At 48.8% G+C, this 557,851-nt stretch overlaps 153 non-coding genes across 153 annotated transcripts; 79 read left to right on the forward strand and 74 right to left on the reverse strand.

Annotated features, from left to right (window-relative positions):
• Window positions 1–249: 249 nt before the first annotated feature.
• trnak-cuu (transfer RNA lysine (anticodon CUU)) lies at window positions 250–322 on the reverse strand. The gene has a single exon. It is a non-coding gene; the product is annotated as a tRNA-Lys (tRNA).
• A 4,046-nt stretch (window positions 323–4,368) lies between these two features.
• trnak-cuu (transfer RNA lysine (anticodon CUU)) lies at window positions 4,369–4,441 on the reverse strand. Its single transcript has one exon. It is a non-coding gene; the product is annotated as a tRNA-Lys (tRNA).
• An 8,136-nt stretch (window positions 4,442–12,577) lies between these two features.
• Window positions 12,578–12,650, reverse strand: trnak-cuu (transfer RNA lysine (anticodon CUU)). The gene has a single exon. It is a non-coding gene; the product is annotated as a tRNA-Lys (tRNA).
• A 4,046-nt stretch (window positions 12,651–16,696) lies between these two features.
• On the reverse strand, window positions 16,697–16,769 carry trnak-cuu (transfer RNA lysine (anticodon CUU)). Its single transcript has one exon. It is a non-coding gene; the product is annotated as a tRNA-Lys (tRNA).
• An 8,165-nt stretch (window positions 16,770–24,934) lies between these two features.
• trnak-cuu (transfer RNA lysine (anticodon CUU)) lies at window positions 24,935–25,007 on the reverse strand. Its single transcript has one exon. It is a non-coding gene; the product is annotated as a tRNA-Lys (tRNA).
• A 4,046-nt stretch (window positions 25,008–29,053) lies between these two features.
• trnak-uuu (transfer RNA lysine (anticodon UUU)) lies at window positions 29,054–29,126 on the reverse strand. Its single transcript has one exon. It is a non-coding gene; the product is annotated as a tRNA-Lys (tRNA).
• Window positions 29,127–33,172: 4,046 nt separating this feature from the next.
• On the reverse strand, window positions 33,173–33,245 carry trnak-cuu (transfer RNA lysine (anticodon CUU)). The gene has a single exon. It is a non-coding gene; the product is annotated as a tRNA-Lys (tRNA).
• Window positions 33,246–37,293: 4,048 nt separating this feature from the next.
• On the reverse strand, window positions 37,294–37,366 carry trnak-uuu (transfer RNA lysine (anticodon UUU)). The gene has a single exon. It is a non-coding gene; the product is annotated as a tRNA-Lys (tRNA).
• A 4,046-nt stretch (window positions 37,367–41,412) lies between these two features.
• Window positions 41,413–41,485, reverse strand: trnak-cuu (transfer RNA lysine (anticodon CUU)). Its single transcript has one exon. It is a non-coding gene; the product is annotated as a tRNA-Lys (tRNA).
• A 4,046-nt stretch (window positions 41,486–45,531) lies between these two features.
• On the reverse strand, window positions 45,532–45,604 carry trnak-cuu (transfer RNA lysine (anticodon CUU)). The gene has a single exon. It is a non-coding gene; the product is annotated as a tRNA-Lys (tRNA).
• Window positions 45,605–49,650: 4,046 nt separating this feature from the next.
• Window positions 49,651–49,723, reverse strand: trnak-cuu (transfer RNA lysine (anticodon CUU)). Its single transcript has one exon. It is a non-coding gene; the product is annotated as a tRNA-Lys (tRNA).
• A 4,046-nt stretch (window positions 49,724–53,769) lies between these two features.
• On the reverse strand, window positions 53,770–53,842 carry trnak-cuu (transfer RNA lysine (anticodon CUU)). Its single transcript has one exon. It is a non-coding gene; the product is annotated as a tRNA-Lys (tRNA).
• Window positions 53,843–57,888: 4,046 nt separating this feature from the next.
• Window positions 57,889–57,961, reverse strand: trnak-cuu (transfer RNA lysine (anticodon CUU)). Its single transcript has one exon. It is a non-coding gene; the product is annotated as a tRNA-Lys (tRNA).
• A 4,046-nt stretch (window positions 57,962–62,007) lies between these two features.
• trnak-cuu (transfer RNA lysine (anticodon CUU)) lies at window positions 62,008–62,080 on the reverse strand. Its single transcript has one exon. It is a non-coding gene; the product is annotated as a tRNA-Lys (tRNA).
• Window positions 62,081–66,126: 4,046 nt separating this feature from the next.
• trnak-cuu (transfer RNA lysine (anticodon CUU)) lies at window positions 66,127–66,199 on the reverse strand. Its single transcript has one exon. It is a non-coding gene; the product is annotated as a tRNA-Lys (tRNA).
• Window positions 66,200–70,245: 4,046 nt separating this feature from the next.
• Window positions 70,246–70,318, reverse strand: trnak-cuu (transfer RNA lysine (anticodon CUU)). The gene has a single exon. It is a non-coding gene; the product is annotated as a tRNA-Lys (tRNA).
• A 4,046-nt stretch (window positions 70,319–74,364) lies between these two features.
• Window positions 74,365–74,437, reverse strand: trnak-cuu (transfer RNA lysine (anticodon CUU)). The gene has a single exon. It is a non-coding gene; the product is annotated as a tRNA-Lys (tRNA).
• A 4,046-nt stretch (window positions 74,438–78,483) lies between these two features.
• Window positions 78,484–78,556, reverse strand: trnak-cuu (transfer RNA lysine (anticodon CUU)). Its single transcript has one exon. It is a non-coding gene; the product is annotated as a tRNA-Lys (tRNA).
• A 4,046-nt stretch (window positions 78,557–82,602) lies between these two features.
• Window positions 82,603–82,675, reverse strand: trnak-cuu (transfer RNA lysine (anticodon CUU)). The gene has a single exon. It is a non-coding gene; the product is annotated as a tRNA-Lys (tRNA).
• A 4,046-nt stretch (window positions 82,676–86,721) lies between these two features.
• Window positions 86,722–86,794, reverse strand: trnak-cuu (transfer RNA lysine (anticodon CUU)). Its single transcript has one exon. It is a non-coding gene; the product is annotated as a tRNA-Lys (tRNA).
• Window positions 86,795–90,840: 4,046 nt separating this feature from the next.
• Window positions 90,841–90,913, reverse strand: trnak-cuu (transfer RNA lysine (anticodon CUU)). The gene has a single exon. It is a non-coding gene; the product is annotated as a tRNA-Lys (tRNA).
• A 4,046-nt stretch (window positions 90,914–94,959) lies between these two features.
• trnak-cuu (transfer RNA lysine (anticodon CUU)) lies at window positions 94,960–95,032 on the reverse strand. Its single transcript has one exon. It is a non-coding gene; the product is annotated as a tRNA-Lys (tRNA).
• Window positions 95,033–99,078: 4,046 nt separating this feature from the next.
• Window positions 99,079–99,151, reverse strand: trnak-cuu (transfer RNA lysine (anticodon CUU)). Its single transcript has one exon. It is a non-coding gene; the product is annotated as a tRNA-Lys (tRNA).
• A 4,046-nt stretch (window positions 99,152–103,197) lies between these two features.
• trnak-cuu (transfer RNA lysine (anticodon CUU)) lies at window positions 103,198–103,270 on the reverse strand. The gene has a single exon. It is a non-coding gene; the product is annotated as a tRNA-Lys (tRNA).
• A 4,046-nt stretch (window positions 103,271–107,316) lies between these two features.
• trnak-cuu (transfer RNA lysine (anticodon CUU)) lies at window positions 107,317–107,389 on the reverse strand. The gene has a single exon. It is a non-coding gene; the product is annotated as a tRNA-Lys (tRNA).
• Window positions 107,390–111,435: 4,046 nt separating this feature from the next.
• Window positions 111,436–111,508, reverse strand: trnak-cuu (transfer RNA lysine (anticodon CUU)). The gene has a single exon. It is a non-coding gene; the product is annotated as a tRNA-Lys (tRNA).
• A 4,046-nt stretch (window positions 111,509–115,554) lies between these two features.
• Window positions 115,555–115,627, reverse strand: trnak-cuu (transfer RNA lysine (anticodon CUU)). The gene has a single exon. It is a non-coding gene; the product is annotated as a tRNA-Lys (tRNA).
• A 4,046-nt stretch (window positions 115,628–119,673) lies between these two features.
• trnak-cuu (transfer RNA lysine (anticodon CUU)) lies at window positions 119,674–119,746 on the reverse strand. The gene has a single exon. It is a non-coding gene; the product is annotated as a tRNA-Lys (tRNA).
• Window positions 119,747–123,792: 4,046 nt separating this feature from the next.
• trnak-cuu (transfer RNA lysine (anticodon CUU)) lies at window positions 123,793–123,865 on the reverse strand. Its single transcript has one exon. It is a non-coding gene; the product is annotated as a tRNA-Lys (tRNA).
• Window positions 123,866–127,911: 4,046 nt separating this feature from the next.
• On the reverse strand, window positions 127,912–127,984 carry trnak-cuu (transfer RNA lysine (anticodon CUU)). The gene has a single exon. It is a non-coding gene; the product is annotated as a tRNA-Lys (tRNA).
• A 4,046-nt stretch (window positions 127,985–132,030) lies between these two features.
• On the reverse strand, window positions 132,031–132,103 carry trnak-cuu (transfer RNA lysine (anticodon CUU)). Its single transcript has one exon. It is a non-coding gene; the product is annotated as a tRNA-Lys (tRNA).
• A 4,046-nt stretch (window positions 132,104–136,149) lies between these two features.
• On the reverse strand, window positions 136,150–136,222 carry trnak-cuu (transfer RNA lysine (anticodon CUU)). The gene has a single exon. It is a non-coding gene; the product is annotated as a tRNA-Lys (tRNA).
• A 4,046-nt stretch (window positions 136,223–140,268) lies between these two features.
• Window positions 140,269–140,341, reverse strand: trnak-cuu (transfer RNA lysine (anticodon CUU)). The gene has a single exon. It is a non-coding gene; the product is annotated as a tRNA-Lys (tRNA).
• A 4,046-nt stretch (window positions 140,342–144,387) lies between these two features.
• On the reverse strand, window positions 144,388–144,460 carry trnak-cuu (transfer RNA lysine (anticodon CUU)). Its single transcript has one exon. It is a non-coding gene; the product is annotated as a tRNA-Lys (tRNA).
• Window positions 144,461–148,506: 4,046 nt separating this feature from the next.
• trnak-cuu (transfer RNA lysine (anticodon CUU)) lies at window positions 148,507–148,579 on the reverse strand. Its single transcript has one exon. It is a non-coding gene; the product is annotated as a tRNA-Lys (tRNA).
• A 4,046-nt stretch (window positions 148,580–152,625) lies between these two features.
• On the reverse strand, window positions 152,626–152,698 carry trnak-cuu (transfer RNA lysine (anticodon CUU)). The gene has a single exon. It is a non-coding gene; the product is annotated as a tRNA-Lys (tRNA).
• A 4,046-nt stretch (window positions 152,699–156,744) lies between these two features.
• Window positions 156,745–156,817, reverse strand: trnak-cuu (transfer RNA lysine (anticodon CUU)). Its single transcript has one exon. It is a non-coding gene; the product is annotated as a tRNA-Lys (tRNA).
• Window positions 156,818–160,863: 4,046 nt separating this feature from the next.
• Window positions 160,864–160,936, reverse strand: trnak-cuu (transfer RNA lysine (anticodon CUU)). The gene has a single exon. It is a non-coding gene; the product is annotated as a tRNA-Lys (tRNA).
• A 4,045-nt stretch (window positions 160,937–164,981) lies between these two features.
• On the reverse strand, window positions 164,982–165,054 carry trnak-cuu (transfer RNA lysine (anticodon CUU)). The gene has a single exon. It is a non-coding gene; the product is annotated as a tRNA-Lys (tRNA).
• A 4,041-nt stretch (window positions 165,055–169,095) lies between these two features.
• trnak-cuu (transfer RNA lysine (anticodon CUU)) lies at window positions 169,096–169,168 on the reverse strand. Its single transcript has one exon. It is a non-coding gene; the product is annotated as a tRNA-Lys (tRNA).
• A 1,172-nt stretch (window positions 169,169–170,340) lies between these two features.
• Window positions 170,341–170,423, forward strand: trnal-cag (transfer RNA leucine (anticodon CAG)). Its single transcript has one exon. It is a non-coding gene; the product is annotated as a tRNA-Leu (tRNA).
• A 2,791-nt stretch (window positions 170,424–173,214) lies between these two features.
• trnak-cuu (transfer RNA lysine (anticodon CUU)) lies at window positions 173,215–173,287 on the reverse strand. Its single transcript has one exon. It is a non-coding gene; the product is annotated as a tRNA-Lys (tRNA).
• Window positions 173,288–174,459: 1,172 nt separating this feature from the next.
• Window positions 174,460–174,542, forward strand: trnal-cag (transfer RNA leucine (anticodon CAG)). Its single transcript has one exon. It is a non-coding gene; the product is annotated as a tRNA-Leu (tRNA).
• Window positions 174,543–177,333: 2,791 nt separating this feature from the next.
• Window positions 177,334–177,406, reverse strand: trnak-cuu (transfer RNA lysine (anticodon CUU)). Its single transcript has one exon. It is a non-coding gene; the product is annotated as a tRNA-Lys (tRNA).
• A 1,172-nt stretch (window positions 177,407–178,578) lies between these two features.
• On the forward strand, window positions 178,579–178,661 carry trnal-cag (transfer RNA leucine (anticodon CAG)). Its single transcript has one exon. It is a non-coding gene; the product is annotated as a tRNA-Leu (tRNA).
• Window positions 178,662–181,452: 2,791 nt separating this feature from the next.
• On the reverse strand, window positions 181,453–181,525 carry trnak-cuu (transfer RNA lysine (anticodon CUU)). Its single transcript has one exon. It is a non-coding gene; the product is annotated as a tRNA-Lys (tRNA).
• Window positions 181,526–182,697: 1,172 nt separating this feature from the next.
• Window positions 182,698–182,780, forward strand: trnal-cag (transfer RNA leucine (anticodon CAG)). The gene has a single exon. It is a non-coding gene; the product is annotated as a tRNA-Leu (tRNA).
• Window positions 182,781–185,571: 2,791 nt separating this feature from the next.
• On the reverse strand, window positions 185,572–185,644 carry trnak-cuu (transfer RNA lysine (anticodon CUU)). Its single transcript has one exon. It is a non-coding gene; the product is annotated as a tRNA-Lys (tRNA).
• Window positions 185,645–186,816: 1,172 nt separating this feature from the next.
• trnal-cag (transfer RNA leucine (anticodon CAG)) lies at window positions 186,817–186,899 on the forward strand. The gene has a single exon. It is a non-coding gene; the product is annotated as a tRNA-Leu (tRNA).
• A 2,791-nt stretch (window positions 186,900–189,690) lies between these two features.
• trnak-cuu (transfer RNA lysine (anticodon CUU)) lies at window positions 189,691–189,763 on the reverse strand. The gene has a single exon. It is a non-coding gene; the product is annotated as a tRNA-Lys (tRNA).
• A 1,172-nt stretch (window positions 189,764–190,935) lies between these two features.
• trnal-cag (transfer RNA leucine (anticodon CAG)) lies at window positions 190,936–191,018 on the forward strand. The gene has a single exon. It is a non-coding gene; the product is annotated as a tRNA-Leu (tRNA).
• Window positions 191,019–193,809: 2,791 nt separating this feature from the next.
• trnak-cuu (transfer RNA lysine (anticodon CUU)) lies at window positions 193,810–193,882 on the reverse strand. Its single transcript has one exon. It is a non-coding gene; the product is annotated as a tRNA-Lys (tRNA).
• A 1,172-nt stretch (window positions 193,883–195,054) lies between these two features.
• Window positions 195,055–195,137, forward strand: trnal-cag (transfer RNA leucine (anticodon CAG)). The gene has a single exon. It is a non-coding gene; the product is annotated as a tRNA-Leu (tRNA).
• A 2,790-nt stretch (window positions 195,138–197,927) lies between these two features.
• Window positions 197,928–198,000, reverse strand: trnak-cuu (transfer RNA lysine (anticodon CUU)). The gene has a single exon. It is a non-coding gene; the product is annotated as a tRNA-Lys (tRNA).
• A 1,172-nt stretch (window positions 198,001–199,172) lies between these two features.
• On the forward strand, window positions 199,173–199,255 carry trnal-cag (transfer RNA leucine (anticodon CAG)). The gene has a single exon. It is a non-coding gene; the product is annotated as a tRNA-Leu (tRNA).
• Window positions 199,256–202,045: 2,790 nt separating this feature from the next.
• On the reverse strand, window positions 202,046–202,118 carry trnak-cuu (transfer RNA lysine (anticodon CUU)). Its single transcript has one exon. It is a non-coding gene; the product is annotated as a tRNA-Lys (tRNA).
• Window positions 202,119–203,290: 1,172 nt separating this feature from the next.
• trnal-cag (transfer RNA leucine (anticodon CAG)) lies at window positions 203,291–203,373 on the forward strand. Its single transcript has one exon. It is a non-coding gene; the product is annotated as a tRNA-Leu (tRNA).
• A 2,791-nt stretch (window positions 203,374–206,164) lies between these two features.
• trnak-cuu (transfer RNA lysine (anticodon CUU)) lies at window positions 206,165–206,237 on the reverse strand. Its single transcript has one exon. It is a non-coding gene; the product is annotated as a tRNA-Lys (tRNA).
• A 1,172-nt stretch (window positions 206,238–207,409) lies between these two features.
• On the forward strand, window positions 207,410–207,492 carry trnal-cag (transfer RNA leucine (anticodon CAG)). Its single transcript has one exon. It is a non-coding gene; the product is annotated as a tRNA-Leu (tRNA).
• A 2,791-nt stretch (window positions 207,493–210,283) lies between these two features.
• trnak-cuu (transfer RNA lysine (anticodon CUU)) lies at window positions 210,284–210,356 on the reverse strand. Its single transcript has one exon. It is a non-coding gene; the product is annotated as a tRNA-Lys (tRNA).
• A 1,172-nt stretch (window positions 210,357–211,528) lies between these two features.
• Window positions 211,529–211,611, forward strand: trnal-cag (transfer RNA leucine (anticodon CAG)). The gene has a single exon. It is a non-coding gene; the product is annotated as a tRNA-Leu (tRNA).
• Window positions 211,612–214,402: 2,791 nt separating this feature from the next.
• Window positions 214,403–214,475, reverse strand: trnak-cuu (transfer RNA lysine (anticodon CUU)). Its single transcript has one exon. It is a non-coding gene; the product is annotated as a tRNA-Lys (tRNA).
• A 1,172-nt stretch (window positions 214,476–215,647) lies between these two features.
• On the forward strand, window positions 215,648–215,730 carry trnal-cag (transfer RNA leucine (anticodon CAG)). Its single transcript has one exon. It is a non-coding gene; the product is annotated as a tRNA-Leu (tRNA).
• A 2,791-nt stretch (window positions 215,731–218,521) lies between these two features.
• On the reverse strand, window positions 218,522–218,594 carry trnak-cuu (transfer RNA lysine (anticodon CUU)). Its single transcript has one exon. It is a non-coding gene; the product is annotated as a tRNA-Lys (tRNA).
• Window positions 218,595–219,766: 1,172 nt separating this feature from the next.
• Window positions 219,767–219,849, forward strand: trnal-cag (transfer RNA leucine (anticodon CAG)). The gene has a single exon. It is a non-coding gene; the product is annotated as a tRNA-Leu (tRNA).
• A 2,791-nt stretch (window positions 219,850–222,640) lies between these two features.
• On the reverse strand, window positions 222,641–222,713 carry trnak-cuu (transfer RNA lysine (anticodon CUU)). The gene has a single exon. It is a non-coding gene; the product is annotated as a tRNA-Lys (tRNA).
• A 1,172-nt stretch (window positions 222,714–223,885) lies between these two features.
• trnal-aag (transfer RNA leucine (anticodon AAG)) lies at window positions 223,886–223,968 on the forward strand. The gene has a single exon. It is a non-coding gene; the product is annotated as a tRNA-Leu (tRNA).
• A 2,793-nt stretch (window positions 223,969–226,761) lies between these two features.
• On the reverse strand, window positions 226,762–226,834 carry trnak-cuu (transfer RNA lysine (anticodon CUU)). Its single transcript has one exon. It is a non-coding gene; the product is annotated as a tRNA-Lys (tRNA).
• Window positions 226,835–228,001: 1,167 nt separating this feature from the next.
• Window positions 228,002–228,084, forward strand: trnal-cag (transfer RNA leucine (anticodon CAG)). The gene has a single exon. It is a non-coding gene; the product is annotated as a tRNA-Leu (tRNA).
• Window positions 228,085–230,874: 2,790 nt separating this feature from the next.
• On the reverse strand, window positions 230,875–230,947 carry trnak-cuu (transfer RNA lysine (anticodon CUU)). The gene has a single exon. It is a non-coding gene; the product is annotated as a tRNA-Lys (tRNA).
• A 1,167-nt stretch (window positions 230,948–232,114) lies between these two features.
• Window positions 232,115–232,197, forward strand: trnal-cag (transfer RNA leucine (anticodon CAG)). The gene has a single exon. It is a non-coding gene; the product is annotated as a tRNA-Leu (tRNA).
• A 2,646-nt stretch (window positions 232,198–234,843) lies between these two features.
• On the reverse strand, window positions 234,844–234,916 carry trnak-cuu (transfer RNA lysine (anticodon CUU)). The gene has a single exon. It is a non-coding gene; the product is annotated as a tRNA-Lys (tRNA).
• A 1,167-nt stretch (window positions 234,917–236,083) lies between these two features.
• On the forward strand, window positions 236,084–236,166 carry trnal-cag (transfer RNA leucine (anticodon CAG)). Its single transcript has one exon. It is a non-coding gene; the product is annotated as a tRNA-Leu (tRNA).
• A 2,792-nt stretch (window positions 236,167–238,958) lies between these two features.
• Window positions 238,959–239,031, reverse strand: trnak-cuu (transfer RNA lysine (anticodon CUU)). Its single transcript has one exon. It is a non-coding gene; the product is annotated as a tRNA-Lys (tRNA).
• A 1,167-nt stretch (window positions 239,032–240,198) lies between these two features.
• On the forward strand, window positions 240,199–240,281 carry trnal-cag (transfer RNA leucine (anticodon CAG)). Its single transcript has one exon. It is a non-coding gene; the product is annotated as a tRNA-Leu (tRNA).
• A 2,792-nt stretch (window positions 240,282–243,073) lies between these two features.
• On the reverse strand, window positions 243,074–243,146 carry trnak-cuu (transfer RNA lysine (anticodon CUU)). The gene has a single exon. It is a non-coding gene; the product is annotated as a tRNA-Lys (tRNA).
• Window positions 243,147–244,313: 1,167 nt separating this feature from the next.
• Window positions 244,314–244,396, forward strand: trnal-cag (transfer RNA leucine (anticodon CAG)). The gene has a single exon. It is a non-coding gene; the product is annotated as a tRNA-Leu (tRNA).
• Window positions 244,397–251,303: 6,907 nt separating this feature from the next.
• trnak-cuu (transfer RNA lysine (anticodon CUU)) lies at window positions 251,304–251,376 on the reverse strand. The gene has a single exon. It is a non-coding gene; the product is annotated as a tRNA-Lys (tRNA).
• A 1,167-nt stretch (window positions 251,377–252,543) lies between these two features.
• On the forward strand, window positions 252,544–252,626 carry trnal-cag (transfer RNA leucine (anticodon CAG)). Its single transcript has one exon. It is a non-coding gene; the product is annotated as a tRNA-Leu (tRNA).
• A 4,032-nt stretch (window positions 252,627–256,658) lies between these two features.
• On the forward strand, window positions 256,659–256,741 carry trnal-cag (transfer RNA leucine (anticodon CAG)). Its single transcript has one exon. It is a non-coding gene; the product is annotated as a tRNA-Leu (tRNA).
• A 2,792-nt stretch (window positions 256,742–259,533) lies between these two features.
• trnak-cuu (transfer RNA lysine (anticodon CUU)) lies at window positions 259,534–259,606 on the reverse strand. The gene has a single exon. It is a non-coding gene; the product is annotated as a tRNA-Lys (tRNA).
• Window positions 259,607–260,773: 1,167 nt separating this feature from the next.
• Window positions 260,774–260,856, forward strand: trnal-cag (transfer RNA leucine (anticodon CAG)). Its single transcript has one exon. It is a non-coding gene; the product is annotated as a tRNA-Leu (tRNA).
• A 2,627-nt stretch (window positions 260,857–263,483) lies between these two features.
• trnak-cuu (transfer RNA lysine (anticodon CUU)) lies at window positions 263,484–263,556 on the reverse strand. The gene has a single exon. It is a non-coding gene; the product is annotated as a tRNA-Lys (tRNA).
• Window positions 263,557–264,723: 1,167 nt separating this feature from the next.
• On the forward strand, window positions 264,724–264,806 carry trnal-cag (transfer RNA leucine (anticodon CAG)). The gene has a single exon. It is a non-coding gene; the product is annotated as a tRNA-Leu (tRNA).
• A 2,792-nt stretch (window positions 264,807–267,598) lies between these two features.
• On the reverse strand, window positions 267,599–267,671 carry trnak-cuu (transfer RNA lysine (anticodon CUU)). The gene has a single exon. It is a non-coding gene; the product is annotated as a tRNA-Lys (tRNA).
• A 1,167-nt stretch (window positions 267,672–268,838) lies between these two features.
• On the forward strand, window positions 268,839–268,921 carry trnal-cag (transfer RNA leucine (anticodon CAG)). Its single transcript has one exon. It is a non-coding gene; the product is annotated as a tRNA-Leu (tRNA).
• Window positions 268,922–271,713: 2,792 nt separating this feature from the next.
• trnak-cuu (transfer RNA lysine (anticodon CUU)) lies at window positions 271,714–271,786 on the reverse strand. The gene has a single exon. It is a non-coding gene; the product is annotated as a tRNA-Lys (tRNA).
• Window positions 271,787–272,953: 1,167 nt separating this feature from the next.
• On the forward strand, window positions 272,954–273,036 carry trnal-cag (transfer RNA leucine (anticodon CAG)). Its single transcript has one exon. It is a non-coding gene; the product is annotated as a tRNA-Leu (tRNA).
• A 2,792-nt stretch (window positions 273,037–275,828) lies between these two features.
• trnak-cuu (transfer RNA lysine (anticodon CUU)) lies at window positions 275,829–275,901 on the reverse strand. Its single transcript has one exon. It is a non-coding gene; the product is annotated as a tRNA-Lys (tRNA).
• Window positions 275,902–277,068: 1,167 nt separating this feature from the next.
• trnal-cag (transfer RNA leucine (anticodon CAG)) lies at window positions 277,069–277,151 on the forward strand. The gene has a single exon. It is a non-coding gene; the product is annotated as a tRNA-Leu (tRNA).
• A 2,792-nt stretch (window positions 277,152–279,943) lies between these two features.
• trnak-cuu (transfer RNA lysine (anticodon CUU)) lies at window positions 279,944–280,016 on the reverse strand. The gene has a single exon. It is a non-coding gene; the product is annotated as a tRNA-Lys (tRNA).
• A 1,167-nt stretch (window positions 280,017–281,183) lies between these two features.
• Window positions 281,184–281,266, forward strand: trnal-cag (transfer RNA leucine (anticodon CAG)). Its single transcript has one exon. It is a non-coding gene; the product is annotated as a tRNA-Leu (tRNA).
• Window positions 281,267–284,058: 2,792 nt separating this feature from the next.
• trnak-cuu (transfer RNA lysine (anticodon CUU)) lies at window positions 284,059–284,131 on the reverse strand. The gene has a single exon. It is a non-coding gene; the product is annotated as a tRNA-Lys (tRNA).
• Window positions 284,132–285,298: 1,167 nt separating this feature from the next.
• trnal-cag (transfer RNA leucine (anticodon CAG)) lies at window positions 285,299–285,381 on the forward strand. Its single transcript has one exon. It is a non-coding gene; the product is annotated as a tRNA-Leu (tRNA).
• Window positions 285,382–288,173: 2,792 nt separating this feature from the next.
• Window positions 288,174–288,246, reverse strand: trnak-cuu (transfer RNA lysine (anticodon CUU)). The gene has a single exon. It is a non-coding gene; the product is annotated as a tRNA-Lys (tRNA).
• A 1,167-nt stretch (window positions 288,247–289,413) lies between these two features.
• trnal-cag (transfer RNA leucine (anticodon CAG)) lies at window positions 289,414–289,496 on the forward strand. Its single transcript has one exon. It is a non-coding gene; the product is annotated as a tRNA-Leu (tRNA).
• A 2,792-nt stretch (window positions 289,497–292,288) lies between these two features.
• On the reverse strand, window positions 292,289–292,361 carry trnak-cuu (transfer RNA lysine (anticodon CUU)). Its single transcript has one exon. It is a non-coding gene; the product is annotated as a tRNA-Lys (tRNA).
• A 1,167-nt stretch (window positions 292,362–293,528) lies between these two features.
• trnal-cag (transfer RNA leucine (anticodon CAG)) lies at window positions 293,529–293,611 on the forward strand. The gene has a single exon. It is a non-coding gene; the product is annotated as a tRNA-Leu (tRNA).
• Window positions 293,612–296,403: 2,792 nt separating this feature from the next.
• On the reverse strand, window positions 296,404–296,476 carry trnak-cuu (transfer RNA lysine (anticodon CUU)). The gene has a single exon. It is a non-coding gene; the product is annotated as a tRNA-Lys (tRNA).
• A 1,167-nt stretch (window positions 296,477–297,643) lies between these two features.
• On the forward strand, window positions 297,644–297,726 carry trnal-cag (transfer RNA leucine (anticodon CAG)). The gene has a single exon. It is a non-coding gene; the product is annotated as a tRNA-Leu (tRNA).
• A 4,032-nt stretch (window positions 297,727–301,758) lies between these two features.
• On the forward strand, window positions 301,759–301,841 carry trnal-cag (transfer RNA leucine (anticodon CAG)). The gene has a single exon. It is a non-coding gene; the product is annotated as a tRNA-Leu (tRNA).
• A 4,032-nt stretch (window positions 301,842–305,873) lies between these two features.
• trnal-cag (transfer RNA leucine (anticodon CAG)) lies at window positions 305,874–305,956 on the forward strand. The gene has a single exon. It is a non-coding gene; the product is annotated as a tRNA-Leu (tRNA).
• A 4,032-nt stretch (window positions 305,957–309,988) lies between these two features.
• trnal-cag (transfer RNA leucine (anticodon CAG)) lies at window positions 309,989–310,071 on the forward strand. The gene has a single exon. It is a non-coding gene; the product is annotated as a tRNA-Leu (tRNA).
• A 4,032-nt stretch (window positions 310,072–314,103) lies between these two features.
• On the forward strand, window positions 314,104–314,186 carry trnal-cag (transfer RNA leucine (anticodon CAG)). The gene has a single exon. It is a non-coding gene; the product is annotated as a tRNA-Leu (tRNA).
• Window positions 314,187–318,218: 4,032 nt separating this feature from the next.
• Window positions 318,219–318,301, forward strand: trnal-cag (transfer RNA leucine (anticodon CAG)). The gene has a single exon. It is a non-coding gene; the product is annotated as a tRNA-Leu (tRNA).
• Window positions 318,302–322,333: 4,032 nt separating this feature from the next.
• trnal-cag (transfer RNA leucine (anticodon CAG)) lies at window positions 322,334–322,416 on the forward strand. The gene has a single exon. It is a non-coding gene; the product is annotated as a tRNA-Leu (tRNA).
• Window positions 322,417–325,208: 2,792 nt separating this feature from the next.
• On the reverse strand, window positions 325,209–325,281 carry trnak-cuu (transfer RNA lysine (anticodon CUU)). The gene has a single exon. It is a non-coding gene; the product is annotated as a tRNA-Lys (tRNA).
• Window positions 325,282–326,448: 1,167 nt separating this feature from the next.
• trnal-cag (transfer RNA leucine (anticodon CAG)) lies at window positions 326,449–326,531 on the forward strand. Its single transcript has one exon. It is a non-coding gene; the product is annotated as a tRNA-Leu (tRNA).
• A 6,907-nt stretch (window positions 326,532–333,438) lies between these two features.
• trnak-cuu (transfer RNA lysine (anticodon CUU)) lies at window positions 333,439–333,511 on the reverse strand. The gene has a single exon. It is a non-coding gene; the product is annotated as a tRNA-Lys (tRNA).
• A 4,033-nt stretch (window positions 333,512–337,544) lies between these two features.
• On the reverse strand, window positions 337,545–337,617 carry trnak-cuu (transfer RNA lysine (anticodon CUU)). Its single transcript has one exon. It is a non-coding gene; the product is annotated as a tRNA-Lys (tRNA).
• Window positions 337,618–338,784: 1,167 nt separating this feature from the next.
• On the forward strand, window positions 338,785–338,867 carry trnal-cag (transfer RNA leucine (anticodon CAG)). Its single transcript has one exon. It is a non-coding gene; the product is annotated as a tRNA-Leu (tRNA).
• A 2,792-nt stretch (window positions 338,868–341,659) lies between these two features.
• Window positions 341,660–341,732, reverse strand: trnak-cuu (transfer RNA lysine (anticodon CUU)). The gene has a single exon. It is a non-coding gene; the product is annotated as a tRNA-Lys (tRNA).
• Window positions 341,733–342,899: 1,167 nt separating this feature from the next.
• On the forward strand, window positions 342,900–342,982 carry trnal-aag (transfer RNA leucine (anticodon AAG)). Its single transcript has one exon. It is a non-coding gene; the product is annotated as a tRNA-Leu (tRNA).
• A 2,792-nt stretch (window positions 342,983–345,774) lies between these two features.
• Window positions 345,775–345,847, reverse strand: trnak-cuu (transfer RNA lysine (anticodon CUU)). Its single transcript has one exon. It is a non-coding gene; the product is annotated as a tRNA-Lys (tRNA).
• A 1,167-nt stretch (window positions 345,848–347,014) lies between these two features.
• On the forward strand, window positions 347,015–347,097 carry trnal-cag (transfer RNA leucine (anticodon CAG)). Its single transcript has one exon. It is a non-coding gene; the product is annotated as a tRNA-Leu (tRNA).
• A 4,032-nt stretch (window positions 347,098–351,129) lies between these two features.
• trnal-cag (transfer RNA leucine (anticodon CAG)) lies at window positions 351,130–351,212 on the forward strand. The gene has a single exon. It is a non-coding gene; the product is annotated as a tRNA-Leu (tRNA).
• A 4,032-nt stretch (window positions 351,213–355,244) lies between these two features.
• Window positions 355,245–355,327, forward strand: trnal-cag (transfer RNA leucine (anticodon CAG)). Its single transcript has one exon. It is a non-coding gene; the product is annotated as a tRNA-Leu (tRNA).
• Window positions 355,328–363,474: 8,147 nt separating this feature from the next.
• On the forward strand, window positions 363,475–363,557 carry trnal-cag (transfer RNA leucine (anticodon CAG)). The gene has a single exon. It is a non-coding gene; the product is annotated as a tRNA-Leu (tRNA).
• Window positions 363,558–367,589: 4,032 nt separating this feature from the next.
• On the forward strand, window positions 367,590–367,672 carry trnal-cag (transfer RNA leucine (anticodon CAG)). Its single transcript has one exon. It is a non-coding gene; the product is annotated as a tRNA-Leu (tRNA).
• A 4,032-nt stretch (window positions 367,673–371,704) lies between these two features.
• On the forward strand, window positions 371,705–371,787 carry trnal-cag (transfer RNA leucine (anticodon CAG)). Its single transcript has one exon. It is a non-coding gene; the product is annotated as a tRNA-Leu (tRNA).
• Window positions 371,788–375,819: 4,032 nt separating this feature from the next.
• trnal-cag (transfer RNA leucine (anticodon CAG)) lies at window positions 375,820–375,902 on the forward strand. Its single transcript has one exon. It is a non-coding gene; the product is annotated as a tRNA-Leu (tRNA).
• Window positions 375,903–379,934: 4,032 nt separating this feature from the next.
• trnal-cag (transfer RNA leucine (anticodon CAG)) lies at window positions 379,935–380,017 on the forward strand. Its single transcript has one exon. It is a non-coding gene; the product is annotated as a tRNA-Leu (tRNA).
• A 16,368-nt stretch (window positions 380,018–396,385) lies between these two features.
• Window positions 396,386–396,468, forward strand: trnal-cag (transfer RNA leucine (anticodon CAG)). Its single transcript has one exon. It is a non-coding gene; the product is annotated as a tRNA-Leu (tRNA).
• Window positions 396,469–404,614: 8,146 nt separating this feature from the next.
• Window positions 404,615–404,697, forward strand: trnal-cag (transfer RNA leucine (anticodon CAG)). Its single transcript has one exon. It is a non-coding gene; the product is annotated as a tRNA-Leu (tRNA).
• A 4,031-nt stretch (window positions 404,698–408,728) lies between these two features.
• Window positions 408,729–408,811, forward strand: trnal-cag (transfer RNA leucine (anticodon CAG)). Its single transcript has one exon. It is a non-coding gene; the product is annotated as a tRNA-Leu (tRNA).
• An 8,146-nt stretch (window positions 408,812–416,957) lies between these two features.
• On the forward strand, window positions 416,958–417,040 carry trnal-cag (transfer RNA leucine (anticodon CAG)). Its single transcript has one exon. It is a non-coding gene; the product is annotated as a tRNA-Leu (tRNA).
• Window positions 417,041–421,071: 4,031 nt separating this feature from the next.
• On the forward strand, window positions 421,072–421,154 carry trnal-cag (transfer RNA leucine (anticodon CAG)). Its single transcript has one exon. It is a non-coding gene; the product is annotated as a tRNA-Leu (tRNA).
• A 4,031-nt stretch (window positions 421,155–425,185) lies between these two features.
• On the forward strand, window positions 425,186–425,268 carry trnal-cag (transfer RNA leucine (anticodon CAG)). Its single transcript has one exon. It is a non-coding gene; the product is annotated as a tRNA-Leu (tRNA).
• Window positions 425,269–429,299: 4,031 nt separating this feature from the next.
• On the forward strand, window positions 429,300–429,382 carry trnal-cag (transfer RNA leucine (anticodon CAG)). The gene has a single exon. It is a non-coding gene; the product is annotated as a tRNA-Leu (tRNA).
• Window positions 429,383–433,412: 4,030 nt separating this feature from the next.
• On the forward strand, window positions 433,413–433,495 carry trnal-cag (transfer RNA leucine (anticodon CAG)). The gene has a single exon. It is a non-coding gene; the product is annotated as a tRNA-Leu (tRNA).
• A 4,031-nt stretch (window positions 433,496–437,526) lies between these two features.
• Window positions 437,527–437,609, forward strand: trnal-cag (transfer RNA leucine (anticodon CAG)). The gene has a single exon. It is a non-coding gene; the product is annotated as a tRNA-Leu (tRNA).
• A 4,030-nt stretch (window positions 437,610–441,639) lies between these two features.
• trnal-cag (transfer RNA leucine (anticodon CAG)) lies at window positions 441,640–441,722 on the forward strand. Its single transcript has one exon. It is a non-coding gene; the product is annotated as a tRNA-Leu (tRNA).
• Window positions 441,723–449,873: 8,151 nt separating this feature from the next.
• On the forward strand, window positions 449,874–449,956 carry trnal-cag (transfer RNA leucine (anticodon CAG)). The gene has a single exon. It is a non-coding gene; the product is annotated as a tRNA-Leu (tRNA).
• Window positions 449,957–458,104: 8,148 nt separating this feature from the next.
• On the forward strand, window positions 458,105–458,187 carry trnal-cag (transfer RNA leucine (anticodon CAG)). The gene has a single exon. It is a non-coding gene; the product is annotated as a tRNA-Leu (tRNA).
• Window positions 458,188–462,217: 4,030 nt separating this feature from the next.
• Window positions 462,218–462,300, forward strand: trnal-cag (transfer RNA leucine (anticodon CAG)). Its single transcript has one exon. It is a non-coding gene; the product is annotated as a tRNA-Leu (tRNA).
• A 4,030-nt stretch (window positions 462,301–466,330) lies between these two features.
• Window positions 466,331–466,413, forward strand: trnal-cag (transfer RNA leucine (anticodon CAG)). The gene has a single exon. It is a non-coding gene; the product is annotated as a tRNA-Leu (tRNA).
• An 8,143-nt stretch (window positions 466,414–474,556) lies between these two features.
• trnal-cag (transfer RNA leucine (anticodon CAG)) lies at window positions 474,557–474,639 on the forward strand. Its single transcript has one exon. It is a non-coding gene; the product is annotated as a tRNA-Leu (tRNA).
• A 4,030-nt stretch (window positions 474,640–478,669) lies between these two features.
• Window positions 478,670–478,752, forward strand: trnal-cag (transfer RNA leucine (anticodon CAG)). Its single transcript has one exon. It is a non-coding gene; the product is annotated as a tRNA-Leu (tRNA).
• Window positions 478,753–484,821: 6,069 nt separating this feature from the next.
• Window positions 484,822–484,904, forward strand: trnal-aag (transfer RNA leucine (anticodon AAG)). The gene has a single exon. It is a non-coding gene; the product is annotated as a tRNA-Leu (tRNA).
• Window positions 484,905–488,936: 4,032 nt separating this feature from the next.
• On the forward strand, window positions 488,937–489,019 carry trnal-aag (transfer RNA leucine (anticodon AAG)). The gene has a single exon. It is a non-coding gene; the product is annotated as a tRNA-Leu (tRNA).
• Window positions 489,020–493,051: 4,032 nt separating this feature from the next.
• On the forward strand, window positions 493,052–493,134 carry trnal-aag (transfer RNA leucine (anticodon AAG)). Its single transcript has one exon. It is a non-coding gene; the product is annotated as a tRNA-Leu (tRNA).
• A 4,032-nt stretch (window positions 493,135–497,166) lies between these two features.
• trnal-aag (transfer RNA leucine (anticodon AAG)) lies at window positions 497,167–497,249 on the forward strand. The gene has a single exon. It is a non-coding gene; the product is annotated as a tRNA-Leu (tRNA).
• An 8,147-nt stretch (window positions 497,250–505,396) lies between these two features.
• trnal-cag (transfer RNA leucine (anticodon CAG)) lies at window positions 505,397–505,479 on the forward strand. The gene has a single exon. It is a non-coding gene; the product is annotated as a tRNA-Leu (tRNA).
• Window positions 505,480–509,511: 4,032 nt separating this feature from the next.
• On the forward strand, window positions 509,512–509,594 carry trnal-cag (transfer RNA leucine (anticodon CAG)). The gene has a single exon. It is a non-coding gene; the product is annotated as a tRNA-Leu (tRNA).
• Window positions 509,595–513,626: 4,032 nt separating this feature from the next.
• On the forward strand, window positions 513,627–513,709 carry trnal-cag (transfer RNA leucine (anticodon CAG)). The gene has a single exon. It is a non-coding gene; the product is annotated as a tRNA-Leu (tRNA).
• A 12,262-nt stretch (window positions 513,710–525,971) lies between these two features.
• On the forward strand, window positions 525,972–526,054 carry trnal-cag (transfer RNA leucine (anticodon CAG)). Its single transcript has one exon. It is a non-coding gene; the product is annotated as a tRNA-Leu (tRNA).
• A 4,032-nt stretch (window positions 526,055–530,086) lies between these two features.
• trnal-aag (transfer RNA leucine (anticodon AAG)) lies at window positions 530,087–530,169 on the forward strand. The gene has a single exon. It is a non-coding gene; the product is annotated as a tRNA-Leu (tRNA).
• Window positions 530,170–534,201: 4,032 nt separating this feature from the next.
• Window positions 534,202–534,284, forward strand: trnal-aag (transfer RNA leucine (anticodon AAG)). Its single transcript has one exon. It is a non-coding gene; the product is annotated as a tRNA-Leu (tRNA).
• A 4,032-nt stretch (window positions 534,285–538,316) lies between these two features.
• trnal-aag (transfer RNA leucine (anticodon AAG)) lies at window positions 538,317–538,399 on the forward strand. The gene has a single exon. It is a non-coding gene; the product is annotated as a tRNA-Leu (tRNA).
• Window positions 538,400–542,431: 4,032 nt separating this feature from the next.
• Window positions 542,432–542,514, forward strand: trnal-aag (transfer RNA leucine (anticodon AAG)). The gene has a single exon. It is a non-coding gene; the product is annotated as a tRNA-Leu (tRNA).
• Window positions 542,515–546,546: 4,032 nt separating this feature from the next.
• trnal-aag (transfer RNA leucine (anticodon AAG)) lies at window positions 546,547–546,629 on the forward strand. Its single transcript has one exon. It is a non-coding gene; the product is annotated as a tRNA-Leu (tRNA).
• Window positions 546,630–550,661: 4,032 nt separating this feature from the next.
• trnal-aag (transfer RNA leucine (anticodon AAG)) lies at window positions 550,662–550,744 on the forward strand. The gene has a single exon. It is a non-coding gene; the product is annotated as a tRNA-Leu (tRNA).
• Window positions 550,745–554,776: 4,032 nt separating this feature from the next.
• Window positions 554,777–554,859, forward strand: trnal-aag (transfer RNA leucine (anticodon AAG)). Its single transcript has one exon. It is a non-coding gene; the product is annotated as a tRNA-Leu (tRNA).
• Window positions 554,860–557,851: the final 2,992 nt, after the last annotated feature.

The raw sequence follows: 557,851 nt of genomic DNA on the forward strand, positions 1-557,851 counted from the left end.
GTAAATAGACAGGAGCTCTTCTTAGTTTTCATACAAGTTATGATGGCTGCAGCTCCTATCTGCGTCCGGGTGACCGGAGCCAAGGGATTATCTGCGGAACCCTTGATTTATCTCTCGGGCAAGGAGCTAGATACGCCCTTTTCATCTCGGTTTGATCACACCTGTGCATTAAAACGCAGTGCTCGGTACCATCGAGGTGTAAGAGGTTCAAGGATGAGCGGGAAACTTTGTTAATAAGGAGACGGGCACCGCCCAACGTGGGGCTCGAACCCACGACCCTGAGATTAAGAGTCTCATGCTCTACCGACTGAGCTAGCCGGGCGCCGGTGGAGCTGGTGGTTAACTTGTCCCTGTTGACGGCAATTTGACAAGGTATACTTCCTGGCTTTTCATCATGTGCTGACCGGATTCGAGAGTAGCACACCCTGTTCTTTGTTGATTACTGTACCTCCAGCAGCGCAAATGTCAGTAATCATTGAAATGTACGACCTACAATCTCCTCAGCATGCCCGCGTGGACTCCTCAGTGATCATCCTTCTACGTTCTGCTGTAGTTTTCATGCAAGTGAAAACCGTGCTCCAAATAACAGCGGCACAGTTGTATCCTGCGGTAAGCATTCTTCTAATTCCATCGTTTTGCTCCAGGTAAAAGGTAGCGCATCATAGTGTTGATATTCCAAGGTTTCAGAGTCCGTATTGGATGGCTTGGATGCAGACATCGCTCAGAGCTCCCAGTATGATTTTCCCGAGTTCAGTTTTGCAGTGTTTTAGTGCTTTACTACTTCCAGTGGGCCTTTGAATGCTCTGCTAAGTAGAGACGTGACATAATTACTAATGCGACCGAGTGTGCTGGCTGTTCCTGGTTCGTAATGATTAACGCGAGAAATCAATATAAACATAACTGCTTCGATTTCGAGGTTCAGTTGAAGCTTTCAAAGAAACTATCAAAGACCTCAGAACAACCGAAGACACATTTGGTCATCTCCGTATTGGTGAAGATTAAAGAGTCCCGCAAGTGTCAAGCTTGCACAAACACACACGAGAGAGAAACTCAGGACAGAATTTAAAGAAAGGGAGATGCAGACTATTTGAAGGCACTTTGCTAACCCAATGGCATGCTTATGAATCGTGCATAGGACACACGTAGCAGAGGATGGTTTCGATCCATCGACCTCTGGGTTATGGGCCCAGCACGCTTCCGCTGCGCCACTCTGCTGACGGCCTCTCTGCGTGTGGCGCACAACTGCTCTTTTTATTTCCTACATAAGTGATGAAAGAGTTGAAAGTTTCAACGACAAACGCAGACGTCACTTTGAGCGCTTGGTGTTGTAGCACAAATCATCACATGCTGCTCTACACTGGATTATAAAAGCCGACACATTTTCCAAACATTTTAATGCTGGAGTCACACTGTAGTATTAATAACAGTGCGATACTCGAGGAGCGTAGTGGGATCGCGGTGGCTCATCAGACCGCCCCGGGACAGGGGGCCCGCGTCAGGATGGCCGAGCGGTCTAAGGCGCTGCGTTCAGGTCGCAGTCTCCCCTGGAGGCGTGGGTTCGAATCCCACTCCTGACAAAAAGCTTGCTCAGTGCCGTCTCCAGTCGGGTGCAAATGGGTGAAGCAGCCTGACGCAGGGAACGTGCGCCGATAGGCGTAGGTGTATCCCCTGCCTCTTCCGATTTAGCTCGTGCTCCATAGGATGGAAGCGGATGCTCTGGCTTTTTGACTCGAATATAACCTGATCACAACAGAAGGCCGTGCAGCCCAGTGCTGGTTTAAGAATGCCTCGTGTCTTCAGGCCCCTATTCCTTCAGGTTACCCCTTTGGAATAGTCGTCCGAAAAAGACGGGAAAGGAAAAGCATGTAAGCTCCCACACACTGCGTTAGCATTAGCGGTTGGAATCTGATGGGAGAAAAGCAACCTGGCTCGCCGTCAAGCAATCCATCCCTGGTCTCCCACGTGACAGGCGGGGATACGCACCACTATACTAACGAGGAGCGCTTGCTTGGCGCTTGAAGACACTTCCTCTTGCGGCTACTACTGTTTCCGGTTTCGTCTTTTCTTTTCATTCCTCCCAGAGGAGCGCATGAAAACGTATCCATCTGCGCCATCCTCACCCCTCCAATGCTATGGTCCCTGCTCCTCCTGGTGCACTGCAAACACTCATTCAGCCGGTTCTTTCAGTTTGAATAATTAGGTCTTCAAAGGCTGGAAGTAGGGCGCAAAAGACATGCCAATGCCAAAAGCGTGGCTGTGTGCTTCCAGCTGTGAAATGTCACTGGTGGATGTTGAAGACATTACTTCCAAGGCAGCAGGTCCAAGCGATTTAGCGTTTGTACAAGAAGCAGGAAGAGAGAAACGGCACTCCGCCTTTTTCTGGGCAGGCCGAAGCGACAGGAGAAGGGCGCCGTAGTGGGCAGGATTCGAGCCGACGCGGGGAGACCCCAATGGCTTTCTAGCCCATCGCCTTAACCGCTCGGCCACGACTACAGGGAGCGCCGCCGCCGCCGGCTTGCGATCATTTAACACGGAGGGCGAGGCGGCGGCGGTAACCTTTTTCAATGTCGCTCTCCGCTTCCCCCCAAAAAAAAGCCAAATGACATGCTAGCACTCGGACACCCTTCAGAAGACTGAAGGGTGGCTTAAAGCTGGAAGGATTAGGTCTCCCCGTTCCGACGCGACAATCGAACTTCCTTAGGCAGAGAGAAAGCAACATCGAGGAGCGTCAACAAGACTTTAGAAGCTGCGCCACACGCCACTTTCAGTCGCAGACACAGCAGTTTTAAAGGCAGGAATCGCCTTTGCGAACGCCATGAGAAACAGAACGCAAGCTCAGGTCCTGCGGTTTAACAAACAGCCACGGCTTTCATGCGACTGGACATTTCTTTTCTGGAGCGAATTCACTTTCAACTTCAAGAAATTCACACAACTTGCGAAATACGAAATACAAATCTGGCTCATCGCTGCACAAGAAATACCGCCGGCTGGCAAGAAAATGACAACGGTGTTTTTCCTTAACGAAAAACTTCCCATGGAGAAAAACAACGGCTGTGCGTCTCTGTCGGCTTGATTCAGTTTAATGCAAGTATTCATTCTCCTCCTGGAAAATACAGCTTGCGAAAGATGAAATACAATTCTTGGCTTTTCTGGGTGAGTGCAGAAGAAATCCTGCCGGCTGGCAGAAGAATTCCAGCCTTTTTTACTCTTTAACCACAAACTTGCGAATGATACAAAGCAAGCGGGGTGCGTTTCTGTGCAGCTGTTAACTGAACAGCTGCTGCTTCAAGCCCACCCAGGGCTCATTCCGATTTCAACATCATGCCCCCTGAAGGTAGACTGGATTTCTTTGCGAAGCATTCACCTTTTGGACGTTTCAGGAAAGGTGCGTGTCGATGCCAGACTTGAAAAGCTTTCCATACAAAGAAACAACATAGTGCTTTTGATTGATGGGAAACGGCAAGAGCGGTTTGAGCAGCTCCGGCCTCTCAACCGCTTTACAATGTGATCGGCACCTCGGTAGCCAGTTTAGAAGGCTGAAAAGGATGCTGGAAGCACAGCGACGTTCTAAAACCAGCGCTTGAAAAGCATCTGCATACATAAAATGTCCATTTCCCCAAAGATGAATCTGCATCTTCAGAAGATTGTCAGCTATACGTTTTCGTTCTTTGTTTCCTTTTTTTACGACAAGCTTTCGAGAAATGAACTGTCTATTGTGATGAAGGCTGCATTAGAAATTGTGCATCTAGCTTAGTTCAATGAAATCGGGAGGTGCACCTGTCTCAAGCGGATGGCTCTTTGCAGGCACACTACGGAAACCTGCGGGCGCAAGTTGGGAGAAGTGACTCTTGCAGAGTGTTGAGCTTCGAGAAGAGGGCTCCGCTCAGGAAGATATTTCCACATGTTGAAGAGTCGCTTTTCGCCCTTTCTTTCCCACATTTTTCCAGTGCGGTTATTGATCGCGTTCAAAATGTTTTCCCAACGTACGTGTTACCTGCAAAATCACAGTGAAACTGTTATGCCCAAAAGATTCCTAATAGTTATTGTATTAGAATAGCTCTCCAATTTCTTAGCCTTCGTACACGCAATGTTTAAGGAAACGCTAGAGTAAATGAAACTGTAAATAGACAGGAGCTCTTCTTAGTTTTCATACAAGTTATGATGGCTGCAGCTCCTATCTGCGTCCGGGTGACCGGAGCCAAGGGATTATCTGCGGAACCCTTGATTTATCTCTCGGGCAAGGAGCTAGATACGCCCTTTTCATCTCGGTTTGATCACACCTGTGCATTAAAACGCAGTGCTCGGTACCATCGAGGTGTAAGAGGTTCAAGGATGAGCGGGAAACTTTGTTAATAAGGAGACGGGCACCGCCCAACGTGGGGCTCGAACCCACGACCCTGAGATTAAGAGTCTCATGCTCTACCGACTGAGCTAGCCGGGCGCCGGTGGAGCTGGTGGTTAACTTGTCCCTGTTGACGGCAATTTGACAAGGTATACTTCCTGGCTTTTCATCATGTGCTGACCGGATTCGAGAGTAGCACACCCTGTTCTTTGTTGATTACTGTACCTCCAGCAGCGCAAATGTCAGTAATCATTGAAATGTACGACCTACAATCTCCTCAGCATGCCCGCGTGGACTCCTCAGTGATCATCCTTCTACGTTCTGCTGTAGTTTTCATGCAAGTGAAAACCGTGCTCCAAATAACAGCGGCACAGTTGTATCCTGCGGTAAGCATTCTTCTAATTCCATCGTTTTGCTCCAGGTAAAAGGTAGCGCATCATAGTGTTGATATTCCAAGGTTTCAGAGTCCGTATTGGATGGCTTGGATGCAGACATCGCTCAGAGCTCCCAGTATGATTTTCCCGAGTTCAGTTTTGCAGTGTTTTAGTGCTTTACTACTTCCAGTGGGCCTTTGAATGCTCTGCTAAGTAGAGACGTGACATAATTACTAATGCGACCGAGTGTGCTGGCTGTTCCTGGTTCGTAATGATTAACGCGAGAAATCAATATAAACATAACTGCTTCGATTTCGAGGTTCAGTTGAAGCTTTCAAAGAAACTATCAAAGACCTCAGAACAACCGAAGACACATTTGGTCATCTCCGTATTGGTGAAGATTAAAGAGTCCCGCAAGTGTCAAGCTTGCACAAACACACACGAGAGAGAAACTCAGGACAGAATTTAAAGAAAGGGAGATGCAGACTATTTGAAGGCACTTTGCTAACCCAATGGCATGCTTATGAATCGTGCATAGGACACACGTAGCAGAGGATGGTTTCGATCCATCGACCTCTGGGTTATGGGCCCAGCACGCTTCCGCTGCGCCACTCTGCTGACGGCCTCTCTGCGTGTGGCGCACAACTGCTCTTTTTATTTCCTACATAAGTGATGAAAGAGTTGAAAGTTTCAACGACAAACGCAGACGTCACTTTGAGCGCTTGGTGTTGTAGCACAAATCATCACATGCTGCTCTACACTGGATTATAAAAGCCGACACATTTTCCAAACATTTTAATGCTGGAGTCACACTGTAGTATTAATAACAGTGCGATACTCGAGGAGCGTAGTGGGATCGCGGTGGCTCATCAGACCGCCCCGGGACAGGGGGCCCGCGTCAGGATGGCCGAGCGGTCTAAGGCGCTGCGTTCAGGTCGCAGTCTCCCCTGGAGGCGTGGGTTCGAATCCCACTCCTGACAAAAAGCTTGCTCAGTGCCGTCTCCAGTCGGGTGCAAATGGGTGAAGCAGCCTGACGCAGGGAACGTGCGCCGATAGGCGTAGGTGTATCCCCTGCCTCTTCCGATTTAGCTCGTGCTCCATAGGATGGAAGCGGATGCTCTGGCTTTTTGACTCGAATATAACCTGATCACAACAGAAGGCCGTGCAGCCCAGTGCTGGTTTAAGAATGCCTCGTGTCTTCAGGCCCCTATTCCTTCAGGTTACCCCTTTGGAATAGTCGTCCGAAAAAGACGGGAAAGGAAAAGCATGTAAGCTCCCACACACTGCGTTAGCATTAGCGGTTGGAATCTGATGGGAGAAAAGCAACCTGGCTCGCCGTCAAGCAATCCATCCCTGGTCTCCCACGTGACAGGCGGGGATACGCACCACTATACTAACGAGGAGCGCTTGCTTGGCGCTTGAAGACACTTCCTCTTGCGGCTACTACTGTTTCCGGTTTCGTCTTTTCTTTTCATTCCTCCCAGAGGAGCGCATGAAAACGTATCCATCTGCGCCATCCTCACCCCTCCAATGCTATGGTCCCTGCTCCTCCTGGTGCACTGCAAACACTCATTCAGCCGGTTCTTTCAGTTTGAATAATTAGGTCTTCAAAGGCTGGAAGTAGGGCGCAAAAGACATGCCAATGCCAAAAGCGTGGCTGTGTGCTTCCAGCTGTGAAATGTCACTGGTGGATGTTGAAGACATTACTTCCAAGGCAGCAGGTCCAAGCGATTTAGCGTTTGTACAAGAAGCAGGAAGAGAGAAACGGCACTCCGCCTTTTTCTGGGCAGGCCGAAGCGACAGGAGAAGGGCGCCGTAGTGGGCAGGATTCGAGCCGACGCGGGGAGACCCCAATGGCTTTCTAGCCCATCGCCTTAACCGCTCGGCCACGACTACAGGGAGCGCCGCCGCCGCCGGCTTGCGATCATTTAACACGGAGGGCGAGGCGGCGGCGGTAACCTTTTTCAATGTCGCTCTCCGCTTCCCCCCAAAAAAAAGCCAAATGACATGCTAGCACTCGGACACCCTTCAGAAGACTGAAGGGTGGCTTAAAGCTGGAAGGATTAGGTCTCCCCGTTCCGACGCGACAATCGAACTTCCTTAGGCAGAGAGAAAGCAACATCGAGGAGCGTCAACAAGACTTTAGAAGCTGCGCCACACGCCGCTTTCAGTCGCAGACACAGCAGTTTTAAAGGCAGGAATCGCCTTTGCGAACGCCATGAGAAACAGAACGCAAGCTCAGGTCCTGCGGTTTAACAAACAGCCACGGCTTTCATGCGACTGGACATTTCTTTTCTGGAGCGAATTCACTTTCAACTTCAAGAAATTCACACAACTTGCGAAATACGAAATACAAATCTGGCTCATCGCTGCACAAGAAATACCGCCGGCTGGCAAGAAAATGACAACGGTGTTTTTCCTTAACGAAAAACTTCCCATGGAGAAAAACAACGGCTGTGCGTCTCTGTCGGCTTGATTCAGTTTAATGCAAGTATTCATTCTCCTCCTGGAAAATACAGCTTGCGAAAGATGAAATACAATTCTTGGCTTTTCTGGGTGAGTGCAGAAGAAATCCTGCCGGCTGGCAGAAGAATTCCAGCCTTTTTTACTCTTTAACCACAAACTTGCGAATGATACAAAGCAAGCGGGGTGCGTTTCTGTGCAGCTGTTAACTGAACAGCTGCTGCTTCAAGCCCACCCAGGGCTCATTCCGATTTCAACATCATGCCCCCTGAAGGTAGACTGGATTTCTTTGCGAAGCATTCACCTTTTGGACGTTTCAGGAAAGGTGCGTGTCGATGCCAGACTTGAAAAGCTTTCCATACAAAGAAACAACATAGTGCTTTTGATTGATGGGAAACGGCAAGAGCGGTTTGAGCAGCTCCGGCCTCTCAACCGCTTTACAATGTGATCGGCACCTCGGTAGCCAGTTTAGAAGGCTGAAAAGGATGCTGGAAGCACAGCGACGTTCTAAAACCAGCGCTTGAAAAGCATCTGCATACATAAAATGTCCATTTCCCCAAAGATGAATCTGCATCTTCAGAAGATTGTCAGCTATACGTTTTCGTTCTTTGTTTCCTTTTTTTACGACAAGCTTTCGAGAAATGAACTGTCTATTGTGATGAAGGCTGCATTAGAAATTGTGCATCTAGCTTAGTTCAATGAAATCGGGAGGTGCACCTGTCTCAAGCGGATGGCTCTTTGCAGGCACACTACGGAAACCTGCGGGCGCAAGTTGGGAGAAGTGACTCTTGCAGAGTGTTGAGCTTCGAGAAGAGGGCTCCGCTCAGGAAGATATTTCCACATGTTGAAGAGTCGCTTTTCGCCCTTTCTTTCCCACATTTTTCCAGTGCGGTTATTGATCGCGTTCAAAATGTTTTCCCAACGTACGTGTTACCTGCAAAATCACAGTGAAACTGTTATGCCCAAAAGATTCCTAATAGTTATTGTATTAGAATAGCTCTCCAATTTCTTAGCCTTCGTACACGCAATGTTTAAGGAAACGCTAGAGTAAATGAAACTGTAAATAGACAGGAGCTCTTCTTAGTTTTCATACAAGTTATGATGGCTGCAGCTCCTATCTGCGTCCGGGTGACCGGAGCCAAGGGATTATCTGCGTAACCCTTGATTTATCTCTCGGGCAAGGAGCTAGATACGCCCTTTTCATCTCGGTTTGATCACACCTGTGCATTAAAACGCAGTGCTCGGTACCATCGAGGTGTAAGAGGTTCAAGGATGAGCGGGAAACTTTGTTAATAAGGAGACGGGCACCGCCCAACGTGGGGCTCGAACCCACGACCCTGAGATTAGCGGGCGCCGGTGGAGCTGGTGGTTAACTTGTCCCTGTTGACGGCAATTTGACAAGGTATACTTCCTGGCTTTTCATCATGTGCTGACCGGATTCGAGAGTAGCACACCCTGTTCTTTGTTGATTACTGTACCTCCAGCAGCGCAAATGTCAGTAATCATTGAAATGTACGACCTACAATCTCCTCAGCATGCCCGCGTGGACTCCTCAGTGATCATCCTTCTACGTTCTGCTGTAGTTTTCATGCAAGTGAAAACCGTGCTCCAAATAACAGCGGCACAGTTGTATCCTGCGGTAAGCATTCTTCTAATTCCATCGTTTTGCTCCAGGTAAAAGGTAGCGCATCATAGTGTTGATATTCCAAGGTTTCAGAGTCCGTATTGGATGGCTTGGATGCAGACATCGCTCAGAGCTCCCAGTATGATTTTCCCGAGTTCAGTTTTGCAGTGTTTTAGTGCTTTACTACTTCCAGTGGGCCTTTGAATGCTCTGCTAAGTAGAGACGTGACATAATTACTAATGCGACCGAGTGTGCTGGCTGTTCCTGGTTCGTAATGATTAACGCGAGAAATCAATATAAACATAACTGCTTCGATTTCGAGGTTCAGTTGAAGCTTTCAAAGAAACTATCAAAGACCTCAGAACAACCGAAGACACATTTGGTCATCTCCGTATTGGTGAAGATTAAAGAGTCCCGCAAGTGTCAAGCTTGCACAAACACACACGAGAGAGAAACTCAGGACAGAATTTAAAGAAAGGGAGATGCAGACTATTTGAAGGCACTTTGCTAACCCAATGGCATGCTTATGAATCGTGCATAGGACACACGTAGCAGAGGATGGTTTCGATCCATCGACCTCTGGGTTATGGGCCCAGCACGCTTCCGCTGCGCCACTCTGCTGACGGCCTCTCTGCGTGTGGCGCACAACTGCTCTTTTTATTTCCTACATAAGTGATGAAAGAGTTGAAAGTTTCAACGACAAACGCAGACGTCACTTTGAGCGCTTGGTGTTGTAGCACAAATCATCACATGCTGCTCTACACTGGATTATAAAAGCCGACACATTTTCCAAACATTTTAATGCTGGAGTCACACTGTAGTATTAATAACAGTGCGATACTCGAGGAGCGTAGTGGGATCGCGGTGGCTCATCAGACCGCCCCGGGACAGGGGGCCCGCGTCAGGATGGCCGAGCGGTCTAAGGCGCTGCGTTCAGGTCGCAGTCTCCCCTGGAGGCGTGGGTTCGAATCCCACTCCTGACAAAAAGCTTGCTCAGTGCCGTCTCCAGTCGGGTGCAAATGGGTGAAGCAGCCTGACGCAGGGAACGTGCGCCGATAGGCGTAGGTGTATCCCCTGCCTCTTCCGATTTAGCTCGTGCTCCATAGGATGGAAGCGGATGCTCTGGCTTTTTGACTCGAATATAACCTGATCACAACAGAAGGCCGTGCAGCCCAGTGCTGGTTTAAGAATGCCTCGTGTCTTCAGGCCCCTATTCCTTCAGGTTACCCCTTTGGAATAGTCGTCCGAAAAAGACGGGAAAGGAAAAGCATGTAAGCTCCCACACACTGCGTTAGCATTAGCGGTTGGAATCTGATGCGAGAAAAGCAACCTGGCTCGCCGTCAAGCAATCCATCCCTGGTCTCCCACGTGACAGGCGGGGATACGCACCACTATACTAACGAGGAGCGCTTGCTTGGCGCTTGAAGACACTTCCTCTTGCGGCTACTACTGTTTCCGGTTTCGTCTTTTCTTTTCATTCCTCCCAGAGGAGCGCATGAAAACGTTTCCATCTGCGCCATCCTCACCCCTCCAATGCTATGGTCCCTGCTCCTCCTGGTGCACTGCAAACACTCATTCAGCCGGTTCTTTCAGTTTGAATAATTAGGTCTTCAAAGGCTGGAAGCAGGGCGCAAAAGACATGCCAATGCCAAAAGCGTGGCTGTGTGCTTCCAGCTGTGAAATGTCACTGGTGGATGTTGAAGACATTACTTCCAAGGCAGCAGGTCCAAGCGATTTAGCGTTTGTACAAGAAGCAGGAAGAGAGAAACGGCACTCCGCCTTTTTCTGGGCAGGCCGAAGCGACAGGAGAAGGGCGCCGTAGTGGGCAGGATTCGAGCCGACGCGGGGAGACCCCAATGGCTTTCTAGCCCATCGCCTTAACCGCTCGGCCACGACTACAGGGAGCGCCGCCGCCGCCGGCTTGCGATCATTTAACACGGAGGGCGAGGCGGCGGCGGTAACCTTTTTCAATGTCGCTCTCCGCTTCCCCCCAAAAAAAAGCCAAATGACATGCTAGCACTCGGACACCCTTCAGAAGACTGAAGGGTGGCTTAAAGCTGGAAGGATTAGGTCTCCCCGTTCCGACGCGACAATCGAACTTCCTTAGGCAGAGAGAAAGCAACATCGAGGAGCGTCAACAAGACTTTAGAAGCTGCGCCACACGCCACTTTCAGTCGCAGACACAGCAGTTTTAAAGGCAGGAATCGCCTTTGCGAACGCCATGAGAAACAGAACGCAAGCTCAGGTCCTGCGGTTTAACAAACAGCCACGGCTTTCATGCGACTGGACATTTCTTTTCTGGAGCGAATTCACTTTCAACTTCAAGAAATTCACACAACTTGCGAAATACGAAATACAAATCTGGCTCATCGCTGCACAAGAAATACCGCCGGCTGGCAAGAAAATGACAACGGTGTTTTTCCTTAACGAAAAACTTCCCATGGAGAAAAACAACGGCTGTGCGTCTCTGTCGGCTTGATTCAGTTTAATGCAAGTATTCATTCTCCTCCTGGAAAATACAGCTTGCGAAAGATGAAATACAATTCTTGGCTTTTCTGGGTGAGTGCAGAAGAAATCCTGCCGGCTGGCAGAAGAATTCCAGCCTTTTTTACTCTTTAACCACAAACTTGCGAATGATACAAAGCAAGCGGGGTGCGTTTCTGTGCAGCTGTTAACTGAACAGCTGCTGCTTCAAGCCCACCCAGGGCTCATTCCGATTTCAACATCATGCCCCCTGAAGGTAGACTGGATTTCTTTGCGAAGCATTCACCTTTTGGACGTTTCAGGAAAGGTGCGTGTCGATGCCAGACTTGAAAAGCTTTCCATACAAAGAAACAACATAGTGCTTTTGATTGATGGGAAACGGCAAGAGCGGTTTGAGCAGCTCCGGCCTCTCAACCGCTTTACAATGTGATCGGCACCTCGGTAGCCAGTTTAGAAGGCTGAAAAGGATGCTGGAAGCACAGCGACGTTCTAAAACCAGCGCTTGAAAAGCATCTGCATACATAAAATGTCCATTTCCCCAAAGATGAATCTGCATCTTCAGAAGATTGTCAGCTATACGTTTTCGTTCTTTGTTTCCTTTTTTTACGACAAGCTTTCGAGAAATGAACTGTCTATTGTGATGAAGGCTGCATTAGAAATTGTGCATCTAGCTTAGTTCAATGAAATCGGGAGGTGCACCTGTCTCAAGCGGATGGCTCTTTGCAGGCACACTACGGAAACCTGCGGGCGCAAGTTGGGAGAAGTGACTCTTGCAGAGTGTTGAGCTTCGAGAAGAGGGCTCCGCTCAGGAAGATATTTCCACATGTTGAAGAGTCGCTTTTCGCCCTTTCTTTCCCACATTTTTCCAGTGCGGTTATTGATCGCGTTCAAAATGTTTTCCCAACGTACGTGTTACCTGCAAAATCACAGTGAAACTGTTATGCCCAAAAGATTCCTAATAGTTATTGTATTAGAATAGCTCTCCAATTTCTTAGCCTTCGTACACGCAATGTTTAAGGAAACGCTAGAGTAAATGAAACTGTAAATAGACAGGAGCTCTTCTTAGTTTTCATACAAGTTATGATGGCTGCAGCTCCTATCTGCGTCCGGGTGACCGGAGCCAAGGGATTATCTGCGGAACCCTTGATTTATCTCTCGGGCAAGGAGCTAGATACGCCCTTTTCATCTCGGTTTGATCACACCTGTGCATTAAAACGCAGTGCTCGGTACCATCGAGGTGTAAGAGGTTCAAGGATGAGCGGGAAACTTTGTTAATAAGGAGACGGGCACCGCCCAACGTGGGGCTCGAACCCACGACCCTGAGATTAAGAGTCTCATGCTCTACCGACTGAGCTAGCCGGGCGCCGGTGGAGCTGGTGGTTAACTTGTCCCTGTTGACGGCAATTTGACAAGGTATACTTCCTGGCTTTTCATCATGTGCTGACCGGATTCGAGAGTAGCACACCCTGTTCTTTGTTGATTACTGTACCTCCAGCAGCGCAAATGTCAGTAATCATTGAAATGTACGACCTACAATCTCCTCAGCATGCCCGCGTGGACTCCTCAGTGATCATCCTTCTACGTTCTGCTGTAGTTTTCATGCAAGTGAAAACCGTGCTCCAAATAACAGCGGCACAGTTGTATCCTGCGGTAAGCATTCTTCTAATTCCATCGTTTTGCTCCAGGTAAAAGGTAGCGCATCATAGTGTTGATATTCCAAGGTTTCAGAGTCCGTATTGGATGGCTTGGATGCAGACATCGCTCAGAGCTCCCAGTATGATTTTCCCGAGTTCAGTTTTGCAGTGTTTTAGTGCTTTACTACTTCCAGTGGGCCTTTGAATGCTCTGCTAAGTAGAGACGTGACATAATTACTAATGCGACCGAGTGTGCTGGCTGTTCCTGGTTCGTAATGATTAACGCGAGAAATCAATATAAACATAACTGCTTCGATTTCGAGGTTCAGTTGAAGCTTTCAAAGAAACTATCAAAGACCTCAGAACAACCGAAGACACATTTGGTCATCTCCGTATTGGTGAAGATTAAAGAGTCCCGCAAGTGTCAAGCTTGCACAAACACACACGAGAGAGAAACTCAGGACAGAATTTAAAGAAAGGGAGATGCAGACTATTTGAAGGCACTTTGCTAACCCAATGGCATGCTTATGAATCGTGCATAGGACACACGTAGCAGAGGATGGTTTCGATCCATCGACCTCTGGGTTATGGGCCCAGCACGCTTCCGCTGCGCCACTCTGCTGACGGCCTCTCTGCGTGTGGCGCACAACTGCTCTTTTTATTTCCTACATAAGTGATGAAAGAGTTGAAAGTTTCAACGACAAACGCAGACGTCACTTTGAGCGCTTGGTGTTGTAGCACAAATCATCACATGCTGCTCTACACTGGATTATAAAAGCCGACACATTTTCCAAACATTTTAATGCTGGAGTCACACTGTAGTATTAATAACAGTGCGATACTCGAGGAGCGTAGTGGGATCGCGGTGGCTCATCAGACCGCCCCGGGACAGGGGGCCCGCGTCAGGATGGCCGAGCGGTCTAAGGCGCTGCGTTCAGGTCGCAGTCTCCCCTGGAGGCGTGGGTTCGAATCCCACTCCTGACAAAAAGCTTGCTCAGTGCCGTCTCCAGTCGGGTGCAAATGGGTGAAGCAGCCTGACGCAGGGAACGTGCGCCGATAGGCGTAGGTGTATCCCCTGCCTCTTCCGATTTAGCTCGTGCTCCATAGGATGGAAGCGGATGCTCTGGCTTTTTGACTCGAATATAACCTGATCACAACAGAAGGCCGTGCAGCCCAGTGCTGGTTTAAGAATGCCTCGTGTCTTCAGGCCCCTATTCCTTCAGGTTACCCCTTTGGAATAGTCGTCCGAAAAAGACGGGAAAGGAAAAGCATGTAAGCTCCCACACACTGCGTTAGCATTAGCGGTTGGAATCTGATGCGAGAAAAGCAACCTGGCTCGCCGTCAAGCAATCCATCCCTGGTCTCCCACGTGACAGGCGGGGATACGCACCACTATACTAACGAGGAGCGCTTGCTTGGCGCTTGAAGACACTTCCTCTTGCGGCTACTACTGTTTCCGGTTTCGTCTTTTCTTTTCATTCCTCCCAGAGGAGCGCATGAAAACGTTTCCATCTGCGCCATCCTCACCCCTCCAATGCTATGGTCCCTGCTCCTCCTGGTGCACTGCAAACACTCATTCAGCCGGTTCTTTCAGTTTGAATAATTAGGTCTTCAAAGGCTGGAAGCAGGGCGCAAAAGACATGCCAATGCCAAAAGCGTGGCTGTGTGCTTCCAGCTGTGAAATGTCACTGGTGGATGTTGAAGACATTACTTCCAAGGCAGCAGGTCCAAGCGATTTAGCGTTTGTACAAGAAGCAGGAAGAGAGAAACGGCACTCCGCCTTTTTCTGGGCAGGCCGAAGCGACAGGAGAAGGGCGCCGTAGTGGGCAGGATTCGAGCCGACGCGGGGAGACCCCAATGGCTTTCTAGCCCATCGCCTTAACCGCTCGGCCACGACTACAGGGAGCGCCGCCGCCGCCGGCTTGCGATCATTTAACACGGAGGGCGAGGCGGCGGCGGTAACCTTTTTCAATGTCGCTCTCCGCTTCCCCCCAAAAAAAAGCCAAATGACATGCTAGCACTCGGACACCCTTCAGAAGACTGAAGGGTGGCTTAAAGCTGGAAGGATTAGGTCTCCCCGTTCCGACGCGACAATCGAACTTCCTTAGGCAGAGAGAAAGCAACATCGAGGAGCGTCAACAAGACTTTAGAAGCTGCGCCACACGCCACTTTCAGTCGCAGACACAGCAGTTTTAAAGGCAGGAATCGCCTTTGCGAACGCCATGAGAAACAGAACGCAAGCTCAGGTCCTGCGGTTTAACAAACAGCCACGGCTTTCATGCGACTGGACATTTCTTTTCTGGAGCGAATTCACTTTCAACTTCAAGAAATTCACACAACTTGCGAAATACGAAATACAAATCTGGCTCATCGCTGCACAAGAAATACCGCCGGCTGGCAAGAAAATGACAACGGTGTTTTTCCTTAACGAAAAACTTCCCATGGAGAAAAACAACGGCTGTGCGTCTCTGTCGGCTTGATTCAGTTTAATGCAAGTATTCATTCTCCTCCTGGAAAATACAGCTTGCGAAAGATGAAATACAATTCTTGGCTTTTCTGGGTGAGTGCAGAAGAAATCCTGCCGGCTGGCAGAAGAATTCCAGCCTTTTTTACTCTTTAACCACAAACTTGCGAATGATACAAAGCAAGCGGGGTGCGTTTCTGTGCAGCTGTTAACTGAACAGCTGCTGCTTCAAGCCCACCCAGGGCTCATTCCGATTTCAACATCATGCCCCCTGAAGGTAGACTGGATTTCTTTGCGAAGCATTCACCTTTTGGACGTTTCAGGAAAGGTGCGTGTCGATGCCAGACTTGAAAAGCTTTCCATACAAAGAAACAACATAGTGCTTTTGATTGATGGGAAACGGCAAGAGCGGTTTGAGCAGCTCCGGCCTCTCAACCGCTTTACAATGTGATCGGCACCTCGGTAGCCAGTTTAGAAGGCTGAAAAGGATGCTGGAAGCACAGCGACGTTCTAAAACCAGCGCTTGAAAAGCATCTGCATACATAAAATGTCCATTTCCCCAAAGATGAATCTGCATCTTCAGAAGATTGTCAGCTATACGTTTTCGTTCTTTGTTTCCTTTTTTTACGACAAGCTTTCGAGAAATGAACTGTCTATTGTGATGAAGGCTGCATTAGAAATTGTGCATCTAGCTTAGTTCAATGAAATCGGGAGGTGCACCTGTCTCAAGCGGATGGCTCTTTGCAGGCACACTACGGAAACCTGCGGGCGCAAGTTGGGAGAAGTGACTCTTGCAGAGTGTTGAGCTTCGAGAAGAGGGCTCCGCTCAGGAAGATATTTCCACATGTTGAAGAGTCGCTTTTCGCCCTTTCTTTCCCACATTTTTCCAGTGCGGTTATTGATCGCGTTCAAAATGTTTTCCCAACGTACGTGTTACCTGCAAAATCACAGTGAAACTGTTATGCCCAAAAGATTCCTAATAGTTATTGTATTAGAATAGCTCTCCAATTTCTTAGCCTTCGTACACGCAATGTTTAAGGAAACGCTAGAGTAAATGAAACTGTAAATAGACAGGAGCTCTTCTTAGTTTTCATACAAGTTATGATGGCTGCAGCTCCTATCTGCGTCCGGGTGACCGGAGCCAAGGGATTATCTGCGTAACCCTTGATTTATCTCTCGGGCAAGGAGCTAGATACGCCCTTTTCATCTCGGTTTGATCACACCTGTGCATTAAAACGCAGTGCTCGGTACCATCGAGGTGTAAGAGGTTCAAGGATGAGCGGGAAACTTTGTTAATAAGGAGACGGGCACCGCCCAACGTGGGGCTCGAACCCACGACCCTGAGATTAAGAGTCTCATGCTCTACCGACTGAGCTAGCCGGGCGCCGGTGGAGCTGGTGGTTAACTTGTCCCTGTTGACGGCAATTTGACAAGGTATACTTCCTGGCTTTTCATCATGTGCTGACCGGATTCGAGAGTAGCACACCCTGTTCTTTGTTGATTACTGTACCTCCAGCAGCGCAAATGTCAGTAATCATTGAAATGTACGACCTACAATCTCCTCAGCATGCCCGCGTGGACTCCTCAGTGATCATCCTTCTACGTTCTGCTGTAGTTTTCATGCAAGTGAAAACCGTGCTCCAAATAACAGCGGCACAGTTGTATCCTGCGGTAAGCATTCTTCTAATTCCATCGTTTTGCTCCAGGTAAAAGGTAGCGCATCATAGTGTTGATATTCCAAGGTTTCAGAGTCCGTATTGGATGGCTTGGATGCAGACATCGCTCAGAGCTCCCAGTATGATTTTCCCGAGTTCAGTTTTGCAGTGTTTTAGTGCTTTACTACTTCCAGTGGGCCTTTGAATGCTCTGCTAAGTAGAGACGTGACATAATTACTAATGCGACCGAGTGTGCTGGCTGTTCCTGGTTCGTAATGATTAACGCGAGAAATCAATATAAACATAACTGCTTCGATTTCGAGGTTCAGTTGAAGCTTTCAAAGAAACTATCAAAGACCTCAGAACAACCGAAGACACATTTGGTCATCTCCGTATTGGTGAAGATTAAAGAGTCCCGCAAGTGTCAAGCTTGCACAAACACACACGAGAGAGAAACTCAGGACAGAATTTAAAGAAAGGGAGATGCAGACTATTTGAAGGCACTTTGCTAACCCAATGGCATGCTTATGAATCGTGCATAGGACACACGTAGCAGAGGATGGTTTCGATCCATCGACCTCTGGGTTATGGGCCCAGCACGCTTCCGCTGCGCCACTCTGCTGACGGCCTCTCTGCGTGTGGCGCACAACTGCTCTTTTTATTTCCTACATAAGTGATGAAAGAGTTGAAAGTTTCAACGACAAACGCAGACGTCACTTTGAGCGCTTGGTGTTGTAGCACAAATCATCACATGCTGCTCTACACTGGATTATAAAAGCCGACACATTTTCCAAACATTTTAATGCTGGAGTCACACTGTAGTATTAATAACAGTGCGATACTCGAGGAGCGTAGTGGGATCGCGGTGGCTCATCAGACCGCCCCGGGACAGGGGGCCCGCGTCAGGATGGCCGAGCGGTCTAAGGCGCTGCGTTCAGGTCGCAGTCTCCCCTGGAGGCGTGGGTTCGAATCCCACTCCTGACAAAAAGCTTGCTCAGTGCCGTCTCCAGTCGGGTGCAAATGGGTGAAGCAGCCTGACGCAGGGAACGTGCGCCGATAGGCGTAGGTGTATCCCCTGCCTCTTCCGATTTAGCTCGTGCTCCATAGGATGGAAGCGGATGCTCTGGCTTTTTGACTCGAATATAACCTGATCACAACAGAAGGCCGTGCAGCCCAGTGCTGGTTTAAGAATGCCTCGTGTCTTCAGGCCCCTATTCCTTCAGGTTACCCCTTTGGAATAGTCGTCCGAAAAAGACGGGAAAGGAAAAGCATGTAAGCTCCCACACACTGCGTTAGCATTAGCGGTTGGAATCTGATGCGAGAAAAGCAACCTGGCTCGCCGTCAAGCAATCCATCCCTGGTCTCCCACGTGACAGGCGGGGATACGCACCACTATACTAACGAGGAGCGCTTGCTTGGCGCTTGAAGACACTTCCTCTTGCGGCTACTACTGTTTCCGGTTTCGTCTTTTCTTTTCATTCCTCCCAGAGGAGCGCATGAAAACGTTTCCATCTGCGCCATCCTCACCCCTCCAATGCTATGGTCCCTGCTCCTCCTGGTGCACTGCAAACACTCATTCAGCCGGTTCTTTCAGTTTGAATAATTAGGTCTTCAAAGGCTGGAAGCAGGGCGCAAAAGACATGCCAATGCCAAAAGCGTGGCTGTGTGCTTCCAGCTGTGAAATGTCACTGGTGGATGTTGAAGACATTACTTCCAAGGCAGCAGGTCCAAGCGATTTAGCGTTTGTACAAGAAGCAGGAAGAGAGAAACGGCACTCCGCCTTTTTCTGGGCAGGCCGAAGCGACAGGAGAAGGGCGCCGTAGTGGGCAGGATTCGAGCCGACGCGGGGAGACCCCAATGGCTTTCTAGCCCATCGCCTTAACCGCTCGGCCACGACTACAGGGAGCGCCGCCGCCGCCGGCTTGCGATCATTTAACACGGAGGGCGAGGCGGCGGCGGTAACCTTTTTCAATGTCGCTCTCCGCTTCCCCCCAAAAAAAAGCCAAATGACATGCTAGCACTCGGACACCCTTCAGAAGACTGAAGGGTGGCTTAAAGCTGGAAGGATTAGGTCTCCCCGTTCCGACGCGACAATCGAACTTCCTTAGGCAGAGAGAAAGCAACATCGAGGAGCGTCAACAAGACTTTAGAAGCTGCGCCACACGCCACTTTCAGTCGCAGACACAGCAGTTTTAAAGGCAGGAATCGCCTTTGCGAACGCCATGAGAAACAGAACGCAAGCTCAGGTCCTGCGGTTTAACAAACAGCCACGGCTTTCATGCGACTGGACATTTCTTTTCTGGAGCGAATTCACTTTCAACTTCAAGAAATTCACACAACTTGCGAAATACGAAATACAAATCTGGCTCATCGCTGCACAAGAAATACCGCCGGCTGGCAAGAAAATGACAACGGTGTTTTTCCTTAACGAAAAACTTCCCATGGAGAAAAACAACGGCTGTGCGTCTCTGTCGGCTTGATTCAGTTTAATGCAAGTATTCATTCTCCTCCTGGAAAATACAGCTTGCGAAAGATGAAATACAATTCTTGGCTTTTCTGGGTGAGTGCAGAAGAAATCCTGCCGGCTGGCAGAAGAATTCCAGCCTTTTTTACTCTTTAACCACAAACTTGCGAATGATACAAAGCAAGCGGGGTGCGTTTCTGTGCAGCTGTTAACTGAACAGCTGCTGCTTCAAGCCCACCCAGGGCTCATTCCGATTTCAACATCATGCCCCCTGAAGGTAGACTGGATTTCTTTGCGAAGCATTCACCTTTTGGACGTTTCAGGAAAGGTGCGTGTCGATGCCAGACTTGAAAAGCTTTCCATACAAAGAAACAACATAGTGCTTTTGATTGATGGGAAACGGCAAGAGCGGTTTGAGCAGCTCCGGCCTCTCAACCGCTTTACAATGTGATCGGCACCTCGGTAGCCAGTTTAGAAGGCTGAAAAGGATGCTGGAAGCACAGCGACGTTCTAAAACCAGCGCTTGAAAAGCATCTGCATACATAAAATGTCCATTTCCCCAAAGATGAATCTGCATCTTCAGAAGATTGTCAGCTATACGTTTTCGTTCTTTGTTTCCTTTTTTTACGACAAGCTTTCGAGAAATGAACTGTCTATTGTGATGAAGGCTGCATTAGAAATTGTGCATCTAGCTTAGTTCAATGAAATCGGGAGGTGCACCTGTCTCAAGCGGATTGCTCTTTGCAGGCACACTACGGAAACCTGCGGGCGCAAGTTGGGAGAAGTGACTCTTGCAGAGTGTTGAGCTTCGAGAAGAGGGCTCCGCTCAGGAAGATATTTCCACATGTTGAAGAGTCGCTTTTCGCCCTTTCTTTCCCACATTTTTCCAGTGCGGTTATTGATCGCGTTCAAAATGTTTTCCCAACGTACGTGTTACCTGCAAAATCACAGTGAAACTGTTATGCCCAAAAGATTCCTAATAGTTATTGTATTAGAATAGCTCTCCAATTTCTTAGCCTTCGTACACGCAATGTTTAAGGAAACGCTAGAGTAAATGAAACTGTAAATAGACAGGAGCTCTTCTTAGTTTTCATACAAGTTATGATGGCTGCAGCTCCTATCTGCGTCCGGGTGACCGGAGCCAAGGGATTATCTGCGGAACCCTTGATTTATCTCTCGGGCAAGGAGCTAGATACGCCCTTTTCATCTCGGTTTGATCACACCTGTGCATTAAAACGCAGTGCTCGGTACCATCGAGGTGTAAGAGGTTCAAGGATGAGCGGGAAACTTTGTTAATAAGGAGACGGGCACCGCCCAACGTGGGGCTCAAACCCACGACCCTGAGATTAAGAGTCTCATGCTCTACCGACTGAGCTAGCCGGGCGCCGGTGGAGCTGGTGGTTAACTTGTCCCTGTTGACGGCAATTTGACAAGGTATACTTCCTGGCTTTTCATCATGTGCTGACCGGATTCGAGAGTAGCACACCCTGTTCTTTGTTGATTACTGTACCTCCAGCAGCGCAAATGTCAGTAATCATTGAAATGTACGACCTACAATCTCCTCAGCATGCCCGCGTGGACTCCTCAGTGATCATCCTTCTACGTTCTGCTGTAGTTTTCATGCAAGTGAAAACCGTGCTCCAAATAACAGCGGCACAGTTGTATCCTGCGGTAAGCATTCTTCTAATTCCATCGTTTTGCTCCAGGTAAAAGGTAGCGCATCATAGTGTTGATATTCCAAGGTTTCAGAGTCCGTATTGGATGGCTTGGATGCAGACATCGCTCAGAGCTCCCAGTATGATTTTCCCGAGTTCAGTTTTGCAGTGTTTTAGTGCTTTACTACTTCCAGTGGGCCTTTGAATGCTCTGCTAAGTAGAGACGTGACATAATTACTAATGCGACCGAGTGTGCTGGCTGTTCCTGGTTCGTAATGATTAACGCGAGAAATCAATATAAACATAACTGCTTCGATTTCGAGGTTCAGTTGAAGCTTTCAAAGAAACTATCAAAGACCTCAGAACAACCGAAGACACATTTGGTCATCTCCGTATTGGTGAAGATTAAAGAGTCCCGCAAGTGTCAAGCTTGCACAAACACACACGAGAGAGAAACTCAGGACAGAATTTAAAGAAAGGGAGATGCAGACTATTTGAAGGCACTTTGCTAACCCAATGGCATGCTTATGAATCGTGCATAGGACACACGTAGCAGAGGATGGTTTCGATCCATCGACCTCTGGGTTATGGGCCCAGCACGCTTCCGCTGCGCCACTCTGCTGACGGCCTCTCTGCGTGTGGCGCACAACTGCTCTTTTTATTTCCTACATAAGTGATGAAAGAGTTGAAAGTTTCAACGACAAACGCAGACGTCACTTTGAGCGCTTGGTGTTGTAGCACAAATCATCACATGCTGCTCTACACTGGATTATAAAAGCCGACACATTTTCCAAACATTTTAATGCTGGAGTCACACTGTAGTATTAATAACAGTGCGATACTCGAGGAGCGTAGTGGGATCGCGGTGGCTCATCAGACCGCCCCGGGACAGGGGGCCCGCGTCAGGATGGCCGAGCGGTCTAAGGCGCTGCGTTCAGGTCGCAGTCTCCCCTGGAGGCGTGGGTTCGAATCCCACTCCTGACAAAAAGCTTGCTCAGTGCCGTCTCCAGTCGGGTGCAAATGGGTGAAGCAGCCTGACGCAGGGAACGTGCGCCGATAGGCGTAGGTGTATCCCCTGCCTCTTCCGATTTAGCTCGTGCTCCATAGGATGGAAGCGGATGCTCTGGCTTTTTGACTCGAATATAACCTGATCACAACAGAAGGCCGTGCAGCCCAGTGCTGGTTTAAGAATGCCTCGTGTCTTCAGGCCCCTATTCCTTCAGGTTACCCCTTTGGAATAGTCGTCCGAAAAAGACGGGAAAGGAAAAGCATGTAAGCTCCCACACACTGCGTTAGCATTAGCGGTTGGAATCTGATGCGAGAAAAGCAACCTGGCTCGCCGTCAAGCAATCCATCCCTGGTCTCCCACGTGACAGGCGGGGATACGCACCACTATACTAACGAGGAGCGCTTGCTTGGCGCTTGAAGACACTTCCTCTTGCGGCTACTACTGTTTCCGGTTTCGTCTTTTCTTTTCATTCCTCCCAGAGGAGCGCATGAAAACGTTTCCATCTGCGCCATCCTCACCCCTCCAATGCTATGGTCCCTGCTCCTCCTGGTGCACTGCAAACACTCATTCAGCCGGTTCTTTCAGTTTGAATAATTAGGTCTTCAAAGGCTGGAAGCAGGGCGCAAAAGACATGCCAATGCCAAAAGCGTGGCTGTGTGCTTCCAGCTGTGAAATGTCACTGGTGGATGTTGAAGACATTACTTCCAAGGCAGCAGGTCCAAGCGATTTAGCGTTTGTACAAGAAGCAGGAAGAGAGAAACGGCACTCCGCCTTTTTCTGGGCAGGCCGAAGCGACAGGAGAAGGGCGCCGTAGTGGGCAGGATTCGAGCCGACGCGGGGAGACCCCAATGGCTTTCTAGCCCATCGCCTTAACCGCTCGGCCACGACTACAGGGAGCGCCGCCGCCGCCGGCTTGCGATCATTTAACACGGAGGGCGAGGCGGCGGCGGTAACCTTTTTCAATGTCGCTCTCCGCTTCCCCCCAAAAAAAAGCCAAATGACATGCTAGCACTCGGACACCCTTCAGAAGACTGAAGGGTGGCTTAAAGCTGGAAGGATTAGGTCTCCCCGTTCCGACGCGACAATCGAACTTCCTTAGGCAGAGAGAAAGCAACATCGAGGAGCGTCAACAAGACTTTAGAAGCTGCGCCACACGCCACTTTCAGTCGCAGACACAGCAGTTTTAAAGGCAGGAATCGCCTTTGCGAACGCCATGAGAAACAGAACGCAAGCTCAGGTCCTGCGGTTTAACAAACAGCCACGGCTTTCATGCGACTGGACATTTCTTTTCTGGAGCGAATTCACTTTCAACTTCAAGAAATTCACACAACTTGCGAAATACGAAATACAAATCTGGCTCATCGCTGCACAAGAAATACCGCCGGCTGGCAAGAAAATGACAACGGTGTTTTTCCTTAACGAAAAACTTCCCATGGAGAAAAACAACGGCTGTGCGTCTCTGTCGGCTTGATTCAGTTTAATGCAAGTATTCATTCTCCTCCTGGAAAATACAGCTTGCGAAAGATGAAATACAATTCTTGGCTTTTCTGGGTGAGTGCAGAAGAAATCCTGCCGGCTGGCAGAAGAATTCCAGCCTTTTTTACTCTTTAACCACAAACTTGCGAATGATACAAAGCAAGCGGGGTGCGTTTCTGTGCAGCTGTTAACTGAACAGCTGCTGCTTCAAGCCCACCCAGGGCTCATTCCGATTTCAACATCATGCCCCCTGAAGGTAGACTGGATTTCTTTGCGAAGCATTCACCTTTTGGACGTTTCAGGAAAGGTGCGTGTCGATGCCAGACTTGAAAAGCTTTCCATACAAAGAAACAACATAGTGCTTTTGATTGATGGGAAACGGCAAGAGCGGTTTGAGCAGCTCCGGCCTCTCAACCGCTTTACAATGTGATCGGCACCTCGGTAGCCAGTTTAGAAGGCTGAAAAGGATGCTGGAAGCACAGCGACGTTCTAAAACCAGCGCTTGAAAAGCATCTGCATACATAAAATGTCCATTTCCCCAAAGATGAATCTGCATCTTCAGAAGATTGTCAGCTATACGTTTTCGTTCTTTGTTTCCTTTTTTTACGACAAGCTTTCGAGAAATGAACTGTCTATTGTGATGAAGGCTGCATTAGAAATTGTGCATCTAGCTTAGTTCAATGAAATCGGGAGGTGCACCTGTCTCAAGCGGATGGCTCTTTGCAGGCACACTACGGAAACCTGCGGGCGCAAGTTGGGAGAAGTGACTCTTGCAGAGTGTTGAGCTTCGAGAAGAGGGCTCCGCTCAGGAAGATATTTCCACATGTTGAAGAGTCGCTTTTCGCCCTTTCTTTCCCACATTTTTCCAGTGCGGTTATTGATCGCGTTCAAAATGTTTTCCCAACGTACGTGTTACCTGCAAAATCACAGTGAAACTGTTATGCCCAAAAGATTCCTAATAGTTATTGTATTAGAATAGCTCTCCAATTTCTTAGCCTTCGTACACGCAATGTTTAAGGAAACGCTAGAGTAAATGAAACTGTAAATAGACAGGAGCTCTTCTTAGTTTTCATACAAGTTATGATGGCTGCAGCTCCTATCTGCGTCCGGGTGACCGGAGCCAAGGGATTATCTGCGGAACCCTTGATTTATCTCTCGGGCAAGGAGCTAGATACGCCCTTTTCATCTCGGTTTGATCACACCTGTGCATTAAAACGCAGTGCTCGGTACCATCGAGGTGTAAGAGGTTCAAGGATGAGCGGGAAACTTTGTTAATAAGGAGACGGGCACCGCCCAACGTGGGGCTCGAACCCACGACCCTGAGATTAAGAGTCTCATGCTCTACCGACTGAGCTAGCCGGGCGCCGGTGGAGCTGGTGGTTAACTTGTCCCTGTTGACGGCAATTTGACAAGGTATACTTCCTGGCTTTTCATCATGTGCTGACCGGATTCGAGAGTAGCACACCCTGTTCTTTGTTGATTACTGTACCTCCAGCAGCGCAAATGTCAGTAATCATTGAAATGTACGACCTACAATCTCCTCAGCATGCCCGCGTGGACTCCTCAGTGATCATCCTTCTACGTTCTGCTGTAGTTTTCATGCAAGTGAAAACCGTGCTCCAAATAACAGCGGCACAGTTGTATCCTGCGGTAAGCATTCTTCTAATTCCATCGTTTTGCTCCAGGTAAAAGGTAGCGCATCATAGTGTTGATATTCCAAGGTTTCAGAGTCCGTATTGGATGGCTTGGATGCAGACATCGCTCAGAGCTCCCAGTATGATTTTCCCGAGTTCAGTTTTGCAGTGTTTTAGTGCTTTACTACTTCCAGTGGGCCTTTGAATGCTCTGCTAAGTAGAGACGTGACATAATTACTAATGCGACCGAGTGTGCTGGCTGTTCCTGGTTCGTAATGATTAACGCGAGAAATCAATATAAACATAACTGCTTCGATTTCGAGGTTCAGTTGAAGCTTTCAAAGAAACTATCAAAGACCTCAGAACAACCGAAGACACATTTGGTCATCTCCGTATTGGTGAAGATTAAAGAGTCCCGCAAGTGTCAAGCTTGCACAAACACACACGAGAGAGAAACTCAGGACAGAATTTAAAGAAAGGGAGATGCAGACTATTTGAAGGCACTTTGCTAACCCAATGGCATGCTTATGAATCGTGCATAGGACACACGTAGCAGAGGATGGTTTCGATCCATCGACCTCTGGGTTATGGGCCCAGCACGCTTCCGCTGCGCCACTCTGCTGACGGCCTCTCTGCGTGTGGCGCACAACTGCTCTTTTTATTTCCTACATAAGTGATGAAAGAGTTGAAAGTTTCAACGACAAACGCAGACGTCACTTTGAGCGCTTGGTGTTGTAGCACAAATCATCACATGCTGCTCTACACTGGATTATAAAAGCCGACACATTTTCCAAACATTTTAATGCTGGAGTCACACTGTAGTATTAATAACAGTGCGATACTCGAGGAGCGTAGTGGGATCGCGGTGGCTCATCAGACCGCCCCGGGACAGGGGGCCCGCGTCAGGATGGCCGAGCGGTCTAAGGCGCTGCGTTCAGGTCGCAGTCTCCCCTGGAGGCGTGGGTTCGAATCCCACTCCTGACAAAAAGCTTGCTCAGTGCCGTCTCCAGTCGGGTGCAAATGGGTGAAGCAGCCTGACGCAGGGAACGTGCGCCGATAGGCGTAGGTGTATCCCCTGCCTCTTCCGATTTAGCTCGTGCTCCATAGGATGGAAGCGGATGCTCTGGCTTTTTGACTCGAATATAACCTGATCACAACAGAAGGCCGTGCAGCCCAGTGCTGGTTTAAGAATGCCTCGTGTCTTCAGGCCCCTATTCCTTCAGGTTACCCCTTTGGAATAGTCGTCCGAAAAAGACGGGAAAGGAAAAGCATGTAAGCTCCCACACACTGCGTTAGCATTAGCGGTTGGAATCTGATGGGAGAAAAGCAACCTGGCTCGCCGTCAAGCAATCCATCCCTGGTCTCCCACGTGACAGGCGGGGATACGCACCACTATACTAACGAGGAGCGCTTGCTTGGCGCTTGAAGACACTTCCTCTTGCGGCTACTACTGTTTCCGGTTTCGTCTTTTCTTTTCATTCCTCCCAGAGGAGCGCATGAAAACGTTTCCATCTGCGCCATCCTCACCCCTCCAATGCTATGGTCCCTGCTCCTCCTGGTGCACTGCAAACACTCATTCAGCCGGTTCTTTCAGTTTGAATAATTAGGTCTTCAAAGGCTGGAAGTAGGGCGCAAAAGACATGCCAATGCCAAAAGCGTGGCTGTGTGCTTCCAGCTGTGAAATGTCACTGGTGGATGTTGAAGACATTACTTCCAAGGCAGCAGGTCCAAGCGATTTAGCGTTCGTACAAGAAGCAGGAAGAGAGAAACGGCACTCCGCCTTTTTCTGGGCAGGCCGAAGCGACAGGAGAAGGGCGCCGTAGTGGGCAGGATTCGAGCCGACGCGGGGAGACCCCAATGGCTTTCTAGCCCATCGCCTTAACCGCTCGGCCACGACTACAGGGAGCGCCGCCGCCGCCGGCTTGCGATCATTTAACACGGAGGGCGAGGCGGCGGCGGTAACCTTTTTCAATGTCGCTCTCCGCTTCCCCCCAAAAAAAAGCCAAATGACATGCTAGCACTCGGACACCCTTCAGAAGACTGAAGGGTGGCTTAAAGCTGGAAGGATTAGGTCTCCCCGTTCCGACGCGACAATCGAACTTCCTTAGGCAGAGAGAAAGCAACATCGAGGAGCGTCAACAAGACTTTAGAAGCTGCGCCACACGCCACTTTCAGTCGCAGACACAGCAGTTTTAAAGGCAGGAATCGCCTTTGCGAACGCCATGAGAAACAGAACGCAAGCTCAGGTCCTGCGGTTTAACAAACAGCCACGGCTTTCATGCGACTGGACATTTCTTTTCTGGAGCGAATTCACTTTCAACTTCAAGAAATTCACACAACTTGCGAAATACGAAATACAAATCTGGCTCATCGCTGCACAAGAAATACCGCCGGCTGGCAAGAAAATGACAACGGTGTTTTTCCTTAACGAAAAACTTCCCATGGAGAAAAACAACGGCTGTGCGTCTCTGTCGGCTTGATTCAGTTTAATGCAAGTATTCATTCTCCTCCTGGAAAATACAGCTTGCGAAAGATGAAATACAATTCTTGGCTTTTCTGGGTGAGTGCAGAAGAAATCCTGCCGGCTGGCAGAAGAATTCCAGCCTTTTTTACTCTTTAACCACAAACTTGCGAATGATACAAAGCAAGCGGGGTGCGTTTCTGTGCAGCTGTTAACTGAACAGCTGCTGCTTCAAGCCCACCCAGGGCTCATTCCGATTTCAACATCATGCCCCCTGAAGGTAGACTGGATTTCTTTGCGAAGCATTCACCTTTTGGACGTTTCAGGAAAGGTGCGTGTCGATGCCAGACTTGAAAAGCTTTCCATACAAAGAAACAACATAGTGCTTTTGATTGATGGGAAACGGCAAGAGCGGTTTGAGCAGCTCCGGCCTCTCAACCGCTTTACAATGTGATCGGCACCTCGGTAGCCAGTTTAGAAGGCTGAAAAGGATGCTGGAAGCACAGCGACGTTCTAAAACCAGCGCTTGAAAAGCATCTGCATACATAAAATGTCCATTTCCCCAAAGCTGAATCTGCATCTTCAGAAGATTGTCAGCTATACGTTTTCGTTCTTTGTTTCCTTTTTTTACGACAAGCTTTCGAGAAATGAACTGTCTATTGTGATGAAGGCTGCATTAGAAATTGTGCATCTAGCTTAGTTCAATGAAATCGGGAGGTGCACCTGTCTCAAGCGGATGGCTCTTTGCAGGCACACTACGGAAACCTGCGGGCGCAAGTTGGGAGAAGTGACTCTTGCAGAGTGTTGAGCTTCGAGAAGAGGGCTCCGCTCAGGAAGATATTTCCACATGTTGAAGAGTCGCTTTTCGCCCTTTCTTTCCCACATTTTTCCAGTGCGGTTATTGATCGCGTTCAAAATGTTTTCCCAACGTACGTGTTACCTGCAAAATCACAGTGAAACTGTTATGCCCAAAAGATTCCTAATAGTTATTGTATTAGAATAGCTCTCCAATTTCTTAGCCTTCGTACACGCAATGTTTAAGGAAACGCTAGAGTAAATGAAACTGTAAATAGACAGGAGCTCTTCTTAGTTTTCATACAAGTTATGATGGCTGCAGCTCCTATCTGCGTCCGGGTGACCGGAGCCAAGGGATTATCTGCGGAACCCTTGATTTATCTCTCGGGCAAGGAGCTAGATACGCCCTTTTCATCTCGGTTTGATCACACCTGTGCATTAAAACGCAGTGCTCGGTACCATAGAGGTGTAAGAGGTTCAAGGATGAGCGGGAAACTTTGTTAATAAGGAGACGGGCACCGCCCAACGTGGGGCTCGAACCCACGACCCTGAGATTAAAAGTCTCATGCTCTACCGACTGAGCTAGCCGGGCGCCGGTGGAGCTGGTGGTTAACTTGTCCCTGTTGACGGCAATTTGACAAGGTATACTTCCTGGCTTTTCATCATGTGCTGACCGGATTCGAGAGTAGCACACCCTGTTCTTTGTTGATTACTGTACCTCCAGCAGCGCAAATGTCAGTAATCATTGAAATGTACGACCTACAATCTCCTCAGCATGCCCGCGTGGACTCCTCAGTGATCATCCTTCTACGTTCTGCTGTAGTTTTCATGCAAGTGAAAACCGTGCTCCAAATAACAGCGGCACAGTTGTATCCTGCGGTAAGCATTCTTCTAATTCCATCGTTTTGCTCCAGGTAAAAGGTAGCGCATCATAGTGTTGATATTCCAAGGTTTCAGAGTCCGTATTGGATGGCTTGGATGCAGACATCGCTCAGAGCTCCCAGTATGATTTTCCCGAGTTCAGTTTTGCAGTGTTTTAGTGCTTTACTACTTCCAGTGGGCCTTTGAATGCTCTGCTAAGTAGAGACGTGACATAATTACTAATGCGACCGAGTGTGCTGGCTGTTCCTGGTTCGTAATGATTAACGCGAGAAATCAATATAAACATAACTGCTTCGATTTCGAGGTTCAGTTGAAGCTTTCAAAGAAACTATCAAAGACCTCAGAACAACCGAAGACACATTTGGTCATCTCCGTATTGGTGAAGATTAAAGAGTCCCGCAAGTGTCAAGCTTGCACAAACACACACGAGAGAGAAACTCAGGACAGAATTTAAAGAAAGGGAGATGCAGACTATTTGAAGGCACTTTGCTAACCCAATGGCATGCTTATGAATCGTGCATAGGACACACGTAGCAGAGGATGGTTTCGATCCATCGACCTCTGGGTTATGGGCCCAGCACGCTTCCGCTGCGCCACTCTGCTGACGGCCTCTCTGCGTGTGGCGCACAACTGCTCTTTTTATTTCCTACATAAGTGATGAAAGAGTTGAAAGTTTCAACGACAAACGCAGACGTCACTTTGAGCGCTTGGTGTTGTAGCACAAATCATCACATGCTGCTCTACACTGGATTATAAAAGCCGACACATTTTCCAAACATTTTAATGCTGGAGTCACACTGTAGTATTAATAACAGTGCGATACTCGAGGAGCGTAGTGGGATCGCGGTGGCTCATCAGACCGCCCCGGGACAGGGGGCCCGCGTCAGGATGGCCGAGCGGTCTAAGGCGCTGCGTTCAGGTCGCAGTCTCCCCTGGAGGCGTGGGTTCGAATCCCACTCCTGACAAAAAGCTTGCTCAGTGCCGTCTCCAGTCGGGTGCAAATGGGTGAAGCAGCCTGACGCAGGGAACGTGCGCCGATAGGCGTAGGTGTATCCCCTGCCTCTTCCGATTTAGCTCGTGCTCCATAGGATGGAAGCGGATGCTCTGGCTTTTTGACTCGAATATAACCTGATCACAACAGAAGGCCGTGCAGCCCAGTGCTGGTTTAAGAATGCCTCGTGTCTTCAGGCCCCTATACCTTCAGGTTACCCCTTTGGAATAGTCGTCCGAAAAAGACGGGAAAGGAAAAGCATGTAAGCTCCCACACACTGCGTTAGCATTAGCGGTTGGAATCTGATGGGAGAAAAGCAACCTGGCTCGCCGTCAAGCAATCCATCCCTGGTCTCCCACGTGACAGGCGGGGATACGCACCACTATACTAACGAGGAGCGCTTGCTTGGCGCTTGAAGACACTTCCTCTTGCGGCTACTACTGTTTCCGGTTTCGTCTTTTCTTTTCATTCCTCCCAGAGGAGCGCATGAAAACGTTTCCATCTGCGCCATCCTCACCCCTCCAATGCTATGGTCCCTGCTCCTCCTGGTGCACTGCAAACACTCATTCAGCCGGTTCTTTCAGTTTGAATAATTAGGTCTTCAAAGGCTGGAAGTAGGGCGCAAAAGACATGCCAATGCCAAAAGCGTGGCTGTGTGCTTCCAGCTGTGAAATGTCACTGGTGGATGTTGAAGACATTACTTCCAAGGCAGCAGGTCCAAGCGATTTAGCGTTTGTACAAGAAGCAGGAAGAGAGAAACGGCACTCCGCCTTTTTCTGGGCAGGCCGAAGCGACAGGAGAAGGGCGCCGTAGTGGGCAGGATTCGAGCCGACGCGGGGAGACCCCAATGGCTTTCTAGCCCATCGCCTTAACCGCTCGGCCACGACTACAGGGAGCGCCGCCGCCGCCGGCTTGCGATCATTTAACACGGAGGGCGAGGCAGCGGCGGTAACCTTTTTCAATGTCGCTCTCCGTTTCCCCCCAAAAAAAAGCCAAATGACATGCTAGCACTCGGACACCCTTCAGAAGACTGAAGGGTGGCTTAAAGCTGGAAGGATTAGGTCTCCCCGTTCCGACGCGACAATCGAACTTCCTTAGGCAGAGAGAAAGCAACATCGAGGAGCGTCAACAAGACTTTAGAAGCTGCGCCACACGCCACTTTCAGTCGCAGTCACAGCAGTTTTAAAGGCAGGAATCGCCTTTGCGAACGCCATGAGAAACAGAACGCAAGCTCAGGTCCTGCGGTTTAACAAACAGCCACGGCTTTCATGCGACTGGACATTTCTTTTCTGGAGCGAATTCACTTTCAACTTCAAGAAATTCACACAACTTGCGAAATACGAAATACAAATCTGGCTCATCGCTGCACAAGAAATACCGCCGGCTGGCAAGAAAATGACAACGGTGTTTTTCCTTAACGAAAAACTTCCCATGGAGAAAAACAACGGCTGTGCGTCTCTGTCGGCTTGATTCAGTTTAATGCAAGTATTCATTCTCCTCCTGGAAAATACAGCTTGCGAAAGATGAAATACAATTCTTGGCTTTTCTGGGTGAGTGCAGAAGAAATCCTGCCGGCTGGCAGAAGAATTCCAGCCTTTTTTACTCTTTAACCAGAAACTTGCGAATGATACAAAGCAAGCGGGGTCCGTTTCTGTGCAGCTGTTAACTGAACAGCTGCTGCTTCAAGCCCACCCAGGGCTCATTCCGATTTCAACATCATGCCCCCTGAAGGTAGACTGGATTTCTTTGCGAAGCATTCAGTTTTTGGACGTTTCAGGAAAGGTGCGTGTCGATGCCAGACTTGAAAAGCTTTCCATACAAAGAAACAACATAGTGCTTTTGATTGATGGGAAACGGCAAGAGCGGTTTGAGCAGCTCCGGCCTCTCAACCGCTTTACAATGTGATCGGCACCTCGGTAGCCAGTTTAGAAGGCTGAAAAGGATGCTGGAAGCACAGCGACGTTCTAAAACCAGCGCTTGAAAAGCATCTGCATACATAAAATGTCCATTTCCCCAAAGCTGAATCTGCATCTTCAGAAGATTGTCAGCTATACGTTTTCGTTCTTTGTTTCCTTTTTTTACGACAAGCTTTCGAGAAATGAACTGTCTATTGTGATGAAGGCTGCATTAGAAATTGTGCATCTAGCTTAGTTCAATGAAATCGGGAGGTGCACCTGTCTCAAGCGGATGGCTCTTTGCAGGCACACTACGGAAACCTGCGGGCGCAAGTTGGGAGAAGTGACTCTTGCAGAGTGTTGAGCTTCGAGAAGAGGGCTCCGCTCAGGAAGATATTTCCACATGTTGAAGAGTCGCTTTTCGCCCTTTCTTTCCCACATTTTTCCAGTGCGGTTATTGATCGCGTTCAAAATGTTTTCCCAACGTACGTGTTACCTGCAAAATCACAGTGAAACTGTTATGCCCAAAAGATTCCTAATAGTTATTGTATTAGAATAGCTCTCCAATTTCTTAGCCTTCGTACACGCAATGTTTAAGGAAACGCTAGAGTAAATGAAACTGTAAATAGACAGGAGCTCTTCTTAGTTTTCATACAAGTTATGATGGCTGCAGCTCCTATCTGCGTCCGGGTGACCGGAGCCAAGGGATTATCTGCGGAACCCTTGATTTATCTCTCGGGCAAGGAGCTAGATACGCCCTTTTCATCTCGGTTTGATCACACCTGTGCATTAAAACGCAGTGCTCGGTACCATAGAGGTGTAAGAGGTTCAAGGATGAGCGGGAAACTTTGTTAATAAGGAGACGGGCACCGCCCAACGTGGGGCTCGAACCCACGACCCTGAGATTAAGAGTCTCATGCTCTACCGACTGAGCTAGCCGGGCGCCGGTGGAGCTGGTGGTTAACTTGTCCCTGTTGACGGCAATTTGACAAGGTATACTTCCTGGCTTTTCATCATGTGCTGACCGGATTCGAGAGTAGCACACCCTGTTCTTTGTTGATTACTGTACCTCCAGCAGCGCAAATGTCAGTAATCATTGAAATGTACGACCTACAATCTCCTCAGCATGCCCGCGTGGACTCCTCAGTGATCATCCTTCTACGTTCTGCTGTAGTTTTCATGCAAGTGAAAACCGTGCTCCAAATAACAGCGGCACAGTTGTATCCTGCGGTAAGCATTCTTCTAATTCCATCGTTTTGCTCCAGGTAAAAGGTAGCGCATCATAGTGTTGATATTCCAAGGTTTCAGAGTCCGTATTGGATGGCTTGGATGCAGACATCGCTCAGAGCTCCCAGTATGATTTTCCCGAGTTCAGTTTTGCAGTGTTTTAGTGCTTTACTACTTCCAGTGGGCCTTTGAATGCTCTGCTAAGTAGAGACGTGACATAATTACTAATGCGACCGAGTGTGCTGGCTGTTCCTGGTTCGTAATGATTAACGCGAGAAATCAATATAAACATAACTGCTTCGATTTCGAGGTTCAGTTGAAGCTTTCAAAGAAACTATCAAAGACCTCAGAACAACCGAAGACACATTTGGTCATCTCCGTATTGGTGAAGATTAAAGAGTCCCGCAAGTGTCAAGCTTGCACAAACACACACGAGAGAGAAACTCAGGACAGAATTTAAAGAAAGGGAGATGCAGACTATTTGAAGGCACTTTGCTAACCCAATGGCATGCTTATGAATCGTGCATAGGACACACGTAGCAGAGGATGGTTTCGATCCATCGACCTCTGGGTTATGGGCCCAGCACGCTTCCGCTGCGCAACTCTGCTGACGGCCTCTCTGCGTGTGGCGCACAACTGCTCTTTTTATTTCCTACATAAGTGATGAAAGAGTTGAAAGTTTCAACGACAAACGCAGACGTCACTTTGAGCGCTTGGTGTTGTAGCACAAATCATCACATGCTGCTCTACACTGGATTATAAAAGCCGACACATTTTCCAAACATTTTAATGCTGGAGTCACACTGTAGTATTAATAACAGTGCGATACTCGAGGAGCGTAGTGGGATCGCGGTGGCTCATCAGACCGCCCCGGGACAGGGGGCCCGCGTCAGGATGGCCGAGCGGTCTAAGGCGCTGCGTTCAGGTCGCAGTCTCCCCTGGAGGCGTGGGTTCGAATCCCACTCCTGACAAAAAGCTTGCTCAGTGCCGTCTCCAGTCGGGTGCAAATGGGTGAAGCAGCCTGACGCAGGGAACGTGCGCCGATAGGCGTAGGTGTATCCCCTGCCTCTTCCGATTTAGCTCGTGCTCCATAGGATGGAAGCGGATGCTCTGGCTTTTTGACTCGAATATAACCTGATCACAACAGAAGGCCGTGCAGCCCAGTGCTGGTTTAAGAATGCCTCGTGTCTTCAGGCCCCTATTCCTTCAGGTTACCCCTTTGGAATAGTCGTCCGAAAAAGACGGGAAAGGAAAAGCATGTAAGCTCCCACACACTGCGTTAGCATTAGCGGTTGGAATCTGATGGGAGAAAAGCAACCTGGCTCGCCGTCAAGCAATCCATCCCTGGTCTCCCACGTGACAGGCGGGGATACGCACCACTATACTAACGAGGAGCGCTTGCTTGGCGCTTGAAGACACTTCCTCTTGCGGCTACTACTGTTTCCGGTTTCGTCTTTTCTTTTCATTCCTCCCAGAGGAGCGCATGAAAACGTTTCCATCTGCGCCATCCTCACCCCTCCAATGCTATGGTCCCTGCTCCTCCTGGTGCACTGCAAACACTCATTCAGCCGGTTCTTTCAGTTTGAATAATTAGGTCTTCAAAGGCTGGAAGTAGGGCGCAAAAGACATGCCAATGCCAAAAGCGTGGCTGTGTGCTTCCAGCTGTGAAATGTCACTGGTGGATGTTGAAGACATTACTTCCAAGGCAGCAGGTCCAAGCGATTTAGCGTTTGTACAAGAAGCAGGAAGAGAGAAACGGCACTCCGCCTTTTTCTGGGCAGGCCGAAGCGACAGGAGAAGGGCGCCGTAGTGGGCAGGATTCGAGCCGACGCGGGGAGACCCCAATGGCTTTCTAGCCCATCGCCTTAACCGCTCGGCCACGACTACAGGGAGCGCCGCCGCCGCCGGCTTGCGATCATTTAACACGGAGGGCGAGGCGGCGGCGGTAACCTTTTTCAATGTCGCTCTCCGCTTCCCCCCAAAAAAAAGCCAAATGACATGCTAGCACTCGGACACCCTTCAGAAGACTGAAGGGTGGCTTAAAGCTGGAAGGATTAGGTCTCCCCGTTCCGACGCGACAATCGAACTTCCTTAGGCAGAGAGAAAGCAACATCGAGGAGCGTCAACAAGACTTTAGAAGCTGCGCCACACGCCACTTTCAGTCGCAGACACAGCAGTTTTAAAGGCAGGAATCGCCTTTGCGAACGCCATGAGAAACAGAACGCAAGCTGTCCTGTCCTGCGGTTTAACAAACAGCCACGGCTTTCATGCGACTGGACATTTCTTTTCTGGAGCGAATTCACTTTCAACTTCAAGAAATTCACACAACTTGCGAAATACGAAATACAAATCTGGCTCATCGCTGCACAAGAAATACCGCCGGCTGGCAAGAAAATGACAACGGTGTTTTTCCTTAACGAAAAACTTCCCATGGAGAAAAACAACGGCTGTGCGTCTCTGTCGGCTTGATTCAGTTTAATGCAAGTATTCATTCTCCTCCTGGAAAATACAGCTTGCGAAAGATGAAATACAATTCTTGGCTTTTCTGGGTGAGTGCAGAAGAAATCCTGCCGGCTGGCAGAAGAATTCCAGCCTTTTTTACTCTTTAACCACAAACTTGCGAATGATACAAAGCAAGCGGGGTGCGTTTCTGTGCAGCTGTTAACTGAACAGCTGCTGCTTCAAGCCCACCCAGGGCTCATTCCGATTTCAACATCATGCCCCCTGAAGGTAGACTGGATTTCTTTGCGAAGCATTCACCTTTTGGACGTTTCAGGAAAGGTGCGTGTCGATGCCAGACTTGAAAAGCTTTCCATACAAAGAAACAACATAGTGCTTTTGATTGATGGGAAACGGCAAGAGCGGTTTGAGCAGCTCCGGCCTCTCAACCGCTTTACAATGTGATCGGCACCTCGGTAGCCAGTTTAGAAGGCTGAAAAGGATGCTGGAAGCACAGCGACGTTCTAAAACCAGCGCTTGAAAAGCATCTGCATACATAAAATGTCCATTTCCCCAAAGCTGAATCTGCATCTTCAGAAGATTGTCAGCTATACGTTTTCGTTCTTTGTTTCCTTTTTTTACGACAAGCTTTCGAGAAATGAACTGTCTATTGTGATGAAGGCTGCATTAGAAATTGTGCATCTAGCTTAGTTCAATGAAATCGGGAGGTGCACCTGTCTCAAGCGGATGGCTCTTTGCAGGCACACTACGGAAACCTGCGGGCGCAAGTTGGGAGAAGTGACTCTTGCAGAGTGTTGAGCTTCGAGAAGAGGGCTCCGCTCAGGAAGATATTTCCACATGTTGAAGAGTCGCTTTTCGCCCTTTCTTTCCCACATTTTTCCAGTGCGGTTATTGATCGCGTTCAAAATGTTTTCCCAACGTACGTGTTACCTGCAAAATCACAGTGAAACTGTTATGCCCAAAAGATTCCTAATAGTTATTGTATTAGAATAGCTCTCCAATTTCTTAGCCTTCGTACACGCAATGTTTAAGGAAACGCTAGAGTAAATGAAACTGTAAATAGACAGGAGCTCTTCTTAGTTTTCATACAAGTTATGATGGCTGCAGCTCCTATCTGCGTCCGGGTGACCGGAGCCAAGGGATTATCTGCGGAACCCTTGATTTATCTCTCGGGCAAGGAGCTAGATACGCCCTTTTCATCTCGGTTTGATCACACCTGTGCATTAAAACGCAGTGCTCGGTACCATAGAGGTGTAAGAGGTTCAAGGATGAGCGGGAAACTTTGTTAATAAGGAGACGGGCACCGCCCAACGTGGGGCTCGAACCCACGACCCTGAGATTAAAAGTCTCATGCTCTACCGACTGAGCTAGCCGGGCGCCGGTGGAGCTGGTGGTTAACTTGTCCCTGTTGACGGCAATTTGACAAGGTATACTTCCTGGCTTTTCATCATGTGCTGACCGGATTCGAGAGTAGCACACCCTGTTCTTTGTTGATTACTGTACCTCCAGCAGCGCAAATGTCAGTAATCATTGAAATGTACGACCTACAATCTCCTCAGCATGCCCGCGTGGACTCCTCAGTGATCATCCTTCTACGTTCTGCTGTAGTTTTCATGCAAGTGAAAACCGTGCTCCAAATAACAGCGGCACAGTTGTATCCTGCGGTAAGCATTCTTCTAATTCCATCGTTTTGCTCCAGGTAAAAGGTAGCGCATCATAGTGTTGATATTCCAAGGTTTCAGAGTCCGTATTGGATGGCTTGGATGCAGACATCGCTCAGAGCTCCCAGTATGATTTTCCCGAGTTCAGTTTTGCAGTGTTTTAGTGCTTTACTACTTCCAGTGGGCCTTTGAATGCTCTGCTAAGTAGAGACGTGACATAATTACTAATGCGACCGAGTGTGCTGGCTGTTCCTGGTTCGTAATGATTAACGCGAGAAATCAATATAAACATAACTGCTTCGATTTCGAGGTTCAGTTGAAGCTTTCAAAGAAACTATCAAAGACCTCAGAACAACCGAAGACACATTTGGTCATCTCCGTATTGGTGAAGATTAAAGAGTCCCGCAAGTGTCAAGCTTGCACAAACACACACGAGAGAGAAACTCAGGACAGAATTTAAAGAAAGGGAGATGCAGACTATTTGAAGGCACTTTGCTAACCCAATGGCATGCTTATGAATCGTGCATAGGACACACGTAGCAGAGGATGGTTTCGATCCATCGACCTCTGGGTTATGGGCCCAGCACGCTTCCGCTGCGCCACTCTGCTGACGGCCTCTCTGCGTGTGGCGCACAACTGCTCTTTTTATTTCCTACATAAGTGATGAAAGAGTTGAAAGTTTCAACGACAAACGCAGACGTCACTTTGAGCGCTTGGTGTTGTAGCACAAATCATCACATGCTGCTCTACACTGGATTATAAAAGCCGACACATTTTCCAAACATTTTAATGCTGGAGTCACACTGTAGTATTAATAACAGTGCGATACTCGAGGAGCGTAGTGGGATCGCGGTGGCTCATCAGACCGCCCCGGGACAGGGGGCCCGCGTCAGGATGGCCGAGCGGTCTAAGGCGCTGCGTTCAGGTCGCAGTCTCCCCTGGAGGCGTGGGTTCGAATCCCACTCCTGACAAAAAGCTTGCTCAGTGCCGTCTCCAGTCGGGTGCAAATGGGTGAAGCAGCCTGACGCAGGGAACGTGCGCCGATAGGCGTAGGTGTATCCCCTGCCTCTTCCGATTTAGCTCGTGCTCCATAGGATGGAAGCGGATGCTCTGGCTTTTTGACTCGAATATAACCTGATCACAACAGAAGGCCGTGCAGCCCAGTGCTGGTTTAAGAATGCCTCGTGTCTTCAGGCCCCTATACCTTCAGGTTACCCCTTTGGAATAGTCGTCCGAAAAAGACGGGAAAGGAAAAGCATGTAAGCTCCCACACACTGCGTTAGCATTAGCGGTTGGAATCTGATGGGAGAAAAGCAACCTGGCTCGCCGTCAAGCAATCCATCCCTGGTCTCCCACGTGACAGGCGGGGATACGCACCACTATACTAACGAGGAGCGCTTGCTTGGCGCTTGAAGACACTTCCTCTTGCGGCTACTACTGTTTCCGGTTTCGTCTTTTCTTTTCATTCCTCCCAGAGGAGCGCATGAAAACGTTTCCATCTGCGCCATCCTCACCCCTCCAATGCTATGGTCCCTGCTCCTCCTGGTGCACTGCAAACACTCATTCAGCCGGTTCTTTCAGTTTGAATAATTAGGTCTTCAAAGGCTGGAAGTAGGGCGCAAAAGACATGCCAATGCCAAAAGCGTGGCTGTGTGCTTCCAGCTGTGAAATGTCACTGGTGGATGTTGAAGACATTACTTCCAAGGCAGCAGGTCCAAGCGATTTAGCGTTTGTACAAGAAGCAGGAAGAGAGAAACGGCACTCCGCCTTTTTCTGGGCAGGCCGAAGCGACGGGAGAAGGGCGCCGTAGTGGGCAGGATTCGAGCCGACGCGGGGAGACCCCAATGGCTTTCTAGCCCATCGCCTTAACCGCTCGGCCACGACTACAGGGAGCGCCGCCGCCGCCGGCTTGCGATCATTTAACACGGAGGGCGAGGCAGCGGCGGTAACCTTTTTCAATGTCGCTCTCCGTTTCCCCCCAAAAAAAAGCCAAATGACATGCTAGCACTCGGACACCCTTCAGAAGACTGAAGGGTGGCTTAAAGCTGGAAGGATTAGGTCTCCCCGTTCCGACGCGACAATCGAACTTCCTTAGGCAGAGAGAAAGCAACATCGAGGAGCGTCAACAAGACTTTAGAAGCTGCGCCACACGCCACTTTCAGTCGCAGTCACAGCAGTTTTAAAGGCAGGAATCGCCTTTGCGAACGCCATGAGAAACAGAACGCAAGCTCAGGTCCTGCGGTTTAACAAACAGCCACGGCTTTCATGCGACTGGACATTTCTTTTCTGGAGCGAATTCACTTTCAACTTCAAGAAATTCACACAACTTGCGAAATACGAAATACAAATCTGGCTCATCGCTGCACAAGAAATACCGCCGGCTGGCAAGAAAATGACAACGGTGTTTTTCCTTAACGAAAAACTTCCCATGGAGAAAAACAACGGCTGTGCGTCTCTGTCGGCTTGATTCAGTTTAATGCAAGTATTCATTCTCCTCCTGGAAAATACAGCTTGCGAAAGATGAAATACAATTCTTGGCTTTTCTGGGTGAGTGCAGAAGAAATCCTGCCGGCTGGCAGAAGAATTCCAGCCTTTTTTACTCTTTAACCAGAAACTTGCGAATGATACAAAGCAAGCGGGGTCCGTTTCTGTGCAGCTGTTAACTGAACAGCTGCTGCTTCAAGCCCACCCAGGGCTCATTCCGATTTCAACATCATGCCCCCTGAAGGTAGACTGGATTTCTTTGCGAAGCATTCAGTTTTTGGACGTTTCAGGAAAGGTGCGTGTCGATGCCAGACTTGAAAAGCTTTCCATACAAAGAAACAACATAGTGCTTTTGATTGATGGGAAACGGCAAGAGCGGTTTGAGCAGCTCCGGCCTCTCAACCGCTTTACAATGTGATCGGCACCTCGGTAGCCAGTTTAGAAGGCTGAAAAGGATGCTGGAAGCACAGCGACGTTCTAAAACCAGCGCTTGAAAAGCATCTGCATACATAAAATGTCCATTTCCCCAAAGCTGAATCTGCATCTTCAGAAGATTGTCAGCTATACGTTTTCGTTCTTTGTTTCCTTTTTTTACGACAAGCTTTCGAGAAATGAACTGTCTATTGTGATGAAGGCTGCATTAGAAATTGTGCATCTAGCTTAGTTCAATGAAATCGGGAGGTGCACCTGTCTCAAGCGGATGGCTCTTTGCAGGCACACTACGGAAACCTGCGGGCGCAAGTTGGGAGAAGTGACTCTTGCAGAGTGTTGAGCTTCGAGAAGAGGGCTCCGCTCAGGAAGATATTTCCACATGTTGAAGAGTCGCTTTTCGCCCTTTCTTTCCCACATTTTTCCAGTGCGGTTATTGATCGCGTTCAAAATGTTTTCCCAACGTACGTGTTACCTGCAAAATCACAGTGAAACTGTTATGCCCAAAAGATTCCTAATAGTTATTGTATTAGAATAGCTCTCCAATTTCTTAGCCTTCGTACACGCAATGTTTAAGGAAACGCTAGAGTAAATGAAACTGTAAATAGACAGGAGCTCTTCTTAGTTTTCATACAAGTTATGATGGCTGCAGCTCCTATCTGCGTCCGGGTGACCGGAGCCAAGGGATTATCTGCGGAACCCTTGATTTATCTCTCGGGCAAGGAGCTAGATACGCCCTTTTCATCTCGGTTTGATCACACCTGTGCATTAAAACGCAGTGCTCGGTACCATAGAGGTGTAAGAGGTTCAAGGATGAGCGGGAAACTTTGTTAATAAGGAGACGGGCACCGCCCAACGTGGGGCTCGAACCCACGACCCTGAGATTAAGAGTCTCATGCTCTACCGACTGAGCTAGCCGGGCGCCGGTGGAGCTGGTGGTTAACTTGTCCCTGTTGACGGCAATTTGACAAGGTATACTTCCTGGCTTTTCATCATGTGCTGACCGGATTCGAGAGTAGCACACCCTGTTCTTTGTTGATTACTGTACCTCCAGCAGCGCAAATGTCAGTAATCATTGAAATGTACGACCTACAATCTCCTCAGCATGCCCGCGTGGACTCCTCAGTGATCATCCTTCTACGTTCTGCTGTAGTTTTCATGCAAGTGAAAACCGTGCTCCAAATAACAGCGGCACAGTTGTATCCTGCGGTAAGCATTCTTCTAATTCCATCGTTTTGCTCCAGGTAAAAGGTAGCGCATCATAGTGTTGATATTCCAAGGTTTCAGAGTCCGTATTGGATGGCTTGGATGCAGACATCGCTCAGAGCTCCCAGTATGATTTTCCCGAGTTCAGTTTTGCAGTGTTTTAGTGCTTTACTACTTCCAGTGGGCCTTTGAATGCTCTGCTAAGTAGAGACGTGACATAATTACTAATGCGACCGAGTGTGCTGGCTGTTCCTGGTTCGTAATGATTAACGCGAGAAATCAATATAAACATAACTGCTTCGATTTCGAGGTTCAGTTGAAGCTTTCAAAGAAACTATCAAAGACCTCAGAACAACCGAAGACACATTTGGTCATCTCCGTATTGGTGAAGATTAAAGAGTCCCGCAAGTGTCAAGCTTGCACAAACACACACGAGAGAGAAACTCAGGACAGAATTTAAAGAAAGGGAGATGCAGACTATTTGAAGGCACTTTGCTAACCCAATGGCATGCTTATGAATCGTGCATAGGACACACGTAGCAGAGGATGGTTTCGATCCATCGACCTCTGGGTTATGGGCCCAGCACGCTTCCGCTGCGCAACTCTGCTGACGGCCTCTCTGCGTGTGGCGCACAACTGCTCTTTTTATTTCCTACATAAGTGATGAAAGAGTTGAAAGTTTCAACGACAAACGCAGACGTCACTTTGAGCGCTTGGTGTTGTAGCACAAATCATCACATGCTGCTCTACACTGGATTATAAAAGCCGACACATTTTCCAAACATTTTAATGCTGGAGTCACACTGTAGTATTAATAACAGTGCGATACTCGAGGAGCGTAGTGGGATCGCGGTGGCTCATCAGACCGCCCCGGGACAGGGGGCCCGCGTCAGGATGGCCGAGCGGTCTAAGGCGCTGCGTTCAGGTCGCAGTCTCCCCTGGAGGCGTGGGTTCGAATCCCACTCCTGACAAAAAGCTTGCTCAGTGCCGTCTCCAGTCGGGTGCAAATGGGTGAAGCAGCCTGACGCAGGGAACGTGCGCCGATAGGCGTAGGTGTATCCCCTGCCTCTTCCGATTTAGCTCGTGCTCCATAGGATGGAAGCGGATGCTCTGGCTTTTTGACTCGAATATAACCTGATCACAACAGAAGGCCGTGCAGCCCAGTGCTGGTTTAAGAATGCCTCGTGTCTTCAGGCCCCTATTCCTTCAGGTTACCCCTTTGGAATAGTCGTCCGAAAAAGACGGGAAAGGAAAAGCATGTAAGCTCCCACACACTGCGTTAGCATTAGCGGTTGGAATCTGATGGGAGAAAAGCAACCTGGCTCGCCGTCAAGCAATCCATCCCTGGTCTCCCACGTGACAGGCGGGGATACGCACCACTATACTAACGAGGAGCGCTTGCTTGGCGCTTGAAGACACTTCCTCTTGCGGCTACTACTGTTTCCGGTTTCGTCTTTTCTTTTCATTCCTCCCAGAGGAGCGCATGAAAACGTTTCCATCTGCGCCATCCTCACCCCTCCAATGCTATGGTCCCTGCTCCTCCTGGTGCACTGCAAACACTCATTCAGCCGGTTCTTTCAGTTTGAATAATTAGGTCTTCAAAGGCTGGAAGTAGGGCGCAAAAGACATGCCAATGCCAAAAGCGTGGCTGTGTGCTTCCAGCTGTGAAATGTCACTGGTGGATGTTGAAGACATTACTTCCAAGGCAGCAGGTCCAAGCGATTTAGCGTTTGTACAAGAAGCAGGAAGAGAGAAACGGCACTCCGCCTTTTTCTGGGCAGGCCGAAGCGACAGGAGAAGGGCGCCGTAGTGGGCAGGATTCGAGCCGACGCGGGGAGACCCCAATGGCTTTCTAGCCCATCGCCTTAACCGCTCGGCCACGACTACAGGGAGCGCCGCCGCCGCCGGCTTGCGATCATTTAACACGGAGGGCGAGGCGGCGGCGGTAACCTTTTTCAATGTCGCTCTCCGCTTCCCCCCAAAAAAAAGCCAAATGACATGCTAGCACTCGGACACCCTTCAGAAGACTGAAGGGTGGCTTAAAGCTGGAAGGATTAGGTCTCCCCGTTCCGACGCGACAATCGAACTTCCTTAGGCAGAGAGAAAGCAACATCGAGGAGCGTCAACAAGACTTTAGAAGCTGCGCCACACGCCACTTTCAGTCGCAGACACAGCAGTTTTAAAGGCAGGAATCGCCTTTGCGAACGCCATGAGAAACAGAACGCAAGCTCAGGTCCTGCGGTTTAACAAACAGCCACGGCTTTCATGCGACTGGACATTTCTTTTCTGGAGCGAATTCACTTTCAACTTCAAGAAATTCACACAACTTGCGAAATACGAAATACAAATCTGGCTCATCGCTGCACAAGAAATACCGCCGGCTGGCAAGAAAATGACAACGGTGTTTTTCCTTAACGAAAAACTTCCCATGGAGAAAAACAACGGCTGTGCGTCTCTGTCGGCTTGATTCAGTTTAATGCAAGTATTCATTCTCCTCCTGGAAAATACAGCTTGCGAAAGATGAAATACAATTCTTGGCTTTTCTGGGTGAGTGCAGAAGAAATCCTGCCGGCTGGCAGAAGAATTCCAGCCTTTTTTACTCTTTAACCACAAACTTGCGAATGATACAAAGCAAGCGGGGTGCGTTTCTGTGCAGCTGTTAACTGAACAGCTGCTGCTTCAAGCCCACCCAGGGCTCATTCCGATTTCAACATCATGCCCCCTGAAGGTAGACTGGATTTCTTTGCGAAGCATTCACCTTTTGGACGTTTCAGGAAAGGTGCGTGTCGATGCCAGACTTGAAAAGCTTTCCATACAAAGAAACAACATAGTGCTTTTGATTGATGGGAAACGGCAAGAGCGGTTTGAGCAGCTCCGGCCTCTCAACCGCTTTACAATGTGATCGGCACCTCGGTAGCCAGTTTAGAAGGCTGAAAAGGATGCTGGAAGCACAGCGACGTTCTAAAACCAGCGCTTGAAAAGCATCTGCATACATAAAATGTCCATTTCCCCAAAGCTGAATCTGCATCTTCAGAAGATTGTCAGCTATACGTTTTCGTTCTTTGTTTCCTTTTTTTACGACAAGCTTTCGAGAAATGAACTGTCTATTGTGATGAAGGCTGCATTAGAAATTGTGCATCTAGCTTAGTTCAATGAAATCGGGAGGTGCACCTGTCTCAAGCGGATGGCTCTTTGCAGGCACACTACGGAAACCTGCGGGCGCAAGTTGGGAGAAGTGACTCTTGCAGAGTGTTGAGCTTCGAGAAGAGGGCTCCGCTCAGGAAGATATTTCCACATGTTGAAGAGTCGCTTTTCGCCCTTTCTTTCCCACATTTTTCCAGTGCGGTTATTGATCGCGTTCAAAATGTTTTCCCAACGTACGTGTTACCTGCAAAATCACAGTGAAACTGTTATGCCCAAAAGATTCCTAATAGTTATTGTATTAGAATAGCTCTCCAATTTCTTAGCCTTCGTACACGCAATGTTTAAGGAAACGCTAGAGTAAATGAAACTGTAAATAGACAGGAGCTCTTCTTAGTTTTCATACAAGTTATGATGGCTGCAGCTCCTATCTGCGTCCGGGTGACCGGAGCCAAGGGATTATCTGCGGAACCCTTGATTTATCTCTCGGGCAAGGAGCTAGATACGCCCTTTTCATCTCGGTTTGATCACACTTGTGCATTAAAACGCAGTGCTCGGTACCATCGAGGTGTAAGAGGTTCAAGGATGAGCGGGAAACTTTGTTAATAAGGAGACGGGCACCGCCCAACGTGGGGCTCGAACCCACGACCCTGAGATTAAGAGTCTCATGCTCTACCGACTGAGCTAGCCGGGCGCCGGTGGAGCTGGTGGTTAACTTGTCCCTGTTGACGGCAATTTGACAAGGTATACTTCCTGGCTTTTCATCATGTGCTGACCGGATTCGAGAGTAGCACACCCTGTTCTTTGTTGATTACTGTACCTCCAGCAGCGCAAATGTCAGTAATCATTGAAATGTACGACCTACAATCTCCTCAGCATGCCCGCGTGGACTCCTCAGTGATCATCCTTCTACGTTCTGCTGTAGTTTTCATGCAAGTGAAAACCGTGCTCCAAATAACAGCGGCACAGTTGTATCCTGCGGTAAGCATTCTTCTAATTCCATCGTTTTGCTCCAGGTAAAAGGTAGCGCATCATAGTGTTGATATTCCAAGGTTTCAGAGTCCGTATTGGATGGCTTGGATGCAGACATCGCTCAGAGCTCCCAGTATGATTTTCCCGAGTTCAGTTTTGCAGTGTTTTAGTGCTTTACTACTTCCAGTGGGCCTTTGAATGCTCTGCTAAGTAGAGACGTGACATAATTACTAATGCGACCGAGTGTGCTGGCTGTTCCTGGTTCGTAATGATTAACGCGAGAAATCAATATAAACATAACTGCTTCGATTTCGAGGTTCAGTTGAAGCTTTCAAAGAAACTATCAAAGACCTCAGAACAACCGAAGACACATTTGGTCATCTCCGTATTGGTGAAGATTAAAGAGTCCCGCAAGTGTCAAGCTTGCACAAACACACACGAGAGAGAAACTCAGGACAGAATTTAAAGAAAGGGAGATGCAGACTATTTGAAGGCACTTTGCTAACCCAATGGCATGCTTATGAATCGTGCATAGGACACACGTAGCAGAGGATGGTTTCGATCCATCGACCTCTGGGTTATGGGCCCAGCACGCTTCCGCTGCGCAACTCTGCTGACGGCCTCTCTGCGTGTGGCGCACAACTGCTCTTTTTATTTCCTACATAAGTGATGAAAGAGTTGAAAGTTTCAACGACAAACGCAGACGTCACTTTGAGCGCTTGGTGTTGTAGCACAAATCATCACATGCTGCTCTACACTGGATTATAAAAGCCGACACATTTTCCAAACATTTTAATGCTGGAGTCACACTGTAGTATTAATAACAGTGCGATACTCGAGGAGCGTAGTGGGATCGCGGTGGCTCATCAGACCGCCCCGGGACAGGGGGCCCGCGTCAGGATGGCCGAGCGGTCTAAGGCGCTGCGTTCAGGTCGCAGTCTCCCCTGGAGGCGTGGGTTCGAATCCCACTCCTGACAAAAAGCTTGCTCAGTGCCGTCTCCAGTCGGGTGCAAATGGGTGAAGCAGCCTGACGCAGGGAACGTGCGCCGATAGGCGTAGGTGTATCCCCTGCCTCTTCCGATTTAGCTCGTGCTCCATAGGATGGAAGCGGATGCTCTGGCTTTTTGACTCGAATATAACCTGATCACAACAGAAGGCCGTGCAGCCCAGTGCTGGTTTAAGAATGCCTCGTGTCTTCAGGCCCCTATTCCTTCAGGTTACCCCTTTGGAATAGTCGTCCGAAAAAGACGGGAAAGGAAAAGCATGTAAGCTCCCACACACTGCGTTAGCATTAGCGGTTGGAATCTGATGCGAGAAAAGCAACCTGGCTCGCCGTCAAGCAATCCATCCCTGGTCTCCCACGTGACAGGCGGGGATACGCACCACTATACTAACGAGGAGCGCTTGCTTGGCGCTTGAAGACACTTCCTCTTGCGGCTACTACTGTTTCCGGTTTCGTCTTTTCTTTTCATTCCTCCCAGAGGAGCGCATGAAAACGTTTCCATCTGCGCCATCCTCACCCCTCCAATGCTATGGTCCCTGCTCCTCCTGGTGCACTGCAAACACTCATTCAGCCGGTTCTTTCAGTTTGAATAATTAGGTCTTCAAAGGCTGGAAGTAGGGCGCAAAAGACATGCCAATGCCAAAAGCGTGGCTGTGTGCTTCCAGCTGTGAAATGTCACTGGTGGATGTTGAAGACATTACTTCCAAGGCAGCAGGTCCAAGCGATTTAGCGTTTGTACAAGAAGCAGGAAGAGAGAAACGGCACTCCGCCTTTTTCTGGGCAGGCCGAAGCGACAGGAGAAGGGCGCCGTAGTGGGCAGGATTCGAGCCGACGCGGGGAGACCCCAATGGCTTTCTAGCCCATCGCCTTAACCGCTCGGCCACGACTACAGGGAGCGCCGCCGCCGCCGGCTTGCGATCATTTAACACGGAGGGCGAGGCGGCGGCGGTAACCTTTTTCAATGTCGCTCTCCGCTTCCCCCCAAAAAAAAGCCAAATGACATGCTAGCACTCGGACACCCTTCAGAAGACTGAAGGGTGGCTTAAAGCTGGAAGGATTAGGTCTCCCCGTTCCGACGCGACAATCGAACTTCCTTAGGCAGAGAGAAAGCAACATCGAGGAGCGTCAACAAGACTTTAGAAGCTGCGCCACACGCCACTTTCAGTCGCAGACACAGCAGTTTTAAAGGCAGGAATCGCCTTTGCGAACGCCATGAGAAACAGAACGCAAGCTCAGGTCCTGCGGTTTAACAAACAGCCACGGCTTTCATGCGACTGGACATTTCTTTTCTGGAGCGAATTCACTTTCAACTTCAAGAAATTCACACAACTTGCGAAATACGAAATACAAATCTGGCTCATCGCTGCACAAGAAATACCGCCGGCTGGCAAGAAAATGACAACGGTGTTTTTCCTTAACGAAAAACTTCCCATGGAGAAAAACAACGGCTGTGCGTCTCTGTCGGCTTGATTCAGTTTAATGCAAGTATTCATTCTCCTCCTGGAAAATACAGCTTGCGAAAGATGAAATACAATTCTTGGCTTTTCTGGGTGAGTGCAGAAGAAATCCTGCCGGCTGGCAGAAGAATTCCAGCCTTTTTTACTCTTTAACCACAAACTTGCGAATGATACAAAGCAAGCGGGGTGCGTTTCTGTGCAGCTGTTAACTGAACAGCTGCTGCTTCAAGCCCACCCAGGGCTCATTCCGATTTCAACATCATGCCCCCTGAAGGTAGACTGGATTTCTTTGCGAAGCATTCACCTTTTGGACGTTTCAGGAAAGGTGCGTGTCGATGCCAGACTTGAAAAGCTTTCCATACAAAGAAACAACATAGTGCTTTTGATTGATGGGAAACGGCAAGAGCGGTTTGAGCAGCTCCGGCCTCTCAACCGCTTTACAATGTGATCGGCACCTCGGTAGCCAGTTTAGAAGGCTGAAAAGGATGCTGGAAGCACAGCGACGTTCTAAAACCAGCGCTTGAAAAGCATCTGCATACATAAAATGTCCATTTCCCCAAAGCTGAATCTGCATCTTCAGAAGATTGTCAGCTATACGTTTTCGTTCTTTGTTTCCTTTTTTTACGACAAGCTTTCGAGAAATGAACTGTCTATTGTGATGAAGGCTGCATTAGAAATTGTGCATCTAGCTTAGTTCAATGAAATCGGGAGGTGCACCTGTCTCAAGCGGATGGCTCTTTGCAGGCACACTACGGAAACCTGCGGGCGCAAGTTGGGAGAAGTGACTCTTGCAGAGTGTTGAGCTTCGAGAAGAGGGCTCCGCTCAGGAAGATATTTCCACATGTTGAAGAGTCGCTTTTCGCCCTTTCTTTCCCACATTTTTCCAGTGCGGTTATTGATCGCGTTCAAAATGTTTTCCCAACGTACGTGTTACCTGCAAAATCACAGTGAAACTGTTATGCCCAAAAGATTCCTAATAGTTATTGTATTAGAATAGCTCTCCAATTTCTTAGCCTTCGTACACGCAATGTTTAAGGAAACGCTAGAGTAAATGAAACTGTAAATAGACAGGAGCTCTTCTTAGTTTTCATACAAGTTATGATGGCTGCAGCTCCTATCTGCGTCCGGGTGACCGGAGCCAAGGGATTATCTGCGGAACCCTTGATTTATCTCTCGGGCAAGGAGCTAGATACGCCCTTTTCATCTCGGTTTGATCACACTTGTGCATTAAAACGCAGTGCTCGGTACCATCGAGGTGTAAGAGGTTCAAGGATGAGCGGGAAACTTTGTTAATAAGGAGACGGGCACCGCCCAACGTGGGGCTCGAACCCACGACCCTGAGATTAAGAGTCTCATGCTCTACCGACTGAGCTAGCCGGGCGCCGGTGGAGCTGGTGGTTAACTTGTCCCTGTTGACGGCAATTTGACAAGGTATACTTCCTGGCTTTTCATCATGTGCTGACCGGATTCGAGAGTAGCACACCCTGTTCTTTGTTGATTACTGTACCTCCAGCAGCGCAAATGTCAGTAATCATTGAAATGTACGACCTACAATCTCCTCAGCATGCCCGCGTGGACTCCTCAGTGATCATCCTTCTACGTTCTGCTGTAGTTTTCATGCAAGTGAAAACCGTGCTCCAAATAACAGCGGCACAGTTGTATCCTGCGGTAAGCATTCTTCTAATTCCATCGTTTTGCTCCAGGTAAAAGGTAGCGCATCATAGTGTTGATATTCCAAGGTTTCAGAGTCCGTATTGGATGGCTTGGATGCAGACATCGCTCAGAGCTCCCAGTATGATTTTCCCGAGTTCAGTTTTGCAGTGTTTTAGTGCTTTACTACTTCCAGTGGGCCTTTGAATGCTCTGCTAAGTAGAGACGTGACATAATTACTAATGCGACCGAGTGTGCTGGCTGTTCCTGGTTCGTAATGATTAACGCGAGAAATCAATATAAACATAACTGCTTCGATTTCGAGGTTCAGTTGAAGCTTTCAAAGAAACTATCAAAGACCTCAGAACAACCGAAGACACATTTGGTCATCTCCGTATTGGTGAAGATTAAAGAGTCCCGCAAGTGTCAAGCTTGCACAAACACACACGAGAGAGAAACTCAGGACAGAATTTAAAGAAAGGGAGATGCAGACTATTTGAAGGCACTTTGCTAACCCAATGGCATGCTTATGAATCGTGCATAGGACACACGTAGCAGAGGATGGTTTCGATCCATCGACCTCTGGGTTATGGGCCCAGCACGCTTCCGCTGCGCAACTCTGCTGACGGCCTCTCTGCGTGTGGCGCACAACTGCTCTTTTTATTTCCTACATAAGTGATGAAAGAGTTGAAAGTTTCAACGACAAACGCAGACGTCACTTTGAGCGCTTGGTGTTGTAGCACAAATCATCACATGCTGCTCTACACTGGATTATAAAAGCCGACACATTTTCCAAACATTTTAATGCTGGAGTCACACTGTAGTATTAATAACAGTGCGATACTCGAGGAGCGTAGTGGGATCGCGGTGGCTCATCAGACCGCCCCGGGACAGGGGGCCCGCGTCAGGATGGCCGAGCGGTCTAAGGCGCTGCGTTCAGGTCGCAGTCTCCCCTGGAGGCGTGGGTTCGAATCCCACTCCTGACAAAAAGCTTGCTCAGTGCCGTCTCCAGTCGGGTGCAAATGGGTGAAGCAGCCTGACGCAGGGAACGTGCGCCGATAGGCGTAGGTGTATCCCCTGCCTCTTCCGATTTAGCTCGTGCTCCATAGGATGGAAGCGGATGCTCTGGCTTTTTGACTCGAATATAACCTGATCACAACAGAAGGCCGTGCAGCCCAGTGCTGGTTTAAGAATGCCTCGTGTCTTCAGGCCCCTATTCCTTCAGGTTACCCCTTTGGAATAGTCGTCCGAAAAAGACGGGAAAGGAAAAGCATGTAAGCTCCCACACACTGCGTTAGCATTAGCGGTTGGAATCTGATGGGAGAAAAGCAACCTGGCTCGCCGTCAAGCAATCCATCCCTGGTCTCCCACGTGACAGGCGGGGATACGCACCACTATACTAACGAGGAGCGCTTGCTTGGCGCTTGAAGACACTTCCTCTTGCGGCTACTACTGTTTCCGGTTTCGTCTTTTCTTTTCATTCCTCCCAGAGGAGCGCATGAAAACGTTTCCATCTGCGCCATCCTCACCCCTCCAATGCTATGGTCCCTGCTCCTCCTGGTGCACTGCAAACACTCATTCAGCCGGTTCTTTCAGTTTGAATAATTAGGTCTTCAAAGGCTGGAAGTAGGGCGCAAAAGACATGCCAATGCCAAAAGCGTGGCTGTGTGCTTCCAGCTGTGAAATGTCACTGGTGGATGTTGAAGACATTACTTCCAAGGCAGCAGGTCCAAGCGATTTAGCGTTTGTACAAGAAGCAGGAAGAGAGAAACGGCACTCCGCCTTTTTCTGGGCAGGCCGAAGCGACAGGAGAAGGGCGCCGTAGTGGGCAGGATTCGAGCCGACGCGGGGAGACCCCAATGGCTTTCTAGCCCATCGCCTTAACCGCTCGGCCACGACTACAGGGAGCGCCGCCGCCGCCGGCTTGCGATCATTTAACACGGAGGGCGAGGCGGCGGCGGTAACCTTTTTCAATGTCGCTCTCCGCTTCCCCCCAAAAAAAAGCCAAATGACATGCTAGCACTCGGACACCCTTCAGAAGACTGAAGGGTGGCTTAAAGCTGGAAGGATTAGGTCTCCCCGTTCCGACGCGACAATCGAACTTCCTTAGGCAGAGAGAAAGCAACATCGAGGAGCGTCAACAAGACTTTAGAAGCTGCGCCACACGCCACTTTCAGTCGCAGACACAGCAGTTTTAAAGGCAGGAATCGCCTTTGCGAACGCCATGAGAAACAGAACGCAAGCTCAGGTCCTGCGGTTTAACAAACAGCCACGGCTTTCATGCGACTGGACATTTCTTTTCTGGAGCGAATTCACTTTCAACTTCAAGAAATTCACACAACTTGCGAAATACGAAATACAAATCTGGCTCATCGCTGCACAAGAAATACCGCCGGCTGGCAAGAAAATGACAACGGTGTTTTTCCTTAACGAAAAACTTCCCATGGAGAAAAACAACGGCTGTGCGTCTCTGTCGGCTTGATTCAGTTTAATGCAAGTATTCATTCTCCTCCTGGAAAATACAGCTTGCGAAAGATGAAATACAATTCTTGGCTTTTCTGGGTGAGTGCAGAAGAAATCCTGCCGGCTGGCAGAAGAATTCCAGCCTTTTTTACTCTTTAACCACAAACTTGCGAATGATACAAAGCAAGCGGGGTGCGTTTCTGTGCAGCTGTTAACTGAACAGCTGCTGCTTCAAGCCCACCCAGGGCTCATTCCGATTTCAACATCATGCCCCCTGAAGGTAGACTGGATTTCTTTGCGAAGCATTCACCTTTTGGACGTTTCAGGAAAGGTGCGTGTCGATGCCAGACTTGAAAAGCTTTCCATACAAAGAAACAACATAGTGCTTTTGATTGATGGGAAACGGCAAGAGCGGTTTGAGCAGCTCCGGCCTCTCAACCGCTTTACAATGTGATCGGCACCTCGGTAGCCAGTTTAGAAGGCTGAAAAGGATGCTGGAAGCACAGCGACGTTCTAAAACCAGCGCTTGAAAAGCATCTGCATACATAAAATGTCCATTTCCCCAAAGCTGAATCTGCATCTTCAGAAGATTGTCAGCTATACGTTTTCGTTCTTTGTTTCCTTTTTTTACGACAAGCTTTCGAGAAATGAACTGTCTATTGTGATGAAGGCTGCATTAGAAATTGTGCATCTAGCTTAGTTCAATGAAATCGGGAGGTGCACCTGTCTCAAGCGGATGGCTCTTTGCAGGCACACTACGGAAACCTGCGGGCGCAAGTTGGGAGAAGTGACTCTTGCAGAGTGTTGAGCTTCGAGAAGAGGGCTCCGCTCAGGAAGATATTTCCACATGTTGAAGAGTCGCTTTTCGCCCTTTCTTTCCCACATTTTTCCAGTGCGGTTATTGATCGCGTTCAAAATGTTTTCCCAACGTACGTGTTACCTGCAAAATCACAGTGAAACTGTTATGCCCAAAAGATTCCTAATAGTTATTGTATTAGAATAGCTCTCCAATTTCTTAGCCTTCGTACACGCAATGTTTAAGGAAACGCTAGAGTAAATGAAACTGTAAATAGACAGGAGCTCTTCTTAGTTTTCATACAAGTTATGATGGCTGCAGCTCCTATCTGCGTCCGGGTGACCGGAGCCAAGGGATTATCTGCGGAACCCTTGATTTATCTCTCGGGCAAGGAGCTAGATACGCCCTTTTCATCTCGGTTTGATCACACCTGTGCATTAAAACGCAGTGCTCGGTACCATAGAGGTGTAAGAGGTTCAAGGATGAGCGGGAAACTTTGTTAATAAGGAGACGGGCACCGCCCAACGTGGGGCTCGAACCCACGACCCTGAGATTAAGAGTCTCATGCTCTACCGACTGAGCTAGCCGGGCGCCGGTGGAGCTGGTGGTTAACTTGTCCCTGTTGACGGCAATTTGACAAGGTATACTTCCTGGCTTTTCATCATGTGCTGACCGGATTCGAGAGTAGCACACCCTGTTCTTTGTTGATTACTGTACCTCCAGCAGCGCAAATGTCAGTAATCATTGAAATGTACGACCTACAATCTCCTCAGCATGCCCGCGTGGACTCCTCAGTGATCATCCTTCTACGTTCTGCTGTAGTTTTCATGCAAGTGAAAACCGTGCTCCAAATAACAGCGGCACAGTTGTATCCTGCGGTAAGCATTCTTCTAATTCCATCGTTTTGCTCCAGGTAAAAGGTAGCGCATCATAGTGTTGATATTCCAAGGTTTCAGAGTCCGTATTGGATGGCTTGGATGCAGACATCGCTCAGAGCTCCCAGTATGATTTTCCCGAGTTCAGTTTTGCAGTGTTTTAGTGCTTTACTACTTCCAGTGGGCCTTTGAATGCTCTGCTAAGTAGAGACGTGACATAATTACTAATGCGACCGAGTGTGCTGGCTGTTCCTGGTTCGTAATGATTAACGCGAGAAATCAATATAAACATAACTGCTTCGATTTCGAGGTTCAGTTGAAGCTTTCAAAGAAACTATCAAAGACCTCAGAACAACCGAAGACACATTTGGTCATCTCCGTATTGGTGAAGATTAAAGAGTCCCGCAAGTGTCAAGCTTGCACAAACACACACGAGAGAGAAACTCAGGACAGAATTTAAAGAAAGGGAGATGCAGACTATTTGAAGGCACTTTGCTAACCCAATGGCATGCTTATGAATCGTGCATAGGACACACGTAGCAGAGGATGGTTTCGATCCATCGACCTCTGGGTTATGGGCCCAGCACGCTTCCGCTGCGCAACTCTGCTGACGGCCTCTCTGCGTGTGGCGCACAACTGCTCTTTTTATTTCCTACATAAGTGATGAAAGAGTTGAAAGTTTCAACGACAAACGCAGACGTCACTTTGAGCGCTTGGTGTTGTAGCACAAATCATCACATGCTGCTCTACACTGGATTATAAAAGCCGACACATTTTCCAAACATTTTAATGCTGGAGTCACACTGTAGTATTAATAACAGTGCGATACTCGAGGAGCGTAGTGGGATCGCGGTGGCTCATCAGACCGCCCCGGGACAGGGGGCCCGCGTCAGGATGGCCGAGCGGTCTAAGGCGCTGCGTTCAGGTCGCAGTCTCCCCTGGAGGCGTGGGTTCGAATCCCACTCCTGACAAAAAGCTTGCTCAGTGCCGTCTCCAGTCGGGTGCAAATGGGTGAAGCAGCCTGACGCAGGGAACGTGCGCCGATAGGCGTAGGTGTATCCCCTGCCTCTTCCGATTTAGCTCGTGCTCCATAGGATGGAAGCGGATGCTCTGGCTTTTTGACTCGAATATAACCTGATCACAACAGAAGGCCGTGCAGCCCAGTGCTGGTTTAAGAATGCCTCGTGTCTTCAGGCCCCTATTCCTTCAGGTTACCCCTTTGGAATAGTCGTCCGAAAAAGACGGGAAAGGAAAAGCATGTAAGCTCCCACACACTGCGTTAGCATTAGCGGTTGGAATCTGATGGGAGAAAAGCAACCTGGCTCGCCGTCAAGCAATCCATCCCTGGTCTCCCACGTGACAGGCGGGGATACGCACCACTATACTAACGAGGAGCGCTTGCTTGGCGCTTGAAGACACTTCCTCTTGCGGCTACTACTGTTTCCGGTTTCGTCTTTTCTTTTCATTCCTCCCAGAGGAGCGCATGAAAACGTTTCCATCTGCGCCATCCTCACCCCTCCAATGCTATGGTCCCTGCTCCTCCTGGTGCACTGCAAACACTCATTCAGCCGGTTCTTTCAGTTTGAATAATTAGGTCTTCAAAGGCTGGAAGTAGGGCGCAAAAGACATGCCAATGCCAAAAGCGTGGCTGTGTGCTTCCAGCTGTGAAATGTCACTGGTGGATGTTGAAGACATTACTTCCAAGGCAGCAGGTCCAAGCGATTTAGCGTTTGTACAAGAAGCAGGAAGAGAGAAACGGCACTCCGCCTTTTTCTGGGCAGGCCGAAGCGACAGGAGAAGGGCGCCGTAGTGGGCAGGATTCGAGCCGACGCGGGGAGACCCCAATGGCTTTCTAGCCCATCGCCTTAACCGCTCGGCCACGACTACAGGGAGCGCCGCCGCCGCCGGCTTGCGATCATTTAACACGGAGGGCGAGGCGGCGGCGGTAACCTTTTTCAATGTCGCTCTCCGCTTCCCCCCAAAAAAAAGCCAAATGACATGCTAGCACTCGGACACCCTTCAGAAGACTGAAGGGTGGCTTAAAGCTGGAAGGATTAGGTCTCCCCGTTCCGACGCGACAATCGAACTTCCTTAGGCAGAGAGAAAGCAACATCGAGGAGCGTCAACAAGACTTTAGAAGCTGCGCCACACGCCACTTTCAGTCGCAGACACAGCAGTTTTAAAGGCAGGAATCGCCTTTGCGAACGCCATGAGAAACAGAACGCAAGCTCAGGTCCTGCGGTTTAACAAACAGCCACGGCTTTCATGCGACTGGACATTTCTTTTCTGGAGCGAATTCACTTTCAACTTCAAGAAATTCACACAACTTGCGAAATACGAAATACAAATCTGGCTCATCGCTGCACAAGAAATACCGCCGGCTGGCAAGAAAATGACAACGGTGTTTTTCCTTAACGAAAAACTTCCCATGGAGAAAAACAACGGCTGTGCGTCTCTGTCGGCTTGATTCAGTTTAATGCAAGTATTCATTCTCCTCCTGGAAAATACAGCTTGCGAAAGATGAAATACAATTCTTGGCTTTTCTGGGTGAGTGCAGAAGAAATCCTGCCGGCTGGCAGAAGAATTCCAGCCTTTTTTACTCTTTAACCACAAACTTGCGAATGATACAAAGCAAGCGGGGTGCGTTTCTGTGCAGCTGTTAACTGAACAGCTGCTGCTTCAAGCCCACCCAGGGCTCATTCCGATTTCAACATCATGCCCCCTGAAGGTAGACTGGATTTCTTTGCGAAGCATTCACCTTTTGGACGTTTCAGGAAAGGTGCGTGTCGATGCCAGACTTGAAAAGCTTTCCATACAAAGAAACAACATAGTGCTTTTGATTGATGGGAAACGGCAAGAGCGGTTTGAGCAGCTCCGGCCTCTCAACCGCTTTACAATGTGATCGGCACCTCGGTAGCCAGTTTAGAAGGCTGAAAAGGATGCTGGAAGCACAGCGACGTTCTAAAACCAGCGCTTGAAAAGCATCTGCATACATAAAATGTCCATTTCCCCAAAGCTGAATCTGCATCTTCAGAAGATTGTCAGCTATACGTTTTCGTTCTTTGTTTCCTTTTTTTACGACAAGCTTTCGAGAAATGAACTGTCTATTGTGATGAAGGCTGCATTAGAAATTGTGCATCTAGCTTAGTTCAATGAAATCGGGAGGTGCACCTGTCTCAAGCGGATGGCTCTTTGCAGGCACACTACGGAAACCTGCGGGCGCAAGTTGGGAGAAGTGACTCTTGCAGAGTGTTGAGCTTCGAGAAGAGGGCTCCGCTCAGGAAGATATTTCCACATGTTGAAGAGTCGCTTTTCGCCCTTTCTTTCCCACATTTTTCCAGTGCGGTTATTGATCGCGTTCAAAATGTTTTCCCAACGTACGTGTTACCTGCAAAATCACAGTGAAACTGTTATGCCCAAAAGATTCCTAATAGTTATTGTATTAGAATAGCTCTCCAATTTCTTAGCCTTCGTACACGCAATGTTTAAGGAAACGCTAGAGTAAATGAAACTGTAAATAGACAGGAGCTCTTCTTAGTTTTCATACAAGTTATGATGGCTGCAGCTCCTATCTGCGTCCGGGTGACCGGAGCCAAGGGATTATCTGCGGAACCCTTGATTTATCTCTCGGGCAAGGAGCTAGATACGCCCTTTTCATCTCGATTTGATCACACCTGTGCATTAAAACGCAGTGCTCGGTACCATCGAGGTGTAAGAGGTTCAAGGATGAGCGGGAAACTTTGTTAATAAGGAGACGGGCACCGCCCAACGTGGGGCTCGAACCCACGACCCTGAGATTAAGAGTCTCATGCTCTACCGACTGAGCTAGCCGGGCGCCGGTGGAGCTGGTGGTTAACTTGTCCCTGTTGACGGCAATTTGACAAGGTATACTTCCTGGCTTTTCATCATGTGCTGACCGGATTCGAGAGTAGCACACCCTGTTCTTTGTTGATTACTGTACCTCCAGCAGCGCAAATGTCAGTAATCATTGAAATGTACGACCTACAATCTCCTCAGCATGCCCGCGTGGACTCCTCAGTGATCATCCTTCTACGTTCTGCTGTAGTTTTCATGCAAGTGAAAACCGTGCTCCAAATAACAGCGGCACAGTTGTATCCTGCGGTAAGCATTCTTCTAATTCCATCGTTTTGCTCCAGGTAAAAGGTAGCGCATCATAGTGTTGATATTCCAAGGTTTCAGAGTCCGTATTGGATGGCTTGGATGCAGACATCGCTCAGAGCTCCCAGTATGATTTTCCCGAGTTCAGTTTTGCAGTGTTTTAGTGCTTTACTACTTCCAGTGGGCCTTTGAATGCTCTGCTAAGTAGAGACGTGACATAATTACTAATGCGACCGAGTGTGCTGGCTGTTCCTGGTTCGTAATGATTAACGCGAGAAATCAATATAAACATAACTGCTTCGATTTCGAGGTTCAGTTGAAGCTTTCAAAGAAACTATCAAAGACCTCAGAACAACCGAAGACACATTTGGTCATCTCCGTATTGGTGAAGATTAAAGAGTCCCGCAAGTGTCAAGCTTGCACAAACACACACGAGAGAGAAACTCAGGACAGAATTTAAAGAAAGGGAGATGCAGACTATTTGAAGGCACTTTGCTAACCCAATGGCATGCTTATGAATCGTGCATAGGACACACGTAGCAGAGGATGGTTTCGATCCATCGACCTCTGGGTTATGGGCCCAGCACGCTTCCGCTGCGCCACTCTGCTGACGGCCTCTCTGCGTGTGGCGCACAACTGCTCTTTTTATTTCCTACATAAGTGATGAAAGAGTTGAAAGTTTCAACGACAAACGCAGACGTCACTTTGAGCGCTTGGTGTTGTAGCACAAATCATCACATGCTGCTCTACACTGGATTATAAAAGCCGACACATTTTCCAAACATTTTAATGCTGGAGTCACACTGTAGTATTAATAACAGTGCGATACTCGAGGAGCGTAGTGGGATCGCGGTGGCTCATCAGACCGCCCCGGGACAGGGGGCCCGCGTCAGGATGGCCGAGCGGTCTAAGGCGCTGCGTTCAGGTCGCAGTCTCCCCTGGAGGCGTGGGTTCGAATCCCACTCCTGACAAAAAGCTTGCTCAGTGCCGTCTCCAGTCGGGTGCAAATGGGTGAAGCAGCCTGACGCAGGGAACGTGCGCCGATAGGCGTAGGTGTATCCCCTGCCTCTTCCGATTTAGCTCGTGCTCCATAGGATGGAAGCGGATGCTCTGGCTTTTTGACTCGAATATAACCTGATCACAACAGAAGGCCGTGCAGCCCAGTGCTGGTTTAAGAATGCCTCGTGTCTTCAGGCCCCTATACCTTCAGGTTACCCCTTTGGAATAGTCGTCCGAAAAAGACGGGAAAGGAAAAGCATGTAAGCTCCCACACACTGCGTTAGCATTAGCGGTTGGAATCTGATGGGAGAAAAGCAACCTGGCTCGCCGTCAAGCAATCCATCCCTGGTCTCCCACGTGACAGGCGGGGATACGCACCACTATACTAACGAGGAGCGCTTGCTTGGCGCTTGAAGACACTTCCTCTTGCGGCTACTACTGTTTCCGGTTTCGTCTTTTCTTTTCATTCCTCCCAGAGGAGCGCATGAAAACGTTTCCATCTGCGCCATCCTCACCCCTCCAATGCTATGGTCCCTGCTCCTCCTGGTGCACTGCAAACACTCATTCAGCCGGTTCTTTCAGTTTGAATAATTAGGTCTTCAAAGGCTGGAAGTAGGGCGCAAAAGACATGCCAATGCCAAAAGCGTGGCTGTGTGCTTCCAGCTGTGAAATGTCACTGGTGGATGTTGAAGACATTACTTCCAAGGCAGCAGGTCCAAGCGATTTAGCGTTTGTACAAGAAGCAGGAAGAGAGAAACGGCACTCCGCCTTTTTCTGGGCAGGCCGAAGCGACAGGAGAAGGGCGCCGTAGTGGGCAGGATTCGAGCCGACGCGGGGAGACCCCAATGGCTTTCTAGCCCATCGCCTTAACCGCTCGGCCACGACTACAGGGAGCGCCGCCGCCGCCGGCTTGCGATCATTTAACACGGAGGGCGAGGCGGCGGCGGTAACCTTTTTCAATGTCGCTCTCCGCTTCCCCCCAAAAAAAAGCCAAATGACATGCTAGCACTCGGACACCCTTCAGAAGACTGAAGGGTGGCTTAAAGCTGGAAGGATTAGGTCTCCCCGTTCCGACGCGACAATCGAACTTCCTTAGGCAGAGAGAAAGCAACATCGAGGAGCGTCAACAAGACTTTAGAAGCTGCGCCACACGCCACTTTCAGTCGCAGTCACAGCAGTTTTAAAGGCAGGAATCGCCTTTGCGAACGCCATGAGAAACAGAACGCAAGCTCAGGTCCTGCGGTTTAACAAACAGCCACGGCTTTCATGCGACTGGACATTTCTTTTCTGGAGCGAATTCACTTTCAACTTCAAGAAATTCACACAACTTGCGAAATACGAAATACAAATCTGGCTCATCGCTGCACAAGAAATACCGCCGGCTGGCAAGAAAATGACAACGGTGTTTTTCCTTAACGAAAAACTTCCCATGGAGAAAAACAACGGCTGTGCGTCTCTGTCGGCTTGATTCAGTTTAATGCAAGTATTCATTCTCCTCCTGGAAAATACAGCTTGCGAAAGATGAAATACAATTCTTGGCTTTTCTGGGTGAGTGCAGAAGAAATCCTGCCGGCTGGCAGAAGAATTCCAGCCTTTTTTACTCTTTAACCACAAACTTGCGAATGATACAAAGCAAGCGGGGTGCGTTTCTGTGCAGCTGTTAACTGAACAGCTGCTGCTTCAAGCCCACCCAGGGCTCATTCCGATTTCAACATCATGCCCCCTGAAGGTAGACTGGATTTCTTTGCGAAGCATTCACCTTTTGGACGTTTCAGGAAAGGTGCGTGTCGATGCCAGACTTGAAAAGCTTTCCATACAAAGAAACAACATAGTGCTTTTGATTGATGGGAAACGGCAAGAGCGGTTTGAGCAGCTCCGGCCTCTCAACCGCTTTACAATGTGATCGGCACCTCGGTAGCCAGTTTAGAAGGCTGAAAAGGATGCTGGAAGCACAGCGACGTTCTAAAACCAGCGCTTGAAAAGCATCTGCATACATAAAATGTCCATTTCCCCAAAGCTGAATCTGCATCTTCAGAAGATTGTCAGCTATACGTTTTCGTTCTTTGTTTCCTTTTTTTACGACAAGCTTTCGAGAAATGAACTGTCTATTGTGATGAAGGCTGCATTAGAAATTGTGCATCTAGCTTAGTTCAATGAAATCGGGAGGTGCACCTGTCTCAAGCGGATGGCTCTTTGCAGGCACACTACGGAAACCTGCGGGCGCAAGTTGGGAGAAGTGACTCTTGCAGAGTGTTGAGCTTCGAGAAGAGGGCTCCGCTCAGGAAGATATTTCCACATGTTGAAGAGTCGCTTTTCGCCCTTTCTTTCCCACATTTTTCCAGTGCGGTTATTGATCGCGTTCAAAATGTTTTCCCAACGTACGTGTTACCTGCAAAATCACAGTGAAACTGTTATGCCCAAAAGATTCCTAATAGTTATTGTATTAGAATAGCTCTCCAATTTCTTAGCCTTCGTACACGCAATGTTTAAGGAAACGCTAGAGTAAATGAAACTGTAAATAGACAGGAGCTCTTCTTAGTTTTCATACAAGTTATGATGGCTGCAGCTCCTATCTGCGTCCGGGTGACCGGAGCCAAGGGATTATCTGCGGAACCCTTGATTTATCTCTCGGGCAAGGAGCTAGATACGCCCTTTTCATCTCGATTTGATCACACCTGTGCATTAAAACGCAGTGCTCGGTACCATCGAGGTGTAAGAGGTTCAAGGATGAGCGGGAAACTTTGTTAATAAGGAGACGGGCACCGCCCAACGTGGGGCTCGAACCCACGACCCTGAGATTAAGAGTCTCATGCTCTACCGACTGAGCTAGCCGGGCGCCGGTGGAGCTGGTGGTTAACTTGTCCCTGTTGACGGCAATTTGACAAGGTATACTTCCTGGCTTTTCATCATGTGCTGACCGGATTCGAGAGTAGCACACCCTGTTCTTTGTTGATTACTGTACCTCCAGCAGCGCAAATGTCAGTAATCATTGAAATGTACGACCTACAATCTCCTCAGCATGCCCGCGTGGACTCCTCAGTGATCATCCTTCTACGTTCTGCTGTAGTTTTCATGCAAGTGAAAACCGTGCTCCAAATAACAGCGGCACAGTTGTATCCTGCGGTAAGCATTCTTCTAATTCCATCGTTTTGCTCCAGGTAAAAGGTAGCGCATCATAGTGTTGATATTCCAAGGTTTCAGAGTCCGTATTGGATGGCTTGGATGCAGACATCGCTCAGAGCTCCCAGTATGATTTTCCCGAGTTCAGTTTTGCAGTGTTTTAGTGCTTTACTACTTCCAGTGGGCCTTTGAATGCTCTGCTAAGTAGAGACGTGACATAATTACTAATGCGACCGAGTGTGCTGGCTGTTCCTGGTTCGTAATGATTAACGCGAGAAATCAATATAAACATAACTGCTTCGATTTCGAGGTTCAGTTGAAGCTTTCAAAGAAACTATCAAAGACCTCAGAACAACCGAAGACACATTTGGTCATCTCCGTATTGGTGAAGATTAAAGAGTCCCGCAAGTGTCAAGCTTGCACAAACACACACGAGAGAGAAACTCAGGACAGAATTTAAAGAAAGGGAGATGCAGACTATTTGAAGGCACTTTGCTAACCCAATGGCATGCTTATGAATCGTGCATAGGACACACGTAGCAGAGGATGGTTTCGATCCATCGACCTCTGGGTTATGGGCCCAGCACGCTTCCGCTGCGCCACTCTGCTGACGGCCTCTCTGCGTGTGGCGCACAACTGCTCTTTTTATTTCCTACATAAGTGATGAAAGAGTTGAAAGTTTCAACGACAAACGCAGACGTCACTTTGAGCGCTTGGTGTTGTAGCACAAATCATCACATGCTGCTCTACACTGGATTATAAAAGCCGACACATTTTCCAAACATTTTAATGCTGGAGTCACACTGTAGTATTAATAACAGTGCGATACTCGAGGAGCGTAGTGGGATCGCGGTGGCTCATCAGACCGCCCCGGGACAGGGGGCCCGCGTCAGGATGGCCGAGCGGTCTAAGGCGCTGCGTTCAGGTCGCAGTCTCCCCTGGAGGCGTGGGTTCGAATCCCACTCCTGACAAAAAGCTTGCTCAGTGCCGTCTCCAGTCGGGTGCAAATGGGTGAAGCAGCCTGACGCAGGGAACGTGCGCCGATAGGCGTAGGTGTATCCCCTGCCTCTTCCGATTTAGCTCGTGCTCCATAGGATGGAAGCGGATGCTCTGGCTTTTTGACTCGAATATAACCTGATCACAACAGAAGGCCGTGCAGCCCAGTGCTGGTTTAAGAATGCCTCGTGTCTTCAGGCCCCTATACCTTCAGGTTACCCCTTTGGAATAGTCGTCCGAAAAAGACGGGAAAGGAAAAGCATGTAAGCTCCCACACACTGCGTTAGCATTAGCGGTTGGAATCTGATGGGAGAAAAGCAACCTGGCTCGCCGTCAAGCAATCCATCCCTGGTCTCCCACGTGACAGGCGGGGATACGCACCACTATACTAACGAGGAGCGCTTGCTTGGCGCTTGAAGACACTTCCTCTTGCGGCTACTACTGTTTCCGGTTTCGTCTTTTCTTTTCATTCCTCCCAGAGGAGCGCATGAAAACGTTTCCATCTGCGCCATCCTCACCCCTCCAATGCTATGGTCCCTGCTCCTCCTGGTGCACTGCAAACACTCATTCAGCCGGTTCTTTCAGTTTGAATAATTAGGTCTTCAAAGGCTGGAAGTAGGGCGCAAAAGACATGCCAATGCCAAAAGCGTGGCTGTGTGCTTCCAGCTGTGAAATGTCACTGGTGGATGTTGAAGACATTACTTCCAAGGCAGCAGGTCCAAGCGATTTAGCGTTTGTACAAGAAGCAGGAAGAGAGAAACGGCACTCCGCCTTTTTCTGGGCAGGCCGAAGCGACAGGAGAAGGGCGCCGTAGTGGGCAGGATTCGAGCCGACGCGGGGAGACCCCAATGGCTTTCTAGCCCATCGCCTTAACCGCTCGGCCACGACTACAGGGAGCGCCGCCGCCGCCGGCTTGCGATCATTTAACACGGAGGGCGAGGCGGCGGCGGTAACCTTTTTCAATGTCGCTCTCCGCTTCCCCCCAAAAAAAAGCCAAATGACATGCTAGCACTCGGACACCCTTCAGAAGACTGAAGGGTGGCTTAAAGCTGGAAGGATTAGGTCTCCCCGTTCCGACGCGACAATCGAACTTCCTTAGGCAGAGAGAAAGCAACATCGAGGAGCGTCAACAAGACTTTAGAAGCTGCGCCACACGCCACTTTCAGTCGCAGTCACAGCAGTTTTAAAGGCAGGAATCGCCTTTGCGAACGCCATGAGAAACAGAACGCAAGCTCAGGTCCTGCGGTTTAACAAACAGCCACGGCTTTCATGCGACTGGACATTTCTTTTCTGGAGCGAATTCACTTTCAACTTCAAGAAATTCACACAACTTGCGAAATACGAAATACAAATCTGGCTCATCGCTGCACAAGAAATACCGCCGGCTGGCAAGAAAATGACAACGGTGTTTTTCCTTAACGAAAAACTTCCCATGGAGAAAAACAACGGCTGTGCGTCTCTGTCGGCTTGATTCAGTTTAATGCAAGTATTCATTCTCCTCCTGGAAAATACAGCTTGCGAAAGATGAAATACAATTCTTGGCTTTTCTGGGTGAGTGCAGAAGAAATCCTGCCGGCTGGCAGAAGAATTCCAGCCTTTTTTACTCTTTAACCACAAACTTGCGAATGATACAAAGCAAGCGGGGTGCGTTTCTGTGCAGCTGTTAACTGAACAGCTGCTGCTTCAAGCCCACCCAGGGCTCATTCCGATTTCAACATCATGCCCCCTGAAGGTAGACTGGATTTCTTTGCGAAGCATTCACCTTTTGGACGTTTCAGGAAAGGTGCGTGTCGATGCCAGACTTGAAAAGCTTTCCATACAAAGAAACAACATAGTGCTTTTGATTGATGGGAAACGGCAAGAGCGGTTTGAGCAGCTCCGGCCTCTCAACCGCTTTACAATGTGATCGGCACCTCGGTAGCCAGTTTAGAAGGCTGAAAAGGATGCTGGAAGCACAGCGACGTTCTAAAACCAGCGCTTGAAAAGCATCTGCATACATAAAATGTCCATTTCCCCAAAGCTGAATCTGCATCTTCAGAAGATTGTCAGCTATACGTTTTCGTTCTTTGTTTCCTTTTTTTACGACAAGCTTTCGAGAAATGAACTGTCTATTGTGATGAAGGCTGCATTAGAAATTGTGCATCTAGCTTAGTTCAATGAAATCGGGAGGTGCACCTGTCTCAAGCGGATGGCTCTTTGCAGGCACACTACGGAAACCTGCGGGCGCAAGTTGGGAGAAGTGACTCTTGCAGAGTGTTGAGCTTCGAGAAGAGGGCTCCGCTCAGGAAGATATTTCCACATGTTGAAGAGTCGCTTTTCGCCCTTTCTTTCCCACATTTTTCCAGTGCGGTTATTGATCGCGTTCAAAATGTTTTCCCAACGTACGTGTTACCTGCAAAATCACAGTGAAACTGTTATGCCCAAAAGATTCCTAATAGTTATTGTATTAGAATAGCTCTCCAATTTCTTAGCCTTCGTACACGCAATGTTTAAGGAAACGCTAGAGTAAATGAAACTGTAAATAGACAGGAGCTCTTCTTAGTTTTCATACAAGTTATGATGGCTGCAGCTCCTATCTGCGTCCGGGTGACCGGAGCCAAGGGATTATCTGCGGAACCCTTGATTTATCTCTCGGGCAAGGAGCTAGATACGCCCTTTTCATCTCGATTTGATCACACCTGTGCATTAAAACGCAGTGCTCGGTACCATCGAGGTGTAAGAGGTTCAAGGATGAGCGGGAAACTTTGTTAATAAGGAGACGGGCACCGCCCAACGTGGGGCTCGAACCCACGACCCTGAGATTAAGAGTCTCATGCTCTACCGACTGAGCTAGCCGGGCGCCGGTGGAGCTGGTGGTTAACTTGTCCCTGTTGACGGCAATTTGACAAGGTATACTTCCTGGCTTTTCATCATGTGCTGACCGGATTCGAGAGTAGCACACCCTGTTCTTTGTTGATTACTGTACCTCCAGCAGCGCAAATGTCAGTAATCATTGAAATGTACGACCTACAATCTCCTCAGCATGCCCGCGTGGACTCCTCAGTGATCATCCTTCTACGTTCTGCTGTAGTTTTCATGCAAGTGAAAACCGTGCTCCAAATAACAGCGGCACAGTTGTATCCTGCGGTAAGCATTCTTCTAATTCCATCGTTTTGCTCCAGGTAAAAGGTAGCGCATCATAGTGTTGATATTCCAAGGTTTCAGAGTCCGTATTGGATGGCTTGGATGCAGACATCGCTCAGAGCTCCCAGTATGATTTTCCCGAGTTCAGTTTTGCAGTGTTTTAGTGCTTTACTACTTCCAGTGGGCCTTTGAATGCTCTGCTAAGTAGAGACGTGACATAATTACTAATGCGACCGAGTGTGCTGGCTGTTCCTGGTTCGTAATGATTAACGCGAGAAATCAATATAAACATAACTGCTTCGATTTCGAGGTTCAGTTGAAGCTTTCAAAGAAACTATCAAAGACCTCAGAACAACCGAAGACACATTTGGTCATCTCCGTATTGGTGAAGATTAAAGAGTCCCGCAAGTGTCAAGCTTGCACAAACACACACGAGAGAGAAACTCAGGACAGAATTTAAAGAAAGGGAGATGCAGACTATTTGAAGGCACTTTGCTAACCCAATGGCATGCTTATGAATCGTGCATAGGACACACGTAGCAGAGGATGGTTTCGATCCATCGACCTCTGGGTTATGGGCCCAGCACGCTTCCGCTGCGCCACTCTGCTGACAGCCTCTCTGCGTGTGGCGCACAACTGCTCTTTTTATTTCCTACATAAGTGATGAAAGAGTTGAAAGTTTCAACGACAAACGCAGACGTCACTTTGAGCGCTTGGTGTTGTAGCACAAATCATCACATGCTGCTCTACACTGGATTATAAAAGCCGACACATTTTCCAAACATTTTAATGCTGGAGTCACACTGTAGTATTAATAACAGTGCGATACTCGAGGAGCGTAGTGGGATCGCGGTGGCTCATCAGACCGCCCCGGGACAGGGGGCCCGCGTCAGGATGGCCGAGCGGTCTAAGGCGCTGCGTTCAGGTCGCAGTCTCCCCTGGAGGCGTGGGTTCGAATCCCACTCCTGACAAAAAGCTTGCTCAGTGCCGTCTCCAGTCGGGTGCAAATGGGTGAAGCAGCCTGACGCAGGGAACGTGCGCCGATAGGCGTAGGTGTATCCCCTGCCTCTTCCGATTTAGCTCGTGCTCCATAGGATGGAAGCGGATGCTCTGGCTTTTTGACTCGAATATAACCTGATCACAACAGAAGGCCGTGCAGCCCAGTGCTGGTTTAAGAATGCCTCGTGTCTTCAGGCCCCTATACCTTCAGGTTACCCCTTTGGAATAGTCGTCCGAAAAAGACGGGAAAGGAAAAGCATGTAAGCTCCCACACACTGCGTTAGCATTAGCGGTTGGAATCTGATGGGAGAAAAGCAACCTGGCTCGCCGTCAAGCAATCCATCCCTGGTCTCCCACGTGACAGGCGGGGATACGCACCACTATACTAACGAGGAGCGCTTGCTTGGCGCTTGAAGACACTTCCTCTTGCGGCTACTACTGTTTCCGGTTTCGTCTTTTCTTTTCATTCCTCCCAGAGGAGCGCATGAAAACGTTTCCATCTGCGCCATCCTCACCCCTCCAATGCTATGGTCCCTGCTCCTCCTGGTGCACTGCAAACACTCATTCAGCCGGTTCTTTCAGTTTGAATAATTAGGTCTTCAAAGGCTGGAAGTAGGGCGCAAAAGACATGCCAATGCCAAAAGCGTGGCTGTGTGCTTCCAGCTGTGAAATGTCACTGGTGGATGTTGAAGACATTACTTCCAAGGCAGCAGGTCCAAGCGATTTAGCGTTTGTACAAGAAGCAGGAAGAGAGAAACGGCACTCCGCCTTTTTCTGGGCAGGCCGAAGCGACAGGAGAAGGGCGCCGTAGTGGGCAGGATTCGAGCCGACGCGGGGAGACCCCAATGGCTTTCTAGCCCATCGCCTTAACCGCTCGGCCACGACTACAGGGAGCGCCGCCGCCGCCGGCTTGCGATCATTTAACACGGAGGGCGAGGCGGCGGCGGTAACCTTTTTCAATGTCGCTCTCCGCTTCCCCCCAAAAAAAAGCCAAATGACATGCTAGCACTCGGACACCCTTCAGAAGACTGAAGGGTGGCTTAAAGCTGGAAGGATTAGGTCTCCCCGTTCCGACGCGACAATCGAACTTCCTTAGGCAGAGAGAAAGCAACATCGAGGAGCGTCAACAAGACTTTAGAAGCTGCGCCACACGCCACTTTCAGTCGCAGTCACAGCAGTTTTAAAGGCAGGAATCGCCTTTGCGAACGCCATGAGAAACAGAACGCAAGCTCAGGTCCTGCGGTTTAACAAACAGCCACGGCTTTCATGCGACTGGACATTTCTTTTCTGGAGCGAATTCACTTTCAACTTCAAGAAATTCACACAACTTGCGAAATACGAAATACAAATCTGGCTCATCGCTGCACAAGAAATACCGCCGGCTGGCAAGAAAATGACAACGGTGTTTTTCCTTAACGAAAAACTTCCCATGGAGAAAAACAACGGCTGTGCGTCTCTGTCGGCTTGATTCAGTTTAATGCAAGTATTCATTCTCCTCCTGGAAAATACAGCTTGCGAAAGATGAAATACAATTCTTGGCTTTTCTGGGTGAGTGCAGAAGAAATCCTGCCGGCTGGCAGAAGAATTCCAGCCTTTTTTACTCTTTAACCACAAACTTGCGAATGATACAAAGCAAGCGGGGTGCGTTTCTGTGCAGCTGTTAACTGAACAGCTGCTGCTTCAAGCCCACCCAGGGCTCATTCCGATTTCAACATCATGCCCCCTGAAGGTAGACTGGATTTCTTTGCGAAGCATTCACCTTTTGGACGTTTCAGGAAAGGTGCGTGTCGATGCCAGACTTGAAAAGCTTTCCATACAAAGAAACAACATAGTGCTTTTGATTGATGGGAAACGGCAAGAGCGGTTTGAGCAGCTCCGGCCTCTCAACCGCTTTACAATGTGATCGGCACCTCGGTAGCCAGTTTAGAAGGCTGAAAAGGATGCTGGAAGCACAGCGACGTTCTAAAACCAGCGCTTGAAAAGCATCTGCATACATAAAATGTCCATTTCCCCAAAGCTGAATCTGCATCTTCAGAAGATTGTCAGCTATACGTTTTCGTTCTTTGTTTCCTTTTTTTACGACAAGCTTTCGAGAAATGAACTGTCTATTGTGATGAAGGCTGCATTAGAAATTGTGCATCTAGCTTAGTTCAATGAAATCGGGAGGTGCACCTGTCTCAAGCGGATGGCTCTTTGCAGGCACACTACGGAAACCTGCGGGCGCAAGTTGGGAGAAGTGACTCTTGCAGAGTGTTGAGCTTCGAGAAGAGGGCTCCGCTCAGGAAGATATTTCCACATGTTGAAGAGTCGCTTTTCGCCCTTTCTTTCCCACATTTTTCCAGTGCGGTTATTGATCGCGTTCAAAATGTTTTCCCAACGTACGTGTTACCTGCAAAATCACAGTGAAACTGTTATGCCCAAAAGATTCCTAATAGTTATTGTATTAGAATAGCTCTCCAATTTCTTAGCCTTCGTACACGCAATGTTTAAGGAAACGCTAGAGTAAATGAAACTGTAAATAGACAGGAGCTCTTCTTAGTTTTCATACAAGTTATGATGGCTGCAGCTCCTATCTGCGTCCGGGTGACCGGAGCCAAGGGATTATCTGCGGAACCCTTGATTTATCTCTCGGGCAAGGAGCTAGATACGCCCTTTTCATCTCGGTTTGATCACACCTGTGCATTAAAACGCAGTGCTCGGTACCATCGAGGTGTAAGAGGTTCAAGGATGAGCGGGAAACTTTGTTAATAAGGAGACGGGCACCGCCCAACGTGGGGCTCGAACCCACGACCCTGAGATTAAGAGTCTCATGCTCTACCGACTGAGCTAGCCGGGCGCCGGTGGAGCTGGTGGTTAACTTGTCCCTGTTGACGGCAATTTGACAAGGTATACTTCCTGGCTTTTCATCATGTGCTGACCGGATTCGAGAGTAGCACACCCTGTTCTTTGTTGATTACTGTACCTCCAGCAGCGCAAATGTCAGTAATCATTGAAATGTACGACCTACAATCTCCTCAGCATGCCCGCGTGGACTCCTCAGTGATCATCCTTCTACGTTCTGCTGTAGTTTTCATGCAAGTGAAAACCGTGCTCCAAATAACAGCGGCACAGTTGTATCCTGCGGTAAGCATTCTTCTAATTCCATCGTTTTGCTCCAGGTAAAAGGTAGCGCATCATAGTGTTGATATTCCAAGGTTTCAGAGTCCGTATTGGATGGCTTGGATGCAGACATCGCTCAGAGCTCCCAGTATGATTTTCCCGAGTTCAGTTTTGCAGTGTTTTAGTGCTTTACTACTTCCAGTGGGCCTTTGAATGCTCTGCTAAGTAGAGACGTGACATAATTACTAATGCGACCGAGTGTGCTGGCTGTTCCTGGTTCGTAATGATTAACGCGAGAAATCAATATAAACATAACTGCTTCGATTTCGAGGTTCAGTTGAAGCTTTCAAAGAAACTATCAAAGACCTCAGAACAACCGAAGACACATTTGGTCATCTCCGTATTGGTGAAGATTAAAGAGTCCCGCAAGTGTCAAGCTTGCACAAACACACACGAGAGAGAAACTCAGGACAGAATTTAAAGAAAGGGAGATGCAGACTATTTGAAGGCACTTTGCTAACCCAATGGCATGCTTATGAATCGTGCATAGGACACACGTAGCAGAGGATGGTTTCGATCCATCGACCTCTGGGTTATGGGCCCAGCACGCTTCCGCTGCGCCACTCTGCTGACAGCCTCTCTGCGTGTGGCGCACAACTGCTCTTTTTATTTCCTACATAAGTGATGAAAGAGTTGAAAGTTTCAACGACAAACGCAGACGTCACTTTGAGCGCTTGGTGTTGTAGCACAAATCATCACATGCTGCTCTACACTGGATTATAAAAGCCGACACATTTTCCAAACATTTTAATGCTGGAGTCACACTGTAGTATTAATAACAGTGCGATACTCGAGGAGCGTAGTGGGATCGCGGTGGCTCATCAGACCGCCCCGGGACAGGGGGCCCGCGTCAGGATGGCCGAGCGGTCTAAGGCGCTGCGTTCAGGTCGCAGTCTCCCCTGGAGGCGTGGGTTCGAATCCCACTCCTGACAAAAAGCTTGCTCAGTGCCGTCTCCAGTCGGGTGCAAATGGGTGAAGCAGCCTGACGCAGGGAACGTGCGCCGATAGGCGTAGGTGTATCCCCTGCCTCTTCCGATTTAGCTCGTGCTCCATAGGATGGAAGCGGATGCTCTGGCTTTTTGACTCGAATATAACCTGATCACAACAGAAGGCCGTGCAGCCCAGTGCTGGTTTAAGAATGCCTCGTGTCTTCAGGCCCCTATACCTTCAGGTTACCCCTTTGGAATAGTCGTCCGAAAAAGACGGGAAAGGAAAAGCATGTAAGCTCCCACACACTGCGTTAGCATTAGCGGTTGGAATCTGATGGGAGAAAAGCAACCTGGCTCGCCGTCAAGCAATCCATCCCTGGTCTCCCACGTGACAGGCGGGGATACGCACCACTATACTAACGAGGAGCGCTTGCTTGGCGCTTGAAGACACTTCCTCTTGCGGCTACTACTGTTTCCGGTTTCGTCTTTTCTTTTCATTCCTCCCAGAGGAGCGCATGAAAACGTTTCCATCTGCGCCATCCTCACCCCTCCAATGCTATGGTCCCTGCTCCTCCTGGTGCACTGCAAACACTCATTCAGCCGGTTCTTTCAGTTTGAATAATTAGGTCTTCAAAGGCTGGAAGTAGGGCGCAAAAGACATGCCAATGCCAAAAGCGTGGCTGTGTGCTTCCAGCTGTGAAATGTCACTGGTGGATGTTGAAGACATTACTTCCAAGGCAGCAGGTCCAAGCGATTTAGCGTTTGTACAAGAAGCAGGAAGAGAGAAACGGCACTCCGCCTTTTTCTGGGCAGGCCGAAGCGACAGGAGAAGGGCGCCGTAGTGGGCAGGATTCGAGCCGACGCGGGGAGACCCCAATGGCTTTCTAGCCCATCGCCTTAACCGCTCGGCCACGACTACAGGGAGCGCCGCCGCCGCCGGCTTGCGATCATTTAACACGGAGGGCGAGGCGGCGGCGGTAACCTTTTTCAATGTCGCTCTCCGCTTCCCCCCAAAAAAAAGCCAAATGACATGCTAGCACTCGGACACCCTTCAGAAGACTGAAGGGTGGCTTAAAGCTGGAAGGATTAGGTCTCCCCGTTCCGACGCGACAATCGAACTTCCTTAGGCAGAGAGAAAGCAACATCGAGGAGCGTCAACAAGACTTTAGAAGCTGCGCCACACGCCACTTTCAGTCGCAGTCACAGCAGTTTTAAAGGCAGGAATCGCCTTTGCGAACGCCATGAGAAACAGAACGCAAGCTCAGGTCCTGCGGTTTAACAAACAGCCACGGCTTTCATGCGACTGGACATTTCTTTTCTGGAGCGAATTCACTTTCAACTTCAAGAAATTCACACAACTTGCGAAATACGAAATACAAATCTGGCTCATCGCTGCACAAGAAATACCGCCGGCTGGCAAGAAAATGACAACGGTGTTTTTCCTTAACGAAAAACTTCCCATGGAGAAAAACAACGGCTGTGCGTCTCTGTCGGCTTGATTCAGTTTAATGCAAGTATTCATTCTCCTCCTGGAAAATACAGCTTGCGAAAGATGAAATACAATTCTTGGCTTTTCTGGGTGAGTGCAGAAGAAATCCTGCCGGCTGGCAGAAGAATTCCAGCCTTTTTTACTCTTTAACCACAAACTTGCGAATGATACAAAGCAAGCGGGGTGCGTTTCTGTGCAGCTGTTAACTGAACAGCTGCTGCTTCAAGCCCACCCAGGGCTCATTCCGATTTCAACATCATGCCCCCTGAAGGTAGACTGGATTTCTTTGCGAAGCATTCACCTTTTGGACGTTTCAGGAAAGGTGCGTGTCGATGCCAGACTTGAAAAGCTTTCCATACAAAGAAACAACATAGTGCTTTTGATTGATGGGAAACGGCAAGAGCGGTTTGAGCAGCTCCGGCCTCTCAACCGCTTTACAATGTGATCGGCACCTCGGTAGCCAGTTTAGAAGGCTGAAAAGGATGCTGGAAGCACAGCGACGTTCTAAAACCAGCGCTTGAAAAGCATCTGCATACATAAAATGTCCATTTCCCCAAAGCTGAATCTGCATCTTCAGAAGATTGTCAGCTATACGTTTTCGTTCTTTGTTTCCTTTTTTTACGACAAGCTTTCGAGAAATGAACTGTCTATTGTGATGAAGGCTGCATTAGAAATTGTGCATCTAGCTTAGTTCAATGAAATCGGGAGGTGCACCTGTCTCAAGCGGATGGCTCTTTGCAGGCACACTACGGAAACCTGCGGGCGCAAGTTGGGAGAAGTGACTCTTGCAGAGTGTTGAGCTTCGAGAAGAGGGCTCCGCTCAGGAAGATATTTCCACATGTTGAAGAGTCGCTTTTCGCCCTTTCTTTCCCACATTTTTCCAGTGCGGTTATTGATCGCGTTCAAAATGTTTTCCCAACGTACGTGTTACCTGCAAAATCACAGTGAAACTGTTATGCCCAAAAGATTCCTAATAGTTATTGTATTAGAATAGCTCTCCAATTTCTTAGCCTTCGTACACGCAATGTTTAAGGAAACGCTAGAGTAAATGAAACTGTAAATAGACAGGAGCTCTTCTTAGTTTTCATACAAGTTATGATGGCTGCAGCTCCTATCTGCGTCCGGGTGACCGGAGCCAAGGGATTATCTGCGGAACCCTTGATTTATCTCTCGGGCAAGGAGCTAGATACGCCCTTTTCATCTCGGTTTGATCACACCTGTGCATTAAAACGCAGTGCTCGGTACCATCGAGGTGTAAGAGGTTCAAGGATGAGCGGGAAACTTTGTTAATAAGGAGACGGGCACCGCCCAACGTGGGGCTCGAACCCACGACCCTGAGATTAAGAGTCTCATGCTCTACCGACTGAGCTAGCCGGGCGCCGGTGGAGCTGGTGGTTAACTTGTCCCTGTTGACGGCAATTTGACAAGGTATACTTCCTGGCTTTTCATCATGTGCTGACCGGATTCGAGAGTAGCACACCCTGTTCTTTGTTGATTACTGTACCTCCAGCAGCGCAAATGTCAGTAATCATTGAAATGTACGACCTACAATCTCCTCAGCATGCCCGCGTGGACTCCTCAGTGATCATCCTTCTACGTTCTGCTGTAGTTTTCATGCAAGTGAAAACCGTGCTCCAAATAACAGCGGCACAGTTGTATCCTGCGGTAAGCATTCTTCTAATTCCATCGTTTTGCTCCAGGTAAAAGGTAGCGCATCATAGTGTTGATATTCCAAGGTTTCAGAGTCCGTATTGGATGGCTTGGATGCAGACATCGCTCAGAGCTCCCAGTATGATTTTCCCGAGTTCAGTTTTGCAGTGTTTTAGTGCTTTACTACTTCCAGTGGGCCTTTGAATGCTCTGCTAAGTAGAGACGTGACATAATTACTAATGCGACCGAGTGTGCTGGCTGTTCCTGGTTCGTAATGATTAACGCGAGAAATCAATATAAACATAACTGCTTCGATTTCGAGGTTCAGTTGAAGCTTTCAAAGAAACTATCAAAGACCTCAGAACAACCGAAGACACATTTGGTCATCTCCGTATTGGTGAAGATTAAAGAGTCCCGCAAGTGTCAAGCTTGCACAAACACACACGAGAGAGAAACTCAGGACAGAATTTAAAGAAAGGGAGATGCAGACTATTTGAAGGCACTTTGCTAACCCAATGGCATGCTTATGAATCGTGCATAGGACACACGTAGCAGAGGATGGTTTCGATCCATCGACCTCTGGGTTATGGGCCCAGCACGCTTCCGCTGCGCCACTCTGCTGACAGCCTCTCTGCGTGTGGCGCACAACTGCTCTTTTTATTTCCTACATAAGTGATGAAAGAGTTGAAAGTTTCAACGACAAACGCAGACGTCACTTTGAGCGCTTGGTGTTGTAGCACAAATCATCACATGCTGCTCTACACTGGATTATAAAAGCCGACACATTTTCCAAACATTTTAATGCTGGAGTCACACTGTAGTATTAATAACAGTGCGATACTCGAGGAGCGTAGTGGGATCGCGGTGGCTCATCAGACCGCCCCGGGACAGGGGGCCCGCGTCAGGATGGCCGAGCGGTCTAAGGCGCTGCGTTCAGGTCGCAGTCTCCCCTGGAGGCGTGGGTTCGAATCCCACTCCTGACAAAAAGCTTGCTCAGTGCCGTCTCCAGTCGGGTGCAAATGGGTGAAGCAGCCTGACGCAGGGAACGTGCGCCGATAGGCGTAGGTGTATCCCCTGCCTCTTCCGATTTAGCTCGTGCTCCATAGGATGGAAGCGGATGCTCTGGCTTTTTGACTCGAATATAACCTGATCACAACAGAAGGCCGTGCAGCCCAGTGCTGGTTTAAGAATGCCTCGTGTCTTCAGGCCCCTATACCTTCAGGTTACCCCTTTGGAATAGTCGTCCGAAAAAGACGGGAAAGGAAAAGCATGTAAGCTCCCACACACTGCGTTAGCATTAGCGGTTGGAATCTGATGGGAGAAAAGCAACCTGGCTCGCCGTCAAGCAATCCATCCCTGGTCTCCCACGTGACAGGCGGGGATACGCACCACTATACTAACGAGGAGCGCTTGCTTGGCGCTTGAAGACACTTCCTCTTGCGGCTACTACTGTTTCCGGTTTCGTCTTTTCTTTTCATTCCTCCCAGAGGAGCGCATGAAAACGTTTCCATCTGCGCCATCCTCACCCCTCCAATGCTATGGTCCCTGCTCCTCCTGGTGCACTGCAAACACTCATTCAGCCGGTTCTTTCAGTTTGAATAATTAGGTCTTCAAAGGCTGGAAGTAGGGCGCAAAAGACATGCCAATGCCAAAAGCGTGGCTGTGTGCTTCCAGCTGTGAAATGTCACTGGTGGATGTTGAAGACATTACTTCCAAGGCAGCAGGTCCAAGCGATTTAGCGTTTGTACAAGAAGCAGGAAGAGAGAAACGGCACTCCGCCTTTTTCTGGGCAGGCCGAAGCGACAGGAGAAGGGCGCCGTAGTGGGCAGGATTCGAGCCGACGCGGGGAGACCCCAATGGCTTTCTAGCCCATCGCCTTAACCGCTCGGCCACGACTACAGGGAGCGCCGCCGCCGCCGGCTTGCGATCATTTAACACGGAGGGCGAGGCAGCGGCGGTAACCTTTTTCAATGTCGCTCTCCGTTTCCCCCAAAAAAAAAGCCAAATGACATGCTAGCACTCGGACACCCTTCAGAAGACTGAAGGGTGGCTTAAAGCTGGAAGGATTAGGTCTCCCCGTTCCGACGCGACAATCGAACTTCCTTAGGCAGAGAGAAAGCAACATCGAGGAGCGTCAACAAGACTTTAGAAGCTGCGCCACACGCCACTTTCAGTCGCAGTCACAGCAGTTTTAAAGGCAGGAATCGCCTTTGCGAACGCCATGAGAAACAGAACGCAAGCTCAGGTCCTGCGGTTTAACAAACAGCCACGGCTTTCATGCGACTGGACATTTCTTTTCTGGAGCGAATTCACTTTCAACTTCAAGAAATTCACACAACTTGCGAAATACGAAATACAAATCTGGCTCATCGCTGCACAAGAAATACCGCCGGCTGGCAAGAAAATGACAACGGTGTTTTTCCTTAACGAAAAACTTCCCATGGAGAAAAACAACGGCTGTGCGTCTCTGTCGGCTTGATTCAGTTTAATGCAAGTATTCATTCTCCTCCTGGAAAATACAGCTTGCGAAAGATGAAATACAATTCTTGGCTTTTCTGGGTGAGTGCAGAAGAAATCCTGCCGGCTGGCAGAAGAATTCCAGCCTTTTTTACTCTTTAACCAGAAACTTGCGAATGATACAAAGCAAGCGGGGTCCGTTTCTGTGCAGCTGTTAACTGAACAGCTGCTGCTTCAAGCCCACCCAGGGCTCATTCCGATTTCAACATCATGCCCCCTGAAGGTAGACTGGATTTCTTTGCGAAGCATTCACCTTTTGGACGTTTCAGGAAAGGTGCGTGTCGATGCCAGACTTGAAAAGCTTTCCATACAAAGAAACAACATAGTGCTTTTGATTGATGGGAAACGGCAAGAGCGGTTTGAGCAGCTCCGGCCTCTCAACCGCTTTACAATGTGATCGGCACCTCGGTAGCCAGTTTAGAAGGCTGAAAAGGATGCTGGAAGCACAGCGACGTTCTAAAACCAGCGCTTGAAAAGCATCTGCATACATAAAATGTCCATTTCCCCAAAGCTGAATCTGCATCTTCAGAAGATTGTCAGCTATACGTTTTCGTTCTTTGTTTCCTTTTTTTACGACAAGCTTTCGAGAAATGAACTGTCTATTGTGATGAAGGCTGCATTAGAAATTGTGCATCTAGCTTAGTTCAATGAAATCGGGAGGTGCACCTGTCTCAAGCGGATGGCTCTTTGCAGGCACACTACGGAAACCTGCGGGCGCAAGTTGGGAGAAGTGACTCTTGCAGAGTGTTGAGCTTCGAGAAGAGGGCTCCGCTCAGGAAGATATTTCCACATGTTGAAGAGTCGCTTTTCGCCCTTACTTTCCCACATTTTTCCAGTGCGGTTATTGATCGCGTTCAAAATGTTTTCCCAACGTACGTGTTACCTGCAAAATCACAGTGAAACTGTTATGCCCAAAAGATTCCTAATAGTTATTGTATTAGAATAGCTCTCCAATTTCTTAGCCTTCGTACACGCAATGTTTAAGGAAACGCTAGAGTAAATGAAACTGTAAATAGACAGGAGCTCTTCTTAGTTTTCATACAAGTTATGATGGCTGCAGCTCCTATCTGCGTCCGGGTGACCGGAGCCAAGGGATTATCTGCGGAACCCTTGATTTATCTCTCGGGCAAGGAGCTAGATACGCCCTTTTCATCTCGGTTTGATCACACCTGTGCATTAAAACGCAGTGCTCGGTACCATCGAGGTGTAAGAGGTTCAAGGATGAGCGGGAAACTTTGTTAATAAGGAGACGGGCACCGCCCAACGTGGGGCTCGAACCCACGACCCTGAGATTAAGAGTCTCATGCTCTACCGACTGAGCTAGCCGGGCGCCGGTGGAGCTGGTGGTTAACTTGTCCCTGTTGACGGCAATTTGACAAGGTATACTTCCTGGCTTTTCATCATGTGCTGACCGGATTCGAGAGTAGCACACCCTGTTCTTTGTTGATTACTGTACCTCCAGCAGCGCAAATGTCAGTAATCATTGAAATGTACGACCTACAATCTCCTCAGCATGCCCGCGTGGACTCCTCAGTGATCATCCTTCTACGTTCTGCTGTAGTTTTCATGCAAGTGAAAACCGTGCTCCAAATAACAGCGGCACAGTTGTATCCTGCGGTAAGCATTCTTCTAATTCCATCGTTTTGCTCCAGGTAAAAGGTAGCGCATCATAGTGTTGATATTCCAAGGTTTCAGAGTCCGTATTGGATGGCTTGGATGCAGACATCGCTCAGAGCTCCCAGTATGATTTTCCCGAGTTCAGTTTTGCAGTGTTTTAGTGCTTTACTACTTCCAGTGGGCCTTTGAATGCTCTGCTAAGTAGAGACGTGACATAATTACTAATGCGACCGAGTGTGCTGGCTGTTCCTGGTTCGTAATGATTAACGCGAGAAATCAATATAAACATAACTGCTTCGATTTCGAGGTTCAGTTGAAGCTTTCAAAGAAACTATCAAAGACCTCAGAACAACCGAAGACACATTTGGTCATCTCCGTATTGGTGAAGATTAAAGAGTCCCGCAAGTGTCAAGCTTGCACAAACACACACGAGAGAGAAACTCAGGACAGAATTTAAAGAAAGGGAGATGCAGACTATTTGAAGGCACTTTGCTAACCCAATGGCATGCTTATGAATCGTGCATAGGACACACGTAGCAGAGGATGGTTTCGATCCATCGACCTCTGGGTTATGGGCCCAGCACGCTTCCGCTGCGCCACTCTGCTGACAGCCTCTCTGCGTGTGGCGCACAACTGCTCTTTTTATTTCCTACATAAGTGATGAAAGAGTTGAAAGTTTCAACGACAAACGCAGACGTCACTTTGAGCGCTTGGTGTTGTAGCACAAATCATCACATGCTGCTCTACACTGGATTATAAAAGCCGACACATTTTCCAAACATTTTAATGCTGGAGTCACACTGTAGTATTAATAACAGTGCGATACTCGAGGAGCGTAGTGGGATCGCGGTGGCTCATCAGACCGCCCCGGGACAGGGGGCCCGCGTCAGGATGGCCGAGCGGTCTAAGGCGCTGCGTTCAGGTCGCAGTCTCCCCTGGAGGCGTGGGTTCGAATCCCACTCCTGACAAAAAGCTTGCTCAGTGCCGTCTCCAGTCGGGTGCAAATGGGTGAAGCAGCCTGACGCAGGGAACGTGCGCCGATAGGCGTAGGTGTATCCCCTGCCTCTTCCGATTTAGCTCGTGCTCCATAGGATGGAAGCGGATGCTCTGGCTTTTTGACTCGAATATAACCTGATCACAACAGAAGGCCGTGCAGCCCAGTGCTGGTTTAAGAATGCCTCGTGTCTTCAGGCCCCTATACCTTCAGGTTACCCCTTTGGAATAGTCGTCCGAAAAAGACGGGAAAGGAAAAGCATGTAAGCTCCCACACACTGCGTTAGCATTAGCGGTTGGAATCTGATGGGAGAAAAGCAACCTGGCTCGCCGTCAAGCAATCCATCCCTGGTCTCCCACGTGACAGGCGGGGATACGCACCACTATACTAACGAGGAGCGCTTGCTTGGCGCTTGAAGACACTTCCTCTTGCGGCTACTACTGTTTCCGGTTTCGTCTTTTCTTTTCATTCCTCCCAGAGGAGCGCATGAAAACGTTTCCATCTGCGCCATCCTCACCCCTCCAATGCTATGGTCCCTGCTCCTCCTGGTGCACTGCAAACACTCATTCAGCCGGTTCTTTCAGTTTGAATAATTAGGTCTTCAAAGGCTGGAAGTAGGGCGCAAAAGACATGCCAATGCCAAAAGCGTGGCTGTGTGCTTCCAGCTGTGAAATGTCACTGGTGGATGTTGAAGACATTACTTCCAAGGCAGCAGGTCCAAGCGATTTAGCGTTTGTACAAGAAGCAGGAAGAGAGAAACGGCACTCCGCCTTTTTCTGGGCAGGCCGAAGCGACAGGAGAAGGGCGCCGTAGTGGGCAGGATTCGAGCCGACGCGGGGAGACCCCAATGGCTTTCTAGCCCATCGCCTTAACCGCTCGGCCACGACTACAGGGAGCGCCGCCGCCGCCGGCTTGCGATCATTTAACACGGAGGGCGAGGCGGCGGCGGTAACCTTTTTCAATGTCGCTCTCCGCTTCCCCCCAAAAAAAAGCCAAATGACATGCTAGCACTCGGACACCCTTCAGAAGACTGAAGGGTGGCTTAAAGCTGGAAGGATTAGGTCTCCCCGTTCCGACGCGACAATCGAACTTCCTTAGGCAGAGAGAAAGCAACATCGAGGAGCGTCAACAAGACTTTAGAAGCTGCGCCACACGCCACTTTCAGTCGCAGTCACAGCAGTTTTAAAGGCAGGAATCGCCTTTGCGAACGCCATGAGAAACAGAACGCAAGCTCAGGTCCTGCGGTTTAACAAACAGCCACGGCTTTCATGCGACTGGACATTTCTTTTCTGGAGCGAATTCACTTTCAACTTCAAGAAATTCACACAACTTGCGAAATACGAAATACAAATCTGGCTCATCGCTGCACAAGAAATACCGCCGGCTGGCAAGAAAATGACAACGGTGTTTTTCCTTAACGAAAAACTTCCCATGGAGAAAAACAACGGCTGTGCGTCTCTGTCGGCTTGATTCAGTTTAATGCAAGTATTCATTCTCCTCCTGGAAAATACAGCTTGCGAAAGATGAAATACAATTCTTGGCTTTTCTGGGTGAGTGCAGAAGAAATCCTGCCGGCTGGCAGAAGAATTCCAGCCTTTTTTACTCTTTAACCAGAAACTTGCGAATGATACAAAGCAAGCGGGGTCCGTTTCTGTGCAGCTGTTAACTGAACAGCTGCTGCTTCAAGCCCACCCAGGGCTCATTCCGATTTCAACATCATGCCCCCTGAAGGTAGACTGGATTTCTTTGCGAAGCATTCACCTTTTGGACGTTTCAGGAAAGGTGCGTGTCGATGCCAGACTTGAAAAGCTTTCCATACAAAGAAACAACATAGTGCTTTTGATTGATGGGAAACGGCAAGAGCGGTTTGAGCAGCTCCGGCCTCTCAACCGCTTTACAATGTGATCGGCACCTCGGTAGCCAGTTTAGAAGGCTGAAAAGGATGCTGGAAGCACAGCGACGTTCTAAAACCAGCGCTTGAAAAGCATCTGCATACATAAAATGTCCATTTCCCCAAAGCTGAATCTGCATCTTCAGAAGATTGTCAGCTATACGTTTTCGTTCTTTGTTTCCTTTTTTTACGACAAGCTTTCGAGAAATGAACTGTCTATTGTGATGAAGGCTGCATTAGAAATTGTGCATCTAGCTTAGTTCAATGAAATCGGGAGGTGCACCTGTCTCAAGCGGATGGCTCTTTGCAGGCACACTACGGAAACCTGCGGGCGCAAGTTGGGAGAAGTGACTCTTGCAGAGTGTTGAGCTTCGAGAAGAGGGCTCCGCTCAGGAAGATATTTCCACATGTTGAAGAGTCGCTTTTCGCCCTTACTTTCCCACATTTTTCCAGTGCGGTTATTGATCGCGTTCAAAATGTTTTCCCAACGTACGTGTTACCTGCAAAATCACAGTGAAACTGTTATGCCCAAAAGATTCCTAATAGTTATTGTATTAGAATAGCTCTCCAATTTCTTAGCCTTCGTACACGCAATGTTTAAGGAAACGCTAGAGTAAATGAAACTGTAAATAGACAGGAGCTCTTCTTAGTTTTCATACAAGTTATGATGGCTGCAGCTCCTATCTGCGTCCGGGTGACCGGAGCCAAGGGATTATCTGCGGAACCCTTGATTTATCTCTCGGGCAAGGAGCTAGATACGCCCTTTTCATCTCGGTTTGATCACACCTGTGCATTAAAACGCAGTGCTCGGTACCATCGAGGTGTAAGAGGTTCAAGGATGAGCGGGAAACTTTGTTAATAAGGAGACGGGCACCGCCCAACGTGGGGCTCGAACCCACGACCCTGAGATTAAGAGTCTCATGCTCTACCGACTGAGCTAGCCGGGCGCCGGTGGAGCTGGTGGTTAACTTGTCCCTGTTGACGGCAATTTGACAAGGTATACTTCCTGGCTTTTCATCATGTGCTGACCGGATTCGAGAGTAGCACACCCTGTTCTTTGTTGATTACTGTACCTCCAGCAGCGCAAATGTCAGTAATCATTGAAATGTACGACCTACAATCTCCTCAGCATGCCCGCGTGGACTCCTCAGTGATCATCCTTCTACGTTCTGCTGTAGTTTTCATGCAAGTGAAAACCGTGCTCCAAATAACAGCGGCACAGTTGTATCCTGCGGTAAGCATTCTTCTAATTCCATCGTTTTGCTCCAGGTAAAAGGTAGCGCATCATAGTGTTGATATTCCAAGGTTTCAGAGTCCGTATTGGATGGCTTGGATGCAGACATCGCTCAGAGCTCCCAGTATGATTTTCCCGAGTTCAGTTTTGCAGTGTTTTAGTGCTTTACTACTTCCAGTGGGCCTTTGAATGCTCTGCTAAGTAGAGACGTGACATAATTACTAATGCGACCGAGTGTGCTGGCTGTTCCTGGTTCGTAATGATTAACGCGAGAAATCAATATAAACATAACTGCTTCGATTTCGAGGTTCAGTTGAAGCTTTCAAAGAAACTATCAAAGACCTCAGAACAACCGAAGACACATTTGGTCATCTCCGTATTGGTGAAGATTAAAGAGTCCCGCAAGTGTCAAGCTTGCACAAACACACACGAGAGAGAAACTCAGGACAGAATTTAAAGAAAGGGAGATGCAGACTATTTGAAGGCACTTTGCTAACCCAATGGCATGCTTATGAATCGTGCATAGGACACACGTAGCAGAGGATGGTTTCGATCCATCGACCTCTGGGTTATGGGCCCAGCACGCTTCCGCTGCGCCACTCTGCTGACAGCCTCTCTGCGTGTGGCGCACAACTGCTCTTTTTATTTCCTACATAAGTGATGAAAGAGTTGAAAGTTTCAACGACAAACGCAGACGTCACTTTGAGCGCTTGGTGTTGTAGCACAAATCATCACATGCTGCTCTACACTGGATTATAAAAGCCGACACATTTTCCAAACATTTTAATGCTGGAGTCACACTGTAGTATTAATAACAGTGCGATACTCGAGGAGCGTAGTGGGATCGCGGTGGCTCATCAGACCGCCCCGGGACAGGGGGCCCGCGTCAGGATGGCCGAGCGGTCTAAGGCGCTGCGTTCAGGTCGCAGTCTCCCCTGGAGGCGTGGGTTCGAATCCCACTCCTGACAAAAAGCTTGCTCAGTGCCGTCTCCAGTCGGGTGCAAATGGGTGAAGCAGCCTGACGCAGGGAACGTGCGCCGATAGGCGTAGGTGTATCCCCTGCCTCTTCCGATTTAGCTCGTGCTCCATAGGATGGAAGCGGATGCTCTGGCTTTTTGACTCGAATATAACCTGATCACAACAGAAGGCCGTGCAGCCCAGTGCTGGTTTAAGAATGCCTCGTGTCTTCAGGCCCCTATACCTTCAGGTTACCCCTTTGGAATAGTCGTCCGAAAAAGACGGGAAAGGAAAAGCATGTAAGCTCCCACACACTGCGTTAGCATTAGCGGTTGGAATCTGATGGGAGAAAAGCAACCTGGCTCGCCGTCAAGCAATCCATCCCTGGTCTCCCACGTGACAGGCGGGGATACGCACCACTATACTAACGAGGAGCGCTTGCTTGGCGCTTGAAGACACTTCCTCTTGCGGCTACTACTGTTTCCGGTTTCGTCTTTTCTTTTCATTCCTCCCAGAGGAGCGCATGAAAACGTTTCCATCTGCGCCATCCTCACCCCTCCAATGCTATGGTCCCTGCTCCTCCTGGTGCACTGCAAACACTCATTCAGCCGGTTCTTTCAGTTTGAATAATTAGGTCTTCAAAGGCTGGAAGTAGGGCGCAAAAGACATGCCAATGCCAAAAGCGTGGCTGTGTGCTTCCAGCTGTGAAATGTCACTGGTGGATGTTGAAGACATTACTTCCAAGGCAGCAGGTCCAAGCGATTTAGCGTTTGTACAAGAAGCAGGAAGAGAGAAACGGCACTCCGCCTTTTTCTGGGCAGGCCGAAGCGACAGGAGAAGGGCGCCGTAGTGGGCAGGATTCGAGCCGACGCGGGGAGACCCCAATGGCTTTCTAGCCCATCGCCTTAACCGCTCGGCCACGACTACAGGGAGCGCCGCCGCCGCCGGCTTGCGATCATTTAACACGGAGGGCGAGGCAGCGGCGGTAACCTTTTTCAATGTCGCTCTCCGTTTCCCCCCCAAAAAAAGCCAAATCACATGCTAGCACTCGGACACCCTTCAGAAGACTGAAGGGTGGCTTAAAGCTGGAAGGATTAGGTCTCCCCGTTCCGACGCGACAATCGAACTTCCTTAGGCAGAGAGAAAGCAACATCGAGGAGCGTCAACAAGACTTTAGAAGCTGCGCCACACGCCACTTTCAGTCGCAGTCACAGCAGTTTTAAAGGCAGGAATCGCCTTTGCGAACGCCATGAGAAACAGAACGCAAGCTCAGGTCCTGCGGTTTAACAAACAGCCACGGCTTTCATGCGACTGGACATTTCTTTTCTGGAGCGAATTCACTTTCAACTTCAAGAAATTCACACAACTTGCGAAATACGAAATACAAATCTGGCTCATCGCTGCACAAGAAATACCGCCGGCTGGCAAGAAAATGACAACGGTGTTTTTCCTTAACGAAAAACTTCCCATGGAGAAAAACAACGGCTGTGCGTCTCTGTCGGCTTGATTCAGTTTAATGCAAGTATTCATTCTCCTCCTGGAAAATACAGCTTGCGAAAGATGAAATACAATTCTTGGCTTTTCTGGGTGAGTGCAGAAGAAATCCTGCCGGCTGGCAGAAGAATTCCAGCCTTTTTTACTCTTTAACCAGAAACTTGCGAATGATACAAAGCAAGCGGGGTCCGTTTCTGTGCAGCTGTTAACTGAACAGCTGCTGCTTCAAGCCCACCCAGGGCTCATTCCGATTTCAACATCATGCCCCCTGAAGGTAGACTGGATTTCTTTGCGAAGCATTCACCTTTTGGACGTTTCAGGAAAGGTGCGTGTCGATGCCAGACTTGAAAAGCTTTCCATACAAAGAAACAACATAGTGCTTTTGATTGATGGGAAACGGCAAGAGCGGTTTGAGCAGCTCCGGCCTCTCAACCGCTTTACAATGTGATCGGCACCTCGGTAGCCAGTTTAGAAGGCTGAAAAGGATGCTGGAAGCACAGCGACGTTCTAAAACCAGCGCTTGAAAAGCATCTGCATACATAAAATGTCCATTTCCCCAAAGCTGAATCTGCATCTTCAGAAGATTGTCAGCTATACGTTTTCGTTCTTTGTTTCCTTTTTTTACGACAAGCTTTCGAGAAATGAACTGTCTATTGTGATGAAGGCTGCATTAGAAATTGTGCATCTAGCTTAGTTCAATGAAATCGGGAGGTGCACCTGTCTCAAGCGGATGGCTCTTTGCAGGCACACTACGGAAACCTGCGGGCGCAAGTTGGGAGAAGTGACTCTTGCAGAGTGTTGAGCTTCGAGAAGAGGGCTCCGCTCAGGAAGATATTTCCACATGTTGAAGAGTCGCTTTTCGCCCTTACTTTCCCACATTTTTCCAGTGCGGTTATTGATCGCGTTCAAAATGTTTTCCCAACGTACGTGTTACCTGCAAAATCACAGTGAAACTGTTATGCCCAAAAGATTCCTAATAGTTATTGTATTAGAATAGCTCTCCAATTTCTTAGCCTTCGTACACGCAATGTTTAAGGAAACGCTAGAGTAAATGAAACTGTAAATAGACAGGAGCTCTTCTTAGTTTTCATACAAGTTATGATGGCTGCAGCTCCTATCTGCGTCCGGGTGACCGGAGCCAAGGGATTATCTGCGGAACCCTTGATTTATCTCTCGGGCAAGGAGCTAGATACGCCCTTTTCATCTCGGTTTGATCACACCTGTGCATTAAAACGCAGTGCTCGGTACCATCGAGGTGTAAGAGGTTCAAGGATGAGCGGGAAACTTTGTTAATAAGGAGACGGGCACCGCCCAACGTGGGGCTCGAACCCACGACCCTGAGATTAAGAGTCTCATGCTCTACCGACTGAGCTAGCCGGGCGCCGGTGGAGCTGGTGGTTAACTTGTCCCTGTTGACGGCAATTTGACAAGGTATACTTCCTGGCTTTTCATCATGTGCTGACCGGATTCGAGAGTAGCACACCCTGTTCTTTGTTGATTACTGTACCTCCAGCAGCGCAAATGTCAGTAATCATTGAAATGTACGACCTACAATCTCCTCAGCATGCCCGCGTGGACTCCTCAGTGATCATCCTTCTACGTTCTGCTGTAGTTTTCATGCAAGTGAAAACCGTGCTCCAAATAACAGCGGCACAGTTGTATCCTGCGGTAAGCATTCTTCTAATTCCATCGTTTTGCTCCAGGTAAAAGGTAGCGCATCATAGTGTTGATATTCCAAGGTTTCAGAGTCCGTATTGGATGGCTTGGATGCAGACATCGCTCAGAGCTCCCAGTATGATTTTCCCGAGTTCAGTTTTGCAGTGTTTTAGTGCTTTACTACTTCCAGTGGGCCTTTGAATGCTCTGCTAAGTAGAGACGTGACATAATTACTAATGCGACCGAGTGTGCTGGCTGTTCCTGGTTCGTAATGATTAACGCGAGAAATCAATATAAACATAACTGCTTCGATTTCGAGGTTCAGTTGAAGCTTTCAAAGAAACTATCAAAGACCTCAGAACAACCGAAGACACATTTGGTCATCTCCGTATTGGTGAAGATTAAAGAGTCCCGCAAGTGTCAAGCTTGCACAAACACACACGAGAGAGAAACTCAGGACAGAATTTAAAGAAAGGGAGATGCAGACTATTTGAAGGCACTTTGCTAACCCAATGGCATGCTTATGAATCGTGCATAGGACACACGTAGCAGAGGATGGTTTCGATCCATCGACCTCTGGGTTATGGGCCCAGCACGCTTCCGCTGCGCCACTCTGCTGACAGCCTCTCTGTGTGTGGCGCACAACTGCTCTTTTTATTTCCTACATAAGTGATGAAAGAGTTGAAAGTTTCAACGACAAACGCAGACGTCACTTTGAGCGCTTGGTGTTGTAGCACAAATCATCACATGCTGCTCTACACTGGATTATAAAAGCCGACACATTTTCCAAACATTTTAATGCTGGAGTCACACTGTAGTATTAATAACAGTGCGATACTCGAGGAGCGTAGTGGGATCGCGGTGGCTCATCAGACCGCCCCGGGACAGGGGGCCCGCGTCAGGATGGCCGAGCGGTCTAAGGCGCTGCGTTCAGGTCGCAGTCTCCCCTGGAGGCGTGGGTTCGAATCCCACTCCTGACAAAAAGCTTGCTCAGTGCCGTCTCCAGTCGGGTGCAAATGGGTGAAGCAGCCTGACGCAGGGAACGTGCGCCGATAGGCGTAGGTGTATCCCCTGCCTCTTCCGATTTAGCTCGTGCTCCATAGGATGGAAGCGGATGCTCTGGCTTTTTGACTCGAATATAACCTGATCACAACAGAAGGCCGTGCAGCCCAGTGCTGGTTTAAGAATGCCTCGTGTCTTCAGGCCCCTATTCCTTCAGGTTACCCCTTTGGAATAGTCGTCCGAAAAAGACGGGAAAGGAAAAGCATGTAAGCTCCCACACACTGCGTTAGCATTAGCGGTTGGAATCTGATGGGAGAAAAGCAACCTGGCTCGCCGTCAAGCAATCCATCCCTGGTCTCCCACGTGACAGGCGGGGATACGCACCACTATACTAACGAGGAGCGCTTGCTTGGCGCTTGAAGACACTTCCTCTTGCGGCTACTACTGTTTCCGGTTTCGTCTTTTCTTTTCATTCCTCCCAGAGGAGCGCATGAAAACGTTTCCATCTGCGCCATCCTCACCCCTCCAATGCTATGGTCCCTGCTCCTCCTGGTGCACTGCAAACACTCATTCAGCCGGTTCTTTCAGTTTGAATAATTAGGTCTTCAAAGGCTGGAAGTAGGGCGCAAAAGACATGCCAATGCCAAAAGCGTGGCTGTGTGCTTCCAGCTGTGAAATGTCACTGGTGGATGTTGAAGACATTACTTCCAAGGCAGCAGGTCCAAGCGATTTAGCGTTTGTACAAGAAGCAGGAAGAGAGAAACGGCACTCCGCCTTTTTCTGGGCAGGCCGAAGCGACAGGAGAAGGGCGCCGTAGTGGGCAGGATTCGAGCCGACGCGGGGAGACCCCAATGGCTTTCTAGCCCATCGCCTTAACCGCTCGGCCACGACTACAGGGAGCGCCGCCGCCGCCGGCTTGCGATCATTTAACACGGAGGGCGAGGCAGCGGCGGTAACCTTTTTCAATGTCGCTCTCCGTTTCCCCCCAAAAAAAAGCCAAATCACATGCTAGCACTCGGACACCCTTCAGAAGACTGAAGGGTGGCTTAAAGCTGGAAGGATTAGGTCTCCCCGTTCCGACGCGACAATCGAACTTCCTTAGGCAGAGAGAAAGCAACATCGAGGAGCGTCAACAAGACTTTAGAAGCTGCGCCACACGCCACTTTCAGTCGCAGTCACAGCAGTTTTAAAGGCAGGAATCGCCTTTGCGAACGCCATGAGAAACAGAACGCAAGCTCAGGTCCTGCGGTTTAACAAACAGCCACGGCTTTCATGCGACTGGACATTTCTTTTCTGGAGCGAATTCACTTTCAACTTCAAGAAATTCACACAACTTGCGAAATACGAAATACAAATCTGGCTCATCGCTGCACAAGAAATACCGCCGGCTGGCAAGAAAATGACAACGGTGTTTTTCCTTAACGAAAAACTTCCCATGGAGAAAAACAACGGCTGTGCGTCTCTGTCGGCTTGATTCAGTTTAATGCAAGTATTCATTCTCCTCCTGGAAAATACAGCTTGCGAAAGATGAAATACAATTCTTGGCTTTTCTGGGTGAGTGCAGAAGAAATCCTGCCGGCTGGCAGAAGAATTCCAGCCTTTTTTACTCTTTAACCAGAAACTTGCGAATGATACAAAGCAAGCGGGGTCCGTTTCTGTGCAGCTGTTAACTGAACAGCTGCTGCTTCAAGCCCACCCAGGGCTCATTCCGATTTCAACATCATGCCCCCTGAAGGTAGACTGGATTTCTTTGCGAAGCATTCACCTTTTGGACGTTTCAGGAAAGGTGCGTGTCGATGCCAGACTTGAAAAGCTTTCCATACAAAGAAACAACATAGTGCTTTTGATTGATGGGAAACGGCAAGAGCGGTTTGAGCAGCTCCGGCCTCTCAACCGCTTTACAATGTGATCGGCACCTCGGTAGCCAGTTTAGAAGGCTGAAAAGGATGCTGGAAGCACAGCGACGTTCTAAAACCAGCGCTTGAAAAGCATCTGCATACATAAAATGTCCATTTCCCCAAAGCTGAATCTGCATCTTCAGAAGATTGTCAGCTATACGTTTTCGTTCTTTGTTTCCTTTTTTTACGACAAGCTTTCGAGAAATGAACTGTCTATTGTGATGAAGGCTGCATTAGAAATTGTGCATCTAGCTTAGTTCAATGAAATCGGGAGGTGCACCTGTCTCAAGCGGATGGCTCTTTGCAGGCACACTACGGAAACCTGCGGGCGCAAGTTGGGAGAAGTGACTCTTGCAGAGTGTTGAGCTTCGAGAAGAGGGCTCCGCTCAGGAAGATATTTCCACATGTTGAAGAGTCGCTTTTCGCCCTTTCTTTCCCACATTTTTCCAGTGCGGTTATTGATCGCGTTCAAAATGTTTTCCCAACGTACGTGTTACCTGCAAAATCACAGTGAAACTGTTATGCCCAAAAGATTCCTAATAGTTATTGTATTAGAATAGCTCTCCAATTTCTTAGCCTTCGTACACGCAATGTTTAAGGAAACGCTAGAGTAAATGAAACTGTAAATAGACAGGAGCTCTTCTTAGTTTTCATACAAGTTATGATGGCTGCAGCTCCTATCTGCGTCCGGGTGACCGGAGCCAAGGGATTATCTGCGGAACCCTTGATTTATCTCTCGGGCAAGGAGCTAGATACGCCCTTTTCATCTCGGTTTGATCACACCTGTGCATTAAAACGCAGTGCTCGGTACCATCGAGGTGTAAGAGGTTCAAGGATGAGCGGGAAACTTTGTTAATAAGGAGACGGGCACCGCCCAACGTGGGGCTCGAACCCACGACCCTGAGATTAAGAGTCTCATGCTCTACCGACTGAGCTAGCCGGGCGCCGGTGGAGCTGGTGGTTAACTTGTCCCTGTTGACGGCAATTTGACAAGGTATACTTCCTGGCTTTTCATCATGTGCTGACCGGATTCGAGAGTAGCACACCCTGTTCTTTGTTGATTACTGTACCTCCAGCAGCGCAAATGTCAGTAATCATTGAAATGTACGACCTACAATCTCCTCAGCATGCCCGCGTGGACTCCTCAGTGATCATCCTTCTACGTTCTGCTGTAGTTTTCATGCAAGTGAAAACCGTGCTCCAAATAACAGCGGCACAGTTGTATCCTGCGGTAAGCATTCTTCTAATTCCATCGTTTTGCTCCAGGTAAAAGGTAGCGCATCATAGTGTTGATATTCCAAGGTTTCAGAGTCCGTATTGGATGGCTTGGATGCAGACATCGCTCAGAGCTCCCAGTATGATTTTCCCGAGTTCAGTTTTGCAGTGTTTTAGTGCTTTACTACTTCCAGTGGGCCTTTGAATGCTCTGCTAAGTAGAGACGTGACATAATTACTAATGCGACCGAGTGTGCTGGCTGTTCCTGGTTCGTAATGATTAACGCGAGAAATCAATATAAACATAACTGCTTCGATTTCGAGGTTCAGTTGAAGCTTTCAAAGAAACTATCAAAGACCTCAGAACAACCGAAGACACATTTGGTCATCTCCGTATTGGTGAAGATTAAAGAGTCCCGCAAGTGTCAAGCTTGCACAAACACACACGAGAGAGAAACTCAGGACAGAATTTAAAGAAAGGGAGATGCAGACTATTTGAAGGCACTTTGCTAACCCAATGGCATGCTTATGAATCGTGCATAGGACACACGTAGCAGAGGATGGTTTCGATCCATCGACCTCTGGGTTATGGGCCCAGCACGCTTCCGCTGCGCCACTCTGCTGACAGCCTCTCTGCGTGTGGCGCACAACTGCTCTTTTTATTTCCTACATAAGTGATGAAAGAGTTGAAAGTTTCAACGACAAACGCAGACGTCACTTTGAGCGCTTGGTGTTGTAGCACAAATCATCACATGCTGCTCTACACTGGATTATAAAAGCCGACACATTTTCCAAACATTTTAATGCTGGAGTCACACTGTAGTATTAATAACAGTGCGATACTCGAGGAGCGTAGTGGGATCGCGGTGGCTCATCAGACCGCCCCGGGACAGGGGGCCCGCGTCAGGATGGCCGAGCGGTCTAAGGCGCTGCGTTCAGGTCGCAGTCTCCCCTGGAGGCGTGGGTTCGAATCCCACTCCTGACAAAAAGCTTGCTCAGTGCCGTCTCCAGTCGGGTGCAAATGGGTGAAGCAGCCTGACGCAGGGAACGTGCGCCGATAGGCGTAGGTGTATCCCCTGCCTCTTCCGATTTAGCTCGTGCTCCATAGGATGGAAGCGGATGCTCTGGCTTTTTGACTCGAATATAACCTGATCACAACAGAAGGCCGTGCAGCCCAGTGCTGGTTTAAGAATGCCTCGTGTCTTCAGGCCCCTATACCTTCAGGTTACCCCTTTGGAATAGTCGTCCGAAAAAGACGGGAAAGGAAAAGCATGTAAGCTCCCACACACTGCGTTAGCATTAGCGGTTGGAATCTGATGGGAGAAAAGCAACCTGGCTCGCCGTCAAGCAATCCATCCCTGGTCTCCCACGTGACAGGCGGGGATACGCACCACTATACTAACGAGGAGCGCTTGCTTGGCGCTTGAAGACACTTCCTCTTGCGGCTACTACTGTTTCCGGTTTCGTCTTTTCTTTTCATTCCTCCCAGAGGAGCGCATGAAAACGTTTCCATCTGCGCCATCCTCACCCCTCCAATGCTATGGTCCCTGCTCCTCCTGGTGCACTGCAAACACTCATTCAGCCGGTTCTTTCAGTTTGAATAATTAGGTCTTCAAAGGCTGGAAGTAGGGCGCAAAAGACATGCCAATGCCAAAAGCGTGGCTGTGTGCTTCCAGCTGTGAAATGTCACTGGTGGATGTTGAAGACATTACTTCCAAGGCAGCAGGTCCAAGCGATTTAGCGTTTGTACAAGAAGCAGGAAGAGAGAAACGGCACTCCGCCTTTTTCTGGGCAGGCCGAAGCGACAGGAGAAGGGCGCCGTAGTGGGCAGGATTCGAGCCGACGCGGGGAGACCCCAATGGCTTTCTAGCCCATCGCCTTAACCGCTCGGCCACGACTACAGGGAGCGCCGCCGCCGCCGGCTTGCGATCATTTAACACGGAGGGCGAGGCAGCGGCGGTAACCTTTTTCAATGTCGCTCTCCGTTTCCCCCCAAAAAAAAGCCAAATCACATGCTAGCACTCGGACACCCTTCAGAAGACTGAAGGGTGGCTTAAAGCTGGAAGGATTAGGTCTCCCCGTTCCGACGCGACAATCGAACTTCCTTAGGCAGAGAGAAAGCAACATCGAGGAGCGTCAACAAGACTTTAGAAGCTGCGCCACACGCCACTTTCAGTCGCAGTCACAGCAGTTTTAAAGGCAGGAATCGCCTTTGCGAACGCCATGAGAAACAGAACGCAAGCTCAGGTCCTGCGGTTTAACAAACAGCCACGGCTTTCATGCGACTGGACATTTCTTTTCTGGAGCGAATTCACTTTCAACTTCAAGAAATTCACACAACTTGCGAAATACGAAATACAAATCTGGCTCATCGCTGCACAAGAAATACCGCCGGCTGGCAAGAAAATGACAACGGTGTTTTTCCTTAACGAAAAACTTCCCATGGAGAAAAACAACGGCTGTGCGTCTCTGTCGGCTTGATTCAGTTTAATGCAAGTATTCATTCTCCTCCTGGAAAATACAGCTTGCGAAAGATGAAATACAATTCTTGGCTTTTCTGGGTGAGTGCAGAAGAAATCCTGCCGGCTGGCAGAAGAATTCCAGCCTTTTTTACTCTTTAACCAGAAACTTGCGAATGATACAAAGCAAGCGGGGTCCGTTTCTGTGCAGCTGTTAACTGAACAGCTGCTGCTTCAAGCCCACCCAGGGCTCATTCCGATTTCAACATCATGCCCCCTGAAGGTAGACTGGATTTCTTTGCGAAGCATTCACCTTTTGGACGTTTCAGGAAAGGTGCGTGTCGATGCCAGACTTGAAAAGCTTTCCATACAAAGAAACAACATAGTGCTTTTGATTGATGGGAAACGGCAAGAGCGGTTTGAGCAGCTCCGGCCTCTCAACCGCTTTACAATGTGATCGGCACCTCGGTAGCCAGTTTAGAAGGCTGAAAAGGATGCTGGAAGCACAGCGACGTTCTAAAACCAGCGCTTGAAAAGCATCTGCATACATAAAATGTCCATTTCCCCAAAGCTGAATCTGCATCTTCAGAAGATTGTCAGCTATACGTTTTCGTTCTTTGTTTCCTTTTTTTACGACAAGCTTTCGAGAAATGAACTGTCTATTGTGATGAAGGCTGCATTAGAAATTGTGCATCTAGCTTAGTTCAATGAAATCGGGAGGTGCACCTGTCTCAAGCGGATGGCTCTTTGCAGGCACACTACGGAAACCTGCGGGCGCAAGTTGGGAGAAGTGACTCTTGCAGAGTGTTGAGCTTCGAGAAGAGGGCTCCGCTCAGGAAGATATTTCCACATGTTGAAGAGTCGCTTTTCGCCCTTTCTTTCCCACATTTTTCCAGTGCGGTTATTGATCGCGTTCAAAATGTTTTCCCAACGTACGTGTTACCTGCAAAATCACAGTGAAACTGTTATGCCCAAAAGATTCCTAATAGTTATTGTATTAGAATAGCTCTCCAATTTCTTAGCCTTCGTACACGCAATGTTTAAGGAAACGCTAGAGTAAATGAAACTGTAAATAGACAGGAGCTCTTCTTAGTTTTCATACAAGTTATGATGGCTGCAGCTCCTATCTGCGTCCGGGTGACCGGAGCCAAGGGATTATCTGCGGAACCCTTGATTTATCTCTCGGGCAAGGAGCTAGATACGCCCTTTTCATCTCGGTTTGATCACACCTGTGCATTAAAACGCAGTGCTCGGTACCATCGAGGTGTAAGAGGTTCAAGGATGAGCGGGAAACTTTGTTAATAAGGAGACGGGCACCGCCCAACGTGGGGCTCGAACCCACGACCCTGAGATTAAGAGTCTCATGCTCTACCGACTGAGCTAGCCGGGCGCCGGTGGAGCTGGTGGTTAACTTGTCCCTGTTGACGGCAATTTGACAAGGTATACTTCCTGGCTTTTCATCATGTGCTGACCGGATTCGAGAGTAGCACACCCTGTTCTTTGTTGATTACTGTACCTCCAGCAGCGCAAATGTCAGTAATCATTGAAATGTACGACCTACAATCTCCTCAGCATGCCCGCGTGGACTCCTCAGTGATCATCCTTCTACGTTCTGCTGTAGTTTTCATGCAAGTGAAAACCGTGCTCCAAATAACAGCGGCACAGTTGTATCCTGCGGTAAGCATTCTTCTAATTCCATCGTTTTGCTCCAGGTAAAAGGTAGCGCATCATAGTGTTGATATTCCAAGGTTTCAGAGTCCGTATTGGATGGCTTGGATGCAGACATCGCTCAGAGCTCCCAGTATGATTTTCCCGAGTTCAGTTTTGCAGTGTTTTAGTGCTTTACTACTTCCAGTGGGCCTTTGAATGCTCTGCTAAGTAGAGACGTGACATAATTACTAATGCGACCGAGTGTGCTGGCTGTTCCTGGTTCGTAATGATTAACGCGAGAAATCAATATAAACATAACTGCTTCGATTTCGAGGTTCAGTTGAAGCTTTCAAAGAAACTATCAAAGACCTCAGAACAACCGAAGACACATTTGGTCATCTCCGTATTGGTGAAGATTAAAGAGTCCCGCAAGTGTCAAGCTTGCACAAACACACACGAGAGAGAAACTCAGGACAGAATTTAAAGAAAGGGAGATGCAGACTATTTGAAGGCACTTTGCTAACCCAATGGCATGCTTATGAATCGTGCATAGGACACACGTAGCAGAGGATGGTTTCGATCCATCGACCTCTGGGTTATGGGCCCAGCACGCTTCCGCTGCGCCACTCTGCTGACGGCCTCTCTGCGTGTGGCGCACAACTGCTCTTTTTATTTCCTACATAAGTGATGAAAGAGTTGAAAGTTTCAACGACAAACGCAGACGTCACTTTGAGCGCTTGGTGTTGTAGCACAAATCATCACATGCTGCTCTACACTGGATTATAAAAGCCGACACATTTTCCAAACATTTTAATGCTGGAGTCACACTGTAGTATTAATAACAGTGCGATACTCGAGGAGCGTAGTGGGATCGCGGTGGCTCATCAGACCGCCCCGGGACAGGGGGCCCGCGTCAGGATGGCCGAGCGGTCTAAGGCGCTGCGTTCAGGTCGCAGTCTCCCCTGGAGGCGTGGGTTCGAATCCCACTCCTGACAAAAAGCTTGCTCAGTGCCGTCTCCAGTCGGGTGCAAATGGGTGAAGCAGCCTGACGCAGGGAACGTGCGCCGATAGGCGTAGGTGTATCCCCTGCCTCTTCCGATTTAGCTCGTGCTCCATAGGATGGAAGCGGATGCTCTGGCTTTTTGACTCGAATATAACCTGATCACAACAGAAGGCCGTGCAGCCCAGTGCTGGTTTAAGAATGCCTCGTGTCTTCAGGCCCCTATACCTTCAGGTTACCCCTTTGGAATAGTCGTCCGAAAAAGACGGGAAAGGAAAAGCATGTAAGCTCCCACACACTGCGTTAGCATTAGCGGTTGGAATCTGATGGGAGAAAAGCAACCTGGCTCGCCGTCAAGCAATCCATCCCTGGTCTCCCACGTGACAGGCGGGGATACGCACCACTATACTAACGAGGAGCGCTTGCTTGGCGCTTGAAGACACTTCCTCTTGCGGCTACTACTGTTTCTGGTTTCGTCTTTTCTTTTCATTCCTCCCAGAGGAGCGCATGAAAACGTTTCCATCTGCGCCATCCTCACCCCTCCAATGCTATGGTCCCTGCTCCTCCTGGTGCACTGCAAACACTCATTCAGCCGGTTCTTTCAGTTTGAATAATTAGGTCTTCAAAGGCTGGAAGTAGGGCGCAAAAGACATGCCAATGCCAAAAGCGTGGCTGTGTGCTTCCAGCTGTGAAATGTCACTGGTGGATGTTGAAGACATTACTTCCAAGGCAGCAGGTCCAAGCGATTTAGCGTTTGTACAAGAAGCAGGAAGAGAGAAACGGCACTCCGCCTTTTTCTGGGCAGGCCGAAGCGACAGGAGAAGGGCGCCGTAGTGGGCAGGATTCGAGCCGACGCGGGGAGACCCCAATGGCTTTCTAGCCCATCGCCTTAACCGCTCGGCCACGACTACAGGGAGCGCCGCCGCCGCCGGCTTGCGATCATTTAACACGGAGGGCGAGGCAGCGGCGGTAACCTTTTTCAATGTCGCTCTCCGTTTCCCCCCCAAAAAAAGCCAAATCACATGCTAGCACTCGGACACCCTTCAGAAGACTGAAGGGTGGCTTAAAGCTGGAAGGATTAGGTCTCCCCGTTCCGACGCGACACTCGAACTTCCTTAGGCAGAGAGAAAGCAACATCGAGGAGCGTCAACAAGACTTTAGAAGCTGCGCCACACGCCACTTTCAGTCGCAGTCACAGCAGTTTTAAAGGCAGGAATCGCCTTTGCGAACGCCATGAGAAACAGAACGCAAGCTCAGGTCCTGCGGTTTAACAAACAGCCACGGCTTTCATGCGACTGGACATTTCTTTTCTGGAGCGAATTCACTTTCAACTTCAAGAAATTCACACAACTTGCGAAATACGAAATACAAATCTGGCTCATCGCTGCACAAGAAATACCGCCGGCTGGCAAGAAAATGACAACGGTGTTTTTCCTTAACGAAAAACTTCCCATGGAGAAAAACAACGGCTGTGCGTCTCTGTCGGCTTGATTCAGTTTAATGCAAGTATTCATTCTCCTCCTGGAAAATACAGCTTGCGAAAGATGAAATACAATTCTTGGCTTTTCTGGGTGAGTGCAGAAGAAATCCTGCCGGCTGGCAGAAGAATTCCAGCCTTTTTTACTCTTTAACCACAAACTTGCGAATGATACAAAGCAAGCGGGGTGCGTTTCTGTGCAGCTGTTAACTGAACAGCTGCTGCTTCAAGCCCACCCAGGGCTCATTCCGATTTCAACATCATGCCCCCTGAAGGTAGACTGGATTTCTTTGCGAAGCATTCACCTTTTGGACGTTTCAGGAAAGGTGCGTGTCGATGCCAGACTTGAAAAGCTTTCCATACAAAGAAACAACATAGTGCTTTTGATTGATGGGAAACGGCAAGAGCGGTTTGAGCAGCTCCGGCCTCTCAACCGCTTTACAATGTGATCGGCACCTCGGTAGCCAGTTTAGAAGGCTGAAAAGGATGCTGGAAGCACAGCGACGTTCTAAAACCAGCGCTTGAAAAGCATCTGCATACATAAAATGTCCATTTCCCCAAAGCTGAATCTGCATCTTCAGAAGATTGTCAGCTATACGTTTTCGTTCTTTGTTTCCTTTTTTTACGACAAGCTTTCGAGAAATGAACTGTTTATTGTGATGAAGGCTGCATTAGAAATTGTGCATCTAGCTTAGTTCAATGAAATCGGGAGGTGCACCTGTCTCAAGCGGATGGCTCTTTGCAGGCACACTACGGAAACCTGCGGGCGCAAGTTGGGAGAAGTGACTCTTGCAGAGTGTTGAGCTTCGAGAAGAGGGCTCCGCTCAGGAAGATATTTCCACATGTTGAAGAGTCGCTTTTCGCCCTTTCTTTCCCACATTTTTCCAGTGCGGTTATTGATCGCGTTCAAAATGTTTTCCCAACGTACGTGTTACCTGCAAAATCACAGTGAAACTGTTATGCCCAAAAGATTCCTAATAGTTATTGTATTAGAATAGCTCTCCAATTTCTTAGCCTTCGTACACGCAATGTTTAAGGAAACGCTAGAGTAAATGAAACTGTAAATAGACAGGAGCTCTTCTTAGTTTTCATACAAGTTATGATGGCTGCAGCTCCTATCTGCGTCCGGGTGACCGGAGCCAAGGGATTATCTGCGGAACCCTTGATTTATCTCTCGGGCAAGGAGCTAGATACGCCCTTTTCATCTCGGTTTGATCACACCTGTGCATTAAAACGCAGTGCTCGGTACCATCGAGGTGTAAGAGGTTCAAGGATGAGCGGGAAACTTTGTTAATAAGGAGACGGGCACCGCCCAACGTGGGGCTCGAACCCACGACCCTGAGATTAAGAGTCTCATGCTCTACCGACTGAGCTAGCCGGGCGCCGGTGGAGCTGGTGGTTAACTTGTCCCTGTTGACGGCAATTTGACAAGGTATACTTCCTGGCTTTTCATCATGTGCTGACCGGATTCGAGAGTAGCACACCCTGTTCTTTGTTGATTACTGTACCTCCAGCAGCGCAAATGTCAGTAATCATTGAAATGTACGACCTACAATCTCCTCAGCATGCCCGCGTGGACTCCTCAGTGATCATCCTTCTACGTTCTGCTGTAGTTTTCATGCAAGTGAAAACCGTGCTCCAAATAACAGCGGCACAGTTGTATCCTGCGGTAAGCATTCTTCTAATTCCATCGTTTTGCTCCAGGTAAAAGGTAGCGCATCATAGTGTTGATATTCCAAGGTTTCAGAGTCCGTATTGGATGGCTTGGATGCAGACATCGCTCAGAGCTCCCAGTATGATTTTCCCGAGTTCAGTTTTGCAGTGTTTTAGTGCTTTACTACTTCCAGTGGGCCTTTGAATGCTCTGCTAAGTAGAGACGTGACATAATTACTAATGCGACCGAGTGTGCTGGCTGTTCCTGGTTCGTAATGATTAACGCGAGAAATCAATATAAACATAACTGCTTCGATTTCGAGGTTCAGTTGAAGCTTTCAAAGAAACTATCAAAGACCTCAGAACAACCGAAGACACATTTGGTCATCTCCGTATTGGTGAAGATTAAAGAGTCCCGCAAGTGTCAAGCTTGCACAAACACACACGAGAGAGAAACTCAGGACAGAATTTAAAGAAAGGGAGATGCAGACTATTTGAAGGCACTTTGCTAACCCAATGGCATGCTTATGAATCGTGCATAGGACACACGTAGCAGAGGATGGTTTCGATCCATCGACCTCTGGGTTATGGGCCCAGCACGCTTCCGCTGCGCCACTCTGCTGACGGCCTCTCTGCGTGTGGCGCACAACTGCTCTTTTTATTTCCTACATAAGTGATGAAAGAGTTGAAAGTTTCAACGACAAACGCAGACGTCACTTTGAGCGCTTGGTGTTGTAGCACAAATCATCACATGCTGCTCTACACTGGATTATAAAAGCCGACACATTTTCCAAACATTTTAATGCTGGAGTCACACTGTAGTATTAATAACAGTGCGATACTCGAGGAGCGTAGTGGGATCGCGGTGGCTCATCAGACCGCCCCGGGACAGGGGGCCCGCGTCAGGATGGCCGAGCGGTCTAAGGCGCTGCGTTCAGGTCGCAGTCTCCCCTGGAGGCGTGGGTTCGAATCCCACTCCTGACAAAAAGCTTGCTCAGTGCCGTCTCCAGTCGGGTGCAAATGGGTGAAGCAGCCTGACGCAGGGAACGTGCGCCGATAGGCGTAGGTGTATCCCCTGCCTCTTCCGATTTAGCTCGTGCTCCATAGGATGGAAGCGGATGCTCTGGCTTTTTGACTCGAATATAACCTGATCACAACAGAAGGCCGTGCAGCCCAGTGCTGGTTTAAGAATGCCTCGTGTCTTCAGGCCCCTATACCTTCAGGTTACCCCTTTGGAATAGTCGTCCGAAAAAGACGGGAAAGGAAAAGCATGTAAGCTCCCACACACTGCGTTAGCATTAGCGGTTGGAATCTGATGGGAGAAAAGCAACCTGGCTCGCCGTCAAGCAATCCATCCCTGGTCTCCCACGTGACAGGCGGGGATACGCACCACTATACTAACGAGGAGCGCTTGCTTGGCGCTTGAAGACACTTCCTCTTGCGGCTACTACTGTTTCCGGTTTCGTCTTTTCTTTTCATTCCTCCCAGAGGAGCGCATGAAAACGTTTCCATCTGCGCCATCCTCACCCCTCCAATGCTATGGTCCCTGCTCCTCCTGGTGCACTGCAAACACTCATTCAGCCGGTTCTTTCAGTTTGAATAATTAGGTCTTCAAAGGCTGGAAGTAGGGCGCAAAAGACATGCCAATGCCAAAAGCGTGGCTGTGTGCTTCCAGCTGTGAAATGTCACTGGTGGATGTTGAAGACATTACTTCCAAGGCAGCAGGTCCAAGCGATTTAGCGTTTGTACAAGAAGCAGGAAGAGAGAAACGGCACTCCGCCTTTTTCTGGGCAGGCCGAAGCGACAGGAGAAGGGCGCCGTAGTGGGCAGGATTCGAGCCGACGCGGGGAGACCCCAATGGCTTTCTAGCCCATCGCCTTAACCGCTCGGCCACGACTACAGGGAGCGCCGCCGCCGCCGGCTTGCGATCATTTAACACGGAGGGCGAGGCAGCGGCGGTAACCTTTTTCAATGTCGCTCTCCGTTTCCCCCCAAAAAAAAGCCAAATCACATGCTAGCACTCGGACACCCTTCAGAAGACTGAAGGGTGGCTTAAAGCTGGAAGGATTAGGTCTCCCCGTTCCGACGCGACAATCGAACTTCCTTAGGCAGAGAGAAAGCAACATCGAGGAGCGTCAACAAGACTTTAGAAGCTGCGCCACACGCCACTTTCAGTCGCAGTCACAGCAGTTTTAAAGGCAGGAATCGCCTTTGCGAACGCCATGAGAAACAGAACGCAAGCTCAGGTCCTGCGGTTTAACAAACAGCCACGGCTTTCATGCGACTGGACATTTCTTTTCTGGAGCGAATTCACTTTCAACTTCAAGAAATTCACACAACTTGCGAAATACGAAATACAAATCTGGCTCATCGCTGCACAAGAAATACCGCCGGCTGGCAAGAAAATGACAACGGTGTTTTTCCTTAACGAAAAACTTCCCATGGAGAAAAACAACGGCTGTGCGTCTCTGTCGGCTTGATTCAGTTTAATGCAAGTATTCATTCTCCTCCTGGAAAATACAGCTTGCGAAAGATGAAATACAATTCTTGGCTTTTCTGGGTGAGTGCAGAAGAAATCCTGCCGGCTGGCAGAAGAATTCCAGCCTTTTTTACTCTTTAACCAGAAACTTGCGAATGATACAAAGCAAGCGGGGTCCGTTTCTGTGCAGCTGTTAACTGAACAGCTGCTGCTTCAAGCCCACCCAGGGCTCATTCCGATTTCAACATCATGCCCCCTGAAGGTAGACTGGATTTCTTTGCGAAGCATTCAGTTTTTGGACGTTTCAGGAAAGGTGCGTGTCGATGCCAGACTTGAAAAGCTTTCCATACAAAGAAACAACATAGTGCTTTTGATTGATGGGAAACGGCAAGAGCGGTTTGAGCAGCTCCGGCCTCTCAACCGCTTTACAATGTGATCGGCACCTCGGTAGCCAGTTTAGAAGGCTGAAAAGGATGCTGGAAGCACAGCGACGTTCTAAAACCAGCGCTTGAAAAGCATCTGCATACATAAAATGTCCATTTCCCCAAAGCTGAATCTGCATCTTCAGAAGATTGTCAGCTATACGTTTTCGTTCTTTGTTTCCTTTTTTTACGACAAGCTTTCGAGAAATGAACTGTTTATTGTGATGAAGGCTGCATTAGAAATTGTGCATCTAGCTTAGTTCAATGAAATCGGGAGGTGCACCTGTCTCAAGCGGATGGCTCTTTGCAGGCACACTACGGAAACCTGCGGGCGCAAGTTGGGAGAAGTGACTCTTGCAGAGTGTTGAGCTTCGAGAAGAGGGCTCCGCTCAGGAAGATATTTCCACATGTTGAAGAGTCGCTTTTCGCCCTTTCTTTCCCACATTTTTCCAGTGCGGTTATTGATCGCGTTCAAAATGTTTTCCCAACGTACGTGTTACCTGCAAAATCACAGTGAAACTGTTATGCCCAAAAGATTCCTAATAGTTATTGTATTAGAATAGCTCTCCAATTTCTTAGCCTTCGTACACGCAATGTTTAAGGAAACGCTAGAGTAAATGAAACTGTAAATAGACAGGAGCTCTTCTTAGTTTTCATACAAGTTATGATGGCTGCAGCTCCTATCTGCGTCCGGGTGACCGGAGCCAAGGGATTATCTGCGGAACCCTTGATTTATCTCTCGGGCAAGGAGCTAGATACGCCCTTTTCATCTCGGTTTGATCACACCTGTGCATTAAAACGCAGTGCTCGGTACCATCGAGGTGTAAGAGGTTCAAGGATGAGCGGGAAACTTTGTTAATAAGGAGACGGGCACCGCCCAACGTGGGGCTCGAACCCACGACCCTGAGATTAAGAGTCTCATGCTCTACCGACTGAGCTAGCCGGGCGCCGGTGGAGCTGGTGGTTAACTTGTCCCTGTTGACGGCAATTTGACAAGGTATACTTCCTGGCTTTTCATCATGTGCTGACCGGATTCGAGAGTAGCACACCCTGTTCTTTGTTGATTACTGTACCTCCAGCAGCGCAAATGTCAGTAATCATTGAAATGTACGACCTACAATCTCCTCAGCATGCCCGCGTGGACTCCTCAGTGATCATCCTTCTACGTTCTGCTGTAGTTTTCATGCAAGTGAAAACCGTGCTCCAAATAACAGCGGCACAGTTGTATCCTGCGGTAAGCATTCTTCTAATTCCATCGTTTTGCTCCAGGTAAAAGGTAGCGCATCATAGTGTTGATATTCCAAGGTTTCAGAGTCCGTATTGGATGGCTTGGATGCAGACATCGCTCAGAGCTCCCAGTATGATTTTCCCGAGTTCAGTTTTGCAGTGTTTTAGTGCTTTACTACTTCCAGTGGGCCTTTGAATGCTCTGCTAAGTAGAGACGTGACATAATTACTAATGCGACCGAGTGTGCTGGCTGTTCCTGGTTCGTAATGATTAACGCGAGAAATCAATATAAACATAACTGCTTCGATTTCGAGGTTCAGTTGAAGCTTTCAAAGAAACTATCAAAGACCTCAGAACAACCGAAGACACATTTGGTCATCTCCGTATTGGTGAAGATTAAAGAGTCCCGCAAGTGTCAAGCTTGCACAAACACACACGAGAGAGAAACTCAGGACAGAATTTAAAGAAAGGGAGATGCAGACTATTTGAAGGCACTTTGCTAACCCAATGGCATGCTTATGAATCGTGCATAGGACACACGTAGCAGAGGATGGTTTCGATCCATCGACCTCTGGGTTATGGGCCCAGCACGCTTCCGCTGCGCCACTCTGCTGACGGCCTCTCTGCGTGTGGCGCACAACTGCTCTTTTTATTTCCTACATAAGTGATGAAAGAGTTGAAAGTTTCAACGACAAACGCAGACGTCACTTTGAGCGCTTGGTGTTGTAGCACAAATCATCACATGCTGCTCTACACTGGATTATAAAAGCCGACACATTTTCCAAACATTTTAATGCTGGAGTCACACTGTAGTATTAATAACAGTGCGATACTCGAGGAGCGTAGTGGGATCGCGGTGGCTCATCAGACCGCCCCGGGACAGGGGGCCCGCGTCAGGATGGCCGAGCGGTCTAAGGCGCTGCGTTCAGGTCGCAGTCTCCCCTGGAGGCGTGGGTTCGAATCCCACTCCTGACAAAAAGCTTGCTCAGTGCCGTCTCCAGTCGGGTGCAAATGGGTGAAGCAGCCTGACGCAGGGAACGTGCGCCGATAGGCGTAGGTGTATCCCCTGCCTCTTCCGATTTAGCTCGTGCTCCATAGGATGGAAGCGGATGCTCTGGCTTTTTGACTCGAATATAACCTGATCACAACAGAAGGCCGTGCAGCCCAGTGCTGGTTTAAGAATGCCTCGTGTCTTCAGGCCCCTATACCTTCAGGTTACCCCTTTGGAATAGTCGTCCGAAAAAGACGGGAAAGGAAAAGCATGTAAGCTCCCACACACTGCGTTAGCATTAGCGGTTGGAATCTGATGGGAGAAAAGCAACCTGGCTCGCCGTCAAGCAATCCATCCCTGGTCTCCCACGTGACAGGCGGGGATACGCACCACTATACTAACGAGGAGCGCTTGCTTGGCGCTTGAAGACACTTCCTCTTGCGGCTACTACTGTTTCCGGTTTCGTCTTTTCTTTTCATTCCTCCCAGAGGAGCGCATGAAAACGTTTCCATCTGCGCCATCCTCACCCCTCCAATGCTATGGTCCCTGCTCCTCCTGGTGCACTGCAAACACTCATTCAGCCGGTTCTTTCAGTTTGAATAATTAGGTCTTCAAAGGCTGGAAGTAGGGCGCAAAAGACATGCCAATGCCAAAAGCGTGGCTGTGTGCTTCCAGCTGTGAAATGTCACTGGTGGATGTTGAAGACATTACTTCCAAGGCAGCAGGTCCAAGCGATTTAGCGTTTGTACAAGAAGCAGGAAGAGAGAAACGGCACTCCGCCTTTTTCTGGGCAGGCCGAAGCGACAGGAGAAGGGCGCCGTAGTGGGCAGGATTCGAGCCGACGCGGGGAGACCCCAATGGCTTTCTAGCCCATCGCCTTAACCGCTCGGCCACGACTACAGGGAGCGCCGCCGCCGCCGGCTTGCGATCATTTAACACGGAGGGCGAGGCAGCGGCGGTAACCTTTTTCAATGTCGCTCTCCGTTTCCCCCCCAAAAAAAGCCAAATCACATGCTAGCACTCGGACACCCTTCAGAAGACTGAAGGGTGGCTTAAAGCTGGAAGGATTAGGTCTCCCCGTTCCGACGCGACAATCGAACTTCCTTAGGCAGAGAGAAAGCAACATCGAGGAGCGTCAACAAGACTTTAGAAGCTGCGCCACACGCCACTTTCAGTCGCAGTCACAGCAGTTTTAAAGGCAGGAATCGCCTTTGCGAACGCCATGAGAAACAGAACGCAAGCTCAGGTCCTGCGGTTTAACAAACAGCCACGGCTTTCATGCGACTGGACATTTCTTTTCTGGAGCGAATTCACTTTCAACTTCAAGAAATTCACACAACTTGCGAAATACGAAATACAAATCTGGCTCATCGCTGCACAAGAAATACCGCCGGCTGGCAAGAAAATGACAACGGTGTTTTTCCTTAACGAAAAACTTCCCATGGAGAAAAACAACGGCTGTGCGTCTCTGTCGGCTTGATTCAGTTTAATGCAAGTATTCATTCTCCTCCTGGAAAATACAGCTTGCGAAAGATGAAATACAATTCTTGGCTTTTCTGGGTGAGTGCAGAAGAAATCCTGCCGGCTGGCAGAAGAATTCCAGCCTTTTTTACTCTTTAACCAGAAACTTGCGAATGATACAAAGCAAGCGGGGTGCGTTTCTGTGCAGCTGTTAACTGAACAGCTGCTGCTTCAAGCCCACCCAGGGCTCATTCCGATTTCAACATCATGCCCCCTGAAGGTAGACTGGATTTCTTTGCGAAGCATTCACCTTTTGGACGTTTCAGGAAAGGTGCGTGTCGATGCCAGACTTGAAAAGCTTTCCATACAAAGAAACAACATAGTGCTTTTGATTGATGGGAAACGGCAAGAGCGGTTTGAGCAGCTCCGGCCTCTCAACCGCTTTACAATGTGATCGGCACCTCGGTAGCCAGTTTAGAAGGCTGAAAAGGATGCTGGAAGCACAGCGACGTTCTAAAACCAGCGCTTGAAAAGCATCTGCATACATAAAATGTCCATTTCCCCAAAGCTGAATCTGCATCTTCAGAAGATTGTCAGCTATACGTTTTCGTTCTTTGTTTCCTTTTTTTACGACAAGCTTTCGAGAAATGAACTGTTTATTGTGATGAAGGCTGCATTAGAAATTGTGCATCTAGCTTAGTTCAATGAAATCGGGAGGTGCACCTGTCTCAAGCGGATGGCTCTTTGCAGGCACACTACGGAAACCTGCGGGCGCAAGTTGGGAGAAGTGACTCTTGCAGAGTGTTGAGCTTCGAGAAGAGGGCTCCGCTCAGGAAGATATTTCCACATGTTGAAGAGTCGCTTTTCGCCCTTTCTTTCCCACATTTTTCCAGTGCGGTTATTGATCGCGTTCAAAATGTTTTCCCAACGTACGTGTTACCTGCAAAATCACAGTGAAACTGTTATGCCCAAAAGATTCCTAATAGTTATTGTATTAGAATAGCTCTCCAATTTCTTAGCCTTCGTACACGCAATGTTTAAGGAAACGCTAGAGTAAATGAAACTGTAAATAGACAGGAGCTCTTCTTAGTTTTCATACAAGTTATGATGGCTGCAGCTCCTATCTGCGTCCGGGTGACCGGAGCCAAGGGATTATCTGCGGAACCCTTGATTTATCTCTCGGGCAAGGAGCTAGATACGCCCTTTTCATCTCGGTTTGATCACACCTGTGCATTAAAACGCAGTGCTCGGTACCATCGAGGTGTAAGAGGTTCAAGGATGAGCGGGAAACTTTGTTAATAAGGAGACGGGCACCGCCCAACGTGGGGCTCGAACCCACGACCCTGAGATTAAGAGTCTCATGCTCTACCGACTGAGCTAGCCGGGCGCCGGTGGAGCTGGTGGTTAACTTGTCCCTGTTGACGGCAATTTGACAAGGTATACTTCCTGGCTTTTCATCATGTGCTGACCGGATTCGAGAGTAGCACACCCTGTTCTTTGTTGATTACTGTACCTCCAGCAGCGCAAATGTCAGTAATCATTGAAATGTACGACCTACAATCTCCTCAGCATGCCCGCGTGGACTCCTCAGTGATCATCCTTCTACGTTCTGCTGTAGTTTTCATGCAAGTGAAAACCGTGCTCCAAATAACAGCGGCACAGTTGTATCCTGCGGTAAGCATTCTTCTAATTCCATCGTTTTGCTCCAGGTAAAAGGTAGCGCATCATAGTGTTGATATTCCAAGGTTTCAGAGTCCGTATTGGATGGCTTGGATGCAGACATCGCTCAGAGCTCCCAGTATGATTTTCCCGAGTTCAGTTTTGCAGTGTTTTAGTGCTTTACTACTTCCAGTGGGCCTTTGAATGCTCTGCTAAGTAGAGACGTGACATAATTACTAATGCGACCGAGTGTGCTGGCTGTTCCTGGTTCGTAATGATTAACGCGAGAAATCAATATAAACATAACTGCTTCGATTTCGAGGTTCAGTTGAAGCTTTCAAAGAAACTATCAAAGACCTCAGAACAACCGAAGACACATTTGGTCATCTCCGTATTGGTGAAGATTAAAGAGTCCCGCAAGTGTCAAGCTTGCACAAACACACACGAGAGAGAAACTCAGGACAGAATTTAAAGAAAGGGAGATGCAGACTATTTGAAGGCACTTTGCTAACCCAATGGCATGCTTATGAATCGTGCATAGGACACACGTAGCAGAGGATGGTTTCGATCCATCGACCTCTGGGTTATGGGCCCAGCACGCTTCCGCTGCGCCACTCTGCTGACGGCCTCTCTGCGTGTGGCGCACAACTGCTCTTTTTATTTCCTACATAAGTGATGAAAGAGTTGAAAGTTTCAACGACAAACGCAGACGTCACTTTGAGCGCTTGGTGTTGTAGCACAAATCATCACATGCTGCTCTACACTGGATTATAAAAGCCGACACATTTTCCAAACATTTTAATGCTGGAGTCACACTGTAGTATTAATAACAGTGCGATACTCGAGGAGCGTAGTGGGATCGCGGTGGCTCATCAGACCGCCCCGGGACAGGGGGCCCGCGTCAGGATGGCCGAGCGGTCTAAGGCGCTGCGTTCAGGTCGCAGTCTCCCCTGGAGGCGTGGGTTCGAATCCCACTCCTGACAAAAAGCTTGCTCAGTGCCGTCTCCAGTCGGGTGCAAATGGGTGAAGCAGCCTGACGCAGGGAACGTGCGCCGATAGGCGTAGGTGTATCCCCTGCCTCTTCCGATTTAGCTCGTGCTCCATAGGATGGAAGCGGATGCTCTGGCTTTTTGACTCGAATATAACCTGATCACAACAGAAGGCCGTGCAGCCCAGTGCTGGTTTAAGAATGCCTCGTGTCTTCAGGCCCCTATACCTTCAGGTTACCCCTTTGGAATAGTCGTCCGAAAAAGACGGGAAAGGAAAAGCATGTAAGCTCCCACACACTGCGTTAGCATTAGCGGTTGGAATCTGATGGGAGAAAAGCAACCTGGCTCGCCGTCAAGCAATCCATCCCTGGTCTCCCACGTGACAGGCGGGGATACGCACCACTATACTAACGAGGAGCGCTTGCTTGGCGCTTGAAGACACTTCCTCTTGCGGCTACTACTGTTTCTGGTTTCGTCTTTTCTTTTCATTCCTCCCAGAGGAGCGCATGAAAACGTTTCCATCTGCGCCATCCTCACCCCTCCAATGCTATGGTCCCTGCTCCTCCTGGTGCACTGCAAACACTCATTCAGCCGGTTCTTTCAGTTTGAATAATTAGGTCTTCAAAGGCTGGAAGTAGGGCGCAAAAGACATGCCAATGCCAAAAGCGTGGCTGTGTGCTTCCAGCTGTGAAATGTCACTGGTGGATGTTGAAGACATTACTTCCAAGGCAGCAGGTCCAAGCGATTTAGCGTTTGTACAAGAAGCAGGAAGAGAGAAACGGCACTCCGCCTTTTTCTGGGCAGGCCGAAGCGACAGGAGAAGGGCGCCGTAGTGGGCAGGATTCGAGCCGACGCGGGGAGACCCCAATGGCTTTCTAGCCCATCGCCTTAACCGCTCGGCCACGACTACAGGGAGCGCCGCCGCCGCCGGCTTGCGATCATTTAACACGGAGGGCGAGGCAGCGGCGGTAACCTTTTTCAATGTCGCTCTCCGTTTCCCCCCCAAAAAAAGCCAAATCACATGCTAGCACTCGGACACCCTTCAGAAGACTGAAGGGTGGCTTAAAGCTGGAAGGATTAGGTCTCCCCGTTCCGACGCGACAATCGAACTTCCTTAGGCAGAGAGAAAGCAACATCGAGGAGCGTCAACAAGACTTTAGAAGCTGCGCCACACGCCACTTTCAGTCGCAGTCACAGCAGTTTTAAAGGCAGGAATCGCCTTTGCGAACGCCATGAGAAACAGAACGCAAGCTCAGGTCCTGCGGTTTAACAAACAGCCACGGCTTTCATGCGACTGGACATTTCTTTTCTGGAGCGAATTCACTTTCAACTTCAAGAAATTCACACAACTTGCGAAATACGAAATACAAATCTGGCTCATCGCTGCACAAGAAATACCGCCGGCTGGCAAGAAAATGACAACGGTGTTTTTCCTTAACGAAAAACTTCCCATGGAGAAAAACAACGGCTGTGCGTCTCTGTCGGCTTGATTCAGTTTAATGCAAGTATTCATTCTCCTCCTGGAAAATACAGCTTGCGAAAGATGAAATACAATTCTTGGCTTTTCTGGGTGAGTGCAGAAGAAATCCTGCCGGCTGGCAGAAGAATTCCAGCCTTTTTTACTCTTTAACCAGAAACTTGCGAATGATACAAAGCAAGCGGGGTGCGTTTCTGTGCAGCTGTTAACTGAACAGCTGCTGCTTCAAGCCCACCCAGGGCTCATTCCGATTTCAACATCATGCCCCCTGAAGGTAGACTGGATTTCTTTGCGAAGCATTCACCTTTTGGACGTTTCAGGAAAGGTGCGTGTCGATGCCAGACTTGAAAAGCTTTCCATACAAAGAAACAACATAGTGCTTTTGATTGATGGGAAACGGCAAGAGCGGTTTGAGCAGCTCCGGCCTCTCAACCGCTTTACAATGTGATCGGCACCTCGGTAGCCAGTTTAGAAGGCTGAAAAGGATGCTGGAAGCACAGCGACGTTCTAAAACCAGCGCTTGAAAAGCATCTGCATACATAAAATGTCCATTTCCCCAAAGCTGAATCTGCATCTTCAGAAGATTGTCAGCTATACGTTTTCGTTCTTTGTTTCCTTTTTTTACGACAAGCTTTCGAGAAATGAACTGTTTATTGTGATGAAGGCTGCATTAGAAATTGTGCATCTAGCTTAGTTCAATGAAATCGGGAGGTGCACCTGTCTCAAGCGGATGGCTCTTTGCAGGCACACTACGGAAACCTGCGGGCGCAAGTTGGGAGAAGTGACTCTTGCAGAGTGTTGAGCTTCGAGAAGAGGGCTCCGCTCAGGAAGATATTTCCACATGTTGAAGAGTCGCTTTTCGCCCTTTCTTTCCCACATTTTTCCAGTGCGGTTATTGATCGCGTTCAAAATGTTTTCCCAACGTACGTGTTACCTGCAAAATCACAGTGAAACTGTTATGCCCAAAAGATTCCTAATAGTTATTGTATTAGAATAGCTCTCCAATTTCTTAGCCTTCGTACACGCAATGTTTAAGGAAACGCTAGAGTAAATGAAACTGTAAATAGACAGGAGCTCTTCTTAGTTTTCATACAAGTTATGATGGCTGCAGCTCCTATCTGCGTCCGGGTGACCGGAGCCAAGGGATTATCTGCGGAACCCTTGATTTATCTCTCGGGCAAGGAGCTAGATACGCCCTTTTCATCTCGGTTTGATCACACCTGTGCATTAAAACGCAGTGCTCGGTACCATCGAGGTGTAAGAGGTTCAAGGATGAGCGGGAAACTTTGTTAATAAGGAGACGGGCACCGCCCAACGTGGGGCTCGAACCCACGACCCTGAGATTAAGAGTCTCATGCTCTACCGACTGAGCTAGCCGGGCGCCGGTGGAGCTGGTGGTTAACTTGTCCCTGTTGACGGCAATTTGACAAGGTATACTTCCTGGCTTTTCATCATGTGCTGACCGGATTCGAGAGTAGCACACCCTGTTCTTTGTTGATTACTGTACCTCCAGCAGCGCAAATGTCAGTAATCATTGAAATGTACGACCTACAATCTCCTCAGCATGCCCGCGTGGACTCCTCAGTGATCATCCTTCTACGTTCTGCTGTAGTTTTCATGCAAGTGAAAACCGTGCTCCAAATAACAGCGGCACAGTTGTATCCTGCGGTAAGCATTCTTCTAATTCCATCGTTTTGCTCCAGGTAAAAGGTAGCGCATCATAGTGTTGATATTCCAAGGTTTCAGAGTCCGTATTGGATGGCTTGGATGCAGACATCGCTCAGAGCTCCCAGTATGATTTTCCCGAGTTCAGTTTTGCAGTGTTTTAGTGCTTTACTACTTCCAGTGGGCCTTTGAATGCTCTGCTAAGTAGAGACGTGACATAATTACTAATGCGACCGAGTGTGCTGGCTGTTCCTGGTTCGTAATGATTAACGCGAGAAATCAATATAAACATAACTGCTTCGATTTCGAGGTTCAGTTGAAGCTTTCAAAGAAACTATCAAAGACCTCAGAACAACCGAAGACACATTTGGTCATCTCCGTATTGGTGAAGATTAAAGAGTCCCGCAAGTGTCAAGCTTGCACAAACACACACGAGAGAGAAACTCAGGACAGAATTTAAAGAAAGGGAGATGCAGACTATTTGAAGGCACTTTGCTAACCCAATGGCATGCTTATGAATCGTGCATAGGACACACGTAGCAGAGGATGGTTTCGATCCATCGACCTCTGGGTTATGGGCCCAGCACGCTTCCGCTGCGCCACTCTGCTGACGGCCTCTCTGCGTGTGGCGCACAACTGCTCTTTTTATTTCCTACATAAGTGATGAAAGAGTTGAAAGTTTCAACGACAAACGCAGACGTCACTTTGAGCGCTTGGTGTTGTAGCACAAATCATCACATGCTGCTCTACACTGGATTATAAAAGCCGACACATTTTCCAAACATTTTAATGCTGGAGTCACACTGTAGTATTAATAACAGTGCGATACTCGAGGAGCGTAGTGGGATCGCGGTGGCTCATCAGACCGCCCCGGGACAGGGGGCCCGCGTCAGGATGGCCGAGCGGTCTAAGGCGCTGCGTTCAGGTCGCAGTCTCCCCTGGAGGCGTGGGTTCGAATCCCACTCCTGACAAAAAGCTTGCTCAGTGCCGTCTCCAGTCGGGTGCAAATGGGTGAAGCAGCCTGACGCAGGGAACGTGCGCCGATAGGCGTAGGTGTATCCCCTGCCTCTTCCGATTTAGCTCGTGCTCCATAGGATGGAAGCGGATGCTCTGGCTTTTTGACTCGAATATAACCTGATCACAACAGAAGGCCGTGCAGCCCAGTGCTGGTTTAAGAATGCCTCGTGTCTTCAGGCCCCTATACCTTCAGGTTACCCCTTTGGAATAGTCGTCCGAAAAAGACGGGAAAGGAAAAGCATGTAAGCTCCCACACACTGCGTTAGCATTAGCGGTTGGAATCTGATGGGAGAAAAGCAACCTGGCTCGCCGTCAAGCAATCCATCCCTGGTCTCCCACGTGACAGGCGGGGATACGCACCACTATACTAACGAGGAGCGCTTGCTTGGCGCTTGAAGACACTTCCTCTTGCGGCTACTACTGTTTCTGGTTTCGTCTTTTCTTTTCATTCCTCCCAGAGGAGCGCATGAAAACGTTTCCATCTGCGCCATCCTCACCCCTCCAATGCTATGGTCCCTGCTCCTCCTGGTGCACTGCAAACACTCATTCAGCCGGTTCTTTCAGTTTGAATAATTAGGTCTTCAAAGGCTGGAAGTAGGGCGCAAAAGACATGCCAATGCCAAAAGCGTGGCTGTGTGCTTCCAGCTGTGAAATGTCACTGGTGGATGTTGAAGACATTACTTCCAAGGCAGCAGGTCCAAGCGATTTAGCGTTTGTACAAGAAGCAGGAAGAGAGAAACGGCACTCCGCCTTTTTCTGGGCAGGCCGAAGCGACAGGAGAAGGGCGCCGTAGTGGGCAGGATTCGAGCCGACGCGGGGAGACCCCAATGGCTTTCTAGCCCATCGCCTTAACCGCTCGGCCACGACTACAGGGAGCGCCGCCGCCGCCGGCTTGCGATCATTTAACACGGAGGGCGAGGCAGCGGCGGTAACCTTTTTCAATGTCGCTCTCCGTTTCCCCCCCAAAAAAAGCCAAATCACATGCTAGCACTCGGACACCCTTCAGAAGACTGAAGGGTGGCTTAAAGCTGGAAGGATTAGGTCTCCCCGTTCCGACGCGACAATCGAACTTCCTTAGGCAGAGAGAAAGCAACATCGAGGAGCGTCAACAAGACTTTAGAAGCTGCGCCACACGCCACTTTCAGTCGCAGTCACAGCAGTTTTAAAGGCAGGAATCGCCTTTGCGAACGCCATGAGAAACAGAACGCAAGCTCAGGTCCTGCGGTTTAACAAACAGCCACGGCTTTCATGCGACTGGACATTTCTTTTCTGGAGCGAATTCACTTTCAACTTCAAGAAATTCACACAACTTGCGAAATACGAAATACAAATCTGGCTCATCGCTGCACAAGAAATACCGCCGGCTGGCAAGAAAATGACAACGGTGTTTTTCCTTAACGAAAAACTTCCCATGGAGAAAAACAACGGCTGTGCGTCTCTGTCGGCTTGATTCAGTTTAATGCAAGTATTCATTCTCCTCCTGGAAAATACAGCTTGCGAAAGATGAAATACAATTCTTGGCTTTTCTGGGTGAGTGCAGAAGAAATCCTGCCGGCTGGCAGAAGAATTCCAGCCTTTTTTACTCTTTAACCAGAAACTTGCGAATGATACAAAGCAAGCGGGGTGCGTTTCTGTGCAGCTGTTAACTGAACAGCTGCTGCTTCAAGCCCACCCAGGGCTCATTCCGATTTCAACATCATGCCCCCTGAAGGTAGACTGGATTTCTTTGCGAAGCATTCACCTTTTGGACGTTTCAGGAAAGGTGCGTGTCGATGCCAGACTTGAAAAGCTTTCCATACAAAGAAACAACATAGTGCTTTTGATTGATGGGAAACGGCAAGAGCGGTTTGAGCAGCTCCGGCCTCTCAACCGCTTTACAATGTGATCGGCACCTCGGTAGCCAGTTTAGAAGGCTGAAAAGGATGCTGGAAGCACAGCGACGTTCTAAAACCAGCGCTTGAAAAGCATCTGCATACATAAAATGTCCATTTCCCCAAAGCTGAATCTGCATCTTCAGAAGATTGTCAGCTATACGTTTTCGTTCTTTGTTTCCTTTTTTTACGACAAGCTTTCGAGAAATGAACTGTTTATTGTGATGAAGGCTGCATTAGAAATTGTGCATCTAGCTTAGTTCAATGAAATCGGGAGGTGCACCTGTCTCAAGCGGATGGCTCTTTGCAGGCACACTACGGAAACCTGCGGGCGCAAGTTGGGAGAAGTGACTCTTGCAGAGTGTTGAGCTTCGAGAAGAGGGCTCCGCTCAGGAAGATATTTCCACATGTTGAAGAGTCGCTTTTCGCCCTTTCTTTCCCACATTTTTCCAGTGCGGTTATTGATCGCGTTCAAAATGTTTTCCCAACGTACGTGTTACCTGCAAAATCACAGTGAAACTGTTATGCCCAAAAGATTCCTAATAGTTATTGTATTAGAATAGCTCTCCAATTTCTTAGCCTTCGTACACGCAATGTTTAAGGAAACGCTAGAGTAAATGAAACTGTAAATAGACAGGAGCTCTTCTTAGTTTTCATACAAGTTATGATGGCTGCAGCTCCTATCTGCGTCCGGGTGACCGGAGCCAAGGGATTATCTGCGGAACCCTTGATTTATCTCTCGGGCAAGGAGCTAGATACGCCCTTTTCATCTCGGTTTGATCACACCTGTGCATTAAAACGCAGTGCTCGGTACCATCGAGGTGTAAGAGGTTCAAGGATGAGCGGGAAACTTTGTTAATAAGGAGACGGGCACCGCCCAACGTGGGGCTCGAACCCACGACCCTGAGATTAAGAGTCTCATGCTCTACCGACTGAGCTAGCCGGGCGCCGGTGGAGCTGGTGGTTAACTTGTCCCTGTTGACGGCAATTTGACAAGGTATACTTCCTGGCTTTTCATCATGTGCTGACCGGATTCGAGAGTAGCACACCCTGTTCTTTGTTGATTACTGTACCTCCAGCAGCACAAATGTCAGTAATCATTGAAATGTACGACCTACAATCTCCTCAGCATGCCCGCGTGGACTCCTCAGTGATCATCCTTCTACGTTCTGCTGTAGTTTTCATGCAAGTGAAAACCGTGCTCCAAATAACAGCGGCACAGTTGTATCCTGCGGTAAGCATTCTTCTAATTCCATCGTTTTGCTCCAGGTAAAAGGTAGCGCATCATAGTGTTGATATTCCAAGGTTTCAGAGTCCGTATTGGATGGCTTGGATGCAGACATCGCTCAGAGCTCCCAGTATGATTTTCCCGAGTTCAGTTTTGCAGTGTTTTAGTGCTTTACTACTTCCAGTGGGCCTTTGAATGCTCTGCTAAGTAGAGACGTGACATAATTACTAATGCGACCGAGTGTGCTGGCTGTTCCTGGTTCGTAATGATTAACGCGAGAAATCAATATAAACATAACTGCTTCGATTTCGAGGTTCAGTTGAAGCTTTCAAAGAAACTATCAAAGACCTCAGAACAACCGAAGACACATTTGGTCATCTCCGTATTGGTGAAGATTAAAGAGTCCCGCAAGTGTCAAGCTTGCACAAACACACACGAGAGAGAAACTCAGGACAGAATTTAAAGAAAGGGAGATGCAGACTATTTGAAGGCACTTTGCTAACCCAATGGCATGCTTATGAATCGTGCATAGGACACACGTAGCAGAGGATGGTTTCGATCCATCGACCTCTGGGTTATGGGCCCAGCACGCTTCCGCTGCGCCACTCTGCTGACGGCCTCTCTGCGTGTGGCGCACAACTGCTCTTTTTATTTCCTACATAAGTGATGAAAGAGTTGAAAGTTTCAACGACAAACGCAGACGTCACTTTGAGCGCTTGGTGTTGTAGCACAAATCATCACATGCTGCTCTACACTGGATTATAAAAGCCGACACATTTTCCAAACATTTTAATGCTGGAGTCACACTGTAGTATTAATAACAGTGCGATACTCGAGGAGCGTAGTGGGATCGCGGTGGCTCATCAGACCGCCCCGGGACAGGGGGCCCGCGTCAGGATGGCCGAGCGGTCTAAGGCGCTGCGTTCAGGTCGCAGTCTCCCCTGGAGGCGTGGGTTCGAATCCCACTCCTGACAAAAAGCTTGCTCAGTGCCGTCTCCAGTCGGGTGCAAATGGGTGAAGCAGCCTGACGCAGGGAACGTGCGCCGATAGGCGTAGGTGTATCCCCTGCCTCTTCCGATTTAGCTCGTGCTCCATAGGATGGAAGCGGATGCTCTGGCTTTTTGACTCGAATATAACCTGATCACAACAGAAGGCCGTGCAGCCCAGTGCTGGTTTAAGAATGCCTCGTGTCTTCAGGCCCCTATACCTTCAGGTTACCCCTTTGGAATAGTCGTCCGAAAAAGACGGGAAAGGAAAAGCATGTAAGCTCCCACACACTGCGTTAGCATTAGCGGTTGGAATCTGATGGGAGAAAAGCAACCTGGCTCGCCGTCAAGCAATCCATCCCTGGTCTCCCACGTGACAGGCGGGGATACGCACCACTATACTAACGAGGAGCGCTTGCTTGGCGCTTGAAGACACTTCCTCTTGCGGCTACTACTGTTTCTGGTTTCGTCTTTTCTTTTCATTCCTCCCAGAGGAGCGCATGAAAACGTTTCCATCTGCGCCATCCTCACCCCTCCAATGCTATGGTCCCTGCTCCTCCTGGTGCACTGCAAACACTCATTCAGCCGGTTCTTTCAGTTTGAATAATTAGGTCTTCAAAGGCTGGAAGTAGGGCGCAAAAGACATGCCAATGCCAAAAGCGTGGCTGTGTGCTTCCAGCTGTGAAATGTCACTGGTGGATGTTGAAGACATTACTTCCAAGGCAGCAGGTCCAAGCGATTTAGCGTTTGTACAAGAAGCAGGAAGAGAGAAACGGCACTCCGCCTTTTTCTGGGCAGGCCGAAGCGACAGGAGAAGGGCGCCGTAGTGGGCAGGATTCGAGCCGACGCGGGGAGACCCCAATGGCTTTCTAGCCCATCGCCTTAACCGCTCGGCCACGACTACAGGGAGCGCCGCCGCCGCCGGCTTGCGATCATTTAACACGGAGGGCGAGGCAGCGGCGGTAACCTTTTTCAATGTCGCTCTCCGTTTCCCCCCCAAAAAAAGCCAAATCACATGCTAGCACTCGGACACCCTTCAGAAGACTGAAGGGTGGCTTAAAGCTGGAAGGATTAGGTCTCCCCGTTCCGACGCGACAATCGAACTTCCTTAGGCAGAGAGAAAGCAACATCGAGGAGCGTCAACAAGACTTTAGAAGCTGCGCCACACGCCACTTTCAGTCGCAGTCACAGCAGTTTTAAAGGCAGGAATCGCCTTTGCGAACGCCATGAGAAACAGAACGCAAGCTCAGGTCCTGCGGTTTAACAAACAGCCACGGCTTTCATGCGACTGGACATTTCTTTTCTGGAGCGAATTCACTTTCAACTTCAAGAAATTCACACAACTTGCGAAATACGAAATACAAATCTGGCTCATCGCTGCACAAGAAATACCGCCGGCTGGCAAGAAAATGACAACGGTGTTTTTCCTTAACGAAAAACTTCCCATGGAGAAAAACAACGGCTGTGCGTCTCTGTCGGCTTGATTCAGTTTAATGCAAGTATTCATTCTCCTCCTGGAAAATACAGCTTGCGAAAGATGAAATACAATTCTTGGCTTTTCTGGGTGAGTGCAGAAGAAATCCTGCCGGCTGGCAGAAGAATTCCAGCCTTTTTTACTCTTTAACCAGAAACTTGCGAATGATACAAAGCAAGCGGGGTGCGTTTCTGTGCAGCTGTTAACTGAACAGCTGCTGCTTCAAGCCCACCCAGGGCTCATTCCGATTTCAACATCATGCCCCCTGAAGGTAGACTGGATTTCTTTGCGAAGCATTCACCTTTTGGACGTTTCAGGAAAGGTGCGTGTCGATGCCAGACTTGAAAAGCTTTCCATACAAAGAAACAACATAGTGCTTTTGATTGATGGGAAACGGCAAGAGCGGTTTGAGCAGCTCCGGCCTCTCAACCGCTTTACAATGTGATCGGCACCTCGGTAGCCAGTTTAGAAGGCTGAAAAGGATGCTGGAAGCACAGCGACGTTCTAAAACCAGCGCTTGAAAAGCATCTGCATACATAAAATGTCCATTTCCCCAAAGCTGAATCTGCATCTTCAGAAGATTGTCAGCTATACGTTTTCGTTCTTTGTTTCCTTTTTTTACGACAAGCTTTCGAGAAATGAACTGTTTATTGTGATGAAGGCTGCATTAGAAATTGTGCATCTAGCTTAGTTCAATGAAATCGGGAGGTGCACCTGTCTCAAGCGGATGGCTCTTTGCAGGCACACTACGGAAACCTGCGGGCGCAAGTTGGGAGAAGTGACTCTTGCAGAGTGTTGAGCTTCGAGAAGAGGGCTCCGCTCAGGAAGATATTTCCACATGTTGAAGAGTCGCTTTTCGCCCTTTCTTTCCCACATTTTTCCAGTGCGGTTATTGATCGCGTTCAAAATGTTTTCCCAACGTACGTGTTACCTGCAAAATCACAGTGAAACTGTTATGCCCAAAAGATTCCTAATAGTTATTGTATTAGAATAGCTCTCCAATTTCTTAGCCTTCGTACACGCAATGTTTAAGGAAACGCTAGAGTAAATGAAACTGTAAATAGACAGGAGCTCTTCTTAGTTTTCATACAAGTTATGATGGCTGCAGCTCCTATCTGCGTCCGGGTGACCGGAGCCAAGGGATTATCTGCGGAACCCTTGATTTATCTCTCGGGCAAGGAGCTAGATACGCCCTTTTCATCTCGGTTTGATCACACCTGTGCATTAAAACGCAGTGCTCGGTACCATCGAGGTGTAAGAGGTTCAAGGATGAGCGGGAAACTTTGTTAATAAGGAGACGGGCACCGCCCAACGTGGGGCTCGAACCCACGACCCTGAGATTAAGAGTCTCATGCTCTACCGACTGAGCTAGCCGGGCGCCGGTGGAGCTGGTGGTTAACTTGTCCCTGTTGACGGCAATTTGACAAGGTATACTTCCTGGCTTTTCATCATGTGCTGACCGGATTCGAGAGTAGCACACCCTGTTCTTTGTTGATTACTGTACCTCCAGCAGCGCAAATGTCAGTAATCATTGAAATGTACGACCTACAATCTCCTCAGCATGCCCGCGTGGACTCCTCAGTGATCATCCTTCTACGTTCTGCTGTAGTTTTCATGCAAGTGAAAACCGTGCTCCAAATAACAGCGGCACAGTTGTATCCTGCGGTAAGCATTCTTCTAATTCCATCGTTTTGCTCCAGGTAAAAGGTAGCGCATCATAGTGTTGATATTCCAAGGTTTCAGAGTCCGTATTGGATGGCTTGGATGCAGACATCGCTCAGAGCTCCCAGTATGATTTTCCCGAGTTCAGTTTTGCAGTGTTTTAGTGCTTTACTACTTCCAGTGGGCCTTTGAATGCTCTGCTAAGTAGAGACGTGACATAATTACTAATGCGACCGAGTGTGCTGGCTGTTCCTGGTTCGTAATGATTAACGCGAGAAATCAATATAAACATAACTGCTTCGATTTCGAGGTTCAGTTGAAGCTTTCAAAGAAACTATCAAAGACCTCAGAACAACCGAAGACACATTTGGTCATCTCCGTATTGGTGAAGATTAAAGAGTCCCGCAAGTGTCAAGCTTGCACAAACACACACGAGAGAGAAACTCAGGACAGAATTTAAAGAAAGGGAGATGCAGACTATTTGAAGGCACTTTGCTAACCCAATGGCATGCTTATGAATCGTGCATAGGACACACGTAGCAGAGGATGGTTTCGATCCATCGACCTCTGGGTTATGGGCCCAGCACGCTTCCGCTGCGCCACTCTGCTGACGGCCTCTCTGCGTGTGGCGCACAACTGCTCTTTTTATTTCCTACATAAGTGATGAAAGAGTTGAAAGTTTCAACGACAAACGCAGACGTCACTTTGAGCGCTTGGTGTTGTAGCACAAATCATCACATGCTGCTCTACACTGGATTATAAAAGCCGACACATTTTCCAAACATTTTAATGCTGGAGTCACACTGTAGTATTAATAACAGTGCGATACTCGAGGAGCGTAGTGGGATCGCGGTGGCTCATCAGACCGCCCCGGGACAGGGGGCCCGCGTCAGGATGGCCGAGCGGTCTAAGGCGCTGCGTTCAGGTCGCAGTCTCCCCTGGAGGCGTGGGTTCGAATCCCACTCCTGACAAAAAGCTTGCTCAGTGCCGTCTCCAGTCGGGTGCAAATGGGTGAAGCAGCCTGACGCAGGGAACGTGCGCCGATAGGCGTAGGTGTATCCCCTGCCTCTTCCGATTTAGCTCGTGCTCCATAGGATGGAAGCGGATGCTCTGGCTTTTTGACTCGAATATAACCTGATCACAACAGAAGGCCGTGCAGCCCAGTGCTGGTTTAAGAATGCCTCGTGTCTTCAGGCCCCTATACCTTCAGGTTACCCCTTTGGAATAGTCGTCCGAAAAAGACGGGAAAGGAAAAGCATGTAAGCTCCCACACACTGCGTTAGCATTAGCGGTTGGAATCTGATGGGAGAAAAGCAACCTGGCTCGCCGTCAAGCAATCCATCCCTGGTCTCCCACGTGACAGGCGGGGATACGCACCACTATACTAACGAGGAGCGCTTGCTTGGCGCTTGAAGACACTTCCTCTTGCGGCTACTACTGTTTCTGGTTTCGTCTTTTCTTTTCATTCCTCCCAGAGGAGCGCATGAAAACGTTTCCATCTGCGCCATCCTCACCCCTCCAATGCTATGGTCCCTGCTCCTCCTGGTGCACTGCAAACACTCATTCAGCCGGTTCTTTCAGTTTGAATAATTAGGTCTTCAAAGGCTGGAAGTAGGGCGCAAAAGACATGCCAATGCCAAAAGCGTGGCTGTGTGCTTCCAGCTGTGAAATGTCACTGGTGGATGTTGAAGACATTACTTCCAAGGCAGCAGGTCCAAGCGATTTAGCGTTTGTACAAGAAGCAGGAAGAGAGAAACGGCACTCCGCCTTTTTCTGGGCAGGCCGAAGCGACAGGAGAAGGGCGCCGTAGTGGGCAGGATTCGAGCCGACGCGGGGAGACCCCAATGGCTTTCTAGCCCATCGCCTTAACCGCTCGGCCACGACTACAGGGAGCGCCGCCGCCGCCGGCTTGCGATCATTTAACACGGAGGGCGAGGCAGCGGCGGTAACCTTTTTCAATGTCGCTCTCCGTTTCCCCCCCAAAAAAAGCCAAATCACATGCTAGCACTCGGACACCCTTCAGAAGACTGAAGGGTGGCTTAAAGCTGGAAGGATTAGGTCTCCCCGTTCCGACGCGACAATCGAACTTCCTTAGGCAGAGAGAAAGCAACATCGAGGAGCGTCAACAAGACTTTAGAAGCTGCGCCACACGCCACTTTCAGTCGCAGACACAGCAGTTTTAAAGGCAGGAATCGCCTTTGCGAACGCCATGAGAAACAGAACGCAAGCTCAGGTCCTGCGGTTTAACAAACAGCCACGGCTTTCATGCGACTGGACATTTCTTTTCTGGAGCGAATTCACTTTCAACTTCAAGAAATTCACACAACTTGCGAAATACGAAATACAAATCTGGCTCATCGCTGCACAAGAAATACCGCCGGCTGGCAAGAAAATGACAACGGTGTTTTTCCTTAACGAAAAACTTCCCATGGAGAAAAACAACGGCTGTGCGTCTCTGTCGGCTTGATTCAGTTTAATGCAAGTATTCATTCTCCTCCTGGAAAATACAGCTTGCGAAAGATGAAATACAATTCTTGGCTTTTCTGGGTGAGTGCAGAAGAAATCCTGCCGGCTGGCAGAAGAATTCCAGCCTTTTTTACTCTTTAACCAGAAACTTGCGAATGATACAAAGCAAGCGGGGTGCGTTTCTGTGCAGCTGTTAACTGAACAGCTGCTGCTTCAAGCCCACCCAGGGCTCATTCCGATTTCAACATCATGCCCCCTGAAGGTAGACTGGATTTCTTTGCGAAGCATTCACCTTTTGGACGTTTCAGGAAAGGTGCGTGTCGATGCCAGACTTGAAAAGCTTTCCATACAAAGAAACAACATAGTGCTTTTGATTGATGGGAAACGGCAAGAGCGGTTTGAGCAGCTCCGGCCTCTCAACCGCTTTACAATGTGATCGGCACCTCGGTAGCCAGTTTAGAAGGCTGAAAAGGATGCTGGAAGCACAGCGACGTTCTAAAACCAGCGCTTGAAAAGCATCTGCATACATAAAATGTCCATTTCCCCAAAGCTGAATCTGCATCTTCAGAAGATTGTCAGCTATACGTTTTCGTTCTTTGTTTCCTTTTTTTACGACAAGCTTTCGAGAAATGAACTGTTTATTGTGATGAAGGCTGCATTAGAAATTGTGCATCTAGCTTAGTTCAATGAAATCGGGAGGTGCACCTGTCTCAAGCGGATGGCTCTTTGCAGGCACACTACGGAAACCTGCGGGCGCAAGTTGGGAGAAGTGACTCTTGCAGAGTGTTGAGCTTCGAGAAGAGGGCTCCGCTCAGGAAGATATTTCCACATGTTGAAGAGTCGCTTTTCGCCCTTTCTTTCCCACATTTTTCCAGTGCGGTTATTGATCGCGTTCAAAATGTTTTCCCAACGTACGTGTTACCTGCAAAATCACAGTGAAACTGTTATGCCCAAAAGATTCCTAATAGTTATTGTATTAGAATAGCTCTCCAATTTCTTAGCCTTCGTACACGCAATGTTTAAGGAAACGCTAGAGTAAATGAAACTGTAAATAGACAGGAGCTCTTCTTAGTTTTCATACAAGTTATGATGGCTGCAGCTCCTATCTGCGTCCGGGTGACCGGAGCCAAGGGATTATCTGCGGAACCCTTGATTTATCTCTCGGGCAAGGAGCTAGATACGCCCTTTTCATCTCGGTTTGATCACACCTGTGCATTAAAACGCAGTGCTCGGTACCATCGAGGTGTAAGAGGTTCAAGGATGAGCGGGAAACTTTGTTAATAAGGAGACGGGCACCGCCCAACGTGGGGCTCGAACCCACGACCCTGAGATTAAGAGTCTCATGCTCTACCGACTGAGCTAGCCGGGCGCCGGTGGAGCTGGTGGTTAACTTGTCCCTGTTGACGGCAATTTGACAAGGTATACTTCCTGGCTTTTCATCATGTGCTGACCGGATTCGAGAGTAGCACACCCTGTTCTTTGTTGATTACTGTACCTCCAGCAGCGCAAATGTCAGTAATCATTGAAATGTACGACCTACAATCTCCTCAGCATGCCCGCGTGGACTCCTCAGTGATCATCCTTCTACGTTCTGCTGTAGTTTTCATGCAAGTGAAAACCGTGCTCCAAATAACAGCGGCACAGTTGTATCCTGCGGTAAGCATTCTTCTAATTCCATCGTTTTGCTCCAGGTAAAAGGTAGCGCATCATAGTGTTGATATTCCAAGGTTTCAGAGTCCGTATTGGATGGCTTGGATGCAGACATCGCTCAGAGCTCCCAGTATGATTTTCCCGAGTTCAGTTTTGCAGTGTTTTAGTGCTTTACTACTTCCAGTGGGCCTTTGAATGCTCTGCTAAGTAGAGACGTGACATAATTACTAATGCGACCGAGTGTGCTGGCTGTTCCTGGTTCGTAATGATTAACGCGAGAAATCAATATAAACATAACTGCTTCGATTTCGAGGTTCAGTTGAAGCTTTCAAAGAAACTATCAAAGACCTCAGAACAACCGAAGACACATTTGGTCATCTCCGTATTGGTGAAGATTAAAGAGTCCCGCAAGTGTCAAGCTTGCACAAACACACACGAGAGAGAAACTCAGGACAGAATTTAAAGAAAGGGAGATGCAGACTATTTGAAGGCACTTTGCTAACCCAATGGCATGCTTATGAATCGTGCATAGGACACACGTAGCAGAGGATGGTTTCGATCCATCGACCTCTGGGTTATGGGCCCAGCACGCTTCCGCTGCGCCACTCTGCTGACGGCCTCTCTGCGTGTGGCGCACAACTGCTCTTTTTATTTCCTACATAAGTGATGAAAGAGTTGAAAGTTTCAACGACAAACGCAGACGTCACTTTGAGCGCTTGGTGTTGTAGCACAAATCATCACATGCTGCTCTACACTGGATTATAAAAGCCGACACATTTTCCAAACATTTTAATGCTGGAGTCACACTGTAGTATTAATAACAGTGCGATACTCGAGGAGCGTAGTGGGATCGCGGTGGCTCATCAGACCGCCCCGGGACAGGGGGCCCGCGTCAGGATGGCCGAGCGGTCTAAGGCGCTGCGTTCAGGTCGCAGTCTCCCCTGGAGGCGTGGGTTCGAATCCCACTCCTGACAAAAAGCTTGCTCAGTGCCGTCTCCAGTCGGGTGCAAATGGGTGAAGCAGCCTGACGCAGGGAACGTGCGCCGATAGGCGTAGGTGTATCCCCTGCCTCTTCCGATTTAGCTCGTGCTCCATAGGATGGAAGCGGATGCTCTGGCTTTTTGACTCGAATATAACCTGATCACAACAGAAGGCCGTGCAGCCCAGTGCTGGTTTAAGAATGCCTCGTGTCTTCAGGCCCCTATTCCTTCAGGTTACCCCTTTGGAATAGTCGTCCGAAAAAGACGGGAAAGGAAAAGCATGTAAGCTCCCACACACTGCGTTAGCATTAGCGGTTGGAATCTGATGGGAGAAAAGCAACCTGGCTCGCCGTCAAGCAATCCATCCCTGGTCTCCCACGTGACAGGCGGGGATACGCACCACTATACTAACGAGGAGCGCTTGCTTGGCGCTTGAAGACACTTCCTCTTGCGGCTACTACTGTTTCCGGTTTCGTCTTTTCTTTTCATTCCTCCCAGAGGAGCGCATGAAAACGTTTCCATCTGCGCCATCCTCACCCCTCCAATGCTATGGTCCCTGCTCCTCCTGGTGCACTGCAAACACTCATTCAGCCGGTTCTTTCAGTTTGAATAATTAGGTCTTCAAAGGCTGGAAGTAGGGCGCAAAAGACATGCCAATGCCAAAAGCGTGGCTGTGTGCTTCCAGCTGTGAAATGTCACTGGTGGATGTTGAAGACATTACTTCCAAGGCAGCAGGTCCAAGCGATTTAGCGTTTGTACAAGAAGCAGGAAGAGAGAAACGGCACTCCGCCTTTTTCTGGGCAGGCCGAAGCGACAGGAGAAGGGCGCCGTAGTGGGCAGGATTCGAGCCGACGCGGGGAGACCCCAATGGCTTTCTAGCCCATCGCCTTAACCGCTCGGCCACGACTACAGGGAGCGCCGCCGCCGCCGGCTTGCGATCATTTAACACGGAGGGCGAGGCAGCGGCGGTAACCTTTTTCAATGTCGCTCTCCGTTTCCCCCCCAAAAAAAGCCAAATCACATGCTAGCACTCGGACACCCTTCAGAAGACTGAAGGGTGGCTTAAAGCTGGAAGGATTAGGTCTCCCCGTTCCGACGCGACAATCGAACTTCCTTAGGCAGAGAGAAAGCAACATCGAGGAGCGTCAACAAGACTTTAGAAGCTGCGCCACACGCCACTTTCAGTCGCAGTCACAGCAGTTTTAAAGGCAGGAATCGCCTTTGCGAACGCCATGAGAAACAGAACGCAAGCTCAGGTCCTGCGGTTTAACAAACAGCCACGGCTTTCATGCGACTGGACATTTCTTTTCTGGAGCGAATTCACTTTCAACTTCAAGAAATTCACACAACTTGCGAAATACGAAATACAAATCTGGCTCATCGCTGCACAAGAAATACCGCCGGCTGGCAAGAAAATGACAACGGTGTTTTTCCTTAACGAAAAACTTCCCATGGAGAAAAACAACGGCTGTGCGTCTCTGTCGGCTTGATTCAGTTTAATGCAAGTATTCATTCTCCTCCTGGAAAATACAGCTTGCGAAAGATGAAATACAATTCTTGGCTTTTCTGGGTGAGTGCAGAAGAAATCCTGCCGGCTGGCAGAAGAATTCCAGCCTTTTTTACTCTTTAACCAGAAACTTGCGAATGATACAAAGCAAGCGGGGTGCGTTTCTGTGCAGCTGTTAACTGAACAGCTGCTGCTTCAAGCCCACCCAGGGCTCATTCCGATTTCAACATCATGCCCCCTGAAGGTAGACTGGATTTCTTTGCGAAGCATTCACCTTTTGGACGTTTCAGGAAAGGTGCGTGTCGATGCCAGACTTGAAAAGCTTTCCATACAAAGAAACAACATAGTGCTTTTGATTGATGGGAAACGGCAAGAGCGGTTTGAGCAGCTCCGGCCTCTCAACCGCTTTACAATGTGATCGGCACCTCGGTAGCCAGTTTAGAAGGCTGAAAAGGATGCTGGAAGCACAGCGACGTTCTAAAACCAGCGCTTGAAAAGCATCTGCATACATAAAATGTCCATTTCCCCAAAGCTGAATCTGCATCTTCAGAAGATTGTCAGCTATACGTTTTCGTTCTTTGTTTCCTTTTTTTACGACAAGCTTTCGAGAAATGAACTGTTTATTGTGATGAAGGCTGCATTAGAAATTGTGCATCTAGCTTAGTTCAATGAAATCGGGAGGTGCACCTGTCTCAAGCGGATGGCTCTTTGCAGGCACACTACGGAAACCTGCGGGCGCAAGTTGGGAGAAGTGACTCTTGCAGAGTGTTGAGCTTCGAGAAGAGGGCTCCGCTCAGGAAGATATTTCCACATGTTGAAGAGTCGCTTTTCGCCCTTTCTTTCCCACATTTTTCCAGTGCGGTTATTGATCGCGTTCAAAATGTTTTCCCAACGTACGTGTTACCTGCAAAATCACAGTGAAACTGTTATGCCCAAAAGATTCCTAATAGTTATTGTATTAGAATAGCTCTCCAATTTCTTAGCCTTCGTACACGCAATGTTTAAGGAAACGCTAGAGTAAATGAAACTGTAAATAGACAGGAGCTCTTCTTAGTTTTCATACAAGTTATGATGGCTGCAGCTCCTATCTGCGTCCGGGTGACCGGAGCCAAGGGATTATCTGCGGAACCCTTGATTTATCTCTCGGGCAAGGAGCTAGATACGCCCTTTTCATCTCGGTTTGATCACACCTGTGCATTAAAACGCAGTGCTCGGTACCATCGAGGTGTAAGAGGTTCAAGGATGAGCCGGAAACTTTGTTAATAAGGAGACGGGCACCGCCCAACGTGGGGCTCGAACCCACGACCCTGAGATTAAGAGTCTCATGCTCTACCGACTGAGCTAGCCGGGCGCCGGTGGAGCTGGTGGTTAACTTGTCCCTGTTGACGGCAATTTGACAAGGTATACTTCCTGGCTTTTCATCATGTGCTGACCGGATTCGAGAGTAGCACACCCTGTTCTTTGTTGATTACTGTACCTCCAGCAGCGCAAATGTCAGTAATCATTGAAATGTACGACCTACAATCTCCTCAGCATGCCCGCGTGGACTCCTCAGTGATCATCCTTCTACGTTCTGCTGTAGTTTTCATGCAAGTGAAAACCGTGCTCCAAATAACAGCGGCACAGTTGTATCCTGCGGTAAGCATTCTTCTAATTCCATCGTTTTGCTCCAGGTAAAAGGTAGCGCATCATAGTGTTGATATTCCAAGGTTTCAGAGTCCGTATTGGATGGCTTGGATGCAGACATCGCTCAGAGCTCCCAGTATGATTTTCCCGAGTTCAGTTTTGCAGTGTTTTAGTGCTTTACTACTTCCAGTGGGCCTTTGAATGCTCTGCTAAGTAGAGACGTGACATAATTACTAATGCGACCGAGTGTGCTGGCTGTTCCTGGTTCGTAATGATTAACGCGAGAAATCAATATAAACATAACTGCTTCGATTTCGAGGTTCAGTTGAAGCTTTCAAAGAAACTATCAAAGACCTCAGAACAACCGAAGACACATTTGGTCATCTCCGTATTGGTGAAGATTAAAGAGTCCCGCAAGTGTCAAGCTTGCACAAACACACACGAGAGAGAAACTCAGGACAGAATTTAAAGAAAGGGAGATGCAGACTATTTGAAGGCACTTTGCTAACCCAATGGCATGCTTATGAATCGTGCATAGGACACACGTAGCAGAGGATGGTTTCGATCCATCGACCTCTGGGTTATGGGCCCAGCACGCTTCCGCTGCGCCACTCTGCTGACGGCCTCTCTGCGTGTGGCGCACAACTGCTCTTTTTATTTCCTACATAAGTGATGAAAGAGTTGAAAGTTTCAACGACAAACGCAGACGTCACTTTGAGCGCTTGGTGTTGTAGCACAAATCATCACATGCTGCTCTACACTGGATTATAAAAGCCGACACATTTTCCAAACATTTTAATGCTGGAGTCACACTGTAGTATTAATAACAGTGCGATACTCGAGGAGCGTAGTGGGATCGCGGTGGCTCATCAGACCGCCCCGGGACAGGGGGCCCGCGTCAGGATGGCCGAGCGGTCTAAGGCGCTGCGTTCAGGTCGCAGTCTCCCCTGGAGGCGTGGGTTCGAATCCCACTCCTGACAAAAAGCTTGCTCAGTGCCGTCTCCAGTCGGGTGCAAATGGGTGAAGCAGCCTGACGCAGGGAACGTGCGCCGATAGGCGTAGGTGTATCCCCTGCCTCTTCCGATTTAGCTCGTGCTCCATAGGATGGAAGCGGATGCTCTGGCTTTTTCACTCGAATATAACCTGATCACAACAGAAGGCCGTGCAGCCCAGTGCTGGTTTAAGAATGCCTCGTGTCTTCAGGCCCCTATTCCTTCAGGTTACCCCTTTGGAATAGTCGTCCGAAAAAGACGGGAAAGGAAAAGCATGTAAGCTCCCACACACTGCGTTAGCATTAGCGGTTGGAATCTGATGGGAGAAAAGCAACCTGGCTCGCCGTCAAGCAATCCATCCCTGGTCTCCCACGTGACAGGCGGGGATACGCACCACTATACTAACGAGGAGCGCTTGCTTGGCGCTTGAAGACACTTCCTCTTGCGGCTACTACTGTTTCCGGTTTCGTCTTTTCTTTTCATTCCTCCCAGAGGAGCGCATGAAAACGTTTCCATCTGCGCCATCCTCACCCCTCCAATGCTATGGTCCCTGCTCCTCCTGGTGCACTGCAAACACTCATTCAGCCGGTTCTTTCAGTTTGAATAATTAGGTCTTCAAAGGCTGGAAGTAGGGCGCAAAAGACATGCCAATGCCAAAAGCGTGGCTGTGTGCTTCCAGCTGTGAAATGTCACTGGTGGATGTTGAAGACATTACTTCCAAGGCAGCAGGTCCAAGCGATTTAGCGTTTGTACAAGAAGCAGGAAGAGAGAAACGGCACTCCGCCTTTTTCTGGGCAGGCCGAAGCGACAGGAGAAGGGCGCCGTAGTGGGCAGGATTCGAGCCGACGCGGGGAGACCCCAATGGCTTTCTAGCCCATCGCCTTAACCGCTCGGCCACGACTACAGGGAGCGCCGCCGCCGCCGGCTTGCGATCATTTAACACGGAGGGCGAGGCAGCGGCGGTAACCTTTTTCAATGTCGCTCTCCGTTTCCCCCCCAAAAAAAGCCAAATCACATGCTAGCACTCGGACACCCTTCAGAAGACTGAAGGGTGGCTTAAAGCTGGAAGGATTAGGTCTCCCCGTTCCGACGCGACAATCGAACTTCCTTAGGCAGAGAGAAAGCAACATCGAGGAGCGTCAACAAGACTTTAGAAGCTGCGCCACACGCCACTTTCAGTCGCAGTCACAGCAGTTTTAAAGGCAGGAATCGCCTTTGCGAACGCCATGAGAAACAGAACGCAAGCTCAGGTCCTGCGGTTTAACAAACAGCCACGGCTTTCATGCGACTGGACATTTCTTTTCTGGAGCGAATTCACTTTCAACTTCAAGAAATTCACACAACTTGCGAAATACGAAATACAAATCTGGCTCATCGCTGCACAAGAAATACCGCCGGCTGGCAAGAAAATGACAACGGTGTTTTTCCTTAACGAAAAACTTCCCATGGAGAAAAACAACGGCTGTGCGTCTCTGTCGGCTTGATTCAGTTTAATGCAAGTATTCATTCTCCTCCTGGAAAATACAGCTTGCGAAAGATGAAATACAATTCTTGGCTTTTCTGGGTGAGTGCAGAAGAAATCCTGCCGGCTGGCAGAAGAATTCCAGCCTTTTTTACTCTTTAACCAGAAACTTGCGAATGATACAAAGCAAGCGGGGTGCGTTTCTGTGCAGCTGTTAACTGAACAGCTGCTGCTTCAAGCCCACCCAGGGCTCATTCCGATTTCAACATCATGCCCCCTGAAGGTAGACTGGATTTCTTTGCGAAGCATTCACCTTTTGGACGTTTCAGGAAAGGTGCGTGTCGATGCCAGACTTGAAAAGCTTTCCATACAAAGAAACAACATAGTGCTTTTGATTGATGGGAAACGGCAAGAGCGGTTTGAGCAGCTCCGGCCTCTCAACCGCTTTACAATGTGATCGGCACCTCGGTAGCCAGTTTAGAAGGCTGAAAAGGATGCTGGAAGCACAGCGACGTTCTAAAACCAGCGCTTGAAAAGCATCTGCATACATAAAATGTCCATTTCCCCAAAGCTGAATCTGCATCTTCAGAAGATTGTCAGCTATACGTTTTCGTTCTTTGTTTCCTTTTTTTACGACAAGCTTTCGAGAAATGAACTGTTTATTGTGATGAAGGCTGCATTAGAAATTGTGCATCTAGCTTAGTTCAATGAAATCGGGAGGTGCACCTGTCTCAAGCGGATGGCTCTTTGCAGGCACACTACGGAAACCTGCGGGCGCAAGTTGGGAGAAGTGACTCTTGCAGAGTGTTGAGCTTCGAGAAGAGGGCTCCGCTCAGGAAGATATTTCCACATGTTGAAGAGTCGCTTTTCGCCCTTTCTTTCCCACATTTTTCCAGTGCGGTTATTGATCGCGTTCAAAATGTTTTCCCAACGTACGTGTTACCTGCAAAATCACAGTGAAACTGTTATGCCCAAAAGATTCCTAATAGTTATTGTATTAGAATAGCTCTCCAATTTCTTAGCCTTCGTACACGCAATGTTTAAGGAAACGCTAGAGTAAATGAAACTGTAAATAGACAGGAGCTCTTCTTAGTTTTCATACAAGTTATGATGGCTGCAGCTCCTATCTGCGTCCGGGTGACCGGAGCCAAGGGATTATCTGCGGAACCCTTGATTTATCTCTCGGGCAAGGAGCTAGATACGCCCTTTTCATCTCGGTTTGATCACACCTGTGCATTAAAACGCAGTGCTCGGTACCATCGAGGTGTAAGAGGTTCAAGGATGAGCGGGAAACTTTGTTAATAAGGAGACGGGCACCGCCCAACGTGGGGCTCGAACCCACGACCCTGAGATTAAGAGTCTCATGCTCTACCGACTGAGCTAGCCGGGCGCCGGTGGAGCTGGTGGTTAACTTGTCCCTGTTGACGGCAATTTGACAAGGTATACTTCCTGGCTTTTCATCATGTGCTGACCGGATTCGAGAGTAGCACACCCTGTTCTTTGTTGATTACTGTACCTCCAGCAGCGCAAATGTCAGTAATCATTGAAATGTACGACCTACAATCTCCTCAGCATGCCCGCGTGGACTCCTCAGTGATCATCCTTCTACGTTCTGCTGTAGTTTTCATGCAAGTGAAAACCGTGCTCCAAATAACAGCGGCACAGTTGTATCCTGCGGTAAGCATTCTTCTAATTCCATCGTTTTGCTCCAGGTAAAAGGTAGCGCATCATAGTGTTGATATTCCAAGGTTTCAGAGTCCGTATTGGATGGCTTGGATGCAGACATCGCTCAGAGCTCCCAGTATGATTTTCCCGAGTTCAGTTTTGCAGTGTTTTAGTGCTTTACTACTTCCAGTGGGCCTTTGAATGCTCTGCTAAGTAGAGACGTGACATAATTACTAATGCGACCGAGTGTGCTGGCTGTTCCTGGTTCGTAATGATTAACGCGAGAAATCAATATAAACATAACTGCTTCGATTTCGAGGTTCAGTTGAAGCTTTCAAAGAAACTATCAAAGACCTCAGAACAACCGAAGACACATTTGGTCATCTCCGTATTGGTGAAGATTAAAGAGTCCCGCAAGTGTCAAGCTTGCACAAACACACACGAGAGAGAAACTCAGGACAGAATTTAAAGAAAGGGAGATGCAGACTATTTGAAGGCACTTTGCTAACCCAATGGCATGCTTATGAATCGTGCATAGGACACACGTAGCAGAGGATGGTTTCGATCCATCGACCTCTGGGTTATGGGCCCAGCACGCTTCCGCTGCGCCACTCTGCTGACGGCCTCTCTGCGTGTGGCGCACAACTGCTCTTTTTATTTCCTACATAAGTGATGAAAGAGTTGAAAGTTTCAACGACAAACGCAGACGTCACTTTGAGCGCTTGGTGTTGTAGCACAAATCATCACATGCTGCTCTACACTGGATTATAAAAGCCGACACATTTTCCAAACATTTTAATGCTGGAGTCACACTGTAGTATTAATAACAGTGCGATACTCGAGGAGCGTAGTGGGATCGCGGTGGCTCATCAGACCGCCCCGGGACAGGGGGCCCGCGTCAGGATGGCCGAGCGGTCTAAGGCGCTGCGTTCAGGTCGCAGTCTCCCCTGGAGGCGTGGGTTCGAATCCCACTCCTGACAAAAAGCTTGCTCAGTGCCGTCTCCAGTCGGGTGCAAATGGGTGAAGCAGCCTGACGCAGGGAACGTGCGCCGATAGGCGTAGGTGTATCCCCTGCCTCTTCCGATTTAGCTCGTGCTCCATAGGATGGAAGCGGATGCTCTGGCTTTTTGACTCGAATATAACCTGATCACAACAGAAGGCCGTGCAGCCCAGTGCTGGTTTAAGAATGCCTCGTGTCTTCAGGCCCCTATACCTTCAGGTTACCCCTTTGGAATAGTCGTCCGAAAAAGACGGGAAAGGAAAAGCATGTAAGCTCCCACACACTGCGTTAGCATTAGCGGTTGGAATCTGATGGGAGAAAAGCAACCTGGCTCGCCGTCAAGCAATCCATCCCTGGTCTCCCACGTGACAGGCGGGGATACGCACCACTATACTAACGAGGAGCGCTTGCTTGGCGCTTGAAGACACTTCCTCTTGCGGCTACTACTGTTTCTGGTTTCGTCTTTTCTTTTCATTCCTCCCAGAGGAGCGCATGAAAACGTTTCCATCTGCGCCATCCTCACCCCTCCAATGCTATGGTCCCTGCTCCTCCTGGTGCACTGCAAACACTCATTCAGCCGGTTCTTTCAGTTTGAATAATTAGGTCTTCAAAGGCTGGAAGTAGGGCGCAAAAGACATGCCAATGCCAAAAGCGTGGCTGTGTGCTTCCAGCTGTGAAATGTCACTGGTGGATGTTGAAGACATTACTTCCAAGGCAGCAGGTCCAAGCGATTTAGCGTTTGTACAAGAAGCAGGAAGAGAGAAACGGCACTCCGCCTTTTTCTGGGCAGGCCGAAGCGACAGGAGAAGGGCGCCGTAGTGGGCAGGATTCGAGCCGACGCGGGGAGACCCCAATGGCTTTCTAGCCCATCGCCTTAACCGCTCGGCCACGACTACAGGGAGCGCCGCCGCCGCCGGCTTGCGATCATTTAACACGGAGGGCGAGGCAGCGGCGGTAACCTTTTTCAATGTCGCTCTCCGTTTCCCCCCCAAAAAAAGCCAAATCACATGCTAGCACTCGGACACCCTTCAGAAGACTGAAGGGTGGCTTAAAGCTGGAAGGATTAGGTCTCCCCGTTCCGACGCGACAATCGAACTTCCTTAGGCAGAGAGAAAGCAACATCGAGGAGCGTCAACAAGACTTTAGAAGCTGCGCCACACGCCACTTTCAGTCGCAGTCACAGCAGTTTTAAAGGCAGGAATCGCCTTTGCGAACGCCATGAGAAACAGAACGCAAGCTCAGGTCCTGCGGTTTAACAAACAGCCACGGCTTTCATGCGACTGGACATTTCTTTTCTGGAGCGAATTCACTTTCAACTTCAAGAAATTCACACAACTTGCGAAATACGAAATACAAATCTGGCTCATCGCTGCACAAGAAATACCGCCGGCTGGCAAGAAAATGACAACGGTGTTTTTCCTTAACGAAAAACTTCCCATGGAGAAAAACAACGGCTGTGCGTCTCTGTCGGCTTGATTCAGTTTAATGCAAGTATTCATTCTCCTCCTGGAAAATACAGCTTGCGAAAGATGAAATACAATTCTTGGCTTTTCTGGGTGAGTGCAGAAGAAATCCTGCCGGCTGGCAGAAGAATTCCAGCCTTTTTTACTCTTTAACCAGAAACTTGCGAATGATACAAAGCAAGCGGGGTGCGTTTCTGTGCAGCTGTTAACTGAACAGCTGCTGCTTCAAGCCCACCCAGGGCTCATTCCGATTTCAACATCATGCCCCCTGAAGGTAGACTGGATTTCTTTGCGAAGCATTCACCTTTTGGACGTTTCAGGAAAGGTGCGTGTCGATGCCAGACTTGAAAAGCTTTCCATACAAAGAAACAACATAGTGCTTTTGATTGATGGGAAACGGCAAGAGCGGTTTGAGCAGCTCCGGCCTCTCAACCGCTTTACAATGTGATCGGCACCTCGGTAGCCAGTTTAGAAGGCTGAAAAGGATGCTGGAAGCACAGCGACGTTCTAAAACCAGCGCTTGAAAAGCATCTGCATACATAAAATGTCCATTTCCCCAAAGCTGAATCTGCATCTTCAGAAGATTGTCAGCTATACGTTTTCGTTCTTTGTTTCCTTTTTTTACGACAAGCTTTCGAGAAATGAACTGTTTATTGTGATGAAGGCTGCATTAGAAATTGTGCATCTAGCTTAGTTCAATGAAATCGGGAGGTGCACCTGTCTCAAGCGGATGGCTCTTTGCAGGCACACTACGGAAACCTGCGGGCGCAAGTTGGGAGAAGTGACTCTTGCAGAGTGTTGAGCTTCGAGAAGAGGGCTCCGCTCAGGAAGATATTTCCACATGTTGAAGAGTCGCTTTTCGCCCTTTCTTTCCCACATTTTTCCAGTGCGGTTATTGATCGCGTTCAAAATGTTTTCCCAACGTACGTGTTACCTGCAAAATCACAGTGAAACTGTTATGCCCAAAAGATTCCTAATAGTTATTGTATTAGAATAGCTCTCCAATTTCTTAGCCTTCGTACACGCAATGTTTAAGGAAACGCTAGAGTAAATGAAACTGTAAATAGACAGGAGCTCTTCTTAGTTTTCATACAAGTTATGATGGCTGCAGCTCCTATCTGCGTCCGGGTGACCGGAGCCAAGGGATTATCTGCGGAACCCTTGATTTATCTCTCGGGCAAGGAGCTAGATACGCCCTTTTCATCTCGGTTTGATCACACCTGTGCATTAAAACGCAGTGCTCGGTACCATCGAGGTGTAAGAGGTTCAAGGATGAGCCGGAAACTTTGTTAATAAGGAGACGGGCACCGCCCAACGTGGGGCTCGAACCCACGACCCTGAGATTAAGAGTCTCATGCTCTACCGACTGAGCTAGCCGGGCGCCGGTGGAGCTGGTGGTTAACTTGTCCCTGTTGACGGCAATTTGACAAGGTATACTTCCTGGCTTTTCATCATGTGCTGACCGGATTCGAGAGTAGCACACCCTGTTCTTTGTTGATTACTGTACCTCCAGCAGCGCAAATGTCAGTAATCATTGAAATGTACGACCTACAATCTCCTCAGCATGCCCGCGTGGACTCCTCAGTGATCATCCTTCTACGTTCTGCTGTAGTTTTCATGCAAGTGAAAACCGTGCTCCAAATAACAGCGGCACAGTTGTATCCTGCGGTAAGCATTCTTCTAATTCCATCGTTTTGCTCCAGGTAAAAGGTAGCGCATCATAGTGTTGATATTCCAAGGTTTCAGAGTCCGTATTGGATGGCTTGGATGCAGACATCGCTCAGAGCTCCCAGTATGATTTTCCCGAGTTCAGTTTTGCAGTGTTTTAGTGCTTTACTACTTCCAGTGGGCCTTTGAATGCTCTGCTAAGTAGAGACGTGACATAATTACTAATGCGACCGAGTGTGCTGGCTGTTCCTGGTTCGTAATGATTAACGCGAGAAATCAATATAAACATAACTGCTTCGATTTCGAGGTTCAGTTGAAGCTTTCAAAGAAACTATCAAAGACCTCAGAACAACCGAAGACACATTTGGTCATCTCCGTATTGGTGAAGATTAAAGAGTCCCGCAAGTGTCAAGCTTGCACAAACACACACGAGAGAGAAACTCAGGACAGAATTTAAAGAAAGGGAGATGCAGACTATTTGAAGGCACTTTGCTAACCCAATGGCATGCTTATGAATCGTGCATAGGACACACGTAGCAGAGGATGGTTTCGATCCATCGACCTCTGGGTTATGGGCCCAGCACGCTTCCGCTGCGCCACTCTGCTGACGGCCTCTCTGCGTGTGGCGCACAACTGCTCTTTTTATTTCCTACATAAGTGATGAAAGAGTTGAAAGTTTCAACGACAAACGCAGACGTCACTTTGAGCGCTTGGTGTTGTAGCACAAATCATCACATGCTGCTCTACACTGGATTATAAAAGCCGACACATTTTCCAAACATTTTAATGCTGGAGTCACACTGTAGTATTAATAACAGTGCGATACTCGAGGAGCGTAGTGGGATCGCGGTGGCTCATCAGACCGCCCCGGGACAGGGGGCCCGCGTCAGGATGGCCGAGCGGTCTAAGGCGCTGCGTTCAGGTCGCAGTCTCCCCTGGAGGCGTGGGTTCGAATCCCACTCCTGACAAAAAGCTTGCTCAGTGCCGTCTCCAGTCGGGTGCAAATGGGTGAAGCAGCCTGACGCAGGGAACGTGCGCCGATAGGCGTAGGTGTATCCCCTGCCTCTTCCGATTTAGCTCGTGCTCCATAGGATGGAAGCGGATGCTCTGGCTTTTTGACTCGAATATAACCTGATCACAACAGAAGGCCGTGCAGCCCAGTGCTGGTTTAAGAATGCCTCGTGTCTTCAGGCCCCTATTCCTTCAGGTTACCCCTTTGGAATAGTCGTCCGAAAAAGACGGGAAAGGAAAAGCATGTAAGCTCCCACACACTGCGTTAGCATTAGCGGTTGGAATCTGATGGGAGAAAAGCAACCTGGCTCGCCGTCAAGCAATCCATCCCTGGTCTCCCACGTGACAGGCGGGGATACGCACCACTATACTAACGAGGAGCGCTTGCTTGGCGCTTGAAGACACTTCCTCTTGCGGCTACTACTGTTTCCGGTTTCGTCTTTTCTTTTCATTCCTCCCAGAGGAGCGCATGAAAACGTTTCCATCTGCGCCATCCTCACCCCTCCAATGCTATGGTCCCTGCTCCTCCTGGTGCACTGCAAACACTCATTCAGCCGGTTCTTTCAGTTTGAATAATTAGGTCTTCAAAGGCTGGAAGTAGGGCGCAAAAGACATGCCAATGCCAAAAGCGTGGCTGTGTGCTTCCAGCTGTGAAATGTCACTGGTGGATGTTGAAGACATTACTTCCAAGGCAGCAGGTCCAAGCGATTTAGCGTTTGTACAAGAAGCAGGAAGAGAGAAACGGCACTCCGCCTTTTTCTGGGCAGGCCGAAGCGACAGGAGAAGGGCGCCGTAGTGGGCAGGATTCGAGCCGACGCGGGGAGACCCCAATGGCTTTCTAGCCCATCGCCTTAACCGCTCGGCCACGACTACAGGGAGCGCCGCCGCCGCCGGCTTGCGATCATTTAACACGGAGGGCGAGGCAGCGGCGGTAACCTTTTTCAATGTCGCTCTCCGTTTCCCCCCAAAAAAAAGCCAAATCACATGCTAGCACTCGGACACCCTTCAGAAGACTGAAGGGTGGCTTAAAGCTGGAAGGATTAGGTCTCCCCGTTCCGACGCGACAATCGAACTTCCTTAGGCAGAGAGAAAGCAACATCGAGGAGCGTCAACAAGACTTTAGAAGCTGCGCCACACGCCACTTTCAGTCGCAGTCACAGCAGTTTTAAAGGCAGGAATCGCCTTTGCGAACGCCATGAGAAACAGAACGCAAGCTCAGGTCCTGCGGTTTAACAAACAGCCACGGCTTTCATGCGACTGGACATTTCTTTTCTGGAGCGAATTCACTTTCAACTTCAAGAAATTCACACAACTTGCGAAATACGAAATACAAATCTGGCTCATCGCTGCACAAGAAATACCGCCGGCTGGCAAGAAAATGACAACGGTGTTTTTCCTTAACGAAAAACTTCCCATGGAGAAAAACAACGGCTGTGCGTCTCTGTCGGCTTGATTCAGTTTAATGCAAGTATTCATTCTCCTCCTGGAAAATACAGCTTGCGAAAGATGAAATACAATTCTTGGCTTTTCTGGGTGAGTGCAGAAGAAATCCTGCCGGCTGGCAGAAGAATTCCAGCCTTTTTTACTCTTTAACCAGAAACTTGCGAATGATACAAAGCAAGCGGGGTGCGTTTCTGTGCAGCTGTTAACTGAACAGCTGCTGCTTCAAGCCCACCCAGGGCTCATTCCGATTTCAACATCATGCCCCCTGAAGGTAGACTGGATTTCTTTGCGAAGCATTCACCTTTTGGACGTTTCAGGAAAGGTGCGTGTCGATGCCAGACTTGAAAAGCTTTCCATACAAAGAAACAACATAGTGCTTTTGATTGATGGGAAACGGCAAGAGCGGTTTGAGCAGCTCCGGCCTCTCAACCGCTTTACAATGTGATCGGCACCTCGGTAGCCAGTTTAGAAGGCTGAAAAGGATGCTGGAAGCACAGCGACGTTCTAAAACCAGCGCTTGAAAAGCATCTGCATACATAAAATGTCCATTTCCCCAAAGCTGAATCTGCATCTTCAGAAGATTGTCAGCTATACGTTTTCGTTCTTTGTTTCCTTTTTTTACGACAAGCTTTCGAGAAATGAACTGTTTATTGTGATGAAGGCTGCATTAGAAATTGTGCATCTAGCTTAGTTCAATGAAATCGGGAGGTGCACCTGTCTCAAGCGGATGGCTCTTTGCAGGCACACTACGGAAACCTGCGGGCGCAAGTTGGGAGAAGTGACTCTTGCAGAGTGTTGAGCTTCGAGAAGAGGGCTCCGCTCAGGAAGATATTTCCACATGTTGAAGAGTCGCTTTTCGCCCTTTCTTTCCCACATTTTTCCAGTGCGGTTATTGATCGCGTTCAAAATGTTTTCCCAACGTACGTGTTACCTGCAAAATCACAGTGAAACTGTTATGCCCAAAAGATTCCTAATAGTTATTGTATTAGAATAGCTCTCCAATTTCTTAGCCTTCGTACACGCAATGTTTAAGGAAACGCTAGAGTAAATGAAACTGTAAATAGACAGGAGCTCTTCTTAGTTTTCATACAAGTTATGATGGCTGCAGCTCCTATCTGCGTCCGGGTGACCGGAGCCAAGGGATTATCTGCGGAACCCTTGATTTATCTCTCGGGCAAGGAGCTAGATACGCCCTTTTCATCTCGGTTTGATCACACCTGTGCATTAAAACGCAGTGCTCGGTACCATCGAGGTGTAAGAGGTTCAAGGATGAGCCGGAAACTTTGTTAATAAGGAGACGGGCACCGCCCAACGTGGGGCTCGAACCCACGACCCTGAGATTAAGAGTCTCATGCTCTACCGACTGAGCTAGCCGGGCGCCGGTGGAGCTGGTGGTTAACTTGTCCCTGTTGACGGCAATTTGACAAGGTATACTTCCTGGCTTTTCATCATGTGCTGACCGGATTCGAGAGTAGCACACCCTGTTCTTTGTTGATTACTGTACCTCCAGCAGCGCAAATGTCAGTAATCATTGAAATGTACGACCTACAATCTCCTCAGCATGCCCGCGTGGACTCCTCAGTGATCATCCTTCTACGTTCTGCTGTAGTTTTCATGCAAGTGAAAACCGTGCTCCAAATAACAGCGGCACAGTTGTATCCTGCGGTAAGCATTCTTCTAATTCCATCGTTTTGCTCCAGGTAAAAGGTAGCGCATCATAGTGTTGATATTCCAAGGTTTCAGAGTCCGTATTGGATGGCTTGGATGCAGACATCGCTCAGAGCTCCCAGTATGATTTTCCCGAGTTCAGTTTTGCAGTGTTTTAGTGCTTTACTACTTCCAGTGGGCCTTTGAATGCTCTGCTAAGTAGAGACGTGACATAATTACTAATGCGACCGAGTGTGCTGGCTGTTCCTGGTTCGTAATGATTAACGCGAGAAATCAATATAAACATAACTGCTTCGATTTCGAGGTTCAGTTGAAGCTTTCAAAGAAACTATCAAAGACCTCAGAACAACCGAAGACACATTTGGTCATCTCCGTATTGGTGAAGATTAAAGAGTCCCGCAAGTGTCAAGCTTGCACAAACACACACGAGAGAGAAACTCAGGACAGAATTTAAAGAAAGGGAGATGCAGACTATTTGAAGGCACTTTGCTAACCCAATGGCATGCTTATGAATCGTGCATAGGACACACGTAGCAGAGGATGGTTTCGATCCATCGACCTCTGGGTTATGGGCCCAGCACGCTTCCGCTGCGCCACTCTGCTGACGGCCTCTCTGCGTGTGGCGCACAACTGCTCTTTTTATTTCCTACATAAGTGATGAAAGAGTTGAAAGTTTCAACGACAAACGCAGACGTCACTTTGAGCGCTTGGTGTTGTAGCACAAATCATCACATGCTGCTCTACACTGGATTATAAAAGCCGACACATTTTCCAAACATTTTAATGCTGGAGTCACACTGTAGTATTAATAACAGTGCGATACTCGAGGAGCGTAGTGGGATCGCGGTGGCTCATCAGACCGCCCCGGGACAGGGGGCCCGCGTCAGGATGGCCGAGCGGTCTAAGGCGCTGCGTTCAGGTCGCAGTCTCCCCTGGAGGCGTGGGTTCGAATCCCACTCCTGACAAAAAGCTTGCTCAGTGCCGTCTCCAGTCGGGTGCAAATGGGTGAAGCAGCCTGACGCAGGGAACGTGCGCCGATAGGCGTAGGTGTATCCCCTGCCTCTTCCGATTTAGCTCGTGCTCCATAGGATGGAAGCGGATGCTCTGGCTTTTTGACTCGAATATAACCTGATCACAACAGAAGGCCGTGCAGCCCAGTGCTGGTTTAAGAATGCCTCGTGTCTTCAGGCCCCTATTCCTTCAGGTTACCCCTTTGGAATAGTCGTCCGAAAAAGACGGGAAAGGAAAAGCATGTAAGCTCCCACACACTGCGTTAGCATTAGCGGTTGGAATCTGATGGGAGAAAAGCAACCTGGCTCGCCGTCAAGCAATCCATCCCTGGTCTCCCACGTGACAGGCGGGGATACGCACCACTATACTAACGAGGAGCGCTTGCTTGGCGCTTGAAGACACTTCCTCTTGCGGCTACTACTGTTTCCGGTTTCGTCTTTTCTTTTCATTCCTCCCAGAGGAGCGCATGAAAACGTTTCCATCTGCGCCATCCTCACCCCTCCAATGCTATGGTCCCTGCTCCTCCTGGTGCACTGCAAACACTCATTCAGCCGGTTCTTTCAGTTTGAATAATTAGGTCTTCAAAGGCTGGAAGTAGGGCGCAAAAGACATGCCAATGCCAAAAGCGTGGCTGTGTGCTTCCAGCTGTGAAATGTCACTGGTGGATGTTGAAGACATTACTTCCAAGGCAGCAGGTCCAAGCGATTTAGCGTTTGTACAAGAAGCAGGAAGAGAGAAACGGCACTCCGCCTTTTTCTGGGCAGGCCGAAGCGACAGGAGAAGGGCGCCGTAGTGGGCAGGATTCGAGCCGACGCGGGGAGACCCCAATGGCTTTCTAGCCCATCGCCTTAACCGCTCGGCCACGACTACAGGGAGCGCCGCCGCCGCCGGCTTGCGATCATTTAACACGGAGGGCGAGGCAGCGGCGGTAACCTTTTTCAATGTCGCTCTCCGTTTCCCCCCAAAAAAAAGCCAAATCACATGCTAGCACTCGGACACCCTTCAGAAGACTGAAGGGTGGCTTAAAGCTGGAAGGATTAGGTCTCCCCGTTCCGACGCGACAATCGAACTTCCTTAGGCAGAGAGAAAGCAACATCGAGGAGCGTCAACAAGACTTTAGAAGCTGCGCCACACGCCACTTTCAGTCGCAGTCACAGCAGTTTTAAAGGCAGGAATCGCCTTTGCGAACGCCATGAGAAACAGAACGCAAGCTCAGGTCCTGCGGTTTAACAAACAGCCACGGCTTTCATGCGACTGGACATTTCTTTTCTGGAGCGAATTCACTTTCAACTTCAAGAAATTCACACAACTTGCGAAATACGAAATACAAATCTGGCTCATCGCTGCACAAGAAATACCGCCGGCTGGCAAGAAAATGACAACGGTGTTTTTCCTTAACGAAAAACTTCCCATGGAGAAAAACAACGGCTGTGCGTCTCTGTCGGCTTGATTCAGTTTAATGCAAGTATTCATTCTCCTCCTGGAAAATACAGCTTGCGAAAGATGAAATACAATTCTTGGCTTTTCTGGGTGAGTGCAGAAGAAATCCTGCCGGCTGGCAGAAGAATTCCAGCCTTTTTTACTCTTTAACCAGAAACTTGCGAATGATACAAAGCAAGCGGGGTGCGTTTCTGTGCAGCTGTTAACTGAACAGCTGCTGCTTCAAGCCCACCCAGGGCTCATTCCGATTTCAACATCATGCCCCCTGAAGGTAGACTGGATTTCTTTGCGAAGCATTCACCTTTTGGACGTTTCAGGAAAGGTGCGTGTCGATGCCAGACTTGAAAAGCTTTCCATACAAAGAAACAACATAGTGCTTTTGATTGATGGGAAACGGCAAGAGCGGTTTGAGCAGCTCCGGCCTCTCAACCGCTTTACAATGTGATCGGCACCTCGGTAGCCAGTTTAGAAGGCTGAAAAGGATGCTGGAAGCACAGCGACGTTCTAAAACCAGCGCTTGAAAAGCATCTGCATACATAAAATGTCCATTTCCCCAAAGCTGAATCTGCATCTTCAGAAGATTGTCAGCTATACGTTTTCGTTCTTTGTTTCCTTTTTTTACGACAAGCTTTCGAGAAATGAACTGTTTATTGTGATGAAGGCTGCATTAGAAATTGTGCATCTAGCTTAGTTCAATGAAATCGGGAGGTGCACCTGTCTCAAGCGGATGGCTCTTTGCAGGCACACTACGGAAACCTGCGGGCGCAAGTTGGGAGAAGTGACTCTTGCAGAGTGTTGAGCTTCGAGAAGAGGGCTCCGCTCAGGAAGATATTTCCACATGTTGAAGAGTCGCTTTTCGCCCTTTCTTTCCCACATTTTTCCAGTGCGGTTATTGATCGCGTTCAAAATGTTTTCCCAACGTACGTGTTACCTGCAAAATCACAGTGAAACTGTTATGCCCAAAAGATTCCTAATAGTTATTGTATTAGAATAGCTCTCCAATTTCTTAGCCTTCGTACACGCAATGTTTAAGGAAACGCTAGAGTAAATGAAACTGTAAATAGACAGGAGCTCTTCTTAGTTTTCATACAAGTTATGATGGCTGCAGCTCCTATCTGCGTCCGGGTGACCGGAGCCAAGGGATTATCTGCGGAACCCTTGATTTATCTCTCGGGCAAGGAGCTAGATACGCCCTTTTCATCTCGGTTTGATCACACCTGTGCATTAAAACGCAGTGCTCGGTACCATCGAGGTGTAAGAGGTTCAAGGATGAGCCGGAAACTTTGTTAATAAGGAGACGGGCACCGCCCAACGTGGGGCTCGAACCCACGACCCTGAGATTAAGAGTCTCATGCTCTACCGACTGAGCTAGCCGGGCGCCGGTGGAGCTGGTGGTTAACTTGTCCCTGTTGACGGCAATTTGACAAGGTATACTTCCTGGCTTTTCATCATGTGCTGACCGGATTCGAGAGTAGCACACCCTGTTCTTTGTTGATTACTGTACCTCCAGCAGCGCAAATGTCAGTAATCATTGAAATGTACGACCTACAATCTCCTCAGCATGCCCGCGTGGACTCCTCAGTGATCATCCTTCTACGTTCTGCTGTAGTTTTCATGCAAGTGAAAACCGTGCTCCAAATAACAGCGGCACAGTTGTATCCTGCGGTAAGCATTCTTCTAATTCCATCGTTTTGCTCCAGGTAAAAGGTAGCGCATCATAGTGTTGATATTCCAAGGTTTCAGAGTCCGTATTGGATGGCTTGGATGCAGACATCGCTCAGAGCTCCCAGTATGATTTTCCCGAGTTCAGTTTTGCAGTGTTTTAGTGCTTTACTACTTCCAGTGGGCCTTTGAATGCTCTGCTAAGTAGAGACGTGACATAATTACTAATGCGACCGAGTGTGCTGGCTGTTCCTGGTTCGTAATGATTAACGCAAGAAATCAATATAAACATAACTGCTTCGATTTCGAGGTTCAGTTGAAGCTTTCAAAGAAACTATCAAAGACCTCAGAACAACCGAAGACACATTTGGTCATCTCCGTATTGGTGAAGATTAAAGAGTCCCGCAAGTGTCAAGCTTGCACAAACACACACGAGAGAGAAACTCAGGACAGAATTTAAAGAAAGGGAGATGCAGACTATTTGAAGGCACTTTGCTAACCCAATGGCATGCTTATGAATCGTGCATAGGACACACGTAGCAGAGGATGGTTTCGATCCATCGACCTCTGGGTTATGGGCCCAGCACGCTTCCGCTGCGCCACTCTGCTGACGGCCTCTCTGCGTGTGGCGCACAACTGCTCTTTTTATTTCCTACATAAGTGATGAAAGAGTTGAAAGTTTCAACGACAAACGCAGACGTCACTTTGAGCGCTTGGTGTTGTAGCACAAATCATCACATGCTGCTCTACACTGGATTATAAAAGCCGACACATTTTCCAAACATTTTAATGCTGGAGTCACACTGTAGTATTAATAACAGTGCGATACTCGAGGAGCGTAGTGGGATCGCGGTGGCTCATCAGACCGCCCCGGGACAGGGGGCCCGCGTCAGGATGGCCGAGCGGTCTAAGGCGCTGCGTTCAGGTCGCAGTCTCCCCTGGAGGCGTGGGTTCGAATCCCACTCCTGACAAAAAGCTTGCTCAGTGCCGTCTCCAGTCGGGTGCAAATGGGTGAAGCAGCCTGACGCAGGGAACGTGCGCCGATAGGCGTAGGTGTATCCCCTGCCTCTTCCGATTTAGCTCGTGCTCCATAGGATGGAAGCGGATGCTCTGGCTTTTTGACTCGAATATAACCTGATCACAACAGAAGGCCGTGCAGCCCAGTGCTGGTTTAAGAATGCCTCGTGTCTTCAGGCCCCTATTCCTTCAGGTTACCCCTTTGGAATAGTCGTCCGAAAAAGACGGGAAAGGAAAAGCATGTAAGCTCCCACACACTGCGTTAGCATTAGCGGTTGGAATCTGATGGGAGAAAAGCAACCTGGCTCGCCGTCAAGCAATCCATCCCTGGTCTCCCACGTGACAGGCGGGGATACGCACCACTATACTAACGAGGAGCGCTTGCTTGGCGCTTGAAGACACTTCCTCTTGCGGCTACTACTGTTTCCGGTTTCGTCTTTTCTTTTCATTCCTCCCAGAGGAGCGCATGAAAACGTTTCCATCTGCGCCATCCTCACCCCTCCAATGCTATGGTCCCTGCTCCTCCTGGTGCACTGCAAACACTCATTCAGCCGGTTCTTTCAGTTTGAATAATTAGGTCTTCAAAGGCTGGAAGTAGGGCGCAAAAGACATGCCAATGCCAAAAGCGTGGCTGTGTGCTTCCAGCTGTGAAATGTCACTGGTGGATGTTGAAGACATTACTTCCAAGGCAGCAGGTCCAAGCGATTTAGCGTTTGTACAAGAAGCAGGAAGAGAGAAACGGCACTCCGCCTTTTTCTGGGCAGGCCGAAGCGACAGGAGAAGGGCGCCGTAGTGGGCAGGATTCGAGCCGACGCGGGGAGACCCCAATGGCTTTCTAGCCCATCGCCTTAACCGCTCGGCCACGACTACAGGGAGCGCCGCCGCCGCCGGCTTGCGATCATTTAACACGGAGGGCGAGGCAGCGGCGGTAACCTTTTTCAATGTCGCTCTCCGTTTCCCCCCAAAAAAAAGCCAAATCACATGCTAGCACTCGGACACCCTTCAGAAGACTGAAGGGTGGCTTAAAGCTGGAAGGATTAGGTCTCCCCGTTCCGACGCGACAATCGAACTTCCTTAGGCAGAGAGAAAGCAACATCGAGGAGCGTCAACAAGACTTTAGAAGCTGCGCCACACGCCACTTTCAGTCGCAGTCACAGCAGTTTTAAAGGCAGGAATCGCCTTTGCGAACGCCATGAGAAACAGAACGCAAGCTCAGGTCCTGCGGTTTAACAAACAGCCACGGCTTTCATGCGACTGGACATTTCTTTTCTGGAGCGAATTCACTTTCAACTTCAAGAAATTCACACAACTTGCGAAATACGAAATACAAATCTGGCTCATCGCTGCACAAGAAATACCGCCGGCTGGCAAGAAAATGACAACGGTGTTTTTCCTTAACGAAAAACTTCCCATGGAGAAAAACAACGGCTGTGCGTCTCTGTCGGCTTGATTCAGTTTAATGCAAGTATTCATTCTCCTCCTGGAAAATACAGCTTGCGAAAGATGAAATACAATTCTTGGCTTTTCTGGGTGAGTGCAGAAGAAATCCTGCCGGCTGGCAGAAGAATTCCAGCCTTTTTTACTCTTTAACCAGAAACTTGCGAATGATACAAAGCAAGCGGGGTGCGTTTCTGTGCAGCTGTTAACTGAACAGCTGCTGCTTCAAGCCCACCCAGGGCTCATTCCGATTTCAACATCATGCCCCCTGAAGGTAGACTGGATTTCTTTGCGAAGCATTCACCTTTTGGACGTTTCAGGAAAGGTGCGTGTCGATGCCAGACTTGAAAAGCTTTCCATACAAAGAAACAACATAGTGCTTTTGATTGATGGGAAACGGCAAGAGCGGTTTGAGCAGCTCCGGCCTCTCAACCGCTTTACAATGTGATCGGCACCTCGGTAGCCAGTTTAGAAGGCTGAAAAGGATGCTGGAAGCACAGCGACGTTCTAAAACCAGCGCTTGAAAAGCATCTGCATACATAAAATGTCCATTTCCCCAAAGCTGAATCTGCATCTTCAGAAGATTGTCAGCTATACGTTTTCGTTCTTTGTTTCCTTTTTTTACGACAAGCTTTCGAGAAATGAACTGTTTATTGTGATGAAGGCTGCATTAGAAATTGTGCATCTAGCTTAGTTCAATGAAATCGGGAGGTGCACCTGTCTCAAGCGGATGGCTCTTTGCAGGCACACTACGGAAACCTGCGGGCGCAAGTTGGGAGAAGTGACTCTTGCAGAGTGTTGAGCTTCGAGAAGAGGGCTCCGCTCAGGAAGATATTTCCACATGTTGAAGAGTCGCTTTTCGCCCTTTCTTTCCCACATTTTTCCAGTGCGGTTATTGATCGCGTTCAAAATGTTTTCCCAACGTACGTGTTACCTGCAAAATCACAGTGAAACTGTTATGCCCAAAAGATTCCTAATAGTTATTGTATTAGAATAGCTCTCCAATTTCTTAGCCTTCGTACACGCAATGTTTAAGGAAACGCTAGAGTAAATGAAACTGTAAATAGACAGGAGCTCTTCTTAGTTTTCATACAAGTTATGATGGCTGCAGCTCCTATCTGCGTCCGGGTGACCGGAGCCAAGGGATTATCTGCGGAACCCTTGATTTATCTCTCGGGCAAGGAGCTAGATACGCCCTTTTCATCTCGGTTTGATCACACCTGTGCATTAAAACGCAGTGCTCGGTACCATCGAGGTGTAAGAGGTTCAAGGATGAGCCGGAAACTTTGTTAATAAGGAGACGGGCACCGCCCAACGTGGGGCTCGAACCCACGACCCTGAGATTAAGAGTCTCATGCTCTACCGACTGAGCTAGCCGGGCGCCGGTGGAGCTGGTGGTTAACTTGTCCCTGTTGACGGCAATTTGACAAGGTATACTTCCTGGCTTTTCATCATGTGCTGACCGGATTCGAGAGTAGCACACCCTGTTCTTTGTTGATTACTGTACCTCCAGCAGCGCAAATGTCAGTAATCATTGAAATGTACGACCTACAATCTCCTCAGCATGCCCGCGTGGACTCCTCAGTGATCATCCTTCTACGTTCTGCTGTAGTTTTCATGCAAGTGAAAACCGTGCTCCAAATAACAGCGGCACAGTTGTATCCTGCGGTAAGCATTCTTCTAATTCCATCGTTTTGCTCCAGGTAAAAGGTAGCGCATCATAGTGTTGATATTCCAAGGTTTCAGAGTCCGTATTGGATGGCTTGGATGCAGACATCGCTCAGAGCTCCCAGTATGATTTTCCCGAGTTCAGTTTTGCAGTGTTTTAGTGCTTTACTACTTCCAGTGGGCCTTTGAATGCTCTGCTAAGTAGAGACGTGACATAATTACTAATGCGACCGAGTGTGCTGGCTGTTCCTGGTTCGTAATGATTAACGCGAGAAATCAATATAAACATAACTGCTTCGATTTCGAGGTTCAGTTGAAGCTTTCAAAGAAACTATCAAAGACCTCAGAACAACCGAAGACACATTTGGTCATCTCCGTATTGGTGAAGATTAAAGAGTCCCGCAAGTGTCAAGCTTGCACAAACACACACGAGAGAGAAACTCAGGACAGAATTTAAAGAAAGGGAGATGCAGACTATTTGAAGGCACTTTGCTAACCCAATGGCATGCTTATGAATCGTGCATAGGACACACGTAGCAGAGGATGGTTTCGATCCATCGACCTCTGGGTTATGGGCCCAGCACGCTTCCGCTGCGCCACTCTGCTGACGGCCTCTCTGCGTGTGGCGCACAACTGCTCTTTTTATTTCCTACATAAGTGATGAAAGAGTTGAAAGTTTCAACGACAAACGCAGACGTCACTTTGAGCGCTTGGTGTTGTAGCACAAATCATCACATGCTGCTCTACACTGGATTATAAAAGCCGACACATTTTCCAAACATTTTAATGCTGGAGTCACACTGTAGTATTAATAACAGTGCGATACTCGAGGAGCGTAGTGGGATCGCGGTGGCTCATCAGACCGCCCCGGGACAGGGGGCCCGCGTCAGGATGGCCGAGCGGTCTAAGGCGCTGCGTTCAGGTCGCAGTCTCCCCTGGAGGCGTGGGTTCGAATCCCACTCCTGACAAAAAGCTTGCTCAGTGCCGTCTCCAGTCGGGTGCAAATGGGTGAAGCAGCCTGACGCAGGGAACGTGCGCCGATAGGCGTAGGTGTATCCCCTGCCTCTTCCGATTTAGCTCGTGCTCCATAGGATGGAAGCGGATGCTCTGGCTTTTTGACTCGAATATAACCTGATCACAACAGAAGGCCGTGCAGCCCAGTGCTGGTTTAAGAATGCCTCGTGTCTTCAGGCCCCTATACCTTCAGGTTACCCCTTTGGAATAGTCGTCCGAAAAAGACGGGAAAGGAAAAGCATGTAAGCTCCCACACACTGCGTTAGCATTAGCGGTTGGAATCTGATGGGAGAAAAGCAACCTGGCTCGCCGTCAAGCAATCCATCCCTGGTCTCCCACGTGACAGGCGGGGATACGCACCACTATACTAACGAGGAGCGCTTGCTTGGCGCTTGAAGACACTTCCTCTTGCGGCTACTACTGTTTCCGGTTTCGTCTTTTCTTTTCATTCCTCCCAGAGGAGCGCATGAAAACGTTTCCATCTGCGCCATCCTCACCCCTCCAATGCTATGGTCCCTGCTCCTCCTGGTGCACTGCAAACACTCATTCAGCCGGTTCTTTCAGTTTGAATAATTAGGTCTTCAAAGGCTGGAAGTAGGGCGCAAAAGACATGCCAATGCCAAAAGCGTGGCTGTGTGCTTCCAGCTGTGAAATGTCACTGGTGGATGTTGAAGACATTACTTCCAAGGCAGCAGGTCCAAGCGATTTAGCGTTTGTACAAGAAGCAGGAAGAGAGAAACGGCACTCCGCCTTTTTCTGGGCAGGCCGAAGCGACAGGAGAAGGGCGCCGTAGTGGGCAGGATTCGAGCCGACGCGGGGAGACCCCAATGGCTTTCTAGCCCATCGCCTTAACCGCTCGGCCACGACTACAGGGAGCGCCGCCGCCGCCGGCTTGCGATCATTTAACACGGAGGGCGAGGCAGCGGCGGTAACCTTTTTCAATGTCGCTCTCCGTTTCCCCCCAAAAAAAAGCCAAATCACATGCTAGCACTCGGACACCCTTCAGAAGACTGAAGGGTGGCTTAAAGCTGGAAGGATTAGGTCTCCCCGTTCCGACGCGACAATCGAACTTCCTTAGGCAGAGAGAAAGCAACATCGAGGAGCGTCAACAAGACTTTAGAAGCTGCGCCACACGCCACTTTCAGTCGCAGTCACAGCAGTTTTAAAGGCAGGAATCGCCTTTGCGAACGCCATGAGAAACAGAACGCAAGCTCAGGTCCTGCGGTTTAACAAACAGCCACGGCTTTCATGCGACTGGACATTTCTTTTCTGGAGCGAATTCACTTTCAACTTCAAGAAATTCACACAACTTGCGAAATACGAAATACAAATCTGGCTCATCGCTGCACAAGAAATACCGCCAGCTGGCAAGAAAATGACAACGGTGTTTTTCCTTAACGAAAAACTTCCCATGGAGAAAAACAACGGCTGTGCGTCTCTGTCGGCTTGATTCAGTTTAATGCAAGTATTCATTCTCCTCCTGGAAAATACAGCTTGCGAAAGATGAAATACAATTCTTGGCTTTTCTGGGTGAGTGCAGAAGAAATCCTGCCGGCTGGCAGAAGAATTCCAGCCTTTTTTACTCTTTAACCAGAAACTTGCGAATGATACAAAGCAAGCGGGGTGCGTTTCTGTGCAGCTGTTAACTGAACAGCTGCTGCTTCAAGCCCACCCAGGGCTCATTCCGATTTCAACATCATGCCCCCTGAAGGTAGACTGGATTTCTTTGCGAAGCATTCACCTTTTGGACGTTTCAGGAAAGGTGCGTGTCGATGCCAGACTTGAAAAGCTTTCCATACAAAGAAACAACATAGTGCTTTTGATTGATGGGAAACGGCAAGAGCGGTTTGAGCAGCTCCGGCCTCTCAACCGCTTTACAATGTGATCGGCACCTCGGTAGCCAGTTTAGAAGGCTGAAAAGGATGCTGGAAGCACAGCGACGTTCTAAAACCAGCGCTTGAAAAGCATCTGCATACATAAAATGTCCATTTCCCCAAAGCTGAATCTGCATCTTCAGAAGATTGTCAGCTATACGTTTTCGTTCTTTGTTTCCTTTTTTTACGACAAGCTTTCGAGAAATGAACTGTTTATTGTGATGAAGGCTGCATTAGAAATTGTGCATCTAGCTTAGTTCAATGAAATCGGGAGGTGCACCTGTCTCAAGCGGATGGCTCTTTGCAGGCACACTACGGAAACCTGCGGGCGCAAGTTGGGAGAAGTGACTCTTGCAGAGTGTTGAGCTTCGAGAAGAGGGCTCCGCTCAGGAAGATATTTCCACATGTTGAAGAGTCGCTTTTCGCCCTTTCTTTCCCACATTTTTCCAGTGCGGTTATTGATCGCGTTCAAAATGTTTTCCCAACGTACGTGTTACCTGCAAAATCACAGTGAAACTGTTATGCCCAAAAGATTCCTAATAGTTATTGTATTAGAATAGCTCTCCAATTTCTTAGCCTTCGTACACGCAATGTTTAAGGAAACGCTAGAGTAAATGAAACTGTAAATAGACAGGAGCTCTTCTTAGTTTTCATACAAGTTATGATGGCTGCAGCTCCTATCTGCGTCCGGGTGACCGGAGCCAAGGGATTATCTGCGGAACCCTTGATTTATCTCTCGGGCAAGGAGCTAGATACGCCCTTTTCATCTCGGTTTGATCACACCTGTGCATTAAAACGCAGTGCTCGGTACCATCGAGGTGTAAGAGGTTCAAGGATGAGCGGGAAACTTTGTTAATAAGGAGACGGGCACCGCCCAACGTGGGGCTCGAACCCACGACCCTGAGATTAAGAGTCTCATGCTCTACCGACTGAGCTAGCCGGGCGCCGGTGGAGCTGGTGGTTAACTTGTCCCTGTTGACGGCAATTTGACAAGGTATACTTCCTGGCTTTTCATCATGTGCTGACCGGATTCGAGAGTAGCACACCCTGTTCTTTGTTGATTACTGTACCTCCAGCAGCGCAAATGTCAGTAATCATTGAAATGTACGACCTACAATCTCCTCAGCATGCCCGCGTGGACTCCTCAGTGATCATCCTTCTACGTTCTGCTGTAGTTTTCATGCAAGTGAAAACCGTGCTCCAAATAACAGCGGCACAGTTGTATCCTGCGGTAAGCATTCTTCTAATTCCATCGTTTTGCTCCAGGTAAAAGGTAGCGCATCATAGTGTTGATATTCCAAGGTTTCAGAGTCCGTATTGGATGGCTTGGATGCAGACATCGCTCAGAGCTCCCAGTATGATTTTCCCGAGTTCAGTTTTGCAGTGTTTTAGTGCTTTACTACTTCCAGTGGGCCTTTGAATGCTCTGCTAAGTAGAGACGTGACATAATTACTAATGCGACCGAGTGTGCTGGCTGTTCCTGGTTCGTAATGATTAACGCGAGAAATCAATATAAACATAACTGCTTCGATTTCGAGGTTCAGTTGAAGCTTTCAAAGAAACTATCAAAGACCTCAGAACAACCGAAGACACATTTGGTCATCTCCGTATTGGTGAAGATTAAAGAGTCCCGCAAGTGTCAAGCTTGCACAAACACACACGAGAGAGAAACTCAGGACAGAATTTAAAGAAAGGGAGATGCAGACTATTTGAAGGCACTTTGCTAACCCAATGGCATGCTTATGAATCGTGCATAGGACACACGTAGCAGAGGATGGTTTCGATCCATCGACCTCTGGGTTATGGGCCCAGCACGCTTCCGCTGCGCCACTCTGCTGACGGCCTCTCTGCGTGTGGCGCACAACTGCTCTTTTTATTTCCTACATAAGTGATGAAAGAGTTGAAAGTTTCAACGACAAACGCAGACGTCACTTTGAGCGCTTGGTGTTGTAGCACAAATCATCACATGCTGCTCTACACTGGATTATAAAAGCCGACACATTTTCCAAACATTTTAATGCTGGAGTCACACTGTAGTATTAATAACAGTGCGATACTCGAGGAGCGTAGTGGGATCGCGGTGGCTCATCAGACCGCCCCGGGACAGGGGGCCCGCGTCAGGATGGCCGAGCGGTCTAAGGCGCTGCGTTCAGGTCGCAGTCTCCCCTGGAGGCGTGGGTTCGAATCCCACTCCTGACAAAAAGCTTGCTCAGTGCCGTCTCCAGTCGGGTGCAAATGGGTGAAGCAGCCTGACGCAGGGAACGTGCGCCGATAGGCGTAGGTGTATCCCCTGCCTCTTCCGATTTAGCTCGTGCTCCATAGGATGGAAGCGGATGCTCTGGCTTTTTGACTCGAATATAACCTGATCACAACAGAAGGCCGTGCAGCCCAGTGCTGGTTTAAGAATGCCTCGTGTCTTCAGGCCCCTATTCCTTCAGGTTACCCCTTTGGAATAGTCGTCCGAAAAAGACGGGAAAGGAAAAGCATGTAAGCTCCCACACACTGCGTTAGCATTAGCGGTTGGAATCTGATGGGAGAAAAGCAACCTGGCTCGCCGTCAAGCAATCCATCCCTGGTCTCCCACGTGACAGGCGGGGATACGCACCACTATACTAACGAGGAGCGCTTGCTTGGCGCTTGAAGACACTTCCTCTTGCGGCTACTACTGTTTCCGGTTTCGTCTTTTCTTTTCATTCCTCCCAGAGGAGCGCATGAAAACGTTTCCATCTGCGCCATCCTCACCCCTCCAATGCTATGGTCCCTGCTCCTCCTGGTGCACTGCAAACACTCATTCAGCCGGTTCTTTCAGTTTGAATAATTAGGTCTTCAAAGGCTGGAAGTAGGGCGCAAAAGACATGCCAATGCCAAAAGCGTGGCTGTGTGCTTCCAGCTGTGAAATGTCACTGGTGGATGTTGAAGACATTACTTCCAAGGCAGCAGGTCCAAGCGATTTAGCGTTTGTACAAGAAGCAGGAAGAGAGAAACGGCACTCCGCCTTTTTCTGGGCAGGCCGAAGCGACAGGAGAAGGGCGCCGTAGTGGGCAGGATTCGAGCCGACGCGGGGAGACCCCAATGGCTTTCTAGCCCATCGCCTTAACCGCTCGGCCACGACTACAGGGAGCGCCGCCGCCGCCGGCTTGCGATCATTTAACACGGAGGGCGAGGCAGCGGCGGTAACCTTTTTCAATGTCGCTCTCCGTTTCCCCCCAAAAAAAAGCCAAATCACATGCTAGCACTCGGACACCCTTCAGAAGACTGAAGGGTGGCTTAAAGCTGGAAGGATTAGGTCTCCCCGTTCCGACGCGACAATCGAACTTCCTTAGGCAGAGAGAAAGCAACATCGAGGAGCGTCAACAAGACTTTAGAAGCTGCGCCACACGCCACTTTCAGTCGCAGTCACAGCAGTTTTAAAGGCAGGAATCGCCTTTGCGAACGCCATGAGAAACAGAACGCAAGCTCAGGTCCTGCGGTTTAACAAACAGCCACGGCTTTCATGCGACTGGACATTTCTTTTCTGGAGCGAATTCACTTTCAACTTCAAGAAATTCACACAACTTGCGAAATACGAAATACAAATCTGGCTCATCGCTGCACAAGAAATACCGCCGGCTGGCAAGAAAATGACAACGGTGTTTTTCCTTAACGAAAAACTTCCCATGGAGAAAAACAACGGCTGTGCGTCTCTGTCGGCTTGATTCAGTTTAATGCAAGTATTCATTCTCCTCCTGGAAAATACAGCTTGCGAAAGATGAAATACAATTCTTGGCTTTTCTGGGTGAGTGCAGAAGAAATCCTGCCGGCTGGCAGAAGAATTCCAGCCTTTTTTACTCTTTAACCAGAAACTTGCGAATGATACAAAGCAAGCGGGGTGCGTTTCTGTGCAGCTGTTAACTGAACAGCTGCTGCTTCAAGCCCACCCAGGGCTCATTCCGATTTCAACATCATGCCCCCTGAAGGTAGACTGGATTTCTTTGCGAAGCATTCACCTTTTGGACGTTTCAGGAAAGGTGCGTGTCGATGCCAGACTTGAAAAGCTTTCCATACAAAGAAACAACATAGTGCTTTTGATTGATGGGAAACGGCAAGAGCGGTTTGAGCAGCTCCGGCCTCTCAACCGCTTTACAATGTGATCGGCACCTCGGTAGCCAGTTTAGAAGGCTGAAAAGGATGCTGGAAGCACAGCGACGTTCTAAAACCAGCGCTTGAAAAGCATCTGCATACATAAAATGTCCATTTCCCCAAAGCTGAATCTGCATCTTCAGAAGATTGTCAGCTATACGTTTTCGTTCTTTGTTTCCTTTTTTTACGACAAGCTTTCGAGAAATGAACTGTTTATTGTGATGAAGGCTGCATTAGAAATTGTGCATCTAGCTTAGTTCAATGAAATCGGGAGGTGCACCTGTCTCAAGCGGATGGCTCTTTGCAGGCACACTACGGAAACCTGCGGGCGCAAGTTGGGAGAAGTGACTCTTGCAGAGTGTTGAGCTTCGAGAAGAGGGCTCCGCTCAGGAAGATATTTCCACATGTTGAAGAGTCGCTTTTCGCCCTTTCTTTCCCACATTTTTCCAGTGCGGTTATTGATCGCGTTCAAAATGTTTTCCCAACGTACGTGTTACCTGCAAAATCACAGTGAAACTGTTATGCCCAAAAGATTCCTAATAGTTATTGTATTAGAATAGCTCTCCAATTTCTTAGCCTTCGTACACGCAATGTTTAAGGAAACGCTAGAGTAAATGAAACTGTAAATAGACAGGAGCTCTTCTTAGTTTTCATACAAGTTATGATGGCTGCAGCTCCTATCTGCGTCCGGGTGACCGGAGCCAAGGGATTATCTGCGGAACCTTTGATTTATCTCTCGGGCAAGGAGCTAGATACGCCCTTTTCATCTCGGTTTGATCACACCTGTGCATTAAAACGCAGTGCTCGGTACCATCGAGGTGTAAGAGGTTCAAGGATGAGCGGGAAACTTTGTTAATAAGGAGACGGGCACCGCCCAACGTGGGGCTCGAACCCACGACCCTGAGATTAAGAGTCTCATGCTCTACCGACTGAGCTAGCCGGGCGCCGGTGGAGCTGGTGGTTAACTTGTCCCTGTTGACGGCAATTTGACAAGGTATACTTCCTGGCTTTTCATCATGTGCTGACCGGATTCGAGAGTAGCACACCCTGTTCTTTGTTGATTACTGTACCTCCAGCAGCGCAAATGTCAGTAATCATTGAAATGTACGACCTACAATCTCCTCAGCATGCCCGCGTGGACTCCTCAGTGATCATCCTTCTACGTTCTGCTGTAGTTTTCATGCAAGTGAAAACCGTGCTCCAAATAACAGCGGCACAGTTGTATCCTGCGGTAAGCATTCTTCTAATTCCATCGTTTTGCTCCAGGTAAAAGGTAGCGCATCATAGTGTTGATATTCCAAGGTTTCAGAGTCCGTATTGGATGGCTTGGATGCAGACATCGCTCAGAGCTCCCAGTATGATTTTCCCGAGTTCAGTTTTGCAGTGTTTTAGTGCTTTACTACTTCCAGTGGGCCTTTGAATGCTCTGCTAAGTAGAGACGTGACATAATTACTAATGCGACCGAGTGTGCTGGCTGTTCCTGGTTCGTAATGATTAACGCGAGAAATCAATATAAACATAACTGCTTCGATTTCGAGGTTCAGTTGAAGCTTTCAAAGAAACTATCAAAGACCTCAGAACAACCGAAGACACATTTGGTCATCTCCGTATTGGTGAAGATTAAAGAGTCCCGCAAGTGTCAAGCTTGCACAAACACACACGAGAGAGAAACTCAGGACAGAATTTAAAGAAAGGGAGATGCAGACTATTTGAAGGCACTTTGCTAACCCAATGGCATGCTTATGAATCGTGCATAGGACACACGTAGCAGAGGATGGTTTCGATCCATCGACCTCTGGGTTATGGGCCCAGCACGCTTCCGCTGCGCCACTCTGCTGACGGCCTCTCTGCGTGTGGCGCACAACTGCTCTTTTTATTTCCTACATAAGTGATGAAAGAGTTGAAAGTTTCAACGACAAACGCAGACGTCACTTTGAGCGCTTGGTGTTGTAGCACAAATCATCACATGCTGCTCTACACTGGATTATAAAAGCCGACACATTTTCCAAACATTTTAATGCTGGAGTCACACTGTAGTATTAATAACAGTGCGATACTCGAGGAGCGTAGTGGGATCGCGGTGGCTCATCAGACCGCCCCGGGACAGGGGGCCCGCGTCAGGATGGCCGAGCGGTCTAAGGCGCTGCGTTCAGGTCGCAGTCTCCCCTGGAGGCGTGGGTTCGAATCCCACTCCTGACAAAAAGCTTGCTCAGTGCCGTCTCCAGTCGGGTGCAAATGGGTGAAGCAGCCTGACGCAGGGAACGTGCGCCGATAGGCGTAGGTGTATCCCCTGCCTCTTCCGATTTAGCTCGTGCTCCATAGGATGGAAGCGGATGCTCTGGCTTTTTGACTCGAATATAACCTGATCACAACAGAAGGCCGTGCAGCCCAGTGCTGGTTTAAGAATGCCTCGTGTCTTCAGGCCCCTATTCCTTCAGGTTACCCCTTTGGAATAGTCGTCCGAAAAAGACGGGAAAGGAAAAGCATGTAAGCTCCCACACACTGCGTTAGCATTAGCGGTTGGAATCTGATGGGAGAAAAGCAACCTGGCTCGCCGTCAAGCAATCCATCCCTGGTCTCCCACGTGACAGGCGGGGATACGCACCACTATACTAACGAGGAGCGCTTGCTTGGCGCTTGAAGACACTTCCTCTTGCGGCTACTACTGTTTCCGGTTTCGTCTTTTCTTTTCATTCCTCCCAGAGGAGCGCATGAAAACGTTTCCATCTGCGCCATCCTCACCCCTCCAATGCTATGGTCCCTGCTCCTCCTGGTGCACTGCAAACACTCATTCAGCCGGTTCTTTCAGTTTGAATAATTAGGTCTTCAAAGGCTGGAAGTAGGGCGCAAAAGACATGCCAATGCCAAAAGCGTGGCTGTGTGCTTCCAGCTGTGAAATGTCACTGGTGGATGTTGAAGACATTACTTCCAAGGCAGCAGGTCCAAGCGATTTAGCGTTTGTACAAGAAGCAGGAAGAGAGAAACGGCACTCCGCCTTTTTCTGGGCAGGCCGAAGCGACAGGAGAAGGGCGCCGTAGTGGGCAGGATTCGAGCCGACGCGGGGAGACCCCAATGGCTTTCTAGCCCATCGCCTTAACCGCTCGGCCACGACTACAGGGAGCGCCGCCGCCGCCGGCTTGCGATCATTTAACACGGAGGGCGAGGCAGCGGCGGTAACCTTTTTCAATGTCGCTCTCCGTTTCCCCCCAAAAAAAAGCCAAATCACATGCTAGCACTCGGACACCCTTCAGAAGACTGAAGGGTGGCTTAAAGCTGGAAGGATTAGGTCTCCCCGTTCCGACGCGACAATCGAACTTCCTTAGGCAGAGAGAAAGCAACATCGAGGAGCGTCAACAAGACTTTAGAAGCTGCGCCACACGCCACTTTCAGTCGCAGTCACAGCAGTTTTAAAGGCAGGAATCGCCTTTGCGAACGCCATGAGAAACAGAACGCAAGCTCAGGTCCTGCGGTTTAACAAACAGCCACGGCTTTCATGCGACTGGACATTTCTTTTCTGGAGCGAATTCACTTTCAACTTCAAGAAATTCACACAACTTGCGAAATACGAAATACAAATCTGGCTCATCGCTGCACAAGAAATACCGCCGGCTGGCAAGAAAATGACAACGGTGTTTTTCCTTAACGAAAAACTTCCCATGGAGAAAAACAACGGCTGTGCGTCTCTGTCGGCTTGATTCAGTTTAATGCAAGTATTCATTCTCCTCCTGGAAAATACAGCTTGCGAAAGATGAAATACAATTCTTGGCTTTTCTGGGTGAGTGCAGAAGAAATCCTGCCGGCTGGCAGAAGAATTCCAGCCTTTTTTACTCTTTAACCAGAAACTTGCGAATGATACAAAGCAAGCGGGGTGCGTTTCTGTGCAGCTGTTAACTGAACAGCTGCTGCTTCAAGCCCACCCAGGGCTCATTCCGATTTCAACATCATGCCCCCTGAAGGTAGACTGGATTTCTTTGCGAAGCATTCACCTTTTGGACGTTTCAGGAAAGGTGCGTGTCGATGCCAGACTTGAAAAGCTTTCCATACAAAGAAACAACATAGTGCTTTTGATTGATGGGAAACGGCAAGAGCGGTTTGAGCAGCTCCGGCCTCTCAACCGCTTTACAATGTGATCGGCACCTCGGTAGCCAGTTTAGAAGGCTGAAAAGGATGCTGGAAGCACAGCGACGTTCTAAAACCAGCGCTTGAAAAGCATCTGCATACATAAAATGTCCATTTCCCCAAAGCTGAATCTGCATCTTCAGAAGATTGTCAGCTATACGTTTTCGTTCTTTGTTTCCTTTTTTTACGACAAGCTTTCGAGAAATGAACTGTCTATTGTGATGAAGGCTGCATTAGAAATTGTGCATCTAGCTTAGTTCAATGAAATCGGGAGGTGCACCTGTCTCAAGCGGATGGCTCTTTGCAGGCACACTACGGAAACCTGCGGGCGCAAGTTGGGAGAAGTGACTCTTGCAGAGTGTTGAGCTTCGAGAAGAGGGCTCCGCTCAGGAAGATATTTCCACATGTTGAAGAGTCGCTTTTCGCCCTTTCTTTCCCACATTTTTCCAGTGCGGTTATTGATCGCGTTCAAAATGTTTTCCCAACGTACGTGTTACCTGCAAAATCACAGTGAAACTGTTATGCCCAAAAGATTCCTAATAGTTATTGTATTAGAATAGCTCTCCAATTTCTTAGCCTTCGTACACGCAATGTTTAAGGAAACGCTAGAGTAAATGAAACTGTAAATAGACAGGAGCTCTTCTTAGTTTTCATACAAGTTATGATGGCTGCAGCTCCTATCTGCGTCCGGGTGACCGGAGCCAAGGGATTATCTGCGGAACCCTTGATTTATCTCTCGGGCAAGGAGCTAGATACGCCCTTTTCATCTCGGTTTGATCACACCTGTGCATTAAAACGCAGTGCTCGGTACCATCGAGGTGTAAGAGGTTCAAGGATGAGCGGGAAACTTTGTTAATAAGGAGACGGGCACCGCCCAACGTGGGGCTCGAACCCACGACCCTGAGATTAAGAGTCTCATGCTCTACCGACTGAGCTAGCCGGGCGCCGGTGGAGCTGGTGGTTAACTTGTCCCTGTTGATGGCAATTTGACAAGGTATACTTCCTGGCTTTTCATCATGTGCTGACCGGATTCGAGAGTAGCACACCCTGTTCTTTGTTGATTACTGTACCTCCAGCAGCGCAAATGTCAGTAATCATTGAAATGTACGACCTACAATCTCCTCAGCATGCCCGCGTGGACTCCTCAGTGATCATCCTTCTACGTTCTGCTGTAGTTTTCATGCAAGTGAAAACCGTGCTCCAAATAACAGCGGCACAGTTGTATCCTGCGGTAAGCATTCTTCTAATTCCATCGTTTTGCTCCAGGTAAAAGGTAGCGCATCATAGTGTTGATATTCCAAGGTTTCAGAGTCCGTATTGGATGGCTTGGATGCAGACATCGCTCAGAGCTCCCAGTATGATTTTCCCGAGTTCAGTTTTGCAGTGTTTTAGTGCTTTACTACTTCCAGTGGGCCTTTGAATGCTCTGCTAAGTAGAGACGTGACATAATTACTAATGCGACCGAGTGTGCTGGCTGTTCCTGGTTCGTAATGATTAACGCGAGAAATCAATATAAACATAACTGCTTCGATTTCGAGGTTCAGTTGAAGCTTTCAAAGAAACTATCAAAGACCTCAGAACAACCGAAGACACATTTGGTCATCTCCGTATTGGTGAAGATTAAAGAGTCCCGCAAGTGTCAAGCTTGCACAAACACACACGAGAGAGAAACTCAGGACAGAATTTAAAGAAAGGGAGATGCAGACTATTTGAAGGCACTTTGCTAACCCAATGGCATGCTTATGAATCGTGCATAGGACACACGTAGCAGAGGATGGTTTCGATCCATCGACCTCTGGGTTATGGGCCCAGCACGCTTCCGCTGCGCCACTCTGCTGACGGCCTCTCTGCGTGTGGCGCACAACTGCTCTTTTTATTTCCTACATAAGTGATGAAAGAGTTGAAAGTTTCAACGACAAACGCAGACGTCACTTTGAGCGCTTGGTGTTGTAGCACAAATCATCACATGCTGCTCTACACTGGATTATAAAAGCCGACACATTTTCCAAAATTTTAATGCTGGAGTCACACTGTAGTATTAATAACAGTGCGATACTCGAGGAGCGTAGTGGGATCGCGGTGGCTCATCAGACCGCCCCGGGACAGGGGGCCCGCGTCAGGATGGCCGAGCGGTCTAAGGCGCTGCGTTCAGGTCGCAGTCTCCCCTGGAGGCGTGGGTTCGAATCCCACTCCTGACAAAAAGCTTGCTCAGTGCCGTCTCCAGTCGGGTGCAAATGGGTGAAGCAGCCTGACGCGGGGAACGTGCGCCGATAGGCGTAGGTGTATCCCCTGCCTCTTCCGATTTAGCTCGTGCTCCATAGGATGGAAGCGGATGCTCTGGCTTTTTGACTCGAATATAACCTGATCACAACAGAAGGCCGTGCAGCCCAGTGCTGGTTTAAGAATGCCTCGTGTCTTCAGGCCCCTATTCCTTCAGGTTACCCCTTTGGAATAGTCGTCCGAAAAAGACGGGAAAGGAAAAGCATGTAAGCTCCCACACACTGCGTTAGCATTAGCGGTTGGAATCTGATGGGAGAAAAGCAACCTGGCTCGCCGTCAAGCAATCCATCCCTGGTCTCCCACGTGACAGGCGGGGATACGCACCACTATACTAACGAGGAGCGCTTGCTTGGCGCTTGAAGACACTTCCTCTTGCGGCTACTACTGTTTCCGGTTTCGTCTTTTCTTTTCATTCCTCCCAGAGGAGCGCATGAAAACGTTTCCATCTGCGCCATCCTCACCCCTCCAATGCTATGGTCCCTGCTCCTCCTGGTGCACTGCAAACACTCATTCAGCCGGTTCTTTCAGTTTGAATAATTAGGTCTTCAAAGGCTGGAAGTAGGGCGCAAAAGACATGCCAATGCCAAAAGCGTGGCTGTGTGCTTCCAGCTGTGAAATGTCACTGGTGGATGTTGAAGACATTACTTCCAAGGCAGCAGGTCCAAGCGATTTAGCGTTTGTACAAGAAGCAGGAAGAGAGAAACGGCACTCCGCCTTTTTCTGGGCAGGCCGAAGCGACAGGAGAAGGGCGCCGTAGTGGGCAGGATTCGAGCCGACGCGGGGAGACCCCAATGGCTTTCTAGCCCATCGCCTTAACCGCTCGGCCACGACTACAGGGAGCGCCGCCGCCGCCGGCTTGCGATCATTTAACACGGAGGGCGAGGCAGCGGCGGTAACCTTTTTCAATGTCGCTCTCCGTTTCCCCCCAAAAAAAAGCCAAATGACATGCTAGCACTCGGACACCCTTCAGAAGACTGAAGGGTGGCTTAAAGCTGGAAGGATTAGGTCTCCCCGTTCCGACGCGACAATCGAACTTCCTTAGGCAGAGAGAAAGCAACATCGAGGAGCGTCAACAAGACTTTAGAAGCTGCGCCACACGCCACTTTCAGTCGCAGTCACAGCAGTTTTAAAGGCAGGAATCGCCTTTGCGAACGCCATGAGAAACAGAACGCAAGCTCAGGTCCTGCGGTTTAACAAACAGCCACGGCTTTCATGCGACTGGACATTTCTTTTCTGGAGCGAATTCACTTTCAACTTCAAGAAATTCACACAACTTGCGAAATACGAAATACAAATCTGGCTCATCGCTGCACAAGAAATACCGCCGGCTGGCAAGAAAATGACAACGGTGTTTTTCCTTAACGAAAAACTTCCCATGGAGAAAAACAACGGCTGTGCGTCTCTGTCGGCTTGATTCAGTTTAATGCAAGTATTCATTCTCCTCCTGGAAAATACAGCTTGCGAAAGATGAAATACAATTCTTGGCTTTTCTGGGTGAGTGCAGAAGAAATCCTGCCGGCTGGCAGAAGAATTCCAGCCTTTTTTACTCTTTAACCAGAAACTTGCGAATGATACAAAGCAAGCGGGGTGCGTTTCTGTGCAGCTGTTAACTGAACAGCTGCTGCTTCAAGCCCACCCAGGGCTCATTCCGATTTCAACATCATGCCCCCTGAAGGTAGACTGGATTTCTTTGCGAAGCATTCACCTTTTGGACGTTTCAGGAAAGGTGCGTGTCGATGCCAGACTTGAAAAGCTTTCCATACAAAGAAACAACATAGTGCTTTTGATTGATGGGAAACGGCAAGAGCGGTTTGAGCAGCTCCGGCCTCTCAACCGCTTTACAATGTGATCGGCACCTCGGTAGCCAGTTTAGAAGGCTGAAAAGGATGCTGGAAGCACAGCGACGTTCTAAAACCAGCGCTTGAAAAGCATCTGCATACATAAAATGTCCATTTCCCCAAAGCTGAATCTGCATCTTCAGAAGATTGTCAGCTATACGTTTTCGTTCTTTGTTTCCTTTTTTTACGACAAGCTTTCGAGAAATGAACTGTCTATTGTGATGAAGGCTGCATTAGAAATTGTGCATCTAGCTTAGTTCAATGAAATCGGGAGGTGCACCTGTCTCAAGCGGATGGCTCTTTGCAGGCACACTACGGAAACCTGCGGGCGCAAGTTGGGAGAAGTGACTCTTGCAGAGTGTTGAGCTTCGAGAAGAGGGCTCCGCTCAGGAAGATATTTCCACATGTTGAAGAGTCGCTTTTCGCCCTTTCTTTCCCACATTTTTCCAGTGCGGTTATTGATCGCGTTCAAAATGTTTTCCCAACGTACGTGTTACCTGCAAAATCACAGTGAAACTGTTATGCCCAAAAGATTCCTAATAGTTATTGTATTAGAATAGCTCTCCAATTTCTTAGCCTTCGTACACGCAATGTTTAAGGAAACGCTAGAGTAAATGAAACTGTAAATAGACAGGAGCTCTTCTTAGTTTTCATACAAGTTATGATGGCTGCAGCTCCTATCTGCGTCCGGGTGACCGGAGCCAAGGGATTATCTGCGGAACCCTTGATTTATCTCTCGGGCAAGGAGCTAGATACGCCCTTTTCATCTCGGTTTGATCACACCTGTGCATTAAAACGCAGTGCTCGGTACCATCGAGGTGTAAGAGGTTCAAGGATGAGCGGGAAACTTTGTTAATAAGGAGACGGGCACCGCCCAACGTGGGGCTCGAACCCACGACCCTGAGATTAAGAGTCTCATGCTCTACCGACTGAGCTAGCCGGGCGCCGGTGGAGCTGGTGGTTAACTTGTCCCTGTTGACGGCAATTTGACAAGGTATACTTCCTGGCTTTTCATCATGTGCTGACCGGATTCGAGAGTAGCACACCCTGTTCTTTGTTGATTACTGTACCTCCAGCAGCGCAAATGTCAGTAATCATTGAAATGTACGACCTACAATCTCCTCAGCATGCCCGCGTGGACTCCTCAGTGATCATCCTTCTACGTTCTGCTGTAGTTTTCATGCAAGTGAAAACCGTGCTCCAAATAACAGCGGCACAGTTGTATCCTGCGGTAAGCATTCTTCTAATTCCATCGTTTTGCTCCAGGTAAAAGGTAGCGCATCATAGTGTTGATATTCCAAGGTTTCAGAGTCCGTATTGGATGGCTTGGATGCAGACATCGCTCAGAGCTCCCAGTATGATTTTCCCGAGTTCAGTTTTGCAGTGTTTTAGTGCTTTACTACTTCCAGTGGGCCTTTGAATGCTCTGCTAAGTAGAGACGTGACATAATTACTAATGCGACCGAGTGTGCTGGCTGTTCCTGGTTCGTAATGATTAACGCGAGAAATCAATATAAACATAACTGCTTCGATTTCGAGGTTCAGTTGAAGCTTTCAAAGAAACTATCAAAGACCTCAGAACAACCGAAGACACATTTGGTCATCTCCGTATTGGTGAAGATTAAAGAGTCCCGCAAGTGTCAAGCTTGCACAAACACACACGAGAGAGAAACTCAGGACAGAATTTAAAGAAAGGGAGATGCAGACTATTTGAAGGCACTTTGCTAACCCAATGGCATGCTTATGAATCGTGCATAGGACACACGTAGCAGAGGATGGTTTCGATCCATCGACCTCTGGGTTATGGGCCCAGCACGCTTCCGCTGCGCCACTCTGCTGACGGCCTCTCTGCGTGTGGCGCACAACTGCTCTTTTTATTTCCTACATAAGTGATGAAAGAGTTGAAAGTTTCAACGACAAACGCAGACGTCACTTTGAGCGCTTGGTGTTGTAGCACAAATCATCACATGCTGCTCTACACTGGATTATAAAAGCCGACACATTTTCCAAACATTTTAATGCTGGAGTCACACTGTAGTATTAATAACAGTGCGATACTCGAGGAGCGTAGTGGGATCGCGGTGGCTCATCAGACCGCCCCGGGACAGGGGGCCCGCGTCAGGATGGCCGAGCGGTCTAAGGCGCTGCGTTCAGGTCGCAGTCTCCCCTGGAGGCGTGGGTTCGAATCCCACTCCTGACAAAAAGCTTGCTCAGTGCCGTCTCCAGTCGGGTGCAAATGGGTGAAGCAGCCTGACGCAGGGAACGTGCGCCGATAGGCGTAGGTGTATCCCCTGCCTCTTCCGATTTAGCTCGTGCTCCATAGGATGGAAGCGGATGCTCTGGCTTTTTGACTCGAATATAACCTGATCACAACAGAAGGCCGTGCAGCCCAGTGCTGGTTTAAGAATGCCTCGTGTCTTCAGGCCCCTATTCCTTCAGGTTACCCCTTTGGAATAGTCGTCCGAAAAAGACGGGAAAGGAAAAGCATGTAAGCTCCCACACACTGCGTTAGCATTAGCGGTTGGAATCTGATGGGAGAAAAGCAACCTGGCTCGCCGTCAAGCAATCCATCCCTGGTCTCCCACGTGACAGGCGGGGATACGCACCACTATACTAACGAGGAGCGCTTGCTTGGCGCTTGAAGACACTTCCTCTTGCGGCTACTACTGTTTCCGGTTTCGTCTTTTCTTTTCATTCCTCCCAGAGGAGCGCATGAAAACGTTTCCATCTGCGCCATCCTCACCCCTCCAATGCTATGGTCCCTGCTCCTCCTGGTGCACTGCAAACACTCATTCAGCCGGTTCTTTCAGTTTGAATAATTAGGTCTTCAAAGGCTGGAAGTAGGGCGCAAAAGACATGCCAATGCCAAAAGCGTGGCTGTGTGCTTCCAGCTGTGAAATGTCACTGGTGGATGTTGAAGACATTACTTCCAAGGCAGCAGGTCCAAGCGATTTAGCGTTTGTACAAGAAGCAGGAAGAGAGAAACGGCACTCCGCCTTTTTCTGGGCAGGCCGAAGCGACAGGAGAAGGGCGCCGTAGTGGGCAGGATTCGAGCCGACGCGGGGAGACCCCAATGGCTTTCTAGCCCATCGCCTTAACCGCTCGGCCACGACTACAGGGAGCGCCGCCGCCGCCGGCTTGCGATCATTTAACACGGAGGGCGAGGCGGCGGCGGTAACCTTTTTCAATGTCGCTCTCCGCTTCCCCCCAAAAAAAAGCCAAATGACATGCTAGCACTCGGACACCCTTCAGAAGACTGAAGGGTGGCTTAAAGCTGGAAGGATTAGGTCTCCCCGTTCCGACGCGACAATCGAACTTCCTTAGGCAGAGAGAAAGCAACATCGAGGAGCGTCAACAAGACTTTAGAAGCTGCGCCACACGCCACTTTCAGTCGCAGTCACAGCAGTTTTAAAGGCAGGAATCGCCTTTGCGAACGCCATGAGAAACAGAACGCAAGCTCAGGTCCTGCGGTTTAACAAACAGCCACGGCTTTCAAGCGACATTTCTTTTCTGGAGCGAATTCACTTTCAACTTCAAGAAATTCACACAACTTGCGAAATACGAAATACAAATCTGGCTCATCGCTGCACAAGAAATACCGCCGGCTGGCAAGAAAATGACAACGGTGTTTTTCCTTAACGAAAAACTTCCCATGGAGAAAAACAACGGCTGTGCGTCTCTGTCGGCTTGATTCAGTTTAATGCAAGTATTCATTCTCCTCCTGGAAAATACAGCTTGCGAAAGATGAAATACAATTCTTGGCTTTTCTGGGTGAGTGCAGAAGAAATCCTGCCGGCTGGCAGAAGAATTCCAGCCTTTTTTACTCTTTAACCAGAAACTTGCGAATGATACAAAGCAAGCGGGGTGCGTTTCTGTGCAGCTGTTAACTGAACAGCTGCTGCTTCAAGCCCACCCAGGGCTCATTCCGATTTCAACATCATGCCCCCTGAAGGTAGACTGGATTTCTTTGCGAAGCATTCACCTTTTGGACGTTTCAGGAAAGGTGCGTGTCGATGCCAGACTTGAAAAGCTTTCCATACAAAGAAACAACATAGTGCTTTTGATTGATGGGAAACGGCAAGAGCGGTTTGAGCAGCTCCGGCCTCTCAACCGCTTTACAATGTGATCGGCACCTCGGTAGCCAGTTTAGAAGGCTGAAAAGGATGCTGGAAGCACAGCGACGTTCTAAAACCAGCGCTTGAAAAGCATCTGCATACATAAAATGTCCATTTCCCCAAAGCTGAATCTGCATCTTCAGAAGATTGTCAGCTATACGTTTTCGTTCTTTGTTTCCTTTTTTTACGACAAGCTTTCGAGAAATTAACTGTCTATTGTGATGAAGGCTGCATTAGAAATTGTGCATCTAGCTTAGTTCAATGAAATCGGGAGGTGCACCTGTCTCAAGCGGATGGCTCTTTGCAGGCACACTACGGAAACCTGCGGGCGCAAGTTGGGAGAAGTGACTCTTGCAGAGTGTTGAGCTTCGAGAAGAGGGCTCCGCTCAGGAAGATATTTCCACATGTTGAAGAGTCGCTTTTCGCCCTTTCTTTCCCACATTTTTCCAGTGCGGTTATTGATCGCGTTCAAAATGTTTTCCCAACGTACGTGTTACCTGCAAAATCACAGTGAAACTGTTATGCCCAAAAGATTCCTAATAGTTATTGTATTAGAATAGCTCTCCAATTTCTTAGCCTTCGTACACGCAATGTTTAAGGAAACGCTAGAGTAAATGAAACTGTAAATAGACAGGAGCTCTTCTTAGTTTTCATACAAGTTATGATGGCTGCAGCTCCTATCTGCGTCCGGGTGACCGGAGCCAAGGGATTATCTGCGGAACCCTTGATTTATCTCTCGGGCAAGGAGCTAGATACGCCCTTTTCATCTCGGTTTGATCACACCTGTGCATTAAAACGCAGTGCTCGGTACCATCGAGGTGTAAGAGGTTCAAGGATGAGCGGGAAACTTTGTTAATAAGGAGACGGGCACCGCCCAACGTGGGGCTCGAACCCACGACCCTGAGATTAAGAGTCTCATGCTCTACCGACTGAGCTAGCCGGGCGCCGGTGGAGCTGGTGGTTAACTTGTCCCTGTTGACGGCAATTTGACAAGGTATACTTCCTGGCTTTTCATCATGTGCTGACCGGATTCGAGAGTAGCACACCCTGTTCTTTGTTGATTACTGTACCTCCAGCAGCGCAAATGTCAGTAATCATTGAAATGTACGACCTACAATCTCCTCAGCATGCCCGCGTGGACTCCTCAGTGATCATCCTTCTACGTTCTGCTGTAGTTTTCATGCAAGTGAAAACCGTGCTCCAAATAACAGCGGCACAGTTGTATCCTGCGGTAAGCATTCTTCTAATTCCATCGTTTTGCTCCAGGTAAAAGGTAGCGCATCATAGTGTTGATATTCCAAGGTTTCAGAGTCCGTATTGGATGGCTTGGATGCAGACATCGCTCAGAGCTCCCAGTATGATTTTCCCGAGTTCAGTTTTGCAGTGTTTTAGTGCTTTACTACTTCCAGTGGGCCTTTGAATGCTCTGCTAAGTAGAGACGTGACATAATTACTAATGCGACCGAGTGTGCTGGCTGTTCCTGGTTCGTAATGATTAACGCGAGAAATCAATATAAACATAACTGCTTCGATTTCGAGGTTCAGTTGAAGCTTTCAAAGAAACTATCAAAGACCTCAGAACAACCGAAGACACATTTGGTCATCTCCGTATTGGTGAAGATTAAAGAGTCCCGCAAGTGTCAAGCTTGCACAAACACACACGAGAGAGAAACTCAGGACAGAATTTAAAGAAAGGGAGATGCAGACTATTTGAAGGCACTTTGCTAACCCAATGGCATGCTTATGAATCGTGCATAGGACACACGTAGCAGAGGATGGTTTCGTTCCATCGACCTCTGGGTTATGGGCCCAGCACGCTTCCGCTGCGCCACTCTGCTGACGGCCTCTCTGCGTGTGGCGCACAACTGCTCTTTTTATTTCCTACATAAGTGATGAAAGAGTTGAAAGTTTCAACGACAAACGCAGACGTCACTTTGAGCGCTTGGTGTTGTAGCACAAATCATCACATGCTGCTCTACACTGGATTATAAAAGCCGACACATTTTCCAAACATTTTAATGCTGGAGTCACACTGTAGTATTAATAACAGTGCGATACTCGAGGAGCGTAGTGGGATCGCGGTGGCTCATCAGACCGCCCCGGGACAGGGGGCCCGCGTCAGGATGGCCGAGCGGTCTAAGGCGCTGCGTTCAGGTCGCAGTCTCCCCTGGAGGCGTGGGTTCGAATCCCACTCCTGACAAAAAGCTTGCTCAGTGCCGTCTCCAGTCGGGTGCAAATGGGTGAAGCAGCCTGACGCAGGGAACGTGCGCCGATAGGCGTAGGTGTATCCCCTGCCTCTTCCGATTTAGCTCGTGCTCCATAGGATGGAAGCGGATGCTCTGGCTTTTTGACTCGAATATAACCTGATCACAACAGAAGGCCGTGCAGCCCAGTGCTGGTTTAAGAATGCCTCGTGTCTTCAGGCCCCTATTCCTTCAGGTTACCCCTTTGGAATAGTCGTCCGAAAAAGACGGGAAAGGAAAAGCATGTAAGCTCCCACACACTGCGTTAGCATTAGCGGTTGGAATCTGATGGGAGAAAAGCAACCTGGCTCGCCGTCAAGCAATCCATCCCTGGTCTCCCACGTGACAGGCGGGGATACGCACCACTATACTAACGAGGAGCGCTTGCTTGGCGCTTGAAGACACTTCCTCTTGCGGCTACTACTGTTTCCGGTTTCGTCTTTTCTTTTCATTCCTCCCAGAGGAGCGCATGAAAACGTTTCCATCTGCGCCATCCTCACCCCTCCAATGCTATGGTCCCTGCTCCTCCTGGTGCACTGCAAACACTCATTCAGCCGGTTCTTTCAGTTTGAATAATTAGGTCTTCAAAGGCTGGAAGTAGGGCGCAAAAGACATGCCAATGCCAAAAGCGTGGCTGTGTGCTTCCAGCTGTGAAATGTCACTGGTGGATGTTGAAGACATTACTTCCAAGGCAGCAGGTCCAAGCGATTTAGCGTTTGTACAAGAAGCAGGAAGAGAGAAACGGCACTCCGCCTTTTTCTGGGCAGGCCGAAGCGACAGGAGAAGGGCGCCGTAGTGGGCAGGATTCGAGCCGACGCGGGGAGACCCCAATGGCTTTCTAGCCCATCGCCTTAACCGCTCGGCCACGACTACAGGGAGCGCCACCGCCGCCGGCTTGCGATCATTTAACACGGAGGGCGAGGCGGCGGCGGTAACCTTTTTCAATGTCGCTCTCCGCTTCCCCCCAAAAAAAAGCCAAATGACATGCTAGCACTCGGACACCCTTCAGAAGACTGAAGGGTGGCTTAAAGCTGGAAGGATTAGGTCTCCTCCTTCCGACGCGACAATCGAACTTCCTTAGGCAGAGAGAAAGCAACATCGAGGAGCGTCAACAAGACTTTAGAAGCTGCGCCACACGCCACTTTCAGTCGCAGTCACAGCAGTTTTAAAGGCAGGAATCGCCTTTGCGAACGCCATGAGAAACAGAACGCAAGCTCAGGTCCTGCGGTTTAACAAACAGCCACGGCTTTCATGCGACTGGACATTTCTTTTCTGGAGCGAATTCACTTTCAACTTCAAGAAATTCACACAACTTGCGAAATACGAAATACAAATCTGGCTCATCGCTGCACAAGAAATACCGCCGGCTGGCAAGAAAATGACAACGGTGTTTTTCCTTAACGAAAAACTTCCCATGGAGAAAAACAACGGCTGTGCGTCTCTGTCGGCTTGATTCAGTTTAATGCAAGTATTCATTCTCCTCCTGGAAAATACAGCTTGCGAAAGATGAAATACAATTCTTGGCTTTTCTGGGTGAGTGCAGAAGAAATCCTGCCGGCTGGCAGAAGAATTCCAGCCTTTTTTACTCTTTAACCACAAACTTGCGAATGATACAAAGCAAGCGGGGTGCGTTTCTGTGCAGCTGTTAACTGAACAGCTGCTGCTTCAAGCCCACCCAGGGCTCATTCCGATTTCAACATCATGCCCCCTGAAGGTAGACTGGATTTCTTTGCGAAGCATTCACCTTTTGGACGTTTCAGGAAAGGTGCGTGTCGATGCCAGACTTGAAAAGCTTTCCATACAAAGAAACAACATAGTGCTTTTGATTGATGGGAAACGGCAAGAGCGGTTTGAGCAGCTCCGGCCTCTCAACCGCTTTACAATGTGATCGGCACCTCGGTAGCCAGTTTAGAAGGCTGAAAAGGATGCTGGAAGCACAGCGACGTTCTAAAACCAGCGCTTGAAAAGCATCTGCATACATAAAATGTCCATTTCCCCAAAGATGAATCTGCATCTTCAGAAGATTGTCAGCTATACGTTTTCGTTCTTTGTTTCCTTTTTTTACGACAAGCTTTCGAGAAATGAACTGTCTATTGTGATGAAGGCTGCATTAGAAATTGTGCATCTAGCTTAGTTCAATGAAATCGGGAGGTGCACCTGTCTCAAGCGGATGGCTCTTTGCAGGCACACTACGGAAACCTGCGGGCGCAAGTTGGGAGAAGTGACTCTTGCAGAGTGTTGAGCTTCGAGAAGAGGGCTCCGCTCAGGAAGATATTTCCACATGTTGAAGAGTCGCTTTTCGCCCTTTCTTTCCCACATTTTTCCAGTGCGGTTATTGATCGCGTTCAAAATGTTTTCCCAACGTACGTGTTACCTGCAAAATCACAGTGAAACTGTTATGCCCAAAAGATTCCTAATAGTTATTGTATTAGAATAGCTCTCCAATTTCTTAGCCTTCGTACACGCAATGTTTAAGGAAACGCTAGAGTAAATGAAACTGTAAATAGACAGGAGCTCTTCTTAGTTTTCATACAAGTTATGATGGCTGCAGCTCCTATCTGCGTCCGGGTGACCGGAGCCAAGGGATTATCTGCGGAACCCTTGATTTATCTCTCGGGCAAGGAGCTAGATACGCCCTTTTCATCTCGGTTTGATCACACCTGTGCATTAAAACGCAGTGCTCGGTACCATCGAGGTGTAAGAGGTTCAAGGATGAGCGGGAAACTTTGTTAATAAGGAGACGGGCACCGCCCAACGTGGGGCTCGAACCCACGACCCTGAGATTAAGAGTCTCATGCTCTACCGACTGAGCTAGCCGGGCGCCGGTGGAGCTGGTGGTTAACTTGTCCCTGTTGACGGCAATTTGACAAGGTATACTTCCTGGCTTTTCATCATGTGCTGACCGGATTCGAGAGTAGCACACCCTGTTCTTTGTTGATTACTGTACCTCCAGCAGCGCAAATGTCAGTAATCATTGAAATGTACGACCTACAATCTCCTCAGCATGCCCGCGTGGACTCCTCAGTGATCATCCTTCTACGTTCTGCTGTAGTTTTCATGCAAGTGAAAACCGTGCTCCAAATAACAGCGGCACAGTTGTATCCTGCGGTAAGCATTCTTCTAATTCCATCGTTTTGCTCCAGGTAAAAGGTAGCGCATCATAGTGTTGATATTCCAAGGTTTCAGAGTCCGTATTGGATGGCTTGGATGCAGACATCGCTCAGAGCTCCCAGTATGATTTTCCCGAGTTCAGTTTTGCAGTGTTTTAGTGCTTTACTACTTCCAGTGGGCCTTTGAATGCTCTGCTAAGTAGAGACGTGACATAATTACTAATGCGACCGAGTGTGCTGGCTGTTCCTGGTTCGTAATGATTAACGCGAGAAATCAATATAAACATAACTGCTTCGATTTCGAGGTTCAGTTGAAGCTTTCAAAGAAACTATCAAAGACCTCAGAACAACCGAAGACACATTTGGTCATCTCCGTATTGGTGAAGATTAAAGAGTCCCGCAAGTGTCAAGCTTGCACAAACACACACGAGAGAGAAACTCAGGACAGAATTTAAAGAAAGGGAGATGCAGACTATTTGAAGGCACTTTGCTAACCCAATGGCATGCTTATGAATCGTGCATAGGACACACGTAGCAGAGGATGGTTTCGATCCATCGACCTCTGGGTTATGGGCCCAGCACGCTTCCGCTGCGCCACTCTGCTGACGGCCTCTCTGCGTGTGGCGCACAACTGCTCTTTTTATTTCCTACATAAGTGATGAAAGAGTTGAAAGTTTCAACGACAAACGCAGACGTCACTTTGAGCGCTTGGTGTTGTAGCACAAATCATCACATGCTGCTCTACACTGGATTATAAAAGCCGACACATTTTCCAAACATTTTAATGCTGGAGTCACACTGTAGTATTAATAACAGTGCGATACTCGAGGAGCGTAGTGGGATCGCGGTGGCTCATCAGACCGCCCCGGGACAGGGGGCCCGCGTCAGGATGGCCGAGCGGTCTAAGGCGCTGCGTTCAGGTCGCAGTCTCCCCTGGAGGCGTGGGTTCGAATCCCACTCCTGACAAAAAGCTTGCTCAGTGCCGTCTCCAGTCGGGTGCAAATGGGTGAAGCAGCCTGACGCAGGGAACGTGCGCCGATAGGCGTAGGTGTATCCCCTGCCTCTTCCGATTTAGCTCGTGCTCCATAGGATGGAAGCGGATGCTCTGGCTTTTTGACTCGAATATAACCTGATCACAACAGAAGGCCGTGCAGCCCAGTGCTGGTTTAAGAATGCCTCGTGTCTTCAGGCCCCTATTCCTTCAGGTTACCCCTTTGGAATAGTCGTCCGAAAAAGACGGGAAAGGAAAAGCATGTAAGCTCCCACACACTGCGTTAGCATTAGCGGTTGGAATCTGATGGGAGAAAAGCAACCTGGCTCGCCGTCAAGCAATCCATCCCTGGTCTCCCACGTGACAGGCGGGGATACGCACCACTATACTAACGAGGAGCGCTTGCTTGGCGCTTGAAGACACTTCCTCTTGCGGCTACTACTGTTTCCGGTTTCGTCTTTTCTTTTCATTCCTCCCAGAGGAGCGCATGAAAACGTTTCCATCTGCGCCATCCTCACCCCTCCAATGCTATGGTCCCTGCTCCTCCTGGTGCACTGCAAACACTCATTCAGCCGGTTCTTTCAGTTTGAATAATTAGGTCTTCAAAGGCTGGAAGTAGGGCGCAAAAGACATGCCAATGCCAAAAGCGTGGCTGTGTGCTTCCAGCTGTGAAATGTCACTGGTGGATGTTGAAGACATTACTTCCAAGGCAGCAGGTCCAAGCGATTTAGCGTTTGTACAAGAAGCAGGAAGAGAGAAACGGCACTCCGCCTTTTTCTGGGCAGGCCGAAGCGACAGGAGAAGGGCGCCGTAGTGGGCAGGATTCGAGCCGACGCGGGGAGACCCCAATGGCTTTCTAGCCCATCGCCTTAACCGCTCGGCCACGACTACAGGGAGCGCCACCGCCGCCGGCTTGCGATCATTTAACACGGAGGGCGAGGCGGCGGCGGTAACCTTTTTCAATGTCGCTCTCCGCTTCCCCCCAAAAAAAAGCCAAATGACATGCTAGCACTCGGACACCCTTCAGAAGACTGAAGGGTGGCTTAAAGCTGGAAGGATTAGGTCTCCTCCTTCCGACGCGACAATCGAACTTCCTTAGGCAGAGAGAAAGCAACATCGAGGAGCGTCAACAAGACTTTAGAAGCTGCGCCACACGCCACTTTCAGTCGCAGTCACAGCAGTTTTAAAGGCAGGAATCGCCTTTGCGAACGCCATGAGAAACAGAACGCAAGCTCAGGTCCTGCGGTTTAACAAACAGCCACGGCTTTCATGCGACTGGACATTTCTTTTCTGGAGCGAATTCACTTTCAACTTCAAGAAATTCACACAACTTGCGAAATACGAAATACAAATCTGGCTCATCGCTGCACAAGAAATACCGCCGGCTGGCAAGAAAATGACAACGGTGTTTTTCCTTAACGAAAAACTTCCCATGGAGAAAAACAACGGCTGTGCGTCTCTGTCGGCTTGATTCAGTTTAATGCAAGTATTCATTCTCCTCCTGGAAAATACAGCTTGCGAAAGATGAAATACAATTCTTGGCTTTTCTGGGTGAGTGCAGAAGAAATCCTGCCGGCTGGCAGAAGAATTCCAGCCTTTTTTACTCTTTAACCACAAACTTGCGAATGATACAAAGCAAGCGGGGTGCGTTTCTGTGCAGCTGTTAACTGAACAGCTGCTGCTTCAAGCCCACCCAGGGCTCATTCCGATTTCAACATCATGCCCCCTGAAGGTAGACTGGATTTCTTTGCGAAGCATTCACCTTTTGGACGTTTCAGGAAAGGTGCGTGTCGATGCCAGACTTGAAAAGCTTTCCATACAAAGAAACAACATAGTGCTTTTGATTGATGGGAAACGGCAAGAGCGGTTTGAGCAGCTCCGGCCTCTCAACCGCTTTACAATGTGATCGGCACCTCGGTAGCCAGTTTAGAAGGCTGAAAAGGATGCTGGAAGCACAGCGACGTTCTAAAACCAGCGCTTGAAAAGCATCTGCATACATAAAATGTCCATTTCCCCAAAGATGAATCTGCATCTTCAGAAGATTGTCAGCTATACGTTTTCGTTCTTTGTTTCCTTTTTTTACGACAAGCTTTCGAGAAATGAACTGTCTATTGTGATGAAGGCTGCATTAGAAATTGTGCATCTAGCTTAGTTCAATGAAATCGGGAGGTGCACCTGTCTCAAGCGGATGGCTCTTTGCAGGCACACTACGGAAACCTGCGGGCGCAAGTTGGGAGAAGTGACTCTTGCAGAGTGTTGAGCTTCGAGAAGAGGGCTCCGCTCAGGAAGATATTTCCACATGTTGAAGAGTCGCTTTTCGCCCTTTCTTTCCCACATTTTTCCAGTGCGGTTATTGATCGCGTTCAAAATGTTTTCCCAACGTACGTGTTACCTGCAAAATCACAGTGAAACTGTTATGCCCAAAAGATTCCTAATAGTTATTGTATTAGAATAGCTCTCCAATTTCTTAGCCTTCGTACACGCAATGTTTAAGGAAACGCTAGAGTAAATGAAACTGTAAATAGACAGGAGCTCTTCTTAGTTTTCATACAAGTTATGATGGCTGCAGCTCCTATCTGCGTCCGGGTGACCGGAGCCAAGGGATTATCTGCGGAACCCTTGATTTATCTCTCGGGCAAGGAGCTAGATACGCCCTTTTCATCTCGGTTTGATCACACCTGTGCATTAAAACGCAGTGCTCGGTACCATCGAGGTGTAAGAGGTTCAAGGATGAGCGGGAAACTTTGTTAATAAGGAGACGGGCACCGCCCAACGTGGGGCTCGAACCCACGACCCTGAGATTAAGAGTCTCATGCTCTACCGACTGAGCTAGCCGGGCGCCGGTGGAGCTGGTGGTTAACTTGTCCCTGTTGACGGCAATTTGACAAGGTATACTTCCTGGCTTTTCATCATGTGCTGACCGGATTCGAGAGTAGCACACCCTGTTCTTTGTTGATTACTGTACCTCCAGCAGCGCAAATGTCAGTAATCATTGAAATGTACGACCTACAATCTCCTCAGCATGCCCGCGTGGACTCCTCAGTGATCATCCTTCTACGTTCTGCTGTAGTTTTCATGCAAGTGAAAACCGTGCTCCAAATAACAGCGGCACAGTTGTATCCTGCGGTAAGCATTCTTCTAATTCCATCGTTTTGCTCCAGGTAAAAGGTAGCGCATCATAGTGTTGATATTCCAAGGTTTCAGAGTCCGTATTGGATGGCTTGGATGCAGACATCGCTCAGAGCTCCCAGTATGATTTTCCCGAGTTCAGTTTTGCAGTGTTTTAGTGCTTTACTACTTCCAGTGGGCCTTTGAATGCTCTGCTAAGTAGAGACGTGACATAATTACTAATGCGACCGAGTGTGCTGGCTGTTCCTGGTTCGTAATGATTAACGCGAGAAATCAATATAAACATAACTGCTTCGATTTCGAGGTTCAGTTGAAGCTTTCAAAGAAACTATCAAAGACCTCAGAACAACCGAAGACACATTTGGTCATCTCCGTATTGGTGAAGATTAAAGAGTCCCGCAAGTGTCAAGCTTGCACAAACACACACGAGAGAGAAACTCAGGACAGAATTTAAAGAAAGGGAGATGCAGACTATTTGAAGGCACTTTGCTAACCCAATGGCATGCTTATGAATCGTGCATAGGACACACGTAGCAGAGGATGGTTTCGATCCATCGACCTCTGGGTTATGGGCCCAGCACGCTTCCGCTGCGCCACTCTGCTGACGGCCTCTCTGCGTGTGGCGCACAACTGCTCTTTTTATTTCCTACATAAGTGATGAAAGAGTTGAAAGTTTCAACGACAAACGCAGACGTCACTTTGAGCGCTTGGTGTTGTAGCACAAATCATCACATGCTGCTCTACACTGGATTATAAAAGCCGACACATTTTCCAAACATTTTAATGCTGGAGTCACACTGTAGTATTAATAACAGTGCGATACTCGAGGAGCGTAGTGGGATCGCGGTGGCTCATCAGACCGCCCCGGGACAGGGGGCCCGCGTCAGGATGGCCGAGCGGTCTAAGGCGCTGCGTTCAGGTCGCAGTCTCCCCTGGAGGCGTGGGTTCGAATCCCACTCCTGACAAAAAGCTTGCTCAGTGCCGTCTCCAGTCGGGTGCAAATGGGTGAAGCAGCCTGACGCAGGGAACGTGCGCCGATAGGCGTAGGTGTATCCCCTGCCTCTTCCGATTTAGCTCGTGCTCCATAGGATGGAAGCGGATGCTCTGGCTTTTTGACTCGAATATAACCTGATCACAACAGAAGGCCGTGCAGCCCAGTGCTGGTTTAAGAATGCCTCGTGTCTTCAGGCCCCTATTCCTTCAGGTTACCCCTTTGGAATAGTCGTCCGAAAAAGACGGGAAAGGAAAAGCATGTAAGCTCCCACACACTGCGTTAGCATTAGCGGTTGGAATCTGATGGGAGAAAAGCAACCTGGCTCGCCGTCAAGCAATCCATCCCTGGTCTCCCACGTGACAGGCGGGGATACGCACCACTATACTAACGAGGAGCGCTTGCTTGGCGCTTGAAGACACTTCCTCTTGCGGCTACTACTGTTTCCGGTTTCGTCTTTTCTTTTCATTCCTCCCAGAGGAGCGCATGAAAACGTTTCCATCTGCGCCATCCTCACCCCTCCAATGCTATGGTCCCTGCTCCTCCTGGTGCACTGCAAACACTCATTCAGCCGGTTCTTTCAGTTTGAATAATTAGGTCTTCAAAGGCTGGAAGTAGGGCGCAAAAGACATGCCAATGCCAAAAGCGTGGCTGTGTGCTTCCAGCTGTGAAATGTCACTGGTGGATGTTGAAGACATTACTTCCAAGGCAGCAGGTCCAAGCGATTTAGCGTTTGTACAAGAAGCAGGAAGAGAGAAACGGCACTCCGCCTTTTTCTGGGCAGGCCGAAGCGACAGGAGAAGGGCGCCGTAGTGGGCAGGATTCGAGCCGACGCGGGGAGACCCCAATGGCTTTCTAGCCCATCGCCTTAACCGCTCGGCCACGACTACAGGGAGCGCCACCGCCGCCGGCTTGCGATCATTTAACACGGAGGGCGAGGCGGCGGCGGTAACCTTTTTCAATGTCGCTCTCCGCTTCCCCCCAAAAAAAAGCCAAATGACATGCTAGCACTCGGACACCCTTCAGAAGACTGAAGGGTGGCTTAAAGCTGGAAGGATTAGGTCTCCTCCTTCCGACGCGACAATCGAACTTCCTTAGGCAGAGAGAAAGCAACATCGAGGAGCGTCAACAAGACTTTAGAAGCTGCGCCACACGCCACTTTCAGTCGCAGTCACAGCAGTTTTAAAGGCAGGAATCGCCTTTGCGAACGCCATGAGAAACAGAACGCAAGCTCAGGTCCTGCGGTTTAACAAACAGCCACGGCTTTCATGCGACTGGACATTTCTTTTCTGGAGCGAATTCACTTTCAACTTCAAGAAATTCACACAACTTGCGAAATACGAAATACAAATCTGGCTCATCGCTGCACAAGAAATACCGCCGGCTGGCAAGAAAATGACAACGGTGTTTTTCCTTAACGAAAAACTTCCCATGGAGAAAAACAACGGCTGTGCGTCTCTGTCGGCTTGATTCAGTTTAATGCAAGTATTCATTCTCCTCCTGGAAAATACAGCTTGCGAAAGATGAAATACAATTCTTGGCTTTTCTGGGTGAGTGCAGAAGAAATCCTGCCGGCTGGCAGAAGAATTCCAGCCTTTTTTACTCTTTAACCACAAACTTGCGAATGATACAAAGCAAGCGGGGTGCGTTTCTGTGCAGCTGTTAACTGAACAGCTGCTGCTTCAAGCCCACCCAGGGCTCATTCCGATTTCAACATCATGCCCCCTGAAGGTAGACTGGATTTCTTTGCGAAGCATTCACCTTTTGGACGTTTCAGGAAAGGTGCGTGTCGATGCCAGACTTGAAAAGCTTTCCATACAAAGAAACAACATAGTGCTTTTGATTGATGGGAAACGGCAAGAGCGGTTTGAGCAGCTCCGGCCTCTCAACCGCTTTACAATGTGATCGGCACCTCGGTAGCCAGTTTAGAAGGCTGAAAAGGATGCTGGAAGCACAGCGACGTTCTAAAACCAGCGCTTGAAAAGCATCTGCATACATAAAATGTCCATTTCCCCAAAGATGAATCTGCATCTTCAGAAGATTGTCAGCTATACGTTTTCGTTCTTTGTTTCCTTTTTTTACGACAAGCTTTCGAGAAATGAACTGTCTATTGTGATGAAGGCTGCATTAGAAATTGTGCATCTAGCTTAGTTCAATGAAATCGGGAGGTGCACCTGTCTCAAGCGGATGGCTCTTTGCAGGCACACTACGGAAACCTGCGGGCGCAAGTTGGGAGAAGTGACTCTTGCAGAGTGTTGAGCTTCGAGAAGAGGGCTCCGCTCAGGAAGATATTTCCACATGTTGAAGAGTCGCTTTTCGCCCTTTCTTTCCCACATTTTTCCAGTGCGGTTATTGATCGCGTTCAAAATGTTTTCCCAACGTACGTGTTACCTGCAAAATCACAGTGAAACTGTTATGCCCAAAAGATTCCTAATAGTTATTGTATTAGAATAGCTCTCCAATTTCTTAGCCTTCGTACACGCAATGTTTAAGGAAACGCTAGAGTAAATGAAACTGTAAATAGACAGGAGCTCTTCTTAGTTTTCATACAAGTTATGATGGCTGCAGCTCCTATCTGCGTCCGGGTGACCGGAGCCAAGGGATTATCTGCGGAACCCTTGATTTATCTCTCGGGCAAGGAGCTAGATACGCCCTTTTCATCTCGGTTTGATCACACCTGTGCATTAAAACGCAGTGCTCGGTACCATCGAGGTGTAAGAGGTTCAAGGATGAGCGGGAAACTTTGTTAATAAGGAGACGGGCACCGCCCAACGTGGGGCTCGAACCCACGACCCTGAGATTAAGAGTCTCATGCTCTACCGACTGAGCTAGCCGGGCGCCGGTGGAGCTGGTGGTTAACTTGTCCCTGTTGACGGCAATTTGACAAGGTATACTTCCTGGCTTTTCATCATGTGCTGACCGGATTCGAGAGTAGCACACCCTGTTCTTTGTTGATTACTGTACCTCCAGCAGCGCAAATGTCAGTAATCATTGAAATGTACGACCTACAATCTCCTCAGCATGCCCGCGTGGACTCCTCAGTGATCATCCTTCTACGTTCTGCTGTAGTTTTCATGCAAGTGAAAACCGTGCTCCAAATAACAGCGGCACAGTTGTATCCTGCGGTAAGCATTCTTCTAATTCCATCGTTTTGCTCCAGGTAAAAGGTAGCGCATCATAGTGTTGATATTCCAAGGTTTCAGAGTCCGTATTGGATGGCTTGGATGCAGACATCGCTCAGAGCTCCCAGTATGATTTTCCCGAGTTCAGTTTTGCAGTGTTTTAGTGCTTTACTACTTCCAGTGGGCCTTTGAATGCTCTGCTAAGTAGAGACGTGACATAATTACTAATGCGACCGAGTGTGCTGGCTGTTCCTGGTTCGTAATGATTAACGCGAGAAATCAATATAAACATAACTGCTTCGATTTCGAGGTTCAGTTGAAGCTTTCAAAGAAACTATCAAAGACCTCAGAACAACCGAAGACACATTTGGTCATCTCCGTATTGGTGAAGATTAAAGAGTCCCGCAAGTGTCAAGCTTGCACAAACACACACGAGAGAGAAACTCAGGACAGAATTTAAAGAAAGGGAGATGCAGACTATTTGAAGGCACTTTGCTAACCCAATGGCATGCTTATGAATCGTGCATAGGACACACGTAGCAGAGGATGGTTTCGATCCATCGACCTCTGGGTTATGGGCCCAGCACGCTTCCGCTGCGCCACTCTGCTGACGGCCTCTCTGCGTGTGGCGCACAACTGCTCTTTTTATTTCCTACATAAGTGATGAAAGAGTTGAAAGTTTCAACGACAAACGCAGACGTCACTTTGAGCGCTTGGTGTTGTAGCACAAATCATCACATGCTGCTCTACACTGGATTATAAAAGCCGACACATTTTCCAAACATTTTAATGCTGGAGTCACACTGTAGTATTAATAACAGTGCGATACTCGAGGAGCGTAGTGGGATCGCGGTGGCTCATCAGACCGCCCCGGGACAGGGGGCCCGCGTCAGGATGGCCGAGCGGTCTAAGGCGCTGCGTTCAGGTCGCAGTCTCCCCTGGAGGCGTGGGTTCGAATCCCACTCCTGACAAAAAGCTTGCTCAGTGCCGTCTCCAGTCGGGTGCAAATGGGTGAAGCAGCCTGACGCAGGGAACGTGCGCCGATAGGCGTAGGTGTATCCCCTGCCTCTTCCGATTTAGCTCGTGCTCCATAGGATGGAAGCGGATGCTCTGGCTTTTTGACTCGAATATAACCTGATCACAACAGAAGGCCGTGCAGCCCAGTGCTGGTTTAAGAATGCCTCGTGTCTTCAGGCCCCTATTCCTTCAGGTTACCCCTTTGGAATAGTCGTCCGAAAAAGACGGGAAAGGAAAAGCATGTAAGCTCCCACACACTGCGTTAGCATTAGCGGTTGGAATCTGATGGGAGAAAAGCAACCTGGCTCGCCGTCAAGCAATCCATCCCTGGTCTCCCACGTGACAGGCGGGGATACGCACCACTATACTAACGAGGAGCGCTTGCTTGGCGCTTGAAGACACTTCCTCTTGCGGCTACTACTGTTTCCGGTTTCGTCTTTTCTTTTCATTCCTCCCAGAGGAGCGCATGAAAACGTTTCCATCTGCGCCATCCTCACCCCTCCAATGCTATGGTCCCTGCTCCTCCTGGTGCACTGCAAACACTCATTCAGCCGGTTCTTTCAGTTTGAATAATTAGGTCTTCAAAGGCTGGAAGTAGGGCGCAAAAGACATGCCAATGCCAAAAGCGTGGCTGTGTGCTTCCAGCTGTGAAATGTCACTGGTGGATGTTGAAGACATTACTTCCAAGGCAGCAGGTCCAAGCGATTTAGCGTTTGTACAAGAAGCAGGAAGAGAGAAACGGCACTCCGCCTTTTTCTGGGCAGGCCGAAGCGACAGGAGAAGGGCGCCGTAGTGGGCAGGATTCGAGCCGACGCGGGGAGACCCCAATGGCTTTCTAGCCCATCGCCTTAACCGCTCGGCCACGACTACAGGGAGCGCCACCGCCGCCGGCTTGCGATCATTTAACACGGAGGGCGAGGCGGCGGCGGTAACCTTTTTCAATGTCGCTCTCCGCTTCCCCCCAAAAAAAAGCCAAATGACATGCTAGCACTCGGACACCCTTCAGAAGACTGAAGGGTGGCTTAAAGCTGGAAGGATTAGGTCTCCTCCTTCCGACGCGACAATCGAACTTCCTTAGGCAGAGAGAAAGCAACATCGAGGAGCGTCAACAAGACTTTAGAAGCTGCGCCACACGCCACTTTCAGTCGCAGTCACAGCAGTTTTAAAGGCAGGAATCGCCTTTGCGAACGCCATGAGAAACAGAACGCAAGCTCAGGTCCTGCGGTTTAACAAACAGCCACGGCTTTCATGCGACTGGACATTTCTTTTCTGGAGCGAATTCACTTTCAACTTCAAGAAATTCACACAACTTGCGAAATACGAAATACAAATCTGGCTCATCGCTGCACAAGAAATACCGCCGGCTGGCAAGAAAATGACAACGGTGTTTTTCCTTAACGAAAAACTTCCCATGGAGAAAAACAACGGCTGTGCGTCTCTGTCGGCTTGATTCAGTTTAATGCAAGTATTCATTCTCCTCCTGGAAAATACAGCTTGCGAAAGATGAAATACAATTCTTGGCTTTTCTGGGTGAGTGCAGAAGAAATCCTGCCGGCTGGCAGAAGAATTCCAGCCTTTTTTACTCTTTAACCACAAACTTGCGAATGATACAAAGCAAGCGGGGTGCGTTTCTGTGCAGCTGTTAACTGAACAGCTGCTGCTTCAAGCCCACCCAGGGCTCATTCCGATTTCAACATCATGCCCCCTGAAGGTAGACTGGATTTCTTTGCGAAGCATTCACCTTTTGGACGTTTCAGGAAAGGTGCGTGTCGATGCCAGACTTGAAAAGCTTTCCATACAAAGAAACAACATAGTGCTTTTGATTGATGGGAAACGGCAAGAGCGGTTTGAGCAGCTCCGGCCTCTCAACCGCTTTACAATGTGATCGGCACCTCGGTAGCCAGTTTAGAAGGCTGAAAAGGATGCTGGAAGCACAGCGACGTTCTAAAACCAGCGCTTGAAAAGCATCTGCATACATAAAATGTCCATTTCCCCAAAGATGAATCTGCATCTTCAGAAGATTGTCAGCTATACGTTTTCGTTCTTTGTTTCCTTTTTTTACGACAAGCTTTCGAGAAATGAACTGTCTATTGTGATGAAGGCTGCATTAGAAATTGTGCATCTAGCTTAGTTCAATGAAATCGGGAGGTGCACCTGTCTCAAGCGGATGGCTCTTTGCAGGCACACTACGGAAACCTGCGGGCGCAAGTTGGGAGAAGTGACTCTTGCAGAGTGTTGAGCTTCGAGAAGAGGGCTCCGCTCAGGAAGATATTTCCACATGTTGAAGAGTCGCTTTTCGCCCTTTCTTTCCCACATTTTTCCAGTGCGGTTATTGATCGCGTTCAAAATGTTTTCCCAACGTACGTGTTACCTGCAAAATCACAGTGAAACTGTTATGCCCAAAAGATTCCTAATAGTTATTGTATTAGAATAGCTCTCCAATTTCTTAGCCTTCGTACACGCAATGTTTAAGGAAACGCTAGAGTAAATGAAACTGTAAATAGACAGGAGCTCTTCTTAGTTTTCATACAAGTTATGATGGCTGCAGCTCCTATCTGCGTCCGGGTGACCGGAGCCAAGGGATTATCTGCGGAACCCTTGATTTATCTCTCGGGCAAGGAGCTAGATACGCCCTTTTCATCTCGGTTTGATCACACCTGTGCATTAAAACGCAGTGCTCGGTACCATCGAGGTGTAAGAGGTTCAAGGATGAGCGGGAAACTTTGTTAATAAGGAGACGGGCACCGCCCAACGTGGGGCTCGAACCCACGACCCTGAGATTAAGAGTCTCATGCTCTACCGACTGAGCTAGCCGGGCGCCGGTGGAGCTGGTGGTTAACTTGTCCCTGTTGACGGCAATTTGACAAGGTATACTTCCTGGCTTTTCATCATGTGCTGACCGGATTCGAGAGTAGCACACCCTGTTCTTTGTTGATTACTGTACCTCCAGCAGCGCAAATGTCAGTAATCATTGAAATGTACGACCTACAATCTCCTCAGCATGCCCGCGTGGACTCCTCAGTGATCATCCTTCTACGTTCTGCTGTAGTTTTCATGCAAGTGAAAACCGTGCTCCAAATAACAGCGGCACAGTTGTATCCTGCGGTAAGCATTCTTCTAATTCCATCGTTTTGCTCCAGGTAAAAGGTAGCGCATCATAGTGTTGATATTCCAAGGTTTCAGAGTCCGTATTGGATGGCTTGGATGCAGACATCGCTCAGAGCTCCCAGTATGATTTTCCCGAGTTCAGTTTTGCAGTGTTTTAGTGCTTTACTACTTCCAGTGGGCCTTTGAATGCTCTGCTAAGTAGAGACGTGACATAATTACTAATGCGACCGAGTGTGCTGGCTGTTCCTGGTTCGTAATGATTAACGCGAGAAATCAATATAAACATAACTGCTTCGATTTCGAGGTTCAGTTGAAGCTTTCAAAGAAACTATCAAAGACCTCAGAACAACCGAAGACACATTTGGTCATCTCCGTATTGGTGAAGATTAAAGAGTCCCGCAAGTGTCAAGCTTGCACAAACACACACGAGAGAGAAACTCAGGACAGAATTTAAAGAAAGGGAGATGCAGACTATTTGAAGGCACTTTGCTAACCCAATGGCATGCTTATGAATCGTGCATAGGACACACGTAGCAGAGGATGGTTTCGATCCATCGACCTCTGGGTTATGGGCCCAGCACGCTTCCGCTGCGCCACTCTGCTGACGGCCTCTCTGCGTGTGGCGCACAACTGCTCTTTTTATTTCCTACATAAGTGATGAAAGAGTTGAAAGTTTCAACGACAAACGCAGACGTCACTTTGAGCGCTTGGTGTTGTAGCACAAATCATCACATGCTGCTCTACACTGGATTATAAAAGCCGACACATTTTCCAAACATTTTAATGCTGGAGTCACACTGTAGTATTAATAACAGTGCGATACTCGAGGAGCGTAGTGGGATCGCGGTGGCTCATCAGACCGCCCCGGGACAGGGGGCCCGCGTCAGGATGGCCGAGCGGTCTAAGGCGCTGCGTTCAGGTCGCAGTCTCCCCTGGAGGCGTGGGTTCGAATCCCACTCCTGACAAAAAGCTTGCTCAGTGCCGTCTCCAGTCGGGTGCAAATGGGTGAAGCAGCCTGACGCAGGGAACGTGCGCCGATAGGCGTAGGTGTATCCCCTGCCTCTTCCGATTTAGCTCGTGCTCCATAGGATGGAAGCGGATGCTCTGGCTTTTTGACTCGAATATAACCTGATCACAACAGAAGGCCGTGCAGCCCAGTGCTGGTTTAAGAATGCCTCGTGTCTTCAGGCCCCTATTCCTTCAGGTTACCCCTTTGGAATAGTCGTCCGAAAAAGACGGGAAAGGAAAAGCATGTAAGCTCCCACACACTGCGTTAGCATTAGCGGTTGGAATCTGATGGGAGAAAAGCAACCTGGCTCGCCGTCAAGCAATCCATCCCTGGTCTCCCACGTGACAGGCGGGGATACGCACCACTATACTAACGAGGAGCGCTTGCTTGGCGCTTGAAGACACTTCCTCTTGCGGCTACTACTGTTTCCGGTTTCGTCTTTTCTTTTCATTCCTCCCAGAGGAGCGCATGAAAACGTTTCCATCTGCGCCATCCTCACCCCTCCAATGCTATGGTCCCTGCTCCTCCTGGTGCACTGCAAACACTCATTCAGCCGGTTCTTTCAGTTTGAATAATTAGGTCTTCAAAGGCTGGAAGTAGGGCGCAAAAGACATGCCAATGCCAAAAGCGTGGCTGTGTGCTTCCAGCTGTGAAATGTCACTGGTGGATGTTGAAGACATTACTTCCAAGGCAGCAGGTCCAAGCGATTTAGCGTTTGTACAAGAAGCAGGAAGAGAGAAACGGCACTCCGCCTTTTTCTGGGCAGGCCGAAGCGACAGGAGAAGGGCGCCGTAGTGGGCAGGATTCGAGCCGACGCGGGGAGACCCCAATGGCTTTCTAGCCCATCGCCTTAACCGCTCGGCCACGACTACAGGGAGCGCCACCGCCGCCGGCTTGCGATCATTTAACACGGAGGGCGAGGCGGCGGCGGTAACCTTTTTCAATGTCGCTCTCCGCTTCCCCCCAAAAAAAAGCCAAATGACATGCTAGCACTCGGACACCCTTCAGAAGACTGAAGGGTGGCTTAAAGCTGGAAGGATTAGGTCTCCTCCTTCCGACGCGACAATCGAACTTCCTTAGGCAGAGAGAAAGCAACATCGAGGAGCGTCAACAAGACTTTAGAAGCTGCGCCACACGCCACTTTCAGTCGCAGTCACAGCAGTTTTAAAGGCAGGAATCGCCTTTGCGAACGCCATGAGAAACAGAACGCAAGCTCAGGTCCTGCGGTTTAACAAACAGCCACGGCTTTCATGCGACTGGACATTTCTTTTCTGGAGCGAATTCACTTTCAACTTCAAGAAATTCACACAACTTGCGAAATACGAAATACAAATCTGGCTCATCGCTGCACAAGAAATACCGCCGGCTGGCAAGAAAATGACAACGGTGTTTTTCCTTAACGAAAAACTTCCCATGGAGAAAAACAACGGCTGTGCGTCTCTGTCGGCTTGATTCAGTTTAATGCAAGTATTCATTCTCCTCCTGGAAAATACAGCTTGCGAAAGATGAAATACAATTCTTGGCTTTTCTGGGTGAGTGCAGAAGAAATCCTGCCGGCTGGCAGAAGAATTCCAGCCTTTTTTACTCTTTAACCACAAACTTGCGAATGATACAAAGCAAGCGGGGTGCGTTTCTGTGCAGCTGTTAACTGAACAGCTGCTGCTTCAAGCCCACCCAGGGCTCATTCCGATTTCAACATCATGCCCCCTGAAGGTAGACTGGATTTCTTTGCGAAGCATTCACCTTTTGGACGTTTCAGGAAAGGTGCGTGTCGATGCCAGACTTGAAAAGCTTTCCATACAAAGAAACAACATAGTGCTTTTGATTGATGGGAAACGGCAAGAGCGGTTTGAGCAGCTCCGGCCTCTCAACCGCTTTACAATGTGATCGGCACCTCGGTAGCCAGTTTAGAAGGCTGAAAAGGATGCTGGAAGCACAGCGACGTTCTAAAACCAGCGCTTGAAAAGCATCTGCATACATAAAATGTCCATTTCCCCAAAGATGAATCTGCATCTTCAGAAGATTGTCAGCTATACGTTTTCGTTCTTTGTTTCCTTTTTTTACGACAAGCTTTCGAGAAATGAACTGTCTATTGTGATGAAGGCTGCATTAGAAATTGTGCATCTAGCTTAGTTCAATGAAATCGGGAGGTGCACCTGTCTCAAGCGGATGGCTCTTTGCAGGCACACTACGGAAACCTGCGGGCGCAAGTTGGGAGAAGTGACTCTTGCAGAGTGTTGAGCTTCGAGAAGAGGGCTCCGCTCAGGAAGATATTTCCACATGTTGAAGAGTCGCTTTTCGCCCTTTCTTTCCCACATTTTTCCAGTGCGGTTATTGATCGCGTTCAAAATGTTTTCCCAACGTACGTGTTACCTGCAAAATCACAGTGAAACTGTTATGCCCAAAAGATTCCTAATAGTTATTGTATTAGAATAGCTCTCCAATTTCTTAGCCTTCGTACACGCAATGTTTAAGGAAACGCTAGAGTAAATGAAACTGTAAATAGACAGGAGCTCTTCTTAGTTTTCATACAAGTTATGATGGCTGCAGCTCCTATCTGCGTCCGGGTGACCGGAGCCAAGGGATTATCTGCGGAACCCTTGATTTATCTCTCGGGCAAGGAGCTAGATACGCCCTTTTCATCTCGGTTTGATCACACCTGTGCATTAAAACGCAGTGCTCGGTACCATCGAGGTGTAAGAGGTTCAAGGATGAGCGGGAAACTTTGTTAATAAGGAGACGGGCACCGCCCAACGTGGGGCTCGAACCCACGACCCTGAGATTAAGAGTCTCATGCTCTACCGACTGAGCTAGCCGGGCGCCGGTGGAGCTGGTGGTTAACTTGTCCCTGTTGACGGCAATTTGACAAGGTATACTTCCTGGCTTTTCATCATGTGCTGACCGGATTCGAGAGTAGCACACCCTGTTCTTTGTTGATTACTGTACCTCCAGCAGCGCAAATGTCAGTAATCATTGAAATGTACGACCTACAATCTCCTCAGCATGCCCGCGTGGACTCCTCAGTGATCATCCTTCTACGTTCTGCTGTAGTTTTCATGCAAGTGAAAACCGTGCTCCAAATAACAGCGGCACAGTTGTATCCTGCGGTAAGCATTCTTCTAATTCCATCGTTTTGCTCCAGGTAAAAGGTAGCGCATCATAGTGTTGATATTCCAAGGTTTCAGAGTCCGTATTGGATGGCTTGGATGCAGACATCGCTCAGAGCTCCCAGTATGATTTTCCCGAGTTCAGTTTTGCAGTGTTTTAGTGCTTTACTACTTCCAGTGGGCCTTTGAATGCTCTGCTAAGTAGAGACGTGACATAATTACTAATGCGACCGAGTGTGCTGGCTGTTCCTGGTTCGTAATGATTAACGCGAGAAATCAATATAAACATAACTGCTTCGATTTCGAGGTTCAGTTGAAGCTTTCAAAGAAACTATCAAAGACCTCAGAACAACCGAAGACACATTTGGTCATCTCCGTATTGGTGAAGATTAAAGAGTCCCGCAAGTGTCAAGCTTGCACAAACACACACGAGAGAGAAACTCAGGACAGAATTTAAAGAAAGGGAGATGCAGACTATTTGAAGGCACTTTGCTAACCCAATGGCATGCTTATGAATCGTGCATAGGACACACGTAGCAGAGGATGGTTTCGATCCATCGACCTCTGGGTTATGGGCCCAGCACGCTTCCGCTGCGCCACTCTGCTGACGGCCTCTCTGCGTGTGGCGCACAACTGCTCTTTTTATTTCCTACATAAGTGATGAAAGAGTTGAAAGTTTCAACGACAAACGCAGACGTCACTTTGAGCGCTTGGTGTTGTAGCACAAATCATCACATGCTGCTCTACACTGGATTATAAAAGCCGACACATTTTCCAAACATTTTAATGCTGGAGTCACACTGTAGTATTAATAACAGTGCGATACTCGAGGAGCGTAGTGGGATCGCGGTGGCTCATCAGACCGCCCCGGGACAGGGGGCCCGCGTCAGGATGGCCGAGCGGTCTAAGGCGCTGCGTTCAGGTCGCAGTCTCCCCTGGAGGCGTGGGTTCGAATCCCACTCCTGACAAAAAGCTTGCTCAGTGCCGTCTCCAGTCGGGTGCAAATGGGTGAAGCAGCCTGACGCAGGGAACGTGCGCCGATAGGCGTAGGTGTATCCCCTGCCTCTTCCGATTTAGCTCGTGCTCCATAGGATGGAAGCGGATGCTCTGGCTTTTTGACTCGAATATAACCTGATCACAACAGAAGGCCGTGCAGCCCAGTGCTGGTTTAAGAATGCCTCGTGTCTTCAGGCCCCTATTCCTTCAGGTTACCCCTTTGGAATAGTCGTCCGAAAAAGACGGGAAAGGAAAAGCATGTAAGCTCCCACACACTGCGTTAGCATTAGCGGTTGGAATCTGATGGGAGAAAAGCAACCTGGCTCGCCGTCAAGCAATCCATCCCTGGTCTCCCACGTGACAGGCGGGGATACGCACCACTATACTAACGAGGAGCGCTTGCTTGGCGCTTGAAGACACTTCCTCTTGCGGCTACTACTGTTTCCGGTTTCGTCTTTTCTTTTCATTCCTCCCAGAGGAGCGCATGAAAACGTTTCCATCTGCGCCATCCTCACCCCTCCAATGCTATGGTCCCTGCTCCTCCTGGTGCACTGCAAACACTCATTCAGCCGGTTCTTTCAGTTTGAATAATTAGGTCTTCAAAGGCTGGAAGTAGGGCGCAAAAGACATGCCAATGCCAAAAGCGTGGCTGTGTGCTTCCAGCTGTGAAATGTCACTGGTGGATGTTGAAGACATTACTTCCAAGGCAGCAGGTCCAAGCGATTTAGCGTTTGTACAAGAAGCAGGAAGAGAGAAACGGCACTCCGCCTTTTTCTGGGCAGGCCGAAGCGACAGGAGAAGGGCGCCGTAGTGGGCAGGATTCGAGCCGACGCGGGGAGACCCCAATGGCTTTCTAGCCCATCGCCTTAACCGCTCGGCCACGACTACAGGGAGCGCCGCCGCCGCCGGCTTGCGATCATTTAACACGGAGGGCGAGGCGGCGGCGGTAACCTTTTTCAATGTCGCTCTCCGCTTCCCCCCAAAAAAAAGCCAAATGACATGCTAGCACTCGGACACCCTTCAGAAGACTGAAGGGTGGCTTAAAGCTGGAAGGATTAGGTCTCCTCCTTCCGACGCGACAATCGAACTTCCTTAGGCAGAGAGAAAGCAACATCGAGGAGCGTCAACAAGACTTTAGAAGCTGCGCCACACGCCACTTTCAGTCGCAGTCACAGCAGTTTTAAAGGCAGGAATCGCCTTTGCGAACGCCATGAGAAACAGAACGCAAGCTCAGGTCCTGCGGTTTAACAAACAGCCACGGCTTTCATGCGACTGGACATTTCTTTTCTGGAGCGAATTCACTTTCAACTTCAAGAAATTCACACAACTTGCGAAATACGAAATACAAATCTGGCTCATCGCTGCACAAGAAATACCGCCGGCTGGCAAGAAAATGACAACGGTGTTTTTCCTTAACGAAAAACTTCCCATGGAGAAAAACAACGGCTGTGCGTCTCTGTCGGCTTGATTCAGTTTAATGCAAGTATTCATTCTCCTCCTGGAAAATACAGCTTGCGAAAGATGAAATACAATTCTTGGCTTTTCTGGGTGAGTGCAGAAGAAATCCTGCCGGCTGGCAGAAGAATTCCAGCCTTTTTTACTCTTTAACCAGAAACTTGCGAATGATACAAAGCAAGCGGGGTGCGTTTCTGTGCAGCTGTTAACTGAACAGCTGCTGCTTCAAGCCCACCCAGGGCTCATTCCGATTTCAACATCATGCCCCCTGAAGGTAGACTGGATTTCTTTGCGAAGCATTCACCTTTTGGACGTTTCAGGAAAGGTGCGTGTCGATGCCAGACTTGAAAAGCTTTCCATACAAAGAAACAACATAGTGCTTTTGATTGATGGGAAACGGCAAGAGCGGTTTGAGCAGCTCCGGCCTCTCAACCGCTTTACAATGTGATCGGCACCTCGGTAGCCAGTTTAGAAGGCTGAAAAGGATGCTGGAAGCACAGCGACGTTCTAAAACCAGCGCTTGAAAAGCATCTGCATACATAAAATGTCCATTTCCCCAAAGCTGAATCTGCATCTTCAGAAGATTGTCAGCTATACGTTTTCGTTCTTTGTTTCCTTTTTTTACGACAAGCTTTCGAGAAATGAACTGTCTATTGTGATGAAGGCTGCATTAGAAATTGTGCATCTAGCTTAGTTCAATGAAATCGGGAGGTGCACCTGTCTCAAGCGGATGGCTCTTTGCAGGCACACTACGGAAACCTGCGGGCGCAAGTTGGGAGAAGTGACTCTTGCAGAGTGTTGAGCTTCGAGAAGAGGGCTCCGCTCAGGAAGATATTTCCACATGTTGAAGAGTCGCTTTTCGCCCTTTCTTTCCCACATTTTTCCAGTGCGGTTATTGATCGCGTTCAAAATGTTTTCCCAACGTACGTGTTACCTGCAAAATCACAGTGAAACTGTTATGCCCAAAAGATTCCTAATAGTTATTGTATTAGAATAGCTCTCCAATTTCTTAGCCTTCGTACACGCAATGTTTAAGGAAACGCTAGAGTAAATGAAACTGTAAATAGACAGGAGCTCTTCTTAGTTTTCATACAAGTTATGATGGCTGCAGCTCCTATCTGCGTCCGGGTGACCGGAGCCAAGGGATTATCTGCGGAACCCTTGATTTATCTCTCGGGCAAGGAGCTAGATACGCCCTTTTCATCTCGGTTTGATCACACCTGTGCATTAAAACGCAGTGCTTGGTACCATCGAGGTGTAAGAGGTTCAAGGATGAGCGGGAAACTTTGTTAATAAGGAGACGGGCACCGCCCAACGTGGGGCTCGAACCCACGACCCTGAGATTAAGAGTCTCATGCTCTACCGACTGAGCTAGCCGGGCGCCGGTGGAGCTGGTGGTTAACTTGTCCCTGTTGACGGCAATTTGACAAGGTATACTTCCTGGCTTTTCATCATGTGCTGACCGGATTCGAGAGTAGCACACCCTGTTCTTTGTTGATTACTGTACCTCCAGCAGCGCAAATGTCAGTAATCATTGAAATGTACGACCTACAATCTCCTCAGCATGCCCGCGTGGACTCCTCAGTGATCATCCTTCTACGTTCTGCTGTAGTTTTCATGCAAGTGAAAACCGTGCTCCAAATAACAGCGGCACAGTTGTATCCTGCGGTAAGCATTCTTCTAATTCCATCGTTTTGCTCCAGGTAAAAGGTAGCGCATCATAGTGTTGATATTCCAAGGTTTCAGAGTCCGTATTGGATGGCTTGGATGCAGACATCGCTCAGAGCTCCCAGTATGATTTTCCCGAGTTCAGTTTTGCAGTGTTTTAGTGCTTTACTACTTCCAGTGGGCCTTTGAATGCTCTGCTAAGTAGAGACGTGACATAATTACTAATGCGACCGAGTGTGCTGGCTGTTCCTGGTTCGTAATGATTAACGCGAGAAATCAATATAAACATAACTGCTTCGATTTCGAGGTTCAGTTGAAGCTTTCAAAGAAACTATCAAAGACCTCAGAACAACCGAAGACACATTTGGTCATCTCCGTATTGGTGAAGATTAAAGAGTCCCGCAAGTGTCAAGCTTGCACAAACACACACGAGAGAGAAACTCAGGACAGAATTTAAAGAAAGGGAGATGCAGACTATTTGAAGGCACTTTGCTAACCCAATGGCATGCTTATGAATCGTGCATAGGACACACGTAGCAGAGGATGGTTTCGATCCATCGACCTCTGGGTTATGGGCCCAGCACGCTTCCGCTGCGCCACTCTGCTGACGGCCTCTCTGGGTGTGGCGCACAACTGCTCTTTTTATTTCCTACATAAGTGATGAAAGAGTTGAAAGTTTCAACGACAAACGCAGACGTCACTTTGAGCGCTTGGTGTTGTAGCACAAATCATCACATGCTGCTCTACACTGGATTATAAAAGCCGACACATTTTCCAAACATTTTAATGCTGGAGTCACACTGTAGTATTAATAACAGTGCGATACTCGAGGAGCGTAGTGGGATCGCGGTGGCTCATCAGACCGCCCCGGGACAGGGGGCCCGCGTCAGGATGGCCGAGCGGTCTAAGGCGCTGCGTTCAGGTCGCAGTCTCCCCTGGAGGCGTGGGTTCGAATCCCACTCCTGACAAAAAGCTTGCTCAGTGCCGTCTCCAGTCGGGTGCAAATGGGTGAAGCAGCCTGACGCAGGGAACGTGCGCCGATAGGCGTAGGTGTATCCCCTGCCTCTTCCGATTTAGCTCGTGCTCCATAGGATGGAAGCGGATGCTCTGGCTTTTTGACTCGAATATAACCTGATCACAACAGAAGGCCGTGCAGCCCAGTGCTGGTTTAAGAATGCCTCGTGTCTTCAGGCCCCTATTCCTTCAGGTTACCCCTTTGGAATAGTCGTCCGAAAAAGACGGGAAAGGAAAAGCATGTAAGCTCCCACACACTGCGTTAGCATTAGCGGTTGGAATCTGATGGGAGAAAAGCAACCTGGCTCGCCGTCAAGCAATCCATCCCTGGTCTCCCACGTGACAGGCGGGGATACGCACCACTATACTAACGAGGAGCGCTTGCTTGGCGCTTGAAGACACTTCCTCTTGCGGCTACTACTGTTTCCGGTTTCGTCTTTTCTTTTCATTCCTCCCAGAGGAGCGCATGAAAACGTTTCCATCTGCGCCATCCTCACCCCTCCAATGCTATGGTCCCTGCTCCTCCTGGTGCACTGCAAACACTCATTCAGCCGGTTCTTTCAGTTTGAATAATTAGGTCTTCAAAGGCTGGAAGTAGGGCGCAAAAGACATGCCAATGCCAAAAGCGTGGCTGTGTGCTTCCAGCTGTGAAATGTCACTGGTGGATGTTGAAGACATTACTTCCAAGGCAGCAGGTCCAAGCGATTTAGCGTTTGTACAAGAAGCAGGAAGAGAGAAACGGCACTCCGCCTTTTTCTGGGCAGGCCGAAGCGACAGGAGAAGGGCGCCGTAGTGGGCAGGATTCGAGCCGACGCGGGGAGACCCCAATGGCTTTCTAGCCCATCGCCTTAACCGCTCGGCCACGACTACAGGGAGCGCCGCCGCCGCCGGCTTGCGATCATTTAACACGGAGGGCGAGGCAGCGGCGGTAACCTTTTTCAATGTCGCTCTCCGTTTCCCCCCAAAAAAAAGCCAAATCACATGCTAGCACTCGGACACCCTTCAGAAGACTGAAGGGTGGCTTAAAGCTGGAAGGATTAGGTCTCCCCGTTCCGACGCGACAATCGAACTTCCTTAGGCAGAGAGAAAGCAACATCGAGGAGCGTCAACAAGACTTTAGAAGCTGCGCCACACGCCACTTTCAGTCGCAGTCACAGCAGTTTTAAAGGCAGGAATCGCCTTTGCGAACGCCATGAGAAACAGAACGCAAGCTCAGGTCCTGCGGTTTAACAAACAGCCACGGCTTTCATGCGACTGGACATTTCTTTTCTGGAGCGAATTCACTTTCAACTTCAAGAAATTCACACAACTTGCGAAATACGAAATACAAATCTGGCTCATCGCTGCACAAGAAATACCGCCGGCTGGCAAGAAAATGACAACGGTGTTTTTCCTTAACGAAAAACTTCCCATGGAGAAAAACAACGGCTGTGCGTCTCTGTCGGCTTGATTCAGTTTAATGCAAGTATTCATTCTCCTCCTGGAAAATACAGCTTGCGAAAGATGAAATACAATTCTTGGCTTTTCTGGGTGAGTGCAGAAGAAATCCTGCCGGCTGGCAGAAGAATTCCAGCCTTTTTTACTCTTTAACCAGAAACTTGCGAATGATACAAAGCAAGCGGGGTGCGTTTCTGTGCAGCTGTTAACTGAACAGCTGCTGCTTCAAGCCCACCCAGGGCTCATTCCGATTTCAACATCATGCCCCCTGAAGGTAGACTGGATTTCTTTGCGAAGCATTCACCTTTTGGACGTTTCAGGAAAGGTGCGTGTCGATGCCAGACTTGAAAAGCTTTCCATACAAAGAAACAACATAGTGCTTTTGATTGATGGGAAACGGCAAGAGCGGTTTGAGCAGCTCCGGCCTCTCAACCGCTTTACAATGTGATCGGCACCTCGGTAGCCAGTTTAGAAGGCTGAAAAGGATGCTGGAAGCACAGCGACGTTCTAAAACCAGCGCTTGAAAAGCATCTGCATACATAAAATGTCCATTTCCCCAAAGCTGAATCTGCATCTTCAGAAGATTGTCAGCTATACGTTTTCGTTCTTTGTTTCCTTTTTTTACGACAAGCTTCGAGAAATGAACTGTCTATTGTGATGAAGGCTGCATTAGAAATTGTGCATCTAGCTTAGTTCAATGAAATCGGGAGGTGCACCTGTCTCAAGCGGATGGCTCTTTGCAGGCACACTACGGAAACCTGCGGGCGCAAGTTGGGAGAAGTGACTCTTGCAGAGTGTTGAGCTTCGAGAAGAGGGCTCCGCTCAGGAAGATATTTCCACATGTTGAAGAGTCGCTTTTCGCCCTTTCTTTCCCACATTTTTCCAGTGCGGTTATTGATCGCGTTCAAAATGTTTTCCCAACGTACGTGTTACCTGCAAAATCACAGTGAAACTGTTATGCCCAAAAGATTCCTAATAGTTATTGTATTAGAATAGCTCTCCAATTTCTTAGCCTTCGTACACGCAATGTTTAAGGAAACGCTAGAGTAAATGAAACTGTAAATAGACAGGAGCTCTTCTTAGTTTTCATACAAGTTATGATGGCTGCAGCTCCTATCTGCGTCCGGGTGACCGGAGCCAAGGGATTATCTGCGGAACCCTTGATTTATCTCTCGGGCAAGGAGCTAGATACGCCCTTTTCATCTCGGTTTGATCACACCTGTGCATTAAAACGCAGTGCTCGGTACCATCGAGGTGTAAGAGGTTCAAGGATGAGCGGGAAACTTTGTTAATAAGGAGACGGGCACCGCCCAACGTGGGGCTCGAACCCACGACCCTGAGATTAAGAGTCTCATGCTCTACCGACTGAGCTAGCCGGGCACCGGTGGAGCTGGTGGTTAACTTGTCCCTGTTGACGGCAATTTGACAAGGTATACTTCCTGGCTTTTCATCATGTGCTGACCGGATTCGAGAGTAGCACACCCTGTTCTTTGTTGATTACTGTACCTCCAGCAGCGCAAATGTCAGTAATCATTGAAATGTACGACCTACAATCTCCTCAGCATGCCCGCGTGGACTCCTCAGTGATCATCCTTCTACGTTCTGCTGTAGTTTTCATGCAAGTGAAAACCGTGCTCCAAATAACAGCGGCACAGTTGTATCCTGCGGTAAGCATTCTTCTAATTCCATCGTTTTGCTCCAGGTAAAAGGTAGCGCATCATAGTGTTGATATTCCAAGGTTTCAGAGTCCGTATTGGATGGCTTGGATGCAGACATCGCTCAGAGCTCCCAGTATGATTTTCCCGAGTTCAGTTTTGCAGTGTTTTAGTGCTTTACTACTTCCAGTGGGCCTTTGAATGCTCTGCTAAGTAGAGACGTGACATAATTACTAATGCGACCGAGTGTGCTGGCTGTTCCTGGTTCGTAATGATTAACGCGAGAAATCAATATAAACATAACTGCTTCGATTTCGAGGTTCAGTTGAAGCTTTCAAAGAAACTATCAAAGACCTCAGAACAACCGAAGACACATTTGGTCATCTCCGTATTGGTGAAGATTAAAGAGTCCCGCAAGTGTCAAGCTTGCACAAACACACACGAGAGAGAAACTCAGGACAGAATTTAAAGAAAGGGAGATGCAGACTATTTGAAGGCACTTTGCTAACCCAATGGCATGCTTATGAATCGTGCATAGGACACACGTAGCAGAGGATGGTTTCGATCCATCGACCTCTGGGTTATGGGCCCAGCACGCTTCCGCTGCGCCACTCTGCTGACGGCCTCTCTGCGTGTGGCGCACAACTGCTCTTTTTATTTCCTACATAAGTGATGAAAGAGTTGAAAGTTTCAACGACAAACGCAGACGTCACTTTGAGCGCTTGGTGTTGTAGCACAAATCATCACATGCTGCTCTACACTGGATTATAAAAGCCGACACATTTTCCAAACATTTTAATGCTGGAGTCACACTGTAGTATTAATAACAGTGCGATACTCGAGGAGCGTAGTGGGATCGCGGTGGCTCATCAGACCGCCCCGGGACAGGGGGCCCGCGTCAGGATGGCCGAGCGGTCTAAGGCGCTGCGTTCAGGTCGCAGTCTCCCCTGGAGGCGTGGGTTCGAATCCCACTCCTGACAAAAAGCTTGCTCAGTGCCGTCTCCAGTCGGGTGCAAATGGGTGAAGCAGCCTGACGCAGGGAACGTGCGCCGATAGGCGTAGGTGTATCCCCTGCCTCTTCCGATTTAGCTCGTGCTCCATAGGATGGAAGCGGATGCTCTGGCTTTTTGACTCGAATATAACCTGATCACAACAGAAGGCCGTGCAGCCCAGTGCTGGTTTAAGAATGCCTCGTGTCTTCAGGCCCCTATTCCTTCAGGTTACCCCTTTGGAATAGTCGTCCGAAAAAGACGGGAAAGGAAAAGCATGTAAGCTCCCACACACTGCGTTAGCATTAGCGGTTGGAATCTGATGGGAGAAAAGCAACCTGGCTCGCCGTCAAGCAATCCATCCCTGGTCTCCCACGTGACAGGCGGGGATACGCACCACTATACTAACGAGGAGCGCTTGCTTGGCGCTTGAAGACACTTCCTCTTGCGGCTACTACTGTTTCCGGTTTCGTCTTTTCTTTTCATTCCTCCCAGAGGAGCGCATGAAAACGTTTCCATCTGCGCCATCCTCACCCCTCCAATGCTATGGTCCCTGCTCCTCCTGGTGCACTGCAAACACTCATTCAGCCGGTTCTTTCAGTTTGAATAATTAGGTCTTCAAAGGCTGGAAGTAGGGCGCAAAAGACATGCCAATGCCAAAAGCGTGGCTGTGTGCTTCCAGCTGTGAAATGTCACTGGTGGATGTTGAAGACATTACTTCCAAGGCAGCAGGTCCAAGCGATTTAGCGTTTGTACAAGAAGCAGGAAGAGAGAAACGGCACTCCGCCTTTTTCTGGGCAGGCCGAAGCGACAGGAGAAGGGCGCCGTAGTGGGCAGGATTCGAGCCGACGCGGGGAGACCCCAATGGCTTTCTAGCCCATCGCCTTAACCGCTCGGCCACGACTACAGGGAGCGCCGCCGCCGCCGGCTTGCGATCATTTAACACGGAGGGCGAGGCGGCGGCGGTAACCTTTTTCAATGTCGCTCTCCGCTTCCCCCCCAAAAAAAGCCAAATGACATGCTAGCACTCGGACACCCTTCAGAAGACTGAAGGGTGGCTTAAAGCTGGAAGGATTAGGTCTCCCCGTTCCGACGCGACAATCGAACTTCCTTAGGCAGAGAGAAAGCAACATCGAGGAGCGTCAACAAGACTTTAGAAGCTGCGCCACACGCCACTTTCAGTCGCAGTCACAGCAGTTTTAAAGGCAGGAATCGCCTTTGCGAACGCCATGAGAAACAGAACGCAAGCTCAGGTCCTGCGGTTTAACAAACAGCCACGGCTTTCATGCGACTGGACATTTCTTTTCTGGAGCGAATTCACTTTCAACTTCAAGAAATTCACACAACTTGCGAAATACGAAATACAAATCTGGCTCATCGCTGCACAAGAAATACCGCCGGCTGGCAAGAAAATGACAACGGTGTTTTTCCTTAACGAAAAACTTCCCATGGAGAAAAACAACGGCTGTGCGTCTCTGTCGGCTTGATTCAGTTTAATGCAAGTATTCATTCTCCTCCTGGAAAATACAGCTTGCGAAAGATGAAATACAATTCTTGGCTTTTCTGGGTGAGTGCAGAAGAAATCCTGCCGGCTGGCAGAAGAATTCCAGCCTTTTTTACTCTTTAACCAGAAACTTGCGAATGATACAAAGCAAGCGGGGTGCGTTTCTGTGCAGCTGTTAACTGAACAGCTGCTGCTTCAAGCCCACCCAGGGCTCATTCCGATTTCAACATCATGCCCCCTGAAGGTAGACTGGATTTCTTTGCGAAGCATTCACCTTTTGGACGTTTCAGGAAAGGTGCGTGTCGATGCCAGACTTGAAAAGCTTTCCATACAAAGAAACAACATAGTGCTTTTGATTGATGGGAAACGGCAAGAGCGGTTTGAGCAGCTCCGGCCTCTCAACCGCTTTACAATGTGATCGGCACCTCGGTAGCCAGTTTAGAAGGCTGAAAAGGATGCTGGAAGCACAGCGACGTTCTAAAACCAGCGCTTGAAAAGCATCTGCATACATAAAATGTCCATTTCCCCAAAGCTGAATCTGCATCTTCAGAAGATTGTCAGCTATACGTTTTCGTTCTTTGTTTCCTTTTTTTACGACAAGCTTCGAGAAATGAACTGTCTATTGTGATGAAGGCTGCATTAGAAATTGTGCATCTAGCTTAGTTCAATGAAATCGGGAGGTGCACCTGTCTCAAGCGGATGGCTCTTTGCAGGCACACTACGGAAACCTGCGGGCGCAAGTTGGGAGAAGTGACTCTTGCAGAGTGTTGAGCTTCGAGAAGAGGGCTCCGCTCAGGAAGATATTTCCACATGTTGAAGAGTCGCTTTTCGCCCTTTCTTTCCCACATTTTTCCAGTGCGGTTATTGATCGCGTTCAAAATGTTTTCCCAACGTACGTGTTACCTGCAAAATCACAGTGAAACTGTTATGCCCAAAAGATTCCTAATAGTTATTGTATTAGAATAGCTCTCCAATTTCTTAGCCTTCGTACACGCAATGTTTAAGGAAACGCTAGAGTAAATGAAACTGTAAATAGACAGGAGCTCTTCTTAGTTTTCATACAAGTTATGATGGCTGCAGCTCCTATCTGCGTCCGGGTGACCGGAGCCAAGGGATTATCTGCGGAACCCTTGATTTATCTCTCGGGCAAGGAGCTAGATACGCCCTTTTCATCTCGGTTTGATCACACCTGTGCATTAAAACGCAGTGCTCGGTACCATCGAGGTGTAAGAGGTTCAAGGATGAGCGGGAAACTTTGTTAATAAGGAGACGGGCACCGCCCAACGTGGGGCTCGAACCCACGACCCTGAGATTAAGAGTCTCATGCTCTACCGACTGAGCTAGCCGGGCACCGGTGGAGCTGGTGGTTAACTTGTCCCTGTTGACGGCAATTTGACAAGGTATACTTCCTGGCTTTTCATCATGTGCTGACCGGATTCGAGAGTAGCACACCCTGTTCTTTGTTGATTACTGTACCTCCAGCAGCGCAAATGTCAGTAATCATTGAAATGTACGACCTACAATCTCCTCAGCATGCCCGCGTGGACTCCTCAGTGATCATCCTTCTACGTTCTGCTGTAGTTTTCATGCAAGTGAAAACCGTGCTCCAAATAACAGCGGCACAGTTGTATCCTGCGGTAAGCATTCTTCTAATTCCATCGTTTTGCTCCAGGTAAAAGGTAGCGCATCATAGTGTTGATATTCCAAGGTTTCAGAGTCCGTATTGGATGGCTTGGATGCAGACATCGCTCAGAGCTCCCAGTATGATTTTCCCGAGTTCAGTTTTGCAGTGTTTTAGTGCTTTACTACTTCCAGTGGGCCTTTGAATGCTCTGCTAAGTAGAGACGTGACATAATTACTAATGCGACCGAGTGTGCTGGCTGTTCCTGGTTCGTAATGATTAACGCGAGAAATCAATATAAACATAACTGCTTCGATTTCGAGGTTCAGTTGAAGCTTTCAAAGAAACTATCAAAGACCTCAGAACAACCGAAGACACATTTGGTCATCTCCGTATTGGTGAAGATTAAAGAGTCCCGCAAGTGTCAAGCTTGCACAAACACACACGAGAGAGAAACTCAGGACAGAATTTAAAGAAAGGGAGATGCAGACTATTTGAAGGCACTTTGCTAACCCAATGGCATGCTTATGAATCGTGCATAGGACACACGTAGCAGAGGATGGTTTCGATCCATCGACCTCTGGGTTATGGGCCCAGCACGCTTCCGCTGCGCCACTCTGCTGACGGCCTCTCTGCGTGTGGCGCACAACTGCTCTTTTTATTTCCTACATAAGTGATGAAAGAGTTGAAAGTTTCAACGACAAACGCAGACGTCACTTTGAGCGCTTGGTGTTGTAGCACAAATCATCACATGCTGCTCTACACTGGATTATAAAAGCCGACACATTTTCCAAACATTTTAATGCTGGAGTCACACTGTAGTATTAATAACAGTGCGATACTCGAGGAGCGTAGTGGGATCGCGGTGGCTCATCAGACCGCCCCGGGACAGGGGGCCCGCGTCAGGATGGCCGAGCGGTCTAAGGCGCTGCGTTCAGGTCGCAGTCTCCCCTGGAGGCGTGGGTTCGAATCCCACTCCTGACAAAAAGCTTGCTCAGTGCCGTCTCCAGTCGGGTGCAAATGGGTGAAGCAGCCTGACGCAGGGAACGTGCGCCGATAGGCGTAGGTGTATCCCCTGCCTCTTCCGATTTAGCTCGTGCTCCATAGGATGGAAGCGGATGCTCTGGCTTTTTGACTCGAATATAACCTGATCACAACAGAAGGCCGTGCAGCCCAGTGCTGGTTTAAGAATGCCTCGTGTCTTCAGGCCCCTATTCCTTCAGGTTACCCCTTTGGAATAGTCGTCCGAAAAAGACGGGAAAGGAAAAGCATGTAAGCTCCCACACACTGCGTTAGCATTAGCGGTTGGAATCTGATGGGAGAAAAGCAACCTGGCTCGCCGTCAAGCAATCCATCCCTGGTCTCCCACGTGACAGGCGGGGATACGCACCACTATACTAACGAGGAGCGCTTGCTTGGCGCTTGAAGACACTTCCTCTTGCGGCTACTACTGTTTCCGGTTTCGTCTTTTCTTTTCATTCCTCCCAGAGGAGCGCATGAAAACGTTTCCATCTGCGCCATCCTCACCCCTCCAATGCTATGGTCCCTGCTCCTCCTGGTGCACTGCAAACACTCATTCAGCCGGTTCTTTCAGTTTGAATAATTAGGTCTTCAAAGGCTGGAAGTAGGGCGCAAAAGACATGCCAATGCCAAAAGCGTGGCTGTGTGCTTCCAGCTGTGAAATGTCACTGGTGGATGTTGAAGACATTACTTCCAAGGCAGCAGGTCCAAGCGATTTAGCGTTTGTACAAGAAGCAGGAAGAGAGAAACGGCACTCCGCCTTTTTCTGGGCAGGCCGAAGCGACAGGAGAAGGGCGCCGTAGTGGGCAGGATTCGAGCCGACGCGGGGAGACCCCAATGGCTTTCTAGCCCATCGCCTTAACCGCTCGGCCACGACTACAGGGAGCGCCGCCGCCGCCGGCTTGCGATCATTTAACACGGAGGGCGAGGCGGCGGCGGTAACCTTTTTCAATGTCGCTCTCCGCTTCCCCCCCAAAAAAAGCCAAATGACATGCTAGCACTCGGACACCCTTCAGAAGACTGAAGGGTGGCTTAAAGCTGGAAGGATTAGGTCTCCCCGTTCCGACGCGACAATCGAACTTCCTTAGGCAGAGAGAAAGCAACATCGAGGAGCGTCAACAAGACTTTAGAAGCTGCGCCACACGCCACTTTCAGTCGCAGTCACAGCAGTTTTAAAGGCAGGAATCGCCTTTGCGAACGCCATGAGAAACAGAACGCAAGCTCAGGTCCTGCGGTTTAACAAACAGCCACGGCTTTCATGCGACTGGACATTTCTTTTCTGGAGCGAATTCACTTTCAACTTCAAGAAATTCACACAACTTGCGAAATACGAAATACAAATCTGGCTCATCGCTGCACAAGAAATACCGCCGGCTGGCAAGAAAATGACAACGGTGTTTTTCCTTAACGAAAAACTTCCCATGGAGAAAAACAACGGCTGTGCGTCTCTGTCGGCTTGATTCAGTTTAATGCAAGTATTCATTCTCCTCCTGGAAAATACAGCTTGCGAAAGATGAAATACAATTCTTGGCTTTTCTGGGTGAGTGCAGAAGAAATCCTGCCGGCTGGCAGAAGAATTCCAGCCTTTTTTACTCTTTAACCAGAAACTTGCGAATGATACAAAGCAAGCGGGGTGCGTTTCTGTGCAGCTGTTAACTGAACAGCTGCTGCTTCAAGCCCACCCAGGGCTCATTCCGATTTCAACATCATGCCCCCTGAAGGTAGACTGGATTTCTTTGCGAAGCATTCACCTTTTGGACGTTTCAGGAAAGGTGCGTGTCGATGCCAGACTTGAAAAGCTTTCCATACAAAGAAACAACATAGTGCTTTTGATTGATGGGAAACGGCAAGAGCGGTTTGAGCAGCTCCGGCCTCTCAACCGCTTTACAATGTGATCGGCACCTCGGTAGCCAGTTTAGAAGGCTGAAAAGGATGCTGGAAGCACAGCGACGTTCTAAAACCAGCGCTTGAAAAGCATCTGCATACATAAAATGTCCATTTCCCCAAAGCTGAATCTGCATCTTCAGAAGATTGTCAGCTATACGTTTTCGTTCTTTGTTTCCTTTTTTTACGACAAGCTTTCGAGAAATGAACTGTCTATTGTGATGAAGGCTGCATTAGAAATTGTGCATCTAGCTTAGTTCAATGAAATCGGGAGGTGCACCTGTCTCAAGCAGATGGCTCTTTGCAGGCACACTACGGAAACCTGCGGGCGCAAGTTGGGAGAAGTGACTCTTGCAGAGTGTTGAGCTTCGAGAAGAGGGCTCCGCTCAGGAAGATATTTCCACATGTTGAAGAGTCGCTTTTCGCCCTTTCTTTCCCACATTTTTCCAGTGCGGTTATTGATCGCGTTCAAAATGTTTTCCCAACGTACGTGTTACCTGCAAAATCACAGTGAAACTGTTATGCCCAAAAGATTCCTAATAGTTATTGTATTAGAATAGCTCTCCAATTTCTTAGCCTTCGTACACGCAATGTTTAAGGAAACGCTAGAGTAAATGAAACTGTAAATAGACAGGAGCTCTTCTTAGTTTTCATACAAGTTATGATGGCTGCAGCTCCTATCTGCGTCCGGGTGACCGGAGCCAAGGGATTATCTGCGGAACCTTTGATTTATCTCTCGGGCAAGGAGCTAGATACGCCCTTTTCATCTCGGTTTGATCACACCTGTGCATTAAAACGCAGTGCTCGGTACCATCGAGGTGTAAGAGGTTCAAGGATGAGCGGGAAACTTTGTTAATAAGGAGACGGGCACCGCCCAACGTGGGGCTCGAACCCACGACCCTGAGATTAAGAGTCTCATGCTCTACCGACTGAGCTAGCCGGGCGCCGGTGGAGCTGGTGGTTAACTTGTCCCTGTTGACGGCAATTTGACAAGGTATACTTCCTGGCTTTTCATCATGTGCTGACCGGATTCGAGAGTAGCACACCCTGTTCTTTGTTGATTACTGTACCTCCAGCAGCGCAAATGTCAGTAATCATTGAAATGTACGACCTACAATCTCCTCAGCATGCCCGCGTGGACTCCTCAGTGATCATCCTTCTACGTTCTGCTGTAGTTTTCATGCAAGTGAAAACCGTGCTCCAAATAACAGCGGCACAGTTGTATCCTGCGGTAAGCATTCTTCTAATTCCATCGTTTTGCTCCAGGTAAAAGGTAGCGCATCATAGTGTTGATATTCCAAGGTTTCAGAGTCCGTATTGGATGGCTTGGATGCAGACATCGCTCAGAGCTCCCAGTATGATTTTCCCGAGTTCAGTTTTGCAGTGTTTTAGTGCTTTACTACTTCCAGTGGGCCTTTGAATGCTCTGCTAAGTAGAGACGTGACATAATTACTAATGCGACCGAGTGTGCTGGCTGTTCCTGGTTCGTAATGATTAACGCGAGAAATCAATATAAACATAACTGCTTCGATTTCGAGGTTCAGTTGAAGCTTTCAAAGAAACTATCAAAGACCTCAGAACAACCGAAGACACATTTGGTCATCTCCGTATTGGTGAAGATTAAAGAGTCCCGCAAGTGTCAAGCTTGCACAAACACACACGAGAGAGAAACTCAGGACAGAATTTAAAGAAAGGGAGATGCAGACTATTTGAAGGCACTTTGCTAACCCAATGGCATGCTTAGGAATCGTGCATAGGACACACGTAGCAGAGGATGGTTTCGATCCATCGACCTCTGGGTTATGGGCCCAGCACGCTTCCGCTGCGCCACTCTGCTGACGGCCTCTCTGCGTGTGGCGCACAACTGCTCTTTTTATTTCCTACATAAGTGATGAAAGAGTTGAAAGTTTCAACGACAAACGCAGACGTCACTTTGAGCGCTTGGTGTTGTAGCACAAATCATCACATGCTGCTCTACACTGGATTATAAAAGCCGACACATTTTCCAAACATTTTAATGCTGGAGTCACAATGTAGTATTAATAACAGTGCGATACTCGAGGAGCGTAGTGGGATCGCGGTGGCTCATCAGACCGCCCCGGGATTAGGGGCCAGCGTCAGGATGGCCGAGCGGTCTAAGGCGCTGCGTTCAGGTCGCAGTCTCCCCTGGAGGCGTGGGTTCGAATCCCACTCCTGACAAAAAGCTTGCTCAGTGCTGTCTCCAGTCGGGTGCAAATGGGTGAAGCAGCCTGACGCAGGGAATGTGCGCCGATAGGCGTAGGTGTATCCCCTGCCTCTTCCGATTTAGCTCGTGCTCCATAGGATGGAAGCGGATGCTCTGGCTTTTTGACTCGAATATAACCTGATCACAACAGAAGGCCGTGCAGCCCAGTGCTGGTTTAAGAATGCCTCGTGTCTTCAGGCCCCTATTCCTTCAGGTTACCCCTTTGGAATAGTCGTCCGAAAAAGACGGGAAAGGAAAAGCATGTAAGCTCCCACACACTGCGTTAGCATTAGCGGTTGGAATCTGATGGGAGAAAAGCAACCTGGCTCGCCGTCAAGCAATCCATCCCTGGTCTCCCACGTGACAGGCGGGGATACGCACCACTATACTAACGAGGAGCGCTTGCTTGGCGCTTGAAGACACTTCCTCTTGCGGCTACTACTGTTTCCGGTTTCGTCTTTTCTTTTCATTCCTCCCAGAGGAGCGCATGAAAACGTTTCCATCTGCGCCATCTTCACCCCTCCAATGCTATGGTCCCTGCTCCTCCTGGTGCACTGCAAACACTCATTCAGCCGGTTCTTTCAGTTTGAATAATTAGGTCTTCAAAGGCTGGAAGTAGGGCGCAAAAGACATGCCAATGCCAAAAGCGTGGCTGTGTGCTTCCAGCTGTGAAATGTCACTGGTGGATGTTGAAGACATTACTTCCAAGGCAGCAGGTCCAAGCGATTTAGCGTTTGTACAAGAAGCAGGAAGAGAGAAACGGCACTCCGCCTTTTTCTGGGCAGGCCGAAGCGACAGGAGAAGGGCGCCGTAGTGGGCAGGATTCGAGCCGACGCGGGGAGACCCCAATGGCTTTCTAGCCCATCGCCTTAACCGCTCGGCCACGACTACAGGGAGCGCCGCCGCCGCCGGCTTGCGATCATTTAACACGGAGGGCGAGGCGGCGGCGGTAACCTTTTTCAATGTCGCTCTCCGCTTCCCCCCAAAAAAAAGCCAAATGACATGCTAGCACTCGGACACCCTTCAGAAGACTGAAGGGTGGCTTAAAGCTGGAAGGATTAGGTCTCCCCGTTCCGACGCGACAATCGAACTTCCTTAGGCAGAGAGAAAGCAACATCGAGGAGCGTCAACAAGACTTTAGAAGCTGCGCCACACGCCACTTTCAGTCGCAGTCACAGCAGTTTTAAAGGCAGGAATCGCCTTTGCGAACGCCATGAGAAACAGAACGCAAGCTCAGGTCCTGCGGTTTAACAAACAGCCACGGCTTTCATGCGACTGGACATTTCTTTTCTGGAGCGAATTCACTTTCAACTTCAAGAAATTCACACAACTTGCGAAATACGAAATACAAATCTGGCTCATCGCTGCACAAGAAATACCGCCGGCTGGCAAGAAAATGACAACGGTGTTTTTCCTTAACGAAAAACTTCCCATGGAGAAAAACAACGGCTGTGCGTCTCTGTCGGCTTGATTCAGTTTAATGCAAGTATTCATTCTCCTCCTGGAAAATACAGCTTGCGAAAGATGAAATACAATTCTTGGCTTTTCTGGGTGAGTGCAGAAGAAATCCTGCCGGCTGGCAGAAGAATTCCAGCCTTTTTTACTCTTTAACCAGAAACTTGCGAATGATACAAAGCAAGCGGGGTGCGTTTCTGTGCAGCTGTTAACTGAACAGCTGCTGCTTCAAGCCCACCCAGGGCTCATTCCGATTTCAACATCATGCCCCCTGAAGGTAGACTGGATTTCTTTGCGAAGCATTCACCTTTTGGACGTTTCAGGAAAGGTGCGTGTCGATGCCAGACTTGAAAAGCTTTCCATACAAAGAAACAACATAGTGCTTTTGATTGATGGGAAACGGCAAGAGCGGTTTGAGCAGCTCCGGCCTCTCAACCGCTTTACAATGTGATCGGCACCTCGGTAGCCAGTTTAGAAGGCTGAAAAGGATGCTGGAAGCACAGCGACGTTCTAAAACCAGCGCTTGAAAAGCATCTGCATACATAAAATGTCCATTTCCCCAAAGCTGAATCTGCATCTTCAGAAGATTGTCAGCTATACGTTTTCGTTCTTTGTTTCCTTTTTTTACGACAAGCTTTCGAGAAATGAACTGTCTATTGTGATGAAGGCTGCATTAGAAATTGTGCATCTAGCTTAGTTCAATGAAATCGGGAGGTGCACCTGTCTCAAGCAGATGGCTCTTTGCAGGCACACTACGGAAACCTGCGGGCGCAAGTTGGGAGAAGTGACTCTTGCAGAGTGTTGAGCTTCGAGAAGAGGGCTCCGCTCAGGAAGATATTTCCACATGTTGAAGAGTCGCTTTTCGCCCTTTCTTTCCCACATTTTTCCAGTGCGGTTATTGATCGCGTTCAAAATGTTTTCCCAACGTACGTGTTACCTGCAAAATCACAGTGAAACTGTTATGCCCAAAAGATTCCTAATAGTTATTGTATTAGAATAGCTCTCCAATTTCTTAGCCTTCGTACACGCAATGTTTAAGGAAACGCTAGAGTAAATGAAACTGTAAATAGACAGGAGCTCTTCTTAGTTTTCATACAAGTTATGATGGCTGCAGCTCCTATCTGCGTCCGGGTGACCGGAGCCAAGGGATTATCTGCGGAACCTTTGATTTATCTCTCGGGCAAGGAGCTAGATACGCCCTTTTCATCTCGGTTTGATCACACCTGTGCATTAAAACGCAGTGCTCGGTACCATCGAGGTGTAAGAGGTTCAAGGATGAGCGGGAAACTTTGTTAATAAGGAGACGGGCACCGCCCAACGTGGGGCTCGAACCCACGACCCTGAGATTAAGAGTCTCATGCTCTACCGACTGAGCTAGCCGGGCGCCGGTGGAGCTGGTGGTTAACTTGTCCCTGTTGACGGCAATTTGACAAGGTATACTTCCTGGCTTTTCATCATGTGCTGACCGGATTCGAGAGTAGCACACCCTGTTCTTTGTTGATTACTGTACCTCCAGCAGCGCAAATGTCAGTAATCATTGAAATGTACGACCTACAATCTCCTCAGCATGCCCGCGTGGACTCCTCAGTGATCATCCTTCTACGTTCTGCTGTAGTTTTCATGCAAGTGAAAACCGTGCTCCAAATAACAGCGGCACAGTTGTATCCTGCGGTAAGCATTCTTCTAATTCCATCGTTTTGCTCCAGGTAAAAGGTAGCGCATCATAGTGTTGATATTCCAAGGTTTCAGAGTCCGTATTGGATGGCTTGGATGCAGACATCGCTCAGAGCTCCCAGTATGATTTTCCCGAGTTCAGTTTTGCAGTGTTTTAGTGCTTTACTACTTCCAGTGGGCCTTTGAATGCTCTGCTAAGTAGAGACGTGACATAATTACTAATGCGACCGAGTGTGCTGGCTGTTCCTGGTTCGTAATGATTAACGCGAGAAATCAATATAAACATAACTGCTTCGATTTCGAGGTTCAGTTGAAGCTTTCAAAGAAACTATCAAAGACCTCAGAACAACCGAAGACACATTTGGTCATCTCCGTATTGGTGAAGATTAAAGAGTCCCGCAAGTGTCAAGCTTGCACAAACACACACGAGAGAGAAACTCAGGACAGAATTTAAAGAAAGGGAGATGCAGACTATTTGAAGGCACTTTGCTAACCCAATGGCATGCTTAGGAATCGTGCATAGGACACACGTAGCAGAGGATGGTTTCGATCCATCGACCTCTGGGTTATGGGCCCAGCACGCTTCCGCTGCGCCACTCTGCTGACGGCCTCTCTGCGTGTGGCGCACAACTGCTCTTTTTATTTCCTACATAAGTGATGAAAGAGTTGAAAGTTTCAACGACAAACGCAGACGTCACTTTGAGCGCTTGGTGTTGTAGCACAAATCATCACATGCTGCTCTACACTGGATTATAAAAGCCGACACATTTTCCAAACATTTTAATGCTGGAGTCACAATGTAGTATTAATAACAGTGCGATACTCGAGGAGCGTAGTGGGATCGCGGTGGCTCATCAGACCGCCCCGGGATTAGGGGCCAGCGTCAGGATGGCCGAGCGGTCTAAGGCGCTGCGTTCAGGTCGCAGTCTCCCCTGGAGGCGTGGGTTCGAATCCCACTCCTGACAAAAAGCTTGCTCAGTGCTGTCTCCAGTCGGGTGCAAATGGGTGAAGCAGCCTGACGCAGGGAATGTGCGCCGATAGGCGTAGGTGTATCCCCTGCCTCTTCCGATTTAGCTCGTGCTCCATAGGATGGAAGCGGATGCTCTGGCTTTTTGACTCGAATATAACCTGATCACAACAGAAGGCCGTGCAGCCCAGTGCTGGTTTAAGAATGCCTCGTGTCTTCAGGCCCCTATTCCTTCAGGTTACCCCTTTGGAATAGTCGTCCGAAAAAGACGGGAAAGGAAAAGCATGTAAGCTCCCACACACTGCGTTAGCATTAGCGGTTGGAATCTGATGGGAGAAAAGCAACCTGGCTCGCCGTCAAGCAATCCATCCCTGGTCTCCCACGTGACAGGCGGGGATACGCACCACTATACTAACGAGGAGCGCTTGCTTGGCGCTTGAAGACACTTCCTCTTGCGGCTACTACTGTTTCCGGTTTCGTCTTTTCTTTTCATTCCTCCCAGAGGAGCGCATGAAAACGTTTCCATCTGCGCCATCTTCACCCCTCCAATGCTATGGTCCCTGCTCCTCCTGGTGCACTGCAAACACTCATTCAGCCGGTTCTTTCAGTTTGAATAATTAGGTCTTCAAAGGCTGGAAGTAGGGCGCAAAAGACATGCCAATGCCAAAAGCGTGGCTGTGTGCTTCCAGCTGTGAAATGTCACTGGTGGATGTTGAAGACATTACTTCCAAGGCAGCAGGTCCAAGCGATTTAGCGTTTGTACAAGAAGCAGGAAGAGAGAAACGGCACTCCGCCTTTTTCTGGGCAGGCCGAAGCGACAGGAGAAGGGCGCCGTAGTGGGCAGGATTCGAGCCGACGCGGGGAGACCCCAATGGCTTTCTAGCCCATCGCCTTAACCGCTCGGCCACGACTACAGGGAGCGCCGCCGCCGCCGGCTTGCGATCATTTAACACGGAGGGCGAGGCGGCGGCGGTAACCTTTTTCAATGTCGCTCTCCGCTTCCCCCCAAAAAAAAGCCAAATGACATGCTAGCACTCGGACACCCTTCAGAAGACTGAAGGGTGGCTTAAAGCTGGAAGGATTAGGTCTCCCCGTTCCGACGCGACAATCGAACTTCCTTAGGCAGAGAGAAAGCAACATCGAGGAGCGTCAACAAGACTTTAGAAGCTGCGCCACACGCCACTTTCAGTCGCAGTCACAGCAGTTTTAAAGGCAGGAATCGCCTTTGCGAACGCCATGAGAAACAGAACGCAAGCTCAGGTCCTGCGGTTTAACAAACAGCCACGGCTTTCATGCGACTGGACATTTCTTTTCTGGAGCGAATTCACTTTCAACTTCAAGAAATTCACACAACTTGCGAAATACGAAATACAAATCTGGCTCATCGCTGCACAAGAAATACCGCCGGCTGGCAAGAAAATGACAACGGTGTTTTTCCTTAACGAAAAACTTCCCATGGAGAAAAACAACGGCTGTGCGTCTCTGTCGGCTTGATTCAGTTTAATGCAAGTATTCATTCTCCTCCTGGAAAATACAGCTTGCGAAAGATGAAATACAATTCTTGGCTTTTCTGGGTGAGTGCAGAAGAAATCCTGCCGGCTGGCAGAAGAATTCCAGCCTTTTTTACTCTTTAACCAGAAACTTGCGAATGATACAAAGCAAGCGGGGTGCGTTTCTGTGCAGCTGTTAACTGAACAGCTGCTGCTTCAAGCCCACCCAGGGCTCATTCCGATTTCAACATCATGCCCCCTGAAGGTAGACTGGATTTCTTTGCGAAGCATTCACCTTTTGGACGTTTCAGGAAAGGTGCGTGTCGATGCCAGACTTGAAAAGCTTTCCATACAAAGAAACAACATAGTGCTTTTGATTGATGGGAAACGGCAAGAGCGGTTTGAGCAGCTCCGGCCTCTCAACCGCTTTACAATGTGATCGGCACCTCGGTAGCCAGTTTAGAAGGCTGAAAAGGATGCTGGAAGCACAGCGACGTTCTAAAACCAGCGCTTGAAAAGCATCTGCATACATAAAATGTCCATTTCCCCAAAGCTGAATCTGCATCTTCAGAAGATTGTCAGCTATACGTTTTCGTTCTTTGTTTCCTTTTTTTACGACAAGCTTTCGAGAAATGAACTGTCTATTGTGATGAAGGCTGCATTAGAAATTGTGCATCTAGCTTAGTTCAATGAAATCGGGAGGTGCACCTGTCTCAAGCAGATGGCTCTTTGCAGGCACACTACGGAAACCTGCGGGCGCAAGTTGGGAGAAGTGACTCTTGCAGAGTGTTGAGCTTCGAGAAGAGGGCTCCGCTCAGGAAGATATTTCCACATGTTGAAGAGTCGCTTTTCGCCCTTTCTTTCCCACATTTTTCCAGTGCGGTTATTGATCGCGTTCAAAATGTTTTCCCAACGTACGTGTTACCTGCAAAATCACAGTGAAACTGTTATGCCCAAAAGATTCCTAATAGTTATTGTATTAGAATAGCTCTCCAATTTCTTAGCCTTCGTACACGCAATGTTTAAGGAAACGCTAGAGTAAATGAAACTGTAAATAGACAGGAGCTCTTCTTAGTTTTCATACAAGTTATGATGGCTGCAGCTCCTATCTGCGTCCGGGTGACCGGAGCCAAGGGATTATCTGCGGAACCTTTGATTTATCTCTCGGGCAAGGAGCTAGATACGCCCTTTTCATCTCGGTTTGATCACACCTGTGCATTAAAACGCAGTGCTCGGTACCATCGAGGTGTAAGAGGTTCAAGGATGAGCGGGAAACTTTGTTAATAAGGAGACGGGCACCGCCCAACGTGGGGCTCGAACCCACGACCCTGAGATTAAGAGTCTCATGCTCTACCGACTGAGCTAGCCGGGCGCCGGTGGAGCTGGTGGTTAACTTGTCCCTGTTGACGGCAATTTGACAAGGTATACTTCCTGGCTTTTCATCATGTGCTGACCGGATTCGAGAGTAGCACACCCTGTTCTTTGTTGATTACTGTACCTCCAGCAGCGCAAATGTCAGTAATCATTGAAATGTACGACCTACAATCTCCTCAGCATGCCCGCGTGGACTCCTCAGTGATCATCCTTCTACGTTCTGCTGTAGTTTTCATGCAAGTGAAAACCGTGCTCCAAATAACAGCGGCACAGTTGTATCCTGCGGTAAGCATTCTTCTAATTCCATCGTTTTGCTCCAGGTAAAAGGTAGCGCATCATAGTGTTGATATTCCAAGGTTTCAGAGTCCGTATTGGATGGCTTGGATGCAGACATCGCTCAGAGCTCCCAGTATGATTTTCCCGAGTTCAGTTTTGCAGTGTTTTAGTGCTTTACTACTTCCAGTGGGCCTTTGAATGCTCTGCTAAGTAGAGACGTGACATAATTACTAATGCGACCGAGTGTGCTGGCTGTTCCTGGTTCGTAATGATTAACGCGAGAAATCAATATAAACATAACTGCTTCGATTTCGAGGTTCAGTTGAAGCTTTCAAAGAAACTATCAAAGACCTCAGAACAACCGAAGACACATTTGGTCATCTCCGTATTGGTGAAGATTAAAGAGTCCCGCAAGTGTCAAGCTTGCACAAACACACACGAGAGAGAAACTCAGGACAGAATTTAAAGAAAGGGAGATGCAGACTATTTGAAGGCACTTTGCTAACCCAATGGCATGCTTAGGAATCGTGCATAGGACACACGTAGCAGAGGATGGTTTCGATCCATCGACCTCTGGGTTATGGGCCCAGCACGCTTCCGCTGCGCCACTCTGCTGACGGCCTCTCTGCGTGTGGCGCACAACTGCTCTTTTTATTTCCTACATAAGTGATGAAAGAGTTGAAAGTTTCAACGACAAACGCAGACGTCACTTTGAGCGCTTGGTGTTGTAGCACAAATCATCACATGCTGCTCTACACTGGATTATAAAAGCCGACACATTTTCCAAACATTTTAATGCTGGAGTCACAATGTAGTATTAATAACAGTGCGATACTCGAGGAGCGTAGTGGGATCGCGGTGGCTCATCAGACCGCCCCGGGATTAGGGGCCAGCGTCAGGATGGCCGAGCGGTCTAAGGCGCTGCGTTCAGGTCGCAGTCTCCCCTGGAGGCGTGGGTTCGAATCCCACTCCTGACAAAAAGCTTGCTCAGTGCTGTCTCCAGTCGGGTGCAAATGGGTGAAGCAGCCTGACGCAGGGAATGTGCGCCGATAGGCGTAGGTGTATCCCCTGCCTCTTCCGATTTAGCTCGTGCTCCATAGGATGGAAGCGGATGCTCTGGCTTTTTGACTCGAATATAACCTGATCACAACAGAAGGCCGTGCAGCCCAGTGCTGGTTTAAGAATGCCTCGTGTCTTCAGGCCCCTATTCCTTCAGGTTACCCCTTTGGAATAGTCGTCCGAAAAAGACGGGAAAGGAAAAGCATGTAAGCTCCCACACACTGCGTTAGCATTAGCGGTTGGAATCTGATGGGAGAAAAGCAACCTGGCTCGCCGTCAAGCAATCCATCCCTGGTCTCCCACGTGACAGGCGGGGATACGCACCACTATACTAACGAGGAGCGCTTGCTTGGCGCTTGAAGACACTTCCTCTTGCGGCTACTACTGTTTCCGGTTTCGTCTTTTCTTTTCATTCCTCCCAGAGGAGCGCATGAAAACGTTTCCATCTGCGCCATCTTCACCCCTCCAATGCTATGGTCCCTGCTCCTCCTGGTGCACTGCAAACACTCATTCAGCCGGTTCTTTCAGTTTGAATAATTAGGTCTTCAAAGGCTGGAAGTAGGGCGCAAAAGACATGCCAATGCCAAAAGCGTGGCTGTGTGCTTCCAGCTGTGAAATGTCACTGGTGGATGTTGAAGACATTACTTCCAAGGCAGCAGGTCCAAGCGATTTAGCGTTTGTACAAGAAGCAGGAAGAGAGAAACGGCACTCCGCCTTTTTCTGGGCAGGCCGAAGCGACAGGAGAAGGGCGCCGTAGTGGGCAGGATTCGAGCCGACGCGGGGAGACCCCAATGGCTTTCTAGCCCATCGCCTTAACCGCTCGGCCACGACTACAGGGAGCGCCGCCGCCGCCGGCTTGCGATCATTTAACACGGAGGGCGAGGCGGCGGCGGTAACCTTTTTCAATGTCGCTCTCCGCTTCCCCCCAAAAAAAAGCCAAATGACATGCTAGCACTCGGACACCCTTCAGAAGACTGAAGGGTGGCTTAAAGCTGGAAGGATTAGGTCTCCCCGTTCCGACGCGACAATCGAACTTCCTTAGGCAGAGAGAAAGCAACATCGAGGAGCGTCAACAAGACTTTAGAAGCTGCGCCACACGCCACTTTCAGTCGCAGTCACAGCAGTTTTAAAGGCAGGAATCGCCTTTGCGAACGCCATGAGAAACAGAACGCAAGCTCAGGTCCTGCGGTTTAACAAACAGCCACGGCTTTCATGCGACTGGACATTTCTTTTCTGGAGCGAATTCACTTTCAACTTCAAGAAATTCACACAACTTGCGAAATACGAAATACAAATCTGGCTCATCGCTGCACAAGAAATACCGCCGGCTGGCAAGAAAATGACAACGGTGTTTTTCCTTAACGAAAAACTTCCCATGGAGAAAAACAACGGCTGTGCGTCTCTGTCGGCTTGATTCAGTTTAATGCAAGTATTCATTCTCCTCCTGGAAAATACAGCTTGCGAAAGATGAAATACAATTCTTGGCTTTTCTGGGTGAGTGCAGAAGAAATCCTGCCGGCTGGCAGAAGAATTCCAGCCTTTTTTACTCTTTAACCAGAAACTTGCGAATGATACAAAGCAAGCGGGGTGCGTTTCTGTGCAGCTGTTAACTGAACAGCTGCTGCTTCAAGCCCACCCAGGGCTCATTCCGATTTCAACATCATGCCCCCTGAAGGTAGACTGGATTTCTTTGCGAAGCATTCACCTTTTGGACGTTTCAGGAAAGGTGCGTGTCGATGCCAGACTTGAAAAGCTTTCCATACAAAGAAACAACATAGTGCTTTTGATTGATGGGAAACGGCAAGAGCGGTTTGAGCAGCTCCGGCCTCTCAACCGCTTTACAATGTGATCGGCACCTCGGTAGCCAGTTTAGAAGGCTGAAAAGGATGCTGGAAGCACAGCGACGTTCTAAAACCAGCGCTTGAAAAGCATCTGCATACATAAAATGTCCATTTCCCCAAAGCTGAATCTGCATCTTCAGAAGATTGTCAGCTATACGTTTTCGTTCTTTGTTTCCTTTTTTTACGACAAGCTTTCGAGAAATGAACTGTCTATTGTGATGAAGGCTGCATTAGAAATTGTGCATCTAGCTTAGTTCAATGAAATCGGGAGGTGCACCTGTCTCAAGCAGATGGCTCTTTGCAGGCACACTACGGAAACCTGCGGGCGCAAGTTGGGAGAAGTGACTCTTGCAGAGTGTTGAGCTTCGAGAAGAGGGCTCCGCTCAGGAAGATATTTCCACATGTTGAAGAGTCGCTTTTCGCCCTTTCTTTCCCACATTTTTCCAGTGCGGTTATTGATCGCGTTCAAAATGTTTTCCCAACGTACGTGTTACCTGCAAAATCACAGTGAAACTGTTATGCCCAAAAGATTCCTAATAGTTATTGTATTAGAATAGCTCTCCAATTTCTTAGCCTTCGTACACGCAATGTTTAAGGAAACGCTAGAGTAAATGAAACTGTAAATAGACAGGAGCTCTTCTTAGTTTTCATACAAGTTATGATGGCTGCAGCTCCTATCTGCGTCCGGGTGACCGGAGCCAAGGGATTATCTGCGGAACCTTTGATTTATCTCTCGGGCAAGGAGCTAGATACGCCCTTTTCATCTCGGTTTGATCACACCTGTGCATTAAAACGCAGTGCTCGGTACCATCGAGGTGTAAGAGGTTCAAGGATGAGCGGGAAACTTTGTTAATAAGGAGACGGGCACCGCCCAACGTGGGGCTCGAACCCACGACCCTGAGATTAAGAGTCTCATGCTCTACCGACTGAGCTAGCCGGGCGCCGGTGGAGCTGGTGGTTAACTTGTCCCTGTTGACGGCAATTTGACAAGGTATACTTCCTGGCTTTTCATCATGTGCTGACCGGATTCGAGAGTAGCACACCCTGTTCTTTGTTGATTACTGTACCTCCAGCAGCGCAAATGTCAGTAATCATTGAAATGTACGACCTACAATCTCCTCAGCATGCCCGCGTGGACTCCTCAGTGATCATCCTTCTACGTTCTGCTGTAGTTTTCATGCAAGTGAAAACCGTGCTCCAAATAACAGCGGCACAGTTGTATCCTGCGGTAAGCATTCTTCTAATTCCATCGTTTTGCTCCAGGTAAAAGGTAGCGCATCATAGTGTTGATATTCCAAGGTTTCAGAGTCCGTATTGGATGGCTTGGATGCAGACATCGCTCAGAGCTCCCAGTATGATTTTCCCGAGTTCAGTTTTGCAGTGTTTTAGTGCTTTACTACTTCCAGTGGGCCTTTGAATGCTCTGCTAAGTAGAGACGTGACATAATTACTAATGCGACCGAGTGTGCTGGCTGTTCCTGGTTCGTAATGATTAACGCGAGAAATCAATATAAACATAACTGCTTCGATTTCGAGGTTCAGTTGAAGCTTTCAAAGAAACTATCAAAGACCTCAGAACAACCGAAGACACATTTGGTCATCTCCGTATTGGTGAAGATTAAAGAGTCCCGCAAGTGTCAAGCTTGCACAAACACACACGAGAGAGAAACTCAGGACAGAATTTAAAGAAAGGGAGATGCAGACTATTTGAAGGCACTTTGCTAACCCAATGGCATGCTTAGGAATCGTGCATAGGACACACGTAGCAGAGGATGGTTTCGATCCATCGACCTCTGGGTTATGGGCCCAGCACGCTTCCGCTGCGCCACTCTGCTGACGGCCTCTCTGCGTGTGGCGCACAACTGCTCTTTTTATTTCCTACATAAGTGATGAAAGAGTTGAAAGTTTCAACGACAAACGCAGACGTCACTTTGAGCGCTTGGTGTTGTAGCACAAATCATCACATGCTGCTCTACACTGGATTATAAAAGCCGACACATTTTCCAAACATTTTAATGCTGGAGTCACAATGTAGTATTAATAACAGTGCGATACTCGAGGAGCGTAGTGGGATCGCGGTGGCTCATCAGACCGCCCCGGGATTAGGGGCCAGCGTCAGGATGGCCGAGCGGTCTAAGGCGCTGCGTTCAGGTCGCAGTCTCCCCTGGAGGCGTGGGTTCGAATCCCACTCCTGACAAAAAGCTTGCTCAGTGCTGTCTCCAGTCGGGTGCAAATGGGTGAAGCAGCCTGACGCAGGGAATGTGCGCCGATAGGCGTAGGTGTATCCCCTGCCTCTTCCGATTTAGCTCGTGCTCCATAGGATGGAAGCGGATGCTCTGGCTTTTTGACTCGAATATAACCTGATCACAACAGAAGGCCGTGCAGCCCAGTGCTGGTTTAAGAATGCCTCGTGTCTTCAGGCCCCTATTCCTTCAGGTTACCCCTTTGGAATAGTCGTCCGAAAAAGACGGGAAAGGAAAAGCATGTAAGCTCCCACACACTGCGTTAGCATTAGCGGTTGGAATCTGATGGGAGAAAAGCAACCTGGCTCGCCGTCAAGCAATCCATCCCTGGTCTCCCACGTGACAGGCGGGGATACGCACCACTATACTAACGAGGAGCGCTTGCTTGGCGCTTGAAGACACTTCCTCTTGCGGCTACTACTGTTTCCGGTTTCGTCTTTTCTTTTCATTCCTCCCAGAGGAGCGCATGAAAACGTTTCCATCTGCGCCATCTTCACCCCTCCAATGCTATGGTCCCTGCTCCTCCTGGTGCACTGCAAACACTCATTCAGCCGGTTCTTTCAGTTTGAATAATTAGGTCTTCAAAGGCTGGAAGTAGGGCGCAAAAGACATGCCAATGCCAAAAGCGTGGCTGTGTGCTTCCAGCTGTGAAATGTCACTGGTGGATGTTGAAGACATTACTTCCAAGGCAGCAGGTCCAAGCGATTTAGCGTTTGTACAAGAAGCAGGAAGAGAGAAACGGCACTCCGCCTTTTTCTGGGCAGGCCGAAGCGACAGGAGAAGGGCGCCGTAGTGGGCAGGATTCGAGCCGACGCGGGGAGACCCCAATGGCTTTCTAGCCCATCGCCTTAACCGCTCGGCCACGACTACAGGGAGCGCCGCCGCCGCCGGCTTGCGATCATTTAACACGGAGGGCGAGGCGGCGGCGGTAACCTTTTTCAATGTCGCTCTCCGCTTCCCCCCAAAAAAAAGCCAAATGACATGCTAGCACTCGGACACCCTTCAGAAGACTGAAGGGTGGCTTAAAGCTGGAAGGATTAGGTCTCCCCGTTCCGACGCGACAATCGAACTTCCTTAGGCAGAGAGAAAGCAACATCGAGGAGCGTCAACAAGACTTTAGAAGCTGCGCCACACGCCACTTTCAGTCGCAGTCACAGCAGTTTTAAAGGCAGGAATCGCCTTTGCGAACGCCATGAGAAACAGAACGCAAGCTCAGGTCCTGCGGTTTAACAAACAGCCACGGCTTTCATGCGACTGGACATTTCTTTTCTGGAGCGAATTCACTTTCAACTTCAAGAAATTCACACAACTTGCGAAATACGAAATACAAATCTGGCTCATCGCTGCACAAGAAATACCGCCGGCTGGCAAGAAAATGACAACGGTGTTTTTCCTTAACGAAAAACTTCCCATGGAGAAAAACAACGGCTGTGCGTCTCTGTCGGCTTGATTCAGTTTAATGCAAGTATTCATTCTCCTCCTGGAAAATACAGCTTGCGAAAGATGAAATACAATTCTTGGCTTTTCTGGGTGAGTGCAGAAGAAATCCTGCCGGCTGGCAGAAGAATTCCAGCCTTTTTTACTCTTTAACCAGAAACTTGCGAATGATACAAAGCAAGCGGGGTGCGTTTCTGTGCAGCTGTTAACTGAACAGCTGCTGCTTCAAGCCCACCCAGGGCTCATTCCGATTTCAACATCATGCCCCCTGAAGGTAGACTGGATTTCTTTGCGAAGCATTCACCTTTTGGACGTTTCAGGAAAGGTGCGTGTCGATGCCAGACTTGAAAAGCTTTCCATACAAAGAAACAACATAGTGCTTTTGATTGATGGGAAACGGCAAGAGCGGTTTGAGCAGCTCCGGCCTCTCAACCGCTTTACAATGTGATCGGCACCTCGGTAGCCAGTTTAGAAGGCTGAAAAGGATGCTGGAAGCACAGCGACGTTCTAAAACCAGCGCTTGAAAAGCATCTGCATACATAAAATGTCCATTTCCCCAAAGCTGAATCTGCATCTTCAGAAGATTGTCAGCTATACGTTTTCGTTCTTTGTTTCCTTTTTTTACGACAAGCTTTCGAGAAATGAACTGTCTATTGTGATGAAGGCTGCATTAGAAATTGTGCATCTAGCTTAGTTCAATGAAATCGGGAGGTGCACCTGTCTCAAGCAGATGGCTCTTTGCAGGCACACTACGGAAACCTGCGGGCGCAAGTTGGGAGAAGTGACTCTTGCAGAGTGTTGAGCTTCGAGAAGAGGGCTCCGCTCAGGAAGATATTTCCACATGTTGAAGAGTCGCTTTTCGCCCTTTCTTTCCCACATTTTTCCAGTGCGGTTATTGATCGCGTTCAAAATGTTTTCCCAACGTACGTGTTACCTGCAAAATCACAGTGAAACTGTTATGCCCAAAAGATTCCTAATAGTTATTGTATTAGAATAGCTCTCCAATTTCTTAGCCTTCGTACACGCAATGTTTAAGGAAACGCTAGAGTAAATGAAACTGTAAATAGACAGGAGCTCTTCTTAGTTTTCATACAAGTTATGATGGCTGCAGCTCCTATCTGCGTCCGGGTGACCGGAGCCAAGGGATTATCTGCGGAACCTTTGATTTATCTCTCGGGCAAGGAGCTAGATACGCCCTTTTCATCTCGGTTTGATCACACCTGTGCATTAAAACGCAGTGCTCGGTACCATCGAGGTGTAAGAGGTTCAAGGATGAGCGGGAAACTTTGTTAATAAGGAGACGGGCACCGCCCAACGTGGGGCTCGAACCCACGACCCTGAGATTAAGAGTCTCATGCTCTACCGACTGAGCTAGCCGGGCGCCGGTGGAGCTGGTGGTTAACTTGTCCCTGTTGACGGCAATTTGACAAGGTATACTTCCTGGCTTTTCATCATGTGCTGACCGGATTCGAGAGTAGCACACCCTGTTCTTTGTTGATTACTGTACCTCCAGCAGCGCAAATGTCAGTAATCATTGAAATGTACGACCTACAATCTCCTCAGCATGCCCGCGTGGACTCCTCAGTGATCATCCTTCTACGTTCTGCTGTAGTTTTCATGCAAGTGAAAACCGTGCTCCAAATAACAGCGGCACAGTTGTATCCTGCGGTAAGCATTCTTCTAATTCCATCGTTTTGCTCCAGGTAAAAGGTAGCGCATCATAGTGTTGATATTCCAAGGTTTCAGAGTCCGTATTGGATGGCTTGGATGCAGACATCGCTCAGAGCTCCCAGTATGATTTTCCCGAGTTCAGTTTTGCAGTGTTTTAGTGCTTTACTACTTCCAGTGGGCCTTTGAATGCTCTGCTAAGTAGAGACGTGACATAATTACTAATGCGACCGAGTGTGCTGGCTGTTCCTGGTTCGTAATGATTAACGCGAGAAATCAATATAAACATAACTGCTTCGATTTCGAGGTTCAGTTGAAGCTTTCAAAGAAACTATCAAAGACCTCAGAACAACCGAAGACACATTTGGTCATCTCCGTATTGGTGAAGATTAAAGAGTCCCGCAAGTGTCAAGCTTGCACAAACACACACGAGAGAGAAACTCAGGACAGAACTTAAAGAAAGGGAGATGCAGACTATTTGAAGGCACTTTGCTAACCCAATGGCATGATTATGAATCATGCATAGGACACACGTAGCAGAGGATGGTTTCGATCCATCGACCTCTGGGTTATGGGCCCAGCACGCTTCCGCTGCGCCACTCTGCTGACGGCCGCTCTGCGCGTGGCGCACAACTGCTCTTTTTATTTCCTACATAAGTGATGAAAGAGTTGAAAGTTTCAACGACAAACGCAGACGTCACTTTGAGCGCTTGGTGTTGTAGCACAAATCATCACATGCTGCTCTACACTGGATTATAAAAGCCGACACATTTTCCAAACATTTTAATGCTGGAGTCACAATGTAGTATTAATAACAGTGCGATACTCGAGGAGCGTAGTGGGATCGCGGTGGCTCATCAGACCGCCCCGGGATTAGGGGCCAGCGTCAGGATGGCCGAGCGGTCTAAGGCGCTGCGTTAAGGTCGCAGTCTCCCCTGGAGGCGTGGGTTCGAATCCCACTCCTGACAAAAAGCTTGCTCAGTGCCGTCTCCAGTCGGGTGCAAATGGGTGAAGCAGCCTGCCGCGGGGAACGTGCGCCGATAGGCTTAGGTATATCCCCTGCCTCTTCCGATTTAGCTCGTGCTCCATAGGATGGAAGCGGATGCTCTGGCTTTTTCACTCGAATATAACCTGATCACAACAGAAGGCCGTGCAGCCCAGTGCTGGTTTAAGAATGCCTCGTGTCTTCAGGCCCCTATTCCTTCAGGTTACCCCTTTGGAATAGTCGTCCGAAAAAGACGGGAAAGGAAAAGCATGTAAGCTCCCACACACTGCGTTAGCATTAGCGGTTGGAATCTGATGGGAGAAAAGCAACCTGGCTCGCCGTCAAGCAATCCATCCCTGGTCTCCCACGTGACAGGCGGGGATACGCACCACTATACTAACGAGGAGCGCTTGCTTGGCGCTTGAAGACACTTCCTCTTGCGGCTACTACTGTTTCCGGTTTCGTCTTTTCTTTTCATTCCTCCCAGAGGAGCGCATGAAAACGTTTCCATCTCCGCCATCCTCACCCCTCCAATGCTATGGTCCCTGCTCCTCCTGGTGCACTGCAAACACTCATTCAGCCGGTTCTTTCAGTTTGAATAATTAGGTCTTCAAAGGCTGGAAGTAGGGCGCAAGACATGCCAATGCCAAAAGCGTGGCTGTGTGCTTCCAGCTGTGAAATGTCACTGGTGGATGTTAAAGACATTACTTCCAAGGCAGCAGGTCCAAGCGATTAAGCGTTTGTACAAGAAGCAGGAAGAGAGAAACGGCACTCCGCCTTTTTCTGGGCAGGCCGAAGCGACAGGAGAAGGGCGCCGTAGTCGGCAGGATTCGAGCCGACGCGGGGAGTCCCCAATGGCTTTCTAGCCCTTCGCCTTAACCGCTCGGCCACGACTACAGGGAGCGCCGCCGCCGCCGGCTTGCGATCATTTAACACGGAGGGCGAGGCGGCGGCGGTAACCTTTTTCAATGTCGCTCTCCGCTTCCCCCCAAAAAAAAGCCAAATGACATGATAGCACTCGGACACCCTTCAGAAGACTGAAGGGTGGCTTAAAGCTGGAAGGATTAGGTCTCCCCGTTCCGACGCGACAATCGAACTTCCTTAGGCAGAGAGAAAGCAACATCGAGGAGCGTCAACAAGACTTTAGAAGCTGCGCCACACGCCACTTTCAGTCGCAGACACAGCAGTTTTAAAGGCAGGAATCGCCTTTGCGAACGCCATGAGAAACAGAACGCAAGCTGTCCTGTCCTGCGGTTTAACAAACAGCCACGGCTTTCATGCGACTGGACATTTCTTTTCTGGAGCGAATTCACTTTCAACTTCAAGAAATTCACACAACTTGCGAAATACGAAATACAAATCTGGCTCATCGCTGCACAAGAAATACCGCCGGCTGGCAAGAAAATGACAACGGTGTTTTTCCTTAACGAAAAACTTCCCATGGAGAAAAACAACGGCTGTGCGTCTCTGTCGGCTTGATTCAGTTTAATGCAAGTATTCATTCTCCTCCTGGAAAATACAGCTTGCGAAAGATGAAATACAATTCTTGGCTTTTCTGGGTGAGTGCAGAAGAAATCCTGCCGGCTGGCAGAAGAATTCCAGCCTTTTTTACTCTTTAACCAGAAACTTGCGAATGATACAAAGCAAGCGGGGTGCGTTTCTGTGCAGCTGTTAACTGAACAGCTGCTGCTTCAAGCCCACCCAGGGCTCATTCCGATTTCAACATCATGGCCCCTGAAGGTAGACTGGATTTCTTTGCGAAGCATTCACCCTTTGGACGTTTCAGGAAAGGTGCGTGTCGATGCCAGACTTGAAAAGCTTTCCATACAAAGAAACAACATAGTGCTTTTGATTGATGGGAAACGGCAAGAGCGGTTTGAGCAGCTCCGGCCTCTCAACCGCTTTACAAAGTGATCGCCACCTCGGTAGCCAGTTTAGAAGGCTGAAAAGGATGCTGGAAGCACAGCGACGTTCTAAAACCAGCGCTTGAAAAGCATCTGCATACATAAAATGTCCATTTCCCCAAAGCTGAATCTGCAGCTTCAGAAGATTGTCAGCTATACGTTTTCGTTCTTTGTTTCCTTTTTTTACATGACAAGCTTTCGAGAAATGAACTGTCTATTGTGATGAAGGCTGCATTAGAAATTGTGCATCTAGCTTAGTTCAATGAAATCGGGAGGTGCGCCTGTCTCAAGCGGATGGCTCTTTGCAGGCACACTACGGAAACCTGCGGGCGCAAGTTGGGAGAAGTGACTCTTGCAGAGTGTTGAGCTTCGAGAAGAGGGCTCCGCTCAGGAAGATATTTCCACATGTTGAAGAGTCGCTTTTCGCCCTTTCTTTCCCACATTTTTCCAGTGCGGTTGTTGATCGCGTTCAAAATGTTTTCCCAACGTACGTGTTACCTGCAAAATCACAGTGAAACTGTTATGGCGAAAAGATTCCTAATAGTTATTGTATTAGAATAGCTCTCCAATTTCTTAGCCTTCGTACACGCAATGTTTAAGGAAACGCTAGAGTAAATGAAACTGTAAATAGACAGGAGCTCTTCTTAGTTTTCATACAAGTTATGATGGCTGCAGCTCCTATCTGCGTCCGGGTGACCGGAGCCAAGGGATTATCTGCGGAACCTTTGATTTATCTCTCGGGCAAGGAGCTAGATACGCCCTTTTCATCTCAGTTTGATCACACCTGTGCATTAAAACGCAGTGCTCGGTACCATCGAGGTGTAAGAGGTTCAAGGATGAGCGGGAAACTTTGTTAATAAGGAGACGGGCACCGCCCAACGTGGGGCTCGAACCCACGACCCTGAGATTAAGAGTCTCATGCTCTACCGACTGAGCTAGCCGGGCGCCGGTGGCGCAGGTGGTTAACTTGTCCCTGTTGACGGCAATTTGACAAGGTATACTTCCTGGCTTTTCATCATGTGCTGACCGGATTCGAGAGTAGCACACCCTGTTCTTTGTTGATTACTGTACCTCCAGCAGCGCAAATGTCAGTAATCATTGAAATGTACGACCTACAATCTCCTCAGCATTGTGGACTTCTCAGTGATCATCCTTCAACGTTCTGCTGTAGTTTTCATGCAAGTGAAAACCGTGCTCCAAATAACAGCGGCACAGTTGTATCCTGCGGTAAGCATTCTTCTAATTCCATCGTTTTGCTCCAGGTAAAAGGTAGCGCATCATAGTGTTGATATTCCAAGGTTTCAGAGTCCGTATTGGATGGCTTGGATGCAGACATCGCTCAGAGCTCCCAGTATGATTTTCCCGAGTTCAGTTTTGCAGTGTTTTAGTGCTTTACTACTTCCAGTGGGCCTTTGAATGCTCTGCTAAGTAGAGACGTGACATAATTACTAATGCGACCGAGTGTGCTGGCTGTTCCTGGTTCGTAATGATTAACGCGAGAAATCAATATAAACATAACTGCTTCGATTTCGAGGTTCAGTTGAAGCATTCGAAGAAACTATCAAAGACCTCAGAACAACCGAAGACACATTTGGTCATCTCCGTATTGGTGAAGATTAAAGAGTCCCGCAAGTGTCAAGCTTGCACAAACACACACGAGAGAGAAACTCAGGACAGAACTTAAAGAAAGGGAGATGCAGACTATTTGAAGGCACTTTGCTAACCCAATGGCATGATTATGAATCATGCATAGGACACACGTAGCAGAGGATGGTTTCGATCCATCGACCTCTGGGTTATGGGCCCAGCACGCTTCCGCTGCGCCACTCTGCTGACGGCCGCTCTGCGCGTGGCGCACAACTGCTCTTTTTATTTCCTACATAAGTGATGAAAGAGTTGAAAGTTTCAACGACAAACGCAGACGTCACTTTGAGCGCTTGGTGTTGTAGCACAAATCATCACATGCTGCTCTACACTGGATTATAAAAGCCGACACATTTTCCAAACATTTTAATGCTGGAGTCACAATGTAGTATTAATAACAGTGCGATACTCGAGGAGCGTAGTGGGATCGCGGTGGCTCATCAGACCGCCCCGGGATTAGGGGCCAGCGTCAGGATGGCCGAGCGGTCTAAGGCGCTGCGTTCAGGTCGCAGTCTCCCCTGGAGGCGTGGGTTCGAATCCCACTCCTGACAAAAAGCTTGCTCAGTGCCGTCTCCAGTCGGGTGCAAATGGGTGAAGCAGCCTGACGCAGGGAACGTGCGCCGATAGGCGTAGGTGTATCCCCTGCCTCTTCCGATTTAGCTCGTGCTCCATAGGATGGAAGCGGATGCTCTGGCTTTTTCACTCGAATATAACCTGATCACAACAGAAGGCCGTGCAGCCCAGTGCTGGTTTAAGAATGCCTCGTGTCTTCAGGCCCCTATTCCTTCAGGTTACCCCTTTGGAATAGTCGTCCGAAAAAGACGGGAAAGGAAAAGCATGTAAGCTCCCACACACTGCGTTAGCATTAGCGGTTGGAATCTGATGGGAGAAAAGCAACCTGGCTCGCCGTCAAGCAATCCATCCCTGGTCTCCCACGTGACAGGCGGGGATACGCACCACTATACTAACGAGGAGCGCTTGCTTGGCGCTTGAAGACACTTCCTCTTGCGGCTACTACTGTTTCCGGTTTCGTCTTTTCTTTTCATTCCTCCCAGAGGAGCGCATGAAAACGTTTCCATCTCCGCCATCCTCACCCCTCCAATGCTATGGTCCCTGCTCCTCCTGGTGCACTGCAAACACTCATTCAGCCGGTTCTTTCAGTTTGAATAATTAGGTCTTCAAAGGCTGGAAGTAGGGCGCAAGACATGCCAATGCCAAAAGCGTGGCTGTGTGCTTCCAGCTGTGAAATGTCACTGGTGGATGTTAAAGACATTACTTCCAAGGCAGCAGGTCCAAGCGATTAAGCGTTTGTACAAGAAGCAGGAAGAGAGAAACGGCACTCCGCCTTTTTCTGGGCAGGCCGAAGCGACAGGAGAAGGGCGCCGTAGTCGGCAGGATTCGAGCCGACGCGGGGAGTCCCCAATGGCTTTCTAGCCCTTCGCCTTAACCGCTCGGCCACGACTACAGGGAGCGCCGCCGCCGCCGGCTTGCGATCATTTAACACGGAGGGCGAGGCGGCGGCGGTAACCTTTTTCAATGTCGCTCTCCGTTTCCCCCCCGAAAAAGCCAAATGACATGCTAGCACTCGGACACCCTTCAGAAGACTGAAGGGTGGCTTAAAGCTGGAAGGATTAGGTCTCCCCGTTCCGACGCGACAATCGAACTTCCTTAGGCAGAGAGAAAGCAACATCGAGGAGCGTCAACAAGACTTTAGAAGCTGCGACACACGCCACTTTCAGTCGCAGACACAGCAGTTTTAAAGGCAGGAATCGCCTTTGCGAACGCCATGAGAAACAGAACGCAAGCTGTCCTGTCCTGCGGTTTAACAAACAGCCACGGCTTTCATGCGACTGGACATTTCTTTTCTGGAGCGAATTCACTTTCAACTTCAAGAAATTCACACAACTTGCGAAATACGAAATACAAATCGGGCTCATCGCTGCACAAGAAATACCGCCGGCTGGCAAGAAAATGACAACGGTGTTTTTCCTTAACGAAAAACTTCCCATGGAGAAAAACAACGGCTGTGCGTCTCTGTCGGCTTGATTCAGTTTAATGCAAGTATTCATTCTCCTCCTGGAAAATACAGCTTGCGAAAGATGAAATACAATTCTTGGCTTTTCTGGGTGAGTGCAGAAGAAATCCTGCCGGCTGGCAGAAGAATTCCAGCCTTTTTTACTCTTTAACCAGAAACTTGCGAATGATACAAAGCAAGCGGGGTGCGTTTCTGTGCAGCTGTTAACTGAACAGCTGCTGCTTCAAGCCCACCCAGGGCTCATTCCGATTTCAACATCATGCCCCCTGAAGGTAGACTGGATTTCTTTGCGAAGCATTCACCTTTTGGACGTTTCAGGAAAGGTGCGTGTCGATGCCAGACTTGAAAAGCTTTCCATACAAAGAAACAACATAGTGCTTTTGATTGATGGGAAACGGCAAGAGCGGTTTGAGCAGCTCCGGCCTCTCAACCGCTTTACAATGTGATCGGCACCTCGGTAGCCAGTTTAGAAGGCTGAAAAGGATGCTGGAAGCACAGCGACGTTCTAAAACCAGCGCTTGAAAAGCATCTGCATACATAAAATGTCCATTTCCCCAAAGCTGAATCTGCATCTTCAGAAGATTGTCAGCTATACGTTTTCGTTCTTTGTTTCCTTTTTTTACGACAAGCTTTCGAGAAATGAACTGTCTATTGTGATGAAGGCTGCATTAGAAATTGTGCATCTAGCTTAGTTCAATGAAATCGGGAGGTGCACCTGTCTCAAGCAGATGGCTCTTTGCAGGCACACTACGGAAACCTGCGGGCGCAAGTTGGGAGAAGTGACTCTTGCAGAGTGTTGAGCTTCGAGAAGAGGGCTCCGCTCAGGAAGATATTTCCACATGTTGAAGAGTTGCTTTTCGCCCTTTCTTTCCCACATTTTTCCAGTGCGGTTATTGATCGCGTTCAAAATGTTTTCCCAACGTACGTGTTACCTGCAAAATCACAGTGAAACTGTTATGGCGAAAAGATTCCTAATAGTTATTGTATTAGAATAGCTCTCCAATTTCTTAGCCTTCGTACACGCAATGTTTAAGGAAACGCTAGAGTAAATGAAACTGTAAATAGACAGGAGCTCTTCTTAGTTTTCATACAAGTTATGATGGCTGCAGCTCCTATCTGCGTCCGGGTGACCGGAGCCAAGGGATTATCTGCGGAACCTTTGATTTACCTCTCGGGCAAGGAGCTACATACGCCCTTTTCATCTCAGTTTGATCACACCTGTGCATTAAAACGCAGTGCTCGGTACCATCGAGGTGTAAGAGGTTCAAGGATGAGCGGGAAACTTTGTTAATAAGGAGACGGGCACCGCCCAACGTGGGGCTCGAACCCACGACCCTGAGATTAAGAGTCTCATGCTCTACCAACTGAGCTAGCCGGGCGCCGGTGGCGCAGGTGGTTAACTTGTCCCTGTTGACGGCAATTTGACAAGGTATACTTCCTGGCTTTTCATCATGTGCTGACCGGATTCGAGAGTAGCACACCCTGTTCTTTGTTGATTACTGTACCTCCAGCAGCGCAAATGTCAGTAATCATTGAAATGTACGACCTACAATCTCCTCAGCATTGTGGACTTCTCAGTGATCATCCTTCAACGTTCTGCTGTAGTTTTCATGCAAGTGAAAACCGTGCTCCAAATAACAGCGGCACAGTTGTATCCTGCGGTAAGCATTCTTCTAATTCCATCGTTTTGCTCCAGGTAAAAGGTAGCGCATCATAGTGTTGATATTCCAAGGTTTCAGAGTCCGTATTGGATGGCTTGGATGCAGACATCGCTCAGAGCTCCCAGTATGATTTTCCCGAGTTCAGTTTTGCAGTGTTTTAGTGCTTTACTACTTCCAGTGGGCCTTTGAATGCTCTGCTAAGTAGAGACGTGACATAATTACTAATGCGACCGAGTGTGCTGGCTGTTCCTGGTTCGTAATGATTAACGCGAGAAATCAATATAAACATAACTGCTTCGATTTCGAGGTTCAGTTGAAGCATTCGAAGAAACTATCAAAGACCTCAGAACAACCGAAGACACATTTGGTCATCTCCGTATTGGTGAAGATTAAAGAGTCCCGCAAGTGTCAAGCTTGCACAAACACACACGAGAGAGAAACTCAGGACAGAACTTAAAGAAAGGGAGATGCAGACTATTTGAAGGCACTTTGCTAACCCAATGGCATGATTATGAATCATGCATAGGACACACGTAGCAGAGGATGGTTTCGATCCATCGACCTCTGGGTTATGGGCCCAGCACGCTTCCGCTGCGCCACTCTGCTGACGGCCGCTCTGCGCGTGGCGCACAACTGCTCTTTTTATTTCCTACATAAGTGATGAAAGAGTTGAAAGTTTCAACGACAAACGCAGACGTCACTTTGAGCGCTTGGTGTTGTAGCACAAATCATCACATGCTGCTCTACACTGGATTATAAAAGCCGACACATTTTCCAAACATTTTAATGCTGGAGTCACAATGTAGTATTAATAACAGTGCGATACTCGAGGAGCGTAGTGGGATCGCGGTGGCTCATCAGACCGCCCCGGGATTAGGGGCCAGCGTCAGGATGGCCGAGCGGTCTAAGGCGCTGCGTTCAGGTCGCAGTCTCCCCTGGAGGCGTGGGTTCGAATCCCACTCCTGACAAAAAGCTTGCTCAGTGCCGTCTCCAGTCGGGTGCAAATGGGTTTAAGTGCTGGTTTAAGAATGCCTCGTGTCTTCAGGCCCCTATTCCTTCAGGTTACCCCTTTGGAATAGTCGTCCGAAAAAGACGGGAAAGGAAAAGCATGTAAGCTCCCACACACTGCGTTAGCATTAGCGGTTGGAATCTGATGGGAGAAAAGCAACCTGGCTCGCCGTCAAGCAATCCATCCCTGGTCTCCCACGTGACAGGCGGGGATACGCACCACTATACTAACGAGGAGCGCTTGCTTGGCGCTTGAAGACACTTCCTCTTGCGGCTACTACTGTTTCCGGTTTCGTCTTTTCTTTTCATTCCTCCCAGAGGAGCGCATGAAAACGTTTCCATCTCCGCCATCCTCACCCCTCCAATGCTATGGTCCCTGCTCCTCCTGGTGCACTGCAAACACTCATTCAGCCGGTTCTTTCAGTTTGAATAATTAGGTCTTCAAAGGCTGGAAGTAGGGCGCAAGACATGCCAATGCCAAAAGCGTGGCTGTGTGCTTCCAGCTGTGAAATGTCACTGGTGGATGTTAAAGACATTACTTCCAAGGCAGCAGGTCCAAGCGATTAAGCGTTTGTACAAGAAGCAGGAAGAGAGAAACGGCACTCCGCCTTTTTCTGGGCAGGCCGAAGCGACAGGAGAAGGGCGCCGTAGTCGGCAGGATTCGAGCCGACGCGGGGAGTCCCCAATGGCTTTCTAGCCCTTCGCCTTAACCGCTCGGCCACGACTACAGGGAGCGCCGCCGCCGCCGGCTTGCGATCATTTAACACGGAGGGCGAGGCGGCGGCGGTAACCTTTTTCAATGTCGCTCTCCGTTTCCCCCCCAAAAAAGCCAAATGACATGCTAGCACTCGGACACCCTTCAGAAGACTGAAGGGTGGCTTAAAGCTGGAAGGATTAGGTCTCCTCCTTCCGACGCGACAATCGAACTTCCTTAGGCAGAGAGAAAGCAACATCGAGGAGCGTCAACAAGACTTTAGAAGCTGCGACACACGCCACTTTCAGTCGCAGACACAGCAGTTTTAAAGGCAGGAATCGCCTTTGCGAACGCCATGAGAAACAGAACGCAAGCTGTCCTGTCCTGCGGTTTAACAAACAGCCACGGCTTTCATGCGACTGGACATTTCTTTTCTGGAGCGAATTCACTTTCAACTTCAAGAAATTCACACAACTTGCGAAATACGAAATACAAATCTGGCTCATCGCTGCACAAGAAATACCGCCGGCTGGCAAGAAAATGACAACGGTGTTTTTCCTTAACGAAAAACTTCCCATGGAGAAAAACAACGGCTGTGCGTCTCTGTCGGCTTGATTCAGTTTAATGCAAGTATTCATTCTCCTCCTGGAAAATACAGCTTGCGAAAGATGAAATACAATTCTTGGCTTTTCTGGGTGAGTGCAGAAGAAATCCTGCCGGCTGGCAGAAGAATTCCAGCCTTTTTTACTCTTTAACCAGAAACTTGCGAATGATACAAAGCAAGCGGGGTGCGTTTCTGTGCAGCTGTTAACTGAACAGCTGCTGCTTCAAGCCCACCCAGGGCTCATTCCGATTTCAACATCATGGCCCCTGAAGGTAGACTGGATTTCTTTGCGAAGCATTCACCCTTTGGACGTTTCAGGAAAGGTGCGTGTCGATGCCAGACTTGAAAAGCTTTCCATACAAAGAAACAACATAGTGCTTTTGATTGATGGGAAACGGCAAGAGCGGTTTGAGCAGCTCCGGCCTCTCAACCGCTTTACAAAGTGATCGCCACCTCGGTAGCCAGTTTAGAAGGCTGAAAAGGATGCTGGAAGCACAGCGACGTTCTAAAACCAGCGCTTGAAAAGCATCTGCATACATAAAATGTCCATTTCCCCAAAGCTGAATCTGCAGCTTCAGAAGATTGTCAGCTATACGTTTTCGTTCTTTGTTTCCTTTTTTTACATGACAAGCTTTCGAGAAATGAACTGTCTATTGTGATGAAGGCTGCATTAGAAATTGTGCATCTAGCTTAGTTCAATGAAATCGGGAGGTGCGCCTGTCTCAAGCGGATGGCTCTTTGCAGGCACACTACGGAAACCTGCGGGCGCAAGTTGGGAGAAGTGACTCTTGCAGAGTGTTGAGCTTCGAGAAGAGGGCTCCGCTCAGGAAGATATTTCCACATGTTGAAGAGTCGCTTTTCGCCCTTTCTTTCCCACATTTTTCCAGTGCGGTTGTTGATCGCGTTCAAAATGTTTTCCCAACGTACGTGTTACCTGCAAAATCACAGTGAAACTGTTATGGCGAAAAGATTCCTAATAGTTATTGTATTAGAATAGCTCTCCAATTTCTTAGCCTTCGTACACGCAATGTTTAAGGAAACGCTAGAGTAAATGAAACTGTAAATAGACAGGAGCTCTTCTTAGTTTTCATACAAGTTATGATGGCTGCAGCTCCTATCTGCGTCCGGGTGACCGGAGCCAAGGGATTATCTGCGGAACCTTTGATTTATCTCTCGGGCAAGGAGCTAGATACGCCCTTTTCATCTCAGTTTGATCACACCTGTGCATTAAAACGCAGTGCTCGGTACCATCGAGGTGTAAGAGGTTCAAGGATGAGCGGGAAACTTTGTTAATAAGGAGACGGGCACCGCCCAACGTGGGGCTCGAACCCACGACCCTGAGATTAAGAGTCTCATGCTCTACCGACTGAGCTAGCCGGGCGCCGGTGGCGCAGGTGGTTAACTTGTCCCTGTTGACGGCAATTTGACAAGGTATACTTCCTGGCTTTTCATCATGTGCTGACCGGATTCGAGAGTAGCACACCCTGTTCTTTGTTGATTACTGTACCTCCAGCAGCGCAAATGTCAGTAATCATTGAAATGTACGACCTACAATCTCCTCAGCATTGTGGACTTCTCAGTGATCATCCTTCAACGTTCTGCTGTAGTTTTCATGCAAGTGAAAACCGTGCTCCAAATAACAGCGGCACAGTTGTATCCTGCGGTAAGCATTCTTCTAATTCCATCGTTTTGCTCCAGGTAAAAGGTAGCGCATCATAGTGTTGATATTCCAAGGTTTCAGAGTCCGTATTGGATGGCTTGGATGCAGACATCGCTCAGAGCTCCCAGTATGATTTTCCCGAGTTCAGTTTTGCAGTGTTTTAGTGCTTTACTACTTCCAGTGGGCCTTTGAATGCTCTGCTAAGTAGAGACGTGACATAATTACTAATGCGACCGAGTGTGCTGGCTGTTCCTGGTTCGTAATGATTAACGCGAGAAATCAATATAAACATAACTGCTTCGATTTCGAGGTTCAGTTGAAGCATTCGAAGAAACTATCAAAGACCTCAGAACAACCGAAGACACATTTGGTCATCTCCGTATTGGTGAAGATTAAAGAGTCCCGCAAGTGTCAAGCTTGCACAAACACACACGAGAGAGAAACTCAGGACAGAACTTAAAGAAAGGGAGATGCAGACTATTTGAAGGCACTTTGCTAACCCAATGGCATGATTATGAATCATGCATAGGACACACGTAGCAGAGGATGGTTTCGATCCATCGACCTCTGGGTTATGGGCCCAGCACGCTTCCGCTGCGCCACTCTGCTGACGGCCGCTCTGCGCGTGGCGCACAACTGCTCTTTTTATTTCCTACATAAGTGATGAAAGAGTTGAAAGTTTCAACGACAAACGCAGACGTCACTTTGAGCGCTTGGTGTTGTAGCACAAATCATCACATGCTGCTCTACACTGGATTATAAAAGCCGACACATTTTCCAAACATTTTAATGCTGGAGTCACAATGTAGTATTAATAACAGTGCGATACTCGAGGAGCGTAGTGGGATCGCGGTGGCTCATCAGACCGCCCCGGGATTAGGGGCCAGCGTCAGGATGGCCGAGCGGTCTAAGGCGCTGCGTTCAGGTCGCAGTCTCCCCTGGAGGCGTGGGTTCGAATCCCACTCCTGACAAAAAGCTTGCTCAGTGCCGTCTCCAGTCGGGTGCAAATGGGTGAAGCAGCCTGACGCAGGGAACGTGCGCCGATAGGCTTAGGTGTATCCCCTGCCTCTTCCGATTTAGCTCGTGCTCCATAGGATGGAAGCGGATGCTCTGGCTTTTTCACTCGAATATAACCTGATCACAACAGAAGGCCGTGCAGCCCAGTGCTGGTTTAAGAATGCCTCGTGTCTTCAGGCCCCTATTCCTTCAGGTTACCCCTTTGGAATAGTCGTCCGAAAAAGACGGGAAAGGAAAAGCATGTAAGCTCCCACACACTGCGTTAGCATTAGCGGTTGGAATCTGATGGGAGAAAAGCAACCTGGCTCGCCGTCAAGCAATCCATCCCTGGTCTCCCACGTGACAGGCGGGGATACGCACCACTATACTAACGAGGAGCGCTTGCTTGGCGCTTGAAGACACTTCCTCTTGCGGCTACTACTGTTTCCGGTTTCGTCTTTTCTTTTCATTCCTCCCAGAGGAGCGCATGAAAACGTTTCCATCTCCGCCATCCTCACCCCTCCAATGCTATGGTCCCTGCTCCTCCTGGTGCACTGCAAACACTCATTCAGCCGGTTCTTTCAGTTTGAATAATTAGGTCTTCAAAGGCTGGAAGTAGGGCGCAAGACATGCCAATGCCAAAAGCGTGGCTGTGTGCTTCCAGCTGTGAAATGTCACTGGTGGATGTTAAAGACATTACTTCCAAGGCAGCAGGTCCAAGCGATTAAGCGTTTGTACAAGAAGCAGGAAGAGAGAAACGGCACTCCGCCTTTTTCTGGGCAGGCCGAAGCGACAGGAGAAGGGCGCCGTAGTCGGCAGGATTCGAGCCGACGCGGGGAGTCCCCAATGGCTTTCTAGCCCTTCGCCTTAACCGCTCGGCCACGACTACAGGGAGCGCCGCCGCCGCCGGCTTGCGATCATTTAACACGGAGGGCGAGGCGGCGGCGGTAACCTTTTTCAATGTCGCTCTCCGTTTCCCCCCCGAAAAAGCCAAATGACATGCTAGCACTCGGACACCCTTCAGAAGACTGAAGGGTGGCTTAAAGCTGGAAGGATTAGGTCTCCCCGTTCCGACGCGACAATCGAACTTCCTTAGGCAGAGAGAAAGCAACATCGAGGAGCGTCAACAAGACTTTAGAAGCTGCGACACACGCCACTTTCAGTCGCAGACACAGCAGTTTTAAAGGCAGGAATCGCCTTTGCGAACGCCATGAGAAACAGAACGCAAGCTGTCCTGTCCTGCGGTTTAACAAACAGCCACGGCTTTCATGCGACTGGACATTTCTTTTCTGGAGCGAATTCACTTTCAACTTCAAGAAATTCACACAACTTGCGAAATACGAAATACAAATCGGGCTCATCGCTGCACAAGAAATACCGCCGGCTGGCAAGAAAATGACAACGGTGTTTTTCCTTAACGAAAAACTTCCCATGGAGAAAAACAACGGCTGTGCGTCTCTGTCGGCTTGATTCAGTTTAATGCAAGTATTCATTCTCCTCCTGGAAAATACAGCTTGCGAAAGATGAAATACAATTCTTGGCTTTTCTGGGTGAGTGCAGAAGAAATCCTGCCGGCTGGCAGAAGAATTCCAGCCTTTTTTACTCTTTAACCAGAAACTTGCGAATGATACAAAGCAAGCGGGGTGCGTTTCTGTGCAGCTGTTAACTGAACAGCTGCTGCTTCAAGCCCACCCAGGGCTCATTCCGATTTCAACATCATGCCCCCTGAAGGTAGACTGGATTTCTTTGCGAAGCATTCACCCTTTGGACGTTTCAGGAAAGGTGCGTGTCGATGCCAGACTTGAAAAGCTTTCCATACAAAGAAACAACATAGTGCTTTTGATTGATGGGAAACGGCAAGAGCGGTTTGAGCAGCTCCGGCCTCTCAACCGCTTTACAAAGTGATCGCCACCTCGGTAGCCAGTTTAGAAGGCTGAAAAGGATGCTGGAAGCACAGCGACGTTCTAAAACCAGCGCTTGAAAAGCATCTGCATACATAAAATGTCCATTTCCCCAAAGCTGAATCTGCAGCTTCAGAAGATTGTCAGCTATACGTTTTCGTTCTTTGTTTCCTTTTTTTACATGACAAGCTTTCGAGAAATGAACTGTCTATTGTGATGAAGGCTGCATTAGAAATTGTGCATCTAGCTTAGTTCAATGAAATCGGGAGGTGCGCCTGTCTCAAGCGGATGGCTCTTTGCAGGCACACTACGGAAACCTGCGGGCGCAAGTTGGGAGAAGTGACTCTTGCAGAGTGTTGAGCTTCGAGAAGAGGGCTCCGCTCAGGAAGATATTTCCACATGTTGAAGAGTCGCTTTTCGCCCTTTCTTTCCCACATTTTTCCAGTGCGGTTGTTGATCGCGTTCAAAATGTTTTCCCAACGTACGTGTTACCTGCAAAATCACAGTGAAACTGTTATGGCGAAAAGATTCCTAATAGTTATTGTATTAGAATAGCTCTCCAATTTCTTAGCCTTCGTACACGCAATGTTTAAGGAAACGCTAGAGTAAATGAAACTGTAAATAGACAGGAGCTCTTCTTAGTTTTCATACAAGTTATGATGGCTGCAGCTCCTATCTGCGTCCGGGTGACCGGAGCCAAGGGATTATCTGCGGAACCTTTGATTTATCTCTCGGGCAAGGAGCTAGATACGCCCTTTTCATCTCAGTTTGATCACACCTGTGCATTAAAACGCAGTGCTCGGTACCATCGAGGTGTAAGAGGTTCAAGGATGAGCGGGAAACTTTGTTAATAAGGAGACGGGCACCGCCCAACGTGGGGCTCGAACCCACGACCCTGAGATTAAGAGTCTCATGCTCTACCGACTGAGCTAGCCGGGCGCCGGTGGCGCAGGTGGTTAACTTGTCCCTGTTGACGGCAATTTGACAAGGTATACTTCCTGGCTTTTCATCATGTGCTGACCGGATTCGAGAGTAGCACACCCTGTTCTTTGTTGATTACTGTACCTCCAGCAGCGCAAATGTCAGTAATCATTGAAATGTACGACCTACAATCTCCTCAGCATTGTGGACTTCTCAGTGATCATCCTTCAACGTTCTGCTGTAGTTTTCATGCAAGTGAAAACCGTGCTCCAAATAACAGCGGCACAGTTGTATCCTGCGGTAAGCATTCTTCTAATTCCATCGTTTTGCTCCAGGTAAAAGGTAGCGCATCATAGTGTTGATATTCCAAGGTTTCAGAGTCCGTATTGGATGGCTTGGATGCAGACATCGCTCAGAGCTCCCAGTATGATTTTCCCGAGTTCAGTTTTGCAGTGTTTTAGTGCTTTACTACTTCCAGTGGGCCTTTGAATGCTCTGCTAAGTAGAGACGTGACATAATTACTAATGCGACCGAGTGTGCTGGCTGTTCCTGGTTCGTAATGATTAACGCGAGAAATCAATATAAACATAACTGCTTCGATTTCGAGGTTCAGTTGAAGCATTCGAAGAAACTATCAAAGACCTCAGAACAACCGAAGACACATTTGGTCATCTCCGTATTGGTGAAGATTAAAGAGTCCCGCAAGTGTCAAGCTTGCACAAACACACACGAGAGAGAAACTCAGGACAGAACTTAAAGAAAGGGAGATGCAGACTATTTGAAGGCACTTTGCTAACCCAATGGCATGATTATGAATCATGCATAGGACACACGTAGCAGAGGATGGTTTCGATCCATCGACCTCTGGGTTATGGGCCCAGCACGCTTCCGCTGCGCCACTCTGCTGACGGCCGCTCTGCGCGTGGCGCACAACTGCTCTTTTTATTTCCTACATAAGTGATGAAAGAGTTGAAAGTTTCAACGACAAACGCAGACGTCACTTTGAGCGCTTGGTGTTGTAGCACAAATCATCACATGCTGCTCTACACTGGATTATAAAAGCCGACACATTTTCCAAACATTTTAATGCTGGAGTCACAATGTAGTATTAATAACAGTGCGATACTCGAGGAGCGTAGTGGGATCGCGGTGGCTCATCAGACCGCCCCGGGATTAGGGGCCAGCGTCAGGATGGCCGAGCGGTCTAAGGCGCTGCGTTCAGGTCGCAGTCTCCCCTGGAGGCGTGGGTTCGAATCCCACTCCTGACAAAAAGCTTGCTCAGTGCCGTCTCCAGTCGGGTGCAAATGGGTGAAGCAGCCTGACGCAGGGAACGTGCGCCGATAGGCGTAGGTGTATCCCCTGCCTCTTCCGATTTAGCTCGTGCTCCATAGGATGGAAGCGGATGCTCTGGCTTTTTCACTCGAATATAACCTGATCACAACAGAAGGCCGTGCAGCCCAGTGCTGGTTTAAGAATGCCTCGTGTCTTCAGGCCCCTATTCCTTCAGGTTACCCCTTTGGAATAGTCGTCCGAAAAAGACGGGAAAGGAAAAGCATGTAAGCTCCCACACACTGCGTTAGCATTAGCGGTTGGAATCTGATGGGAGAAAAGCAACCTGGCTCGCCGTCAAGCAATCCATCCCTGGTCTCCCACGTGACAGGCGGGGATACGCACCACTATACTAACGAGGAGCGCTTGCTTGGCGCTTGAAGACACTTCCTCTTGCGGCTACTACTGTTTCCGGTTTCGTCTTTTCTTTTCATTCCTCCCAGAGGAGCGCATGAAAACGTTTCCATCTCCGCCATCCTCACCCCTCCAATGCTATGGTCCCTGCTCCTCCTGGTGCACTGCAAACACTCATTCAGCCGGTTCTTTCAGTTTGAATAATTAGGTCTTCAAAGGCTGGAAGTAGGGCGCAAGACATGCCAATGCCAAAAGCGTGGCTGTGTGCTTCCAGCTGTGAAATGTCACTGGTGGATGTTAAAGACATTACTTCCAAGGCAGCAGGTCCAAGCGATTAAGCGTTTGTACAAGAAGCAGGAAGAGAGAAACGGCACTCCGCCTTTTTCTGGGCAGGCCGAAGCGACAGGAGAAGGGCGCCGTAGTCGGCAGGATTCGAGCCGACGCGGGGAGTCCCCAATGGCTTTCTAGCCCTTCGCCTTAACCGCTCGGCCACGACTACAGGGAGCGCCGCCGCCGCCGGCTTGCGATCATTTAACACGGAGGGCGAGGCGGCGGCGGTAACCTTTTTCAATGTCGCTCTCCGTTTCCCCCCCGAAAAAGCCAAATGACATGCTAGCACTCGGACACCCTTCAGAAGACTGAAGGGTGGCTTAAAGCTGGAAGGATTAGGTCTCCCCGTTCCGACGCGACAATCGAACTTCCTTAGGCAGAGAGAAAGCAACATCGAGGAGCGTCAACAAGACTTTAGAAGCTGCGACACACGCCACTTTCAGTCGCAGACACAGCAGTTTTAAAGGCAGGAATCGCCTTTGCGAACGCCATGAGAAACAGAACGCAAGCTGTCCTGTCCTGCGGTTTAACAAACAGCCACGGCTTTCATGCGACTGGACATTTCTTTTCTGGAGCGAATTCACTTTCAACTTCAAGAAATTCACACAACTTGCGAAATACGAAATACAAATCGGGCTCATCGCTGCACAAGAAATACCGCCGGCTGGCAAGAAAATGACAACGGTGTTTTTCCTTAACGAAAAACTTCCCATGGAGAAAAACAACGGCTGTGCGTCTCTGTCGGCTTGATTCAGTTTAATGCAAGTATTCATTCTCCTCCTGGAAAATACAGCTTGCGAAAGATGAAATACAATTCTTGGCTTTTCTGGGTGAGTGCAGAAGAAATCCTGCCGGCTGGCAGAAGAATTCCAGCCTTTTTTACTCTTTAACCAGAAACTTGCGAATGATACAAAGCAAGCGGGGTGCGTTTCTGTGCAGCTGTTAACTGAACAGCTGCTGCTTCAAGCCCACCCAGGGCTCATTCCGATTTCAACATCATGCCCCCTGAAGGTAGACTGGATTTCTTTGCGAAGCATTCACCCTTTGGACGTTTCAGGAAAGGTGCGTGTCGATGCCAGACTTGAAAAGCTTTCCATACAAAGAAACAACATAGTGCTTTTGATTGATGGGAAACGGCAAGAGCGGTTTGAGCAGCTCCGGCCTCTCAACCGCTTTACAAAGTGATCGCCACCTCGGTAGCCAGTTTAGAAGGCTGAAAAGGATGCTGGAAGCACAGCGACGTTCTAAAACCAGCGCTTGAAAAGCATCTGCATACATAAAATGTCCATTTCCCCAAAGCTGAATCTGCAGCTTCAGAAGATTGTCAGCTATACGTTTTCGTTCTTTGTTTCCTTTTTTTACATGACAAGCTTTCGAGAAATGAACTGTCTATTGTGATGAAGGCTGCATTAGAAATTGTGCATCTAGCTTAGTTCAATGAAATCGGGAGGTGCGCCTGTCTCAAGCGGATGGCTCTTTGCAGGCACACTACGGAAACCTGCGGGCGCAAGTTGGGAGAAGTGACTCTTGCAGAGTGTTGAGCTTCGAGAAGAGGGCTCCGCTCAGGAAGATATTTCCACATGTTGAAGAGTCGCTTTTCGCCCTTTCTTTCCCACATTTTTCCAGTGCGGTTATTGATCGCGTTCAAAATGTTTTCCCAACGTACGTGTTACCTGCAAAATCACAGTGAAACTGTTATGGCGAAAAGATTCCTAATAGTTATTGTATTAGAATAGCTCTCCAATTTCTTAGCCTTCGTACACGCAATGTTTAAGGAAACGCTAGAGTAAATGAAACTGTAAATAGACAGGAGCTCTTCTTAGTTTTCATACAAGTTATGATGGCTGCAGCTCCTATCTGCGTCCGGGTGACCGGAGCCAAGGGATTATCTGCGGAACCTTTGATTTATCTCTCGGGCAAGGAGCTAGATACGCCCTTTTCATCTCAGTTTGATCACACCTGTGCATTAAAACGCAGTGCTCGGTACCATCGAGGTGTAAGAGGTTCAAGGATGAGCGGGAAACTTTGTTAATAAGGAGACGGGCACCGCCCAACGTGGGGCTCGAACCCACGACCCTGAGATTAAGAGTCTCATGCTCTACCGACTGAGCTAGCCGGGCGCCGGTGGCGCAGGTGGTTAACTTGTCCCTGTTGACGGCAATTTGACAAGGTATACTTCCTGGCTTTTCATCATGTGCTGACCGGATTCGAGAGTAGCACACCCTGTTCTTTGTTGATTACTGTACCTCCAGCAGCGCAAATGTCAGTAATCATTGAAATGTACGACCTACAATCTCCTCAGCATTGTGGACTTCTCAGTGATCATCCTTCAACGTTCTGCTGTAGTTTTCATGCAAGTGAAAACCGTGCTCCAAATAACAGCGGCACAGTTGTATCCTGCGGTAAGCATTCTTCTAATTCCATCGTTTTGCTCCAGGTAAAAGGTAGCGCATCATAGTGTTGATATTCCAAGGTTTCAGAGTCCGTATTGGATGGCTTGGATGCAGACATCGCTCAGAGCTCCCAGTATGATTTTCCCGAGTTCAGTTTTGCAGTGTTTTAGTGCTTTACTACTTCCAGTGGGCCTTTGAATGCTCTGCTAAGTAGAGACGTGACATAATTACTAATGCGACCGAGTGTGCTGGCTGTTCCTGGTTCGTAATGATTAACGCGAGAAATCAATATAAACATAACTGCTTCGATTTCGAGGTTCAGTTGAAGCATTCGAAGAAACTATCAAAGACCTCAGAACAACCGAAGACACATTTGGTCATCTCCGTATTGGTGAAGATTAAAGAGTCCCGCAAGTGTCAAGCTTGCACAAACACACACGAGAGAGAAACTCAGGACAGAACTTAAAGAAAGGGAGATGCAGACTATTTGAAGGCACTTTGCTAACCCAATGGCATGATTATGAATCATGCATAGGACACACGTAGCAGAGGATGGTTTCGATCCATCGACCTCTGGGTTATGGGCCCAGCACGCTTCCGCTGCGCCACTCTGCTGACGGCCGCTCTGCGCGTGGCGCACAACTGCTCTTTTTATTTCCTACATAAGTGATGAAAGAGTTGAAAGTTTCAACGACAAACGCAGACGTCACTTTGAGCGCTTGGTGTTGTAGCACAAATCATCACATGCTGCTCTACACTGGATTATAAAAGCCGACACATTTTCCAAACATTTTAATGCTGGAGTCACAATGTAGTATTAATAACAGTGCGATACTCGAGGAGCGTAGTGGGATCGCGGTGGCTCATCAGACCGCCCCGGGATTAGGGGCCAGCGTCAGGATGGCCGAGCGGTCTAAGGCGCTGCGTTCAGGTCGCAGTCTCCCCTGGAGGCGTGGGTTCGAATCCCACTCCTGACAAAAAGCTTGCTCAGTGCCGTCTCCAGTCGGGTGCAAATGGGTGAAGCAGCCTGACGCAGGGAACGTGCGCCGATAGGCGTAGGTGTATCCCCTGCCTCTTCCGATTTAGCTCGTGCTCCATAGGATGGAAGCGGATGCTCTGGCTTTTTCACTCGAATATAACCTGATCACAACAGAAGGCCGTGCAGCCCAGTGCTGGTTTAAGAATGCCTCGTGTCTTCAGGCCCCTATTCCTTCAGGTTACCCCTTTGGAATAGTCGTCCGAAAAAGACGGGAAAGGAAAAGCATGTAAGCTCCCACACACTGCGTTAGCATTAGCGGTTGGAATCTGATGGGAGAAAAGCAACCTGGCTCGCCGTCAAGCAATCCATCCCTGGTCTCCCACGTGACAGGCGGGGATACGCACCACTATACTAACGAGGAGCGCTTGCTTGGCGCTTGAAGACACTTCCTCTTGCGGCTACTACTGTTTCCGGTTTCGTCTTTTCTTTTCATTCCTCCCAGAGGAGCGCATGAAAACGTTTCCATCTCCGCCATCCTCACCCCTCCAATGCTATGGTCCCTGCTCCTCCTGGTGCACTGCAAACACTCATTCAGCCGGTTCTTTCAGTTTGAATAATTAGGTCTTCAAAGGCTGGAAGTAGGGCGCAAGACATGCCAATGCCAAAAGCGTGGCTGTGTGCTTCCAGCTGTGAAATGTCACTGGTGGATGTTGAAGACATTACTTCCAAGGCAGCAGGTCCAAGCGATTAAGCGTTTGTACAAGAAGCAGGAAGAGAGAAACGGCACTCCGCCTTTTTCTGGGCAGGCCGAAGCGACAGGAGAAGGGCGCCGTAGTCGGCAGGATTCGAGCCGACGCGGGGAGTCCCCAATGGCTTTCTAGCCCTTCGCCTTAACCGCTCGGCCACGACTACAGGGAGCGCCGCCGCCGCCGGCTTGCGATCATTTAACACGGAGGGCGAGGCGGCGGCGGTAACCTTTTTCAATGTCGCTCTCCGTTTCCCCCCCGAAAAAGCCAAATGACATGCTAGCACTCGGACACCCTTCAGAAGACTGAAGGGTGGCTTAAAGCTGGAAGGATTAGGTCTCCCCGTTCCGACGCGACAATCGAACTTCCTTAGGCAGAGAGAAAGCAACATCGAGGAGCGTCAACAAGACTTTAGAAGCTGCGACACACGCCACTTTCAGTCGCAGACACAGCAGTTTTAAAGGCAGGAATCGCCTTTGCGAACGCCATGAGAAACAGAACGCAAGCTGTCCTGTCCTGCGGTTTAACAAACAGCCACGGCTTTCATGCGACTGGACATTTCTTTTCTGGAGCGAATTCACTTTCAACTTCAAGAAATTCACACAACTTGCGAAATACGAAATACAAATCGGGCTCATCGCTGCACAAGAAATACCGCCGGCTGGCAAGAAAATGACAACGGTGTTTTTCCTTAACGAAAAACTTCCCATGGAGAAAAACAACGGCTGTGCGTCTCTGTCGGCTTGATTCAGTTTAATGCAAGTATTCATTCTCCTCCTGGAAAATACAGCTTGCGAAAGATGAAATACAATTCTTGGCTTTTCTGGGTGAGTGCAGAAGAAATCCTGCCGGCTGGCAGAAGAATTCCAGCCTTTTTTACTCTTTAACCAGAAACTTGCGAATGATACAAAGCAAGCGGGGTGCGTTTCTGTGCAGCTGTTAACTGAACAGCTGCTGCTTCAAGCCCACCCAGGGCTCATTCCGATTTCAACATCATGCCCCCTGAAGGTAGACTGGATTTCTTTGCGAAGCATTCACCCTTTGGACGTTTCAGGAAAGGTGCGTGTCGATGCCAGACTTGAAAAGCTTTCCATACAAAGAAACAACATAGTGCTTTTGATTGATGGGAAACGGCAAGAGCGGTTTGAGCAGCTCCGGCCTCTCAACCGCTTTACAAAGTGATCGCCACCTCGGTAGCCAGTTTAGAAGGCTGAAAAGGATGCTGGAAGCACAGCGACGTTCTAAAACCAGCGCTTGAAAAGCATCTGCATACATAAAATGTCCATTTCCCCAAAGCTGAATCTGCAGCTTCAGAAGATTGTCAGCTATACGTTTTCGTTCTTTGTTTCCTTTTTTTACATGACAAGCTTTCGAGAAATGAACTGTCTATTGTGATGAAGGCTGCATTAGAAATTGTGCATCTAGCTTAGTTCAATGAAATCGGGAGGTGCGCCTGTCTCAAGCGGATGGCTCTTTGCAGGCACACTACGGAAACCTGCGGGCGCAAGTTGGGAGAAGTGACTCTTGCAGAGTGTTGAGCTTCGAGAAGAGGGCTCCGCTCAGGAAGATATTTCCACATGTTGAAGAGTCGCTTTTCGCCCTTTCTTTCCCACATTTTTCCAGTGCGGTTATTGATCGCGTTCAAAATGTTTTCCCAACGTACGTGTTACCTGCAAAATCACAGTGAAACTGTTATGGCGAAAAGATTCCTAATAGTTATTGTATTAGAATAGCTCTCCAATTTCTTAGCCTTCGTACACGCAATGTTTAAGGAAACGCTAGAGTAAATGAAACTGTAAATAGACAGGAGCTCTTCTTAGTTTTCATACAAGTTATGATGGCTGCAGCTCCTATCTGCGTCCGGGTGACCGGAGCCAAGGGATTATCTGCGGAACCTTTGATTTATCTCTCGGGCAAGGAGCTAGATACGCCCTTTTCATCTCAGTTTGATCACACCTGTGCATTAAAACGCAGTGCTCGGTACCATCGAGGTGTAAGAGGTTCAAGGATGAGCGGGAAACTTTGTTAATAAGGAGACGGGCACCGCCCAACGTGGGGCTCGAACCCACGACCCTGAGATTAAGAGTCTCATGCTCTACCGACTGAGCTAGCCAGGCGCCGGTGGCGCAGGTGGTTAACTTGTCCCTGTTGACGGCAATTTGACAAGGTATACTTCCTGGCTTTTCATCATGTGCTGACCGGATTCGAGAGTAGCACACCCTGTTCTTTGTTGATTACTGTACCTCCAGCAGCGCAAATGTCAGTAATCATTGAAATGTACGACCTACAATCTCCTCAGCATTGTGGACTTCTCAGTGATCATCCTTCAACGTTCTGCTGTAGTTTTCATGCAAGTGAAAACCGTGCTCCAAATAACAGCGGCACAGTTGTATCCTGCGGTAAGCATTCTTCTAATTCCATCGTTTTGCTCCAGGTAAAAGGTAGCGCATCATAGTGTTGATATTCCAAGGTTTCAGAGTCCGTATTGGATGGCTTGGATGCAGACATCGCTCAGAGCTCCCAGTATGATTTTCCCGAGTTCAGTTTTGCAGTGTTTTAGTGCTTTACTACTTCCAGTGGGCCTTTGAATGCTCTGCTAAGTAGAGACGTGACATAATTACTAATGCGACCGAGTGTGCTGGCTGTTCCTGGTTCGTAATGATTAACGCGAGAAATCAATATAAACATAACTGCTTCGATTTCGAGGTTCAGTTGAAGCATTCGAAGAAACTATCAAAGACCTCAGAACAACCGAAGACACATTTGGTCATCTCCGTATTGGTGAAGATTAAAGAGTCCCGCAAGTGTCAAGCTTGCACAAACACACACGAGAGAGAAACTCAGGACAGAACTTAAAGAAAGGGAGATGCAGACTATTTGAAGGCACTTTGCTAACCCAATGGCATGATTATGAATCATGCATAGGACACACGTAGCAGAGGATGGTTTCGATCCATCGACCTCTGGGTTATGGGCCCAGCACGCTTCCGCTGCGCCACTCTGCTGACGGCCGCTCTGCGCGTGGCGCACAACTGCTCTTTTTATTTCCTACATAAGTGATGAAAGAGTTGAAAGTTTCAACGACAAACGCAGACGTCACTTTGAGCGCTTGGTGTTGTAGCACAAATCATCACATGCTGCTCTACACTGGATTATAAAAGCCGACACATTTTCCAAACATTTTAATGCTGGAGTCACAATGTAGTATTAATAACAGTGCGATACTCGAGGAGCGTAGTGGGATCGCGGTGGCTCATCAGACCGCCCCGGGATTAGGGGCCAGCGTCAGGATGGCCGAGCGGTCTAAGGCGCTGCGTTCAGGTCGCAGTCTCCCCTGGAGGTGTGGGTTCGAATCCCACTCCTGACAAAAAGCTTGCTCAGTGCCGTCTCCAGTCGGGTGCAAATGGGTGAAGCAGCCTGACGCGGGGAACGTGCGCCGATAGGCGTAGGTGTATCCCCTGCCTCTTCCGATTTAGCTCGTGCTCCATAGGATGGAAGCGGATGCTCTGGCTTTTTCACTCGAATATAACCTGATCACAACAGAAGGCCGTGCAGCCCAGTGCTGGTTTAAGAATGCCTCGTGTCTTCAGGCCCCTATTCCTTCAGGTTACCCCTTTGGAATAGTCGTCCGAAAAAGACGGGAAAGGAAAAGCATGTAAGCTCCCACACACTGCGTTAGCATTAGCAGTTGGAATCTGATGGGAGAAAAGCAACCTGGCTCGCCGTCAAGCAATCCATCCCTGGTCTCCCACGTGACAGGCGGGGATACGCACCACTATACTAACGAGGAGCGCTTGCTTGGCGCTTGAAGACACTTCCTCTTGCGGCTACTACTGTTTCCGGTTTCGTCTTTTCTTTTCATTCCTCCCAGAGGAGCGCATGAAAACGTTTCCATCTCCGCCATCCTCACCCCTCCAATGCTATGGTCCCTGCTCCTCCTGGTGCACTGCAAACACTCATTCAGCCGGTTCTTTCAGTTTGAATAATTAGGTCTTCAAAGGCTGGAAGTAGGGCGCAAGACATGCCAATGCCAAAAGCGTGGCTGTGTGCTTCCAGCTGTGAAATGTCACTGGTGGATGTTAAAGACATTACTTCCAAGGCAGCAGGTCCAAGCGATTAAGCGTTTGTACAAGAAGCAGGAAGAGAGAAACGGCACTCCGCCTTTTTCTGGGCAGGCCGAAGCGACAGGAGAAGGGCGCCGTAGTCGGCAGGATTCGAGCCGACGCGGGGAGTCCCCAATGGCTTTCTAGCCCTTCGCCTTAACCGCTCGGCCACGACTACAGGGAGCGCCGCCGCCGCCGGCTTGCGATCATTTAACACGGAGGGCGAGGCGGCGGCGGTAACCTTTTTCAATGTCGCTCTCCGTTTCCCCCCCGAAAAAGCCAAATGACATGCTAGCACTCGGACACCCTTCAGAAGACTGAAGGGTGGCTTAAAGCTGGAAGGATTAGGTCTCCCCGTTCCGACGCGACAATCGAACTTCCTTAGGCAGAGAGAAAGCAACATCGAGGAGCGTCAACAAGACTTTAGAAGCTGCGACACACGCCACTTTCAGTCGCAGACACAGCAGTTTTAAAGGCAGGAATCGCCTTTGCGAACGCCATGAGAAACAGAACGCAAGCTGTCCTGTCCTGCGGTTTAACAAACAGCCACGGCTTTCATGCGACTGGACATTTCTTTTCTGGAGCGAATTCACTTTCAACTTCAAGAAATTCACACAACTTGCGAAATACGAAATACAAATCGGGCTCATCGCTGCACAAGAAATACCGCCGGCTGGCAAGAAAATGACAACGGTGTTTTTCCTTAACGAAAAACTTCCCATGGAGAAAAACAACGGCTGTGCGTCTCTGTCGGCTTGATTCAGTTTAATGCAAGTATTCATTCTCCTCCTGGAAAATACAGCTTGCGAAAGATGAAATACAATTCTTGGCTTTTCTGGGTGAGTGCAGAAGAAATCCTGCCGGCTGGCAGAAGAATTCCAGCCTTTTTTACTCTTTAACCACAAACTTGCGAATGATACAAAGCAAGCGGGGTGCGTTTCTGTGCAGCTGTTAACTGAACAGCTGCTGCTTCAAGCCCACCCAGGGCTCATTCCGATTTCAACATCATGCCCCCTGAAGGTAGACTGGATTTCTTTGCGAAGCATTCACCCTTTGGACGTTTCAGGAAAGGTGCGTGTCGATGCCAGACTTGAAAAGCTTTCCATACAAAGAAACAACATAGTGCTTTTGATTGATGGGAAACGGCAAGAGCGGTTTGAGCAGCTCCGGCCTCTCAACCGCTTTACAAAGTGATCGCCACCTCGGTAGCCAGTTTAGAAGGCTGAAAAGGATGCTGGAAGCACAGCGACGTTCTAAAACCAGCGCTTGAAAAGCATCTGCATACATAAAATGTCCATTTCCCCAAAGCTGAATCTGCAGCTTCAGAAGATTGTCAGCTATACGTTTTCGTTCTTTGTTTCCTTTTTTTACATGACAAGCTTTCGAGAAATGAACTGTCTATTGTGATGAAGGCTGCATTAGAAATTGTGCATCTAGCTTAGTTCAATGAAATCGGGAGGTGCGCCTGTCTCAAGCGGATGGCTCTTTGCAGGCACACTACGGAAACCTGCGGGCGCAAGTTGGGAGAAGTGACTCTTGCAGAGTGTTGAGCTTCGAGAAGAGGGCTCCGCTCAGGAAGATATTTCCACATGTTGAAGAGTCGCTTTTCGCCCTTTCTTTTCCACATTTTTCCAGTGCGGTTATTGATCGCGTTCAAAATGTTTTCCCAACGTACGTGTTACCTGCAAAATCACAGTGAAACTGTTATGGCGAAAAGATTCCTAATAGTTATTGTATTAGAATAGCTCTCCAATTTCTTAGCCTTCGTACACGCAATGTTTAAGGAAACGCTAGAGTAAATGAAACTGTAAATAGACAGGAGCTCTTCTTAGTTTTCATACAAGTTATGATGGCTGCAGCTCCTATCTGCGTCCGGGTGACCGGAGCCAAGGGATTATCTGCGGAACCTTTGATTTATCTCTCGGGCAAGGAGCTAGATACGCCCTTTTCATCTCAGTTTGATCACACCTGTGCATTAAAACGCAGTGCTCGGTACCATCGAGGTGTAAGAGGTTCAAGGATGAGCGGGAAACTTTGTTAATAAGGAGACGGGCACCGCCCAACGTGGGGCTCGAACCCACGACCCTGAGATTAAGAGTCTCATGCTCTACCGACTGAGCTAGCCGGGCGCCGGTGGCGCAGGTGGTTAACTTGTCCCTGTTGACGGCAATTTGACAAGGTATACTTCCTGGCTTTTCATCATGTGCTGACCGGATTCGAGAGTAGCACACCCTGTTCTTTGTTGATTACTGTACCTCCAGCAGCGCAAATGTCAGTAATCATTGAAATGTACGACCTACAATCTCCTCAGCATTGTGGACTTCTCAGTGATCATCCTTCAACGTTCTGCTGTAGTTTTCATGCAAGTGAAAACCGTGCTCCAAATAACAGCGGCACAGTTGTATCCTGCGGTAAGCATTCTTCTAATTCCATCGTTTTGCTCCAGGTAAAAGGTAGCGCATCATAGTGTTGATATTCCAAGGTTTCAGAGTCCGTATTGGATGGCTTGGATGCAGACATCGCTCAGAGCTCCCAGTATGATTTTCCCGAGTTCAGTTTTGCAGTGTTTTAGTGCTTTACTACTTCCAGTGGGCCTTTGAATGCTCTGCTAAGTAGAGACGTGACATAATTACTAATGCGACCGAGTGTGCTGGCTGTTCCTGGTTCGTAATGATTAACGCGAGAAATCAATATAAACATAACTGCTTCGATTTCGAGGTTCAGTTGAAGCATTCGAAGAAACTATCAAAGACCTCAGAACAACCGAAGACACATTTGGTCATCTCCGTATTGGTGAAGATTAAAGAGTCCCGCAAGTGTCAAGCTTGCACAAACACACACGAGAGAGAAACTCAGGACAGAACTTAAAGAAAGGGAGATGCAGACTATTTGAAGGCACTTTGCTAACCCAATGGCATGATTATGAATCATGCATAGGACACACGTAGCAGAGGATGGTTTCGATCCATCGACCTCTGGGTTATGGGCCCAGCACGCTTCCGCTGCGCCACTCTGCTGACGGCCGCTCTGCGGGTGGCGCACAACTGCTCTTTTTATTTCCTACATAAGTGATGAAAGAGTTGAAAGTTTCAACGACAAACGCAGACGTCACTTTGAGCGCTTGGTGTTGTAGCACAAATCATCACATGCTGCTCTACACTGGATTATAAAAGCCGACACATTTTCCAAACATTTTAATGCTGGAGTCACAATGTAGTATTAATAACAGTGCGATACTCGAGGAGCGTAGTGGGATCGCGGTGGCTCATCAGACCGCCCCGGGATTAGGGGCCAGCGTCAGGATGGCCGAGCGGTCTAAGGCGCTGCGTTCAGGTCGCAGTCTCCCCTGGAGGCGTGGGTTCGAATCCCACTCCTGACAAAAAGCTTGCTCAGTGCCGTCTCCAGTCGGGTGCAAATGGGTGAAGCAGCCTGACGCAGGGAACGTGCGCCGATAGGCGTAGGTGTATCCCCTGCCTCTTCCGATTTAGCTCGTGCTCCATAGGATGGAAGCGGATGCTCTGGCTTTTTGACTCGAATATAACCTGATCACAACAGAAGGCCGTGCAGCCCAGTGCTGGTTTAAGAATGCCTCGTGTCTTCAGGCCCCTATTCCTTCAGGTGACCCCTTTGGAATAGTCGTCCGAAAAAGACGGGAAAGGAAAAGCATGTAAGCTCCCACACACTGCGTTAGCATTAGCGGTTGGAATCTGATGGGAGAAAAGCAACCTGGCTCGCCGTCAAGCAATCCATCCCTGGTCTCCCACGTGACAGGCGGGGATACGCACCACTATACTAACGAGGAGCGCTTGCTTGGCGCTTGAAGACACTTCCTCTTGCGGCTACTACTGTTTCCGGTTTCGTCTTTTCTTTTCATTCCTCCCAGAGGAGCGCATGAAAACGTTTCCATCTCCGCCATCCTCACCCCTCCAATGCTATGGTCCCTGCTCCTCCTGGTGCACTGCAAACACTCATTCAGCCGGTTCTTTCAGTTTGAATAATTAGGTCTTCAAAGGCTGGAAGTAGGGCGCAAGACATGCCAATGCCAAAAGCGTGGCTGTGTGCTTCCAGCTGTGAAATGTCACTGGTGGATGTTAAAGACATTACTTCCAAGGCAGCAGGTCCAAGCGATTAAGCGTTTGTACAAGAAGCAGGAAGAGAGAAACGGCACTCCGCCTTTTTCTGGGCAGGCCGAAGCGACAGGAGAAGGGCGCCGTAGTCGGCAGGATTCGAGCCGACGCGGGGAGTCCCCAATGGCTTTCTAGCCCTTCGCCTTAACCGCTCGGCCACGACTACAGGGAGCGCCGCCGCCGCCGGCTTGCGATCATTTAACACGGAGGGCGAGGCGGCGGCGGTAACCTTTTTCAATGTCGCTCTCCGTTTCCCCCCCGAAAAAGCCAAATGACATGCTAGCACTCGGACACCCTTCAGAAGACTGAAGGGTGGCTTAAAGCTGGAAGGATTAGGTCTCCCCGTTCCGACGCGACAATCGAACTTCCTTAGGCAGAGAGAAAGCAACATCGAGGAGCGTCAACAAGACTTTAGAAGCTGCGACACACGCCACTTTCAGTCGCAGACACAGCAGTTTTAAAGGCAGGAATCGCCTTTGCGAACGCCATGAGAAACAGAACGCAAGCTGTCCTGTCCTGCGGTTTAACAAACAGCCACGGCTTTCATGCGACTGGACATTTCTTTTCTGGAGCGAATTCACTTTCAACTTCAAGAAATTCACACAACTTGCGAAATACGAAATACAAATCGGGCTCATCGCTGCACAAGAAATACCGCCGGCTGGCAAGAAAATGACAACGGTGTTTTTCCTTAACGAAAAACTTCCCATGGAGAAAAACAACGGCTGTGCGTCTCTGTCGGCTTGATTCAGTTTAATGCAAGTATTCATTCTCCTCCTGGAAAATACAGCTTGCGAAAGATGAAATACAATTCTTGGCTTTTCTGGGTGAGTGCAGAAGAAATCCTGCCGGCTGGCAGAAGAATTCCAGCCTTTTTTACTCTTTAACCAGAAACTTGCGAATGATACAAAGCAAGCGGGGTGCGTTTCTGTGCAGCTGTTAACTGAACAGCTGCTGCTTCAAGCCCACCCAGGGCTCATTCCGATTTCAACATCATGCCCCCTGAAGGTAGACTGGATTTCTTTGCGAAGCATTCACCCTTTGGACGTTTCAGGAAAGGTGCGTGTCGATGCCAGACTTGAAAAGCTTTCCATACAAAGAAACAACATAGTGCTTTTGATTGATGGGAAACGGCAAGAGCGGTTTGAGCAGCTCCGGCCTCTCAACCGCTTTACAAAGTGATCGCCACCTCGGTAGCCAGTTTAGAAGGCTGAAAAGGATGCTGGAAGCACAGCGACGTTCTAAAACCAGCGCTTGAAAAGCATCTGCATACATAAAATGTCCATTTCCCCAAAGCTGAATCTGCAGCTTCAGAAGATTGTCAGCTATACGTTTTCGTTCTTTGTTTCCTTTTTTTACATGACAAGCTTTCGAGAAATGAACTGTCTATTGTGATGAAGGCTGCATTAGAAATTGTGCATCTAGCTTAGTTCAATGAAATCGGGAGGTGCGCCTGTCTCAAGCGGATGGCTCTTTGCAGGCACACTACGGAAACCTGCGGGCGCAAGTTGGGAGAAGTGACTCTTGCAGAGTGTTGAGCTTCGAGAAGAGGGCTCCGCTCAGGAAGATATTTCCACATGTTGAAGAGTCGCTTTTCGCCCTTTCTTTCCCACATTTTTCCAGTGCGGTTATTGATCGCGTTCAAAATGTTTTCCCAACGTACGTGTTACCTGCAAAATCACAGTGAAACTGTTATGGCGAAAAGATTCCTAATAGTTATTGTATTAGAATAGCTCTCCAATTTCTTAGCCTTCGTACACGCAATGTTTAAGGAAACGCTAGAGTAAATGAAACTGTAAATAGACAGGAGCTCTTCTTAGTTTTCATACAAGTTATGATGGCTGCAGCTCCTATCTGCGTCCGGGTGACCGGAGCCAAGGGATTATCTGCGGAACCTTTGATTTATCTCTCGGGCAAGGAGCTAGATACGCCCTTTTCATCTCAGTTTGATCACACCTGTGCATTAAAACGCAGTGCTCGGTACCATCGAGGTGTAAGAGGTTCAAGGATGAGCGGGAAACTTTGTTAATAAGGAGACGGGCACCGCCCAACGTGGGGCTCGAACCCACAACCCTGAGATTAAGAGTCTCATGCTCTACCGACTGAGCTAGCCGGGCGCCGGTGGCGCAGGTGGTTAACTTGTCCCTGTTGACGGCAATTTGACAAGGTATACTTCCTGGCTTTTCATCATGTGCTGACCGGATTCGAGAGTAGCACACCCTGTTCTTTGTTGATTACTGTACCTCCAGCAGCGCAAATGTCAGTAATCATTGAAATGTACGACCTACAATCTCCTCAGCATTGTGGACTTCTCAGTGATCATCCTTCAACGTTCTGCTGTAGTTTTCATGCAAGTGAAAACCGTGCTCCAAATAACAGCGGCACAGTTGTATCCTGCGGTAAGCATTCTTCTAATTCCATCGTTTTGCTCCAGGTAAAAGGTAGCGCATCATAGTGTTGATATTCCAAGGTTTCAGAGTCCGTATTGGATGGCTTGGATGCAGACATCGCTCAGAGCTCCCAGTATGATTTTCCCGAGTTCAGTTTTGCAGTGTTTTAGTGCTTTACTACTTCCAGTGGGCCTTTGAATGCTCTGCTAAGTAGAGACGTGACATAATTACTAATGCGACCGAGTGTGCTGGCTGTTCCTGGTTCGTAATGATTAACGCGAGAAATCAATATAAACATAACTGCTTCGATTTCGAGGTTCAGTTGAAGCATTCGAAGAAACTATCAAAGACCTCAGAACAACCGAAGACACATTTGGTCATCTCCGTATTGGTGAAGATTAAAGAGTCCCGCAAGTGTCAAGCTTGCACAAACACACACGAGAGAGAAACTCAGGACAGAACTTAAAGAAAGGGAGATGCAGACTATTTGAAGGCACTTTGCTAACCCAATGGCATGATTATGAATCATGCATAGGACACACGTAGCAGAGGATGGTTTCGATCCATCGACCTCTGGGTTATGGGCCCAGCACGCTTCCGCTGCGCCACTCTGCTGACGGCCGCTCTGCGCGTGGCGCACAACTGCTCTTTTTATTTCCTACATAAGTGATGAAAGAGTTGAAAGTTTCAACGACAAACGCAGACGTCACTTTGAGCGCTTGGTGTTGTAGCACAAATCATCACATGCTGCTCTACACTGGATTATAAAAGCCGACACATTTTCCAAACATTTTAATGCTGGAGTCACAATGTAGTATTAATAACAGTGCGATACTCGAGGAGCGTAGTGGGATCGCGGTGGCTCATCAGACCGCCCCGGGATTAGGGGCCAGCGTCAGGATGGCCGAGCGGTCTAAGGCGCTGCGTTCAGGTCGCAGTCTCCCCTGGAGGCGTGGGTTCGAATCCCACTCCTGACAAAAAGCTTGCTCAGTGCCGTCTCCAGTCGGGTGCAAATGGGTGAAGCAGCCTGACGCAGGGAACGTGCGCCGATAGGCGTAGGTGTATCCCCTGCCTCTTCCGATTTAGCTCGTGCTCCATAGGATGGAAGCGGATGCTCTGGCTTTTTCACTCGAATATAACCTGATCACAACAGAAGGCCCTGCAGCCCAGTGCTGGTTTAAGAATGCCTCGTGTCTTCAGGCCCCTATTCCTTCAGGTTACCCCTTTGGAATAGTCGTCCGAAAAAGACGGGAAAGGAAAAGCATGTAAGCTCCCACACACTGCGTTAGCATTAGCGGTTGGAATCTGATGGGAGAAAAGCAACCTGGCTCGCCGTCAAGCAATCCATCCCTGGTCTCCCACGTGACAGGCGGGGATACGCACCACTATACTAACGAGGAGCGCTTGCTTGGCGCTTGAAGACACTTCCTCTTGCGGCTACTACTGTTTCCGGTTTCGTCTTTTCTTTTCATTCCTCCCAGAGGAGCGCATGAAAACGTTTCCATCTCCGCCATCCTCACCCCTCCAATGCTATGGTCCCTGCTCCTCCTGGTGCACTGCAAACACTCATTCAGCCGGTTCTTTCAGTTTGAATAATTAGGTCTTCAAAGGCTGGAAGTAGGGCGCAAGACATGCCAATGCCAAAAGCGTGGCTGTGTGCTTCCAGCTGTGAAATGTCACTGGTGGATGTTAAAGACATTACTTCCAAGGCAGCAGGTCCAAGCGATTAAGCGTTTGTACAAGAAGCAGGAAGAGAGAAACGGCACTCCGCCTTTTTCTGGGCAGGCCGAAGCGACAGGAGAAGGGCGCCGTAGTCGGCAGGATTCGAGCCGACGCGGGGAGTCCCCAATGGCTTTCTAGCCCTTCGCCTTAACCGCTCGGCCACGACTACAGGGAGCGCCGCCGCCGCCGGCTTGCGATCATTTAACACGGAGGGCGAGGCGGCGGCGGTAACCTTTTTCAATGTCGCTCTCCGTTTCCCCCCCGAAAAAGCCAAATGACATGCTAGCACTCGGACACCCTTCAGAAGACTGAAGGGTGGCTTAAAGCTGGAAGGATTAGGTCTCCCCGTTCCGACGCGACAATCGAACTTCCTTAGGCAGAGAGAAAGCAACATCGAGGAGCGTCAACAAGACTTTAGAAGCTGCGACACACGCCACTTTCAGTCGCAGACACAGCAGTTTTAAAGGCAGGAATCGCCTTTGCGAACGCCATGAGAAACAGAACGCAAGCTGTCCTGTCCTGCGGTTTAACAAACAGCCACGGCTTTCATGCGACTGGACATTTCTTTTCTGGAGCGAATTCACTTTCAACTTCAAGAAATTCACACAACTTGCGAAATACGAAATACAAATCGGGCTCATCGCTGCACAAGAAATACCGCCGGCTGGCAAGAAAATGACAACGGTGTTTTTCCTTAACGAAAAACTTCCCATGGAGAAAAACAACGGCTGTGCGTCTCTGTCGGCTTGATTCAGTTTAATGCAAGTATTCATTCTCCTCCTGGAAAATACAGCTTGCGAAAGATGAAATACAATTCTTGGCTTTTCTGGGTGAGTGCAGAAGAAATCCTGCCGGCTGGCAGAAGAATTCCAGCCTTTTTTACTCTTTAACCACAAACTTGCGAATGATACAAAGCAAGCGGGGTGCGTTTCTGTGCAGCTGTTAACTGAACAGCTGCTGCTTCAAGCCCACCCAGGGCTCATTCCGATTTCAACATCATGCCCCCTGAAGGTAGACTGGATTTCTTTGCGAAGCATTCACCCTTTGGACGTTTCAGGAAAGGTGCGTGTCGATGCCAGACTTGAAAAGCTTTCCATACAAAGAAACAACATAGTGCTTTTGATTGATGGGAAACGGCAAGAGCGGTTTGAGCAGCTCCGGCCTCTCAACCGCTTTACAAAGTGATCGCCACCTCGGTAGCCAGTTTAGAAGGCTGAAAAGGATGCTGGAAGCACAGCGACGTTCTAAAACCAGCGCTTGAAAAGCATCTGCATACATAAAATGTCCATTTCCCCAAAGCTGAATCTGCAGCTTCAGAAGATTGTCAGCTATACGTTTTCGTTCTTTGTTTCCTTTTTTTACATGACAAGCTTTCGAGAAATGAACTGTCTATTGTGATGAAGGCTGCATTAGAAATTGTGCATCTAGCTTAGTTCAATGAAATCGGGAGGTGCGCCTGTCTCAAGCGGATGGCTCTTTGCAGGCACACTACGGAAACCTGCGGGCGCAAGTTGGGAGAAGTGACTCTTGCAGAGTGTTGAGCTTCGAGAAGAGGGCTCCGCTCAGGAAGATATTTCCACATGTTGAAGAGTCGCTTTTCGCCCTTTCTTTCCCACATTTTTCCAGTGCGGTTATTGATCGCGTTCAAAATGTTTTCCCAACGTACGTGTTACCTGCAAAATCACAGTGAAACTGTTATGGCGAAAAGATTCCTAATAGTTATTGTATTAGAATAGCTCTCCAATTTCTTAGCCTTCGTACACGCAATGTTTAAGGAAACGCTAGAGTAAATGAAACTGTAAATAGACAGGAGCTCTTCTTAGTTTTCATACAAGTTATGATGGCTGCAGCTCCTATCTGCGTCCGGGTGACCGGAGCCAAGGGATTATCTGCGGAACCTTTGATTTATCTCTCGGGCAAGGAGCTAGATACGCCCTTTTCATCTCAGTTTGATCACACCTGTGCATTAAAACGCAGTGCTCGGTACCATCGAGGTGTAAGAGGTTCAAGGATGAGCGGGAAACTTTGTTAATAAGGAGACGGGCACCGCCCAACGTGGGGCTCGAACCCACGACCCTGAGATTAAGAGTCTCATGCTCTACCGACTGAGCTAGCCGGGCGCCGGTGGCGCAGGTGGTTAACTTGTCCCTGTTGACGGCAATTTGACAAGGTATACTTCCTGGCTTTTCATCATGTGCTGACCGGATTCGAGAGTAGCACACCCTGTTCTTTGTTGATTACTGTACCTCCAGCAGCGCAAATGTCAGTAATCATTGAAATGTACGACCTACAATCTCCTCAGCATTGTGGACTTCTCAGTGATCATCCTTCAACGTTCTGCTGTAGTTTTCATGCAAGTGAAAACCGTGCTCCAAATAACAGCGGCACAGTTGTATCCTGCGGTAAGCATTCTTCTAATTCCATCGTTTTGCTCCAGGTAAAAGGTAGCGCATCATAGTGTTGATATTCCAAGGTTTCAGAGTCCGTATTGGATGGCTTGGATGCAGACATCGCTCAGAGCTCCCAGTATGATTTTCCCGAGTTCAGTTTTGCAGTGTTTTAGTGCTTTACTACTTCCAGTGGGCCTTTGAATGCTCTGCTAAGTAGAGACGTGACATAATTACTAATGCGACCGAGTGTGCTGGCTGTTCCTGGTTCGTAATGATTAACGCGAGAAATCAATATAAACATAACTGCTTCGATTTCGAGGTTCAGTTGAAGCATTCGAAGAAACTATCAAAGACCTCAGAACAACCGAAGACACATTTGGTCATCTCCGTATTGGTGAAGATTAAAGAGTCCCGCAAGTGTCAAGCTTGCACAAACACACACGAGAGAGAAACTCAGGACAGAACTTAAAGAAAGGGAGATGCAGACTATTTGAAGGCACTTTGCTAACCCAATGGCATGATTATGAATCATGCATAGGACACACGTAGCAGAGGATGGTTTCGATCCATCGACCTCTGGGTTATGGGCCCAGCACGCTTCCGCTGCGCCACTCTGCTGACGGCCGCTCTGCGCGTGGCGCACAACTGCTCTTTTTATTTCCTACATAAGTGATGAAAGAGTTGAAAGTTTCAACGACAAACGCAGACGTCACTTTGAGCGCTTGGTGTTGTAGCACAAATCATCACATGCTGCTCTACACTGGATTATAAAAGCCGACACATTTTCCAAACATTTTAATGCTGGAGTCACAATGTAGTATTAATAACAGTGCGATACTCGAGGAGCGTAGTGGGATCGCGGTGGCTCATCAGACCGCCCCGGGATTAGGGGCCAGCGTCAGGATGGCCGAGCGGTCTAAGGCGCTGCGTTCAGGTCGCAGTCTCCCCTGGAGGCGTGGGTTCGAATCCCACTCCTGACAAAAAGCTTGCTCAGTGCCGTCTCCAGTCGGGTGCAAATGGGTGAAGCAGCCTGACGCAGGGAACGTGCGCCGATAGGCGTAGGTGTATCCCCTGCCTCTTCCGATTTAGCTCGTGCTCCATAGGATGGAAGCGGATGCTCTGGCTTTTTCACTCGAATATAACCTGATCACAACAGAAGGCCGTGCAGCCCAGTGCTGGTTTAAGAATGCCTCGTGTCTTCAGGCCCCTATTCCTTCAGGTTACCCCTTTGGAATAGTCGTCCGAAAAAGACGGGAAAGGAAAAGCATGTAAGCTCCCACACACTGCGTTAGCATTAGCGGTTGGAATCTGATGGGAGAAAAGCAACCTGGCTCGCCGTCAAGCAATCCATCCCTGGTCTCCCACGTGACAGGCGGGGATACGCACCACTATACTAACGAGGAGCGCTTGCTTGGCGCTTGAAGACACTTCCTCTTGCGGCTACTACTGTTTCCGGTTTCGTCTTTTCTTTTCATTCCTCCCAGAGGAGCGCATGAAAACGTTTCCATCTCCGCCATCCTCACCCCTCCAATGCTATGGTCCCTGCTCCTCCTGGTGCACTGCAAACACTCATTCAGCCGGTTCTTTCAGTTTGAATAATTAGGTCTTCAAAGGCTGGAAGTAGGGCGCAAGACATGCCAATGCCAAAAGCGTGGCTGTGTGCTTCCAGCTGTGAAATGTCACTGGTGGATGTTAAAGACATTACTTCCAAGGCAGCAGGTCCAAGCGATTAAGCGTTTGTACAAGAAGCAGGAAGAGAGAAACGGCACTCCGCCTTTTTCTGGGCAGGCCGAAGCGACAGGAGAAGGGCGCCGTAGTCGGCAGGATTCGAGCCGACGCGGGGAGTCCCCAATGGCTTTCTAGCCCTTCGCCTTAACCGCTCGGCCACGACTACAGGGAGCGCCGCCGCCGCCGGCTTGCGATCATTTAACACGGAGGGCGAGGCGGCGGCGGTAACCTTTTTCAATGTCGCTCTCCGTTTCCCCCCCAAAAAAGCCAAATCACATGCTAGCACTCGGACACCCTTCAGAAGACTGAAGGGTGGCTTAAAGCTGGAAGGATTAGGTCTCCCCGTTCCGACGCGACAATCGAACTTCCTTAGGCAGAGAGAAAGCAACATCGAGGAGCGTCAACAAGACTTTAGAAGCTGCGACACACGCCACTTTCAGTCGCAGACACAGCAGTTTTAAAGGCAGGAATCGCCTTTGCGAACGCCATGAGAAACAGAACGCAAGCTGTCCTGTCCTGCGGTTTAACAAACAGCCACGGCTTTCATGCGACTGGACATGAAAGCCGTCTCTGTCGGCTTGATTCAGTTTAATGCAAGTATTCATTCTCCTCCTGGAAAATACAGCTTGCGAAAGATGAAATACAATTCTTGGCTTTTCTGGGTGAGTGCAGAAGAAATCCTGCCGGCTGGCAGAAGAATTCCAGCCTTTTTTACTCTTTAACCAGAAACTTGCGAATGATACAAAGCAAGCGGGGTGCGTTTCTGTGCAGCTGTTAACTGAACAGCTGCTGCTTCAAGCCCACCCAGGGCTCATTCCGATTTCAACATCATGCCCCCTGAAGGTAGACTGGATTTCTTTGCGAAGCATTCACCCTTTGGACGTTTCAGGAAAGGTGCGTGTCGATGCCAGACTTGAAAAGCTTTCCATACAAAGAAACAACATAGTGCTTTTGATTGATGGGAAACGGCAAGAGCGGTTTGAGCAGCTCCGGCCTCTCAACCGCTTTACAAAGTGATCGCCACCTCGGTAGCCAGTTTAGAAGGCTGAAAAGGATGCTGGAAGCACAGCGACGTTCTAAAACCAGCGCTTGAAAAGCATCTGCATACATAAAATGTCCATTTCCCCAAAGCTGAATCTGCAGCTTCAGAAGATTGTCAGCTATACGTTTTCGTTCTTTGTTTCCTTTTTTTACATGACAAGCTTTCGAGAAATGAACTGTCTATTGTGATGAAGGCTGCATTAGAAATTGTGCATCTAGCTTAGTTCAATGAAATCGGGAGGTGCGCCTGTCTCAAGCGGATGGCTCTTTGCAGGCACACTACGGAAACCTGCGGGCGCAAGTTGGGAGAAGTGACTCTTGCAGAGTGTTGAGCTTCGAGAAGAGGGCTCCGCTCAGGAAGATATTTCCACATGTTGAAGAGTCGCTTTTCGCCCTTTCTTTCCCACATTTTTCCAGTGCGGTTATTGATCGCGTTCAAAATGTTTTCCCAACGTACGTGTTACCTGCAAAATCACAGTGAAACTGTTATGGCGAAAAGATTCCTAATAGTTATTGTATTAGAATAGCTCTCCAATTTCTTAGCCTTCGTACACGCAATGTTTAAGGAAACGCTAGAGTAAATGAAACTGTAAATAGACAGGAGCTCTTCTTAGTTTTCATACAAGTTATGATGGCTGCAGCTCCTATCTGCGTCCGGGTGACCGGAGCCAAGGGATTATCTGCGGAACCTTTGATTTATCTCTCGGGCAAGGAGCTAGATACGCCCTTTTCATCTCAGTTTGATCACACCTGTGCATTAAAACGCAGTGCTCGGTACCATCGAGGTGTAAGAGGTTCAAGGATGAGCGGGAAACTTTGTTAATAAGGAGACGGGCACCGCCCAACGTGGGGCTCGAACCCACGACCCTGAGATTAAGAGTCTCATGCTCTACCGACTGAGCTAGCCGGGCGCCGGTGGCGCAGGTGGTTAACTTGTCCCTGTTGACGGCAATTTGACAAGGTATACTTCCTGGCTTTTCATCATGTGCTGACCGGATTCGAGAGTAGCACACCCTGTTCTTTGTTGATTACTGTACCTCCAGCAGCGCAAATGTCAGTAATCATTGAAATGTACGACCTACAATCTCCTCAGCATTGTGGACTTCTCAGTGATCATCCTTCAACGTTCTGCTGTAGTTTTCATGCAAGTGAAAACCGTGCTCCAAATAACAGCGGCACAGTTGTATCCTGCGGTAAGCATTCTTCTAATTCCATCGTTTTGCTCCAGGTAAAAGGTAGCGCATCATAGTGTTGATATTCCAAGGTTTCAGAGTCCGTATTGGATGGCTTGGATGCAGACATCGCTCAGAGCTCCCAGTATGATTTTCCCGAGTTCAGTTTTGCAGTGTTTTAGTGCTTTACTACTTCCAGTGGGCCTTTGAATGCTCTGCTAAGTAGAGACGTGACATAATTACTAATGCGACCGAGTGTGCTGGCTGTTCCTGGTTCGTAATGATTAACGCGAGAAATCAATATAAACATAACTGCTTCGATTTCGAGGTTCAGTTGAAGCATTCGAAGAAACTATCAAAGACCTCAGAACAACCGAAGACACATTTGGTCATCTCCGTATTGGTGAAGATTAAAGAGTCCCGCAAGTGTCAAGCTTGCACAAACACACACGAGAGAGAAACTCAGGACAGAACTTAAAGAAAGGGAGATGCAGACTATTTGAAGGCACTTTGCTAACCCAATGGCATGATTATGAATCATGCATAGGACACACGTAGCAGAGGATGGTTTCGATCCATCGACCTCTGGGTTATGGGCCCAGCACGCTTCCGCTGCGCCACTCTGCTGACGGCCGCTCTGCGCGTGGCGCACAACTGCTCTTTTTATTTCCTACATAAGTGATGAAAGAGTTGAAAGTTTCAACGACAAACGCAGACGTCACTTTGAGCGCTTGGTGTTGTAGCACAAATCATCACATGCTGCTCTACACTGGATTATAAAAGCCGACACATTTTCCAAACATTTTAATGCTGGAGTCACAATGTAGTATTAATAACAGTGCGATACTCGAGGAGCGTAGTGGGATCGCGGTGGCTCATCAGACCGCCCCGGGATTAGGGGCCAGCGTCAGGATGGCCGAGCGGTCTAAGGCGCTGCGTTCAGGTCGCAGTCTCCCCTGGAGGCGTGGGTTCGAATCCCACTCCTGACAAAAAGCTTGCTCAGTGCCGTCTCCAGTCGGGTGCAAATGGGTGAAGCAGCCTGACGCAGGGAACGTGCGCCGATAGGCGTAGGTGTATCCCCTGCCTCTTCCGATTTAGCTCGTGCTCCATAGGATGGAAGCGGATGCTCTGGCTTTTTCACTCGAATATAACCTGATCACAACAGAAGGCCGTGCAGCCCAGTGCTGGTTTAAGAATGCCTCGTGTCTTCAGGCCCCTATTCCTTCAGGTGACCCCTTTGGAATAGTCGTCCGAAAAAGACGGGAAAGGAAAAGCATGTAAGCTCCCACACACTGCGTTAGCATTAGCGGTTGGAATCTGATGGGAGAAAAGCAACCTGGCTCGCCGTCAAGCAATCCATCCCTGGTCTCCCACGTGACAGGCGGGGATACGCACCACTATACTAACGAGGAGCGCTTGCTTGGCGCTTGAAGACACTTCCTCTTGCGGCTACTACTGTTTCCGGTTTCGTCTTTTCTTTTCATTCCTCCCAGAGGAGCGCATGAAAACGTTTCCATCTCCGCCATCCTCACCCCTCCAATGCTATGGTCCCTGCTCCTCCTGGTGCACTGCAAACACTCATTCAGCCGGTTCTTTCAGTTTGAATAATTAGGTCTTCAAAGGCTGGAAGTAGGGCGCAAGACATGCCAATGCCAAAAGCGTGGCTGTGTGCTTCCAGCTGTGAAATGTCACTGGTGGATGTTAAAGACATTACTTCCAAGGCAGCAGGTCCAAGCGATTAAGCGTTTGTACAAGAAGCAGGAAGAGAGAAACGGCACTCCGCCTTTTTCTGGGCAGGCCGAAGCGACAGGAGAAGGGCGCCGTAGTCGGCAGGATTCGAGCCGACGCGGGGAGTCCCCAATGGCTTTCTAGCCCTTCGCCTTAACCGCTCGGCCACGACTACAGGGAGCGCCGCCGCCGCCGGCTTGCGATCATTTAACACGGAGGGCGAGGCGGCGGCGGTAACCTTTTTCAATGTCGCTCTCCGTTTCCCCCCCGAAAAAGCCAAATGACATGCTAGCACTCGGACACCCTTCAGAAGACTGAAGGGTGGCTTAAAGCTGGAAGGATTAGGTCTCCCCGTTCCGACGCGACAATCGAACTTCCTTAGGCAGAGAGAAAGCAACATCGAGGAGCGTCAACAAGACTTTAGAAGCTGCGACACACGCCACTTTCAGTCGCAGACACAGCAGTTTTAAAGGCAGGAATCGCCTTTGCGAACGCCATGAGAAACAGAACGCAAGCTGTCCTGTCCTGCGGTTTAACAAACAGCCACGGCTTTCATGCGACTGGACATTTCTTTTCTGGAGCGAATTCACTTTCAACTTCAAGAAATTCACACAACTTGCGAAATACGAAATACAAATCGGGCTCATCGCTGCACAAGAAATACCGCCGGCTGGCAAGAAAATGACAACGGTGTTTTTCCTTAACGAAAAACTTCCCATGGAGAAAAACAACGGCTGTGCGTCTCTGTCGGCTTGATTCAGTTTAATGCAAGTATTCATTCTCCTCCTGGAAAATACAGCTTGCGAAAGATGAAATACAATTCTTGGCTTTTCTGGGTGAGTGCAGAAGAAATCCTGCCGGCTGGCAGAAGAATTCCAGCCTTTTTTACTCTTTAACCACAAACTTGCGAATGATACAAAGCAAGCGGGGTGCGTTTCTGTGCAGCTGTTAACTGAACAGCTGCTGCTTCAAGCCCACCCAGGGCTCATTCCGATTTCAACATCATGCCCCCTGAAGGTAGACTGGATTTCTTTGCGAAGCATTCACCTTTTGGACGTTTCAGGAAAGGTGCGTGTCGATGCCAGACTTGAAAAGCTTTCCATACAAAGAAACAACATAGTGCTTTTGATTGATGGGAAACGGCAAGAGCGGTTTGAGCAGCTCCGGCCTCTCAACCGCTTTACAAAGTGATCGCCACCTCGGTAGCCAGTTTAGAAGGCTGAAAAGGATGCTGGAAGCACAGCGACGTTCTAAAACCAGCGCTTGAAAAGCATCTGCATACATAAAATGTCCATTTCCCCAAAGCTGAATCTGCAGCTTCAGAAGATTGTCAGCTATACGTTTTCGTTCTTTGTTTCCTTTTTTTACATGACAAGCTTTCGAGAAATGAACTGTCTATTGTGATGAAGGCTGCATTAGAAATTGTGCATCTAGCTTAGTTCAATGAAATCGGGAGGTGCGCCTGTCTCAAGCGGATGGCTCTTTGCAGGCACACTACGGAAACCTGCGGGCGCAAGTTGGGAGAAGTGACTCTTGCAGAGTGTTGAGCTTCGAGAAGAGGGCTCCGCTCAGGAAGATATTTCCACATGTTGAAGAGTCGCTTTTCGCCCTTTCTTTCCCACATTTTTCCAGTGCGGTTATTGATCGCGTTCAAAATGTTTTCCCAACGTACGTGTTACCTGCAAAATCACAGTGAAACTGTTATGGCGAAAAGATTCCTAATAGTTATTGTATTAGAATAGCTCTCCAATTTCTTAGCCTTCGTACACGCAATGTTTAAGGAAACGCTAGAGTAAATGAAACTGTAAATAGACAGGAGCTCTTCTTAGTTTTCATACAAGTTATGATGGCTGCAGCTCCTATCTGCGTCCGGGTGACCGGAGCCAAGGGATTATCTGCGGAACCTTTGATTTATCTCTCGGGCAAGGAGCTAGATACGCCCTTTTCATCTCAGTTTGATCACACCTGTGCATTAAAACGCAGTGCTCGGTACCATCGAGGTGTAAGAGGTTCAAGGATGAGCGGGAAACTTTGTTAATAAGGAGACGGGCACCGCCCAACGTGGGGCTCGAACCCACGACCCTGAGATTAAGAGTCTCATGCTCTACCGACTGAGCTAGCCGGGCGCCGGTGGCGCAGGTGGTTAACTTGTCCCTGTTGACGGCAATTTGACAAGGTATACTTCCTGGCTTTTCATCATGTGCTGACCGGATTCGAGAGTAGCACACCCTGTTCTTTGTTGATTACTGTACCTCCAGCAGCGCAAATGTCAGTAATCATTGAAATGTACGACCTACAATCTCCTCAGCATTGTGGACTTCTCAGTGATCATCCTTCAACGTTCTGCTGTAGTTTTCATGCAAGTGAAAACCGTGCTCCAAATAACAGCGGCACAGTTGTATCCTGCGGTAAGCATTCTTCTAATTCCATCGTTTTGCTCCAGGTAAAAGGTAGCGCATCATAGTGTTGATATTCCAAGGTTTCAGAGTCCGTATTGGATGGCTTGGATGCAGACATCGCTCAGAGCTCCCAGTATGATTTTCCCGAGTTCAGTTTTGCAGTGTTTTAGTGCTTTACTACTTCCAGTGGGCCTTTGAATGCTCTGCTAAGTAGAGACGTGACATAATTACTAATGCGACCGAGTGTGCTGGCTGTTCCTGGTTCGTAATGATTAACGCGAGAAATCAATATAAACATAACTGCTTCGATTTCGAGGTTCAGTTGAAGCATTCGAAGAAACTATCAAAGACCTCAGAACAACCGAAGACACATTTGGTCATCTCCGTATTGGTGAAGATTAAAGAGTCCCGCAAGTGTCAAGCTTGCACAAACACACACGAGAGAGAAACTCAGGACAGAACTTAAAGAAAGGGAGATGCAGACTATTTGAAGGCACTTTGCTAACCCAATGGCATGATTATGAATCATGCATAGGACACACGTAGCAGAGGATGGTTTCGATCCATCGACCTCTGGGTTATGGGCCCAGCACGCTTCCGCTGCGCCACTCTGCTGACGGCCGCTCTGCGCGTGGCGCACAACTGCTCTTTTTATTTCCTACATAAGTGATGAAAGAGTTGAAAGTTTCAACGACAAACGCAGACGTCACTTTGAGCGCTTGGTGTTGTAGCACAAATCATCACATGCTGCTCTACACTGGATTATAAAAGCCGACACATTTTCCAAACATTTTAATGCTGGAGTCACAATGTAGTATTAATAACAGTGCGATACTCGAGGAGCGTAGTGGGATCGCGGTGGCTCATCAGACCGCCCCGGGATTAGGGGCCAGCGTCAGGATGGCCGAGCGGTCTAAGGCGCTGCGTTCAGGTCGCAGTCTCCCCTGGAGGCGTGGGTTCGAATCCCACTCCTGACAAAAAGCTTGCTCAGTGCCGTCTCCAGTCGGGTGCAAATGGGTGAAGCAGCCTGACGCAGGGAACGTGCGCCGATAGGCGTAGGTGTATCCCCTGCCTCTTCCGATTTAGCTCGTGCTCCATAGGATGGAAGCGGATGCTCTGGCTTTTTCACTCGAATATAACCTGATCACAACAGAAGGCCGTGCAGCCCAGTGCTGGTTTAAGAATGCCTCGTGTCTTCAGGCCCCTATTCCTTCAGGTTACCCCTTTGGAATAGTCGTCCGAAAAAGACGGGAAAGGAAAAGCATGTAAGCTCCCACACACTGCGTTAGCATTAGCGGTTGGAATCTGATGGGAGAAAAGCAACCTGGCTCGCCGTCAAGCAATCCATCCCTGGTCTCCCACGTGACAGGCGGGGATACGCACCACTATACTAACGAGGAGCGCTTGCTTGGCGCTTGAAGACACTTCCTCTTGCGGCTACTACTGTTTCCGGTTTCGTCTTTTCTTTTCATTCCTCCCAGAGGAGCGCATGAAAACGTTTCCATCTCCGCCATCCTCACCCCTCCAATGCTATGGTCCCTGCTCCTCCTGGTGCACTGCAAACACTCATTCAGCCGGTTCTTTCAGTTTGAATAATTAGGTCTTCAAAGGCTGGAAGTAGGGCGCAAGACATGCCAATGCCAAAAGCGTGGCTGTGTGCTTCCAGCTGTGAAATGTCACTGGTGGATGTTAAAGACATTACTTCCAAGGCAGCAGGTCCAAGCGATTAAGCGTTTGTACAAGAAGCAGGAAGAGAGAAACGGCACTCCGCCTTTTTCTGGGCAGGCCGAAGCGACAGGAGAAGGGCGCCGTAGTCGGCAGGATTCGAGCCGACGCGGGGAGTCCCCAATGGCTTTCTAGCCCTTCGCCTTAACCGCTCGGCCACGACTACAGGGAGCGCCGCCGCCGCCGGCTTGCGATCATTTAACACGGAGGGCGAGGCGGCGGCGGTAACCTTTTTCAATGTCGCTCTCCGTTTCCCCCCCGAAAAAGCCAAATGACATGCTAGCACTCGGACACCCTTCAGAAGACTGAAGGGTGGCTTAAAGCTGGAAGGATTAGGTCTCCCCGTTCCGACGCGACAATCGAACTTCCTTAGGCAGAGAGAAAGCAACATCGAGGAGCGTCAACAAGACTTTAGAAGCTGCGACACACGCCACTTTCAGTCGCAGACACAGCAGTTTTAAAGGCAGGAATCGCCTTTGCGAACGCCATGAGAAACAGAACGCAAGCTGTCCTGTCCTGCGGTTTAACAAACAGCCACGGCTTTCATGCGACTGGACATTTCTTTTCTGGAGCGAATTCACTTTCAACTTCAAGAAATTCACACAACTTGCGAAATACGAAATACAAATCGGGCTCATCGCTGCACAAGAAATACCGCCGGCTGGCAAGAAAATGACAACGGTGTTTTTCCTTAACGAAAAACTTCCCATGGAGAAAAACAACGGCTGTGCGTCTCTGTCGGCTTGATTCAGTTTAATGCAAGTATTCATTCTCCTCCTGGAAAATACAGCTTGCGAAAGATGAAATACAATTCTTGGCTTTTCTGGGTGAGTGCAGAAGAAATCCTGCCGGCTGGCAGAAGAATTCCAGCCTTTTTTACTCTTTAACCAGAAACTTGCGAATGATACAAAGCAAGCGGGGTGCGTTTCTGTGCAGCTGTTAACTGAACAGCTGCTGCTTCAAGCCCACCCAGGGCTCATTCCGATTTCAACATCATGCCCCCTGAAGGTAGACTGGATTTCTTTGCGAAGCATTCACCCTTTGGACGTTTCAGGAAAGGTGCGTGTCGATGCCAGACTTGAAAAGCTTTCCATACAAAGAAACAACATAGTGCTTTTGATTGATGGGAAACGGCAAGAGCGGTTTGAGCAGCTCCGGCCTCTCAACCGCTTTACAAAGTGATCGCCACCTCGGTAGCCAGTTTAGAAGGCTGAAAAGGATGCTGGAAGCACAGCGACGTTCTAAAACCAGCGCTTGAAAAGCATCTGCATACATAAAATGTCCATTTCCCCAAAGCTGAATCTGCAGCTTCAGAAGATTGTCAGCTATACGTTTTCGTTCTTTGTTTCCTTTTTTTACATGACAAGCTTTCGAGAAATGAACTGTCTATTGTGATGAAGGCTGCATTAGAAATTGTGCATCTAGCTTAGTTCAATGAAATCGGGAGGTGCGCCTGTCTCAAGCGGATGGCTCTTTGCAGGCACACTACGGAAACCTGCGGGCGCAAGTTGGGAGAAGTGACTCTTGCAGAGTGTTGAGCTTCGAGAAGAGGGCTCCGCTCAGGAAGATATTTCCACATGTTGAAGAGTCGCTTTTCGCCCTTTCTTTCCCACATTTTTCCAGTGCGGTTATTGATCGCGTTCAAAATGTTTTCCCAACGTACGTGTTACCTGCAAAATCACAGTGAAACTGTTATGGCGAAAAGATTCCTAATAGTTATTGTATTAGAATAGCTCTCCAATTTCTTAGCCTTCGTACACGCAATGTTTAAGGAAACGCTAGAGTAAATGAAACTGTAAATAGACAGGAGCTCTTCTTAGTTTTCATACAAGTTATGATGGCTGCAGCTCCTATCTGCGTCCGGGTGACCGGAGCCAAGGGATTATCTGCGGAACCTTTGATTTATCTCTCGGGCAAGGAGCTAGATACGCCCTTTTCATCTCAGTTTGATCACACCTGTGCATTAAAACGCAGTGCTCGGTACCATCGAGGTGTAAGAGGTTCAAGGATGAGCGGGAAACTTTGTTAATAAGGAGACGGGCACCGCCCAACGTGGGGCTCGAACCCACGACCCTGAGATTAAGAGTCTCATGCTCTACCGACTGAGCTAGCCGGGCGCCGGTGGCGCAGGTGGTTAACTTGTCCCTGTTGACGGCAATTTGACAAGGTATACTTCCTGGCTTTTCATCATGTGCTGACCGGATTCGAGAGTAGCACACCCTGTTCTTTGTTGATTACTGTACCTCCAGCAGCGCAAATGTCAGTAATCATTGAAATGTACGACCTACAATCTCCTCAGCATTGTGGACTTCTCAGTGATCATCCTTCAACGTTCTGCTGTAGTTTTCATGCAAGTGAAAACCGTGCTCCAAATAACAGCGGCACAGTTGTATCCTGCGGTAAGCATTCTTCTAATTCCATCGTTTTGCTCCAGGTAAAAGGTAGCGCATCATAGTGTTGATATTCCAAGGTTTCAGAGTCCGTATTGGATGGCTTGGATGCAGACATCGCTCAGAGCTCCCAGTATGATTTTCCCGAGTTCAGTTTTGCAGTGTTTTAGTGCTTTACTACTTCCAGTGGGCCTTTGAATGCTCTGCTAAGTAGAGACGTGACATAATTACTAATGCGACCGAGTGTGCTGGCTGTTCCTGGTTCGTAATGATTAACGCGAGAAATCAATATAAACATAACTGCTTCGATTTCGAGGTTCAGTTGAAGCATTCGAAGAAACTATCAAAGACCTCAGAACAACCGAAGACACATTTGGTCATCTCCGTATTGGTGAAGATTAAAGAGTCCCGCAAGTGTCAAGCTTGCACAAACACACACGAGAGAGAAACTCAGGACAGAACTTAAAGAAAGGGAGATGCAGACTATTTGAAGGCACTTTGCTAACCCAATGGCATGATTATGAATCATGCATAGGACACACGTAGCAGAGGATGGTTTCGATCCATCGACCTCTGGGTTATGGGCCCAGCACGCTTCCGCTGCGCCACTCTGCTGACGGCCGCTCTGCGCGTGGCGCACAACTGCTCTTTTTATTTCCTACATAAGTGATGAAAGAGTTGAAAGTTTCAACGACAAACGCAGACGTCACTTTGAGCGCTTGGTGTTGTAGCACAAATCATCACATGCTGCTCTACACTGGATTATAAAAGCCGACACATTTTCCAAACATTTTAATGCTGGAGTCACAATGTAGTATTAATAACAGTGCGATACTCGAGGAGCGTAGTGGGATCGCGGTGGCTCATCAGACCGCCCCGGGATTAGGGGCCAGCGTCAGGATGGCCGAGCGGTCTAAGGCGCTGCGTTCAGGTCGCAGTCTCCCCTGGAGGCGTGGGTTCGAATCCCACTCCTGACAAAAAGCTTGCTCAGTGCCGTCTCCAGTCGGGTGCAAATGGGTGAAGCAGCCTGACGCAGGGAACGTGCGCCGATAGGCGTAGGTGTATCCCCTGCCTCTTCCGATTTAGCTCGTGCTCCATAGGATGGAAGCGGATGCTCTGGCTTTTTGACTCGAATATAACCTGATCACAACAGAAGGCCGTGCAGCCCAGTGCTGGTTTAAGAATGCCTCGTGTCTTCAGGCCCCTATTCCTTCAGGTTACCCCTTTGGAATAGTCGTCCGAAAAAGACGGGAAAGGAAAAGCATGTAAGCTCCCACACACTGCGTTAGCATTAGCGGTTGGAATCTGATGGGAGAAAAGCAACCTGGCTCGCCGTCAAGCAATCCATCCCTGGTCTCCCACGTGACAGGCGGGGATACGCACCACTATACTAACGAGGAGCGCTTGCTTGGCGCTTGAAGACACTTCCTCTTGCGGCTACTACTGTTTCCGGTTTCGTCTTTTCTTTTCATTCCTCCCAGAGGAGCGCATGAAAACGTTTCCATCTCCGCCATCCTCACCCCTCCAATGCTATGGTCCCTGCTCCTCCTGGTGCACTGCAAACACTCATTCAGCCGGTTCTTTCAGTTTGAATAATTAGGTCTTCAAAGGCTGGAAGTAGGGCGCAAGACATGCCAATGCCAAAAGCGTGGCTGTGTGCTTCCAGCTGTGAAATGTCACTGGTGGATGTTAAAGACATTACTTCCAAGGCAGCAGGTCCAAGCGATTAAGCGTTTGTACAAGAAGCAGGAAGAGAGAAACGGCACTCCGCCTTTTTCTGGGCAGGCCGAAGCGACAGGAGAAGGGCGCCGTAGTCGGCAGGATTCGAGCCGACGCGGGGAGTCCCCAATGGCTTTCTAGCCCTTCGCCTTAACCGCTCGGCCACGACTACAGGGAGCGCCGCCGCCGCCGGCTTGCGATCATTTAACACGGAGGGCGAGGCGGCGGCGGTAACCTTTTTCAATGTCGCTCTCCGTTTCCCCCCCGAAAAAGCCAAATGACATGCTAGCACTCGGACACCCTTCAGAAGACTGAAGGGTGGCTTAAAGCTGGAAGGATTAGGTCTCCCCGTTCCGACGCGACAATCGAACTTCCTTAGGCAGAGAGAAAGCAACATCGAGGAGCGTCAACAAGACTTTAGAAGCTGCGACACACGCCACTTTCAGTCGCAGACACAGCAGTTTTAAAGGCAGGAATCGCCTTTGCGAACGCCATGAGAAACAGAACGCAAGCTGTCCTGTCCTGCGGTTTAACAAACAGCCACGGCTTTCATGCGACTGGACATTTCTTTTCTGGAGCGAATTCACTTTCAACTTCAAGAAATTCACACAACTTGCGAAATACGAAATACAAATCGGGCTCATCGCTGCACAAGAAATACCGCCGGCTGGCAAGAAAATGACAACGGTGTTTTTCCTTAACGAAAAACTTCCCATGGAGAAAAACAACGGCTGTGCGTCTCTGTCGGCTTGATTCAGTTTAATGCAAGTATTCATTCTCCTCCTGGAAAATACAGCTTGCGAAAGATGAAATACAATTCTTGGCTTTTCTGGGTGAGTGCAGAAGAAATCCTGCCGGCTGGCAGAAGAATTCCAGCCTTTTTTACTCTTTAACCAGAAACTTGCGAATGATACAAAGCAAGCGGGGTGCGTTTCTGTGCAGCTGTTAACTGAACAGCTGCTGCTTCAAGCCCACCCAGGGCTCATTCCGATTTCAACATCATGCCCCCTGAAGGTAGACTGGATTTCTTTGCGAAGCATTCACCCTTTGGACGTTTCAGGAAAGGTGCGTGTCGATGCCAGACTTGAAAAGCTTTCCATACAAAGAAACAACATAGTGCTTTTGATTGATGGGAAACGGCAAGAGCGGTTTGAGCAGCTCCGGCCTCTCAACCGCTTTACAAAGTGATCGCCACCTCGGTAGCCAGTTTAGAAGGCTGAAAAGGATGCTGGAAGCACAGCGACGTTCTAAAACCAGCGCTTGAAAAGCATCTGCATACATAAAATGTCCATTTCCCCAAAGCTGAATCTGCAGCTTCAGAAGATTGTCAGCTATACGTTTTCGTTCTTTGTTTCCTTTTTTTACATGACAAGCTTTCGAGAAATGAACTGTCTATTGTGATGAAGGCTGCATTAGAAATTGTGCATCTAGCTTAGTTCAATGAAATCGGGAGGTGCGCCTGTCTCAAGCGGATGGCTCTTTGCAGGCACACTACGGAAACCTGCGGGCGCAAGTTGGGAGAAGTGACTCTTGCAGAGTGTTGAGCTTCGAGAAGAGGGCTCCGCTCAGGAAGATATTTCCACATGTTGAAGAGTCGCTTTTCGCCCTTTCTTTCCCACATTTTTCCAGTGCGGTTATTGATCGCGTTCAAAATGTTTTCCCAACGTACGTGTTACCTGCAAAATCACAGTGAAACTGTTATGGCGAAAAGATTCCTAATAGTTATTGTATTAGAATAGCTCTCCAATTTCTTAGCCTTCGTACACGCAATGTTTAAGGAAACGCTAGAGTAAATGAAACTGTAAATAGACAGGAGCTCTTCTTAGTTTTCATACAAGTTATGATGGCTGCAGCTCCTATCTGCGTCCGGGTGACCGGAGCCAAGGGATTATCTGCGGAACCTTTGATTTATCTCTCGGGCAAGGAGCTAGATACGCCCTTTTCATCTCAGTTTGATCACACCTGTGCATTAAAACGCAGTGCTCGGTACCATCGAGGTGTAAGAGGTTCAAGGATGAGCGGGAAACTTTGTTAATAAGGAGACGGGCACCGCCCAACGTGGGGCTCGAACCCACGACCCTGAGATTAAGAGTCTCATGCTCTACCGACTGAGCTAGCCGGGCGCCGGTGGCGCAGGTGGTTAACTTGTCCCTGTTGACGGCAATTTGACAAGGTATACTTCCTGGCTTTTCATCATGTGCTGACCGGATTCGAGAGTAGCACACCCTGTTCTTTGTTGATTACTGTACCTCCAGCAGCGCAAATGTCAGTAATCATTGAAATGTACGACCTACAATCTCCTCAGCATTGTGGACTTCTCAGTGATCATCCTTCAACGTTCTGCTGTAGTTTTCATGCAAGTGAAAACCGTGCTCCAAATAACAGCGGCACAGTTGTATCCTGCGGTAAGCATTCTTCTAATTCCATCGTTTTGCTCCAGGTAAAAGGTAGCGCATCATAGTGTTGATATTCCAAGGTTTCAGAGTCCGTATTGGATGGCTTGGATGCAGACATCGCTCAGAGCTCCCAGTATGATTTTCCCGAGTTCAGTTTTGCAGTGTTTTAGTGCTTTACTACTTCCAGTGGGCCTTTGAATGCTCTGCTAAGTAGAGACGTGACATAATTACTAATGCGACCGAGTGTGCTGGCTGTTCCTGGTTCGTAATGATTAACGCGAGAAATCAATATAAACATAACTGCTTCGATTTCGAGGTTCAGTTGAAGCATTCGAAGAAACTATCAAAGACCTCAGAACAACCGAAGACACATTTGGTCATCTCCGTATTGGTGAAGATTAAAGAGTCCCGCAAGTGTCAAGCTTGCACAAACACACACGAGAGAGAAACTCAGGACAGAACTTAAAGAAAGGGAGATGCAGACTATTTGAAGGCACTTTGCTAACCCAATGGCATGATTATGAATCATGCATAGGACACACGTAGCAGAGGATGGTTTCGATCCATCGACCTCTGGGTTATGGGCCCAGCACGCTTCCGCTGCGCCACTCTGCTGACGGCCGCTCTGCGCGTGGCGCACAACTGCTCTTTTTATTTCCTACATAAGTGACGAAAGAGTTGAAAGTTTCAACGACAAACGCAGACGTCACTTTGAGCGCTTGGTGTTGTAGCACAAATCATCACATGCTGCTCTACACTGGATTATAAAAGCCGACACATTTTCCAAACATTTTAATGCTGGAGTCACAATGTAGTATTAATAACAGTGCGATACTCGAGGAGCGTAGTGGGATCGCGGTGGCTCATCAGACCGCCCCGGGATTAGGGGCCAGTGTCAGGATGGCCGAGCGGTCTAAGGCGCTGCGTTCAGGTCGCAGTCTCCCCTGGAGGCGTGGGTTCGAATCCCACTCCTGACAAAAAGCTTGCTCAGTGCCGTCTCCAGTCGGGTGCAAATGGGTGAAGCAGCCTGACGCAGGGAACGTGCGCCGATAGGCGTAGGTGTATCCCCTGCCTCTTCCGATTTAGCTCGTGCTCCATAGGATGGAAGCGGATGCTCTGGCTTTTTGACTCGAATATAACCTGATCACAACAGAAGGCCGTGCAGCCCAGTGCTGGTTTAAGAATGCCTCGTGTCTTCAGGCCCCTATTCCTTCAGGTTACCCCTTTGGAATAGTCGTCCGAAAAAGACGGGAAAGGAAAAGCATGTAAGCTCCCACACACTGCGTTAGCATTAGCGGTTGGAATCTGATGGGAGAAAAGCAACCTGGCTCGCCGTCAAGCAATCCATCCCTGGTCTCCCACGTGACAGGCGGGGATACGCACCACTATACTAACGAGGAGCGCTTGCTTGGCGCTTGAAGACACTTCCTCTTGCGGCTACTACTGTTTCCGGTTTCGTCTTTTCTTTTCATTCCTCCCAGAGGAGCGCATGAAAACGTTTCCATCTCCGCCATCCTCACCCCTCCAATGCTATGGTCCCTGCTCCTCCTGGTGCACTGCAAACACTCATTCAGCCGGTTCTTTCAGTTTGAATAATTAGGTCTTCAAAGGCTGGAAGTAGGGCGCAAGACATGCCAATGCCAAAAGCGTGGCTGTGTGCTTCCAGCTGTGAAATGTCACTGGTGGATGTTAAAGACATTACTTCCAAGGCAGCAGGTCCAAGCGATTAAGCGTTTGTACAAGAAGCAGGAAGAGAGAAACGGCACTCCGCCTTTTTCTGGGCAGGCCGAAGCGACAGGAGAAGGGCGCCGTAGTCGGCAGGATTCGAGCCGACGCGGGGAGTCCCCAATGGCTTTCTAGCCCTTCGCCTTAACCGCTCGGCCACGACTACAGGGAGCGCCGCCGCCGCCGGCTTGCGATCATTTAACACGGAGGGCGAGGCGGCGGCGGTAACCTTTTTCAATGTCGCTCTCCGTTTCCCCCCCGAAAAAGCCAAATGACATGCTAGCACTCGGACACCCTTCAGAAGACTGAAGGGTGGCTTAAAGCTGGAAGGATTAGGTCTCCCCGTTCCGACGCGACAATCGAACTTCCTTAGGCAGAGAGAAAGCAACATCGAGGAGCGTCAACAAGACTTTAGAAGCTGCGACACACGCCACTTTCAGTCGCAGACACAGCAGTTTTAAAGGCAGGAATCGCCTTTGCGAACGCCATGAGAAACAGAACGCAAGCTGTCCTGTCCTGCGGTTTAACAAACAGCCACGGCTTTCATGCGACTGGACATTTCTTTTCTGGAGCGAATTCACTTTCAACTTCAAGAAATTCACACAACTTGCGAAATACGAAATACAAATCGGGCTCATCGCTGCACAAGAAATACCGCCGGCTGGCAAGAAAATGACAACGGTGTTTTTCCTTAACGAAAAACTTCCCATGGAGAAAAACAACGGCTGTGCGTCTCTGTCGGCTTGATTCAGTTTAATGCAAGTATTCATTCTCCTCCTGGAAAATACAGCTTGCGAAAGATGAAATACAATTCTTGGCTTTTCTGGGTGAGTGCAGAAGAAATCCTGCCGGCTGGCAGAAGAATTCCAGCCTTTTTTACTCTTTAACCAGAAACTTGCGAATGATACAAAGCAAGCGGGGTGCGTTTCTGTGCAGCTGTTAACTGAACAGCTGCTGCTTCAAGCCCACCCAGGGCTCATTCCGATTTCAACATCATGCCCCCTGAAGGTAGACTGGATTTCTTTGCGAAGCATTCACCCTTTGGACGTTTCAGGAAAGGTGCGTGTCGATGCCAGACTTGAAAAGCTTTCCATACAAAGAAACAACATAGTGCTTTTGATTGATGGGAAACGGCAAGAGCGGTTTGAGCAGCTCCGGCCTCTCAACCGCTTTACAAAGTGATCGCCACCTCGGTAGCCAGTTTAGAAGGCTGAAAAGGATGCTGGAAGCACAGCGACGTTCTAAAACCAGCGCTTGAAAAGCATCTGCATACATAAAATGTCCATTTCCCCAAAGCTGAATCTGCAGCTTCAGAAGATTGTCAGCTATACGTTTTCGTTCTTTGTTTCCTTTTTTTACATGACAAGCTTTCGAGAAATGAACTGTCTATTGTGATGAAGGCTGCATTAGAAATTGTGCATCTAGCTTAGTTCAATGAAATCGGGAGGTGCGCCTGTCTCAAGCGGATGGCTCTTTGCAGGCACACTACGGAAACCTGCGGGCGCAAGTTGGGAGAAGTGACTCTTGCAGAGTGTTGAGCTTCGAGAAGAGGGCTCCGCTCAGGAAGATATTTCCACATGTTGAAGAGTCGCTTTTCGCCCTTTCTTTCCCACATTTTTCCAGTGCGGTTATTGATCGCGTTCAAAATGTTTTCCCAACGTACGTGTTACCTGCAAAATCACAGTGAAACTGTTATGGCGAAAAGATTCCTAATAGTTATTGTATTAGAATAGCTCTCCAATTTCTTAGCCTTCGTACACGCAATGTTTAAGGAAACGCTAGAGTAAATGAAACTGTAAATAGACAGGAGCTCTTCTTAGTTTTCATACAAGTTATGATGGCTGCAGCTCCTATCTGCGTCCGGGTGACCGGAGCCAAGGGATTATCTGCGGAACCTTTGATTTATCTCTCGGGCAAGGAGCTAGATACGCCCTTTTCATCTCAGTTTGATCACACCTGTGCATTAAAACGCAGTGCTCGGTACCATCGAGGTGTAAGAGGTTCAAGGATGAGCGGGAAACTTTGTTAATAAGGAGACGGGCACCGCCCAACGTGGGGCTCGAACCCACGACCCTGAGATTAAGAGTCTCATGCTCTACCGACTGAGCTAGCCGGGCGCCGGTGGCGCAGGTGGTTAACTTGTCCCTGTTGACGGCAATTTGACAAGGTATACTTCCTGGCTTTTCATCATGTGCTGACCGGATTCGAGAGTAGCACACCCTGTTCTTTGTTGATTACTGTACCTCCAGCAGCGCAAATGTCAGTAATCATTGAAATGTACGACCTACAATCTCCTCAGCATTGTGGACTTCTCAGTGATCATCCTTCAACGTTCTGCTGTAGTTTTCATGCAAGTGAAAACCGTGCTCCAAATAACAGCGGCACAGTTGTATCCTGCGGTAAGCATTCTTCTAATTCCATCGTTTTGCTCCAGGTAAAAGGTAGCGCATCATAGTGTTGATATTCCAAGGTTTCAGAGTCCGTATTGGATGGCTTGGATGCAGACATCGCTCAGAGCTCCCAGTATGATTTTCCCGAGTTCAGTTTTGCAGTGTTTTAGTGCTTTACTACTTCCAGTGGGCCTTTGAATGCTCTGCTAAGTAGAGACGTGACATAATTACTAATGCGACCGAGTGTGCTGGCTGTTCCTGGTTCGTAATGATTAACGCGAGAAATCAATATAAACATAACTGCTTCGATTTCGAGGTTCAGTTGAAGCATTCGAAGAAACTATCAAAGACCTCAGAACAACCGAAGACACATTTGGTCATCTCCGTATTGGTGAAGATTAAAGAGTCCCGCAAGTGTCAAGCTTGCACAAACACACACGAGAGAGAAACTCAGGACAGAACTTAAAGAAAGGGAGATGCAGACTATTTGAAGGCACTTTGCTAACCCAATGGCATGATTATGAATCATGCATAGGACACACGTAGCAGAGGATGGTTTCGATCCATCGACCTCTGGGTTATGGGCCCAGCACGCTTCCGCTGCGCCACTCTGCTGACGGCCGCTCTGCGCGTGGCGCACAACTGCTCTTTTTATTTCCTACATAAGTGATGAAAGAGTTGAAAGTTTCAACGACAAACGCAGACGTCACTTTGAGCGCTTGGTGTTGTAGCACAAATCATCACATGCTGCTCTACACTGGATTATAAAAGCCGACACATTTTCCAAACATTTTAATGCTGGAGTCACAATGTAGTATTAATAACAGTGCGATACTCGAGGAGCGTAGTGGGATCGCGGTGGCTCATCAGACCGCCCCGGGATTAGGGGCCAGCGTCAGGATGGCCGAGCGGTCTAAGGCGCTGCGTTCAGGTCGCAGTCTCCCCTGGAGGCGTGGGTTCGAATCCCACTCCTGACAAAAAGCTTGCTCAGTGCCGTCTCCAGTTGGGTGCAAATGGGTGAAGCAGCCTGACGCAGGGAACGTGCGCCGATAGGCGTAGGTGTATCCCCTGCCTCTTCCGATTTAGCTCGTGCTCCATAGGATGGAAGCGGATGCTCTGGCTTTTTCACTCGAATATAACCTGATCACAACAGAAGGCCGTGCAGCCCAGTGCTGGTTTAAGAATGCCTCGTGTCTTCAGGCCCCTATTCCTTCAGGTTACCCCTTTGGAATAGTCGTCCGAAAAAGACGGGAAAGGAAAAGCATGTAAGCTCCCACACACTGCGTTAGCATTAGCGGTTGGAATCTGATGGGAGAAAAGCAACCTGGCTCGCCGTCAAGCAATCCATCCCTGGTCTCCCACGTGACAGGCGGGGATACGCACCACTATACTAACGAGGAGCGCTTGCTTGGCGCTTGAAGACACTTCCTCTTGCGGCTACTACTGTTTCCGGTTTCGTCTTTTCTTTTCATTCCTCCCAGAGGAGCGCATGAAAACGTTTCCATCTCCGCCATCCTCACCCCTCCAATGCTATGGTCCCTGCTCCTCCTGGTGCACTGCAAACACTCATTCAGCCGGTTCTTTCAGTTTGAATAATTAGGTCTTCAAAGGCTGGAAGTAGGGCGCAAGACATGCCAATGCCAAAAGCGTGGCTGTGTGCTTCCAGCTGTGAAATGTCACTGGTGGATGTTAAAGACATTACTTCCAAGGCAGCAGGTCCAAGCGATTAAGCGTTTGTACAAGAAGCAGGAAGAGAGAAACGGCACTCCGCCTTTTTCTGGGCAGGCCGAAGCGACAGGAGAAGGGCGCCGTAGTCGGCAGGATTCGAGCCGACGCGGGGAGTCCCCAATGGCTTTCTAGCCCTTCGCCTTAACCGCTCGGCCACGACTACAGGGAGCGCCGCCGCCGCCGGCTTGCGATCATTTAACACGGAGGGCGAGGCGGCGGCGGTAACCTTTTTCAATGTCGCTCTCCGTTTCCCCCCCGAAAAAGCCAAATGACATGCTAGCACTCGGACACCCTTCAGAAGACTGAAGGGTGGCTTAAAGCTGGAAGGATTAGGTCTCCCCGTTCCGACGCGACAATCGAACTTCCTTAGGCAGAGAGAAAGCAACATCGAGGAGCGTCAACAAGACTTTAGAAGCTGCGACACACGCCACTTTCAGTCGCAGACACAGCAGTTTTAAAGGCAGGAATCGCCTTTGCGAACGCCATGAGAAACAGAACGCAAGCTGTCCTGTCCTGCGGTTTAACAAACAGCCACGGCTTTCATGCGACTGGACATTTCTTTTCTGGAGCGAATTCACTTTCAACTTCAAGAAATTCACACAACTTGCGAAATACGAAATACAAATCGGGCTCATCGCTGCACAAGAAATACCGCCGGCTGGCAAGAAAATGACAACGGTGTTTTTCCTTAACGAAAAACTTCCCATGGAGAAAAACAACGGCTGTGCGTCTCTGTCGGCTTGATTCAGTTTAATGCAAGTATTCATTCTCCTCCTGGAAAATACAGCTTGCGAAAGATGAAATACAATTCTTGGCTTTTCTGGGTGAGTGCAGAAGAAATCCTGCCGGCTGGCAGAAGAATTCCAGCCTTTTTTACTCTTTAACCAGAAACTTGCGAATGATACAAAGCAAGCGGGGTGCGTTTCTGTGCAGCTGTTAACTGAACAGCTGCTGCTTCAAGCCCACCCAGGGCTCATTCCGATTTCAACATCATGCCCCCTGAAGGTAGACTGGATTTCTTTGCGAAGCATTCACCCTTTGGACGTTTCAGGAAAGGTGCATGTCGATGCCAGACTTGAAAAGCTTTCCATACAAAGAAACAACATAGTGCTTTTGATTGATGGGAAACGGCAAGAGCGGTTTGAGCAGCTCCGGCCTCTCAACCGCTTTACAAAGTGATCGCCACCTCGGTAGCCAGTTTAGAAGGCTGAAAAGGATGCTGGAAGCACAGCGACGTTCTAAAACCAGCGCTTGAAAAGCATCTGCATACATAAAATGTCCATTTCCCCAAAGCTGAATCTGCAGCTTCAGAAGATTGTCAGCTATACGTTTTCGTTCTTTGTTTCCTTTTTTTACATGACAAGCTTTCGAGAAATGAACTGTCTATTGTGATGAAGGCTGCATTAGAAATTGTGCATCTAGCTTAGTTCAATGAAATCGGGAGGTGCGCCTGTCTCAAGCGGATGGCTCTTTGCAGGCACACTACGGAAACCTGCGGGCGCAAGTTGGGAGAAGTGACTCTTGCAGAGTGTTGAGCTTCGAGAAGAGGGCTCCGCTCAGGAAGATATTTCCACATGTTGAAGAGTCGCTTTTCGCCCTTTCTTTCCCACATTTTTCCAGTGCGGTTATTGATCGCGTTCAAAATGTTTTCCCAACGTACGTGTTACCTGCAAAATCACAGTGAAACTGTTATGGCGAAAAGATTCCTAATAGTTATTGTATTAGAATAGCTCTCCAATTTCTTAGCCTTCGTACACGCAATGTTTAAGGAAACGCTAGAGTAAATGAAACTGTAAATAGACAGGAGCTCTTCTTAGTTTTCATACAAGTTATGATGGCTGCAGCTCCTATCTGCGTCCGGGTGACCGGAGCCAAGGGATTATCTGCGGAACCTTTGATTTACCTCTCGGGCAAGGAGCTACATACGCCCTTTTCATCTCAGTTTGATCACACCTGTGCATTAAAACGCAGTGCTCGGTACCATCGAGGTGTAAGAGGTTCAAGGATGAGCGGGAAACTTTGTTAATAAGGAGACGGGCACCGCCCAACGTGGGGCTCGAACCCACGACCCTGAGATTAAGAGTCTCATGCTCTACCGACTGAGCTAGCCGGGCGCCGGTGGCGCAGGTGGTTAACTTGTCCCTGTTGACGGCAATTTGACAAGGTATACTTCCTGGCTTTTCATCATGTGCTGACCGGATTCGAGAGTAGCACACCCTGTTCTTTGTTGATTACTGTACCTCCAGCAGCGCAAATGTCAGTAATCATTGAAATGTACGACCTACAATCTCCTCAGCATTGTGGACTTCTCAGTGATCATCCTTCAACGTTCTGCTGTAGTTTTCATCCAAGTGAAAACCGTGCTCCAAATAACAGCGGCACAGTTGTATCCTGCGGTAAGCATTCTTCTAATTCCATCGTTTTGCTCCAGGTAAAAGGTAGCGCATCATAGTGTTGATATTCCAAGGTTTCAGAGTCCGTATTGGATGGCTTGGATGCAGACATCGCTCAGAGCTCCCAGTATGATTTTCCCGAGTTCAGTTTTGCAGTGTTTTAGTGCTTTACTACTTCCAGTGGGCCTTTGAATGCTCTGCTAAGTAGAGACGTGACATAATTACTAATGCGACCGAGTGTGCTGGCTGTTCCTGGTTCGTAATGATTAACGCGAGAAATCAATATAAACATAACTGCTTCGATTTCGAGGTTCAGTTGAAGCATTCGAAGAAACTATCAAAGACCTCAGAACAACCGAAGACACATTTGGTCATCTCCGTATTGGTGAAGATTAAAGAGTCCCGCAAGTGTCAAGCTTGCACAAACACACACGAGAGAGAAACTCAGGACAGAACTTAAAGAAAGGGAGATGCAGACTATTTGAAGGCACTTTGCTAACCCAATGGCATGATTATGAATCATGCATAGGACACACGTAGCAGAGGATGGTTTCGATCCATCGACCTCTGGGTTATGGGCCCAGCACGCTTCCGCTGCGCCACTCTGCTGACGGCCGCTCTGCGCGTGGCGCACAACTGCTCTTTTTATTTCCTACATAAGTGATGAAAGAGTTGAAAGTTTCAACGACAAACGCAGACGTCACTTTGAGCGCTTGGTGTTGTAGCACAAATCATCACATGCTGCTCTACACTGGATTATAAAAGCCGACACATTTTCCAAACATTTTAATGCTGGAGTCACAATGTAGTATTAATAACAGTGCGATACTCGAGGAGCGTAGTGGGATCGCGGTGGCTCATCAGACCGCCCCGGGATTAGGGGCCAGCGTCAGGATGGCCGAGCGGTCTAAGGCGCTGCGTTCAGGTCGCAGTCTCCCCTGGAGGCGTGGGTTCGAATCCCACTCCTGACAAAAAGCTTGCTCAGTGCCGTCTCCAGTCGGGTGCAAATGGGTGAAGCAGCCTGACGCAGGGAACGTGCGCCGATAGGCGTAGGTGTATCCCCTGCCTCTTCCGATTTAGCTCGTGCTCCATAGGATGGAAGCGGATGCTCTGGCTTTTTCACTCGAATATAACCTGATCACAACAGAAGGCCGTGCAGCCCAGTGCTGGTTTAAGAATGCCTCGTGTCTTCAGGCCCCTATTCCTTCAGGTTACCCCTTTGGAATAGTCGTCCGAAAAAGACGGGAAAGGAAAAGCATGTAAGCTCCCACACACTGCGTTAGCATTAGCGGTTGGAATCTGATGGGAGAAAAGCAACCTGGCTCGCCGTCAAGCAATCCATCCCTGGTCTCCCACGTGACAGGCGGGGATACGCACCACTATACTAACGAGGAGCGCTTGCTTGGCGCTTGAAGACACTTCCTCTTGCGGCTACTACTGTTTCCGGTTTCGTCTTTTCTTTTCATTCCTCCCAGAGGAGCGCATGAAAACGTTTCCATCTCCGCCATCCTCACCCCTCCAATGCTATGGTCCCTGCTCCTCCTGGTGCACTGCAAACACTCATTCAGCCGGTTCTTTCAGTTTGAATAATTAGGTCTTCAAAGGCTGGAAGTAGGGCGCAAGACATGCCAATGCCAAAAGCGTGGCTGTGTGCTTCCAGCTGTGAAATGTCACTGGTGGATGTTAAAGACATTACTTCCAAGGCAGCAGGTCCAAGCGATTAAGCGTTTGTACAAGAAGCAGGAAGAGAGAAACGGCACTCCGCCTTTTTCTGGGCAGGCCGAAGCGACAGGAGAAGGGCGCCGTAGTCGGCAGGATTCGAGCCGACGCGGGGAGTCCCCAATGGCTTTCTAGCCCTTCGCCTTAACCGCTCGGCCACGACTACAGGGAGCGCCGCCGCCGCCGGCTTGCGATCATTTAACACGGAGGGCGAGGCGGCGGCGGTAACCTTTTTCAATGTCGCTCTCCGTTTCCCCCCCGAAAAAGCCAAATGACATGCTAGCACTCGGACACCCTTCAGAAGACTGAAGGGTGGCTTAAAGCTGGAAGGATTAGGTCTCCCCGTTCCGACGCGACAATCGAACTTCCTTAGGCAGAGAGAAAGCAACATCGAGGAGCGTCAACAAGACTTTAGAAGCTGCGACACACGCCACTTTCAGTCGCAGACACAGCAGTTTTAAAGGCAGGAATCGCCTTTGCGAACGCCATGAGAAACAGAACGCAAGCTGTCCTGTCCTGCGGTTTAACAAACAGCCACGGCTTTCATGCGACTGGACATTTCTTTTCTGGAGCGAATTCACTTTCAACTTCAAGAAATTCACACAACTTGCGAAATACGAAATACAAATCGGGCTCATCGCTGCACAAGAAATACCGCCGGCTGGCAAGAAAATGACAACGGTGTTTTTCCTTAACGAAAAACTTCCCATGGAGAAAAACAACGGCTGTGCGTCTCTGTCGGCTTGATTCAGTTTAATGCAAGTATTCATTCTCCTCCTGGAAAATACAGCTTGCGAAAGATGAAATACAATTCTTGGCTTTTCTGGGTGAGTGCAGAAGAAATCCTGCCGGCTGGCAGAAGAATTCCAGCCTTTTTTACTCTTTAACCAGAAACTTGCGAATGATACAAAGCAAGCGGGGTGCGTTTCTGTGCAGCTGTTAACTGAACAGCTGCTGCTTCAAGCCCACCCAGGGCTCATTCCGATTTCAACATCATGCCCCCTGAAGGTAGACTGGATTTCTTTGCGAAGCATTCACCCTTTGGACGTTTCAGGAAAGGTGCGTGTCGATGCCAGACTTGAAAAGCTTTCCATACAAAGAAACAACATAGTGCTTTTGATTGATGGGAAACGGCAAGAGCGGTTTGAGCAGCTCCGGCCTCTCAACCGCTTTACAAAGTGATCGCCACCTCGGTAGCCAGTTTAGAAGGCTGAAAAGGATGCTGGAAGCACAGCGACGTTCTAAAACCAGCGCTTGAAAAGCATCTGCATACATAAAATGTCCATTTCCCCAAAGCTGAATCTGCAGCTTCAGAAGATTGTCAGCTATACGTTTTCGTTCTTTGTTTCCTTTTTTTACATGACAAGCTTTCGAGAAATGAACTGTCTATTGTGATGAAGGCTGCATTAGAAATTGTGCATCTAGCTTAGTTCAATGAAATCGGGAGGTGCGCCTGTCTCAAGCGGATGGCTCTTTGCAGGCACACTACGGAAACCTGCGGGCGCAAGTTGGGAGAAGTGACTCTTGCAGAGTGTTGAGCTTCGAGAAGAGGGCTCCGCTCAGGAAGATATTTCCACATGTTGAAGAGTCGCTTTTCGCCCTTTCTTTCCCACATTTTTCCAGTGCGGTTATTGATCGCGTTCAAAATGTTTTCCCAACGTACGTGTTACCTGCAAAATCACAGTGAAACTGTTATGGCGAAAAGATTCCTAATAGTTATTGTATTAGAATAGCTCTCCAATTTCTTAGCCTTCGTACACGCAATGTTTAAGGAAACGCTAGAGTAAATGAAACTGTAAATAGACAGGAGCTCTTCTTAGTTTTCATACAAGTTATGATGGCTGCAGCTCCTATCTGCGTCCGGGTGACCGGAGCCAAGGGATTATCTGCGGAACCTTTGATTTATCTCTCGGGCAAGGAGCTAGATACGCCCTTTTCATCTCAGTTTGATCACACCTGTGCATTAAAACGCAGTGCTCGGTACCATCGAGGTGTAAGAGGTTCAAGGATGAGCGGGAAACTTTGTTAATAAGGAGACGGGCACCGCCCAACGTGGGGCTCGAACCCACGACCCTGAGATTAAGAGTCTCATGCTCTACCGACTGAGCTAGCCGGGCGCCGGTGGCGCAGGTGGTTAACTTGTCCCTGTTGACGGCAATTTGACAAGGTATACTTCCTGGCTTTTCATCATGTGCTGACCGGATTCGAGAGTAGCACACCCTGTTCTTTGTTGATTACTGTACCTCCAGCAGCGCAAATGTCAGTAATCATTGAAATGTACGACCTACAATCTCCTCAGCATTGTGGACTTCTCAGTGATCATCCTTCAACGTTCTGCTGTAGTTTTCATGCAAGTGAAAACCGTGCTCCAAATAACAGCGGCACAGTTGTATCCTGCGGTAAGCATTCTTCTAATTCCATCGTTTTGCTCCAGGTAAAAGGTAGCGCATCATAGTGTTGATATTCCAAGGTTTCAGAGTCCGTATTGGATGGCTTGGATGCAGACATCGCTCAGAGCTCCCAGTATGATTTTCCCGAGTTCAGTTTTGCAGTGTTTTAGTGCTTTACTACTTCCAGTGGGCCTTTGAATGCTCTGCTAAGTAGAGACGTGACATAATTACTAATGCGACCGAGTGTGCTGGCTGTTCCTGGTTCGTAATGATTAACGCGAGAAATCAATATAAACATAACTGCTTCGATTTCGAGGTTCAGTTGAAGCATTCGAAGAAACTATCAAAGACCTCAGAACAACCGAAGACACATTTGGTCATCTCCGTATTGGTGAAGATTAAAGAGTCCCGCAAGTGTCAAGCTTGCACAAACACACACGAGAGAGAAACTCAGGACAGAACTTAAAGAAAGGGAGATGCAGACTATTTGAAGGCACTTTGCTAACCCAATGGCATGATTATGAATCATGCATAGGACACACGTAGCAGAGGATGGTTTCGATCCATCGACCTCTGGGTTATGGGCCCAGCACGCTTCCGCTGCGCCACTCTGCTGACGGCCGCTCTGCGCGTGGCGCACAACTGCTCTTTTTATTTCCTACATAAGTGATGAAAGAGTTGAAAGTTTCAACGACAAACGCAGACGTCACTTTGAGCGCTTGGTGTTGTAGCACAAATCATCACATGCTGCTCTACACTGGATTATAAAAGCCGACACATTTTCCAAACATTTTAATGCTGGAGTCACAATGTAGTATTAATAACAGTGCGATACTCGAGGAGCGTAGTGGGATCGCGGTGGCTCATCAGACCGCCCCGGGATTAGGGGCCAGCGTCAGGATGGCCGAGCGGTCTAAGGCGCTGCGTTCAGGTCGCAGTCTCCCCTGGAGGCGTGGGTTCGAATCCCACTCCTGACAAAAAGCTTGCTCAGTGCCGTCTCCAGTCGGGTGCAAATGGGTGAAGCAGCCTGACGCAGGGAACGTGCGCCGATAGGCGTAGGTGTATCCCCTGCCTCTTCCGATTTAGCTCGTGCTCCATAGGATGGAAGCGGATGCTCTGGCTTTTTCACTCGAATATAACCTGATCACAACAGAAGGCCGTGCAGCCCAGTGCTGGTTTAAGAATGCCTCGTGTCTTCAGGCCCCTATTCCTTCAGGTTACCCCTTTGGAATAGTCGTCCGAAAAAGACGGGAAAGGAAAAGCATGTAAGCTCCCACACACTGCGTTAGCATTAGCGGTTGGAATCTGATGGGAGAAAAGCAACCTGGCTCGCCGTCAAGCAATCCATCCCTGGTCTCCCACGTGACAGGCGGGGATACGCACCACTATACTAACGAGGAGCGCTTGCTTGGCGCTTGAAGACACTTCCTCTTGCGGCTACTACTGTTTCCGGTTTCGTCTTTTCTTTTCATTCCTCCCAGAGGAGCGCATGAAAACGTTTCCATCTCCGCCATCCTCACCCCTCCAATGCTATGGTCCCTGCTCCTCCTGGTGCACTGCAAACACTCATTCAGCCGGTTCTTTCAGTTTGAATAATTAGGTCTTCAAAGGCTGGAAGTAGGGCGCAAGACATGCCAATGCCAAAAGCGTGGCTGTGTGCTTCCAGCTGTGAAATGTCACTGGTGGATGTTAAAGACATTACTTCCAAGGCAGCAGGTCCAAGCGATTAAGCGTTTGTACAAGAAGCAGGAAGAGAGAAACGGCACTCCGCCTTTTTCTGGGCAGGCCGAAGCGACAGGAGAAGGGCGCCGTAGTCGGCAGGATTCGAGCCGACGCGGGGAGTCCCCAATGGCTTTCTAGCCCTTCGCCTTAACCGCTCGGCCACGACTACAGGGAGCGCCGCCGCCGCCGGCTTGCGATCATTTAACACGGAGGGCGAGGCGGCGGCGGTAACCTTTTTCAATGTCGCTCTCCGTTTCCCCCCCAAAAAAGCCAAATCACATGCTAGCACTCGGACACCCTTCAGAAGACTGAAGGGTGGCTTAAAGCTGGAAGGATTAGGTCTCCCCGTTCCGACGCGACAATCGAACTTCCTTAGGCAGAGAGAAAGCAACATCGAGGAGCGTCAACAAGACTTTAGAAGCTGCGACACACGCCACTTTCAGTCGCAGACACAGCAGTTTTAAAGGCAGGAATCGCCTTTGCGAACGCCATGAGAAACAGAACGCAAGCTGTCCTGTCCTGCGGTTTAACAAACAGCCACGGCTTTCATGCGACTGGACATTTCTTTTCTGGAGCGAATTCACTTTCAACTTCAAGAAATTCACACAACTTGCGAAATACGAAATACAAATCGGGCTCATCGCTGCACAAGAAATACCGCCGGCTGGCAAGAAAATGACAACGGTGTTTTTCCTTAACGAAAAACTTCCCATGGAGAAAAACAACGGCTGTGCGTCTCTGTCGGCTTGATTCAGTTTAATGCAAGTATTCATTCTCCTCCTGGAAAATACAGCTTGCGAAAGATGAAATACAATTCTTGGCTTTTCTGGGTGAGTGCAGAAGAAATCCTGCCGGCTGGCAGAAGAATTCCAGCCTTTTTTACTCTTTAACCACAAACTTGCGAATGATACAAAGCAAGCGGGGTGCGTTTCTGTGCAGCTGTTAACTGAACAGCTGCTGCTTCAAGCCCACCCAGGGCTCATTCCGATTTCAACATCATGCCCCCTGAAGGTAGACTGGATTTCTTTGCGAAGCATTCACCCTTTGGACGTTTCAGGAAAGGTGCGTGTCGATGCCAGACTTGAAAAGCTTTCCATACAAAGAAACAACATAGTGCTTTTGATTGATGGGAAACGGCAAGAGCGGTTTGAGCAGCTCCGGCCTCTCAACCGCTTTACAAAGTGATCGCCACCTCGGTAGCCAGTTTAGAAGGCTGAAAAGGATGCTGGAAGCACAGCGACGTTCTAAAACCAGCGCTTGAAAAGCATCTGCATACATAAAATGTCCATTTCCCCAAAGCTGAATCTGCAGCTTCAGAAGATTGTCAGCTATACGTTTTCGTTCTTTGTTTCCTTTTTTTACATGACAAGCTTTCGAGAAATGAACTGTCTATTGTGATGAAGGCTGCATTAGAAATTGTGCATCTAGCTTAGTTCAATGAAATCGGGAGGTGCGCCTGTCTCAAGCGGATGGCTCTTTGCAGGCACACTACGGAAACCTGCGGGCGCAAGTTGGGAGAAGTGACTCTTGCAGAGTGTTGAGCTTCGAGAAGAGGGCTCCGCTCAGGAAGATATTTCCACATGTTGAAGAGTCGCTTTTCGCCCTTTCTTTCCCACATTTTTCCAGTGCGGTTATTGATCGCGTTCAAAATGTTTTCCCAACGTACGTGTTACCTGCAAAATCACAGTGAAACTGTTATGGCGAAAAGATTCCTAATAGTTATTGTATTAGAATAGCTCTCCAATTTCTTAGCCTTCGTACACGCAATGTTTAAGGAAACGCTAGAGTAAATGAAACTGTAAATAGACAGGAGCTCTTCTTAGTTTTCATACAAGTTATGATGGCTGCAGCTCCTATCTGCGTCCGGGTGACCGGAGCCAAGGGATTATCTGCGGAACCTTTGATTTATCTCTCGGGCAAGGAGCTAGATACGCCCTTTTCATCTCAGTTTGATCACACCTGTGCATTAAAACGCAGTGCTCGGTACCATCGAGGTGTAAGAGGTTCAAGGATGAGCGGGAAACTTTGTTAATAAGGAGACGGGCACCGCCCAACGTGGGGCTCGAACCCACGACCCTGAGATTAAGAGTCTCATGCTCTACCGACTGAGCTAGCCGGGCGCCGGTGGCGCAGGTGGTTAACTTGTCCCTGTTGACGGCAATTTGACAAGGTATACTTCCTGGCTTTTCATCATGTGCTGACCGGATTCGAGAGTAGCACACCCTGTTCTTTGTTGATTACTGTACCTCCAGCAGCGCAAATGTCAGTAATCATTGAAATGTACGACCTACAATCTCCTCAGCATTGTGGACTTCTCAGTGATCATCCTTCAACGTTCTGCTGTAGTTTTCATGCAAGTGAAAACCGTGCTCCAAATAACAGCGGCACAGTTGTATCCTGCGGTAAGCATTCTTCTAATTCCATCGTTTTGCTCCAGGTAAAAGGTAGCGCATCATAGTGTTGATATTCCAAGGTTTCAGAGTCCGTATTGGATGGCTTGGATGCAGACATCGCTCAGAGCTCCCAGTATGATTTTCCCGAGTTCAGTTTTGCAGTGTTTTAGTGCTTTACTACTTCCAGTGGGCCTTTGAATGCTCTGCTAAGTAGAGACGTGACATAATTACTAATGCGACCGAGTGTGCTGGCTGTTCCTGGTTCGTAATGATTAACGCGAGAAATCAATATAAACATAACTGCTTCGATTTCGAGGTTCAGTTGAAGCATTCGAAGAAACTATCAAAGACCTCAGAACAACCGAAGACACATTTGGTCATCTCCGTATTGGTGAAGATTAAAGAGTCCCGCAAGTGTCAAGCTTGCACAAACACACACGAGAGAGAAACTCAGGACAGAACTTAAAGAAAGGGAGATGCAGACTATTTGAAGGCACTTTGCTAACCCAATGGCATGATTATGAATCATGCATAGGACACACGTAGCAGAGGATGGTTTCGATCCATCGACCTCTGGGTTATGGGCCCAGCACGCTTCCGCTGCGCCACTCTGCTGACGGCCGCTCTGCGCGTGGCGCACAACTGCTCTTTTTATTTCCTACATAAGTGATGAAAGAGTTGAAAGTTTCAACGACAAACGCAGACGTCACTTTGAGCGCTTGGTGTTGTAGCACAAATCATCACATGCTGCTCTACACTGGATTATAAAAGCCGACACATTTTCCAAACATTTTAATGCTGGAGTCACAATGTAGTATTAATAACAGTGCGATACTCGAGGAGCGTAGTGGGATCGCGGTGGCTCATCAGACCGCCCCGGGATTAGGGGCCAGCGTCAGGATGGCCGAGCGGTCTAAGGCGCTGCGTTCAGGTCGCAGTCTCCCCTGGAGGCGTGGGTTCGAATCCCACTCCTGACAAAAAGCTTGCTCAGTGCCGTCTCCAGTCGGGTGCAAATGGGTGAAGCAGCCTGACGCAGGGAACGTGCGCCGATAGGCGTAGGTGTATCCCCTGCCTCTTCCGATTTAGCTCGTGCTCCATAGGATGGAAGCGGATGCTCTGGCTTTTTGACTCGAATATAACCTGATCACAACAGAAGGCCGTGCAGCCCAGTGCTGGTTTAAGAATGCCTCGTGTCTTCAGGCCCCTATTCCTTCAGGTTACCCCTTTGGAATAGTCGTCCGAAAAAGACGGGAAAGGAAAAGCATGTAAGCTCCCACACACTGCGTTAGCATTAGCGGTTGGAATCTGATGGGAGAAAAGCAACCTGGCTCGCCGTCAAGCAATCCATCCCTGGTCTCCCACGTGACAGGCGGGGATACGCACCACTATACTAACGAGGAGCGCTTGCTTGGCGCTTGAAGACACTTCCTCTTGCGGCTACTACTGTTTCCGGTTTCGTCTTTTCTTTTCATTCCTCCCAGAGGAGCGCATGAAAACGTTTCCATCTCCGCCATCCTCACCCCTCCAATGCTATGGTCCCTGCTCCTCCTGGTGCACTGCAAACACTCATTCAGCCGGTTCTTTCAGTTTGAATAATTAGGTCTTCAAAGGCTGGAAGTAGGGCGCAAGACATGCCAATGCCAAAAGCGTGGCTGTGTGCTTCCAGCTGTGAAATGTCACTGGTGGATGTTAAAGACATTACTTCCAAGGCAGCAGGTCCAAGCGATTAAGCGTTTGTACAAGAAGCAGGAAGAGAGAAACGGCACTCCGCCTTTTTCTGGGCAGGCCGAAGCGACAGGAGAAGGGCGCCGTAGTCGGCAGGATTCGAGCCGACGCGGGGAGTCCCCAATGGCTTTCTAGCCCTTCGCCTTAACCGCTCGGCCACGACTACAGGGAGCGCCGCCGCCGCCGGCTTGCGATCATTTAACACGGAGGGCGAGGCGGCGGCGGTAACCTTTTTCAATGTCGCTCTCCGTTTCCCCCCCAAAAAAGCCAAATCACATGCTAGCACTCGGACACCCTTCAGAAGACTGAAGGGTGGCTTAAAGCTGGAAGGATTAGGTCTCCCCGTTCCGACGCGACAATCGAACTTCCTTAGGCAGAGAGAAAGCAACATCGAGGAGCGTCAACAAGACTTTAGAAGCTGCGACACACGCCACTTTCAGTCGCAGACACAGCAGTTTTAAAGGCAGGAATCGCCTTTGCGAACGCCATGAGAAACAGAACGCAAGCTGTCCTGTCCTGCGGTTTAACAAACAGCCACGGCTTTCATGCGACTGGACATTTCTTTTCTGGAGCGAATTCACTTTCAACTTCAAGAAATTCACACAACTTGCGAAATACGAAATACAAATCGGGCTCATCGCTGCACAAGAAATACCGCCGGCTGGCAAGAAAATGACAACGGTGTTTTTCCTTAACGAAAAACTTCCCATGGAGAAAAACAACGGCTGTGCGTCTCTGTCGGCTTGATTCAGTTTAATGCAAGTATTCATTCTCCTCCTGGAAAATACAGCTTGCGAAAGATGAAATACAATTCTTGGCTTTTCTGGGTGAGTGCAGAAGAAATCCTGCCGGCTGGCAGAAGAATTCCAGCCTTTTTTACTCTTTAACCAGAAACTTGCGAATGATACAAAGCAAGCGGGGTGCGTTTCTGTGCAGCTGTTAACTGAACAGCTGCTGCTTCAAGCCCACCCAGGGCTCATTCCGATTTCAACATCATGCCCCCTGAAGGTAGACTGGATTTCTTTGCGAAGCATTCACCCTTTGGACGTTTCAGGAAAGGTGCGTGTCGATGCCAGACTTGAAAAGCTTTCCATACAAAGAAACAACATAGTGCTTTTGATTGATGGGAAACGGCAAGAGCGGTTTGAGCAGCTCCGGCCTCTCAACCGCTTTACAAAGTGATCGCCACCTCGGTAGCCAGTTTAGAAGGCTGAAAAGGATGCTGGAAGCACAGCGACGTTCTAAAACCAGCGCTTGAAAAGCATCTGCATACATAAAATGTCCATTTCCCCAAAGCTGAATCTGCAGCTTCAGAAGATTGTCAGCTATACGTTTTCGTTCTTTGTTTCCTTTTTTTACATGACAAGCTTTCGAGAAATGAACTGTCTATTGTGATGAAGGCTGCATTAGAAATTGTGCATCTAGCTTAGTTCAATGAAATCGGGAGGTGCGCCTGTCTCAAGCGGATGGCTCTTTGCAGGCACACTACGGAAACCTGCGGGCGCAAGTTGGGAGAAGTGACTCTTGCAGAGTGTTGAGCTTCGAGAAGAGGGCTCCGCTCAGGAAGATATTTCCACATGTTGAAGAGTCGCTTTTCGCCCTTTCTTTCCCACATTTTTCCAGTGCGGTTATTGATCGCGTTCAAAATGTTTTCCCAACGTACGTGTTACCTGCAAAATCACAGTGAAACTGTTATGGCGAAAAGATTCCTAATAGTTATTGTATTAGAATAGCTCTCCAATTTCTTAGCCTTCGTACACGCAATGTTTAAGGAAACGCTAGAGTAAATGAAACTGTAAATAGACAGGAGCTCTTCTTAGTTTTCATACAAGTTATGATGGCTGCAGCTCCTATCTGCGTCCGGGTGACCGGAGCCAAGGGATTATCTGCGGAACCTTTGATTTATCTCTCGGGCAAGGAGCTAGATACGCCCTTTTCATCTCAGTTTGATCACACCTGTGCATTAAAACGCAGTGCTCGGTACCATCGAGGTGTAAGAGGTTCAAGGATGAGCGGGAAACTTTGTTAATAAGGAGACGGGCACCGCCCAACGTGGGGCTCGAACCCACGACCCTGAGATTAAGAGTCTCATGCTCTACCGACTGAGCTAGCCGGGCGCCGGTGGCGCAGGTGGTTAACTTGTCCCTGTTGACGGCAATTTGACAAGGTATACTTCCTGGCTTTTCATCATGTGCTGACCGGATTCGAGAGTAGCACACCCTGTTCTTTGTTGATTACTGTACCTCCAGCAGCGCAAATGTCAGTAATCATTGAAATGTACGACCTACAATCTCCTCAGCATTGTGGACTTCTCAGTGATCATCCTTCAACGTTCTGCTGTAGTTTTCATGCAAGTGAAAACCGTGCTCCAAATAACAGCGGCACAGTTGTATCCTGCGGTAAGCATTCTTCTAATTCCATCGTTTTGCTCCAGGTAAAAGGTAGCGCATCATAGTGTTGATATTCCAAGGTTTCAGAGTCCGTATTGGATGGCTTGGATGCAGACATCGCTCAGAGCTCCCAGTATGATTTTCCCGAGTTCAGTTTTGCAGTGTTTTAGTGCTTTACTACTTCCAGTGGGCCTTTGAATGCTCTGCTAAGTAGAGACGTGACATAATTACTAATGCGACCGAGTGTGCTGGCTGTTCCTGGTTCGTAATGATTAACGCGAGAAATCAATATAAACATAACTGCTTCGATTTCGAGGTTCAGTTGAAGCATTCGAAGAAACTATCAAAGACCTCAGAACAACCGAAGACACATTTGGTCATCTCCGTATTGGTGAAGATTAAAGAGTCCCGCAAGTGTCAAGCTTGCACAAACACACACGAGAGAGAAACTCAGGACAGAACTTAAAGAAAGGGAGATGCAGACTATTTGAAGGCACTTTGCTAACCCAATGGCATGATTATGAATCATGCATAGGACACACGTAGCAGAGGATGGTTTCGATCCATCGACCTCTGGGTTATGGGCCCAGCACGCTTCCGCTGCGCCACTCTGCTGACGGCCGCTCTGCGCGTGGCGCACAACTGCTCTTTTTATTTCCTACATAAGTGATGAAAGAGTTGAAAGTTTCAACGACAAACGCAGACGTCACTTTGAGCGCTTGGTGTTGTAGCACAAATCATCACATGCTGCTCTACACTGGATTATAAAAGCCGACACATTTTCCAAACATTTTAATGCTGGAGTCACAATGTAGTATTAATAACAGTGCGATACTCGAGGAGCGTAGTGGGATCGCGGTGGCTCATCAGACCGCCCCGGGATTAGGGGCCAGCGTCAGGATGGCCGAGCGGTCTAAGGCGCTGCGTTCAGGTCGCAGTCTCCCCTGGAGGCGTGGGTTCGAATCCCACTCCTGACAAAAAGCTTGCTCAGTGCCGTCTCCAGTCGGGTGCAAATGGGTGAAGCAGCCTGACGCAGGGAACGTGCGCCGATAGGCGTAGGTGTATCCCCTGCCTCTTCCGATTTAGCTCGTGCTCCATAGGATGGAAGCGGATGCTCTGGCTTTTTGACTCGAATATAACCTGATCACAACAGAAGGCCGTGCAGCCCAGTGCTGGTTTAAGAATGCCTCGTGTCTTCAGGCCCCTATTCCTTCAGGTTACCCCTTTGGAATAGTCGTCCGAAAAAGACGGGAAAGGAAAAGCATGTAAGCTCCCACACACTGCGTTAGCATTAGCGGTTGGAATCTGATGGGAGAAAAGCAACCTGGCTCGCCGTCAAGCAATCCATCCCTGGTCTCCCACGTGACAGGCGGGGATACGCACCACTATACTAACGAGGAGCGCTTGCTTGGCGCTTGAAGACACTTCCTCTTGCGGCTACTACTGTTTCCGGTTTCGTCTTTTCTTTTCATTCCTCCCAGAGGAGCGCATGAAAACGTTTCCATCTCCGCCATCCTCACCCCTCCAATGCTATGGTCCCTGCTCCTCCTGGTGCACTGCAAACACTCATTCAGCCGGTTCTTTCAGTTTGAATAATTAGGTCTTCAAAGGCTGGAAGTAGGGCGCAAGACATGCCAATGCCAAAAGCGTGGCTGTGTGCTTCCAGCTGTGAAATGTCACTGGTGGATGTTAAAGACATTACTTCCAAGGCAGCAGGTCCAAGCGATTAAGCGTTTGTACAAGAAGCAGGAAGAGAGAAACGGCACTCCGCCTTTTTCTGGGCAGGCCGAAGCGACAGGAGAAGGGCGCCGTAGTCGGCAGGATTCGAGCCGACGCAGGGAGTCCCCAATGGCTTTCTAGCCCTTCGCCTTAACCGCTCGGCCACGACTACAGGGAGCGCCGCCGCCGCCGGCTTGCGATCATTTAACACGGAGGGCGAGGCGGCGGCGGTAACCTTTTTCAATGTCGCTCTCCGTTTCCCCCCCGAAAAAGCCAAATGACATGCTAGCACTCGGACACCCTTCAGAAGACTGAAGGGTGGCTTAAGGCTGGAAGGATTAGGTCTCCCCGTTCCGACGCGACAATCGAACTTCCTTAGGCAGAGAGAAAGCAACATCGAGGAGCGTCAACAAGACTTTAGAAGCTGCGACACACGCCACTTTCAGTCGCAGACACAGCAGTTTTAAAGGCAGGAATCGCCTTTGCGAACGCCATGAGAAACAGAACGCAAGCTGTCCTGTCCTGCGGTTTAACAAACAGCCACGGCTTTCATGCGACTGGACATTTCTTTTCTGGAGCGAATTCACTTTCAACTTCAAGAAATTCACACAACTTGCGAAATACGAAATACAAATCGGGCTCATCGCTGCACAAGAAATACCGCCGGCTGGCAAGAAAATGACAACGGTGTTTTTCCTTAACGAAAAACTTCCCATGGAGAAAAACAACGGCTGTGCGTCTCTGTCGGCTTGATTCAGTTTAATGCAAGTATTCATTCTCCTCCTGGAAAATACAGCTTGCGAAAGATGAAATACAATTCTTGGCTTTTCTGGGTGAGTGCAGAAGAAATCCTGCCGGCTGGCAGAAGAATTCCAGCCTTTTTTACTCTTTAACCACAAACTTGCGAATGATACAAAGCAAGCGGGGTGCGTTTCTGTGCAGCTGTTAACTGAACAGCTGCTGCTTCAAGCCCACCCAGGGCTCATTCCGATTTCAACATCATGCCCCCTGAAGGTAGACTGGATTTCTTTGCGAAGCATTCACCCTTTGGACGTTTCAGGAAAGGTGCGTGTCGATGCCAGACTTGAAAAGCTTTCCATACAAAGAAACAACATAGTGCTTTTGATTGATGGGAAACGGCAAGAGCGGTTTGAGCAGCTCCGGCCTCTCAACCGCTTTACAAAGTGATCGCCACCTCGGTAGCCAGTTTAGAAGGCTGAAAAGGATGCTGGAAGCACAGCGACGTTCTAAAACCAGCGCTTGAAAAGCATCTGCATACATAAAATGTCCATTTCCCCAAAGCTGAATCTGCAGCTTCAGAAGATTGTCAGCTATACGTTTTCGTTCTTTGTTTCCTTTTTTTACATGACAAGCTTTCGAGAAATGAACTGTCTATTGTGATGAAGGCTGCATTAGAAATTGTGCATCTAGCTTAGTTCAATGAAATCGGGAGGTGCGCCTGTCTCAAGCGGATGGCTCGTTGCAGGCACACTACGGAAACCTGCGGGCGCAAGTTGGGAGAAGTGACTCTTGCAGAGTGTTGAGCTTCGAGAAGAGGGCTCCGCTCAGGAAGATATTTCCACATGTTGAAGAGTCGCTTTTCGCCCTTTCTTTCCCACATTTTTCCAGTGCGGTTATTGATCGCGTTCAAAATGTTTTCCCAACGTACGTGTTACCTGCAAAATCACAGTGAAACTGTTATGCCGAAAAGATTCCTAATAGTTATTGTATTAGAATAGCTCTCCAATTTCTTAGCCTTCGTACACGCAATGTTTAAGGAAACGCTAGAGTAAATGAAACTGTAAATAGACAGGAGCTCTTCTTAGTTTTCATACAAGTTATGATGGCTGCAGCTCCTATCTGCGTCCGGGTGACCGGAGCCAAGGGATTATCTGCGGAACCTTTGATTTATCTCTCGGGCAAGGAGCTAGATACGCCCTTTTCATCTCAGTTTGATCACACCTGTGCATTAAAACGCAGTGCTCGGTACCATCGAGGTGTAAGAGGTTCAAGGATGAGCGGGAAACTTTGTTAATAAGGAGACGGGCACCGCCCAACGTGGGGCTCGAACCCACGACCCTGAGATTAAGAGTCTCATGCTCTACCGACTGAGCTAGCCGGGTGCCGGTGGCGCAGGTGGTTAACTTGTCCCTATTGACGGCAATTTGACAAGGTATTCTTCCTGGCTTTTCATCATGTGCTGACCGGATTCGAGAGTAGCACACCCTGTTCTTTGTTGATTACTGTACCTCCAGCAGCGCAAATGTCAGTAATCATTGAAATGTACGACCTACAATCTCCTCAGCATTGTGGACTTCTCAGTGATCATCCTTCAACGTTCTGCTGTAGTTTTCATGCAAGTGAAAACCGTGCTCCAAATAACAGCGGCACAGTTGTATCCTGCGGTAAGCATTCTTCTAATTCCATCGTTTTGCTCCAGGTAAAAGGTAGCGCATCATAGTGTTGATATTCCAAGGTTTCAGAGTCCGTATTGGATGGCTTGGATGCAGACATCGCTCAGAGCTCCCAGTATGATTTTCCCGAGTTCAGTTTTGCAGTGTTTTAGTGCTTTACTACTTCCAGTGGGCCTTTGAATGCTCTGCTAAGTAGAGACGTGACATAATTACTAATGCGACCGAGTGTGCTGGCTGTTCCTGGTTCGTAATGATTAACGCGAGAAATCAATATAAACATAACTGCTTCGATTTCGAGGTTCAGTTGAAGCATTCGAAGAAACTATCAAAGACCTCAGAACAACCGAAGACACATTTGGTCATCTCCGTATTGGTGAAGATTAAAGAGTCCCGCAAGTGTCAAGCTTGCACAAACACACACGAGAGAGAAACTCAGGACAGAACTTAAAGAAAGGGAGATGCAGACTATTTGAAGGCACTTTGCTAACCCAATGGCATGATTATGAATCATGCATAGGACACACGTAGCAGAGGATGGTTTCGATCCATCGACCTCTGGGTTATGGGCCCAGCACGCTTCCGCTGCGCCACTCTGCTGACGGCCGCTCTGCGCGTGGCGCACAACTGCTCTTTTTATTTCCTACATAAGTGATGAAAGAGTTGAAAGTTTCAACGACAAACGCAGACGTCACTTTGAGCGCTTGGTGTTGTAGCACAAATCATCACATGCTGCTCTACACTGGATTATAAAAGCCGACACATTTTCCAAACATTTTAATGCTGGAGTCACAATGTAGTATTAATAACAGTGCGATACTCGAGGAGCGTAGTGGGATCGCGGTGGCTCATCAGACCGCCCCGGGATTAGGGGCCAGCGTCAGGATGGCCGAGCGGTCTAAGGCGCTGCGTTCAGGTCGCAGTCTCCCCTGGAGGCGTGGGTTCGAATCCCACTCCTGACAAAAAGCTTGCTCAGTGCCGTCTCCAGTCGGGTGCAAATGGGTGAAGCAGCCTGACGCAGGGAACGTGCGCCGATAGGCGTAGGTGTATCCCCTGCCTCTTCCGATTTAGCTCGTGCTCCATAGGATGGAAGCGGATGCTCTGGCTTTTTCACTCGAATATAACCTGATCACAACAGAAGGCCGTGCAGCCCAGTGCTGGTTTAAGAATGCCTCGTGTCTTCAGGCCCCTATTCCTTCAGGTTACCCCTTTGGAATAGTCGTCCGAAAAAGACGGGAAAGGAAAAGCATGTAAGCTCCCACACACTGCGTTAGCATTAGCGGTTGGAATCTGATGGGAGAAAAGCAACCTGGCTCGCCGTCAAGCAATCCATCCCTGGTCTCCCACGTGACAGGCGGGGATACGCACCACTATACTAACGAGGAGCGCTTGCTTGGCGCTTGAAGACACTTCCTCTTGCGGCTACTACTGTTTCCGGTTTCGTCTTTTCTTTTCATTCCTCCCAGAGGAGCGCATGAAAACGTTTCCATCTCCGCCATCCTCACCCCTCCAATGCTATGGTCCCTGGTCCTCCTGGTGCACTGCAAACACTCATTCAGCCGGTTCTTTCAGTTTGAATAATTAGGTCTTCAAAGGCTGGAAGTAGGGCGCAAGACATGCCAATGCCAAAAGCGTGGCTGTGTGCTTCCAGCTGTGAAATGTCACTGGTGGATGTTAAAGACATTACTTCCAAGGCAGCAGGTCCAAGCGATTAAGCGTTTGTACAAGAAGCAGGAAGAGAGAAACGGCACTCCGCCTTTTTCTGGGCAGGCCGAAGCGACAGGAGAAGGGCGCCGTAGTCGGCAGGATTCGAGCCGACGCGGGGAGTCCCCAATGGCTTTCTAGCCCTTCGCCTTAACCGCTCGGCCACGACTACAGGGAGCGCCGCCGCCGCCGGCTTGCGATCATTTAACACGGAGGGCGAGGCGGCGGCGGTAACCTTTTTCAATGTCGCTCTCCGTTTCCCCCCCAAAAAAGCCAAATGACATGCTAGCACTCGGACACCCTTCAGAAGACTGAAGGGTGGCTTAAAGCTGGAAGGATTAGGTCTCCTCCTTCCGACGCGACAATCGAACTTCCTTAGGCAGAGAGAAAGCAACATCGAGGAGCGTCAACAAGACTTTAGAAGCTGCGACACACGCCACTTTCAGTCGCAGACACAGCAGTTTTAAAGGCAGGAATCGCCTTTGCGAACGCCATGAGAAACAGAACGCAAGCTGTCCTGTCCTGCGGTTTAACAAACAGCCACGGCTTTCATGCGACTGGACATTTCTTTTCTGGAGCGAATTCACTTTCAACTTCAAGAAATTCACACAACTTGCGAAATACGAAATACAAATCGGGCTCATCGCTGCACAAGAAATACCGCCGGCTGGCAAGAAAATGACAACGGTGTTTTTCCTTAACGAAAAACTTCCCATGGAGAAAAACAACGGCTGTGCGTCTCTGTCGGCTTGATTCAGTTTAATGCAAGTATTCATTCTCCTCCTGGAAAATACAGCTTGCGAAAGATGAAATACAATTCTTGGCTTTTCTGGGTGAGTGCAGAAGAAATCCTGCCGGCTATCAGAAGAATTCCAGCCTTTTTTACTCTTTAACCACAAACTTGCGAATGATACAAAGCAAGCGGGGTGCGTTTCTGTGCAGCTGTTAACTGAACAGCTGCTGCTTCAAGCCCACCCAGGGCTCATTCCGATTTCAACATCATGCCCCCTGAAGGTAGACTGGATTTCTTTGCGAAGCATTCACCCTTTGGACGTTTCAGGAAAGGTGCGTGTCGATGCCAGACTTGAAAAGCTTTCCATACAAAGAAACAACATAGTGCTTTTGATTGATGGGAAACGGCAAGAGCGGTTTGAGCAGCTCCGGCCTCTCAACCGCTTTACAAAGTGATCGCCACCTCGGTAGCCAGTTTAGAAGGCTGAAAAGGATGCTGGAAGCACAGCGACGTTCTAAAACCAGCGCTTGAAAAGCATCTGCATACATAAAATGTCCATTTCCCCAAAGCTGAATCTGCAGCTTCAGAAGATTGTCAGCTATACGTTTTCGTTCTTTGTTTCCTTTTTTTACATGACAAGCTTTCGAGAAATGAACTGTCTATTGTGATGAAGGCTGCATTAGAAATTGTGCATCTAGCTTAGTTCAATGAAATCGGGAGGTGCGCCTGTCTCAAGCGGATGGCTCTTTGCAGGCACACTACGGAAACCTGCGGGCGCAAGTTGGGAGAAGTGACTCTTGCAGAGTGTTGAGCTTCGAGAAGAGGGCTCCGCTCAGGAAGATATTTCCACATGTTGAAGAGTCGCTTTTCGCCCTTTCTTTCCCACATTTTTCCAGTGCGGTTATTGATCGCGTTCAAAATGTTTTCCCAACGTACGTGTTACCTGCAAAATCACAGTGAAACTGTTATGGCGAAAAGATTCCTAATAGTTATTGTATTAGAATAGCTCTCCAATTTCTTAGCCTTCGTACACGCAATGTTTAAGGAAACGCTAGAGTAAATGAAACTGTAAATAGACAGGAGCTCTTCTTAGTTTTCATACAAGTTATGATGGCTGCAGCTCCTATCTGCGTCCGGGTGACCGGAGCCAAGGGATTATCTGCGGAACCTTTGATTTATCTCTCGGGCAAGGAGCTAGATACGCCCTTTTCATCTCAGTTTGATCACACCTGTGCATTAAAACGCAGTGCTCGGTACCATCGAGGTGTAAGAGGTTCAAGGATGAGCGGGAAACTTTGTTAATAAGGAGACGGGCACCGCCCAACGTGGGGCTCGAACCCACGACCCTGAGATTAAGAGTCTCATGCTCTACCGACTGAGCTAGCCGGGTGCCGGTGGCGCAGGTGGTTAACTTGTCCCTATTGACGGCAATTTGACAAGGTATTCTTCCTGGCTTTTCATCATGTGCTGACCGGATTCGAGAGTAGCACACCCTGTTCTTTGTTGATTACTGTACCTCCAGCAGCGCAAATGTCAGTAATCATTGAAATGTACGACCTACAATCTCCTCAGCATTGTGGACTTCTCAGTGATCATCCTTCAACGTTCTGCTGTAGTTTTCATGCAAGTGAAAACCGTGCTCCAAATAACAGCGGCACAGTTGTATCCTGCGGTAAGCATTCTTCTAATTCCATCGTTTTGCTCCAGGTAAAAGGTAGCGCATCATAGTGTTGATATTCCAAGGTTTCAGAGTCCGTATTGGATGGCTTGGATGCAGACATCGCTCAGAGCTCCCAGTATGATTTTCCCGAGTTCAGTTTTGCAGTGTTTTAGTGCTTTACTACTTCCAGTGGGCCTTTGAATGCTCTGCTAAGTAGAGACGTGACATAATTACTAATGCGACCGAGTGTGCTGGCTGTTCCTGGTTCGTAATGATTAACGCGAGAAATCAATATAAACATAACTGCTTCGATTTCGAGGTTCAGTTGAAGCATTCGAAGAAACTATCAAAGACCTCAGAACAACCGAAGACACATTTGGTCATCTCCGTATTGGTGAAGATTAAAGAGTCCCGCAAGTGTCAAGCTTGCACAAACACACACGAGAGAGAAACTCAGGACAGAACTTAAAGAAAGGGAGATGCAGACTATTTGAAGGCACTTTGCTAACCCAATGGCATGATTATGAATCATGCATAGGACACACGTAGCAGAGGATGGTTTCGATCCATCGACCTCTGGGTTATGGGCCCAGCACGCTTCCGCTGCGCCACTCTGCTGACGGCCGCTCTGCGCGTGGCGCACAACTGCTCTTTTTATTTCCTACATAAGTGATGAAAGAGTTGAAAGTTTCAACGACAAACGCAGACGTCACTTTGAGCGCTTGGTGTTGTAGCACAAATCATCACATGCTGCTCTACACTGGATTATAAAAGCCGACACATTTTCCAAACATTTTAATGCTGGAGTCACAATGTAGTATTAATAACAGTGCGATACTCGAGGAGCGTAGTGGGATCGCGGTGGCTCATCAGACCGCCCCGGGATTAGGGGCCAGCGTCAGGATGGCCGAGCGGTCTAAGGCGCTGCGTTCAGGTCGCAGTCTCCCCTGGAGGCGTGGGTTCGAATCCCACTCCTGACAAAAAGCTTGCTCAGTGCCGTCTCCAGTCGGGTGCAAATGGGTGAAGCAGCCTGACGCAGGGAACGTGCGCCGATAGGCGTAGGTGTATCCCCTGCCTCTTCCGATTTAGCTCGTGCTCCATAGGATGGAAGCGGATGCTCTGGCTTTTTCACTCGAATATAACCTGATCACAACAGAAGGCCGTGCAGCCCAGTGCTGGTTTAAGAATGCCTCGTGTCTTCAGGCCCCTATTCCTTCAGGTTACCCCTTTGGAATAGTCGTCCGAAAAAGACGGGAAAGGAAAAGCATGTAAGCTCCCACACACTGCGTTAGCATTAGCGGTTGGAATCTGATGGGAGAAAAGCAACCTGGCTCGCCGTCAAGCAATCCATCCCTGGTCTCCCACGTGACAGGCGGGGATACGCACCACTATACTAACGAGGAGCGCTTGCTTGGCGCTTGAAGACACTTCCTCTTGCGGCTACTACTGTTTCCGGTTTCGTCTTTTCTTTTCATTCCTCCCAGAGGAGCGCATGAAAACGTTTCCATCTCCGCCATCCTCACCCCTCCAATGCTATGGTCCCTGGTCCTCCTGGTGCACTGCAAACACTCATTCAGCCGGTTCTTTCAGTTTGAATAATTAGGTCTTCAAAGGCTGGAAGTAGGGCGCAAGACATGCCAATGCCAAAAGCGTGGCTGTGTGCTTCCAGCTGTGAAATGTCACTGGTGGATGTTAAAGACATTACTTCCAAGGCAGCAGGTCCAAGCGATTAAGCGTTTGTACAAGAAGCAGGAAGAGAGAAACGGCACTCCGCCTTTTTCTGGGCAGGCCGAAGCGACAGGAGAAGGGCGCCGTAGTCGGCAGGATTCGAGCCGACGCGGGGAGTCCCCAATGGCTTTCTAGCCCTTCGCCTTAACCGCTCGGCCACGACTACAGGGAGCGCCGCCGCCGCCGGCTTGCGATCATTTAACACGGAGGGCGAGGCGGCGGCGGTAACCTTTTTCAATGTCGCTCTCCGTTTCCCCCCCAAAAAAGCCAAATGACATGCTAGCACTCGGACACCCTTCAGAAGACTGAAGGGTGGCTTAAAGCTGGAAGGATTAGGTCTCCTCCTTCCGACGCGACAATCGAACTTCCTTAGGCAGAGAGAAAGCAACATCGAGGAGCGTCAACAAGACTTTAGAAGCTGCGACACACGCCACTTTCAGTCGCAGACACAGCAGTTTTAAAGGCAGGAATCGCCTTTGCGAACGCCATGAGAAACAGAACGCAAGCTGTCCTGTCCTGCGGTTTAACAAACAGCCACGGCTTTCATGCGACTGGACATTTCTTTTCTGGAGCGAATTCACTTTCAACTTCAAGAAATTCACACAACTTGCGAAATACGAAATACAAATCGGGCTCATCGCTGCACAAGAAATACCGCCGGCTGGCAAGAAAATGACAACGGTGTTTTTCCTTAACGAAAAACTTCCCATGGAGAAAAACAACGGCTGTGCGTCTCTGTCGGCTTGATTCAGTTTAATGCAAGTATTCATTCTCCTCCTGGAAAATACAGCTTGCGAAAGATGAAATACAATTCTTGGCTTTTCTGGGTGAGTGCAGAAGAAATCCTGCCGGCTATCAGAAGAATTCCAGCCTTTTTTACTCTTTAACCACAAACTTGCGAATGATACAAAGCAAGCGGGGTGCGTTTCTGTGCAGCTGTTAACTGAACAGCTGCTGCTTCAAGCCCACCCAGGGCTCATTCCGATTTCAACATCATGCCCCCTGAAGGTAGACTGGATTTCTTTGCGAAGCATTCACCCTTTGGACGTTTCAGGAAAGGTGCGTGTCGATGCCAGACTTGAAAAGCTTTCCATACAAAGAAACAACATAGTGCTTTTGATTGATGGGAAACGGCAAGAGCGGTTTGAGCAGCTCCGGCCTCTCAACCGCTTTACAAAGTGATCGCCACCTCGGTAGCCAGTTTAGAAGGCTGAAAAGGATGCTGGAAGCACAGCGACGTTCTAAAACCAGCGCTTGAAAAGCATCTGCATACATAAAATGTCCATTTCCCCAAAGCTGAATCTGCAGCTTCAGAAGATTGTCAGCTATACGTTTTCGTTCTTTGTTTCCTTTTTTTACATGACAAGCTTTCGAGAAATGAACTGTCTATTGTGATGAAGGCTGCATTAGAAATTGTGCATCTAGCTTAGTTCAATGAAATCGGGAGGTGCGCCTGTCTCAAGCGGATGGCTCTTTGCAGGCACACTACGGAAACCTGCGGGCGCAAGTTGGGAGAAGTGACTCTTGCAGAGTGTTGAGCTTCGAGAAGAGGGCTCCGCTCAGGAAGATATTTCCACATGTTGAAGAGTCGCTTTTCGCCCTTTCTTTCCCACATTTTTCCAGTGCGGTTATTGATCGCGTTCAAAATGTTTTCCCAACGTACGTGTTACCTGCAAAATCACAGTGAAACTGTTATGGCGAAAAGATTCCTAATAGTTATTGTATTAGAATAGCTCTCCAATTTCTTAGCCTTCGTACACGCAATGTTTAAGGAAACGCTAGAGTAAATGAAACTGTAAATAGACAGGAGCTCTTCTTAGTTTTCATACAAGTTATGATGGCTGCAGCTCCTATCTGCGTCCGGGTGACCGGAGCCAAGGGATTATCTGCGGAACCTTTGATTTATCTCTCGGGCAAGGAGCTAGATACGCCCTTTTCATCTCAGTTTGATCACACCTGTGCATTAAAACGCAGTGCTCGGTACCATCGAGGTGTAAGAGGTTCAAGGATGAGCGGGAAACTTTGTTAATAAGGAGACGGGCACCGCCCAACGTGGGGCTCGAACCCACGACCCTGATATTAAGAGTCTCATGCTCTACCGACTGAGCTAGCCGGGTGCCGGTGGCGCAGGTGGTTAACTTGTCCCTGTTGACGGCAATTTGACAAGGTATACTTCCTGGCTTTTCATCATGTGCTGACCGGATTCGAGAGTAGCACACCCTGTTCTTTGTTGATTACTGTACCTCCAGCAGCGCAAATGTCAGTAATCATTGAAATGTACGACCTACAATCTCCTCAGCATTGTGGACTTCTCAGTGATCATCCTTCAACGTTCTGCTGTAGTTTTCATGCAAGTGAAAACCGTGCTCCAAATAACAGCGGCACAGTTGTATCCTGCGGTAAGCATTCTTCTAATTCCATCGTTTTGCTCCAGGTAAAAGGTAGCGCATCATAGTGTTGATATTCCAAGGTTTCAGAGTCCGTATTGGATGGCTTGGATGCAGACATCGCTCAGAGCTCCCAGTATGATTTTCCCGAGTTCAGTTTTGCAGTGTTTTAGTGCTTTACTACTTCCAGTGGGCCTTTGAATGCTCTGCTAAGTAGAGACGTGACATAATTACTAATGCGACCGAGTGTGCTGGCTGTTCCTGGTTCGTAATGATTAACGCGAGAAATCAATATAAACATAACTGCTTCGATTTCGAGGTTCAGTTGAAGCATTCGAAGAAACTATCAAAGACCTCAGAACAACCGAAGACACATTTGGTCATCTCCGTATTGGTGAAGATTAAAGAGTCCCGCAAGTGTCAAGCTTGCACAAACACACACGAGAGAGAAACTCAGGACAGAACTTAAAGAAAGGGAGATGCAGACTATTTGAAGGCACTTTGCTAACCCAATGGCATGATTATGAATCATGCATAGGACACACGTAGCAGAGGATGGTTTCGATCCATCGACCTCTGGGTTATGGGCCCAGCACGCTTCCGCTGCGCCACTCTGCTGACGGCCGCTCTGCGCGTGGCGCACAACTGCTCTTTTTATTTCCTACATAAGTGATGAAAGAGTTGAAAGTTTCAACGACAAACGCAGACGTCACTTTGAGCGCTTGGTGTTGTAGCACAAATCATCACATGCTGCTCTACACTGGATTATAAAAGCCGACACATTTTCCAAACATTTTAATGCTGGAGTCACAATGTAGTATTAATAACAGTGCGATACTCGAGGAGCGTAGTGGGATCGCGGTGGCTCATCAGACCGCCCCGGGATTAGGGGCCAGCGTCAGGATGGCCGAGCGGTCTAAGGCGCTGCGTTCAGGTCGCAGTCTCCCCTGGAGGCGTGGGTTCGAATCCCACTCCTGACAAAAAGCTTGCTCAGTGCCGTCTCCAGTCGGGTGCAAATGGGTGAAGCAGCCTGACGCAGGGAACGTGCGCCGATAGGCGTAGGTGTATCCCCTGCCTCTTCCGATTTAGCTCGTGCTCCATAGGATGGAAGCGGATGCTCTGGCTTTTTGACTCGAATATAACCTGATCACAACAGAAGGCCGTGCAGCCCAGTGCTGGTTTAAGAATGCCTCGTGTCTTCAGGCCCCTATTCCTTCAGGTTACCCCTTTGGAATAGTCGTCCGAAAAAGACGGGAAAGGAAAAGCATGTAAGCTCCCACACACTGCGTTAGCATTAGCGGTTGGAATCTGATGGGAGAAAAGCAACCTGGCTCGCCGTCAAGCAATCCATCCCTGGTCTCCCACGTGACAGGCGGGGATACGCACCACTATACTAACGAGGAGCGCTTGCTTGGCGCTTGAAGACACTTCCTCTTGCGGCTACTACTGTTTCCGGTTTCGTCTTTTCTTTTCATTCCTCCCAGAGGAGCGCATGAAAACGTTTCCATCTCCGCCATCCTCACCCCTCCAATGCTATGGTCCCTGCTCCTCCTGGTGCACTGCAAACACTCATTCAGCCGGTTCTTTCAGTTTGAATAATTAGGTCTTCAAAGGCTGGAAGTAGGGCGCAAGACATGCCAATGCCAAAAGCGTGGCTGTGTGCTTCCAGCTGTGAAATGTCACTGGTGGATGTTAAAGACATTACTTCCAAGGCAGCAGGTCCAAGCGATTAAGCGTTTGTACAAGAAGCAGGAAGAGAGAAACGGCACTCCGCCTTTTTCTGGGCAGGCCGAAGCGACAGGAGAAGGGCGCCGTAGTCGGCAGGATTCGAGCCGACGCGGGGAGTCCCCAATGGCTTTCTAGCCCTTCGCCTTAACCGCTCGGCCACGACTACAGGGAGCGCCGCCGCCGCCGGCTTGCGATCATTTAACACGGAGGGCGAGGCGGCGGCGGTAACCTTTTTCAATGTCGCTCTCCGTTTCCCCCCCGAAAAAGCCAAATCACATGCTAGCACTCGGACACCCTTCAGAAGACTGAAGGGTGGCTTAAGGCTGGAAGGATTAGGTCTCCCCGTTCCGACGCGACAATCGAACTTCCTTAGGCAGAGAGAAAGCAACATCGAGGAGCGTCAACAAGACTTTAGAAGCTGCGACACACGCCACTTTCAGTCGCAGACACAGCAGTTTTAAAGGCAGGAATCGCCTTTGCGAACGCCATGAGAAACAGAACGCAAGCTGTCCTGTCCTGCGGTTTAACAAACAGCCACGGCTTTCATGCGACTGGACATTTCTTTTCTGGAGCGAATTCACTTTCAACTTCAAGAAATTCACACAACTTGCGAAATACGAAATACAAATCGGGCTCATCGCTGCACAAGAAATACCGCCGGCTGGCAAGAAAATGACAACGGTGTTTTTCCTTAACGAAAAACTTCCCATGGAGAAAAACAACGGCTGTGCGTCTCTGTCGGCTTGATTCAGTTTAATGCAAGTATTCATTCTCCTCCTGGAAAATACAGCTTGCGAAAGATGAAATACAATTCTTGGCTTTTCTGGGTGAGTGCAGAAGAAATCCTGCCGGCTGGCAGAAGAATTCCAGCCTTTTTTACTCTTTAACCACAAACTTGCGAATGATACAAAGCAAGCGGGGTGCGTTTCTGTGCAGCTGTTAACTGAACAGCTGCTGCTTCAAGCCCACCCAGGGCTCATTCCGATTTCAACATCATGCCCCCTGAAGGTAGACTGGATTTCTTTGCGAAGCATTCACCCTTTGGACGTTTCAGGAAAGGTGCGTGTCGATGCCAGACTTGAAAAGCTTTCCATACAAAGAAACAACATAGTGCTTTTGATTGATGGGAAACGGCAAGAGCGGTTTGAGCAGCTCCGGCCTCTCAACCGCTTTACAAAGTGATCGCCACCTCGGTAGCCAGTTTAGAAGGCTGAAAAGGATGCTGGAAGCACAGCGACGTTCTAAAACCAGCGCTTGAAAAGCATCTGCATACATAAAATGTCCATTTCCCCAAAGCTGAATCTGCAGCTTCAGAAGATTGTCAGCTATACGTTTTCGTTCTTTGTTTCCTTTTTTTACATGACAAGCTTTCGAGAAATGAACTGTCTATTGTGATGAAGGCTGCATTAGAAATTGTGCATCTAGCTTAGTTCAATGAAATCGGGAGGTGCGCCTGTCTCAAGCGGATGGCTCGTTGCAGGCACACTACGGAAACCTGCGGGCGCAAGTTGGGAGAAGTGACTCTTGCAGAGTGTTGAGCTTCGAGAAGAGGGCTCCGCTCAGGAAGATATTTCCACATGTTGAAGAGTCGCTTTTCGCCCTTTCTTTCCCACATTTTTCCAGTGCGGTTATTGATCGCGTTCAAAATGTTTTCCCAACGTACGTGTTACCTGCAAAATCACAGTGAAACTGTTATGCCGAAAAGATTCCTAATAGTTATTGTATTAGAATAGCTCTCCAATTTCTTAGCCTTCGTACACGCAATGTTTAAGGAAACGCTAGAGTAAATGAAACTGTAAATAGACAGGAGCTCTTCTTAGTTTTCATACAAGTTATGATGGCTGCAGCTCCTATCTGCGTCCGGGTGACCGGAGCCAAGGGATTATCTGCGGAACCTTTGATTTATCTCTCGGGCAAGGAGCTAGATACGCCCTTTTCATCTCAGTTTGATCACACCTGTGCATTAAAACGCAGTGCTCGGTACCATCGAGGTGTAAGAGGTTCAAGGATGAGCGGGAAACTTTGTTAATAAGGAGACGGGCACCGCCCAACGTGGGGCTCGAACCCACGACCCTGAGATTAAGAGTCTCATGCTCTACCGACTGAGCTAGCCGGGTGCCGGTGGCGCAGGTGGTTAACTTGTCCCTATTGACGGCAATTTGACAAGGTATTCTTCCTGGCTTTTCATCATGTGCTGACCGGATTCGAGAGTAGCACACCCTGTTCTTTGTTGATTACTGTACCTCCAGCAGCGCAAATGTCAGTAATCATTGAAATGTACGACCTACAATCTCCTCAGCATTGTGGACTTCTCAGTGATCATCCTTCAACGTTCTGCTGTAGTTTTCATGCAAGTGAAAACCGTGCTCCAAATAACAGCGGCACAGTTGTATCCTGCGGTAAGCATTCTTCTAATTCCATCCTTTTGCTCCAGGTAAAAGGTAGCGCATCATAGTGTTGATATTCCAAGGTTTCAGAGTCCGTATTGGATGGCTTGGATGCAGACATCGCTCAGAGCTCCCAGTATGATTTTCCCGAGTTCAGTTTTGCAGTGTTTTAGTGCTTTACTACTTCCAGTGGGCCTTTGAATGCTCTGCTAAGTAGAGACGTGACATAATTACTAATGCGACCGAGTGTGCTGGCTGTTCCTGGTTCGTAATGATTAACGCGAGAAATCAATATAAACATAACTGCTTCGATTTCGAGGTTCAGTTGAAGCATTCGAAGAAACTATCAAAGACCTCAGAACAACCGAAGACACATTTGGTCATCTCCGTATTGGTGAAGATTAAAGAGTCCCGCAAGTGTCAAGCTTGCACAAACACACACGAGAGAGAAACTCAGGACAGAACTTAAAGAAAGGGAGATGCAGACTATTTGAAGGCACTTTGCTAACCCAATGGCATGATTATGAATCATGCATAGGACACACGTAGCAGAGGATGGTTTCGATCCATCGACCTCTGGGTTATGGGCCCAGCACGCTTCCGCTGCGCCACTCTGCTGACGGCCGCTCTGCGCGTGGCGCACAACTGCTCTTTTTATTTCCTACATAAGTGATGAAAGAGTTGAAAGTTTCAACGACAAACGCAGACGTCACTTTGAGCGCTTGGTGTTGTAGCACAAATCATCACATGCTGCTCTACACTGGATTATAAAAGCCGACACATTTTCCAAACATTTTAATGCTGGAGTCACAATGTAGTATTAATAACAGTGCGATACTCGAGGAGCGTAGTGGGATCGCGGTGGCTCATCAGACCGCCCCGGGATTAGGGGCCAGCGTCAGGATGGCCGAGCGGTCTAAGGCGCTGCGTTCAGGTCGCAGTCTCCCCTGGAGGCGTGGGTTCGAATCCCACTCCTGACAAAAAGCTTGCTCAGTGCCGTCTCCAGTCGGGTGCAAATGGGTGAAGCAGCCTGACGCAGGGAACGTGCGCCGATAGGCGTAGGTGTATCCCCTGCCTCTTCCGATTTAGCTCGTGCTCCATAGGATGGAAGCGGATGCTCTGGCTTTTTGACTCGAATATAACCTGATCACAACAGAAGGCCGTGCAGCCCAGTGCTGGTTTAAGAATGCCTCGTGTCTTCAGGCCCCTATTCCTTCAGGTTACCCCTTTGGAATAGTCGTCCGAAAAAGACGGGAAAGGAAAAGCATGTAAGCTCCCACACACTGCGTTAGCATTAGCGGTTGGAATCTGATGGGAGAAAAGCAACCTGGCTCGCCGTCAAGCAATCCATCCCTGGTCTCCCACGTGACAGGCGGGGATACGCACCACTATACTAACGAGGAGCGCTTGCTTGGCGCTTGAAGACACTTCCTCTTGCGGCTACTACTGTTTCCGGTTTCGTCTTTTCTTTTCATTCCTCCCAGAGGAGCGCATGAAAACGTTTCCATCTCCGCCATCCTCACCCCTCCAATGCTATGGTCCCTGCTCCTCCTGGTGCACTGCAAACACTCATTCAGCCGGTTCTTTCAGTTTGAATAATTAGGTCTTCAAAGGCTGGAAGTAGGGCGCAAGACATGCCAATGCCAAAAGCGTGGCTGTGTGCTTCCAGCTGTGAAATGTCACTGGTGGATGTTAAAGACATTACTTCCAAGGCAGCAGGTCCAAGCGATTAAGCGTTTGTACAAGAAGCAGGAAGAGAGAAACGGCACTCCGCCTTTTTCTGGGCAGGCCGAAGCGACAGGAGAAGGGCGCCGTAGTCGGCAGGATTCGAGCCGACGCGGGGAGTCCCCAATGGCTTTCTAGCCCTTCGCCTTAACCGCTCGGCCACGACTACAGGGAGCGCCGCCGCCGCCGGCTTGCGATCATTTAACACGGAGGGCGAGGCGGCGGCGGTAACCTTTTTCAATGTCGCTCTCCGTTTCCCCCCCGAAAAAGCCAAATGACATGCTAGCACTCGGACACCCTTCAGAAGACTGAAGGGTGGCTTAAAGCTGGAAGGATTAGGTCTCCCCGTTCCGACGCGACAATCGAACTTCCTTAGGCAGAGAGAAAGCAACATCGAGGAGCGTCAACAAGACTTTAGAAGCTGCGACACACGCCACTTTCAGTCGCAGACACAGCAGTTTTAAAGGCAGGAATCGCCTTTGCGAACGCCATGAGAAACAGAACGCAAGCTGTCCTGTCCTGCGGTTTAACAAACAGCCACGGCTTTCATGCGACTGGACATTTCTTTTCTGGAGCGAATTCACTTTCAACTTCAAGAAATTCACACAACTTGCGAAATACGAAATACAAATCGGGCTCATCGCTGCACAAGAAATACCGCCGGCTGGCAAGAAAATGACAACGGTGTTTTTCCTTAACGAAAAACTTCCCATGGAGAAAAACAACGGCTGTGCGTCTCTGTCGGCTTGATTCAGTTTAATGCAAGTATTCATTCTCCTCCTGGAAAATACAGCTTGCGAAAGATGAAATACAATTCTTGGCTTTTCTGGGTGAGTGCAGAAGAAATCCTGCCGGCTGGCAGAAGAATTCCAGCCTTTTTTACTCTTTAACCACAAACTTGCGAATGATACAAAGCAAGCGGGGTGCGTTTCTGTGCAGCTGTTAACTGAACAGCTGCTGCTTCAAGCCCACCCAGGGCTCATTCCGATTTCAACATCATGCCCCCTGAAGGTAGACTGGATTTCTTTGCGAAGCATTCACCCTTTGGACGTTTCAGGAAAGGTGCGTGTCGATGCCAGACTTGAAAAGCTTTCCATACAAAGAAACAACATAGTGCTTTTGATTGATGGGAAACGGCAAGAGCGGTTTGAGCAGCTCCGGCCTCTCAACCGCTTTACAAAGTGATCGCCACCTCGGTAGCCAGTTTAGAAGGCTGAAAAGGATGCTGGAAGCACAGCGACGTTCTAAAACCAGCGCTTGAAAAGCATCTGCATACATAAAATGTCCATTTCCCCAAAGCTGAATCTGCAGCTTCAGAAGATTGTCAGCTATACGTTTTCGTTCTTTGTTTCCTTTTTTTACATGACAAGCTTTCGAGAAATGAACTGTCTATTGTGATGAAGGCTGCATTAGAAATTGTGCATCTAGCTTAGTTCAATGAAATCGGGAGGTGCGCCTGTCTCAAGCGGATGGCTCTTTGCAGGCACACTACGGAAACCTGCGGGCGCAAGTTGGGAGAAGTGACTCTTGCAGAGTGTTGAGCTTCGAGAAGAGGGCTCCGCTCAGGAAGATATTTCCACATGTTGAAGAGTCGCTTTTCGCCCTTTCTTTCCCACATTTTTCCAGTGCGGTTATTGATCGCGTTCAAAATGTTTTCCCAACGTACGTGTTACCTGCAAAATCACAGTGAAACTGTTATGGCGAAAAGATTCCTAATAGTTATTGTATTAGAATAGCTCTCCAATTTCTTAGCCTTCGTACACGCAATGTTTAAGGAAACGCTAGAGTAAATGAAACTGTAAATAGACAGGAGCTCTTCTTAGTTTTCATACAAGTTATGATGGCTGCAGCTCCTATCTGCGTCCGGGTGACCGGAGCCAAGGGATTATCTGCGGAACCTTTGATTTATCTCTCGGGCAAGGAGCTAGATACGCCCTTTTCATCTCAGTTTGATCACACCTGTGCATTAAAACGCAGTGCTCGGTACCATCGAGGTGTAAGAGGTTCAAGGATGAGCGGGAAACTTTGTTAATAAGGAGACGGGCACCGCCCAACGTGGGGCTCGAACCCACGACCCTGATATTAAGAGTCTCATGCTCTACCGACAGAGCTAGCCGGGTGCCGGTGGCGCAGGTGGTTAACTTGTCCCTGTTGACGGCAATTTGACAAGGTATACTTCCTGGCTTTTCATCATGTGCTGACCGGATTCGAGAGTAGCACACCCTGTTCTTTGTTGATTACTGTACCTCCAGCAGCGCAAATGTCAGTAATCATTGAAATGTACGACCTACAATCTCCTCAGCATTGTGGACTTCTCAGTGATCATCCTTCAACGTTCTGCTGTAGTTTTCATGCAAGTGAAAACCGTGCTCCAAATAACAGCGGCACAGTTGTATCCTGCGGTAAGCATTCTTCTAATTCCATCCTTTTGCTCCAGGTAAAAGGTAGCGCATCATAGTGTTGATATTCCAAGGTTTCAGAGTCCGTATTGGATGGCTTGGATGCAGACATCGCTCAGAGCTCCCAGTATGATTTTCCCGAGTTCAGTTTTGCAGTGTTTTAGTGCTTTACTACTTCCAGTGGGCCTTTGAATGCTCTGCTAAGTAGAGACGTGACATAATTACTAATGCGACCGAGTGTGCTGGCTGTTCCTGGTTCGTAATGATTAACGCGAGAAATCAATATAAACATAACTGCTTCGATTTCGAGGTTCAGTTGAAGCATTCGAAGAAACTATCAAAGACCTCAGAACAACCGAAGACACATTTGGTCATCTCCGTATTGGTGAAGATTAAAGAGTCCCGCAAGTGTCAAGCTTGCACAAACACACACGAGAGAGAAACTCAGGACAGAACTTAAAGAAAGGGAGATGCAGACTATTTGAAGGCACTTTGCTAACCCAATGGCATGATTATGAATCATGCATAGGACACACGTAGCAGAGGATGGTTTCGATCCATCGACCTCTGGGTTATGGGCCCAGCACGCTTCCGCTGCGCCACTCTGCTGACGGCCGCTCTGCGTGTGGCGCACAACTGCTCTTTTTATTTCCTACATAAGTGATGAAAGAGTTGAAAGTTTCAACGACAAACGCAGACGTCACTTTGAGCGCTTGGTGTTGTAGCACAAATCATCACATGCTGCTCTACACTGGATTATAAAAGCCGACACATTTTCCAAACATTTTAATGCTGGAGTCACAATGTAGTATTAATAACAGTGCGATACTCGAGGAGCGTAGTGGGATCGCGGTGGCTCATCAGACCGCCCCGGGATTAGGGGCCAGCGTCAGGATGGCCGAGCGGTCTAAGGCGCTGCGTTCAGGTCGCAGTCTCCCCTGGAGGCGTGGGTTCGAATCCCACTCCTGACAAAAAGCTTGCTCAGTGCCGTCTCCAGTCGGGTGCAAATGGGTGAAGCAGCCTGACGCAGGGAACGTGCGCCGATAGGCGTAGGTGTATCCCCTGCCTCTTCCGATTTAGCTCGTGCTCCATAGGATGGAAGCGGATGCTCTGGCTTTTTCACTCGAATATAACCTGATCACAACAGAAGGCCGTGCAGCCCAGTGCTGGTTTAAGAATGCCTCGTGTCTTCAGGCCCCTATTCCTTCAGGTTACCCCTTTGGAATAGTCGTCCGAAAAAGACGGGAAAGGAAAAGCATGTAAGCTCCCACACACTGCGTTAGCATTAGCGGTTGGAATCTGATGGGAGAAAAGCAACCTGGCTCGCCGTCAAGCAATCCATCCCTGGTCTCCCACGTGACAGGCGGGGATACGCACCACTATACTAACGAGGAGCGCTTGCTTGGCGCTTGAAGACACTTCCTCTTGCGGCTACTACTGTTTCCGGTTTCGTCTTTTCTTTTCATTCCTCCCAGAGGAGCGCATGAAAACGTTTCCATCTCCGCCATCCTCACCCCTCCAATGCTATGGTCCCTGCTCCTCCTGGTGCACTGCAAACACTCATTCAGCCGGTTCTTTCAGTTTGAATAATTAGGTCTTCAAAGGCTGGAAGTAGGGCGCAAGACATGCCAATGCCAAAAGCGTGGCTGTGTGCTTCCAGCTGTGAAATGTCACTGGTGGATGTTAAAGACATTACTTCCAAGGCAGCAGGTCCAAGCGATTAAGCGTTTGTACAAGAAGCAGGAAGAGAGAAACGGCACTCCGCCTTTTTCTGGGCAGGCCGAAGCGACAGGAGAAGGGCGCCGTAGTCGGCAGGATTCGAGCCGACGCGGGGAGTCCCCAATGGCTTTCTAGCCCTTCGCCTTAACCGCTCGGCCACGACTACAGGGAGCGCCGCCGCCGCCGGCTTGCGATCATTTAACACGGAGGGCGAGGCGGCGGCGGTAACCTTTTTCAATGTCGCTCTCCGTTTCCCCCCCGAAAAAGCCAAATCACATGCTAGCACTCGGACACCCTTCAGAAGACTGAAGGGTGGCTTAAAGCTGGAAGGATTAGGTCTCCCCGTTCCGACGCGACAATCGAACTTCCTTAGGCAGAGAGAAAGCAACATCGAGGAGCGTCAACAAGACTTTAGAAGCTGCGACACACGCCACTTTCAGTCGCAGACACAGCAGTTTTAAAGGCAGGAATCGCCTTTGCGAACGCCATGAGAAACAGAACGCAAGCTGTCCTGTCCTGCGGTTTAACAAACAGCCACGGCTTTCATGCGACTGGACATTTCTTTTCTGGAGCGAATTCACTTTCAACTTCAAGAAATTCACACAACTTGCGAAATACGAAATACAAATCGGGCTCATCGCTGCACAAGAAATACCGCCGGCTGGCAAGAAAATGACAACGGTGTTTTTCCTTAACGAAAAACTTCCCATGGAGAAAAACAACGGCTGTGCGTCTCTGTCGGCTTGATTCAGTTTAATGCAAGTATTCATTCTCCTCCTGGAAAATACAGCTTGCGAAAGATGAAATACAATTCTTGGCTTTTCTGGGTGAGTGCAGAAGAAATCCTGCCGGCTGGCAGAAGAATTCCAGCCTTTTTTACTCTTTAACCACAAACTTGCGAATGATACAAAGCAAGCGGGGTGCGTTTCTGTGCAGCTGTTAACTGAACAGCTGCTGCTTCAAGCCCACCCAGGGCTCATTCCGATTTCAACATCATGCCCCCTGAAGGTAGACTGGATTTCTTTGCGAAGCATTCACCCTTTGGACGTTTCAGGAAAGGTGCGTGTCGATGCCAGACTTGAAAAGCTTTCCATACAAAGAAACAACATAGTGCTTTTGATTGATGGGAAACGGCAAGAGCGGTTTGAGCAGCTCCGGCCTCTCAACCGCTTTACAAAGTGATCGCCACCTCGGTAGCCAGTTTAGAAGGCTGAAAAGGATGCTGGAAGCACAGCGACGTTCTAAAACCAGCGCTTGAAAAGCATCTGCATACATAAAATGTCCATTTCCCCAAAGCTGAATCTGCAGCTTCAGAAGATTGTCAGCTATACGTTTTCGTTCTTTGTTTCCTTTTTTTACATGACAAGCTTTCGAGAAATGAACTGTCTATTGTGATGAAGGCTGCATTAGAAATTGTGCATCTAGCTTAGTTCAATGAAATCGGGAGGTGCGCCTGTCTCAAGCGGATGGCTCTTTGCAGGCACACTACGGAAACCTGCGGGCGCAAGTTGGGAGAAGTGACTCTTGCAGAGTGTTGAGCTTCGAGAAGAGGGCTCCGCTCAGGAAGATATTTCCACATGTTGAAGAGTCGCTTTTCGCCCTTTCTTTCCCACATTTTTCCAGTGCGGTTATTGATCGCGTTCAAAATGTTTTCCCAACGTACGTGTTACCTGCAAAATCACAGTGAAACTGTTATGGCGAAAAGATTCCTAATAGTTATTGTATTAGAATAGCTCTCCAATTTCTTAGCCTTCGTACACGCAATGTTTAAGGAAACGCTAGAGTAAATGAAACTGTAAATAGACAGGAGCTCTTCTTAGTTTTCATACAAGTTATGATGGCTGCAGCTCCTATCTGCGTCCGGGTGACCGGAGCCAAGGGATTATCTGCGGAACCTTTGATTTATCTCTCGGGCAAGGAGCTAGATACGCCCTTTTCATCTCAGTTTGATCACACCTGTGCATTAAAACGCAGTGCTCGGTACCATCGAGGTGTAAGAGGTTCAAGGATGAGCGGGAAACTTTGTTAATAAGGAGACGGGCACCGCCCAACGTGGGGCTCGAACCCACGACCCTGAGATTAAGAGTCTCATGCTCTACCGACAGAGCTAGCCGGGTGCCGGTGGCGCAGGTGGTTAACTTGTCCCTGTTGACGGCAATTTGACAAGGTATACTTCCTGGCTTTTCATCATGTGCTGACCGGATTCGAGAGTAGCACACCCTGTTCTTTGTTGATTACTGTACCTCCAGCAGCGCAAATGTCAGTAATCATTGAAATGTACGACCTACAATCTCCTCAGCATTGTGGACTTCTCAGTGATCATCCTTCAACGTTCTGCTGTAGTTTTCATGCAAGTGAAAACCGTGCTCCAAATAACAGCGGCACAGTTGTATCCTGCGGTAAGCATTCTTCTAATTCCATCCTTTTGCTCCAGGTAAAAGGTAGCGCATCATAGTGTTGATATTCCAAGGTTTCAGAGTCCGTATTGGATGGCTTGGATGCAGACATCGCTCAGAGCTCCCAGTATGATTTTCCCGAGTTCAGTTTTGCAGTGTTTTAGTGCTTTACTACTTCCAGTGGGCCTTTGAATGCTCTGCTAAGTAGAGACGTGACATAATTACTAATGCGACCGAGTGTGCTGGCTGTTCCTGGTTCGTAATGATTAACGCGAGAAATCAATATAAACATAACTGCTTCGATTTCGAGGTTCAGTTGAAGCATTCGAAGAAACTATCAAAGACCTCAGAACAACCGAAGACACATTTGGTCATCTCCGTATTGGTGAAGATTAAAGAGTCCCGCAAGTGTCAAGCTTGCACAAACACACACGAGAGAGAAACTCAGGACAGAACTTAAAGAAAGGGAGATGCAGACTATTTGAAGGCACTTTGCTAACCCAATGGCATGATTATGAATCATGCATAGGACACACGTAGCAGAGGATGGTTTCGATCCATCGACCTCTGGGTTATGGGCCCAGCACGCTTCCGCTGCGCCACTCTGCTGACGGCCGCTCTGCGTGTGGCGCACAACTGCTCTTTTTATTTCCTACATAAGTGATGAAAGAGTTGAAAGTTTCAACGACAAACGCAGACGTCACTTTGAGCGCTTGGTGTTGTAGCACAAATCATCACATGCTGCTCTACACTGGATTATAAAAGCCGACACATTTTCCAAACATTTTAATGCTGGAGTCACAATGTAGTATTAATAACAGTGCGATACTCGAGGAGCGTAGTGGGATCGCGGTGGCTCATCAGACCGCCCCGGGATTAGGGGCCAGCGTCAGGATGGCCGAGCGGTCTAAGGCGCTGCGTTCAGGTCGCAGTCTCCCCTGGAGGCGTGGGTTCGAATCCCACTCCTGACAAAAAGCTTGCTCAGTGCCGTCTCCAGTCGGGTGCAAATGGGTGAAGCAGCCTGACGCAGGGAACGTGCGCCGATAGGCGTAGGTGTATCCCCTGCCTCTTCCGATTTAGCTCGTGCTCCATAGGATGGAAGCGGATGCTCTGGCTTTTTCACTCGAATATAACCTGATCACAACAGAAGGCCGTGCAGCCCAGTGCTGGTTTAAGAATGCCTCGTGTCTTCAGGCCCCTATTCCTTCAGGTTACCCCTTTGGAATAGTCGTCCGAAAAAGACGGGAAAGGAAAAGCATGTAAGCTCCCACACACTGCGTTAGCATTAGCGGTTGGAATCTGATGGGAGAAAAGCAACCTGGCTCGCCGTCAAGCAATCCATCCCTGGTCTCCCACGTGACAGGCGGGGATACGCACCACTATACTAACGAGGAGCGCTTGCTTGGCGCTTGAAGACACTTCCTCTTGCGGCTACTACTGTTTCCGGTTTCGTCTTTTCTTTTCATTCCTCCCAGAGGAGCGCATGAAAACGTTTCCATCTCCGCCATCCTCACCCCTCCAATGCTATGGTCCCTGCTCCTCCTGGTGCACTGCAAACACTCATTCAGCCGGTTCTTTCAGTTTGAATAATTAGGTCTTCAAAGGCTGGAAGTAGGGCGCAAGACATGCCAATGCCAAAAGCGTGGCTGTGTGCTTCCAGCTGTGAAATGTCACTGGTGGATGTTAAAGACATTACTTCCAAGGCAGCAGGTCCAAGCGATTAAGCGTTTGTACAAGAAGCAGGAAGAGAGAAACGGCACTCCGCCTTTTTCTGGGCAGGCCGAAGCGACAGGAGAAGGGCGCCGTAGTCGGCAGGATTCGAGCCGACGCGGGGAGTCCCCAATGGCTTTCTAGCCCTTCGCCTTAACCGCTCGGCCACGACTACAGGGAGCGCCGCCGCCGCCGGCTTGCGATCATTTAACACGGAGGGCGAGGCGGCGGCGGTAACCTTTTTCAATGTCGCTCTCCGTTTCCCCCCCGAAAAAGCCAAATCACATGCTAGCACTCGGACACCCTTCAGAAGACTGAAGGGTGGCTTAAAGCTGGAAGGATTAGGTCTCCCCGTTCCGACGCGACAATCGAACTTCCTTAGGCAGAGAGAAAGCAACATCGAGGAGCGTCAACAAGACTTTAGAAGCTGCGACACACGCCACTTTCAGTCGCAGACACAGCAGTTTTAAAGGCAGGAATCGCCTTTGCGAACGCCATGAGAAACAGAACGCAAGCTGTCCTGTCCTGCGGTTTAACAAACAGCCACGGCTTTCATGCGACTGGACATTTCTTTTCTGGAGCGAATTCACTTTCAACTTCAAGAAATTCACACAACTTGCGAAATACGAAATACAAATCGGGCTCATCGCTGCACAAGAAATACCGCCGGCTGGCAAGAAAATGACAACGGTGTTTTTCCTTAACGAAAAACTTCCCATGGAGAAAAACAACGGCTGTGCGTCTCTGTCGGCTTGATTCAGTTTAATGCAAGTATTCATTCTCCTCCTGGAAAATACAGCTTGCGAAAGATGAAATACAATTCTTGGCTTTTCTGGGTGAGTGCAGAAGAAATCCTGCCGGCTGGCAGAAGAATTCCAGCCTTTTTTACTCTTTAACCAGAAACTTGCGAATGATACAAAGCAAGCGGGGTGCGTTTCTGTGCAGCTGTTAACTGAACAGCTGCTGCTTCAAGCCCACCCAGGGCTCATTCCGATTTCAACATCATGCCCCCTGAAGGTAGACTGGATTTCTTTGCGAAGCATTCACCCTTTGGACGTTTCAGGAAAGGTGCGTGTCGATGCCAGACTTGAAAAGCTTTCCATACAAAGAAACAACATAGTGCTTTTGATTGATGGGAAACGGCAAGAGCGGTTTGAGCAGCTCCGGCCTCTCAACCGCTTTACAAAGTGATCGCCACCTCGGTAGCCAGTTTAGAAGGCTGAAAAGGATGCTGGAAGCACAGCGACGTTCTAAAACCAGCGCTTGAAAAGCATCTGCATACATAAAATGTCCATTTCCCCAAAGCTGAATCTGCAGCTTCAGAAGATTGTCAGCTATACGTTTTCGTTCTTTGTTTCCTTTTTTTACATGACAAGCTTTCGAGAAATGAACTGTCTATTGTGATGAAGGCTGCATTAGAAATTGTGCATCTAGCTTAGTTCAATGAAATCGGGAGGTGCGCCTGTCTCAAGCGGATGGCTCTTTGCAGGCACACTACGGAAACCTGCGGGCGCAAGTTGGGAGAAGTGACTCTTGCAGAGTGTTGAGCTTCGAGAAGAGGGCTCCGCTCAGGAAGATATTTCCACATGTTGAAGAGTCGCTTTTCGCCCTTTCTTTCCCACATTTTTCCAGTGCGGTTATTGATCGCGTTCAAAATGTTTTCCCAACGTACGTGTTACCTGCAAAATCACAGTGAAACTGTTATGGCGAAAAGATTCCTAATAGTTATTGTATTAGAATAGCTCTCCAATTTCTTAGCCTTCGTACACGCAATGTTTAAGGAAACGCTAGAGTAAATGAAACTGTAAATAGACAGGAGCTCTTCTTAGTTTTCATACAAGTTATGATGGCTGCAGCTCCTATCTGCGTCCGGGTGACCGGAGCCAAGGGATTATCTGCGGAACCTTTGATTTATCTCTCGGGCAAGGAGCTAGATACGCCCTTTTCATCTCAGTTTGATCACACCTGTGCATTAAAACGCAGTGCTCGGTACCATCGAGGTGTAAGAGGTTCAAGGATGAGCGGGAAACTTTGTTAATAAGGAGACGGGCACCGCCCAACGTGGGGCTCGAACCCACGACCCTGAGATTAAGAGTCTCATGCTCTACCGACTGAGCTAGCCGGGCGCCGGTGGCGCAGGTGGTTAACTTGTCCCTGTTGACGGCAATTTGACAAGGTATACTTCCTGGCTTTTCATCATGTGCTGACCGGATTCGAGAGTAGCACACCCTGTTCTTTGTTGATTACTGTACCTCCAGCAGCGCAAATGTCAGTAATCATTGAAATGTACGACCTACAATCTCCTCAGCATTGTGGACTTCTCAGTGATCATCCTTCAACGTTCTGATGTAGTTTTCATGCAAGTGAAAACCGTGCTCCAAATAACAGCGGCACAGTTGTATCCTGCGGTAAGCATTCTTCTAATTCCATCCTTTTGCTCCAGGTAAAAGGTAGCGCATCATAGTGTTGATATTCCAAGGTTTCAGAGTCCGTATTGGATGGCTTGGATGCAGACATCGCTCAGAGCTCCCAGTATGATTTTCCCGAGTTCAGTTTTGCAGTGTTTTAGTGCTTTACTACTTCCAGTGGGCCTTTGAATGCTCTGCTAAGTAGAGACGTGACATAATTACTAATGCGACCGAGTGTGCTGGCTGTTCCTGGTTCGTAATGATTAACGCGAGAAATCAATATAAACATAACTGCTTCGATTTCGAGGTTCAGTTGAAGCATTCGAAGAAACTATCAAAGACCTCAGAACAACCGAAGACACATTTGGTCATCTCCGTATTGGTGAAGATTAAAGAGTCCCGCAAGTGTCAAGCTTGCACAAACACACACGAGAGAGAAACTCAGGACAGAACTTAAAGAAAGGGAGATGCAGACTATTTGAAGGCACTTTGCTAACCCAATGGCATGATTATGAATCATGCATAGGACACACGTAGCAGAGGATGGTTTCGATCCATCGACCTCTGGGTTATGGGCCCAGCACGCTTCCGCTGCGCCACTCTGCTGACGGCCGCTCTGCGCGTGGCGCACAACTGCTCTTTTTATTTCCTACATAAGTGATGAAAGAGTTGAAAGTTTCAACGACAAACGCAGACGTCACTTTGAGCGCTTGGTGTTGTAGCACAAATCATCACATGCTGCTCTACACTGGATTATAAAAGCCGACACATTTTCCAAACATTTTAATGCTGGAGTCACAATGTAGTATTAATAACAGTGCGATACTCGAGGAGCGTAGTGGGATCGCGGTGGCTCATCAGACCGCCCCGGGATTAGGGGCCAGCGTCAGGATGGCCGAGCGGTCTAAGGCGCTGCGTTCAGGTCGCAGTCTCCCCTGGAGGCGTGGGTTCGAATCCCACTCCTGACAAAAAGCTTGCTCAGTGCCGTCTCCAGTCGGGTGCAAATGGGTGAAGCAGCCTGACGCAGGGAACGTGCGCCGATAGGCGTAGGTGTATCCCCTGCCTCTTCCGATTTAGCTCGTGCTCCATAGGATGGAAGCGGATGCTCTGGCTTTTTCACTCGAATATAACCTGATCACAACAGAAGGCCGTGCAGCCCAGTGCTGGTTTAAGAATGCCTCGTGTCTTCAGGCCCCTATTCCTTCAGGTTACCCCTTTGGAATAGTCGTCCGAAAAAGACGGGAAAGAAAAAGCATGTAAGCTCCCACACACTGCGTTAGCATTAGCGGTTGGAATCTGATGGGAGAAAAGCAACCTGGCTCGCCGTCAAGCAATCCATCCCTGGTCTCCCACGTGACAGGCGGGGATACGCACCACTATACTAACGAGGAGCGCTTGCTTGGCGCTTGAAGACACTTCCTCTTGCGGCTACTACTGTTTCCGGTTTCGTCTTTTCTTTTCATTCCTCCCAGAGGAGCGCATGAAAACGTTTCCATCTCCGCCATCCTCACCCCTCCAATGCTATGGTCCCTGCTCCTCCTGGTGCACTGCAAACACTCATTCAGCCGGTTCTTTCAGTTTGAATAATTAGGTCTTCAAAGGCTGGAAGTAGGGCGCAAGACATGCCAATGCCAAAAGCGTGGCTGTGTGCTTCCAGCTGTGAAATGTCACTGGTGGATGTTAAAGACATTACTTCCAAGGCAGCAGGTCCAAGCGATTAAGCGTTTGTACAAGAAGCAGGAAGAGAGAAACGGCACTCCGCCTTTTTCTGGGCAGGCCGAAGCGACAGGAGAAGGGCGCCGTAGTCGGCAGGATTCGAGCCGACGCGGGGAGTCCCCAATGGCTTTCTAGCCCTTCGCCTTAACCGCTCGGCCACGACTACAGGGAGCGCCGCCGCCGCCGGCTTGCGATCATTTAACACGGAGGGCGAGGCGGCGGCGGTAACCTTTTTCAATGTCGCTCTCCGTTTCCCCCCCAAAAAAGCCAAATGACATGCTAGCACTCGGACACCCTTCAGAAGACTGAAGGGTGGCTTAAAGCTGGAAGGATTAGGTCTCCTCCTTCCGACGCGACAATCGAACTTCCTTAGGCAGAGAGAAAGCAACATCAAGGAGCGTCAACAAGACTTTAGAAGCTGCGACACACGCCACTTTCAGTCGCAGACACAGCAGTTTTAAAGGCAGGAATCGCCTTTGCGAACGCCATGAGAAACAGAACGCAAGCTGTCCTGTCCTGCGGTTTAACAAACAGCCACGGCTTTCATGCGACTGGACATTTCTTTTCTGGAGCGAATTCACTTTCAACTTCAAGAAATTCACACAACTTGCGAAATACGAAATACAAATCGGGCTCATCGCTGCACAAGAAATACCGCCGGCTGGCAAGAAAATGACAACGGTGTTTTTCCTTAACGAAAAACTTCCCATGGAGAAAAACAACGGCTGTGCGTCTCTGTCGGCTTGATTCAGTTTAATGCAAGTATTCATTCTCCTCCTGGAAAATACAGCTTGCGAAAGATGAAATACAATTCTTGGCTTTTCTGGGTGAGTGCAGAAGAAATCCTGCCGGCTGGCAGAAGAATTCCAGCCTTTTTTACTCTTTAACCAGAAACTTGCGAATGATACAAAGCAAGCGGGGTGCGTTTCTGTGCAGCTGTTAACTGAACAGCTGCTACTTCAAGCCCACCCAGGGCTCATTCCGATTTCAACATCATGCCCCCTGAAGGTAGACTGGATTTCTTTGCGAAGCATTCACCTTTTGGACGTTTCAGGAAAGGTGCGTGTCGATGCCAGACTTGAAAAGCTTTCCATACAAAGAAACAACATAGTGCTTTTGATTGATGGGAAACGGCAAGAGCGGTTTGAGCAGCTCCGGCCTCTCAACCGCTTTACAAAGTGATCGCCACCTCGGTAGCCAGTTTAGAAGGCTGAAAAGGATGCTGGAAGCACAGCGACGTTCTAAAACCAGCGCTTGAAAAGCATCTGCATACATAAAATGTCCATTTCCCCAAAGCTGAATCTGCAGCTTCAGAAGATTGTCAGCTATACGTTTTCGTTCTTTGTTTCCTTTTTTTACATGACAAGCTTTCGAGAAATGAACTGTCTATTGTGATGAAGGCTGCATTAGAAATTGTGCATCTAGCTTAGTTCAATGAAATCGGGAGGTGCGCCTGTCTCAAGCGGATGGCTCTTTGCAGGCACACTACGGAAACCTGCGGGCGCAAGTTGGGAGAAGTGACTCTTGCAGAGTGTTGAGCTTTGAGAAGAGGGCTCCGCTCAGGAAGATATTTCCACATGTTGAAGAGTCGCTTTTCGCCCTTTCTTTCCCACATTTTTCCAGTGCGGTTATTGATCGCGTTCAAAATGTTTTCCCAACGTACGTGTTACCTGCAAAATCACAGTGAAACTGTTATGGCGAAAAGATTCCTAATAGTTATTGTATTAGAATAGCTCTCCAATTTCTTAGCCTTCGTACACGCAATGTTTAAGGAAACGCTAGAGTAAATGAAACTGTAAATAGACAGGAGCTCTTCTTAGTTTTCATACAAGTTATGATGGCTGCAGCTCCTATCTGCGTCCGGGTGACCGGAGCCAAGGGATTATCTGCGGAACCTTTGATTTATCTCTCGGGCAAGGAGCTAGATACGCCCTTTTCATCTCAGTTTGATCACACCTGTGCATTAAAACGCAGTGCTCGGTACCATCGAGGTGTAAGAGGTTCAAGGATGAGCGGGAAACTTTGTTAATAAGGAGACGGGCACCGCCCAACGTGGGGCTCGAACCCACGACCCTGAGATTAAGAGTCTCATGCTCTACCGACCGAGCTAGCCGGGCGCCGGTGGCGCAGGTGGTTAACTTGTCCCTGTTGACGGCAATTTGACAAGGTATACTTCCTGGCTTTTCATCATGTGCTGACCGGATTCGAGAGTAGCACACCCTGTTCTTTGTTGATTACTGTACCTCCAGCAGCGCAAATGTCAGTAATCATTGAAATGTACGACCTACAATCTCCTCAGCATTGTGGACTTCTCAGTGATCATCCTTCTACGTTCTGCTGTAGTTTTCATGCAAGTGAAAACCGTGCTCCAAATAACAGCGGCACAGTTGTATCCTGCGGTAAGCATTCTTCTAATTCCATCGTTTTGCTCCAGGTAAAAGGTAGCGCATCATAGTGTTGATATTCCAAGGTTTCAGAGTCCGTATTGGATGGCTTGGATGCAGACATCGCTCAGAGCTCCCAGTATGATTTTCCCGAGTTCAGTTTTGCAGTGTTTTAGTGCTTTACTACTTCCAGTGGGCCTTTGAATGCTCTGCTAAGTAGAGACGTGACATAATTACTAATGCGACCGAGTGTGCTGGCTGTTCCTGGTTCGTAATGATTAACGCGAGAAATCAATATAAACATAACTGCTTCGATTTCGAGGTTCAGTTGAAGCTTTCAAAGAAACTATCAAAGACCTCAGAACAACCGAAGACACATTTGGTCATCTCCGTATTGGTGAAGATTAAAGAGTCCCGCAAGTGTCAAGCTTGCACAAACACACACGAGAGAGAAACTCAGGACAGAACTTAAAGAAAGGGAGATGCAGACTATTTGAAGGCACTTTGCTAACCCAATGGCATGATTATGAATCATGCATAGGACACACGTAGCAGAGGATGGTTTTGATCCATCGACCTCTGGGTTATGGGCCCAGCACGCTTCCGCTGCGCCACTCTGCTGACGGCCGCTCTGCGCGTGGCGCACAACTGCTCTTTTTATTTCCTACATAAGTGATGAAAGAGTTGAAAGTTTCAACGACAAACGCAGACGTCACTTTGAGCGCTTGGTGTTGTAGCACAAATCATCACATGCTGCTCTACACTGGATTATAAAAGCCGACACATTTTCCAAACATTTTAATGCTGGAGTCACAATGTAGTATTAATAACAGTGCGATACTCGAGGAGCGTAGTGGGATCGCGGTGGCTCATCAGACCGCCCCGGGATTAGGGGCCAGCGTCAGGATGGCCGAGCGGTCTAAGGCGCTGCGTTCAGGTCGCAGTCTCCCCTGGAGGCGTTGGTTCGAATCTCACTCCTGACAAAAAGCTTGCTCAGTGCCGTCTCCAGTCGGGTGCAAATGGGTGAAGCAGCCTGACGCGGGGAACGTGTGCCGATAGGCGTAGGTGTATCCCCTGCCTCTTCCGATTTAGCTCGTGCTCCATAGGATGGAAGCGGATGCTCTGGCTTTTTCACTCGAATATAACCTGATCACAACAGAAGGCCGTGCAGCCCAGTGCTGGTTTAAGAATGCCTCGTGTCTTCAGGCCCCTATTCCTTCAGGTTACCCCTTTGGAATAGTCGTCCGAAAAAGACGGGAAAGGAAAAGCATGTAAGCTCCCACACACTGCGTTAGCATTAGCGGTTGGAATCTGATGGGAGAAAAGCAACCTGGCTCGCCGTCAAGCAATCCATCCCTGGTCTCCCACGTGACAGGCGGGGATACGCACCACTATACTAACGAGGAGCGCTTGCTTGGCGCTTGAAGACACTTCCTCTTGCGGCTACTACTGTTTCCGGTTTCGTCTTTTCTTTTCATTCCTCCCAGAGGAGCGCATGAAAACGTTTCCATCTCCGCCATCCTCACCCCTCCAATGCTATGGTCCCTGCTCCTCCTGGTGCACTGCAAACACTCATTCAGCCGGTTCTTTCAGTTTGAATAATTAGGTCTTCAAAGGCTGGAAGTAGGGCGCAAGACATGCCAATGCCAAAAGCGTGGCTGTGTGCTTCCAGCTGTGAAATGTCACTGGTGGATGTTAAAGACATTACTTCCAAGGCAGCAGGTCCAAGCGATTAAGCGTTTGTACAAGAAGCAGGAAGAGAGAAACGGCACTCCGCCTTTTTCTGGGCAGGCCGAAGCGACAGGAGAAGGGCGCCGTAGTCGGCAGGATTCGAGCCGACGCGGGGAGTCCCCAATGGCTTTCTAGCCCTTCGCCTTAACCGCTCGGCCACGACTACAGGGAGCGCCACCGCCGCCGGCTTGCGATCATTTAACACGGAGGGCGAGGCGAAGGCGGTAACCTTTTTCAATGTCGCTCTCCGTTTCCCCCCCAAAAAAGCCAAATCACATGCTAGCACTCGGACACCCTTCAGAAGACTGAAGGGTGGCTTAAAGCTGGAAGGATTAGGTCTCCCCGTTCCGACGCGACAATCGAACTTCCTTAGGCAGAGAGAAAGCAACATCGAGGAGCGTCAACAAGACTTTAGAAGCTGCGACACACGCCACTTTCAGTCGCAGACACAGCAGTTTTAAAGGCAGGAATCGCCTTTGCGAACGCCATGAGAAACAGAACGCAAGCTGTCCTGTCCTGCGGTTTAACAAACAGCCACGGCTTTCATGCGACTGGACATTTCTTTTCTGGAGCGAATTCACTTTCAACTTCAAGAAATTCACACAACTTGCGAAATACGAAATACAAATCGGGCTCATCGCTGCACAAGAAATACCGCCGGCTGGCAAGAAAATGACAACGGTGTTTTTCCTTAACGAAAAACTTCCCATGGAGAAAAACAACGGCTGTGCGTCTCTGTCGGCTTGATTCAGTTTAATGCAAGTATTCATTCTCCTCCTGGAAAATACAGCTTGCGAAAGATGAAATACAATTCTTGGCTTTTCTGGGTGAGTGCAGAAGAAATCCTGCCGGCTGGCAGAAGAATTCCAGCCTTTTTTACTCTTTAACCAGAAACTTGCGAATGATACAAAGCAAGCGGGGTGCGTTTCTGTGCAGCTGTTAACTGAACAGCTGCTGCTTCAAGCCCACCCAGGGCTCATTCCGATTTCAACATCATGCCCCCTGAAGGTAGACTGGATTTCTTTGCGAAGCATTCACCTTTTGGACGTTTCAGGAAAGGTGCGTGTCGATGCCAGACTTGAAAAGCTTTCCATACAAAGAAACAACATAGTGCTTTTGATTGATGGGAAACGGCAAGAGCGGTTTGAGCAGCTCCGGCCTCTCAACCGCTTTACAAAGTGATCGCCACCTCGGTAGCCAGTTTAGAAGGCTGAAAAGGATGCTGGAAGCACAGCGACGTTCTAAAACCAGCGCTTGAAAAGCATCTGCATACATAAAATGTCCATTTCCCCAAAGCTGAATCTGCAGCTTCAGAAGATTGTCAGCTATACGTTTTCGTTCTTTGTTTCCTTTTTTTACATGACAAGCTTTCGAGAAATGAACTGTCTATTGTGATGAAGGCTGCATTAGAAATTGTGCATCTAGCTTAGTTCAATGAAATCGGGAGGTGCGCCTGTCTCAAGCGGATGGCTCTTTGCAGGCACACTACGGAAACCTGCGGGCGCAAGTTGGGAGAAGTGACTCTTGCAGAGTGTTGAGCTTCGAGAAGAGGGCTCCGCTCAGGAAGATATTTCCACATGTTGAAGAGTCGCTTTTCGCCCTTTCTTTCCCACATTTTTCCAGTGCGGTTATTGATCGCGTTCAAAATGTTTTCCCAACGTACGTGTTACCTGCAAAATCACAGTGAAACTGTTATGGCGAAAAGATTCCTAATAGTTATTGTATTAGAATAGCTCTCCAATTTCTTAGCCTTCGTACACGCAATGTTTAAGGAAACGCTAGAGTAAATGAAACTGTAAATAGACAGGAGCTCTTCTTAGTTTTCATACAAGTTATGATGGCTGCAGCTCCTATCTGCGTCCGGGTGACCGGAGCCAAGGGATTATCTGCGGAACCTTTGATTTATCTCTCGGGCAAGGAGCTAGATACGCCCTTTTCATCTCAGTTTGATCACACCTGTGCATTAAAACGCAGTGCTCGGTACCATCGAGGTGTAAGAGGTTCAAGGATGAGCGGGAAACTTTGTTAATAAGGAGATGGGCACCGCCCAACGTGGGGCTCGAACCCACGACCCTGAGATTAAGAGTCTCATGCTCTACCGACTGAGCTAGCCGGGCGCCGGTGGCGCAGGTGGTTAACTTGTCCCTGTTGACGGCAATTTGACAAGGTATACTTCCTGGCTTTTCATCATGTGCTGACCGGATTCGAGAGTAGCACACCCTGTTCTTTGTTGATTACTGTACCTCCAGCAGCGCAAATGTCAGTAATCATTGAAATGTACGACCTACAATCTCCTCAGCATTGTGGACTTCTCAGTGATCATCCTTCAACGTTCTGCTGTAGTTTTCATGCAAGTGAAAACCGTGCTCCAAATAACAGCGGCACAGTTGTATCCTGCGGTAAGCATTCTTCTAATTCCATCGTTTTGCTCCAGGTAAAAGGTAGCGCATCATAGTGTTGATATTCCAAGGTTTCAGAGTCCGTATTGGATGGCTTGGATGCAGACATCGCTCAGAGCTCCCAGTATGATTTTCCCGAGTTCAGTTTTGCAGTGTTTTAGTGCTTTACTACTTCCAGTGGGCCTTTGAATGCTCTGCTAAGTAGAGACGTGACATAATTACTAATGCGACCGAGTGTGCTGGCTGTTCCTGGTTCGTAATGATTAACGCGAGAAATCAATATAAACATAACTGCTTCGATTTCGAGGTTCAGTTGAAGCATTCGAAGAAACTATCAAAGACCTCAGAACAACCGAAGACACATTTGGTCATCTCCGTATTGGTGAAGATTAAAGAGTCCCGCAAGTGTCAAGCTTGCACAAACACACACGAGAGAGAAACTCAGGACAGAACTTAAAGAAAGGGAGATGCAGACTATTTGAAGGCACTTTGCTAACCCAATGGCATGATTATGAATCATGCATAGGACACACGTAGCAGAGGATGGTTTCGATCCATCGACCTCTGGGTTATGGGCCCAGCACGCTTCCGCTGCGCCACTCTGCTGACGGCCGCTCTGCGCGTGGCGCACAACTGCTCTTTTTATTTCCTACATAAGTGATGAAAGAGTTGAAAGTTTCAACGACAAACGCAGACGTCACTTTGAGCGCTTGGTGTTGTAGCACAAATCATCACATGCTGCTCTACACTGGATTATAAAAGCCGACACATTTTCCAAACATTTTAATGCTGGAGTCACAATGTAGTATTAATAACAGTGCGATACTCGAGGAGCGTAGTGGGATCGCGGTGGCTCATCAGACCGCCCCGGGATTAGGGGCCAGCGTCAGGATGGCCGAGCGGTCTAAGGCGCTGCGTTCAGGTCGCAGTCTCCCCTGGTTCGAATCCCACTCCTGACAAAAAGCTTGCTCAGTGCCGTCTCCAGTCGGGTGCAAATGGGTGAAGCAGCCTGACGCGGGGAACGTGCGCCGATAGGCGTAGGTGTATCCCCTGCCTCTTCCGATTTAGCTCGTGCTCCATAGGATGGAAGCGGATGCTCTGGCTTTTTGACTCGAATATAACCTGATCACAACAGAAGGCCGTGCAGCCCAGTGCTGGTTTAAGAATGCCTCGTGTCTTCAGGCCCCTATTCCTTCAGGTTACCCCTTTGGAATAGTCGTCCGAAAAAGACGGGAAAGGAAAAGCATGTAAGCTCCCACACACTGCGTTAGCATTAGCGGTTGGAATCTGATGGGAGAAAAGCAACCTGGCTCGCCGTCAAGCAATCCATCCCTGGTCTCCCACGTGACAGGCGGGGATACGCACCACTATACTAACGAGGAGCGCTTGCTTGGCGCTTGAAGACACTTCCTCTTGCGGCTACTACTGTTTCCGGTTTCGTCTTTTCTTTTCATTCCTCCCAGAGGAGCGCATGAAAACGTTTCCATCTCCGCCATCCTCACCCCTCCAATGCTATGGTCCCTGCTCCTCCTGGTGCACTGCAAACACTCATTCAGCCGGTTCTTTCAGTTTGAATAATTAGGTCTTCAAAGGCTGGAAGTAGGGCGCAAGACATGCCAATGCCAAAAGCGTGGCTGTGTGCTTCCAGCTGTGAAATGTCACTGGTGGATGTTAAAGACATTACTTCCAAGGCAGCAGGTCCAAGCGATTAAGCGTTTGTACAAGAAGCAGGAAGAGAGAAACGGCACTCCGCCTTTTTCTGGGCAGGCCGAAGCGACAGGAGAAGGGCGCCGTAGTCGGCAGGATTCGAGCCGACGCGGGGAGTCCCCAATGGCTTTCTAGCCCTTCGCCTTAACCGCTCGGCCACGACTACAGGGAGCGCCGCCGCCGCCGGCTTGCGATCATTTAACACGGAGGGCGAGGCGGCGGCGGTAACCTTTTTCAATGTCGCTCTCCGTTTCCCCCCCAAAAAAGCCAAATCACATGCTAGCTCTCGGACACCCTTCAGAAGACTGAAGGGTGGCTTAAAGCTGGAAGGATTAGGTCTCCTCCTTCCGACGCGACAATCGAACTTCCTTAGGCAGAGAGAAAGCAACATCGAGGAGCGTCAACAAGACTTTAGAAGCTGCAACACACGCCACTTTCAGTCGCAGACACAGCAGTTTTAAAGGCAGGAATCGCCTTTGCGAACGCCATGAGAAACAGAACGCAAGCTGTCCTGTCCTGCGGTTTAACAAACAGCCACGGCTTTCATGCGACTGGACATTTCTTTTCTGGAGCGAATTCACTTTCAACTTCAAGAAATTCACACAACTTGCGAAATACGAAATACAAATCGGGCTCATCGCTGCACAAGAAATACCGCCGGCTGGCAAGAAAATGACAACGGTGTTTTTCCTTAACGAAAAACTTCCCATGGAGAAAAACAACGGCTGTGCGTCTCTGTCGGCTTGATTCAGTTTAATGCAAGTATTCATTCTCCTCCTGGAAAATACAGCTTGCGAAAGATGAAATACAATTCTTGGCTTTTCTGGGTGAGTGCAGAAGAAATCCTGCCGGCTGGCAGAAGAATTCCAGCCTTTTTTACTCTTTAACCAGAAACTTGCGAATGATACAAAGCAAGCGGGGTGCGTTTCTGTGCAGCTGTTAACTGAACAGCTGCTGCTTCAAGCCCACCCAGGGCTCATTCCGATTTCAACATCATGCCCCCTGAAGGTAGACTGGATTTCTTTGCGAAGCATTCACCCTTTGGACGTTTCAGGAAAGGTGCGTGTCGATGCCAGACTTGAAAAGCTTTCCATACAAAGAAACAACATAGTGCTTTTGATTGATGGGAAACGGCAAGAGCGGTTTGAGCAGCTCCGGCCTCTCAACCGCTTTACAAAGTGATCGCCACCTCGGTAGCCAGTTTAGAAGGCTGAAAAGGATGCTGGAAGCACAGCGACGTTCTAAAACCAGCGCTTGAAAAGCATCTGCATACATAAAATGTCCATTTCCCCAAAGCTGAATCTGCAGCTTCAGAAGATTGTCAGCTATACGTTTTCGTTCTTTGTTTCCTTTTTTTACATGACAAGCTTTCGAGAAATGAACTGTCTATTGTGATGAAGGCTGCATTAGAAATTGTGCATCTAGCTTAGTTCAATGAAATCGGGAGGTGCGCCTGTCTCAAGCGGATGGCTCTTTGCAGGCACACTACGGAAACCTGCGGGCGCAAGTTGGGAGAAGTGACTCTTGCAGAGTGTTGAGCTTCGAGAAGAGGGCTCCGCTCAGGAAGATATTTCCACATGTTGAAGAGTCGCTTTTCGCCCTTTCTTTCCCACATTTTTCCAGTGCGGTTATTGATCGCGTTCAAAATGTTTTCCCAACGTACGTGTTACCTGCAAAATCACAGTGAAACTGTTATGGCGAAAAGATTCCTAATAGTTATTGTATTAGAATAGCTCTCCAATTTCTTAGCCTTCGTACACGCAATGTTTAAGGAAACGCTAGAGTAAATGAAACTGTAAATAGACAGGAGCTCTTCTTAGTTTTCATACAAGTTATGATGGCTGCAGCTCCTATCTGCGTCCGGGTGACCGGAGCCAAGGGATTATCTGCGGAACCTTTGATTTATCTCTCGGGCAAGGAGCTAGATACGCCCTTTTCATCTCAGTTTGATCACACCTGTGCATTAAAACGCAGTGCTCGGTACCATCGAGGTGTAAGAGGTTCAAGGATGAGCGGGAAACTTTGTTAATAAGGAGACGGGCACCGCCCAACGTGGGGCTCGAACCCACGACCCTGAGATTAAGAGTCTCATGCTCTACCGACTGAGCTAGCCGGGCGCCGGTGGCGCAGGTGGTTAACTTGTCCCTGTTGACGGCAATTTGACAAGGTATACTTCCTGGCTTTTCATCATGTGCTGACCGGATTCGAGAGTAGCACACCCTGTTCTTTGTTGATTACTGTACCTCCAGCAGCGCAAATGTCAGTAATCATTGAAATGTACGACCTACAATCTCCTCAGCATTGTGGACTTCTCAGTGATCATCCTTCAACGTTCTGATGTAGTTTTCATGCAAGTGAAAACCGTGCTCCAAATAACAGCGGCACAGTTGTATCCTGCGGTAAGCATTCTTCTAATTCCATCGTTTTGCTCCAGGTAAAAGGTAGCGCATCATAGTGTTGATATTCCAAGGTTTCAGAGTCCGTATTGGATGGCTTGGATGCAGACATCGCTCAGAGCTCCCAGTATGATTTTCCCGAGTTCAGTTTTGCAGTGTTTTAGTGCTTTACTACTTCCAGTGGGCCTTTGAATGCTCTGCTAAGTAGAGACGTGACATAATTACTAATGCGACCGAGTGTGCTGGCTGTTCCTGGTTCGTAATGATTAACGCGAGAAATCAATATAAACATAACTGCTTCGATTTCGAGGTTCAGTTGAAGCATTCGAAGAAACTATCAAAGACCTCAGAACAACCGAAGACACATTTGGTCATCTCCGTATTGGTGAAGATTAAAGAGTCCCGCAAGTGTCAAGCTTGCACAAACACACACGAGAGAGAAACTCAGGACAGAACTTAAAGAAAGGGAGATGCAGACTATTTGAAGGCACTTTGCTAACCCAATGGCATGATTATGAATCATGCATAGGACACACGTAGCAGAGGATGGTTTCGATCCATCGACCTCTGGGTTATGGGCCCAGCACGCTTCCGCTGCGCCACTCTGCTGACGGCCGCTCTGCGCGTGGCGCACAACTGCTCTTTTTATTTCCTACATAAGTGATGAAAGAGTTGAAAGTTTCAACGACAAACGCAGACGTCACTTTGAGCGCTTGGTGTTGTAGCACAAATCATCACATGCTGCTCTACACTGGATTATAAAAGCCGACACATTTTCCAAACATTTTAATGCTGGAGTCACAATGTAGTATTAATAACAGTGCGATACTCGAGGAGCGTAGTGGGATCGCGGTGGCTCATCAGACCGCCCCGGGATTAGGGGCCAGCGTCAGGATGGCCGAGCGGTCTAAGGCGCTGCGTTCAGGTCGCAGTCTCCCCTGGAGGCGTGGGTTCGAATCCCACTCCTGACAAAAAGCTTGCTCAGTGCCGTCTCCAGTCGGGTGCAAATGGGTGAAGCAGCCTGACGCAGGGAACGTGCGCCGATAGGCGTAGGTGTATCCCCTGCCTCTTCCGATTTAGCTCGTGCTCCATAGGATGGAAGCGGATGCTCTGGCTTTTTGACTCGAATATAACCTGATCACAACAGAAGGCCGTGCAGCCCAGTGCTGGTTTAAGAATGCCTCGTGTCTTCAGGCCCCTATTCCTTCAGGTTACCCCTTTGGAATAGTCGTCCGAAAAAGACGGGAAAGGAAAAGCATGTAAGCTCCCACACACTGCGTTAGCATTAGCGGTTGGAATCTGATGGGAGAAAAGCAACCTGGCTCGCCGTCAAGCAATCCATCCCTGGTCTCCCACGTGACAGGCGGGGATACGCACCACTATACTAACGAGGAGCGCTTGCTTGGCGCTTGAAGACACTTCCTCTTGCGGCTACTACTGTTTCCGGTTTCGTCTTTTCTTTTCATTCCTCCCAGAGGAGCGCATGAAAACGTTTCCATCTCCGCCATCCTCACCCCTCCAATGCTATGGTCCCTGCTCCTCCTGGTGCACTGCAAACACTCATTCAGCCGGTTCTTTCAGTTTGAATAATTAGGTCTTCAAAGGCTGGAAGTAGGGTGCAAGACATGCCAATGCCAAAAGCGTGGCTGTGTGCTTCCAGCTGTGAAATGTCACTGGTGGATGTTAAAGACATTACTTCCAAGGCAGCAGGTCCAAGCGATTAAGCGTTTGTACAAGAAGCAGGAAGAGAGAAACGGCACTCCGCCTTTTTCTGGGCAGGCCGAAGCGACAGGAGAAGGGCGCCGTAGTCGGCAGGATTCGAGCCGACGCGGGGAGTCCCCAATGGCTTTCTAGCCCTTCGCCTTAACCGCTCGGCCACGACTACAGGGAGCGCCGCCGCCGCCGGCTTGCGATCATTTAACACGGAGGGCGAGGCGGCGGCGGTAACCTTTTTCAATGTCGCTCTCCGTTTCCCCCCCAAAAAAGCCAAATCACATGCTAGCACTCGGACACCCTTCAGAAGACTGAAGGGTGGCTTAAAGCTGGAAGGATTAGGTCTCCCCGTTCCGACGCGACAATCGAACTTCCTTAGGCAGAGAGAAAGCAACATCGAGGAGCGTCAACAAGACTTTAGAAGCTGCGACACACGCCACTTTCAGTCGCAGACACAGCAGTTTTAAAGGCAGGAATCGCCTTTGCGAACGCCATGAGAAACAGAACGCAAGCTGTCCTGTCCTGCGGTTTAACAAACAGCCACGGCTTTCATGCGACTGGACATTTCTTTTCTGGAGCGAATTCACTTTCAACTTCAAGAAATTCACACAACTTGCGAAATACGAAATACAAATCGGGCTCATCGCTGCACAAGAAATACCGCCGGCTGGCAAGAAAATGACAACGGTGTTTTTCCTTAACGAAAAACTTCCCATGGAGAAAAACAACGGCTGTGCGTCTCTGTCGGCTTGATTCAGTTTAATGCAAGTATTCATTCTCCTCCTGGAAAATACAGCTTGCGAAAGATGAAATACAATTCTTGGCTTTTCTGGGTGAGTGCAGAAGAAATCCTGCCGGCTGGCAGAAGAATTCCAGCCTTTTTTACTCTTTAACCAGAAACTTGCGAATGATACAAAGCAAGCGGGGTGCGTTTCTGTGCAGCTGTTAACTGAACAGCTGCTGCTTCAAGCCCACCCAGGGCTCATTCCGATTTCAACATCATGCCCCCTGAAGGTAGACTGGATTTCTTTGCGAAGCATTCACCCTTTGGACGTTTCAGGAAAGGTGCGTGTCGATGCCAGACTTGAAAAGCTTTCCATACAAAGAAACAACATAGTGCTTTTGATTGATGGGAAACGGCAAGAGCGGTTTGAGCAGCTCCGGCCTCTCAACCGCTTTACAAAGTGATCGCCACCTCGGTAGCCAGTTTAGAAGGCTGAAAAGGATGCTGGAAGCACAGCGACGTTCTAAAACCAGCGCTTGAAAAGCATCTGCATACATAAAATGTCCATTTCCCCAAAGCTGAATCTGCAGCTTCAGAAGATTGTCAGCTATACGTTTTCGTTCTTTGTTTCCTTTTTTTACATGACAAGCTTTCGAGAAATGAACTGTCTATTGTGATGAAGGCTGCATTAGAAATTGTGCATCTAGCTTAGTTCAATGAAATCGGGAGGTGCGCCTGTCTCAAGCGGATGGCTCTTTGCAGGCACACTACGGAAACCTGCGGGCGCAAGTTGGGAGAAGTGACTCTTGCAGAGTGTTGAGCTTCGAGAAGAGGGCTCCGCTCAGGAAGATATTTCCACATGTTGAAGAGTCGCTTTTCGCCCTTTCTTTCCCACATTTTTCCAGTGCGGTTATTGATCGCGTTCAAAATGTTTTCCCAACGTACGTGTTACCTGCAAAATCACAGTGAAACTGTTATGGCGAAAAGATTCCTAATAGTTATTGTATTAGAATAGCTCTCCAATTTCTTAGCCTTCGTACACGCAATGTTTAAGGAAACGCTAGAGTAAATGAAACTGTAAATAGACAGGAGCTCTTCTTAGTTTTCATACAAGTTATGATGGCTGCAGCTCCTATCTGCGTCCGGGTGACCGGAGCCAAGGGATTATCTGCGGAACCTTTGATTTATCTCTCGGGCAAGGAGCTAGATACGCCCTTTTCATCTCAGTTTGATCACACCTGTGCATTAAAACGCAGTGCTCGGTACCATCGAGGTGTAAGAGGTTCAAGGATGAGCGGGAAACTTTGTTAATAAGGAGACGGGCACCGCCCAACGTGGGGCTCGAACCCACGACCCTGAGATTAAGAGTCTCATGCTCTACCGACTGAGCTAGCCGGGCGCCGGTGGCGCAGGTGGTTAACTTGTCCCTGTTGACGGCAATTTGACAAGGTATACTTCCTGGCTTTTCATCATGTGCTGACCGGATTCGAGAGTAGCACACCCTGTTCTTTGTTGATTACTGTACCTCCAGCAGCGCAAATGTCAGTAATCATTGAAATGTACGACCTACAATCTCCTCAGCATTGTGGACTTCTCAGTGATCATCCTTCAACGTTCTGATGTAGTTTTCATGCAAGTGAAAACCGTGCTCCAAATAACAGCGGCACAGTTGTATCCTGCGGTAAGCATTCTTCTAATTCCATCGTTTTGCTCCAGGTAAAAGGTAGCGCATCATAGTGTTGATATTCCAAGGTTTCAGAGTCCGTATTGGATGGCTTGGATGCAGACATCGCTCAGAGCTCCCAGTATGATTTTCCCGAGTTCAGTTTTGCAGTGTTTTAGTGCTTTACTACTTCCAGTGGGCCTTTGAATGCTCTGCTAAGTAGAGACGTGACATAATTACTAATGCGACCGAGTGTGCTGGCTGTTCCTGGTTCGTAATGATTAACGCGAGAAATCAATATAAACATAACTGCTTCGATTTCGAGGTTCAGTTGAAGCATTCGAAGAAACTATCAAAGACCTCAGAACAACCGAAGACACATTTGGTCATCTCCGTATTGGTGAAGATTAAAGAGTCCCGCAAGTGTCAAGCTTGCACAAACACACACGAGAGAGAAACTCAGGACAGAACTTAAAGAAAGGGAGATGCAGACTATTTGAAGGCACTTTGCTAACCCAATGGCATGATTATGAATCATGCATAGGACACACGTAGCAGAGGATGGTTTCGATCCATCGACCTCTGGGTTATGGGCCCAGCACGCTTCCGCTGCGCCACTCTGCTGACGGCCGCTCTGCGCGTGGCGCACAACTGCTCTTTTTATTTCCTACATAAGTGATGAAAGAGTTGAAAGTTTCAACGACAAACGCAGACGTCACTTTGAGCGCTTGGTGTTGTAGCACAAATCATCACATGCTGCTCTACACTGGATTATAAAAGCCGACACATTTTCCAAACATTTTAATGCTGGAGTCACAATGTAGTATTAATAACAGTGCGATACTCGAGGAGCGTAGTGGGATCGCGGTGGCTCATCAGACCGCCCCGGGATTAGGGGCCAGCGTCAGGATGGCCGAGCGGTCTAAGGCGCTGCGTTAAGGTCGCAGTCTCCCCTGGAGGCGTGGGTTCGAATCCCACTCCTGACAAAAAGCTTGCTCAGTGCCGTCTCCAGTCGGGTGCAAATGGGTGAAGCAGCCTGCCGCGGGGAACGTGCGCCGATAGGCGTAGGTGTATCCCCTGCCTCTTCCGATTTAGCTCGTGCTCCATAGGATGGAAGCGGATGCTCTGGCTTTTTCACTCGAATATAACCTGATCACAACAGAAGGCCGTGCAGCCCAGTGCTGGTTTAAGAATGCCTCGTGTCTTCAGGCCCCTATTCCTTCAGGTTACCCCTTTGGAATAGTCGTCCGAAAAAGACGGGAAAGGAAAAGCATGTAAGCTCCCACACACTGCGTTAGCATTAGCGGTTGGAATCTGATGGGAGAAAAGCAACCTGGCTCGCCGTCAAGCAATCCATCCCTGGTCTCCCACGTGACAGGCGGGGATACGCACCACTATACTAACGAGGAGCGCTTGCTTGGCGCTTGAAGACACTTCCTCTTGCGGCTACTACTGTTTCCGGTTTCGTCTTTTCTTTTCATTCCTCCCAGAGGAGCGCATGAAAACGTTTCCATCTCCGCCATCCTCACCCCTCCAATGCTATGGTCCCTGCTCCTCCTGGTGCACTGCAAACACTCATTCAGCCGGTTCTTTCAGTTTGAATAATTAGGTCTTCAAAGGCTGGAAGTAGGGCGCAAGACATGCCAATGCCAAAAGCGTGGCTGTGTGCTTCCAGCTGTGAAATGTCACTGGTGGATGTTAAAGACATTACTTCCAAGGCAGCAGGTCCAAGCGATTAAGCGTTTGTACAAGAAGCAGGAAGAGAGAAACGGCACTCCGCCTTTTTCTGGGCAGGCCGAAGCGACAGGAGAAGGGCGCCGTAGTCGGCAGGATTCGAGCCGACGCGGGGAGTCCCCAATGGCTTTCTAGCCCTTCGCCTTAACCGCTCGGCCACGACTACAGGGAGCGCCGCCGCCGCCGGCTTGCGATCATTTAACACGGAGGGCGAGGCGGCGGCGGTAACCTTTTTCAATGTCGCTCTCCGTTTCCCCCCCGAAAAAGCCAAATCACATGCTAGCACTCGGACACCCTTCAGAAGACTGAAGGGTGGCTTAAAGCTGGAAGGATTAGGTCTCCCCGTTCCGACGCGACAATCGAACTTCCTTAGGCAGAGAGAAAGCAACATCGAGGAGCGTCAACAAGACTTTAGAAGCTGCGACACACGCCACTTTCAGTCGCAGACACAGCAGTTTTAAAGGCAGGAATCGCCTTTGCGAACGCCATGAGAAACAGAACGCAAGCTGTCCTGTCCTGCGGTTTAACAAACAGCCACGGCTTTCATGCGACTGGACATTTCTTTTCTGGAGCGAATTCACTTTCAACTTCAAGAAATTCACACAACTTGCGAAATACGAAATACAAATCGGGCTCATCGCTGCACAAGAAATACCGCCGGCTGGCAAGAAAATGACAACGGTGTTTTTCCTTAACGAAAAACTTCCCATGGAGAAAAACAACGGCTGTGCGTCTCTGTCGGCTTGATTCAGTTTAATGCAAGTATTCATTCTCCTCCTGGAAAATACAGCTTGCGAAAGATGAAATACAATTCTTGGCTTTTCTGGGTGAGTGCAGAAGAAATCCTGCCGGCTGGCAGAAGAATTCCAGCCTTTTTTACTCTTTAACCAGAAACTTGCGAATGATACAAAGCAAGCGGGGTGCGTTTCTGTGCAGCTGTTAACTGAACAGCTGCTGCTTCAAGCCCACCCAGGGCTCATTCCGATTTCAACATCATGCCCCCTGAAGGTAGACTGGATTTCTTTGCGAAGCATTCACCCTTTGGACGTTTCAGGAAAGGTGCGTGTCGATGCCAGACTTGAAAAGCTTTCCATACAAAGAAACAACATAGTGCTTTTGATTGATGGGAAACGGCAAGAGCGGTTTGAGCAGCTCCGGCCTCTCAACCGCTTTACAAAGTGATCGCCACCTCGGTAGCCAGTTTAGAAGGCTGAAAAGGATGCTGGAAGCACAGCGACGTTCTAAAACCAGCGCTTGAAAAGCATCTGCATACATAAAATGTCCATTTCCCCAAAGCTGAATCTGCAGCTTCAGAAGATTGTCAGCTATACGTTTTCGTTCTTTGTTTCCTTTTTTTACATGACAAGCTTTCGAGAAATGAACTGTCTATTGTGATGAAGGCTGCATTAGAAATTGTGCATCTAGCTTAGTTCAATGAAATCGGGAGGTGCGCCTGTCTCAAGCGGATGGCTCTTTGCAGGCACACTACGGAAACCTGCGGGCGCAAGTTGGGAGAAGTGACTCTTGCAGAGTGTTGAGCTTCGAGAAGAGGGCTCCGCTCAGGAAGATATTTCCACATGTTGAAGAGTCGCTTTTCGCCCTTTCTTTCCCACATTTTTCCAGTGCGGTTATTGATCGCGTTCAAAATGTTTTCCCAACGTACGTGTTACCTGCAAAATCACAGTGAAACTGTTATGGCGAAAAGATTCCTAATAGTTATTGTATTAGAATAGCTCTCCAATTTCTTAGCCTTCGTACACGCAATGTTTAAGGAAACGCTAGAGTAAATGAAACTGTAAATAGACAGGAGCTCTTCTTAGTTTTCATACAAGTTATGATGGCTGCAGCTCCTATCTGCGTCCGGGTGACCGGAGCCAAGGGATTATCTGCGGAACCTTTGATTTATCTCTCGGGCAAGGAGCTAGATACGCCCTTTTCATCTCAGTTTGATCACACCTGTGCATTAAAACGCAGTGCTCGGTACCATCGAGGTGTAAGAGGTTCAAGGATGAGCGGGAAACTTTGTTAATAAGGAGACGGGCACCGCCCGACGTGGGGCTCGAACCCACGACCCTGAGATTAAGAGTCTCATGCTCTACCGACTGAGCTAGCCGGGCGCCGGTGGCGCAGGTGGTTAACTTGTCCCTGTTGACGGCAATTTGACAAGGTATACTTCCTGGCTTTTCATCATGTGCTGACCGGATTCGAGAGTAGCACACCCTGTTCTTTGTTGATTACTGTACCTCCAGCAGCGCAAATGTCAGTAATCATTGAAATGTACGACCTACAATCTCCTCAGCATTGTGGACTTCTCAGTGATCATCCTTCAACGTTCTGCTGTAGTTTTCATGCAAGTGAAAACCGTGCTCCAAATAACAGCGGCACAGTTGTATCCTGCGGTAAGTATTCTTCTAATTCCATCGTTTTGCTCCAGGTAAAAGGTAGCGCATCATAGTGTTGATATTCCAAGGTTTCAGAGTCCGTATTGGATGGCTTGGATGCAGACATCGCTCAGAGCTCCCAGTATGATTTTCCCGAGTTCAGTTTTGCAGTGTTTTAGTGCTTTACTACTTCCAGTGGGCCTTTGAATGCTCTGCTAAGTAGAGACGTGACATAATTACTAATGCGACCGAGTGTGCTGGCTGTTCCTGGTTCGTAATGATTAACGCGAGAAATCAATATAAACATAACTGCTTCGATTTCGAGGTTCAGTTGAAGCATTCGAAGAAACTATCAAAGACCTCAGAACAACCGAAGACACATTTGGTCATCTCCGTATTGGTGAAGATTAAAGAGTCCCGCAAGTGTCAAGCTTGCACAAACACACACGAGAGAGAAACTCAGGACAGAACTTAAAGAAAGGGAGATGCAGACTATTTGAAGGCACTTTGCTAACCCAATGGCATGATTATGAATCATGCATAGGACACACGTAGCAGAGGATGGTTTCGATCCATCGACCTCTGGGTTATGGGCCCAGCACGCTTCCGCTGCGCCACTCTGCTGACGGCCGCTCTGCGTGTGGCGCACAACTGCTCTTTTTATTTCCTACATAAGTGATGAAAGAGTTGAAAGTTTCAACGACAAACGCAGACGTCACTTTGAGCGCTTGGTGTTGTAGCACAAATCATCACATGCTGCTCTACACTGGATTATAAAAGCCGACACATTTTCCAAACATTTTAATGCTGGAGTCACAATGTAGTATTAATAACAGTGCGATACTCGAGGAGCGTAGTGGGATCGCGGTGGCTCATCAGACCGCCCCGGGATTAGGGGCCAGCGTCAGGATGGCCGAGCGGTCTAAGGCGCTGCGTTCAGGTCGCAGTCTCCCCTGGAGGCGTGGGTTCGAATCCCACTCCTGACAAAAAGCTTGCTCAGTGCCGTCTCCAGTCGGGTGCAAATGGGTGAAGCAGCCTGCCGCGGGGAACGTGCGCCGATAGGCGTAGGTGTATCCCCTGCCTCTTCCGATTTAGCTCGTGCTCCATAGGATGGAAGCGGATGCTCTGGCTTTTTGACTCGAATATAACCTGATCACAACAGAAGGCCGTGCAGCCCAGTGCTGGTTTAAGAATGCCTCGTGTCTTCAGGCCCCTATTCCTTCAGGTTACCCCTTTGGAATAGTCGTCCGAAAAAGACGGGAAAGGAAAAGCATGTAAGCTCCCACACACTGCGTTAGCATTAGCGGTTGGAATCTGATGGGAGAAAAGCAACCTGGCTCGCCGTCAAGCAATCCATCCCTGGTCTCCCACGTGACAGGCGGGGATACGCACCACTATACTAACGAGGAGCGCTTGCTTGGCGCTTGAAGACACTTCCTCTTGCGGCTACTACTGTTTCCGGTTTCGTCTTTTCTTTTCATTCCTCCCAGAGGAGCGCATGAAAACGTTTCCATCTCCGCCATCCTCACCCCTCCAATGCTATGGTCCCTGCTCCTCCTGGTGCACTGCAAACACTCATTCAGCCGGTTCTTTCAGTTTGAATAATTAGGTCTTCAAAGGCTGGAAGTAGGGCGCAAGACATGCCAATGCCAAAAGCGTGGCTGTGTGCTTCCAGCTGTGAAATGTCACTGGTGGATGTTAAAGACATTACTTCCAAGGCAGCAGGTCCAAGCGATTAAGCGTTTGTACAAGAAGCAGGAAGAGAGAAACGGCACTCCGCCTTTTTCTGGGCAGGCCGAAGCGACAGGAGAAGGGCGCCGTAGTCGGCAGGATTCGAGCCGACGCGGGGAGTCCCCAATGGCTTTCTAGCCCTTCGCCTTAACCGCTCGGCCACGACTACAGGGAGCGCCGCCGCCGCCGGCTTGCGATCATTTAACACGGAGGGCGAGGCGGCGGCGGTAACCTTTTTCAATGTCGCTCTCCGTTTCCCCCCCAAAAAAGCCAAATCACATGCTAGCACTCGGACACCCTTCAGAAGACTGAAGGGTGGCTTAAAGCTGGAAGGATTAGGTCTCCCCGTTCCGACGCGACAATCGAACTTCCTTAGGCAGAGAGAAAGCAACATCGAGGAGCGTCAACAAGACTTTAGAAGCTGCGACACACGCCACTTTCAGTCGCAGACACAGCAGTTTTAAAGGCAGGAATCGCCTTTGCGAACGCCATGAGAAACAGAACGCAAGCTGTCCTGTCCTGCGGTTTAACAAACAGCCACGGCTTTCATGCGACTGGACATTTCTTTTCTGGAGCGAATTCACTTTCAACTTCAAGAAATTCACACAACTTGCGAAATACGAAATACAAATCGGGCTCATCGCTGCACAAGAAATACCGCCGGCTGGCAAGAAAATGACAACGGTGTTTTTCCTTAACGAAAAACTTCCCATGGAGAAAAACAACGGCTGTGCGTCTCTGTCGGCTTGATTCAGTTTAATGCAAGTATTCATTCTCCTCCTGGAAAATACAGCTTGCGAAAGATGAAATACAATTCTTGGCTTTTCTGGGTGAGTGCAGAAGAAATCCTGCCGGCTGGCAGAAGAATTCCAGCCTTTTTTACTCTTTAACCAGAAACTTGCGAATGATACAAAGCAAGCGGGGTGCGTTTCTGTGCAGCTGTTAACTGAACAGCTGCTGCTTCAAGCCCACCCAGGGCTCATTCCGATTTCAACATCATGCCCCCTGAAGGTAGACTGGATTTCTTTGCGAAGCATTCACCCTTTGGACGTTTCAGGAAAGGTGCGTGTCGATGCCAGACTTGAAAAGCTTTCCATACAAAGAAACAACATAGTGCTTTTGATTGATGGGAAACGGCAAGAGCGGTTTGAGCAGCTCCGGCCTCTCAACCGCTTTACAAAGTGATCGCCACCTCGGTAGCCAGTTTAGAAGGCTGAAAAGGATGCTGGAAGCACAGCGACGTTCTAAAACCAGCGCTTGAAAAGCATCTGCATACATAAAATGTCCATTTCCCCAAAGCTGAATCTGCAGCTTCAGAAGATTGTCAGCTATACGTTTTCGTTCTTTGTTTCCTTTTTTTACATGACAAGCTTTCGAGAAATGAACTGTCTATTGTGATGAAGGCTGCATTAGAAATTGTGCATCTAGCTTAGTTCAATGAAATCGGGAGGTGCGCCTGTCTCAAGCGGATGGCTCTTTGCAGGCACACTACGGAAACCTGCGGGCGCAAGTTGGGAGAAGTGACTCTTGCAGAGTGTTGAGCTTCGAGAAGAGGGCTCCGCTCAGGAAGATATTTCCACATGTTGAAGAGTCGCTTTTCGCCCTTTCTTTCCCACATTTTTCCAGTGCGGTTATTGATCGCGTTCAAAATGTTTTCCCAACGTACGTGTTACCTGCAAAATCACAGTGAAACTGTTATGGCGAAAAGATTCCTAATAGTTATTGTATTAGAATAGCTCTCCAATTTCTTAGCCTTCGTACACGCAATGTTTAAGGAAACGCTAGAGTAAATGAAACTGTAAATAGACAGGAGCTCTTCTTAGTTTTCATACAAGTTATGATGGCTGCAGCTCCTATCTGCGTCCGGGTGACCGGAGCCAAGGGATTATCTGCGGAACCTTTGATTTATCTCTCGGGCAAGGAGCTAGATACGCCCTTTTCATCTCAGTTTGATCACACCTGTGCATTAAAACGCAGTGCTCGGTACCATCGAGGTGTAAGAGGTTCAAGGATGAGCGGGAAACTTTGTTAATAAGGAGACGGGCACCGCCCAACGTGGGGCTCGAACCCACGACCCTGAGATTAAGAGTCTCATGCTCTACCGACTGAGCTAGCCGGGCGCCGGTGGCGCAGGTGGTTAACTTGTCCCTGTTGACGGCAATTTGACAAGGTATACTTCCTGGCTTTTCATCATGTGCTGACCGGATTCGAGAGTAGCACACCCTGTTCTTTGTTGATTACTGTACCTCCAGCAGCGCAAATGTCAGTAATCATTGAAATGTACGACCTACAATCTCCTCAGCATTGTGGACTTCTCAGTGATCATCCTTCAACGTTCTGCTGTAGTTTTCATGCAAGTGAAAACCGTGCTCCAAATAACAGCGGCACAGTTGTATCCTGCGGTAAGCATTCTTCTAATTCCATCGTTTTGCTCCAGGTAAAAGGTAGCGCATCATAGTGTTGATATTCCAAGGTTTCAGAGTCCGTATTGGATGGCTTGGATGCAGACATCGCTCAGAGCTCCCAGTATGATTTTCCCGAGTTCAGTTTTGCAGTGTTTTAGTGCTTTACTACTTCCAGTGGGCCTTTGAATGCTCTGCTAAGTAGAGACGTGACATAATTACTAATGCGACCGAGTGTGCTGGCTGTTCCTGGTTCGTAATGATTAACGCGAGAAATCAATATAAACATAACTGCTTCGATTTCGAGGTTCAGTTGAAGCATTCGAAGAAACTATCAAAGACCTCAGAACAACCGAAGACACATTTGGTCATCTCCGTATTGGTGAAGATTAAAGAGTCCCGCAAGTGTCAAGCTTGCACAAACACACACGAGAGAGAAACTCAGGACAGAACTTAAAGAAAGGGAGATGCAGACTATTTGAAGGCACTTTGCTAACCCAATGGCATGATTATGAATCATGCATAGGACACACGTAGCAGAGGATGGTTTTGATCCATCGACCTCTGGGTTATGGGCCCAGCACGCTTCCGCTGCGCCACTCTGCTGACGGCCGCTCTGCGCGTGGCGCACAACTGCTCTTTTTATTTCCTACATAAGTGATGAAAGAGTTGAAAGTTTCAACGACAAACGCAGACGTCACTTTGAGCGCTTGGTGTTGTAGCACAAATCATCACATGCTGCTCTACACTGGATTATAAAAGCCGACACATTTTCCAAACATTTTAATGCTGGAGTCACAATGTAGTATTAATAACAGTGCGATACTCGAGGAGCGTAGTGGGATCGCGGTGGCTCATCAGACCGCCCCGGGATTACGGGCCAGCGTCAGGATGGCCGAGCGGTCTAAGGCGCTGCGTTCAGGTCGCAGTCTCCCCTGGAGGCGTGGGTTCGAATCCCACTCCTGACAAAAAGCTTGCTCAGTGCCGTCTCCAGTCGGGTGCAAATGGGTGAAGCAGCCTGCCGCGGGGAACGTGCGCCGATAGGCGTAGGTGTATCCCCTGCCTCTTCCGATTTAGCTCGTGCTCCATAGGATGGAAGCGGATGCTCTGGCTTTTTGACTCGAATATAACCTGATCACAACAGAAGGCCGTGCAGCCCAGTGCTGGTTTAAGAATGCCTCGTGTCTTCAGGCCCCTATTCCTTCAGGTTACCCCTTTGGAATAGTCGTCCGAAAAAGACGGGAAAGGAAAAGCATGTAAGCTCCCACACACTGCGTTAGCATTAGCGGTTGGAATCTGATGGGAGAAAAGCAACCTGGCTCGCCGTCAAGCAATCCATCCCTGGTCTCCCACGTGACAGGCGGGGATACGCACCACTATACTAACGAGGAGCGCTTGCTTGGCGCTTGAAGACACTTCCTCTTGCGGCTACTACTGTTTCCGGTTTCGTCTTTTCTTTTCATTCCTCCCAGAGGAGCGCATGAAAACGTTTCCATCTCCGCCATCCTCACCCCTCCAATGCTATGGTCCCTGCTCCTCCTGGTGCACTGCAAACACTCATTCAGCCGGTTCTTTCAGTTTGAATAATTAGGTCTTCAAAGGCTGGAAGTAGGGCGCAAGACATGCCAATGCCAAAAGCGTGGCTGTGTGCTTCCAGCTGTGAAATGTCACTGGTGGATGTTAAAGACATTACTTCCAAGGCAGCAGGTCCAAGCGATTAAGCGTTTGTACAAGAAGCAGGAAGAGAGAAACGGCACTCCGCCTTTTTCTGGGCAGGCCGAAGCGACAGGAGAAGGGCGCCGTAGTCGGCAGGATTCGAGCCGACGCGGGGAGTCCCCAATGGCTTTCTAGCCCTTCGCCTTAACCGCTCGGCCACGACTACAGGGAGCGCCGCCGCCGCCGGCTTGCGATCATTTAACACGGAGGGCGAGGCGGCGGCGGTAACCTTTTTCAATGTCGCTCTCCGTTTCCCCCCCAAAAAAGCCAAATCACATGCTAGCACTCGGACACCCTTCAGAAGACTGAAGGGTGGCTTAAAGCTGGAAGGATTAGGTCTCCCCGTTCCGACGCGACAATCGAACTTCCTTAGGCAGAGAGAAAGCAACATCGAGGAGCGTCAACAAGACTTTAGAAGCTGCGACACACGCCACTTTCAGTCGCAGACACAGCAGTTTTAAAGGCAGGAATCGCCTTTGCGAACGCCATGAGAAACAGAACGCAAGCTGTCCTGTCCTGCGGTTTAACAAACAGCCACGGCTTTCATGCGACTGGACATTTCTTTTCTGGAGCGAATTCACTTTCAACTTCAAGAAATTCACACAACTTGCGAAATACGAAATACAAATCGGGCTCATCGCTGCACAAGAAATACCGCCGGCTGGCAAGAAAATGACAACGGTGTTTTTCCTTAACGAAAAACTTCCCATGGAGAAAAACAACGGCTGTGCGTCTCTGTCGGCTTGATTCAGTTTAATGCAAGTATTCATTCTCCTCCTGGAAAATACAGCTTGCGAAAGATGAAATACAATTCTTGGCTTTTCTGGGTGAGTGCAGAAGAAATCCTGCCGGCTGGCAGAAGAATTCCAGCCTTTTTTACTCTTTAACCAGAAACTTGCGAATGATACAAAGCAAGCGGGGTGCGTTTCTGTGCAGCTGTTAACTGAACAGCTGCTGCTTCAAGCCCACCCAGGGCTCATTCCGATTTCAACATCATGCCCCCTGAAGGTAGACTGGATTTCTTTGCGAAGCATTCACCCTTTGGACGTTTCAGGAAAGGTGCGTGTCGATGCCAGACTTGAAAAGCTTTCCATACAAAGAAACAACATAGTGCTTTTGATTGATGGGAAACGGCAAGAGCGGTTTGAGCAGCTCCGGCCTCTCAACCGCTTTACAAAGTGATCGCCACCTCGGTAGCCAGTTTAGAAGGCTGAAAAGGATGCTGGAAGCACAGCGACGTTCTAAAACCAGCGCTTGAAAAGCATCTGCATACATAAAATGTCCATTTCCCCAAAGCTGAATCTGCAGCTTCAGAAGATTGTCAGCTATACGTTTTCGTTCTTTGTTTCCTTTTTTTACATGACAAGCTTTCGAGAAATGAACTGTCTATTGTGATGAAGGCTGCATTAGAAATTGTGCATCTAGCTTAGTTCAATGAAATCGGGAGGTGCGCCTGTCTCAAGCGGATGGCTCTTTGCAGGCACACTACGGAAACCTGCGGGCGCAAGTTGGGAGAAGTGACTCTTGCAGAGTGTTGAGCTTCGAGAAGAGGGCTCCGCTCAGGAAGATATTTCCACATGTTGAAGAGTCGCTTTTCGCCCTTTCTTTCCCACATTTTTCCAGTGCGGTTATTGATCGCGTTCAAAATGTTTTCCCAACGTACGTGTTACCTGCAAAATCACAGTGAAACTGTTATGGCGAAAAGATTCCTAATAGTTATTGTATTAGAATAGCTCTCCAATTTCTTAGCCTTCGTACACGCAATGTTTAAGGAAACGCTAGAGTAAATGAAACTGTAAATAGACAGGAGCTCTTCTTAGTTTTCATACAAGTTATGATGGCTGCAGCTCCTATCTGCGTCCGGGTGACCGGAGCCAAGGGATTATCTGCGGAACCTTTGATTTATCTCTCGGGCAAGGAGCTAGATACGCCCTTTTCATCTCAGTTTGATCACACCTGTGCATTAAAACGCAGTGCTCGGTACCATCGAGGTGTAAGAGGTTCAAGGATGAGCGGGAAACTTTGTTAATAAGGAGACGGGCACCGCCCAACGTGGGGCTCGAACCCACGACCCTGAGATTAAGAGTCTCATGCTCTACCGACTGAGCTAGCCGGGCGCCGGTGGCGCAGGTGGTTAACTTGTCCCTGTTGACGGCAATTTGACAAGGTATACTTCCTGGCTTTTCATCATGTGCTGACCGGATTCGAGAGTAGCACACCCTGTTCTTTGTTGATTACTGTACCTCCAGCAGCGCAAATGTCAGTAATCATTGAAATGTACGACCTACAATCTCCTCAGCATTGTGGACTTCTCAGTGATCATCCTTCTACGTTCTGCTGTAGTTTTCATGCAAGTGAAAACCGTGCTCCAAATAACAGCGGCACAGTTGTATCCTGCGGTAAGCATTCTTCTAATTCCATCGTTTTGCTCCAGGTAAAAGGTAGCGCATCATAGTGTTGATATTCCAAGGTTTCAGAGTCCGTATTGGATGGCTTGGATGCAGACATCGCTCAGAGCTCCCAGTATGATTTTCCCGAGTTCAGTTTTGCAGTGTTTTAGTGCTTTACTACTTCCAGTGGGCCTTTGAATGCTCTGCTAAGTAGAGACGTGACATAATTACTAATGCGACCGAGTGTGCTGGCTGTTCCTGGTTCGTAATGATTAACGCGAGAAATCAATATAAACATAACTGCTTCGATTTCGAGGTTCAGTTGAAGCATTCGAAGAAACTATCAAAGACCTCAGAACAACCGAAGACACATTTGGTCATCTCCGTATTGGTGAAGATTAAAGAGTCCCGCAAGTGTCAAGCTTGCACAAACACACACGAGAGAGAAACTCAGGACAGAACTTAAAGAAAGGGAGATGCAGACTATTTGAAGGCACTTTGCTAACCCAATGGCATGATTATGAATCATGCATAGGACACACGTAGCAGAGGATGGTTTCGATCCATCGACCTCTGGGTTATGGGCCCAGCACGCTTCCGCTGCGCCACTCTGCTGACGGCCGCTCTGCGCGTGGCGCACAACTGCTCTTTTTATTTCCTACATAAGTGATGAAAGAGTTGAAAGTTTCAACGACAAACGCAGACGTCACTTTGAGCGCTTGGTGTTGTAGCACAAATCATCACATGCTGCTCTACACTGGATTATAAAAGCCGACACATTTTCCAAACATTTTAATGCTGGAGTCACAATGTAGTATTAATAACAGTGCGATACTCGAGGAGCGTAGTGGGATCGCGGTGGCTCATCAGACCGCCCCGGAATTAGGGGCCAGCGTCAGGATGGCCGAGCGGTCTAAGGCGCTGCGTTCAGGTCGCAGTCTCCCCTGGAGGCGTGGGTTCGAATCCCACTCCTGACAAAAAGCTTGCTCAGTGCCGTCTCCAGTCGGGTGCAAATGGGTGAAGCAGCCTGACGCAGGGAACGTGCGCCGATAGGCGTAGGTGTATCCCCTGCCTCTTCCGATTTAGCTCGTGCTCCATAGGATGGAAGCGGATGCTCTGGCTTTTTCACTCGAATATAACCTGATCACAACAGAAGGCCGTGCAGCCCAGTGCTGGTTTAAGAATGCCTCGTGTCTTCAGGCCCCTATTCCTTCAGGTTACCCCTTTGGAATAGTCGTCCGAAAAAGACGGGAAAGGAAAAGCATGTAAGCTCCCACACACTGCGTTAGCATTAGCGGTTGGAATCTGATGGGAGAAAAGCAACCTGGCTCGCCGTCAAGCAATCCATCCCTGGTCTCCCACGTGACAGGTGGGGATACGCACCACTATACTAACGAGGAGCGCTTGCTTGGCGCTTGAAGACACTTCCTCTTGCGGCTACTACTGTTTCCGGTTTCGTCTTTTCTTTTCATTCCTCCCAGAGGAGCGCATGAAAACGTTTCCATCTCCGCCATCCTCACCCCTCCAATGCTATGGTCCCTGCTCCTCCTGGTGCACTGCAAACACTCATTCAGCCGGTTCTTTCAGTTTGAATAATTAGGTCTTCAAAGGCTGGAAGTAGGGCGCAAGACATGCCAATGCCAAAAGCGTGGCTGTGTGCTTCCAGCTGTGAAATGTCACTGGTGGATGTTAAAGACATTACTTCCAAGGCAGCAGGTCCAAGCGATTAAGCGTTTGTACAAGAAGCAGGAAGAGAGAAACGGCACTCCGCCTTTTTCTGGGCAGGCCGAAGCGACAGGAGAAGGGCGCCGTAGTCGGCAGGATTCGAGCCGACGCGGGGAGTCCCCAATGGCTTTCTAGCCCTTCGCCTTAACCGCTCGGCCACGACTACAGGGAGCGCCGCCGCCGCCGGCTTGCGATCATTTAACACGGAGGGCGAGGCGGCGGCGGTAACCTTTTTCAATGTCGCTCTCCGTTTCCCCCCCAAAAAAGCCAAATCACATGCTAGCACTCGGACACCCTTCAGAAGACTGAAGGGTGGCTTAAAGCTGGAAGGATTAGGTCTCCTCCTTCCGACGCGACAATCGAACTTCCTTAGGCAGAGAGAAAGCAACATCAAGGAGCGTCAACAAGACTTTAGAAGCTGCGACACACGCCACTTTCAGTCGCAGACACAGCAGTTTTAAAGGCAGGAATCGCCTTTGCGAACGCCATGAGAAACAGAACGCAAGCTGTCCTGTCCTGCGGTTTAACAAACAGCCACGGCTTTCATGCGACTGGACATTTCTTTTCTGGAGCGAATTCACTTTCAACTTCAAGAAATTCACACAACTTGCGAAATACGAAATACAAATCGGGCTCATCGCTGCACAAGAAATACCGCCGGCTGGCAAGAAAATGACAACGGTGTTTTTCCTTAACGAAAAACTTCCCATGGAGAAAAACAACGGCTGTGCGTCTCTGTCGGCTTGATTCAGTTTAATGCAAGTATTCATTCTCCTCCTGGAAAATACAGCTTGCGAAAGATGAAATACAATTCTTGGCTTTTCTGGGTGAGTGCAGAAGAAATCCTGCCGGCTGGCAGAAGAATTCCAGCCTTTTTTACTCTTTAACCAGAAACTTGCGAATGATACAAAGCAAGCGGGGTGCGTTTCTGTGCAGCTGTTAACTGAACAGCTGCTGCTTCAAGCCCACCCAGGGCTCATTCCGATTTCAACATCATGCCCCCTGAAGGTAGACTGGATTTCTTTGCGAAGCATTCACCTTTTGGACGTTTCAGGAAAGGTGCGTGTCGATGCCAGACTTGAAAAGCTTTCCATACAAAGAAACAACATAGTGCTTTTGATTGATGGGAAACGGCAAGAGCGGTTTGAGCAGCTCCGGCCTCTCAACCGCTTTACAAAGTGATCGCCACCTCGGTAGCCAGTTTAGAAGGCTGAAAAGGATGCTGGAAGCACAGCGACGTTCTAAAACCAGCGCTTGAAAAGCATCTGCATACATAAAATGTCCATTTCCCCAAAGCTGAATCTGCAGCTTCAGAAGATTGTCAGCTATACGTTTTCGTTCTTTGTTTCCTTTTTTTACATGACAAGCTTTCGAGAAATGAACTGTCTATTGTGATGAAGGCTGCATTAGAAATTGTGCATCTAGCTTAGTTCAATGAAATCGGGAGGTGCGCCTGTCTCAAGCGGATGGCTCTTTGCAGGCACACTACGGAAACCTGCGGGCACAAGTTGGGAGAAGTGACTCTTGCAGAGTGTTGAGCTTTGAGAAGAGGGCTCCGCTCAGGAAGATATTTCCACATGTTGAAGAGTCGCTTTTCGCCCTTTCTTTCCCACATTTTTCCAGTGCGGTTATTGATCGAGTTCAAAATGTTTTCCCAACGTACGTGTTACCTGCAAAATCACAGTGAAACTGTTATGGCGAAAAGATTCCTAATAGTTATTGTATTAGAATAGCTCTCCAATTTCTTAGCCTTCGTACACGCAATGTTTAAGGAAACGCTAGAGTAAATGAAACTGTAAATAGACAGGAGCTCTTCTTAGTTTTCATACAAGTTATGATGGCTGCAGCTCCTATCTGCGTCCGGGTGACCGGAGCCAAGGGATTATCTGCGGAACCTTTGATTTATCTCTCGGGCAAGGAGCTAGATACGCCCTTTTCATCTCAGTTTGATCACACCTGTGCATTAAAACGCAGTGCTCGGTACCATCGAGGTGTAAGAGGTTCAAGGATGAGCGGGAAACTTTGTTAATAAGGAGACGGGCACCGCCCAACGTGGGGCTCGAACCCACGACCCTGAGATTAAGAGTCTCATGCTCTACCGACCGAGCTAGCCGGGCGCCGGTGGCGCAGGTGGTTAACTTGTCCCTGTTGACGGCAATTTGACAAGGTATACTTCCTGGCTTTTCATCATGTGCTGACCGGATTCGAGAGTAGCACACCCTGTTCTTTGTTGATTACTGTACCTCCAGCAGCGCAAATGTCAGTAATCATTGAAATGTACGACCTACAATCTCCTCAGCATTGTGGACTTCTCAGTGATCATCCTTCTACGTTCTGCTGTAGTTTTCATGCAAGTGAAAACCGTGCTCCAAATAACAGCGGCACAGTTGTATCCTGCGGTAAGCATTCTTCTAATTCCATCGTTTTGCTCCAGGTAAAAGGTAGCGCATCATAGTGTTGATATTCCAAGGTTTCAGAGTCCGTATTGGATGGCTTGGATGCAGACATCGCTCAGAGCTCCCAGTATGATTTTCCCGAGTTCAGTTTTGCAGTGTTTTAGTGCTTTACTACTTCCAGTGGGCCTTTGAATGCTCTGCTAAGTAGAGACGTGACATAATTACTAATGCGACCGAGTGTGCTGGCTGTTCCTGGTTCGTAATGATTAACGCGAGAAATCAATATAAACATAACTGCTTCGATTTCGAGGTTCAGTTGAAGCATTCGAAGAAACTATCAAAGACCTCAGAACAACCGAAGACACATTTGGTCATCTCCGTATTGGTGAAGATTAAAGAGTCCCGCAAGTGTCAAGCTTGCACAAACACACACGAGAGAGAAACTCAGGACAGAACTTAAAGAAAGGGAGATGCAGACTATTTGAAGGCACTTTGCTAACCCAATGGCATGATTATGAATCATGCATAGGACACACGTAGCAGAGGATGGTTTTGATCCATCGACCTCTGGGTTATGGGCCCAGCACGCTTCCGCTGCGCCACTCTGCTGACGGCCGCTCTGCGCGTGGCGCACAACTGCTCTTTTTATTTCCTACATAAGTGATGAAAGAGTTGAAAGTTTCAACGACAAACGCAGACGTCACTTTGAGCGCTTGGTGTTGTAGCACAAATCATCACATGCTGCTCTACACTGGATTATAAAAGCCGACACATTTTCCAAACATTTTAATGCTGGAGTCACAATGTAGTATTAATAACAGTGCGATACTCGAGGAGCGTAGTGGGATCGCGGTGGCTCATCAGACCGCCCCGGGATTAGGGGCCAGCGTCAGGATGGCCGAGCGGTCTAAGGCGCTGCGTTCAGGTCGCAGTCTCCCCTGGAGGCGTTGGTTCGAATCTCACTCCTGACAAAAAGCTTGCTCAGTGCCGTCTCCAGTCGGGTGCAAATGGGTGAAGCAGCCTGACGCGGGGAACGTGCGCCGATAGGCGTAGGTGTATCCCCTGCCTCTTCCGATTTAGCTCGTGCTCCATAGGATGGAAGCGGATGCTCTGGCTTTTTCACTCGAATATAACCTGATCACAACAGAAGGCCGTGCAGCCCAGTGCTGGTTTAAGAATGCCTCGTGTCTTCAGGCCCCTATTCCTTCAGGTTACCCCTTTGGAATAGTCGTCCGAAAAAGACGGGAAAGGAAAAGCATGTAAGCTCCCACACACTGCGTTAGCATTAGCGGTTGGAATCTGATGGGAGAAAAGCAACCTGGCTCGCCGTCAAGCAATCCATCCCTGGTCTCCCACGTGACAGGCGGGGATACGCACCACTATACTAACGAGGAGCGCTTGCTTGGCGCTTGAAGACACTTCCTCTTGCGGCTACTACTGTTTCCGGTTTCGTCTTTTCTTTTCATTCCTCCCAGAGGAGCGCATGAAAACGTTTCCATCTGCGCCATCCTCACCCCTCCAATGCTATGGTCCCTGCTCCTCCTGGTGCACTGCAAACACTCATTCAGCCGGTTCTTTCAGTTTGAATAATTAGGTCTTCAAAGGCTGGAAGTAGGGCGCAAGACATGCCAATGCCAAAAGCGTGGCAGTGTGCTTCCAGCTGTGAAATGTCACTGGTGGATGTTGAAGACATTACTTCCAAGGCAGCAGGTCCAAGCGATTTAGCGTTTGTACAAGAAGCAGGAAGAGAGAAACGGCACTCCGCCTTTTTCTGGGCAGGCCGAAGCGACAGGAGAAGGGCGCCGTAGTCGGCAGGATTCGAGCCGACGCGGGGAGTCCCCAATGGCTTTCTAGCCCTTCGCCTTAACCGCTCGGCCACGACTACAGGGAGCGCCGCCGCCGCCGGCTTGCGATCATTTAACACGGAGGGCGAGGCGGCGGCGGTAACCTTTTTCAATGTCGCTCTCCGTTTCCCCCCCAAAAAAGCCAAATCACATGCTAGCACTCGGACACCCTTCAGAAGACTGAAGGGTGGCTTAAAGCTGGAAGGATTAGGTCTCCCCGTTCCGACGCGACAATCGAACTTCCTTAGGCAGAGAGAAAGCAACATCGAGGAGCGTCAACAAGACTTTAGAAGCTGCGACACACGCCACTTTCAGTCGCAGACACAGCAGTTTTAAAGGCAGGAATCGCCTTTGCGAACGCCATGAGAAACAGAACGCAAGCTGTCCTGTCCTGCGGTTTAACAAACAGCCACGGCTTTCATGCGACTGGACATTTCTTTTCTGGAGCGAATTCACTTTCAACTTCAAGAAATTCACACAACTTGCGAAATACGAAATACAAATCGGGCTCATCGCTGCACAAGAAATACCGCCGGCTGGCAAGAAAATGACAACGGTGTTTTTCCTTAACGAAAAACTTCCCATGGAGAAAAACAACGGCTGTGCGTCTCTGTCGGCTTGATTCAGTTTAATGCAAGTATTCATTCTCCTCCTGGAAAATACAGCTTGCGAAAGATGAAATACAATTCTTGGCTTTTCTGGGTGAGTGCAGAAGAAATCCTGCCGGCTGGCAGAAGAATTCCAGCCTTTTTTACTCTTTAACCAGAAACTTGCGAATGATACAAAGCAAGCGGGGTGCGTTTCTGTGCAGCTGTTAACTGAACAGCTGCTGCTTCAAGCCCACCCAGGGCTCATTCCGATTTCAACATCATGCCCCCTGAAGGTAGACTGGATTTCTTTGCGAAGCATTCACCCTTTGGACGTTTCAGGAAAGGTGCGTGTCGATGCCAGACTTGAAAAGCTTTCCATACAAAGAAACAACATAGTGCTTTTGATTGATGGGAAACGGCAAGAGCGGTTTGAGCAGCTCCGGCCTCTCAACCGCTTTACAAAGTGATCGCCACCTCGGTAGCCAGTTTAGAAGGCTGAAAAGGATGCTGGAAGCACAGCGACGTTCTAAAACCAGCGCTTGAAAAGCATCTGCATACATAAAATGTCCATTTCCCCAAAGCTGAATCTGCAGCTTCAGAAGATTGTCAGCTATACGTTTTCGTTCTTTGTTTCCTTTTTTTACATGACAAGCTTTCGAGAAATGAACTGTCTATTGTGATGAAGGCTGCATTAGAAATTGTGCATCTAGCTTAGTTCAATGAAATCGGGAGGTGCGCCTGTCTCAAGCGGATGGCTCTTTGCAGGCACACTACGGAAACCTGCGGGCGCAAGTTGGGAGAAGTGACTCTTGCAGAGTGTTGAGCTTCGAGAAGAGGGCTCCGCTCAGGAAGATATTTCCACATGTTGAAGAGTCGCTTTTCGCCCTTTCTTTCCCACATTTTTCCAGTGCGGTTATTGATCGCGTTCAAAATGTTTTCCCAACGTACGTGTTACCTGCAAAATCACAGTGAAACTGTTATGGCGAAAAGATTCCTAATAGTTATTGTATTAGAATAGCTCTCCAATTTCTTAGCCTTCGTACACGCAATGTTTAAGGAAACGCTAGAGTAAATGAAACTGTAAATAGACAGGAGCTCTTCTTAGTTTTCATACAAGTTATGATGGCTGCAGCTCCTATCTGCGTCCGGGTGACCGGAGCCAAGGGATTATCTGCGGAACCTTTGATTTATCTCTCGGGCAAGGAGCTAGATACGCCCTTTTCATCTCAGTTTGATCACACCTGTGCATTAAAACGCAGTGCTCGGTACCATCGAGGTGTAAGAGGTTCAAGGATGAGCGGGAAACTTTGTTAATAAGGAGACGGGCACCGCCCAACGTGGGGCTCGAACCCACGACCCTGAGATTAAGAGTCTCATGCTCTACCGACTGAGCTAGCCGGGCGCCGGTGGCGCAGGTGGTTAACTTGTCCCTGTTGACGGCAATTTGACAAGGTATACTTCCTGGCTTTTCATCATGTGCTGACCGGATTCGAGAGTAGCACACCCTGTTCTTTGTTGATTACTGTACCTCCAGCAGCGCAAATGTCAGTAATCATTGAAATGTACGACCTACAATCTCCTCAGCATTGTGGACTTCTCAGTGATCATCCTTCAACGTTCTGCTGTAGTTTTCATGCAAGTGAAAACCGTGCTCCAAATAACAGCGGCACAGTTGTATCCTGCGGTAAGCATTCTTCTAATTCCATCGTTTTGCTCCAGGTAAAAGGTAGCGCATCATAGTGTTGATATTCCAAGGTTTCAGAGTCCGTATTGGATGGCTTGGATGCAGACATCGCTCAGAGCTCCCAGTATGATTTTCCCGAGTTCAGTTTTGCAGTGTTTTAGTGCTTTACTACTTCCAGTGGGCCTTTGAATGCTCTGTTAAGTAGAGACGTGACATAATTACTAATGCGACCGAGTGTGCTGGCTGTTCCTGGTTCGTAATGATTAACGCGAGAAATCAATATAAACATAACTGCTTCGATTTCGAGGTTCAGTTGAAGCATTCGAAGAAACTATCAAAGACCTCAGAACAACCGAAGACACATTTGGTCATCTCCGTATTGGTGAAGATTAAAGAGTCCCGCAAGTGTCAAGCTTGCACAAACACACACGAGAGAGAAACTCAGGACAGAACTTAAAGAAAGGGAGATGCAGACTATTTGAAGGCACTTTGCTAACCCAATGGCATGATTATGAATCATGCATAGGACACACGTAGCAGAGGATGGTTTCGATCCATCGACCTCTGGGTTATGGGCCCAGCACGCTTCCGCTGCGCCACTCTGCTGACGGCCGCTCTGTGCGTGGCGCACAACTGCTCTTTTTATTTCCTACATAAGTGATGAAAGAGTTGAAAGTTTCAACGACAAACGCAGACGTCACTTTGAGCGCTTGGTGTTGTAGCACAAATCATCACATGCTGCTCTACACTGGATTATAAAAGCCGACACATTTTCCAAACATTTTAATGCTGGAGTCACAATGTAGTATTAATAACAGTGCGATACTCGAGGAGCGTAGTGGGATCGCGGTGGCTCATCAGACCGCCCCGGGATTAGGGGCCAGCGTCAGGATGGCCGAGCGGTCTAAGGCGCTGCGTTCAGGTCGCAGTCTCCCCTGGAGGCGTGGGTTCGAATCCCACTCCTGACAAAAAGCTTGCTCAGTGCCGTCTCCAGTCGGGTGCAAATGGGTGAAGCAGCCTGACGCGGGGAACGTGCGCCGATAGGCGTAGGTGTATCCCCTGCCTCTTCCGATTTAGCTCGTGCTCCATAGGATGGAAGCGGATGCTCTGGCTTTTTGACTCGAATATAACCTGATCACAACAGAAGGCCGTGCAGCCCAGTGCTGGTTTAAGAATGCCTCGTGTCTTCAGGCCCCTATTCCTTCAGGTTACCCCTTTGGAATAGTCGTCCGAAAAAGACGGGAAAGGAAAAGCATGTAAGCTCCCACACACTGCGTTAGCATTAGCGGTTGGAATCTGATGGGAGAAAAGCAACCTGGCTCGCCGTCAAGCAATCCATCCCTGGTCTCCCACGTGACAGGTGGGGATACGCACCACTATACTAACGAGGAGCGCTTGCTTGGCGCTTGAAGACACTTCCTCTTGCGGCTACTACTGTTTCCGGTTTCGTCTTTTCTTTTCATTCCTCCCAGAGGAGCGCATGAAAACGTTTCCATCTCCGCCATCCTCACCCCTCCAATGCTATGGTCCCTGCTCCTCCTGGTGCACTGCAAACACTCATTCAGCCGGTTCTTTCAGTTTGAATAATTAGGTCTTCAAAGGCTGGAAGTAGGGCGCAAGACATGCCAATGCCAAAAGCGTGGCTGTGTGCTTCCAGCTGTGAAATGTCACTGGTGGATGTTAAAGACATTACTTCCAAGGCAGCAGGTCCAAGCGATTAAGCGTTTGTACAAGAAGCAGGAAGAGAGAAACGGCACTCCGCCTTTTTCTGGGCAGGCCGAAGCGACAGGAGAAGGGCGCCGTAGTCGGCAGGATTCGAGCCGACGCGGGGAGTCCCCAATGGCTTTCTAGCCCTTCGCCTTAACCGCTCGGCCACGACTACAGGGAGCGCCGCCGCCGCCGGCTTGCGATCATTTAACACGGAGGGCGAGGCGGCGGCGGTAACCTTTTTCAATGTCGCTCTCCGTTTCCCCCCCAAAAAAGCCAAATCACATGCTAGCACTCGGACACCCTTCAGAAGACTGAAGGGTGGCTTAAAGCTGGAAGGATTAGGTCTCCCCGTTCCGACGCGACAATCGAACTTCCTTAGGCAGAGAGAAAGCAACATCGAGGAGCGTCAACAAGACTTTAGAAGCTGCGACACACGCCACTTTCAGTCGCAGACACAGCAGTTTTAAAGGCAGGAATCGCCTTTGCGAACGCCATGAGAAACAGAACGCAAGCTGTCCTGTCCTGCGGTTTAACAAACAGCCACGGCTTTCATGCGACTGGACATTTCTTTTCTGGAGCGAATTCACTTTCAACTTCAAGAAATTCACACAACTTGCGAAATACGAAATACAAATCGGGCTCATCGCTGCACAAGAAATACCGCCGGCTGGCAAGAAAATGACAACGGTGTTTTTCCTTAACGAAAAACTTCCCATGGAGAAAAACAACGGCTGTGCGTCTCTGTCGGCTTGATTCAGTTTAATGCAAGTATTCATTCTCCTCCTGGAAAATACAGCTTGCGAAAGATGAAATACAATTCTTGGCTTTTCTGGGTGAGTGCAGAAGAAATCCTGCCGGCTGGCAGAAGAATTCCAGCCTTTTTTACTCTTTAACCACAAACTTGCGAATGATACAAAGCAAGCGGGGTGCGTTTCTGTGCAGCTGTTAACTGAACAGCTGCTGCTTCAAGCCCACCCAGGGCTCATTCCGATTTCAACATCATGCCCCCTGAAGGTAGACTGGATTTCTTTGCGAAGCATTCACCCTTTGGACGTTTCAGGAAAGGTGCGTGTCGATGCCAGACTTGAAAAGCTTTCCATACAAAGAAACAACATAGTGCTTTTGATTGATGGGAAACGGCAAGAGCGGTTTGAGCAGCTCCGGCCTCTCAACCGCTTTACAAAGTGATCGCCACCTCGGTAGCCAGTTTAGAAGGCTGAAAAGGATGCTGGAAGCACAGCGTCGTTCTAAAACCAGCGCTTGAAAAGCATCTGCATACATAAAATGTCCATTTCCCCAAAGCTGAATCTGCAGCTTCAGAAGATTGTCAGCTATACGTTTTCGTTCTTTGTTTCCTTTTTTTACATGACAAGCTTTCGAGAAATGAACTGTCTATTGTGATGAAGGCTGCATTAGAAATTGTGCATCTAGCTTAGTTCAATGAAATCGGGAGGTGCGCCTGTCTCAAGCGGATGGCTCTTTGCAGGCACACTACGGAAACCTGCGGGCGCAAGTTGGGAGAAGTGACTCTTGCAGAGTGTTGAGCTTCGAGAAGAGGGCTCCGCTCAGGAAGATATTTCCACATGTTGAAGAGTCGCTTTTCGCCCTTTCTTTCCCACATTTTTCCAGTGCGGTTATTGATCGCGTTCAAAATGTTTTCCCAACGTACGTGTTACCTGCAAAATCACAGTGAAACTGTTATGGCGAAAAGATTCCTAATAGTTATTGTATTAGAATAGCTCTCCAATTTCTTAGCCTTCGTACACGCAATGTTTAAGGAAACGCTAGAGTAAATGAAACTGTAAATAGACAGGAGCTCTTCTTAGTTTTCATACAAGTTATGATGGCTGCAGCTCCTATCTGCGTCCGGGTGACCGGAGCCAAGGGATTATCTGCGGAACCTTTGATTTATCTCTCGGGCAAGGAGCTAGATACGCCCTTTTCATCTCAGTTTGATCACACCTGTGCATTAAAACGCAGTGCTCGGTACCATCGAGGTGTAAGAGGTTCAAGGATGAGCGGGAAACTTTGTTAATAAGGAGACGGGCACCGCCCAACGTGGGGCTCGAACCCACGACCCTGAGATTAAGAGTCTCATGCTCTACCGACTGAGCTAGCCGGGCGCCGGTGGCGCAGGTGGTTAACTTGTCCCTGTTGACGGCAATTTGACAAGGTATACTTCCTGGCTTTTCATCATGTGCTGACCGGATTCGAGAGTAGCACACCCTGTTCTTTGTTGATTACTGTACCTCCAGCAGCGCAAATGTCAGTAATCATTGAAATGTACGACCTACAATCTCCTCAGCATTGTGGACTTCTCAGTGATCATCCTTCAACGTTCTGCTGTAGTTTTCATGCAAGTGAAAACCGTGCTCCAAATAACAGCGGCACAGTTGTATCCTGCGGTAAGCATTCTTCTAATTCCATCGTTTTGCTCCAGGTAAAAGGTAGCGCATCATAGTGTTGATATTCCAAGGTTTCAGAGTCCGTATTGGATGGCTTGGATGCAGACATCGCTCAGAGCTCCCAGTATGATTTTCCCGAGTTCAGTTTTGCAGTGTTTTAGTGCTTTACTACTTCCAGTGGGCCTTTGAATGCTCTGCTAAGTAGAGACGTGACATAATTACTAATGCGACCGAGTGTGCTGGCTGTTCCTGGTTCGTAATGATTAACGCGAGAAATCAATATAAACATAACTGCTTCGATTTCGAGGTTCAGTTGAAGCATTCGAAGAAACTATCAAAGACCTCAGAACAACCGAAGACACATTTGGTCATCTCCGTATTGGTGAAGATTAAAGAGTCCCGCAAGTGTCAAGCTTGCACAAACACACACGAGAGAGAAACTCAGGACAGAACTTAAAGAAAGGGAGATGCAGACTATTTGAAGGCACTTTGCTAACCCAATGGCATGATTATGAATCATGCATAGGACACACGTAGCAGAGGATGGTTTCGATCCATCGACCTCTGGGTTATGGGCCCAGCACGCTTCCGCTGCGCCACTCTGCTGACGGCCGCTCTGCGCGTGGCGCACAACTGCTCTTTTTATTTCCTACATAAGTGATGAAAGAGTTGAAAGTTTCAACGACAAACGCAGACGTCACTTTGAGCGCTTGGTGTTGTAGCACAAATCATCACATGCTGCTCTACACTGGATTATAAAAGCCGACACATTTTCCAAACATTTTAATGCTGGAGTCACAATGTAGTATTAATAACAGTGCGATACTCGAGGAGCGTAGTGGGATCGCGGTGGCTCATCAGACCGCCCCGGGATTAGGGGCCAGCGTCAGGATGGCCGAGCGGTCTAAGGCGCTGCGTTCAGGTCGCAGTCTCCCCTGGAGGCGTGGGTTCGAATCCCACTCCTGACAAAAAGCTTGCTCAGTGCCGTCTCCAGTCGGGTGCAAATGGGTGAAGCAGCCTGACGCGGGGAACGTGCGCCGATAGGCGTAGGTGTATCCCCTGCCTCTTCCGATTTAGCTCGTGCTCCATAGGATGGAAGCGGATGCTCTGGCTTTTTCACTCGAATATAACCTGATCACAACAGAAGGCCGTGCAGCCCAGTGCTGGTTTAAGAATGCCTCGTGTCTTCAGGCCCCTATTCCTTCAGGTTACCCCTTTGGAATAGTCGTCCGAAAAAGACGGGAAAGGAAAAGCATGTAAGCTCCCACACACTGCGTTAGCATTAGCGGTTGGAATCTGATGGGAGAAAAGCAACCTGGCTCGCCGTCAAGCAATCCATCCCTGGTCTCCCACGTGACAGGCGGGGATACGCACCACTATACTAACGAGGAGCGCTTGCTTGGCGCTTGAAGACACTTCCTCTTGCGGCTACTACTGTTTCCGGTTTCGTCTTTTCTTTTCATTCCTCCCAGAGGAGCGCATGAAAACGTTTCCATCTCCGCCATCCTCACCCCTCCAATGCTATGGTCCCTGCTCCTCCTGGTGCACTGCAAACACTCATTCAGCCGGTTCTTTCAGTTTGAATAATTAGGTCTTCAAAGGCTGGAAGTAGGGCGCAAGACATGCCAATGCCAAAAGCGTGGCTGTGTGCTTCCAGCTGTGAAATGTCACTGGTGGATGTTAAAGACATTACTTCCAAGGCAGCAGGTCCAAGCGATTAAGCGTTTGTACAAGAAGCAGGAAGAGAGAAACGGCACTCCGCCTTTTTCTGGGCAGGCCGAAGCGACAGGAGAAGGGCGCCGTAGTCGGCAGGATTCGAGCCGACGCGGGGAGTCCCCAATGGCTTTCTAGCCCTTCGCCTTAACCGCTCGGCCACGACTACAGGGAGCGCCGCCGCCGCCGGCTTGCGATCATTTAACACGGAGGGCGAGGCGGCGGCGGTAACCTTTTTCAATGTCGCTCTCCGTTTCCCCCCCAAAAAAGCCAAATCACATGCTAGCACTCGGACACCCTTCAGAAGACTGAAGGGTGGCTTAAAGCTGGAAGGATTAGGTCTCCCCGTTCCGACGCGACAATCGAACTTCCTTAGGCAGAGAGAAAGCAACATCGAGGAGCGTCAACAAGACTTTAGAAGCTGCGACACACGCCACTTTCAGTCGCAGACACAGCAGTTTTAAAGGCAGGAATCGCCTTTGCGAACGCCATGAGAAACAGAACGCAAGCTGTCCTGTCCTGCGGTTTAACAAACAGCCACGGCTTTCATGCGACTGGACATTTCTTTTCTGGAGCGAATTCACTTTCAACTTCAAGAAATTCACACAACTTGCGAAATACGAAATACAAATCGGGCTCATCGCTGCACAAGAAATACCGCCGGCTGGCAAGAAAATGACAACGGTGTTTTTCCTTAACGAAAAACTTCCCATGGAGAAAAACAACGGCTGTGCGTCTCTGTCGGCTTGATTCAGTTTAATGCAAGTATTCATTCTCCTCCTGGAAAATACAGCTTGCGAAAGATGAAATACAATTCTTGGCTTTTCTGGGTGAGTGCAGAAGAAATCCTGCCGGCTGGCAGAAGAATTCCAGCCTTTTTTACTCTTTAACCACAAACTTGCGAATGATACAAAGCAAGCGGGGTGCGTTTCTGTGCAGCTGTTAACTGAACAGCTGCTGCTTCAAGCCCACCCAGGGCTCATTCCGATTTCAACATCATGCCCCCTGAAGGTAGACTGGATTTCTTTGCGAAGCATTCACCCTTTGGACGTTTCAGGAAAGGTGCGTGTCGATGCCAGACTTGAAAAGCTTTCCATACAAAGAAACAACATAGTGCTTTTGATTGATGGGAAACGGCAAGAGCGGTTTGAGCAGCTCCGGCCTCTCAACCGCTTTACAAAGTGATCGCCACCTCGGTAGCCAGTTTAGAAGGCTGAAAAGGATGCTGGAAGCACAGCGACGTTCTAAAACCAGCGCTTGAAAAGCATCTGCATACATAAAATGTCCATTTCCCCAAAGCTGAATCTGCAGCTTCAGAAGATTGTCAGCTATACGTTTTCGTTCTTTGTTTCCTTTTTTTACATGACAAGCTTTCGAGAAATGAACTGTCTATTGTGATGAAGGCTGCATTAGAAATTGTGCATCTAGCTTAGTTCAATGAAATCGGGAGGTGCGCCTGTCTCAAGCGGATGGCTCTTTGCAGGCACACTACGGAAACCTGCGGGCGCAAGTTGGGAGAAGTGACTCTTGCAGAGTGTTGAGCTTCGAGAAGAGGGCTCCGCTCAGGAAGATATTTCCACATGTTGAAGAGTCGCTTTTCGCCCTTTCTTTCCCACATTTTTCCAGTGCGGTTATTGATCGCGTTCAAAATGTTTTCCCAACGTACGTGTTACCTGCAAAATCACAGTGAAACTGTTATGGCGAAAAGATTCCTAATAGTTATTGTATTAGAATAGCTCTCCAATTTCTTAGCCTTCGTACACGCAATGTTTAAGGAAACGCTAGAGTAAATGAAACTGTAAATAGACAGGAGCTCTTCTTAGTTTTCATACAAGTTATGATGGCTGCAGCTCCTATCTGCGTCCGGGTGACCGGAGCCAAGGGATTATCTGCGGAACCTTTGATTTATCTCTCGGGCAAGGAGCTAGATACGCCCTTTTCATCTCAGTTTGATCACACCTGTGCATTAAAACGCAGTGCTCGGTACCATCGAGGTGTAAGAGGTTCAAGGATGAGCGGGAAACTTTGTTAATAAGGAGACGGGCACCGCCCAACGTGGGGCTCGAACCCACGACCCTGAGATTAAGAGTCTCATGCTCTACCGACTGAGCTAGCCGGGCGCCGGTGGCGCAGGTGGTTAACTTGTCCCTGTTGACGGCAATTTGACAAGGTATACTTCCTGGCTTTTCATCATGTGCTGACCGGATTCGAGAGTAGCACACCCTGTTCTTTGTTGATTACTGTACCTCCAGCAGCGCAAATGTCAGTAATCATTGAAATGTACGACCTACAATCTCCTCAGCATTGTGGACTTCTCAGTGATCATCCTTCAACGTTCTGCTGTAGTTTTCATGCAAGTGAAAACCGTGCTCCAAATAACAGCGGCACAGTTGTATCCTGCGGTAAGCATTCTTCTAATTCCATCGTTTTGCTCCAGGTAAAAGGTAGCGCATCATAGTGTTGATATTCCAAGGTTTCAGAGTCCGTATTGGATGGCTTGGATGCAGACATCGCTCAGAGCTCCCAGTATGATTTTCCCGAGTTCAGTTTTGCAGTGTTTTAGTGCTTTACTACTTCCAGTGGGCCTTTGAATGCTCTGCTAAGTAGAGACGTGACATAATTACTAATGCGACCGAGTGTGCTGGCTGTTCCTGGTTCGTAATGATTAACGCGAGAAATCAATATAAACATAACTGCTTCGATTTCGAGGTTCAGTTGAAGCATTCGAAGAAACTATCAAAGACCTCAGAACAACCGAAGACACATTTGGTCATCTCCGTATTGGTGAAGATTAAAGAGTCCCGCAAGTGTCAAGCTTGCACAAACACACACGAGAGAGAAACTCAGGACAGAACTTAAAGAAAGGGAGATGCAGACTATTTGAAGGCACTTTGCTAACCCAATGGCATGATTATGAATCATGCATAGGACACACGTAGCAGAGGATGGTTTCGATCCATCGACCTCTGGGTTATGGGCCCAGCACGCTTCCGCTGCGCCACTCTGCTGACGGCCGCTCTGCGCGTGGCGCACAACTGCTCTTTTTATTTCCTACATAAGTGATGAAAGAGTTGAAAGTTTCAACGACAAACGCAGACGTCACTTTGAGCGCTTGGTGTTGTAGCACAAATCATCACATGCTGCTCTACACTGGATTATAAAAGCCGACACATTTTCCAAACATTTTAATGCTGGAGTCACAATGTAGTATTAATAACAGTGCGATACTCGAGGAGCGTAGTGGGATCGCGGTGGCTCATCAGACCGCCCCGGGATTAGGGGCCAGCGTCAGGATGGCCGAGCGGTCTAAGGCGCTGCGTTCAGGTCGCAGTCTCCCCTGGAGGCGTGGGTTCGAATCCCACTCCTGACAAAAAGCTTGCTCAGTGCCGTCTCCAGTCGGGTGCAAATGGGTGAAGCAGCCTGACGCGGGGAACGTGCGCCGATAGGCGTAGGTGTATCCCCTGCCTCTTCCGATTTAGCTCGTGCTCCATAGGATGGAAGCGGATGCTCTGGCTTTTTGACTCGAATATAACCTGATCACAACAGAAGGCCGTGCAGCCCAGTGCTGGTTTAAGAATGCCTCGTGTCTTCAGGCCCCTATTCCTTCAGGTTACCCCTTTGGAATAGTCGTCCGAAAAAGACGGGAAAGGAAAAGCATGTAAGCTCCCACACACTGCGTTAGCATTAGCGGTTGGAATCTGATGGGAGAAAAGCAACCTGGCTCGCCGTCAAGCAATCCATCCCTGGTCTCCCACGTGACAGGCGGGGATACGCACCACTATACTAACGAGGAGCGCTTGCTTGGCGCTTGAAGACACTTCCTCTTGCGGCTACTACTGTTTCCGGTTTCGTCTTTTCTTTTCATTCCTCCCAGAGGAGCGCATGAAAACGTTTCCATCTCCGCCATCCTCACCCCTCCAATGCTATGGTCCCTGCTCCTCCTGGTGCACTGCAAACACTCATTCAGCCGGTTCTTTCAGTTTGAATAATTAGGTCTTCAAAGGCTGGAAGTAGGGCGCAAGACATGCCAATGCCAAAAGCGTGGCTGTGTGCTTCCAGCTGTGAAATGTCACTGGTGGATGTTAAAGACATTACTTCCAAGGCAGCAGGTCCAAGCGATTAAGCGTTTGTACAAGAAGCAGGAAGAGAGAAACGGCACTCCGCCTTTTTCTGGGCAGGCCGAAGCGACAGGAGAAGGGCGCCGTAGTCGGCAGGATTCGAGCCGACGCGGGGAGTCCCCAATGGCTTTCTAGCCCTTCGCCTTAACCGCTCGGCCACGACTACAGGGAGCGCCGCCGCCGCCGGCTTGCGATCATTTAACACGGAGGGCGAGGCGGCGGCGGTAACCTTTTTCAATGTCGCTCTCCGTTTCCCCCCCAAAAAAGCCAAATCACATGCTAGCACTCGGACACCCTTCAGAAGACTGAAGGGTGGCTTAAAGCTGGAAGGATTAGGTCTCCCCGTTCCGACGCGACAATCGAACTTCCTTAGGCAGAGAGAAAGCAACATCGAGGAGCGTCAACAAGACTTTAGAAGCTGCGACACACGCCACTTTCAGTCGCAGACACAGCAGTTTTAAAGGCAGGAATCGCCTTTGCGAACGCCATGAGAAACAGAACGCAAGCTGTCCTGTCCTGCGGTTTAACAAACAGCCACGGCTTTCATGCGACTGGACATTTCTTTTCTGGAGCGAATTCACTTTCAACTTCAAGAAATTCACACAACTTGCGAAATACGAAATACAAATCGGGCTCATCGCTGCACAAGAAATACCGCCGGCTGGCAAGAAAATGACAACGGTGTTTTTCCTTAACGAAAAACTTCCCATGGAGAAAAACAACGGCTGTGCGTCTCTGTCGGCTTGATTCAGTTTAATGCAAGTATTCATTCTCCTCCTGGAAAATACAGCTTGCGAAAGATGAAATACAATTCTTGGCTTTTCTGGGTGAGTGCAGAAGAAATCCTGCCGGCTGGCAGAAGAATTCCAGCCTTTTTTACTCTTTAACCACAAACTTGCGAATGATACAAAGCAAGCGGGGTGCGTTTCTGTGCAGCTGTTAACTGAACAGCTGCTGCTTCAAGCCCACCCAGGGCTCATTCCGATTTCAACATCATGCCCCCTGAAGGTAGACTGGATTTCTTTGCGAAGCATTCACCCTTTGGACGTTTCAGGAAAGGTGCGTGTCGATGCCAGACTTGAAAAGCTTTCCATACAAAGAAACAACATAGTGCTTTTGATTGATGGGAAACGGCAAGAGCGGTTTGAGCAGCTCCGGCCTCTCAACCGCTTTACAAAGTGATCGCCACCTCGGTAGCCAGTTTAGAAGGCTGAAAAGGATGCTGGAAGCACAGCGTCGTTCTAAAACCAGCGCTTGAAAAGCATCTGCATACATAAAATGTCCATTTCCCCAAAGCTGAATCTGCAGCTTCAGAAGATTGTCAGCTATACGTTTTCGTTCTTTGTTTCCTTTTTTTACATGACAAGCTTTCGAGAAATGAACTGTCTATTGTGATGAAGGCTGCATTAGAAATTGTGCATCTAGCTTAGTTCAATGAAATCGGGAGGTGCGCCTGTCTCAAGCGGATGGCTCTTTGCAGGCACACTACGGAAACCTGCGGGCGCAAGTTGGGAGAAGTGACTCTTGCAGAGTGTTGAGCTTCGAGAAGAGGGCTCCGCTCAGGAAGATATTTCCACATGTTGAAGAGTCGCTTTTCGCCCTTTCTTTCCCACATTTTTCCAGTGCGGTTATTGATCGCGTTCAAAATGTTTTCCCAACGTACGTGTTACCTGCAAAATCACAGTGAAACTGTTATGGCGAAAAGATTCCTAATAGTTATTGTATTAGAATAGCTCTCCAATTTCTTAGCCTTCGTACACGCAATGTTTAAGGAAACGCTAGAGTAAATGAAACTGTAAATAGACAGGAGCTCTTCTTAGTTTTCATACAAGTTATGATGGCTGCAGCTCCTATCTGCGTCCGGGTGACCGGAGCCAAGGGATTATCTGCGGAACCTTTGATTTATCTCTCGGGCAAGGAGCTAGATACGCCCTTTTCATCTCAGTTTGATCACACCTGTGCATTAAAACGCAGTGCTCGGTACCATCGAGGTGTAAGAGGTTCAAGGATGAGCGGGAAACTTTGTTAATAAGGAGACGGGCACCGCCCAACGTGGGGCTCGAACCCACGACCCTGAGATTAAGAGTCTCATGCTCTACCGACTGAGCTAGCCGGGCGCCGGTGGCGCAGGTGGTTAACTTGTCCCTGTTGACGGCAATTTGACAAGGTATACTTCCTGGCTTTTCATCATGTGCTGACCGGATTCGAGAGTAGCACACCCTGTTCTTTGTTGATTACTGTACCTCCAGCAGCGCAAATGTCAGTAATCATTGAAATGTACGACCTACAATCTCCTCAGCATTGTGGACTTCTCAGTGATCATCCTTCAACGTTCTGCTGTAGTTTTCATGCAAGTGAAAACCGTGCTCCAAATAACAGCGGCACAGTTGTATCCTGCGGTAAGCATTCTTCTAATTCCATCGTTTTGCTCCAGGTAAAAGGTAGCGCATCATAGTGTTGATATTCCAAGGTTTCAGAGTCCGTATTGGATGGCTTGGATGCAGACATCGCTCAGAGCTCCCAGTATGATTTTCCCGAGTTCAGTTTTGCAGTGTTTTAGTGCTTTACTACTTCCAGTGGGCCTTTGAATGCTCTGCTAAGTAGAGACGTGACATAATTACTAATGCGACCGAGTGTGCTGGCTGTTCCTGGTTCGTAATGATTAACGCGAGAAATCAATATAAACATAACTGCTTCGATTTCGAGGTTCAGTTGAAGCATTCGAAGAAACTATCAAAGACCTCAGAACAACCGAAGACACATTTGGTCATCTCCGTATTGGTGAAGATTAAAGAGTCCCGCAAGTGTCAAGCTTGCACAAACACACACGAGAGAGAAACTCAGGACAGAACTTAAAGAAAGGGAGATGCAGACTATTTGAAGGCACTTTGCTAACCCAATGGCATGATTATGAATCATGCATAGGACACACGTAGCAGAGGATGGTTTCGATCCATCGACCTCTGGGTTATGGGCCCAGCACGCTTCCGCTGCGCCACTCTGCTGACGGCCGCTCTGCGCGTGGCGCACAACTGCTCTTTTTATTTCCTACATAAGTGATGAAAGAGTTGAAAGTTTCAACGACAAACGCAGACGTCACTTTGAGCGCTTGGTGTTGTAGCACAAATCATCACATGCTGCTCTACACTGGATTATAAAAGCCGACACATTTTCCAAACATTTTAATGCTGGAGTCACAATGTAGTATTAATAACAGTGCGATACTCGAGGAGCGTAGTGGGATCGCGGTGGCTCATCAGACCGCCCCGGGATTAGGGGCCAGCGTCAGGATGGCCGAGCGGTCTAAGGCGCTGCGTTCAGGTCGCAGTCTCCCCTGGAGGCGTGGGTTCGAATCCCACTCCTGACAAAAAGCTTGCTCAGTGCCGTCTCCAGTCGGGTGCAAATGGGTGAAGCAGCCTGACGCGGGGAACGTGCGCCGATAGGCGTAGGTGTATCCCCTGCCTCTTCCGATTTAGCTCGTGCTCCATAGGATGGAAGCGGATGCTCTGGCTTTTTCACTCGAATATAACCTGATCACAACAGAAGGCCGTGCAGCCCAGTGCTGGTTTAAGAATGCCTCGTGTCTTCAGGCCCCTATTCCTTCAGGTTACCCCTTTGGAATAGTCGTCCGAAAAAGACGGGAAAGGAAAAGCATGTAAGCTCCCACACACTGCGTTAGCATTAGCGGTTGGAATCTGATGGGAGAAAAGCAACCTGGCTCGCCGTCAAGCAATCCATCCCTGGTCTCCCACGTGACAGGCGGGGATACGCACCACTATACTAACGAGGAGCGCTTGCTTGGCGCTTGAAGACACTTCCTCTTGCGGCTACTACTGTTTCCGGTTTCGTCTTTTCTTTTCATTCCTCCCAGAGGAGCGCATGAAAACGTTTCCATCTCCGCCATCCTCACCCCTCCAATGCTATGGTCCCTGCTCCTCCTGGTGCACTGCAAACACTCATTCAGCCGGTTCTTTCAGTTTGAATAATTAGGTCTTCAAAGGCTGGAAGTAGGGCGCAAGACATGCCAATGCCAAAAGCGTGGCTGTGTGCTTCCAGCTGTGAAATGTCACTGGTGGATGTTAAAGACATTACTTCCAAGGCAGCAGGTCCAAGCGATTAAGCGTTTGTACAAGAAGCAGGAAGAGAGAAACGGCACTCCGCCTTTTTCTGGGCAGGCCGAAGCGACAGGAGAAGGGCGCCGTAGTCGGCAGGATTCGAGCCGACGCGGGGAGTCCCCAATGGCTTTCTAGCCCTTCGCCTTAACCGCTCGGCCACGACTACAGGGAGCGCCGCCGCCGCCGGCTTGCGATCATTTAACACGGAGGGCGAGGCGGCGGCGGTAACCTTTTTCAATGTCGCTCTCCGTTTCCCCCCCAAAAAAGCCAAATCACATGCTAGCACTCGGACACCCTTCAGAAGACTGAAGGGTGGCTTAAAGCTGGAAGGATTAGGTCTCCCCGTTCCGACGCGACAATCGAACTTCCTTAGGCAGAGAGAAAGCAACATCGAGGAGCGTCAACAAGACTTTAGAAGCTGCGACACACGCCACTTTCAGTCGCAGACACAGCAGTTTTAAAGGCAGGAATCGCCTTTGCGAACGCCATGAGAAACAGAACGCAAGCTGTCCTGTCCTGCGGTTTAACAAACAGCCACGGCTTTCATGCGACTGGACATTTCTTTTCTGGAGCGAATTCACTTTCAACTTCAAGAAATTCACACAACTTGCGAAATACGAAATACAAATCGGGCTCATCGCTGCACAAGAAATACCGCCGGCTGGCAAGAAAATGACAACGGTGTTTTTCCTTAACGAAAAACTTCCCATGGAGAAAAACAACGGCTGTGCGTCTCTGTCGGCTTGATTCAGTTTAATGCAAGTATTCATTCTCCTCCTGGAAAATACAGCTTGCGAAAGATGAAATACAATTCTTGGCTTTTCTGGGTGAGTGCAGAAGAAATCCTGCCGGCTGGCAGAAGAATTCCAGCCTTTTTTACTCTTTAACCACAAACTTGCGAATGATACAAAGCAAGCGGGGTGCGTTTCTGTGCAGCTGTTAACTGAACAGCTGCTGCTTCAAGCCCACCCAGGGCTCATTCCGATTTCAACATCATGCCCCCTGAAGGTAGACTGGATTTCTTTGCGAAGCATTCACCCTTTGGACGTTTCAGGAAAGGTGCGTGTCGATGCCAGACTTGAAAAGCTTTCCATACAAAGAAACAACATAGTGCTTTTGATTGATGGGAAACGGCAAGAGCGGTTTGAGCAGCTCCGGCCTCTCAACCGCTTTACAAAGTGATCGCCACCTCGGTAGCCAGTTTAGAAGGCTGAAAAGGATGCTGGAAGCACAGCGACGTTCTAAAACCAGCGCTTGAAAAGCATCTGCATACATAAAATGTCCATTTCCCCAAAGCTGAATCTGCAGCTTCAGAAGATTGTCAGCTATACGTTTTCGTTCTTTGTTTCCTTTTTTTACATGACAAGCTTTCGAGAAATGAACTGTCTATTGTGATGAAGGCTGCATTAGAAATTGTGCATCTAGCTTAGTTCAATGAAATCGGGAGGTGCGCCTGTCTCAAGCGGATGGCTCTTTGCAGGCACACTACGGAAACCTGCGGGCGCAAGTTGGGAGAAGTGACTCTTGCAGAGTGTTGAGCTTCGAGAAGAGGGCTCCGCTCAGGAAGATATTTCCACATGTTGAAGAGTCGCTTTTCGCCCTTTCTTTCCCACATTTTTCCAGTGCGGTTATTGATCGCGTTCAAAATGTTTTCCCAACGTACGTGTTACCTGCAAAATCACAGTGAAACTGTTATGGCGAAAAGATTCCTAATAGTTATTGTATTAGAATAGCTCTCCAATTTCTTAGCCTTCGTACACGCAATGTTTAAGGAAACGCTAGAGTAAATGAAACTGTAAATAGACAGGAGCTCTTCTTAGTTTTCATACAAGTTATGATGGCTGCAGCTCCTATCTGCGTCCGGGTGACCGGAGCCAAGGGATTATCTGCGGAACCTTTGATTTATCTCTCGGGCAAGGAGCTAGATACGCCCTTTTCATCTCAGTTTGATCACACCTGTGCATTAAAACGCAGTGCTCGGTACCATCGAGGTGTAAGAGGTTCAAGGATGAGCGGGAAACTTTGTTAATAAGGAGACGGGCACCGCCCAACGTGGGGCTCGAACCCACGACCCTGAGATTAAGAGTCTCATGCTCTACCGACTGAGCTAGCCGGGCGCCGGTGGCGCAGGTGGTTAACTTGTCCCTGTTGACGGCAATTTGACAAGGTATACTTCCTGGCTTTTCATCATGTGCTGACCGGATTCGAGAGTAGCACACCCTGTTCTTTGTTGATTACTGTACCTCCAGCAGCGCAAATGTCAGTAATCATTGAAATGTACGACCTACAATCTCCTCAGCATTGTGGACTTCTCAGTGATCATCCTTCAACGTTCTGCTGTAGTTTTCATGCAAGTGAAAACCGTGCTCCAAATAACAGCGGCACAGTTGTATCCTGCGGTAAGCATTCTTCTAATTCCATCGTTTTGCTCCAGGTAAAAGGTAGCGCATCATAGTGTTGATATTCCAAGGTTTCAGAGTCCGTATTGGATGGCTTGGATGCAGACATCGCTCAGAGCTCCCAGTATGATTTTCCCGAGTTCAGTTTTGCAGTGTTTTAGTGCTTTACTACTTCCAGTGGGCCTTTGAATGCTCTGCTAAGTAGAGACGTGACATAATTACTAATGCGACCGAGTGTGCTGGCTGTTCCTGGTTCGTAATGATTAACGCGAGAAATCAATATAAACATAACTGCTTCGATTTCGAGGTTCAGTTGAAGCATTCGAAGAAACTATCAAAGACCTCAGAACAACCGAAGACACATTTGGTCATCTCCGTATTGGTGAAGATTAAAGAGTCCCGCAAGTGTCAAGCTTGCACAAACACACACGAGAGAGAAACTCAGGACAGAACTTAAAGAAAGGGAGATGCAGACTATTTGAAGGCACTTTGCTAACCCAATGGCATGATTATGAATCATGCATAGGACACACGTAGCAGAGGATGGTTTCGATCCATCGACCTCTGGGTTATGGGCCCAGCACGCTTCCGCTGCGCCACTCTGCTGACGGCCGCTCTGCGCGTGGCGCACAACTGCTCTTTTTATTTCCTACATAAGTGATGAAAGAGTTGAAAGTTTCAACGACAAACGCAGACGTCACTTTGAGCGCTTGGTGTTGTAGCACAAATCATCACATGCTGCTCTACACTGGATTATAAAAGCCGACACATTTTCCAAACATTTTAATGCTGGAGTCACAATGTAGTATTAATAACAGTGCGATACTCGAGGAGCGTAGTGGGATCGCGGTGGCTCATCAGACCGCCCCGGGATTAGGGGCCAGCGTCAGGATGGCCGAGCGGTCTAAGGCGCTGCGTTCAGGTCGCAGTCTCCCCTGGAGGCGTGGGTTCGAATCCCACTCCTGACAAAAAGCTTGCTCAGTGCCGTCTCCAGTCGGGTGCAAATGGGTGAAGCAGCCTGACGCGGGGAACGTGCGCCGATAGGCGTAGGTGTATCCCCTGCCTCTTCCGATTTAGCTCGTGCTCCATAGGATGGAAGCGGATGCTCTGGCTTTTTGACTCGAATATAACCTGATCACAACAGAAGGCCGTGCAGCCCAGTGCTGGTTTAAGAATGCCTCGTGTCTTCAGGCCCCTATTCCTTCAGGTTACCCCTTTGGAATAGTCGTCCGAAAAAGACGGGAAAGGAAAAGCATGTAAGCTCCCACACACTGCGTTAGCATTAGCGGTTGGAATCTGATGGGAGAAAAGCAACCTGGCTCGCCGTCAAGCAATCCATCCCTGGTCTCCCACGTGACAGGCGGGGATACGCACCACTATACTAACGAGGAGCGCTTGCTTGGCGCTTGAAGACACTTCCTCTTGCGGCTACTACTGTTTCCGGTTTCGTCTTTTCTTTTCATTCCTCCCAGAGGAGCGCATGAAAACGTTTCCATCTCCGCCATCCTCACCCCTCCAATGCTATGGTCCCTGCTCCTCCTGGTGCACTGCAAACACTCATTCAGCCGGTTCTTTCAGTTTGAATAATTAGGTCTTCAAAGGCTGGAAGTAGGGCGCAAGACATGCCAATGCCAAAAGCGTGGCTGTGTGCTTCCAGCTGTGAAATGTCACTGGTGGATGTTAAAGACATTACTTCCAAGGCAGCAGGTCCAAGCGATTAAGCGTTTGTACAAGAAGCAGGAAGAGAGAAACGGCACTCCGCCTTTTTCTGGGCAGGCCGAAGCGACAGGAGAAGGGCGCCGTAGTCGGCAGGATTCGAGCCGACGCGGGGAGTCCCCAATGGCTTTCTAGCCCTTCGCCTTAACCGCTCGGCCACGACTACAGGGAGCGCCGCCGCCGCCGGCTTGCGATCATTTAACACGGAGGGCGAGGCGGCGGCGGTAACCTTTTTCAATGTCGCTCTCCGTTTCCCCCCCAAAAAAGCCAAATCACATGCTAGCACTCGGACACCCTTCAGAAGACTGAAGGGTGGCTTAAAGCTGGAAGGATTAGGTCTCCCCGTTCCGACGCGACAATCGAACTTCCTTAGGCAGAGAGAAAGCAACATCGAGGAGCGTCAACAAGACTTTAGAAGCTGCGACACACGCCACTTTCAGTCGCAGACACAGCAGTTTTAAAGGCAGGAATCGCCTTTGCGAACGCCATGAGAAACAGAACGCAAGCTGTCCTGTCCTGCGGTTTAACAAACAGCCACGGCTTTCATGCGACTGGACATTTCTTTTCTGGAGCGAATTCACTTTCAACTTCAAGAAATTCACACAACTTGCGAAATACGAAATACAAATCGGGCTCATCGCTGCACAAGAAATACCGCCGGCTGGCAAGAAAATGACAACGGTGTTTTTCCTTAACGAAAAACTTCCCATGGAGAAAAACAACGGCTGTGCGTCTCTGTCGGCTTGATTCAGTTTAATGCAAGTATTCATTCTCCTCCTGGAAAATACAGCTTGCGAAAGATGAAATACAATTCTTGGCTTTTCTGGGTGAGTGCAGAAGAAATCCTGCCGGCTGGCAGAAGAATTCCAGCCTTTTTTACTCTTTAACCACAAACTTGCGAATGATACAAAGCAAGCGGGGTGCGTTTCTGTGCAGCTGTTAACTGAACAGCTGCTGCTTCAAGCCCACCCAGGGCTCATTCCGATTTCAACATCATGCCCCCTGAAGGTAGACTGGATTTCTTTGCGAAGCATTCACCCTTTGGACGTTTCAGGAAAGGTGCGTGTCGATGCCAGACTTGAAAAGCTTTCCATACAAAGAAACAACATAGTGCTTTTGATTGATGGGAAACGGCAAGAGCGGTTTGAGCAGCTCCGGCCTCTCAACCGCTTTACAAAGTGATCGCCACCTCGGTAGCCAGTTTAGAAGGCTGAAAAGGATGCTGGAAGCACAGCGACGTTCTAAAACCAGCGCTTGAAAAGCATCTGCATACATAAAATGTCCATTTCCCCAAAGCTGAATCTGCAGCTTCAGAAGATTGTCAGCTATACGTTTTCGTTCTTTGTTTCCTTTTTTTACATGACAAGCTTTCGAGAAATGAACTGTCTATTGTGATGAAGGCTGCATTAGAAATTGTGCATCTAGCTTAGTTCAATGAAATCGGGAGGTGCGCCTGTCTCAAGCGGATGGCTCTTTGCAGGCACACTACGGAAACCTGCGGGCGCAAGTTGGGAGAAGTGACTCTTGCAGAGTGTTGAGCTTCGAGAAGAGGGCTCCGCTCAGGAAGATATTTCCACATGTTGAAGAGTCGCTTTTCGCCCTTTCTTTCCCACATTTTTCCAGTGCGGTTATTGATCGCGTTCAAAATGTTTTCCCAACGTACGTGTTACCTGCAAAATCACAGTGAAACTGTTATGGCGAAAAGATTCCTAATAGTTATTGTATTAGAATAGCTCTCCAATTTCTTAGCCTTCGTACACGCAATGTTTAAGGAAACGCTAGAGTAAATGAAACTGTAAATAGACAGGAGCTCTTCTTAGTTTTCATACAAGTTATGATGGCTGCAGCTCCTATCTGCGTCCGGGTGACCGGAGCCAAGGGATTATCTGCGGAACCTTTGATTTATCTCTCGGGCAAGGAGCTAGATACGCCCTTTTCATCTCAGTTTGATCACACCTGTGCATTAAAACGCAGTGCTCGGTACCATCGAGGTGTAAGAGGTTCAAGGATGAGCGGGAAACTTTGTTAATAAGGAGACGGGCACCGCCCAACGTGGGGCTCGAACCCACGACCCTGAGATTAAGAGTCTCATGCTCTACCGACTGAGCTAGCCGGGCGCCGGTGGCGCAGGTGGTTAACTTGTCCCTGTTGACGGCAATTTGACAAGGTATACTTCCTGGCTTTTCATCATGTGCTGACCGGATTCGAGAGTAGCACACCCTGTTCTTTGTTGATTACTGTACCTCCAGCAGCGCAAATGTCAGTAATCATTGAAATGTACGACCTACAATCTCCTCAGCATTGTGGACTTCTCAGTGATCATCCTTCAACGTTCTGCTGTAGTTTTCATGCAAGTGAAAACCGTGCTCCAAATAACAGCGGCACAGTTGTATCCTGCGGTAAGCATTCTTCTAATTCCATCGTTTTGCTCCAGGTAAAAGGTAGCGCATCATAGTGTTGATATTCCAAGGTTTCAGAGTCCGTATTGGATGGCTTGGATGCAGACATCGCTCAGAGCTCCCAGTATGATTTTCCCGAGTTCAGTTTTGCAGTGTTTTAGTGCTTTACTACTTCCAGTGGGCCTTTGAATGCTCTGCTAAGTAGAGACGTGACATAATTACTAATGCGACCGAGTGTGCTGGCTGTTCCTGGTTCGTAATGATTAACGCGAGAAATCAATATAAACATAACTGCTTCGATTTCGAGGTTCAGTTGAAGCATTCGAAGAAACTATCAAAGACCTCAGAACAACCGAAGACACATTTGGTCATCTCCGTATTGGTGAAGATTAAAGAGTCCCGCAAGTGTCAAGCTTGCACAAACACACACGAGAGAGAAACTCAGGACAGAACTTAAAGAAAGGGAGATGCAGACTATTTGAAGGCACTTTGCTAACCCAATGGCATGATTATGAATCATGCATAGGACACACGTAGCAGAGGATGGTTTCGATCCATCGACCTCTGGGTTATGGGCCCAGCACGCTTCCGCTGCGCCACTCTGCTGACGGCCGCTCTGCGCGTGGCGCACAACTGCTCTTTTTATTTCCTACATAAGTGATGAAAGAGTTGAAAGTTTCAACGACAAACGCAGACGTCACTTTGAGCGCTTGGTGTTGTAGCACAAATCATCACATGCTGCTCTACACTGGATTATAAAAGCCGACACATTTTCCAAACATTTTAATGCTGGAGTCACAATGTAGTATTAATAACAGTGCGATACTCGAGGAGCGTAGTGGGATCGCGGTGGCTCATCAGACCGCCCCGGGATTAGGGGCCAGCGTCAGGATGGCCGAGCGGTCTAAGGCGCTGCGTTCAGGTTGCAGTCTCCCCTGGAGGCGTGGGTTCGAATCCCACTCCTGACAAAAAGCTTGCTCAGTGCCGTCTCCAGTCGGGTGCAAATGGGTGAAGCAGCCTGACGCGGGGAACGTGCGCCGATAGGCGTAGGTGTATCCCCTGCCTCTTCCGATTTAGCTCGTGCTCCATAGGATGGAAGCGGATGCTCTGGCTTTTTGACTCGAATATAACCTGATCACAACAGAAGGCCGTGCAGCCCAGTGCTGGTTTAAGAATGCCTCGTGTCTTCAGGCCCCTATTCCTTCAGGTTACCCCTTTGGAATAGTCGTCCGAAAAAGACGGGAAAGGAAAAGCATGTAAGCTCCCACACACTGCGTTAGCATTAGCGGTTGGAATCTGATGGGAGAAAAGCAACCTGGCTCGCCGTCAAGCAATCCATCCCTGGTCTCCCACGTGACAGGCGGGGATACGCACCACTATACTAACGAGGAGCGCTTGCTTGGCGCTTGAAGACACTTCCTCTTGCGGCTACTACTGTTTCCGGTTTCGTCTTTTCTTTTCATTCCTCCCAGAGGAGCGCATGAAAACGTTTCCATCTCCGCCATCCTCACCCCTCCAATGCTATGGTCCCTGCTCCTCCTGGTGCACTGCAAACACTCATTCAGCCGGTTCTTTCAGTTTGAATAATTAGGTCTTCAAAGGCTGGAAGTAGGGCGCAAGACATGCCAATGCCAAAAGCGTGGCTGTGTGCTTCCAGCTGTGAAATGTCACTGGTGGATGTTAAAGACATTACTTCCAAGGCAGCAGGTCCAAGCGATTAAGCGTTTGTACAAGAAGCAGGAAGAGAGAAACGGCACTCCGCCTTTTTCTGGGCAGGCCGAAGCGACAGGAGAAGGGCGCCGTAGTCGGCAGGATTCGAGCCGACGCGGGGAGTCCCCAATGGCTTTCTAGCCCTTCGCCTTAACCGCTCGGCCACGACTACAGGGAGCGCCGCCGCCGCCGGCTTGCGATCATTTAACACGGAGGGCGAGGCGGCGGCGGTAACCTTTTTCAATGTCGCTCTCCGTTTCCCCCCCAAAAAAGCCAAATCACATGCTAGCACTCGGACACCCTTCAGAAGACTGAAGGGTGGCTTAAAGCTGGAAGGATTAGGTCTCCCCGTTCCGACGCGACAATCGAACTTCCTTAGGCAGAGAGAAAGCAACATCGAGGAGCGTCAACAAGACTTTAGAAGCTGCGACACACGCCACTTTCAGTCGCAGACACAGCAGTTTTAAAGGCAGGAATCGCCTTTGCGAACGCCATGAGAAACAGAACGCAAGCTGTCCTGTCCTGCGGTTTAACAAACAGCCACGGCTTTCATGCGACTGGACATTTCTTTTCTGGAGCGAATTCACTTTCAACTTCAAGAAATTCACACAACTTGCGAAATACGAAATACAAATCGGGCTCATCGCTGCACAAGAAATACCGCCGGCTGGCAAGAAAATGACAACGGTGTTTTTCCTTAACGAAAAACTTCCCATGGAGAAAAACAACGGCTGTGCGTCTCTGTCGGCTTGATTCAGTTTAATGCAAGTATTCATTCTCCTCCTGGAAAATACAGCTTGCGAAAGATGAAATACAATTCTTGGCTTTTCTGGGTGAGTGCAGAAGAAATCCTGCCGGCTGGCAGAAGAATTCCAGCCTTTTTTACTCTTTAACCACAAACTTGCGAATGATACAAAGCAAGCGGGGTGCGTTTCTGTGCAGCTGTTAACTGAACAGCTGCTGCTTCAAGCCCACCCAGGGCTCATTCCGATTTCAACATCATGCCCCCTGAAGGTAGACTGGATTTCTTTGCGAAGCATTCACCCTTTGGACGTTTCAGGAAAGGTGCGTGTCGATGCCAGACTTGAAAAGCTTTCCATACAAAGAAACAACATAGTGCTTTTGATTGATGGGAAACGGCAAGAGCGGTTTGAGCAGCTCCGGCCTCTCAACCGCTTTACAAAGTGATCGCCACCTCGGTAGCCAGTTTAGAAGGCTGAAAAGGATGCTGGAAGCACAGCGACGTTCTAAAACCAGCGCTTGAAAAGCATCTGCATACATAAAATGTCCATTTCCCCAAAGCTGAATCTGCAGCTTCAGAAGATTGTCAGCTATACGTTTTCGTTCTTTGTTTCCTTTTTTACATGACAAGCTTTCGAGAAATGAACTGTCTATTGTGATGAAGGCTGCATTAGAAATTGTGCATCTAGCTTAGTTCAATGAAATCGGGAGGTGCGCCTGTCTCAAGCGGATGGCTCTTTGCAGGCACACTACGGAAACCTGCGGGCGCAAGTTGGGAGAAGTGACTCTTGCAGAGTGTTGAGCTTCGAGAAGAGGGCTCCGCTCAGGAAGATATTTCCACATGTTGAAGAGTCGCTTTTCGCCCTTTCTTTCCCACATTTTTCCAGTGCGGTTATTGATCGCGTTCAAAATGTTTTCCCAACGTACGTGTTACCTGCAAAATCACAGTGAAACTGTTATGGCGAAAAGATTCCTAATAGTTATTGTATTAGAATAGCTCTCCAATTTCTTAGCCTTCGTACACGCAATGTTTAAGGAAACGCTAGAGTAAATGAAACTGTAAATAGACAGGAGCTCTTCTTAGTTTTCATACAAGTTATGATGGCTGCAGCTCCTATCTGCGTCCGGGTGACCGGAGCCAAGGGATTATCTGCGGAACCTTTGATTTATCTCTCGGGCAAGGAGCTAGATACGCCCTTTTCATCTCAGTTTGATCACACCTGTGCATTAAAACGCAGTGCTCGGTACCATCGAGGTGTAAGAGGTTCAAGGATGAGCGGGAAACTTTGTTAATAAGGAGACGGGCACCGCCCAACGTGGGGCTCGAACCCACGACCCTGAGATTAAGAGTCTCATGCTCTACCGACTGAGCTAGCCGGGCGCCGGTGGCGCAGGTGGTTAACTTGTCCCTGTTGACGGCAATTTGACAAGGTATACTTCCTGGCTTTTCATCATGTGCTGACCGGATTCGAGAGTAGCACACCCTGTTCTTTGTTGATTACTGTACCTCCAGCAGCGCAAATGTCAGTAATCATTGAAATGTACGACCTACAATCTCCTCAGCATTGTGGACTTCTCAGTGATCATCCTTCAACGTTCTGCTGTAGTTTTCATGCAAGTGAAAACCGTGCTCCAAATAACAGCGGCACAGTTGTATCCTGCGGTAAGCATTCTTCTAATTCCATCGTTTTGCTCCAGGTAAAAGGTAGCGCATCATAGTGTTGATATTCCAAGGTTTCAGAGTCCGTATTGGATGGCTTGGATGCAGACATCGCTCAGAGCTCCCAGTATGATTTTCCCGAGTTCAGTTTTGCAGTGTTTTAGTGCTTTACTACTTCCAGTGGGCCTTTGAATGCTCTGCTAAGTAGAGACGTGACATAATTACTAATGCGACCGAGTGTGCTGGCTGTTCCTGGTTCGTAATGATTAACGCGAGAAATCAATATAAACATAACTGCTTCGATTTCGAGGTTCAGTTGAAGCATTCGAAGAAACTATCAAAGACCTCAGAACAACCGAAGACACATTTGGTCATCTCCGTATTGGTGAAGATTAAAGAGTCCCGCAAGTGTCAAGCTTGCACAAACACACACGAGAGAGAAACTCAGGACAGAACTTAAAGAAAGGGAGATGCAGACTATTTGAAGGCACTTTGCTAACCCAATGGCATGATTATGAATCATGCATAGGACACACGTAGCAGAGGATGGTTTCGATCCATCGACCTCTGGGTTATGGGCCCAGCACGCTTCCGCTGCGCCACTCTGCTGACGGCCGCTCTGCGCGTGGCGCACAACTGCTCTTTTTATTTCCTACATAAGTGATGAAAGAGTTGAAAGTTTCAACGACAAACGCAGACGTCACTTTGAGCGCTTGGTGTTGTAGCACAAATCATCACATGCTGCTCTACACTGGATTATAAAAGCCGACACATTTTCCAAACATTTTAATGCTGGAGTCACAATGTAGTATTAATAACAGTGCGATACTCGAGGAGCGTAGTGGGATCGCGGTGGCTCATCAGACCGCCCCGGGATTAGGGGCCAGCGTCAGGATGGCCGAGCGGTCTAAGGCGCTGCGTTCAGGTTGCAGTCTCCCCTGGAGGCGTGGGTTCGAATCCCACTCCTGACAAAAAGCTTGCTCAGTGCCGTCTCCAGTCGGGTGCAAATGGGTGAAGCAGCCTGACGCGGGGAACGTGCGCCGATAGGCGTAGGTGTATCCCCTGCCTCTTCCGATTTAGCTCGTGCTCCATAGGATGGAAGCGGATGCTCTGGCTTTTTGACTCGAATATAACCTGATCACAACAGAAGGCCGTGCAGCCCAGTGCTGGTTTAAGAATGCCTCGTGTCTTCAGGCCCCTATTCCTTCAGGTTACCCCTTTGGAATAGTCGTCCGAAAAAGACGGGAAAGGAAAAGCATGTAAGCTCCCACACACTGCGTTAGCATTAGCGGTTGGAATCTGATGGGAGAAAAGCAACCTGGCTCGCCGTCAAGCAATCCATCCCTGGTCTCCCACGTGACAGGCGGGGATACGCACCACTATACTAACGAGGAGCGCTTGCTTGGCGCTTGAAGACACTTCCTCTTGCGGCTACTACTGTTTCCGGTTTCGTCTTTTCTTTTCATTCCTCCCAGAGGAGCGCATGAAAACGTTTCCATCTCCGCCATCCTCACCCCTCCAATGCTATGGTCCCTGCTCCTCCTGGTGCACTGCAAACACTCATTCAGCCGGTTCTTTCAGTTTGAATAATTAGGTCTTCAAAGGCTGGAAGTAGGGCGCAAGACATGCCAATGCCAAAAGCGTGGCTGTGTGCTTCCAGCTGTGAAATGTCACTGGTGGATGTTAAAGACATTACTTCCAAGGCAGCAGGTCCAAGCGATTAAGCGTTTGTACAAGAAGCAGGAAGAGAGAAACGGCACTCCGCCTTTTTCTGGGCAGGCCGAAGCGACAGGAGAAGGGCGCCGTAGTCGGCAGGATTCGAGCCGACGCGGGGAGTCCCCAATGGCTTTCTAGCCCTTCGCCTTAACCGCTCGGCCACGACTACAGGGAGCGCCGCCGCCGCCGGCTTGCGATCATTTAACACGGAGGGCGAGGCGGCGGCGGTAACCTTTTTCAATGTCGCTCTCCGTTTCCCCCCCAAAAAAGCCAAATCACATGCTAGCACTCGGACACCCTTCAGAAGACTGAAGGGTGGCTTAAAGCTGGAAGGATTAGGTCTCCCCGTTCCGACGCGACAATCGAACTTCCTTAGGCAGAGAGAAAGCAACATCGAGGAGCGTCAACAAGACTTTAGAAGCTGCGACACACGCCACTTTCAGTCGCAGACACAGCAGTTTTAAAGGCAGGAATCGCCTTTGCGAACGCCATGAGAAACAGAACGCAAGCTGTCCTGTCCTGCGGTTTAACAAACAGCCACGGCTTTCATGCGACTGGACATTTCTTTTCTGGAGCGAATTCACTTTCAACTTCAAGAAATTCACACAACTTGCGAAATACGAAATACAAATCGGGCTCATCGCTGCACAAGAAATACCGCCGGCTGGCAAGAAAATGACAACGGTGTTTTTCCTTAACGAAAAACTTCCCATGGAGAAAAACAACGGCTGTGCGTCTCTGTCGGCTTGATTCAGTTTAATGCAAGTATTCATTCTCCTCCTGGAAAATACAGCTTGCGAAAGATGAAATACAATTCTTGGCTTTTCTGGGTGAGTGCAGAAGAAATCCTGCCGGCTGGCAGAAGAATTCCAGCCTTTTTTACTCTTTAACCACAAACTTGCGAATGATACAAAGCAAGCGGGGTGCGTTTCTGTGCAGCTGTTAACTGAACAGCTGCTGCTTCAAGCCCACCCAGGGCTCATTCCGATTTCAACATCATGCCCCCTGAAGGTAGACTGGATTTCTTTGCGAAGCATTCACCCTTTGGACGTTTCAGGAAAGGTGCGTGTCGATGCCAGACTTGAAAAGCTTTCCATACAAAGAAACAACATAGTGCTTTTGATTGATGGGAAACGGCAAGAGCGGTTTGAGCAGCTCCGGCCTCTCAACCGCTTTACAAAGTGATCGCCACCTCGGTAGCCAGTTTAGAAGGCTGAAAAGGATGCTGGAAGCACAGCGACGTTCTAAAACCAGCGCTTGAAAAGCATCTGCATACATAAAATGTCCATTTCCCCAAAGCTGAATCTGCAGCTTCAGAAGATTGTCAGCTATACGTTTTCGTTCTTTGTTTCCTTTTTTACATGACAAGCTTTCGAGAAATGAACTGTCTATTGTGATGAAGGCTGCATTAGAAATTGTGCATCTAGCTTAGTTCAATGAAATCGGGAGGTGCGCCTGTCTCAAGCGGATGGCTCTTTGCAGGCACACTACGGAAACCTGCGGGCGCAAGTTGGGAGAAGTGACTCTTGCAGAGTGTTGAGCTTCGAGAAGAGGGCTCCGCTCAGGAAGATATTTCCACATGTTGAAGAGTCGCTTTTCGCCCTTTCTTTCCCACATTTTTCCAGTGCGGTTATTGATCGCGTTCAAAATGTTTTCCCAACGTACGTGTTACCTGCAAAATCACAGTGAAACTGTTATGGCGAAAAGATTCCTAATAGTTATTGTATTAGAATAGCTCTCCAATTTCTTAGCCTTCGTACACGCAATGTTTAAGGAAACGCTAGAGTAAATGAAACTGTAAATAGACAGGAGCTCTTCTTAGTTTTCATACAAGTTATGATGGCTGCAGCTCCTATCTGCGTCCGGGTGACCGGAGCCAAGGGATTATCTGCGGAACCTTTGATTTATCTCTCGGGCAAGGAGCTAGATACGCCCTTTTCATCTCAGTTTGATCACACCTGTGCATTAATACGCAGTGCTCGGTACCATCGAGGTGTAAGAGGTTCAAGGATGAGCGGGAAACTTTGTTAATAAGGAGACGGGCACCGCCCAACGTGGGGCTCGAACCCACGACCCTGAGATTAAGAGTCTCATGCTCTACCGACTGAGCTAGCCGGGCGCCGGTGGCGCAGGTGGTTAACTTGTCCCTGTTGACGGCAATTTGACAAGGTATACTTCCTGGCTTTTCATCATGTGCTGACCGGATTCGAGAGTAGCACACCCTGTTCTTTGTTGATTACTGTACCTCCAGCAGCGCAAATGTCAGTAATCATTGAAATGTACGACCTACAATCTCCTCAGCATTGTGGACTTCTCAGTGATCATCCTTCTACGTTCTGCTGTAGTTTTCATGCAAGTGAAAACCGTGCTCCAAATAACAGCGGCACAGTTGTATCCTGCGGTAAGCATTCTTCTAATTCCATCGTTTTGCTCCAGGTAAAAGGTAGCGCATCATAGTGTTGATATTCCAAGGTTTCAGAGTCCGTATTGGATGGCTTGGATGCAGACATCGCTCAGAGCTCCCAGTATGATTTTCCCGAGTTCAGTTTTGCAGTGTTTTAGTGCTTTACTACTTCCAGTGGGCCTTTGAATGCTCTGCTAAGTAGAGACGTGACATAATTACTAATGCGACCGAGTGTGCTGGCTGTTCCTGGTTCGTAATGATTAACGCGAGAAATCAATATAAACATAACTGCTTCGATTTCGAGGTTCAGTTGAAGCATTCGAAGAAACTATCAAAGACCTCAGAACAACCGAAGACACATTTGGTCATCTCCGTATTGGTGAAGATTAAAGAGTCCCGCAAGTGTCAAGCTTGCACAAACACACACGAGAGAGAAACTCAGGACAGAACTTAAAGAAAGGGAGATGCAGACTATTTGAAGGCACTTTGCTAACCCAATGGCATGATTATGAATCATGCATAGGACACACGTAGCAGAGGATGGTTTCGATCCATCGACCTCTGGGTTATGGGCCCAGCACGCTTCCGCTGCGCCACTCTGCTGACGGCCGCTCTGCGCGTGGCGCACAACTGCTCTTTTTATTTCCTACATAAGTGATGAAAGAGTTGAAAGTTTCAACGACAAACGCAGACGTCACTTTGAGCGCTTGGTGTTGTAGCACAAATCATCACATGCTGCTCTACACTGGATTATAAAAGCCGACACATTTTCCAAACATTTTAATGCTGGAGTCACAATGTAGTATTAATAACAGTGCGATACTCGAGGAGCGTAGTGGGATCGCGGTGGCTCATCAGACCGCCCCGGGATTAGGGGCCAGCGTCAGGATGGCCGAGCGGTCTAAGGCGCTGCGTTCAGGTCGCAGTCTCCCCTGGAGGCGTTGGTTCGAATCTCACTCCTGACAAAAAGCTTGCTCAGTGCCGTCTCCAGTCGGGTGCAAATGGGTGAAGCAGCCTGCCGCGGGGAACGTGCGACGATAGGCGTAGGTGTATCCCCTGCCTCTTCCGATTTAGCTCGTGCTCCATAGGATGGAAGCGGATGCTCTGGCTTTTTGACTCGAATATAACCTGATCACAACAGAAGGCCGTGCAGCCCAGTGCTGGTTTAAGAATGCCTCGTGTCTTCAGGCCCCTATTCCTTCAGGTTACCCCTTTGGAATAGTCGTCCGAAAAAGACGGGAAAGGAAAAGCATGTAAGCTCCCACACACTGCGTTAGCATTAGCGGTTGGAATCTGATGGGAGAAAAGCAACCTGGCTCGCCGTCAAGCAATCCATCCCTGGTCTCCCACGTGACAGGCGGGGATACGCACCACTATACTAACGAGGAGCGCTTGCTTGGCGCTTGAAGACACTTCCTCTTGCGGCTACTACTGTTTCCGGTTTCGTCTTTTCTTTTCATTCCTCCCATAGGAGCGCATGAAAACGTTTCCATCTGCGCCATCCTCACCCCTCCAATGCTATGGTCCCTGCTCCTCCTGGTGCACTGCAAACACTCATTCAGCCGGTTCTTTCAGTTTGAATACTTAGGTCTTCAAAGGCTGGAAGTAGGGCGCAAGACATGCCAATGCCAAAAGCGTGGCAGTGTGCTTCCAGCTGTGAAATGTCACTGGTGGATGTTGAAGACATTACTTCCAAGGCAGCAGGTCCAAGCGATTTAGCGTTTGTACAAGAAGCAGGAAGAGAGAAACGGCACTCCGCCTTTTTCTGGGCAGGCCGAAGCGACAGGAGAAGGGCGCCGTAGTCGGCAGGATTCGAGCCGACGCGGGGAGACCCCAATGGCTTTCTAGCCCAGCGCCTTAACCGCTCGGCCACGACTATAGGGAGCGCCGCCGCCGCCGGCTTGCGATCATTTAACACGGAGGGCGAGGCGGCGGCGGTAACCTTTTTCAATGTCGCTCTCCGTTTCCCCCCCAAAAAAGCCAAATGACATGCTAGCACTCGGACACCCTTCAGAAGACTGAAGGGTGACTTAAAGCTGGAAGGATTAGGTCTCCCCGTTCCGACGCGACAATCGAACTTCCTTAGGCAGAGAGAAAGCAACATCGAGGAGCGTCAACAAGACTTTAGAAGCTGCGACACACGCCACTTTCAGTCGCAGACACAGCAGTTTTAAAGGCAGGAATCGCCTTTGCGAACGCCATGAGAAACAGAACGCAAGCTCAGGTCCTGCGGTTTAACAAACAGCCACGGCTTTCAAGCGACATTTCTTTTCTGGAGCGAATTCACTTTCAACTTCAAGAAATTCACACAACTTGCGAAATACGAAATACAAATCTGGCTCATCGCTGCACAAGAAATACCGCCGGCTGGCAAGAAAATGACAACGGTGTTTTTCCTTAACGAAAAACTTCCCATGGAGAAAAACAACGGCTGTGCGTCTCTGTCGGCTTGATTCAGTTTAATGCAAGTATTCATTCTCCTCCTGGAAAATACAGCTTGCGAAAGATGAAATACAATTCTTGGCTTTTCTGGGTGAGTGCAGAAGAAATCCTGCCGGCTGGCAGAAGAATTCCAGCCTTTTTTACTCTTTAACCAGAAACTTGCGAATGATACAAAGCAAGCGGGGTGCGTTTCTGTGCAGCTGTTAACTGAACAGCTGCTGCTTCAAGCCCACCCAGGGCTCATTCCGATTTCAACATCATGCCCCCTGAAGGTAGACTGGATTTCTTTGCGAAGCATTCACCCTTTGGACGTTTCAGGAAAGGTGCGTGTCGATGCCAGACTTGAAAAGCTTTCCATACAAAGAAACAACATAGTGCTTTTGATTGATGGGAAACGGCAAGAGCGGTTTGAGCAGCTCCGGCCTCTCAACCGCTTTACAAAGTGATCGCCACCTCGGTAGCCAGTTTAGAAGGCTGAAAAGGATGCTGGAAGCACAGCGACGTTCTAAAACCAGCGCTTGAAAAGCATCTGCATACATAAAATGTCCATTTCCCCAAAGCTGAATCTGCAGCTTCAGAAGATTGTCAGCTATACGTTTTCGTTCTTTGTTTCCTTTTTTTACATGACAAGCTTTCGAGAAATGAACTGTCTATTGTGATGAAGGCTGCATTAGAAATTGTGCATCTAGCTTAGTTCAATGAAATCGGGAGGTGCGCCTGTCTCAAGCGGATGGCTCTTTGCAGGCACACTACGGAAACCTGCGGGCGCAAGTTGGGAGAAGTGACTCTTGCAGAGTGTTGAGCTTCGAGAAGAGGGCTCCGCTCAGGAAGATATTTCCACATGTTGAAGAGTCGCTTTTCGCCCTTTCTTTCCCACATTTTTCCAGTGCGGTTATTGATCGCGTTCAAAATGTTTTCCCAACGTACGTGTTACCTGCAAAATCACAGTGAAACTGTTATGGCGAAAAGATTCCTAATAGTTATTGTATTAGAATAGCTCTCCAATTTCTTAGCCTTCGTACACGCAATGTTTAAGGAAACGCTAGAGTAAATGAAACTGTAAATAGACAGGAGCTCTTCTTAGTTTTCATACAAGTTATGATGGCTGCAGCTCCTATCTGCGTCCGGGTGACCGGAGCCAAGGGATTATCTGCGGAACCTTTGATTTATCTCTCGGGCAAGGAGCTAGATACGCCCTTTTCATCTCAGTTTGATCACACCTGTGCATTAAAACGCAGTGCTCGGTACCATCGAGGTGTAAGAGGTTCAAGGATGAGCGGGAAACTTTGTTAATAAGGAGACGGGCACCGCCCAACGTGGGGCTCGAACCCACGACCCTGAGATTAAGAGTCTCATGCTCTACCGACTGAGCTAGCCGGGCGCCGGTGGCGCAGGTGGTTAACTTGTCCCTGTTGACGGCAATTTGACAAGGTATACTTCCTGGCTTTTCATCATGTGCTGACCGGATTCGAGAGTAGCACACCCTGTTCTTTGTTGATTACTGTACCTCCAGCAGCGCAAATGTCAGTAATCATTGAAATGTATGACCTACAATCTCCTCAGCATTGTGGACTTCTCAGTGATCATCCTTCTACGTTCTGCTGTAGTTTTCATGCAAGTGAAAACCGTGCTCCAAATAACAGCGGCACAGTTGTATCCTGCGGTAAGCATTCTTCTAATTCCATCGTTTTGCTCCAGGTAAAAGGTAGCGCATCATAGTGTTGATATTCCAAGGTTTCAGAGTCCGTATTGGATGGCTTGGATGCAGACATCGCTCAGAGCTCCCAGTATGATTTTCCCGAGTTCAGTTTTGCAGTGTTTTAGTGCTTTACTACTTCCAGTGGGCCTTTGAATGCTCTGCTAAGTAGAGACGTGACATAATTACTAATGCGACCGAGTGTGCTGGCTGTTCCTGGTTCGTAATGATTAACGCGAGAAATCAATATAAACATAACTGCTTCGATTTCGAGGTTCAGTTGAAGCATTCGAAGAAACTATCAAAGACCTCAGAACAACCGAAGACACATTTGGTCATCTCCGTATTGGTGAAGATTAAAGAGTCCCGCAAGTGTCAAGCTTGCACAAACACACACGAGAGAGAAACTCAGGATAGAACTTAAAGAAAGGGAGATGCAGACTATTTGAAGGCACTTTGCTAACCCAATGGCATGATTATGAATCATGCATAGGACACACGTAGCAGAGGATGGTTTTGATCCATCGACCTCTGGGTTATGGGCCCAGCACGCTTCCGCTGCGCCACTCTGCTGACGGCCGCTCTGCGCGTGGCGCACAACGGCTCTTTTTATTTCCTACATAAGTGATGAAAGAGTTGAAAGTTTCAACGACAAACGCAGACGTCACTTTGAGCGCTTGGTGTTGTAGCACAAATCATCACATGCTGCTCTACACTGGATTATAAAAGCCGACACATTTTCCAAACATTTTAATGCTGGAGTCACAATGTAGTATTAATAACAGTGCGATACTCGAGGAGCGTAGTGGGATCGCGGTGGCTCATCAGACCGCCCCGGAATTAGGGGCCAGCGTCAGGATGGCCGAGCGGTCTAAGGCGCTGCGTTCAGGTCGCAGTCTCCCCTGGAGGCGTGGGTTCGAATCCCACTCCTGACAAAAAGCTTGCTCAGTGCCGTCTCCAGTCGGGTGCAAATGGGTGAAGCAGCCTGCCGCGGGGAACGTGCGCCGATAGGCGTAGGTGTATCCCCTGCCTCTTCCGATTTAGCTCGTGCTCCATAGGATGGAAGCGGATGCTCTGGCTTTTTCACTCGAATATAACCTGATCACAACAGAAGGCCGTGCAGCCCAGTGCTGGTTTAAGAATGCCTCGTGTCTTCAGGCCCCTATTCCTTCAGGTTACCCCTTTGGAATAGTCATCCGAAAAAGACGGGAAAGGAAAAGCATGTAAGCTCCCACACACTGCGTTAGCATTAGCGGTTGGAATCTGATGGGAGAAAAGCAACCTGGCTCGCCGTCAAGCAATCCATCCCTGGTCTCCCACGTGACAGGCGGGGATACGCACCACTATACTAACGAGGAGCGCTTGCTTGGCGCTTGAAGACACTTCCTCTTGCGGCTACTACTGTTTCCGGTTTCGTCTTTTCTTTTCATTCCTCCCAGAGGAGCGCATGAAAACGTTTCCATCTCCGCCATCCTCACCCCTCCAATGCTATGGTCCCTGCTCCTCCTGGTGCACTGCAAACACTCATTCAGCCGGTTCTTTCAGTTTGAATAATTAGGTCTTCAAAGGCTGGAAGTAGGGCGCAAGACATGCCAATGCCAAAAGCGTGGCTGTGTGCTTCCAGCTGTGAAATGTCACTGGTGGATGTTAAAGACATTACTTCCAAGGCAGCAGGTCCAAGCGATTTAGCGTTTGTACAAGAAGCAGGAAGAGAGAAACGGCACTCCGCCTTTTTCTGGGCAGGCCGAAGCGACAGGAGAAGGGCGCCGTAGTCGGCAGGATTCGAGCCGACGCGGGGAGTCCCCAATGGCTTTCTAGCCCTTCGCCTTAACCGCTCGGCCACGACTACAGGGAGCGCCGCCGCCGCCGGCTTGCGATCATTAAACACGGAGGGCGAGGCGGCGGCGGTAACCTTTTTCAATGTCGCTCTCCGTTTCCCCCCCAAAAAAGCCAAATGACATGCTAGCACTCGGACACCCTTCAGAAGACTGAAGGGTGGCTTAAAGCTGGAAGGATTAGGTCTCCTCCTTCCGACGCGACAATCGAACTTCCTTAGGCAGAGAGAAAGCAACATCGAGGAGCGTCAACAAGACTTTAGAAGCTGCGACACACGCCACTTTCAGTCGCAGACACAGCAGTTTTAAAGGCAGGAATCGCCTTTGCGAACGCCATGAGAAACAGAACGCAAGCTGTCCTGTCCTGCGGTTTAACAAACAGCCACGGCTTTCATGCGACTGGACATTTCTTTTCTGGAGCGAATTCACTTTCAACTTCAAGAAATTCACACAACTTGCGAAATACGAAATACAAATCGGGCTCATCGCTGCACAAGAAATACCGCCGGCTGGCAAGAAAATGACAACGGTGTTTTTCCTTAACGAAAAACTTCCCATGGAGAAAAACAACGGCTGTGCGTCTCTGTCGGCTTGATTCAGTTTAATGCAAGTATTCATTCTCCTCCTGGAAAATACAGCTTGCGAAAGATGAAATACAATTCTTGGCTTTTCTGGGTGAGTGCAGAAGAAATCCTGCCGGCTGGCAGAAGAATTCCAGCCTTTTTTACTCTTTAACCACAAACTTGCGAATGATACAAAGCAAGCGGGGTGCGTTTCTGTGCAGCTGTTAACTGAACAGCTGCTGCTTCAAGCCCACCCAGGGCTCATTCCGATTTCAACATCATGCCCCCTGAAGGTAGACTGGATTTCTTTGCGAAGCATTCACCCTTTGGACGTTTCAGGAAAGGTGCGTGTCGATGCCAGACTTGAAAAGCTTTCCATACAAAGAAACAACATAGTGCTTTTGATTGATGGGAAACGGCAAGAGCGGTTTGAGCAGCTCCGGCCTCTCAACCGCTTTACAAAGTGATCGCCACCTCGGTAGCCAGTTTAGAAGGCTGAAAAGGATGCTGGAAGCACAGCGACGTTCTAAAACCAGCGCTTGAAAAGCATCTGCATACATAAAATGTCCATTTCCCCAAAGCTGAATCTGCAGCTTCAGAAGATTGTCAGCTATACGTTTTCGTTCTTTGTTTCCTTTTTTTACATGACAAGCTTTCGAGAAATGAACTGTCTATTGTGATGAAGGCTGCATTAGAAATTGTGCATCTAGCTTAGTTCAATGAAATCGGGAGGTGCGCCTGTCTCAAGCGGATGGCTCTTTGCAGGCACACTACGGAAACCTGCGGGCGCAAGTTGGGAGAAGTGACTCTTGCAGAGTGTTGAGCTTCGAGAAGAGGGCTCCGCTCAGGAAGATATTTCCACATGTTGAAGAGTCGCTTTTCGCCCTTTCTTTCCCACATTTTTCCAGTGCGGTTATTGATCGCGTTCAAAATGTTTTCCCAACGTACGTGTTACCTGCAAAATCACAGTGAAACTGTTATGGCGAAAAGATTCCTAATAGTTATTGTATTAGAATAGCTCTCCAATTTCTTAGCCTTCGTACACGCAATGTTTAAGGAAACGCTAGAGTAAATGAAACTGTAAATAGACAGGAGCTCTTCTTAGTTTTCATACAAGTTATGATGGCTGCAGCTCCTATCTGCGTCCGGGTGACCGGAGCCAAGGGATTATCTGCGGAACCTTTGATTTATCTCTCGGGCAAGGAGCTAGATACGCCCTTTTCATCTCAGTTTGATCACACCTGTGCATTAAAACGCAGTGCTCGGTACCATCGAGGTGTAAGAGGTTCAAGGATGAGCGGGAAACTTTGTTAATAAGGAGACGGGCACCGCCCAACGTGGGGCTCGAACCCACGACCCTGAGATTAAGAGTCTCATGCTCTACCGACTGAGCTAGCCGGGCGCCGGTGGCGCAGGTGGTTAACTTGTCCCTGTTGACGGCAATTTGACAAGGTATACTTCCTGGCTTTTCATCATGTGCTGACCGGATTCGAGAGTAGCACACCCTGTTCTTTGTTGATTACTGTACCTCCAGCAGCGCAAATGTCAGTAATCATTGAAATGTACGACCTACAATCTCCTCAGCATTGTGGACTTCTCAGTGATCATCCTTCAACGTTCTGCTGTAGTTTTCATGCAAGTGAAAACCGTGCTCCAAATAACAGCGGCACAGTTGTATCCTGCGGTAAGCATTCTTCTAATTCCATCGTTTTGCTCCAGGTAAAAGGTAGCGCATCATAGTGTTGATATTCCAAGGTTTCAGAGTCCGTATTGGATGGCTTGGATGCAGACATCGCTCAGAGCTCCCAGTATGATTTTCCCGAGTTCAGTTTTGCAGTGTTTTAGTGCTTTACTACTTCCAGTGGGCCTTTGAATGCTCTGCTAAGTAGAGACGTGACATAATTACTAATGCGACCGAGTGTGCTGGCTGTTCCTGGTTCGTAATGATTAACGCGAGAAATCAATATAAACATAACTGCTTCGATTTCGAGGTTCAGTTGAAGCATTCGAAGAAACTATCAAAGACCTCAGAACAACCGAAGACACATTTGGTCATCTCCGTATTGGTGAAGATTAAAGAGTCCCGCAAGTGTCAAGCTTGCACAAACACACACGAGAGAGAAACTCAGGACAGAACTTAAAGAAAGGGAGATGCAGACTATTTGAAGGCACTTTGCTAACCCAATGGCATGATTATGAATCATGCATAGGACACACGTAGCAGAGGATGGTTTCGATCCATCGACCTCTGGGTTATGGGCCCAGCACGCTTCCGCTGCGCCACTCTGCTGACGGCCGCTCTGCGCGTGGCGCACAACTGCTCTTTTTATTTCCTACATAAGTGATGAAAGAGTTGAAAGTTTCAACGACAAACGCAGACGTCACTTTGAGCGCTTGGTGTTGTAGCACAAATCATCACATGCTGCTCTACACTGGATTATAAAAGCCGACACATTTTCCAAACATTTTAATGCTGGAGTCACAATGTAGTATTAATAACAGTGCGATACTCGAGGAGCGTAGTGGGATCGCGGTGGCTCATCAGACCGCCCCGGGATTAGGGGCCAGCGTCAGGATGGCCGAGCGGTCTAAGGCGCTGCGTTCAGGTTGCAGTCTCCCCTGGAGGCGTGGGTTCGAATCCCACTCCTGACAAAAAGCTTGCTCAGTGCCGTCTCCAGTCGGGTGCAAATGGGTGAAGCAGCCTGACGCAGGGAACGTGCGCCGATAGGCGTAGGTGTATCCCCTGCCTCTTCCGATTTAGCTCGTGCTCCATAGGATGGAAGCGGATGCTCTGGCTTTTTCACTCGAATATAACCTGATCACAACAGAAGGCCGTGCAGCCCAGTGCTGGTTTAAGAATGCCTCGTGTCTTCAGGCCCCTATTCCTTCAGGTTACCCCTTTGGAATAGTCGTCCGAAAAAGACGGGAAAGGAAAAGCATGTAAGCTCCCACACACTGCGTTAGCATTAGCGGTTGGAATCTGATGGGAGAAAAGCAACCTGGCTCGCCGTCAAGCAATCCATCCCTGGTCTCCCACGTGACAGGCGGGGATACGCACCACTATACTAACGAGGAGCGCTTGCTTGGCGCTTGAAGACACTTCCTCTTGCGGCTACTACTGTTTCCGGTTTCGTCTTTTCTTTTCATTCCTCCCAGAGGAGCGCATGAAAACGTTTCCATCTCCGCCATCCTCACCCCTCCAATGCTATGGTCCCTGCTCCTCCTGGTGCACTGCAAACACTCATTCAGCCGGTTCTTTCAGTTTGAATAATTAGGTCTTCAAAGGCTGGAAGTAGGGCGCAAGACATGCCAATGCCAAAAGCGTGGCTGTGTGCTTCCAGCTGTGAAATGTCACTGGTGGATGTTAAAGACATTACTTCCAAGGCAGCAGGTCCAAGCGATTTAGCGTTTGTACAAGAAGCAGGAAGAGAGAAACGGCACTCCGCCTTTTTCTGGGCAGGCCGAAGCGACAGGAGAAGGGCGCCGTAGTCGGCAGGATTCGAGCCGACGCGGGGAGTCCCCAATGGCTTTCTAGCCCTTCGCCTTAACCGCTCGGCCACGACTACAGGGAGCGCCGCCGCCGCCGGCTTGCGATCATTAAACACGGAGGGCGAGGCGGCGGCGGTAACCTTTTTCAATGTCGCTCTCCGTTTCCCCCCCAAAAAAGCCAAATGACATGCTAGCACTCGGACACCCTTCAGAAGACTGAAGGGTGGCTTAAAGCTGGAAGGATTAGGTCTCCTCCTTCCGACGCGACAATCGAACTTCCTTAGGCAGAGAGAAAGCAACATCGAGGAGCGTCAACAAGACTTTAGAAGCTGCGACACACGCCACTTTCAGTCGCAGACACAGCAGTTTTAAAGGCAGGAATCGCCTTTGCGAACGCCATGAGAAACAGAACGCAAGCTGTCCTGTCCTGCGGTTTAACAAACAGCCACGGCTTTCATGCGACTGGACATTTCTTTTCTGGAGCGAATTCACTTTCAACTTCAAGAAATTCACACAACTTGCGAAATACGAAATACAAATCGGGCTCATCGCTGCACAAGAAATACCGCCGGCTGGCAAGAAAATGACAACGGTGTTTTTCCTTAACGAAAAACTTCCCATGGAGAAAAACAACGGCTGTGCGTCTCTGTCGGCTTGATTCAGTTTAATGCAAGTATTCATTCTCCTCCTGGAAAATACAGCTTGCGAAAGATGAAATACAATTCTTGGCTTTTCTGGGTGAGTGCAGAAGAAATCCTGCCGGCTGGCAGAAGAATTCCAGCCTTTTTTACTCTTTAACCACAAACTTGCGAATGATACAAAGCAAGCGGGGTGCGTTTCTGTGCAGCTGTTAACTGAACAGCTGCTGCTTCAAGCCCACCCAGGGCTCATTCCGATTTCAACATCATGCCCCCTGAAGGTAGACTGGATTTCTTTGCGAAGCATTCACCCTTTGGACGTTTCAGGAAAGGTGCGTGTCGATGCCAGACTTGAAAAGCTTTCCATACAAAGAAACAACATAGTGCTTTTGATTGATGGGAAACGGCAAGAGCGGTTTGAGCAGCTCCGGCCTCTCAACCGCTTTACAAAGTGATCGCCACCTCGGTAGCCAGTTTAGAAGGCTGAAAAGGATGCTGGAAGCACAGCGACGTTCTAAAACCAGCGCTTGAAAAGCATCTGCATACATAAAATGTCCATTTCCCCAAAGCTGAATCTGCAGCTTCAGAAGATTGTCAGCTATACGTTTTCGTTCTTTGTTTCCTTTTTTACATGACAAGCTTTCGAGAAATGAACTGTCTATTGTGATGAAGGCTGCATTAGAAATTGTGCATCTAGCTTAGTTCAATGAAATCGGGAGGTGCGCCTGTCTCAAGCGGATGGCTCTTTGCAGGCACACTACGGAAACCTGCGGGCGCAAGTTGGGAGAAGTGACTCTTGCAGAGTGTTGAGCTTTGAGAAGAGGGCTCCGCTCAGGAAGATATTTCCACATGTTGAAGAGTCGCTTTTCGCCCTTTCTTTCCCACATTTTTCCAGTGCGGTTATTGATCGCGTTCAAAATGTTTTCCCAACGTACGTGTTACCTGCAAAATCACAGTGAAACTGTTATGGCGAAAAGATTCCTAATAGTTATTGTATTAGAATAGCTCTCCAATTTCTTAGCCTTCGTACACGCAATGTTTAAGGAAACGCTAGAGTAAATGAAACTGTAAATAGACAGGAGCTCTTCTTAGTTTTCATACAAGTTATGATGGCTGCAGCTCCTATCTGCGTCCGGGTGACCGGAGCCAAGGGATTATCTGCGGAACCTTTGATTTATCTCTCGGGCAAGGAGCTAGATACGCCCTTTTCATCTCAGTTTGATCACACCTGTGCATTAAAACGCAGTGCTCGGTACCATCGAGGTGTAAGAGGTTCAAGGATGAGCGGGAAACTTTGTTAATAAGGAGACGGGCACCGCCCAACGTGGGGCTCGAACCCATGACCCTGAGATTAAGAGTCTCATGCTCTACCGACTGAGCTAGCCGGGCGCCGGTGGCGCAGGTGGTTAACTTGTCCCTGTTGACGGCAATTTGACAAGGTATACTTCCTGGCTTTTCATCATGTGCTGACCGGATTCGAGAGTAGCACACCCTGTTCTTTGTTGATTACTGTACCTCCAGCAGCGCAAATGTCAGTAATCATTGAAATGTATGACCTACAATCTCCTCAGCATTGTGGACTTCTCAGTGATCATCCTTCTACGTTCTGCTGTAGTTTTCATGCAAGTGAAAACCGTGCTCCAAATAACAGCGGCACAGTTGTATCCTGCGGTAAGCATTCTTCTAATTCCATCGTTTTGCTCCAGGTAAAAGGTAGCGCATCATAGTGTTGATATTCCAAGGTTTCAGAGTCCGTATTGGATGGCTTGGATGCAGACATCGCTCAGAGCTCCCAGTATGATTTTCCCGAGTTCAGTTTTGCAGTGTTTTAGTGCTTTACTACTTCCAGTGGGCCTTTGAATGCTCTGCTAAGTAGAGACGTGACATAATTACTAATGCGACCGAGTGTGCTGGCTGTTCCTGGTTCGTAATGATTAACGCGAGAAATCAATATAAACATAACTGCTTCGATTTCGAGGTTCAGTTGAAGCATTCGAAGAAACTATCAAAGACCTCAGAACAACCGAAGACACATTTGGTCATCTCCGTATTGGTGAAGATTAAAGAGTCCCGCAAGTGTCAAGCTTGCACAAACACACACGAGAGAGAAACTCAGGACAGAACTTAAAGAAAGGGAGATGCAGACTATTTGAAGGCACTTTGCTAACCCAATGGCATGATTATGAATCATGCATAGGACACACGTAGCAGAGGATGGTTTTGATCCATCGACCTCTGGGTTATGGGCCCAGCACGCTTCCGCTGCGCCACTCTGCTGACGGCCGCTCTGCGCGTGGCGCACAACGGCTCTTTTTATTTCCTACATAAGTGATGAAAGAGTTGAAAGTTTCAACGACAAACGCAGACGTCACTTTGAGCGCTTGGTGTTGTAGCACAAATCATCACATGCTGCTCTACACTGGATTATAAAAGCCGACACATTTTCCAAACATTTTAATGCTGGAGTCACAATGTAGTATTAATAACAGTGCGATACTCGAGGAGCGTAGTGGGATCGCGGTGGCTCATCAGACCGCCCCGGAATTAGGGGCCAGCGTCAGGATGGCCGAGCGGTCTAAGGCGCTGCGTTCAGGTCGCAGTCTCCCCTGGAGGCGTGGGTTCGAATCCCACTCCTGACAAAAAGCTTGCTCAGTGCCGTCTCCAGTCGGGTGCAAATGGGTGAAGCAGCCTGCCGCGGGGAACGTGCGCCGATAGGCGTAGGTGTATCCCCTGCCTCTTCCGATTTAGCTCGTGCTCCATAGGATGGAAGCGGATGCTCTGGCTTTTTCACTCGAATATAACCTGATCACAACAGAAGGCCGTGCAGCCCAGTGCTGGTTTAAGAATGCCTCGTGTCTTCAGGCCCCTATTCCTTCAGGTTACCCCTTTGGAATAGTCGTCCGAAAAAGACGGGAAAGGAAAAGCATGTAAGCTCCCACACACTGCGTTAGCATTAGCGGTTGGAATCTGATGGGAGAAAAGCAACCTGGCTCGCCGTCAAGCAATCCATCCCTGGTCTCCCACGTGACAGGCGGGGATACGCACCACTATACTAACGAGGAGCGCTTGCTTGGCGCTTGAAGACACTTCCTCTTGCGGCTACTACTGTTTCCGGTTTCGTCTTTTCTTTTCATTCCTCCCAGAGGAGCGCATGAAAACGTTTCCATCTCCGCCATCCTCACCCCTCCAATGCTATGGTCCCTGCTCCTCCTGGTGCACTGCAAACACTCATTCAGCCGGTTCTTTCAGTTTGAATAATTAGGTCTTCAAAGGCTGGAAGTAGGGCGCAAGACATGCCAATGCCAAAAGCGTGGCTGTGTGCTTCCAGCTGTGAAATGTCACTGGTGGATGTTAAAGACATTACTTCCAAGGCAGCAGGTCCAAGCGATTTAGCGTTTGTACAAGAAGCAGGAAGAGAGAAACGGCACTCCGCCTTTTTCTGGGCAGGCCGAAGCGACAGGAGAAGGGCGCCGTAGTCGGCAGGATTCGAGCCGACGCGGGGAGTCCCCAATGGCTTTCTAGCCCTTCGCCTTAACCGCTCGGCCACGACTACAGGGAGCGCCGCCGCCGCCGGCTTGCGATCATTTAACACGGAGGGCGAGGCGGCGGCGGTAACCTTTTTCAATGTCGCTCTCCGTTTCCCCCCCAAAAAAGCCAAATGACATGCTAGCACTCGGACACCCTTCAGAAGACTGAAGGGTGGCTTAAAGCTGGAAGGATTAGGTCTCCTCCTTCCGACGCGACAATCGAACTTCCTTAGGCAGAGAGAAAGCAACATCGAGGAGCGTCAACAAGACTTTAGAAGCTGCGACACACGCCACTTTCAGTCGCAGACACAGCAGTTTTAAAGGCAGGAATCGCCTTTGCGAACGCCATGAGAAACAGAACGCAAGCTGTCCTGTCCTGCGGTTTAACAAACAGCCACGGCTTTCATGCGACTGGACATTTCTTTTCTGGAGCGAATTCACTTTCAACTTCAAGAAATTCACACAACTTGCGAAATACGAAATACAAATCGGGCTCATCGCTGCACAAGAAATACCGCCGGCTGGCAAGAAAATGACAACGGTGTTTTTCCTTAACGAAAAACTTCCCATGGAGAAAAACAACGGCTGTGCGTCTCTGTCGGCTTGATTCAGTTTAATGCAAGTATTCATTCTCCTCCTGGAAAATACAGCTTGCGAAAGATGAAATACAATTCTTGGCTTTTCTGGGTGAGTGCAGAAGAAATCCTGCCGGCTGGCAGAAGAATTCCAGCCTTTTTTACTCTTTAACCACAAACTTGCGAATGATACAAAGCAAGCGGGGTGCGTTTCTGTGCAGCTGTTAACTGAACAGCTGCTGCTTCAAGCCCACCCAGGGCTCATTCCGATTTCAACATCATGCCCCCTGAAGGTAGACTGGATTTCTTTGCGAAGCATTCACCTTTTGGACGTTTCAGGAAAGGTGCGTGTCGATGCCAGACTTGAAAAGCTTTCCATACAAAGAAACAACATAGTGCTTTTGATTGATGGGAAACGGCAAGAGCGGTTTGAGCAGCTCCGGCCTCTCAACCGCTTTACAATGTGATCGGCACCTCGGTAGCCAGTTTAGAAGGCTGAAAAGGATGCTGGAAGCACAGCGACGTTCTAAAACCAGCGCTTGAAAAGCATCTGCATACATAAAATGTCCATTTCCCCAAAGCTGAATCTGCAGCTTCAGAAGATTGTCAGCTATACGTTTTCGTTCTTTGTTTCCTTTTTTACATGACAAGCTTTCGAGAAATGAACTGTCTATTGTGATGAAGGCTGCATTAGAAATTGTGCATCTAGCTTAGTTCAATGAAATCGGGAGGTGCGCCTGTCTCAAGCGGATGGCTCTTTGCAGGCACACTACGGAAACCTGCGGGCGCAAGTTGGGAGAAGTGACTCTTGCAGAGTGTTGAGCTTTGAGAAGAGGGCTCCGCTCAGGAAGATATTTCCACATGTTGAAGAGTCGCTTTTCGCCCTTTCTTTCCCACATTTTTCCAGTGCGGTTATTGATCGCGTTCAAAATGTTTTCCCAACGTACGTGTTACCTGCAAAATCACAGTGAAACTGTTATGGCGAAAAGATTCCTAATAGTTATTGTATTAGAATAGCTCTCCAATTTCTTAGCCTTCGTACACGCAATGTTTAAGGAAACGCTAGAGTAAATGAAACTGTAAATAGACAGGAGCTCTTCTTAGTTTTCATACAAGTTATGATGGCTGCAGCTCCTATCTGCGTCCGGGTGACCGGAGCCAAGGGATTATCTGCGGAACCTTTGATTTATCTCTCGGGCAAGGAGCTAGATACGCCCTTTTCATCTCAGTTTGATCACACCTGTGCATTAAAACGCAGTGCTCGGTACCATCGAGGTGTAAGAGGTTCAAGGATGAGCGGGAAACTTTGTTAATAAGGAGACGGGCACCGCCCAACGTGGGGCTCGAACCCATGACCCTGAGATTAAGAGTCTCATGCTCTACCGACTGAGCTAGCCGGGCGCCGGTGGCGCAGGTGGTTAACTTGTCCCTGTTGACGGCAATTTGACAAGGTATACTTCCTGGCTTTTCATCATGTGCTGACCGGATTCGAGAGTAGCACACCCTGTTCTTTGTTGATTACTGTACCTCCAGCAGCGCAAATGTCAGTAATCATTGAAATGTATGACCTACAATCTCCTCAGCATTGTGGACTTCTCAGTGATCATCCTTCTACGTTCTGCTGTAGTTTTCATGCAAGTGAAAACCGTGCTCCAAATAACAGCGGCACAGTTGTATCCTGCGGTAAGCATTCTTCTAATTCCATCGTTTTGCTCCAGGTAAAAGGTAGCGCATCATAGTGTTGATATTCCAAGGTTTCAGAGTCCGTATTGGATGGCTTGGATGCAGACATCGCTCAGAGCTCCCAGTATGATTTTCCCGAGTTCAGTTTTGCAGTGTTTTAGTGCTTTACTACTTCCAGTGGGCCTTTGAATGCTCTGCTAAGTAGAGACGTGACATAATTACTAATGCGACCGAGTGTGCTGGCTGTTCCTGGTTCGTAATGATTAACGCGAGAAATCAATATAAACATAACTGCTTCGATTTCGAGGTTCAGTTGAAGCATTCGAAGAAACTATCAAAGACCTCAGAACAACCGAAGACACATTTGGTCATCTCCGTATTGGTGAAGATTAAAGAGTCCCGCAAGTGTCAAGCTTGCACAAACACACACGAGAGAGAAACTCAGGACAGAACTTAAAGAAAGGGAGATGCAGACTATTTGAAGGCACTTTGCTAACCCAATGGCATGATTATGAATCATGCATAGGACACACGTAGCAGAGGATGGTTTTGATCCATCGACCTCTGGGTTATGGGCCCAGCACGCTTCCGCTGCGCCACTCTGCTGACGGCCGCTCTGCGCGTGGCGCACAACGGCTCTTTTTATTTCCTACATAAGTGATGAAAGAGTTGAAAGTTTCAACGACAAACGCAGACGTCACTTTGAGCGCTTGGTGTTGTAGCACAAATCATCACATGCTGCTCTACACTGGATTATAAAAGCCGACACATTTTCCAAACATTTTAATGCTGGAGTCACAATGTAGTATTAATAACAGTGCGATACTCGAGGAGCGTAGTGGGATCGCGGTGGCTCATCAGACCGCCCCGGAATTAGGGGCCAGCGTCAGGATGGCCGAGCGGTCTAAGGCGCTGCGTTCAGGTCGCAGTCTCCCCTGGAGGCGTGGGTTCGAATCCCACTCCTGACAAAAAGCTTGCTCAGTGCCGTCTCCAGTCGGGTGCAAATGGGTGAAGCAGCCTGCCGCGGGGAACGTGCGCCGATAGGCGTAGGTGTATCCCCTGCCTCTTCCGATTTAGCTCGTGCTCCATAGGATGGAAGCGGATGCTCTGGCTTTTTCACTCGAATATAACCTGATCACAACAGAAGGCCGTGCAGCCCAGTGCTGGTTTAAGAATGCCTCGTGTCTTCAGGCCCCTATTCCTTCAGGTTACCCCTTTGGAATAGTCGTCCGAAAAAGACGGGAAAGGAAAAGCATGTAAGCTCCCACACACTGCGTTAGCATTAGCGGTTGGAATCTGATGGGAGAAAAGCAACCTGGCTCGCCGTCAAGCAATCCATCCCTGGTCTCCCACGTGACAGGCGGGGATACGCACCACTATACTAACGAGGAGCGCTTGCTTGGCGCTTGAAGACACTTCCTCTTGCGGCTACTACTGTTTCCGGTTTCGTCTTTTCTTTTCATTCCTCCCAGAGGAGCGCATGAAAACGTTTCCATCTCCGCCATCCTCACCCCTCCAATGCTATGGTCCCTGCTCCTCCTGGTGCACTGCAAACACTCATTCAGCCGGTTCTTTCAGTTTGAATAATTAGGTCTTCAAAGGCTGGAAGTAGGGCGCAAGACATGCCAATGCCAAAAGCGTGGCTGTGTGCTTCCAGCTGTGAAATGTCACTGGTGGATGTTAAAGACATTACTTCCAAGGCAGCAGGTCCAAGCGATTTAGCGTTTGTACAAGAAGCAGGAAGAGAGAAACGGCACTCCGCCTTTTTCTGGGCAGGCCGAAGCGACAGGAGAAGGGCGCCGTAGTCGGCAGGATTCGAGCCGACGCGGGGAGTCCCCAATGGCTTTCTAGCCCTTCGCCTTAACCGCTCGGCCACGACTACAGGGAGCGCCGCCGCCGCCGGCTTGCGATCATTTAACACGGAGGGCGAGGCGGCGGCGGTAACCTTTTTCAATGTCGCTCTCCGTTTCCCCCCCAAAAAAGCCAAATGACATGCTAGCACTCGGACACCCTTCAGAAGACTGAAGGGTGGCTTAAAGCTGGAAGGATTAGGTCTCCTCCTTCCGACGCGACAATCGAACTTCCTTAGGCAGAGAGAAAGCAACATCGAGGAGCGTCAACAAGACTTTAGAAGCTGCGACACACGCCACTTTCAGTCGCAGACACAGCAGTTTTAAAGGCAGGAATCGCCTTTGCGAACGCCATGAGAAACAGAACGCAAGCTGTCCTGTCCTGCGGTTTAACAAACAGCCACGGCTTTCATGCGACTGGACATTTCTTTTCTGGAGCGAATTCACTTTCAACTTCAAGAAATTCACACAACTTGCGAAATACGAAATACAAATCGGGCTCATCGCTGCACAAGAAATACCGCCGGCTGGCAAGAAAATGACAACGGTGTTTTTCCTTAACGAAAAACTTCCCATGGAGAAAAACAACGGCTGTGCGTCTCTGTCGGCTTGATTCAGTTTAATGCAAGTATTCATTCTCCTCCTGGAAAATACAGCTTGCGAAAGATGAAATACAATTCTTGGCTTTTCTGGGTGAGTGCAGAAGAAATCCTGCCGGCTGGCAGAAGAATTCCAGCCTTTTTTACTCTTTAACCACAAACTTGCGAATGATACAAAGCAAGCGGGGTGCGTTTCTGTGCAGCTGTTAACTGAACAGCTGCTGCTTCAAGCCCACCCAGGGCTCATTCCGATTTCAACATCATGCCCCCTGAAGGTAGACTGGATTTCTTTGCGAAGCATTCACCCTTTGGACGTTTCAGGAAAGGTGCGTGTCGATGCCAGACTTGAAAAGCTTTCCATACAAAGAAACAACATAGTGCTTTTGATTGATGGGAAACGGCAAGAGCGGTTTGAGCAGCTCCGGCCTCTCAACCGCTTTACAAAGTGATCGCCACCTCGGTAGCCAGTTTAGAAGGCTGAAAAGGATGCTGGAAGCACAGCGACGTTCTAAAACCAGCGCTTGAAAAGCATCTGCATACATAAAATGTCCATTTCCCCAAAGCTGAATCTGCAGCTTCAGAAGATTGTCAGCTATACGTTTTCGTTCTTTGTTTCCTTTTTTTACATGACAAGCTTTCGAGAAATGAACTGTCTATTGTGATGAAGGCTGCATTAGAAATTGTGCATCTAGCTTAGTTCAATGAAATCGGGAGGTGCGCCTGTCTCAAGCGGATGGCTCTTTGCAGGCACACTACGGAAACCTGCGGGCGCAAGTTGGGAGAAGTGACTCTTGCAGAGTGTTGAGCTTCGAGAAGAGGGCTCCGCTCAGGAAGATATTTCCACATGTTGAAGAGTCGCTTTTCGCCCTTTCTTTCCCACATTTTTCCAGTGCGGTTATTGATCGCGTTCAAAATGTTTTCCCAACGTACGTGTTACCTGCAAAATCACAGTGAAACTGTTATGGCGAAAAGATTCCTAATAGTTATTGTATTAGAATAGCTCTCCAATTTCTTAGCCTTCGTACACGCAATGTTTAAGGAAACGCTAGAGTAAATGAAACTGTAAATAGACAGGAGCTCTTCTTAGTTTTCATACAAGTTATGATGGCTGCAGCTCCTATCTGCGTCCGGGTGACCGGAGCCAAGGGATTATCTGCGGAACCTTTGATTTATCTCTCGGGCAAGGAGCTAGATACGCCCTTTTCATCTCAGTTTGATCACACCTGTGCATTAAAACGCAGTGCTCGGTACCATCGAGGTGTAAGAGGTTCAAGGATGAGCGGGAAACTTTGTTAATAAGGAGACGGGCACCGCCCAACGTGGGGCTCGAACCCACGACCCTGAGATTAAGAGTCTCATGCTCTACCGACTGAGCTAGCCGGGCGCCGGTGGCGCAGGTGGTTAACTTGTCCCTGTTGACGGCAATTTGACAAGGTATACTTCCTGGCTTTTCATCATGTGCTGACCGGATTCGAGAGTAGCACACCCTGTTCTTTGTTGATTACTGTACCTCCAGCAGCGCAAATGTCAGTAATCATTGAAATGTACGACCTACAATCTCCTCAGCATTGTGGACTTCTCAGTGATCATCCTTCAACGTTCTGCTGTAGTTTTCATGCAAGTGAAAACCGTGCTCCAAATAACAGCGGCACAGTTGTATCCTGCGGTAAGCATTCTTCTAATTCCATCGTTTTGCTCCAGGTAAAAGGTAGCGCATCATAGTGTTGATATTCCAAGGTTTCAGAGTCCGTATTGGATGGCTTGGATGCAGACATCGCTCAGAGCTCCCAGTATGATTTTCCCGAGTTCAGTTTTGCAGTGTTTTAGTGCTTTACTACTTCCAGTGGGCCTTTGAATGCTCTGCTAAGTAGAGACGTGACATAATTACTAATGCGACCGAGTGTGCTGGCTGTTCCTGGTTCGTAATGATTAACGCGAGAAATCAATATAAACATAACTGCTTCGATTTCGAGGTTCAGTTGAAGCATTCGAAGAAACTATCAAAGACCTCAGAACAACCGAAGACACATTTGGTCATCTCCGTATTGGTGAAGATTAAAGAGTCCCGCAAGTGTCAAGCTTGCACAAACACACACGAGAGAGAAACTCAGGACAGAACTTAAAGAAAGGGAGATGCAGACTATTTGAAGGCACTTTGCTAACCCAATGGCATGATTATGAATCATGCATAGGACACACGTAGCAGAGGATGGTTTCGATCCATCGACCTCTGGGTTATGGGCCCAGCACGCTTCCGCTGCGCCACTCTGCTGACGGCCGCTCTGCGCGTGGCGCACAACTGCTCTTTTTATTTCCTACATAAGTGATGAAAGAGTTGAAAGTTTCAACGACAAACGCAGACGTCACTTTGAGCGCTTGGTGTTGTAGCACAAATCATCACATGCTGCTCTACACTGGATTATAAAAGCCGACACATTTTCCAAACATTTTAATGCTGGAGTCACAATGTAGTATTAATAACAGTGCGATACTCGAGGAGCGTAGTGGGATCGCGGTGGCTCATCAGACCGCCCCGGGATTAGGGGCCAGCGTCAGGATGGCCGAGCGGTCTAAGGCGCTGCGTTCAGGTTGCAGTCTCCCCTGGAGGCGTGGGTTCGAATCCCACTCCTGACAAAAAGCTTGCTCAGTGCCGTCTCCAGTCGGGTGCAAATGGGTGAAGCAGCCTGACGCAGGGAACGTGCGCCGATAGGCGTAGGTGTATCCCCTGCCTCTTCCGATTTAGCTCGTGCTCCATAGGATGGAAGCGGATGCTCTGGCTTTTTCACTCGAATATAACCTGATCACAACAGAAGGCCGTGCAGCCCAGTGCTGGTTTAAGAATGCCTCGTGTCTTCAGGCCCCTATTCCTTCAGGTTACCCCTTTGGAATAGTCGTCCGAAAAAGACGGGAAAGGAAAAGCATGTAAGCTCCCACACACTGCGTTAGCATTAGCGGTTGGAATCTGATGGGAGAAAAGCAACCTGGCTCGCCGTCAAGCAATCCATCCCTGGTCTCCCACGTGACAGGCGGGGATACGCACCACTATACTAACGAGGAGCGCTTGCTTGGCGCTTGAAGACACTTCCTCTTGCGGCTACTACTGTTTCCGGTTTCGTCTTTTCTTTTCATTCCTCCCAGAGGAGCGCATGAAAACGTTTCCATCTCCGCCATCCTCACCCCTCCAATGCTATGGTCCCTGCTCCTCCTGGTGCACTGCAAACACTCATTCAGCCGGTTCTTTCAGTTTGAATAATTAGGTCTTCAAAGGCTGGAAGTAGGGCGCAAGACATGCCAATGCCAAAAGCGTGGCTGTGTGCTTCCAGCTGTGAAATGTCACTGGTGGATGTTAAAGACATTACTTCCAAGGCAGCAGGTCCAAGCGATTTAGCGTTTGTACAAGAAGCAGGAAGAGAGAAACGGCACTCCGCCTTTTTCTGGGCAGGCCGAAGCGACAGGAGAAGGGCGCCGTAGTCGGCAGGATTCGAGCCGACGCGGGGAGTCCCCAATGGCTTTCTAGCCCTTCGCCTTAACCGCTCGGCCACGACTACAGGGAGCGCCGCCGCCGCCGGCTTGCGATCATTAAACACGGAGGGCGAGGCGGCGGCGGTAACCTTTTTCAATGTCGCTCTCCGTTTCCCCCCCAAAAAAGCCAAATGACATGCTAGCACTCGGACACCCTTCAGAAGACTGAAGGGTGGCTTAAAGCTGGAAGGATTAGGTCTCCTCCTTCCGACGCGACAATCGAACTTCCTTAGGCAGAGAGAAAGCAACATCGAGGAGCGTCAACAAGACTTTAGAAGCTGCGACACACGCCACTTTCAGTCGCAGACACAGCAGTTTTAAAGGCAGGAATCGCCTTTGCGAACGCCATGAGAAACAGAACGCAAGCTGTCCTGTCCTGCGGTTTAACAAACAGCCACGGCTTTCATGCGACTGGACATTTCTTTTCTGGAGCGAATTCACTTTCAACTTCAAGAAATTCACACAACTTGCGAAATACGAAATACAAATCGGGCTCATCGCTGCACAAGAAATACCGCCGGCTGGCAAGAAAATGACAACGGTGTTTTTCCTTAACGAAAAACTTCCCATGGAGAAAAACAACGGCTGTGCGTCTCTGTCGGCTTGATTCAGTTTAATGCAAGTATTCATTCTCCTCCTGGAAAATACAGCTTGCGAAAGATGAAATACAATTCTTGGCTTTTCTGGGTGAGTGCAGAAGAAATCCTGCCGGCTGGCAGAAGAATTCCAGCCTTTTTTACTCTTTAACCACAAACTTGCGAATGATACAAAGCAAGCGGGGTGCGTTTCTGTGCAGCTGTTAACTGAACAGCTGCTGCTTCAAGCCCACCCAGGGCTCATTCCGATTTCAACATCATGCCCCCTGAAGGTAGACTGGATTTCTTTGCGAAGCATTCACCCTTTGGACGTTTCAGGAAAGGTGCGTGTCGATGCCAGACTTGAAAAGCTTTCCATACAAAGAAACAACATAGTGCTTTTGATTGATGGGAAACGGCAAGAGCGGTTTGAGCAGCTCCGGCCTCTCAACCGCTTTACAAAGTGATCGCCACCTCGGTAGCCAGTTTAGAAGGCTGAAAAGGATGCTGGAAGCACAGCGACGTTCTAAAACCAGCGCTTGAAAAGCATCTGCATACATAAAATGTCCATTTCCCCAAAGCTGAATCTGCAGCTTCAGAAGATTGTCAGCTATACGTTTTCGTTCTTTGTTTCCTTTTTTACATGACAAGCTTTCGAGAAATGAACTGTCTATTGTGATGAAGGCTGCATTAGAAATTGTGCATCTAGCTTAGTTCAATGAAATCGGGAGGTGCGCCTGTCTCAAGCGGATGGCTCTTTGCAGGCACACTACGGAAACCTGCGGGCGCAAGTTGGGAGAAGTGACTCTTGCAGAGTGTTGAGCTTTGAGAAGAGGGCTCCGCTCAGGAAGATATTTCCACATGTTGAAGAGTCGCTTTTCGCCCTTTCTTTCCCACATTTTTCCAGTGCGGTTATTGATCGCGTTCAAAATGTTTTCCCAACGTACGTGTTACCTGCAAAATCACAGTGAAACTGTTATGGCGAAAAGATTCCTAATAGTTATTGTATTAGAATAGCTCTCCAATTTCTTAGCCTTCGTACACGCAATGTTTAAGGAAACGCTAGAGTAAATGAAACTGTAAATAGACAGGAGCTCTTCTTAGTTTTCATACAAGTTATGATGGCTGCAGCTCCTATCTGCGTCCGGGTGACCGGAGCCAAGGGATTATCTGCGGAACCTTTGATTTATCTCTCGGGCAAGGAGCTAGATACGCCCTTTTCATCTCAGTTTGATCACACCTGTGCATTAAAACGCAGTGCTCGGTACCATCGAGGTGTAAGAGGTTCAAGGATGAGCGGGAAACTTTGTTAATAAGGAGACGGGCACCGCCCAACGTGGGGCTCGAACCCATGACCCTGAGATTAAGAGTCTCATGCTCTACCGACTGAGCTAGCCGGGCGCCGGTGGCGCAGGTGGTTAACTTGTCCCTGTTGACGGCAATTTGACAAGGTATACTTCCTGGCTTTTCATCATGTGCTGACCGGATTCGAGAGTAGCACACCCTGTTCTTTGTTGATTACTGTACCTCCAGCAGCGCAAATGTCAGTAATCATTGAAATGTATGACCTACAATCTCCTCAGCATTGTGGACTTCTCAGTGATCATCCTTCTACGTTCTGCTGTAGTTTTCATGCAAGTGAAAACCGTGCTCCAAATAACAGCGGCACAGTTGTATCCTGCGGTAAGCATTCTTCTAATTCCATCGTTTTGCTCCAGGTAAAAGGTAGCGCATCATAGTGTTGATATTCCAAGGTTTCAGAGTCCGTATTGGATGGCTTGGATGCAGACATCGCTCAGAGCTCCCAGTATGATTTTCCCGAGTTCAGTTTTGCAGTGTTTTAGTGCTTTACTACTTCCAGTGGGCCTTTGAATGCTCTGCTAAGTAGAGACGTGACATAATTACTAATGCGACCGAGTGTGCTGGCTGTTCCTGGTTCGTAATGATTAACGCGAGAAATCAATATAAACATAACTGCTTCGATTTCGAGGTTCAGTTGAAGCATTCGAAGAAACTATCAAAGACCTCAGAACAACCGAAGACACATTTGGTCATCTCCGTATTGGTGAAGATTAAAGAGTCCCGCAAGTGTCAAGCTTGCACAAACACACACGAGAGAGAAACTCAGGACAGAACTTAAAGAAAGGGAGATGCAGACTATTTGAAGGCACTTTGCTAACCCAATGGCATGATTATGAATCATGCATAGGACACACGTAGCAGAGGATGGTTTTGATCCATCGACCTCTGGGTTATGGGCCCAGCACGCTTCCGCTGCGCCACTCTGCTGACGGCCGCTCTGCGCGTGGCGCACAACGGCTCTTTTTATTTCCTACATAAGTGATGAAAGAGTTGAAAGTTTCAACGACAAACGCAGACGTCACTTTGAGCGCTTGGTGTTGTAGCACAAATCATCACATGCTGCTCTACACTGGATTATAAAAGCCGACACATTTTCCAAACATTTTAATGCTGGAGTCACAATGTAGTATTAATAACAGTGCGATACTCGAGGAGCGTAGTGGGATCGCGGTGGCTCATCAGACCGCCCCGGAATTAGGGGCCAGCGTCAGGATGGCCGAGCGGTCTAAGGCGCTGCGTTCAGGTCGCAGTCTCCCCTGGAGGCGTGGGTTCGAATCCCACTCCTGACAAAAAGCTTGCTCAGTGCCGTCTCCAGTCGGGTGCAAATGGGTGAAGCAGCCTGCCGCGGGGAACGTGCGCCGATAGGCGTAGGTGTATCCCCTGCCTCTTCCGATTTAGCTCGTGCTCCATAGGATGGAAGCGGATGCTCTGGCTTTTTCACTCGAATATAACCTGATCACAACAGAAGGCCGTGCAGCCCAGTGCTGGTTTAAGAATGCCTCGTGTCTTCAGGCCCCTATTCCTTCAGGTTACCCCTTTGGAATAGTCGTCCGAAAAAGACGGGAAAGGAAAAGCATGTAAGCTCCCACACACTGCGTTAGCATTAGCGGTTGGAATCTGATGGGAGAAAAGCAACCTGGCTCGCCGTCAAGCAATCCATCCCTGGTCTCCCACGTGACAGGCGGGGATACGCACCACTATACTAACGAGGAGCGCTTGCTTGGCGCTTGAAGACACTTCCTCTTGCGGCTACTACTGTTTCCGGTTTCGTCTTTTCTTTTCATTCCTCCCAGAGGAGCGCATGAAAACGTTTCCATCTCCGCCATCCTCACCCCTCCAATGCTATGGTCCCTGCTCCTCCTGGTGCACTGCAAACACTCATTCAGCCGGTTCTTTCAGTTTGAATAATTAGGTCTTCAAAGGCTGGAAGTAGGGCGCAAGACATGCCAATGCCAAAAGCGTGGCTGTGTGCTTCCAGCTGTGAAATGTCACTGGTGGATGTTAAAGACATTACTTCCAAGGCAGCAGGTCCAAGCGATTTAGCGTTTGTACAAGAAGCAGGAAGAGAGAAACGGCACTCCGCCTTTTTCTGGGCAGGCCGAAGCGACAGGAGAAGGGCGCCGTAGTCGGCAGGATTCGAGCCGACGCGGGGAGTCCCCAATGGCTTTCTAGCCCTTCGCCTTAACCGCTCGGCCACGACTACAGGGAGCGCCGCCGCCGCCGGCTTGCGATCATTTAACACGGAGGGCGAGGCGGCGGCGGTAACCTTTTTCAATGTCGCTCTCCGTTTCCCCCCCAAAAAAGCCAAATGACATGCTAGCACTCGGACACCCTTCAGAAGACTGAAGGGTGGCTTAAAGCTGGAAGGATTAGGTCTCCTCCTTCCGACGCGACAATCGAACTTCCTTAGGCAGAGAGAAAGCAACATCGAGGAGCGTCAACAAGACTTTAGAAGCTGCGACACACGCCACTTTCAGTCGCAGACACAGCAGTTTTAAAGGCAGGAATCGCCTTTGCGAACGCCATGAGAAACAGAACGCAAGCTGTCCTGTCCTGCGGTTTAACAAACAGCCACGGCTTTCATGCGACTGGACATTTCTTTTCTGGAGCGAATTCACTTTCAACTTCAAGAAATTCACACAACTTGCGAAATACGAAATACAAATCGGGCTCATCGCTGCACAAGAAATACCGCCGGCTGGCAAGAAAATGACAACGGTGTTTTTCCTTAACGAAAAACTTCCCATGGAGAAAAACAACGGCTGTGCGTCTCTGTCGGCTTGATTCAGTTTAATGCAAGTATTCATTCTCCTCCTGGAAAATACAGCTTGCGAAAGATGAAATACAATTCTTGGCTTTTCTGGGTGAGTGCAGAAGAAATCCTGCCGGCTGGCAGAAGAATTCCAGCCTTTTTTACTCTTTAACCACAAACTTGCGAATGATACAAAGCAAGCGGGGTGCGTTTCTGTGCAGCTGTTAACTGAACAGCTGCTGCTTCAAGCCCACCCAGGGCTCATTCCGATTTCAACATCATGCCCCCTGAAGGTAGACTGGATTTCTTTGCGAAGCATTCACCTTTTGGACGTTTCAGGAAAGGTGCGTGTCGATGCCAGACTTGAAAAGCTTTCCATACAAAGAAACAACATAGTGCTTTTGATTGATGGGAAACGGCAAGAGCGGTTTGAGCAGCTCCGGCCTCTCAACCGCTTTACAATGTGATCGGCACCTCGGTAGCCAGTTTAGAAGGCTGAAAAGGATGCTGGAAGCACAGCGACGTTCTAAAACCAGCGCTTGAAAAGCATCTGCATACATAAAATGTCCATTTCCCCAAAGCTGAATCTGCAGCTTCAGAAGATTGTCAGCTATACGTTTTCGTTCTTTGTTTCCTTTTTTACATGACAAGCTTTCGAGAAATGAACTGTCTATTGTGATGAAGGCTGCATTAGAAATTGTGCATCTAGCTTAGTTCAATGAAATCGGGAGGTGCGCCTGTCTCAAGCGGATGGCTCTTTGCAGGCACACTACGGAAACCTGCGGGCGCAAGTTGGGAGAAGTGACTCTTGCAGAGTGTTGAGCTTTGAGAAGAGGGCTCCGCTCAGGAAGATATTTCCACATGTTGAAGAGTCGCTTTTCGCCCTTTCTTTCCCACATTTTTCCAGTGCGGTTATTGATCGCGTTCAAAATGTTTTCCCAACGTACGTGTTACCTGCAAAATCACAGTGAAACTGTTATGGCGAAAAGATTCCTAATAGTTATTGTATTAGAATAGCTCTCCAATTTCTTAGCCTTCGTACACGCAATGTTTAAGGAAACGCTAGAGTAAATGAAACTGTAAATAGACAGGAGCTCTTCTTAGTTTTCATACAAGTTATGATGGCTGCAGCTCCTATCTGCGTCCGGGTGACCGGAGCCAAGGGATTATCTGCGGAACCTTTGATTTATCTCTCGGGCAAGGAGCTAGATACGCCCTTTTCATCTCAGTTTGATCACACCTGTGCATTAAAACGCAGTGCTCGGTACCATCGAGGTGTAAGAGGTTCAAGGATGAGCGGGAAACTTTGTTAATAAGGAGACGGGCACCGCCCAACGTGGGGCTCGAACCCATGACCCTGAGATTAAGAGTCTCATGCTCTACCGACTGAGCTAGCCGGGCGCCGGTGGCGCAGGTGGTTAACTTGTCCCTGTTGACGGCAATTTGACAAGGTATACTTCCTGGCTTTTCATCATGTGCTGACCGGATTCGAGAGTAGCACACCCTGTTCTTTGTTGATTACTGTACCTCCAGCAGCGCAAATGTCAGTAATCATTGAAATGTATGACCTACAATCTCCTCAGCATTGTGGACTTCTCAGTGATCATCCTTCTACGTTCTGCTGTAGTTTTCATGCAAGTGAAAACCGTGCTCCAAATAACAGCGGCACAGTTGTATCCTGCGGTAAGCATTCTTCTAATTCCATCGTTTTGCTCCAGGTAAAAGGTAGCGCATCATAGTGTTGATATTCCAAGGTTTCAGAGTCCGTATTGGATGGCTTGGATGCAGACATCGCTCAGAGCTCCCAGTATGATTTTCCCGAGTTCAGTTTTGCAGTGTTTTAGTGCTTTACTACTTCCAGTGGGCCTTTGAATGCTCTGCTAAGTAGAGACGTGACATAATTACTAATGCGACCGAGTGTGCTGGCTGTTCCTGGTTCGTAATGATTAACGCGAGAAATCAATATAAACATAACTGCTTCGATTTCGAGGTTCAGTTGAAGCATTCGAAGAAACTATCAAAGACCTCAGAACAACCGAAGACACATTTGGTCATCTCCGTATTGGTGAAGATTAAAGAGTCCCGCAAGTGTCAAGCTTGCACAAACACACACGAGAGAGAAACTCAGGACAGAACTTAAAGAAAGGGAGATGCAGACTATTTGAAGGCACTTTGCTAACCCAATGGCATGATTATGAATCATGCATAGGACACACGTAGCAGAGGATGGTTTTGATCCATCGACCTCTGGGTTATGGGCCCAGCACGCTTCCGCTGCGCCACTCTGCTGACGGCCGCTCTGCGCGTGGCGCACAACGGCTCTTTTTATTTCCTACATAAGTGATGAAAGAGTTGAAAGTTTCAACGACAAACGCAGACGTCACTTTGAGCGCTTGGTGTTGTAGCACAAATCATCACATGCTGCTCTACACTGGATTATAAAAGCCGACACATTTTCCAAACATTTTAATGCTGGAGTCACAATGTAGTATTAATAACAGTGCGATACTCGAGGAGCGTAGTGGGATCGCGGTGGCTCATCAGACCGCCCCGGAATTAGGGGCCAGCGTCAGGATGGCCGAGCGGTCTAAGGCGCTGCGTTCAGGTCGCAGTCTCCCCTGGAGGCGTGGGTTCGAATCCCACTCCTGACAAAAAGCTTGCTCAGTGCCGTCTCCAGTCGGGTGCAAATGGGTGAAGCAGCCTGCCGCGGGGAACGTGCGCCGATAGGCGTAGGTGTATCCCCTGCCTCTTCCGATTTAGCTCGTGCTCCATAGGATGGAAGCGGATGCTCTGGCTTTTTCACTCGAATATAACCTGATCACAACAGAAGGCCGTGCAGCCCAGTGCTGGTTTAAGAATGCCTCGTGTCTTCAGGCCCCTATTCCTTCAGGTTACCCCTTTGGAATAGTCGTCCGAAAAAGACGGGAAAGGAAAAGCATGTAAGCTCCCACACACTGCGTTAGCATTAGCGGTTGGAATCTGATGGGAGAAAAGCAACCTGGCTCGCCGTCAAGCAATCCATCCCTGGTCTCCCACGTGACAGGCGGGGATACGCACCACTATACTAACGAGGAGCGCTTGCTTGGCGCTTGAAGACACTTCCTCTTGCGGCTACTACTGTTTCCGGTTTCGTCTTTTCTTTTCATTCCTCCCAGAGGAGCGCATGAAAACGTTTCCATCTCCGCCATCCTCACCCCTCCAATGCTATGGTCCCTGCTCCTCCTGGTGCACTGCAAACACTCATTCAGCCGGTTCTTTCAGTTTGAATAATTAGGTCTTCAAAGGCTGGAAGTAGGGCGCAAGACATGCCAATGCCAAAAGCGTGGCTGTGTGCTTCCAGCTGTGAAATGTCACTGGTGGATGTTAAAGACATTACTTCCAAGGCAGCAGGTCCAAGCGATTTAGCGTTTGTACAAGAAGCAGGAAGAGAGAAACGGCACTCCGCCTTTTTCTGGGCAGGCCGAAGCGACAGGAGAAGGGCGCCGTAGTCGGCAGGATTCGAGCCGACGCGGGGAGTCCCCAATGGCTTTCTAGCCCTTCGCCTTAACCGCTCGGCCACGACTACAGGGAGCGCCGCCGCCGCCGGCTTGCGATCATTTAACACGGAGGGCGAGGCGGCGGCGGTAACCTTTTTCAATGTCGCTCTCCGTTTCCCCCCCAAAAAAGCCAAATGACATGCTAGCACTCGGACACCCTTCAGAAGACTGAAGGGTGGCTTAAAGCTGGAAGGATTAGGTCTCCTCCTTCCGACGCGACAATCGAACTTCCTTAGGCAGAGAGAAAGCAACATCGAGGAGCGTCAACAAGACTTTAGAAGCTGCGACACACGCCACTTTCAGTCGCAGACACAGCAGTTTTAAAGGCAGGAATCGCCTTTGCGAACGCCATGAGAAACAGAACGCAAGCTGTCCTGTCCTGCGGTTTAACAAACAGCCACGGCTTTCATGCGACTGGACATTTCTTTTCTGGAGCGAATTCACTTTCAACTTCAAGAAATTCACACAACTTGCGAAATACGAAATACAAATCGGGCTCATCGCTGCACAAGAAATACCGCCGGCTGGCAAGAAAATGACAACGGTGTTTTTCCTTAACGAAAAACTTCCCATGGAGAAAAACAACGGCTGTGCGTCTCTGTCGGCTTGATTCAGTTTAATGCAAGTATTCATTCTCCTCCTGGAAAATACAGCTTGCGAAAGATGAAATACAATTCTTGGCTTTTCTGGGTGAGTGCAGAAGAAATCCTGCCGGCTGGCAGAAGAATTCCAGCCTTTTTTACTCTTTAACCACAAACTTGCGAATGATACAAAGCAAGCGGGGTGCGTTTCTGTGCAGCTGTTAACTGAACAGCTGCTGCTTCAAGCCCACCCAGGGCTCATTCCGATTTCAACATCATGCCCCCTGAAGGTAGACTGGATTTCTTTGCGAAGCATTCACCCTTTGGACGTTTCAGGAAAGGTGCGTGTCGATGCCAGACTTGAAAAGCTTTCCATACAAAGAAACAACATAGTGCTTTTGATTGATGGGAAACGGCAAGAGCGGTTTGAGCAGCTCCGGCCTCTCAACCGCTTTACAAAGTGATCGCCACCTCGGTAGCCAGTTTAGAAGGCTGAAAAGGATGCTGGAAGCACAGCGACGTTCTAAAACCAGCGCTTGAAAAGCATCTGCATACATAAAATGTCCATTTCCCCAAAGCTGAATCTGCAGCTTCAGAAGATTGTCAGCTATACGTTTTCGTTCTTTGTTTCCTTTTTTACATGACAAGCTTTCGAGAAATGAACTGTCTATTGTGATGAAGGCTGCATTAGAAATTGTGCATCTAGCTTAGTTCAATGAAATCGGGAGGTGCGCCTGTCTCAAGCGGATGGCTCTTTGCAGGCACACTACGGAAACCTGCGGGCGCAAGTTGGGAGAAGTGACTCTTGCAGAGTGTTGAGCTTCGAGAAGAGGGCTCCGCTCAGGAAGATATTTCCACATGTTGAAGAGTCGCTTTTCGCCCTTTCTTTCCCACATTTTTCCAGTGCGGTTATTGATCGCGTTCAAAATGTTTTCCCAACGTACGTGTTACCTGCAAAATCACAGTGAAACTGTTATGGCGAAAAGATTCCTAATAGTTATTGTATTAGAATAGCTCTCCAATTTCTTAGCCTTCGTACACGCAATGTTTAAGGAAACGCTAGAGTAAATGAAACTGTAAATAGACAGGAGCTCTTCTTAGTTTTCATACAAGTTATGATGGCTGCAGCTCCTATCTGCGTCCGGGTGACCGGAGCCAAGGGATTATCTGCGGAACCTTTGATTTATCTCTCGGGCAAGGAGCTAGATACGCCCTTTTCATCTCAGTTTGATCACACCTGTGCATTAAAACGCAGTGCTCGGTACCATCGAGGTGTAAGAGGTTCAAGGATGAGCGGGAAACTTTGTTAATAAGGAGACGGGCACCGCCCAACGTGGGGCTCGAACCCATGACCCTGAGATTAAGAGTCTCATGCTCTACCGACTGAGCTAGCCGGGCGCCGGTGGCGCAGGTGGTTAACTTGTCCCTGTTGACGGCAATTTGACAAGGTATACTTCCTGGCTTTTCATCATGTGCTGACCGGATTCGAGAGTAGCACACCCTGTTCTTTGTTGATTACTGTACCTCCAGCAGCGCAAATGTCAGTAATCATTGAAATGTATGACCTACAATCTCCTCAGCATTGTGGACTTCTCAGTGATCATCCTTCTACGTTCTGCTGTAGTTTTCATGCAAGTGAAAACCGTGCTCCAAATAACAGCGGCACAGTTGTATCCTGCGGTAAGCATTCTTCTAATTCCATCGTTTTGCTCCAGGTAAAAGGTAGCGCATCATAGTGTTGATATTCCAAGGTTTCAGAGTCCGTATTGGATGGCTTGGATGCAGACATCGCTCAGAGCTCCCAGTATGATTTTCCCGAGTTCAGTTTTGCAGTGTTTTAGTGCTTTACTACTTCCAGTGGGCCTTTGAATGCTCTGCTAAGTAGAGACGTGACATAATTACTAATGCGACCGAGTGTGCTGGCTGTTCCTGGTTCGTAATGATTAACGCGAGAAATCAATATAAACATAACTGCTTCGATTTCGAGGTTCAGTTGAAGCATTCGAAGAAACTATCAAAGACCTCAGAACAACCGAAGACACATTTGGTCATCTCCGTATTGGTGAAGATTAAAGAGTCCCGCAAGTGTCAAGCTTGCACAAACACACACGAGAGAGAAACTCAGGACAGAACTTAAAGTAAGGGAGATGCAGACTATTTGAAGGCACTTTGCTAACCCAATGGCATGATTATGAATCATGCATAGGACACACGTAGCAGAGGATGGTTTTGATCTATCGACCTCTGGGTTATGGGCCCAGCACGCTTCCGCTGCGCCACTCTGCTGACGGCCGCTCTGCGCGTGGCGCACAACGGCTCTTTTTATTTCCTACATAAGTGATGAAAGAGTTGAAAGTTTCAACGACAAACGCAGACGTCACTTTGAGCGCTTGGTGTTGTAGCACAAATCATCACATGCTGCTCTACACTGGATTATAAAAGCCGACACATTTTCCAAACATTTTAATGCTGGAGTCACAATGTAGTATTAATAACAGTGCGATACTCGAGGAGCGTAGTGGGATCGCGGTGGCTCATCAGACCGCCCCGGAATTAGGGGCCAGCGTCAGGATGGCCGAGCGGTCTAAGGCGCTGCGTTCAGGTCGCAGTCTCCCCTGGAGGCGTGGGTTCGAATCCCACTCCTGACAAAAAGCTTGCTCAGTGCCGTCTCCAGTCGGGTGCAAATGGGTGAAGCAGCCTGCCGCGGGGAACGTGCGCCGATAGGCGTAGGTGTATCCCCTGCCTCTTCCGATTTAGCTCGTGCTCCATAGGATGGAAGCGGATGCTCTGGCTTTTTCACTCGAATATAACCTGATCACAACAGAAGGCCGTGCAGCCCAGTGCTGGTTTAAGAATGCCTCGTGTCTTCAGGCCCCTATTCCTTCAGGTTACCCCTTTGGAATAGTCGTCCGAAAAAGACGGGAAAGGAAAAGCATGTAAGCTCCCACACACTGCGTTAGCATTAGCGGTTGGAATCTGATGGGAGAAAAGCAACCTGGCTCGCCGTCAAGCAATCCATCCCTGGTCTCCCACGTGACAGGCGGGGATACGCACCACTATACTAACGAGGAGCGCTTGCTTGGCGCTTGAAGACACTTCCTCTTGGGGCTACTACTGTTTCCGGTTTCGTCTTTTCTTTTCATTCCTCCCAGAGGAGCGCATGAAAACGTTTCCATCTCCGCCATCCTCACCCCTCCAATGCTATGGTCCCTGCTCCTCCTGGTGCACTGCAAACACTCATTCAGCCGGTTCTTTCAGTTTGAATAATTAGGTCTTCAAAGGCTGGAAGTAGGGCGCAAGACATGCCAATGCCAAAAGCGTGGCTGTGTGCTTCCAGCTGTGAAATGTCACTGGTGGATGTTAAAGACATTACTTCCAAGGCAGCAGGTCCAAGCGATTTAGCGTTTGTACAAGAAGCAGGAAGAGAGAAACGGCACTCCGCCTTTTTCTGGGCAGGCCGAAGCGACAGGAGAAGGGCGCCGTAGTCGGCAGGATTCGAGCCGACGCGGGGAGTCCCCAATGGCTTTCTAGCCCTTCGCCTTAACCGCTCGGCCACGACTACAGGGAGCGCCGCCGCCGCCGGCTTGCGATCATTTAACACGGAGGGCGAGGCGGCGGCGGTAACCTTTTTCAATGTCGCTCTCCGTTTCCCCCCCGAAAAAGCCAAATGACATGCTAGCACTCGGACACCCTTCAGAAGACTGAAGGGTGGCTTAAAGCTGGAAGGATTAGGTCTCCCCGTTCCGACGCGACAATCGAACTTCCTTAGGCAGAGAGAAAGCAACATCGAGGAGCGTCAACAAGACTTTAGAAGCTGCGACACACGCCACTTTCAGTCGCAGACACAGCAGTTTTAAAGGCAGGAATCGCCTTTGCGAACGCCATGAGAAACAGAACGCAAGCTGTCCTGTCCTGCGGTTTAACAAACAGCCACGGCTTTCATGCGACTGGACATTTCTTTTCTGGAGCGAATTCACTTTCAACTTCAAGAAATTCACACAACTTGCGAAATACGAAATACAAATCGGGCTCATCGCTGCACAAGAAATACCGCCGGCTGGCAAGAAAATGACAACGGTGTTTTTCCTTAACGAAAAACTTCCCATGGAGAAAAACAACGGCTGTGCGTCTCTGTCGGCTTGATTCAGTTTAATGCAAGTATTCATTCTCCTCCTGGAAAATACAGCTTGCGAAAGATGAAATACAATTCTTGGCTTTTCTGGGTGAGTGCAGAAGAAATCCTGCCGGCTGGCAGAAGAATTCCAGCCTTTTTTACTCTTTAACCACAAACTTGCGAATGATACAAAGCAAGCGGGGTGCGTTTCTGTGCAGCTGTTAACTGAACAGCTGCTGCTTCAAGCCCACCCAGGGCTCATTCCGATTTCAACATCATGCCCCCTGAAGGTAGACTGGATTTCTTTGCGAAGCATTCACCCTTTGGACGTTTCAGGAAAGGTGCGTGTCGATGCCAGACTTGAAAAGCTTTCCATACAAAGAAACAACATAGTGCTTTTGATTGATGGGAAACGGCAAGAGCGGTTTGAGCAGCTCCGGCCTCTCAACCGCTTTACAAAGTGATCGCCACCTCGGTAGCCAGTTTAGAAGGCTGAAAAGGATGCTGGAAGCACAGCGACGTTCTAAAACCAGCGCTTGAAAAGCATCTGCATACATAAAATGTCCATTTCCCCAAAGCTGAATCTGCAGCTTCAGAAGATTGTCAGCTATACGTTTTCGTTCTTTGTTTCCTTTTTTACATGACAAGCTTTCGAGAAATGAACTGTCTATTGTGATGAAGGCTGCATTAGAAATTGTGCATCTAGCTTAGTTCAATGAAATCGGGAGGTGCGCCTGTCTCAAGCGGATGGCTCTTTGCAGGCACACTACGGAAACCTGCGGGCGCAAGTTGGGAGAAGTGACTCTTGCAGAGTGTTGAGCTTTGAGAAGAGGGCTCCGCTCAGGAAGATATTTCCACATGTTGAAGAGTCGCTTTTCGCCCTTTCTTTCCCACATTTTTCCAGTGCGGTTATTGATCGCGTTCAAAATGTTTTCCCAACGTACGTGTTACCTGCAAAATCACAGTGAAACTGTTATGGCGAAAAGATTCCTAATAGTTATTGTATTAGAATAGCTCTCCAATTTCTTAGCCTTCGTACACGCAATGTTTAAGGAAACGCTAGAGTAAATGAAACTGTAAATAGACAGGAGCTCTTCTTAGTTTTCATACAAGTTATGATGGCTGCAGCTCCTATCTGCGTCCGGGTGACCGGAGCCAAGGGATTATCTGCGGAACCTTTGATTTATCTCTCGGGCAAGGAGCTAGATACGCCCTTTTCATCTCAGTTTGATCACACCTGTGCATTAAAACGCAGTGCTCGGTACCATCGAGGTGTAAGAGGTTCAAGGATGAGCGGGAAACTTTGTTAATAAGGAGACGGGCACCGCCCAACGTGGGGCTCGAACCCATGACCCTGAGATTAAGAGTCTCATGCTCTACCGACTGAGCTAGCCGGGCGCCGGTGGCGCAGGTGGTTAACTTGTCCCTGTTGACGGCAATTTGACAAGGTATACTTCCTGGCTTTTCATCATGTGCTGACCGGATTCGAGAGTAGCACACCCTGTTCTTTGTTGATTACTGTACCTCCAGCAGCGCAAATGTCAGTAATCATTGAAATGTATGACCTACAATCTCCTCAGCATTGTGGACTTCTCAGTGATCATCCTTCTACGTTCTGCTGTAGTTTTCATGCAAGTGAAAACCGTGCTCCAAATAACAGCGGCACAGTTGTATCCTGCGGTAAGCATTCTTCTAATTCCATCGTTTTGCTCCAGGTAAAAGGTAGCGCATCATAGTGTTGATATTCCAAGGTTTCAGAGTCCGTATTGGATGGCTTGGATGCAGACATCGCTCAGAGCTCCCAGTATGATTTTCCCGAGTTCAGTTTTGCAGTGTTTTAGTGCTTTACTACTTCCAGTGGGCCTTTGAATGCTCTGCTAAGTAGAGACGTGACATAATTACTAATGCGACCGAGTGTGCTGGCTGTTCCTGGTTCGTAATGATTAACGCGAGAAATCAATATAAACATAACTGCTTCGATTTCGAGGTTCAGTTGAAGCATTCGAAGAAACTATCAAAGACCTCAGAACAACCGAAGACACATTTGGTCATCTCCGTATTGGTGAAGATTAAAGAGTCCCGCAAGTGTCAAGCTTGCACAAACACACACGAGAGAGAAACTCAGGACAGAACTTAAAGAAAGGGAGATGCAGACTATTTGAAGGCACTTTGCTAACCCAATGGCATGATTATGAATCATGCATAGGACACACGTAGCAGAGGATGGTTTTGATCCATCGACTTCTGGGTTATGGGCCCAGCACGCTTCCGCTGCGCCACTCTGCTGACGGCCGCTCTGCGCGTGGCGCACAACGGCTCTTTTTATTTCCTACATAAGTGATGAAAGAGTTGAAAGTTTCAACGACAAACGCAGACGTCACTTTGAGCGCTTGGTGTTGTAGCACAAATCATCACATGCTGCTCTACACTGGATTATAAAAGCCGACACATTTTCCAAACATTTTAATGCTGGAGTCACAATGTAGTATTAATAACAGTGCGATACTCGAGGAGCGTAGTGGGATCGCGGTGGCTCATCAGACCGCCCCGGAATTAGGGGCCAGCGTCAGGATGGCCGAGCGGTCTAAGGCGCTGCGTTCAGGTCGCAGTCTCCCCTGGAGGCGTGGGTTCGAATCCCACTCCTGACAAAAAGCTTGCTCAGTGCCGTCTCCAGTCGGGTGCAAATGGGTGAAGCAGCCTGCCGCGGGGAACGTGCGCCGATAGGCGTAGGTGTATCCCCTGCCTCTTCCGATTTAGCTCGTGCTCCATAGGATGGAAGCGGATGCTCTGGCTTTTTGACTCGAATATAACCTGATCACAACAGAAGGCCGTGCAGCCCAGTGCTGGTTTAAGAATGCCTCGTGTCTTCAGGCCCCTATTCCTTCAGGTTACCCCTTTGGAATAGTCGTCCGAAAAAGACGGGAAAGGAAAAGCATGTAAGCTCCCACACACTGCGTTAGCATTAGCGGTTGGAATCTGATGGGAGAAAAGCAACCTGGCTCGCCGTCAAGCAATCCATCCCTGGTCTCCCACGTGACAGGCGGGGATACGCACCACTATACTAACGAGGAGCGCTTGCTTGGCGCTTGAAGACACTTCCTCTTGCGGCTACTACTGTTTCCGGTTTCGTCTTTTCTTTTCATTCCTCCCAGAGGAGCGCATGAAAACGTTTCCATCTCCGCCATCCTCACCCCTCCAATGCTATGGTCCCTGCTCCTCCTGGTGCACTGCAAACACTCATTCAGCCGGTTCTTTCAGTTTGAATAATTAGGTCTTCAAAGGCTGGAAGTAGGGCGCAAGACATGCCAATGCCAAAAGCGTGGCTGTGTGCTTCCAGCTGTGAAATGTCACTGGTGGATGTTAAAGACATTACTTCCAAGGCAGCAGGTCCAAGCGATTTAGCGTTTGTACAAGAAGCAGGAAGAGAGAAACGGCACTCCGCCTTTTTCTGGGCAGGCCGAAGCGACAGGAGAAGGGCGCCGTAGTCGGCAGGATTCGAGCCGACGCGGGGAGTCCCCAATGGCTTTCTAGCCCTTCGCCTTAACCGCTCGGCCACGACTACAGGGAGCGCCGCCGCCGCCGGCTTGCGATCATTTAACACGGAGGGCGAGGCGGCGGCGGTAACCTTTTTCAATGTCGCTCTCCGTTTCCCCCCCAAAAAAGCCAAATGACATGCTAGCACTCGGACACCCTTCAGAAGACTGAAGGGTGGCTTAAAGCTGGAAGGATTAGGTCTCCTCCTTCCGACGCGACAATCGAACTTCCTTAGGCAGAGAGAAAGCAACATCGAGGAGCGTCAACAAGACTTTAGAAGCTGCGACACACGCCACTTTCAGTCGCAGACACAGCAGTTTTAAAGGCAGGAATCGCCTTTGCGAACGCCATGAGAAACAGAACGCAAGCTGTCCTGTCCTGCGGTTTAACAAACAGCCACGGCTTTCATGCGACTGGACATTTCTTTTCTGGAGCGAATTCACTTTCAACTTCAAGAAATTCACACAACTTGCGAAATACGAAATACAAATCGGGCTCATCGCTGCACAAGAAATACCGCCGGCTGGCAAGAAAATGACAACGGTGTTTTTCCTTAACGAAAAACTTCCCATGGAGAAAAACAACGGCTGTGCGTCTCTGTCGGCTTGATTCAGTTTAATGCAAGTATTCATTCTCCTCCTGGAAAATACAGCTTGCGAAAGATGAAATACAATTCTTGGCTTTTCTGGGTGAGTGCAGAAGAAATCCTGCCGGCTGGCAGAAGAATTCCAGCCTTTTTTACTCTTTAACCACAAACTTGCGAATGATACAAAGCAAGCGGGGTGCGTTTCTGTGCAGCTGTTAACTGAACAGCTGCTGCTTCAAGCCCACCCAGGGCTCATTCCGATTTCAACATCATGCCCCCTGAAGGTAGACTGGATTTCTTTGCGAAGCATTCACCTTTTGGACGTTTCAGGAAAGGTGCGTGTCGATGCCAGACTTGAAAAGCTTTCCATACAAAGAAACAACATAGTGCTTTTGATTGATGGGAAACGGCAAGAGCGGTTTGAGCAGCTCCGGCCTCTCAACCGCTTTACAATGTGATCGGCACCTCGGTAGCCAGTTTAGAAGGCTGAAAAGGATGCTGGAAGCACAGCGACGTTCTAAAACCAGCGCTTGAAAAGCATCTGCATACATAAAATGTCCATTTCCCCAAAGCTGAATCTGCATCTTCAGAAGATTGTCAGCTATACGTTTTCGTTCTTTGTTTCCTTTTTTTACGACAAGCTTTCGAGAAATGAACTGTCTATTGTGATGAAGGCTGCATTAGAAATTGTGCATCTAGCTTAGTTCAATGAAATCGGGAGGTGCACCTGTCTCAAGCGGATGGCTCTTTGCAGGCACACTACGGAAACCTGCGGGCGCAAGTTGGGAGAAGTGACTCTTGCAGAGTGTTGAGCTTCGAGAAGAGGGCTCCGCTCAGGAAGATATTTCCACATGTTGAAGAGTCGCTTTTCGCCCTTTCTTTCCCACATTTTTCCAGTGCGGTTATTGATCGCGTTCAAAATGTTTTCCCAACGTACGTGTTACCTGCAAAATCACAGTGAAACTGTTATGCCGAAAAGATTCCTAATAGTTATTGTATTAGAATAGCTCTCCAATTTCTTAGCCTTCGTACACGCAATGTTTAAGGAAACGCTAGAGTAAATGAAACTGTAAATAGACAGGAGCTCTTCTTAGTTTTCATACAAGTTATGATGGCTGCAGCTCCTATCTGCGTCCGGGTGACCGGAGCCAAGGGATTATCTGCGGAACCTTTGATTTATCTCTCGGGCAAGGAGCTAGATACGCCCTTTTCATCTCAGTTTGATCACACCTGTGCATTAAAACGCAGTGCTCGGTACCATCGAGGTGTAAGAGGTTCAAGGATGAGCGGGAAACTTTGTTAATAAGGAGACGGGCACCGCCCAACGTGGGGCTCGAACCCACGACCCTGAGATTAAGAGTCTCATGCTCTACCGACTGAGCTAGCCGGGCGCCGGTGGCGCAGGTGGTTAACTTGTCCCTGTTGACGGCAATTTGACAAGGTATACTTCCTGGCTTTTCATCATGTGCTGACCGGATTCGAGAGTAGCACACCCTGTTCTTTGTTGATTACTGTACCTCCAGCAGCGCAAATGTCAGTAATCATTGAAATGTATGACCTACAATCTCCTCAGCATTGTGGACTTCTCAGTGATCATCCTTCTACGTTCTGCTGTAGTTTTCATGCAAGTGAAAACCGTGCTCCAAATAACAGCGGCACAGTTGTATCCTGCGGTAAGCATTCTTCTAATTCCATCGTTTTGCTCCAGGTAAAAGGTAGCGCATCATAGTGTTGATATTCCAAGGTTTCAGAGTCCGTATTGGATGGCTTGGATGCAGACATCGCTCAGAGCTCCCAGTATGATTTTCCCGAGTTCAGTTTTGCAGTGTTTTAGTGCTTTACTACTTCCAGTGGGCCTTTGAATGCTCTGCTAAGTAGAGACGTGACATAATTACTAATGCGACCGAGTGTGCTGGCTGTTCCTGGTTCGTAATGATTAACGCGAGAAATCAATATAAACATAACTGCTTCGATTTCGAGGTTCAGTTGAAGCATTCGAAGAAACTATCAAAGACCTCAGAACAACCGAAGACACATTTGGTCATCTCCGTATTGGTGAAGATTAAAGAGTCCCGCAAGTGTCAAGCTTGCACAAACACACACGAGAGAGAAACTCAGGACAGAACTTAAAGAAAGGGAGATGCAGACTATTTGAAGGCACTTTGCTAACCCAATGGCATGATTATGAATCATGCATAGGACACACGTAGCAGAGGATGGTTTTGATCCATCGACCTCTGGGTTATGGGCCCAGCACGCTTCCGCTGCGCCACTCTGCTGACGGCCGCTCTGCGCGTGGCGCACAACGGCTCTTTTTATTTCCTACATAAGTGATGAAAGAGTTGAAAGTTTCAACGACAAACGCAGACGTCACTTTGAGCGCTTGGTGTTGTAGCACAAATCATCACATGCTGCTCTACACTGGATTATAAAAGCCGACACATTTTCCAAACATTTTAATGCTGGAGTCACAATGTAGTATTAATAACAGTGCGATACTCGAGGAGCGTAGTGGGATCGCGGTGGCTCATCAGACCGCCCCGGAATTAGGGGCCAGCGTCAGGATGGCCGAGCGGTCTAAGGCGCTGCGTTCAGGTCGCAGTCTCCCCTGGAGGCGTGGGTTCGAATCCCACTCCTGACAAAAAGCTTGCTCAGTGCCGTCTCCAGTCGGGTGCAAATGGGTGAAGCAGCCTGCCGCGGGGAACGTGCGCCGATAGGCGTAGGTGTATCCCCTGCCTCTTCCGATTTAGCTCGTGCTCCATAGGATGGAAGCGGATGCTCTGGCTTTTTCACTCGAATATAACCTGATCACAACAGAAGGCCGTGCAGCCCAGTGCTGGTTTAAGAATGCCTCGTGTCTTCAGGCCCCTATTCCTTCAGGTTACCCCTTTGGAATAGTCATCCGAAAAAGACGGGAAAGGAAAAGCATGTAAGCTCCCACACACTGCGTTAGCATTAGCGGTTGGAATCTGATGGGAGAAAAGCAACCTGGCTCGCCGTCAAGCAATCCATCCCTGGTCTCCCACGTGACAGGCGGGGATACGCACCACTATACTAACGAGGAGCGCTTGCTTGGCGCTTGAAGACACTTCCTCTTGCGGCTACTACTGTTTCCGGTTTCGTCTTTTCTTTTCATTCCTCCCAGAGGAGCGCATGAAAACGTTTCCATCTCCGCCATCCTCACCCCTCCAATGCTATGGTCCCTGCTCCTCCTGGTGCACTGCAAACACTCATTCAGCCGGTTCTTTCAGTTTGAATAATTAGGTCTTCAAAGGCTGGAAGTAGGGCGCAAGACATGCCAATGCCAAAAGCGTGGCTGTGTGCTTCCAGCTGTGAAATGTCACTGGTGGATGTTAAAGACATTACTTCCAAGGCAGCAGGTCCAAGCGATTTAGCGTTTGTACAAGAAGCAGGAAGAGAGAAACGGCACTCCGCCTTTTTCTGGGCAGGCCGAAGCGACAGGAGAAGGGCGCCGTAGTCGGCAGGATTCGAGCCGACGCGGGGAGTCCCCAATGGCTTTCTAGCCCTTCGCCTTAACCGCTCGGCCACGACTACAGGGAGCGCCGCCGCCGCCGGCTTGCGATCATTAAACACGGAGGGCGAGGCGGCGGCGGTAACCTTTTTCAATGTCGCTCTCCGTTTCCCCCCCAAAAAAGCCAAATGACATGCTAGCACTCGGACACCCTTCAGAAGACTGAAGGGTGGCTTAAAGCTGGAAGGATTAGGTCTCCTCCTTCCGACGCGACAATCGAACTTCCTTAGGCAGAGAGAAAGCAACATCGAGGAGCGTCAACAAGACTTTAGAAGCTGCGACACACGCCACTTTCAGTCGCAGACACAGCAGTTTTAAAGGCAGGAATCGCCTTTGCGAACGCCATGAGAAACAGAACGCAAGCTGTCCTGTCCTGCGGTTTAACAAACAGCCACGGCTTTCATGCGACTGGACATTTCTTTTCTGGAGCGAATTCACTTTCAACTTCAAGAAATTCACACAACTTGCGAAATACGAAATACAAATCGGGCTCATCGCTGCACAAGAAATACCGCCGGCTGGCAAGAAAATGACAACGGTGTTTTTCCTTAACGAAAAACTTCCCATGGAGAAAAACAACGGCTGTGCGTCTCTGTCGGCTTGATTCAGTTTAATGCAAGTATTCATTCTCCTCCTGGAAAATACAGCTTGCGAAAGATGAAATACAATTCTTGGCTTTTCTGGGTGAGTGCAGAAGAAATCCTGCCGGCTGGCAGAAGAATTCCAGCCTTTTTTACTCTTTAACCACAAACTTGCGAATGATACAAAGCAAGCGGGGTGCGTTTCTGTGCAGCTGTTAACTGAACAGCTGCTGCTTCAAGCCCACCCAGGGCTCATTCCGATTTCAACATCATGCCCCCTGAAGGTAGACTGGATTTCTTTGCGAAGCATTCACCCTTTGGACGTTTCAGGAAAGGTGCGTGTCGATGCCAGACTTGAAAAGCTTTCCATACAAAGAAACAACATAGTGCTTTTGATTGATGGGAAACGGCAAGAGCGGTTTGAGCAGCTCCGGCCTCTCAACCGCTTTACAAAGTGATCGCCACCTCGGTAGCCAGTTTAGAAGGCTGAAAAGGATGCTGGAAGCACAGCGACGTTCTAAAACCAGCGCTTGAAAAGCATCTGCATACATAAAATGTCCATTTCCCCAAAGCTGAATCTGCAGCTTCAGAAGATTGTCAGCTATACGTTTTCGTTCTTTGTTTCCTTTTTTACATGACAAGCTTTCGAGAAATGAACTGTCTATTGTGATGAAGGCTGCATTAGAAATTGTGCATCTAGCTTAGTTCAATGAAATCGGGAGGTGCGCCTGTCTCAAGCGGATGGCTCTTTGCAGGCACACTACGGAAACCTGCGGGCGCAAGTTGGGAGAAGTGACTCTTGCAGAGTGTTGAGCTTTGAGAAGAGGGCTCCGCTCAGGAAGATATTTCCACATGTTGAAGAGTCGCTTTTCGCCCTTTCTTTCCCACATTTTTCCAGTGCGGTTATTGATCGCGTTCAAAATGTTTTCCCAACGTACGTGTTACCTGCAAAATCACAGTGAAACTGTTATGGCGAAAAGATTCCTAATAGTTATTGTATTAGAATAGCTCTCCAATTTCTTAGCCTTCGTACACGCAATGTTTAAGGAAACGCTAGAGTAAATGAAACTGTAAATAGACAGGAGCTCTTCTTAGTTTTCATACAAGTTATGATGGCTGCAGCTCCTATCTGCGTCCGGGTGACCGGAGCCAAGGGATTATCTGCGGAACCTTTGATTTATCTCTCGGGCAAGGAGCTAGATACGCCCTTTTCATCTCAGTTTGATCACACCTGTGCATTAAAACGCAGTGCTCGGTACCATCGAGGTGTAAGAGGTTCAAGGATGAGCGGGAAACTTTGTTAATAAGGAGACGGGCACCGCCCAACGTGGGGCTCGAACCCATGACCCTGAGATTAAGAGTCTCATGCTCTACCGACTGAGCTAGCCGGGCGCCGGTGGCGCAGGTGGTTAACTTGTCCCTGTTGACGGCAATTTGACAAGGTATACTTCCTGGCTTTTCATCATGTGCTGACCGGATTCGAGAGTAGCACACCCTGTTCTTTGTTGATTACTGTACCTCCAGCAGCGCAAATGTCAGTAATCATTGAAATGTATGACCTACAATCTCCTCAGCATTGTGGACTTCTCAGTGATCATCCTTCTACGTTCTGCTGTAGTTTTCATGCAAGTGAAAACCGTGCTCCAAATAACAGCGGCACAGTTGTATCCTGCGGTAAGCATTCTTCTAATTCCATCGTTTTGCTCCAGGTAAAAGGTAGCGCATCATAGTGTTGATATTCCAAGGTTTCAGAGTCCGTATTGGATGGCTTGGATGCAGACATCGCTCAGAGCTCCCAGTATGATTTTCCCGAGTTCAGTTTTGCAGTGTTTTAGTGCTTTACTACTTCCAGTGGGCCTTTGAATGCTCTGCTAAGTAGAGACGTGACATAATTACTAATGCGACCGAGTGTGCTGGCTGTTCCTGGTTCGTAATGATTAACGCGAGAAATCAATATAAACATAACTGCTTCGATTTCGAGGTTCAGTTGAAGCATTCGAAGAAACTATCAAAGACCTCAGAACAACCGAAGACACATTTGGTCATCTCCGTATTGGTGAAGATTAAAGAGTCCCGCAAGTGTCAAGCTTGCACAAACACACACGAGAGAGAAACTCAGGACAGAACTTAAAGAAAGGGAGATGCAGACTATTTGAAGGCACTTTGCTAACCCAATGGCATGATTATGAATCATGCATAGGACACACGTAGCAGAGGATGGTTTTGATCCATCGACTTCTGGGTTATGGGCCCAGCACGCTTCCGCTGCGCCACTCTGCTGACGGCCGCTCTGCGCGTGGCGCACAACGGCTCTTTTTATTTCCTACATAAGTGATGAAAGAGTTGAAAGTTTCAACGACAAACGCAGACGTCACTTTGAGCGCTTGGTGTTGTAGCACAAATCATCACATGCTGCTCTACACTGGATTATAAAAGCCGACACATTTTCCAAACATTTTAATGCTGGAGTCACAATGTAGTATTAATAACAGTGCGATACTCGAGGAGCGTAGTGGGATCGCGGTGGCTCATCAGACCGCCCCGGAATTAGGGGCCAGCGTCAGGATGGCCGAGCGGTCTAAGGCGCTGCGTTCAGGTCGCAGTCTCCCCTGGAGGCGTGGGTTCGAATCCCACTCCTGACAAAAAGCTTGCTCAGTGCCGTCTCCAGTCGGGTGCAAATGGGTGAAGCAGCCTGCCGCGGGGAACGTGCGCCGATAGGCGTAGGTGTATCCCCTGCCTCTTCCGATTTAGCTCGTGCTCCATAGGATGGAAGCGGATGCTCTGGCTTTTTGACTCGAATATAACCTGATCACAACAGAAGGCCGTGCAGCCCAGTGCTGGTTTAAGAATGCCTCGTGTCTTCAGGCCCCTATTCCTTCAGGTTACCCCTTTGGAATAGTCGTCCGAAAAAGACGGGAAAGGAAAAGCATGTAAGCTCCCACACACTGCGTTAGCATTAGCGGTTGGAATCTGATGGGAGAAAAGCAACCTGGCTCGCCGTCAAGCAATCCATCCCTGGTCTCCCACGTGACAGGCGGGGATACGCACCACTATACTAACGAGGAGCGCTTGCTTGGCGCTTGAAGACACTTCCTCTTGCGGCTACTACTGTTTCCGGTTTCGTCTTTTCTTTTCATTCCTCCCAGAGGAGCGCATGAAAACGTTTCCATCTCCGCCATCCTCACCCCTCCAATGCTATGGTCCCTGCTCCTCCTGGTGCACTGCAAACACTCATTCAGCCGGTTCTTTCAGTTTGAATAATTAGGTCTTCAAAGGCTGGAAGTAGGGCGCAAGACATGCCAATGCCAAAAGCGTGGCTGTGTGCTTCCAGCTGTGAAATGTCACTGGTGGATGTTAAAGACATTACTTCCAAGGCAGCAGGTCCAAGCGATTTAGCGTTTGTACAAGAAGCAGGAAGAGAGAAACGGCACTCCGCCTTTTTCTGGGCAGGCCGAAGCGACAGGAGAAGGGCGCCGTAGTCGGCAGGATTCGAGCCGACGCGGGGAGTCCCCAATGGCTTTCTAGCCCTTCGCCTTAACCGCTCGGCCACGACTACAGGGAGCGCCGCCGCCGCCGGCTTGCGATCATTTAACACGGAGGGCGAGGCGGCGGCGGTAACCTTTTTCAATGTCGCTCTCCGTTTCCCCCCCAAAAAAGCCAAATGACATGCTAGCACTCGGACACCCTTCAGAAGACTGAAGGGTGGCTTAAAGCTGGAAGGATTAGGTCTCCTCCTTCCGACGCGACAATCGAACTTCCTTAGGCAGAGAGAAAGCAACATCGAGGAGCGTCAACAAGACTTTAGAAGCTGCGACACACGCCACTTTCAGTCGCAGACACAGCAGTTTTAAAGGCAGGAATCGCCTTTGCGAACGCCATGAGAAACAGAACGCAAGCTGTCCTGTCCTGCGGTTTAACAAACAGCCACGGCTTTCATGCGACTGGACATTTCTTTTCTGGAGCGAATTCACTTTCAACTTCAAGAAATTCACACAACTTGCGAAATACGAAATACAAATCGGGCTCATCGCTGCACAAGAAATACCGCCGGCTGGCAAGAAAATGACAACGGTGTTTTTCCTTAACGAAAAACTTCCCATGGAGAAAAACAACGGCTGTGCGTCTCTGTCGGCTTGATTCAGTTTAATGCAAGTATTCATTCTCCTCCTGGAAAATACAGCTTGCGAAAGATGAAATACAATTCTTGGCTTTTCTGGGTGAGTGCAGAAGAAATCCTGCCGGCTGGCAGAAGAATTCCAGCCTTTTTTACTCTTTAACCACAAACTTGCGAATGATACAAAGCAAGCGGGGTGCGTTTCTGTGCAGCTGTTAACTGAACAGCTGCTGCTTCAAGCCCACCCAGGGCTCATTCCGATTTCAACATCATGCCCCCTGAAGGTAGACTGGATTTCTTTGCGAAGCATTCACCTTTTGGACGTTTCAGGAAAGGTGCGTGTCGATGCCAGACTTGAAAAGCTTTCCATACAAAGAAACAACATAGTGCTTTTGATTGATGGGAAACGGCAAGAGCGGTTTGAGCAGCTCCGGCCTCTCAACCGCTTTACAATGTGATCGGCACCTCGGTAGCCAGTTTAGAAGGCTGAAAAGGATGCTGGAAGCACAGCGACGTTCTAAAACCAGCGCTTGAAAAGCATCTGCATACATAAAATGTCCATTTCCCCAAAGCTGAATCTGCATCTTCAGAAGATTGTCAGCTATACGTTTTCGTTCTTTGTTTCCTTTTTTTACGACAAGCTTTCGAGAAATGAACTGTCTATTGTGATGAAGGCTGCATTAGAAATTGTGCATCTAGCTTAGTTCAATGAAATCGGGAGGTGCACCTGTCTCAAGCGGATGGCTCTTTGCAGGCACACTACGGAAACCTGCGGGCGCAAGTTGGGAGAAGTGACTCTTGCAGAGTGTTGAGCTTCGAGAAGAGGGCTCCGCTCAGGAAGATATTTCCACATGTTGAAGAGTCGCTTTTCGCCCTTTCTTTCCCACATTTTTCCAGTGCGGTTATTGATCGCGTTCAAAATGTTTTCCCAACGTACGTGTTACCTGCAAAATCACAGTGAAACTGTTATGCCGAAAAGATTCCTAATAGTTATTGTATTAGAATAGCTCTCCAATTTCTTAGCCTTCGTACACGCAATGTTTAAGGAAACGCTAGAGTAAATGAAACTGTAAATAGACAGGAGCTCTTCTTAGTTTTCATACAAGTTATGATGGCTGCAGCTCCTATCTGCGTCCGGGTGACCGGAGCCAAGGGATTATCTGCGGAACCTTTGATTTATCTCTCGGGCAAGGAGCTAGATACGCCCTTTTCATCTCAGTTTGATCACACCTGTGCATTAAAACGCAGTGCTCGGTACCATCGAGGTGTAAGAGGTTCAAGGATGAGCGGGAAACTTTGTTAATAAGGAGACGGGCACCGCCCAACGTGGGGCTCGAACCCATGACCCTGAGATTAAGAGTCTCATGCTCTACCGACTGAGCTAGCCGGGCGCCGGTGGCGCAGGTGGTTAACTTGTCCCTGTTGACGGCAATTTGACAAGGTATACTTCCTGGCTTTTCATCATGTGCTGACCGGATTCGAGAGTAGCACACCCTGTTCTTTGTTGATTACTGTACCTCCAGCAGCGCAAATGTCAGTAATCATTGAAATGTATGACCTACAATCTCCTCAGCATTGTGGACTTCTCAGTGATCATCCTTCTACGTTCTGCTGTAGTTTTCATGCAAGTGAAAACCGTGCTCCAAATAACAGCGGCACAGTTGTATCCTGCGGTAAGCATTCTTCTAATTCCATCGTTTTGCTCCAGGTAAAAGGTAGCGCATCATAGTGTTGATATTCCAAGGTTTCAGAGTCCGTATTGGATGGCTTGGATGCAGACATCGCTCAGAGCTCCCAGTATGATTTTCCCGAGTTCAGTTTTGCAGTGTTTTAGTGCTTTACTACTTCCAGTGGGCCTTTGAATGCTCTGCTAAGTAGAGACGTGACATAATTACTAATGCGACCGAGTGTGCTGGCTGTTCCTGGTTCGTAATGATTAACGCGAGAAATCAATATAAACATAACTGCTTCGATTTCGAGGTTCAGTTGAAGCATTCGAAGAAACTATCAAAGACCTCAGAACAACCGAAGACACATTTGGTCATCTCCGTATTGGTGAAGATTAAAGAGTCCCGCAAGTGTCAAGCTTGCACAAACACACACGAGAGAGAAACTCAGGACAGAACTTAAAGAAAGGGAGATGCAGACTATTTGAAGGCACTTTGCTAACCCAATGGCATGATTATGAATCATGCATAGGACACACGTAGCAGAGGATGGTTTTGATCCATCGACTTCTGGGTTATGGGCCCAGCACGCTTCCGCTGCGCCACTCTGCTGACGGCCGCTCTGCGCGTGGCGCACAACGGCTCTTTTTATTTCCTACATAAGTGATGAAAGAGTTGAAAGTTTCAACGACAAACGCAGACGTCACTTTGAGCGCTTGGTGTTGTAGCACAAATCATCACATGCTGCTCTACACTGGATTATAAAAGCCGACACATTTTCCAAACATTTTAATGCTGGAGTCACAATGTAGTATTAATAACAGTGCGATACTCGAGGAGCGTAGTGGGATCGCGGTGGCTCATCAGACCGCCCCGGAATTAGGGGCCAGCGTCAGGATGGCCGAGCGGTCTAAGGCGCTGCGTTCAGGTCGCAGTCTCCCCTGGAGGCGTGGGTTCGAATCCCACTCCTGACAAAAAGCTTGCTCAGTGCCGTCTCCAGTCGGGTGCAAATGGGTGAAGCAGCCTGCCGCGGGGAACGTGCGCCGATAGGCGTAGGTGTATCCCCTGCCTCTTCCGATTTAGCTCGTGCTCCATAGGATGGAAGCGGATGCTCTGGCTTTTTGACTCGAATATAACCTGATCACAACAGAAGGCCGTGCAGCCCAGTGCTGGTTTAAGAATGCCTCGTGTCTTCAGGCCCCTATTCCTTCAGGTTACCCCTTTGGAATAGTCGTCCGAAAAAGACGGGAAAGGAAAAGCATGTAAGCTCCCACACACTGCGTTAGCATTAGCGGTTGGAATCTGATGGGAGAAAAGCAACCTGGCTCGCCGTCAAGCAATCCATCCCTGGTCTCCCACGTGACAGGCGGGGATACGCACCACTATACTAACGAGGAGCGCTTGCTTGGCGCTTGAAGACACTTCCTCTTGCGGCTACTACTGTTTCCGGTTTCGTCTTTTCTTTTCATTCCTCCCAGAGGAGCGCATGAAAACGTTTCCATCTCCGCCATCCTCACCCCTCCAATGCTATGGTCCCTGCTCCTCCTGGTGCACTGCAAACACTCATTCAGCCGGTTCTTTCAGTTTGAATAATTAGGTCTTCAAAGGCTGGAAGTAGGGCGCAAGACATGCCAATGCCAAAAGCGTGGCTGTGTGCTTCCAGCTGTGAAATGTCACTGGTGGATGTTAAAGACATTACTTCCAAGGCAGCAGGTCCAAGCGATTTAGCGTTTGTACAAGAAGCAGGAAGAGAGAAACGGCACTCCGCCTTTTTCTGGGCAGGCCGAAGCGACAGGAGAAGGGCGCCGTAGTCGGCAGGATTCGAGCCGACGCGGGGAGTCCCCAATGGCTTTCTAGCCCTTCGCCTTAACCGCTCGGCCACGACTACAGGGAGCGCCGCCGCCGCCGGCTTGCGATCATTAAACACGGAGGGCGAGGCGGCGGCGGTAACCTTTTTCAATGTCGCTCTCCGTTTCCCCCCCAAAAAAGCCAAATGACATGCTAGCACTCGGACACCCTTCAGAAGACTGAAGGGTGGCTTAAAGCTGGAAGGATTAGGTCTCCTCCTTCCGACGCGACAATCGAACTTCCTTAGGCAGAGAGAAAGCAACATCGAGGAGCGTCAACAAGACTTAAGAGGCTGCGACACACCCCACTTTAAGTCGCAGACACAGCAGTTTTAAAGGCAGGAATCGCCTTTGCGAACGCCATGAGAAACAGAACGCAAGCTGTCCTGTCCTGCGGTTTAACAAACAGCCACGGCTTTCATGCGACTGGACATTTCTTTTCTGGAGCGAATTCACTTTCAACTTCAAGAAATTCACACAACTTGCGAAATACGAAATACAAATCGGGCTCATCGCTGCCCAAGAAATACCGCCGGCTGGCAAGAAAATGACAACGGTGTTTTTCCTTAACGAAAAACTTCCCATGGAGAAAAACAACGGCTGTGCGTCTCTGTCGGCTTGATTCAGTTTAATGCAAGTATTCATTCTCCTCCTGGAAAATACAGCTTGCGAAAGATGAAATACAATTCTTGGCTTTTCTGGGTGAGTGCAGAAGAAATCCTGCCGGCTGGCAGAAGAATTCCAGCCTTTTTTACTCTTTAACCACAAACTTGCGAATGATACAAAGCAAGCGGGGTGCGTTTCTGTGCAGCTGTTAACTGAACAGCTGCTGCTTCAAGCCCACCCAGGGCTCATTCCGATTTCAACATCATGCCCCCTGAAGGTAGACTGGATTTCTTTGCGAAGCATTCACCCTTTGGACGTTTCAGGAAAGGTGCGTGTCGATGCCAGACTTGAAAAGCTTTCCATACAAAGAAACAACATAGTGCTTTTGATTGATGGGAAACGGCAAGAGCGGTTTGAGCAGCTCCGGCCTCTCAACCGCTTTACAAAGTGATCGCCACCTCGGTAGCCAGTTTAGAAGGCTGAAAAGGATGCTGGAAGCACAGCGACGTTCTAAAACCAGCGCTTGAAAAGCATCTGCATACATAAAATGTCCATTTCCCCAAAGCTGAATCTGCAGCTTCAGAAGATTGTCAGCTATACGTTTTCGTTCTTTGTTTCCTTTTTTTACATGACAAGCTTTCGAGAAATGAACTGTCTATTGTGATGAAGGCTGCATTAGAAATTGTGCATCTAGCTTAGTTCAATGAAATCGGGAGGTGCGCCTGTCTCAAGCGGATGGCTCTTTGCAGGCACACTACGGAAACCTGCGGGCGCAAGTTGGGAGAAGTGACTCTTGCAGAGTGTTGAGCTTCGAGAAGAGGGCTCCGCTCAGGAAGATATTTCCACATGTTGAAGAGTCGCTTTTCGCCCTTTCTTTCCCACATTTTTCCAGTGCGGTTATTGATCGCGTTCAAAATGTTTTCCCAACGTACGTGTTACCTGCAAAATCACAGTGAAACTGTTATGGCGAAAAGATTCCTAATAGTTATTGTATTAGAATAGCTCTCCAATTTCTTAGCCTTCGTATACGCAATGTTTAAGGAAACGCTAGAGTAAATGAAACTGTAAATAGACAGGAGCTCTTCTTAGTTTTCATACAAGTTATGATGGCTGCAGCTCCTATCTGCGTCCGGGTGACCGGAGCCAAGGGATTATCTGCGGAACCTTTGATTTATCTCTCGGGCAAGGAGCTAGATACGCCCTTTTCATCTCAGTTTGATCACACCTGTGCATTAAAACGCAGTGCTCGGTACCATCGAGGTGTAAGAGGTTCAAGGATGAGCGGGAAACTTTGTTAATAAGGAGACGGGCACCGCCCAACGTGGGGCTCGAACCCACGACCCTGAGATTAAGAGTCTCATGCTCTACCGACTGAGCTAGCCGGGCGCCGGTGGAGCTGGTGGTTAACTTGTCCCTGTTGACGGCAATTTGACAAGGTATACTTCCTGGCTTTTCATCATGTGCTGACCGGATTCGAGAGTAGCACACCCTGTTCTTTGTTGATTACTGTACCTCCAGCAGCGCAAATGTCAGTAATCATTGAAATGTACGACCTACAATCTCCTCAGCATTGTGGACTTCTCAGTGATCATCCTTCTACGTTCTGCTGTAGTTTTCATGCAAGTGAAAACCGTGCTCCAAATAACAGCGGCACAGTTGTATCCTGCGGTAAGCATTCTTCTAATTCCATCGTTTTGCTCCAGGTAAAGGGTAGCGCATCATAGTGTTGATATTCCAAGGTTTCAGAGTCCGTATTGGATGGCTTGGATGCAGACATCGCTCAGAGCTCCCAGTATGATTTTCCCGAGTTCAGTTTTGCAGTGTTTTAGTGCTTTACTACTTCCAGTGGGCCTTTGAATGCTCTGCTAAGTAGAGACGTGACATAATTACTAATGCGACCGAGTGTGCTGGCTGTTCCTGGTTCGTAATGATTAACGCGAGAAATCAATATAAACATAACTGCTTCGATTTCGAGGTTCAGTTGAAGCATTCGAAGAAACTATCAAAGACCTCAGAACAACCGAAGACACATTTGGTCATCTCCGTATTGGTGAAGATTAAAGAGTCCCGCAAGTGTCAAGCTTGCACAAACACACACGAGAGAGAAACTCAGGACAGAACTTAAAGAAAGGGAGATGCAGACTATTTGAAGGCACTTTGCTAACCCAATGGCATGATTATGAATCATGCATAGGACACACGTAGCAGAGGATGGTTTTGATCCATCGACCTCTGGGTTATGGGCCCAGCACGCTTCCGCTGCGCCACTCTGCTGACGGCCGCTCTGCGTGTGGCGCACAACTGCTCTTTTTATTTCCTACATAAGTGATGAAAGAGTTGAAAGTTTCAACGACAAACGCAGACGTCACTTTGAGCGCTTGGTGTTGTAGCACAAATCATCACATGCTGCTCTACACTGGATTATAAAAGCCGACACATTTTCCAAACATTTTAATGCTGGAGTCACAATGTAGTATTAATAACAGTGCGATACTCGAGGAGCGTAGTGGGATCGCGGTGGCTCATCAGACCGCCCCGGGATTAAGGGCCAGCGTCAGGATGGCCGAGCGGTCTAAGGCGCTGCGTTCAGGTCGCAGTCTCCCCTGGAGGCGTTGGTTCGAGTCTCACTCCTGACAAAAAGCTTGCTCAGTGCCGTCTCCAGTCGGGTGCAAATGGGTGAAGCAGCCTGACGCAGGGAACGTGCGCCGATAGGCGTAGGTGTATCCCCTGCCTCTTCCGATTTAGCTCGTGCTCCATAGGATGGAAGCGGATGCTCTGGCTTTTTCACTCGAATATAACCTGATCACAACAGAAGGCCGTGCAGCCCAGTGCTGGTTTAAGAATGCCTCGTGTCTTCAGGCCCCTATTCCTTCAGGTTACCCCTTTGGAATAGTCGTCCGAAAAAGACGGGAAAGGAAAAGCATGTAAGCTCCCACACACTGCGTTAGCATTAGCGGTTGGAATCTGATGGGAGAAAAGCAACCTGGCTCGCCGTCAAGCAATCCATCCCTGGTCTCCCACGTGACAGGCGGGGATACGCACCACTATACTAACGAGGAGCGCTTGCTTGGCGCTTGAAGACACTTCCTCTTGCGGCTACTACTGTTTCCGGTTTCGTCTTTTCTTTTCATTCCTCCCAGAGGAGCGCATGAAAACGTTTCCATCTCCGCCATCCTCACCCCTCCAATGCTATGGTCCCTGCTCCTCCTGGTGCACTGCAAACACTCATTCAGCCGGTTCTTTCAGTTTGAATAATTAGGTCTTCAAAGGCTGGAAGTAGGGCGCAAGACATGCCAATGCCAAAAGCGTGGCTGTGTGCTTCCAGCTGTGAAATGTCACTGGTGGATGTTAAAGACATTACTTCCAAGGCAGCAGGTCCAAGCGATTTAGCGTTTGTACAAGAAGCAGGAAGAGAGAAACGGCACTCCGCCTTTTTCTGGGCAGGCCGAAGCGACAGGAGAAGGGCGCCGTAGTCGGCAGGATTCGAGCCGACGCGGGGAGTCCCCAATGGCTTTCTAGCCCTTCGCCTTAACCGCTCGGCCACGACTACAGGGAGCGCCGCCGCCGCCGGCTTGCGATCATTTAACACGGAGGGCGAGGCGGCGGCGGTAACCTTTTTCAATGTCGCTCTCCGTTTCCCCCCCAAAAAAGCCAAATGACATGCTAGCACTCGGACACCCTTCAGAAGACTGAAGGGTGGCTTAAAGCTGGAAGGATTAGGTCTCCTCCTTCCGACGCGACAATCGAACTTCCTTAGGCAGAGAGAAAGCAACATCGAGGAGCGTCAACAAGACTTTAGAAGCTGCGACACACGCCACTTTCAGTCGCAGACACAGCAGTTTTAAAGGCAGGAATCGCCTTTGCGAACGCCATGAGAAACAGAACGCAAGCTGTCCTGTCCTGCGGTTTAACAAACAGCCACGGCTTTCATGCGACTGGACATTTCTTTTCTGGAGCGAATTCACTTTCAACTTCAAGAAATTCACACAACTTGCGAAATACGAAATACAAATCGGGCTCATCGCTGCACAAGAAATACCGCCGGCTGGCAAGAAAATGACAACGGTGTTTTTCCTTAACGAAAAACTTCCCATGGAGAAAAACAACGGCTGTGCGTCTCTGTCGGCTTGATTCAGTTTAATGCAAGTATTCATTCTCCTCCTGGAAAATACAGCTTGCGAAAGATGAAATACAATTCTTGGCTTTTCTGGGTGAGTGCAGAAGAAATCCTGCCGGCTGGCAGAAGAATTCCAGCCTTTTTTACTCTTTAACCACAAACTTGCGAATGATACAAAGCAAGCGGGGTGCGTTTCTGTGCAGCTGTTAACTGAACAGCTGCTGCTTCAAGCCCACCCAGGGCTCATTCCGATTTCAACATCATGCCCCCTGAAGGTAGACTGGATTTCTTTGCGAAGCATTCACCCTTTGGACGTTTCAGGAAAGGTGCGTGTCGATGCCAGACTTGAAAAGCTTTCCATACAAAGAAACAACATAGTGCTTTTGATTGATGGGAAACGGCAAGAGCGGTTTGAGCAGCTCCGGCCTCTCAACCGCTTTACAAAGTGATCGCCACCTCGGTAGCCAGTTTAGAAGGCTGAAAAGGATGCTGGAAGCACAGCGACGTTCTAAAACCAGCGCTTGAAAAGCATCTGCATACATAAAATGTCCATTTCCCCAAAGCTGAATCTGCAGCTTCAGAAGATTGTCAGCTATACGTTTTCGTTCTTTGTTTCCTTTTTTACATGACAAGCTTTCGAGAAATGAACTGTCTATTGTGATGAAGGCTGCATTAGAAATTGTGCATCTAGCTTAGTTCAATGAAATCGGGAGGTGCGCCTGTCTCAAGCGGATGGCTCTTTGCAGGCACACTACGGAAACCTGCGGGCGCAAGTTGGGAGAAGTGACTCTTGCAGAGTGTTGAGCTTTGAGAAGAGGGCTCCGCTCAGGAAGATATTTCCACATGTTGAAGAGTCGCTTTTCGCCCTTTCTTTCCCACATTTTTCCAGTGCGGTTATTGATCGCGTTCAAAATGTTTTCCCAACGTACGTGTTACCTGCAAAATCACAGTGAAACTGTTATGGCGAAAAGATTCCTAATAGTTATTGTATTAGAATAGCTCTCCAATTTCTTAGCCTTCGTACACGCAATGTTTAAGGAAACGCTAGAGTAAATGAAACTGTAAATAGACAGGAGCTCTTCTTAGTTTTCATACAAGTTATGATGGCTGCAGCTCCTATCTGCGTCCGGGTGACCGGAGCCAAGGGATTATCTGCGGAACCTTTGATTTATCTCTCGGGCAAGGAGCTAGATACGCCCTTTTCATCTCAGTTTGATCACACCTGTGCATTAAAACGCAGTGCTCGGTACCATCGAGGTGTAAGAGGTTCAAGGATGAGCGGGAAACTTTGTTAATAAGGAGACGGGCACCGCCCAACGTGGGGCTCGAACCCACGACCCTGAGATTAAGAGTCTCATGCTCTACCGACTGAGCTAGCCGGGCGCCGGTGGAGCTGGTGGTTAACTTGTCCCTGTTGACGGCAATTTGACAAGGTATACTTCCTGGCTTTTCATCATGTGCTGACCGGATTCGAGAGTAGCACACCCTGTTCTTTGTTGATTACTGTACCTCCAGCAGCGCAAATGTCAGTAATCATTGAAATGTACGACCTACAATCTCCTCAGCATGCCCACGTGGACTCCTCAGTGATCATCCTTCTACGTTCTGCTGTAGTTTTCATGCAAGTGAAAACCGTGCTCCAAATAACAGCGGCACAGTTGTATCCTGCGGTAAGCATTCTTCTAATTCCATCGTTTTGCTCCAGGTAAAAGGTAGCGCATCATAGTGTTGATATTCCAAGGTTTCAGAGTCCGTATTGGATGGCTTGGATGCAGACATCGCTCAGAGCTCCCAGTATGATTTTCCCGAGTTCAGTTTTGCAGTGTTTTAGTGCTTTACTACTTCCAGTGGGCCTTTGAATGCTCTGCTAAGTAGAGACGTGACATAATTACTAATGCGACCGAGTGTGCTGGCTGTTCCTGGTTCGTAATGATTAACGCGAGAAATCAATATAAACATAACTGCTTCGATTTCGAGGTTCAGTTGAAGCTTTCAAAGAAACTATCAAAGACCTCAGAACAACCGAAGACACATTTGGTCATCTCCGTATTGGTGAAGATTAAAGAGTCCCGCAAGTGTCAAGCTTGCACAAACACACACGAGAGAGAAACTCAGGACAGAATTTAAAGAAAGGGAGATGCAGACTATTTGAAGGCACTTTGCTAACCTAATGGCACGCTTATGAATCGTGCATAGGACACATGTAGCAGAGGATGGTTTCGATCCATCGACCTCTGGGTTATGGGCCCAGCACGCTTCCGCTGCGCCACTCTGCTGACGGCCTCTCTGCGTGTGGCGCACAACTGCTCTTTTTATTTCCTACATAAGTGATGAAAGAGTTGAAAGTTTCAACGACAAACGCAGACGTCACTTTGAGCGCTTGGTGTTGTAGCACAAATCATCACATGCAGCTCTACACTGGATTATAAAAGCCGACACATTTTCCAAACATTTTAATGCTGGAGTCACACTGTAGTATTAATAACAGTGCGATACTCGAGGAGCGTAGTGGGATCGCGGTGGCTCATCAGACCGCCCCGGGACAGGGGGCCCGCGTCAGGATGGCCGAGCGGTCTAAGGCGCTGCGTTCAGGTCGCAGTCTCCCCTGGAGGCGTGGGTTCGAATCCCACTCCTGACAAAAAGCTTGCTCAGTGCCGTCTCCAGTCGGGTGCAAATGGGTGAAGCAGCCTGCCGCGGGGAACGTGCGACGATAGGCGTAGGTGTATCCCCTGCCTCTTCCGATTTAGCTCGTGCTCCATAGGATGGAAGCGGATGCTCTGGCTTTTTGACTCGAATATAACCTGATCACAACAGAAGGCCGTGCAGCCCAGTGCTGGTTTAAGAATGCCTCGTGTCTTCAGGCCCCTATTCCTTCAGGTTACCCCTTTGGAATAGTCGTCCGAAAAAGACGGGAAAGGAAAAGCATGTAAGCTCCCACACACTGCGTTAGCATTAGCGGTTGGAATCTGATGGGAGAAAAGCAACCTGGCTCGCCGTCAAGCAATCCATCCCTGGTCTCCCACGTGACAGGCGGGGATACGCACCACTATACTAACGAGGAGCGCTTGCTTGGCGCTTGAAGACACTTCCTCTTGCGGCTACTACTGTTTCCGGTTTCGTCTTTTCTTTTCATTCCTCCCAGAGGAGCGCATGAAAACGTTTCCATCTGCGCCATCCTCACCCCTCCAATGCTATGGTCCCTGCTCCTCCTGGTGCACTGCAAACACTCATTCAGCCGGTTCTTTCAGTTTGAATACTTAGGTCTTCAAAGGCTGGAAGTAGGGCGCAAGACATGCCAATGCCAAAAGCGTGGCAGTGTGCTTCCAGCTGTGAAATGTCACTGGTGGATGTTGAAGACATTACTTCCAAGGCAGCAGGTCCAAGCGATTTAGCGTTTGTACAAGAAGCAGGAAGAGAGAAACGGCACTCCGCCTTTTTCTGGGCAGGCCGAAGCGACAGGAGAAGGGCGCCGTAGTCGGCAGGATTCGAGCCGACGCGGGGAGACCCCAATGGCTTTCTAGCCCAGCGCCTTAACCGCTCGGCCACGACTATAGGGAGCGCCGCCGCCGCCGGCTTGCGATCATTTAACACGGAGGGCGAGGCGGCGGCGGTAACCTTTTTCAATGTCGCTCTCCGTTTCCCCCCCAAAAAAGCCAAATGACATGCTAGCACTCGGACACCCTTCAGAAGACTGAAGGGTGACTTAAAGCTGGAAGGATTAGGTCTCCCCGTTCCGACGCGACAATCGAACTTCCTTAGGCAGAGAGAAAGCAACATCGAGGAGCGTCAACAAGACTTTAGAAGCTGCGACACACGCCACTTTCAGTCGCAGACACAGCAGTTTTAAAGGCAGGAATCGCCTTTGCGAACGCCATGAGAAACAGAACGCAAGCTGTCCTGTCCTGCGGTTTAACAAACAGCCACGGCTTTCATGCGACTGGACATTTCTTTTCTGGAGCGAATTCACTTTCAACTTCAAGAAATTCACACAACTTGCGAAATACGAAATACAAATCGGGCTCATCGCTGCACAAGAAATACCGCCGGCTGGCAAGAAAATGACAACGGTGTTTTTCCTTAACGAAAAACTTCCCATGGAGAAAAACAACGGCTGTGCGTCTCTGTCGGCTTGATTCAGTTTAATGCAAGTATTCATTCTCCTCCTGGAAAATACAGCTTGCGAAAGATGAAATACAATTCTTGGCTTTTCTGGGTGAGTGTAGAAGAAATCCTGCCGGCTGGCAGAAGAATTCCAGCCTTTTTTACTCTTTAACCAGAAACTTGCGAATGATACAAAGCAAGCGGGGTGCGTTTCTGTGCAGCTGTTAACTGAACAGCTGCTGCTTCAAGCCCACCCAGGGCTCATTCCGATTTCAACATCATGCCCCCTGAAGGTAGACTGGATTTCTTTGCGAAGCATTCACCTTTTGGACGTTTCAGGAAAGGTGCGTGTCGATGCCAGACTTGAAAAGCTTTCCATACAAAGAAACAACATAGTGCTTTTGATTGATGGGAAACGGCAAGAGCGGTTTGAGCAGCTCCGGCCTCTCAACCGCTTTACAATGTGATCGGCACCTCGGTAGCCAGTTTAGAAGGCTGAAAAGGATGCTGGAAGCACAGCGACGTTCTAAAACCAGCGCTTGAAAAGCATCTGCATACATAAAATGTCCATTTCCCCAAAGCTGAATCTGCATCTTCAGAAGATTGTCAGCTATACGTTTTCGTTCTTTGTTTCCTTTTTTTACGACAAGCTTTCGAGAAATGAACTGTCTATTGTGATGAAGGCTGCATTAGAAATTGTGCATCTAGCTTAGTTCAATGAAATCGGGAGGTGCACCTGTCTCAAGCGGATGGCTCTTTGCAGGCACACTACGGAAACCTGCGGGCGCAAGTTGGGAGAAGTGACTCTTGCAGAGTGTTGAGCTTCGAGAAGAGGGCTCCGCTCAGGAAGATATTTCCACATGTTGAAGAGTCGCTTTTCGCCCTTTCTTTCCCACATTTTTCCAGTGCGGTTATTGATCGCGTTCAAAATGTTTTCCCAACGTACGTGTTACCTGCAAAATCACAGTGAAACTGTTATGCCGAAAAGATTCCTAATAGTTATTGTATTAGAATAGCTCTCCAATTTCTTAGCCTTCGTACACGCAATGTTTAAGGAAACGCTAGAGTAAATGAAACTGTAAATAGACAGGAGCTCTTCTTAGTTTTCATACAAGTTATGATGGCTGCAGCTCCTATCTGCGTCCAGGTGACCGGAGCCAAGGGATTATCTGCGGAACCTTTGATTTATCTCTCGGGCAAGGAGCTAGATACGCCCTTTTCATCTCGGTTTGATCACACCTGTGCATTAAAACGCAGTGCTCGGTACCATCGAGGTGTAAGAGGTTCAAGGATGAGCGGGAAACTTTGTTAATAAGGAGACGGGCACCGCCCAACGTGGGGCTCGAACCCACGACCCTGAGATTAAGAGTCTCATGCTCTACCGACTGAGCTAGCCGGGCGCCGGTGGAGCTGGTGGTTAACTTGTCCCTGTTGACGGCAATTTGACAAGGTATACTTCCTGGCTTTTCATCATGTGCTGACCGGATTCGAGAGTAGCACACCCTGTTCTTTGTTGATTACTGTACCTCCAGCAGCGCAAATGTCAGTAATCATTGAAATGTACGACCTACAATCTCCTCAGCATGCCCACGTGGACTCCTCAGTGATCATCCTTCTACGTTCTGCTGTAGTTTTCATGCAAGTGAAAACCGTGCTCCAAATAACAGCGGCACAGTTGTATCCTGCGGTAAGCATTCTTCTAATTCCATCGTTTTGCTCCAGGTAAAAGGTAGCGCATCATAGTGTTGATATTCCAAGGTTTCAGAGTCCGTATTGGATGGCTTGGATGCAGACATCGCTCAGAGCTCCCAGTATGATTTTCCCGAGTTCAGTTTTGCAGTGTTTTAGTGCTTTACTACTTCCAGTGGGCCTTTGAATGCTCTGCTAAGTAGAGACGTGACATAATTACTAATGCGACCGAGTGTGCTGGCTGTTCCTGGTTCGTAATGATTAACGCGAGAAATCAATATAAACATAACTGCTTCGATTTCGAGGTTCAGTTGAAGCTTTCAAAGAAACTATCAAAGACCTCAGAACAACCGAAGACACATTTGGTCATCTCCGTATTGGTGAAGATTAAAGAGTCCCGCAAGTGTCAAGCTTGCACAAACACACACGAGAGAGAAACTCAGGACAGAATTTAAAGAAAGGGAGATGCAGACTATTTGAAGGCACTTTGCTAACCTAATGGCACGCTTATGAATCGTGCATAGGACACATGTAGCAGAGGATGGTTTCGATCCATCGACCTCTGGGTTATGGGCCCAGCACGCTTCCGCTGCGCCACTCTGCTGACGGCCTCTCTGCGTGTGGCGCACAACTGCTCTTTTTATTTCCTACATAAGTGATGAAAGAGTTGAAAGTTTCAACGACAAACGCAGACGTCACTTTGAGCGCTTGGTGTTGTAGCACAAATCATCACATGCAGCTCTACACTGGATTATAAAAGCGGACACATTTTCCAAACATTTTAATGCTGGAGTCACACTGTAGTATTAATAACAGTGCGATACTCGAGGAGCGTAGTGGGATCGCGGTGGCTCATCAGACCGCCCCGGGACAGGGGGCCCGCGTCAGGATGGCCGAGCAGTCTAAGGCGCTGCGTTCAGGTCGCAGTCTCCCCTGGAGGCGTGGGTTCGAATCCCACTCCTGACAAAAAGCTTGCTCAGTGCCGTCTCCAGTCGGGTGCAAATGGGTGAAGCAGCCTGCCGCGGGGAACGTGCGACGATAGGCGTAGGTGTATCCCCTGCCTCTTCCGATTTAGCTCGTGCTCCATAGGATGGAAGCGGATGCTCTGGCTTTTTGACTCGAATATAACCTGATCACAACAGAAGGCCGTGCAGCCCAGTGCTGGTTTAAGAATGCCTCGTGTCTTCAGGCCCCTATTCCTTCAGGTTACCCCTTTGGAATAGTCGTCCGAAAAAGACGGGAAAGGAAAAGCATGTAAGCTCCCACACACTGCGTTAGCATTAGCGGTTGGAATCTGATGGGAGAAAAGCAACCTGGCTCGCCGTCAAGCAATCCATCCCTGGTCTCCCACGTGACAGGCGGGGATACGCACCACTATACTAACGAGGAGCGCTTGCTTGGCGCTTGAAGACACTTCCTCTTGCGGCTACTACTGTTTCCGGTTTCGTCTTTTCTTTTCATTCCTCCCAGAGGAGCGCATGAAAACGTTTCCATCTGCGCCATCCTCACCCCTCCAATGCTATGGTCCCTGCTCCTCCTGGTGCACTGCAAACACTCATTCAGCCGGTTCTTTCAGTTTGAATACTTAGGTCTTCAAAGGCTGGAAGTAGGGCGCAAGACATGCCAATGCCAAAAGCGTGGCAGTGTGCTTCCAGCTGTGAAATGTCACTGGTGGATGTTGAAGACATTACTTCCAAGGCAGCAGGTCCAAGCGATTTAGCGTTTGTACAAGAAGCAGGAAGAGAGAAACGGCACTCCGCCTTTTTCTGGGCAGGCCGAAGCGACAGGAGAAGGGCGCCGTAGTCGGCAGGATTCGAGCCGACGCGGGGAGACCCCAATGGCTTTCTAGCCCAGCGCCTTAACCGCTCGGCCACGACTATAGGGAGCGCCGCCGCCGCCGGCTTGCGATCATTTAACACGGAGGGCGAGGCGGCGGCGGTAACCTTTTTCAATGTCGCTCTCCGTTTCCCCCCCAAAAAAGCCAAATGACATGCTAGCACTCGGACACCCTTCAGAAGACTGAAGGGTGACTTAAAGCTGGAAGGATTAGGTCTCCCCGTTCCGACGCGACAATCGAACTTCCTTAGGCAGAGAGAAAGCAACATCGAGGAGCGTCAACAAGACTTTAGAAGCTGCGACACACGCCACTTTCAGTCGCAGACACAGCAGTTTTAAAGGCAGGAATCGCCTTTGCGAACGCCATGAGAAACAGAACGCAAGCTGTCCTGTCCTGCGGTTTAACAAACAGCCACGGCTTTCATGCGACTGGACATTTCTTTTCTGGAGCGAATTCACTTTCAACTTCAAGAAATTCACACAACTTGCGAAATACGAAATACAAATCGGGCTCATCGCTGCACAAGAAATACCGCCGGCTGGCAAGAAAATGACAACGGTGTTTTTCCTTAACGAAAAACTTCCCATGGAGAAAAACAACGGCTGTGCGTCTCTGTCGGCTTGATTCAGTTTAATGCAAGTATTCATTCTCCTCCTGGAAAATACAGCTTGCGAAAGATGAAATACAATTCTTGGCTTTTCTGGGTGAGTGCAGAAGAAATCCTGCCGGCTGGCAGAAGAATTCCAGCCTTTTTTACTCTTTAACCAGAAACTTGCGAATGATACAAAGCAAGCGGGGTGCGTTTCTGTGCAGCTGTTAACTGAACAGCTGCTGCTTCAAGCCCACCCAGGGCTCATTCCGATTTCAACATCATGCCCCCTGAAGGTAGACTGGATTTCTTTGCGAAGCATTCACCTTTTGGACGTTTCAGGAAAGGTGCGTGTCGATGCCAGACTTGAAAAGCTTTCCATACAAAGAAACAACATAGTGCTTTTGATTGATGGGAAACGGCAAGAGCGGTTTGAGCAGCTCCGGCCTCTCAACCGCTTTACAATGTGATCGGCACCTCGGTAGCCAGTTTAGAAGGCTGAAAAGGATGCTGGAAGCACAGCGACGTTCTAAAACCAGCGCTTGAAAAGCATCTGCATACATAAAATGTCCATTTCCCCAAAGCTGAATCTGCATCTTCAGAAGATTGTCAGCTATACGTTTTCGTTCTTTGTTTCCTTTTTTTACGACAAGCTTTCGAGAAATGAACTGTCTATTGTGATGAAGGCTGCATTAGAAATTGTGCATCTAGCTTAGTTCAATGAAATCGGGAGGTGCACCTGTCTCAAGCGGATGGCTCTTTGCAGGCACACTACGGAAACCTGCGGGCGCAAGTTGGGAGAAGTGACTCTTGCAGAGTGTTGAGCTTCGAGAAGAGGGCTCCGCTCAGGAAGATATTTCCACATGTTGAAGAGTCGCTTTTCGCCCTTTCTTTCCCACATTTTTCCAGTGCGGTTATTGATCGCGTTCAAAATGTTTTCCCAACGTACGTGTTACCTGCAAAATCACAGTGAAACTGTTATGCCGAAAAGATTCCTAATAGTTATTGTATTAGAATAGCTCTCCAATTTCTTAGCCTTCGTACACGCAATGTTTAAGGAAACGCTAGAGTAAATGAAACTGTAAATAGACAGGAGCTCTTCTTAGTTTTCATACAAGTTATGATGGCTGCAGCTCCTATCTGCGTCCGGGTGACCGGAGCCAAGGGATTATCTGCGGAACCTTTGATTTATCTCTCGGGCAAGGAGCTAGATACGCCCTTTTCATCTCGGTTTGATCACACCTGTGCATTAAAACGCAGTGCTCGGTACCATCGAGGTGTAAGAGGTTCAAGGATGAGCGGGAAACTTTGTTAATAAGGAGACGGGCACCGCCCAACGTGGGGCTCGAACCCACGACCCTGAGATTAAGAGTCTCATGCTCTACCGACTGAGCTAGCCGGGCGCCGGTGGAGCTGGTGGTTAACTTGTCCCTGTTGACGGCAATTTGACAAGGTATACTTCCTGGCTTTTCATCATGTGCTGACCGGATTCGAGAGTAGCACACCCTGTTCTTTGTTGATTACTGTACCTCCAGCAGCGCAAATGTCAGTAATCATTGAAATGTACGACCTACAATCTCCTCAGCATTGTGGACTTCTCAGTGATCATCCTTCAACGTTCTGATGTAGTTTTCATGCAAGTGAAAACCGTGCTCCAAATAACAGCGGCACAGTTGTATCCTGCGGTAAGCATTCTTCTAATTCCATCGTTTTGCTCCAGGTAAAAGGTAGCGCATCATAGTGTTGATATTCCAAGGTTTCAGAGTCCGTATTGGATGGCTTGGATGCAGACATCGCTCAGAGCTCCCAGTATGATTTTCCCGAGTTCAGTTTTGCAGTGTTTTAGTGCTTTACTACTTCCAGTGGGCCTTTGAATGCTCTGCTAAGTAGAGACGTGACATAATTACTAATGCGACCGAGTGTGCTGGCTGTTCCTGGTTCGTAATGATTAACGCGAGAAATCAATATAAACATAACTGCTTCGATTTCGAGGTTCAGTTGAAGCATTCGAAGAAACTATCAAAGACCTCAGAACAACCGAAGACACATTTGGTCATCTCCGTATTGGTGAAGATTAAAGAGTCCCGCAAGTGTCAAGCTTGCACAAACACACACGAGAGAGAAACTCAGGACAGAACTTAAAGAAAGGGAGATGCAGACTATTTGAAGGCACTTTGCTAACCCAATGGCATGATTATGAATCATGCATAGGACACACGTAGCAGAGGATGGTTTCGATCCATCGACCTCTGGGTTATGGGCCCAGCACGCTTCCGCTGCGCCACTCTGCTGACGGCCGCTCTGCGCGTGGCGCACAACTGCTCTTTTTATTTCCTACATAAGTGATGAAAGAGTTGAAAGTTTCAACGACAAACGCAGACGTCACTTTGAGCGCTTGGTGTTGTAGCACAAATCATCACATGCTGCTCTACACTGGATTATAAAAGCCGACACATTTTCCAAACATTTTAATGCTGGAGTCACAATGTAGTATTAATAACAGTGCGATACTCGAGGAGCGTAGTGGGATCGCGGTGGCTCATCAGACCGCCCCGGGATTAGGGGCCAGCGTCAGGATGGCCGAGCGGTCTAAGGCGCTGCGTTCAGGTCGCAGTCTCCCCTGGAGGCGTGGGTTCGAATCCCACTCCTGACAAAAAGCTTGCTCAGTGCCGTCTCCAGTCGGGTGCAAATGGGTGAAGCAGCCTGACGCAGGGAACGTGCGCCGATAGGCGTAGGTGTATCCCCTGCCTCTTCCGATTTAGCTCGTGCTCCATAGGATGGAAGCGGATGCTCTGGCTTTTTGACTCGAATATAACCTGATCACAACAGAAGGCCGTGCAGCCCAGTGCTGGTTTAAGAATGCCTCGTGTCTTCAGGCCCCTATTCCTTCAGGTTTCCCCTTTGGAATAGTCGTCCGAAAAAGACGGGAAAGGAAAAGCATGTAAGCTCCCACACACTGCGTTAGCATTAGCGGTTGGAATCTGATGGGAGAAAAGCAACCTGGCTCGCCGTCAAGCAATCCATCCCTGGTCTCCCACGTGACAGGCGGGGATACGCACCACTATACTAACGAGGAGCGCTTGCTTGGCGCTTGAAGACACTTCCTCTTGCGGCTACTACTGTTTCCGGTTTCGTCTTTTCTTTTCATTCCTCCCAGAGGAGCGCATGAAAACGTTTCCATCTCCGCCATCCTCACCCCTCCAATGCTATGGTCCCTGCTCCTCCTGGTGCACTGCAAACACTCATTCAGCCGGTTCTTTCAGTTTGAATAATTAGGTCTTCAAAGGCTGGAAGTAGGGCGCAAGACATGCCAATGCCAAAAGCGTGGCTGTGTGCTTCCAGCTGTGAAATGTCACTGGTGGATGTTAAAGACATTACTTCCAAGGCAGCAGGTCCAAGCGATTAAGCGTTTGTACAAGAAGCAGGAAGAGAGAAACGGCACTCCGCCTTTTTCTGGGCAGGCCGAAGCGACAGGAGAAGGGCGCCGTAGTCGGCAGGATTCGAGCCGACGCGGGGAGTCCCCAATGGCTTTCTAGCCCTTCGCCTTAACCGCTCGGCCACGACTACAGGGAGCACCGCCGCCGCCGGCTTGCGATCATTTAACACGGAGGGCGAGGCGGCGGCGGTAACCTTTTTCAATGTCGCTCTCCGTTTCCCCCCCGAAAAAGCCAAATGACATGCTAGCACTCGGACACCCTTCAGAAGACTGAAGGGTGGCTTAAAGCTGGAAGGATTAGGTCTCCCCGTTCCGACGCGACAATCGAACTTCCTTAGGCAGAGAGAAAGCAACATCGAGGAGCGTCAACAAGACTTTAGAAGCTGCGACACACGCCACTTTCAGTCGCAGACACAGCAGTTTTAAAGGCAGGAATCGCCTTTGCGAACGCCATGAGAAACAGAACGCAAGCTGTCCTGTCCTGCGGTTTAACAAACAGCCACGGCTTTCATGCGACTGGACATTTCTTTTCTGGAGCGAATTCACTTTCAACTTCAAGAAATTCACACAACTTGCGAAATACGAAATACAAATCGGGCTCATCGCTGCACAAGAAATACCGCCGGCTGGCAAGAAAATGACAACGGTGTTTTTCCTTAACGAAAAACTTCCCATGGAGAAAAACAACGGCTGTGCGTCTCTGTCGGCTTGATTCAGTTTAATGCAAGTATTCATTCTCCTCCTGGAAAATACAGCTTGCGAAAGATGAAATACAATTCTTGGCTTTTCTGGGTGAGTGTAGAAGAAATCCTGCCGGCTGGCAGAAGAATTCCAGCCTTTTTTACTCTTTAACCAGAAACTTGCGAATGATACAAAGCAAGCGGGGTGCGTTTCTGTGCAGCTGTTAACTGAACAGCTGCTGCTTCAAGCCCACCCAGGGCTCATTCCGATTTCAACATCATGCCCCCTGAAGGTAGACTGGATTTCTTTGCGAAGCATTCACCTTTTGGACGTTTCAGGAAAGGTGCGTGTCGATGCCAGACTTGAAAAGCTTTCCATACAAAGAAACAACATAGTGCTTTTGATTGATGGGAAACGGCAAGAGCGGTTTGAGCAGCTCCGGCCTCTCAACCGCTTTACAATGTGATCGGCACCTCGGTAGCCAGTTTAGAAGGCTGAAAAGGATGCTGGAAGCACAGCGACGTTCTAAAACCAGCGCTTGAAAAGCATCTGCATACATAAAATGTCCATTTCCCCAAAGCTGAATCTGCATCTTCAGAAGATTGTCAGCTATACGTTTTCGTTCTTTGTTTCCTTTTTTTACGACAAGCTTTCGAGAAATGAACTGTCTATTGTGATGAAGGCTGCATTAGAAATTGTGCATCTAGCTTAGTTCAATGAAATCGGGAGGTGCACCTGTCTCAAGCGGATGGCTCTTTGCAGGCACACTACGGAAACCTGCGGGCGCAAGTTGGGAGAAGTGACTCTTGCAGAGTGTTGAGCTTCGAGAAGAGGGCTCCGCTCAGGAAGATATTTCCACATGTTGAAGAGTCGCTTTTCGCCCTTTCTTTCCCACATTTTTCCAGTGCGGTTATTGATCGCGTTCAAAATGTTTTCCCAACGTACGTGTTACCTGCAAAATCACAGTGAAACTGTTATGCCGAAAAGATTCCTAATAGTTATTGTATTAGAATAGCTCTCCAATTTCTTAGCCTTCGTACACGCAATGTTTAAGGAAACGCTAGAGTAAATGAAACTGTAAATAGACAGGAGCTCTTCTTAGTTTTCATACAAGTTATGATGGCTGCAGCTCCTATCTGCGTCCGGGTGACCGGAGCCAAGGGATTATCTGCGGAACCTTTGATTTATCTCTCGGGCAAGGAGCTAGATACGCCCTTTTCATCTCGGTTTGATCACACCTGTGCATTAAAACGCAGTGCTCGGTACCATCGAGGTGTAAGAGGTTCAAGGATGAGCGGGAAACTTTGTTAATAAGGAGACGGGCACCGCCCAACGTGGGGCTCGAACCCACGACCCTGAGATTAAGAGTCTCATGCTCTACCGACTGAGCTAGCCGGGCGCCGGTGGAGCTGGTGGTTAACTTGTCCCTGTTGACGGCAATTTGACAAGGTATACTTCCTGGCTTTTCATCATGTGCTGACCGGATTCGAGAGTAGCACACCCTGTTCTTTGTTGATTACTGTACCTCCAGCAGCGCAAATGTCAGTAATCATTGAAATGTACGACCTACAATCTCCTCAGCATTGTGGACTTCTCAGTGATCATCCTTCAACGTTCTGATGTAGTTTTCATGCAAGTGAAAACCGTGCTCCAAATAACAGCGGCACAGTTGTATCCTGCGGTAAGCATTCTTCTAATTCCATCGTTTTGCTCCAGGTAAAAGGTAGCGCATCATAGTGTTGATATTCCAAGGTTTCAGAGTCCGTATTGGATGGCTTGGATGCAGACATCGCTCAGAGCTCCCAGTATGATTTTCCCGAGTTCAGTTTTGCAGTGTTTTAGTGCTTTACTACTTCCAGTGGGCCTTTGAATGCTCTGCTAAGTAGAGACGTGACATAATTACTAATGCGACCGAGTGTGCTGGCTGTTCCTGGTTCGTAATGATTAACGCGAGAAATCAATATAAACATAACTGCTTCGATTTCGAGGTTCAGTTGAAGCATTCGAAGAAACTATCAAAGACCTCAGAACAACCGAAGACACATTTGGTCATCTCCGTATTGGTGAAGATTAAAGAGTCCCGCAAGTGTCAAGCTTGCACAAACACACACGAGAGAGAAACTCAGGACAGAACTTAAAGAAAGGGAGATGCAGACTATTTGAAGGCACTTTGCTAACCCAATGGCATGATTATGAATCATGCATAGGACACACGTAGCAGAGGATGGTTTCGATCCATCGACCTCTGGGTTATGGGCCCAGCACGCTTCCGCTGCGCCACTCTGCTGACGGCCGCTCTGCGCGTGGCGCACAACTGCTCTTTTTATTTCCTACATAAGTGATGAAAGAGTTGAAAGTTTCAACGACAAACGCAGACGTCACTTTGAGCGCTTGGTGTTGTAGCACAAATCATCACATGCTGCTCTACACTGGATTATAAAAGCCGACACATTTTCCAAACATTTTAATGCTGGAGTCACAATGTAGTATTAATAACAGTGCGATACTCGAGGAGCGTAGTGGGATCGCGGTGGCTCATCAGACCGCCCCGGGATTAGGGGCCAGCGTCAGGATGGCCGAGCGGTCTAAGGCGCTGCGTTCAGGTCGCAGTCTCCCCTGGAGGCGTGGGTTCGAATCCCACTCCTGACAAAAAGCTTGCTCAGTGCCGTCTCCAGTCGGGTGCAAATGGGTGAAGCAGCCTGACGCAGGGAACGTGCGCCGATAGGCGTAGGTGTATCCCCTGCCTCTTCCGATTTAGCTCGTGCTCCATAGGATGGAAGCGGATGCTCTGGCTTTTTGACTCGAATATAACCTGATCACAACAGAAGGCCGTGCAGCCCAGTGCTGGTTTAAGAATGCCTCGTGTCTTCAGGCCCCTATTCCTTCAGGTTTCCCCTTTGGAATAGTCGTCCGAAAAAGACGGGAAAGGAAAAGCATGTAAGCTCCCACACACTGCGTTAGCATTAGCGGTTGGAATCTGATGGGAGAAAAGCAACCTGGCTCGCCGTCAAGCAATCCATCCCTGGTCTCCCACGTGACAGGCGGGGATACGCACCACTATACTAACGAGGAGCGCTTGCTTGGCGCTTGAAGACACTTCCTCTTGCGGCTACTACTGTTTCCGGTTTCGTCTTTTCTTTTCATTCCTCCCAGAGGAGCGCATGAAAACGTTTCCATCTCCGCCATCCTCACCCCTCCAATGCTATGGTCCCTGCTCCTCCTGGTGCACTGCAAACACTCATTCAGCCGGTTCTTTCAGTTTGAATAATTAGGTCTTCAAAGGCTGGAAGTAGGGCGCAAGACATGCCAATGCCAAAAGCGTGGCTGTGTGCTTCCAGCTGTGAAATGTCACTGGTGGATGTTAAAGACATTACTTCCAAGGCAGCAGGTCCAAGCGATTAAGCGTTTGTACAAGAAGCAGGAAGAGAGAAACGGCACTCCGCCTTTTTCTGGGCAGGCCGAAGCGACAGGAGAAGGGCGCCGTAGTCGGCAGGATTCGAGCCGACGCGGGGAGTCCCCAATGGCTTTCTAGCCCTTCGCCTTAACCGCTCGGCCACGACTACAGGGAGCACCGCCGCCGCCGGCTTGCGATCATTTAACACGGAGGGCGAGGCGGCGGCGGTAACCTTTTTCAATGTCGCTCTCCGTTTCCCCCCCGAAAAAGCCAAATGACATGCTAGCACTCGGACACCCTTCAGAAGACTGAAGGGTGGCTTAAAGCTGGAAGGATTAGGTCTCCCCGTTCCGACGCGACAATCGAACTTCCTTAGGCAGAGAGAAAGCAACATCGAGGAGCGTCAACAAGACTTTAGAAGCTGCGACACACGCCACTTTCAGTCGCAGACACAGCAGTTTTAAAGGCAGGAATCGCCTTTGCGAACGCCATGAGAAACAGAACGCAAGCTGTCCTGTCCTGCGGTTTAACAAACAGCCACGGCTTTCATGCGACTGGACATTTCTTTTCTGGAGCGAATTCACTTTCAACTTCAAGAAATTCACACAACTTGCGAAATACGAAATACAAATCGGGCTCATCGCTGCACAAGAAATACCGCCGGCTGGCAAGAAAATGACAACGGTGTTTTTCCTTAACGAAAAACTTCCCATGGAGAAAAACAACGGCTGTGCGTCTCTGTCGGCTTGATTCAGTTTAATGCAAGTATTCATTCTCCTCCTGGAAAATACAGCTTGCGAAAGATGAAATACAATTCTTGGCTTTTCTGGGTGAGTGTAGAAGAAATCCTGCCGGCTGGCAGAAGAATTCCAGCCTTTTTTACTCTTTAACCAGAAACTTGCGAATGATACAAAGCAAGCGGGGTGCGTTTCTGTGCAGCTGTTAACTGAACAGCTGCTGCTTCAAGCCCACCCAGGGCTCATTCCGATTTCAACATCATGCCCCCTGAAGGTAGACTGGATTTCTTTGCGAAGCATTCACCTTTTGGACGTTTCAGGAAAGGTGCGTGTCGATGCCAGACTTGAAAAGCTTTCCATACAAAGAAACAACATAGTGCTTTTGATTGATGGGAAACGGCAAGAGCGGTTTGAGCAGCTCCGGCCTCTCAACCGCTTTACAATGTGATCGGCACCTCGGTAGCCAGTTTAGAAGGCTGAAAAGGATGCTGGAAGCACAGCGACGTTCTAAAACCAGCGCTTGAAAAGCATCTGCATACATAAAATGTCCATTTCCCCAAAGCTGAATCTGCATCTTCAGAAGATTGTCAGCTATACGTTTTCGTTCTTTGTTTCCTTTTTTTACGACAAGCTTTCGAGAAATGAACTGTCTATTGTGATGAAGGCTGCATTAGAAATTGTGCATCTAGCTTAGTTCAATGAAATCGGGAGGTGCACCTGTCTCAAGCGGATGGCTCTTTGCAGGCACACTACGGAAACCTGCGGGCGCAAGTTGGGAGAAGTGACTCTTGCAGAGTGTTGAGCTTCGAGAAGAGGGCTCCGCTCAGGAAGATATTTCCACATGTTGAAGAGTCGCTTTTCGCCCTTTCTTTCCCACATTTTTCCAGTGCGGTTATTGATCGCGTTCAAAATGTTTTCCCAACGTACGTGTTACCTGCAAAATCACAGTGAAACTGTTATGCCGAAAAGATTCCTAATAGTTATTGTATTAGAATAGCTCTCCAATTTCTTAGCCTTCGTACACGCAATGTTTAAGGAAACGCTAGAGTAAATGAAACTGTAAATAGACAGGAGCTCTTCTTAGTTTTCATACAAGTTATGATGGCTGCAGCTCCTATCTGCGTCCGGGTGACCGGAGCCAAGGGATTATCTGCGGAACCTTTGATTTATCTCTCGGGCAAGGAGCTAGATACGCCCTTTTCATCTCGGTTTGATCACACCTGTGCATTAAAACGCAGTGCTCGGTACCATCGAGGTGTAAGAGGTTCAAGGATGAGCGGGAAACTTTGTTAATAAGGAGACGGGCACCGCCCAACGTGGGGCTCGAACCCACGACCCTGAGATTAAGAGTCTCATGCTCTACCGACTGAGCTAGCCGGGCGCCGGTGGAGCTGGTGGTTAACTTGTCCCTGTTGACGGCAATTTGACAAGGTATACTTCCTGGCTTTTCATCATGTGCTGACCGGATTCGAGAGTAGCACACCCTGTTCTTTGTTGATTACTGTACCTCCAGCAGCGCAAATGTCAGTAATCATTGAAATGTACGACCTACAATCTCCTCAGCATTGTGGACTTCTCAGTGATCATCCTTCAACGTTCTGATGTAGTTTTCATGCAAGTGAAAACCGTGCTCCAAATAACAGCGGCACAGTTGTATCCTGCGGTAAGCATTCTTCTAATTCCATCGTTTTGCTCCAGGTAAAAGGTAGCGCATCATAGTGTTGATATTCCAAGGTTTCAGAGTCCGTATTGGATGGCTTGGATGCAGACATCGCTCAGAGCTCCCAGTATGATTTTCCCGAGTTCAGTTTTGCAGTGTTTTAGTGCTTTACTACTTCCAGTGGGCCTTTGAATGCTCTGCTAAGTAGAGACGTGACATAATTACTAATGCGACCGAGTGTGCTGGCTGTTCCTGGTTCGTAATGATTAACGCGAGAAATCAATATAAACATAACTGCTTCGATTTCGAGGTTCAGTTGAAGCATTCGAAGAAACTATCAAAGACCTCAGAACAACCGAAGACACATTTGGTCATCTCCGTATTGGTGAAGATTAAAGAGTCCCGCAAGTGTCAAGCTTGCACAAACACACACGAGAGAGAAACTCAGGACAGAACTTAAAGAAAGGGAGATGCAGACTATTTGAAGGCACTTTGCTAACCCAATGGCATGATTATGAATCATGCATAGGACACACGTAGCAGAGGATGGTTTCGATCCATCGACCTCTGGGTTATGGGCCCAGCACGCTTCCGCTGCGCCACTCTGCTGACGGCCGCTCTGCGCGTGGCGCACAACTGCTCTTTTTATTTCCTACATAAGTGATGAAAGAGTTGAAAGTTTCAACGACAAACGCAGACGTCACTTTGAGCGCTTGGTGTTGTAGCACAAATCATCACATGCTGCTCTACACTGGATTATAAAAGCCGACACATTTTCCAAACATTTTAATGCTGGAGTCACAATGTAGTATTAATAACAGTGCGATACTCGAGGAGCGTAGTGGGATCGCGGTGGCTCATCAGACCGCCCCGGGATTAGGGGCCAGCGTCAGGATGGCCGAGCGGTCTAAGGCGCTGCGTTCAGGTCGCAGTCTCCCCTGGAGGCGTGGGTTCGAATCCCACTCCTGACAAAAAGCTTGCTCAGTGCCGTCTCCAGTCGGGTGCAAATGGGTGAAGCAGCCTGACGCAGGGAACGTGCGCCGATAGGCGTAGGTGTATCCCCTGCCTCTTCCGATTTAGCTCGTGCTCCATAGGATGGAAGCGGATGCTCTGGCTTTTTGACTCGAATATAACCTGATCACAACAGAAGGCCGTGCAGCCCAGTGCTGGTTTAAGAATGCCTCGTGTCTTCAGGCCCCTATTCCTTCAGGTTACCCCTTTGGAATAGTCGTCCGAAAAAGACGGGAAAGGAAAAGCATGTAAGCTCCCACACACTGCGTTAGCATTAGCGGTTGGAATCTGATGGGAGAAAAGCAACCTGGCTCGCCGTCAAGCAATCCATCCCTGGTCTCCCACGTGACAGGCGGGGATACGCACCACTATACTAACGAGGAGCGCTTGCTTGGCGCTTGAAGACACTTCCTCTTGCGGCTACTACTGTTTCCGGTTTCGTCTTTTCTTTTCATTCCTCCCAGAGGAGCGCATGAAAACGTTTCCATCTCCGCCATCCTCACCCCTCCAATGCTATGGTCCCTGCTCCTCCTGGTGCACTGCAAACACTCATTCAGCCGGTTCTTTCAGTTTGAATAATTAGGTCTTCAAAGGCTGGAAGTAGGGCGCAAGACATGCCAATGCCAAAAGCGTGGCTGTGTGCTTCCAGCTGTGAAATGTCACTGGTGGATGTTAAAGACATTACTTCCAAGGCAGCAGGTCCAAGCGATTAAGCGTTTGTACAAGAAGCAGGAAGAGAGAAACGGCACTCCGCCTTTTTCTGGGCAGGCCGAAGCGACAGGAGAAGGGCGCCGTAGTCGGCAGGATTCGAGCCGACGCGGGGAGTCCCCAATGGCTTTCTAGCCCTTCGCCTTAACCGCTCGGCCACGACTACAGGGAGCGCCGCCGCCGCCGGCTTGCGATCATTTAACACGGAGGGCGAGGCGGCGGCGGTAACCTTTTTCAATGTCGCTCTCCGTTTCCCCCCCAAAAAAGCCAAATGACATGCTAGCACTCGGACACCCTTCAGAAGACTGAAGGGTGGCTTAAAGCTGGAAGGATTAGGTCTCCTCCTTCCGACGCGACAATCGAACTTCCTTAGGCAGAGAGAAAGCAACATCAAGGAGCGTCAACAAGACTTTAGAAGCTGCGACACACGCCACTTTCAGTCGCAGACACAGCAGTTTTAAAGGCAGGAATCGCCTTTGCGAACGCCATGAGAAACAGAACGCAAGCTGTCCTGTCCTGCGGTTTAACAAACAGCCACGGCTTTCATGCGACTGGACATTTCTTTTCTGGAGCGAATTCACTTTCAACTTCAAGAAATTCACACAACTTGCGAAATACGAAATACAAATCGGGCTCATCGCTGCACAAGAAATACCGCCGGCTGGCAAGAAAATGACAACGGTGTTTTTCCTTAACGAAAAACTTCCCATGGAGAAAAACAACGGCTGTGCGTCTCTGTCGGCTTGATTCAGTTTAATGCAAGTATTCATTCTCCTCCTGGAAAATACAGCTTGCGAAAGATGAAATACAATTCTTGGCTTTTCTGGGTGAGTGTAGAAGAAATCCTGCCGGCTGGCAGAAGAATTCCAGCCTTTTTTACTCTTTAACCAGAAACTTGCGAATGATACAAAGCAAGCGGGGTGCGTTTCTGTGCAGCTGTTAACTGAACAGCTGCTGCTTCAAGCCCACCCAGGGCTCATTCCGATTTCAACATCATGCCCCCTGAAGGTAGACTGGATTTCTTTGCGAAGCATTCACCTTTTGGACGTTTCAGGAAAGGTGCGTGTCGATGCCAGACTTGAAAAGCTTTCCATACAAAGAAACAACATAGTGCTTTTGATTGATGGGAAACGGCAAGAGCGGTTTGAGCAGCTCCGGCCTCTCAACCGCTTTACAATGTGATCGGCACCTCGGTAGCCAGTTTAGAAGGCTGAAAAGGATGCTGGAAGCACAGCGACGTTCTAAAACCAGCGCTTGAAAAGCATCTGCATACATAAAATGTCCATTTCCCCAAAGCTGAATCTGCATCTTCAGAAGATTGTCAGCTATACGTTTTCGTTCTTTGTTTCCTTTTTTTACGACAAGCTTTCGAGAAATGAACTGTCTATTGTGATGAAGGCTGCATTAGAAATTGTGCATCTAGCTTAGTTCAATGAAATCGGGAGGTGCACCTGTCTCAAGCGGATGGCTCTTTGCAGGCACACTACGGAAACCTGCGGGCGCAAGTTGGGAGAAGTGACTCTTGCAGAGTGTTGAGCTTCGAGAAGAGGGCTCCGCTCAGGAAGATATTTCCACATGTTGAAGAGTCGCTTTTCGCCCTTTCTTTCCCACATTTTTCCAGTGCGGTTATTGATCGCGTTCAAAATGTTTTCCCAACGTACGTGTTACCTGCAAAATCACAGTGAAACTGTTATGCCGAAAAGATTCCTAATAGTTATTGTATTAGAATAGCTCTCCAATTTCTTAGCCTTCGTACACGCAATGTTTAAGGAAACGCTAGAGTAAATGAAACTGTAAATAGACAGGAGCTCTTCTTAGTTTTCATACAAGTTATGATGGCTGCAGCTCCTATCTGCGTCCGGGTGACCGGAGCCAAGGGATTATCTGCGGAACCTTTGATTTATCTCTCGGGCAAGGAGCTAGATACGCCCTTTTCATCTCGGTTTGATCACACCTGTGCATTAAAACGCAGTGCTCGGTACCATCGAGGTGTAAGAGGTTCAAGGATGAGCGGGAAACTTTGTTAATAAGGAGACGGGCACCGCCCAACGTGGGGCTCGAACCCACGACCCTGAGATTAAGAGTCTCATGCTCTACCGACTGAGCTAGCCGGGCGCCGGTGGAGCTGGTGGTTAACTTGTCCCTGTTGACGGCAATTTGACAAGGTATACTTCCTGGCTTTTCATCATGTGCTGACCGGATTCGAGAGTAGCACACCCTGTTCTTTGTTGATTACTGTACCTCCAGCAGCGCAAATGTCAGTAATCATTGAAATGTACGACCTACAATCTCCTCAGCATTGTGGACTTCTCAGTGATCATCCTTCAACGTTCTGATGTAGTTTTCATGCAAGTGAAAACCGTGCTCCAAATAACAGCGGCACAGTTGTATCCTGCGGTAAGCATTCTTCTAATTCCATCGTTTTGCTCCAGGTAAAAGGTAGCGCATCATAGTGTTGATATTCCAAGGTTTCAGAGTCCGTATTGGATGGCTTGGATGCAGACATCGCTCAGAGCTCCCAGTATGATTTTCCCGAGTTCAGTTTTGCAGTGTTTTAGTGCTTTACTACTTCCAGTGGGCCTTTGAATGCTCTGCTAAGTAGAGACGTGACATAATTACTAATGCGACCGAGTGTGCTGGCTGTTCCTGGTTCGTAATGATTAACGCGAGAAATCAATATAAACATAACTGCTTCGATTTCGAGGTTCAGTTGAAGCATTCGAAGAAACTATCAAAGACCTCAGAACAACCGAAGACACATTTGGTCATCTCCGTATTGGTGAAGATTAAAGAGTCCCGCAAGTGTCAAGCTTGCACAAACACACACGAGAGAGAAACTCAGGACAGAACTTAAAGAAAGGGAGATGCAGACTATTTGAAGGCACTTTGCTAACCCAATGGCATGATTATGAATCATGCATAGGACACACGTAGCAGAGGATGGTTTCGATCCATCGACCTCTGGGTTATGGGCCCAGCACGCTTCCGCTGCGCCACTCTGCTGACGGCCGCTCTGCGCGTGGCGCACAACTGCTCTTTTTATTTCCTACATAAGTGATGAAAGAGTTGAAAGTTTCAACGACAAACGCAGACGTCACTTTGAGCGCTTGGTGTTGTAGCACAAATCATCACATGCTGCTCTACACTGGATTATAAAAGCCGACACATTTTCCAAACATTTTAATGCTGGAGTCACAATGTAGTATTAATAACAGTGCGATACTCGAGGAGCGTAGTGGGATCGCGGTGGCTCATCAGACCGCCCCGGGATTAGGGGCCAGCGTCAGGATGGCCGAGCGGTCTAAGGCGCTGCATTCAGGTCGCAGTCTCCCCTGGAGGCGTGGGTTCGAATCCCACTCCTGACAAAAAGCTTGCTCAGTGCCGTCTCCAGTCGGGTGCAAATGGGTGAAGCAGCCTGACGCAGGGAACGTGCGCCGATAGGCGTAGGTGTATCCCCTGCCTCTTCCGATTTAGCTCGTGCTCCATAGGATGGAAGCGGATGCTCTGGCTTTTTGACTCGAATATAACCTGATCACAACAGAAGGCCGTGCAGCCCAGTGCTGGTTTAAGAATGCCTCGTGTCTTCAGGCCCCTATTCCTTCAGGTTACCCCTTTGGAATAGTCGTCCGAAAAAGACGGGAAAGGAAAAGCATGTAAGCTCCCACACACTGCGTTAGCATTAGCGGTTGGAATCTGATGGGAGAAAAGCAACCTGGCTCGCCGTCAAGCAATCCATCCCTGGTCTCCCACGTGACAGGCGGGGATACGCACCACTATACTAACGAGGAGCGCTTGCTTGGCGCTTGAAGACACTTCCTCTTGCGGCTACTACTGTTTCCGGTTTCGTCTTTTCTTTTCATTCCTCCCAGAGGAGCGCATGAAAACGTTTCCATCTCCGCCATCCTCACCCCTCCAATGCTATGGTCCCTGCTCCTCCTGGTGCACTGCAAACACTCATTCAGCCGGTTCTTTCAGTTTGAATAATTAGGTCTTCAAAGGCTGGAAGTAGGGCGCAAGACATGCCAATGCCAAAAGCGTGGCTGTGTGCTTCCAGCTGTGAAATGTCACTGGTGGATGTTAAAGACATTACTTCCAAGGCAGCAGGTCCAAGCGATTAAGCGTTTGTACAAGAAGCAGGAAGAGAGAAACGGCACTCCGCCTTTTTCTGGGCAGGCCGAAGCGACAGGAGAAGGGCGCCGTAGTCGGCAGGATTCGAGCCGACGCGGGGAGTCCCCAATGGCTTTCTAGCCCTTCGCCTTAACCGCTCGGCCACGACTACAGGGAGCGCCGCCGCCGCCGGCTTGCGATCATTTAACACGGAGGGCGAGGCGGCGGCGGTAACCTTTTTCAATGTCGCTCTCCGTTTCCCCCCCAAAAAAGCCAAATGACATGCTAGCACTCGGACACCCTTCAGAAGACTGAAGGGTGGCTTAAAGCTGGAAGGATTAGGTCTCCTCCTTCCGACGCGACAATCGAACTTCCTTAGGCAGAGAGAAAGCAACATCAAGGAGCGTCAACAAGACTTTAGAAGCTGCGACACACGCCACTTTCAGTCGCAGACACAGCAGTTTTAAAGGCAGGAATCGCCTTTGCGAACGCCATGAGAAACAGAACGCAAGCTGTCCTGTCCTGCGGTTTAACAAACAGCCACGGCTTTCATGCGACTGGACATTTCTTTTCTGGAGCGAATTCACTTTCAACTTCAAGAAATTCACACAACTTGCGAAATACGAAATACAAATCGGGCTCATCGCTGCACAAGAAATACCGCCGGCTGGCAAGAAAATGACAACGGTGTTTTTCCTTAACGAAAAACTTCCCATGGAGAAAAACAACGGCTGTGCGTCTCTGTCGGCTTGATTCAGTTTAATGCAAGTATTCATTCTCCTCCTGGAAAATACAGCTTGCGAAAGATGAAATACAATTCTTGGCTTTTCTGGGTGAGTGTAGAAGAAATCCTGCCGGCTGGCAGAAGAATTCCAGCCTTTTTTACTCTTTAACCAGAAACTTGCGAATGATACAAAGCAAGCGGGGTGCGTTTCTGTGCAGCTGTTAACTGAACAGCTGCTGCTTCAAGCCCACCCAGGGCTCATTCCGATTTCAACATCATGCCCCCTGAAGGTAGACTGGATTTCTTTGCGAAGCATTCACCTTTTGGACGTTTCAGGAAAGGTGCGTGTCGATGCCAGACTTGAAAAGCTTTCCATACAAAGAAACAACATAGTGCTTTTGATTGATGGGAAACGGCAAGAGCGGTTTGAGCAGCTCCGGCCTCTCAACCGCTTTACAATGTGATCGGCACCTCGGTAGCCAGTTTAGAAGGCTGAAAAGGATGCTGGAAGCACAGCGACGTTCTAAAACCAGCGCTTGAAAAGCATCTGCATACATAAAATGTCCATTTCCCCAAAGCTGAATCTGCATCTTCAGAAGATTGTCAGCTATACGTTTTCGTTCTTTGTTTCCTTTTTTTACGACAAGCTTTCGAGAAATGAACTGTCTATTGTGATGAAGGCTGCATTAGAAATTGTGCATCTAGCTTAGTTCAATGAAATCGGGAGGTGCACCTGTCTCAAGCGGATGGCTCTTTGCAGGCACACTACGGAAACCTGCGGGCGCAAGTTGGGAGAAGTGACTCTTGCAGAGTGTTGAGCTTCGAGAAGAGGGCTCCGCTCAGGAAGATATTTCCACATGTTGAAGAGTCGCTTTTCGCCCTTTCTTTCCCACATTTTTCCAGTGCGGTTATTGATCGCGTTCAAAATGTTTTCCCAACGTACGTGTTACCTGCAAAATCACAGTGAAACTGTTATGCCGAAAAGATTCCTAATAGTTATTGTATTAGAATAGCTCTCCAATTTCTTAGCCTTCGTACACGCAATGTTTAAGGAAACGCTAGAGTAAATGAAACTGTAAATAGACAGGAGCTCTTCTTAGTTTTCATACAAGTTATGATGGCTGCAGCTCCTATCTGCGTCCGGGTGACCGGAGCCAAGGGATTATCTGCGGAACCTTTGATTTATCTCTCGGGCAAGGAGCTAGATACGCCCTTTTCATCTCGGTTTGATCACACCTGTGCATTAAAACGCAGTGCTCGGTACCATCGAGGTGTAAGAGGTTCAAGGATGAGCGGGAAACTTTGTTAATAAGGAGACGGGCACCGCCCAACGTGGGGCTCGAACCCACGACCCTGAGATTAAGAGTCTCATGCTCTACCGACTGAGCTAGCCGGGCGCCGGTGGAGCTGGTGGTTAACTTGTCCCTGTTGACGGCAATTTGACAAGGTATACTTCCTGGCTTTTCATCATGTGCTGACCGGATTCGAGAGTAGCACACCCTGTTCTTTGTTGATTACTGTACCTCCAGCAGCGCAAATGTCAGTAATCATTGAAATGTACGACCTACAATCTCCTCAGCATTGTGGACTTCTCAGTGATCATCCTTCAACGTTCTGATGTAGTTTTCATGCAAGTGAAAACCGTGCTCCAAATAACAGCGGCACAGTTGTATCCTGCGGTAAGCATTCTTCTAATTCCATCGTTTTGCTCCAGGTAAAAGGTAGCGCATCATAGTGTTGATATTCCAAGGTTTCAGAGTCCGTATTGGATGGCTTGGATGCAGACATCGCTCAGAGCTCCCAGTATGATTTTCCCGAGTTCAGTTTTGCAGTGTTTTAGTGCTTTACTACTTCCAGTGGGCCTTTGAATGCTCTGCTAAGTAGAGACGTGACATAATTACTAATGCGACCGAGTGTGCTGGCTGTTCCTGGTTCGTAATGATTAACGCGAGAAATCAATATAAACATAACTGCTTCGATTTCGAGGTTCAGTTGAAGCATTCGAAGAAACTATCAAAGACCTCAGAACAACCGAAGACACATTTGGTCATCTCCGTATTGGTGAAGATTAAAGAGTCCCGCAAGTGTCAAGCTTGCACAAACACACACGAGAGAGAAACTCAGGACAGAACTTAAAGAAAGGGAGATGCAGACTATTTGAAGGCACTTTGCTAACCCAATGGCATGATTATGAATCATGCATAGGACACACGTAGCAGAGGATGGTTTCGATCCATCGACCTCTGGGTTATGGGCCCAGCACGCTTCCGCTGCGCCACTCTGCTGACGGCCGCTCTGCGCGTGGCGCACAACTGCTCTTTTTATTTCCTACATAAGTGATGAAAGAGTTGAAAGTTTCAACGACAAACGCAGACGTCACTTTGAGCGCTTGGTGTTGTAGCACAAATCATCACATGCTGCTCTACACTGGATTATAAAAGCCGACACATTTTCCAAACATTTTAATGCTGGAGTCACAATGTAGTATTAATAACAGTGCGATACTCGAGGAGCGTAGTGGGATCGCGGTGGCTCATCAGACCGCCCCGGGATTAGGGGCCAGCGTCAGGATGGCCGAGCGGTCTAAGGCGCTGCGTTCAGGTCGCAGTCTCCCCTGGAGGCGTGGGTTCGAATCCCACTCCTGACAAAAAGCTTGCTCAGTGCCGTCTCCAGTCGGGTGCAAATGGGTGAAGCAGCCTGACGCAGGGAACGTGCGCCGATAGGCGTAGGTGTATCCCCTGCCTCTTCCGATTTAGCTCGTGCTCCATAGGATGGAAGCGGATGCTCTGGCTTTTTGACTCGAATATAACCTGATCACAACAGAAGGCCGTGCAGCCCAGTGCTGGTTTAAGAATGCCTCGTGTCTTCAGGCCCCTATTCCTTCAGGTTTCCCCTTTGGAATAGTCGTCCGAAAAAGACGGGAAAGGAAAAGCATGTAAGCTCCCACACACTGCGTTAGCATTAGCGGTTGGAATCTGATGGGAGAAAAGCAACCTGGCTCGCCGTCAAGCAATCCATCCCTGGTCTCCCACGTGACAGGCGGGGATACGCACCACTATACTAACGAGGAGCGCTTGCTTGGCGCTTGAAGACACTTCCTCTTGCGGCTACTACTGTTTCCGGTTTCGTCTTTTCTTTTCATTCCTCCCAGAGGAGCGCATGAAAACGTTTCCATCTCCGCCATCCTCACCCCTCCAATGCTATGGTCCCTGCTCCTCCTGGTGCACTGCAAACACTCATTCAGCCGGTTCTTTCAGTTTGAATAATTAGGTCTTCAAAGGCTGGAAGTAGGGCGCAAGACATGCCAATGCCAAAAGCGTGGCTGTGTGCTTCCAGCTGTGAAATGTCACTGGTGGATGTTAAAGACATTACTTCCAAGGCAGCAGGTCCAAGCGATTAAGCGTTTGTACAAGAAGCAGGAAGAGAGAAACGGCACTCCGCCTTTTTCTGGGCAGGCCGAAGCGACAGGAGAAGGGCGCCGTAGTCGGCAGGATTCGAGCCGACGCGGGGAGTCCCCAATGGCTTTCTAGCCCTTCGCCTTAACCGCTCGGCCACGACTACAGGGAGCACCGCCGCCGCCGGCTTGCGATCATTTAACACGGAGGGCGAGGCGGCGGCGGTAACCTTTTTCAATGTCGCTCTCCGTTTCCCCCCCGAAAAAGCCAAATGACATGCTAGCACTCGGACACCCTTCAGAAGACTGAAGGGTGGCTTAAAGCTGGAAGGATTAGGTCTCCCCGTTCCGACGCGACAATCGAACTTCCTTAGGCAGAGAGAAAGCAACATCGAGGAGCGTCAACAAGACTTTAGAAGCTGCGACACACGCCACTTTCAGTCGCAGACACAGCAGTTTTAAAGGCAGGAATCGCCTTTGCGAACGCCATGAGAAACAGAACGCAAGCTGTCCTGTCCTGCGGTTTAACAAACAGCCACGGCTTTCATGCGACTGGACATTTCTTTTCTGGAGCGAATTCACTTTCAACTTCAAGAAATTCACACAACTTGCGAAATACGAAATACAAATCGGGCTCATCGCTGCACAAGAAATACCGCCGGCTGGCAAGAAAATGACAACGGTGTTTTTCCTTAACGAAAAACTTCCCATGGAGAAAAACAACGGCTGTGCGTCTCTGTCGGCTTGATTCAGTTTAATGCAAGTATTCATTCTCCTCCTGGAAAATACAGCTTGCGAAAGATGAAATACAATTCTTGGCTTTTCTGGGTGAGTGTAGAAGAAATCCTGCCGGCTGGCAGAAGAATTCCAGCCTTTTTTACTCTTTAACCAGAAACTTGCGAATGATACAAAGCAAGCGGGGTGCGTTTCTGTGCAGCTGTTAACTGAACAGCTGCTGCTTCAAGCCCACCCAGGGCTCATTCCGATTTCAACATCATGCCCCCTGAAGGTAGACTGGATTTCTTTGCGAAGCATTCACCTTTTGGACGTTTCAGGAAAGGTGCGTGTCGATGCCAGACTTGAAAAGCTTTCCATACAAAGAAACAACATAGTGCTTTTGATTGATGGGAAACGGCAAGAGCGGTTTGAGCAGCTCCGGCCTCTCAACCGCTTTACAATGTGATCGGCACCTCGGTAGCCAGTTTAGAAGGCTGAAAAGGATGCTGGAAGCACAGCGACGTTCTAAAACCAGCGCTTGAAAAGCATCTGCATACATAAAATGTCCATTTCCCCAAAGCTGAATCTGCATCTTCAGAAGATTGTCAGCTATACGTTTTCGTTCTTTGTTTCCTTTTTTTACGACAAGCTTTCGAGAAATGAACTGTCTATTGTGATGAAGGCTGCATTAGAAATTGTGCATCTAGCTTAGTTCAATGAAATCGGGAGGTGCACCTGTCTCAAGCGGATGGCTCTTTGCAGGCACACTACGGAAACCTGCGGGCGCAAGTTGGGAGAAGTGACTCTTGCAGAGTGTTGAGCTTCGAGAAGAGGGCTCCGCTCAGGAAGATATTTCCACATGTTGAAGAGTCGCTTTTCGCCCTTTCTTTCCCACATTTTTCCAGTGCGGTTATTGATCGCGTTCAAAATGTTTTCCCAACGTACGTGTTACCTGCAAAATCACAGTGAAACTGTTATGCCGAAAAGATTCCTAATAGTTATTGTATTAGAATAGCTCTCCAATTTCTTAGCCTTCGTACACGCAATGTTTAAGGAAACGGTAGAGTAAATGAAACTGTAAATAGACAGGAGCTCTTCTTAGTTTTCATACAAGTTATGATGGCTGCAGCTCCTATCTGCGTCCGGGTGACCGGAGCCAAGGGATTATCTGCGGAACCTTTGATTTATCTCTCGGGCAAGGAGCTAGATACGCCCTTTTCATCTCGGTTTGATCACACCTGTGCATTAAAACGCAGTGCTCGGTACCATCGAGGTGTAAGAGGTTCAAGGATGAGCGGGAAACTTTGTTAATAAGGAGACGGGCACCGCCCAACGTGGGGCTCGAACCCACGACCCTGAGATTAAGAGTCTCATGCTCTACCGACTGAGCTAGCCGGGCGCCGGTGGAGCTGGTGGTTAACTTGTCCCTGTTGACGGCAATTTGACAAGGTATACTTCCTGGCTTTTCATCATGTGCTGACCGGATTCGAGAGTAGCACACCCTGTTCTTTGTTGATTACTGTACCTCCAGCAGCGCAAATGTCAGTAATCATTGAAATGTACGACCTACAATCTCCTCAGCATTGTGGACTTCTCAGTGATCATCCTTCAACGTTCTGATGTAGTTTTCATGCAAGTGAAAACCGTGCTCCAAATAACAGCGGCACAGTTGTATCCTGCGGTAAGCATTCTTCTAATTCCATCGTTTTGCTCCAGGTAAAAGGTAGCGCATCATAGTGTTGATATTCCAAGGTTTCAGAGTCCGTATTGGATGGCTTGGATGCAGACATCGCTCAGAGCTCCCAGTATGATTTTCCCGAGTTCAGTTTTGCAGTGTTTTAGTGCTTTACTACTTCCAGTGGGCCTTTGAATGCTCTGCTAAGTAGAGACGTGACATAATTACTAATGCGACCGAGTGTGCTGGCTGTTCCTGGTTCGTAATGATTAACGCGAGAAATCAATATAAACATAACTGCTTCGATTTCGAGGTTCAGTTGAAGCATTCGAAGAAACTATCAAAGACCTCAGAACAACCGAAGACACATTTGGTCATCTCCGTATTGGTGAAGATTAAAGAGTCCCGCAAGTGTCAAGCTTGCACAAACACACACGAGAGAGAAACTCAGGACAGAACTTAAAGAAAGGGAGATGCAGACTATTTGAAGGCACTTTGCTAACCCAATGGCATGATTATGAATCATGCATAGGACACACGTAGCAGAGGATGGTTTCGATCCATCGACCTCTGGGTTATGGGCCCAGCACGCTTCCGCTGCGCCACTCTGCTGACGGCCGCTCTGCGCGTGGCGCACAACTGCTCTTTTTATTTCCTACATAAGTGATGAAAGAGTTGAAAGTTTCAACGACAAACGCAGACGTCACTTTGAGCGCTTGGTGTTGTAGCACAAATCATCACATGCTGCTCTACACTGGATTATAAAAGCCGACACATTTTCCAAACATTTTAATGCTGGAGTCACAATGTAGTATTAATAACAGTGCGATACTCGAGGAGCGTAGTGGGATCGCGGTGGCTCATCAGACCGCCCCGGGATTAGGGGCCAGCGTCAGGATGGCCGAGCGGTCTAAGGCGCTGCGTTCAGGTCGCAGTCTCCCCTGGAGGCGTGGGTTCGAATCCCACTCCTGACAAAAAGCTTGCTCAGTGCCGTCTCCAGTCGGGTGCAAATGGGTGAAGCAGCCTGACGCAGGGAACGTGTGCCGATAGGCGTAGGTGTATCCCCTGCCTCTTCCGATTTAGCTCGTGCTCCATAGGATGGAAGCGGATGCTCTGGCTTTTTGACTCGAATATAACCTGATCACAACAGAAGGCCGTGCAGCCCAGTGCTGGTTTAAGAATGCCTCGTGTCTTCAGGCCCCTATTCCTTCAGGTTACCCCTTTGGAATAGTCGTCCGAAAAAGACGGGAAAGGAAAAGCATGTAAGCTCCCACACACTGCGTTAGCATTAGCGGTTGGAATCTGATGGGAGAAAAGCAACCTGGCTCGCCGTCAAGCAATCCATCCCTGGTCTCCCACGTGACAGGCGGGGATACGCACCACTATACTAACGAGGAGCGCTTGCTTGGCGCTTGAAGACACTTCCTCTTGCGGCTACTACTGTTTCCGGTTTCGTCTTTTCTTTTCATTCCTCCCAGAGGAGCGCATGAAAACGTTTCCATCTCCGCCATCCTCACCCCTCCAATGCTATGGTCCCTGCTCCTCCTGGTGCACTGCAAACACTCATTCAGCCGGTTCTTTCAGTTTGAATAATTAGGTCTTCAAAGGCTGGAAGTAGGGCGCAAGACATGCCAATGCCAAAAGCGTGGCTGTGTGCTTCCAGCTGTGAAATGTCACTGGTGGATGTTAAAGACATTACTTCCAAGGCAGCAGGTCCAAGCGATTAAGCGTTTGTACAAGAAGCAGGAAGAGAGAAACGGCACTCCGCCTTTTTCTGGGCAGGCCGAAGCGACAGGAGAAGGGCGCCGTAGTCGGCAGGATTCGAGCCGACGCGGGGAGTCCCCAATGGCTTTCTAGCCCTTCGCCTTAACCGCTCGGCCACGACTACAGGGAGCGCCGCCGCCGCCGGCTTGCGATCATTTAACACGGAGGGCGAGGCGGCGGCGGTAACCTTTTTCAATGTCGCTCTCCGTTTCCCCCCCAAAAAAGCCAAATGACATGCTAGCACTCGGACACCCTTCAGAAGACTGAAGGGTGGCTTAAAGCTGGAAGGATTAGGTCTCCTCCTTCCGACGCGACAATCGAACTTCCTTAGGCAGAGAGAAAGCAACATCAAGGAGCGTCAACAAGACTTTAGAAGCTGCGACACACGCCACTTTCAGTCGCAGACACAGCAGTTTTAAAGGCAGGAATCGCCTTTGCGAACGCCATGAGAAACAGAACGCAAGCTGTCCTGTCCTGCGGTTTAACAAACAGCCACGGCTTTCATGCGACTGGACATTTCTTTTCTGGAGCGAATTCACTTTCAACTTCAAGAAATTCACACAACTTGCGAAATACGAAATACAAATCGGGCTCATCGCTGCACAAGAAATACCGCCGGCTGGCAAGAAAATGACAACGGTGTTTTTCCTTAACGAAAAACTTCCCATGGAGAAAAACAACGGCTGTGCGTCTCTGTCGGCTTGATTCAGTTTAATGCAAGTATTCATTCTCCTCCTGGAAAATACAGCTTGCGAAAGATGAAATACAATTCTTGGCTTTTCTGGGTGAGTGTAGAAGAAATCCTGCCGGCTGGCAGAAGAATTCCAGCCTTTTTTACTCTTTAACCAGAAACTTGCGAATGATACAAAGCAAGCGGGGTGCGTTTCTGTGCAGCTGTTAACTGAACAGCTGCTGCTTCAAGCCCACCCAGGGCTCATTCCGATTTCAACATCATGCCCCCTGAAGGTAGACTGGATTTCTTTGCGAAGCATTCACCTTTTGGACGTTTCAGGAAAGGTGCGTGTCGATGCCAGACTTGAAAAGCTTTCCATACAAAGAAACAACATAGTGCTTTTGATTGATGGGAAACGGCAAGAGCGGTTTGAGCAGCTCCGGCCTCTCAACCGCTTTACAATGTGATCGGCACCTCGGTAGCCAGTTTAGAAGGCTGAAAAGGATGCTGGAAGCACAGCGACGTTCTAAAACCAGCGCTTGAAAAGCATCTGCATACATAAAATGTCCATTTCCCCAAAGCTGAATCTGCATCTTCAGAAGATTGTCAGCTATACGTTTTCGTTCTTTGTTTCCTTTTTTTACGACAAGCTTTCGAGAAATGAACTGTCTATTGTGATGAAGGCTGCATTAGAAATTGTGCATCTAGCTTAGTTCAATGAAATCGGGAGGTGCACCTGTCTCAAGCGGATGGCTCTTTGCAGGCACACTACGGAAACCTGCGGGCGCAAGTTGGGAGAAGTGACTCTTGCAGAGTGTTGAGCTTCGAGAAGAGGGCTCCGCTCAGGAAGATATTTCCACATGTTGAAGAGTCGCTTTTCGCCCTTTCTTTCCCACATTTTTCCAGTGCGGTTATTGATCGCGTTCAAAATGTTTTCCCAACGTACGTGTTACCTGCAAAATCACAGTGAAACTGTTATGCCGAAAAGATTCCTAATAGTTATTGTATTAGAATAGCTCTCCAATTTCTTAGCCTTCGTACACGCAATGTTTAAGGAAACGCTAGAGTAAATGAAACTGTAAATAGACAGGAGCTCTTCTTAGTTTTCATACAAGTTATGATGGCTGCAGCTCCTATCTGCGTCCGGGTGACCGGAGCCAAGGGATTATCTGCGGAACCTTTGATTTATCTCTCGGGCAAGGAGCTAGATACGCCCTTTTCATCTCGGTTTGATCACACCTGTGCATTAAAACGCAGTGCTCGGTACCATCGAGGTGTAAGAGGTTCAAGGATGAGCGGGAAACTTTGTTAATAAGGAGACGGGCACCGCCCAACGTGGGGCTCGAACCCACGACCCTGAGATTAAGAGTCTCATGCTCTACCGACTGAGCTAGCCGGGCGCCGGTGGAGCTGGTGGTTAACTTGTCCCTGTTGACGGCAATTTGACAAGGTATACTTCCTGGCTTTTCATCATGTGCTGACCGGATTCGAGAGTAGCACACCCTGTTCTTTGTTGATTACTGTACCTCCAGCAGCGCAAATGTCAGTAATCATTGAAATGTACGACCTACAATCTCCTCAGCATTGTGGACTTCTCAGTGATCATCCTTCAACGTTCTGATGTAGTTTTCATGCAAGTGAAAACCGTGCTCCAAATAACAGCGGCACAGTTGTATCCTAATCGAACTTCCTTAGGCAGAGAGAAAGCAACATCAAGGAGCGTCAACAAGACTTTAGAAGCTGCGACACACGCCACTTTCAGTCGCAGACACAGCAGTTTTAAAGGCAGGAATCGCCTTTGCGAACGCCATGAGAAACAGAACGCAAGCTGTCCTGTCCTGCGGTTTAACAAACAGCCACGGCTTTCATGCGACTGGACATTTCTTTTCTGGAGCGAATTCACTTTCAACTTCAAGAAATTCACACAACTTGCGAAATACGAAATACAAATCGGGCTCATCGCTGCACAAGAAATACCGCCGGCTGGCAAGAAAATGACAACGGTGTTTTTCCTTAACGAAAAACTTCCCATGGAGAAAAACAACGGCTGTGCGTCTCTGTCGGCTTGATTCAGTTTAATGCAAGTATTCATTCTCCTCCTGGAAAATACAGCTTGCGAAAGATGAAATACAATTCTTGGCTTTTCTGGGTGAGTGCAGAAGAAATCCTGCCGGCTGGCAGAAGAATTCCAGCCTTTTTTACTCTTTAACCACAAACTTGCGAATGATACAAAGCAAGCGGGGTGCGTTTCTGTGCAGCTGTTAACTGAACAGCTGCTGCTTCAAGCCCACCCAGGGCTCATTCCGATTTCAACATCATGCCCCCTGAAGGTAGACTGGATTTCTTTGCGAAGCATTCACCTTTTGGACGTTTCAGGAAAGGTGCGTGTCGATGCCAGACTTGAAAAGCTTTCCATACAAAGAAACAACATAGTGCTTTTGATTGATGGGAAACGGCAAGAGCGGTTTGAGCAGCTCCGGCCTCTCAACCGCTTTACAAAGTGATCGCCACCTCGGTAGCCAGTTTAGAAGGCTGAAAAGGATGCTGGAAGCACAGCGACGTTCTAAAACCAGCGCTTGAAAAGCATCTGCATACATAAAATGTCCATTTCCCCAAAGCTGAATCTGCAGCTTCAGAAGATTGTCAGCTATACGTTTTCGTTCTTTGTTTCCTTTTTTTACATGACAAGCTTTCGAGAAATGAACTGTCTATTGTGATGAAGGCTGCATTAGAAATTGTGCATCTAGCTTAGTTCAATGAAATCGGGAGGTGCGCCTGTCTCAAGCGGATGGCTCTTTGCAGGCACACTACGGAAACCTGCGGGCGCAAGTTGGGAGAAGTGACTCTTGCAGAGTGTTGAGCTTCGAGAAGAGGGCTCCGCTCAGGAAGATATTTCCACATGTTGAAGAGTCGCTTTTCGCCCTTTCTTTCCCACATTTTTCCAGTGCGGTTATTGATCGCGTTCAAAATGTTTTCCCAACGTACGTGTTACCTGCAAAATCACAGTGAAACTGTTATGGCGAAAAGATTCCTAATAGTTATTGTATTAGAATAGCTCTCCAATTTCTTAGCCTTCGTACACGCAATGTTTAAGGAAACGCTAGAGTAAATGAAACTGTAAATAGACAGGAGCTCTTCTTAGTTTTCATACAAGTTATGATGGCTGCAGCTCCTATCTGCGTCCGGGTGACCGGAGCCAAGGGATTATCTGCGGAACCTTTGATTTATCTCTCGGGCAAGGAGCTAGATACGCCCTTTTCATCTCAGTTTGATCACACCTGTGCATTAAAACGCAGTGCTCGGTACCATCGAGGTGTAAGAGGTTCAAGGATGAGCGGGAAACTTTGTTAATAAGGAGACGGGCACCGCCCAACGTGGGGCTCGAACCCACGACCCTGAGATTAAGAGTCTCATGCTCTACCGACTGAGCTAGCCGGGCGCCGGTGGCGCAGGTGGTTAACTTGTCCCTGTTGACGGCAATTTGACAAGGTATACTTCCTGGCTTTTCATCATGTGCTGACCGGATTCGAGAGTAGCACACCCTGTTCTTTGTTGATTACTGTACCTCCAGCAGCGCAAATGTCAGTAATCATTGAAATGTACGACCTACAATCTCCTCAGCATTGTGGACTTCTCAGTGATCATCCTTCAACGTTCTGATGTAGTTTTCATGCAAGTGAAAACCGTGCTCCAAATAACAGCGGCACAGTTGTATCCTGCGGTAAGCATTCTTCTAATTCCATCGTTTTGCTCCAGGTAAAAGGTAGCGCATCATAGTGTTGATATTCCAAGGTTTCAGAGTCCGTATTGGATGGCTTGGATGCAGACATCGCTCAGAGCTCCCAGTATGATTTTCCCGAGTTCAGTTTTGCAGTGTTTTAGTGCTTTACTACTTCCAGTGGGCCTTTGAATGCTCTGCTAAGTAGAGACGTGACATAATTACTAATGCGACCGAGTGTGCTGGCTGTTCCTGGTTCGTAATGATTAACGCGAGAAATCAATATAAACATAACTGCTTCGATTTCGAGGTTCAGTTGAAGCATTCGAAGAAACTATCAAAGACCTCAGAACAACCGAAGACACATTTGGTCATCTCCGTATTGGTGAAGATTAAAGAGTCCCGCAAGTGTCAAGCTTGCACAAACACACACGAGAGAGAAACTCAGGACAGAACTTAAAGAAAGGGAGATGCAGACTATTTGAAGGCACTTTGCTAACCCAATGGCATGATTATGAATCATGCATAGGACACACGTAGCAGAGGATGGTTTCGATCCATCGACCTCTGGGTTATGGGCCCAGCACGCTTCCGCTGCGCCACTCTGCTGACGGCCGCTCTGCGCGTGGCGCACAACTGCTCTTTTTATTTCCTACATAAGTGATGAAAGAGTTGAAAGTTTCAACGACAAACGCAGACGTCACTTTGAGCGCTTGGTGTTGTAGCACAAATCATCACATGCTGCTCTACACTGGATTATAAAAGCCGACACATTTTCCAAACATTTTAATGCTGGAGTCACAATGTAGTATTAATAACAGTGCGATACTCGAGGAGCGTAGTGGGATCGCGGTGGCTCATCAGACCGCCCCGGGATTAGGGGCCAGCGTCAGGATGGCCGAGCGGTCTAAGGCGCTGCGTTAAGGTCGCAGTCTCCCCTGGAGGCGTGGGTTCGAATCCCACTCTTGACAAAAAGCTTGCTCAGTGCCGTCTCCAGTTGGGTGCAAATGGGTGAAGCAGCCTGACGCGGGGAACGTGCGCCGATAGGCGTAGGTGTATCCCCTGCCTCTTCCGATTTAGCTCGTGCTCCATAGGATGGAAGCGGATGCTCTGGCTTTTTCACTCGAATATAACCTGATCACAACAGAAGGCCGTGCAGCCCAGTGCTGGTTTAAGAATGCCTCGTGTCTTCAGGCCCCTATTCCTTCAGGTTACCCCTTTGGAATAGTCGTCCGAAAAAGACGGGAAAGGAAAAGCATGTAAGCTCCCACACACTGCGTTAGCATTAGCGGTTGGAATCTGATGGGAGAAAAGCAACCTGGCTCGCCGTCAAGCAATCCATCCCTGGTCTCCCACGTGACAGGCGGGGATACGCACCACTATACTAACGAGGAGCGCTTGCTTGGCGCTTGAAGACACTTCCTCTTGCGGCTACTACTGTTTCCGGTTTCGTCTTTTCTTTTCATTCCTCCCAGAGGAGCGCATGAAAACGTTTCCATCTCCGCCATCCTCACCCCTCCAATGCTATGGTCCCTGCTCCTCCTGGTGCACTGCAAACACTCATTCAGCCGGTTCTTTCAGTTTGAATAATTAGGTCTTCAAAGGCTGGAAGTAGGGCGCAAGACATGCCAATGCCAAAAGCGTGGCTGTGTGCTTCCAGCTGTGAAATGTCACTGGTGGATGTTAAAGACATTACTTCCAAGGCAGCAGGTCCAAGCGATTAAGCGTTTGTACAAGAAGCAGGAAGAGAGAAACGGCACTCCGCCTTTTTCTGGGCAGGCCGAAGCGACAGGAGAAGGGCGCCGTAGTCGGCAGGATTCGAGCCGACGCGGGGAGTCCCCAATGGCTTTCTAGCCCTTCGCCTTAACCGCTCGGCCACGACTACAGGGAGCGCCGCCGCCGCCGGCTTGCGATCATTTAACACGGAGGGCGAGGCGGCGGCGGTAACCTTTTTCAATGTCGCTCTCCGTTTCCCCCCCGAAAAAGCCAAATGACATGCTAGCACTCGGACACCCTTCAGAAGACTGAAGGGTGGCTTAAAGCTGGAAGGATTAGGTCTCCCCGTTCCGACGCGACAATCGAACTTCCTTAGGCAGAGAGAAAGCAACATCGAGGAGCGTCAACAAGACTTTAGAAGCTGCGACACACGCCACTTTCAGTCGCAGACACAGCAGTTTTAAAGGCAGGAATCGCCTTTGCGAACGCCATGAGAAACAGAACGCAAGCTGTCCTGTCCTGCGGTTTAACAAACAGCCACGGCTTTCATGCGACTGGACATTTCTTTTCTGGAGCGAATTCACTTTCAACTTCAAGAAATTCACACAACTTGCGAAATACGAAATACAAATCGGGCTCATCGCTGCACAAGAAATACCGCCGGCTGGCAAGAAAATGACAACGGTGTTTTTCCTTAACGAAAAACTTCCCATGGAGAAAAACAACGGCTGTGCGTCTCTGTCGGCTTGATTCAGTTTAATGCAAGTATTCATTCTCCTCCTGGAAAATACAGCTTGCGAAAGATGAAATACAATTCTTGGCTTTTCTGGGTGAGTGCAGAAGAAATCCTGCCGGCTGGCAGAAGAATTCCAGCCTTTTTTACTCTTTAACCAGAAACTTGCGAATGATACAAAGCAAGCGGGGTGCGTTTCTGTGCAGCTGTTAACTGAACAGCTGCTGCTTCAAGCCCACCCAGGGCTCATTCCGATTTCAACATCATGCCCCCTGAAGGTAGACTGGATTTCTTTGCGAAGCATTCACCCTTTGGACGTTTCAGGAAAGGTGCGTGTCGATGCCAGACTTGAAAAGCTTTCCATACAAAGAAACAACATAGTGCTTTTGATTGATGGGAAACGGCAAGAGCGGTTTGAGCAGCTCCGGCCTCTCAACCGCTTTACAAAGTGATCGCCACCTCGGTAGCCAGTTTAGAAGGCTGAAAAGGATGCTGGAAGCACAGCGACGTTCTAAAACCAGCGCTTGAAAAGCATCTGCATACATAAAATGTCCATTTCCCCAAAGCTGAATCTGCAGCTTCAGAAGATTGTCAGCTATACGTTTTCGTTCTTTGTTTCCTTTTTTTACATGACAAGCTTTCGAGAAATGAACTGTCTATTGTGATGAAGGCTGCATTAGAAATTGTGCATCTAGCTTAGTTCAATGAAATCGGGAGGTGCGCCTGTCTCAAGCGGATGGCTCTTTGCAGGCACACTACGGAAACCTGCGGGCGCAAGTTGGGAGAAGTGACTCTTGCAGAGTGTTGAGCTTCGAGAAGAGGGCTCCGCTCAGGAAGATATTTCCACATGTTGAAGAGTCGCTTTTCGCCCTTTCTTTCCCACATTTTTCCAGTGCGGTTATTGATCGCGTTCAAAATGTTTTCCCAACGTACGTGTTACCTGCAAAATCACAGTGAAACTGTTATGGCGAAAAGATTCCTAATAGTTATTGTATTAGAATAGCTCTCCAATTTCTTAGCCTTCGTACACGCAATGTTTAAGGAAACGCTAGAGTAAATGAAACTGTAAATAGACAGGAGCTCTTCTTAGTTTTCATACAAGTTATGATGGCTGCAGCTCCTATCTGCGTCCGGGTGACCGGAGCCAAGGGATTATCTGCGGAACCTTTGATTTATCTCTCGGGCAAGGAGCTAGATACGCCCTTTTCATCTCAGTTTGATCACACCTGTGCATTAAAACGCAGTGCTCGGTACCATCGAGGTGTAAGAGGTTCAAGGATGAGCGGGAAACTTTGTTAATAAGGAGACGGGCACCGCCCAACGTGGGGCTCGAACCCACGACCCTGAGATTAAGAGTCTCATGCTCTACCGACTGAGCTAGCCGGGCGCCGGTGGCGCAGGTGGTTAACTTGTCCCTGTTGACGGCAATTTGACAAGGTATACTTCCTGGCTTTTCATCATGTGCTGACCGGATTCGAGAGTAGCACACCCTGTTCTTTGTTGATTACTGTACCTCCAGCAGCGCAAATGTCAGTAATCATTGAAATGTACGACCTACAATCTCCTCAGCATTGTGGACTTCTCAGTGATCATCCTTCAACGTTCTGATGTAGTTTTCATGCAAGTGAAAACCGTGCTCCAAATAACAGCGGCACAGTTGTATCCTGCGGTAAGCATTCTTCTAATTCCATCGTTTTGCTCCAGGTAAAAGGTAGCGCATCATAGTGTTGATATTCCAAGGTTTCAGAGTCCGTATTGGATGGCTTGGATGCAGACATCGCTCAGAGCTCCCAGTATGATTTTCCCGAGTTCAGTTTTGCAGTGTTTTAGTGCTTTACTACTTCCAGTGGGCCTTTGAATGCTCTGCTAAGTAGAGACGTGACATAATTACTAATGCGACCGAGTGTGCTGGCTGTTCCTGGTTCGTAATGATTAACGCGAGAAATCAATATAAACATAACTGCTTCGATTTCGAGGTTCAGTTGAAGCATTCGAAGAAACTATCAAAGACCTCAGAACAACCGAAGACACATTTGGTCATCTCCGTATTGGTGAAGATTAAAGAGTCCCGCAAGTGTCAAGCTTGCACAAACACACACGAGAGAGAAACTCAGGACAGAACTTAAAGAAAGGGAGATGCAGACTATTTGAAGGCACTTTGCTAACCCAATGGCATGATTATGAATCATGCATAGGACACACGTAGCAGAGGATGGTTTCGATCCATCGACCTCTGGGTTATGGGCCCAGCACGCTTCCGCTGCGCCACTCTGCTGACGGCCGCTCTGCGCGTGGCGCACAACTGCTCTTTTTATTTCCTACATAAGTGATGAAAGAGTTGAAAGTTTCAACGACAAACGCAGACGTCACTTTGAGCGCTTGGTGTTGTAGCACAAATCATCACATGCTGCTCTACACTGGATTATAAAAGCCGACACATTTTCCAAACATTTTAATGCTGGAGTCACAATGTAGTATTAATAACAGTGCGATACTCGAGGAGCGTAGTGGGATCGCGGTGGCTCATCAGACCGCCCCGGGATTAGGGGCCAGCGTCAGGATGGCCGAGCGGTCTAAGGCGCTGCGTTAAGGTCGCAGTCTCCCCTGGAGGCGTGGGTTCGAATCCCACTCTTGACAAAAAGCTTGCTCAGTGCCGTCTCCAGTCGGGTGCAAATGGGTGAAGCAGCCTGACGCGGGGAACGTGCGCCGATAGGCGTAGGTGTATCCCCTGCCTCTTCCGATTTAGCTCGTGCTCCATAGGATGGAAGCGGATGCTCTGGCTTTTTCACTCGAATATAACCTGATCACAACAGAAGGCCGTGCAGCCCAGTGCTGGTTTAAGAATGCCTCGTGTCTTCAGGCCCCTATTCCTTCAGGTTACCCCTTTGGAATAGTCGTCCGAAAAAGACGGGAAAGGAAAAGCATGTAAGCTCCCACACACTGCGTTAGCATTAGCGGTTGGAATCTGATGGGAGAAAAGCAACCTGGCTCGCCGTCAAGCAATCCATCCCTGGTCTCCCACGTGACAGGCGGGGATACGCACCACTATACTAACGAGGAGCGCTTGCTTGGCGCTTGAAGACACTTCCTCTTGCGGCTACTACTGTTTCCGGTTTCGTCTTTTCTTTTCATTCCTCCCAGAGGAGCGCATGAAAACGTTTCCATCTCCGCCATCCTCACCCCTCCAATGCTATGGTCCCTGCTCCTCCTGGTGCACTGCAAACACTCATTCAGCCGGTTCTTTCAGTTTGAATAATTAGGTCTTCAAAGGCTGGAAGTAGGGCGCAAGACATGCCAATGCCAAAAGCGTGGCTGTGTGCTTCCAGCTGTGAAATGTCACTGGTGGATGTTAAAGACATTACTTCCAAGGCAGCAGGTCCAAGCGATTAAGCGTTTGTACAAGAAGCAGGAAGAGAGAAACGGCACTCCGCCTTTTTCTGGGCAGGCCGAAGCGACAGGAGAAGGGCGCCGTAGTCGGCAGGATTCGAGCCGACGCGGGGAGTCCCCAATGGCTTTCTAGCCCTTCGCCTTAACCGCTCGGCCACGACTACAGGGAGCGCCGCCGCCGCCGGCTTGCGATCATTTAACACGGAGGGCGAGGCGGCGGCGGTAACCTTTTTCAATGTCGCTCTCCGTTTCCCCCCCAAAAAAGCCAAATGACATGCTAGCACTCGGACACCCTTCAGAAGACTGAAGGGTGGCTTAAAGCTGGAAGGATTAGGTCTCCTCCTTCCGACGCGACAATCGAACTTCCTTAGGCAGAGAGAAAGCAACATCAAGGAGCGTCAACAAGACTTTAGAAGCTGCGACACACGCCACTTTCAGTCGCAGACACAGCAGTTTTAAAGGCAGGAATCGCCTTTGCGAACGCCATGAGAAACAGAACGCAAGCTGTCCTGTCCTGCGGTTTAACAAACAGCCACGGCTTTCATGCGACTGGACATTTCTTTTCTGGAGCGAATTCACTTTCAACTTCAAGAAATTCACACAACTTGCGAAATACGAAATACAAATCGGGCTCATCGCTGCACAAGAAATACCGCCGGCTGGCAAGAAAATGACAACGGTGTTTTTCCTTAACGAAAAACTTCCCATGGAGAAAAACAACGGCTGTGCGTCTCTGTCGGCTTGATTCAGTTTAATGCAAGTATTCATTCTCCTCCTGGAAAATACAGCTTGCGAAAGATGAAATACAATTCTTGGCTTTTCTGGGTGAGTGCAGAAGAAATCCTGCCGGCTGGCAGAAGAATTCCAGCCTTTTTTACTCTTTAACCAGAAACTTGCGAATGATACAAAGCAAGCGGGGTGCGTTTCTGTGCAGCTGTTAACTGAACAGCTGCTGCTTCAAGCCCACCCAGGGCTCATTCCGATTTCAACATCATGCCCCCTGAAGGTAGACTGGATTTCTTTGCGAAGCATTCACCCTTTGGACGTTTCAGGAAAGGTGCGTGTCGATGCCAGACTTGAAAAGCTTTCCATACAAAGAAACAACATAGTGCTTTTGATTGATGGGAAACGGCAAGAGCGGTTTGAGCAGCTCCGGCCTCTCAACCGCTTTACAAAGTGATCGCCACCTCGGTAGCCAGTTTAGAAGGCTGAAAAGGATGCTGGAAGCACAGCGACGTTCTAAAACCAGCGCTTGAAAAGCATCTGCATACATAAAATGTCCATTTCCCCAAAGCTGAATCTGCAGCTTCAGAAGATTGTCAGCTATACGTTTTCGTTCTTTGTTTCCTTTTTTTACATGACAAGCTTTCGAGAAATGAACTGTCTATTGTGATGAAGGCTGCATTAGAAATTGTGCATCTAGCTTAGTTCAATGAAATCGGGAGGTGCGCCTGTCTCAAGCGGATGGCTCTTTGCAGGCACACTACGGAAACCTGCGGGCGCAAGTTGGGAGAAGTGACTCTTGCAGAGTGTTGAGCTTCGAGAAGAGGGCTCCGCTCAGGAAGATATTTCCACATGTTGAAGAGTCGCTTTTCGCCCTTTCTTTCCCACATTTTTCCAGTGCGGTTATTGATCGCGTTCAAAATGTTTTCCCAACGTACGTGTTACCTGCAAAATCACAGTGAAACTGTTATGGCGAAAAGATTCCTAATAGTTATTGTATTAGAATAGCTCTCCAATTTCTTAGCCTTCGTACACGCAATGTTTAAGGAAACGCTAGAGTAAATGAAACTGTAAATAGACAGGAGCTCTTCTTAGTTTTCATACAAGTTATGATGGCTGCAGCTCCTATCTGCGTCCGGGTGACCGGAGCCAAGGGATTATCTGCGGAACCTTTGATTTATCTCTCGGGCAAGGAGCTAGATACGCCCTTTTCATCTCAGTTTGATCACACCTGTGCATTAAAACGCAGTGCTCGGTACCATCGAGGTGTAAGAGGTTCAAGGATGAGCGGGAAACTTTGTTAATAAGGAGACGGGCACCGCCCAACGTGGGGCTCGAACCCACGACCCTGAGATTAAGAGTCTCATGCTCTACCGACTGAGCTAGCCGGGCGCCGGTGGCGCAGGTGGTTAACTTGTCCCTGTTGACGGCAATTTGACAAGGTATACTTCCTGGCTTTTCATCATGTGCTGACCGGATTCGAGAGTAGCACACCCTGTTCTTTGTTGATTACTGTACCTCCAGCAGCGCAAATGTCAGTAATCATTGAAATGTACGACCTACAATCTCCTCAGCATTGTGGACTTCTCAGTGATCATCCTTCAACGTTCTGATGTAGTTTTCATGCAAGTGAAAACCGTGCTCCAAATAACAGCGGCACAGTTGTATCCTGCGGTAAGCATTCTTCTAATTCCATCGTTTTGCTCCAGGTAAAAGGTAGCGCATCATAGTGTTGATATTCCAAGGTTTCAGAGTCCGTATTGGATGGCTTGGATGCAGACATCGCTCAGAGCTCCCAGTATGATTTTCCCGAGTTCAGTTTTGCAGTGTTTTAGTGCTTTACTACTTCCAGTGGGCCTTTGAATGCTCTGCTAAGTAGAGACGTGACATAATTACTAATGCGACCGAGTGTGCTGGCTGTTCCTGGTTCGTAATGATTAACGCGAGAAATCAATATAAACATAACTGCTTCGATTTCGAGGTTCAGTTGAAGCATTCGAAGAAACTATCAAAGACCTCAGAACAACCGAAGACACATTTGGTCATCTCCGTATTGGTGAAGATTAAAGAGTCCCGCAAGTGTCAAGCTTGCACAAACACACACGAGAGAGAAACTCAGGACAGAACTTAAAGAAAGGGAGATGCAGACTATTTGAAGGCACTTTGCTAACCCAATGGCATGATTATGAATCATGCATAGGACACACGTAGCAGAGGATGGTTTCGATCCATCGACCTCTGGGTTATGGGCCCAGCACGCTTCCGCTGCGCCACTCTGCTGACGGCCGCTCTGCGCGTGGCGCACAACTGCTCTTTTTATTTCCTACATAAGTGATGAAAGAGTTGAAAGTTTCAACGACAAACGCAGACGTCACTTTGAGCGCTTGGTGTTGTAGCACAAATCATCACATGCTGCTCTACACTGGATTATAAAAGCCGACACATTTTCCAAACATTTTAATGCTGGAGTCACAATGTAGTATTAATAACAGTGCGATACTCGAGGAGCGTAGTGGGATCGCGGTGGCTCATCAGACCGCCCCGGGATTAGGGGCCAGCGTCAGGATGGCCGAGCGGTCTAAGGCGCTGCGTTAAGGTCGCAGTCTCCCCTGGAGGCGTGGGTTCGAATCCCACTCTTGACAAAAAGCTTGCTCAGTGCCGTCTCCAGTCGGGTGCAAATGGGTGAAGCAGCCTGACGCGGGGAACGTGCGCCGATAGGCGTAGGTGTATCCCCTGCCTCTTCCGATTTAGCTCGTGCTCCATAGGATGGAAGCGGATGCTCTGGCTTTTTCACTCGAATATAACCTGATCACAACAGAAGGCCGTGCAGCCCAGTGCTGGTTTAAGAATGCCTCGTGTCTTCAGGCCCCTATTCCTTCAGGTTACCCCTTTGGAATAGTCGTCCGAAAAAGACGGGAAAGGAAAAGCATGTAAGCTCCCACACACTGCGTTAGCATTAGCGGTTGGAATCTGATGGGAGAAAAGCAACCTGGCTCGCCGTCAAGCAATCCATCCCTGGTCTCCCACGTGACAGGCGGGGATACGCACCACTATACTAACGAGGAGCGCTTGCTTGGCGCTTGAAGACACTTCCTCTTGCGGCTACTACTGTTTCCGGTTTCGTCTTTTCTTTTCATTCCTCCCAGAGGAGCGCATGAAAACGTTTCCATCTCCGCCATCCTCACCCCTCCAATGCTATGGTCCCTGCTCCTCCTGGTGCACTGCAAACACTCATTCAGCCGGTTCTTTCAGTTTGAATAATTAGGTCTTCAAAGGCTGGAAGTAGGGCGCAAGACATGCCAATGCCAAAAGCGTGGCTGTGTGCTTCCAGCTGTGAAATGTCACTGGTGGATGTTAAAGACATTACTTCCAAGGCAGCAGGTCCAAGCGATTAAGCGTTTGTACAAGAAGCAGGAAGAGAGAAACGGCACTCCGCCTTTTTCTGGGCAGGCCGAAGCGACAGGAGAAGGGCGCCGTAGTCGGCAGGATTCGAGCCGACGCGGGGAGTCCCCAATGGCTTTCTAGCCCTTCGCCTTAACCGCTCGGCCACGACTACAGGGAGCGCCGCCGCCGCCGGCTTGCGATCATTTAACACGGAGGGCGAGGCGGCGGCGGTAACCTTTTTCAATGTCGCTCTCCGTTTCCCCCCCAAAAAAGCCAAATGACATGCTAGCACTCGGACACCCTTCAGAAGACTGAAGGGTGGCTTAAAGCTGGAAGGATTAGGTCTCCTCCTTCCGACGCGACAATCGAACTTCCTTAGGCAGAGAGAAAGCAACATCAAGGAGCGTCAACAAGACTTTAGAAGCTGCGACACACGCCACTTTCAGTCGCAGACACAGCAGTTTTAAAGGCAGGAATCGCCTTTGCGAACGCCATGAGAAACAGAACGCAAGCTGTCCTGTCCTGCGGTTTAACAAACAGCCACGGCTTTCATGCGACTGGACATTTCTTTTCTGGAGCGAATTCACTTTCAACTTCAAGAAATTCACACAACTTGCGAAATACGAAATACAAATCGGGCTCATCGCTGCACAAGAAATACCGCCGGCTGGCAAGAAAATGACAACGGTGTTTTTCCTTAACGAAAAACTTCCCATGGAGAAAAACAACGGCTGTGCGTCTCTGTCGGCTTGATTCAGTTTAATGCAAGTATTCATTCTCCTCCTGGAAAATACAGCTTGCGAAAGATGAAATACAATTCTTGGCTTTTCTGGGTGAGTGCAGAAGAAATCCTGCCGGCTGGCAGAAGAATTCCAGCCTTTTTTACTCTTTAACCAGAAACTTGCGAATGATACAAAGCAAGCGGGGTGCGTTTCTGTGCAGCTGTTAACTGAACAGCTGCTGCTTCAAGCCCACCCAGGGCTCATTCCGATTTCAACATCATGCCCCCTGAAGGTAGACTGGATTTCTTTGCGAAGCATTCACCCTTTGGACGTTTCAGGAAAGGTGCGTGTCGATGCCAGACTTGAAAAGCTTTCCATACAAAGAAACAACATAGTGCTTTTGATTGATGGGAAACGGCAAGAGCGGTTTGAGCAGCTCCGGCCTCTCAACCGCTTTACAAAGTGATCGCCACCTCGGTAGCCAGTTTAGAAGGCTGAAAAGGATGCTGGAAGCACAGCGACGTTCTAAAACCAGCGCTTGAAAAGCATCTGCATACATAAAATGTCCATTTCCCCAAAGCTGAATCTGCAGCTTCAGAAGATTGTCAGCTATACGTTTTCGTTCTTTGTTTCCTTTTTTTACATGACAAGCTTTCGAGAAATGAACTGTCTATTGTGATGAAGGCTGCATTAGAAATTGTGCATCTAGCTTAGTTCAATGAAATCGGGAGGTGCGCCTGTCTCAAGCGGATGGCTCTTTGCAGGCACACTACGGAAACCTGCGGGCGCAAGTTGGGAGAAGTGACTCTTGCAGAGTGTTGAGCTTCGAGAAGAGGGCTCCGCTCAGGAAGATATTTCCACATGTTGAAGAGTCGCTTTTCGCCCTTTCTTTCCCACATTTTTCCAGTGCGGTTATTGATCGCGTTCAAAATGTTTTCCCAACGTACGTGTTACCTGCAAAATCACAGTGAAACTGTTATGGCGAAAAGATTCCTAATAGTTATTGTATTAGAATAGCTCTCCAATTTCTTAGCCTTCGTACACGCAATGTTTAAGGAAACGCTAGAGTAAATGAAACTGTAAATAGACAGGAGCTCTTCTTAGTTTTCATACAAGTTATGATGGCTGCAGCTCCTATCTGCGTCCGGGTGACCGGAGCCAAGGGATTATCTGCGGAACCTTTGATTTATCTCTCGGGCAAGGAGCTAGATACGCCCTTTTCATCTCAGTTTGATCACACCTGTGCATTAAAACGCAGTGCTCGGTACCATCGAGGTGTAAGAGGTTCAAGGATGAGCGGGAAACTTTGTTAATAAGGAGACGGGCACCGCCCAACGTGGGGCTCGAACCCACGACCCTGAGATTAAGAGTCTCATGCTCTACCGACTGAGCTAGCCGGGCGCCGGTGGCGCAGGTGGTTAACTTGTCCCTGTTGACGGCAATTTGACAAGGTATACTTCCTGGCTTTTCATCATGTGCTGACCGGATTCGAGAGTAGCACACCCTGTTCTTTGTTGATTACTGTACCTCCAGCAGCGCAAATGTCAGTAATCATTGAAATGTACGACCTACAATCTCCTCAGCATTGTGGACTTCTCAGTGATCATCCTTCAACGTTCTGATGTAGTTTTCATGCAAGTGAAAACCGTGCTCCAAATAACAGCGGCACAGTTGTATCCTGCGGTAAGCATTCTTCTAATTCCATCGTTTTGCTCCAGGTAAAAGGTAGCGCATCATAGTGTTGATATTCCAAGGTTTCAGAGTCCGTATTGGATGGCTTGGATGCAGACATCGCTCAGAGCTCCCAGTATGATTTTCCCGAGTTCAGTTTTGCAGTGTTTTAGTGCTTTACTACTTCCAGTGGGCCTTTGAATGCTCTGCTAAGTAGAGACGTGACATAATTACTAATGCGACCGAGTGTGCTGGCTGTTCCTGGTTCGTAATGATTAACGCGAGAAATCAATATAAACATAACTGCTTCGATTTCGAGGTTCAGTTGAAGCATTCGAAGAAACTATCAAAGACCTCAGAACAACCGAAGACACATTTGGTCATCTCCGTATTGGTGAAGATTAAAGAGTCCCGCAAGTGTCAAGCTTGCACAAACACACACGAGAGAGAAACTCAGGACAGAACTTAAAGAAAGGGAGATGCAGACTATTTGAAGGCACTTTGCTAACCCAATGGCATGATTATGAATCATGCATAGGACACACGTAGCAGAGGATGGTTTCGATCCATCGACCTCTGGGTTATGGGCCCAGCACGCTTCCGCTGCGCCACTCTGCTGACGGCCGCTCTGCGCGTGGCGCACAACTGCTCTTTTTATTTCCTACATAAGTGATGAAAGAGTTGAAAGTTTCAACGACAAACGCAGACGTCACTTTGAGCGCTTGGTGTTGTAGCACAAATCATCACATGCTGCTCTACACTGGATTATAAAAGCCGACACATTTTCCAAACATTTTAATGCTGGAGTCACAATGTAGTATTAATAACAGTGCGATACTCGAGGAGCGTAGTGGGATCGCGGTGGCTCATCAGACCGCCCCGGGATTAGGGGCCAGCGTCAGGATGGCCGAGCGGTCTAAGGCGCTGCGTTAAGGTCGCAGTCTCCCCTGGAGGCGTGGGTTCGAATCCCACTCTTGACAAAAAGCTTGCTCAGTGCCGTCTCCAGTCGGGTGCAAATGGGTGAAGCAGCCTGACGCGGGGAACGTGCGCCGATAGGCGTAGGTGTATCCCCTGCCTCTTCCGATTTAGCTCGTGCTCCATAGGATGGAAGCGGATGCTCTGGCTTTTTCACTCGAATATAACCTGATCACAACAGAAGGCCGTGCAGCCCAGTGCTGGTTTAAGAATGCCTCGTGTCTTCAGGCCCCTATTCCTTCAGGTTACCCCTTTGGAATAGTCGTCCGAAAAAGACGGGAAAGGAAAAGCATGTAAGCTCCCACACACTGCGTTAGCATTAGCGGTTGGAATCTGATGGGAGAAAAGCAACCTGGCTCGCCGTCAAGCAATCCATCCCTGGTCTCCCACGTGACAGGCGGGGATACGCACCACTATACTAACGAGGAGCGCTTGCTTGGCGCTTGAAGACACTTCCTCTTGCGGCTACTACTGTTTCCGGTTTCGTCTTTTCTTTTCATTCCTCCCAGAGGAGCGCATGAAAACGTTTCCATCTCCGCCATCCTCACCCCTCCAATGCTATGGTCCCTGCTCCTCCTGGTGCACTGCAAACACTCATTCAGCCGGTTCTTTCAGTTTGAATAATTAGGTCTTCAAAGGCTGGAAGTAGGGCGCAAGACATGCCAATGCCAAAAGCGTGGCTGTGTGCTTCCAGCTGTGAAATGTCACTGGTGGATGTTAAAGACATTACTTCCAAGGCAGCAGGTCCAAGCGATTAAGCGTTTGTACAAGAAGCAGGAAGAGAGAAACGGCACTCCGCCTTTTTCTGGGCAGGCCGAAGCGACAGGAGAAGGGCGCCGTAGTCGGCAGGATTCGAGCCGACGCGGGGAGTCCCCAATGGCTTTCTAGCCCTTCGCCTTAACCGCTCGGCCACGACTACAGGGAGCGCCGCCGCCGCCGGCTTGCGATCATTTAACACGGAGGGCGAGGCGGCGGCGGTAACCTTTTTCAATGTCGCTCTCCGTTTCCCCCCCGAAAAAGCCAAATGACATGCTAGCACTCGGACACCCTTCAGAAGACTGAAGGGTGGCTTAAAGCTGGAAGGATTAGGTCTCCCCGTTCCGACGCGACAATCGAACTTTCTTAGGCAGAGAGAAAGCAACATCGAGGAGCGTCAACAAGACTTTAGAAGCTGCGACACACGCCACTTTCAGTCGCAGACACAGCAGTTTTAAAGGCAGGAATCGCCTTTGCGAACGCCATGAGAAACAGAACGCAAGCTGTCCTGTCCTGCGGTTTAACAAACAGCCACGGCTTTCATGCGACTGGACATTTCTTTTCTGGAGCGAATTCACTTTCAACTTCAAGAAATTCACACAACTTGCGAAATACGAAATACAAATCGGGCTCATCGCTGCACAAGAAATACCGCCGGCTGGCAAGAAAATGACAACGGTGTTTTTCCTTAACGAAAAACTTCCCATGGAGAAAAACAACGGCTGTGCGTCTCTGTCGGCTTGATTCAGTTTAATGCAAGTATTCATTCTCCTCCTGGAAAATACAGCTTGCGAAAGATGAAATACAATTCTTGGCTTTTCTGGGTGAGTGCAGAAGAAATCCTGCCGGCTGGCAGAAGAATTCCAGCCTTTTTTACTCTTTAACCAGAAACTTGCGAATGATACAAAGCAAGCGGGGTGCGTTTCTGTGCAGCTGTTAACTGAACAGCTGCTGCTTCAAGCCCACCCAGGGCTCATTCCGATTTCAACATCATGCCCCCTGAAGGTAGACTGGATTTCTTTGCGAAGCATTCACCCTTTGGACGTTTCAGGAAAGGTGCGTGTCGATGCCAGACTTGAAAAGCTTTCCATACAAAGAAACAACATAGTGCTTTTGATTGATGGGAAACGGCAAGAGCGGTTTGAGCAGCTCCGGCCTCTCAACCGCTTTACAAAGTGATCGCCACCTCGGTAGCCAGTTTAGAAGGCTGAAAAGGATGCTGGAAGCACAGCGACGTTCTAAAACCAGCGCTTGAAAAGCATCTGCATACATAAAATGTCCATTTCCCCAAAGCTGAATCTGCAGCTTCAGAAGATTGTCAGCTATACGTTTTCGTTCTTTGTTTCCTTTTTTTACATGACAAGCTTTCGAGAAATGAACTGTCTATTGTGATGAAGGCTGCATTAGAAATTGTGCATCTAGCTTAGTTCAATGAAATCGGGAGGTGCGCCTGTCTCAAGCGGATGGCTCTTTGCAGGCACACTACGGAAACCTGCGGGCGCAAGTTGGGAGAAGTGACTCTTGCAGAGTGTTGAGCTTCGAGAAGAGGGCTCCGCTCAGGAAGATATTTCCACATGTTGAAGAGTCGCTTTTCGCCCTTTCTTTCCCACATTTTTCCAGTGCGGTTATTGATCGCGTTCAAAATGTTTTCCCAACGTACGTGTTACCTGCAAAATCACAGTGAAACTGTTATGGCGAAAAGATTCCTAATAGTTATTGTATTAGAATAGCTCTCCAATTTCTTAGCCTTCGTACACGCAATGTTTAAGGAAACGCTAGAGTAAATGAAACTGTAAATAGACAGGAGCTCTTCTTAGTTTTCATACAAGTTATGATGGCTGCAGCTCCTATCTGCGTCCGGGTGACCGGAGCCAAGGGATTATCTGCGGAACCTTTGATTTATCTCTTGGGCAAGGAGCTAGATACGCCCTTTTCATCTCAGTTTGATCACACCTGTGCATTAAAACGCAGTGCTCGGTACCATCGAGGTGTAAGAGGTTCAAGGATGAGCGGGAAACTTTGTTAATAAGGAGACGGGCACCGCCCAACGTGGGGCTCGAACCCACGACCCTGAGATTAAGAGTCTCATGCTCTACCGACTGAGCTAGCCGGGCGCCGGTGGCGCAGGTGGTTAACTTGTCCCTGTTGACGGCAATTTGACAAGGTATACTTCCTGGCTTTTCATCATGTGCTGACCGGATTCGAGAGTAGCACACCCTGTTCTTTGTTGATTACTGTACCTCCAGCAGCGCAAATGTCAGTAATCATTGAAATGTACGACCTACAATCTCCTCAGCATTGTGGACTTCTCAGTGATCATCCTTCAACGTTCTGATGTAGTTTTCATGCAAGTGAAAACCGTGCTCCAAATAACAGCGGCACAGTTGTATCCTGCGGTAAGCATTCTTCTAATTCCATCGTTTTGCTCCAGGTAAAAGGTAGCGCATCATAGTGTTGATATTCCAAGGTTTCAGAGTCCGTATTGGATGGCTTGGATGCAGACATCGCTCAGAGCTCCCAGTATGATTTTCCCGAGTTCAGTTTTGCAGTGTTTTAGTGCTTTACTACTTCCAGTGGGCCTTTGAATGCTCTGCTAAGTAGAGACGTGACATAATTACTAATGCGACCGAGTGTGCTGGCTGTTCCTGGTTCGTAATGATTAACGCGAGAAATCAATATAAACATAACTGCTTCGATTTCGAGGTTCAGTTGAAGCATTCGAAGAAACTATCAAAGACCTCAGAACAACCGAAGACACATTTGGTCATCTCCGTATTGGTGAAGATTAAAGAGTCCCGCAAGTGTCAAGCTTGCACAAACACACACGAGAGAGAAACTCAGGACAGAACTTAAAGAAAGGGAGATGCAGACTATTTGAAGGCACTTTGCTAACCCAATGGCATGATTATGAATCATGCATAGGACACACGTAGCAGAGGATGGTTTCGATCCATCGACCTCTGGGTTATGGGCCCAGCACGCTTCCGCTGCGCCACTCTGCTGACGGCCGCTCTGCGCGTGGCGCACAACTGCTCTTTTTATTTCCTACATAAGTGATGAAAGAGTTGAAAGTTTCAACGACAAACGCAGACGTCACTTTGAGCGCTTGGTGTTGTAGCACAAATCATCACATGCTGCTCTACACTGGATTATAAAAGCCGACACATTTTCCAAACATTTTAATGCTGGAGTCACAATGTAGTATTAATAACAGTGCGATACTCGAGGAGCGTAGTGGGATCGCGGTGGCTCATCAGACCGCCCCGGGATTAGGGGCCAGCGTCAGGATGGCCGAGCGGTCTAAGGCGCTGCGTTCAGGTCGCAGTCTCCCCTGGAGGCGTGGGTTCGAATCCCACTCTTGACAAAAAGCTTGCTCAGTGCCGTCTCCAGTCGGGTGCAAATGGGTGAAGCAGCCTGACGCGGGGAACGTGCGCCGATAGGCGTAGGTGTATCCCCTGCCTCTTCCGATTTAGCTCGTGCTCCATAGGATGGAAGCGGATGCTCTGGCTTTTTCACTCGAATATAACCTGATCACAACAGAAGGCCGTGCAGCCCAGTGCTGGTTTAAGAATGCCTCGTGTCTTCAGGCCCCTATTCCTTCAGGTTACCCCTTTGGAATAGTCGTCCGAAAAAGACGGGAAAGGAAAAGCATGTAAGCTCCCACACACTGCGTTAGCATTAGCGGTTGGAATCTGATGGGAGAAAAGCAACCTGGCTCGCCGTCAAGCAATCCATCCCTGGTCTCCCACGTGACAGGCGGGGATACGCACCACTATACTAACGAGGAGCGCTTGCTTGGCGCTTGAAGACACTTCCTCTTGCGGCTACTACTGTTTCCGGTTTCGTCTTTTCTTTTCATTCCTCCCAGAGGAGCGCATGAAAACGTTTCCATCTCCGCCATCCTCACCCCTCCAATGCTATGGTCCCTGCTCCTCCTGGTGCACTGCAAACACTCATTCAGCCGGTTCTTTCAGTTTGAATAATTAGGTCTTCAAAGGCTGGAAGTAGGGCGCAAGACATGCCAATGCCAAAAGCGTGGCTGTGTGCTTCCAGCTGTGAAATGTCACTGGTGGATGTTAAAGACATTACTTCCAAGGCAGCAGGTCCAAGCGATTAAGCGTTTGTACAAGAAGCAGGAAGAGAGAAACGGCACTCCGCCTTTTTCTGGGCAGGCCGAAGCGACAGGAGAAGGGCGCCGTAGTCGGCAGGATTCGAGCCGACGCGGGGAGTCCCCAATGGCTTTCTAGCCCTTCGCCTTAACCGCTCGGCCACGACTACAGGGAGCGCCGCCGCCGCCGGCTTGCGATCATTTAACACGGAGGGCGAGGCGGCGGCGGTAACCTTTTTCAATGTCGCTCTCCGTTTCCCCCCCAAAAAAGCCAAATGACATGCTAGCACTCGGACACCCTTCAGAAGACTGAAGGGTGGCTTAAAGCTGGAAGGATTAGGTCTCCTCCTTCCGACGCGACAATCGAACTTCCTTAGGCAGAGAGAAAGCAACATCGAGGAGCGTCAACAAGACTTTAGAAGCTGCGACACACGCCACTTTCAGTCGCAGACACAGCAGTTTTAAAGGCAGGAATCGCCTTTGCGAACGCCATGAGAAACAGAACGCAAGCTGTCCTGTCCTGCGGTTTAACAAACAGCCACGGCTTTCATGCGACTGGACATTTCTTTTCTGGAGCGAATTCACTTTCAACTTCAAGAAATTCACACAACTTGCGAAATACGAAATACAAATCGGGCTCATCGCTGCACAAGAAATACCGCCGGCTGGCAAGAAAATGACAACGGTGTTTTTCCTTAACGAAAAACTTCCCATGGAGAAAAACAACGGCTGTGCGTCTCTGTCGGCTTGATTCAGTTTAATGCAAGTATTCATTCTCCTCCTGGAAAATACAGCTTGCGAAAGATGAAATACAATTCTTGGCTTTTCTGGGTGAGTGCAGAAGAAATCCTGCCGGCTGGCAGAAGAATTCCAGCCTTTTTTACTCTTTAACCACAAACTTGCGAATGATACAAAGCAAGCGGGGTGCGTTTCTGTGCAGCTGTTAACTGAACAGCTGCTGCTTCAAGCCCACCCAGGGCTCATTCCGATTTCAACATCATGCCCCCTGAAGGTAGACTGGATTTCTTTGCGAAGCATTCACCCTTTGGACGTTTCAGGAAAGGTGCGTGTCGATGCCAGACTTGAAAAGCTTTCCATACAAAGAAACAACATAGTGCTTTTGATTGATGGGAAACGGCAAGAGCGGTTTGAGCAGCTCCGGCCTCTCAACCGCTTTACAAAGTGATCGCCACCTCGGTAGCCAGTTTAGAAGGCTGAAAAGGATGCTGGAAGCACAGCGACGTTCTAAAACCAGCGCTTGAAAAGCATCTGCATACATAAAATGTCCATTTCCCCAAAGCTGAATCTGCAGCTTCAGAAGATTGTCAGCTATACGTTTTCGTTCTTTGTTTCCTTTTTTTACATGACAAGCTTTCGAGAAATGAACTGTCTATTGTGATGAAGGCTGCATTAGAAATTGTGCATCTAGCTTAGTTCAATGAAATCGGGAGGTGCGCCTGTCTCAAGCGGATGGCTCTCTGCAGGCACACTACGGAAACCTGCGGGCGCAAGTTGGGAGAAGTGACTCTTGCAGAGTGTTGAGCTTCGAGAAGAGGGCTCCGCTCAGGAAGATATTTCCACATGTTGAAGAGTCGCTTTTCGCCCTTTCTTTCCCACATTTTTCCAGTGCGGTTATTGATCGCGTTCAAAATGTTTTCCCAACGTACGTGTTACCTGCAAAATCACAGTGAAACTGTTATGCCGAAAAGATTCCTAATAGTTATTGTATTAGAATAGCTCTCCAATTTCTTAGCCTTCGTACACGCAATGTTTAAGGAAACGCTAGAGTAAATGAAACTGTAAATAGACAGGAGCTCTTCTTAGTTTTCATACAAGTTATGATGGCTGCAGCTCCTATCTGCGTCCGGGTGACCGGAGCCAAGGGATTATCTGCGGAACCTTTGATTTATCTCTCGGGCAAGGAGCTAGATACGCCCTTTTCATCTCAGTTTGATCACACCTGTGCATTAAAACGCAGTGCTCGGTACCATCGAGGTGTAAGAGGTTCAAGGATGAGCGGGAAACTTTGTTAATAAGGAGACGGGCACCGCCCAACATGGGGCTCGAACCCACAACCCTGAGATTAAGAGTCTCATGCTCTACCGACTGAGCTAGCCGGGTGCCGGTGGCGCAGGTGGTTAACTTGTCCCTGTTGACGGCAATTTGACAAGGTATACTTCCTGGCTTTTCATCATGTGCTGACCGGATTCGAGAGTAGCACACCCTGTTCTTTGTTGATTACTGTACCTCCAGCAGCGCAAATGTCAGTAATCATTGAAATGTACGACCTACAATCTCCTCAGCATTGTGGACTTCTCAGTGATCATCCTTCAACGTTCTGCTGAAGTTTTCATGCAAGTGAAAACCGTGCTCCAAATAACAGCGGCACAGTTGTATCCTGCGGTAAGCATTCTTCTAATTCCATCGTTTTGCTCCAGGTAAAAGGTAGCGCATCATAGTGTTGATATTCCAAGGTTTCAGAGTCCGTATTGGATGGCTTGGATGCAGACATCGCTCAGAGCTCCCAGTATGATTTTCCCGAGTTCAGTTTTGCAGTGTTTTAGTGCTTTACTACTTCCAGTGGGCCTTTGAATGCTCTGCTAAGTAGAGACGTGACATAATTACTAATGCGACCGAGTGTGCTGGCTGTTCCTGGTTCGTAATGATTAACGCGAGAAATCAATATAAACATAACTGCTTCGATTTCGAGGTTCAGTTGAAGCATTCGAAGAAACTATCAAAGACCTCAGAACAACCGAAGACACATTTGGTCATCTCCGTATTGGTGAAGATTAAAGAGTCCCGCAAGTGTCAAGCTTGCACAAACACACACGAGAGAGAAACTCAGGACAGAACTTAAAGAAAGGGAGATGCAGACTATTTGAAGGCACTTTGCTAACCCAATGGCATGATTATGAATCATGCATAGGACACACGTAGCAGAGGATGGTTTCGATCCATCGACCTCTGGGTTATGGGCCCAGCACGCTTCCGCTGCGCCACTCTGCTGACGGCCGCTCTGCGCGTGGCGCACAACTGCTCTTTTTATTTCCTACATAAGTGATGAAAGAGTTGAAAGTTTCAACGACAAACGCAGACGTCACTTTGAGCGCTTGGTGTTGTAGCACAAATCATCACATGCTGCTCTACACTGGATTATAAAAGCCGACACATTTTCCAAACATTTTAATGCTGGAGTCACAATGTAGTATTAATAACAGTGCGATACTCGAGGAGCGTAGTGGGATCGCGGTGGCTCATCAGACCGCCCCGGGATTAGGGGCCAGCGTCAGGATGGCCGAGCGGTCTAAGGCGCTGCGTTCAGGTCGCAGTCTCCCCTGGAGGCGTGGGTTCGAATCCCACTCCTGACAAAAAGCTTGCTCAGTGCCGTCTCCAGTCGGGTGCAAATGGGTGAAGCAGCCTGACGCAGGGAACGTGCGCCGATAGGCGTAGGTGTATCCCCTGCCTCTTCCGATTTAGCTCGTGCTCCATAGGATGGAAGCGGATGCTCTGGCTTTTTCACTCGAATATAACCTGATCACAACAGAAGGCCGTGCAGCCCAGTGCTGGTTTAAGAATGCCTCGTGTCTTCAGGCCCCTATTCCTTCAGGTTACCCCTTTGGAATAGTCATCCGAAAAAGACGGGAAAGGAAAAGCATGTAAGCTCCCACACACTGCGTTAGCATTAGCGGTTGGAATCTGATGGGAGAAAAGCAACCTGGCTCGCCGTCAAGCAATCCATCCCTGGTCTCCCACGTGACAGGCGGGGATACGCACCACTATACTAACGAGGAGCGCTTGCTTGGCGCTTGAAGACACTTCCTCTTGCGGCTACTACTGTTTCCGGTTTCGTCTTTTCTTTTCATTCCTCCCAGAGGAGCGCATGAAAACGTTTCCATCTCCGCCATCCTCACCCCTCCAATGCTATGGTCCCTGCTCCTCCTGGTGCACTGCAAACACTCATTCAGCCGGTTCTTTCAGTTTGAATAATTAGGTCTTCAAAGGCTGGAAGTAGGGCGCAAGACATGCCAATGCCAAAAGCGTGGCTGTGTGCTTCCAGCTGTGAAATGTCACTGGTGGATGTTAAAGACATTACTTCCAAGGCAGCAGGTCCAAGCGATTAAGCGTTTGTACAAGAAGCAGGAAGAGAGAAACGGCACTCCGCCTTTTTCTGGGCAGGCCGAAGCGACAGGAGAAGGGCGCCGTAGTCGGCAGGATTCGAGCCGACGCGGGGAGTCCCCAATGGCTTTCTAGCCCTTCGCCTTAACCGCTCGGCCACGACTACAGGGAGCGCCGCCGCCGCCGGCTTGCGATCATTTAACACGGAGGGCGAGGCGGCGGCGGTAACCTTTTTCAATGTCGCTCTCCGTTTCCCCCCCGAAAAAGCCAAATGACATGCTAGCACTCGGACACCCTTCAGAAGACTGAAGGGTGGCTTAAAGCTGGAAGGATTAGGTCTCCCCGTTCCGACGCGACAATCGAACTTCCTTAGGCAGAGAGAAAGCAACATCGAGGAGCGTCAACAAGACTTTAGAAGCTGCGACACACGCCACTTTCAGTCGCAGACACAGCAGTTTTAAAGGCAGGAATCGCCTTTGCGAACGCCATGAGAAACAGAACGCAAGCTGTCCTGTCCTGCGGTTTAACAAACAGCCACGGCTTTCATGCGACTGGACATTTCTTTTCTGGAGCGAATTCACTTTCAACTTCAAGAAATTCACACAACTTGCGAAATACGAAATACAAATCGGGCTCATCGCTGCACAAGAAATACCGCCGGCTGGCAAGAAAATGACAACGGTGTTTTTCCTTAACGAAAAACTTCCCATGGAGAAAAACAACGGCTGTGCGTCTCTGTCGGCTTGATTCAGTTTAATGCAAGTATTCATTCTCCTCCTGGAAAATACAGCTTGCGAAAGATGAAATACAATTCTTGGCTTTTCTGGGTGAGTGCAGAAGAAATCCTGCCGGCTGGCAGAAGAATTCCAGCCTTTTTTACTCTTTAACCACAAACTTGCGAATGATACAAAGCAAGCGGGGTGCGTTTCTGTGCAGCTGTTAACTGAACAGCTGCTGCTTCAAGCCCACCCAGGGCTCATTCCGATTTCAACATCATGCCCCCTGAAGGTAGACTGGATTTCTTTGCGAAGCATTCACCCTTTGGACGTTTCAGGAAAGGTGCGTGTCGATGCCAGACTTGAAAAGCTTTCCATACAAAGAAACAACATAGTGCTTTTGATTGATGGGAAACGGCAAGAGCGGTTTGAGCAGCTCCGGCCTCTCAACCGCTTTACAAAGTGATCGCCACCTCGGTAGCCAGTTTAGAAGGCTGAAAAGGATGCTGGAAGCACAGCGACGTTCTAAAACCAGCGCTTGAAAAGCATCTGCATACATAAAATGTCCATTTCCCCAAAGCTGAATCTGCAGCTTCAGAAGATTGTCAGCTATACGTTTTCGTTCTTTGTTTCCTTTTTTTACATGACAAGCTTTCGAGAAATGAACTGTCTATTGTGATGAAGGCTGCATTAGAAATTGTGCATCTAGCTTAGTTCAATGAAATCGGGAGGTGCGCCTGTCTCAAGCGGATGGCTCGTTGCAGGCACACTACGGAAACCTGCGGGCGCAAGTTGGGAGAAGTGACTCTTGCAGAGTGTTGAGCTTCGAGAAGAGGGCTCCGCTCAGGAAGATATTTCCACATGTTGAAGAGTCGCTTTTCGCCCTTTCTTTCCCACATTTTTCCAGTGCGGTTATTGATCGCGTTCAAAATGTTTTCCCAACGTACGTGTTACCTGCAAAATCACAGTGAAACTGTTATGCCGAAAAGATTCCTAATAGTTATTGTATTAGAATAGCTCTCCAATTTCTTAGCCTTCGTACACGCAATGTTTAAGGAAACGCTAGAGTAAATGAAACTGTAAATAGACAGGAGCTCTTCTTAGTTTTCATACAAGTTATGATGGCTGCAGCTCCTATCTGCGTCCGGGTGACCGGAGCCAAGGGATTATCTGCGGAACCTTTGATTTATCTCTCGGGCAAGGAGCTAGATACGCCCTTTTCATCTCAGTTTGATCACACCTGTGCATTAAAACGCAGTGCTCGGTACCATCGAGGTGTAAGAGGTTCAAGGATGAGCGGGAAACTTTGTTAATAAGGAGACGGGCACCGCCCAACGTGGGGCTCGAACCCACAACCCTGAGATTAAGAGTCTCATGCTCTACCGACTGAGCTAGCCGGGTGCCGGTGGCACAGGTGGTTAACTTGTCCCTGTTGACGGCAATTTGACAAGGTATACTTCCTGGCTTTTCATCATGTGCTGACCGGATTCGAGAGTAGCACACCCTGTTCTTTGTTGATTACTGTACCTCCAGCAGCGCAAATGTCAGTAATCATTGAAATGTACGACCTACAATCTCCTCAGCATTGTGGACTTCTCAGTGATCATCCTTCAACGTTCTGCTGAAGTTTTCATGCAAGTGAAAACCGTGCTCCAAATAACAGCGGCACAGTTGTATCCTGCGGTAAGCATTCTTCTAATTCCATCGTTTTGCTCCAGGTAAAAGGTAGCGCATCATAGTGTTGATATTCCAAGGTTTCAGAGTCCGTATTGGATGGCTTGGATGCAGACATCGCTCAGAGCTCCCAGTATGATTTTCCCGAGTTCAGTTTTGCAGTGTTTTAGTGCTTTACTACTTCCAGTGGGCCTTTGAATGCTCTGCTAAGTAGAGACGTGACATAATTACTAATGCGACCGAGTGTGCTGGCTGTTCCTGGTTCGTAATGATTAACGCGAGAAATCAATATAAACATAACTGCTTCGATTTCGAGGTTCAGTTGAAGCATTCGAAGAAACTATCAAAGACCTCAGAACAACCGAAGACACATTTGGTCATCTCCGTATTGGTGAAGATTAAAGAGTCCCGCAAGTGTCAAGCTTGCACAAACACACACGAGAGAGAAACTCAGGACAGAACTTAAAGAAAGGGAGATGCAGACTATTTGAAGGCACTTTGCTAACCCAATGGCATGATTATGAATCATGCATAGGACACACGTAGCAGAGGATGGTTTCGATCCATCGACCTCTGGGTTATGGGCCCAGCACGCTTCCGCTGCGCCACTCTGCTGACGGCCGCTCTGCGCGTGGCGCACAACTGCTCTTTTTATTTCCTACATAAGTGATGAAAGAGTTGAAAGTTTCAACGACAAACGCAGACGTCACTTTGAGCGCTTGGTGTTGTAGCACAAATCATCACATGCTGCTCTACACTGGATTATAAAAGCCGACACATTTTCCAAACATTTTAATGCTGGAGTCACAATGTAGTATTAATAACAGTGCGATACTCGAGGAGCGTAGTGGGATCGCGGTGGCTCATCAGACCGCCCCGGGATTAGGGGCCAGCGTCAGGATGGCCGAGCGGTCTAAGGCGCTGCGTTCAGGTCGCAGTCTCCCCTGGAGGCGTGGGTTCGAATCCCACTCCTGACAAAAAGCTTGCTCAGTGCCGTCTCCAGTCGGGTGCAAATGGGTGAAGCAGCCTGACGCAGGGAACGTGCGCCGATAGGCGTAGGTGTATCCCCTGCCTCTTCCGATTTAGCTCGTGCTCCATAGGATGGAAGCGGATGCTCTGGCTTTTTCACTCGAATATAACCTGATCACAACAGAAGGCCGTGCAGCCCAGTGCTGGTTTAAGAATGCCTCGTGTCTTCAGGCCCCTATTCCTTCAGGTTACCCCTTTGGAATAGTCGTCCGAAAAAGACGGGAAAGGAAAAGCATGTAAGCTCCCACACACTGCGTTAGCATTAGCGGTTGGAATCTGATGGGAGAAAAGCAACCTGGCTCGCCGTCAAGCAATCCATCCCTGGTCTCCCACGTGACAGGCGGGGATACGCACCACTATACTAACGAGGAGCGCTTGCTTGGCGCTTGAAGACACTTCCTCTTGCGGCTACTACTGTTTCCGGTTTCGTCTTTTCTTTTCATTCCTCCCAGAGGAGCGCATGAAAACGTTTCCATCTCCGCCATCCTCACCCCTCCAATGCTATGGTCCCTGCTCCTCCTGGTGCACTGCAAACACTCATTCAGCCGGTTCTTTCAGTTTGAATAATTAGGTCTTCAAAGGCTGGAAGTAGGGCGCAAGACATGCCAATGCCAAAAGCGTGGCTGTGTGCTTCCAGCTGTGAAATGTCACTGGTGGATGTTAAAGACATTACTTCCAAGGCAGCAGGTCCAAGCGATTAAGCGTTTGTACAAGAAGCAGGAAGAGAGAAACGGCACTCCGCCTTTTTCTGGGCAGGCCGAAGCGACAGGAGAAGGGCGCCGTAGTCGGCAGGATTCGAGCCGACGCGGGGAGTCCCCAATGGCTTTCTAGCCCTTCGCCTTAACCGCTCGGCCACGACTACAGGGAGCGCCGCCGCCGCCGGCTTGCGATCATTTAACACGGAGGGCGAGGCGGCGGCGGTAACCTTTTTCAATGTCGCTCTCCGTTTCCCCCCCAAAAAAGCCAAATGACATGCTAGCACTCGGACACCCTTCAGAAGACTGAAGGGTGGCTTAAAGCTGGAAGGATTAGGTCTCCTCCTTCCGACGCGACAATCGAACTTCCTTAGGCAGAGAGAAAGCAACATCGAGGAGCGTCAACAAGACTTTAGAAGCTGCGACACACGCCACTTTCAGTCGCAGACACAGCAGTTTTAAAGGCAGGAATCGCCTTTGCGAACGCCATGAGAAACAGAACGCAAGCTGTCCTGTCCTGCGGTTTAACAAACAGCCACGGCTTTCATGCGACTGGACATTTCTTTTCTGGAGCGAATTCACTTTCAACTTCAAGAAATTCACACAACTTGCGAAATACGAAATACAAATCGGGCTCATCGCTGCACAAGAAATACCGCCGGCTGGCAAGAAAATGACAACGGTGTTTTTCCTTAACGAAAAACTTCCCATGGAGAAAAACAACGGCTGTGCGTCTCTGTCGGCTTGATTCAGTTTAATGCAAGTATTCATTCTCCTCCTGGAAAATACAGCTTGCGAAAGATGAAATACAATTCTTGGCTTTTCTGGGTGAGTGCAGAAGAAATCCTGCCGGCTGGCAGAAGAAATCCAGCCTTTTTTACTCTTTAACCACAAACTTGCGAATGATACAAAGCAAGCGGGGTGCGTTTCTGTGCAGCTGTTAACTGAACAGCTGCTGCTTCAAGCCCACCCAGGGCTCATTCCGATTTCAACATCATGCCCCCTGAAGGTAGACTGGATTTCTTTGCGAAGCATTCACCCTTTGGACGTTTCAGGAAAGGTGCGTGTCGATGCCAGACTTGAAAAGCTTTCCATACAAAGAAACAACATAGTGCTTTTGATTGATGGGAAACGGCAAGAGCGGTTTGAGCAGCTCCGGCCTCTCAACCGCTTTACAAAGTGATCGCCACCTCGGTAGCCAGTTTAGAAGGCTGAAAAGGATGCTGGAAGCACAGCGACGTTCTAAAACCAGCGCTTGAAAAGCATCTGCATACATAAAATGTCCATTTCCCCAAAGCTGAATCTGCAGCTTCAGAAGATTGTCAGCTATACGTTTTCGTTCTTTGTTTCCTTTTTTTACATGACAAGCTTTCGAGAAATGAACTGTCTATTGTGATGAAGGCTGCATTAGAAATTGTGCATCTAGCTTAGTTCAATGAAATCGGGAGGTGCGCCTGTCTCAAGCGGATGGCTCTTTGCAGGCACACTACGGAAACCTGCGGGCGCAAGTTGGGAGAAGTGACTCTTGCAGAGTGTTGAGCTTCGAGAAGAGGGCTCCGCTCAGGAAGATATTTCCACATGTTGAAGAGTCGCTTTTCGCCCTTTCTTTCCCACATTTTTCCAGTGCGGTTATTGATCGCGTTCAAAATGTTTTCCCAACGTACGTGTTACCTGCAAAATCACAGTGAAACTGTTATGGCGAAAAGATTCCTAATAGTTATTGTATTAGAATAGCTCTCCAATTTCTTAGCCTTCGTACACGCAATGTTTAAGGAAACGCTAGAGTAAATGAAACTGTAAATAGACAGGAGCTCTTCTTAGTTTTCATACAAGTTATGATGGCTGCAGCTCCTATCTGCGTCCGGGTGACCGGAGCCAAGGGATTATCTGCGGAACCTTTGATTTATCTCTCGGGCAAGGAGCTAGATACGCCCTTTTCATCTCAGTTTGATCACACCTGTGCATTAAAACGCAGTGCTCGGTACCATCGAGGTGTAAGAGGTTCAAGGATGAGCGGGAAACTTTGTTAATAAGGAGACGGGCACCGCCCAACGTGGGGCTCGAACCCACGACCCTGAGATTAAGAGTCTCATGCTCTACCGACTGAGCTAGCCGGGCGCCGGTGGCGCAGGTGGTTAACTTGTCCCTGTTGACGGCAATTTGACAAGGTATACTTCCTGGCTTTTCATCATGTGCTGACCGGATTCGAGAGTAGCACACCCTGTTCTTTGTTGATTACTGTACCTCCAGCAGCGCAAATGTCAGTAATCATTGAAATGTACGACCTACAATCTCCTCAGCATTGTGGACTTCTCAGTGATCATCCTTCAACGTTCTGATGTAGTTTTCATGCAAGTGAAAACCGTGCTCCAAATAACAGCGGCACAGTTGTATCCTGCGGTAAGCATTCTTCTAATTCCATCGTTTTGCTCCAGGTAAAAGGTAGCGCATCATAGTGTTGATATTCCAAGGTTTCAGAGTCCGTATTGGATGGCTTGGATGCAGACATCGCTCAGAGCTCCCAGTATGATTTTCCCGAGTTCAGTTTTGCAGTGTTTTAGTGCTTTACTACTTCCAGTGGGCCTTTGAATGCTCTGCTAAGTAGAGACGTGACATAATTACTAATGCGACCGAGTGTGCTGGCTGTTCCTGGTTCGTAATGATTAACGCGAGAAATCAATATAAACATAACTGCTTCGATTTCGAGGTTCAGTTGAAGCATTCGAAGAAACTATCAAAGACCTCAGAACAACCGAAGACACATTTGGTCATCTCCGTATTGGTGAAGATTAAAGAGTCCCGCAAGTGTCAAGCTTGCACAAACACACACGAGAGAGAAACTCAGGACAGAACTTAAAGAAAGGGAGATGCAGACTATTTGAAGGCACTTTGCTAACCCAATGGCATGATTATGAATCATGCATAGGACACACGTAGCAGAGGATGGTTTCGATCCATCGACCTCTGGGTTATGGGCCCAGCACGCTTCCGCTGCGCCACTCTGCTGACGGCCGCTCTGCGCGTGGCGCACAACTGCTCTTTTTATTTCCTACATAAGTGATGAAAGAGTTGAAAGTTTCAACGACAAACGCAGACGTCACTTTGAGCGCTTGGTGTTGTAGCACAAATCATCACATGCTGCTCTACACTGGATTATAAAAGCTGACACATTTTCCAAACATTTTAATGCTGGAGTCACAATGTAGTATTAATAACAGTGCGATACTCGAGGAGCGTAGTGGGATCGCGGTGGCTCATCAGACCGCCCCGGGATTAGGGGCCAGCGTCAGGATGGCCGAGCGGTCTAAGGCGCTGCGTTCAGGTCGCAGTCTCCCCTGGAGGCGTGGGTTCGAATCCCACTCCTGACAAAAAGCTTGCTCAGTGCCGTCTCCAGTCGGGTGCAAATGGGTGAAGCAGCCTGACGCAGGGAACGTGCGCCGATAGGCGTAGGTGTATCCCCTGCCTCTTCCGATTTAGCTCGTGCTCCATAGGATGGAAGCGGATGCTCTGGCTTTTTGACTCGAATATAACCTGATCACAACAGAAGGCCGTGCAGCCCAGTGCTGGTTTAAGAATGCCTCGTGTCTTCAGGCCCCTATTCCTTCAGGTTACCCCTTTGGAATAGTCGTCCGAAAAAGACGGGAAAGGAAAAGCATGTAAGCTCCCACACACTGCGTTAGCATTAGCGGTTGGAATCTGATGGGAGAAAAGCAACCTGGCTCGCCGTCAAGCAATCCATCCCTGGTCTCCCACGTGACAGGCGGGGATACGCACCACTATACTAACGAGGAGCGCTTGCTTGGCGCTTGAAGACACTTCCTCTTGCGGCTACTACTGTTTCCGGTTTCGTCTTTTCTTTTCATTCCTCCCAGAGGAGCGCATGAAAACGTTTCCATCTCCGCCATCCTCACCCCTCCAATGCTATGGTCCCTGCTCCTCCTGGTGCACTGCAAACACTCATTCAGCCGGTTCTTTCAGTTTGAATAATTAGGTCTTCAAAGGCTGGAAGTAGGGCGCAAGACATGCCAATGCCAAAAGCGTGGCTGTGTGCTTCCAGCTGTGAAATGTCACTGGTGGATGTTAAAGACATTACTTCCAAGGCAGCAGGTCCAAGCGATTAAGCGTTTGTACAAGAAGCAGGAAGAGAGAAACGGCACTCCGCCTTTTTCTGGGCAGGCCGAAGCGACAGGAGAAGGGCGCCGTAGTCGGCAGGATTCGAGCCGACGCGGGGAGTCCCCAATGGCTTTCTAGCCCTTCGCCTTAACCGCTCGGCCACGACTACAGGGAGCGCCGCCGCCGCCGGCTTGCGATCATTTAACACGGAGGGCGAGGCGGCGGCGGTAACCTTTTTCAATGTCGCTCTCCGTTTCCCCCCCAAAAAAGCCAAATCACATGCTAGCACTCGGACACCCTTCAGAAGACTGAAGGGTGGCTTAAAGCTGGAAGGATTAGGTCTCCTCCTTCCGACGCGACAATCGAACTTCCTTAGGCAGAGAGAAAGCAACATCAAGGAGCGTCAACAAGACTTTAGAAGCTGCGACACACGCCACTTTCAGTCGCAGACACAGCAGTTTTAAAGGCAGGAATCGCCTTTGCGAACGCCATGAGAAACAGAACGCAAGCTGTCCTGTCCTGCGGTTTAACAAACAGCCACGGCTTTCATGCGACTGGACATTTCTTTTCTGGAGCGAATTCACTTTCAACTTCAAGAAATTCACACAACTTGCGAAATACGAAATACAAATCGGGCTCATCGCTGCACAAGAAATACCGCCGGCTGGCAAGAAAATGACAACGGTGTTTTTCCTTAACGAAAAACTTCCCATGGAGAAAAACAACGGCTGTGCGTCTCTGTCGGCTTGATTCAGTTTAATGCAAGTATTCATTCTCCTCCTGGAAAATACAGCTTGCGAAAGATGAAATACAATTCTTGGCTTTTCTGGGTGAGTGCAGAAGAAATCCTGCCGGCTGGCAGAAGAATTCCAGCCTTTTTTACTCTTTAACCAGAAACTTGCGAATGATACAAAGCAAGCGGGGTGCGTTTCTGTGCAGCTGTTAACTGAACAGCTGCTGCTTCAAGCCCACCCAGGGCTCATTCCGATTTCAACATCATGCCCCCTGAAGGTAGACTGGATTTCTTTGCGAAGCATTCACCTTTTGGACGTTTCAGGAAAGGTGCGTGTCGATGCCAGACTTGAAAAGCTTTCCATACAAAGAAACAACATAGTGCTTTTGATTGATGGGAAACGGCAAGAGCGGTTTGAGCAGCTCCGGCCTCTCAACCGCTTTACAAAGTGATCGCCACCTCGGTAGCCAGTTTAGAAGGCTGAAAAGGATGCTGGAAGCACAGCGACGTTCTAAAACCAGCGCTTGAAAAGCATCTGCATACATAAAATGTCCATTTCCCCAAAGCTGAATCTGCAGCTTCAGAAGATTGTCAGCTATACGTTTTCGTTCTTTGTTTCCTTTTTTTACATGACAAGCTTTCGAGAAATGAACTGTCTATTGTGATGAAGGCTGCATTAGAAATTGTGCATCTAGCTTAGTTCAATGAAATCGGGAGGTGCGCCTGTCTCAAGCGGATGGCTCTTTGCAGGCACACTACGGAAACCTGCGGGCGCAAGTTGGGAGAAGTGACTCTTGCAGAGTGTTGAGCTTCGAGAAGAGGGCTCCGCTCAGGAAGATATTTCCACATGTTGAAGAGTCGCTTTTCGCCCTTTCTTTCCCACATTTTTCCAGTGCGGTTATTGATCGCGTTCAAAATGTTTTCCCAACGTACGTGTTACCTGCAAAATCACAGTGAAACTGTTATGGCGAAAAGATTCCTAATAGTTATTGTATTAGAATAGCTCTCCAATTTCTTAGCCTTCGTACACGCAATGTTTAAGGAAACGCTAGAGTAAATGAAACTGTAAATAGACAGGAGCTCTTCTTAGTTTTCATACAAGTTATGATGGCTGCAGCTCCTATCTGCGTCCGGGTGACCGGAGCCAAGGGATTATCTGCGGAACCTTTGATTTATCTCTCGGGCAAGGAGCTAGATACGCCCTTTTCATCTCAGTTTGATCACACCTGTGCATTAAAACGCAGTGCTCGGTACCATCGAGGTGTAAGAGGTTCAAGGATGAGCGGGAAACTTTGTTAATAAGGAGACGGGCACCGCCCAACGTGGGGCTCGAACCCACGACCCTGAGATTAAGAGTCTCATGCTCTACCGACTGAGCTAGCCGGGCGCCGGTGGCGCAGGTGGTTAACTTGTCCCTGTTGACGGCAATTTGACAAGGTATACTTCCTGGCTTTTCATCATGTGCTGACCGGATTCGAGAGTAGCACACCCTGTTCTTTGTTGATTACTGTACCTCCAGCAGCGCAAATGTCAGTAATCATTGAAATGTACGACCTACAATCTCCTCAGCATTGTGGACTTCTCAGTGATCATCCTTCAACGTTCTGATGTAGTTTTCATGCAAGTGAAAACCGTGCTCCAAATAACAGCGGCACAGTTGTATCCTGCGGTAAGCATTCTTCTAATTCCATCGTTTTGCTCCAGGTAAAAGGTAGCGCATCATAGTGTTGATATTCCAAGGTTTCAGAGTCCGTATTGGATGGCTTGGATGCAGACATCGCTCAGAGCTCCCAGTATGATTTTCCCGAGTTCAGTTTTGCAGTGTTTTAGTGCTTTACTACTTCCAGTGGGCCTTTGAATGCTCTGCTAAGTAGAGACGTGACATAATTACTAATGCGACCGAGTGTGCTGGCTGTTCCTGGTTCGTAATGATTAACGCGAGAAATCAATATAAACATAACTGCTTCGATTTCGAGGTTCAGTTGAAGCATTCGAAGAAACTATCAAAGACCTCAGAACAACCGAAGACACATTTGGTCATCTCCGTATTGGTGAAGATTAAAGAGTCCCGCAAGTGTCAAGCTTGCACAAACACACACGAGAGAGAAACTCAGGACAGAACTTAAAGAAAGGGAGATGCAGACTATTTGAAGGCACTTTGCTAACCCAATGGCATGATTATGAATCATGCATAGGACACACGTAGCAGAGGATGGTTTCGATCCATCGACCTCTGGGTTATGGGCCCAGCACGCTTCCGCTGCGCCACTCTGCTGACGGCCGCTCTGCGCGTGGCGCACAACTGCTCTTTTTATTTCCTACATAAGTGATGAAAGAGTTGAAAGTTTCAACGACAAACGCAGACGTCACTTTGAGCGCTTGGTGTTGTAGCACAAATCATCACATGCTGCTCTACACTGGATTATAAAAGCCGACACATTTTCCAAACATTTTAATGCTGGAGTCACAATGTAGTATTAATAACAGTGCGATACTCGAGGAGCGTAGTGGGATCGCGGTGGCTCATCAGACCGCCCCGGGATTAGGGGCCAGCGTCAGGATGGCCGAGCGGTCTAAGGCGCTGCGTTCAGGTCGCAGTCTCCCCTGGAGGCGTGGGTTCGAATCCCACTCTTGACAAAAAGCTTGCTCAGTGCCGTCTCCAGTCGGGTGCAAATGGGTGAAGCAGCCTGACGCAGGGAACGTGCGCCGATAGGCGTAGGTGTATCCCCTGCCTCTTCCGATTTAGCTCGTGCTCCATAGGATGGAAGCGGATGCTCTGGCTTTTTCACTCGAATATAACCTGATCACAACAGAAGGCCGTGCAGCCCAGTGCTGGTTTAAGAATGCCTCGTGTCTTCAGGCCCCTATTCCTTCAGGTTACCCCTTTGGAATAGTCGTCCGAAAAAGACGGGAAAGGAAAAGCATGTAAGCTCCCACACACTGCGTTAGCATTAGCGGTTGGAATCTGATGGGAGAAAAGCAACCTGGCTCGCCGTCAAGCAATCCATCCCTGGTCTCCCACGTGACAGGCGGGGATACGCACCACTATACTAACGAGGAGCGCTTGCTTGGCGCTTGAAGACACTTCCTCTTGCGGCTACTACTGTTTCCGGTTTCGTCTTTTCTTTTCATTCCTCCCAGAGGAGCGCATGAAAACGTTTCCATCTCCGCCATCCTCACCCCTCCAATGCTATGGTCCCTGCTCCTCCTGGTGCACTGCAAACACTCATTCAGCCGGTTCTTTCAGTTTGAATAATTAGGTCTTCAAAGGCTGGAAGTAGGGCGCAAGACATGCCAATGCCAAAAGCGTGGCTGTGTGCTTCCAGCTGTGAAATGTCACTGGTGGATGTTAAAGACATTACTTCCAAGGCAGCAGGTCCAAGCGATTAAGCGTTTGTACAAGAAGCAGGAAGAGAGAAACGGCACTCCGCCTTTTTCTGGGCAGGCCGAAGCGACAGGAGAAGGGCGCCGTAGTCGGCAGGATTCGAGCCGACGCGGGGAGTCCCCAATGGCTTTCTAGCCCTTCGCCTTAACCGCTCGGCCACGACTACAGGGAGCGCCGCCGCCGCCGGCTTGCGATCATTTAACACGGAGGGCGAGGCGGCGGCGGTAACCTTTTTCAATGTCGCTCTCCGTTTCCCCCCCAAAAAAGCCAAATCACATGCTAGCACTCGGACACCCTTCAGAAGACTGAAGGGTGGCTTAAAGCTGGAAGGATTAGGTCTCCCCGTTCCGACGCGACAATCGAACTTCCTTAGGCAGAGAGAAAGCAACATCGAGGAGCGTCAACAAGACTTTAGAAGCTGCGACACACGCCACTTTCAGTCGCAGACACAGCAGTTTTAAAGGCAGGAATCGCCTTTGCGAACGCCATGAGAAACAGAACGCAAGCTGTCCTGTCCTGCGGTTTAACAAACAGCCACGGCTTTCATGCGACTGGACATTTCTTTTCTGGAGCGAATTCACTTTCAACTTCAAGAAATTCACACAACTTGCGAAATACGAAATACAAATCGGGCTCATCGCTGCACAAGAAATACCGCCGGCTGGCAAGAAAATGACAACGGTGTTTTTCCTTAACGAAAAACTTCCCATGGAGAAAAACAACGGCTGTGCGTCTCTGTCGGCTTGATTCAGTTTAATGCAAGTATTCATTCTCCTCCTGGAAAATACAGCTTGCGAAAGATGAAATACAATTCTTGGCTTTTCTGGGTGAGTGCAGAAGAAATCCTGCCGGCTGGCAGAAGAATTCCAGCCTTTTTTACTCTTTAACCACAAACTTGCGAATGATACAAAGCAAGCGGGGTGCGTTTCTGTGCAGCTGTTAACTGAACAGCTGCTGCTTCAAGCCCACCCAGGGCTCATTCCGATTTCAACATCATGCCCCCTGAAGGTAGACTGGATTTCTTTGCGAAGCATTCACCTTTTGGACGTTTCAGGAAAGGTGCGTGTCGATGCCAGACTTGAAAAGCTTTCCATACAAAGAAACAACATAGTGCTTTTGATTGATGGGAAACGGCAAGAGCGGTTTGAGCAGCTCCGGCCTCTCAACCGCTTTACAAAGTGATCGCCACCTCGGTAGCCAGTTTAGAAGGCTGAAAAGGATGCTGGAAGCACAGCGACGTTCTAAAACCAGCGCTTGAAAAGCATCTGCATACATAAAATGTCCATTTCCCCAAAGCTGAATCTGCAGCTTCAGAAGATTGTCAGCTATACGTTTTCGTTCTTTGTTTCCTTTTTTTACATGACAAGCTTTCGAGAAATGAACTGTCTATTGTGATGAAGGCTGCATTAGAAATTGTGCATCTAGCTTAGTTCAATGAAATCGGGAGGTGCGCCTGTCTCAAGCGGATGGCTCTTTGCAGGCACACTACGGAAACCTGCGGGCGCAAGTTGGGAGAAGTGACTCTTGCAGAGTGTTGAGCTTCGAGAAGAGGGCTCCGCTCAGGAAGATATTTCCACATGTTGAAGAGTCGCTTTTCGCCCTTTCTTTCCCACATTTTTCCAGTGCGGTTATTGATCGCGTTCAAAATGTTTTCCCAACGTACGTGTTACCTGCAAAATCACAGTGAAACTGTTATGGCGAAAAGATTCCTAATAGTTATTGTATTAGAATAGCTCTCCAATTTCTTAGCCTTCGTACACGCAATGTTTAAGGAAACGCTAGAGTAAATGAAACTGTAAATAGACAGGAGCTCTTCTTAGTTTTCATACAAGTTATGATGGCTGCAGCTCCTATCTGCGTCCGGGTGACCGGAGCCAAGGGATTATCTGCGGAACCTTTGATTTATCTCTCGGGCAAGGAGCTAGATACGCCCTTTTCATCTCAGTTTGATCACACCTGTGCATTAAAACGCAGTGCTCGGTACCATCGAGGTGTAAGAGGTTCAAGGATGAGCGGGAAACTTTGTTAATAAGGAGACGGGCACCGACCAACGTGGGGCTCAAACCCACGACCCTGAGATTAAGAGTCTCATGCTCTACCGACTGAGCTAGCCGGGCGCCGTTGGCGCAGGTGGTTAACTTGTCCCTGTTGACGGCAATTTGACAAGGTATACTTCCTGGCTTTTCATCATGTGCTGACCGGATTCGAGAGTAGCACACCCTGTTCTTTGTTGATTACTGTACCTCCAGCAGCGCAAATGTCAGTAATCATTGAAATGTACGACCTACAATCTCCTCAGCATTGTGGACTTCTCAGTGATCATCCTTCAACGTTCTGATGTAGTTTTCATGCAAGTGAAAACCGTGCTCCAAATAACAGCGGCACAGTTGTATCCTGCGGTAAGCATTCTTCTAATTCCATCGTTTTGCTCCAGGTAAAAGGTAGCGCATCATAGTGTTGATATTCCAAGGTTTCAGAGTCCGTATTGGATGGCTTGGATGCAGACATCGCTCAGAGCTCCCAGTATGATTTTCCCGAGTTCAGTTTTGCAGTGTTTTAGTGCTTTACTACTTCCAGTGGGCCTTTGAATGCTCTGCTAAGTAGAGACGTGACATAATTACTAATGCGACCGAGTGTGCTGGCTGTTCCTGGTTCGTAATGATTAACGCGAGAAATCAATATAAACATAACTGCTTCGATTTCGAGGTTCAGTTGAAGCATTCGAAGAAACTATCAAAGACCTCAGAACAACCGAAGACACATTTGGTCATCTCCGTATTGGTGAAGATTAAAGAGTCCCGCAAGTGTCAAGCTTGCACAAACACACACGAGAGAGAAACTCAGGACAGAACTTAAAGAAAGGGAGATGCAGACTATTTGAAGGCACTTTGCTAACCCAATGGCATGATTATGAATCATGCATAGGACACACGTAGCAGAGGATGGTTTCAATCCATCGACCTCTGGGTTATGGGCCCAGCACGCTTCCGCTGCGCCACTCTGCTGACGGCCGCTCTGCGCGTGGCGCACAACTGCTCTTTTTATTTCCTACATAAGTGATGAAAGAGTTGAAAGTTTCAACGACAAACGCAGACGTCACTTTGAGCGCTTGGTGTTGTAGCACAAATCATCACATGCTGCTCTACACTGGATTATAAAAGCCGACACATTTTCCAAACATTTTAATGCTGGAGTCACAATGTAGTATTAATAACAGTGCGATACTCGAGGAGCGTAGTGGGATCGCGGTGGCTCATCAGACCGCCCCGGGATTAGGGGCCAGCATCAGGATGGCCGAGCGGTCTAAGGCGCTGCGTTCAGGTCACAGTCTCCCCTGGAGGCGTGGGTTCGAATCCCACTCTTGACAAAAAGCTTGCTCAGTGCCGTCTCCAGTCGGGTGCAAATGGGTGAAGCAGCCTGACGCAGGGAACGTGCGCCGATAGGCGTAGGTGTATCCCCTGCCTCTTCCGATTTAGCTCGTGCTCCATAGGATGGAAGCGGATGCTCTGGCTTTTTGACTCGAATATAACCTGATCACAACAGAAGGCCGTGCAGCCCAGTGCTGGTTTAAGAATGCCTCGTGTCTTCAGGCCCCTATTCCTTCAGGTTACCCCTTTGGAATAGTCGTCCGAAAAAGACGGGAAAGGAAAAGCATGTAAGCTCCCACACACTGCGTTAGCATTAGCGGTTGGAATCTGATGGGAGAAAAGCAACCTGGCTCGCCGTCAAGCAATCCATCCCTGGTCTCCCACGTGACAGGCGGGGATACGCACCACTATACTAACGAGGAGCGCTTGCTTGGCGCTTGAAGACACTTCCTCTTGCGGCTACTACTGTTTCCGGTTTCGTCTTTTCTTTTCATTCCTCCCAGAGGAGCGCATGAAAACGTTTCCATCTCCGCCATCCTCACCCCTCCAATGCTATGGTCCCTGCTCCTCCTGGTGCACTGCAAACACTCATTCAGCCGGTTCTTTCAGTTTGAATAATTAGGTCTTCAAAGGCTGGAAGTAGGGCGCAAGACATGCCAATGCCAAAAGCGTGGCTGTGTGCTTCCAGCTGTGAAATGTCACTGGTGGATGTTAAAGACATTACTTCCAAGGCAGCAGGTCCAAGCGATTAAGCGTTTGTACAAGAAGCAGGAAGAGAGAAACGGCACTCCGCCTTTTTCTGGGCAGGCCGAAGCGACAGGAGAAGGGCGCCGTAGTCGGCAGGATTCGAGCCGACGCGGGGAGTCCCCAATGGCTTTCTAGCCCTTCGCCTTAACCGCTCGGCCACGACTACAGGGAGCGCCGCCGCCGCCGGCTTGCGATCATTTAACACGGAGGGCGAGGCGGCGGCGGTAACCTTTTTCAATGTCGCTCTCCGTTTCCCCCCCAAAAAAGCCAAATCACATGCTAGCACTCGGACACCCTTCAGAAGACTGAAGGGTGGCTTAAAGCTGGAAGGATTAGGTCTCCCCGTTCCGACGCGACAATCGAACTTCCTTAGGCAGAGAGAAAGCAACATCGAGGAGCGTCAACAAGACTTTAGAAGCTGCGACACACGCCACTTTCAGTCGCAGACACAGCAGTTTTAAAGGCAGGAATCGCCTTTGCGAACGCCATGAGAAACAGAACGCAAGCTGTCCTGTCCTGCGGTTTAACAAACAGCCACGGCTTTCATGCGACTGGACATTTCTTTTCTGGAGCGAATTCACTTTCAACTTCAAGAAATTCACACAACTTGCGAAATACGAAATACAAATCGGGCTCATCGCTGCACAAGAAATACCGCCGGCTGGCAAGAAAATGACAACGGTGTTTTTCCTTAACGAAAAACTTCCCATGGAGAAAAACAACGGCTGTGCGTCTCTGTCGGCTTGATTCAGTTTAATGCAAGTATTCATTCTCCTCCTGGAAAATACAGCTTGCGAAAGATGAAATACAATTCTTGGCTTTTCTGGGTGAGTGCAGAAGAAATCCTGCCGGCTGGCAGAAGAATTCCAGCCTTTTTTACTCTTTAACCACAAACTTGCGAATGATACAAAGCAAGCGGGGTGCGTTTCTGTGCAGCTGTTAACTGAACAGCTGCTGCTTCAAGCCCACCCAGGGCTCATTCCGATTTCAACATCATGCCCCCTGAAGGTAGACTGGATTTCTTTGCGAAGCATTCACCCTTTGGACGTTTCAGGAAAGGTGCGTGTCGATGCCAGACTTGAAAAGCTTTCCATACAAAGAAACAACATAGTGCTTTTGATTGATGGGAAACGGCAAGAGCGGTTTGAGCAGCTCCGGCCTCTCAACCGCTTTACAAAGTGATCGCCACCTCGGTAGCCAGTTTAGAAGGCTGAAAAGGATGCTGGAAGCACAGCGACGTTCTAAAACCAGCGCTTGAAAAGCATCTGCATACATAAAATGTCCATTTCCCCAAAGCTGAATCTGCAGCTTCAGAAGATTGTCAGCTATACGTTTTCGTTCTTTGTTTCCTTTTTTTACATGACAAGCTTTCGAGAAATGAACTGTCTATTGTGATGAAGGCTGCATTAGAAATTGTGCATCTAGCTTAGTTCAATGAAATCGGGAGGTGCGCCTGTCTCAAGCGGATGGCTCTTTGCAGGCACACTACGGAAACCTGCGGGCGCAAGTTGGGAGAAGTGACTCTTGCAGAGTGTTGAGCTTCGAGAAGAGGGCTCCGCTCAGGAAGATATTTCCACATGTTGAAGAGTCGCTTTTCGCCCTTTCTTTCCCACATTTTTCCAGTGCGGTTATTGATCGCGTTCAAAATGTTTTCCCAACGTACGTGTTACCTGCAAAATCACAGTGAAACTGTTATGGCGAAAAGATTCCTAATAGTTATTGTATTAGAATAGCTCTCCAATTTCTTAGCCTTCGTACACGCAATGTTTAAGGAAACGCTAGAGTAAATGAAACTGTAAATAGACAGGAGCTCTTCTTAGTTTTCATACAAGTTATGATGGCTGCAGCTCCTATCTGCGTCCGGGTGACCGGAGCCAAGGGATTATCTGCGGAACCTTTGATTTATCTCTCGGGCAAGGAGCTAGATACGCCCTTTTCATCTCAGTTTGATCACACCTGTGCATTAAAACGCAGTGCTCGGTACCATCGAGGTGTAAGAGGTTCAAGGATGAGCGGGAAACTTTGTTAATAAGGAGACGGGTACCGACCAACGTGGGGCTCGAACCCACGACCCTGAGATTAAGAGTCTCATGCTCTACCGACTGAGCTAGCCGGGCGCCGGTGGCGCAGGTGGTTAACTTGTCCCTGTTGACGGCAATTTGACAAGGTATACTTCCTGGCTTTTCATCATGTGCTGACCGGATTCGAGAGTAGCACACCCTGTTCTTTGTTGATTACTGTACCTCCAGCAGCGCAAATGTCAGTAATCATTGAAATGTACGACCTACAATCTCCTCAGCATTGTGGACTTCTCAGTGATCATCCTTCAACGTTCTGATGTAGTTTTCATGCAAGTGAAAACCGTGCTCCAAATAACAGCGGCACAGTTGTATCCTGCGGTAAGCATTCTTCTAATTCCATCGTTTTGCTCCAGGTAAAAGGTAGCGCATCATAGTGTTGATATTCCAAGGTTTCAGAGTCCGTATTGGATGGCTTGGATGCAGACATCGCTCAGAGCTCCCAGTATGATTTTCCCGAGTTCAGTTTTGCAGTGTTTTAGTGCTTTACTACTTCCAGTGGGCCTTTGAATGCTCTGCTAAGTAGAGACGTGACATAATTACTAATGCGACCGAGTGTGCTGGCTGTTCCTGGTTCGTAATGATTAACGCGAGAAATCAATATAAACATAACTGCTTCGATTTCGAGGTTCAGTTGAAGCATTCGAAGAAACTATCAAAGACCTCAGAACAACCGAAGACACATTTGGTCATCTCCGTATTGGTGAAGATTAAAGAGTCCCGCAAGTGTCAAGCTTGCACAAACACACACGAGAGAGAAACTCAGGACAGAACTTAAAGAAAGGGAGATGCAGACTATTTGAAGGCACTTTGCTAACCCAATGGCATGATTATGAATCATGCATAGGACACACGTAGCAGAGGATGGTTTCGATCCATCGACCTCTGGGTTATGGGCCCAGCATGCTTCCGCTGCGCCACTCTGCTGACGGCCGCTCTGCGTGTGGCGCACAACTGCTCTTTTTATTTCCTACATAAGTGATGAAAGAGTTGAAAGTTTCAACGACAAACGCAGACGTCACTTTGAGCGCTTGGTGTTGTAGCACAAATCATCACATGCTGCTCTACACTGGATTATAAAAGCCGACACATTTTCCAAACATTTTAATGCTGGAGTCACAATGTAGTATTAATAACAGTGCGATACTCGAGGAGCGTAGTGGGATCGCGGTGGCTCATCAGACCGCCCCGGGATTAGGGGCCAGCGTCAGGATGGCCGAGCGGTCTAAGGCGCTGCGTTCAGGTCGCAGTCTCCCCTGGAGGCGTGGGTTCGAATCCCACTCCTGACAAAAAGCTTGCTCAGTGCCGTCTCCAGTCGGGTGCAAATGGGTGAAGCAGCCTGCCGCGGGGAACGTGCGCCGATAGGCGTAGGTGTATCCCCTGCCTCTTCCGATTTAGCTCGTGCTCCATAGGATGGAAGCGGATGCTCTGGCTTTTTGACTCGAATATAACCTGATCACAACAGAAGGCCGTGCAGCCCAGTGCTGGTTTAAGAATGCCTCGTGTCTTCAGGCCCCTATTCCTTCAGGTTACCCCTTTGGAATAGTCGTCCGAAAAAGACGGGAAAGGAAAAGCATGTAAGCTCCCACACACTGCGTTAGCATTAGCGGTTGGAATCTGATGGGAGAAAAGCAACCTGGCTCGCCGTCAAGCAATCCATCCCTGGTCTCCCACGTGACAGGCGGGGATACGCACCACTATACTAACGAGGAGCGCTTGCTTGGCGCTTGAAGACACTTCCTCTTGCGGCTACTACTGTTTCCGGTTTCGTCTTTTCTTTTCATTCCTCCCAGAGGAGCGCATGAAAACGTTTCCATCTCCGCCATCCTCACCCCTCCAATGCTATGGTCCCTGCTCCTCCTGGTGCACTGCAAACACTCATTCAGCCGGTTCTTTCAGTTTGAATAATTAGGTCTTCAAAGGCTGGAAGTAGGGCGCAAGACATGCCAATGCCAAAAGCGTGGCTGTGTGCTTCCAGCTGTGAAATGTCACTGGTGGATGTTAAAGACATTACTTCCAAGGCAGCAGGTCCAAGCGATTAAGCGTTTGTACAAGAAGCAGGAAGAGAGAAACGGCACTCCGCCTTTTTCTGGGCAGGCCGAAGCGACAGGAGAAGGGCGCCGTAGTCGGCAGGATTCGAGCCGACGCGGGGAGTCCCCAATGGCTTTCTAGCCCTTCGCCTTAACCGCTCGGCCACGACTACAGGGAGCGCCGCCGCCGCCGGCTTGCGATCATTTAACACGGAGGGCGAGGCGGCGGCGGTAACCTTTTTCAATGTCGCTCTCCGTTTCCCCCCCAAAAAAGCCAAATCACATGCTAGCACTCGGACACCCTTCAGAAGACTGAAGGGTGGCTTAAAGCTGGAAGGATTAGGTCTCCCCGTTCCGACGCGACAATCGAACTTCCTTAGGCAGAGAGAAAGCAACATCGAGGAGCGTCAACAAGACTTTAGAAGCTGCGACACACGCCACTTTCAGTCGCAGACACAGCAGTTTTAAAGGCAGGAATCGCCTTTGCGAACGCCATGAGAAACAGAACGCAAGCTGTCCTGTCCTGCGGTTTAACAAACAGCCACGGCTTTCATGCGACTGGACATTTCTTTTCTGGAGCGAATTCACTTTCAACTTCAAGAAATTCACACAACTTGCGAAATACGAAATACAAATCGGGCTCATCGCTGCACAAGAAATACCGCCGGCTGGCAAGAAAATGACAACGGTGTTTTTCCTTAACGAAAAACTTCCCATGGAGAAAAACAACGGCTGTGCGTCTCTGTCGGCTTGATTCAGTTTAATGCAAGTATTCATTCTCCTCCTGGAAAATACAGCTTGCGAAAGATGAAATACAATTCTTGGCTTTTCTGGGTGAGTGCAGAAGAAATCCTGCCGGCTGGCAGAAGAATTCCAGCCTTTTTTACTCTTTAACCACAAACTTGCGAATGATACAAAGCAAGCGGGGTGCGTTTCTGTGCAGCTGTTAACTGAACAGCTGCTGCTTCAAGCCCACCCAGGGCTCATTCCGATTTCAACATCATGCCCCCTGAAGGTAGACTGGATTTCTTTGCGAAGCATTCACCCTTTGGACGTTTCAGGAAAGGTGCGTGTCGATGCCAGACTTGAAAAGCTTTCCATACAAAGAAACAACATAGTGCTTTTGATTGATGGGAAACGGCAAGAGCGGTTTGAGCAGCTCCGGCCTCTCAACCGCTTTACAAAGTGATCGCCACCTCGGTAGCCAGTTTAGAAGGCTGAAAAGGATGCTGGAAGCACAGCGACGTTCTAAAACCAGCGCTTGAAAAGCATCTGCATACATAAAATGTCCATTTCCCCAAAGCTGAATCTGCAGCTTCAGAAGATTGTCAGCTATACGTTTTCGTTCTTTGTTTCCTTTTTTTACATGACAAGCTTTCGAGAAATGAACTGTCTATTGTGATGAAGGCTGCATTAGAAATTGTGCATCTAGCTTAGTTCAATGAAATCGGGAGGTGCGCCTGTCTCAAGCGGATGGCTCTTTGCAGGCACACTACGGAAACCTGCGGGCGCAAGTTGGGAGAAGTGACTCTTGCAGAGTGTTGAGCTTCGAGAAGAGGGCTCCGCTCAGGAAGATATTTCCACATGTTGAAGAGTCGCTTTTCGCCCTTTCTTTCCCACATTTTTCCAGTGCGGTTATTGATCGCGTTCAAAATGTTTTCCCAACGTACGTGTTACCTGCAAAATCACAGTGAAACTGTTATGGCGAAAAGATTCCTAATAGTTATTGTATTAGAATAGCTCTCCAATTTCTTAGCCTTCGTACACGCAATGTTTAAGGAAACGCTAGAGTAAATGAAACTGTAAATAGACAGGAGCTCTTCTTAGTTTTCATACAAGTTATGATGGCTGCAGCTCCTATCTGCGTCCGGGTGACCGGAGCCAAGGGATTATCTGCGGAACCTTTGATTTATCTCTCGGGCAAGGAGCTAGATACGCCCTTTTCATCTCAGTTTGATCACACCTGTGCATTAAAACGCAGTGCTCGGTACCATCGAGGTGTAAGAGGTTCAAGGATGAGCGGGAAACTTTGTTAATAAGGAGACGGGCACCGCCCAACGTGGGGCTCGAACCCACGACCCTGAGATTAAGAGTCTCATGCTCTACCGACTGAGCTAGCCGGGCGCCGGTGGCGCAGGTGGTTAACTTGTCCCTGTTGACGGCAATTTGACAAGGTATACTTCCTGGCTTTTCATCATGTGCTGACCGGATTCGAGAGTAGCACACCCTGTTCTTTGTTGATTACTGTACCTCCAGCAGCGCAAATGTCAGTAATCATTGAAATGTACGACCTACAATCTCCTCAGCATTGTGGACTTCTCAGTGATCATCCTTCAACGTTCTGATGTAGTTTTCATGCAAGTGAAAACCGTGCTCCAAATAACAGCGGCACAGTTGTATCCTGCGGTAAGCATTCTTCTAATTCCATCGTTTTGCTCCAGGTAAAAGGTAGCGCATCATAGTGTTGATATTCCAAGGTTTCAGAGTCCGTATTGGATGGCTTGGATGCAGACATCGCTCAGAGCTCCCAGTATGATTTTCCCGAGTTCAGTTTTGCAGTGTTTTAGTGCTTTACTACTTCCAGTGGGCCTTTGAATGCTCTGCTAAGTAGAGACGTGACATAATTACTAATGCGACCGAGTGTGCTGGCTGTTCCTGGTTCGTAATGATTAACGCGAGAAATCAATATAAACATAACTGCTTCGATTTCGAGGTTCAGTTGAAGCATTCGAAGAAACTATCAAAGACCTCAGAACAACCGAAGACACATTTGGTCATCTCCGTATTGGTGAAGATTAAAGAGTCCCGCAAGTGTCAAGCTTGCACAAACACACACGAGAGAGAAACTCAGGACAGAACTTAAAGAAAGGGAGATGCAGACTATTTGAAGGCACTTTGCTAACCCAATGGCATGATTATGAATCATGCATAGGACACACGTAGCAGAGGATGGTTTCGATCCATCGACCTCTGGGTTATGGGCCCAGCACGCTTCCGCTGCGCCACTCTGCTGACGGCCGCTCTGCGCGTGGCGCACAACTGCTCTTTTTATTTCCTACATAAGTGATGAAAGAGTTGAAAGTTTCAACGACAAACGCAGACGTCACTTTGAGCGCTTGGTGTTGTAGCACAAATCATCACATGCTGCTCTACACTGGATTATAAAAGCCGACACATTTTCCAAACATTTTAATGCTGGAGTCACAATGTAGTATTAATAACAGTGCGATACTCGAGGAGCGTAGTGGGATCGCGGTGGCTCATCAGACCGCCCCGGGATTAGGGGCCAGCGTCAGGATGGCCGAGCGGTCTAAGGCGCTGCGTTAAGGTCGCAGTCTCCCCTGGAGGCGTGGGTTCGAATCCCACTCCTGACAAAAAGCTTGCTCAGTGCCGTCTCCAGTCGGGTGCAAATGGGTAAAGCAGCCTGACGCAGGGAACGTGCGCCGATAGGCGTAGGTGTATCCCCTGCCTCTTCCGATTTAGCTCGTGCTCCATAGGATGGAAGCGGATGCTCTGGCTTTTTCACTCGAATATAACCTGATCACAACAGAAGGCCGTGCAGCCCAGTGCTGGTTTAAGAATGCCTCGTGTCTTCAGGCCCCTATTCCTTCAGGTTACCCCTTTGGAATAGTCGTCCGAAAAAGACGGGAAAGGAAAAGCATGTAAGCTCCCACACACTGCGTTAGCATTAGCGGTTGGAATCTGATGGGAGAAAAGCAACCTGGCTCGCCGTCAAGCAATCCATCCCTGGTCTCCCACGTGACAGGCGGGGATACGCACCACTATACTAACGAGGAGCGCTTGCTTGGCGCTTGAAGACACTTCCTCTTGCGGCTACTACTGTTTCCGGTTTCGTCTTTTCTTTTCATTCCTTCCAGAGGAGCGCATGAAAACGTTTCCATCTCCGCCATCCTCACCCCTCCAATGCTATGGTCCCTGCTCCTCCTGGTGCACTGCAAACACTCATTCAGCCGGTTCTTTCAGTTTGAATAATTAGGTCTTCAAAGGCTGGAAGTAGGGCGCAAGACATGCCAATGCCAAAAGCGTGGCTGTGTGCTTCCAGCTGTGAAATGTCACTGGTGGATGTTAAAGACATTACTTCCAAGGCAGCAGGTCCAAGCGATTAAGCGTTTGTACAAGAAGCAGGAAGAGAGAAACGGCACTCCGCCTTTTTCTGGGCAGGCCGAAGCGACAGGAGAAGGGCGCCGTAGTCGGCAGGATTCGAGCCGACGCGGGGAGTCCCCAATGGCTTTCTAGCCCTTCGCCTTAACCGCTCGGCCACGACTACAGGGAGCGCCGCCGCCGCCGGCTTGCGATCATTTAACACGGAGGGCGAGGCGGCGGCGGTAACCTTTTTCAATGTCGCTCTCCGTTTCCCCCCCGAAAAAGCCAAATGACATGCTAGCACTCGGACACCCTTCAGAAGACTGAAGGGTGGCTTAAAGCTGGAAGGATTAGGTCTCCCCGTTCCGACGCGACAATCGAACTTCCTTAGGCAGAGAGAAAGCAACATCGAGGAGCGTCAACAAGACTTTAGAAGCTGCGACACACGCCACTTTCAGTCGCAGACACAGCAGTTTTAAAGGCAGGAATCGCCTTTGCGAACGCCATGAGAAACAGAACGCAAGCTGTCCTGTCCTGCGGTTTAACAAACAGCCACGGCTTTCATGCGACTGGACATTTCTTTTCTGGAGCGAATTCACTTTCAACTTCAAGAAATTCACACAACTTGCGAAATACGAAATACAAATCGGGCTCATCGCTGCACAAGAAATACCGCCGGCTGGCAAGAAAATGACAACGGTGTTTTTCCTTAACGAAAAACTTCCCATGGAGAAAAACAACGGCTGTGCGTCTCTGTCGGCTTGATTCAGTTTAATGCAAGTATTCATTCTCCTCCTGGAAAATACAGCTTGCGAAAGATGAAATACAATTCTTGGCTTTTCTGGGTGAGTGCAGAAGAAATCCTGCCGGCTGGCAGAAGAATTCCAGCCTTTTTTACTCTTTAACCAGAAACTTGCGAATGATACAAAGCAAGCGGGGTGCGTTTCTGTGCAGCTGTTAACTGAACAGCTGCTGCTTCAAGCCCACCCAGGGCTCATTCCGATTTCAACATCATGCCCCCTGAAGGTAGACTGGATTTCTTTGCGAAGCATTCACCCTTTGGACGTTTCAGGAAAGGTGCGTGTCGATGCCAGACTTGAAAAGCTTTCCATACAAAGAAACAACATAGTGCTTTTGATTGATGGGAAACGGCAAGAGCGGTTTGAGCAGCTCCGGCCTCTCAACCGCTTTACAAAGTGATCGCCACCTCGGTAGCCAGTTTAGAAGGCTGAAAAGGATGCTGGAAGCACAGCGACGTTCTAAAACCAGCGCTTGAAAAGCATCTGCATACATAAAATGTCCATTTCCCCAAAGCTGAATCTGCAGCTTCAGAAGATTGTCAGCTATACGTTTTCGTTCTTTGTTTCCTTTTTTTACATGACAAGCTTTCGAGAAATGAACTGTCTATTGTGATGAAGGCTGCATTAGAAATTGTGCATCTAGCTTAGTTCAATGAAATCGGGAGGTGCGCCTGTCTCAAGCGGATGGCTCTTTGCAGGCACACTACGGAAACCTGCGGGCGCAAGTTGGGAGAAGTGACTCTTGCAGAGTGTTGAGCTTCGAGAAGAGGGCTCCGCTCAGGAAGATATTTCCACATGTTGAAGAGTCGCTTTTCGCCCTTTCTTTCCCACATTTTTCCAGTGCGGTTATTGATCGCGTTCAAAATGTTTTCCCAACGTACGTGTTACCTGCAAAATCACAGTGAAACTGTTATGGCGAAAAGATTCCTAATAGTTATTGTATTAGAATAGCTCTCCAATTTCTTAGCCTTCGTACACGCAATGTTTAAGGAAACGCTAGAGTAAATGAAACTGTAAATAGACAGGAGCTCTTCTTAGTTTTCATACAAGTTATGATGGCTGCAGCTCCTATCTGCGTCCGGGTGACCGGAGCCAAGGGATTATCTGCGGAACCTTTGATTTATCTCTCGGGCAAGGAGCTAGATACGCCCTTTTCATCTCAGTTTGATCACACCTGTGCATTAAAACGCAGTGCTCGGTACCATCGAGGTGTAAGAGGTTCAAGGATGAGCGGGAAACTTTGTTAATAAGGAGACGGGCACCGCCCAACGTGGGGCTCGAACCCACGACCCTGAGATTAAGAGTCTCATGCTCTACCGACTGAGCTAGCCGGGCGCCGGTGGCGCAGGTGGTTAACTTGTCCCTGTTGACGGCAATTTGACAAGGTATACTTCCTGGCTTTTCATCATGTGCTGACCGGATTCGAGAGTAGCACACCCTGTTCTTTGTTGATTACTGTACCTCCAGCAGCGCAAATGTCAGTAATCATTGAAATGTACGACCTACAATCTCCTCAGCATTGTGGACTTCTCAGTGATCATCCTTCTACGTTCTGCTGTAGTTTTCATGCAAGTGAAAACCGTGCTCCAAATAACAGCGGCACAGTTGTATCCTGCGGTAAGCATTCTTCTAATTCCATCGTTTTGCTCCAGGTAAAAGGTAGCGCATCATAGTGTTGATATTCCAAGGTTTCAGAGTCCGTATTGGATGGCTTGGATGCAGACATCGCTCAGAGCTCCCAGTATGATTTTCCCGAGTTCAGTTTTGCAGTGTTTTAGTGCTTTACTACTTCCAGTGGGCCTTTGAATGCTCTGCTAAGTAGAGACGTGACATAATTACTAATGCGACCGAGTGTGCTGGCTGTTCCTGGTTCGTAATGATTAACGCGAGAAATCAATATAAACATAACTGCTTCGATTTCGAGGTTCAGTTGAAGCATTCGAAGAAACTATCAAAGACCTCAGAACAACCGAAGACACATTTGGTCATCTCCGTATTGGTGAAGATTAAAGAGTCCCGCAAGTGTCAAGCTTGCACAAACACACACGAGAGAGAAACTCAGGACAGAACTTAAAGAAAGGGAGATGCAGACTATTTGAAGGCACTTTGCTAACCCAATGGCATGATTATGAATCATGCATAGGACACACGTAGCAGAGGATGGTTTCGATCCATCGACCTCTGGGTTATGGGCCCAGCACGCTTCCGCTGCGCCACTCTGCTGACGGCCGCTCTGCGCGTGGCGCACAACTGCTCTTTTTATTTCCTACATAAGTGATGAAAGAGTTGAAAGTTTCAACGACAAACGCAGACGTCACTTTGAGCGCTTGGTGTTGTAGCACAAATCATCACATGCTGCTCTACACTGGATTATAAAAGCCGACACATTTTCCAAACATTTTAATGCTGGAGTCACAATGTAGTATTAATAACAGTGCGATACTCGAGGAGCGTAGTGGGATCGCGGTGGCTCATCAGACCGCCCCGGGATTAGGGGCCAGCGTCAGGATGGCCGAGCGGTCTAAGGCGCTGCGTTAAGGTCGCAGTCTCCCCTGGAGGCGTGGGTTCGAATCCCACTCCTGACAAAAAGCTTGCTCAGTGCCGTCTCCAGTCGGGTGCAAATGGGTGAAGCAGCCTGACGCAGGGAACATGCGCCGATAGGCGTAGGTGTATCCCCTGCCTCTTCCGATTTAGCTCGTGCTCCATAGGATGGAAGCGGATGTTCTGGCTTTTTCACTCGAATATAACCTGATCACAACAGAAGGCCGTGCAGCCCAGTGCTGGTTTAAGAATGCCTCGTGTCTTCAGGCCCCTATTCCTTCAGGTTACCCCTTTGGAATAGTCGTCCGAAAAAGACGGGAAAGGAAAAGCATGTAAGCTCCCACACACTGCGTTAGCATTAGCGGTTGGAATCTGATGGGAGAAAAGCAACCTGGCTCGCCGTCAAGCAATCCATCCCTGGTCTCCCACGTGACAGGCGGGGATACGCACCACTATACTAACGAGGAGCGCTTGCTTGGCGCTTGAAGACACTTCCTCTTGCGGCTACTACTGTTTCCGGTTTCGTCTTTTCTTTTCATTCCTCCCAGAGGAGCGCATGAAAACGTTTCCATCTCCGCCATCCTCACCCCTCCAATGCTATGGTCCCTGCTCCTCCTGGTGTACTGCAAACACTCATTCAGCCGGTTCTTTCAGTTTGAATAATTAGGTCTTCAAAGGCTGGAAGTAGGGCGCAAGACATGCCAATGCCAAAAGCGTGGCTGTGTGCTTCCAGCTGTGAAATGTCACTGGTGGATGTTAAAGACATTACTTCCAAGGCAGCAGGTCCAAGCGATTAAGCGTTTGTACAAGAAGCAGGAAGAGAGAAACGGCACTCCGCCTTTTTCTGGGCAGGCCGAAGCGACAGGAGAAGGGCGCCGTAGTCGGCAGGATTCGAGCCGACGCGGGGAGTCCCCAATGGCTTTCTAGCCCTTCGCCTTAACCGCTCGGCCACGACTACAGGGAGCGCCGCCGCCGCCGGCTTGCGATCATTTAACACGGAGGGCGAGGCGGCGGCGGTAACCTTTTTCAATGTCGCTCTCCGTTTCCCCCCCAAAAAAGCCAAATCACATGCTAGCACTCGGACACCCTTCAGAAGACTGAAGGGTGGCTTAAAGCTGGAAGGATTAGGTCTCCCCGTTCCGACGCGACAATCGAACTTCCTTAGGCAGAGAGAAAGCAACATCGAGGAGCGTCAACAAGACTTTAGAAGCTGCGACACACGCCACTTTCAGTCGCAGACACAGCAGTTTTAAAGGCAGGAATCGCCTTTGCGAACGCCATGAGAAACAGAACGCAAGCTGTCCTGTCCTGCGGTTTAACAAACAGCCACGGCTTTCATGCGACTGGACATTTCTTTTCTGGAGCGAATTCACTTTCAACTTCAAGAAATTCACACAACTTGCGAAATACGAAATACAAATCGGGCTCATCGCTGCACAAGAAATACCGCCGGCTGGCAAGAAAATGACAACGGTGTTTTTCCTTAACGAAAAACTTCCCATGGAGAAAAACAACGGCTGTGCGTCTCTGTCGGCTTGATTCAGTTTAATGCAAGTATTCATTCTCCTCCTGGAAAATACAGCTTGCGAAAGATGAAATACAATTCTTGGCTTTTCTGGGTGAGTGCAGAAGAAATCCTGCCGGCTGGCAGAAGAATTCCAGCCTTTTTTACTCTTTAACCAGAAACTTGCGAATGATACAAAGCAAGCGGGGTGCGTTTCTGTGCAGCTGTTAACTGAACAGCTGCTGCTTCAAGCCCACCCAGGGCTCATTCCGATTTCAACATCATGCCCCCTGAAGGTAGACTGGATTTCTTTGCGAAGCATTCACCCTTTGGACGTTTCAGGAAAGGTGCGTGTCGATGCCAGACTTGAAAAGCTTTCCATACAAAGAAACAACATAGTGCTTTTGATTGATGGGAAACGGCAAGAGCGGTTTGAGCAGCTCCGGCCTCTCAACCGCTTTACAAAGTGATCGCCACCTCGGTAGCCAGTTTAGAAGGCTGAAAAGGATGCTGGAAGCACAGCGACGTTCTAAAACCAGCGCTTGAAAAGCATCTGCATACATAAAATGTCCATTTCCCCAAAGCTGAATCTGCAGCTTCAGAAGATTGTCAGCTATACGTTTTCGTTCTTTGTTTCCTTTTTTTACATGACAAGCTTTCGAGAAATGAACTGTCTATTGTGATGAAGGCTGCATTAGAAATTGTGCATCTAGCTTAGTTCAATGAAATCGGGAGGTGCGCCTGTCTCAAGCGGATGGCTCTTTGCAGGCACACTACGGAAACCTGCGGGCGCAAGTTGGGAGAAGTGACTCTTGCAGAGTGTTGAGCTTCGAGAAGAGGGCTCCGCTCAGGAAGATATTTCCACATGTTGAAGAGTCGCTTTTCGCCCTTTCTTTCCCACATTTTTCCAGTGCGGTTATTGATCGCGTTCAAAATGTTTTCCCAACGTACGTGTTACCTGCAAAATCACAGTGAAACTGTTATGGCGAAAAGATTCCTAATAGTTATTGTATTAGAATAGCTCTCCAATTTCTTAGCCTTCGTACACGCAATGTTTAAGGAAACGCTAGAGTAAATGAAACTGTAAATAGACAGGAGCTCTTCTTAGTTTTCATACAAGTTATGATGGCTGCAGCTCCTATCTGCGTCCGGGTGACCGGAGCCAAGGGATTATCTGCGGAACCTTTGATTTATCTCTCGGGCAAGGAGCTAGATACGCCCTTTTCATCTCAGTTTGATCACACCTGTGCATTAAAACGCAGTGCTCGGTACCATCGAGGTGTAAGAGGTTCAAGGATGAGCGGGAAACTTTGTTAATAAGGAGACGGGCACCGCCCAACGTGGGGCTCGAACCCACGACCCTGAGATTAAGAGTCTCATGCTCTACCGACCGAGCTAGCCGGGCGCCGGTGGCGCAGGTGGTTAACTTGTCCCTGTTGACGGCAATTTGACAAGGTATACTTCCTGGCTTTTCATCATGTGCTGACCGGATTCGAGAGTAGCACACCCTGTTCTTTGTTGATTACTGTACCTCCAGCAGCGCAAATGTCAGTAATCATTGAAATGTACGACCTACAATCTCCTCAGCATTGTGGACTTCTCAGTGATCATCCTTCTACGTTCTGCTGTAGTTTTCATGCAAGTGAAAACCGTGCTCCAAATAACAGCGGCACAGTTGTATCCTGCGGTAAGCATTCTTCTAATTCCATCGTTTTGCTCCAGGTAAAAGGTAGCGCATCATAGTGTTGATATTCCAAGGTTTCAGAGTCCGTATTGGATGGCTTGGATGCAGACATCGCTCAGAGCTCCCAGTATGATTTTCCCGAGTTCAGTTTTGCAGTGTTTTAGTGCTTTACTACTTCCAGTGGGCCTTTGAATGCTCTGCTAAGTAGAGACGTGACATAATTACTAATGCGACCGAGTGTGCTGGCTGTTCCTGGTTCGTAATGATTAACGCGAGAAATCAATATAAACATAACTGCTTCGATTTCGAGGTTCAGTTGAAGCATTCGAAGAAACTATCAAAGACCTCAGAACAACCGAAGACACATTTGGTCATCTCCGTATTGGTGAAGATTAAAGAGTCCCGCAAGTGTCAAGCTTGCACAAACACACACGAGAGAGAAACTCAGGACAGAACTTAAAGAAAGGGAGATGCAGACTATTTGAAGGCACTTTGCTAACCCAATGGCATGATTATGAATCATGCATAGGACACACGTAGCAGAGGATGGTTTCGATCCATCGACCTCTGGGTTATGGGCCCAGCACGCTTCCGCTGCGCCACTCTGCTGACGGCCGCTCTGCGCGTGGCGCACAACTGCTCTTTTTATTTCCTACATAAGTGATGAAAGAGTTGAAAGTTTCAACGACAAACGCAGACGTCACTTTGAGCGCTTGGTGTTGTAGCACAAATCATCACATGCTGCTCTACACTGGATTATAAAAGCCGACACATTTTCCAAACATTTTAATGCTGGAGTCACAATGTAGTATTAATAACAGTGCGATACTCGAGGAGCGTAGTGGGATCGCGGTGGCTCATCAGACCGCCCCGGGATTAGGGGCCAGCGTCAGGATGGCCGAGCGGTCTAAGGCGCTGCGTTAAGGTCGCAGTCTCCCCTGGAGGCGTGGGTTCGAATCCCACTCCTGACAAAAAGCTTGCTCAGTGCCGTCTCCAGTCGGGTGCAAATGGGTGAAGCAGCCTGCCGCGGGGAACGTGCGCCGATAGGCGTAGGTGTATCCCCTGCCTCTTCCGATTTAGCTCGTGCTCCATAGGATGGAAGCGGATGCTCTGGCTTTTTGACTCGAATATAACCTGATCACAACAGAAGGCCGTGCAGCCCAGTGCTGGTTTAAGAATGCCTCGTGTCTTCAGGCCCCTATTCCTTCAGGTGACCCCTTTGGAATAGTCGTCCGAAAAAGACGGGAAAGGAAAAGCATGTAAGCTCCCACACACTGCGTTAGCATTAGCGGTTGGAATCTGATGGGAGAAAAGCAACCTGGCTCGCCGTCAAGCAATCCATCCCTGGTCTCCCACGTGACAGGCGGGGATACGCACCACTATACTAACGAGGAGCGCTTGCTTGGCGCTTGAAGACACTTCCTCTTGCGGCTACTACTGTTTCCGGTTTCGTCTTTTCTTTTCATTCCTCCCAGAGGAGCGCATGAAAACGTTTCCATCTCCGCCATCCTCACCCCTCCAATGCTATGGTCCCTGCTCCTCCTGGTGCACTGCAAACACTCATTCAGCCGGTTCTTTCAGTTTGAATAATTAGGTCTTCAAAGGCTGGAAGTAGGGCGCAAGACATGCCAATGCCAAAAGCGTGGCTGTGTGCTTCCAGCTGTGAAATGTCACTGGTGGATGTTAAAGACATTACTTCCAAGGCAGCAGGTCCAAGCGATTAAGCGTTTGTACAAGAAGCAGGAAGAGAGAAACGGCACTCCGCCTTTTTCTGGGCAGGCCGAAGCGACAGGAGAAGGGCGCCGTAGTCGGCAGGATTCGAGCCGACGCGGGGAGTCCCCAATGGCTTTCTAGCCCTTCGCCTTAACCGCTCGGCCACGACTACAGGGAGCGCCGCCGCCGCCGGCTTGCGATCATTTAACACGGAGGGCGAGGCGGCGGCGGTAACCTTTTTCAATGTCGCTCTCCGTTTCCCCCCCAAAAAAGCCAAATCACATGCTAGCACTCGGACACCCTTCAGAAGACTGAAGGGTGGCTTAAAGCTGGAAGGATTAGGTCTCCCCGTTCCGACGCGACAATCGAACTTCCTTAGGCAGAGAGAAAGCAACATCGAGGAGCGTCAACAAGACTTTAGAAGCTGCGACACACGCCACTTTCAGTCGCAGACACAGCAGTTTTAAAGGCAGGAATCGCCTTTGCGAACGCCATGAGAAACAGAACGCAAGCTGTCCTGTCCTGCGGTTTAACAAACAGCCACGGCTTTCATGCGACTGGACATTTCTTTTCTGGAGCGAATTCACTTTCAACTTCAAGAAATTCACACAACTTGCGAAATACGAAATACAAATCGGGCTCATCGCTGCACAAGAAATACCGCCGGCTGGCAAGAAAATGACAACGGTGTTTTTCCTTAACGAAAAACTTCCCATGGAGAAAAACAACGGCTGTGCGTCTCTGTCGGCTTGATTCAGTTTAATGCAAGTATTCATTCTCCTCCTGGAAAATACAGCTTGCGAAAGATGAAATACAATTCTTGGCTTTTCTGGGTGAGTGCAGAAGAAATCCTGCCGGCTGGCAGAAGAATTCCAGCCTTTTTTACTCTTTAACCACAAACTTGCGAATGATACAAAGCAAGCGGGGTGCGTTTCTGTGCAGCTGTTAACTGAACAGCTGCTGCTTCAAGCCCACCCAGGGCTCATTCCGATTTCAACATCATGCCCCCTGAAGGTAGACTGGATTTCTTTGCGAAGCATTCACCCTTTGGACGTTTCAGGAAAGGTGCGTGTCGATGCCAGACTTGAAAAGCTTTCCATACAAAGAAACAACATAGTGCTTTTGATTGATGGGAAACGGCAAGAGCGGTTTGAGCAGCTCCGGCCTCTCAACCGCTTTACAAAGTGATCGCCACCTCGGTAGCCAGTTTAGAAGGCTGAAAAGGATGCTGGAAGCACAGCGACGTTCTAAAACCAGCGCTTGAAAAGCATCTGCATACATAAAATGTCCATTTCCCCAAAGCTGAATCTGCAGCTTCAGAAGATTGTCAGCTATACGTTTTCGTTCTTTGTTTCCTTTTTTTACATGACAAGCTTTCGAGAAATGAACTGTCTATTGTGATGAAGGCTGCATTAGAAATTGTGCATCTAGCTTAGTTCAATGAAATCGGGAGGTGCGCCTGTCTCAAGCGGATGGCTCTTTGCAGGCACACTACGGAAACCTGCGGGCGCAAGTTGGGAGAAGTGACTCTTGCAGAGTGTTGAGCTTCGAGAAGAGGGCTCCGCTCAGGAAGATATTTCCACATGTTGAAGAGTCGCTTTTCGCCCTTTCTTTCCCACATTTTTCCAGTGCGGTTATTGATCGCGTTCAAAATGTTTTCCCAACGTACGTGTTACCTGCAAAATCACAGTGAAACTGTTATGGCGAAAAGATTCCTAATAGTTATTGTATTAGAATAGCTCTCCAATTTCTTAGCCTTCGTACACGCAATGTTTAAGGAAACGCTAGAGTAAATGAAACTGTAAATAGACAGGAGCTCTTCTTAGTTTTCATACAAGTTATGATGGCTGCAGCTCCTATCTGCGTCCGGGTGACCGGAGCCAAGGGATTATCTGCGGAACCTTTGATTTATCTCTCGGGCAAGGAGCTAGATACGCCCTTTTCATCTCAGTTTGATCACACCTGTGCATTAAAACGCAGTGCTCGGTACCATCGAGGTGTAAGAGGTTCAAGGATGAGCGGGAAACTTTGTTAATAAGGAGACGGGCACCGCCCAACGTGGGGCTCGAACCCACGACCCTGAGATTAAGAGTCTCATGCTCTACCGACCGAGCTAGCCGGGCGCCGGTGGCGCAGGTGGTTAACTTGTCCCTGTTGACGGCAATTTGACAAGGTATACTTCCTGGCTTTTCATCATGTGCTGACCGGATTCGAGAGTAGCACACCCTGTTCTTTGTTGATTACTGTACCTCCAGCAGCGCAAATGTCAGTAATCATTGAAATGTACGACCTACAATCTCCTCAGCATTGTGGACTTCTCAGTGATCATCCTTCTACGTTCTGCTGTAGTTTTCATGCAAGTGAAAACCGTGCTCCAAATAACAGCGGCACAGTTGTATCCTGCGGTAAGCATTCTTCTAATTCCATCGTTTTGCTCCAGGTAAAAGGTAGCGCATCATAGTGTTGATATTCCAAGGTTTCAGAGTCCGTATTGGATGGCTTGGATGCAGACATCGCTCAGAGCTCCCAGTATGATTTTCCCGAGTTCAGTTTTGCAGTGTTTTAGTGCTTTACTACTTCCAGTGGGCCTTTGAATGCTCTGCTAAGTAGAGACGTGACATAATTACTAATGCGACCGAGTGTGCTGGCTGTTCCTGGTTCGTAATGATTAACGCGAGAAATCAATATAAACATAACTGCTTCGATTTCGAGGTTCAGTTGAAGCATTCGAAGAAACTATCAAAGACCTCAGAACAACCGAAGACACATTTGGTCATCTCCGTATTGGTGAAGATTAAAGAGTCCCGCAAGTGTCAAGCTTGCACAAACACACACGAGAGAGAAACTCAGGACAGAACTTAAAGAAAGGGAGATGCAGACTATTTGAAGGCACTTTGCTAACCCAATGGCATGATTATGAATCATGCATAGGACACACGTAGCAGAGGATGGTTTCGATCCATCGACCTCTGGGTTATGGGCCCAGCACGCTTCCGCTGCGCCACTCTGCTGACGGCCGCTCTGCGCGTGGCGCACAACTGCTCTTTTTATTTCCTACATAAGTGATGAAAGAGTTGAAAGTTTCAACGACAAACGCAGACGTCACTTTGAGCGCTTGGTGTTGTAGCACAAATCATCACATGCTGCTCTACACTGGATTATAAAAGCCGACACATTTTCCAAACATTTTAATGCTGGAGTCACAATGTAGTATTAATAACAGTGCGATACTCGAGGAGCGTAGTGGGATCGCGGTGGCTCATCAGACCGCCCCGGGATTAGGGGCCAGCGTCAGGATGGCCGAGCGGTCTAAGGCGCTGCGTTAAGGTCGCAGTCTCCCCTGGAGGCGTGGGTTCGAATCCCACTCCTGACAAAAAGCTTGCTCAGTGCCGTCTCCAGTCGGGTGCAAATGGGTGAAGCAGCCTGCCGCGGGGAACGTGCGCCGATAGGCGTAGGTGTATCCCCTGCCTCTTCCGATTTAGCTCGTGCTCCATAGGATGGAAGCGGATGCTCTGGCTTTTTGACTCGAATATAACCTGATCACAACAGAAGGCCGTGCAGCCCAGTGCTGGTTTAAGAATGCCTCGTGTCTTCAGGCCCCTATTCCTTCAGGTGACCCCTTTGGAATAGTCGTCCGAAAAAGACGGGAAAGGAAAAGCATGTAAGCTCCCACACACTGCGTTAGCATTAGCGGTTGGAATCTGATGGGAGAAAAGCAACCTGGCTCGCCGTCAAGCAATCCATCCCTGGTCTCCCACGTGACAGGCGGGGATACGCACCACTATACTAACGAGGAGCGCTTGCTTGGCGCTTGAAGACACTTCCTCTTGCGGCTACTACTGTTTCCGGTTTCGTCTTTTCTTTTCATTCCTCCCAGAGGAGCGCATGAAAACGTTTCCATCTCCGCCATCCTCACCCCTCCAATGCTATGGTCCCTGCTCCTCCTGGTGCACTGCAAACACTCATTCAGCCGGTTCTTTCAGTTTGAATAATTAGGTCTTCAAAGGCTGGAAGTAGGGCGCAAGACATGCCAATGCCAAAAGCGTGGCTGTGTGCTTCCAGCTGTGAAATGTCACTGGTGGATGTTAAAGACATTACTTCCAAGGCAGCAGGTCCAAGCGATTAAGCGTTTGTACAAGAAGCAGGAAGAGAGAAACGGCACTCCGCCTTTTTCTGGGCAGGCCGAAGCGACAGGAGAAGGGCGCCGTAGTCGGCAGGATTCGAGCCGACGCGGGGAGTCCCCAATGGCTTTCTAGCCCTTCGCCTTAACCGCTCGGCCACGACTACAGGGAGCGCCGCCGCCGCCGGCTTGCGATCATTTAACACGGAGGGCGAGGCGGCGGCGGTAACCTTTTTCAATGTCGCTCTCCGTTTCCCCCCCAAAAAAGCCAAATCACATGCTAGCACTCGGACACCCTTCAGAAGACTGAAGGGTGGCTTAAAGCTGGAAGGATTAGGTCTCCCCGTTCCGACGCGACAATCGAACTTCCTTAGGCAGAGAGAAAGCAACATCGAGGAGCGTCAACAAGACTTTAGAAGCTGCGACACACGCCACTTTCAGTCGCAGACACAGCAGTTTTAAAGGCAGGAATCGCCTTTGCGAACGCCATGAGAAACAGAACGCAAGCTGTCCTGTCCTGCGGTTTAACAAACAGCCACGGCTTTCATGCGACTGGACATTTCTTTTCTGGAGCGAATTCACTTTCAACTTCAAGAAATTCACACAACTTGCGAAATACGAAATACAAATCGGGCTCATCGCTGCACAAGAAATACCGCCGGCTGGCAAGAAAATGACAACGGTGTTTTTCCTTAACGAAAAACTTCCCATGGAGAAAAACAACGGCTGTGCGTCTCTGTCGGCTTGATTCAGTTTAATGCAAGTATTCATTCTCCTCCTGGAAAATACAGCTTGCGAAAGATGAAATACAATTCTTGGCTTTTCTGGGTGAGTGCAGAAGAAATCCTGCCGGCTGGCAGAAGAATTCCAGCCTTTTTTACTCTTTAACCACAAACTTGCGAATGATACAAAGCAAGCGGGGTGCGTTTCTGTGCAGCTGTTAACTGAACAGCTGCTGCTTCAAGCCCACCCAGGGCTCATTCCGATTTCAACATCATGCCCCCTGAAGGTAGACTGGATTTCTTTGCGAAGCATTCACCCTTTGGACGTTTCAGGAAAGGTGCGTGTCGATGCCAGACTTGAAAAGCTTTCCATACAAAGAAACAACATAGTGCTTTTGATTGATGGGAAACGGCAAGAGCGGTTTGAGCAGCTCCGGCCTCTCAACCGCTTTACAAAGTGATCGCCACCTCGGTAGCCAGTTTAGAAGGCTGAAAAGGATGCTGGAAGCACAGCGACGTTCTAAAACCAGCGCTTGAAAAGCATCTGCATACATAAAATGTCCATTTCCCCAAAGCTGAATCTGCAGCTTCAGAAGATTGTCAGCTATACGTTTTCGTTCTTTGTTTCCTTTTTTTACATGACAAGCTTTCGAGAAATGAACTGTCTATTGTGATGAAGGCTGCATTAGAAATTGTGCATCTAGCTTAGTTCAATGAAATCGGGAGGTGCGCCTGTCTCAAGCGGATGGCTCTTTGCAGGCACACTACGGAAACCTGCGGGCGCAAGTTGGGAGAAGTGACTCTTGCAGAGTGTTGAGCTTCAAGAAGAGGGCTCCGCTCAGGAAGATATTTCCACATGTTGAAGAGTCGCTTTTCGCCCTTTCTTTCCCACATTTTTCCAGTGCGGTTATTGATCGCGTTCAAAATGTTTTCCCAACGTACGTGTTACCTGCAAAATCACAGTGAAACTGTTATGGCGAAAAGATTCCTAATAGTTATTGTATTAGAATAGCTCTCCAATTTCTTAGCCTTCGTACACGCAATGTTTAAGGAAACGCTAGAGTAAATGAAACTGTAAATAGACAGGAGCTCTTCTTAGTTTTCATACAAGTTATGATGGCTGCAGCTCCTATCTGCGTCCGGGTGACCGGAGCCAAGGGATTATCTGCGGAACCTTTGATTTATCTCTCGGGCAAGGAGCTAGATACGCCCTTTTCATCTCAGTTTGATCACACCTGTGCATTAAAACGCAGTGCTCGGTACCATCGAGGTGTAAGAGGTTCAAGGATGAGCGGGAAACTTTGTTAATAAGGAGACGGGCACCGCCCAACGTGGGGCTCGAACCCACGACCCTGAGATTAAGAGTCTCATGCTCTACCGACCGAGCTAGCCGGGCGCCGGTGGCGCAGGTGGTTAACTTGTCCCTGTTGACGGCAATTTGACAAGGTATACTTCCTGGCTTTTCATCATGTGCTGACCGGATTCGAGAGTAGCACACCCTGTTCTTTGTTGATTACTGTACCTCCAGCAGCGCAAATGTCAGTAATCATTGAAATGTACGACCTACAATCTCCTCAGCATTGTGGACTTCTCAGTGATCATCCTTCTACGTTCTGCTGTAGTTTTCATGCAAGTGAAAACCGTGCTCCAAATAACAGCGGCACAGTTGTATCCTGCGGTAAGCATTCTTCTAATTCCATCGTTTTGCTCCAGGTAAAAGGTAGCGCATCATAGTGTTGATATTCCAAGGTTTCAGAGTCCGTATTGGATGGCTTGGATGCAGACATCGCTCAGAGCTCCCAGTATGATTTTCCCGAGTTCAGTTTTGCAGTGTTTTAGTGCTTTACTACTTCCAGTGGGCCTTTGAATGCTCTGCTAAGTAGAGACGTGACATAATTACTAATGCGACCGAGTGTGCTGGCTGTTCCTGGTTCGTAATGATTAACGCGAGAAATCAATATAAACATAACTGCTTCGATTTCGAGGTTCAGTTGAAGCATTCGAAGAAACTATCAAAGACCTCAGAACAACCGAAGACACATTTGGTCATCTCCGTATTGGTGAAGATTAAAGAGTCCCGCAAGTGTCAAGCTTGCACAAACACACACGAGAGAGAAACTCAGGACAGAACTTAAAGAAAGGGAGATGCAGACTATTTGAAGGCACTTTGCTAACCCAATGGCATGATTATGAATCATGCATAGGACACACGTAGCAGAGGATGGTTTCGATCCATCGACCTCTGGGTTATGGGCCCAGCACGCTTCCGCTGCGCCACTCTGCTGACGGCCGCTCTGCGCGTGGCGCACAACTGCTCTTTTTATTTCCTACATAAGTGATGAAAGAGTTGAAAGTTTCAACGACAAACGCAGACGTCACTTTGAGCGCTTGGTGTTGTAGCACAAATCATCACATGCTGCTCTACACTGGATTATAAAAGCCGACACATTTTCCAAACATTTTAATGCTGGAGTCACAATGTAGTATTAATAACAGTGCGATACTCGAGGAGCGTAGTGGGATCGCGGTGGCTCATCAGACCGCCCCGGGATTAGGGGCCAGCGTCAGGATGGCCGAGCGGTCTAAGGCGCTGCGTTAAGGTCGCAGTCTCCCCTGGAGGCGTGGGTTCGAATCCCACTCCTGACAAAAAGCTTGCTCAGTGCCGTCTCCAGTCGGGTGCAAATGGGTGAAGCAGCCTGCCGTGGGGAACGTGCGCCGATAGGCGTAGGTGTATCCCCTGCCTCTTCCGATTTAGCTCGTGCTCCATAGGATGGAAGCGGATGCTCTGGCTTTTTGACTCGAATATAACCTGATCACAACAGAAGGCCGTGCAGCCCAGTGCTGGTTTAAGAATGCCTCGTGTCTTCAGGCCCCTATTCCTTCAGGTGACCCCTTTGGAATAGTCGTCCGAAAAAGACGGGAAAGGAAAAGCATGTAAGCTCCCACACACTGCGTTAGCATTAGCGGTTGGAATCTGATGGGAGAAAAGCAACCTGGCTCGCCGTCAAGCAATCCATCCCTGGTCTCCCACGTGACAGGCGGGGATACGCACCACTATACTAACGAGGAGCGCTTGCTTGGCGCTTGAAGACACTTCCTCTTGCGGCTACTACTGTTTCCGGTTTCGTCTTTTCTTTTCATTCCTCCCAGAGGAGCGCATGAAAACGTTTCCATCTCCGCCATCCTCACCCCTCCAATGCTATGGTCCCTGCTCCTCCTGGTGCACTGCAAACACTCATTCAGCCGGTTCTTTCAGTTTGAATAATTAGGTCTTCAAAGGCTGGAAGTAGGGCGCAAGACATGCCAATGCCAAAAGCGTGGCTGTGTGCTTCCAGCTGTGAAATGTCACTGGTGGATGTTAAAGACATTACTTCCAAGGCAGCAGGTCCAAGCGATTAAGCGTTTGTACAAGAAGCAGGAAGAGAGAAACGGCACTCCGCCTTTTTCTGGGCAGGCCGAAGCGACAGGAGAAGGGCGCCGTAGTCGGCAGGATTCGAGCCGACGCGGGGAGTCCCCAATGGCTTTCTAGCCCTTCGCCTTAACCGCTCGGCCACGACTACAGGGAGCGCCGCCGCCGCCGGCTTGCGATCATTTAACACGGAGGGCGAGGCGGCGGCGGTAACCTTTTTCAATGTCGCTCTCCGTTTCCCCCCCAAAAAAGCCAAATCACATGCTAGCACTCGGACACCCTTCAGAAGACTGAAGGGTGGCTTAAAGCTGGAAGGATTAGGTCTCCCCGTTCCGACGCGACAATCGAACTTCCTTAGGCAGAGAGAAAGCAACATCGAGGAGCGTCAACAAGACTTTAGAAGCTGCGACACACGCCACTTTCAGTCGCAGACACAGCAGTTTTAAAGGCAGGAATCGCCTTTGCGAACGCCATGAGAAACAGAACGCAAGCTGTCCTGTCCTGCGGTTTAACAAACAGCCACGGCTTTCATGCGACTGGACATTTCTTTTCTGGAGCGAATTCACTTTCAACTTCAAGAAATTCACACAACTTGCGAAATACGAAATACAAATCGGGCTCATCGCTGCACAAGAAATACCGCCGGCTGGCAAGAAAATGACAACGGTGTTTTTCCTTAACGAAAAACTTCCCATGGAGAAAAACAACGGCTGTGCGTCTCTGTCGGCTTGATTCAGTTTAATGCAAGTATTCATTCTCCTCCTGGAAAATACAGCTTGCGAAAGATGAAATACAATTCTTGGCTTTTCTGGGTGAGTGCAGAAGAAATCCTGCCGGCTGGCAGAAGAATTCCAGCCTTTTTTACTCTTTAACCACAAACTTGCGAATGATACAAAGCAAGCGGGGTGCGTTTCTGTGCAGCTGTTAACTGAACAGCTGCTGCTTCAAGCCCACCCAGGGCTCATTCCGATTTCAACATCATGCCCCCTGAAGGTAGACTGGATTTCTTTGCGAAGCATTCACCCTTTGGACGTTTCAGGAAAGGTGCGTGTCGATGCCAGACTTGAAAAGCTTTCCATACAAAGAAACAACATAGTGCTTTTGATTGATGGGAAACGGCAAGAGCGGTTTGAGCAGCTCCGGCCTCTCAACCGCTTTACAAAGTGATCGCCACCTCGGTAGCCAGTTTAGAAGGCTGAAAAGGATGCTGGAAGCACAGCGACGTTCTAAAACCAGCGCTTGAAAAGCATCTGCATACATAAAATGTCCATTTCCCCAAAGCTGAATCTGCAGCTTCAGAAGATTGTCAGCTATACGTTTTCGTTCTTTGTTTCCTTTTTTTACATGACAAGCTTTCGAGAAATGAACTGTCTATTGTGATGAAGGCTGCATTAGAAATTGTGCATCTAGCTTAGTTCAATGAAATCGGGAGGTGCGCCTGTCTCAAGCGGATGGCTCTTTGCAGGCACACTACGGAAACCTGCGGGCGCAAGTTGGGAGAAGTGACTCTTGCAGAGTGTTGAGCTTCGAGAAGAGGGCTCCGCTCAGGAAGATATTTCCACATGTTGAAGAGTCGCTTTTCGCCCTTTCTTTCCCACATTTTTCCAGTGCGGTTATTGATCGCGTTCAAAATGTTTTCCCAACGTACGTGTTACCTGCAAAATCACAGTGAAACTGTTATGGCGAAAAGATTCCTAATAGTTATTGTATTAGAATAGCTCTCCAATTTCTTAGCCTTCGTACACGCAATGTTTAAGGAAACGCTAGAGTAAATGAAACTGTAAATAGACAGGAGCTCTTCTTAGTTTTCATACAAGTTATGATGGCTGCAGCTCCTATCTGCGTCCGGGTGACCGGAGCCAAGGGATTATCTGCGGAACCTTTGATTTATCTCTCGGGCAAGGAGCTAGATACGCCCTTTTCATCTCAGTTTGATCACACCTGTGCATTAAAACGCAGTGCTCGGTACCATCGAGGTGTAAGAGGTTCAAGGATGAGCGGGAAACTTTGTTAATAAGGAGACGGGCACCGCCCAACGTGGGGCTCGAACCCACGACCCTGAGATTAAGAGTCTCATGCTCTACCGACCGAGCTAGCCGGGCGCCGGTGGCGCAGGTGGTTAACTTGTCCCTGTTGACGGCAATTTGACAAGGTATACTTCCTGGCTTTTCATCATGTGCTGACCGGATTCGAGAGTAGCACACCCTGTTCTTTGTTGATTACTGTACCTCCAGCAGCGCAAATGTCAGTAATCATTGAAATGTACGACCTACAATCTCCTCAGCATTGTGGACTTCTCAGTGATCATCCTTCTACGTTCTGCTGTAGTTTTCATGCAAGTGAAAACCGTGCTCCAAATAACAGCGGCACAGTTGTATCCTGCGGTAAGCATTCTTCTAATTCCATCGTTTTGCTCCAGGTAAAAGGTAGCGCATCATAGTGTTGATATTCCAAGGTTTCAGAGTCCGTATTGGATGGCTTGGATGCAGACATCGCTCAGAGCTCCCAGTATGATTTTCCCGAGTTCAGTTTTGCAGTGTTTTAGTGCTTTACTACTTCCAGTGGGCCTTTGAATGCTCTGCTAAGTAGAGACGTGACATAATTACTAATGCGACCGAGTGTGCTGGCTGTTCCTGGTTCGTAATGATTAACGCGAGAAATCAATATAAACATAACTGCTTCGATTTCGAGGTTCAGTTGAAGCATTCGAAGAAACTATCAAAGACCTCAGAACAACCGAAGACACATTTGGTCATCTCCGTATTGGTGAAGATTAAAGAGTCCCGCAAGTGTCAAGCTTGCACAAACACACACGAGAGAGAAACTCAGGACAGAACTTAAAGAAAGGGAGATGCAGACTATTTGAAGGCACTTTGCTAACCCAATGGCATGATTATGAATCATGCATAGGACACACGTAGCAGAGGATGGTTTCGATCCATCGACCTCTGGGTTATGGGCCCAGCACGCTTCCGCTGCGCCACTCTGCTGACGGCCGCTCTGCGCGTGGCGCACAACTGCTCTTTTTATTTCCTACATAAGTGATGAAAGAGTTGAAAGTTTCAACGACAAACGCAGACGTCACTTTGAGCGCTTGGTGTTGTAGCACAAATCATCACATGCTGCTCTACACTGGATTATAAAAGCCGACACATTTTCCAAACATTTTAATGCTGGAGTCACAATGTAGTATTAATAACAGTGCGATACTCGAGGAGCGTAGTGGGATCGCGGTGGCTCATCAGACCGCCCCGGGATTAGGGGCCAGCGTCAGGATGGCCGAGCGGTCTAAGGCGCTGCGTTAAGGTCGCAGTCTCCCCTGGAGGCGTGGGTTCGAATCCCACTCCTGACAAAAAGCTTGCTCAGTGCCGTCTCCAGTCGGGTGCAAATGGGTGAAGCAGCCTGCCGCGGGGAACGTGCGCCGATAGGCGTAGGTGTATCCCCTGCCTCTTCCGATTTAGCTCGTGCTCCATAGGATGGAAGCGGATGCTCTGGCTTTTTGACTCGAATATAACCTGATCACAACAGAAGGCCGTGCAGCCCAGTGCTGGTTTAAGAATGCCTCGTGTCTTCAGGCCCCTATTCCTTCAGGTGACCCCTTTGGAATAGTCGTCCGAAAAAGACGGGAAAGGAAAAGCATGTAAGCTCCCACACACTGCGTTAGCATTAGCGGTTGGAATCTGATGGGAGAAAAGCAACCTGGCTCGCCGTCAAGCAATCCATCCCTGGTCTCCCACGTGACAGGCGGGGATACGCACCACTATACTAACGAGGAGCGCTTGCTTGGCGCTTGAAGACACTTCCTCTTGCGGCTACTACTGTTTCCGGTTTCGTCTTTTCTTTTCATTCCTCCCAGAGGAGCGCATGAAAACGTTTCCATCTCCGCCATCCTCACCCCTCCAATGCTATGGTCCCTGCTCCTCCTGGTGCACTGCAAACACTCATTCAGCCGGTTCTTTCAGTTTGAATAATTAGGTCTTCAAAGGCTGGAAGTAGGGCGCAAGACATGCCAATGCCAAAAGCGTGGCTGTGTGCTTCCAGCTGTGAAATGTCACTGGTGGATGTTAAAGACATTACTTCCAAGGCAGCAGGTCCAAGCGATTAAGCGTTTGTACAAGAAGCAGGAAGAGAGAAACGGCACTCCGCCTTTTTCTGGGCAGGCCGAAGCGACAGGAGAAGGGCGCCGTAGTCGGCAGGATTCGAGCCGACGCGGGGAGTCCCCAATGGCTTTCTAGCCCTTCGCCTTAACCGCTCGGCCACGACTACAGGGAGCGCCGCCGCCGCCGGCTTGCGATCATTTAACACGGAGGGCGAGGCGGCGGCGGTAACCTTTTTCAATGTCGCTCTCCGTTTCCCCCCCAAAAAAGCCAAATCACATGCTAGCACTCGGACACCCTTCAGAAGACTGAAGGGTGGCTTAAAGCTGGAAGGATTAGGTCTCCCCGTTCCGACGCGACAATCGAACTTCCTTAGGCAGAGAGAAAGCAACATCGAGGAGCGTCAACAAGACTTTAGAAGCTGCGACACACGCCACTTTCAGTCGCAGACACAGCAGTTTTAAAGGCAGGAATCGCCTTTGCGAACGCCATGAGAAACAGAACGCAAGCTGTCCTGTCCTGCGGTTTAACAAACAGCCACGGCTTTCATGCGACTGGACATTTCTTTTCTGGAGCGAATTCACTTTCAACTTCAAGAAATTCACACAACTTGCGAAATACGAAATACAAATCGGGCTCATCGCTGCACAAGAAATACCGCCGGCTGGCAAGAAAATGACAACGGTGTTTTTCCTTAACGAAAAACTTCCCATGGAGAAAAACAACGGCTGTGCGTCTCTGTCGGCTTGATTCAGTTTAATGCAAGTATTCATTCTCCTCCTGGAAAATACAGCTTGCGAAAGATGAAATACAATTCTTGGCTTTTCTGGGTGAGTGCAGAAGAAATCCTGCCGGCTGGCAGAAGAATTCCAGCCTTTTTTACTCTTTAACCACAAACTTGCGAATGATACAAAGCAAGCGGGGTGCGTTTCTGTGCAGCTGTTAACTGAACAGCTGCTGCTTCAAGCCCACCCAGGGCTCATTCCGATTTCAACATCATGCCCCCTGAAGGTAGACTGGATTTCTTTGCGAAGCATTCACCCTTTGGACGTTTCAGGAAAGGTGCGTGTCGATGCCAGACTTGAAAAGCTTTCCATACAAAGAAACAACATAGTGCTTTTGATTGATGGGAAACGGCAAGAGCGGTTTGAGCAGCTCCGGCCTCTCAACCGCTTTACAAAGTGATCGCCACCTCGGTAGCCAGTTTAGAAGGCTGAAAAGGATGCTGGAAGCACAGCGACGTTCTAAAACCAGCGCTTGAAAAGCATCTGCATACATAAAATGTCCATTTCCCCAAAGCTGAATCTGCAGCTTCAGAAGATTGTCAGCTATACGTTTTCGTTCTTTGTTTCCTTTTTTTACATGACAAGCTTTCGAGAAATGAACTGTCTATTGTGATGAAGGCTGCATTAGAAATTGTGCATCTAGCTTAGTTCAATGAAATCGGGAGGTGCGCCTGTCTCAAGCGGATGGCTCTTTGCAGGCACACTACGGAAACCTGCGGGCGCAAGTTGGGAGAAGTGACTCTTGCAGAGTGTTGAGCTTCGAGAAGAGGGCTCCGCTCAGGAAGATATTTCCACATGTTGAAGAGTCGCTTTTCGCCCTTTCTTTCCCACATTTTTCCAGTGCGGTTATTGATCGCGTTCAAAATGTTTTCCCAACGTACGTGTTACCTGCAAAATCACAGTGAAACTGTTATGGCGAAAAGATTCCTAATAGTTATTGTATTAGAATAGCTCTCCAATTTCTTAGCCTTCGTACACGCAATGTTTAAGGAAACGCTAGAGTAAATGAAACTGTAAATAGACAGGAGCTCTTCTTAGTTTTCATACAAGTTATGATGGCTGCAGCTCCTATCTGCGTCCGGGTGACCGGAGCCAAGGGATTATCTGCGGAACCTTTGATTTATCTCTCGGGCAAGGAGCTAGATACGCCCTTTTCATCTCAGTTTGATCACACCTGTGCATTAAAACGCAGTGCTCGGTACCATCGAGGTGTAAGAGGTTCAAGGATGAGCGGGAAACTTTGTTAATAAGGAGACGGGCACCGCCCAACGTGGGGCTCGAACCCACGACCCTGAGATTAAGAGTCTCATGCTCTACCGACCGAGCTAGCCGGGCGCCGGTGGCGCAGGTGGTTAACTTGTCCCTGTTGACGGCAATTTGACAAGGTATACTTCCTGGCTTTTCATCATGTGCTGACCGGATTCGAGAGTAGCACACCCTGTTCTTTGTTGATTACTGTACCTCCAGCAGCGCAAATGTCAGTAATCATTGAAATGTACGACCTACAATCTCCTCAGCATTGTGGACTTCTCAGTGATCATCCTTCTACGTTCTGCTGTAGTTTTCATGCAAGTGAAAACCGTGCTCCAAATAACAGCGGCACAGTTGTATCCTGCGGTAAGCATTCTTCTAATTCCATCGTTTTGCTCCAGGTAAAAGGTAGCGCATCATAGTGTTGATATTCCAAGGTTTCAGAGTCCGTATTGGATGGCTTGGATGCAGACATCGCTCAGAGCTCCCAGTATGATTTTCCCGAGTTCAGTTTTGCAGTGTTTTAGTGCTTTACTACTTCCAGTGGGCCTTTGAATGCTCTGCTAAGTAGAGACGTGACATAATTACTAATGCGACCGAGTGTGCTGGCTGTTCCTGGTTCGTAATGATTAACGCGAGAAATCAATATAAACATAACTGCTTCGATTTCGAGGTTCAGTTGAAGCATTCGAAGAAACTATCAAAGACCTCAGAACAACCGAAGACACATTTGGTCATCTCCGTATTGGTGAAGATTAAAGAGTCCCGCAAGTGTCAAGCTTGCACAAACACACACGAGAGAGAAACTCAGGACAGAACTTAAAGAAAGGGAGATGCAGACTATTTGAAGGCACTTTGCTAACCCAATGGCATGATTATGAATCATGCATAGGACACACGTAGCAGAGGATGGTTTCGATCCATCGACCTCTGGGTTATGGGCCCAGCACGCTTCCGCTGCGCCACTCTGCTGACGGCCGCTCTGCGCGTGGCGCACAACTGCTCTTTTTATTTGCTACATAAGTGATGAAAGAGTTGAAAGTTTCAACGACAAACGCAGACGTCACTTTGAGCGCTTGGTGTTGTAGCACAAATCATCACATGCTGCTCTACACTGGATTATAAAAGCCGACACATTTTCCAAACATTTTAATGCTGGAGTCACAATGTAGTATTAATAACAGTGCGATACTCGAGGAGCGTAGTGGGATCGCGGTGGCTCATCAGACCGCCCCGGGATTAGGGGCCAGCGTCAGGATGGCCGAGCGGTCTAAGGCGCTGCGTTAAGGTCGCAGTCTCCCCTGGAGGCGTGGGTTCGAATCCCACTCCTGACAAAAAGCTTGCTCAGTGCCGTCTCCAGTCGGGTGCAAATGGGTGAAGCAGCCTGCCGCGGGGAACGTGCGCCGATAGGCGTAGGTGTATCCCCTGCCTCTTCCGATTTAGCTCGTGCTCCATAGGATGGAAGCGGATGCTCTGGCTTTTTGACTCGAATATAACCTGATCACAACAGAAGGCCGTGCAGCCCAGTGCTGGTTTAAGAATGCCTCGTGTCTTCAGGCCCCTATTCCTTCAGGTGACCCCTTTGGAATAGTCGTCCGAAAAAGACGGGAAAGGAAAAGCATGTAAGCTCCCACACACTGCGTTAGCATTAGCGGTTGGAATCTGATGGGAGAAAAGCAACCTGGCTCGCCGTCAAGCAATCCATCCCTGGTCTCCCACGTGACAGGCGGGGATACGCACCACTATACTAACGAGGAGCGCTTGCTTGGCGCTTGAAGACACTTCCTCTTGCGGCTACTACTGTTTCCGGTTTCGTCTTTTCTTTTCATTCCTCCCAGAGGAGCGCATGAAAACGTTTCCATCTCCGCCATCCTCACCCCTCCAATGCTATGGTCCCTGCTCCTCCTGGTGCACTGCAAACACTCATTCAGCCGGTTCTTTCAGTTTGAATAATTAGGTCTTCAAAGGCTGGAAGTAGGGCGCAAGACATGCCAATGCCAAAAGCGTGGCTGTGTGCTTCCAGCTGTGAAATGTCACTGGTGGATGTTAAAGACATTACTTCCAAGGCAGCAGGTCCAAGCGATTAAGCGTTTGTACAAGAAGCAGGAAGAGAGAAACGGCACTCCGCCTTTTTCTGGGCAGGCCGAAGCGACAGGAGAAGGGCGCCGTAGTCGGCAGGATTCGAGCCGACGCGGGGAGTCCCCAATGGCTTTCTAGCCCTTCGCCTTAACCGCTCGGCCACGACTACAGGGAGCGCCGCCGCCGCCGGCTTGCGATCATTTAACACGGAGGGCGAGGCGGCGGCGGTAACCTTTTTCAATGTCGCTCTCCGTTTCCCCCCCAAAAAAGCCAAATCACATGCTAGCACTCGGACACCCTTCAGAAGACTGAAGGGTGGCTTAAAGCTGGAAGGATTAGGTCTCCCCGTTCCGACTCGACAATCGAACTTCCTTAGGCAGAGAGAAAGCAACATCGAGGAGCGTCAACAAGACTTTAGAAGCTGCGACACACGCCACTTTCAGTCGCAGACACAGCAGTTTTAAAGGCAGGAATCGCCTTTGCGAACGCCATGAGAAACAGAACGCAAGCTGTCCTGTCCTGCGGTTTAACAAACAGCCACGGCTTTCATGCGACTGGACATTTCTTTTCTGGAGCGAATTCACTTTCAACTTCAAGAAATTCACACAACTTGCGAAATACGAAATACAAATCGGGCTCATCGCTGCACAAGAAATACCGCCGGCTGGCAAGAAAATGACAACGGTGTTTTTCCTTAACGAAAAACTTCCCATGGAGAAAAACAACGGCTGTGCGTCTCTGTCGGCTTGATTCAGTTTAATGCAAGTATTCATTCTCCTCCTGGAAAATACAGCTTGCGAAAGATGAAATACAATTCTTGGCTTTTCTGGGTGAGTGCAGAAGAAATCCTGCCGGCTGGCAGAAGAATTCCAGCCTTTTTTACTCTTTAACCACAAACTTGCGAATGATACAAAGCAAGCGGGGTGCGTTTCTGTGCAGCTGTTAACTGAACAGCTGCTGCTTCAAGCCCACCCAGGGCTCATTCCGATTTCAACATCATGCCCCCTGAAGGTAGACTGGATTTCTTTGCGAAGCATTCACCCTTTGGACGTTTCAGGAAAGGTGCGTGTCGATGCCAGACTTGAAAAGCTTTCCATACAAAGAAACAACATAGTGCTTTTGATTGATGGGAAACGGCAAGAGCGGTTTGAGCAGCTCCGGCCTCTCAACCGCTTTACAAAGTGATCGCCACCTCGGTAGCCAGTTTAGAAGGCTGAAAAGGATGCTGGAAGCACAGCGACGTTCTAAAACCAGCGCTTGAAAAGCATCTGCATACATAAAATGTCCATTTCCCCAAAGCTGAATCTGCAGCTTCAGAAGATTGTCAGCTATACGTTTTCGTTCTTTGTTTCCTTTTTTTACATGACAAGCTTTCGAGAAATGAACTGTCTATTGTGATGAAGGCTGCATTAGAAATTGTGCATCTAGCTTAGTTCAATGAAATCGGGAGGTGCGCCTGTCTCAAGCGGATGGCTCTTTGCAGGCACACTACGGAAACCTGCGGGCGCAAGTTGGGAGAAGTGACTCTTGCAGAGTGTTGAGCTTCGAGAAGAGGGCTCCGCTCAGGAAGATATTTCCACATGTTGAAGAGTCGCTTTTCGCCCTTTCTTTCCCACATTTTTCCAGTGCGGTTATTGATCGCGTTCAAAATGTTTTCCCAACGTACGTGTTACCTGCAAAATCACAGTGAAACTGTTATGGCGAAAAGATTCCTAATAGTTATTGTATTAGAATAGCTCTCCAATTTCTTAGCCTTCGTACACGCAATGTTTAAGGAAACGCTAGAGTAAATGAAACTGTAAATAGACAGGAGCTCTTCTTAGTTTTCATACAAGTTATGATGGCTGCAGCTCCTATCTGCGTCCGGGTGACCGGAGCCAAGGGATTATCTGCGGAACCTTTGATTTATCTCTCGGGCAAGGAGCTAGATACGCCCTTTTCATCTCAGTTTGATCACACCTGTGCATTAAAACGCAGTGCTCGGTACCATCGAGGTGTAAGAGGTTCAAGGATGAGCGGGAAACTTTGTTAATAAGGAGACGGGCACCGCCCAACGTGGGGCTCGAACCCACGACCCTGAGATTAAGAGTCTCATGCTCTACCGACCGAGCTAGCCGGGCGCCGGTGGCGCAGGTGGTTAACTTGTCCCTGTTGACGGCAATTTGACAAGGTATACTTCCTGGCTTTTCATCATGTGCTGACCGGATTCGAGAGTAGCACACCCTGTTCTTTGTTGATTACTGTACC

This window comes from Lepisosteus oculatus, unplaced genomic scaffold (genome assembly GCF_040954835.1).
Source record: "Lepisosteus oculatus isolate fLepOcu1 unplaced genomic scaffold, fLepOcu1.hap2 HAP2_SCAFFOLD_39, whole genome shotgun sequence".
NCBI classification, from domain to species: Eukaryota; Metazoa; Chordata; class Actinopteri; order Semionotiformes; family Lepisosteidae; genus Lepisosteus; species Lepisosteus oculatus.